Below are 563,095 nucleotides of genomic sequence, written 5' to 3'. Positions count from 1 at the left end.
GTTGCGATGTGATGCCTTCCAATATTGTCAACTCCCTCTTTTCTACGAGCAAATGTCCCCTCGGTGATTAGAGGACGCAACTCTTCTTCAAAGGGAAGCAGCTGTTCGGTTCTGTGACTTTCTCTCAGTCACAGAGTGAGGGTTTATCAAATAGTCACTTCCAGGGGAAAATGGTACCGCCACTGCCTTTTCGGTATCACTAGGGAATTCATAACTTTTTATATATTTTTTGTTTTGTAATCCATGTGGATGTTCAAACTGCCCAGCATTTGAAAAGTGAGAGGCCTTGAAAGCTAGCTCCTGAGTTCTTCATGATCCAGCCCAGTACTAACCCAGCCCTTCTCTGCTGTCTGCCCGGCACTTAGCTCACACGTCCCCTGATGAGTAACGAGCATCGACTGTTTCTCCAAAGGATCTTGGTTCTTTTCAGGTGGGTAGAGGACAAGACCTATGCTCTGGAGTTTGTTCATTGTTAGAAGGATGTCACTACTCACATGTTCTAGAGCAGAGTCCATCTGTCTGTCTATCCCTCCACAGGTACATAAACACAATCTACTCACACATGCCTATATTTTAATTTATTCCATATTGATATTTCCAATTCAAACTTAATGCTATAAGGTTAAAAGTACAAGTATTTTTACATTAGACATTCTAAAGGAAGAGTGAACAGGGTGGGGGCTGGGTTAGATGTAAGAGGCAAGGGACAAGAAAGGACCAGGAGTGGCTTTTGAAACTCCTAGCTTGGGAACCAGAGCCGGATTGGAAGGTATCACTGCTGTTGTCTTACTTGAGGCAGGCATGAGAATTAAGTCCAGAGTAGATACTGGGCCTGAGAAATCAATTGCCTGCCACACGGTGATGTACTGGCAATAAATGTAGCCTACTTGAGAATTTACATATCTCAGTTATCCAAATGAGCAGCACTAAGACAAAGATTGACAAAGGGGAGAAATGCAAGCTAGACCCAAAGTCCCTGGCAAGCCCCGCCTCTGATGGCAAGTGGAGTTCTTCAAAGACCATTAACACCTGTGAACCCAAGTACCTCAGGCCACTGGTGAAGCTACATAGAGCTCATCAGCTTGGAGAAAGCCAGCTCAAGCAAAGGGAATATTTTTGTTGTTGTTGGCTTGGTGGAGATGAAGAACGTGGGGAATATGGGAGAAACTTTCCAGTGAACCCAAGATAAAGCCCTGCATTTGGCCTCCAGTGTCACCGTTGCTGGGCACTACAGGTTGATAAACCAAACAACACAACTTTCTTTTCTTATGGCTCTGGATGCCATAAGTTCAAGACCGCCGTATCAAGAGATCTGTTTCCTCCTTACCTTGTGTCCACTTTGTGTCTCCCTACATGATTGCCCCTCAGTTTATCTGTGGTCTGTATCCTAATCTTATCTTCTTCAAAACGTAAATGTGTGTGTATGGGTGTGTCTGCGCCGAGCCCCTGGAGCTGGAGTTACAGGCCATTATGAGCCACCTAATATGGGTGCTGGGAACAGAACTTGAGTCCTCTACAAGAGCAGCAAGTGCTTTTAATCCCTCCAGCTCCAATCTCTTTTTATAAGGGCACTTGTCTTAATTCATTAGTGGTTATCTATATAACCCCATTTTACCTTAACGACTTTAGAGGTTCCATGTCCAAGTGAGGTCACATTCTTATACACTGTATGTTGGAACTTCAATACGTGACTATCTGAATGGAGTGGAGACAGCTCAGTCTGTATATAACACGTGGGACTGGATAAAGTTACACGCCTGAGAAAGCTAGCAAGCCGCTATGGCTGGGTCTCATTTCTAGAAGGAAGAACTGTGGTAACATTATTACCCCACAATGGCTTGAGCAAGTTTGGTTGATGATTACCCATGAGTCACATGTTCGCCTACATTGCTATGGTCAATGATGAATGCGCACAGAGAAAATTGGAATATACCCACCCTGTTTCTACCAATATTTTTTTCTAGACTTTGCACTTGAGTCACTATGCTTAGCTTGCTTTCTGTGTGTGTGTGGGGGGGGGTGTTTAATCATTGCCTTCTTGTTCTTTTTTCAGGACAATTATCCTAATGCCGACTGACTCATTTGATGCCACCCTTAACTGTCAAAAGTGACATGGGAGTGGTAATGAATCTATCTTCCCGCAGCAATCATTAAAGAGGGGAAAATCAAGTTTTGTTAAGAGACTTAGAAGGCTGGCATCGTCCCTGATGAGGGACACACAGGCTGGGGCGGGTGAATGACTGGCATAGGGGCTGGCATCGTCCCTGATGCGGGACACACAGGCTGGGGCGGGTGAATGACTGGCACAACAACTCATCTATTTAAGCATGGGGCCAGGCTCACTCCTCTTGTTTCCTATCCCAGTGTTCTTTCTATTTCACTACAACTAAGTAGCTCTAGGTTTCATTTTTATTTTAATTAAAAATGTCTCTGGGAATATTGTTTACAAATGACCTGAAATGCTAAGGGACATAGGGTACAGTAGTGAAGAGGACAGATTGATCAAGAAAGACAGCCTGTGTTTGGATCCCAACTGTATCATTTTACTGTTAAGTAGCTTGTTTCCTGTCTCATATTAAAAAAAAAAAAAAAACCTACATTTTCTTCAGTGGTGGAATGTAAGTAGTAACATCGCCCATCTCACAGAAGAAGCCTGAGGATTTTAACTAGGTTAAATACTGTTGTAAAGCGTGGACAGTGTTACACAGAAAGCGCCCCATAGACAAGAAGCAGTACCATTCATTATAATAACCTCAGACTTGGCTGAATTCAAATTTCCATCCTGATACCATAAGTAAATCAGAACAAAATTAGATTGCAAACAACTATATTAATTGGACATCTTTCCACTTCACAGCAAAGAAAACAGTTATTATAAGACCAACCAGTTGTGAACAAGGGCAAAAACAACATAACAATGTAGTCAAAGGGTTTCACAACTTCACTGATTAAAAAATCACAGCCTAAGGCGAAGCCTAAATCCCCACGGCTGTAGATAAGAAGTATGGACTATCTGGGAAAACAACCGAAAAGATGCTATCCAATCTACAAGCTCAACCAAAGCATAGTGCAATACAGGGATTCGCAACCTACCGCTTCTCAGCCTTTTCAGTCAAGGCGGCCTGAACAGCAGGGACAGAACCACTGCCTTTTCCAGAGCTGACCCCATGCAAGGGCTCGGAAGACCAAGAAGACCATGTCCGCAGCCACACAGACAGACATGTTTGTGTGCACATGTGCACATACTCACGGGAAAGATCACATCACACCCACTTCCCATGTCCCAAGAAGCAATAGCTCCTGAGATAGGGCTTACACCCTCTAAAGCTTACCTGTGAGAAACAGTCTTGACCACATGTCCTTTGAAGATCCCTCTGAGCAGTTGTGGCGACTCCAGGAGGGAAGAAGCCCTGTGTGCATTGTGGATGTGGGGGGCGAACAAATCACAGAGCAAACACTCTAAGAAGAAACCCTAAGACAATTACACAGCCAGGGTCAGTATCCTGGTTGGTCCTGATGAAGAGAAGGCATATGCTCTGTATAAAGGATTCCTGGATATCACCAAGTATCATTCAGCTTGTTTAAACTGAAACACCTAGAAAATTGTAATTATAGCTTTTTTTTTTTAACCACTGAGAAAGAAAGGAAAGAGATGGAAAGGATAGAGAGGAGGAGAGGAGAGGAGAGGAGAGGAGAGGAGAGGAGAGGAGAGGAGAGGAGAGGAGGGAGTGGGAGAAGAAGAGGGAGAGAAAGGGAGGGAGGAAGACAGGGATGGAGAGAGAGAGGGAGAGAGAGAGAGGGAGGGAGGGAGGAAGGGAGGGAGGGAGGGAGGGGGAAAGGGGGGGGGAGAGAGCTTTCCAAGTAAAAGAATGAAGATTCTCAAAGAAATCAAGTCATATCCAGAAGAAAGTTCCATCAAATGCCAGCTAGTTGTAGTTGCTGGGTCCTGGCACATGAGCTGGATGCTGTATTAACTGTCTTCACTCAGGAATTTCTCTGGCAGTTGGGCTCCAGGGCCATCCTGGAAATGCTATCACCAGTCAAAACGAATAAAGCAATATTTACAAGAGTGTCAAATGGTACCCGTGGGAAACTCTGGCCTCAGTCAAAATAAACAGTTCTTTGAATGGACATATAACATGAATGATTCTTACTCAAAAGACTACTTTGTTGAGTCTTTAAGAACCAAAGAGCATAAACTAGAGGCCCCCCCAAAAAGCATAAAGAAATGAGTTCACCCCCAATGTACATGGAAAGAACGAGGTGAGGGACTCTTGAGGCGCAACCACCTGCAGACTCTCCAGCTGAGGATGAGAAAAATGCTTTTTGTTTGTGGTCATTTCAGCCCTACACTTTGCCAGTGAACCTCACCCATCCACCCCTTCCAATACCAACTGCAGCTCGCACATAGAGAGAGCTGCGCTGGCAATGCTTTGCCAGGTGATTCGACAGTACTCATTTTAAGAACTGATTAAACATACATAACCTTTGACCCAATATCTTAAAAAGAATTTCCATGGTGAAGTTCTAAGGTGTGTGAAAATATAAATATTGGGAATGTTTTCCTATCATTTCAAATTGTGTAAGTTAAAAGTCACCTAGATGTCCATAACATGAATGTAACTAAATAAATGCTAGACATGTGTGTACCTTGGAATTGGGCTAAATCTCTCTACAACCTGCTAATTATGTCTACTCGTATCCTTTTTCTACTGTTTCCACAACAAATTGCTTCAATTTTATGGGTGTAAAACAGCATACACTAATTATACCAGACATCCACACGAGCCAGAAAGCAATGCACAGAAGAAGTTGCACTCCTTGTATAGTCTAAGAGAAAAGTTCCTTTCTCACTTTCTAGCGTTGGCAGAACTCATCCCGCATGGTTGTGGGCCTGAAGAGACTGTTGCAGGCTGTTGGGGTGAAGACTGCCCTTAGCTCCTAGGGTTTTCTTACTGGCCCTGTGTTGGCATATAAAAGAGTTCCAGAATAGCCTGGAATAGAGTATAATAAAGGTTTATTTGTCTGGGGATAAACTCACAGAAAGAGGAGCTATCCGCAGTCCTCTGTGTGCACTGGGAACTGGAGCCGAATCCAGCAGCCAGGAGGCCCACACCTGCTTTCCATAGAACATGAAACCACACCCAATGAGGCCGGTATCTTAAAGGCTATTGGTTGAAGGAGTTCCCATAGCAGCCCTGCATGGAAACCTCCACATTCCCCAACAGCGACCCCACCCTTTCTACCTTGGTACTTCCACTGAAGTATTGCTCTCTAAACCAATGGGAACAGGTCGCACTTTTAGATACTAAAGTAATTAGATCGTGCATGCCCAGATTTGTAGTCAAGGGTTCTCTCAACCCCACCTGCAGGGTCCCCTTGGTAAACTACCATATATGAAGGATTTGGATGTGACATTGAGAAACCATTTAAATCGTTCATTTACTCATTCATTTACACCGCTCATCTACAGCAGAGTCTCCCTGTGTTTAACAGTCATGATATTTTTCCCATGTTCTCTAAACATGTTATAGAGAAAAATCTTCCTCCTGATGATGATGATGATGATGAAAATTTTGGTTTTTTGAGACAAGGTTTCTCTGTGTAGCTTTGGAGCCTGTTCTGGCACTCACTCTGTAGACCAGGTTGGTCTCAAACCCACAGAGATTCTCCTGCCTCTGCCTCTCCAGTGCTGGGATTAAAGGTGTGTGTCACCATTGCCCCCCCCCCGATTATTTCATAATGTAATCTCTCACAAAGTTTTAATTTTGTGAGTAAGGCCTGGAAGTGGTTATTTTACTCCTTATAAAATTAAATATGTGCTTTAATTTAAGAATTTTAATTATTTTTGAGAATCTCATAAACAAGTTCTATATTTATAATTTCTAAATCCTAACTCCTACTGCATCTCCCTCATTCTTTCTCAGATTCATCACCTTTTCTTCCTAAATTATTATATATAAGATGTGTGTGTGCGTGTGTGTGTGTGTGTGTGTGTGTGTGTGTGTAAATACAATCACAACCAGTTGGGTCCATTTACTGTTGCTCATATGTACATGTGTTTAGGGCTGACCACTTGGGATTAGGTAATCTAGGAGGTACATTTCTGAAGAAGACTGATCGATCCTTCCTTTCTCGGCAGCCATAACTGCCTACTGCTCTTCATCTGCGGACAGGACCTCGGAAGACTTCATACACTTATGCTGGGAAGTCAACCATTGTTGTCCTTGTTCTTGTCTTGTCTAGGTGACCACATTGCCAGGAGTTCATGAGTGGAGCATCTCAACCTCTGGCAAAAGAAGTGTACTTGGTTGGTGAGAGAAGAGGGTGGTCTCTCAATCTCTTCTAAGGTCCTGAAGTAGGTGTGGGTGCATCAATTTTAAAAAACTGGTATCCATGACAACGGACCACAAACTAGTAAGGATGATGAGCTGCATGGTTTAAATGCCACGCTGCTGCCACGCTCTTTGTATTCCCCACCCCCCACACACACACTCTGCTTTTATTCTAAACGGAAAAGTACAAATATTGGAATAGGAACATTTAAATGAGAGAAACAAGAAACTCCAAATGCTAATCCTGCCTAAAGGGCAGAATTTAATTCTGTTCTGAACTACCGTATGTTGGATTAAGAGGCGTGGTTAACCAAACATCTGAGAACAAGTAATTACAGCTACATCTCCCCAGCACATGCTTGCCCTACACATTGTTTGTATGTCAAGCCCGCAGTGGAGGAAAGGAAATGCTGTCTGAAACATTCTATTCAGCCACAAGTTTTTCAGACTTACATTTTTTTTAATATAAAAAAAGACATTCTCATGGTCTTGGTTTGGATACCAGTGAGACACTTTCTCTCTGTTAAAGTACATACAGAGAAATACCATCTCTAACCTGTTTTCTGAGGCTGTGTTTTTCCTATCAAATACTGGTCACCTACATATGGAGGTGCATAGTGCCTGGGTTTGGTTTATGAAGTGTGTTTAAAGTGGGAATGGACAAGGGAAGGATGGATTGTATTTATATAGTCAACAATATTTCTGAGACACTTTCTCTGTGCCCGGAATTCTGCTAGGCTCTCAGAACCCAGGAATTTTGGACGGGTGACTCACACTTGGTGAGCTTGCGGTCCTACTGGCAAGAATAGCTATTATAGTCCTTATGCATAATACAACAAAATCCTATAGGAGTCCAACAGGGAATTCCAGAAACGTGGACACCTGCTCAGCACAGTCAAGGATGATCTCTGAGTGCCGTCTAAGGTATGCCTCAAATAACCCACAATCAAATGAGTTAGAGGGTAGGAAAGCTCACATCAGAGAGAATACCTGGGAGAGACCAGAGCGTGAAAGAGAAAGTGAGAGCCCACAAGGCAGGGTGACAGTTACGGATGAGACAGGTACTTCTCTTGTCTAATGTCCTTGTCACTAGCATGATGTTCAGAAAGTAAGACACGAAAGCTGAACTTTGATGGTCTTTTCAAGCAGTTAATAGTAATTATAATTATAATTAATAGTAATAATAATTTTGTGTATTTGCACTCAACATCTCCACACTTACTGTCTACTGACTGTCAAGAGAGAGACACCCAACGAAGGCCAGCAAACTGTTGCTCATTTAATACATCCAGAAAGCACAAACCACTGTTAAAGATTAAGGGGTGCACTAGACCCACCCTGAGGGAGACATACAGTATGTGCCTGGTGGGGGCACACTGGGCAGAAAGTGAACTAGGTACTTCAAAGAGGCTGAGCTGATAATCACAAGCATTATCTAAATGCTTTCGACACACCCTCTGTGGTCTGTCTCTCCTGTGGGCTCCCAGGATGCCGTGGAGTTGAGAAGACAGAGGCACAACTCCTGAATAGCTGGAAAGGAGAAACTGACTGGAAATGCCCACGTTATTTGCGAGACATTTCACTTCACCCTGGTTACACAGCCCACAGCTCTGTTTCCTTTCCCAAAGGCACAGGGTACGCTAGAAGCTGGGGACAGATACTTGCTTGGCATGTGCGAATTCCTGGGTTCAGTCACTGACTCTGCACATACCAAGGCACAATGGCGTGTGCCTGTCATCTCAGCACTTGGGAGGTCCAAGTAGGAGGGAGTTCAAGACTGGCCTGGGCTACAAAAAGGTCTGGTTTTAGAATACAAAACGAAACCATCCTAAAGGAAGTGATAAAGTGAGACTTTCTAGTGAGCACTCCATCTCACCACAAAGCAGGCGGACCTCCTGTGAGTAAGAGTCCAGCCATTGCTGCTATTGCCTAAAGACTTCCCATCAGGCCTGAGTGTCCTCTGTCCCTCCTCACCATTCCGGTCCTGTGTTTCTCTGAATGCTCCTCTCCCCACACACTTTGCCACACGCAGAGCTCCTGTTCCTAATTATCAGTTGTGTAATTTATCGATCAAGCCAAATATGAGTAAGAAGGAAGGCCTAATTAGACATGGGGTACTCGGTGTCCCAACGAGAAAAATTCCAGAGCTCCAAAAATAGAAAACCAGAGATGTGCTAATTTTCTTTCTGCCATTTCTTCTGTCATTGACAAAATCAGCTTAGCTCCTAATGAGCCAGAAAGTGAATTCCAGAGTCAGGGAACGCCATTGGCTACAGCCCTGACACCATCATTCAGAACCAGGATGCGTCTGACACACAGGAAGGGATGGTGAGGTCCTGTCATGACCGTCACAGAGACATTGTAGTAGAGGTGGGAAGAGCATGAAGCCAGCCACCAAGGGAGGGAAGGTACAGGTGATGGGCCGTTCTGGAAAAGGTGGGGCCATTTTTTATTTAATGGGACTGGTGAGCTAACTTAGTGAAGTAGTTCACTTGTCTGACCCTAAGAACTCAAGTTTGATTAAGTTGAAGAGGCGACTAAAACCACAGCTTTGAGTGGCGTGTGGACACTTTTATTCCTGCGCACTGGCCAGTACTTGTTTGTCTCGTTTTTCTTATGAGCTAGGGTCTCGGTAGCCTTGAACTCCCTGCTGTGACTCAGATAGGCCTCAGCCTGCAGCACCTTCCTGCCTCGGCCTCCCAAATGTGGGATGGATTACAAACATGCCACCAGATCTGGCTTAATCCTGCCCTTAGGTAGAAACGAAACCATTTTTTTTAATAATGGAGAAATCATCCTAACATCACCTAACCCACACCGTATCCTCTGTCTATTTGCCCAAACAGATTTCTAAGCTGACCACCGGCCCGAAGTCAACAGGCAGGATGTGTTCTCCACATGATAGGAAGAACATCCAAGGCTCAGTGGGTTGGTGTCTTTAAGGATGGCGGGACTGAAAACTCAGTGGTGTCGTTGAGTGGTCAGATGTCCTGGCCAGATTGTTTAACCTGCTTTCTAATGTCATCACACAACCAGAAGAATGACATTCAGAGATGTTCGTGCATATGCGTGCCTGCGTGCGTGCGTGCGCGCATGCTCTCTCTCTCTCTCTCTCTCTCTCTTTCTCTCTCTCACACACACACACACACACACACACACACACACACCATGCTCTGCAGTGGAGACAGGCCAGGCACAAGGTCCTTGGATCTGCAGGGAGCAGCACTAAAGACACAGCCTCTGGATGACGGCATAACTGGCTGCTATTTATAACCAACCCCTCATGCATCCATCCGTTGGTGTGCGCAGGGTCGTCGGCTGCCAGAGATTAATTTTAGGGAATGAGCTTCCTGGTGAGCTCACAGCTTAGCCCTGCCTGTGTCACCATCTTGAGTCAGCAGCAGATAGTTCTGTGCAGAATGAGCTAATTTTAGCCATCTGTGGGATCTTTGTAAACACTCCGTAGTGACTCTTTCCAAAGTCAGTGTGAAGCAGCTATCTCTGTCTCATTTTTCATCCCCCAGTCATCTATCAGGGATCTCTTGAGGTGACGTGTTCTTCCCGGAAATGTCTAGGTGAGGGTCTCTTTTCAGACAGAGGATGCTCAACGTTCAGCCATTGATCCCAAGGTCAGAAGGTTGTCTGATATAATGGACCGAGAGAGTGCTGCCTACCTGGTTGCTGTATTTTGTAGCACGTTCAGGGACCCAGCTCATGGAGGGGTGAGGAGGGGTAAATGCTGAGTCCCCGGGCTAGTACTTTCTCCCCTCATCCCCAGCACTCATACTAGCCATTTGGAGGGCGAAATGATGGCTCAGTTCCTGAATTGTACCCCTCTTTCAATGATGCACCCCTGGACTTAGAGTTGCCTTTCCTTCTACAGCCAGTCACATGCTGAGGATACCCCCGGGGTTTCATGAGTCTCTTGGGGAAGCGTGGGGCTGCAAGACACATGACACAGTAGTCGGGGCCCCCAGCTCCTGGTGTGTTCTCACAGCCTGCAACAATTGACAAAGAACCCCTATTTCATGGAACAAGAGCTGTAGGCCTGGCACTCAGGGTCATTACTTGGTTTGGGGACTATTTAGGTTTTGTCCAGCATTCAAGAGAGACAGAAAAGAACAAGGAAAAGCTACATCTTCCTAAGATGGAAATTAGAAAAGTGGCAAGCCAGGTGATTAATCTGCTCAGCTGATTTCTCTAAAGGAGACAGTGGCATAGCTCCACATAGGAGTGCATGTCATCCTTTCCTGTAACACCAAGACAGAAGAATTGCTTTGCATTCAAGAGCAGCCATGTAGCAAAATCTTAACTCAAAACAAACAAACAAAAACAAAATCAGAACAACAACAAACACAAACAAGGGCCGGTGAGATGCTAAAGGACCTGAGAGGTTCAATCCCTGGACGCACATAAAAGTGGAAAGAACTAAACACAAAGTTGTCCTCTGACCCCCGCAATGTGCACAGCGCCACACCTCCACCAGCTCGCTCTCACACACACGTGGTGGATGCCTACACGATAACACACAAAATCAAATAATTGTAGAGACATCTAAATAAAGGGGAAAATGTGGAAACCAGAGGAAGATGCTGAGTTTGGAAGAACAGCTAGGACATGCTCCAGGCCAGTGAGTCTGAGCCTGGCAGAGAATATTGCCAACCAGGAGCAAGAGGAGTCTGACTGCTTGTGGCGGAAGCTCTGTGAGGCTTATCTCTTTTCTGAAAAGCTTCACCCTGGGATGTTTGAGATTCATTCTCCCTGGTCGTAAAAAGAGAATGAGAATGTCTCAAATCAATGTATTCAAAGCCGCGAGGAGGAAGGGAACATAGAAGATGCAGAAGGAGAGAAACTGAAATTGAATGAGAGAGAAATGGTCTGTCCTGTAATTATTTTTATAAGAAAAGCAGCTAATAGAGTTCCAGTGGAGACTTTCTTTTAAAGAATTCTTGAATTCTTTAAAGTGTTTTCGAGACTCTTGTTGGGGGCAAAATTTTGCTAAAGGAAACTTTATTTAAATGCCTCCTTCCAAAGAAAACACATATCATACCAAGACACACACCCTATGTGTAGGTTCACTGTGTTGCTGGGAACTCAGCCTCCCTCGTGGCTTCTTCTTACTGAGGATCCCAGTGTCCTCAGCTCCCCTGTAAAACCGAGTCTCCTGGAGTCTGGATTGAGTACAGCGAGCCTTTCAGAGGGAGGGACAGGAGGCCACCCTTGGCTGTCTGCTGAAGCCAGGCTTGTGTAGCGGTCCCTGGGAACCCATGTGGGCAGTGTTCTCTCTGAGGAGCCTAAGAAACCAACCTTTTGAGGAAGGCAGTGTTAAGGAATGTCTGGAATGTTTTTTAGCCCAGAGAGTTTCCTGGAAACCTGTATGGTCCCAGTGAGGAATGGGTAAAGCAGTATTACAGAGTTAAGCAAGACTGGTTCACAGAGAGAGAGAGAGAGAGAGAGAGAGAGAGAGAGAGAGAGAGAGAGAGAGAGAGAGAGAGAGAGAGAGAGAGAGAGAGAGAAATGGAGGAAGTTATTAAGATGAGGGACGGACGAGACTGTCTTCTCTCAAGCATGAGAGGCAGGTTCAGAGTTCTCTCTAGATTCTAAATGCGTCTCACAGATCAACCCCATCATCCCAGACTGATGACATGTATCAAAAAGCAACAACCAGAGATTACTTCTTTTCCCTTTTATTCACACTGGCCTTTAGAGTATATGAATGGGCGAGCATTTAAAATATCAGCGTATCTTCTGGGCTGTAATTTTGCAGTATTCACGAATGCTATTTGCGGAATCGGGAAGTTCTGTTTCTAATTACCTTGTAGAACTTTTACTGTATTAAACATTTCCAAAAGTCTATTTCCAGCTTGGTACCCATGTGTGTGCAGTTGGGAATATACAAGGGAACACGTGAGATTTGAACGTTTTTTTGCTTATGAGGGCACACAGCCTGTTGCAGCTCGACACACTGCTTTCATAGACACAGGTTCATTTAAAGCCACTGTGGTCAGTGATTTTGAATATTCTCCATTTTGGATTTTTCAGATTCTTTTGTCTGCATTCCGTGGTGAGTCAGAGCAATCTGATGCGTATGTACAAACCAGTTAAATATCTATATGAAGGCGCACTGTGTGACTATGTGGAGCAAGACATTCATGAAATAAAGTTTACCCTTACCTACTGGATGCATTTTGGTATTTCCCGATCTATTTTTTACTTCTTTTATAGAAAATTCAAAAGATTACAGAGAAATAATACCTGCCCATTGATAGGTCATGACTCGGAGTGTGAGCAATTCTCTTCTCCCGGGCCCTCTAAATAGCTTCATAGCTGTGGGAAGGAAAATTCTGTCCCAGTGCATAACCATGGACATGTCTTTGAAATGACTCAGGGAACTGCATGGGTACTGTGAAAGGGCTCTGAGTTTTCTTAGGTTTCTGCCTTTTTTGAATAATATTTTCATTTATTATTTAAAGATTTCATACATGTATACAGTTGATCATATTCACCCCATCTCCCCTCCTCTAATGATTTCCTGGATCTCCTCCTGCGGTGATTTGAATGAGGATGGCTTCCATAGGCTTCTGTATCGTCATGCTTAGTCCCCACTGAGGAACCCTTGGTGGTGTGTATGGGGGGGGCTTAGGGGGTGTGGCCTTGAGATAGGGGGTGTGGCCTTGAGATAGGGGGTGTGGCCTTGAGATAGGAGGTGTAGCCTTGTTGTAGGAATTGTGCTTTTGGGGTAGCTTTGAAGTTTCAAAATTCCATACTAGACTCAGGGTCTCTCTGCCTGTTGCCTGTGGAGCAGGGTACAAAGCTCTCAGCTACTGCTCCAGCCCCATGCCTTTCTGCTTCCCATCATGATGATAATGGACTAATCCTCTGAAACTGTAAGTAAGCTCCCAATTAGATGCTTTCTTTGACGAGAGTGAACTTGCTGCCCACTGCGAAAGAAAGAAAGAAAGAAAGAAAGAAAGAAAGAAAGAAAGAAAGAAAGAAAGCTCTTTTATAAACATATGAGAGCAGCATCGATCTATGGGTAGATAGAAATATCTAGAAGATCATCAACAACCTGACCACTGAGCAAAGTAGCAATAGCAGGTTATATACTATGGACTATAACCTTGCCAGTCCTAGACTTTTAATCAGTATAACAACGCCAGGCATGACATGCTCTCCTGTAGAGCAGGCCTCAAATTCAGTAAGAAAGTGGTTAGTTTCCCCAGCACATTCATGCCACAGGCCTCAAATTCAGTAAGAAAGTGGTTAGTTTCCCCAGCACATTCATTACACAGTGGGAACACCTAGCCTGAGGTGGTACTGTAGCATGCAGAGTCTAGCACTGTGCAAGACTCTTGGCATATTTTCTCCCCCAACAGCCTGTATAGCACCTTCAGGCACTATCAAAGCTAGCCTTCAGGGAGGACTGTTTGAGAGAAAAAAAAACATATTTTAAAATTCCAAAAACAGCCGGGTGGTGGTGGTGCATGCCTTTAATCCCAGCACTCGGGAGGCAGAGGCAGGCAGATCTCTGTGAGTTCAAGACCAGCCTGGTCTACAAGAGCTAGTTCCAGGACAGGCTCCAAAGCTACAGAGAAACCCTGTCTCGAAAAGCCAAAAATAAAATAAAATAAAATAAAATTCCAAAAACAACAGCATGGATTTCCAGGCTGTCTTAGTTAAGGTTTCTATTGCTGTGAAGAGACACCATGACCAGGGCAACTCATTTTCTCTCTTTTTTTCTTTTTCTTCTTGTTTTTTGTTTTTTGTTTTTTCAAAGCAGGGTTTCCCTGTATAGCTTTGGAGCCTGTCCTGGAACTTGCTCTGTAGGCCATGGCAACTCTTATAACAGCAAGGTCAACAAGCATCCCAACCCCACCACACTGTGCCTCATGGCCGCCGAGGTGGGCCTCACGGAGGAGGAGATGCAGACATGGTTTAAGCAGCACCTGGCCCAGTGGCAGCAGTCAGAAGGCTTGCCCTCCAAATGCAGGTCTGTTAGGGAACGAGCGGCACCTGCAGCCTCCCTGGCTCTCCTGACTCCACCTGCGTCTCCTCACCTGGCTTACCCAGGCTCTTTTGATATTTCAGTGCAGTGTTGAATGACCCATCGTTTGCTGGTCTGCTATTTAATACAATGTATTTTTTATGTATATAACTAAAAAAAGAAAATAACAGGAAGCTAAATGCAGTTCTGTGTAAAGCGATGGCTTGACTGGGGAAGGGGCAAGGCTTGTGTTTCCCTTTGGATTTCAATGAAAGACGATGCGGAATGAATTTCTGTCTGCTTCCGTCATCAGCTTCCAGTAACGATTCATGTGTACCCTCCATCTCAGAGCCACCAGGCTTCTACGGAAGCTATCAGAACAGGCAGGGAAGACTTCTCCCCAGTTCACCCCCCTGTGCCTTTTCCCTCTGTGTCATTGAGTTTACTGGTAGTTGAATGAGAACGCGGGTGGATTTGCTCCCACTTTATCGATGGTCTTCAAAATTTTCAATCTTTGGTCCAAAGGCTATAGCTCAAATAAAATAACATCAGTTGTTCAATCCTCTTGATTGAGTGACTTTTTGATTTTTGTTTGTTTGTTTGTTTGTTTTCTTTTGTTTAGTTTTTTGAGACAAGAGTTTCTCTGTGTAGCCCTGGCCATCCCAGAACTCTCACTCTGTAGACCAGGCTGTCCTGGAACTCACAGAGATCCTCCTTACCTCTACCTCCTGAGTGCTGGGATTGAAGGCGTGTGGCACCATGCCTGGCAACTTTTTGTTTTTTGAGACACCATCCTCACATGGTAGATCAGACTGGCCTGTAGCTCACTATGCTGCTCAGGTTGGCCTCAAACTCACAACAGTTCTCTCAGCCATATGCATGCTGGGATTACAGGCATGGCTCCCACACCCAGACAATGTCCGTGATGTATTCCTTCTACCATGCTAATAAGATCTGGCACTTACATACTATTTGTTATAAGCCAGGTGCCGAATTTTAATGGATTTAATTCATAATAGTCAACAGAGGTGTTTGCTGTCTGTGTTTCTGACCTGGGAAAACAAGATGAAGAAATCAAGCAAGCTGTCAGTTTACACAGATGGAGAGAGTGGTAGGGACAGAATTCAGATGAAGCCGTTGTGCCGAGTCAGCTGTGCAGCCAGGGAGGTCATTTCGACACGTTCAGTACAGAGTTTGCAAAACCTCATAGGCAAGGGAAGCACGATTGTAAGGTAATGCCTATGATTTCAGTGATCAGTTTTCAGAAAAGCATGACTTGGAATCACAGGGACTAAGTTCTCCCTGGATCTGTGTTCTCTTACTTGCTCCCCACTCTTAGAGACTCCCACAGTCTCTATTTTTCTTCTAGGCAGTAGGGACTTGGTATCGAAACCTGCAGCTTGCTACTTTTTCTCGTTCAGACCTATCATGAATAAAAACTAATAGAATGTGTTTTGCGAGGATTCATGTAATAGAAATTAGTTTAGACCAGAAAGTTTTTTTTTTTTTACCAACTCTTAATCTAATAGAGAAAGCAATCTTTTGTGCTTGAATATCTACAAATACTAAAACCTCAAGGCTCTAGTAATTTACGGGGCTATAATTTGCAGGTGGATGGTAAACTCTATGAAGGTCTTTTTAAAATAATTGAGTTCATCATAAGTCACCTTTAATACTGCAATGTTGAGGTGGATGAAATTCAGATTTAGCAAGTGTTTCTTACGGGCCAAGCATTCTGCCACGGGATTGCATGGCCTGTCTTATTTCACAATAATGTATGAGATGGAGACAGTTGCTGTTCCCATCCTACACGGGAACAGGACATGGTGCCAACAGCTGGAGTAACTTGCCCCCGGACCTGACTGCTCTGCATCCCATGCTGGGACCAGAGCACAAATGGATGGCCTGGCTTTGTACTGTCCCCAGCTGCTTTAGCGCTAACACTGGACTTGCACAAAGCCAGCAAGAGCCCCAGGTTCTAACAAAACAATCATTTACTTTGAAACCCCTCCATTAGAGGAACATGACATCTACAAATGGTTATCCTTGGGGAACCTTCAAATCTGTAGCTGGAAAAAAGATTCCAGAGGGGGAAACCCGAAAAAACCTTTAATTGCTCCAAGATGCAGACGTTGGTGGCAGCTCCGGCTCATCTTCAAAGGACATTTTTTTTGGAAGGTACAGCTGACATTTAACAGACATGATTTGGGTTCTCATTCTCACAATGCATAGCTGCCCTTTCTAGTCTGCTGCTGACTGGCTTGTGACCCTCTCTCTAGGCCGCAGCAGCAGGCTGCACACCAGTGGAAACATCCTACACTGTCTTCTCCTCACCAAGTGGGCTGTAAGTATCTTTAGTTTCTCACAGAATTAAGGAATAATTTACTATACCTGGACAGTAGCGGATGAGAGGCTGGGAGAATCACTTTATCTCCTGAAATAATTCATTTTATGTGAATTTATAGATGTGAAACATTAATCTTGTTCTGGTACAAACTTGAAGAGAGAATTGTTAGGCACTGAAAGGGGCTTTCACGATTTTAGGGAGGCGCTGGAGAGATGGCTCAGCAGTTAAGAGCTTGTACGGCTCCTGTAAAGGACCCTTGTCGGTTCCCAACAGCGTGTTGTTCCCAACAGCGTGTTGGGCGGCTCCCTAACTGCCTGTAACTCAGCCCCAGGGTCCAATGCCTTCCTCACGCTCCCCAGTCATTTGCTCCCGTGGACACAGCCACACAACGGTACAGGCACACCACACCCCAACAGTAAGATCTAAAGGAGTCTCAAAACCTAAAGGTCACTGGGAGGGGTTCTGATCGTTTATTGCTTTCGTTAACCACAACCTCAAATTGAGTGTGGTAGCACAAGCCTGCCATCCTAGCGCATGCAGGGCTGAGGCAGGAGAACTGAAAGTCAGAGCCAGCCTGGGTGATCTAGTGATGACCCTGTCCAAAACGCAACAAACAACAACAATTAAGCAAAAGGCAACAGTAAAGCACCGATGCACACAGAAAAAAATAACTATAAATGGATGTTGAGGAGGGAAAAAGGTAAGAACACAAACGGTATTAAAAGTGCTTTGGAAGTTTTTTGACCTTTTCAACTTATTGTGTGTGTGGTCCAGTTCTCTCTTTCTGTACTGGAAGCACGGGGGATCAAATTCGGGTCATCAGGTTTGCCAGCGACACCTTTCACCCACTCGGCCATCCCACACATCCATTCATGTATTACTTTATTTTGTGTGACAGAGGGTGCTTAAGCCACCAGGCAGGAGGGAAGGTCAGAGGGCAACTTCTTGGAGTCCTGTTCTCGCCTTCCTCCATGCAGGTCATGAGAAGCTGATCACGCTGTCGGGCTTGCTCTAAGTGTCTTAGCCAACGGAGCCATCCAATACTTAAAAAATCGTTTTCAAATTAAATTAAATTTTAATGAGGAGTAAGGTGACCTTGGGAATTAACACCTAATCTTTAAGAGAAAACCATAGAGATGAAAATGCCCAAACTGTATTAATTATATACATATATTAAATTGTTAAATAATTTTTAAAAAATCTCATGAGTTAATGATTGTAGGTGTGGTAGCCCAAGACCAGGGCAAGACTTAGAGTCAAAGAGCTGGCTTCACTTACTTGGTGTGTGACCTTGAGCAAGCTGGTTCTCCTGCCTGTACACAGTTCTTCCTGTTTCCATTGGATTGCTAACAAATCGTTACTGCAGCGGGTTGCCTGTTGGGAAGATTAGAAATATACCAAAAGCCCTCAGGGCAACATCTGACAAGGCTTGCTATGGTTGGATATTAAATATTCCTTCATAGGCTGTATCTCCAGGCTTTCCCCACCCCGTGGTGCTGTTGGAAGTTGATAGTTTTCTTTAAGAGTTAAGGCCTAATGGGAAAAAGTTAGGACATCGGGCACAGGCCCCTGAGGGGCTATTGAGACCCAAATGCCTCTTTCTCTGTCTCTGGCTCTCTCCTTCTTGACTGCCATGAGGAAAACCACTAACACACTTCATGTTGTCAGGATGGGCTGAAAGCAACTGTGGAGTTAGACCTCTGAAAGTGTGAGCCAAAGCAAACAGTTCTTCCTCACAAGTTGACAGCCCTCAGGCATCTTTGTCAGAGTGACAGAAAGCTAACTAGCACCGGGCTCAGTAACAGTTAGTTATTCAGAGCTAACTAGCACTGGGCTCAGTAACAGTTAGTTATTCAAAGCTAACTAGCACCTGGCTCAGTAACAGTTAGTTATTCAAAGCTAACTAGCACTGGACTCAGCAACAGTTATTCAGAGCAGAAAATGTCATTAAGTAATAATAGAATATACCTGGATGGGTATTGAGAAGGAGAATTAAATAAAGATAAATGCAGAAGATAAATGAGCTGAGGCTATTCATTGGTCTACGCCTAATGCTTAAATCACAGAACTGACACCCTAGGAGCTTCGTAAATCCTGAATGAAGGGTGCTGTCAGTCAGGTAATAAATCAGTGGAATCACTGTTAGGGAAGCTAAATTCTTTGCCTTCCATGGCCTCCTTTAGGCTCCCTAACCCCCTCTAATCTCTCCATTTCTAATCTACCCATAAAATGTGGGATAGCTGCCATAATTCAGAGTAGGCTTGCAGAGTCTCCTGAAGCATCTCACTTCACTGTAGGGGATTTTTAGCTTTTCCCCAAATTATTCTAAACCACACGAGGCCGTCACGAACTTCAACACAGCTCTCCAGATCAGTTCGTCATCATGACAGGAGAACAGGGGCTTAAAATAAAACACTTTCTTTTGGCTTTGTTTGTTTTAATGAGACAAAATCTTGCTCTATACCTCAGACCGGGCTTCACGTGAGATCTCCCTATGCTAGCCTCCAAAGTGATGGTTTTACACGCGTGCCCCGTGCCGCCTGGTTAGACAGAATAAAGCGCTGCAAGGATAGTAATGTCACATATAAGGAACTGTGATGGGCAAGAGGAGGGATGTGGAGGGCCAAAGATATGGATTATTTCCCTCTTGATCCAGATACCTTTACTTCATACCAATCGGAGCAGCCATGTACCTTCAGAAGTTGCTTTAGGCTTCTTTCCAATTCTGAACCATGAGCAAATCACAAACACATTTGACAACAATATGTTCCTCTTGCGTAAATGTCTCTTCTAGGCCACATACATAATTACAGTCCTGTTGACTCAGAAATACTGTCTCAGAACTGAATGTCCAAACTCGGTAACTTCCTTCCTCTCTAACCAGACAGTACAGCTGCCAAGAGCTTCCAGGCCTCCTGCCTCTCCACTCTGTGGATAATGATTATACCTTACAGACGGCTAGCACATCTTGGGGTCGCCCGCGTCTGCCAGCCAAGGTACTTATTTGAACTTTGTTGTAGATACACGTGACCAAAACCACAAAGCAAAAGTGAGAATGGTCATGGGCTGGGAGCAGACGCAGTTGGAGATTCTCTTCTTCCACGAATGCTTGCTATGAGTCTTAAGGCAAAGCAGTGCGCATGTGTCTTTGTGAAGTGGACCTCAAGGGGAAAGAATTCCTTAAAACTAGAGATGCCACTGTTTCCAATATTTGAAACAAAGAAACTGGTGTTTCCTCTGTATGAGGGTGTTGAACCCCGGTCTTAAGCACTAAGCCATCTCTCCAGCCCTGAGGAAACCAATTTTTAAAGATCTCCTGAATACACACAAGGCGCAAAATAAAGCACCCTGGATTTCCCTCACCCTTAGGCAGCACCAGATTTAAGCCAGACATGGAAATCTCTCCTACACTGCCGACCTCCCGAGAATGGGGTTTCACAACGATCTTGAAGTTGCTCCTGTGTTCCCCCAGTCATAAAATGCTTACATTCTCAGCCTGCTTCCCCCTGTGCTGCCTAAATAATACCACCCGAGGGATGAAGAACAGCTGCTTATTTACCAAACCACAGTTGGGAAAGTGTTCGCAATGGAAGCCAAACACACAGCCTGCAGTCGCTCAGGTCTCCTATCCCTGCACAAATGTTTCGGTAGGAAACGGGCCTTTGTTCAACTTTCCAAACCTCTCTGCCCTTCCACATGTTCGCAGAGAGACCCGTCCACCTTTTAGAGCCTTTTCTTAATGGTTTAGTACATATCTCTATGTTACAGCTAATTTCATGGGTTAGTATGTCTGAAAGTAGCCTTGAAGTAGATAATTATTGATTTGTACTTTGCTTTCTAACTTGTTTCAGAAAAGCCTCAAACTTTGGTGGTGCACTAGGAAACAAGAGTGCTTTTGTATGTGTCATATGCTTGTGTGTGCATGCTGTGTGTGTACATGTCTGTGGGTGTGTGCATGTGAGGACACGTGTGCTCTCACATGTGTGGAGGCCAGAAGTGGACGTCATGCCCTTAGTTGCTCTCAACCTTGTTTATTTATATTTTTTAAAAGATTATTTGTTTTAAGTGTGTGTGTGTGTGCCCGCCTGTATTTATATCTGTGTATCATATGAAGACCCGAAGAAGGCGTCTAATCTCCAGGAATTGGAGTTTACAGACAACTGCAAGCTACCAGGCATGGATACTAGGAACCAAACCCAGGTCCTCTGTAAGAACAGTGAGTGCTCTTAACCACTGAGCCATCTCTCCAGCACTCTATTTATTTATTTTTAATCAATTTATTGAGATTTGGCAAGACGACTCCATGGTTAAGAGCTTATATTGCAGAGAACCTAACTGGCCTAGTACCCACCTGATGGTTCATAACTGCCTGTAGCTCAAGCTCCAGGGGCATCTGAGTTTCTGTCTTTGGGGGCACTTACACTCTCTCTCTCTCTCTCTCTCTCTCTCTCTCTCTCTCTCTCACACACACACACACACACACACAGAGAGAGAGAGAGAGAGAGAGAGAGAGAGAATAAATCTGAAATTTTTTATTTATTTGGTATGCGCATATGTGTGTGGTGGGGTGTGGTCTGTGAAGGTTCAGAGGACAGCAGGCATGACCTTCTGCCTTGTTTTGGAGAAAGGTCGCCCATCATTCTGCCCCTTTGCTGTATACACCATGCTATTGGCCCACAGGAGTCTGGGTGAACGCCTATCCCCACCTCTCATCTTGCTGTAAGCACAGCAGGATTACAGAAGACTTCCACCAAATCCATCTTTTTATGTGCATTCCAGGGAGCTTAGGTCACCAGGCTTGCGTGACAAGCACCTTTGCCAACTAATGCATCTCCCTGGCCCCTCCCACGCACTTTCTGAAGCCGGCTCTCACCGACTGTGGAGCCCCATTGTTTCCGCTAGGTTAGTTGACCAGTGAGCTCCAGGGATCAATCTTTCTGCCTCCTCTGCGCTGGGATTACAGAAGTGTGCCACCATGCCCAAGGGTAAGGATGGAACTTCAGATCCCAGCAGGCTTGCTGGTGCATACCTTTAACCCCAGCCCTGGGAACGACAGATTCAGGCAAATTCCTAGAGCTTTCTCACCAGCCAGTGACTAAGTCACTAATCAAACTGTGACTAAGGAAGACTCCTAATACAGACCTCTGGCTTTCAAATGCACACACACACACACACACACACACACACTTGCACATGCACACATATGCACAGATGATGTGAGGAATTTTCTAGACTGGGTTAACTGCTGTGGGAAGATCTGCCCTCAGTGTGGGTGGCATCATTCCATGGGCTGGGAATAGAAAGGACAAAGCTGTCTGAGCACCAGTGGAGAGGTATCTTTCTCTGTAGATACCAGGTGACCAGTTGTCCCAATCCTGCCACTCTGACTGCTCCACCATGGTACTCAAGAGCCAAACTTTAACTTTTCTTTCCTTCACTTGTGTCAAATGTTGATCACAACAAAGAGAAAATTAACCAATGTGAACACTGTGGTTCTCAGGCATCTTCCACCACTCAGGTAAGGACCATGCTGCCAGACTTCAAAAGACGGCCTGCATCCTCCAGCCTTCATTGAACTTCACCCTGTGGAGCGCAGAACAGCGCTGTCTGTGAACTATGACCTTTGTCTCCCCCTCCCAAATCAGCACACTTGAGGAAGGTGATGCAAAGCTCAGACTAAACCTGTCTTTCCTTTAAAATTCAGAAATCCTTCAAACAATGAAGAGAAGAAACGCCCTCTCTTGTCGTTACTGTTGCTACAAGCACCTTAAGTGAATTACTAGCAGTTTAAAATTTTGCATACGCGGCATAGTGGTGGCCCACACCTTTAATCCCGGTGTTCTGGAGGCAGAGGCAGGTAGATCTCTGTGAGTTTGAGGCCAGCTTGGCCTACAGAGTGAATTCCAGGACAGGACCCAAAGCTACAGAGAAACCCTGTCTCAGAAAGCAAAAATGAAAACAATGATAAAAAATTGCATATAAAACAGTGGGTTTCATTATCCTATTTTCGTACAATTTTTACTGCTATAACTCTTCCCCTCCAGTGACGGCCGCTCACACACACCAGCCAGTCGGAGCCCACTTGAACCTATGAGAACCTTAAGTGTAGCCTCTTGCTGGCAACTCACTTTCATGTTGCGTCTAGACGGCCCAGCAGGTAAGGACACTTGCCGCCAGGCCGGAACACGCGTGGTGGAAGGAGAGAACAGGCTCTTCCGGGTTCTCCTCTGACCTCCCAGTGAGTGCACCTGAGCATATGAACGCACACACAGACACAGAGTGAGAAGAATGTGCTTGGTCTCTGCCCCTAGTAGGAAGAGTGCTGCAGTTTAAAAGGAATAAAAAGATGAAACGCCTTCACAGGGCTCTATCATACACTGCAGCCCATGCCTAGGGAGCAACATTCTGTGGGTTTGTGTCTCTTCGCTTCTGGGAGACAGCAGGCTCCTGTGATGGCCAACCACGAGAACTATTCCTTTGTTAAAAAATAAAGAAAAAGTAAGTAAAACTTTACCAGTGTGTGTGCGTGCGCACAGATGCTATGATACACATCTGGAGGGCAGAAGACAACTTTGGGGAGTCGGTTCTCTCCTTTCACCCCTATGTGAGGTCCAGGTATCACACTCAGGGCACCAAGCTTGCTCACTGAAGCATCATTCGGCCCCCTCCACGGTCTGTAAAGTTTTTACACATTGCTATAAATTGAAGTTCCGTGCCTTCTGAGAATTCATTTGTTGATACTTAACTCCCAATATGATGATATTTGCATGAGAAGCCTTTGGAATGTGATTCTGTCAGATGAGCAGAGCCTCATAAATGGGATTAAAGCTCTTATAAAAGAGATCCCAGAGCGCTGTGGCCTCTTTAGTCGTGAGGACACCATGAAAAGATTCTGTTTATAAGCCTGAGGTAGCACTCATCATGGCCCGGTAGTGTCTAGCACAGCAGTTCTCAATCTGTGGGCCACCATCCCATGTCCCTAGTGCTGGGATTAAAGGTGTGCATCACCAACATCTGACTCTGTTTCTCCTTGACTGGATCAATCTCATATCGCCCAGGGTGGCCTTAAACTCACAGAGATCCATCTGCCTCTGCCTCTGCCTCCTGAGTGCTGGGATTAAAGGTGTGTACCACCACTGCCTGGCCTCTATGGCTAACTAGTGTGGCTAGCTCTGCACTCTGATCTTCAAGCGAGCTTTATTTATTAAAGCACAAACAAAATATGACAACAGCTTCCAGAAATCAAGCATGCAGCCTTGATTTCTGCTAACCTGTGATGGCATAGGCAGGCTAAACGAGCACTAAAGAAATGAAAAGCAGACCTCTTTTAGCCAGCAGTAGCAAAACTGGACGTTGGCAGTTTCCGTGCCTCTCTGTGCATCAGGGCACCGACTTCCTGTAGGGCTACTTGCATAAGTAAATATTTTGATCAGGTTTTATTTCTGTAGAAGTAGAGCATGGAGTAGAAAAAATATTGACATTATTGATTTTTTAAAAAAGACTAAATCTTATTAACTCAATGCGATCATATCATCCATGGCAAACGGAGATGGAACTCTAAGCAGAGAAACCGTTCCCCCAGTTGGATGCTGGCAGGGCTTCAGCCAACCTTCCTATGCCCAGTGTGAAAGAAGGGAACTGACTGGCACAGCAAAAACGCTAAAACAAGACACATAATTGAAATCGCGTCTAAACACAAGACACATTGTGAATTTTGTGGCAGTTGCATTGGGGATTTTTTTGTTTTGTTATTTTTGTTTTGTTTTGTTTATAGTCGTTTGGCATTAGAGCTATGTTTACACATAGCTGTTATTTACTTCTTACAAATGTACTCATAGATTCAAGAATGCATTGCACACTGTTCACCTAAATCACTCCCTGACCTAGTTTTTCCTGTCTCCTCCTTATTTATTTAAGCTAAACAAATTGGATATCAGAGGATAAAGTAGTCTCTGAAAAATTGTGGAGCTAGCAACTGGACCTAAAATCCAGATTTCCATCTGTGGAAGAGTTGAAATTAGTGTGGCTGTATACCAACACCCTAGCTGTACAAGCATGGACATGGGGCATTGCTGGACAGACCCACAAACCTTACTCCTGCATTTCCTGCCATCCCTCAGATGTTGTAGGGAATCTTTATTTATCAAGATCTATGAATTGAATTTAACCTCATGTTTAAAAGAAAATAGTTAAATAAACAGTTCTCTGAATACACTGCCCTGCTGGACAGGAATCTCTCGAGCTGCTGGTATGGCTGTCAGTGAGTGACCAGTCCTAGTGCCAGTTTGGAGTTACTGTCCTTTCTTTCACTTGCTACCAGGAGCCATGTTTGGGTTGGGTGTTGGTTCTACCCAGCCAGCTCTACAACTTAGTTAGATTGCCCTCTGTACTGGGTGAAGTGGAGAGGGAATTCCTAGCCACCCACTCGTTGGGAACCACAAAACCCAACTCTCATCCTGCAAGCCCTGGGGTATATGGAACACGGCTCCTTTTACCTACCTGAGCACAGTAGCTGACTATCAGGAAACTGCCTGTGGCCTCCACACAGTGCCACGCTATTTACACAGCTGATGGAAGTTTGCCCTCGTTGAGGAATTTGGCTCTAGAGGATTCCCCTTCAGATTCCCAAAGGGCCTATTCACCCTGTCACACCTACACAGATGCCTGTGGTGAGAGCCACAGTGAACTTCATTTTCTAACTTCCTCTGTACAGAACTGGGACTCTACACGTTTATTTAAAAGGAGGGGGTTGGAGCAGCACTTAGGGGGAGCTAGCTACACAGCCTAGCATTATAGGAGGCATTTTCAAGAAGTATTTTCAGCAAAGTCAACAAGCCCCTGCTTCTGCCACTCAAACATTCCTTGGCTTCATCCAGAGCCTAAACTCTGCCCTCCTTCCTCTCAGGCACCAAGCTGAGCCAGATGAGACTCCCAGAAGCTATGAACCTTTCAAAAGCAGAGAGAGAGAGAGAGAGAGAGAGAGAGAGAGAGAGAGAGAGAGAGAGAGAGAGAGAGAGAGAGAGAGAGACTGACTCAAGGAGAGAAGCAGGGGCCGAAAATTCTTCACCTTTAGTAATGTGGAGGCCAACTCTACACAGAAGAAAATACCTAGCCCGTGATTTTATCATAAGACACAGCACAGGGGATAAGATGAAGGAGAAGTTTCTTAATGCCTTTTATGCTTTTTTTCTCCAGATAAGGATCAATTTTTACTCTTTCGGTTGTTAAGACGTGTTGAAAATGGCGGCTCACTATTAGTTTTCCCGTCTCTTGCTGGTGACTGGCAGTAGGTCTTGGCAGCAGTGGGGCCGACTCTTGCTGGCAGTGAATGCCTCTTTCACTGTGAAAGCTGGTCAGGGAACAAGCCTGCATTTGAGAAAGAGGCACACACAAGATGTAACTCTATCCAGTATGTTCCCCTTCTTAATTTCCTTCCCTTACCAGCTCCCTCCTAGCCTAAATAATTAATGATATTTTGTTGCTCAAATATGTTCCACTAAAACACATTCAATGAAAAGGATATTTTTAAAAAAAAAAAAAAAAAAAAGAGGGGGAGGTGAACAAGAACAGACAAAATAGGTCATTTTGAGTATCTCTGAGTTTCTGTTTCAAAGGAGACAAAAGTCCAGTCTTAAGTTCAAGGCTTAGGGTTTGATGGCAAACTCTGAGTCTACCAACTCTACTCAATGTTCAGTCATGTGACTTTGGGCAAATCTCTTTTATCTCAAAAATCCTTATGTATATAGTTTTCTTACTTGTAAAGCAGGAACAAGGGTCCTTCTAAACTTCTGGTGTGGTTGGGATGATTAATAGTCCATGTCGTAAATCATATCTACACACACTGTAAGTTCACAGTATCTCTTTGCTAGGTCTTGAACGTGTTCCCCCAAAAATGTGTGTTGGAAACATGATTGCTGTGACCACATTAATGGTGTTACCTTTCAGAAGAAATTATCCACGAGAGTTCTGCTTGCAAGAATAAAATGCTAAGCCCGTCTTGGAGGCTATACTCTGAGTCATGGGGGAGCTAGCATGGCTTCCTTATGGAGGGATAGGTTCAGTCTTCTGGTCTGTCTTACCCACTGACTTTCTGCCATAAGATGGCTCAAAAAGATGCCTTTCCCACATACACCAAATTGACATTGAACTTCCCAGTCTCTGGAACTATGAGCCAATATAATTGTGTTCACTGCAAACTGCCCAGGGTGGGATTTTCTGGTACAGTTGAGCATAGCAGACTAAGACATGCTTACTGGCTCTTTCATTTTAACACTGTTAGATCTAAGGCAGAGCATGCAAGATAGAGACTGGAGATAAAAGTCTTGTATAGAATAGTTCTAAACTATCAGTGGACCAGAAACAAATGAAAGTTAACATATTCCTAAAAAAAAAAGTCTAACCATAATATAACACACAATCATTTAGACTTATGTTTTGTAGGAGGTGGGGAAAATGTTCTTTTTCAAACAAATGGGATTTCATTTGAGAAATTAAGACAAATCCAGAAAACAGGAATTAAAGTAGAGGATGTACCTTAGAGGACAGAGAATATCCTCTGTAGAGAATCATAATTAAACATTTATGCATTTAAAGTTCTGAGGAATCCTGCAGGATACTGGATCACACAAAATTAGACAGGTTCTCATCAAGGAAAACCAATTCATTTTGTGTAGCCCAAAGCTCCCTAAGATATTAGGGCATTTAGCCTCATTTGTACATAAACATTTCCTGGAATTTGTCCCATACAACGGCACTTAGGTTATGACTCAGTTTAGCCTGAGAAGCTGTATCTGCATAGTGTGAATGCTATGGAAATTGACCCTCAATTCCTCTGAAACCATCATTCTCTGCTAAGAGTGGCTTTGTAGTTAATGGTCATCAACTTTGGCATCTCCAAAATCTTCTGGAGGACTTGTTCAGTGAAGATTGCTGAACCCCACCCTGAGGTTTCTCATCCAATAAACTAGGAAGGAAGCCTGAGAATTTACCAAGTGGCAACCCTGCTCACGGAGCCCATGGTACTGTTGGGAGCTGTTGTAATGGGCTTAGGTCATGAACATAGAAGAGATCTGCTTAACCTCTGTTTCCACATCTGGATCACGACCTTAGCTCACAACTTTTTGTAACTCCAGTTCCAGTGTTGTACACAGACATAAAATAATAAATCTTTTTCTTAATTATCATTTTTATATATGTGTCACCTTAGAAATGACATAAATTTGGAACTGGAATCTTGGAATGCACAGTGTCTGCTCATGGGTAAAATTAAAACAAGATGTTTTATAGTCAGAAGGATGCAAAGTGTGACATCCTGACAGAACTTTATTTAATAAGCCCAGAGAAGGACCCATGCAAATAACAAAAAGGTAGGAGTGGGGTTCTCCTTGAGCCTGGTTATCCTATCCAGAGGCCTAGGAAGAGCTCACACGTTTGCTCCCAGTTGACCACAGCCAGGGCAGCCCCAGGCAGCATCCCATCTCCCCGAGCTCTGAAACCCTGTGCAAGCCACTGCATTCTTTAGGGTTTACTGGATGTACAAACCAACTTCCCTGTCATTGTCCGTACAGGGGCAGCCAGGATTTTATGAATGTGTGACCTTAGGTTTTAAAAGGAGAACCCAGATGTTCACGATGATCTAAACCACCCATGATTTTCACAGAGGAGAATGTTAGTGAGAAAATGGGGAGATTCGACCCAGAGCGATTGGAATTCTAAAAACAGGCAAGGAATGGCCAGTTTATATAGCTGCAGGGGTGTGAGAGCCTCCTTGATTGGGATGCTTGGAGAAAGAGTTTGTTAGAAATAAACAGTGTTTGCGAATAGACCCCCCACTCTTCTGGGAGATGCTGGTTTTCACTGGCTGTTCTCCCAGGCTTCTTGGGTAGATTTGCCAACAGAACCCCAGCGTCCTCTGATGAGATTTGCACACTACTGTCCTGTGCAGAATGGTACCAGCCTTTGCTAGCTCAAAATGTAGGCTTTTCTCGATCAGACACAAAGACCAGTCCAAGTCAAATGAAGTTCCCAATTTATTTCTTTCATTTAGTGTTACATGACCACCTATTACATTCTGAGTCTCGTGAGAGGTATCAGTGATCCAAACATGGTGAGAAGCATCTATGTCATGTGTGTGTGTGTGTGTGTGTGTGTGTGTGTGTGTATCCTGCCCAGGAAGCTTGGTGGAGTGCACAAAATACACCCGGCTACAATAGGAAATGGGTTAACGAGAGACAGGCATTGTGGGAAATCAGAAGGCGGCAGCCCGCTGTGATGTCCTTGCTGAAGGCAACACTTCAGGTAGGTGTTAGTGAAATACTAAGGGACAAAGGGAAATCCTATGCAGTGTGATGGATCATGCTTCGTTCAGAGAATAGTGGGAAACTGACAGTTTGGGAAAACAGCAGGGGCCAAGATTTGGAGTGAACTTCGAAAATGGAAGGTTCTTGGTGCCTTTGAGACCCACAGTCACCAGGATAGATAGGGTGGGTGGCCTGAATCCCAAGGGATGAGCGGTTTTACCTAGTGTTCAATCTGAACACACCTGCTCAAGTCTTTGCTGAAGGAATGCGTAAGGCAAATGATACAAGTCTGAGCCATGACCTCTGTCCAACCACAGCCAGTTTGTAGCTCAAAAGATAGAAAGCTAACCCTTTTCTGTCCGGCAGGACTAACTGCTCCCCTGCCATCTCCATCTGGTTTTCTGTTACTATGACAAACTGCTTGAGAAAAGGAAGTTGATATAGAACTCTGGTTTGTTCTGCCGCACTAAGGACTAAGAATTTTAAGAGTGCGGAGCCAAAATCTCCCTGGCATCTGCCAAGGGACTCTTGCTGCCAGCCCGAGTGCAGAGGACATCACCTGCGGGGCAGAACAAGTATGCTGGCCTTGTTTTTTCTTCCTCTCCTAGGAAAACCACTAATGAGGGCCCACCCTCATGGCTTTATCTAACCCGATTACCTCCTAGAGGCCCCACCTCCAAATATTGCTCATGTCTCACTTCTGGGAGAAGCTCTAACACAAGAACTCTGAGCGCCTTGCTCAATTCAAAGCCCTTCATCCACTGACTTCCCTTCTGTCCCCACTTTCTCACCTCTCCAGGGCAATCCTGTGTTATCAAAGGCTCCTTCTTCAAAGATGTTTCACAACATGGTCTTAGCAGTCTAGAACGTTCCTCATGTATCTTTGTATGCATATGTGATTTGGTTTAGGGGAGAAGAAAGTTCTCCTTGCCCAGAGTGGTAGAGCCCAAGAGCAGTCTCTTTAGCAAAACCTCCTTAACTCTTCCTGTCATGGTAACTCCCCACCTCTTGGCTCTTGCCACAGTACTGATTCCAATAAACCCTCTCAATTCTGCATTAGTCTGTAGGCCGCCTCTGGGAAGTATTTGGTGTGAATATCTTACCTGTCTGGAAGGGAAATAAGGAAAGAGGTAAATGAGGAAAGTGAGCTTCACTTTTGAGAAGACACAGGAAATGACCTAGATAAGAATTGAGCATTCGGAGACAGGTGAGACCAACGTGGGAGGCTGTATATTCCAAAGACACCTTTTACAATATTTCCCAGGCTCTTCTACAGTGTGGCCTCCCCTCAAGAAAGAAGTCCGATTTCTGTTCCATGGACTTTCTGTTGGTCTTGGCATGTTTTTGTAACCAAGGGAATCCTGTAGAGGGCATGCTACACAGCTGTTGAAACTATATCAAAAGACGCCAAGGAAGTTCTTCCTTGTTCGCTTGGGGCCTTTGCTCTGGAGGTAGTGAGCCATCATGCATGATAAGCGGTCACCCAGGGAAGGGACCTGTGTTGAGACTCTGGAAGACTGAGCTCACACTTTCAGTCGTCTTTGCCATGGTCCCAAACGTATCTTCTCATCCAATGCAGTATCAGGAGCAGGAAAATGACTCAAATGAGTTAAATACCTCACCTCAGGATCTATAATATGTAATAGCTGCTGCTTTAAGTGGCTACATTTGGGGATAATTTTTTTTCTGTAGAAGTTAAGATTGGAAAATCCAGGAAATGGATTCCTGACCCTGCCTCTTGTTTCTAAAGCTCATAGTCTTCTGAAAAAGTCAAAAATTACTCATTAAAACTGAGATATTCCACTCCCCCAAATGCTACTGGGGTCTTGTTATATAGTTCAGTGAGTAGACTACTTGCCTAACATGTTTACAGCCTACGGTTCAAACCCCAACACTACATAAACTGGCACGGTTGTGCATGCCTCCAATCCCAGGGCTTGGAGATTAAGGCAAAAGAATCAGAAATTCAAAGTCACCCTTAGCTACATATGAAAATCTGAGGTCAGCCTGGGCTATAGATTTGTCTCAAAATAAAATAAAATAAAACAAATAAATAATTGGTACTTTCTGAGCACCACCAATTGTCTTGGGTCCTGACTCTAAAGACAAGACCAGAAGAGGTTTTTTTTGGAGGGCTCAGAACATCAAAGGGGTGCATTGCTTATCTGACCAGGAACAGCGACTCATTTGGGGTTGCAGATACTAAAAACACCACAGATTCAACAGGTCAGAGGAATGAGTAGATTTATTATGGTTGGAAAATCATAAAAGGTAGTGATTGGATGAATATTTGTTGGTTGATTGATTGAATCCAGGGACCGACCATCAGAAATATTGATGGCTTTGCTTATACCCAAGGGTCACAGGGGCCATAATCTGGTACAAATTTGAACCTTCCCTCTCTCCTCCCCTCCCTCCCATCCTCTGAGACATTTAGTCAGAGTATTCAGAGAAGCAGGGATGGAGCCAGTCTGCTGGTCTCTGTGGAGGGATTTTCTGAGAATTCTGGTGGGAGTCGTCTGTCTCGTCCTCAGGCCTACTATGGACACACTGACTTGAAGGTTATGCTTGTTGTTCACATAATATTTACATTCCCCTTCTCCCATCCCATGGAACTCATTAGCTAAATGTTAGCCCCCTAACGGTTCTCCAGCCTTTCTCTCAGGACCATATGAAACACGACTTGCCCCTGAGCTCACAATAACTTCTTTTCCCTGGGTTCATATTTAAGATCTCTCATACCGATTGGAATAGACCAATGCCTGAGGGCGCAGCTGACTGAAGACTAACATACGGGCCTCAGAGTAAGCCTGGAGAGGAATTGAGATTTCAGATCACTTGAACCATTCCTTCCTCCTGGGAGAGGAGATGGGTATCATGGCCCGTATTTTCAGAAGACTTTTAGTGTCTGTCTGTGAGATGTTCAGGAAGCCATTCTCCTGTAGAAGAATGTGCTTCCGGTTAGAGCGTTACAGAGGTACGATTTTATGTGGCCTTCAGACAACAGCCAAATATCCTGTTTTTACAGAACCTACAGCAGACTGCCCAGCTCTCAGGACCATAACGTGCATGTTTCCTCAGTGAAACAGAAGGATTCTGCCTTGGGAGAAGCCGCTCCTCCGTATCTGTGCTTCTCAGAGATTTGTAAACTACACTGCAACTGAATGTTAGTTAGACCTAAGAGCCTTTCGCTCAAGGGCTCAGGCCAAGGCAGCCTTGAATGAAAGCAAATGGGAGAATTAGCTTCCGAGGCAGCCAGGATGGATTGCCTTCAGGTGAGTTTTGGCTTGGGGAGCCTAATGAGGACAGGCCGGATGTCTAGCAAAGGGCACTGTCTGCACCCCCCTTAGTCATCAAAAGGTCTCAGAGTGCCCGCCCCAAACATATGTGCTGTCACGGGCATTTCCCGCTATTCTGCACTAGCTATGTAGTAATAGTGTTTATATTAATTACTCTACTAACAGACTAATGTCAGTTAATTAACATGAACATTGATATTTAAGTATTTTAAGAATATCTGCAGATCACTTGTAAATGACCTACTATTCTCAGTTTTGCAGTAAACAGCCACTAAGTCAGAGAAGCCAAGAGGCTCACTTGTGTGTGTGTGTGTGTGTGTGTCTGCGTGTGTGTGTGTGTGTGTGTGTGTTTTATCCCAGGCTTGCCTTCCCAGTTCTCTGAGGGCAGGATCAGGGTATCTAAAGGCTTGCCTTCCCAGTTCCCTGAGGGCATGATGGGGCATGATTCATCTCTGACTGCTTCTCAGTGTCTGGCACAGTGCCGTGCACACAGGAGTGACACTGTAAATAGTTTTGGAATGAATGAAAGGGACTTTCTTTAAAGCCAGGTGTGGTGGTGCACGCCTTTAATCCCAGCACCCTGGAAGCAGAGGCAGGTGGATTTCTGTGATTACAAGGCCAGCCTGGTCCACATTCTGAGGTCCAGGACAGCAGAGTCACCCAGGGAAATCCTATCTCAAGAAACAACCAAGAAGAAAAGGAGGAGAGACCACCTTGAGTAGGAAGGAGTGGGTTCGTCGTGAAGGTCCAAGCAGGGCCTCTGAGAACAGAGTGAGTTGGGAACCGTTTGTACAGCTCTGTGTTCTTGGCACCACTTCAACACATCCTCTGTCTCTTGGCCAAATGTCAGGAAGCTTGTCTTACTACTGAGGAAAGTCACCTTTAGAGAAACCATGGGATCCTTCCCAGATGGTCTGCTCTCCCAGTTTGGGGAATTAGAAAATGAAAACACATATACAAGTACAGATGTCCCAAAATTATTGTAGGTGGCCCAAGTTTTTTTTTTTAACACATCTTCATTTATTCAACTCATTATTCTCAGAGCTGTATTTCCATAGAGAAAGTTAGACAGCATATTTAAACTATCTGTCTCTCTGCCAGACCAAATCTGTACAGAACTCAGAGTAGCTCATGCTGTTGACATGGCCGGACACACTGATTAATTTCTTATGTGTGCACCAAATTCTGTACTTGGCTTTGCAGATATCCTTAACCATAAGGTACAGCTCAGAGAGAAAACAAAACACCAACTTGAACTTGTAGCCCAGAGAACTGTGACTCGTAAAGTTAAAAATCAGAGGTTCTTAGTTTTAATTTATTTATTTATTTTACATCCCAACCAAAGTTCCCCCTCCCTCCTTCCCTCCCATTCCCTTCCTCTACCCTCCCCCGAGTCCATTCCTTCTCTGTTTCTGGTCTGAAAGGGACAGGCCTCCCGTGGGTGTCAACAAAGCACGGCCTATCCAGTTGTGGTAAGACTAAGCACCTCTCCTTGTATTAAGATCAAGCAAGGCAATCCAGTATGAGGAATAGGTTCCCAAGAGCCAGCTGAAGCATTAGGTACAGCCCCTGCTCCCACTGTTAGGAGTTCCACAAGTAGATCAAGCTAGATAACTGTTACATATATAGAGAGGGCTTAGGTTGGTCCCATGCAAGCTCCCTTGTTGTTGGTTCAGACTGTGAGTTCCTATGAGCCCAGGTTAGTTGTTTCTTTGGGTTTTCTTGTGATGTCCTTGACCACTCTGGCTCCTACAATCCTTTCTCACTCTATTCAACAGGATTCCCTGAGCTCAGTCTAATGTTTGGCTATGGGTCTCTGCATCTGTTTCCATCAGTTACTGGATGAGGTCTTACTGGTGACAATTGGGGTAGTCACCAGTCTGGACACAGGAGAAGACTAGTTCAGGCTGCGAATCTGCTATTACTAGGAGTCTTAGCTGGGGTCATCCTTGTAGAGCTGTGGGAGTTTCTCTTGCATCAGGTTTCTACCTGACCTTGAAATGCCAGCCCCCCCCATTTCCATATCTTTTAGTACTCCGCCCATACACTTACCCCCCCCCCTCAACCTTATCCCTCAAGTTCCCATCCCCATCCACCCCAGTTGACTCAGGAGATCTCTGGCTAACTCGTATCTTAAATTAACCCATCTCCATTAATCTGTGTATTGCCATGAGGCTGTGGCTTACCAGGTAAAATTCCAGTGTCTGTCTCCAGTGGGGGTATATGGGCGTCTCTTGACTCTGCCTTCTTTCTCCTAGCATTCAGTTTAGTTTTCCCCCACCTAGCTCTGTTCTACCCTATCACAAGTCCAAAACAGCTTCTTTACTAACCAATGGTATTCACAGCATACAGAGGGGAATCCCACATCACCCTTCAGCCCTCCTTTTTGTCTAGCCTTTCCAGAACTGTGGATTATAGCATGGTTATCTTTTACCTTACAGCTAATACCCACTTGTGAGTGAGTACATACTAAGTTTGTCTTTTTGAAGCTATTTTGAACCTGTGATAGAGTAGTCCCACTGAAAACAGACTATATTTTCTTTATCCATTCTTCAGTTGAGGGGTATCTAGGTTGTTTTCCAGGTTCTGGCTATTACAAATAAAGCTGTTATGAACATAGTTGATCAAATGTCCTTGTGGTATGATGGAGTATCCTTTGGGAATATGCCCATCCAAGAGTGGTATCACTGGATCTTGAGGTAGATCAATTCCCAGTTTTCTGAGAAACCACCATATTAATTTCCAAAGCCACTGTAAGAGTTTGCACTCCCACCAGCAATGGAGGAATGTTTCCCTTGCTCCACATTCTCTCGAACATAAGATGTCATTTGCATTTTTGATCTTAGCCATTCTGACAAGCGTAAGAAATCGCAGTCATTTTGATTTGCATTCCCCTGATGGCTAAGGATGTTGAACATTTCTTTAGGTGTTTCTCTGCCATTTGAGATCCTTCTGTTGAGAATTTTCTGTTTAGGTTTGTGCCTCATTTTTTAATTGGATTATTTGGTTTTTTGATGTCTAATTTCTTGAGTTCTTTATGTATTTTGGAGACCAGCTCTCTGTCGGATGTGGGGTTGGTGACAATCCTTTCCCATTCTGTAGGCTGCCGGTTTGTCCTATTGACAGTGTCCTTTGCCTTACACAAGCTTCTCAGTTTTAGGAGATCCCATTTATAGATTGTTGATCTCCAAATGTTTAGACCTTCCTTGTGATGCTGGAAATATGGCAGGAAGGTAAAGTCTCCATATTATTCCACATCTTGACTGTTTTAAATTATTCTAAAGATCACTTAAAAACAAGAGACACCCAGGACTGAGATATATGCTAACACTTCCCATTTTTTGCAAAAAGACTGTGGGTGTTGGAGGAACAGGCAGCAGAGTGGTCAGCGCTGCTGACTTCACCTGCCCTCCTCCTGGGAACCAAAGCCAGAAAGGTTCCTTCATCACTGCTGCTCTGATTGCTTGCTCTCTATTTTTAGAACTCTTCTGTCCAACTTTCTCTGCCCTGCTGCTGTGACCTTTCATGGCACACTTCTCCCGATGGATATTTTGAGATCATGTTCCTTTCCCAAAGTATTACTGCAGCTAGAACCAATGCATGAGGCAGATCAGCACAAGTTCTTGCTTGACAGAGTACCTGAAGTACATGTTACCGCAGGAGGTGAGCAAGCCCGGTACAAAAGACAGGCTCATCATCTGTATTTTTAGTCATCAAAGCATTCTGGAAGGACTGCCCAATCAATTAGATGCCACAGACAGCTTCATCTAGCTACAGGATCTGGACATATGATATAAGGTAATGTGTCCAGCACAGCCAAAGGGTTACAAGAGAGAGAGAGAGAAGGAAAGAGAAAGAGAGAGGGGGGAGGGGAGTGTGTGATTTAAGAGATACAGAAAGGAACTACCATAAAGAGGATAATAGAATTTACTGGTAGACGAAGCTGGCCTTGAACTCACAGAGATCTACCTGCCTCTGCCTCCCAAGTCCCCGGATTAAAGGCATGTGCCACAACCACCCGACAAAATCTTAACTTCTTAGACTTGTAATTTGTCCTTGTGGTCTCAATGTGAAATGTCTCTTGTCTGCTCATGTATTTGAACAGTTGGTCAAATGGTGGAGCTGTTCTGGAAGGTTGTGGAACGTTTCTGTACAGGGAACCACAGAGGCAAGGGTTATAGGCTAGCCCTGTGTCAGCTGAGTTCTCTGCTTCCTAGCTCTTTCCTCATATCAAGAAGCTGCCACAAGCTCCCTGCACCCTGCAATGCCTTCCCCACCATGACCTTTATGATCTGAACCATGGGCCTAAAGAAACCCTTGCCTTAACTGTCTAGCTTATGGTTGGGTATCTGTTCACAGTAAAAAAGAAGGTCATAAAGTGTTTGCAGATGTTGCTAAATTAAGGTGAGATTACACTGGGTTGGGGTAGATTCTAAGCCAAAGAATGCTCCACTGACGAGAGAGAATTTGGACCCGGGTGCACAGGTTGGAGGCGAGGTGAAAACAGAGGGAGAAAACAGGCTGCCAGTGATCACCGGCAGCCATTGGCAACCGTAGACACTGTAAGAGGTAAAAATGGGTTCTTTTCCAGAATCTTTGGAAGTAACATGGCCCCTCTGATACCCGGATTTCATAACTCTAGCCTGTGGAATTCTGAGCCGTGCAAGACCCTCAGTTTGTTGTCGGGTGCCATAGCAACCCCACAGAACTCCCAGAATCCTCAGCAAAATCCCAGTCAGGAAACCTGCACTGTCTGCAGACCTGCAGAAACAGTGACCTCATCTCAGAAACAAACAAACAATGACGGCAACATAAAAACTGGGCAAAAGATGTAAGAATAAAACCCACCTGAGGACGAGGAAGGCAAGGGGTGGCGCTGTCACGGAGAGTGCTGACAGCGAGGAGCTGTACAGAGACAGGCTCCCCGAGTCTGAAGAAGCCATCCTCCCGTCTTCCGGTGAACACTTATCAGCCAGTCACCCAGGGAAGGAAGCTGCCAGCGGCTGGGAAAGGAACAGAGGGAACAATATTTGGAACCAATGTAGAACAGGGGATAATTTCTGTGCCCAGCAACCAGAGGAGAACTTTGTAAATTCTAGGACACTGTGAGGGATATTCAGAAGGGTTTTGCTTTAACAGTGAGGACACATTAGCTCTGATCTAGCCTGATTTAAACGCTACTCTGATCTTTAACAGGGATTAAAATAAAGACTTAAAAGGGATTAAACAATTTGTAGATAATTGTGTCACATACATCAATCCAGAGATATTTTTAGGAATGCAAACAGATTTAGCATCCAACAAGGTAAAATTCACTCTGTTTGCCATTCACTCAGAAACAATCCGCTGCAGTGTGGAGGGATGGCTGGGGTAACCCTTGCTGCTCTTGTAAGAGGATCTTCCTTTGATTCCCAGCATGTGGTCAGTCTTCCAACCGGTCTGTAACTCCAGTTCCAGTGGGTCTAATGCCCCTCATGGACTCCAAGAGCACCAGGACAGACATGGTACTCATGCATGCATGTAGGCAAACACTCATACATACAAAATAAGAAATAATTTAAGAAAACTGATCAGTAAGGCAGTTTGAAGAGAATGGCCTCATAGGTTCATATATTTGAATGTTTGGTCCACTAGTGGTGGAGCTGTTTGGGAAGGGCTAGGAGGTGTGGCCTTGGCAGAGGAGGTGTGTCACTGGGGGGAGGGTGGGATTTGGGATGTCCAGAGTCCCTGCCATTCCCAATTAGTTCTCTCTCTTTCTGCCTCAAAGTTTTAGATAAGATGTGAACTCTCAGCTACTGCTCCAGGGCTGTGTATGTCTGCTTCCTGCCATACTGGTCATGGATTCTACTACCCTCTGGAACCATAAACCCCAAATTAAAAGAAGTCCTTTATAACTTTCCTTGGTCATGATATCTCTTCACAGCAACAGAACAGCAACGAAGATAATCTGACATACAAATAAGAGAATGAAATCTTAAACAAGCAGAAACATTAATATAAACAGATCCATAAATTAGACATGTGATGGAATTAGGAGCAAGCATAAACAAAGATATTATGCCTATATGTTATATGTGCAGCAGTTATAGAAATAAAGCATATTAAGTAGCAATACAGGAGATGGTTCAAAAAACCTGACTCAAGCTTATAATTGAAGGTGAGAGTAGTGCCTCATGCCCATAATTTTAGCACTTGAGAGGCTGAGTCAGAGAATCCAAAGTTAGAGGCTAGGCAATGCTAAAAAAAAAAAAAAGAAAGAAAGAAAGAAAGAAAGAGAGAGAGAGAGAGAAAGAAAGAAAGAAAGAAAGAAAGAAAGAAGGGAAAATTCTAAACTTGAAGTTACAATGTCTGAGGAGAAAAGGGAAGTAGAAGAGATGAAAGACGGGTAACAAACCCATCATCTAAAAGTATTGATGAGGCACTAGGGGAATGACTTACTGGGTAAACACTGGCAAAAGAATGAGGATCTGAGCTCCAATCGCCAGAACTCAAGCAAAGCCCAACACTGGCAAAAGAATGAGGGTCTGAGCTCCAGTCGCCAGAACTCAAGCAAAGCCCAACAGTAAGTAGCCCACATCTATACCCCAGTGTGCCAGTGGCCCATATCTATACCCCCAGTGTGCCCATGACCCACATCTATAACCCTGCTGTGCCCACAGCCAATGTCTATAACACCCATGTGCCTGTAGTTAGGAAACTAAAAAGTCTTTTGAACAGAATGAAATGAAAGCTCGGTATCTAAGTCAGTGCTCTCGTCTGTGAAGAGACACTATGACCATGGCAACTCTTATAAGGGAAAGCATTTAATTGGGGCTGGCTTACAGTTTCAGAGGTTTAGTCCGCTATCATCATGGTGCGACATGGTGGCCTGCCAGCAGACATGGTGCAGGAGAAGGAGCTGACAGTTCTACATCTTGATCAGCAGGCAGCAGAAGGCATCTGTGTCCATACTGGGGATAGCCTGCGCGTAGGAGACCTCCAAGCCCATCCCCCATAGTGACACTCTTCCTCCAACAAGGCCATACTTACCCCCTACAAAGCCTCACCTCCTAATAGTGCTGCTCTCCCTATAGTCCAAGTATTCAAATGCATGAGTCTGTGGGAGTCATGCCTATCCAAATCATCACACAAAGTATATCAAAAACTGGGGGATATGGCCAAGATGATGGTTCATGACTTTAATCCCAGTTCTGGGAAGACTGAGGCAGATGGATCTCTGTGAGCCAGCCTGGTCTACAGAGCAAACTCCAGGATAGCAGGACTACATAGAGAAACCCTGTCTCAAAACAAAAAGAAACAAAACAAAAGTTGAGGGAGGCCGTTAAAGCGGGTGTAGAGGGATATTTGCCACATTGAATAGCAGAGGCAGAGCTGGGGATAGAGCCAATGGGCAGAGTGTTTACTGCGCATACATAAAGTCCTGGGTTTGACATAACACAACACAAACTGGGATGGATGGTACTGTTCACTTCTAATCCCAGCCCTCTGGATGTGGAGGCAAGAAGAATCAGAAGCTCATCAATGTCCATGTCTACATAGCAAGTTCAAAGCCAGTCTGGGCTACATGAAACCTCATCTCACAAACAGAAAATCCAATAGAAATAAAAGAGACTTATGTCAGTGAGCTCAACTTCCACAGTAGGGTATTTTTTTTAAAAAAAGAAGGAAGTGAGACAAAAAGTAAATGGAAAAAAAAAAGTAAATGGAAGAGAGTAAAGAAAGCAAGCTAGATGTCAGATCAAGAAAAATGACGAAACACCCCTAAATGCCATCAAACCATGTCAGGGACCATTTTCCTAAGGATAGATTTGTCAGGGACCATCGTCCTTACAGGGATAGCAGAGGTCATAGCCCTAAGGATGTTTACGGAGATCCCACCCCTCATCCCAAACTATCTTGAGAGCTATCCGTTAACGGAACCCACCCCTTACTCCAATGCTAATGGATCACATCTGTTAATGGAACCCACCCCTTACTCCAATGTTAATGAATCACATGCTTCGGCTTATACCAGGTGCTGGCTGATGACCTTCAGTTACCCCGGTAGAGTTCCTGCCTACCCCTACCTCCACCCCATTCAAGGGTATATAAGCTGTAACGTTCACCCCAATAAAAGGAGACCTTGACAATAGAATCTTGCTTGGTCTCCATTCCTCTTCTTCAGCCCATGTCTTGCAGGTTAGCGCCCCTTCAGAGGACCCTGAATAGCTGACCCTGCCGGCGGGGTTACAAAACCATGTGGAATTATGGAATAAAACCTTCTTACCCCAAAGACTCCCCCTTGTTGTCCACGTCTATTGAGATAAAGCTCCAAATTGCTGGACACATCTTTCTTTGGCAGAAACGTAGGGTACTATCACATACCGTTTCAGGTGAATCCAAGAATATAACTCATGAAACCACCAGCTACGTGGATACCAGAACACCAGAAGATAGAATTTCCCTCCAACAGCTACAAACATTAAGAAGCTGGGTTATTTACCAAGGAAAGTGGAAGGAACATTGGAAAAAAAAAAAAAAAAAACCACTCCTTGTGAATGGAAGATCCTTAGAAATCCTAGACAGTCAATTATTAAATCTAATCATGGGAACATGACATTTTCCCTGGCAAACTCTGTAAAGCAAGTTCAAGAGCAGCACACCAAGCATGATGGAGAAGCCCCATCCCCAAACCCCATGTCCAACCCCTTGAACGTGTGGTCATGTGCAGGCATAAGCTGCTCACACATTCTGTATGTTTATAAAGTCCTAACTGTGCCTGTAGACACTGGGTCCTTCGACAATCTCCCCCTCCCTACTGCACCTTCGCCAAGGTCTGAGCCTGCATCTTCGTCACTGCCTGCTCAAGTCCCAGCATGGCAGGAACATTTCAGGAAGGTTCTTTAACATGCAAAAGGGGACCCTCTGGGAATCTAAACATTCACAGCTAACACTGTGAATGTTTAGGAGAGTCTGGGGATTTACCTACGAACAAAACAAGTCTTCAGACCCAAACTGAAACCAAGGAACAGAGGCTTACTACCTGTTTCCCGAGATTAGATTTTTAAAGTCTTTATTTTAAACATCTGCTTGCAGCCTTCAGTCAGAGTTTGGGTGGGTCTGGCTTTTATCTGCCTCCATCTGCCCATCCTTTTCCCACAGTGTTCTGGAAGAAAGCTGATGGCGGTGACTCACGGCTGGGCACACTTCTTAGTTCCTGTGAGCAGACACCAAACTGTGTTCCAACAGGGAGGCATTTACTAAGGATCAAGACCTGGACGTCCCTGGCCTGCGGAAGTAGGTCACAGTGTAGGGCTTCCAGCACGGCACTAAATTAACTGCACTCAGTACCAGAGTGTTGATGACTAATAGCTGGAGATAAGACTCTAGGTGGAGGTTGCCTGCCTCAATTCTCCTTCCATGCCCCTTCAGAAATCTTCTCTGGGCCTTTGCCCACCTCCATCTCTCTCTCTCATCTCTCTGGCTGAGTTGATACAATGGGCACACGGTGAGAGTTAGTCCTGTCCGGCTTCCTTTCTTACTCGGGGTTCAAGGACTCCTCCAGTCAGTACAGGAGAGCTAGGACCTAGAAAATATATAAAGCCTGGCGGAAAGAGACACAAGTAGAATTGATAACAAGAAATGACAAGGAGACCCTAGGAGTGTGGCCATTGGTTGCTGCTCTCAGCTTCTCCCCATTAAGACCAGATTTAAGCTGGAAGCAAAGAACAGACTGAGGTTCTGAGAGCTTTGGTGGTTAACCTGAGGGCTTACCACAGCCAGAGGTACCTGCTGGCTTTCTCCCCTCCTCTCTCCCTCCCTCTCTCTCTCTCTCTCTCTCTCTCTCTCTCTCTCTCTCTCTCTCTCTCTCTCTCTCTCTCTCTCTCTGTCTCTCTCTCATATATATATGTATGTATATACCCACATATGTATATGTGTCTCATACTACTATATACATCACACAGACACACACACAGACACACACACACTCCAACACACCCCTCACAGTATCTGTCCAGTACCCTCTTACCATAACCACCTAACTATTTAGATGTGTATTTCCAGTGTACACCATAGTGCTCTACAGTAGCCTTGGGTTGCCATGGCACCTACCATCTATCCCTTATGCACAAAATCCCCAAATCGTGCTTCTTTCATTATTTCTATTAATCACTACATCCTCTGGAGTGTGTCGTTTGTCTCTGGCAAACAGCTTACACATATCTAAATCATCCTCCTGGCAAAGAAATAAGGATACACGCAGGCTTAGCGTCACCCTGCTGCTCTCTGATCCTAATGATGGTGCTGATGGTAACAACTTGATACTAATGATCCCATTCACTTCAATTTGCATCTCTCCTTAGATGCTAAAGAGTCATTTCTCGCTCAGAGACTAGCATTCCTGGATCTGAAGGAGCAAGGAGAGGTTAACAGGTTGGCTCCACTAAGACACAGGGCTGGTAAGGATCTCCAAAATACGAGGGTTTGAGATGTATCTCAGTTGGCAGAGTGCTTGCCTAGCATGCACGAAGCCTGGGTTCCAGACCCCATCACTGTATAAAATCCAGGGGGTAGCACAGGCTTACACTCCCAGAATTTAGGAGATGGGTTGCAGGAGACCAGGTCCAAGGCCAGCCTTGGTTACATAGTGGATGCAAGTCCTGTCTGGGCTACATGAGACCCTGCCTCAAGAAAAAATAAATAAATGCAATTTTAAAAGAAGAAAAAGGGGAAACACTTGCAAAGAAACTCAAAGAATTAGCGTAGTGTCACGGGATTTAGAAAAGACACAGGCATGAATTAGAGTCCCAAGGGCTCAAGATGTTAATCACCTGATTAAAATCTCTGAAACTTTATTTTTCTAAGATTTATTTATTTTTATTTATGTGCATGGTTATTTAGCCAGCATGCATGTCTGTGCACCATGTATATGTATATGCCATCTCTCTAGCCCCCTGTAACTCAATCTCTTAAACTTAGAAAGATGCCAGAAAAGTTCATCCCACAGGATGCTTTGAAATTAAAAAAAATATTATTAGTAATGCATGTTTGTGTATATGTATGTGTGATCTATGTGTGCATATGTATGATATGTGTGTATGTGTGTGATATATGTGTGTAATGTGTGATGTAAATGTGTATGTGTGTGATGTATGTGGGTATGTGTGTATATGATGTATATGTGATATGTGTGTGTGTGTGTGTGTACTAAATACAGATATGTATGTATTGCCACACTCTGTACTGTGTGTAGAAATCTGTGGAAAACTTCATGAGTTGCTGCTCTCCTTTCACTGTGGGTTCCTCCAGGGATCAAACTCGGCTTCTCAGGCCTTGGGGTCATGTGCTTTTACCCACTGAGCTATCTTGCCACCTGAGAGGATTTCTTGAACGTTAATGAGGTGGCCTTGAAGGCATTTGTCCTGTCGTAGATGCCCAATAAATGTCACTTTTCTTCTTTCCTCCTCAGAAAGGGACGTTAGTCATCCAAAGCTCCAGCATCAGATGGCTTAGTCCCTTTGTAATCCACACACCCTGAGCCTGTGCCCTACCCCTTGCTGCTCTGTGAGTATGCACACCCTGCCCCCTCCCTCACTACCCCCTACTGCTGCCAGGATTTTCCCCTCCAGATGCTTGCTAATCTCCCGTGAAATGCACATGTTCTCTGCAGTCATCGGCTTCAAACAGAACATGTGTGGTAGGAAGAACCATGCCAGCCTCTTCTCCTTTGTCAAAATATACACACCATCAAGTACTTTCATTTTAAAAGGTGCATTCAGAGGTAAACCCTGCCTATCTGTGCTCCCACAGCAGCCTGGCCACACTGTTCCTGAAGTGTGAACCCAGGTTCTACTTTCATCTGTCTGTCTGTCTGTCTATCTATCTATCTATCTTTCTATCTCTCTCTCTCTATCATCTATTTATGTATTGTGTATGTGTGTATGTTAGTGTATGTATGAGTTTAAGTGTATGTGAGTGTTTGTATGGTGTATTGAGTGTATTATGTGTGGGTGTATGTGTTTGTGAGTGGGGACAATCATGTCATAACATGTTCCCAGGGGTCAGAGGACAGTTTTCAGGTCTCATCTTCTACCTTGTTAAGATAGAGTCTCAGATCTCTGGCTGTTTCTGCTGTACTTGGGACACCAGGCTAGCTAAGCTTCAAGCCGGAGATCAATTCTCCTTTCTCTGCCTCCCATCTCAAGACGGGAGTACTGTGATTACAGATATGGACCGCCTCATCCGGCTTTCTGTGTGGGCTCCTGGGACTGACCACAGGTTGTCAGCTGGTGAGGCAATTTTGCCTCCCAGCCGTCTCCTCAGCCCCCTGTGTCCCCTTTGGGAATGCACGTATGTCCTGGGCCATTGAGAGGCACAAGGGCAAAAATCAGATATTAGTCTCAGCTTTGTTGCTCAGGATAAGGCCATAATCATGTTTCAAGTTTATTAGATGGAATTGAACTGTCCATCATCCTTGGTCCATAGCACCCTAGTGCTTTGTTATACTTTGTAATTCTTTAGCTCTCTCAGAGTCACAGAAATTTCAAGTGTTGAATACATACATTTTCTTTGTCCCTTAAGAAACGATAGTGTTAAAAACAGTTTTGTTACATTGTTTTGTTTTTCAAGCTGAAACCCAACCAAATAAATAGCTCACACTAGCTTCAAGCTACTTTCAGCTCACCATAACCTAGGGCACCACCACCCACCCGTGGAGGCTCAGGGGCAGCTTGCGAAAGTGAACCCTGGGTGTGCTTGCCTGGTGCCTGGATAGTTCTGTGCCTAGTAACTGTTGTGAAGGTGGCCACAGGTCGTGGGTGGTGGCAGCGTTGACTGCCTCGGGCCACAAACTCAGCGGCGCTGACTAAGTTACAAAAGGAGCAGCTCTCTGTCTCGGAGAGTTTCTTCAGCGCTCACACCTGGCCCCTCCTTTCCTTCCTCCCCTCTCTTTCTTTAGAGGGAATGGGAACAAATTCAAGCAGGGGCACTAAAGAGAGTGATTTTTTTTTTCTTTATTAACAGACTCTCACACCATAGAAACTGGGAGTCCACAGTTACTGAAGACACAAATAAACTGAAGACACATCTAGGAAAAACGATTGAAGGAATGGATTCAGTCAGTTATTAAGGAGACTTCCAGAAACTGCCGGCTAGATTTTTGAATTTTCAGGTGGATTCCACGGGGGCACCCATACCACGCTGTCCTTGAAAGCAGTGACCTGTGGCAGAGACACTGTGCTCTAGTGAGAGCGTTGCCTTGCATGGGCGCACTGGTTACAGAGCTCTAGCGAAGCCTCCTTATCTCATCTCTTAATAAAACACACCACGGGGCTATTTATAAAGTTCAGTTCAACGTATGTATTCTCGGCAAAAGGCGGGCTCCATAGATGGTTCCAAATGGCCCCACTGCTGAGGCCAAGTAGCAGCCAGGTCTCACCCCCAAACACAGCACTTACTTGTTTGTTTGTTTGTTTGTTTTGCTTAACTACTCCTTTGCAGACACACTTCTCTGACTCTCTAGTCCAACCCTTTAATTTCATTGCCGAGGAAACCCAGACAAATCTCACACTGCTCACCACCACAGAGGGCCACCGGCAAAACGGCAATGCTGTGGTAGGCAAGGCCGTTTGAGTGCTGTATTGGCTGGTCTCCGGTACCCAGCGCAGATCAGAATACTAGGCTAAATGAGTCTTTGTGATTGTATTGTCAGAACACCATACACATGTATATATAGCCCGAGTTCATCTAATCTATATACTAGAAAATACCTTCTAGAATAAGGCGAGCTCACTTGATGTTAATTATCAGAAAAGCTAAGATCCTGATAGTGCTTAGCAATTGAGGTAATCACAATTTATTAAGCACTTTTTTGTGTGTGCCAAGCATCAGGCTGAGTATTAACACACATCCTTGTGTCTTTCTTTGCACAATCGGCCCAGTGTCAGAACCCTCCCTAATACTTAATCCCCGTGACCTGTAAAAGCTGGCACAGATAAAAAGCTTCAGTCTGACTGTGGGCTCTATCTGTGTGCTCAGCAACTGTGCCCAAATCAAATCCTTCCTGAGTTCCTAATGTGGTGTGTGTGTGTGCGCGCGCGCACGCGTGCACATGTGTGTGTATTTTAAGTGGGTAATTAAAAGAATGGTATTTCCAGAAATAAAACACAAGAGGTGAAGGCTGAATTCTCGAATCCCTGAATCTGGAGCGAGCCCATTTGATAGTGACTTATAATTACTATATTTCAAATTGCTCAATCATCTCCTGAAGATAGATGGCAGGGCGGGGCGGGAGGTTCTTTTCAGTTCCTTCCAGTGAAATATTTCTGTGTTAGCACAAGACAAGAAGTTCTGTAAGGTACGGGATACAGCTGGAAACGCCAGGCTTCCTGTGGCCCCGCGCCAGCTGGAGGAAATAAACAGATTTTGTTCCCATTGGATACGGGTTGCCCTAAGTGTTTCCTGTCATGTTGCCAAGACAGTGCCAGCTGCTCACAGCACTGAGTCAGGGGAGAGTAGTGAAAAAAAACCTGAGTGGTATTTGGGGAAGAATAAAAAAAAAAATAAGAAAATGACAGTTTTTTCATTTTACTAATAGGTCATAAACTTGTACTAGAACCAAGAGTTGAATGACAGCGCTGTTGTGTGTGTATGCCTGCCTGTGGGAGCCAGAAATCGATAGCATCTTCCCCGTCACTCTCCACAGCATCAGCACCACCACCATTGTTGTTGTGTTATTGACTAAGTCTTATCGTGTAGCCCTGGTTGGTCTGGAACTTGCCCCGCAGACTAGGCTGGCCCTAGACTTGAGTCTTTGAAGAGGTCTGCTTGCCTCTGCATCCCAAGAGCAAGGATCTGAAAAGCTGACTCCAACTTACTTTTTTGAGGCATGGTCTCTTGCTAAATCTGAAGCCCACTGATTTTGCTAGGCTGGTTGACCCATGAGTTCTAGACATTGATCCATCATGCTGAGATTACCATATTCAGCTTATTTTTTTTTAAAGATTGATTTTTGTTTGGATGTTTTGCCTGCATGTCTGTATGCATACCATGTGTGTGCCTGGTGTTAGCAGAGATCAGAAGAGGCTGTCAGGTCTTTTGGAACTGGAATTGTGGATGATTGTGAGCCATCGTGTGGTGCTCAGAGCTGAATTCCTGGCTGCTGCAAGAATAACAAATTCTCTTAGCTGTTGAGGAGCCAGCTTTCCAGTTCCCCCAGACCCAGCTTTTCACATGGGTTCTGGGGATCTGAACTCAGGTCCTCAAGCTTGGTGAGCAAACGCTTCAGATTCTGGGCCATATCACTTCTGATTCTTAAGTAATGCTTATTTGGCAATGGAATGGGCAGCGGGTGCTCTTCTTAGAAGCTTCGTGGGTAGCTGGAGCTACAGGCACAGGAGAGGGCAAGTCGCTTGAGGTCTTCAGCCTGAATGTGGCAACCAGCAACTGTGAGGGATCATCTTCAGGCTTCCTAGAATTGATGTTTTCAAATGTGGAAAACTTCACAAGTACACGTGCCCTCTGGTATAGCTCTTGAGTGAGAACACAGGCCTGTGTTTCCTTTCATCCATTCCCAAGAGCCCCCAACACTAAGGACAACCATCAGCCAGTAGGCATCCTCAGGCATGGCATTCTGTTACCTCGTGGTCTGCAGCAACTTGACTGTGTGTCTCCTGGACTGGGGTCATTCTGTTACCTTATAGAGACAGAAAGCAAGGTGGACCACCACAGTTCTTGGTCAGCATTTAGGCAAAATGTCAATGTTGTGACATGCAAGGCAGGTGCCACCTGATCTCTGAGCAGTATGCTAAGTGACCCTGTGGCTCAACCATTGTCCTTATACTTGGTCAGGGCTCTGCTGCCTCTGTCCCAAGTGTACTTCCCTATTAGCAGACACTCACTCGACCTTTCGGCTCCACATTAGCAAGTTCAGCCCTAACCCCACATGCCTGCTTCTTCACCAGAACTGAGCATCCTCCAGGGGAAGTCCTGGTTTGTATGTCACTGGTGCCTACCACTGTGCCAGGCCATTTCATGAACTAAATAAATCTGGCATTTTGAAAATAACCAGTCCTTTGGTATATAAGTGTGTTTTTACCCACAGTATGGGGCAGGAGGGGAGAGAAAATAATTGTTGAACCAGCAAGTAAATGGTACTGAAATTTTAACTCGGTACTAAACGCGATTCATTCCAACCAGGCCAGGCCTTCCTCTACAGTACGGTTTGCAAGGTGTCTGGCCTTAGATACCTTCCCTACCTGCGTAGCATCGTTCCTAAAAACTCCTGTAACTTGCTTCTATTGACACTTTGTAAAAATAAACACCTTTGCTACCTTGCCATCCCCAAAGTCAGTAGAGATCATAGCTTTGGTTAGCATTACCTATCCTTCTATCTGCTGTATTTTCCTAGACTGCCTGGCTATGCAGTGAAAGAATTACAGGGGGAACATTCCAGGAGAGGGGCGGACCTGAGTGTCTGAGCTAAGGATCCAGGAGCAGGTCCTGGAGGCCAGTGGTTAAGTGGGAGAGCATTTCAACCAAGACACCCTGGTGCCAAGTGCTGAGTGGCCTGTCGCTAGTCACTGGGCTTCTCAAGTTGTCTATTGGTTCATTCATTCAATCAATGTTAGCAATACCACGTGCTTCAGTGGAATGGTAGTTCAAAAACAGACTAAGCTGCAGATCTTGAAAAGGCTTTGTGGTATAGAGTAGGTCTCAGTAACACAGCCATTGCAGGAGGTGGGGGGGTGGAGGGTGGGTGAGGGGCGTGGGGGCGAGGGCTATTATCCGGAACTTTTGGCTCTGAAAGGATGGCTAGGTTTTTACTCTTCAGGCATCCTGTGCTGACACGCAGTTGAATCAAGAAAAAGGGTGGTGGCGCACGCCTTCAATCCCAGCACTCAGGAGGCAGAGGCAGGTGAATCTCTGTGAGTTCAAGGCCTACAGCGTCTAGAACAGCCAGGGCTACACAAAGAAACCCTGGACTGGCAAGGGGAGGGGGAGAGAAAGAAAAGAAGGATGGAAGAAAGAAAGGAAGGAAGGAAGGAAATATGGAAGGAAGGAAGGAAGGAAAGAAGGAAAGAAGGAAGGAAAAAAGAGGGTGGAAACATGGCCTTTTGGAAGAACATAAAAGAACCCGACCACCCCTAGACAACCCCAGATTCCGCACACACCCCGCCTCTATTTCTTCCTTTCTCAGCAAAGGCCACCCTCCTACACAGAGTCCCCAGCCCCCGGTTCCTGGGCGTACCCTCGATTTCTGGCATGGAGCGGCCACTCGCTGCCCCGCCGGGAGAACTAGTCAACAGCGGGGTGGACGGGAAAAGTGACATAATCCCTTGCAGCGCTTTGTGCCACCAGCCTCTCCCACAGCGCAGGCCTGGTTTCTGCTCTCCTCCCGCGCTGCGGCCGGGGATTGAGGTGCTGAGGACTCCGGGCTCCCGCCAGCCTTGGGGTCCCTCTTGGCTGGGGAGGGGGAACCCGGGCGTGGGCGGCCGGGATGCACTTTTCAGGAATGCCGCGGCGGCAGCTCGGTCGCCGGGCACGCTCCCAGGACCGCCGCCCCCTCGGAGCCGGATGACGGAGTCTCGAAAGACTTTCACCAAATATGGGCCGAGGCTGGAAACGTCCTGTTCAGCGCGTCGCCGGAAACCCCGAGTCGGGGCCACCGCGGGAGTGCGGATCGCAGGCCAGCGGCCCGCAGGGGGCGGCGGCGGCAGGGCCCATCCAGTTGGCCAAGGCCCGGTGCCCTCGTGCCCTCACGACCCGCATGTCTGTCACTCAGTTCCCGCCGCCGCCACCACCACCATAATCTCAGCAACCCCTGCCCGACCATGCCAAGTTGTGGGGGTGGGGGTGACAGAAGGTGCCACATTAAAGCGTCTAACAGACACTGTAAATGTGGCTATAAAAAAGTGAACTCGCGAGAAACTACCTGTCTGATTATGGACAAACTCACATGCGTGAGGGTGGGGAAGGGGGGGGTAGGAAAGGGATATTAGGGTGAGGTGAGGAGAGAGACCGAAATATACAGAGAAAAGGAGGGAAGGAGGGAAGAGAGAGGAGGCAGAGGGACGATGAAGTGGGGGTGGGGGAAGCACTCCTGTGGTCCAGTGCAGTGGAACCAGCAGCATCACCTAGAGCCTTGTTAAAATGCAGCCAAGGAGAAACTCTGGAGTGGGGCCTAGCAATCCAACTTAACCAAGCTTCCGCAAGATTCTGGTGTATGCTCGAATTTGAGACCCACTAAACTAGGAAGCTGGAGTGGACACGTTTGGGATTATGATCAGTCTCTGTTGCTGCCAGACAGTGAAACCTTCTTGGGGTAATCTAAACTTCCCTGGCAGCTGCAAGTGAGACTCTCCAGGTCTCAGCCGAAGCCAGGAGCCGCAGAGGACAAGCAGTCCTTTCTCAGTGGCTTGAGGTTCAAAGAAACACGTCTGGCTGGTGGAGGGACAGTGGGGGAAAGAGTCTCGCAAATGAGCACCCGAAGCAACACTTACCCACACCGTTTGCACATTCCCCTCGTCTGTCAACGAAAGATCTGTAGCTCTCAGCAGAGGAGGTGAGAAGGCGACAGACGGTCTGGGGTTTCTGGACCATCCTAGGCAAGGACTTAAGAAGCCGCTGTTCCTCTTGGTTACCAGTAGGCGAAGCAGGGCATGCTGTCTGCCAAGGCTGTGCACACAGGTTACAGCAGCCTCTCCTCCTCCGGCACCTCCTGGCCTTGTGGACTCCAGCTTCCCACCCCTTCCCACCAGACAGCTGCTGCTTTAAATGGGCTGCTGATGGTAATGTTCTCCTGGTTTCTCCTCTGGGGATGAGCCCATTCTTTGAGATTGCCCAGTTGGAGATCAGAAACAAAACCCCACACACATCCTCATAGAAAACCTTAATCTGGTTTTTAAAGGCATCTATGGAATGGCGTGTCTGTTTGAATGCTGTGCAGTATAGTGGACCTCCAGGCTGCTCCTCCCTCCACCAGCGAAGGAACACAGTATATTCAGGCCAGTTGGATCCCCTTCTGCAACTTTATTTTAAATCATGATAGACAGATTGCGTGAAAAACAAGGAATTCCAAAGAATTTCCTGCTCTGGGAACAGAAGTTAAGTCTATATTTAACAACATTTGAAGCTGTCAAGAATGCCTTGTGGTTGGATAACAGAGGCAGAAAAATGTTAAAAACGCAGGCTACTGCTATACCCAAATATGGAAATATTGTTACGTCTGGTGTCTGATTCACCATCTGGAAATACTTACAACCATGAAGTCAAATAGAAAAGACGCCACAACAGAAGCCAGGAACCCTCTCCATTCTCTTTCTCCACCACCTCCTTCTACTCTGTGCGGTGCCTTCCTCCACCCTCAACCCCTCCCCTCCCAGCCACTTCGCTAAGACGGAAACAATGAACCATTAAGGGAGGAGGAATATTCCCTAACAGAGGAGTCGCTGGCCTGGGGGGGGGGGGGAATAGGACCCCAGGTTTGCTTTCTTTATTTGCATAACACCTGACATCCATTGTCTTTGAAAGTCCCCACACCCAGAGGTCCTAAGGCCCCTAGCGAAAACTTCTGAATGAATGAACTTAACTCTTTCCTGTACCAGCCGCCTGCACTGGAGTGTGCAATCATTCAAATAGCTTCTCATTGTGCTCCCTGGAGTCATTCACAGAAAAGTCAGCACTGAGGGCTCTCCTAAGTGATACTGCTGAGCTCTGAAGGCAGACAGGCCTTAAATAGTAAAAAAGAAGAGAAGCTAACCCAGAGTATTAAGGGGAGGGGGGAATCTTATTAAAATTACTTAAGCCAGACTATGACACTTTGGAAGTTTATGAATGGCACTAAAAATCATGGAAGGGGTCATGTGAAGGATCTTATAAGATCTTAAAATCTAACTTCCACTAAGGGATGTTGCCTTCTGAATCCCTTATTTTTCTGGAGAGAGAGAGAGAGAGAGAGAGAGAGAGAGAGAGAGAGAGAGAGAGAGAGAGAGAGAGAGAGAGAGAGAGAGTGTACTTCATTTGAAGTGGAAGGCTTCCAAATGATCCAAAGCAAAGGACACACACACACACACACACACACACACACACACACACACTAAGAAGTTTTTTCCCAGCTTTCCAAAGAACACAGTGGTCCTGTTGGACTCCGTTTTGTCCTGGCAGCTTTTGCACCTGATGGTTTCAGGACAAATCACTCCACAGTCGTCTCCTCCGCCTCTGGTTTGGCTGCTCAGTTTCCACTGCCGCCAGTCCGGGGAGGGAGGCCAGGAGGGCTTACCCGGCCTCCCGCATCCGTGAGGAAGTGCAAGTCAGCTCTGGGAGAACTCCCTGCACTCGTTTCCTCTTGGACTTCCAGCGCAGGCAGTGGGCTGGAACTAAAAATGGGAACCTCCAAAAACAAACAAGTACAACATACCAAAAAAAAGAGGGGGAGGGATGAGGGAAGACCTCTGGCTGGAAATTTGCCAGGCGACGAGGGAAGCTCCCCCCCCAACCCTCTCATTCATAAATGCCACTCTGAGTATTAATTTGCAATACACTTTTCTTGGCTAATAAACATCATGCCACAGCTTTGGGACTTGATCCGAGCACTCCTCTTTGAAGTCCACAAATAGATTCCTGGCTCAGAGACCAGCTCCCCCTCCCCTTTGGACTCTTAGTAGATAACTTTACTCTCACCTTGGTTGTAAACAAGCAAACAGCTCCCTGCGTTCCCCGGGCGAGGGCTTCGGCAGATGCCAGGTCCACTAGGCATCTTCAAACAAAACCACTTTTGTTCTTCCCTCTCAGGTCCTCCCACCCTCCCAAAGATCTGAAGTGCTCCCTCCGACACATAACACCACGCCCCCCATATACTCTTCGTCCACGACCATCACCCTCGCGCCCCAAGCATCCTACCCTCCCCAACTGAAGTACTTATTTAAAGTGGAAAAAACGAACTTTTTTTTTTCTTTGATAAATCTGAGAAGAGGGGGGGCAAAGGTGCAATGGAGCCAGGGGAGGTGCTTGGCAGCAGCCCGCGCCAACCAACATTCCTGAGATGTTTGAGAATTCTGGAACGCGCAGACAGAGCCGACGTCACTGCAACACGCGGCGCCGAGGGCAGGCGGGTATAAAAGGCGGGCTCCCGGCGCCGGGGCAGACCGTGAGTGAGAGCGCCCCAGAGAAGCGCTTGCAACCTCCGCGCCTGCTCCGCCAAAACCTCGAGAGAAGGACGCCCTCAGTTTCGGCCCTAGCCTCATCACACTCCCGGAGCATCCGATACCGCTGCTCACCGGCTTGTTGGATTCCGTGTCGCCGCACTCGCCCCGGCTCTTTCAGCGCGCCACAATGAGCTCCAGCACCGCCAGGGCGCTCGCCGTCGCCGTCACCCTTCTCCACTTGACCAGGCTGGTGAGTTGGACTTGTTTAACCACCGCTTCCCTGTCCACCCTCCCCGATTCCTCTCCCTGGGCCCTGATCGTCCACAGAAGGGAAGTTAGCCTAAAAAGTTCGGAGGTAACTGTTGCTTTAAGCCCGGACGACGTGTCCTGGGGGGCCTCTTCCTGGGGCGCAGCCGCCGGGATGGCCCAGGTGGTTGGAAGCGATCAAGACACTCCAGGTGGATGGAGCCCCAGAGGCAGACCCATGCCCTGGACAGTTTAGGCGCCTCTCCGGAACAAGGCAAAACAGCCTCACGCGTTTCTTCTCCTCTCTCCCCCCCCACCCCCAGGCACTTTCCACCTGCCCCGCTGCCTGCCACTGCCCTCTGGAGGCGCCTAAGTGCGCCCCGGGAGTCGGGTTGGTCCGGGACGACTGCGGCTGCTGTAAGGTTTGCGCCAAGCAACTCAACGAAGACTGCAGCAAAACGCAGCCCTGCGACCACACCAAGGGGCTGGAATGCAATTTTGGCGCCAGCTCCACCGCTCTGAAAGGGATCTGTAGAGGTAAGAGGCTTGTGGTTTGGCCCCTTTAAAAAAAATAATAGTCCCCATAGTCCAGAAGTTTAGTAATTTTGAGACCATGTATGGTGACGCTTTGTTGATGGTAGCTTGGCAGAAAGGCTCATGATTTCAGCAGTCTGGAATGCAATTCAGTGTGTCTGGGCCCAACGAAAAGCGCATACGGAAAAGTGATCCTGACTAACTTATTGTTCAGCGCTGGAGTCTCGGGGGAATTGTAGCGAACTTTACCATACAGTGAATTGAACAGCGGAAAATATGTAAGAGTTGCAGTCTGCGGCGGCGAATCTTAACCTTCTCCTCTCTCTCTTGGTCGCCTCAACAGCTCAGTCAGAGGGCAGACCCTGCGAATATAACTCCAGAATCTACCAGAACGGGGAAAGCTTCCAGCCCAACTGTAAACATCAGTGCACATGTATTGATGGTGCCGTGGGCTGCATTCCTCTGTGTCCCCAAGAACTGTCTCTCCCCAACCTGGGCTGTCCCAACCCCCGGCTGGTGAAAGTCAGTGGGCAGTGCTGCGAGGAGTGGGTTTGTGATGAAGACAGCAGCATCAAGGACCCCTTGGACGACCAGGATGACCTCTTTGGATTTGATGCCTCGGAGGTGGAGTTGACGAGAAAGAATGAGTTAATTGCTGTTGGAAAAGGCAGCTCTTTGAAGAGACTTCCTGGTAAGTGGAAACCGAGCTCTTAAGACATTCTACCGAAATTCATTCTCGGTCTGCAGCTTTGTAGAAACCGGTGTGTGTCAGCATGCCTCTGAAGACCTTCCATTTGGTTTATTTTCTAGTCTTTGGCACCGAACCGCGAGTACTTTACAACCCTCTGCATGGCCAGAAATGCATCGTTCAGACAACGTCATGGTCCCAGTGCTCCAAGAGCTGCGGAACTGGCATCTCCACACGAGTTACTAATGACAACCCAGAGTGCCGCCTCCTGAAAGAGACCCGGATCTGTGAAGTCCGTCCTTGTGGACAACCGGTGTACAGCAGCCTGAAAGTAAGTTCCTTCAGGGACTTGACCATGACCCCAGCACGTGGATGGGATATGAGCCGCTCTAGAAATTGTCTTTATGAAACCTAGCACTATCGGGTTTCACATAGTGGTTAAATGTACCCCTCCCAAAACAACAACAAAATTAAATTACTGACTTTCTTTGTTCTTTCTTCCAGAAGGGCAAGAAATGCAGCAAGACCAAGAAATCCCCAGAACCCGTCAGGTTTAACTATGCAGGATGCTCCAGCGTTAAGAAATATCGGCCCAAATACTGCGGCTCCTGTGTGGACGGTCGGTGCTGCACGCCTCTGCAGACCAGGACCGTGAAGATGCGGTTCCGCTGCGAAGATGGGGAAATGTTTTCCAAGAATGTCATGATGATTCAGTCCTGCAAATGTAACTACAACTGCCCGCACCCCAACGAGGCATCGTTTCGCCTCTACAGCCTGTTCAATGACATCCACAAGTTTAGGGACTAAATGCCTCCTGGGTGCCCAGTGTGGGGTGGATGGAGGAGGGTTGTGAGCATCATGGAGTCATGGGTGGGGTGGTGGGGTGAAGGGGCTCATTGTAGAAGGGATGCCTTGCTCATCATTGAGTAGCATTAAGGTATTTCCAAACTGCCAAGGGGGCTGGTGTGGATGGGCACTAACGCAGCCGCAGTTGGGGAATACTTCGCTTCATAGTACTGGAGCGCGTGTTATGCTTCGTTTTGGAGCGTGTCGTGTGGATGACGTTCTGTTTTCTGTTTGTAAATTATTTGCTAAGTGTATTTTTTGCTCTAGAACTCCCCCCTCTCTTGGTTCTACAATTGTAATAGAGATAATAAGATTAGCTGGGCTGCGTGAAAGCCTTGTTTGTCCTCTGACAGAAGTAAATGAAAGGGCCTCCTGTTCCTTCCTGAGGGAGGGGGACGCTCTATGAGTGTCCAAGAGGCAGCTACCTGCGCTCTAAACTGCAAACAGAAACCAGGTGTTTGAAGACTGAATGTTTTTTATTTATCAAAATGTAGCTTTTGGGGAGGGAGGGGAAATGTAATACTGGAATAATTTGTAAATGATTTTAATTTTATATCAGTGAAGAGAATTTATTTATGAAATTAATCATTTAATAAAGAAATATTTACCTAATATCTGAGTGTTTGCTGTTCAGTATTTTTAGAAATCATCCAAGTTATCAGGAACAATTGCTCCTGTTAATCATTCCAACATGATTTGTTTTGAGGCCCTACTTTGTGTGGAGAACTATCCCAGGTGCTCTACTTGGATAACTGAACTAACTTAACTTGGGTAACCGGTAACTTGTCTCAGGAGAGAAAACAGGACAGTGGCTGTCTTCACACATCTTTAAAGGATGAATGGTGGCATACAGCTGATCAGTTTGGAGGGCAAAATCTTGAACGCGGGCATTGTGTGAAACTTTAAAAAGGAAGCTGAAATTAAATTTGCTAACCTAAAGCAATATGATTTTTTTTTTCATAAGAACTGAAAGGAAAGCTTAGTCCTCAGCTCCAGGGTGGTTCTGGGTGTCACATAAGGGGGAACCTTTTAATAACCTTTGGCCATAACTGCTTGGTTGAACTATATTTGAAAAGGTCACTTAGTTTGTAACTGTGCTTTTTAAATTTTGTATCTAAAAATTAGGAAAGCTGCTTTTACATTTTATCCTTGGCTAATATGGGGGCAGGGGCGGGAATCTTGGGATCTATAGGGTCCCTGGTTTGTTAATAGATGAGTTTGAAGCAAAGACTGTTAATCCTAATAAGCCAGCGATTAGGTAAACACGCTACCAAATGCAAAAGAATGTGAGGAATTCCAGTACTTTCCAATCTCTAAAGGACCAGGGCAATCCACCCCCTTGGTTACATTATATTGGTGGCAGAGGGAGCATTTAGATAGAGTGGACTATCCAGAGGTCAAAGGCTAGACACTGAGCATTCCTGAAAGAAAGGGCCTGACTGGGGCTAGGAGAGGTAGGGACAGCTGCATTAACGTTTGTGAAAAAAAGCCGGTAGCCTGTGTTAGAAAAATCTACATCTTTAGAAAGTGCTGACAATAAACCTTTTATAGAGAGAAATTTTCCTTTCGGTGTTCGTTCTGGCTCCCATTCAAATCCATAGTGAGACATTTCAGGCTGCACTTGAAGAGAGTACTTGAATTTTTAGACATAAGAGAAAGCGCTTTAAGAAGTGGGGGAGGGAGACAGCTCTTGGGATTCTATAAGGGAGTTTTCTAAATAGATGAATTAATATTGATGATTTAATAAGGACCTAAAAGACACTTTCCCCAGCATCTGTTTTAGACCTTAACTAGAGGAGCGCTAGGAAAATCTAGCCACAAGTCTTCCCTCTGATTTGGACAGTATCTTGCCTAACATACTTCAGATTGTACCTTCTGAACTGTCCGTTTTTCCTGCCAGAGGCATTGGCATTTTAAGGTATTTGGGATTTAAACACCACCCGGCCTAGTTGTCTTCAAAGTTAAGCTTGTAGTGCACAATAACTTGTGAAGGACGATAAAGGCATTAGGATTTTGTGGGGCAGTCCCGTTGGACAACATCAGGATCCAAAAGCAAGATTTACTGGTTCCCCAGCATGAATCCTGAGATGCTGTCCTGTATCCAGGGAAGCCACAAACGTCTTTGTTGTGCAGAGACCATAGAGTCCTGTTGTAAGGGTCCTTCAATTGCGCAAGAAGACAACATTTGTACAAAGTATCTCAAGTGAGAAACAATGTAGCTGAGAAAAAGAGCCCTCTTTGAAAAGCCATTCATCTGGTGGTCCAAGAACTTGCAGGGATGATGACAAGATGGGGCAAGGACTGTAAGAATGTTCCATTAGGGCAAGGATAAATAAAAGCAAATTATGCCCATTTATTTGAACAGAAAACTACTACAGAAAAGATTAAGTACAGTAATACAGAAAGTATTGAAGGACCTAAGAATACTTGAGAATCAAATTACAGCATTCAGACCATACCAGATCAACTATGCCTGGAGTGGATCTTGTTCAGTTTAATTACTGTGAAAACAAAAGTCATTGTCTTTACTTACATGGCATGGAAGCTGAATATGTCGGCATGCATTGTATGAACGTAACAACAGTCTACTACCAACCACACGAAAGACCTCTCATGGCTCTCTTCCCACCCCAGCCCAGTGATTCTGGGATGGTTACTGGTAGATTTAAGACCAGAGTGTTATAGAATGACCTCAGAATCTCAGGCATTCTGTGAATTTAAGAAATATTCTATGAGACACGCAGAAACTCAGGCAGTGCTCTTCCTGGGATGCTGTTTCATGTGAATGCTATGTACCGGCCATTCCACAAAGAGATGCAACTGAGTCAAAATTAGAAAAGTGTATTTTAGGGTTATTTTTCCAGTAGTGGGAAAATATTTGCTCTGTTTGCCACGTCTTTTCCGAGGCTTCTGGCGCGATTGATAAATCTGTTGAGTAATAATCAGCATGGGTCCAACACAAGCAGAGGACAGAGCGGAGCTGTGCTCTAAGCAGGATGAGCGGTGACTTAGCAGAAAGAATCCCACACTGGGATCAGAACTCCTGTTTGCATCACAGCAGCGCTGTCAATCACTCGCTAGGCAATGCTGGGAATGGTTCTAGGTCGCTCTCCCACGTGTGAGAATGAGAAAATGGCCTTCAAAATTATTTGAAGATTTATTTGTGTGTGCGTGTTTTGCATCTGTGCATGGATGTGCACCACCCGCATACAGTGCTTGTGGAGGCCAAAGAAGGCGTTGGAACCCCCTGGAACTGGAGTTACAGACAGGTGTGAGCAACCATGTGGGTGTGAAGGACCAAACCTGGTCCTCTGAAAGAGAGGTAAATGCTTTTTAACTCTGAGGCATCTCTCCAGCCATAAACTTTGAGCATTTTTGTTGGAAAAACAAATGCCCTAGACATGTGTCCTATGTTCTCTTTGGTGCATACTTCTTACACTTAGCTGCTGCCAACAACACATGTGAAATCGAACCTGTCCAGATCATTCTATGATTAGATGCACTCACTTCCATAAATCCTTTAAAAATATGTTTCCAGAACCTTCTTTACCACCCCACACCCTTAGTTCATGAGAGCCATGACCACAGTATAGATCCATACTTTCTCCTCAGAGAAAGCCTCCGAAATCTGTACCTCACAAACCGTATTGTCCTAAGAGTGGATGCTTTAAGTCAAAACAGGTTTGAAGCCTGATGAGGTGTGTGCCTGTGACGAAGATCACTGGTGATGATTAGCACTCATCTATGGAACCTTATAAAATACAAGTCCATAGAGTGCTACAGCTCCCACACAGTCTGCTCATCTACTCTTCTAAGCCAACTCCTTTCTCTTCCATGCAAACATACATAGCTAAGCCACCACCATCTCTTATCTGGATTATTGACTGACCTCTTCCCTTGTGACAGTGTGTTTTCCAAAGGTGGCTACAACAGCACCCCCTATTCTACCTGTACTTCTGTCACGCACCCCATTGCTTCCGTATCAGTAAGTGGAGTATATCTCTTCATTCTCACAAATCTGAGATTTTGGTGCCAGCTTAGAGTGGAGGTCTGGAGTGCTCCCCATTTATTTTACAGATGTGCTTTCATGAAAAGGGGTACCTTTCCTCTAAGCTCAGTGGACTATGAGAAGCCCAGTGCCCCCTGAACTGGTCCTAGAGGATAAGTCAGTATGAGGAGGAGCAAGGTCAGGGAGCATGTGGGCATCAAATCTGTGCATGAATAAACTATCTGGAAAGTGAACCCTCCTCCCTCAGCCATGCCACCTGAGAGCCTGTGAATCAGACACAGACTGCTGGAGTCCTTCCCACTATTCCTGACCCACAGGTACTGAGCAAGGTGTGGCAATTTTAAGGTAGGAGTTGTGGGTGTGGTTATGAAACAATGGACAAATAAGACATCCTTTCTTGTCCTCCAATGATCAGTTCTCTGCAGAAGAACCTGAGGGACTCTAAAACATAAGTCAGAGCATGGTGCTGCCCCATTGGTCTTGGAGGAAGGCTCAGCTTCTCATATGCCAACCGGCTTAGAGAATCCAGGGGTGTCCCATTGGTCTTGGGATAAGGCCCAGCTTCTCACTTGGCACATGGGTCCAGATATGCCTACTCGTCACCAGCCATCCTTGTTACTGACCTTTGTATTCTCTGAAGACAGTCACGCCAGTGGCTAGAAAGACAAGTTGGTGGTTGCAAGTGTTCCCTGCTCTCGCTGACTGGAGTCTGGTTCCCAGTACCCATAATGAACAGCTCACAACGGCCTTGTAATTCCAGCACCAGGAGAGTCAAAGGCAGGGCAAGCTAATTAGAAATCCAGGTTCTCAAAACAAACAAACAAAAAAAAAAAAAAAAAAGAAAGAAAAGAAAGAGAAAGAAAGAAAGAAAGAAAGGAAAAGAAATCCAGGTTCATCCTTAGCAAAGCTCAGTTTCGATCACCTCTTTCACAAAGCAAATGCTTAGAAAAATGTTTACCGTGGCAACACTCATAAACCCGAGAAAGAATAGAGATTGTTTCAGATCACTGTACCTCCTCAGGCCCAGCCCCCCCCCCCCCCCCGCTTTCTCCTAGAGCTCTGGTCTGTGTATTTTTGCAGAGAAGTGCACACCAACTCCATTTATAAAACCATGTCACATTTTCCAGCTGACACCGGATAAGTTAATCAAAGATATAAAGCACATCCTGAACACGAGCTGAATTTAACAACCTATTTTTACAGTAACCAAAGGGATTGTTGAGTGTGAAGGAGAGGTGCTCAGATAACCTAGGGGCTGCTTTAGGATGTTAAGGAAACAGCTCCAGTTCCTACCTTCACTTACATACATGTTTTTCGAATGTGTGTAAGACACTCCTGAGCGACAGAGGACTGGCCTGTGCAGTTGCTTTAGTTACTGGCTAGTCAGGCAGCAGCAGAGAAGATGGATCTCAGAGGGTTTGCCATCTGAGCTTGCCCCAGACAGAGGCAACTGGGGCACAGGAAGGCACTTGAGTTACACAGAGGTCTGGCCATGCTACAGGTCCTGGGTATCGATGTGGCTGGCTCCAGGGAAGACTTCCGCCACTTCCTAAAGTTGACTCAGCATCCTGGGGGCTCATTCTAAGCAAGTCACCTTTCTCCAGTAAACAGAGGACTATTGTATATATTCCAGAGATTTGCTAGTTAAAGTAAATGCATTCACTCACAACAGTAATTTAAAATTCAGGCTCCCGGGAAAGACTTTCTGAAAGGTCCCTCCTATATTCCAAATTTAGTTTGTTCTTGGAAAGGAGCCCATGTCTTTAGTTGACCTCTTGCATTTAAGACGATACTTGGCCATTTAAAATGTTTTGCAATGTTTGGGGTTTCTTGTTGCTATTTTGCCTTTATAAAAGGAAGGCGCACGGAGACAAACTCCCTATGATTAGAAAGACAGAATGTCAGAAAATCCTTAGTACACTCTGTCTCTATCTCTCTCTGCTTCTCTTTCTCTCTCACACACACCACCACCACCACCACCACACACACACACACACACACACACACACACAAGCACAGCCAGCCAGTATTACATAGGTAGTGAATATTCTGGAACTTGGCATCTACTGAACAACAGCAAATCAATAATTCAAAGGAACAGGTGATATTTACATTTATTGCATCTCCCAAATAACTTAGTAAATTTCACAGGCACTAATTCTATCAGTGAAGTGACAAAATTATGTTTAAATACTTGGCTGGGTGGGTACTGTTAGATGCCCACCAAAAAGCCATGCCCATGCCTCCGCTTCACATCGAGCAGAGCCTCAATTTGAGTCTTCTGCCTTCCCTGTGTTTGGGGAAGGAAATCCCCTGCCTCCACCCTCACCCTTAAGGATTGCATCAGTACTGCCTTAGATTACCATGACTTAATCTCATCAAGGATACTGAAAGAGAATCTTCGAGGGGAGGGGATGCTCTGGAGGATATCCTTGATAATCAAAGCTGAGGAGAGCCAAGGCCTTTCTTCTGTGCAGGCCACCACCTCTTTGTGAGCCCCAGGAGAATGGTGGGGCAGCAATGAGGACCATGTGTGCACTGAATGGACTTGAGATGCTGAGTCACCCAGTCCTAGCTCCAGTGACCCTGGTGTTGAGTGTGACAATAAAGCACTTACTGTGTATGCTATTTTGGTCAGGCATCTGTTGTTTATAGGTAAAGCTATCCTAACTAATACACTTGACTTTTCCTTCCCCCCTTCCTTTTTTTTTTTTTTTTGAATGCTTATGGAGGGTCATCCTCAAAAAGGAAGAAAGCACTTTTATATATGAATGAATGAATGGACAAACTCCCCCCAACACACACACACACACACACACACACACACACACACACACACACAATCCCAAATACATAGTGGAAACTTGATTCTTTCATTCATATATAAAGTACATGACAAGCTATGGGCCAACTAGACCTGTTTGCCATGTTCTTTATTCATGGTTCTCATGTCATGGTTTTCACTTATATAAAGCATATGTCTATGCACCAACTAGACATGGTTGGCAAGCAAGGAACTATGAAGACATGTTCACTGGTTTGAAGGATGTCACACGTGGCAAAGACTGTCGTATACATAGAGGAGGAAGAGTACAGAGGAAGAGAACCACTATCCCTCCTGATCCCCGTGGATGCTGGAGAGGGCACAGTGATACAGAACTACTTTTATACGGGCAAGCAAGAACTGCAAAGATGCTCATCGCCTTTATGAGTTGCATTGGCACCTGAAGGCTTGGGGCTGGAGAGATGGCTAAGAGGTTAAGAGCAGAGCACTCACTGTTCTTGCAGAGGGTCTGGGTTCAGTTCTCAGTACCTACATGGTGATTCAAAACTATTTAGGATTCCAGCTCTAAAGGATTAGACAACCTCTTCCTCCAATCTCTGCAAGCATCAGACATATATGTGGTGTGTGTGCATGTATGCAGACAAAACATTCATACAAATAAATAAATCTAAAATGTTTTTTTAAGTAAAAAAAAATAACTGAAGTCCAGCCATCATGGCACATGCCTGGATTCCCAGGACTTGGGAGGCTGAGGCAGGAGAATCATCACCAGTTTGAAGGCAGCCTAGTCTACATAATGACTAGCTAGCTAGGGCTACAGGGCAAGACCTTATCTTAAAACACTGTAATAGTAACGACAGAAGTTAAAACCTTGGACCATATTATGATGTCAACACATTTCTTCTAAACCTCCGCAGGTGGCTGGCTATGAACAAGCTCTCCCAGAAACGTTTTTGCCCCTGATAGTCACCCTAGGCTTGGCCCAGAAGCTCCACATTCTCTTCATGCTCCCATAAATCAAAGGCCAGGTCCCCTGGCACGCATTTAAATAAATAGGACATGGCAGTGGTTCAGCACCAGCAACTGGAGCCTCTAATGTTTGGGGCGAGGACTAATTTATCCCAAAAAAGAAAGAGAAGAAATCCCCCGTAACATTAGTAGATTATAAAGCTTTTTTTTTTTCCCTTCCTGAATTTTGGCCAAGAAGCCAAGATTAGCAGTCACATTGTATTCTCTGTGTAATCAACTCCTGGCCGCAATCACAGAATAGCTCTTATTTACATCTATCTATAAACCTGTTTCTCTCTCTCTCTCTCTCTCTCTCTCTCTCTCTCTCTCTCTCTCTCTCTGTGTGTGTGTGTGTGTGTGTGTGAGAGAGAGAGAGAGAGAGAGAGAGTGTACATATATATGGAAAGACATTTGAGAGATGGAGAGCAAGAGAGTGAAGACTCTTCCTTCTAGGAGTCAGAGAATCAACATCAACAGCATCAGGTTCCAACCTTGAAGGACTGCCTCCTAGGCCAGTTCCTGCTTCTGTGGCTCATGTGGAAAGAAATCAGAGCTAGGCTACCCATCGTTTCTCCCTCTCAGGATAGAGGGTGAGGTGAGTCCATCCCAGATCCCTGGATAAAGAGAAGGGACCCTATTTTCAGATTAGGACTTGCATTCTTTGCAAAGCAAACCCCATACAGGCCATATACATGGGATCAATTGCATCTCCCAGCATCCACTCCTCCCTGGATTCCTGTATCATCATTACTGTTTTTCACTTTTGTAAACCCTATTCATCCATGTGAGACCTTGACCACTGCAAGCTATGCCACCAGTTTATGTACCACTAGGGATAACCCAGCCAATTAAACTATGACAGGCTTGGGCTTTGGAGAGAGCCCTGTTGACAGAGTGCTTTTCTATAGTGTGTTTGAAGACCTGGGTTCAAGTCCTGTCACCTCAAGGGGTGTGGTGGTGCATTCCTGCAATCCTAGAACTTTATTTAGTAGAGAGAGGAGAAGGAGTTCGGAGTCATCCTCAGTTATAGGTCAAGGACAAATGGGATACATGAGACTTTGCTTCATCAGCAACAACAGCAAAGAATCGCAAACCATGACAAGTTAGCTGCAATAAGACATGATCTGGTTTTTTTTAGAGCTGGTGGGCATAGAAAAATTCCAGCATCGATGAAGAATGGAGGCTTAAATCTCCTCGGATACGAGTCCCCAGCAGGCACAGAACAGACGTTGCTGTCTTCTGTACTTCAGTGTGCCAAGTACAGCATCATGTGACACCTAGACAGTCCCCAGTGAATGGGTGAGGAGTGGTGAGTCAGTATAATTCCTGTCCTCTCCCCCGTAGACCGTGCACCAAACAGCCAACAAGCTGTTCGTGTTTGAGTGGGCCTTGCTCTTCCTGAGACACCAAGTATAACATCAGAAACCTCCAGGCTTCTGGAGTCTGGATGAGGCAGAAGCACTGGGGCAGGGTGGGGGGGTTGTAACCATGGTTCGACATTCTGTAGAGCTGCCCTAAGCCTACTTACTTTAAGGCCTGAGCCACTGTAGCCAGACCTGCTGCCATACCAGGCTCCCTGGGGTCCTATTCCTGTTTCTCCTGCAAACTGGTGTGCAATATCAAACTCCTGAATATAAAGCCACAGTTTCAGTGGCTTGCAGGAGCTGGCTATTTACAGGACATTGCTGGCCAGTCAATAACCATTACCAGGTCTATCTTGCACATAACTTTGGGCTTGTGTGTATCTTGTTCCCGTAGCACAAGGCACACCCTGATATTGAGTTTCCCCACAGTGGAGCTTTGTGCTGGGTCAGTGGCTTGCGAAGTTTTGGCCACCACCAGCCTACCTCCCTTGAGAGCCCTGGTTTGCTCAGGCCCCAGTTAACCAAACCCCTTGCCCCAGGTGCCCTGGCTTCTCCACCGTGAAAAGGAGCAAATAGAAACCACACTTTGCATTGTTTCAGCTCCTTCAGAACAAAGTCATATCTCTGACATGAGTTTCGCTCCAACTCGCGGTAAATGGGCCACAGTGACAGCGTGGGCACCAACACTGCCCAGTTAGGAGTCTAACTGAACGTGCTACAGTGAGCAGAGAGAGCAGAGGAAGAGGCCTCCGTAGTAGACCATGCGGTCTGAGCACAGAGGCACTTGGGGTTCAGAACCACCTCTTTAAGAAATAAGGAGATGAGCCATGCATGGTGGCACACACCTTTAATCCTGGCACTTAGGAGACAGAGGCAGATAGATCTCTGAGTTTGAGATCAGCCTGGTCTGGAGAGCAAGTTCCAGGGCAGCCAGGGTTACACAGAGAAACCCTGTCTTGAAAAACAAAACACACACAGAGGGGTGGGGGATAAGACTTTGGGGCACTTACCACCAGCTACACACTTCCTGTGCTATAGGTTTTGATGTTGATGTCTCCATGAGACTTTCTGCTTCTGGTCCAGGGTACTGGGGGGGTTTCTATTTGGGGGTAAAGTCTAAAAGCTGAGTCTTGGAAGAAAAATCAAAGGAGGGAAGCTCACTGGATTGTGGGACTGTATGTGAGAAGACATAGATGTGAAAAACAGAGCCCCTAGGGAACAAGGAGATGTCAGTGACCCAGGCCCCTAGTGCCCCTTGACTTACACCCCAAGTCAGTAGTGGAGAGGTAAAATGCTTCTCTCACCTGGGTCATCCTTGCGACGTTTGTCTCCAGAACATCCTCATTTTGACCTCTGAGAATTGCTCCGCGCGAACTTGTGAGCCCGTGCTTTCCTCTCTAGGCCTGGGGCTGTTGGTGAAGCTGTACTAAGGCCCTAGTAGGAAATCGGGCCCAAAGTTCTGGAAAGACCCTCCCCGCCACTTTGTGGGCTGGTGAGAGGCCAAGAAGAATGCCAGTCAGGAGCGCAGGGCTCCAGAGCAGAGCTGCATTGATCAACAGAAATGTCAGGTGACCACCTTGTAGTGAGTCTTCTTTAATTCCTCCCACGTGGTCCTGCTTCTGAGCCCTGCCTGCTCACACTAACTGGGGATGAGCCTCTGTGCTGACCTCAGGAGCATGAGGAAGAGTCCCCAGAAAGCTGAAGCTATCACAGACTCCCACAAACTGGTAAGAGGCACGAAATAGTAGACAGAGGTACGTGTGGTCCTCACCCACTCATCTCCAAGCTCAGGTTCCTGAGTTAAGTTCTGGGGATAGAGCTGAACACTGCCATCAGCCTTGGAGAAGTCTAATCGGTCATACTTCTAAGACTACTTAGTCTTGACAAAGCCCAGGAAATGGGTGCTAGGAAGATGGCGTTTGCAGTACAAGCATGGGGATGAGACTTTGACCTCCTGTGACTCCATACCGAGCTAGGTATGATGGCCCACACTTGGAATCTCAGTGCTGGGGAAAAAGAAGTAGGCATCCTTGGGCCTGGTGTCCAGCCTGGCCTACTTAGTGAATTCCAGGCCCGTTATAGATCCTGTCTCAAAAAGGAAGCGATCAGTGTCTGGTGAAGGACTCCTGAGGTTGTCCTCTGGCACGCACGCGCGCGCGCGCGCACACACACACACACACACACACACACACCACACACACACACACACACACACACACACACTAACTCCAGGAGAACTCTGAATGAATCATGTGACCCTATGCTTGGGAAAGAGAATCCCTTGGCTCCACTGACTGTAGGATCCCTTTTCCACGCAAGAGGATGCCCAGTTCCTTGGCTTTCACAGAGTCAAACGCACTCTTTCTGCTGGGCTGTTCATAAGTGTTCAGAATCCGATTAAGTGGAGAGCTGTCTTCCTTGACTTACAGTGACTGGTCACGGTTCTCCTCCGGGCAGTCCAGGGGATGAACCTAATCTCTGGGCTGTCATATTGACAGCCTGCCCGCCATGTGCTCCATCCCATGTCACTGCTCCCTTCTTCTGTTCTTCCTCCTGGGGTAAACACGATGTCTACAATTATCCTTCCCACCGTCTGCTCTTCGGGTCTGGTTTCTCAGCCTGCTTGCTTTCAGATTCACCTTCCTCTATTTATCAGAGTCACTCTGCAAACTGGAGAGTTAGGTGAAGCCTGCTGACTTTCTCTGCCAGCTGCAGCAAGTCCCTCAGCACCCTCAAGGCTCCCGAAGTATCACTGTGTATACATCTTTCCTCCAAGCTGAACCCCAAGCACTTCCTCTCTTGGTTCCCACATGCCCTAATATAAAAACGCAGGCCACAGTTCCAGAATTCAGATACCCATGCAACAGGAGAACCAGCCTTCACTATCTGAGTATCCACAGCCTCTAGCCCTGAACCTGGTAACCTGCAGATGCTCAGTTACTGCCCTGTCAATCAACAAGTTTATTTGTTAAAAGGAAAGTAGACCAAGTGTGGCTTTAATTTCTTCACAGAGCGCCAGGCTAGCAGCTAACTGCTCCATGGTTTCTACTGTGGTCTTCTATTAGGAGACTATTGCTTTCTAGTAGCAGTGTTGACTTTTTAATGTAAATTTAGGATCTGGCATTTGCTTAGCAGACTCTTCTATAGTAGGACTTGCCTTTGGGCTGCCAGCTCACAAAAACAATATGGAGGTTTATTAGGAAAGCTCAGCCTGTAGCTTAGGCTTGCCCCACTAGCTCTTAGAGCTTAACTTAACCCATCTCTATCATCTACATTTTGCCTTGTGACTTTTTATCTCTCTTCCCCCTTGCACCTCCTGTTTCCTCTCCATGTCCTCTGGTGTCTAGATCCATCACCTTTCTCTCTGCCCACAAGTCCCACCTAACCTCTTCCTGCCTAGCTATTGGCCATTCAGTTCTTTATTAAACCAATCAGATGGCGCCTTGGCAAAGACACATCTTCACAGTGCACAAAAAGATGATTCCACAACACTCTCCCAAAATTCTGTGGTTTCAAATGACTGATTGCCTTTGGTCATAATTGCCTTACTGATGAGGTTCAGCTGTGAGGTAGTTCCTTTTAGCTCCAGGCTGGCTTTGGCTAGAACACCCCGATGTCCTCTGCTTTATCTTCTGTGGGCTTTCTTCTTATAGATTCTCATCATGGCATGCTGTATTTGGCCTAAACTGCTTTCTGTCTGTTTGCTTGCAGACAGGATCTCAACATGCAACCATGGCTGACCTGGAACTTGCTAATATATACCAGGCTGGCCTTGCACTCACAGAGATCTGCTTGTCCCTGCCTCTGACAAAGGGGCTGGGACTAAAGGTGAGCATCACCATGCTTAGCCTAAGCTTCTTTCCAGCAGAGAACTGGTTTCTAAGAGGGAGCACAGGGCTCAGGACAAGAGCCCCACTAGGAGCTGATTGCCTCACACTCATTAGTGCTTCAAGAGGCAAAACAAGTCAAAGGAGGAGGGAGACGTGGGAGGGGACACCCCAAGGTCACCAGGTGAGGTGGTTCATAGGGGCCAAGAAGGTTCTCATCTTTATCTGCTTGTTTATTGATTGATTAATTGATTGGCACTGGGGATAAAACCTAGGGCCTCCCACATGCTGGATAAGAACTCCACCGACCAAGCTGCATACCTAATCTTAAAACTTTTTCTATCTTTTAATTTTAAATATGTATTTATTTTTGTTTTTGAGAGAGAGAGAGAGAGAGAGAGAGAGAGAGAGGTGCATGTGGGTACAGATACCTACAGAGGCCAGAGGAGGCAGATCTTCTGGAGCTGGAGTTACAGTGAGCTGTGCAATCACTAAGCACCAAACTCCAGTCCTCTGGAAGAGCAGGATGGGTCCTAAACCCTGAACAGCCTCTCCAGCTCCTACTTCTCATTTCTAGACTGAGCTTCACTACATTGCCCAGGATGACTTGGGATTCGCTGTAGCCTAAACAAGCCATGAACTGGCAATCTTCCTGCCTTGGCCTCCGCAGTAGCTAGGATAACGGGCTTAGTCTTATTACATTTATACATTTATACTGTTGGCTTAGTCTTATTACATTTCATTGTTATGTTTTTCAGAGAAAAAAATAGGTCTTCATAAAATTCAAAGTTTTCTGGATATGGGCAACCTCAGTGATGACCATGGTGGCCGTGGTGATGGTGGTGGTGATGGTGTCACAACAAAAACATTTACCACCTCCTTGCTTCAGATTGTTGTTTCCATGCCTATGATCCATATAGACCCCATACAGACATATATTTCCAGCTTACACACAGGGAAAGTGAGGTTCTTAGAACCCCAGCTTCTCAAAGCCTCACGGTTAGCTAAAAGCAAACAGTCAACATTCACTTCCACCTCCAAAGCATCCCTGCTGTCTTTCAGCATCTGCACTTTTATTCCAAACACATAATAACTCTCCTTGCAAAAGTATTGGAAGAATTCTAACAGGGACTAGAGGAGCCAGAGATAACTTTTTATTCTCCGGAAATTCTTCAAATGTTTAAATCTCATTTTGTCCTGGGGCATTTTGGGTTCTTCCACTTTATGTAGCTGGCTCCCCTGAATAACGAAGGCACCCTAAGTGTCGATCACACAGTAGGACTGGGATGTTCAGATATCTGAGAGTAGGTCTGGTAAGACTGTATACACACAGCTACAGGGCAGGTTTCCCATTTCAAAAGGGAGTCTGAACTTGAAGCCAGTCTTAACTCCATCTACAGTGTCTGGGACACCAGGGTAATTGGACTCCAAGCCGAGAGCTCTGCCTCTTTCTTTATCTACCCTGGTAAATTATTAAAGGACTCTTCTGCCCAGGGGAGATCATTAGCTTGCGGGAGGCTCAGAAAGCATCTGGCAGATGTGACGCGGGGAACCAGGGCAGCTCTGGTTTACGTAGAAGGACCCAGTTTCTTCTTCGGGCAGAAACAGGGAAAGGTCACCACCAGGTGTGAATAGGGTGGGGATGATGGGCTGTGTGTGTGCAAGAAGAGGTGGGCAAAGAGTGCAAAGAGAGTTCTGATCCAGTAGGGAACGCCAATCCCACGTCCCCAGTGGATCGTAGGGCATGCGCACTTGCACCAACCCACACTCTTTCCTTCCGCTCTGAGTGTGATACGCCTGGTTGGTAGCGGCTACCTGGGGGCAATGGAGACTGGAGCAAGTTTCACTGGTCACTGGGCAATGTGTGTGCTGATGACATCGGGCAGGACCTTAGACATGAGCAGGAATTATAGACCGGGGACTCAGCCTTGTCTCCAGCCCAGCCTCTTCCTGGCCTAGGTAACATGGAAAAGGAAGTGGCTTGACAGGGGAGCACTAGATGAGATATGACTCCACACCCCCTTCCACCTTTCCTTCAGGACAAGTGCTCTGTCGGGCAGACCACTGTGAGCACCCCCAGGAGGAGCCAGGAGACTGAAGGGCCTGGATCTTAGCCACTAGGCCAGTAATCCACAGAGGAGTTAGCTTCACCTCACCCTCCCTTCACGCCGCTCCTAGCCGTGCCGCCGTTGGTGGTCTCTCAGTTTGTTCATCCAGAAGATGGGTCCAAGCACAACCTCTCTCTCTCTGTGTGTCTTCGCTCACAGAGCTTGAAAGAACTTCTGAGGTATTGTGCAGTTGGTCTTTGGAGAGACTTGTTTTCCCATAACTTGTGGGGAAGTCTGCCCTGGGAGCCTCTCAGTTACTCTGTCCCCAGAATACTCTCTCTCTTTTTCCCCCTCCCCCTTCTCGACAGTTGCTGACTAACCCTTTGAGGCTTGTTGTACCTCCCATCAGGGTGAAAGTGGGTGAGGGAAAGAATGAGGCAAGATACAGAGAAAGATTTTTCTGTGGAATTTCAATCCACTAACAGACGTGAACCCACGCCTCCGAGAATAGTGCTAGGGTTGATGGTTCTTGTACTTCGGGAGAGGTGGCAACTAGATTCTAACTCTAGAGCCGGAGGTGTGGGAGGTCTCACAGTCAGAGATGGGTCTGGTATCTTCATCTCTGGCACTAGGCTATTCCTCCATGATGGCGCTGTTGCCAGTCTCAGAGAGTTAGAGTGTGCAAAATGAGGTTCGTTGCAATCAAGGGTTTCCCAGGCCTAGCATTTGGCAATGGGAGGCATGGCCAGAACCCTTTGAAACCTAGAGTTCAGGGACCCTGCTTCCTTCTGGAGAAGCCAGAGGGGGCTATATATCTCCAGAGACTTAAAGGACAAGCTGAGCATGGCTGGCCCAAGGAAAGGCATTTCAGGTGTGTGTGTGTGTGTGTGTGTGTGTGTGTGTGTGTTGGGGGGAGGCAGCTTAACAGAATCGAGGAGGTCCTCTGGGAACCTAGGAGACCTAACCAGGTAGAGTCCCTAGGAGCGCAGAGTTCTGCAATGAAGATCAGGAGGAAGTACCAGCCAGGTAGCTCCTCCGGGTCAGCCTTCCTCGTGGGAGGCCTCTCAAGGACATTCTGCCTCAGGTTCTTATTGTCTGAGGTCATGGAACCTCCTGAAGGTATGTCAGGAATGTGGATGTCTGACTCACTCTTCCTTGAGAGTTCACAGTCTGAAGTTCATAAAACCCTGCTTTCCCCTTTACTCATTCTTCAAACATCGCCCACAAGCTTCACAGCAAAAGTCTGCAGGAAGACTAAGGGGACAGGAAAGCACTGGAGGAAGCAGAGAGATCCTGTCGTCAAGCACCAGCCCCTAGCAGGCAGGCCGTGACAGCAGCAGCTACACTCAGAGCTGTCCTCCCACAGGGAAGCAGGGCTGGAGAAGCCAGGCACCCTCTCCCTCCATGTCCTCATCCACACTCAAGGACAGCAACATCCATCCCAGATGCCTATGCACGGCACTCAATGAGTAAATCTGTAGAAAGGAGTGAGGGTGTCATCTGACTGATGCTCAGAAAATGTTTGAGTATCAATTAACACGCCTCTCACAGCTGACAAATGAGTCTTCTAAACATGAGGTAGGAGAGAGGAAGCCTTCCTGGAAAGGGATTCTGTGGGATGAAGTGGATTAGAAATCATCTCTTGCCTGGTATACAGCTCTGGGCGAGAGGACTCAAGACTCCCCACTCTCGGGAGGGCGGAGCCAAGGCTGGGAAGAGGATGAACGTGAGGGCCACATATGGTCTGAGACCAAAGACGAGGTTCCCAGTGGCAATGGTCATAGTGGCCAGAAATGCATAGAGACACGTCATTCGGGTGGGACACACAAGAAGCTATGAACTGTGTGGGCCCCTCATTTATCTTGCTGATGAGCCGGCTTAGAACAGATGAGATGCTGTTTTCCTCCATTCTGACCCCAATCCCTGGAGGGCTGGTATGGCGATTTCTAGACATGCCCCTACAAGGTGAGCACAAAGCACACATGTGCTATACCTTCCTGGGAGCTAGTGTTGCGATTTGTCCATTGTCAGGGGTTGCAGATATAGCTCAGTCGATAGAGTGCTTGACCAGAATACATGAAACCCTGACTGGTGTAATCCTCAGTGCCAAGCACTGTGGTGGCACAGGCCTATAATCCTAGCTCTCAGGTGGTAGAGACAGATGATCAAAAGTTCAAGGTCATCCTCAGCTGCATAGTGATTCCGAGGCCACCCTGGGCTACATGGAACCTTCTCTAAAAAAGAAAGAAAGAAAGAAAAAGGAAATATCACTTATTGACTCTGCTCTAAAGAAGTCAATGACTGTTGCAATCCACTGAGATACAAGACTAGCTAGCTCTCTGTCTTTCGGAGCATCCTACAAGATATGTTTTACTCCTCCTTGAATGGAAAGCCCAGCAGAGCTACTGCGGTGTAGAGTGCACACGCTCCAAGCCCTGAGGTGTGTTCCGTGAGCACCACACTTGATGTCTTCCTCCGATGTCTGTAGGTCCCTACCACAAGCCATCCTCCTTCACCTGGAGAGGTCGAAGGTCTGACTGTGTTTGTTACATGTGGCCAAACTGTATGAATCTCACTTGAATTTGAAAGATCTCTTCCTTTTTTTTTTTTTTCCTTTTTTGAGACAGGGTTTTTCTGTGTAACCCTGGCTGTCCTGGAACTCGCTCTATAGACCAGGCTGACCTCGAACTCAGAGATTCACCTGCCTCTGCCTCCCAAGTGCTGAGACTAAAGGCTTGTGCCACCACGTCCAAGGGAAGGTCTTTTAAATGGAAAATACTTCCAATAAAAGAGAGTGGTCAGGGCTTCATTGACGAGATGCAGAAGAAACCGGCTTAGAGGAAACAGGGGGCACATAGACAGAAGAAAGAGGCGGCTCTCCCTTCAGACCAATGGGATCGTTTCCTTATTCTCTGATCTTTTCACTTCGTGAAAAGTAGCCAGAGGTGAGGCGTGGTGATACTTGAAATGCAGCATTATTAGATTCCTTACTATTAATCATTAAAATCCCTCTTTTCTATTAACTAGCCTTTCCCCCCTAACAATAAATACAGACTCATGGTAAGTAATTCAAACAGGAGAGAAGGAAACAGGGTGAAAAGTAAAATTCCTGGGCCAGCTAGGTGGATTAGTGAGTTAAGGTGCTTGCCACCAAGACTGGTGACCTGAGTTTGACCCCTGGCATCCACACGATGAAAAGAGAACTGATTTTTGTAAGTTATCTTGTATAGCATGCAAGTGCCTATACACACCACACACACACACACACCACACACACACGCGCACACACACGCAGACACTAAATACATAAACAGATACAATGTAATAAAAGTTAAAAAGAAATTCTCCCCTCCGTGTTCCTAGCTCCTTACCTGGGCACCATCCCTAATAAAACCAAGGCAGTTTCTTGCCTGTTTTTCTAGAATTGTCTGTGTGTGTCTCTCACCCTTCCTTGCTGCTTCCCTGACAGGGAATTCTTGTGTTTTGCATGGCAGACTCTCCCTGTGTTCTGTTACATCTTGCTCAGAATTAGCGCCTCCTCACAGAGTTTCCTCTATTTGAACATCCCATCAAGAGCATGGTCCATCCTTAGCTCCAGACTACTGGCTACCCAGTCCTCAGCACATGGCCTGGAATATAGAAGCCATCTGCTACATACATGATGGATATGTGTGTGAGTCAGAATTCTGAGGGCAAGTACACACTCACAGACAGATTCCACAAAATATAGATGGGAATTTCCGACAATTTGCTTTTCTACTTCATAAAAGATAATGATAGTATTCTTTGAGCACTTTCTGAGCCAAGGGCTATCTAAGCATATCACATTTATACTTTCATTTAGTTTTAAAACAACCCCATAATGCTAGTGTACATCCAAGATGATGAAATCAGAAAATGGAGGTATAAAGATACTAAACCACTTCCTTGGGTCACCCACTTACAAATGGTGGGTTGTACATATATGCATATGTACGGATATATTTGTAAATTTATATCACTTACTGTGGTGGTTTGGACAAGAATGGGCCCCATAGCCTCACATATTAGAATGATCATCAGGGGGTAACAGTACTTAGGAGGGATTGAGAGGCGTGGCCTTGTTAGAGTAGGCGTGGTCCTGTAGAGTATGTATGGCCTTGTTGGAGGAGGTACATCACTGAGGGTGGGCTTTGAGGTTTCAAAAAGCCCATTCTAAACCAGACTCTCTCTTCCTGCTGCCTGCAGATCCATATGTAGAACTCTTAGCTCCTTCTCCAGCACCAGCTGCCTGCATGCTGTCATGTTGATGGTACCACCATGATGACAATAGACTAAACCTCTGAGCTGTAAGCCAGCCCCAATTCAGTGCTTTCCTTTATAAGAGTGGTCGTGGTCACGGCATCTCTTCACAGCAATAGAACACTCACTAAAACAATCTGGCTAGCATCTGCAATTTTAAAAATTGTGTAGAAATACGTGAAACAAAATTGACTCCTCCCGCCACATGTGGTCATACAGTCTGGTGGCATCTCACGCACCTGTGGCATTGTGGAGTGCCACCGCCATCCTCTTCAGAACGTCTTTACCATCTCGAAGTACGTACCATACCCACTAATGAGCACACTCCGGTTCCCGTCACCCAGCAACCACCATGCTCCTCTCCAGTTCTAGAAGTTCCCTCAGTCCAGGTCTCTCAGCATTTATCCTTGGTGAGTGGTTTATTGCACTTAATCCAATCTATCCCTTTAAAAATGATTTATTTTTATTGTATGTGTCTGAGTGTTTTGTGTAGATGTATATATGTGTGTGTGTGTGTGTGTGTGTGTGTGTGTGTGTGTCCCTGATATTTTTAGTGGCCAGAAGAGAGCACTGGACCTTCTGGGGTTACAGGGTTGTTATGAGCATCCTGACATGGGTGCTGAGGACCAAACCCTGGTCGTCTGTGAGAAGAACACATGCTCTTAGCTCTGGCACCATCTCTTCAGGCCTCTCATATATTCTAAGTTCATTAAGACCGAGGAAAGGGCATTAAATAGGGTCTCACCATGTAATCCACTCCAGCCTCAAACTCTTGATTCGTCTGTCTCTGTGTGTGAGAGTATGTGTTCATGTGTGGACATGGATGTGTGTGTGTGTGTGTGTGTGTGTGTGTGTGTTTGCATGGAGATCAGAGGTCTACCTCCATTGTCATTCCTTGGGGGTCATCCACTATTTATTTGCTTGTTTTTTGAGGCAGGGTGTCTCCCTAGCTTGTAACTCACTGATTCAGCTAGTCTGGCTGCCAGTGAGACCCAGATTCTGCCTCTCCAGCCCTTCTTATTAGTACCTTGTTGGGCCAGCAAGGGCCTACTGGGAGTGGCCCCTCCTCGCTGACTTGAGGTCTTAGATGTCCTACCCACAGGCCCTCAGTCTCGCTCTCAACCTTGAGTTTCTTTACACAGATTTCTAAACACCTTAAAGAGTGTACGTGTGGTCAGAGCTCACCTCCAGATGCCTCCAACGATGAAATAAATCCAGGAGTCTCAGGCTGAGATTTGTGTAGGAAGGTATGTCACAGTGAGGAGGGACTGAGTGGCAGCCTTCCTGACCCGCCTCTGTCCACTGACGGATCGTAAGGTAAACTCTGTAATAAGACCTCACCTGATTTGCTTAGAGCTTGAGAGGAAACACGAGGAGGCATTCCCTATCCTTACAAACACTACTGTTCAAATAGAGTCCAGATGACTTCTGAGGGAAACCGCGAAGCAGCATTAAGTAAGCAGTGGCTGCAGAGGGCCTTAGAAGAACCGAGGCCAAGCACTCCATGTGCGGGTTCCATGAGGTCCGGGACACAGTGAGAAGAGCAGTTTGGGAAAGGAGCTGAACGGTACAGGGAGGGAACAGGTACCAGTGGGGCCAAGTCTATGTTATAAATATATAAAACTGTGCATTTAGCATTTGTGTTTACATATTCCCACGGTTCAGATCACACACCTTGACCACTTTGCCAAGAAGAAAACCCTTGTCATAGTCACAGAATGATGACACATTATGTAGCTGGCAGCTCAAAAATAAAATTGCCTAGGTTCCTGCCACTCAGCCTTTTCACTGTTTGTCAATTTTTAAATTGTTTGTATTAGATTTTACTTACTTATTTGCATACACACATACACGTGTGGTGTGTGTGTGTGTGTGTGTGTGTGTGTGTTTATGCCTTGGTGCACTTGTAGCAATCAGAGGACAACTTTCCAGAGTTGGCTCTCCTTCAATCATGTGGACTCTAGGAATGAACTCCGATCATGCTTGGTGGCAGACACCTTTATCTGCTGGGCCATTTCTCAGGCCCTATCAATTTTTATTATTTATTTATTTATTTATTTTGGTTTTTCGAGACAGGGTTTCTCTGTAGCTTTGGAACCTGTCCTGGAACTAGCTCTTGTAGACCAGGCTGGCCTCGAACTCACAGAGATCTACCTGCCTCTGTCTCCCTAGTGCTGGGATTAAAGGCGTGCACTGCCACTGCCCAACAAGCCCTATCAGTGACTCAGATCATATATTAAAGGCAGTGAAAAAAAAAGCAGAGGGCAGTAGCAAAATGCATCAGTCAGTGCATCAGTCAGTGCTATACACAGCTGTGCATGGTGAGGATCAACCTGCCTGACTCTGAAGTCTCGGGGATGGCATAAGGAAGTCAGGCCCACAGGAGAAGCAGGGACTGATGACTTATCAGACACTTCCTCCTGAGGTCCCTTCATGGGACCAAAAGAAACCAGAATACTGGTGCAAGCAAGTATGTACGGTTCCTCATGTTTCATATGTAAGTTAAAACCATCAAGAAAGACTTCTTATCTTTTATTCAAGACTGATTAGTGAATGCCAGACTGTCAATGTCAGGTCTAGAACAACCTCAGAAGACATCTGGTCCAGATCAGAAGAATGCAGTCCTGGATAGAGCCACTCACTCAATCAACACAAACTCCCAGAAGGTTTTGTAACATCTAGTGATGCACTAGATGGGCAGATGGCATCCCAGCAGGTTTGCAAATCCTTTAAACGATGCAAACTATACACAGTACACGCAGAGTACTTCCCTGCCAGATTTTAATCTGGTTAATGAACTAGAAAACGCAGATTTAACTGCGTAGGATGATATACACCCCAGCACTTGGGAGACAGAACTTGAAGAATCAAAGAGTTCAGGCCTATCACATGGGGCTAAACAGTGAGCTTGTGGGCAGCTGGGGTTATGTGAAGCCTTGGGATGAAAGGAAAGAAAGAAAGAAAGAAAGGAAGGAAGGAAGGAAGGGAGAAGGAAAGAAAGAAAGAAAGACAGGAAGGAAGGAAGGAAGGAAGGAAGGAAGGAAGGAAGGAAGGAAGAGAGGGGGGAGGGAAGGGAGGGAAGGCAAGTATAGAGGGAGGGAGATCAAGATTTAACAGTATTATAACTATACTAATTATGTGGTTGCCCAAAAGTGCTCCTTCAGGGTGGGTGACAGACATGAAGACCTTGGGGATGAATCTCTGTCCTCCCCGTGTACTGGGCCCAGGAGGACACTGCTTCTGGCAAAGTGCTAGAGTGAAAAGATTGCAGACCCAGATACAGAAAGCCCACAGTACACCAGTCTGCCATGCACCCTCACCTTGGTATCCACTGTTCCAAGAAGACAGCTCCAGTTCCCTTGGTGGTCAGTCGTCGGGGCTCTTCTGTGGTCATCTGATTCTAGCAGGCCACAGTATGGCCATCCCTAAGTGTTTGACCTCCCCCAGAGTGTCCCGTGCATAGTCTGGAAAGGCTGAACAAAGTCATCCTAATCCTTGCAGCCGAGCTGGAGGTGTTACCCGCCACTCCAGAACAGTGCTGACCACCACCGACTGAGTCCTCCCTGTGTCATTCTGCTTCTCTTCCAACAGTGGGGATGTGCAGAGCGGGTCCTTGATTCCTGTTCCAGATAGGAGGAAAGCAAAGTGTAGCACGAATTCTAGTTGGTCTTGAATAATAAAAACCCGGAGTCAGATATTAGGGGGTAAATGCTGAAAGATCAGAGAAGCAGAGCAGCCAGCCACTAGTTGTTACCTCTACAAAATCCTCAGACTGAGTAGGTATCCTGTCTCTACAAGTCCTCAGACTGAATGCCCTGAGCTCTCTCCTCCTTCCTTATATTCCTCTCTCAGTCCAGCCATATCCCTTCCTATCTCCACCTCCCAGGGCTGGGATTGAAGGCATGTGACTCCCATGTACTGGGATTAAAGGTGTGAGCCACCACGACGTGACTCTGTTTCTCTTCTAGACTGGATCAATCTCATGCAGCCCAGGGTGGGGCCTTGAATGCACAGAGATTTGCCTGCCTCTGCCTCCCAAGTGCTTGGATTAAAGGTGTGAGCTACCACCTTCAAAAACAAAACAAAACAACAGCCAGCCTGGTCTGGTCTACAGAGCGAGTTCCAGGACAGCCAGAGATACACAGAGAAACCCTGTCTCGAAAAACAAAAAACAAACAAACAAAGTGTGTACCTCCACTTCCTGGCCTCTTTGGCTAACTAGTGTGGCTAGCTCTGCATTCTGATCCCAGGCAAGCTTTATTTATTAAAGCACAAACACAGATCACCACAGCAAAGGTCACCCATAGCCCAGCTACTTGCCAGAGGTGACACAGCAAGTAAGGGACAGAATTGAGCTGAAGCCACTTCTAGTCGACTCCTCGGGAGGGCTAGGCTGAGTGGCATCCTTACACCACGTTCTCCAGTTTAAGTCATTATCAGGAAATAGGAATATTCTTTATTCAGAAGCCAGGTTTCTGAAAGGTCGCATTTGCTTTGCCATGCATACATACGACTTCTTGCCCTTTCTATGCATATTTCCTCCAAACAAAACCACATGCATTGCCATGGCAACACTGCAACACACACACACATGTTAGAGAATTGCAAAGACCTGTGGGAATTTTCTTGTTGTTGTTTTAAACAAAAAGACACTCCATCTGTGTGCATCTGAACAGAATCCCATGGCAACGGTGCAGACAGACATATGCTTTGGGTACCCCCTCACACATCCCCAGTTTATTCCTCTTCCCAAATCAATAGTTTTAGATCTTCAGAAACTTGGCTGCAACAAGTCAGCAGGGCCCCCGTTTGGAGCCTGGTGAGCCACCACACTGACCCAGACCCCCAGTGAGATAATGGCCAATGCCCAGAGTGCCAGCCCTGGCTCTGACTACCAGCTGGCATCTGTTGCTGCCTGCAGCAGGCAGAGACTCTGGGACCATGTCTTTGACCTTGTGGAACCCTAGAGAAGGTCAGGTCCCAGGCACTCCTGCCAAATACTACAAGCCCTCTGGGGGTGTGTACGTGTGCATGTGTGTGTGTGTGTGTGTGTGTGCGTGCGTGTGTGCGTGCATGCGTGCCTGCCTGCCTGTCTGTCTGTGCTCTGTTGGAGCCAAGCCACTCAGAGACGTCTCACCTCAGCTATTACTCCAGCATCCTCTACACTATATTTCATCCACATCACCGTATCAAAGTGACATCACTATCAGCCACACTCCGCAAATGATAACCTCCAGCCTCAGAAAGGTTGGCAGCTTGCCCAAACAAATTAGGAGAGGCGAGAGGAGCAATTTGAATCCAGGACCGTTCTTGATTTTGCTTTACTCTGTCCAGCGTGGCTTCTCACTCCCAGGGAGCTCTGGAACTCATCACAGGTTCACTGACTTAAGCCTGTTCCTTCTTGACTTCCTGGGTGCAGCTGCAAGCGATGGGCTGGGATTTGAGGCATCCTCTGTCCCCTGGTTCTCCCTTAGGTAACCCCTGCTCTCCCCCAAGCCTCAAGTTTTATGTTATTGATATTATTGCATCTACTACTATTATTTTAAAGATTTATTTTTTAATTTACATGTATGGGTATATTCCTACATGTGTACCTGATACCCACAGGAGCCAGAAGAGGGGACCAGGCTCCCTGGAATTGGAGTTACCAATAGCCGTGAGCTGCTGCCATGTGGGTGCTGGGAATAGAACCCAGGTCCCCTGGAAGAGCAGTGCTGCCCTTACCTGTGAGCCATCTCCCCAGACCCATTATTAATAATTCCCCTATTACTATTACGACTTTATGGTTTCGCATGTACTAATAAATAAAGACACGCTGAAATGAAGAAATTCTCCAGCCGCTGGAGCTGCGCAACGGGTATCAGAGAGCTGAGCGCGCCCTTGCAAAAGAAAAGGCGTTTCACCAAGTAAATGCCATTCTGCCCATCTCAGTCACAAACCGGTATCTCCTGTTGGTCCCTGGCCACTTACTCACTAAACCTGGGCCGGGGTTGTCCTGTGGCCTTGGAGGTGCAGGGTGGAATGCTGAAGGACATCTGTCCGTTGGTGGCAAGAAGACGGACTCTTTCTGGAGTGCTGGGTGTGGGAGAAGCCCTTTCTAACATGGACTGCTCGCAGCCCAGGAGACAGACAGACAGCATTCATGTTATTACCTAGCATGCCCAGGACCCAACGCCTTAAGCTTTAAATGGGCACCCATCTTGCCCAAGAGTCTGCAGTGGCAGGACTGAGATTCCACTCAGGCCTATGCAGGACTGATTTCTCATAGGTTGGGCTTGGGGTTGTCCAGCCGGGAAACACTGCTAAGGGTGAGCCAGGAGAGATTCTGCAGACTCAGGCAGACTTTAAACAACTGAGGGACACAGAGTGGGAGCAACGGAAAGATCCCCCACTTCCTCGTCCAAACCTAAAGGGGGATCCAAGGTTCAGCCCGGGAAGGCTTTCTGTTCAATTAATTGTTCTTGTGTTCAGAATTAAAGTAGAAATAACCCAGGGAGGGAGGAACATGAGCACCCCTGGTCACATGATTAGGAGATATGCATTGGCCAAAGGGACATCACTCCTCCACCCATCCCTTCAGGGGGAGAAGGCCCCATTTTGACCAGGAAGCCTATTAAAGCAATCGTACAAGGGAAGCCCCTGCTTCTTCCCAAGGGACACTGCAAGAGACCTTTTTCCTCAAAGCGCAGCCACACAAAGGGTTTTTTTGTAGATATGAGCTATTATTCTAGATTCGCAATGAAGCATGAGGGATGGTGTTTGAACAAAGGCTGGACAGAGGATGTGCGCCCAGATCCTGTCTTGGCCAGGTTGCAGTGGCAATGATCTAATGTCTTCTGGCTCCCTCTTTCTTTGCTTTTCCAATTTGGTTTGAATATTTGTATTACTGTATTATTTTCCCTGGACAAGGGCTATTGCTGTACATGATGAGGTCACCTTCATAGCTGGACGAAAAGACACTTCAGAAGCGAGAGGAGCTCCAGCAGCTGCCCCCAATGGGAGGGGCATTCAACACTACTTCCTGTTGGTCTCAGAAATACTACCTGCACCAAAGATCTAAGCTTCTACCTTTGAAATGTATTTTTCAGCACTAGAAAATGAATCCAGTATCTTGTGCCCCCAAGTCAGCGTCCTCTCATTGAGTTACGTTCCCCAGCGGAGGACCCAAGCTTGAATTTAAGAACTACAGTATCTCTTTAGAGGCAGGGTAGGCACAGCTCGTTTTTGTACACTTTGGGTTGCCCATCTGGTTCTTCAGGCCAACTATAATTCCCCTATTGTTAGGCTCCAGGCAAAAGAGAGGACCACTCTGCATTGGCTGGAGGCTTGTGGTACATGGTGGACATGCTGAAGCAGAGCCAGAGCAAAGGGGGGAGAAAAAGAAGTTATGAAGAAAGACAAGCTTGTCCCCGGGGTGAAACAGGCCTGGAAATGTACGTCGTTGCTCAGAGCCACCATCACAGATGGCCTAGCCAATTTCACTGGTGTAAAACCTACCAATAGGATACCTCCACAGAGTAGCTATCTCAGCTTTTAGGGGTTTGTGGACTTTTGGTAAAACCAAGTCTGAAGTTCATTCTGTCTTATCTCTGAAAATAAAATTGGACTAAATAAATGAAAAGTCATAGCAATTAGAGTAACTGGGGAAGTTCTCTGACTCTCTTTAAAATTGTATTACACTCTTATTTATTGATGGGGTGGGAGCACACGCCGAGGTACACATGTGGAGGTCAGAGGTCAACCTGTGGGGGTCAGGGATCAAAGCCAGGTCACCAGGCTTGTTGACAAGCACCTTCACCCACTCAGCCATCTTGCTGGCCCCCTCGTTGGTTCTTAAAATCCTTCATGATCACACCTGACTCACCCTGGTCAATGAATGCCCCTTGGCAGGCAGAATCATCTCTCTGGCTCACGGTTACTTCTGCCTCCTGTTTCTTTTGGGGGCTTTTGCTACAGCTGAATCCCTAGCACCACCCTTGCTACAGCTGAATCCCTAGCACCACCCTTGCTACAGCTGAATCCCTAGCACCACCCTTGCTACAGCTGAATCCCTAGCACTGCCCTTGCTTCTTCTGCTCACTATCTCTTTTTGCCCATTTATCTATCTATCTATCTATCTATCTATCTATCTATCTATCTATCTATCTATCTATTTATGCAACACTAATTCTAATTGGTCTTGATAATAAGAATCCAGAGTCAGGTATCAGGGTAAATGCTGAAAGATCAGAGAGACAAAGGAACAAGCCACAGCCACTTCTTACCTCACCAACTCCTCAGCCTGCAAAGGGGGCCAGCTCCTGTCTCCACCCACCTTCTATTCCTTTCTCCAGTCAGTCATATCACTTCCTGTTTCCTCCTGCCTGGTGCTGGGATTAAAGGTGCCTGACACCACTGCCTGGCCTCTATGGTTAACTAGTGGCTAGCTCTGCCTTCTGATCTTGGGGCAAGCTTTATTTGTTAGAGCACCAAGTATCTCCACACATTCATCATCATCTGTTAGATAAATGTTGGGCACTTTCCACGTGCGCAGAATATGTGAGAAGATAGGTCATTCAGCAAGTGAGAAGGAGAACGGCTCTTGGGGTGGCCACACTCCAATGAGGAAGACGACACAGTATGATGACATCACAGGACATGGACCCCTGGTTTGAGTGCTGATGGTATCATAGGACAGGAACCCCCAACCGATGTGTGATGGCATCACAGGACAGGGATCCTGCCCCTGGTCTGAGTGTTGATAGTCACAGAATAGGGACCCGTGATCTGAGTGGTGATGGCATCACGGGACAGGGACCCCTGATCTCAGTATGATGGCATCACGGGACAGGAAACCCCCAGTCTGAGTAGTGAGTGAGGCTGAATGGGAGACGATGAACGCACAAGAGACATGGATGCCTCGCTTCCACTCTCAGATGCCTGACGACGTGGCTGGAAATGAAGAGATAAGTTAGGAACAAGCACCATGGTGAGGTTTGCATTTATCACGAAGGCCAGACACCTGCCCTATCTCCTTCTGTGCTGGCAAGTTGAATGAATAGCCGTAAAAGTGTTTGAAAGCCACACAGAAATACAAACCCAAGTGCCAAAGCGATGATGTCAATAACATGTTGCTTCAACTGTTGAATCGCTCAAGAGACGGATCACTAATTAATACGAAAATTTAACAATGTATTTTCAAATGCATTTCCAAATTTTCACAGAGAAGTTGTTCACGGACACACACACACACACACACACACACACACACACACACACACACCGGGGTCTGGTAAACTGCCACTGGAGCTCATGTTTAAGAATGTCAGTCTACCATGGTTATACTGAAGTGTGGTTTCGAGGACTGTGTAGAGGACAGGAGACTAGGCATAGAACCTTCAAAGGATGGAGAGTTAGAACTGAGCCTTCTGCAGAAGAGCGAGGCCACAAAGAACAGCACAAACTACAGCAAAAAGAAAATGGACATAAACCAAAACCTGTCCGCCCGTCCTTAAGACAAACAGGCTTGTGTGTCTTGGCCTGGACTCAAGGTGTTAAAATCACAGACTTCACTCTGCAAAGGCTTAAGGTTTGAAATTATATTCCCTATAGGAGCTGGGAAACATTAATTTAAAAAATAACTTATAGTCCCAGGTTGGTAGCATCCCAGGATATGGGCAGAACCAGATCTTTTCTAGAGGGACGGTCAGAAAGGCTCCATATAAATAAATCTAACAAGTAGAGGTGCCCCTGAGCATAGGGATGCGGCTGTAACTACACCAGGAGATGAGACCTCATGTGCCAATGTGGACAGAAACTACAGCAAACGAAACGAGATCATCAATAATAATAACGTGGTGAAAGGCATAGAAAGATTAAAAACCTAAAAATTAATAAAAAGACTAGGAAGAACTGAGAAGAATCAAATAGTAATTACATAAAAATGCTATATCGTATAATAGAGTGCATAAAATAACATAAATATTAAAACTCCAAGCAATGGTTGAGTAAAAGGAGAGTAGATACAGTGGAGGGAAAACCAGGGAATCATAAGATTAATCTGAAGATATTACTCAGGTTATAAACAGAAGTGGGGGAAAGGATCAAAGAAATGAGAAATTTGAGAGTACAAGGGTCAGGAAGAAGAAACAGAACATGAGAGAAAGACATTTATAGAACAACTAAAAGGAGTAAGGGCAGGAAGGAGGGCTTGTTCAACACAGAAGATGGCCGGCCCATGAGTATTGACTGCATTGGGCTGACCCAAGTGTTCCAGACTAGGAGGCCCTTTATTTCATGTGCTTTATAGTTTTTGAAATAGTCATCAGAGATCCAGCAATGAATAACAAGTGTGTTCTGGGTGAAGATGAGAGAGAGAGAGAGAGAGAGAGAGAGAGAGAGAGAGAGAGAGAGGGAGGGAGGGAGGGAGGGAGAGAGAAAGAGAGGAGAGAATGATGATGACTTTACAGTTGAAGATGAGGGGGAGAGAGGGAGAGAGAGAGAGAGAGAGAGAGAGAGAGAGAGAGAGAGAGAGAGAGAGAGAGAGAGAGAGAGAGAGGATGACTTTACAGTTAGGGACACTTGCTCCTCTTGCAGAGAAACCTGGTTCAGTTCCCAGAACCCGTATGGTGAAGCACAGCTGTCTTTAATTCCTGTTTCTGGGGATCTCGCGCTATCTTGTGGCCGCTGCAGGCACTGCACACAGGTGGTGTACATTCATACATACGGACGAACCACTCATACACATTACAGGTGAGCATAGCAATACTGGAGACACTTTCACGTGCTATGAGGTGATGGAAAGAGGGGGCTGCTGAGACAACGGTGATAGGATTTCACTCAGAAGTGGGGCTAAGAATTCAAGGGCAGGCTTCCCAAGGGAAGACAACCACATATACAGACCCGAGTACATCCTCATTTGTGCTTGTAAAGACTAGAAAGGCAGCCAGGGGCTCTGCACTCAGTGACCTCAGAAGGTAAGGAGATGTGGTCTACCAGGGCATGAGAAGCAGCCTTTTGCTCTTTTCTAAGAACAGAAGGAAGTGGCTGTGGGGTTTTAGACTTGGGAGTGGGGTGATTGGTCACCCTGGCTACTTAGTGGTAATGGATTGGAGCAGGGAAAAAGAATGGAAGTAGGGAGGGTGGTGATTTCAGTGGTGAAGGGCTAGCGGGGGCCTGGAGGGCAGGATGAAAACAGGGAAGCAATTGGATGTCTGGGAGAAGGGAACAAATCTGGAGTAGATATGAAAGATGGAAGAAAGGGCAGGAGAGACCAATGGATCACTTTCTCCTTCCTCCTCTCTGATTGAGTGATTGGGTGAAGATCAGCATTTCCAACATGGAACTCCCAGAAGAATTATGTACGCATGGTTGGAAGTGGTGCAGTCACCATGGTTGGAAGTCATGTGTGGTCATGAAGCAAGTGTGTTTCACTAGAGCCTCAGAGGCCTTCTGGTTTTTAAGCAGACACCTACACAGAAGAATGGGTGATCCCAAGCAAAGGATCCTCAAGTCAAAGAAAGATTGCTCACATTTTGAGGCTTATAGTTCCTTTAAATAGATGTGGTCACAGCCAGGGGACTGGCCATCGAGACTCGGAAACTCTGTGAAAAAGGATCAGTTAGTTATGAGTTCAGAAGGCTGCCTGACTCTCTGTCTAGCCCTGGAGTACAGCCTGGGTTCCTTCAGCCTGTTTAATGGATACTTTCGGTTGTCGGTACGCTTATTAGCATTGTGTTTTCTGAGGGATGCCAAGAGATTGCGGTGTGACAAACCCAGGCTCTTGTCTCGGGAAGGGTGGAGAGATGGTCACACAATCTGGCTCCCACCCACTCCCGCCTACTGGCTGAGAACACTGTAGCCAAGAGGTCCAAGGGAGTAGAGGCAAGAACATGACACATCAGGAGAGACAAAGGAAAAGGAGGTCCCAGCATGAGGCAATGGCTGAAAAATGTCATAGCCCATTACATAAGCGAAAGTGAAACCCGAGGAGCAAATAAACCCAGGGATCAGATTGACATGAGGTCACTAGAAGCTTACCGTGTGGTTGCCGACCATCTCTGTGGAAACACAACCGAGTCCAAATGACTACGGTTTGACCTGGAACTCCACGACAGTGGCTGAGGCTCCTCTCGAAAGAATTCGGAACGACTTGATGAGGGCTGGGGCATAGATATACTCTCCACTGTGAAACCGCACCCCTTTCATGGTTAGAAGATAGTCAAGGCTGAGCAAGGTCGGGTGGTAGATGCCTATAATCCCAGGACTTGAGAGGCGAATGCAGGAGGACCAAGAGTTCAAGGTCATCCTTGGCTCTGGAAGAATTTGAAACCAATCTGGACTGATGAGATCCTGTCTCAAAAAACCCAAACGAAAAGAAACAACACTATCCTTCAAGTCTGTCCCTGGTCATGTCTGCTCTGCCCTGGCTTCAAGGAAACTCAGTGTCAAATTTGTGGCCACCCTTAATTTATTAAATATATAAAACCTTAGATACCATGTGGGTATATGGTAGTCTCATTGTAATTTTAATGTTAATTTAAAAAATTTCTGGCATTTTTGAAACAGAGTCACTCTAGCCCAGTCTGCCCTGCAATATGCTATATATGGAGCCCAGGCTGGCCTTGAACTCACAGCAATCCTCCTTCTTTAGCCTTTCAAGTATCAGGATAAAAGTCGCAAAGCCAGCACACCCAGAATTAGTTTTACTTTTTTATTCCTTTATTTTTTCATATCCACTTTCTCATTTTAAAAGAGTATATCTGACACACCATGCTTTGGAATGAAGTAAAACATAGACACGAATTCTGCCCAAACAAGGCACTGTGAAGAGCAGGCACCTGATGGGCGTTGTGACATTTCAGTGAACTGAAGAGGTTCTAATTACTGTCTGTAGACACCCACGTCAGACTCATTACGCTCATCAGACACAGTGGAATCTGGCTGTAGCCTCGACAGGAGAGCAAAAAAATAAATGTTCACAGACTAAAGGAGGCAGAGAGAATGATCAAAAATGTATTTCCCACCGTAATGGGGCTTGAGCCACAGTAGCCAGAGAAGGGTTCAGGCCAGCTCCTTTGGATTGCTTGGTGAGTACGTCCTGGGCATGGCCGGTCTTTTGGGGTGCGTGAACCCACCTCTGCTTTCTGGAAGAGCCAGTAGTTGTGAGCTGGGTGTGGGGCCACAGAGTTGAGATCTTAGTACCAGGTAGGCTAAGGCAGGAGGATCATGTGTTTGAAGCTTTCATCATTTCAAAAAATCTAAAGTAAAGAAAGCAATACAAAGGCAGTCAATGCTTAAAGCACACTGACGGACCCGGGCGACAGACGGAAACACCCCATTCCTTCCTTTCCCCATGTGTCTCTATTCCTCAAAGTGATAACTACACAGCGTGAATCCTTCCAGATCTTCCTATGCATGTGTAGACATATTTACATATACATACATACGTTTGGGAGTACACTTGTTTCATAAAAAAGACCCTTTCCGCTTAACTTGCTTTTTGCAACTGATATAATTAACATGCCATGGATTGGACTCCTGTTCTAGCTACAGCATACGAAGCACACACTGTCGTGACTACAGAGCACGTCATGAAGTTATAGTACAGATACACTAAATCTGCCAAGCCTACCCAGGCTCATTGCTTTACACTGTTTCTAATATTTTGACCACATATATTAAGACGGTTCTGGACATTCTAATACCTGTGTACAGGGCCCCTTTCTTCTCTTATTTACTTCTAGGCCGGGCTGGGGATGGGTGTACTAGCAATGTGGTAGAGATCTTGACTATGACATACAATGCTATGGGTTCAATCTTTAGGACTGCAAAGGACAAACCAAATCGCCCCCCAAACTGCAGGGTCAATGGGTGTACATACGTTGAATTTTGACAAGCCTTTCTAAATGGACATGGTACCTTCTATGAAAGAGGTCATGATGAATACTGGCAATCTTTTAACTTCAGCAGGACTGACTGGCAAGGGTGTGGGCTCAGAGATTTCCGCCATCAGTAGCGATGCTGGTCCTTGTGTCCAGGTTCTTTATGCCGCGGCTACAAGTGAATTCAGTGTCAAAAGCGTAGCCACACAGTGATATTTTGAGTACCAATTCCTAAGATGCTTCATGTTTGAATGTATACATTTCCTTGCCAGACTCCCAGAGCCACATTGTAACTGACCTTTATCTGGGGTTGATATCATAGATTTGGCCCAAAGCTGTGAGATGTATTAGAACGTTAGAAATATGGAATACTCAGATATGTTCCTCTTACCAACTTTATCATGCTAAAAATTATAAGTAATGGGAACAACTTTGACCAAATTATGGAAAGAGGAAGTTAGAAGACTATTAGAAGCCACTCTTGAATTAGTTAGTGGGTGGTGGGGCACCATGAGCCACTCTAGTAGGCACACAGAAGGCGTGGCGTGGCTGACAGGTCACCTCCATACAGCATGTTTTTATGTTTCTTGGTTTTTGTGCTCAAAGATCTAGTTTGGGGAAGAAATCACCTCATTGGTTTAAAATGAGCCTCCAGCTAAGCGAGACTCTTTTGTTTGCTTATTGTTTTTTTTTTTTTTTCTTTTTTTTGTTTTTTCCTTGTTTGTTTTTGAGATAGGGCTTCTCTCGGTAGCTCTGCTTATCCTGGAACTTGCTCTGTAGATCAGGTTGGCCGTGAACTCGCAGAAATCTAGCTGTTTCTGCCTCCTGAGTGCTGGGATTAAAGGTATGCGCCACAATGCCTGGGGGAAGTGAGTTCTCCTTTGCCGGCTCCACAAACCCAATCCAATGGGAAGGAGTATCTCCTTCCAAACAGAAACTGGAGGATTCTTAGGAAGTGGAATGGCTGTTGGTCAGTCAACCATCAGACTAAAGCAAAACAACAACAGAAAGCAAACAAAGTTATCTAGACTGTCTGATCCTGCCAGCTTCCAGTCATGACAGACAGCTGGACAGGCCTGGTGCTCTCACACCCTGTGAAAGCCTGTGAGGCAGGACCAGCAAACCACCTGCTCCATATATTTTGTTTAGTTCTTGAAATTTCCCACCTACTTTATAGCTATCCCAAGATGAATATTTGCCTTAGGATAAGAATAACTACCCTCAGGAGTTGCACCCATTCTCCAATTATCCCAAATTCGTAGAATTCCTATCAACACATTCATTCATCCATCCATGAAACCACTGTAGCGAAACCCTGCACTCGACATTGGTCTATGGGCAGAGTGGGTGGCGGTAAAGGAGGCAGACAGTAACAGATGAGGGTGGAGGAGGGAGCAGTGGAGCAGCAGAGAGTATCCGAAAAGCAGCAGAAAGAAAGTTATTCAAAGGCTTTGGACAGACAAGGAGCATCACCAGATAATATTTTATATTCTTTATGCAAACTGATGTGCAGAAACTGTACTTCAAGGGGGTAAAAGCAGTGCTCAAGAGACCAGTCGGAGGGCCAGCATAGCAGCGCGAGTCAGGATGAAGGAAAGCTCCCTCTGCAGAGAAGACAATAAACAGCAAGGGAACAGGCAGACACACTGTAGGGACCTGACTAACTAGTCAGGGGCAGTTCCAGAAGCTAACGTGACCCTGGAGCCATCAGGAATGTCGCCTCTGTTACAGTTCCTCAGTGGACAGATCAGTGGCCAGGGAAAACGGATCAAAGACTTTTTTAGGGGCTGCTAAATGGCCTTTAGGAGAGCCCGATGAGCTGGGAGAACAGGAAGCCCAGAACAAAGTCCCTTTGGGCGCAGAATGGACAGTGGTCTAGAAATGGCTCCCTTTGGACTATGAAATGAGACCAACACAGACAGGGAGACTAATGTGAGGGAAAAGTCTGGGAAGGGAAAAACTGATCCAAATATGTGAAAAAATTGTAAAAAAGAAAGCGCAGTTAGGGTGGTAAAGAGGAGGCTTGGGAAGGGACTGGGAGGAGAAACTGTGGCTGGAATGTAAATAAATGAATAAACAAACAAACAAATAAATAAGTAAATATAGTGTAGTAAGTAAACTATTCTTTTAAGAAAAAAAATGTCTAAGGAGGCGTTAGCAGGCTTCAGCCTTTCTCTCCATGTATGAGCTCAGCCTTCTTTGGTTCGTGAAACTTCTGAGAAAAGACACAAGGTGATTGTGTTTCTCTCTTGGCAGAGCTGGTGGGTAAAGGAACTTCACAGCTTGCCCTCGTGCTGGGAGGGGACAACAGAGAGGAAGGGCAGAGGCACCTTGGCTCTGAGGTTGATTCCAGGACCCTTGGCTCTGGGGTTATCGCTTTTGAGTCCCCACACTGTGAGGGATGTAGAGAAACACTGTAGACTGAGCAGGATGCGCTGTAGAGGAGACAGGAGCGAGGCTGGTTCGCTAGGCTTGGGGATGGTGCCCTAATGGGCATCCAGGAGGACCTGGCTAGAGGAGTTAAGGATGAGTGGGTGTCACTTCGAGAGGACACAGGCCGAGTGTGTTGCAGAAAGTTGACCGCTGGAGTTGAGGCGAGAGACCGCGACTGTGAAGCCACAGCTGTCACAGGGCCGAGGGTCTGCCGACCCTGCTCAAAGCATGGAAAACGATGCCATTGAGCTCACCGTTTAGATGAAGGATCATGGAATCGTTTTCCCGGAAGCTCTAACTTTTGGGCCGAGCTGTAGCACTCAGTGGTACAGGGCATGTTTAGCAACTACTAAGTTCTAGGTTTGACCACCACCCCCAAACCCCAAATCAAAATCCCTGCAGTGTTGGGCAGCAGTAACACGCAGGTGGAGTCTGAGGCCAGCCTGGTCCACGGAGCGAGTTCTAGGGCAGCCAGGACTACACGGAGAAACCCTGTCTCTAAACAACACAACACACACACACACACACACACACACACACACAAAGCCCTTGTAGCTTCTTCTCTGTGGCCTGGAGTCTTACAGCCCACGCCTCTCCTCTCAGTGTCATTTTCAGCAACAACGAATTCATCATTTCAGGTTGACAACAGAGGCCCCATTCCTGGTAGGTCCATAGCTAGGACAGCTCACGTAGACTCCCAGCTGGTTAGCCCCAGTGATCTCACCTTGTCTGCAGGGGGAATGTCCCCAGGTTGTCCCGGTCAGTTTGCACCATTGGCTGGAAGGTTTCCAGGGCTGTTAGACCCGGGACTCCACAGGATATTGGGTGGGAAGGATGGACAGCACCTGCTCTTAAAAACTGCCAAGCTCAGGGGCCCTTTAGTTTTGTCCTGGACCCCAACGCTTTCATCACACAGTTCTGTCTGGTCCCCTTCACTGTCTACCACCTCCATTTCTTACCTCAGGGTTAGGTTATCCAGTTCCCGGATAGGGGAAACCAAGACTTAATTTTCCCCTGTACTGGGAATTGAACCCAGGGCCTTGCATATGCTAGGCAAGCATTCTGCCGTGAATTCCAGTGCCTTGCCCAAGACTGTGACTTTTGAGTTTTTGTTTCTGCTTTCATTCCTTAGGTACTGGGGAGGGAAAAGACAAGATCATAGGCAGATTGCTGTTACTGACAGACACAGAACTTAAGGATCACCTTGGGAGGGGGGGGAGTTAACACTGCCAGGAGTGCTTTAGAAGGCTGGGGATAGGAGGAAAAGTCCAGACACCAGACCTGCTAAAAATCATAGTTTTGGTAAACATATGCACAATTTAAAAAGCATATTTGCAAAAATTTTGGTGTCTCCGGTCCAGACCTTCCTATTAATCAAAGGAGATGCTCAGTCTGTGAGCCTAGCTCTTCCCAGGGAGCCTCATGAATTCCTCTCAGACTTCCTTGGCTGGCGACTCCTTCCTCCTGGGACAGCTCTTGCCTGTGCGGAGCAGCCTGGCCCCCAGCTGCCTGGCCCCCAGCTGCGCTGGCCTTCTCCGGTAAGAGGAAATGCGTCCAGCATAGTCCATTAACACAAACATTCAAAAGCAAACACTCTAAAGCCACAGGTCGTGCTTGCATAAATAGAAGACAACAGAGAAAAGCTGTGCCCCAAGAAACCAAAGTGGTGTTTTAAAAACTCCCCTTGCTTTTCCAAGGAGGCAGGCAGCAAAGCCGCAGCAATTCCACTGGCTTGTGTGCTCAGTGGAGTTGGGTGGCTGAGGCCACAGGCCTTTGAAGAGGAAATGCCATCCCTGGTACAGGCAGCCAGCCAGTCCCCAGTCCTGAAAGTAACAGGACAGTGGAGGGGGGGGGCATCGTTAGGAAGGGAAATATGCAAGGGACCAGGAGGATAAATGAGAGTCTTCCCATTTAGGGACCCCACCCTACGGCAAAGAACCGCAGGACAGGGCGACCCACTGTGCCCGAGACGGAGCTGGGCCTGGCAAATCCTAGGTGGCGGGCACAGCCCGGTGACTAAGGCTGCGCGGAGGGGTGTGCGACCTCGCCGACGGGTGGAGAGGGGAGGTGGTGTCTGGCCGAGTGATGCCTTTGCTTTGAAAGCTTCGGAGGAAATTAACTTTACAAGGTGCCTCCCTGTCTCCCACAGTTATTAGAAATGGAAAACTGGTAATACTTCGGGGCTCTGTGATCTGACCGAGGAGGTGGGAGGGAGACGGAATGACAAATGGGACAGACAGACATACAGCCCTTTGAATATCTAGCGATGAATGACTAATTAGTCAAAAATCCCCCAAACGAATAAACTGGCAGGACTCCTTCCTCAGGGCGGCTGGACCGAACGCCGAGGAATGGCAGTGAGTAGGAGCGTCGTGCCAACCCTGGGGTCACCAGAAGTATTAATCCGGCCGCTTCGGGTAGTCCTTTTTATGGTTTGGGCCATGGATAAATACCTAGGTGTTGACTGTTCGTCCATTGATGGGGGGAAAGGTGCAATACCTTGAAATTCTTAAGAACAAAGCCAATATGGGGATGTTAGCTGAAGCTATTTCACAGGGTAGGAAGCATAATGTTTTCCTGCCTTTAATTGGATTTAATTTTTAAAGCCCTCTTGCTTAACAATAATCTTCGGACTGGCAAGCCCACTCGGCCTTTGGAGCACAACGCTTGGAGACCTGTGCTTGCCCTGGCGCATGCACCCAGCAGCCTCTTCACGGTAAAAATGCATCCATTGGGATGGCGAGCCAGGGGCTGGGTACGCCGGGGAAAACACAATTCACTTACCACTTCATGTCTGAGTGATTTTTCCCCTCCTGTCCTGCGGTTCCCCAGAACTGCACACGGCAGGCTAGTGACATAGCTCCTACCAGGTGGCACTGAAGAGTAAGGGGCCTTCTGACAGAAGAGGCATCTACGTGCCCTCCCCATCACTCTGCTTAGCTAACAGCGGAGACTTTTCTCGTTGGTTTCTATTCCCTCCTTCATTACTTTAACCTGGGACCCCGAGGATTGTGGAACTTCATTTAGAGCATCCTTACTCAAGGGCTTCAGAATAGAAACTGTCCAACCCCAAATATACAAGGCCATAACGGACAGATCTATCCCATTTGAGCCAATTTCATCTTTCTTCTTCCTCTTCTGAGGCAGGGTTTCTCTGTGTAACAGCCCTGGCTGTCCTGGAACTCACAGAGATCCACCTGCCTCTGCTTCCCAAGTGCTGGGATTAAAGGCGTGCGCCACTACCTCCTGGTTTATCTTCAGTTTCCATAATTACTTTATGTATCAATAGACCAGGAACCACATTATCACTCATGGCATATTAAATGTTAGCATGCCAAGCGCTTTATTATGTGATGAACATGAGATTAGAACTGTACCATTCAATTGGTGGTACCTTGGAGAGACTCTCGATCATCGATTACAATGCTAAGAATCAAACTCATTCCTACCTAACTTCCAGATCAGTTAACTAGTATGGAGCCAAAGATAGCCGACCTTTGTAGCAGTGGAGGGCAGTAAGAATTTCATTCTGAATTAGATTTAACACGCATGCATGCTGTGGACTCACCACCAGGAGGGTTGGCCTGGCAAAGTTAGGACAATGTATTCTGGATTTTTTATTTTACGTCTATGAGTGTTCTATCTGCAGGTGCAACCCTATGCCGGAAGAGGGCATCCAGATCCCACTATAGATTGTTTTGAGCCACCATGTGGTTGCTGGGAATGGAACTCAGGATCCCTGGAAGAGCAGCCAATACTCTTAACTGATGAGTCATCTCTCCAGAACCTTCATGTCCTAACTCTTAATCTCTAACTGACCTGTGTTGGATTCTTTATACTTTCAGTCTGTATCAATCTCTTGGATACAGATTAGGTCCCAGATTTTTAATTTCCTTTGCTTACTACATTTGAATGTACCTTATTTTTGTTAAGTTTTTAGGGACACTCTCAAGCCAATCATTTGGGGCTCAACGAACTGGCTGATCGAATCAAGATGGCTAAATTAGGAATTATAAACTGAAAGAAATTCAATCACCCAGTCACTTGACTATGGCATAAATGGTACAGTGAAAAAAAACAAACCAAACCGGGCAGGCTAAGAGGTGAGACTCAAAGGCGGAGTGCTTGCCTAACACACAAGAGACAGTGTGATCTCTAGCCCAGGCACAGGGAACCTGGTGTGGGGTTCAGTCCGGCCATGTGGTATGTCAGTTCCAGCTGCCTTCACAGAAACAAAGTCCAGGACAAAGGCTCTAATGGCTCTGGTTATTCTGTGCTACAAGTATATCAAGTGTTGTTCTAGACACAAAGCAAATGTATAGACAACTGAGTGTCAAATCAAGGGGAGCAAAAGTCATCAGCTAGGATGAAATTAGGGGTGTACTGGGAGTCGCAGAGTCACTGCCTCAAAGCATGGAAGGTGGTATCAGGGGACAGAAGAACTAAATGGAAAGACATTTCAAGGCAGTGTGCGTGTATGTGTGTATGCGTGCGTGTGTGTATGTGTGTATGTGCGTGCATGTGTGCGTGCATGTGTATGTGTGTGTGCGTGCGTGTATGTGTGTGCGTGCGTGTGCGTGTTCTGGCTCAGCAAGGGAAGCTTTTCTACTAGAATTGCCAAACAGAATGTGTGCTGATCTCTACAACCCTTCCCATCCTAAGATTTGACCATCTGCAGTTTAGATTATGGAACACGGAGGAAACACTTTGGGGAGGATGGAGGATCCCTGTAAGGAGCTGCTTGTTTGAGTCTCCTCACGGCTTCTGTGATGCTCAGGAAACCTCACTGTTGCTGCTGGAAATGAAGGAACACATCTCAGAATGGCAGGACTGAAAACCAAATGGCACCAGGTTAATTGCTCAGTTCTCTCTGCAGTGTCTAAGTGGTGCTAAGGCCTACATCCTCACAGAACAGGTCTAGCAGGGACGAGGTAGCTAAAGCTGTAATAGTCCATCTCACTGTGGTATGGATTATTCCTACCCCAGTTCTTCCCCCCCCCCCCTCTCTGCCACTCAGTGCAGTTAGTGTGTCTGTAAAGAATGATTCTTCCAAGGGTGGTGGTGGCTAATGCCTTTAATCTTAGCATCTGGGAGGCAGAGGCAGGTGAAGATCTGTGAGTTCAAAGCCAGCCTGGTCTACAGAGCATGTTCCAGGACAGCTGGAGGGTTACACAGAGAAATCCTGTCTCGAAACACACACACACACGCACGCACGCACGCACGCACGCACGCACGCACGCACGCGCGCGCGCGCACACACACACACACACACACACGATGACTGTGATGGGATGATCCTTCTGTACACTGTATAAATTACACTGACTGGTTTAATAAAGAAGTTGACTGGCCAAGAACTGGACAGGGTAAGGTTAGGCATGAGAATCAGACTAAGGACACTGGGAAGAAGGACAGAGTCAGAGGAGTCGCCAGCAAGACATGGAGAGGAGACAGAATGTGTAAGATGAGAGGTAACGCCATGTGGCAGAATGTAAATTAATAGAAATGGGTTAAGTTGTAAGGGCTAGTTAGTAATAAGCCTGTGCTATCAGTCAAGCTTTCACAATATTATGCCTCTGTGGTTATTTGGGAGTGGCTGCTGGATCACAGAGAAACTCCTATAAATGATTCTTCCTTCTTCATCAACCATGTACCTCCAGTAGCTCCTCAGTATGGGGTGAGACCTGGAGATTATCTGTACCATTTATGCAGGGGTTTGGCTCACTGAGTCTTTTTGTTCAGGTTTCTGCTGACTCTTTCTTAAAGGTTCATGTATATGAATAAACCTTTTGCATGCATTTATGTATGCACACCACACACGTGCCTGGTGCCCACAGAGCTCAGAAGAGAGCACTGGACATCCTGGAAGTGGAGTTAGAGATGACTGTAAGCCACCATGTGGGTGCTGAGAACAGAACCTGGGATCTCTGCAAGACCAACAAGTACTCTTAAGCAGTGAACCATCTCTCCAGCCTCCTGTTCAAATCTCTAATGCCACAGCCTAGAAGGCATATGGATTGAGGGGCTCAATATACATTAGGCAATAAAATAACCAACGATTCCACTGTATTACAAAGGAAGGTTTGCCAATAGGCAACTGAGAGGGGAACATGCTGACTGGCAAACAGCAGATGTTACAAGCCCTTTCATGTAAGAATTGTTACTTGTGCCTCAATGACTTATCAAACCCTCTGCCTTAATAAGGGTGGTGGTGGTGGTGGTGGTGCACACCTTTAATTAATCCCAGCACTCTGGAGGCAGAGGCAGGCAGATCTTTGAGTTGGAGGTCAGGCTGGTCTACAGAGCAAGTTCCAGGCAGCCAAAGCTACACAGAGATCCTGTCTCAAGCACCCCCCCCCCCAAATAGAAAACCCTAACAAAAACCCCCAACCAGTCTTCCTTTCATTTGTACAAAGACCTGCAGGTGGCACCTAAGCAGAAATGATGTGTACAACATCCAGAAACTGTTCTTGAGGTGATGGTTATGATTATGTTTCTTTTGTAGGCCAACCTAATCCTCATTAATGTTGTAGTCCAGCATATCGAGGTTCTTCTATTTTATTCAGCAATCCCATAATCCAGTGGCTATCATTTGCTACACTCCATTTCCTGGTTATTAAATTCTGACAGAGCTGCTGTCAAACAAAACAAAACAAAACAAAAAACCAAGGAAGTATTTTGGCTAATGCTACTGAACACTTCACAAAGATGGAAGGCATGCCGTATGGGATCCAACTGGCTTCCTCCCAGTCATCAACAAGACTAGCTCTTCTCACATAGCAAAGTAAGTTAATTTCTCTTTAGCCTTCTGGTGGAGTTTGCACCTGGCCATGCTCACCACCTTTTGGCAATTTGCTCAGGTCACTTGCCAGGCTCTGACCCGAACAGAGAAGTGGAGATGGAGCACTTAAGAGTGATGAGTCCCATTAGGAGGAGGGGATGGATGGGTCTAGCCCACTGAAACCTGAGGCTAATAGCAGAGAGGTCAGCCATTCCCAAAGAGTTGTTACCAAGAATGGGGGGGGGGGCATGCTGAGGGCAAACCGCAGATTTTACTATGCCCTTGAATGTATTTTGGAAGTTCAAGCTATGTAGACTCACTACTCTTTGAAGTCAAAAGGCAATGTAGGTTATGGAATAGTAGAAAGTATTTTAGGTCTAACTTAATGAACTTCAACCTTTAGATAGGCTAAAAGACTTGGTAATCAGCTAGCTTCCCCTCTCTTCTAAGGACACGCTGGTCAGGAGAAAGAGCTGCCTTTGAAAGAATCAACTCAAACCTCACAGCTGCCCTTCTTGTCACCTAGGAAAGCAAGAAAGGAACCCCTGGGTTATTCCCCCCGCCCTTTGACTGTCCACACGGGCCAGCCACACAGTAGCTTCCTTAGAGAGCCACCACCTGGAACACTGGACACCCACTCTCCTGGCTTTCTCCTCCAGTTTTCCTTTCCCAGTGCTCAGAAGATTTGTTTGTGAGGGTCCAAATGTGGCAGAAACCATTAGAGGCTTCTAGCAGCCACAGCTGCAGAGGCCAAGGATGTTGGCTGAACAACTGACCAACCTTTCCAGCGAGAGCTCTGAGCAAAGAACTTGAAAAAAAAAAAAAAAAAAACCTTCCAATCTGTCAGGAACATGGAAAAGGCTGCTGTTGTCTCTCTAACACTGGTGAAGGCTTTAAAAGCCCAGAATCCCAGCATCTAGTTAGCCAGTACTCATACTTCAAAACACGGAGACTGGATCCTCCTGTTCTTTAGGAACACAGAGCACCAGTCAACAGGAAGACCACAGGGCTCTAGGAAAACAAGCTACTGGGCTTCAAGGACCATCTTGACACCACAGATTTACACCATATGGACTTGCACCAGAACCAACGCTCAAGGAGCCAAAAGGAATCAAGATACCAAGAGGTACACTGTGACAACTCTTAACGGAAAAAATAAGCTAGAATGTTAAATAGAAACCCAAGAGAAATTTGAGTTTTCTGAAATAAAAATGTGAAACCACGGTGCAATAGTCTCTGAATCCCCACAGGGAGATAGGAAGTTGGCTTTTCAAAATAAACCCATACTGGCTGGCTTTCTTCTTGGGTGTGCCTGTAGAGCAAGAGCATTTGTCTCCAGTCTATGAAATAAACACTCACATATTTTGGGAGATCTTTTTTATTTTTTGTCTGCCCTCATGTCTTCGTAGATTTCCTTCAACCATTCAATTTCTATTTCTGAACCTTCCCCAAGAATTCCAAAAGGTCATGAAATTACACTATCTCCCAGGTAGCTGCAAGAGTCCCCACCAAACTCTACCCCTCAAACCTGTCTACAAGGCAATGGCCCAAAAATTATAGCTGGATTCACCAGCAGGCTGAACACAATTGTTCTGCTGTTCCATATATTAGCACAATAGTCAGCGATAATACTAGTGTACAGAAGCCACTGTACATCTAATGATGGTGCTATCCTCAGTAAAACATCCTGGCAAAGAATGGAAAGGAGAAAGGGGCTCTGGGCCTTGACTTTACTCACCAAGACTATTAAAGGTTAAGTAGGCTCACACTTGCTTATCAAAGGGCTAAAGGATGCACACATGTGTGTACAAGCATGCGCACACAAGCAAGCCGGAGGATAATGTTGGGTGTTGTTCCTTAGGTGCTGTCCACCTTGATTCTGACATAGTGTTTTTCACCGACTTTGAACTCAGAGTAAGCCAGGCCACGTTGGCTGGCTAGGAAGCCCCAGTGGTCCGTCTGTCTGTACCTCTCTAATGCTGGGATTACATCCTGGCAGCTGCTGCTTATCTTAAACCATTGCTTAAAAAAAAAAAGAATAAAAGTTAGGTGGAGTTTCTCCCTTTTTAAAAAGTAATCCATGGTTACTGCAGAAAGATGAATTTGCCATTGGCCTCAGTCTGTTGACTGCAGAATTTGTTACATCACTGAGAAGAGTGGCTTCAGCACCACTGTCTTCTCGGGCTTTTAGCAAACCATTCCAACTTCACAAACACGATTACTCGGTAAGACACATGTTTATTATAAATTGCTTGGGAATATATATGCGTATTAATCAAGTTAGCTGACAGTTATATTTAGGTGAACTCTGCTCCCCTCTTCCCTTGGGAGGCAGAAGAAAGCACAGAGCAAATTCTTTCTTTGTTCTTCAGTTCTATACGGAGCTTAACACTTTCCTTAGAATCGAGACAAGAGTACAAGATTCCTCTCCACCTCACCCCGGACCACATTTCTTCCTGCGCACTCCGATCCCACTTCCCCAACAACGCCAGGACAATTCGATTCAGTTCCTCCATCTCGCCTGCCTGCTTCAGGGACACACATTTCACTTTTGGATCAAATCTGAACCCCGTGAAATTGAGCTCAGCTGTCTTTCCAGGGGTTACTGGCAATGACAGAACTCCATATGAATCCTTTGCTATGTTAGATCCCAAGGGCGCCCTAGGGTGTGAGCACATTTCTCAGTGGCTTCATTAACTACAAATGGTACTTTGATGAGACCAGTGGTCTTTGGGCATTACTGCCTCTTGGCTTTCTACTGTTATTTCTTTCCTGAGTTACACATACATTTGTATTCTCCAAGTCTCTGGTTTCTTTTGACCTGTCTTATTCTACCAAGCTAAATAATCTTCACTATTGTCCAATTTGATCACCTTTCTATTTTTGAGATTATACTATAATTACATCATTTCTCTTCTCCCTCCCTTATGCCCTCCCATATACCTGTTCTTGCTCATTTTCAAATTCATGGCTCCCTTTCCATTAATTTTTTAAAAACCATTTAGTACACAGATGCAATGTAGATGTAATTCTTTACTCTTCTATAGTCAAAGTCTCTGAGATGCATAAATGCACATGAAACCCATCAAGGTTTAATTTCAGCAAGCGAACTGCGTATAGATCAAGCCACATGTACACATAACTACACCTCTGTACACTTCGTCAACACACTCAAGAGTTCCAAGTGGGTGTTTCCAAAATACACCACCAAATGGGTCACCACCATATTGCTGTGCAGCAACCAGCCAACTGGGAGTGGATGAGACACACAACCTGTGTGAAGACGTCACCAATGGTACCCCAATGTGGAGCTGCTGATCTTTCTAACCGAACACAACTCAGAGTGATTCGTGTTTAGAGTGTCTCAAGTACGAGCTGTCTTGAGAGGGTTACATGTAAACCAAACACAAGGATGGCTAGTTCTCGGAGAGTGCTTCTCCTCGGCTAGACACTTGGCTGCCCTGTGTGGCATTCTCTTCAGTGCAGTGCAACCACGGAGAAGGCCTTCTTTATGGCTGACACAGGTGATCCGTGGGTTTGGTCTTGTGTCACCCTAAGAAATAAAAATGGTTCAGCGTACAGAAGTGAGCGTACTAAAGTCTAGTGAGGCCTTCACTAATCGGATGCAGGAAGGGTTCATCTGGGGAAAGGCTTTGTACTTCAGTCAAAAGGCGACAAAATACACTGTTTTCAAAAGAAAGTTATGCTTTTAATTTCCTTTTAGATAACACATTCCAAGCACCCTTCAGCAGTTCCTCAGTCACCCAACTGTCCGTCCACACACAATCTTCTCGACCATCTGGGAACTTTCACCTTCTTCCACAAGTGCTCAATTTCCATGGCCAAGCTTCTGGGTAGATTCACTTTTCACTGGAAAAACCGTGTAAACATACAGTCAGATGTTTATACTGCTCAGCCTGTTTGTTTCTCCTCATCCCTCCCTTCTGATGCATAGCAACAGCACCGCTCACAGGGACAGACAAACCATGTCACGTCCCAGGCAGCCGGGATCCACAATTCTGGACATAATAAATGAAGTGGTGATTCTATTTTGTGAGGGTACACCCTTCTTGACTGTGGAATTGGGAATGGGCCTCACAGTTCAGTTATGATCCATATTCACGACACCATTATCACACAGCTACTCACATGCAGCTGGAATTTTCTTTTAAACATATGTGTTTTTTTTTTAACTTAAAGTTAAGGGTGAGTATGTGTGAATGCATGTGGGCTGACAGAAGACTGAGCAGAATGGAGCCTCTGAAGCTCCTGCCACACTGAGGGTGAGAAATACTGAAGTTCTCCATTACCAAGACCCAACGTCTCCTCCCTGGGTTTGTCCCAGAGTGCAGTACACTGAACCCCTGGTGACTGCATATCACTCTGTCCTTAAACATGAAACTAAAAGTAAGCAACACAATGAAACACTTCAACCTCTGTTAGGGTTCAACTATGATTAGGGTCTGCAGAGATGGCTGGGGTTGAGAGCCCTTGCGGCTCCTCCAGAGCACGAAAGCTTGGTTCTCAACAACCACTGGAGTGGGATGGAGAAGCTCACACTGCTCTGGCTTCAGCCTAGGGGACCTGACACTCTCTTCTGGCCTTTAGAGAACTGTATATGAGGTATGCACAAGCATGCCATGTACATACTTAATAAAACTAAGTCATTAAAAATGATAGATTATCTTGTTTAAGATTTACGCTGTTTGACTCCATGAGGTAGAGAAAGGGTATGTCATGTGGCTGCACCCTGTCCTCACATACACAGCAGAAGGGAAAGAAAACAAAGAAGGCTGAGGAAGAAGGGGGAAGAGGTAAGTGGAAGGAGTTATTTCCCCCCACCCACACAAACTAAAACTCTATTCTCAGGATAAAAATCCAACTCCCCCCCCCCCCCACCTTTGGAGAAAGCAAAAATTTCAAGGTTTTCCAAAGACAATGTTCTGTTTTTATAGAACCCCCCCACCCCGGGCCACCGTGCAGAATATCAATACTACAGGACTGTTCAAAGAGACAGGCACCTTGATGTGCTAAGACAAATCAATGAATGCCTGCAGACCCGCCCTACTAAGTAGTCAAGAGGAGAACACTTAGGATGTGCCGACTCCAGCACGTCCTTGAATTCTGTCAGGTTCTCTTGCGGCAGACCTACAGAACCATTTACAGAGAAGAGTCGACTGTGTGTGCGCCTGTAAATAAGTCCAAAATAAAGCAACACATTCTGCTTGAGGTTCCAGTTCAGGCTGAATTAGCCTTTCTTACTGCTTCATCCCAGGAAGCTTTGCTTGAACGTGTCATTCCTAAACAAGGTGAAAGAGGAGCTGTGTGCTCTGTTTGTTTACACAGTTCATGTTTGCCCTGGCTAGTAACTCACCCAACAGCTCTCTCCCTGAAACCAGCATTTAGAAGTCTTAACACTTTGTTAATCATGTTGAAGAAAAAGTAAGGTTTTGCAACATTTAAAAAAATAAAAGTGGTTCCTTAGAACTAAAATTCCTCATTTGAGAAAATTGGCTATCCTTCAAATTGTGAAAAACAAAGATAAGAATAAATAAAAAGCTTAGAGACTCATAATTTGTTATTAAAAATCTCTACATTTGCTAATTAAAACCTAGTTTTAAGTCATGGCATTGGAAAAAATCTTGGAAATCTTATTAATTTTACTCAAGAAAGAAAAAAATAACACACATACACGTGGGGAAAACATCTCACAAACAGATCTCCACACTCAAAGCACACATGCCAAAGAGAACTACCAAACACAGATCCACACATAACCCACACATGCCGAAGAGAACGATCCAAACACAGACCTGCACGCCATCTTAGGGGTCTGCTGCAGCGCAGCGTGGCCTGGATCCACCAGTTCTCAGCTGAAATACTATCTCTACTATCTCAGGGTTCCGAGTAGTCACCTTCTAGAATCATTACTGAGCTTAGGTTACTTTGATCAACGGCCGGAAAGTCGGTAAGAGATTTTTAAGACACCAAACCTTTACACACACCATTTCCAGTTATACCGCGGTTTTAGTACCTTTTCACATGGCAAAGAGACAGAAGTGGCAGGGAATAAAAATGCGAGTCATAGTACAAGCTCAGCTAAATGCAGCCCAGACTTTAAACACATTCCCTCAGCAGCATTCTTTACTAGAAGGGAGGATACAAAACCAGCAATTTCTCATTTTATGAATCTTTAGAGTTTTCTGTTGTGGAATAATCCTGTTGTTGACTGTATATATGTATTATTCTCATTGGTTAATAAAGAGCTGACTGGCCAATGGCTAGGCAGGATTTTTGGGGCAGAGAACCCTGGGAAGAAGAAGGTAGGAGTCTCAGGAGCTGTGAAGAGAAGCAAGATGAACTTGCCGCTGTTGAAAAAAAGGCACCACCACGTGGCAGAGCGTAGATAAGATACATGGGTTAATTTAAATTGTAAGAGCTAGTTAGTAACAAGCATAAGCTATCAGCTGAGTATTTATAGTTAATATTAAGTCTCTGTGTAGTTTCTTGGGAGCTGGCTGGGAGGACAGAGCTGCCCTGCCATTCCGATGAAAAACTCCACCTAGTTTTCAGTAGAAACAGTAAATTATATTTGAAAATTCTAATAAAACAAAATTTAAGACATTTTGATTCATCTATTACAATCAGGATCATGAGAGTCACACTTTCTAGTGAGAGGACATGGCACCCGCTCGCTTGGTGCTTTACATCACCAGCTGCGGTGCACAGTACACTCTTCCACATCTGTAACACACGTATAAAATGTAGGAGCAGCCATGGAACCGCTTGTCCTCTAAGAGGGAAGGAGACACACATGCTTACCTTGGTGAAGAAGCTGCACGTCATTACTGGAGCCTTTCAATACCACGTGCAAAGTCGGATATTCAATGATCACTTTGTTCCTCAGATTGTCTAAGAGACTTTTGTCAGGATCCAGTTCATAATATCTTAAGGAAAAGAAAACACATTTAACATTTAAATTAATCTTTTATAACATGTATGCAGGCAAAATACTCATTCATATACACAAAATTAAAAATAAATTTAAAAAGCAATAATTAAAAAAATAAACCTTGCCAACTGTGGTGCACGCCTTTAATCCCAGCACCTGGGAGGCAACAGCCGACAGATGTTGGCGAGTTTGAGGCCAATCTGGTCTACAGAGTGAGTTCCAGGACAGTCAGGGCTTCAAACCCTGTCTCAAAAAACAAAAACCAGTAGTACTAAAGAAAAACATGAAATCGCGCGCGCGCGCACACACACACACACACACACACACAAAACAACTGAACATAAAAGTCAGTGTATATGCTGGGCGGTGGTGGCGCACGCCTTTAATCCCAGCACTCGGGAGGCAGAGGCAGGCGGATCTCTGAGTTCGAGGCCAGCCTGGTCTACAAGAGCTAGTTCCAGGACAGGCTCTAGAAACTACAGGGAAACCCTGTCTCGAAAAACCCCCAAAAAACAAACAAACAAAAAAAAAAAGTCAGTGTATAGTACACAGCAACGCAACTTAGCTTTTCTTAGGAGAAACATGATTTTTTCAGGCAGCCTGGGCACACTGCTGAAATAGCTTATCTTCTGTGATTATTCCAAACCACAGAGCTTCCCCTAAGGGGCTTTGCCAATAAAGAGATGTTTCTATTCATTTTAGTTTTTCTGGCAAATAATTTTCCATATATAGCAAATACTTTCAGTATTCTATCTCATTTTATAGCATTTAATCTGCACTTGATTGTTCCAGATTGCCAAAGACACATGGGATTCAAATCCCAATGTTATTGCTGATATAGTATAAAGAAAATAAGCTCTCAGCAAAGGAATGTTCTTTTTTCATGATCTATGATTACTTTTGGTTATCTTCTTACTGTTGAAAACATACAAACTACCTCCTTTATTTTAACCTTTCCAGCGGTTAGAGTGCCACCACCAATCACACAGATATGGATGTTCTGTTTTGTCTGTTTCTGAATGGTGTTTAAGGACAATTCTGAACTAGAACTTAGTCCTAAATAATAAAGAATTGAAAAGGTCTAAGTTGATGGCTTCTAAGAGTATTTCAATCTATAGGTCAACTACAAAGAAGCACTAAACACTCTTTGACATTATACATAAACCATAGCAAGTAGCTTAAATGAGAAAAGGCAGCATCCTTCGACATAGAGAATTCTAATTAAAATGACATCATCAAGAATAGACAATTGCTTTTTGACATTTAACTATTGCCTTTAACAGGTGAGTCTCCTCATTTTGGAGATGGTGACAGAATTCTCCCAGTGTTTAAACATATTCATATGCCCAGCTATATAAATTTAAGTATAAAACCATTCAATAGGTTTGAGGTGACACCACCATCTTTGTGGAAAGTAGAACATTACTAATTAAGTTCTACCTTATCTCAAGAAAGGGAGGGCAGTAATAGTATTTATGCAACTGGAATAGTTATTTTATAAAAGATTATATCCACTTTGCCACAAGTCAGTTTTGTCCCACAAAAACATTGTTAGCCATTCATGATCTAAATTTTGGTGTATGCATTAGAGTACAGTCCACATTAAAAGCCATGAGACATTTGTTTTGTAGTGAATTAGGCAGTGGAACTACTCATTAGTAGCCTTTTAAAAGATAAGCTACTAGGTCTGCCCTTTTTGCCTTCTCAATTCCAGTGAAGATCATTTCTGTTCCAGGGATGTTCTTCCCGGAAGTATCCTCTCCCTGGTGACACCATTGCTCTTGTTGGCGTCTGTGTAAGAGAATCCGGCAGCCTGACTTGTCTTCCACACAGACAGACCTGGAGATTTGGCCCAGTTTTTTGCTTGCTTCTCCTTCCACAGTGTGTCACTGGGGACACTTCTGAACCAAAATCTTGCCTTTCTCAACATCGCCTGGCTGGTCAACACCACAATTGCTACAACCCGAAGACAGACATCTCCCTCTCTAGCAGGAATGTAAAGATACATAAAAACTACATGCATGCAACAAATGACATACCCAAAACTGTTTGGGTTACACTTGCTTACCTCAAGAATCCACTCTTATTTCACAAGCCAAGCAGGCACTATGCAAAGCACTTCAGATACAAAGATTTTAGAGACTTGTCAACTAATAAATTTTTAAGTCTCTTTTTTACGTCCCCCAAACAGCGAAACTCAGGTTTGATGAATGGCTTTTATCTATGTGTCTGTCTGTCTGTCTGAGTGCACATCTCATGGATGTGGATGCCCCTGGAACTGTCAGTCAGCTGCCCATCACAGGTACTGAGGACCAAAGTCTGCTCCTCTGCAGGAGCAGCAAGCGCCCCTAACTCCTTTTTCCAGTTTCAGTCAGTACCTGCTGAATGGTCACTGTCCTCTACACAGGAACACTGCTGTCAAGGGCACTAAGTGTCCAGACTTAGGGTCCCACTTGGTGACTGTATAATTCATAATTCTACTTCAATGTGGACTCTTAACTGAAAGTTTGCATTTCTTAGGGTTTTTTTTTTTTCTAGTGGTTACTCTGAGTAGGACATTAGTGTGTACCAGTGACTAAAAGATGACCATGGACATCGTGCATAAAGAAAGGCTCCCAAGGCAAGTGGATCTCTGTTAGTTAAGAGGCCAATCTGGTCTACAAGTTCCAGAACAGCCAGGACTGTTACACAGAGAAGCCCTGTCTTGAAACACCTCCTCCTCCACTGGCAGAAAGGCTGCCAAATGTAAGTGGAATTACCATTTTATGGACTTGGAATTTAGTTAAATGAAGCAGTAAGTCTAAAAGGGGTTTGCTGTGGAATAATTCCTCTGTACTGTGAATATGTGTTACTCTCACTGGTTAATAAAAAGCTGACAGGCTGGTAACCAACAGAAAGTATGGGCAGGACAGCCAGACAGAAAGGACTCTGGGAGGAGGCGCTAGTCAGCCAGCTACCAAGCAAGCAGAATATATAGAAAATGAGGTTAACCAGCCATGAGCCACGTGATGATGCCTAGGTAAGAAATACGGGTTATTTTAAGTTAGCTAGTAATAAGCCTAAGCTATTGGCCAAGCATTTATAAATAATATTAAGACTCTGTGTGGTAACTGAAGTGGCTCCTGAGACAGGAAAACTTCGTCTACAGATTTTATTAAAGTTTTGCTCTTCCACTCATTGGTCTATGATTTTGGATAAATCACTTTGATTTTTTAATTATTTTATTTATATTTATCTGGCATGTGTGTAGTGCATGTATGTGTGTGCACACAGCCCTGGGAGTCAGTCGTCACCTTCCACCTTGGCTCTCTGCTGTCTGTTGTGGTATATAACATATTGACTGGTTCTAGAGCATCTAGGGACCCTCCCTCTCTGCTGCCATCTCAGGGATGAGAGCACAGGAATCTCAGACATGAGCTACCATGCAGCTTTCCCAGAGTGCCGGGGATTCACACGCACGTTCTCGTGTGTGCAGCAAATCTTCTGTCCACTGAGTATCTCCCCAGCCCACATCCCTTCTTTAACCATTTCTTGAAATTCCCTTGAAATAGGAATGACAGCAAGTTATGAGCGTTTAGTGACAAAAGAGACAACTGGCTCAGACACAAGTAGTGCACATAGCCTCTCGACTGAATATAATACAGGACAAGTCCCTAGAGTGCCTTAGTAAGGAAGGGCGGCGCTCATGTAAGCATCAGGCAATTCTGCCCTGTGTGTGTTTTGTCTAAGGGGCACAACCCCCGAACCACGGTTGCACTGTCATGTTTATTCTCAAGAATCTAAAAGTACTTAAAAAACACTGTTTCCAACATCCCGAGGCAAGTTTTAAAAGTTCAGCTTTGGCTCTCTTAAAACACTCAAGACTCAGCTCCTTTGTAAGTCGTTAGGGTCACCAAAGCCCAAAGGACACCTCTATCTTTCTGAAATTTCTTCAACTCTGTTATTTCCATCAGCAGGCGCTGCTGCCAGAGGATAAACTACTTAGGTTTGGAAGAATCATGATCCCGACATTTGTCTCCCTCTCAGGGACACCGCAGACATTACTTGTTTTACTTGCTCAGCTGCCCCTGAACCAGCTGACCCTGCTCCCAGCAGCTGCACAGGGGCATCAGCAGGGCAGCAAGGCTCACCTAGTAGGTTCAACAGGTGTCACAGGGGCTGTTGTTAAAGGTCGGGATCCTACAGTGTGACCTTGGCTCTGTTCCCATCTTTCAAAGAAAGCGGCCAACTTCTTCACTTTCTCTACCTGTCCCAGCAAATTAGGACAGCAGACATTTGTTCTTCACACTCAGGAGACTTAAAAAGAGGTCACATCAATGCTATTCCCATCTAGGCAGTGACTCTAGATAGCTACCCTTCCATTCCCTAAAATACATTAATGACCAAGCTCAACTTTCCCCAGATGGAACAATTTAATAATTGACTCAAGTCCACAGGATTTTTCCACTACAAAATAAGGTCACTGAATGAGGCGATCACAGCTGTAAAACTCTGGAAGCTTTGATATGTACCTGCCAAAGGTAGGACATAGCCTATGTTCTAGTAGAGCTGTATGTATTTCTTAATCTAGGTTTCTGGGTTAAAAGTACAATCAATTCATTCCAAAAGTACAAAACTGAACCTCTGGCTTTTTGAAAAAACAAAACCAAAACAAACAAATCTAAGGCTTAATACAGCACAAATCTATTCACTGTTATCTGGTGGCTTTTCAAAGTATGGCTCATTCTAGAATAATGAATTCCGGAAGATACTGGAATAGATTATTTAGTTTGTGTATTTTTAAAACTTATTATTTTAAGGTTTACATTTTTTATTAGCTACATAAGAATTTTTATATAATGCATTTGATCATATTCATCCCTCCACACACCTCACCCCAGATCTACCCTCCAACTTTGTTTTCTTTTTTAAAAAACCCATTAAGTCCAGTTTGTGCTGCCCATGAAATATACTCTTGGATGTGTCTGCTAACTGGAGTGTGCTCAACCTACTAGGGGGTCACACCCCACAGACTGGCTCTCTCCAGGAGAGATGGTTTGTCACTGGATCCCCTCCCCCTGCTAGGATTCTGCCTGGCTTGGGTATGCTGTCCCAGCTGCTGTGCGCCACATGGACAACTGAAAGCTCTAACGGAGTCGCCTTCTATCGGGAGTGGCAATGCCTCTAACCCAGGCTAACAGGAAGCCCAGTGAGGGACGGGTTACCCCTCTCGGCAGTGTTGGCCAGTATCATCCTACACATCCCAGACATCACAGGCTATGGCCATCCTCCAGAGAAGAAGGGAACACTGAAGGTTCAGTCCTACACGGGACAGCTGGACCACACTCCCTTCTCTCGCAGCTCAGGGCTCACTGAGGGAGAGGGATGGAAAGATTCTCCAGGCACAACAGGAAGGAATTCTTCGTGAAGTGTTTTAGAGCCACCCTTACATGGAGATGCGGGTTTGTGCTTTGTACTTTGCTCCTGGTATTTCCTCACTACGCTCCCTTCCCTACATTTTGGAATGGTAATTTGTGTACTGTGTGTATATACTGGAAGTATGTGATCTGCTTTTTGATTTTGATGTTATTGGGGCTTACAGTTAAGACATTGCATGGATCTCAGAAGATTAGACTCTGAAATGAGTGTGAGACTTTGATAGACTATGGGAACTTTTAAGTTGGGTTGAATGTATTTTTGCATTATGATATGGCTACAAGCCTTTGGGGGAGCAAGGAGTGCAATGTGGTGGTTTGAAATAAAATGGCCCCCAATGAGAGTGGTACTATCAGGAGGCATGGTCTTGTTCAAGAAAGTGTGTCACTGTAGGGTTCAGCTTTGAGGTCTCATTTGTTCAAGCCACACTCAGTGAGACCAACCACTCTGGCTGTCTGCAAGATGTAGGACTCTCAGCTACGTCCTCTGCACCATGTCTGCCGGCATGTCACCATGATCTACCATGACAGCACACTGAACCTCTGATCTAAAAACCAACCCAAATGAGTGTTTTCCTTTATAAGAGTCGCCATGGTCATGGTGTCTCTTCACAGCAGTGGAAACCCTTAGACAGATGGCTAAGGCAGGAAGAACATAAGTTCAAAGCCAGAGTGAGCTCAAGGCCAGTCTGTATAACTTTATGAGATGACTCACTGGATAAAAACATAAAGACTGGGGTTCAGAACCCTAGAACCCATGTAAACACAGGTAAGTTGGGTGGCATCAGCAATCCCAGCACTTTGGGGCAGGACAACCTGAGTGGCTAAGACTAGCCAGACTGCCTGCTCCGGGCTCAGTGAGAGACCACCCCTTAGTAAAAGTTGGAATGCACTGTGAACAGTGTCAACTACTGTCTTCTGCAGGCAAACGTGTACTCAACACACACACATCCATGGGAAAAAGGGGCCGGGGAAGGAAAGGGAAAGGAGGGCTGGGAATTCAGGCTGCTGACGCAGTGCGTGCCTAACACGCACAAGGCCTAAGTTTCTGAACAGCTGCTCTTAAGCACTGAGTCACCTTTCCAGCCCCTGCTAACTTTCATTTTAAGACTAGAGTAATTTGAATTATTATTATAGTATAAAACTAATAAAATTCACAAATATATTACCAACATTTAATTTTATTGGAAATGAATCTTAATACAATGTGCAAACAGCTTTTTACTAGCACCAAAGTTGTTTATTTTTGTTATTACTGATTCTTAGGCTAAGTGATTCTCCCCAATTATCAACTAATTAGCAGAACCACATAAAACCAAAAACCAAGTGAAAGTTTAATCTATCCAGACAGCAAAGCCATGGTCTTCAACAAACCTCCCTTTACCGGTGAATTCCAAGGATAAGCCTAGTACTACATCTGACCATCTCCAATGTTCTAACAGTCTCTTCCAAACCTGAACTTCAACATATATACATTTCCTTTTCAAATGTCTGCACGGCAGTCTTCAACTTCTCTGTGAGTCTAACTTTCCGTTTCTAGTTCAGTCAAGCAAAGTCTTTTTGTTTGTTTTTCGAGACAGGGCTTCTCTGTGTAACAGTCCTAGCTGTTCTGGAAGTAGCTCTGTAGATGCCTTGAACTCACAGAGATCCACCTGCCTCTGCCTCCTGAGTGCTGGGATTAAAGGTGTGCGCCACCAACACCCGGCTCAGGCTAATATCTTTAAGAATATAGAACTGTGATTGAAAAAAAAATCATGCTAATATCAGCTGATCTATTTTTTTCCACACCTCTAAACCCAACTGAACAAACACCCACAAAATACATAATATTCAGACTGCCGTCAAATCTGACCAGTTGAATGAGCGACTTACCACCTTCCTTCACTCTCCTCAGCCCCATTTACCTTGACTTAAATCCAGGCAGAATAACCCTCACCTCACAGTTAATGAAAGAAGGAAAGGAGAAACAATACACCAACCAACAAACAAACCGGAAGAGAAATCATTTCCTTTTGCTTTATGACTGTATTAAAATGATACAGGCTGCCCTTCTCAGCTCTGGTGTAACTGAATCACCAGGCCAACTGAGCAGGTGAGTAGAGGTGACACAAAACTAACGACAATGAATATCACTTCATTTTGTAAAAGTGATCCAGGTGTCAAACTCATGTACTGATGCACAGCCCCCGAAATGTGATGTGGGAGAGTCTTCTGTTTGTGTTGATTTCATTCGTTAATAAAGAAACTGCCTTGGCTCATTTAATAGGCCAGCCCTTAGGTGGGTGGAGTAGACAGAACAGGAAGAAGGAAGTGAGGTAGATGCCTCAAGCAGTCGCCATGACTCTCCTCTCCGAGATGGATGCAGGCTAGAATCTTCCCGGTAAGCCACCCCTCGTGGTGCTACACAGATTACTAAAAGGGTTAATCAAAATGTGAGAATTAGACAATAAGAGGCTGGAACTAATGGGCCAGGCAGTGTTTAAATGAATACAGTTTGTGTGTTGTTATTTCCGGGGCTAAGCTAACCAGGTGGCCAGGATCCGTGCGACAGGAACGCAGCCTGTTGCCTCATCACTACAGAAATGGTGACTGATGTCTGTTCCTTGCAATTCTCTGAGACCAGATAACATTTTATCCCAAGTTTCTTTTCTCTCTGCACAGATTAAAGCCAGCTAGACACATCAAGCAAGCGCTGCAAAAATGTGCCATGCCCCGGCTTCTCACCACACTTCAGAGGAGGCAGAGATTTCTGCTGGGTATGGTGACACGTCTTTAATCCTAGTTTTCTGGAGGCAAAGACAGGTGGATGATGTGGGAGGTGTTGCTTTTATTGGTCAATGAATAAAGAAATTGCTTTGAGCCTACAGCAGGGTAAAACAGAGCTAGGCGGAGAAAACGAAAATGAATGCTGGGAGAAAGAAGGCAGAGTCAGGGAGATGCCATGTAGCCGCTGCTGGGGACAGACAGGCTGGAACCTTGCTGGTAGGCCAAAGCCATTTGGCAATTCATAGATTAATAGAAATGAGTTAAATTAAGATGTAAGAGCTAGCCAATAAGAAGCCAGAGCTAATTAGCCAAGCAGTTAGTTATTAAATTAATACAGTTTCTGTGTGGTTATTTTGGGGCTGAGCAGCCAGGAAAACAAGCGGCTTCCTACAACAGGTGGATCTTTGTGAGTCTGAGGCCAGCCTAGTCTACATAGAGAGTTCTAGGACAGTCAGGACTATACAGAGAAATTCTGTCTAGAAAAACCAAAAAACAAACGAACAAAAACAAAAACAAAAACACACACAAAAGGAAACCAAAGAGAACGGGGATTTCGAGAACCAGAGTGGACAACACTCCCCCTGTCTCCCCTTCTCCTGGAGCTGGGTGGGTATCACCCAGAGCAGCAGCCTAGGACAAGGAGCTGTCGAATGCTCAGTGGTGCAGACCCCCATCCAGATGTGAGCCCTCTGAGCTCAGGGTCTGTGAGAACACCCTGTGCCTTTCTGTGTGCTGCTCTTTGGGATTTCCAAAGTTACAACTGTAAACACTGGAACTCACTCATATATTCTTGAAATAAGTGGGCTTTAGAAACTTTTTAGTAGCAACTAAGGCTATTTAAAATATCTAACAGGTGACTGCTACCAAATTTTATTGTAAGTGTAGTTATTTTAGTATTTTAACTTGAAAGTAATTTTTATAAGTCTAGGTTTTTGTTGCCAGCCAAACAACTAGTACAGTAGTTAGCTACTTAACCTAATCAAGCTACTTAGTTACAGATAAAGAAACAGAGGAGAGCAATCTTACCTTACGATATTTTGCTGCATATTTTCAACCCTCATTAAAATTTGGACCCCAGTCTGTGAGTGTACATAGGCTTTCAATCTGCATCATAGTGGAAGAAGCAAAATTAAATATATTTCAAGATAGTCTTTATAAGGACTAAACATTTATGAATAGCTAATGTTCTTAATTCATCTTCCCAAGAACAGAGAAAAAAAAAAAAAAAAACAACTAAAGATGTTGTCTAAGCAAGATGTGAAAAAAATTACCTTCTCGCTCTCTGGTTAATTTAGCTATCTTAAATTAAAAGTCTCGTTTTGTCAGTTCATGTGCTAAAAAATATACTTGTGTCAGCAAATAGCTGCTAATTTATTGTCTTCAATTTAGTAATGATGCTTTTTATTAATGCTAAGTACGAGAGCAAATGATAACAGCCAGACTGTCAATCAATCAAGCTTTAACTGTCAGAGCTGTCCCAAAGACAGGCTTGGTTCATGTATAGCTTGCATGAGTCTGGCTGGCACTGCCTTTTTCAACAGCGAGAAATAACTTGAGCAGATCAGACACTTAGGATTAACCAGGTGTGGACTTCAAACACCAGGAACCAAATCAACACGCCCATCCCAGGAACCAAACCAACATGCCCATCCCAGGAACAGACCACCTGCTGAGAACAGAGCTGCCCGTTCCTGCCCAGGGACACTGGAAACTAACTCACCACCAAGCTTCCTGTCTAAGCTCTGCTGTGGAGGCCCCAGCCCCTCTGGACTTCATTCTTCTCTCTTCCTGGCTTCCTGACTTCCTGTCTAGTGCTAGTCTCATTCCACTGATGGAAGAATTGGAGCATGGTAGAGAAGCAGCTTGCTCTCATCTAGTTAATGTTAGACTTCAATACATACACCCAGGGTAGAACTCCGCACTGAGCTATGCTAGCCACTTTGGACCATGCTGTATTTCTGGAGGCAAAGTGTTACCTTATTTAGTTTTGGGAGGACTTGGCTGAAATATAATTTCCTGTCTTTAACAGTTACTAGAAAAGTTTCAAGTTGTAGAATTAATGGTTCAACTTGAAAGGCAGTCTAGTCTAAGGGTAAGACTGCAGACTTCAGTCTGATGGTACTGCGAGGGTTTGAATCTCAGTTTCCTTGTTTATTAGTCATGTTACTTTACTTATTTAAGGCTCAGTTTCTCCACCTGTACAATGGGTATGAACCCCGTGTCTCCTATACAGAGTTGGTGTGAATCAACTAACCTCCATCACTGCCTGCTTGAGGAGCATCTGCAGTAAATGTGGCTAGCCATGACTGCACTTTACAACACATTTAAATAAGTCACAGCTCCCCATAATAAATACACATAAATACTTCTAATGTCTTTACAATACATTTAAATACAGTCACAGCTCCCCATAATAAATACACATAAAAATACTTTTAATGTCTGCTCTAGTGACATGGCCCAGCAGGTAAAGATGTGGTGGTTCACCCCGACAGCCCAAGTTCTATCCTGAGGTCCCCGTGGTGGCAGGAGAGAGCCTAGTCCCCAGAGCTTTCACCCCACATGTGTTTTGCAGCATGTATATGCATACAAGTGCATAAACACACATTTCTTAAGTTAATACTTTAAATCATGCCAGAAAGCTACACGATTTTTGAAACATACCTTTGACGAATCACAGGATCAGATTTTTCAGGATCAATGTAAGGTTTTAGAATTTCATTAATAGTTTTATTATCTGGTACTCTTTCAAACAGAGAAAGAAAACAGCAAAGTTATTATTTATAATTTGCTAAATGTTAACTTAAAACTGTTAAATTTGGTGGAAAACTGAACAAGGGCTCTTTATTTTACTCTTGGCAAAATACAGCATATAACATTCTTTCATGTTAAAATTATGTAGAAGAAAAGCACAGAAAGGCTTTTTAAAAACATTTTATAAAGTAAAAATTTAAAAAAGTTCCTTATCAATCACTCATAAGAATATGAAAGCACTTTCAACATACACCTATGCTCAAATGTTAGGAAGCTAGATTAGAGACGTATAGATGCGTAGAGGAAGACTGTAGCCCAGCCAGTGCTCAGGGCACTCACTCAGTGCCACAAACCAGGCTGAAATGGAGCATCTGAAGTCGGCAGACTTCCCTGTGAGCACTCGGTGATACACCTCTCTAAAAAGCTGGATAACACAATGAAGATCCCTCTGAAACAGTAATGTCCTTAGTGATCCGCTCACACAACGAATGCGCTCACACTCCTGACTACATTGCTAACAAGATTCTTCACCCATAACCCGTGACAATTCCAAAGAATGGCAGTGCCCAATGGGGACAGATGCTGAGGACACCAGCTGACATCAACTTAGACATCTCCCTAACTCAAGAAACCACACAGCATAAAGCCTGTGATACCTAAAAATATACTCAATCAAAGAACCTTAAAAGTATATATATTAAATTAGGACATGCATTTGTATTTAGATGTATTATTAGGTATATACATGTATGTTTCACACATGTACCTACCATATCTTCTGAGGGATCTAACACTAAAAGAGGAACTTTTCAACAGTAGAATTCTGGGTTGTCTTCTGTATCCTATGTAACCGCTCAGTCTTTCAGACTTCCTGATTCAGATCACACTCCTCTGCTTAAAACTGTGCTCTCTGCTCAAATAATTACTGCCACGGTCTGTGTTAACTCGCTCCCGTAGGGTTTTACCCTGTTTGGAGACATTCCTGAAATGGATACTACTTAGATCCCTGGGATTTTTCAGACTCTGACCTGCCTTCTTACTCAGCATCACAGCTGATTTGATCTGGTGCCTCCAGGCTCAGGGCAGGTCACTGCCGATGAGTACTTCACTGTGTGACAAGCACTAAGTACTTACCTGTTTAATCAGTAGAGCACTCAGGATGACATACCTTTTCTCTACATATTCAGCTTGACTCTGCGGAAACTGGAGCTTTACATGCCAACAAAACTGCTGCTTCCTACGAGAGAGCAATCGTGAGCAGATGAAGGCAGAGAACCAGCCAGGCCTGAACTGTCACTAAGATGTTCTCCAGTTGGTCCCAGAATCTCGGGAACTTTCTGGAGTAAAGCACTTGCAAGGGTTGGTCATAGGAAGGTTCTGAATCCCAGAGACATCAGTCTGCCCAAATAAAAGGTGATTTCTCGAAGCTGGGGCTTGAGAATGGTGAGCTGAAACTTGCAGTTTACAAATGCATCTCCTCATGACTAAACAGAGAGGGTGTCCTGGCCTGACAAGTCTAGAGAGCAGGTGGATCAAGTACTGTCCGGCTGAGTCCAGCTGCACACGCACCTGTGAGGCATGACTGCTGCATCCAGTAGCAAACAGAACACAACAAGCTGGTTGCTAAGCAAAACGCACTGAGTGCCTTTGCTTCCCACCTAAACTCTGGTCTGGCACAGGACCTGAATTAGTAACTCACTAAATGCTTGCTTTTAGAAAAAGGACCACACACCCTACTTACCATACTTAAATCAGAAAACAAAATTAAATAAATTAAGACAAAAAGCCAACTACTGTTCAAAGTATCCGGCATGGAAATTTAAACCTTTGCACTGCAGTGATGGCTTTGCATGTGTTTCCTTTTATTTTGGAAACAGGATCTCAGGATCTCACTATGCAGCACTGGCTAGTCTAGTGCACTTACTATGTAGGACAGTTTGTTCTTGAACTCAGAGGTCAGTCTGCCTACTGGGTGACACCTGGCCTACATGTATTTTCTTGTCTTAGAAGAAAACGTTTACCATCCAATTGTTATATTTCTTCTAGGCAATGATCAGCATCTTTTTGAAATTTACGCTGTAGGAGGATCCCAAATTCTTTTGTTTTTTTCCAAACAGGTTTCTCTGTGTAACAGCTCTGGCTGTCCTGAAACTCTCGTTGTAGACCTGCCTGACTCTGCCTTCCTTACTGTTGGGATTAAAGCCATGAGCCACCACCAGCTGGATATATACATTACTAATGCAGGGAAAAACTAGAGGAAAAATGTGCAGATTATGATTGTGTTTACGGTGCCATTACTATACAAGAAAAACCGGGTTAAGCTCAGTTTGGTTTGTTCTTGGCTAGAACATCAAAGAACACAGGTTACTAAAGTTGAAGCCTGCCATCTAGTCTCTGAGAGACAAAGAGCTTTACAGAGACCAGTGCAGATGCGGCAGCCACTGATTTAAGTGATCAGTTACAGGAACAGCACATACCTCTACCTGCAGAGCCATCTTGCTGGCTCCTTCTCTGAAGGCTTTTAGTGGGACTGAAATTCATGTAGGCATAACTGGTAAGTAATAGTGCACATGGGCAAACCCCTCTGGAGACTCCTAATTATACATATGGACACATACTACAACCAGAGCGCTACCTGCCATCTTCTAAAGGCAGACTTTAAGAAGTGTTCATACACTAGGCTAGTTCATGGCTTCTCAACTGTGGCAGTGCCAATATGTTTGACCAGCTACTTCTCTGTCCCATAAACCACTGCAGGATATTAACAAAGTGCCAGCCTGACTGACCCACCAGATGTTACAAGGATAATGGTTTACAGTTCTGGCACCTGGAACTGAAAACACTCTCCAGCAGCCCCAGGGTCTGCAGGAGACAGAGCCACTGTGAGAGAATGTTGGGACAGGGGTTAGCATTTACTATCAGACACTTCTAATTCACTAGGGATACTGTTCCCCAAATATAACCAGACACCTTCAACAACAATAGGAATGCTGCACACCTGGCATATCCACCTAGAACATTCTACAGAACTTAAATAATCCAAGGCACTTGTTTATAGTTGAACGGATTATGAAATGGTGGACATAATTACTAACAGTATTACTTACTCCTTTCTGGACAACTGACAAAGCCTCTGAGTCCCATAAAACCAAATGTATCAAAGGTTTAGCAAGGGTGTGGCTGAGGATTTCTGATCTTATCCTAAATATTTATGTAAGTGCACACACAACCACAAACAGCTACCATGAATTCTCAATTGATGCAGTATTGCCCCAATGTCTTTTAGATGGTTAATAAAATTTTAATGCATGAATTAACAGGCAGTATGTAAACAGATCTACAATGTATCAAGACATCACAGTATGCAGTTAGGAGGAAATGTCTGAAAGGGTGTATGTCGGGGGGGGTTAAGATTGAGAAATAGAAGGCACATGTTATACATGTTTATCAACTTTCGTTTACCTGGAACTCTGAAGAACCATCTTTTCATAGTTTCAATAAAATAATATGTAGACAGAAGACACTGGCAGGGGGTACTACGCTCACGTACTCAGTTATTCTTGACTTTATTAGTAAAACCTGCCCCTTTGATATATGAAGCTCTATTAGAATCCTACAGAATATGCAAATCCCAAGTAATCAGCTCCTGTTAAATGGTACATTACTGTGGTTACAGGGCTTGTTCACACTCAGTAAAGTGCACATAAAAGAAAAGTGCTAGCCGGGCGGTGGTGGCGCACGCCTTTAATCCCAGCACTCGGGAGGCAGAGGCAGGCGGATCTCTGAGTTCGAGGCCAGCCTGGTCTACAAGAGCTAGTTCCAGGACAGGCTCTAGAAACTACAGGGAAAACCTGTCTCGAAAAAAAAAAGTGCTGCCTATCCGACCTTAGACACGCTGAGGATTAGGACACTAGGGGAGGGAGCAATTAGACACTGCCATTACTGACCAGAACATAAAGCCTCTGCAGTGCAAGTTATCACTCAGAACAGAACACACTTCTGCTCGTCATTTCCATTCCTAGAAATTTATACTCAAGAAACAATTGGGCCACTAATAAGATATGCATAACTGTCCACTGTACCTCGTGTTATAGCGGGGGTCGTCAGAAACAACCTCTATCCTAAGAAGCAGATTTACACAATGACTGTTAACCAGCCCTAAGGACAGGCAGCACTATGCCATGAGGAGTCGCATGCTGAATGATGTACTTCCAAGTCTGAGAGTTATGACATAGAATGCTTTAATTCTTATTTAAGAATAGCTTGCATTAAATAAATCTTCCACATGATGTTATTTTCTACTACCATAAAACCAAAGACAATTTTTATGAGAAGTACCAGATAATAGTGGGACAAACATGGGGAGTAACCCTCAATCTTTTTCTAAATTAAAATACTTCCTTATTAGAAAAATATTCACTCCAACATGCAACATGTCGTCTCAAAACTATTACTCTAGGGATGGGGAAGACGGCCCAGTTGGTAAATGGTTTGCAGGCCAAATCCCTGGGCTCACTGGCCAGTCAGTCTCGCTCAGTCAGATACCGAGTGAGAGATCCTGCCTCAAAAAACAAGGTGGAGCGTGAGAACACTGACCTGTGGCCTTTACGCTCATAACACACAGGCCCCCATGAGGACTGGACTATCTATATAATTCCTCTGGTAGCCCCAGAGGAATTCTGCTGAGAAGTATGTCACAAATACCCAGGAATGACGGCACATGCTCATAATCCCGGAATCTGGAGGCAAAAGCAGGATGAGGTCAGCCCCAACTCCCACTAAGTCTGAGGCTAGTCTCGGTTACAAGCTTAAGACCCAGACTCAGACTCCAGGATAACACAATAGAGAGTCAGAGATGGAGGTTTTCCATATGAAACTTAGAGGAGTTTCAGCTGGTTGCAAATGTCTGCCATCCCACCTACTAGGGAGGCTTGGGCAGGAGGATTCAAAGTTCGGTACTGGCAGGGTCTTCATATGCTCAAAGTTCACTTGGTCAACTTACCAAGACCCTGTCTCAAAACCAAACAGAGGGCTGAGTTGCAGCATGGTGAGAGTGCTTGCTAGCACCTGAGAAACCCTGCGTTTAATTCCCAGTACCCATAAGAGAGCAAACAAACAAAACCACTGTCCCTAAGAACACTTCTAAGGGCTTGGAAGGCCTCAAGGTCACTGAGAAGGGGACAAGCCTACGCAGACTTGCTATGTGAGCAGCGAGTGATTAAGCCAGTAGCCGATGGTTCTGCGTCTTTCCTTCCATCCATAATTTTCGTATGGAAACATTCTATTCTTTATTTACATTTTACACAGCAAGAATATGGAATAAACATATGTGCATACACACTCATAATGCTCACTCATAATAAAGGATAGGGGAAAAGTTAAATGGACCTTCTGTCTGAATTCTACTCTTAACATTTTATAGCTGCAGAGAAACCCTGTCTCGAAAAAACAAACAAACAAACAAAATTTTATACCTAGTATATCTTGAGCAGGACACTACATGCTTCTAGTCTCGGATTTCTCACAGTAAACAGGAGATGATAACAATTTTAATACAACATTATTATTAATTTATTATTATTATTTTGGTTTTACGAGACAGGGTTTCTCTGTAGCTTTGGAGCCTGTCCTGGCACTCATTCTGTAGACTAGGGCTGGTCTCGAACTCACAGAGATCTGCCTGCCTCTGCCTCCCGAGTGCTGGGATTAAAGGCGTGCGCCACCACTTTACTACAATGTTATTAAAAGGACAAGCAATATGCTGAGAACTTAAACACACCATAATCTTTATAATTATATATTCAATTCAATGATCTTCACTATGAAGCTTAGCACAGAAATGTTGACAATGTATTTAACTGAAACCATCCCATTATCCCATAAGTGAACACACTCTGGATGCAGAGTACAGTGTGCAGTGATAAGACTGTACATCTCCCGATTGCTCTCTGATGTTCTCTTCACAAGGCTTTTAGAGATAGAGACAGACTGAGAGAAAGCCTCATCAACTGAGACTTAACTATTTCTCCTTTTCTTTGATTAATTTATTCATCTATCTCGTGAGTCTGGCAGTACTGGCATGGTGTGCAAGTGGAGGTCAGAGACAACAGGAGCCGGCGGATCCCCTCCTTCCACCATGGTGGCCCTGGGTACTAAATGTAGGGCTGAAGGCCGGGCAGCAAGCACCTCTCCTCACGGAGCCCTTCTCTGGCCCCTTCTGTATACTTTCTTTTTTTTTTTTTTGACTTTGAAATAGGGTCTCACTGTGTAGCCCTGGATGTCCTGGGACCAGGATGGCCTTGAATTTGCAGACATCTGCCTGCTTCAGCTTCCAGAGTGCTGGGATTAAAGGCTGAACACAATTTAAGGGAGAAGAGCCTGCATCTGTCTTACAGGCCACAGCCTGTCGTGGAGGAAGTCAGCGCAGGAACTCAAGGCCAGAGCCTGGCAGGCGAGCGGGAGCGAGGCACAGACTCTCACTGGCTACCCCTTCTCACATGGCTGATACCAAAATAAGCAGGGATGATACATTCCAAAGTGGGCTGAGCCCTCTTATATCAATTAATAATCAAGGAAATGTCCCAAACATATCTACTAATCTGATGGAGGCAATTCCCTAACTGAGGCTTCTCTTTCCAGGTACACTTAGGTTTGCATCAGATTAAAAACAAACAAACAAAAAAATAAATAAAAAAACCCAAACCGAAGACATTTATAAACAACAGAAAGGAGAGAGCAAAACTGTCAACTATTAGGACATTTAGAGCCATCAAGTAATACCTGATGGAATTTTACGAATAAAAGCATTTTGTTCCACTGTCAGCAATAAACCTTATTTTAATTGAAAACTGAAAGAAAATCTACCAAATTTGGAAGCCCTTGAAGGACTAATGCACGAAATAGCTACACGATCCTTCACTCACAACAGCCTGACCTTTAAAGTATTTTTCATGATGAAAACTCAAAACTCTCTCAAAAATAAATGCAACCCTTCCTCATAAAAATCATTTATTTTATTAGGATTAGTACCATGATTAAGTATTTCTGGAAGCAGAAATACAAAAGGCCTGCTCAGTCACTTAGTCTGGATTAAAATAACTAGAATTTGAGTGAAAACCAGTTTCATGTCTCACATCATTATGAAAACATTTTCAAAGGGGCCAGTTCTATATTTTGCCCAAGAAGTACTCTACTGCATGACAAGAGGAAGCAGGGTAGCTAGGGGCTGTGGGAGCTGGGAGAGGGTATGTTAAGAAAATGCATGTGGCTCGTGAAGGCTGAAAAGAAAAAGACCATTTTTAACCACTTACGGCAGGTCTTAACTGGCTGTGGTAGAAGCAAGAGTGGCATTTGGGAATGGCTGCCCAGCTCAGAGCCACTAAGGTTCAGGAATACAAGTTTTTCTAGAAAGAATCAAAGGGCTCCACACACACAAAATATACCTTTCAAAATAACCAGGGAGCCCCTCATAAAAACACTGTAATGGATGAAGAACAGATACATGCATACCAAAAAAATGAATACCAGTATTAAACGCTGGCATCTGTTTCATATTAACCATGGAGAAACTATGGACTAGGGGAGAGCAGGCAGAAGACACATGCTGGAGAAGATGAGAGTGATGTGCACTCCCACAGATGGAGAACCAGCACAGAAGAGGACACCCTGGGAGCCAGCAGGGTGAGCACCTGGATTACAGAGGTCATATTCTGCTGGTCCATGCTCTGCACGGCAAAGCCTGACACTATGTGAAGGGAGTTTCCTGGCAAATTCCTTCGCTGTACCTGTTGTCTTGGAGCAGAGGATGTGTGTGTGTGTAGTGTTTCTGAGTGGTTCACTTCAGAGTGCCTTTTGGAGGCTCAGACACTTGGGCTTGATGAACAGGACACAAGACAGCTCACATTATCTTGCTTCATGGGAAGTACCTGAAATGATCTTTCTTCTGCTTAAAAGATAGCAATAGCAATTCAGGTTGCAGAATGATCGAGAAGCAGCTGTTAACTCTAGTAATGGAAAGGGCAAAACATTTCAGAGTTTCAGACACAACGCTAGGAGATGAGATGACACATTTAAACTATCTGCAATTCTGCCATTGGAGAGATCTAGCACTGAGACAGAGGGTAAGAAACTTTACTATTCTGAGCAGGTGACCATCATACTAAAAGCAGGCTGTAGAGAGACATATCTGGCATCAGTATAGACGCTGAAGGTAGAAAACAGACGTCTGATTTGGGATTCCCCTCTGTATACTGTGATTACCAATGATTAATAGAGAAACTGCTTTGGGTCTACAGCAGGGCAGAACAGAAGTAGGCGGGGCAAACTAAACTGAATACTGGGAGAAAGAAGGAGGAGTCGGAGAGAAGCCATGTAGCCCTTCTAGAGACAGAGGCTGGATGGAACCTTGCCGATAAGCCACAGCCACGTAGCGATACACAGATTAATGTAGGTGGGTTAGTTCAGGAAATAAGGGCTAGCTAAAAATATGCTTAAGCTATTGGCCAAACAGTATTACAAGTAATATAGTTTCTAGTGATTATTCCGTAGTCTAGGCATCTGGGAAAGAACAAGCAGCCTCCCCCAATAGACTGGTGCTGTGGCCTCCTACTACAGACGTCCCTAAGTAAGACAGGAACACACATGGACATGACTTCTATGCTGTAGTCAAGAAGGCCTAGTGGCTAGAAAGACTTCCCTAACTGGAGAAGCTGGTCAAACTGCTAGGCTCCCCATTTCCAGACAGTGGAAGACACCATAGGAAGGCACACTCAGTAAAGCATGGTCACAGAGCTGTTTGCTGCTGTTGGCATGGCCACGGTCCGGAAGGCAGGAATGGGGAACAATGAGGCTCCTATTTTTTACAGTGCTTATGGAAGACTGCAGTTATTCTGAAACTCCTCCATCAACATCTAAAAGCTACATGGAAAAGAAATGGCAGAGTTCAACATTTTAGCCCAGCTACAAGTTTACACCAAGTACCTATTACATAACTCTCCAAATCTCAAAATCTACTTGTTAGCCATGATAACAGACTCTTCATTTTATTTTTCCTTGGTCCTTTCTAAAGCCCTGCTGTAGAAAAGTAAAAATCTATACCTCTACAAATACCGTCTTTAAAAAAACAAAAAACAACTCCTGTGTTTAAAGAAATACACTGCTAACTGTTTAAAGAAACAAGTGCTATTACATTAACAAACAAGTAGATGAGCATGTTACATGATATAATTAGAAAGCTATAAATGTATCTAAAGAATACTTTTGAATTTATAAAATATTTGTTATGTCTTTACAAGAGGGACACCTAGTGGCTAGCTTCTAAAACAGAACAGGAGCTCTTAAATATCAATTCACATTTTTAACAATGGTCATGTCTCTGTGATCTTAATTCTGTAAAAATGACAGATACTTTTGTAGAAAGCAAACAAAACAAAACTCCCAATCAAACAAAAGACACAAAATCCCCAGTCCTAACTCCAAAGGCTGGCTTGAGAAGTCTAAACCTCAGCTTTAAGCAGGAGGTGGAAGAAAAATAAGCAGGTCTTTGGGTTGCCTAGAACTGGATCAGGGGTAATAAAGCCACAGGAAGATGGACTTTGGGCAGAGGAAGATGAGGTGTGGGCCCTTCTGGAGAACAGGTGGTCAGTCCACACAATACAGGTTGAGAGTAGAGTGAAAGCCACAGGCTGAGTGCTCCAAAGGAATGCTGGTGCCTTGTTCAGACACCATCAGAGAGGCTTCCTCCTGCAGCAGATGGAACAAATAGAGACCCAGAGACTGCATGCATGCCTGGCTCCTGGGGAGGCCAGAAGAGAATGTTGGTTCTCTTAAAGCTGGAGTTACAGATGGTTCTGAGCTGCCATACGGGCGCTGGGAATTAAGCCTGGGTCTTCTCGAAGAGCTGTCAGTGCTCTTAACTGCTGAACCATCTCTCTAGTCCACAAGATTTATTTTTAATTATATGCATGTGTTCATGTCTATGTTCGAGTGTGTGCATGTACATGGAAATGCCCACAGAAGCCAAGAGAGGGAACTAGACCTCCTGCAGTTGGAGGCACAGAAGGCTGTGAGCCACTTTACCTGGACGCTGATCATCAAACTTGAGTCTTCTGCAAGATCAATTAATTTTTAATTGCTGAGTCACCTTTCCAGCACATAGTACAACTTTTTAAGGCAATTTCCTAAGGTGTACATAGTACAGAATGTTTTATTAGCTAGTATTATTCAACACAGAAATTCCCTTGTTGATTAAGTATAACAAAATGAAGACAAATTATTAAACTGCATTAAAATAACCGCCCTTGGCTATTCTGGCCTGTTTGCCTTTACATTAACTGACTCCTAGACCGCTGTAATGTTGGCGTGTATGGTACTTAGGAAATTTTTCATTGCTCTTGACATGCTTGCTTTGAGCAGTATTCTTTGCCCAATTTTCTATTGAAATTTTGCCCACCAAAATTTCAATACTAGAAAGCTTATCTGAACCATCTGATAACCAGGTACTAAATTTATACACAAGTAAATTCTGGGTGGGGTAAACTGTTTCCATGAACCCTTATGGTGACAGTCTTAGCTATTTCTCTCATAGTGGCCACTCTGGCTTGAGGCTGCCCCTAGGTGAACTCATTCAAAGACTTGCTCACAAGTAAAATGATATGATATGCTTAAAAATAAAATTTTCTAAAATCTTCTAAATTCAAAACCTTTTGAGCTCTTTGATGCATTTCAGATTTTGAATTTTCAGATTAGAGGTGCTCTACTGGTAAAGTTTATGCAAATATTATAAGACCTAAACAATCCCCAAATCTGAAACATTTCAGTTTCAAGTTTCAATTGGAGCCACTCAGCCCGTGATGGGGAAAGCACTGCAGTTCCAGGCATCTGTCCAGCGAGAATCTCTCCTGTCAAAGTCGCTCCTCAGTTGACAAGTCCTCCCCCTGCACTTCCACAATTCCCGCTTAACCAAAACAGAGCCGTACCACTCACGTACATTCTTCTTCAAGCAACCAACAAGAAGATACACAGTTTCCACAAGCAAAGTCCAAACGACAACGCAAGGCTGGAGTGTGGATAAAAGCACACATTTTCACATGACGGTGTCAGGATACTTTTCAAATATTAAACTTCCAGCCAAAATCCATAAATAACCTGTACATACCTATCAACATAATCCTTAAAATCACAAACACATATGGCTTAAATTTCAGAAAGGAACAAAATGGTACACACTTCCTACCCACACCTGCGAGAGTCCGCCGGAGTCCTGTGCTGGAAAGCTTTATACCACATGCATACGTACGCTCCTATTTCTGGGCAGAGGTTGAGCCCCACGACAGCAATGCCCTTTCAAAGGAAGGGAAAGAAAGCAAGGCCAGCATGGAACCACTCTTATGTGAGTCTCCTGCCATGCTGTAGAGGCAAGAAGGCCCTTACCAGACACGAAGCACACCCTGGTACCATGATCTTACACTTCTAAGTCCCTAAAAGAACAATCCAAAGCTTCTTTTAAAAATTACCCAGCCAGTGATTATTCTGTTACAGTACAAACAGAGACTAAGACTCCTCCAAAGTCACTGCCCTTGTAAAATACGGTAGTCCCTTCTTACCAGCAGCTTCACTTCTGTGGTCTCATTATCCACAGTTAGCTGTGAGCCGAACAGTCAAGTGGAAAATTCCCCAAATAAACAATTCCTAAGTTTCAAACTGCACAGCTCTGAGTGGTGAGATGAAATCTGCTCTGTCCCATGAAACAAGACTTACACAACCCCTTGTCTGCCACACCTACACTGGGTATGTATGCTACCTGCCTGAGCACCAGGAGCTGCTGTCTTAGTCACTAGACCGTGGCAGTGAGGCTGCTGACTTAACGCTTCTTTTATTTAACAATGTCTCCAAAGTGTTAGAGTGGTGAGGCTAGCAATGGGAATACAACAACAACAACAACAACAACAACAACAACAGGTAAAATGCTGTCTTTAAGTAAAACATTGGAAGCCCTCATTTTAACGGGAGGAGGGGTGCAAAGTAAAAAGTCATATGCTGAGATTCCTGAGGTCCAGGATAAGAGCAAATTGCGCTGACTTTGCTAGTATGCCTCAAACCGCAAGTGGTGACTTCAGTATCCAAGTCTGTAGTTAAGCTGGAAGGGCGTTAGCTTCCGTGAAGAGTGTAATGAGCTCTGACTGATGGTGTAGAACACTAGGAAGCCAGAGTCTCAATGCTGAGCACCACTCCATCATCTCATGCCACCACTACGATGAGAACGGAACAGGAAGATGCTGAGACCACATTCATACAGCTTTCACTAGTGAATACTGCCATACTTGTTCTATTTATTATAACTGTTGTTAATCTTTAATTTATAAACTGAATGACAGCACAAGTATGTATGTATGGAACAAACTATACATACAAGATCTGGGATTACAATGTAAGGAATCTCTGGAAGGCTTGGAATGCAAACCCTATAGATGGAAAAGAGGAGGAGGGAGAGTGGGCAGCCACTGTATGGTATGTATGTATATAACTTTTATATTTTACACTGTAAGTCTGCAATGAGCATTTACATATATCTTTAGTCACTTAATACTTTTGGCAATCATTCTAAATGAGTACATTTCATTTGGAAGGCTGATGACTACTTTCTTTTCCTAGCTATTAAGTCCACTGATAAATTCCTAGAAGAACTGCTTGGTTACTAAGTACTTACATGCCTCCCCATCACCCCTTTCCCACCACTTGACCTTACCTTTCTATTGCTTACATTAAATATTTAGGGCAATAAGGCAGACGAGACGATCTGAAAAGTCTCCCAGGAGGACCTGGTAACAAGTCAGGATAACCAAGAGGCCCTCTGTGACATCAGGCAAAGTTGGCCCAATAAGCTGAACACCTCTAAGTGAGATCACAAGATCAGTGGACAAATAACTAGAAAACTCTACTCTCCAGCAAAAGGGGAGAACGAGGAAAACTTATCCCAGTTTGGGGGATGGGGAGAAGGAGAGAGGCGTGTAGAAAGAAATCTGCTGTGACAACGTTTGATGCAGTCACAGGGATCAGGTTCTGGTGCTGAGAATGCAGCTCAGGGCACAGCACCTGCATGGTATGGGTGAGGCCATGGACTGATCCTCCTGCACCAACTTTACTACACACGTGCATTGCACAGTATGCAAACTACTGCATCAAAGAAAGAATGCAAGCGGCTACTGAGCTCTGGCTAATAGTGCTGAAGCATAGGGGCCAGGACAGTGATGCCTGCAGTAACTTTGAAATGCCCAAAGATGGTGGACTGAAAGATGGGTGGATGTGATTGTGCTGGCTGGTTCTGTCAACCTGACATAAACCTAGTCACATCTGGGAAGATTGGCCCGTAGGCATGTCTCTGCAGTTCTTGGTGAATGACTGATGTGGGTGGTATCACCCTTGGGCGGTCCCAAGGGTCGTAAGGAACAGGCTACACAAGTGCTGGGGAGCACGTCAGAAAGTGGTGCTCCTCCAGGGCCTCTGCTTCAGCTCCAGCCTCCAGTTCTTGCCTCGGCTTCCTTTGACGATGCATTGTCATGTTGAAATGTAAGCAAAACAACCCCTTTTTGCTCCAGGTTGCTTTTGGTCATGGTGTTTAACATAGAAATAGAAACCCAACTAAGGTAATAACTGAACAATTAAATTATACTGGGGAAAATTCAGTGGACAAAACTAATATATAAACGTAATAGTTGAGGTTGTTAACTTGACAGAAGGTAGCAGCTGCGCTCAAGGGAGGTGGTAGAAACTAAACTAGTAACAAACAAACCTGGAAAGTACACATAAAATTTAAAGGTTTCTTTTCTCAGACAGGGTCTCACTACACTCTCTGTGTGGCCTGGGACTTGTGGTCACCATATTTCAGTCTCCTGAGTGCTGGGGTGATGATGTACCATCATGCCTGGCTCACATTCTTTACAGACCCCCACTAATGATATCTAAAAGGGGAAAAAAAGGACCCTAAAAGGACATAAACATTAGTCATGTAGACACATTAAAACTACTCCCTTTGCCGGGCGGTGATAGCACACGCCTTTAATCCCAGCACTTGGGAGGCAGAGGCAAGTGGATCTCTGTGAGTTCGAGGCCAGCCTGGTCTACAAGAGCTAGTTCCAGGACACGCTCCAAAGCTACAAAGAAACCCTATCTCCAAAAACCAAAAACTGAAGGTAAAAATAAATAAATAAATAAACCAAACCAAAACCAAAAACCAAAAACAAAGAAATCTATTCCACTCCTGAGGAAAATGCTGCACAGACAGAAAGACGTGGGTTGCAGAGCTAGTTGTAAATGAGATTTGAAGCCAGAATATTTTGGTTACAGAGAAAAAACAGAAATCAGAAACATATTTCTCCCATGGTTATAGACACAAACTACAAGGTGTAACGTAATACAGAATGTCTGTAATGCAAACAACATATTTAAATGTCCTCAGTACAGGTCAATAGCTTCTACCAAACTGTATTTAACTACTGGAGACAAAACAGTACAAATACAAGACCAGCCTCACATCTCTGTAATTTCACAAGCAAAACATTTGGGCAGAAGTGTTCGGTTTGCTGTCTTGGAATGGCCCATAATTAAAATGAAGCTACTAAACCCAGTGACTGATGGAACAATCTTCCCCACATTCCTTATCCAGAGACACAGCGCTACACTTGGAGCCCCAAGAACTAACCTGGGATGACAGTCGCAAGTGCCCCTTCCCAACACAGCACACATCTATGGACAAGGCACGAACTGGTTACTCTGAAGTTAACCAAAGTATGCCAAATTCTCTGTGTGTTGGTTTCAAAGTACACAATACCACATTCGATAAAAGTACGTAATTACTTTACTTTGGAAACCAACCATGAACAAGGAGAATCAATCTCACTAATATTATGTCTTAAATCACAAATTAAATGAATAATGCCATTTTCTAATTATATAACATTGTTTGGAATGGTAGAAGTTTTATTAAATAAAATTGATGATTCTGATCATAAACAAGAGGCCGAGGTACACATGGTTGCGAGCCTACAGTCCCAACTACTTGGGAGGCTGAGATGGGAAATCACCTTAGGCAATAAGCCCCCACATACTCTCCTGATGCTCTAGGTCTCAGAGAAAACTCCACAACACTACTACTAAGCAGGTTCTTAGCTGGGAGCATTGGTGGTTGCCATTAGAAATGCATGCTTTCAAAATTCCAAACCAGTCACAAGCATTACTGAGGCACTATCAAAAATATGTCACCAAATTCCAACTTACTGAGATTAAACTACAGGTTACTGATCTGTTATGCACACTAACATTCCAGAAGCTTCTCAAAGGACATCAAGATAACAAACACATCCTCAAATCTTGACTAGTCGGAGAACAGCAAATATCACTCTCTCTTGTCATCCAGTAACAATTTACAGATCACATTTTGTTAGCAATGTTCTAAAGCAAACCAAATCCTAGAGGTTGTTCCCCACCAAATCAGAACAGCTATATAGTAAAAGCGAGAGACCTACCTATGGTCAAAAACTGTTGAGTTCTCTTTCCTCTTGCTGAATCCATTGGGTAGAAGCCTCAAGAAAATACCTTGCTTTCGGGCACGATTTTTCATGAAGAATAGCTAGCAACAAAGCCAAACATAAGTTAATTTCAGAATACCTTACAATTTATAATCGAATAAAGCTATACAAGGAGGGGACAAAATAAGATATAAAAACACATGCCTCTAACATATGTTACTCCACCCTGAGTTGATTAGTAAGTTCAAGGAGGTAACTCCATCAGTCTAACGGAAAAATTATCAACTGAGCCGACTATTGAGCTAAGGAAGAAAATAAAAATCACTCAAAGGCAGGGCAGTACTGCAGCTGAGCAGCACTGCAGCTGCGCACGCACAGGACAGCAGGCCACCTGAGCAGCACTGCAGCTGTGTATGCACAGGAAAGGGCTTCCCAACAAACACAGAAAACTACCTGTAAAAGAAATGAGCAAAAGATAACACTTACACTAAAATGAAGGCATTTTCATTAATAGTGAAAGATAAACCATACAAAACAGTTTATAACATTCCATCAAGTATTGACCAGTATCTAAAAACAAAGAATTCTTAGAAACCATCAAGACAAAGACAACTCAGCAGGCTAACGCTGCCTCAGTGGGTGGTTTACTGCACAAGCATGGAGAATTGGGTGTGAAATCACAGGACTGCACAAAGCTTGGTGTGAGAGCCGAGTCTGCTATCCCAGGCTCCTATGGAGAGATGGGAGCCAGGAGAAGAGGTAAGAAAGCCAGCACTAGAGGCTGTCCTCTGACCTCCACACGTGTGCCACAGCAAGTGTCTCTGCCCACAATGACTCTCAGACAAAGGTAACCAGAAGCTGAACAAGAAGATGAACCAAAGGCTTAAGCACACACAAGAGGAAATTCAAATGCTCAATAAAATGCTTTTCTTCTCAAAAGGAAGAAATGAACAGAAAAACTAAAACCCAACACAATTTTATTAAAAGCTGAACCAGATTTAGACATAATTGGCCAGAATGAGAACTGGTAATAATATGCCAGGCGGTGGTGGCGCACGCCTTTAATCCAAGCACTTAGGAGGCAGAGGCAGGCGATCTGAGTTTGAGGCCAGCCTGGTCTACAGAGTGAGTTCCAGGACAAGACTACACATGGGAACCTTGTCTTTAACTCCCCAGCACACCCTTCCACCCAAAAGAAGGAAAAAAAAAAAAAAAAAAAAAGAAAGGAAACCGGTAATAACCACTACAGAGTAAGTTCTACTAACATCCAGTTAAGGACTTGAGCAAAGCTCAACAGAACAACTCCACATTCAAGTATAATCCCTAAAAAAGCACATGCCAGCAGACCATAATTCAAAGCCAAAGATTCCCAACAGCAATGTTTTAAAGCTGGTGTTGTTTTGGTTGTTACTGAAAATTTGTTCTATGAATAACAGAATAAGCAAAGGTTGTGTTTCTAAGACAACCTGGAAAGGCGACTCACACAGTGAGGAACACCAGAGGGTGACAAGGAACTCCAGGAACATCTTGTCCCAGGCTCAGCCGCAGTTACAGATTCTCATTATATCATTAATCGTCACACTGTACTTCCATTTTATGATTTTTTTGCTTGTTTGTTTGTTTTTCGAGGCAGGGTTTCTCTGTAGCTATGAAGCCTGTCCTGGAACTTGCTCTATAGACCAGGCTGGCCTTGAACTTACACAGAGATCCACCTGCCCCTGTCTCCCAAGTGCTACCACCACAACTGGGCCATTTTATGATTTTTTAAATCTATGTTGCATTTTACAATAAAAATAGAACTTAGTGATGCTTAACTTAACCTGAGTAGGTATTACTACATGTGTGTTATCATCTCGGTACCAATAATACAGGTGTGTGAAAAATCCTAACATCAGGCTGGGCGGTGGTGGCGCATGCCTTTAATCCCCACTTGGGAGGCAGAGGCAGGTGGATCTCTGTGAGTTTGAGGCCACCCTGGGCTATAGCTGGAGTTCCAGGACAGCTATAGCTACAGAAAGAAACCCTGTCTCAAAACAAACAAACAAACAAACAAAGGCCTCACGTACGCCTGCGTGGCCTGGAACTCAAGAAACTCGCCTGCCTCTCGGCTTCCCGAGTGCCATATTAAAGGCACCACCATACCCAGCCTCTGCTTGGGAACTCTTCCAGGCACCCTAAGCTCTGCTTAGCACCGTTCCCCACTCACTATGTTTCAGTCACCCTGCCCTTGTAATCCCCCGAACATACACATCAGTTCCCCACCTGCATCTTGTTCAGTCAAAGTCTTGCTATGTCTTCCTCCAAGTGTGGTGTCACAGGCTTGTGCCACTTTTGCCTCTATTTCTACCCAGAAGAGTTTTCTTCCAAATCTCTCTAAGTGTCTCTTTCATACCATTACGGTATGCCTAGCTGTCCCCTCTACCACTGTGCTGACACTCATCCCCTGAATAGCTCATGCCCCTCAGACATCACTCTGTTCTCTTTAGTCTTTTGATACATCCTAATTTTCCACATGCACTTAAGTCTGTAAGATATTTGTTATTCTACATATCTGACTCTCCCACGCTCTAACTCCCCACTACATGACAGACTTCTCAAGGTAAGGATCTGTCTCGACTACCAGGACAGTCCCAGATCACAGTGGCCACGTGATACAGCCAAGAGGCTTACAAATAAACTGACTGCAAGAAATTTGAACTTGAGAAGATCAATGGAAATACTTACAAATTTTTTGCGCTTTGGCCTTTTCAAGAAAGTATCTCTTGAAACCTGGTCTGCTGTTCTTGCCACGTCTTCCAAAAATCGATAGTCTAATTTCAGAATGGAAAAATGAGTAAGTGACATGTGCCGGCAGCCAGGATGCATTTACCTGCTGTGCACAAAAGGACTCACCGCTTAGCAGATTCATCTCAGTAAACTGCTGTAACGAGACATAGGCAGTTCTATCGCGGACGCCGCTACAAGTCAGCTCTGCTTTGTGCTTCTTTACGCAGGGCAAACTACGGGAGTAGACAGGAAGCAGCTCTGTACCCGAAGTTGAGTACAGAGAGGTGGGGATAAGGTTGGAAGTTATGTATCTACCTGCAGGAATAGCGCATGCAGCGTGGACATCGGTATTTCGCTTCTTCCGTCCCACAGGTTCCACACCTGTAAAAGCGCACCTGTGACTTAATACTCAAACACTAACTCTACTTACAATCTCTGAATGCTGACTCATGGGCATTAAGGCAGTCAATGCAAAGAAGCACAGGCCAGCAACTCTGATAAAATATTTGATAGCTGTCATTGAAAATTACGAAAACATCTACAAATGACATTTACGATTAGATGCAATTCGAGAAAACAATATATATAGGGAAAATCTCATTTTGGCTTTTCTGTTCCAATTAGAATAACATGAATGGGTGATATTTTTTTTAAATCTGTAATTCATAGAGATTTTGTGTGCCTAGATGTTACATTTGGATACTGTAAAAGCATATACACCAGCAAAACAAGATAGGGCGAGAAAAGGCTAAATTTAACAGCAACGTATGCCCTTCCCAAAAGTTCACATCTACTGTAGAATGGACACCAGAATAAGCGAGGGATGGTATTGCTCATTTTCTGAACCACACCTCACCCGCAGATTCAGTTCAGTCAGTCCGAGCTGTTTGAGACAGAATCTGATCACAGTTCTGGTTCTCTGTGCCATCGCACGAACACACTAAAGTAACTACAGCCAAGTAATAAGCATTCATAGAAGCCGTGAAGAACTTCAAGAGGAGGCTGTCTGTCTATTAACTCTGCCCACCCCTTTCATTGTTGGCTTTTATTAGATAACCCCAACTCCTATTTTCTCTAGTGGGTGAGGCTCTGCACAAGAGTGTCACAGCTAACAAGACCTGGTTCCACAAAGGTCTCGGACCCCAGAATTTTCTCCCTAACTTGATGGACACTGCCACTTCACACAGTGTCCCAGACTTCAGGGACCCACTTCGCTCCTGGTTTAATTTACTCTGCTGTCTGCTGTTAGAGTAGCTTCGTACACGCAACGTTCTATTTCCCATCTGGGTTTTCTCCCTGCCCTACCTTGACATAGCCAACTTCCTCTTGCAGCCCACTCGGGAGGTCGTCTGGGGCTCTTCCTTCACCTGCGCTCCGTCCATCTCTTCTCTCTTGAGGCAATCCTCTTCTTTGACGCGCACTCCCTCCAACACCTGCTCCTCCTTTACGTTCTGACCAACAAACAACTCCTGTTTTACGTTCAAGTCCTCCGTCACTTCTTCCCAGTCCATTACCTCCTCCTTCACCTTCACTTTCTCTTCCTTTACTTCTGGCGCATCCACCGTCTCCTCCTTCACCACCAGGCTACCATCCGCCTCCAGCTTCACCTCCAGCGCGCCCACCTTCTCATCCTTCACCTCAGGCCCGCCCTCCACCTCCTGCTTCACCCAGCGGCAGTCCGAGATGCCACCGTCTACATCCGACCAGTCCACCACTTCCTGCTTCACCACGGCTAAATCCATCTTTATCTCCTCCGCATCCTCTGTGGTCTCAACACCTGCCAGTCCGATCCTCTCCTCTCCATCGCCAGCCTCGGGGCTCCCACCTAAGTCCCAGGCTCCCTCCCCATCAGCCTCGGGTCTCGGCCGCGCCCCCTTCGCTACCCTCTGGGGACCTCCTCCCGGAGTCCCTTCCTTCTCCGCCGCCAACTCCATCAGCTCCCGAGCCTAGGCCGACGCTGCCACTCCGTTCTTCAGGGTGGCGCTACCACGCCAACAAGCGGGATTACCACACGAATCACCGACAGCGCCACACGTGTGCAACCCAGAAGCCGCCGGTCCTGCACGCCCAGGAGATGCGGGCTTAGCCGTAAAGCAACTCTTCCGCGACACGACTCTTCACGACTTGTGGAGTTCTTTACGACGCTGTCGCTTTGCTCCTAGGCTCCAAAATTGGTGTCCTGGGTACTGAAACGATAGTCTCGAGATAACCCGCTTTAGCCTGTATTAAGGATTAACACTAATAATGGAGGACAGATTCCCATGTTCCTCTAAAGTTTAGAGCAGTGGTTCTCAACCTTGTTAATCCTGCGACCCTTTAATACAGTTCATGTTGCAGTGAGCCCCCACCATAAGATTATTTTCATTGCTACTGCATAACTGTAATTTTGCTATTGTTATTAATTGTAATGTAATCCGGGCGGTGGTGGCGCACGCCTTTAATCCCAGCACTCGGGAGGCAGGGGCAGGCGGATCTCTGAGTTCGAGGCCAGCCTGGTCTAAAAGAGCTAGTTCCGGGACAGGCAACAAAACTACAGAGAAACCTTGTCTTGAAAAAACAAAAACAAAAATACGAAACAAGACAAAAAAATCGTAATGTAAATGTTTTTGAAGATAGAGGCTTGCTATAGGGGTTGCGACTCATAGGTGAGAAACTCTGGTCTAAACTATCGTAATTCACCTTTACCAAGGTATTAGAAACACCTTTATGCCTAGGTGGCAGTGGCACACGCCTTTAGTTTCAGCACATAGGAGGCAGAGGCAGGCGGATCTCTGTGTTTGAGGCCAGCCTGGTCTACAGAGTGAGTTCCTGGACAGCCAGGGCTACACAGAGAAACCCTTTCTCAAAAACCAACCAATCAAATGAACAACAAAAAATTTTAATCCTATTATTTAGGAGCTAGAGGCAGGAGTATCTTTGCAACTTAAAGGCCAGCCCTGTCTACATAGTAAATTCTAGGTCGGCCAGGGCTATATAGCGAGGCCCTGTTTCAAAACCAAAACAAACAGGGAGAAGGAAGACAAGGGAAAGAGGGGGGAGAGAAAGGGGAGAGATGTACGCTTATCTACTCCTGCAAGGATTACATGAAACCATGCCTGGGAATCACCTACTACGCCCAGCAACTGAAACTCTGGTTCTTACATGCTAGCAATAGCCCCTCAAATCCATATGCTGAAGCCCTTAATCCCTAATACCTCTCAATTTTGACTATATTTTGGAGATCAGTCCTTTGAAGGTATACTTGTTAAAATGAGGTTAAAATAAGGGCTTTAATCCAATCTGACTGAAGCATTATTTAATAAGAAATTTGCATACAAGTGAGATGAATGTACTTCTGAACCCTTGGCTTTGGACCTTTATAGCTTCTTGAACTTTGAATAAATAAGAACGGTCTTTGCTTAAATCATACAGTTTGTGCTATCATGTCGCTCCGGTAAACTGAAACACTGGCCAACAACCATAGAGAACTGGGCCCTGCTGCTCTGTGACATTGTTTCTGGGGAAGACGTAAACAAATGTCTATTCATCCCAGGGCAGACCAACAACAGACCAAAGTAAGGATTCTACCAACGTCCAACTCGGTGAGCCTGTGAGTATTTTGGGAATAAACTCTGCTCTAAACTACGCAGAAGCTTCATCCTACAAATAACATAGTTGTGCTCTAATTAATGGCGGAATAATACTGTGTGCATGGACCACGTTTTATTATTTGTCAATCCACTGATGGACACCTAGGCTGATTCCATGTCTTGGCTGTTGTGAATAATGTTTCAATCAACATGAATGGGCAGGTTTGTTTCTGCCTTCCCTTCTTCTTTTTCCTCCAACCTTTCTTTCTTGTTTTTTTTCCATGTTCTCCTGGAACTGGAACTTCCTGGACTGTTGTTGGACTTGAACTTACAGAGATCCGCCTTCCTCTGGAGCACAGGGATTAAAGGCATGGGTCACCAAGATGGACTTTTTACATTTAATTATGTATTTATTTGCTTACTTATTTTGTTATTTCAAGCAGGTTTTCTCTGTGTAGCTCTAGCTGTCCTGTAAATCTCTGTGTACACCAGGCTTATGGTTTGTGAGGTGTTTCTTTCCTTTCTATGTGTAGAATCCATTCTAGTATCTTCTGCAGTGATGGATTAGTAGTCATGATTAAGTACATGAATCATGTATTTAAGATTTTTTTATCATCATTATGCTTAAGTTTGGTTGGCAACTTGATACCATTTCAAATCAACTAAAACCCAGGCTGGGACTGGAAAGATGGTTCAGTGATTAAGAACACTTGCTACTCATCCAGAAGCCCTGAATTCAGTTCCCAGCATCCACATCAGGTAACTTACAATCAATCACCTGTGACTCCAATTTAAGGGGACCCAATGGCCTCTTCTGGATACCAGGCAAGCATGCACACACACACACACACACACACACACACACACACACACGCTTGTGCTTATATGTGTGTGTACATATTACACACATGGAAGCAAACACTCATATACTTAAAATAAAAACAAAGAAGTCCTGTTCCTGAGATATGTTACAACTCTGTTTAGCTCCCCCAAAGCATAACCAGTCTGCTCCAGCAAGGGAGAGTTTCCCCAGCCAAAGTGTTACAGCTAAGCTCTGGATCTGCTCCACTCTGCTCTGATGAAAGCTGTTACAGCTCTGCTCTACTTCACTCCGGTGAAAGAAAGTCGTTACAACAAACCCCACTCAAGAGATTTATTGGGAGGGAGAATCCAGAAGAGTGGCTGCCTCTGCCAGGGTGGGAAAAGAACATCCCCAAAATGAACAGTCACAGGGCTTATATAGGATTTCTTAGGAGTGGAGCTTTCCAAAGTAGAGATTTTCAGGATAGGGATCGGTAGGCTTTCAATTCCTAAATTTTGGACAAGCTCAAAGATTGGTTGGATTTTATGCACAGAGATTTGCTGGATTTCAATTCCTGAGTTGGTTAAGGCGAGGTGCGTTTCCTTGGCTCTGCTCTCAGATCCAGGGTGTTCTTTCACTGGTCTGTTTTACCCTATAGCTTTGTTGATTACTTGTTATAATGATATTATTTGGGGTATAATAAATGATATATGTTGTTGAAATTAATTTTATATCTTTTTTTGCTTATTCAAATGAAGCTATTAGGGAGTTTTAAATTATATATGTATTATATTGCAATTGTAAAGTGCTACCTGGAGATTTATTACTAAAATTCAAATTTTATTACACATAGTTAACATAAAGCGAATATTTAAGAGTTATCTAAGCATATAATTAATGTATTAATTTGTTAACCTAGTAAGTAAATATTTAGCTTTTTTTCTAATCCATTCTCCAAGCAATGGCTTGGTCTTATAGATCAAAGTTTGATAGTTTCAGGGACCTCTTTCAAAACCTTCAGTGTCTAATAGCTGCTCTTCAGATAATGAACTGGGTCCATGTTACAGCTCTGCAAAGGTCATCGTATCATGGCCTCTGTGTTTTTGCTTACTGTACTTACTGAAGTATTGCTTAGTATTGGTCACTTTTCTGTTGCTGTGCTAAAACACCATGACCAAGGCATCTTCTAGGAGAAAGGTTCATTTGGGCTACGGTTTCAGAGGGTAAGAGTCTGTCATGGCAGGGAACATGGCAGCAAGCAGCAGGCATGACAGCAGGAGCAGGAGCAAGAAGCTGAATACTCACCTCATAAGCTACAAGCTTGAAGCAGCACACACACACACACACACACACACACACACACACACACACCTCGCTGCTTGCTGAATCCAGTTAGTTTTGCCCATGTGCACATAGGTGTACAACTGACCACTGGAACATGGCCAACTTACCAGGGGGCTCATCCTTAAAGAAAGCCAAGGGTCCTGTGAGCCCTCACCCTATTTTTGTGGACTGTTGACAGGTCATGACATGACACCAACGAATTTTACTAGTTACAATAACATGTAAGCCTGAGCTATACAGTGAGATCTTGTCTCTAAAGAAAACAAAACAAGAACAACCACCACAGAACCACTCCTTTTGATTATTCACTGCTACTTACATTTTATGTAGCAAACTATAAACACTAAAAGTATTTTAGCTGTGGATTTTATTATAACTGATTATTCTTGTGTATGTGTGTGCGTGAGTGCAAAGGTCAGAGGCCAACACTGTGTGTCTTCCCCCTTCTTGTTTTTGAGACAAGGTCTCTAACTGAATGATCTAGCCTGGCTGGCCAGCAAGCCCCAGGGACACTCCTATCCTACCAGGTGCCGGAGTCACAGGTGCGCGCCACCATGCCTGACTTTTTATTTGTGTGCTGGGGATCCAAACTCAGGTCCTTGCGCCTGCACGGCAAGTATCCAGACTGAGACATCGCCATGGCTCCTGACTGCAAATTTAACAAAGTAATATTTTGACCTCTTATTACTAACTGGCTTAACTTCTATAAATTAAAAATATTCAAGTGAAGAACTTGAATATAACATAGTAAATTTCAAGTAAAGGTTTTCATTTCTTACTTGCCGAGGAAGAACATCATCCCTGTATCAAAGTGTCCACTTTATGAGACCGACTTTCCAGTGTTTGCTTCAGGAAGTGAGACATTTTCTTGCCTTTGAACAGTAACTTTTTCCTGAGCTAGATACTTAATAAAATAAAATTATTTCTTAATGTGTGGTTGCTAACTTTTGTGTGTGTGTGTGGTTATGGGTAGTTCTAAAAATCCCACTGCTTGGTACAGCCAAGATGATCGCTCAGATTCCCCATCTGTCGCTTCTCTATAAAGGGACTGTTTTTCTAACTTGGCTCTGAATTGATCCAGGCTCTGAATCCAAAACACACACATTGCCTAATATGTGCCCAAGCTGAGGTGAAAACAACTTCATCACACCTACCTGTCACAAACGATCATCACCCAAGCCATGAGGAAAAGGGATGCACTTATGGGGTTGAACACTATACATTGAAGGCCTAGTCCACACCTTTGCAATTATAAGCCTTGTCTGACTGCAAGGGATAAATTAACACACAAGGTGAAGATTCACAAAACACCTCCTGCTACTCCATGATCCAACTGCTCAAGTTTTTCCCATGCCACTACCAGCCTTTCCTTTATTATAAGGTTGTCAAGCAAGCAAACAAAACCTATCTGTTTTGTGTAGAAAGAACCACATTTATGTTTCATTTGAGATTAAGCAGGCATTGTGAAGACCACTATGGCTTCATGTAGAATATTCTCCATGGAAAAGAACTTAGTATTGGCTTGGTGACAGTGCAGACCTCATAGAAAGAGTATCTGGGGGCTGGCGACATGGCTCACAGGGCAGTGGGTAGAAGTTCTTACCAAGCAAGCCTAATTGCCTGAATCAATGCCTGACTTCTGACAGTTGTTCTGACTACAGAAGCACCGCAATATGTGTGTGCCTGGTGTGACACACATGTCATACAGATAGAACAACAGTACAAAAACATGAAAAAGGAAAACAAGTTTGAAAAAATACTTTTATTACCTTGCTATACTTTTCAGGCTGGAGTTTAATATGATTAAACTATTTTTCCAGTGGGAAGATATGTTATAGTATATTTGTAAATACACAGATTTTACTTGTGACCGACAGTTATGGGTTTATGTGTGTAAGTATTTTGACTTGGCTATTCATGATGTTTCTATGTAAGTATAAATACTTAAACACAAGGAATTGTAAAAAAAAAAAAGTTATACCGTGATGATGTGTTCAGTCTTTAGATCCAAGCTCACCAAACTCCAGGTGGGAGTACTTCAAAACAGTGCCATGGATTAATTCCCTAAAACCAACTAAAGACAAAAAGAAATACTGAGAGAAAAGTAGTTCATCGCAGCAGAGAGAAGCAGCGTGGAAACGGCTACCTTCTCATTACTGAGTTGGGGACCAAAAACCACCAACAAAGTCTGAAAAAGCAATACCAGCAACCCTTCAAGTGGGACTGGAGACATGGCCCAGCAGTTAAGAGGATCTGATGCTCTTCCACAGGGCCATATTTTTTTCTCAGCATCCACAGCCAACTCACAAATGCCTATAACTCTAGCGTCCGCAAATCTACTACCCTCCTCTGGCCTTCACTGTCACCTGCATAGAGATGGATTATATTCACACGGAGGCAAACACCTACATAAATAAAAGAAAATAAGTATTAAAGAAAAGACTTGCAACCAGTGGCGTGTGGTTTAATCCTAGCATGTAGAAGGCAGAGGCAGGTGGATATCTGTGAATCTGAGGCCAACTTGGTCTACAAAGAGAGTTCAGGACAGGGCTGTAAGACAGAGAACCCCTGCCTTTAAAAAAAAAAAGAAAACAGAAAAAAACCCTGCAATTAAAATTTTAATATCTAGAGAAAATACCTTTTACCAATGAAATTGCAATGAGTAGATATTCTTTCTTATTGGATTTATGAAGTACACATGTAACACACGTATCATATATGACAGCATTGAACAGGAAACCCTATGTGTGTGCTGTTAAAGTATGCAAAGTAGAAGTGTCTGATTGATATACACGAGGTTCAACTTACTATTTTCCTTGGAGATAGTCAATACTCTCCAAAAGTTGACTGTGGCTAATTTAGAGCTTGATTCTGTTATCCCTACTAGAAAATGGAACTAAGGACAGGATTTTTTTTTATTACAGATAAAGAACAGCCTGCTTCTAATTATGATGGAATTGCTTATATGAGACCAAACCCACTGCTAAGAATAACTATAAAATCTGTACAGACATAAAAAAGGAGACATTTGGCAGATTCGATGACCCTCCCGAGTAGCCAGTGTGAAGGGTGAGAGAAGGAAATAGCTGATGTAAGCTGGACTTCCTTCATCACTTTTTCCCCTGAGAAAACCGCTGAACGGAAAGCATCCTGGAGCTGCTGGCAGCCATGTGGAGAGAGGAGCAAGCCAAGAGGATGCAACCTGGAGTTCAAGGCTGATGGAAGGTCACAGAGTCCTGGTCACCACCCTTAAATTTCCATTGAGACATGAAGGGAATTGAAAGCTACAAAGACAGGAAAACTGGAGAAAGAATCCACTCTGACAAGGCCTAACATCTACGTTATCCCTGTCATTGATTATGGCCAGCTGTAAAAGTGACTTGACTTCTTCTATGAAGGAGTAATTGATTATCGATCACAAAGTCTGCCAAGTTTGACATGTCGTGCCTGATATTTATCAAACAAGTGCTAACCCTGCCAGAAGACAAGAGCAAATGACTGACAACCAAAAGAATATGAAACAACACAAATAGATCATAGTCTGGGCTATCCAGATATGGACTTTCAAACAGTGATGAGCAGCCTCAGTGATAAAAATGGACGATTTCCCCTAGGACTTGGAATCTAAAAAAAAAAAAAAAAAAAAAAAAACGATATAATTAGAATTAAAATGTTGAGCTGGAGAATTGGCTCAGCGTTTAAGAGCCAGCGCTCTTAAACACTGATTCAAGAAGAACCAGGTTCAATTCCCATCACCCACATCAGGTGGCTCACAATTATTGGTAAAAGATTAAGGGGAGTGATAAAAATATTTTACCCTTAAAAAGGCAGACAAGAAAGAAAGGAAAGAAAAAGGAAACAAGTTAGAGGTGAGACACAAGTAAAATGATATGAAGATGGCAGGCACACGTGTGGCTATGACGGCGCATCAAATCACCAATTCAGAGCCTAAGATCATCAGATTGTAGGACAAATAAAAACACAACTATTTGCCACCCACAGAAGATCTATCTAAACGAAAGGATGCAGACAACTTAAGATATAAAAGGATAAATATTTTATTCCTGGTAAGGACAGCAGAGATAAAACGGGCACACTCTAGTAATCAGTGTAACAGAATGGCTCAGACAGTGTCGGGACTGGCTTGACATAGCCACATGTGGCCCTCAGTCTTTATGTGCAGTATTATCAATTCGTAGCTTGACATCAACCATGACAGGAATATTTATGCCCTGGGAAGAGCAATTTGGATTTATTTGGATTTGGCCCTTTCTTCCCCTTGCTAAATGTTTAATTTGACTAATTATACATATAATGCAAACATGAAAGCCGTAAAAGGAGGAAAGATAAATGTACAGGCAGAGTCGGACATTTTAGTGCTCCCTCTCCCATAACCAGTAGGACAAGCGGACGGCAGCACTTCAATATGGGGACGAAAACAAAATGACTTTTCCAAATACCCAACACAAGGAGTGTATGTGTTGGTACTGAATGAAGTTTCTCTCTTCCACTACCATTTGTATGGTTTTATAGCACAGTGAAAATCTGTGCTACTTTACAAAGATCAAGGCAATGTAGATGGGCCAGCAGTTAAGTGCCCTTTCTGCCCTTGGAGAGGACCCAGGTTCAGTTCCCAGCACTCAGACACAGGTGGCTCACAACCATTTGTAACTCCAATTCCAGGGAAGCCATGTCTCTTCTGATCTCCCTGGGCTCCTGCACATACATGGTGTCCAGACATACACGCAGGCACACACATATGCTCATAAAACAAATAAATATTAAAAATTAAAAGAATAAAAATGTGGGGCTGGAGAGATGGCTCAGAGGTTAAGAGCACTGCCTGTTCTTCCAGAGGTCCTGAGTTCAATTCCCAGTAGCCACATGGTGGCTCACAACCATCTATAATGAGATCTGATGTCCTCTTCTGGCATGCAGACATGCATGCACACAGAACACTATACACAATAAATAAATCTTAAAAAATGAATAAAAATTTGGAGGCAAGCCAGGAACTTTTCTTAAGTATTAATGGACATAGGCATCTCATTTTAAAAGAATTTAGCATACAAAATATAAAATTTACATTTATAAAGCAAATTTTATGGGTAGTCTGACTTCATGTGCAGTAACATCAGATTCCTACCTGAAATCTGCCAGGATAGAAGTATTTTTACGATGCAAATGAGTAAGTACTGCCAAGTGGGGATGGTTTCTTTCTTCCCCTTGCATAGATTTTTGTAAACGGAATCAATACAACTTTCTTCAGTGATAACCAGAGATTGACTCAGTTTCTAATGATGACAAAGGCACTCACAGCAGGGACATCAAATATTACTTTGTATGAAGCTCTATTCTAAGTTTCCTATGCCAAGTTATTGAATCCATTCAAAAAACTAAATGAAAGAAATAACCTTTATTATCTTCATTTACCAGTGAGGAAAAGGAAACAATGAACACACAGTATGCTAAAACAGCACAGCTGACCTTCACAGGGCCGTTAGCCGCCATTTCACACGTGTTGACGGTACTTAAGGTGATTCAGCAACACACTTAAAACATAATGACACACCTGTATTCTTAGCATTTGGGAAGTAAATGCAGGAGGGTTGGGAGTTCAAGACCAGCCTTGGCTACATAATGAGGTCGAGGACAGCCTGGACTATAATGAGACCCTGCTTGGAAAAAATCAAATAAATAAAAAAAAAACCCACCAAATAAATCAAATGAGCCATATGAACCACAATGTATATTATTTCTGCATGTGCGCCCTTGCACCATTTTCCTTTCCTTCCCTCCCCTCCTTCCTGCCTCCCTCCCTTTCTTCCTCTCTTTCTCCCTTTCTTTCTTGATCATTCTCTGTGTGTCTTTATGTATTTCTTTTTTTTTTTTTTTGTTTTTCGAGACAGGGTTTTTCTGCAGCTTTTTTAGAGCCTGTCCTGGAACTAGCTCTTGTAGACCAGGCTGGCCTCGAACTCACAGAGATCCGCCTGCCTCTGCCTCCCGAGTGCTGGGATTAAAGGCGTGCGCCACCACTGCCCGGCTTTTTTTCTTTCTTTCTTTCCTTTTTTTTTTTTTTTTTGGTTTTCTTTATGTATTTCTTAAATGCTGCCTAGGAGTGTTATTTATCATTTGGGTTTCTGAAAAAAGTAGTGATGTTCACAAAAGTCATAGCCTGCAAACTCAAACTCAGTTACAAGATATGATTCTCAGTAGAATCAACCTCTGAAAGCCTTTTTGTTTTCCTCAGACATCAAGTCAGACATCTTTGCTATGGTCCCTCTTAAAATCACATATAAAATACACATAACAAAATACTATTTAAATCATTTTAAGCACACAATTCAGTGGTATTGGCATGCTTAAATTGCTGTGCAACCAGCCCTAGTCTGTCTCCAGAATTCTGTCATCATCTTAAGGAGAAATTCTTTATGTATTGAAGATATTTTCCACCTGATTCCTGGTCTGCTGATCTGTATTATGATTTCTGTATGCACGATGAGTTGGTCTGCTCTTGATCCCTCATCTAAAGAGAATCCTATCATATTTGTCCTTTTGTATCTGGCTTAATCCATGTTGTATTATATATCAGCATCTCATGTATTTTAAGGCTGCAGAATGTCCTATTACATGAACACATTCTATGGGTTGCTTCTTTGCTCTTTTGATAGTGTCTTTTATATTTAAGTTGTTTCTTCAATGCAGTCCAATTTATCTGGGATTTTGTCTTAGGTGTGATTTTGGTGGTGTTCCCAGAAATCATCAAATCAGATGTTGTGAAGGGTTTCTCCGCTGCCTCTGAGAGCTTAGTTTAGCTCTCATCTCAGGTGGGCTGTTTTGTACTACCGAGGAAGGAAATTGTCTGTCTTCTCTTTTTGGCAGGTGGACACTCAGGTTCCCCAGCCCTCTTTGATGAGAACATTGTCCTTCATCCTGTGGATGGTGCTGTTATTTTTGGTGGAAATCACTCACCATACTTAGGCCATGTTGTTTCTTTACCATGTTCTAATTATGTAAAAATGGGCAAAGGCCCTTATACTCCTTCAGTAATAATATAGCATATTGTCTAATAATATATAAATATAGCATGGGATGGCAGAAGAGTTATTTTTTAATAACTGCTCCCCTGCCTGCCTCTCCCCTCCCCCTTCAATCCTCCCCCAAGGTCTCCATGCTCCCAATTTACTCAGGAGATCTTGTCTTTTTCTACTTCCCATGTAGGTTAGATCTATGTAAGTCTCTTTTAGTGTCTGCATTGTTGTCTAAGTTCTCTGGGATTGTGGTTTGTAGGCTGGCTTTCTTTGCTTTATGTTTAAAAACCACCTATGAGTGAGTATGTGTGATAACTGTCTTTTTGGGCCTGGGTTACCTCACTTAAAATAATGTTTTCTAGCTCCATCCATTTTCCTGCAAAATTAAAGCTGTCGTTATTTTTTTCTGCTGTGTAGTACTTCATTGTGTAGATGTACCACATTTTTCTTATCCATTCTTTCATCGAGGGGCATTTAGGTTGTTTCCAGGTTCTGGCTATGACAAACAAAGCTGCTATGAATATAGTTGAGCACATGTCCTTGTGGCACAATTGAGCATCCTTTGGATGTATACCCAAAAGTGGTATTATTGGGTCTTGAGGAAGGTTGTTTCCTAATTTTCTGAGAAATTGCCACACTGACATCCAAAGGGGTGTACCAGCTTGCATTCCCACCAGCAATGCAGAAGTGTTTCCTTTTCCCCACAACCTCTCCAGCATAAGTTGTCATCAGTGTTTTTTATCTTGGCCATTCTTACAGATGTAAGATGGAATCTCAGAGTTGTTTTGATTTGCATTTAAGGCAGAGGAGTTATTATATGTAATAAATGATTATGATAATAAATGAAGATGACAAAAATCACTCAAAATGATTGAAAGCACCTCTTTATTATAGGTAGGTAAATGTGGTTTGCTGAGGTTAACTGTATGCTTGTGATAGCTGAACAACAGGCTCGTCCATACAGCAAGAGTTATAATCTTTTTCTTTTAATATTGAGCTAGCATTTCTCTGACAAGAAGAAAAGATCAACTGGGCAGAGCTTAGTTTTAGTAGAGAAAGACTCTTCTCAATGCATGATGCTGCATTAAAGACTATAAAATTCCTTTAAGCACTAACATTATGTTTAAGAACAGTGAAAGAAAAATCAGTAAGTACTACAAAGCAAGTATTTTCTATAAAGCATAAATATAGTTTTATAATTTAAAACAGCAGCAATTTTCAAAAGATTGGCTGAACTAAAACTTTACACAATATTTATATATATACAAAGTATCATTCCGGATGATCTTGGAGTTTTAAAACAGTATATTATAAACCCCAGTTTCTAACCCAAACCCACCACTGGATATAGGTGGCATAAGGTACTTTTTACAGCAATTTAAAGAAGAAAACAAAAAACAAAACAAACACCCCAATTCTCTTGTGCGTAGACATGAGTTACAACTTGCTGGCTTTGATTCCGTGTGCATAAAAAGAATTTTAAAATAAAATAAGGACTTTGCATAAATAGCTTTAACTTGTTATTAGGCATGGGACCAAACAAATGGAAATAAGTATTAACAATTGAGACATATTTTGATGTAACCAGTACATACACTCTTAATGACGAAGATGAAGAAAGAAATAAAATAGTCTATGACAGACAGCCACAGCACCCTGTTTTGAGAAACAGCACCAAGCAACACAAAAAAGGCAACATGGAAGAGGTAGTGTACACCCGCTAAGATTTTATGCCCATGGGGACCTGAATACAGCTTAGTGTTTGGGAAGATAGGGAGCCACAGCCAGTGGCTCGCACGTTTTTAGACAGAAACGTTGCACCGCTTGCACTATCCAGTACTGCTCCGCGGTGCCCCGCAGCTCCAGCTGTCTAACGGGGTGAAAGCTTAGGGCACCCTTAAGAGTCCCAAGTTTATACATTTTCAGTTCTAGGGAATTCTTGATGAAAATTCAGATCAATAAAAAAAATTAAGAGAATTAAATACGCTATCAATCATCGTCCTTTAAAAACGCCGTTTCTCCTTGGGAGGAAATCTTTTCTTCCTGAGATTTCTTAAGATTTAGCCACTGTTCCATTCCCCCCCACATTTCATAACCACACACGGTTCTGTTTGCATTTCCCCCTCTGCACCAATCACCTGACCCACAGCGTGGTTTCAGCCCTAAGCCAGAGGCTTTAGAGAAAGCACACAGAGCTGCTTTCAATGTGGAGCTTTCGCTGGGTTCCCAGATGAGGAGGGTTTTGCACTTCAATCACAGGAAGCTGATTAGGATTCTGGGTGTGAAAAAGGAATTGTGCCTTGTGCCAGCTGCCATCCTGAATCTGTAAAAGCAGAGCAGAATGCTTTCATGTGTAACTGCTTCTCCGAGCACTCATCCTCAATAAGCAGTACCTTTCACAGACAAAGTGGACTCTCTTCAAGATTTAGAGAGACAGCCATGTTAGCTCTCCTGGTGCACACTGGAGAATATCAGCAGCCCAGGCCTGGGGAACCACAAGTTTGAGGCCTACTGGACTACATGGTGTGTTTGAGTCCAGGTTGGGCATATAGTGTCCTGTCCCCTCCCCCCTCAAAATAAAAGAGATTTAAAGAGAATAGAAAATATTTAGAACAATACTAAATAGATAATAGTAATTACTATCAATCAAAACTTGGAAGTTTTTTTTTCTTCTTCTCCCTCACCCCATCTTCTTCCTCTCCCTTTCTTCTCTCCCCCTTACCATACTGGGATTAACACTAAACTCTCTCACTTGCTAGGTGAGCATTCTATTACTGGGCTACATTTTGAGATCCTTTATATACTGGTGAGACCCACAAGCTACCTACTTTGCTAACACAGTACCATAATAACACATGACCAAGATAACTCAGCATCTCTCTTTTTTTAATTTTATTGATTTTTATTGAGCTCTACATTTTTCTCTGTTCCCCTCCCTGCCTCTCCTCTCCTTTTCAACCCTCTACCAAGGTCCCCATGCTCCCAATTTACTCAGGAGATCTTGTCTTTTTCTACTTCCCATGTAGATTAGATCCATATATGTCTCTCTTAGGGTCTTCATTGTTGTCTAGGTTCTCTGGGATTGTGATTTGTAGGCTGTTTTTTTTTTTTGCTTTATGTTTAAAAACCACTTATGAGTGAGTACATGTGATAATTGTCTTTCTGAGTCCAGGTTACCTCACTCAAAATAGCATCTCTTTTTTATACTTAAAAATAAGGTCCCACTAAATTGCTCAGGCTGGCTTTGAACTCACTCTATAGACAAGGCAGTGCTTGAACACTGCCTTGCTCTTCTGAATGGCTGAGATTCTGAATGACCCATACTATACCATACCAGTAGGCCCACTGTGGTAGTGTTAATTGTCAACTTTACAGAATCAAGAATCACTGGGGAGACTGGCCTCTGATCATGTGATCATGTGTGAGTTAGTCGGGGGGGTTGTCTTGATTACATTAAGTGAAGTCAGAAGAACTGCCCACAGTGGGTGTCACCATTTCCTAGACAGGGGATCCTGGACTACACATGCATGGAGAAAGTCACCTGGGAAGTAGCATGCGTGCATTCACTGATCCTATGGCTGCTATGTGAGCAGCCGACCCACAATAAGCCTTTCCTCCCGTGCCAGAGTCTTGTATTACAGTGTCAGGGAAAGAAGCTGAGACACCAGGCTTTCTTCCTTTACAATAGCACCGTTTTCTGACCTTTACTGCCAGAGGTTAATGTGGGGATTTCTGCATCTGATATCTATGGATCACAGTAACAGATATGAGCTAAAGGTCTGTAGTATTCCTAATAAGGGTCAGACCCATCGGATCCTTTTTCAAGAATGTATTTGGTGTGTGTGTGTGTTTTAAGTTAGTGGAAAACCAATGAGAGGTCTCTCCTTCTACCACAAGGGTCCCAGTGATTAACCTTGGCATCAGAGCTTTTACCAATGAGGCATCTTGCCAGTTCCCTCCCTTTCTTCAAAGTGTTCAGCTTTCTTGGGTAAAAGAGGATTAATTATCACAATCTTTGTATACTCAGTAGCAAATAACTAGAATTGCCTTCATTAGAAGCAGTTAAATGATAATCATATTGAATCATCTTAGGTTCCCATCCCTCCCCCCTCCTCTGTGGTTTCCATTTGAATGGCGTTCTCCTTTGTTCTTGCTAAGCCTTCTGCTTCTCACATTACTGCTATTTATGATAAATGATCTGGTCAAAACCATTATAAAATGTTCTGCATTAAATATTCTATGAGAAAAAGCAGAGAAACACAGTTGCCTAAATTTGTGGAGCTTTTTATTCAGAAGCCAATCTACTTGCTCATAGTCTTGTCATGGTCTGAATCTTACAATGTGAAGGCTCCTTAGTGACTATTTAAGCTAATATCTTCATGTTAAAGCCAAGGCCATTGACTTTCACCAATAAGTCATTTGTCTCATGTCATAAGGTTGGTCTGGTAGCCAGACCTAAACTGTTGGAAAGACTCTGACCTGCCAAGCAGTCACTGAACATAATGTAACTGTCAGACTCATTCACTAACTCATCAGGCAGATATTAAACACGCTGCTGAACATTAGGCATAATTGAATGAGCTGTCATTTCTAATTTTATTACAGTGCTTGGGAAAGAGAAAGGTGACTAACTTCGTCCTGACATCTGAAGTAAACAGCAATCTGACTGGGGAGAACAGACATAAATAAGCCATGCAAGATCACGGAAGGCAAGGGGAAGAAATAGCATACACAGCCCACGTACAGTAAGGGCAGGATACATGGTGCAGACAGACACACATACTAAATTCTTTATTGCTAGAGAAGTCAGGAAACATTTGATGAGATTCAGAATTTAGCTGGGTCTTAAGGAATGCCAGAAACTCCCAGATGGTGAGAGAACTTGAGAAAGGAATTGCAGGGGAAAGGGTTAATGGGTGATAACAGGGAGAGGTAAGGGCAACAGAACCCCCTGGAACCAGTGTAAAGTATGTGGTTGTGAACTCAGCCTAGCACAACCTGGGAGAATTTCAATGGAAATTCAGGCACCAATACTTCCCTCCCATGCACAATGGGACTTTAACCTGTTTTACAGGGCTGGAGAGCAAATGAGAGTTCAGTTAAACACTGCAAGCCGGTTGTGACGTATGGAATTTGCAGCTGTGGTTGCTTGCTTGTTTCTCCACTAATTAGTTGATGACCTCCAGGAAGTTTCTTAAGCTTTCTGAACCTTTACTTTCTTATATATGAAATGGAACTAATCTTATTTGTCTGGGAGACGATCTCATGTAGCCAAGGCTGGTCTTGTACACTTCATCCTCCCGTCTCCACATCCTAACTGCTAAGTTTATAGTGTGTACTACCAAGGCTGGCTTGGACTAATTTTTTCTTTATAAATATATTATGATTAATAAAATACTATATGTACTCTATGTTCAATTACCATATTAAAAACAACCAATAAATAGTCAAATTGTTGTTGTTATTATTATTATAATAATAAATAGATCAGTTGAGCCATAGAATAGAGTAGTAGCCAGTGAAAACTCAGCCTATAAAGGTAGTTTGGGGCCTGACTGTTGCTGAGCTGTATTCAGCAAACTTATGCTCAAATTGTATCTCAGACACGTTAATGAGTCACTTCCCGGAAAGCTTCTGAGAAGGACTAAAGGTTACATGAACTTGTTGGGAATACTGCTCTCTTAAAAAATAAAAAGAGAAGAAGAGTAATCTACTTTTCACTATTCACCTATGAAGAGAAATGTATGAAAAAAATGGTCTCCAAGAAATGGCAAGAGATGTTAAATCATGGGCTTAATTATGCACCAAGGCAGGAAACCAATGTTACTCTGTAATAATTAATGAAAAAATCATATATATAATTAAGTTTGTCATAGTATCTATTACTTCATTTCAGTAAAATGAACTAAAATTAAATACCAAGAGAGACAGTCAGTCCACAATTGTATTCATATCTAATTGTATAAGAATTAGCAAAAACCAAGCGAAGTAACAATTCTATGACTTCTATTCCATGTAGCAATAATATCTAGAGCACACAACATGAAATAAACATATTTATGTGCATGCTATATCAATCAATTGATTGGCTGAGCTATCAAGCCATTCATTCATGCTTGCAGATATAATTATTTCATCTGAGGACTAACATCTATGCATTAACATTTGGTTTACACATAAAAGTCCATAAATAGGGGTTGGAGAGATGATCCATCAGTTAAACAGCCCATACTGCTCTTATAGGGCTTGGCTCCCAGCACCCACATCAGACAGATCACAACGGTCTATAACTCCAGCTCCAGGAGATCTAACACCCTCTTGTAGCATCCATGGGCATTCACACATACCTGGCTTACACAAACACACAAAGATATATATACATACACATAATTAAAAATGAGGGGCTAGAGAGACTGCTCTGAGGTCAAGAACACTTGCTTCTCTTGCAGAGGATTCAGGTTTGGTTCCCACCTGGTGGCTCACAACCATCTAGAATTCCAGTTCCAGGTGACCCAGTGTCATTGTCTGACCTCAGAAGTCACCAGGCACACATAGGGTACACATACATACATGTAGGGAAACATTCAAACATGTAAAAATATTTTAAAATAAATATTAAATAAGACATTTAAAAACCCACAAATAAGCTGGGCATTAGTGGCACATGGGAGGCAGAGGCAGGTGGATCTCTGAGTTCTAGGCCAACCTGGGCTGCATAGCAAGGTCCAGGACTACACGGAGAAACCCTGTCTCAAAAAACAAAATAAAACCAAAATCTGAGAATAACCTATTAACACAACGAAACTGACAATATATACATATCTAGATAGGTAGATACATATAGAAAATGGTTGTTTATGGAAAGTGTAGGTATGCTGGGGGCTTTAAAACAGCGCCTTTCTGTTGTGTCAGTGTGTAAGGAAAATCCCATTCTCATCACTTTAAGAAAAGTGCCATTCTCTTACCTTGCAGTCATCTGAGAGGACTTTAGGTTCAAGTAGAGTGTTTTCTTCAAAAATCTGACCGTTCCATCCTTTGAAACTAACAGGCAATCCTGGGCCAGCTGCCTGCGTGCTGAGACAGTGGATGGTGATGACGTGGGTGGCTTCTGCGCTCAGTAAATGAAGGAAGTTCATCTGCACTTTGCCTACGCCAAACGCCAGCTGATGTCAGAGAAACGAGAGTCACATCAGAACCCCACGCGGGGATGTAGGGAATGAGAGTCACGTCAGAACACATGGGGAAGTAGGGAACTTGAGGAAGGGCACCCGAGAGATCTGGAGTTTAAAGGCCAACAGGTGGAATGCAGGCAAAGGTTTAATCACCTGCCCCCGTGGGTGGTGGTGGTGGTGTATGGGTGGGTGATCACGTGGTCTCTGATTCTGATTATCACAGTAGAAACTGCTTTCAGACTACCGAGGTGATGCCAGTGGGCATGGACTAGGAAAGGATGTTGATATCAGGTTTCTCTGAGTCTGTGTGAACTGGCTGCAGTATATCATTAGGTCATTACATATAAAAATATAATAAAATAATTTTTATAGTGATACTTGCAATACAGTAATGATTGCTGTTTGCTTGGCATAATGCTATAATCTGTTTTTCATGAGATTACTTCTGTGTGAATTTCATAAGATACAAGTTTGGAAAAATAATTTAGGTGAGTAATTTGAATTTTCTGTCTTATCCTAAAGTAGTTGCAAACGGTGAGTCAGCAAGAAATCTTTACCAAGGGAACAAACACATGAACCAGCTTTAACTAATGGCATGAACAGGACTGGGAAGAGCAGGAATTAGCAAGTCTGATTACACATACCCACATCTAGAAAGGGAAGTAAATGCTTCTATAGCTCCACACACCACCACCACCATTACCATTGTCAGCATAATCATCATCCATTACCACCACTACCGTCATCATTGTTATCATCGCCACCTCTGCCACCACCGCCACCATCACCACCACCACTGCCACCATCACCATCATCACCACCACAACCATTGTCTAAGACTTCTTCAAAGCGGGGTCCAGATACAATGTGAGTATGGAATTGTTACTCAGGATTTATATTAAGTCTCCAAATATAAATGATAAAAAAATGTTGGTTAGGAGGTAATGATGCTGGGAGATGGTAAAGCAACATCAACGAAAAGAAAAACTCTAGGGAGAGAGAGGCACAGCACGGCAGAAGAGTGGCTGCTTAGTTTTATTTTGAACCCTAGTACCTCAAACACCAGGAAAAGAACCAATGTCAAAACAATAAAAGAAGAACGCTAGGAAGGGAGAAAATAAATGCACAATTAGGGTATAGGGATAAAAATGTGGACCATACTCCTTAGGAATGTTAAAGTTTAATTTTCAATTTGCTAGTTTTTGTAATCCAAGTTAGCTATGTATAGACTAGCACTGTTCCCCAGCCTTGGTTACCTTGTTGATAACACCCACCGCATGGGGCTGCTAACTTGGTAGATTATGATAATTTTGTAATTGTTGAAGCCTGATTAGGAAGTAAACAATTATTTTTCAAAATCTTGGCTGTTACTCTCTTGGAATGTGTTAATATATATATATATATATATTTTTTTTGGTTTTTCGAGACAGGGTTTCTCTGTAGCTTTGGAGCCTGTCCTGGAACTAGCTCTTGTAGACCAGGCTGGTCTCGAACTCACAGAGATCCGCCTGCCTCTGCCTCCCGAGTGCTGGGATTAAAGGCGTGTGCCACCACCGCCCGGCGTTAATATTGTTTTGATTATGGTATTCCTAGTTTTACTATTTAATACTGATAAATTTTCACACTGAAAACACAAAAGCAAACAATGAAAACAAAACGACAAAGGCATTTTGTCAATCCAGCCCACAGAGTGGGGCGAGCCCTTTGGTAACCATGGCTTCATTCCCCACGATGCTCTCCACACACAGTCCTGATTTCTGGTCCTGCTACTTCCTACCGATGGCGGAATTAATTCAGTCATGGGAGGAACTAGCACAATTTTCCTTACTGCTCCTAGCTTGTTTGTTCAATAGGTCCCTTCTTTTATCTCCTATCTACAAAAATCTGTATAAAAATGCACAGGCAACACCCAGGGCATGGAGGACGCGGACACGGATGTCCATTTTACACAGAGAAGTACTGTACCACTCTCCGTTCAGAGGAGCATGGAGCAGTCCTGCCCCCGCTGTCGTGGAAAACAGTGGCGAATGTCCATGGAGATCACACAATGAAAATCTCGGCTCAGTGAGGGAGAGCCATTCAATTGAAACCAGCTGCGCACTGTGCCTGTAAGCCTTCTGAAGATGGGCGGAACTCATGATAGGCACGTGCCAGTTCTTTGCCAATGAGAAAACTGGCAAAGCCAGTTTAATCAGGAAAAGAAAGGGCAATTTTGTTTCAAGCAGTTATAAATAGAACTGGGTTTTTAAAACCCATGTAGCTCACTTGTGTATGAAACTAGTCTATTCGTTCTAAGCAGTGCATTTACAGGACTAGTCTTGAAACTTTGAAACAGTAGTCAGTGGATGCTTGCTTTCAGGAGATTGTTTTATGAAAATCACCCAAATGCAGAAGGCGTTTGTAGCAATATTCCTTTAGTGATGATCCAATTTTCAACAAAGCTGTAGGCAATGGATTGTTTTGACCAGAGTAGTGCTGCTGATTGGAGGTTTTCTAAGGTCTGTGCATGTTTAAAACCACAGTGTCATGCTGCACAAACTTTAGGGAATTGAAGAAACAAGATCCATGGGATACACTGAACCAATCAGAAAACAGACAAATTTTCAAGATTTATGGCACTTATTAACTTTTTTTTTTAACAATGAGACCTGGACAGATGGCTCAGTGGTTAAGAGAAATTGATGCTATTGTAGAGGACCTGGGTTCAATTCCCAGTACCCACGTGGCTCACAACTGTTCATAATTCATCAAAACTGTTCATCAGATCCAGTTTTGAGGGATCTGATGCCCTCTTCTGACCTCTCCAGGGACCAGGCATGAACATGTTGCACACACATGCATTCAGGCAAACATTTCTATATATAACAAAAATAAACCTTTAAAAATATTTTAACAATGAAAATATTTATCATATATGATAGAGAATGAAGGGCAAAGGCACATTTTAATTTCATGGTTAAAAATCCACAACTATATGAAGACAAAGAGTGTTTTTAAATCCTTGTTTACATAATACATAAGCACATGTTCTAAAATTCAGTACGCACCTTCGTCACAGAAACAGGAGATAAACATGTTTGGCCACCAGCACTAAAATTGCAGAACACCTCAAAGGCATCTGAAGAGCACCCAAGATTTGGATCAATCCAGTATTTTCCTATTTATAACAAAAACACAAGATTATTTCAACCTCATATTAAACTACACGGACTTATATAGTGTCTCATCTAAGAACGAAAACTCCTGAAAAGAATCTGCATCAGCAGAGACTTACTGGCTAATCGGAACTTCAGCACTGGGGAGAGATTGGAATGGTGCATGTTCAGAGGCTGATTGCCTGTCTTGAGCTAGTTCTAGCGTCCCCTAGAGCAGCCATTGCTTTGCCCACCTCTGTGTCTGGACTAACACCGTATGACTAACAGGCAGAAACCTTTCAGAATCCATGGGTTGAGCAGTCCAATATCTCTCACTATTCTGAAAACTAAGAACGTCACCAGACAGCATCTTGGGCCTAGATGAAGCACCCCTGTCACACTGTAGCCATCTCTTTGATGCATCCACCAGTGTGTTTGAAACTTACCTTGATTTATGACTTTCTTTGTTCTGTATTTCACAAAACCTCTTCCACGATGGAAGGTGAAATTTGGGGTAACCTAAATCCCTGTTCCTGGGCCATGGTTGCTCAAAATTGCCCCTCCTCCCCGTAAACTGCCTCTTATTCCCCTTAAATTGAGAGCTATGGTTTTCATGTTGACACATGTCAACATATCACAGTCTTATCTGTCAAAATACACAACTGATGGGGCTGGAGGGATGGCTCAGCGGTTAAGAGCATTGCCTGCTCTTCCAAAGGTCCTAAGTTCAATTCCCAGCAACCACACCGTGTGGCTCACAACCATCTGTAATGAGGTCTGGTGCCCTCTTCTGGCCTGCAGGCATACACACAGACAGAACATTGTATACATAATAAATAAATAAATATTTTTAAAAAACAACTGATTGTAAACACCTATATTTAGCAAACGGATAAAAGCTACAAGCATGTAAAATTGTTACCCAGAACTGTATCTTCAAGAACCTATCAATTTAAAAAGCATTTCATAACTTTTATCAAAACGATACACAGCCTGAGTTCGGTGCTTTGGACTATGGATAAGTAGGTGTTGGTGAAGGCCTGTCTGTGGGATAGCTCAGTAGACAAAGGCACTAACCACTAAGCTTCATGGCCTGACTTTGACGCCTGGGACATGATGGAAGGAGAGAAGTGACCTCTGACCTCTGCATACTCACTGTGGTGCGTGTGTGTGTGTGTGTGTCCACACAAATTAAATGATTGTAAAAGATTTTTTTAAAAAAGGTAAAAGTCAACTAGAAGAGAATGATCTTAAGTTACACAATTAGTATTAAAGTTGTAGTTAATGTACATTTTTGTTCTAAATTTTTATAGAGTTTAAAATGGAGATTTCATTTAAAATGGAAATGATTTCAACCTAGCTGAAGAAAATAGATCTTTGTGGGTAATACTGATGATTAAAACCAATAAAACTGGGCTGGAGAGATGGATCTAAGGTTAAGAGCACTGGCTACTTCTACAGAGGATCTGGGTTTGATTCCCAACATCTACATGGCAGCTCATCACTGTCTCGTTATGCCAGGTCCAGGAGACTTAAAACTCTCTTATGATACCCACAGACTCTGCCAACAAGTGATGCTCATATACACATGCAGATAAAACTTGTAAAATAAAACCTAAAAAATTACATTTTCTTTTCAGAAAGAAAGAGATGCAATTAAACAGTGGTTTCGTTTGTGTTTGGGCCTTCAGATCTGAAAATGGGCGGGGCTTAAGTCACTACACCTCATTTCCGCTGGCCAATCCATAGCTAAAGCAAGGTCAGAGAATGAAATGGTTGTTTAGGAAACACTCAGCTGAAAGACATGGTGCTACCCTCCTGATTCCTGCGTGACAGAATATTCAAACAGCACTTGATTCCAAATACAGGAACAGGAACTTTTGAATTATGTGCTGTAGTTTTCATGAATTAAGAAGAAAAGACTGTCAAATAATCTTTTTTTTTAAAAATCAAGTGTGTCATTTCCTACCACAGGCTGAGATTATGCTCCATTCTACCTTAGAGATTCCTCTAGCTCCTCCCAAGTTTCCCCTGCCTTCAAACACCCTTGAGTATTGTCGTTCTAACCTTCTAACATGCCTGCACAACACGTATTAGCTGAATCGGTAGTTCACTGGCACGGAATGTACTCAACGACAGTGGCTCTCAAACTACATTGAACGCAATGCATCTGTCCCAACACACTCAGTGGGCTCCACCTCAGAACTGCTGGTTTGCTAGGTCCTGGGTGTGGCTTGGGAGTCTGTGTTTCAAACAAAATCTAACTCTCATCCAGGAAACACATTTGGAGAACTGCTCGTTTCTTGAAAAAGAAGGAAGGGGTGGAGGACATCCACCTTGATCAGATTCCTTTCTTTGGAATCCCCCATATTTTATAAATTTGTAGAAATCACAGCTGATGTCTCACCACAAGCCCATACGGATGTCTGGTCCTTTCCGAGGGAGAGAATGCACGCTCTCACCCATCATCTTTTCTGTTTCAAGAGATTATTTTCCTACTACTGTGTGAGATATTTTTGTGTAAATGAAAGTCATTCCATCAAGCGTTCCTTGTCTGTGTGGTTGCATGCTTTGAATTCAGATGCATGTTGCACAGCGGGGATCTGGCGGGAGTTTCATGGTAATATGACATACAGTTTATCTTAAACCTATTTTATGCGCCTTATAGCTTTTGTGAGCCCAAGGGCTCCAATTCAATATTGGCTCTTCCCTGAGAACATTGCTTCTCTTTCTAGTTCTTTCGTCCATGTTCTGCCCTGGCTTCGTAGCGCTGGACGTGGGAAGGTGTCTTTCCTGCCGCTACATCCAGATCACTTTCTTAAAGATGTTCTCCCTCGAAATAATCTATGTTGCAATGATCATCATCCTGTTATATTACCTGCTGTCCTTTCCCAGGGCAACTACTGAATATATTGCTTTGAATATTTAAATTTCTGTCTTGTTATTACTTTCAGAAAGATCTATGTATAACCTTATTGTTGATATATTTTTTTTTGTTTGTTTGTTTTTCGAGACAGGGTTTCTCTGTAGCTTTGGAGCCTGTCCTGGAACTAGCTCTTGTAGACCAGGCTGGTCTCGAACTCACAGAGATCTGCCTGCCTCTGCCTCCCGAGTGCTGGGATTAAAGGCGTGCGCCACCACCGCCCGGCTTTGATATATTTTTTTTTAAAGCCACATGAACACTACTCCTAACGCCTTGGCCACTCTGTTCCTGGCTCTCCAGTCTCCTTTACTCCAACCATTAACTCCCAAGGCTGTACACGCTAGCCTGCACTACTGGCAACTCTACCTTCTCAACAATGTCACCCCTCCGCTTCTCCCTGCTGACACCTTCTAGTGTTCCCTTTATTCCATCAGGGCCGACTGCCCCCTGATGTCTCCATTCTCCACGTCCTCTTGTCATTTCCTCCAGTTTTAAGCTCTTCACTCCACTGAAGGACATTACTTAGGCAAGCTCTTAACTCTCTTGCCCCCATCACCTCACTGTGTTTGTCTTATAGAATCCAATCCTAAACAAGATTTGTTTTTCCAACTAATCTGTAGAAAGCAAATCCGGGCTCACCGGACTCACCTTAACTCAACATGTTCTGGGAATTAAGTTTTTAGCAAAACAAAAAGATATAGCAGTAACTTTATAGGTGATTATAGACTAGCTAGAAATGAAAACGACACATTTTTTTTTTTTTGGAAGTTAGTGTTTCTCTTTTTTAAGTGGTAATTGAGCCTCTGGGTTTAAACCATTTCTGTAGCATGAGTTCTAATTGGTCTTACTGATAAAAACCTGGAGTCGGATATCAGGGTAAATGCTGAAAGAACAGAGAAGTAAAGGAGCCAGCCACTAGAGAGACTTTTTACTTCTACTGAATCCTCAGATTGAACGGGGGTATCCTGTTTTCATGAATCCTCCAACTGAATCCTCAGACTGAAAGCCCTGAGTTCCTGTCTCCTCCCACCTTATAATCCTCTGGCTGCCCAGCTATATCCCTTCCTATCTCCACTTCCTGTGGAGATAAAAGGCCTGTGACTCCCAAGTACTGGGATTCAAGATGTGAGCAGGCTCTGTTTCTCTTTGAGACTGGTTCAATCTAGTGTAGCCCAGGGTAGCCTTGAACTCACAGAGATTCATCTGCCTTTGCCTCAGAGTGCTGGGATTAAAGGTGTGTGCCTGGCCTCTATGGCTAACTAGTGGCTTAGCTCTGCACTCTGATTCAGGCAAGCTTTATTTGTTATAGCATAAACAAAATATCACCACACATTTCTTTAGTGATTTTTCTCTAAACCTACTTTTATACGCCTGACCAATGCACTTGACTGAACAGGATGAGAAACTCTAAGGATGACAAACCACTTTATTTGATATTTGCTGACTCTAGTTGGGGCATATTTAAATTAAACTACATTGTTAGGGAGTTCTGTGGTAGAGAATTTATGATTTTTTTTGAAAAGTCATCTTTGATGGCTTTGAATTGCTGAAAACAAGGATGTGTTCCTGCCTGTCACCCCTGAAGTCAGCCTTCCCTGTATGATGTGCTACTTAGCAAATACCAAGTGTGAGGGAAAGTCGCTCGAGCGAGGTGATTTCGGCAGTCTATCTCCCTTAAAGACTATTTCGTGATGGCGTCTTGGTGGCTCTTGCTGATGGTTTATCGAAGTGGCTGCAATCTAAGCTGACTGCGTGGCAGATCTCAAATGTTCTAATGACGACTTCAGACAGGAGACTCTGATGAGACGGACTTACCATCTGAAAGCTTGTACTCGCAGCTGAGCAAATCCTTGCAGATCCGTGCTGGGTTATCTCGTGTACCAAGGGGGTTCTTCATGCTGCTCAGTAAACTGCTAAGGTAGGTCAGGGTTTTGAAAATCTCTGTACTGTGGTTGATTAAAGTCACCTCAGTATTCTGGTAACTCTGCCAAGTCATCACAAAAATCATATAAGCAAGAAAACCCTAATAAAACTCTGGACAAGGCAGAATAAGACTGTGATTCTAATTGCTTTTTAGGGAACTGGGAATAGGGTAGAAAGAATATATCCTTATATTTAAGCATGGATATCAGCCTATTAATTCCAGATCCCAACAGAAGGTCAGAGTTCAGTTTGTAAGTTGACAGGAGACTTAAGGGGTTATTATGCCTATGGTACCATGCTTTTAAAACTCCGTATAAAATAGAGTTTAAAATTTTATTTCAAACTTTACTATAAAAATGTTGCAAAACAAATCATACACTGAAATTAATCAGAACCAAAGACTATTTAGCTTAATGATCTTCTGCACAGTTAGAACAGCAATTCTGAAGCTATCAAATACATTTTTATATAATTGTCCACCACCCATGATGAAGAACCCATGACACAGCGAGAACTAGAAAAGCAGCTAGCTTTATATTCTCGTTCCTAACACATGTCCATGACCTGCATGGAGTCTTCTTCACACACTAACATTTATCTTCTTTGAGTTCTCTGTTCTACTGTTAGACTGCACACAACACACAGATGATTGACTAGGTTTAGCAAAGGGGTGAGCATGCTCTTTTTTTCCTTTCTGAGATTAATGAGTGATCAAGACAAATCCGACCATAAGAAACATGGCTCATTTTACCTTCCTACCTCCCCAACCACACCAAAGCCCTTCAAAAATAAGGTCTTTAAAGGTCCTAAGTTTTTTGCTTGAAATAGTTTCCTTATGAGACATCCTGTGCATGTATTTCTGTTTTATTACACTTGAAAACAATTTCAGATTTTCTGTTTTAAATACGACTTTTGAGATAATGCCACATTTCGGCTTTCAAAAAATATCCCCCTGTTTAATTTGAATATTGAAACTGCCAACACAAATAGAGCCAGATGTATTACCTCCATCTGCAGGGCAGAATTTGATGCAACCAGGGCCTGAATAGCAGCATGGATATCCATTTGTCTCTGTGCAAAACAAAACCATTTGAGATTGCAATAAGATCAAAACGGTGTTCTGAAGAACTATGTGTTCAGAATGTTCCGGAAACCTTGCTGGTAAAGGCTTCTAGATTGATCTGAATGGAATCTGCAACTCTTATGGCTACGAATCTTGAAAATAATTCTTAGTTATTTCATATAAAACACAACATATGGCTTTCATCCTGATCCCACAGGTCTCCTTCAAGGAGGACCTGGTCTAACGCTTACCAATAGAAGCTGTTTGTTCCTGCTGCACGAAAGTGTGCAAGGATCACTTCTCAAATGGAAGGAGAATGAAACACAATGCCCCCATGTGATAAACTGCACACTGAAGAATAAATAACTGTAGTCATTTTTAACAGTTCTATTCTTGGAAGGAAAGTGGAATAAAATTCTGCAGTTCTGTGGTAGCCACCGCGAGAGCCCAATCTGATACTTTTGTGGTCTTTCAAACAATTTCTGAAGTTGGAAAATGTACCATTAGTCCCCAAAGAAATAACAGCACAAACTCGATCTGCTCCTGCAGTTAATAAAAAGATATTTTAAGAGAAAAACTCAGTATGACCATTTGTAATAGTCTTTTTATAATTAAAAAAAATGTCTTGGAAGTGAAGAAGCCTGGACTCGGGGAAGGTTCTGAAAATCACATCTGTGTAAGTTAGGCAAGTCATCTGATTCATCTCAGAAAGACCGGGATGCCGGGATGGGATGCCTTATTAGCAGGCCCACAGGATAGAGGCTGCATCTCAACAGCTCATTCTCAAGTCATGCTTGGTAATCGGAAAAGCCATTGGAGACGATGGAACAACCAATAAAAACCACTTTTGCCCCTTGTCTTCACATGTGATTTTCATACTGGGAAAGAACTCACTCATTCTGCATACATGCATTTCCAAACACTATAATAAATATCGACGAGAAAATGGTAAGCAAGAAAGAGCATTGCCCCAGTGGAGCGATGTTAGAGGGGAAACAAGCCCTTATCACACGCTCTACAACCACACAATTATAAACTGTTATACGTGCGATGGAAGAAAAGTGCCTGGGGCCATGAGAGAAATTAGGGAGCAAGACATTGAGAGGCGGGCTGGAGAGATGGCTCAGCAGTTAAGAGCAACGCTTGCTATTCCAAAGGTCCTGAGTTCAATTCCCAGCAACCACATGGTGGCTCATAACCATCTGTAATGAGGTCTGGTGCCCTCTTCTGGCCTGCAGGCATATATTGTATACATAATAAATAAATAATATTTAAAAAAAGACATTGGGAGGCAAACCTTTCCCTGTGGTGGTGACATCGGAGTGGAAATGAGGAGAGAGAATGGCTAAGGAAAGAGAGAGGAGTTCCCAAGAAGAAATAACAGGCCTGGAGAAAGTCCAGGAGGCATGGCCTGTCTGAGGTGCAGAAAAGGTTAGGACGTTTTCTGTAGACCAACCACCTTACGATCTGAGACAAAGTAAGACAGGATGTCTTTGAACTCACTATCCTCCTGCCTCAGCACCCCCGTTACTGGGATTACGGGAGCATGCTGGCTCCTGGTGTGTGATTAAGAGTATTAATTAGAACACCTAGCAGTGGCTCTCAAACTCTTTAGAATTAGAAGACTCTCAGACTTTTAATATGACAGAATGGGACTGGGACTGTAATTCAGAGTAAAGCACTCCCCAAGCATATATTAGGCCATGGGTTCCATCTTCAATAACACAAACCACAGAACCCAAACCAACAAGAATTATAACTGAGTACCTTATAAGACTTTTGCTTATATAAGTTATAACTGTTGGTATTTGCCAAAGTAGAAATATGAACATAAAATTTAAAATGAGTTATTAAATTGCTGAAAATATCAATACATTTATTATATAATAAAATTGTCAAAATATTTCTATGTATTGTTTTTTTAAAGCAAACAGACAACTCATAAGTGTGCTATTGGCTACGCTTTTGCACATCTTTAGTGTTTAGGTAGTGATGAAAGGTAAGAACTCACCTTTCTGAAGTCAATGGGTTTGCTGTTTGCTTTTACTATTTCTATTATTGTATTGACTCGGATCATCTGAACAACCATCTATTTCATATGACGAGGTACTGTCCACTTTTAGAATTACAAATAAGAGCCAAAGGACTTGTAAACAAAATTTATTTCAATTTTGAGTTTGGACTAAAGTCCACAGCCTGCAAAATGTGATCGCCACAGGAGGAACAGAAGAGGACTGAAGTCACTTCGGAGTTTTACTTCCTTCCTGGATATTGGCATTATCTGACCTTTCTGGCAGCTCCCTGGAAGACATCTAAGATCGTCTTTATTTCACCCAATCCAGAGGTCATCTTGTACAACACAAGGTTATCCGTGGGAGCGTTCTCCAAAAGTATGTGCAGTAAATTTTTAAACTTTGTCTAAAACAGTAGAGAATGAAGTAGCCACTGGGATAACCAAACGTTCCCAAGGAAAAGCTAGAGAATGTGATGTCTTAGAGACTTTGAAAAGTTATGACCCTATCCCAGAATCTGAAACCTCCTATGATGTCATATGTGCCAGAGAGACCCCAGAGGTGCCATGCCATCAGCCTTGGCTGATCTTGAGGCTCTGTGACAGCAGGTGAAAGTTAAGGTGGAATTGTCAGCTTCCTGGCTGAGCACTGAAATGGGACCACAATTACACACAGACCCCATTAGCAAATGGCAGCCTTATCGTCCCCAGTGCCTAAGAAAACCTAGTAGAAAATCTAGGACAGAAATTAGCTGAGCACTAAGCTGAGGAGTAACTTCCATGTTCACACATAGCAAAGAAGTAGAGATGACATCATTCAGAAACGTCAACTAACGACAATGAAAAGCAACAAGAATAATTCAGGTTGAGGGCAACAATGTGATTTCTGGGGATGTGGCATTATACTATGTAAAATGTCTTCTTTTTAATAAGAATACAGTTGGTTCTGTATATCTGAGGATTCTGCATCTTCAGGTTCAAACAAACAGGATCAAAAGTATAAAAAGTTTCTTCCTTTTTCTTGTCATTATTCTCTAAGCAATACAGTGTAATAAATGGTTCTATTACACTGTATTTTATATGCAATTTTAACTTAAAGGTTACAGGAGCATTTGCGGATAATTTAAAGGTTGTAAGTTGTAGGCAAATGCTATGCCAATTTATATAAAGAACTCAAGCATTTGTGTGTTTGTGTCTTTGAGTCTTTGAGGCTTGAACCTGAGTTCAGTTCCCACGACCCACAAGTGGAGGGGAGAGCTGCCTTAACAAGCTGTTCTCCGACCTCTGCAAGTGCAGACTGACGTGTGCTCCTCCTAAAACAAACTAAAAAAGGAACTGTCTGTGAGAAATCCCAGATTGAATAAGACAATGACGTTGACTTGGCAATGTTTGGAGAATTAAAAGAAACATTTTATAGGACTAAAGAACGGCAAATACATCTTATTAAAGAAAAGAATTCTGAAGCAGAGACAGTACTGACATTGAAAAGGCCCACCTAGAAACAGCTGTGTTGAAGAGCACAGCTGGACTTCAAAGATAACGAGAATGAAGATGAATAAACAGAAATGTACAGTTCTGATGGACACCGCCAAGCAGACAGACATAGGTATAATGAGAATGGAAAGGGAGGAGAGAAAATATTTGAAGTAATGGCTACACCCCTGCCAAATTTGATGAGAAACATTAATACATTAATATACAATATCTAAGAACTCCATGAACTTCCCTCATGCTTAAGGACTAAGATGTTGGGAAGTTGGGGTGACAGGATCATGAATTTGAGGACAGCCTGGGCTACATAGTGAATGACAGGAAACCCAGGCCATTTAGGAATATGGTATCTCAAGTAAACGAAGACAAAGAAAGCAAACAAAGAGAACGTTCAACACTGTGGAGAAAGACAGAGAGAGGAGAGGGTTATCACAGTCCGGAGACATTCAGGGTGGTAGATGGCTTTGCTCAAAACCCATAGAAGTGAGAAGGCAGAGTGGCAGCGTGCAGTGTGGAAAGACGAGTTCAATGTTCAACCGCGAAGGGAAATTAAGGCATTTTCAGACAGATAAAAACTGACATAATTTAACACCAGTCTGCTTTGCAAAAAGAAAAAGTCTAACGAGGAGCTGGAGAGATGGCCCAGTGGTTAGGTGTGCTTGTTACTCTTGCAGAGGACCAGAGTTCAGTTGCCAGCACCAACAGGGCTTACAACCATCTGCAACACCAACTCCAAGGGATCTGGCGCCCTCTTGTGGCCTCTGCAGGCAGCCTCATATACATGCACGTACGTGAAGGTTGGACACCTTAAGCATATGAGGTCCTCAATTCAATCTGAAATATTGCCCTCCCCCTCCCAAAGTAGAGAAGGGGACACTTAAGTTGGGACTCAACTATTTATATATCTCTTGGACATGGTAATATTATTTAAAATGGCCAAAAGATGCATGCAAAAAAACCATTCATCTGGATAGCCCAAATGTATTATATAAATTTAATGGCATATTACTTAGGACTAAACATAATTAAATTCTAATACATGCTTATGATATGGTGAAAAGTCAAGTTATGGCGCGCACGTGCACGTGTGTGTGTGTGTGTGTGTGTGTGTGTGTGTGTGTGTGTATACGGGGGGTAACTCAGTCACAGGAAGCAGCTACTGCATGATTAACTCGTGTTAATCCATAGACGAGTCAAGTTCATTAAGACCTGGTAACTGCCAGGGGCTTGAAAGAAGGGACTTAATTGTTTAATAGATACAGTCTCAGTCTGGGAAGAAGAGAAAGGTTCTGGAAATGGGTGGTGACATTGGCTTCAAAACTGTAGGTATTGCCGGGCGGTGGTGGCGCACGCCTTTAATCCCAGCACTCGGGAGGCAGAGGCAGGCGGATCTCTGAGTTCAAGGCCAGCCTGGTCTACAAGAGCTAGTTCCAGGACAGGCTCTAGAAACTACAGGGAAACCCTGTCTCGAAAAACCAAAAAAACAAAACAAAACAAAACAAAACAAAAACACTGTAGGTATTTACTAATGCAAGATATGTGGTACCAAAATGAAAAAATACTGTGTAAGTATGCTGATTATCCAGCAGAGCTTGTATCTGGAGCATCTCCCAGAGGACCACACGTGAAAGACCTGGTCACTAGTCTGTGGCACGGAGCGGGTTTAGTAGAACAGTCAGGAGATGGGATCTCCTAGGAAGAAGCTAAGTCATTAGGAGTGTGACTTCAGTTTGGGACATCAGTCTCCTTCTCTCTTGGTTTCCACTCTGACCATCTGTGATGTCATAAGCCCAAAGCAACGTAGCCAAGAGACTACTCACAGAACCTCGGAAACTACGAGTCAAAATAAACCTTTACTCCTTCAATCTGTTTGTCTTAGGTGCTTTGTCACCGTGAGTGACAGGAGGGAAGCTGGTTCCACCTTAGCTTTGGGGATTGGCCTTAAGGTATTCTACACGTGATAAAACAATAGTCATATTGACAGGACATTTGCAGTGATCGTGCTTACAAAAGGTTGCAAACAATTTACATGTTCATCACAGAAGACTGAACGAAAGAACAGCAGGCTATCCTAGATGAAATGACTGCTTATCTTTGTGTCTGCCTGAGCAAAGGATGCAGGGAGGAGCAGTAGAAGCTGGTACTGAGTCAATGCTGAAGCACTCACAGTTTTAACCACGGTTAGCGCAAATGACCACTCCGTGAAAACGGTAATATCTTTGGAAGAGGCATTAGGAAACAAAGACATTTCATAGGACTTAGCTCTCCTGATTTTCTCAGCATTCTTCATATTTCTGTAATCCCTAGACTATTCCCAAAGCCCACTCTACACTTTGGCAAATATTAGGAATTCAGTATGCTGGCTTTGTTATTTTTTTTCTCATTTGTAGACGCAGACAGACTGAATTAAGAGGATTTTGGGGAAGCTATTCAGTAACAACTCAGTGTTCACATGTGAGCAGATGATTTCCACTTGGGGCTGGTGTGGCGGCAGACACTGTGATCCTCCGACTCAAGACTGGGAGCTCGAGGTGAGCCTGGGACGCTGGTCCAAAGCAGTGACAGGCAAAGCTCTAAGTTCAGTGAAGGGAGTTAGAAAAAAAAGAAACCTTTTCAACGTGCTCTAGTTTAAGAGAACATAATATTATAACAAGAAAATTACTTAATGTTTTAAACATAGGCATAAAACTGCCCACACTGGGTATAAAGCTGTCATTAAGTGCAGGAAAGGGGCCCAGAATGAAATAAAACAAAACAGTTTCCTCACGAAGTCTGGATAAAGAGAGAGAAAACACATTATCATGGGAAAAAAAAAATCACTAAACTACTTTTTTTTTTTTTTTTTTTTTGGAAAGCATTTCTTTGTAGCTTTGCAGCCTGTCCTGGAACTAGCTCTTGTAGACCAGGGTAGCCTACCTCTGCCTCCTGAGTACTGGGATTAAAGCCGTGTGCCACCACCGCCTGACCCACTTAAACCGTTTTTTACAGACAAGCGTATGCAATAGGAAACAGAAGAAGAGTGAGCAGACTGGTAACTAGCGAGTCACCTCACAGTCCCAAATGCCAGAAACTAGGTGCATCTCATCAGAGTTTGCCAGAAAATAATCCTCCCAACTCTCTCCCCTGTTAATGTGTCACACGGATTCAGCCTGGGCAATTCAGGGTTTTGGGGATTGTTGCATTTCTGAGTTCACAAGTCTCAAGGTGGGTGACATTGCAGGACTAGGCATCAATTTGAGGCCTTGACCCTCTCTGGTGGAAGAACTTCTGGCCTCTGAAGCCAGGACCTCTCTGCCACCTCACAGTTCACCTCTCTGGTTCTCACAGTTGACCCGCGAACTAGGCGAGATCAGCCGACATTCTTTATCACATTGATTGACTTGTATTGGTTATTGTCTATATACACATCCCCACCACCACCACCACACATACATGCACAGGCACACACACACATGTACACACAAGCACACACATGTACATATATACGCACACATGTGCACTCATACACACATGCATGCCCACACATACACATGCACACCCCCACACATAGACAGGTAGGTGCACATGCACTCTCACACACACGCAAATGCACCCCCACATTCCCGTCCTGCTACTCATTCAGCACACAAAGGACTGTCTCTAGCATCCTGGGGTAGATTTGCTCACGGCTTTCTAAGTGTGTACCCCACAGACCCTTGTCTGGTCATCACCAGAGCCTCACACACACACACACACACACACACACATCACATCAACACGTACTCCTCCCCTGGAATTGTCAGCTTTCCACTGCACCTGGGACTGTGAGTCAACTCCATAGGCTTCGATGGGGCGGGTGCGGGTGGGGAGGCTGGGTTAGATATCTCAGACTTCCTTCATCTTGCCGATGTAAGGAATTTTTACATCGTGACGGTTCACACAGAAATATAGGCGACAAAATGGTTTTGCAGAACCATTTCATGCTCATTAGTAATGATGTACTGAGGTTTTATTAATGGTTGGTTTTTACTGGTATAAGATTCATAGAACATGAAATTTACCAGTTTTATTATTTAAGAACATATGGTATTAAATTTGTAATGTATAGCCATCACTAGTAATTTCAGAAAATTTTATCACCCTGGAAAAAACCCGTGCCTGTTACATTAATCATTTCTGTTTTCAATATATATGTGTGTATATATACACATAAACATATACATACTGCATAACATACAACATATATAATATATGTTAATGTGTGTATATGGGATGTGCACATGTAGTACATGCTTGTGTTCACACAGTCACTTCTCTCCATCTAGATGTGCATGTGTGTGTAGCATCTGTGTGTGTAGTGTATGCACGTACATACATTTGCATGGGCAAGTGAAGATGTTGTAATCTTCCTCTAATTCTCTTACTTTTTGAGGCAGGGTCTCTCACTGAGGCTGCAGCTTGACATTTGTCTAGCGGGCTGGCTGTCCAGAGATCTTCTGCATCTCCGCCCTTTCAAGGCCGGGCTACAGGGGCGGGGGTCCATGTCTGGCTTCTGACATGGGTGCTGGGGATTTGAACTCAGGTCTTTTTCTTTCCCAGTATGTACTGCAGCCCACCGAGCCTTTTCCCCAGATCTACTTTCTCTATACACTCTTACAAAAGAATGCTGGGGAGGTTCACTGAACTTGTCCCATCTTCCACTGAATACTGAACCCAACTTGCACTCTTGAAGAAACTATATACACACATATATACACACATATATGGAGGCTGTGTGAACACATGCATACACGACCTGCACACATCTCATACACTACACACATGCATATATGTAATATGTATAGATATTATATAGAAGCAGCAGTGACTGATTAATGTAATGGGCATGGGGATTTTTCCAGGATGACAAAATTTTCTAAAATTATTAGTGATGGCTGCACATTACAAATCTAATGTCATGTGTTCTTAAATGATAACACTTGTAATTTTCATGTTATATGAATCTTATTTCAATAAAAGCCAATCACTAATAAAACCTCAGTATGCCATTACTGCTGAGCACGAAATGGTTCTGCAAAACCATTTTGTCGGTTATATTTGTGTGAACTTTGTCACGATGTAAAAATTCCTGAATAATTACTGAGAGAACTTCTAATCCTTTGCTTTGTTTCTAAGGCAGAGTCCCACTACGCTGGCCTAGCTGGCCTTGAATTTGTAATTCTCTACTTCCTTAGTGATGTGGCTATAGCATCACTACACGTGCCAATTTCTGTCTTCCACTTCTCTCTAAGTGAAACCAGCCCTTCCCTTAGAGGATTAATACCGAAATGTTCTAGGATGCCTAACATATGATTTTGTGTGTGTGTTAATAATAACAAATGTATACAAGTGATACAAAAATAACAAATAAAAACAAATGTTTATTTAGGACTTGAATATGAAATAAACATAAAAAGTAAGCATGGATGAAAAAGGAGAGCTTCCAATTATATATCAGGACGCAACGAGGAGATGGGATTACAGATTTCAAGGAGGCCATAACCACTGTCATTTAGACTTGTACTGCATAAACCCTAGACTTTCTGACATTCCTGCATTGGTCTGCAAAGAGTGTGAAGAAATGTGGTTTCATATTTGACAAGAGTCAGGAAGACAGAAGAGAGAAAGAACAAAGAAGGAGCCAAACAGGCCAACTTTTTTGGAGCACCGGCTATTTATCAAGCATAGGTACTTCACAGTTTTAAAGTCTCTTAGTTCCTCAAACTATACATATCTGTATTTATTTTCTCAAAGAAAAAAATTTCATATATCTACTTCACTTTAGCTGTGTAGAAACTCATAGAGTTTCAGCCGAGACTAGAGAATATGCCCCCTAATTAGGTACTTAAATACAAAAAAGTTCTTCACGACTTTCTAGCTTGCCATTAATTTTGTGATTCTTCAGAACTTATTTTGTTTTAGGATGACAGCCACAATTTCTCAAAGCTCTCACAAGGTGGGGAGGCAATGAACCAGGGCAGAAGACAACTTGCGGTCCATGCGTTGCACGGATATAGAGAACGAGGAAGAGCACAGAGGCCCAGGGTGAATGAAAGATCTCTGACATTTGCTGGAAAATGATTCCCAGATGCAAAGCAAAACTGAGGGAAATGCAGAGTTCCCACTCTGCGGAGCGGGGAACACCGTGGACAGCCACCCGGAGCTACCGTGATCTAAATGACACAGCAACAGCATGTGGAAATAATTGTGGCTCGGGAAGCATAAGGCTGACCATTGCTCGGAGCAAACAGCAGATGCCATTGGGAAGGAAACATGATCACTTGCCACTGCATGTGGACAGGAGACTGATGGAAAGAGGTACAGCTGAGATTGGGGGTATGGGGAGACCCCAAATCAGAATCATGGGGTCAAAAGTGGGGCCAAAGAGGTTTCAGAAAATGACAGTATATAAGAAAAGAGACTAAACTTAGAATGTTGGAATATCAGAGATAATAGGCAAAGAAATTGAAATGTTATTTTCAAATGAGCTTAGCACGTTTTAGGTTGTGGTAGTTCGAGCAAAAGCAAACACATGAGACGTCTGATGGTTTTTCCAGACACTAACAACTGAAAAGGATTAATGTAAAACCTAAGAAGAGAACTCCGTGTTTTTTTTTTTTTTTTTTTTTTTGTTTTGTTTTTTTTTTTTTTTTTTTTAGATTGAAAAGAAAGAGCCAGGTTCCAGAAACAAGAAGAAATGGGGTACCTATTATGTACTGTTCTGGTGCTCAATGTTCAAAATGAACCAAAAGCAGGAAATATAATCTCTTTTCTAGATAAGAAATAAAAGGCTTGGATTCCAGTTCTCATAGTTGGGCTGGGGCTGGCTAGCAAAAAGAACTAAGGTATACCAGAAGGATGGGATGACCTTCAAAGTTTAAAGTTCACATGATAGGGTGGAGAGATAGCTCAGTGGATAAGAGCACTTGCCACTCAGGCATAAGGACATGAGTCGGCCACAGCATCCATGTTAAAACGCGGGGATGCTTGAGCAAGCTTGCAAACCCCAGCTTTGGGATAAGGCATTTCTGGAACCAAGCTAGTGCCAGGTTCAGTGAGAAAACCCATCTCAAAGGCATAAGATGGGTGAGAGAACACGGAGAGCTGGCATCTTCCTTTGGTTTCCACACACACAATACAACACACACACAAACACATATACACTCCACACACATACACATTAGTGCCTCTCCCAAACACACACACCCATAACCTCCCACCAAAGGTTGATATTCTAAGACAAAACAGAACCAAACGAACCAAGATAACTTACTCTCGGACCAGGTGCTCCTGGAGGACCCTGCAACATAATAATAATAATAAAAATGAAACAAATCCAAACCCAGTTGGTAAATATCTCAAACCAGGCAACTGTATATTAATCAAGGACAAACAGATATAAACATAAATGAACTCACAGGAGGTCCTGGCTGACCTCTTGGTCCTTGGGGGCCCTAAACGAAATGAAGACAAAGCACAATATGTAGATAATTTGCTTTTGATTTGATATTAACCAAGACCCAACCTCTGCAATTGCCAATTGTTGTCGTGCAAATCACATGACTCATAATTGTTTCCATATTTAGAAGCTCTTGTTCTTAACTGTGACCCACAATTCTGAATAACCTAGAAACTTAATTTTTCTTGGGAACTGTTTGCCCATTTTAACAAATTAAATAAACTGAGATGTAAAATGTTAATACAGCATAGGTATTTCTATTAGCACCCTCCTAATCACAAAAGCTAGAAACTTCATTGTTTCTATATTCTTCATGAATCTGTAAACTGTGTCTTTCTAATCATTGTCAAAAACTTCTTTATTTTCAATGTAAATCATATATTATGGCTTAATGCCTGCATCTCCTGACCACTGAATAATGTCCTAATTTTAAACCCTGTGGTCTGCACTGGAGTTTTTGAGACATAATTGGGTCTCGAGGGTGGGCCCTGTAAAGAGATCAACACCATCATGAAAAGAAGCAGAGATATTTTGTTCTTTGTACTGGGCTAAAGGTAGAAGCTGGCCTTCTGCAAGCCAGAAAGATCAGTCTATCCATACTAATGACATTCCTCTTAGAACCTGGAGTTCTGTTAACCATCATTCTGTTAACCATCCAGGGGCTCTCATTCCAAGAAGAAGCATAAATTTCTTAGCAGTGTGGCTCACCATCCACTCTGCGCTCCTTCCGTGTGCTGTGTTTCCAGGTCACACATCAGAAAATGGAACAACTGGGTAACCAGCGAATGAGGATCAGAGGCAGGACAAAAACTCATGTCAGCTAAACACGGAAGAGATGTTCTTAGACACTTCATCCTATTGCCTCCTCTCAAGGTGTGGTCTTTATCAACACAGCCTACAAACTGTCTATAGTCAGCTACTTGCACATCCTAACCCCTCCTTCTCTTCCCCCTACTCCTCTTTCTCTTTCCTGTCTTCCTTCTCTTCCTTCTTTTCTTCCTATAGGTTTTTTCTCTGTAGCTCAACTGGCTTCAAACTCCCACTTCTCCTGTGCCAGCCTCCCGAGTACAGGGATTACAGGCATGCCCATCATGCCTGACATCCCAAGTTCTTTTCTAAATGCGTTCACTTGCACACACTTCTGCCTACTCATTCTATCACAGGAGACTCATTGAGCTCTCATTACTACTTTAGAACGCTGTATCCACTACAACTACCTGTCATTGCCACTTCCTTTCTCCTCAACTAAATATTTCTTTTTTTTTCTCCATGCCATAGAGCACAGCACTGTGGAAAGCACCTAAGGTTTGATAAAAATGTCTGTCGCTTTTCAATATTCTGGGAGAAAAATAGTGCCTAACACACCCTAGAGCCTCGATAGTTCTTACTACACAATTTAACAATGTTAAAAGTTGGTATTAATTTAGAAAGCAAGAAGGCTAAATAGGTACATTAAGATGCCAAGATTGTGCTGACATTTTCCAAAATGAATCAGCAGCCCTCATGGTTCATGTCTTACACATCTGCTCAAAATTAACTTATCTGAGGTGAACCGAATACTAACATCATATTGAGTCAAACTCAGATCATGGTTAATAAGATGGTAAAGAGAAGACTTCATCTCCAGCTGGTTTCAAATATTATTGACGTTGTAACTGGCTTCTTATTCAGCACCCTTTATTAGTAAGGCTGCTAACTCGGGTTCCGTTGTGACAGCTAGAACAAATACCATGTGGTCACTTAAGTAGGCTGGAGAGCGCTCACATGATGCCCGATAGGTGTTTCATAGTTTGCATGATCTGTGCTTAATATTCTAATAAGAGAATGTACAAAAGTGGTTCTCAGAAGCTGCCTGCTTGGTTGCAGGAACACCCTTCTTAGTGATAGTGGATGCAGGGGCTAGAGCAAATTTGATCCATTCTGAATCAACATGGCAAAAATAATAAACAGCTGTGTGACTGAACCATTGGAGCATGTTTCTGACATTTACAAAATCTCTTTGACGGTTCAGTACAAAACATCTATCCTATATTTGACTCCAAAGGAGGAATGTACCATAGAAAAACGAACAGATTCTCCCTCCTGCTGACACTACCAAATTCATTTCAGCTTGTTCCTCAGAGCAAATCAGTTCACCACAAATATGATCCAATGAAATAACATGCAACAAGGCAGGGCGAGGCAACCCCAATGCAACAATGGCATGAAACAGGACAAGTAACCAAATAAAACAAATTAGGATTCTAACCACATTGTCTTATTAGTTCCCTTATTCTCTAGTTAACACGAGGAAGATAGCCATCCACTTTCTATAATAAAGCACTTTGTAGCAAAACTATCATTGTCCTAAGGGGAACCATATTCATGGTGATGACTGCGGTAGTGGGTTGGGTGGTTATAGAGAAAACGTTCTCTTTAAATCACACCAAGTTCTCTGTGTTTCATTCTAGAATTTAAACAAATCCTTAAACAGTAACACAGCTTATCATTTGATTTAAGCAAACTAGTGTGTGACCTTGAATCTGAGTACTGAGTATATTGTTTTCTTCTTTCCTTCCTTCCTTCCTTCCTTCCTTCCTTCCTTCCTTCCTTCCTTCCTTCCTTCCTTCCTTCCTTCTCCTTCCTTCCTTCCTTCCTTCCTTCCTTCCTTCCTTCCTTCCTTCTTTCTTTCCTTCCTCTCTTTCTTCCTTTCTCTCTCCTTTCTTCATTCCTTCCTTCCTTTCTGGCTTTTCGAGACAGGGTTTCTCTGTGTAACAACTCTGGCTATTCTAGAACTTGCTTTGTAGACCAGGGTGCCCTCAAACTCAGAGAAATCCACCAGTCTCTGCATTCTGAGTCCTGGAATTAAAGACATGTGGTGTGTACTGCCACCTGTCTTTTTCTTATGTAAATTTCTTATTTAATTTCTTTTATGTAAACACGATTGTCAATTACCTCGTGAGTTCTCTTAGGCTGGTCCAGTTTTAGAGTGGTCTTTCTATTTAGAAATTGAGGACTTCTATTACAGGAAGCCTGGTCTCTATTTTCTGACTGTCACTAGTATGTCTCCCTGGCCCAGCTGTGACAACTGGAGAATGTATCTAGTCTTTGCCAAACACTTCTTTGGGGACTAAGGGGCAGATGACTTCTCCTGAGAACCACTGGTTTGAAGGGTTTAATTTTGAGTTTACCAATATTAAATAATATTTACTAGACAGCAATGTTAGGATGGGATCAGCAAACTAGAAGGCTTTAGTACGACTGTGAGTCAGGAATCTGATATTCAAGCCGCCTGTGAGGGGCTGGTTACTGTTTCTGTAGCTCTCTTACCCAGCTGGCTCCCAACCTTTAGGTTTCTGAGAGGCTCTGTGATTTATGAAAAAACATTGTTTGAGGATGGGGAGACTTAGGTTCCAATCTTGTCTTCGTAAGTTGTTTTATGTTCTTGGGTGCACCTCTACAAATTCAGGCCACAGAGATCTCATACGAAAATAGGCTCAGCGAGTGTGATGGTTAGAAAGAAAATGGCCTCCAAAGGGAGTGGCACTACTCAGAGGTGTGGCCTTGTTGGAGGAGGTGTGTCACTGCAGGGGTGGGCTCTGACTTAAGTCACACCCAGTGTTATAATTCACTTCCTGGTGCCTGCAGATCAAGATGTAGAACTTTCAGTTCTTTCTCCGGCACCATGTCTGCCTGCATGCTGCCATGTCCCTCCATGAGGACAATGGAGTAATCCTCTGAAGCACTAAGCTACTCTCAATGAAATGTTTTTCCTTTGTAAGAGTTGCCATGGTCACGGTGTCTCTTCACAGCAATAAAAACCCGAATTAAGACGGTGAGGATGGTTTCCGTGGCCCTCTTGAGAATTTAGTTTTCAAGCTGAAGATCTAGCACAGTGCCAGAGGGCTTGTTAAGTAGCTTAGTATTCTAGTTAAGGTTCTTCGTTTGGATGCATGCACACACAACAGAGAGAGAGAGAGAGAGAGAGAGAGAGAGAGAGAGAGAGAGAGAGAGAGAGAGAGAGAGAGAGAGAGAGAGAGAGAGAGAGAGAGAATTGTGATTTTCAAGCTTATATTTGTTTTTAAGAATCTTTCCTCATCTTTCTTAACTGGACAGGGGATTACCCCCATGAGTATAAGGTAAAGGTTTCAGCTTTGCAGTTTGTATGACTGTAAGGCAATTTGTAGTTGAATCAAAGGAGTTGATTTATTTTTCATTTGAGTGAATTATACTACATACAAATGAAATATATACCTATATATTTTAACTTCTTAACTTTAAAATATAGGATATTTTTTCATACTTTATTTTTTCTCATAATGTGTAGGCCAAATTAGAGGCTATAATTCTGATACTCAAAAGCCATAGAGCCATATTAAGTAATTGAGAAAATGTCAGTGGAATTCTTTCACATTATACTGATTTTATCTTATTATAATATTCTATGAAAATGAAGCAGCCTCCCTCAGATTTATGGTGAATTGCTCTCTTTACTTTTTTTTTTTTTTTTTTTTTTTTTTTTTTTTGGTTTTTCGAGACAGGGTTTCTCTGTGGCTTTGGAGCCTGTCCTGGAACTAGCTCTTGTAGACCAGGCTGGCCTCAAACTCACAGAGATCCGTCTGCCTCTGCCTCCCGAGTGCTGGAATTAAAGGCGTGTGCCACCACTGCCCGCTCTCTTTACATTTTCTTCTAGTTCTGCGGCTTTCAAGTTGTTTCAAGTTGTGACATTCTGTCAAAATTGGAGAGACAATAGTATGTTAATTTTGGTATAAGCTAATATTTTACTTTAAAAATAAGTGTATTTTATTACTTCTGACAAATGCTCCTTAAATAACTTAAATTGTGTCTTAAAAGGGTTTTGGAATACCAGGGAAGCCAGGAATTCTTTTATGAATTAATTGACAAGGAACACAAGTGTTTTGACGTTGGGGGTAAAAGGGAGAGGTAAATTCCTACATTATACCTGTGAGCAGGTTTCTTAGGACTCCCTACTCTGGAGTTGTTTAGAGAAAAATCTATATGAGTCCTGGGCTTTACAAATAAAACCCATAGGCAGCCAGACAAGTACCAAGTAGAGAATAGAGAAGAAATCTCTCTTACATGGATGCCCAGAAATGGTGCCCTACCGGTGAAAGGACTCATTTCTAACCAGTTCTGGAATGTAAAGTTATGCTGCAGGAAGTGTGACGCTCCTCCAGTAAGAAATTCAAGCCTATGACAAAGGGAAGCTGTCTCCATGGTGATATCTGAGCAGTGGCGTTGTGATATAGCAGGTGAAAGGGGTCCTGGTGACCGAAAGGTATCTTTTAGGGAAGTGAGAGCCACTAGCGGGGAAAGGCTGCATCTTGAGAATAGAGGGGTGACAGTTGGATCACACAGGGCTTTTCTATCAAGGGGAGGGGTCTAGATTTTCTTCTGAGTGCAAAGGCCAGGGAACGTTTAAAGAAGGACAGGCACACAATCTGTTTTGTACCTTAACACTCCTGCAGCAGATGTGGAGACTGGATTACAGGAGGGGGAAGTGGAATCAGTGGAAAGATGTTCAGAGCTGGGGGTGACGACAGCGTGGGGGTGGAGGTAGACCGATGGATGCTCATAGAATACAGAGAGTTGGGAACCGAGGTCAATTTTGTACTCCGTCCTCTTGGGGAATATTATTTTAAGCTGTGTGACTTTTATTTATGTTGCATTTCTTTAACTCTGTGAAGCTGTGATTCTTTGCCTGTCTAAAACACCTGACAGTCCTAATAAAGGGCTGAATGGGCAGGGCTGGCAGGCAGAGAGTCTAAATAGAGGGAGAAATGAGAGAAAAAAAGGGAGAAACGAGAGAACAAGGGGAGGAGGACGTCAGGGGCCAGCCACCCGGCCACCGAACCAGCCATGGAGTAAGAAGGAAAGTAAGGTACACAGAAGGAAGAAAAGGAAAAAGCCTAGAGGCAAAGAATAATTTCAGTTAAGAAAAGCTAGCAAGAAACAAGCCAAGCTTAGGTCAGGTGATTATAAGAAAAAATAAGCCTCCGTGTGATTTATTTGGGAGCTGGGTGGTGGGGCCCCACAAAGAGCAAAGAGTAAGTCCAAAGACTAAAACACCACACCACATTATGCCTTTTTGTTATTGTTTTCGTAAGGGTAGGGGTGTTACTTATTTTCCAGTTATGAGGTATCACACTCCTAAGATATTTCAGGGACTTAGATGCATCTCCCATAGTTCCAGTCAGAGCACTGTTGGTGCAGGAGCTCCTGGAGCTGGCTGGTAAGCCCGTAGTGACAGGAGGTTGTGAAAGCTCCTTGTTTTGGACTCAGAGCAGAGGCGTTGTTGGATCAAGCTGCAGTCAGTCTGGTAGTCTGAATCCTCTAGTCGATATTTACTGTGTTCTCATTATGGACCAGGGGCTAGCGACTGGGGACTCGATACTATCAAAGGTGGTATGTGGCTGTACTATCAGATAGTGATATCAAAGATGGCATCAAATATGTACGATCCTTTCTGAAGCCCATTCTCAGGAAGCCCATCACAGAAATGGAAATAACACTTAAAAATAAATCGATTAACACTATCCTCCATAGTCACTCGTGTTTACCATTCATTTAAAATTTACCACCTGCTGGGCAGTCGTGAGAAACACCTTTAATCCCAGCACTCAGGAGGCAAGTAGAACTCTGAGTTCGAGGCCAGCCTGGTCTATAGAACGAGTTCCCGGACAGCTAGGGCTACACAAAGAGATCCTGTCTCAACAAACCAAGAAAAAGTCTGTAAAAATCACTACCTGTTGAGTACAAACATCTATAAGACAGATGCTGCCAGAGATTTGGATCCCATCATGAAAAAAACATTGAAAAAACATATTCTCTGTTGCTTATGTTCTAGTGAGTGAGGCTACTGAGCATAAGGCAAATGTCACATAGCAGGCAGCAAGGAGCTCGGATAAACGGAGATAAAGGGTTTCAGGAAGGTGGGAGTATTGCCTCTGCATAGATTGTGATTGTGATTGTTGATCTCTACAGAGGCTGTGATGGTTGATCTGTCTTAGACACAAGTCTGGGTATATCTGTAAGGGTTTTATCAGAGACGATCAACTGATCCTGAAGGGGCTGGGGCCAGTGGGATAAAAAAAAAAAAAATAAAAGGAGCAGACCAGCAAAGTGCTAAGGATTTTTAGCTTTGCTTCTGTCTGCCATGATGTGAACACGGCAGCTGACCTCCACCACGTGTTCCTGTCTGCCAGGACGTGAACATGGCAGCTGACCTCCACCATGTGCTCCTGTCTGCTGAACACGGCAGCTGGCCTCCACCACGTGTTCCTGTCTGCCATGATGTGAACACGGCAGCTGACCTCCACCACGTGTTCCTGTCTGCCAGGACGTGAACATGGCAGCTGACCTCCACCACGTGCTCCTGCAGACCCCATGCTCTGCTCGAGTGTGCGGGGTCCAGAAGTTGTGGACTGAGCGCTCTGAAACCGTGGCTGAGTTAAATCTTTCCTTCCTAAGTCATTTCTGTCACATTTTAGTCACAGAGTGTGGAAGAAACAGGCTACTCAGGAAAAGGCTTCGTGATACGTAGCCTCTGATGAAAAGAACCAAGGCTCAGGCGACAAGTATTGTACTGAGTCCAGGGCATTAAGGGTTGTTTCCAGGGGTGGGGGCAGGGTGTCCAGCCTATACAAACAGCCTTTAAATAGAAACATCAAAATGAATAGGAGCAGAGGGGCTTAAAAGTGTGGTACAGAAGTACCAGGAATAAGAACTGGAAAGGGGAGGCTGCGGAAAGAACAGGAAAGGAAAGCCATCCGCCTATGGGATCCAAGCATCGTAGCTACGTCACCTGGTCTTCAAGGACCTCCCAGGGTCTGACTCTCGGACCCTTCATCAATGTGAGAGAGCCCTTACCTTATTGTGGTTCAACTCCTCTGTGTTTCACTTGCCTGGTCACTAACTTGTTTATTCTGGATGCCTATTTCTACCAGAAATCTCAGACTCCCTACATCTATATGTTCTAGCTTCCGGTTATGTGTTCCCCCTTTCAGCTAATTAATTAGCATAATCATTTCCCTCCATGCCTGCCGCCTTTTCACGGAAGACGCTACCATCTGCTCAGCATGAATGCTCTTGTGGCAAAACCCAACCAGACAACGGTACTTGTGTCAAGAGGCAGATGTAGTCATCTGCTTCATGTTGGTGGCCTTTTACTATCTATACATACAGCTCTCACTACCACTTTGTATACCAAACATTCACACGACAATTGTTTTTCTTTAGAAGAAAATGTATGTCTGCCATCCCTGCCCTCAGTAGGAGGAGACAGGAGGAGTGGAAATTTGAAGCTAGCCTGGGCAACATAGAAAGAGTCTCTCTCAAAATAGCACACAGAAGCTAAAGCTTTGATCCTCCCGTGAAGCATTCCTTGCCAGCTGGTGTAGCATGTATGCCCAATGAGACCCAGCAGGGCTGTTGCTGGGACACTAGAGAACACCCATCCCTTTCATGCCCGGCAAGTCAGACACTCTACACAGTAATCTGGGGAGAATATGATTGGCAGGTCCTTAAACACAGCGCTTATCAGATCCCACTGGAAAGTACCATATAGGTTATTTCTACCTCTCAGCAACTATAATTTGATTTTGAGTCCACAAGCATCAGAGTCTTTGATCCCCTGGAGATTATCACCTAGAGACAGGGCTGCTGTAATCACAGATCTCATTATCCAGTTAAACTTACAGTTTCACCTCTAAAGCCTTTTTCACCTCTGGGTCCCTAAAAGAGAGGGGGGGGGGGAAAGATGGTAGTTAAGCGTCATGGGCCACTGTGCATTTGGTGCAGCAGCAGCTACAATAAGAAGCATGCCATTTAATATTCTTGTCCTCCTATCTAGGAGGATCTGTGCATTCACATACAGTCTAGATTTCCTGAGTAATGAGAGGTTCCCCACAAACAAACCCAAAACAACAACCCACGCTGGTGGATTACGCTCTAGGTTCACCATGTTGAGTTCTGCCTGGTAGTGAGACGGGCCAACAGGACTCTGACTCGGGTAGAGCAGTCACAACAGTTATCCGACAACCGCTCACAAAAGCAGCTGGGAAGGAGAGTCTTTCAGTCTAGGTTCCAACCCTTGCTTCTCTTTGCTTTCAAAATATTTGTTTCTAAAGCAATTTCTTTGTTCTCTTTCATTTTTCACTTTCTGTGCCCCTTTCGATTTTATATATTGCAGTGTATTGTGGGTCGCAGGTGAGGTCAGAGGACTATCCTCAGGGGCGAGTTCTTTTCCTCCATCGTGGAATCTGGGGACTGAACTCAGGCTCACATGACAAGCACTTTTAGCTGCTCCACACTAGATTTAAAATTATTTTGGGGAATAATTTTTTCATATAAAATTTGAGGATCCAATTTTGAAGCACATTTTTATTTTTTTATTTTTTATTTTTTTTCAAGACAGGGTTTCTCTGCAGCTTTTTTAGAGCCTGTCCTGGAACTGAAGCACGTTTTTAAAAAGATGTGAGCCTTCTAGTCTCATTTAGAAGATCTCCCCAAACTGCACATACACCTTGGCTTTCTAGATCCTTTTAAAAATGACTTTTCTGTTTTTCACATTAATTTTATCTGGTGATTTTTTTAATGGTGAAATGGGATGACAATGTCTTTTCAACACTAATGGTATCCCAAATAATTCCATCTTCTTCCCTGCCACCAGTGTAGGAGTAGCCATGTGACCAAACGCTAGTCAGTTCGACATCAGAAATATCTAACACGTGAGGGTGATTCTGAGCAATTGTAGGTAACTAAATGGAAAAACTAACCAAACCTGAAGTCCTTCATCCTTAACTACCATACTTACTGTAAGTCAGTTTGGTTCAGTATCCCCCCGTGCTTGCAGCAACTTTTGTAATAATTAAATTACAATATGCTCACATATCTAATTCTACAGTCTGGTCTGTTAACCTTGATCAGATTCTTTCTTTCTCCTGCCACGCATTCCGTTACAATAACTGCAATCTCATTGTTTCTGATTTGGAAAAGAAATCCGTCACTGCCTCTACCCCCACCTATTTTCCCTCACAATATTTCTGTGTGTGTGAATTTCAGAGGCTCATTTCTTGTAATGGACTTCTTTTCTTAGAACGGAAAACATGGAGTATGGAAAGAATTTGTCAAGACATTTGATGCTCACGGTGACTAGCCTAGTGAGCTTTAACCGAACACAGTCAGATACTTTAATCAAGACATTTCTTTATCACATAACGACCTTTAACAGTGATTGTATAAGCAAAACGCGGTCAGATATTTTAACTGAGACATTTCTTTCTCACATTTTCCTTGACCAATAATAGTTCTCATTTTTGACAGAGGAGAACAATCATCCCTTAATCAGAACAGCATGTCCTGAAGAACCACCCACTGAACTATGAGAGCTCTCCCACCTAAAGTTTTATGTCGCTCTGAGTAGCAAATGTTGGAAGCCAAGAGAATGAGTTACACATTTTTATTTCTTTTGAATAAACTCCAGTAACTTTAGCGGTGATTTCTCTAAATTTATAAAGATAAGAGCTTTCCTTAATGCTTTAAACATTCCATTTTCAGTTTTAAATATGTCTACACATAACACTTTCAAATGCTTCAAAAATATGGCTTCCTTGAAGGGAATGGATCTTGGTTTCCCTCTCTATTTGATCCTATCGTGTCCCTCTGTGCACAAGTTCTCAGTTCTGCAATAGCCCCACCAAACCGTTTCAGTTACTGTCTTATTTCTTGGTTGTTTACAGACAAATTTCTTAGCATACTGGCCATATGCTGACTCTACGCCCACCCCAGACACGGATGGGATGGATGGAGACATCAGCTATGTAGCTCACTGGGTCCTTTACCTTGACTAACTAGATGAACCTCTATAAACTTTATTGAATAGAAATCATGCTCGGTTCAACCATTTGTTGTAACAATTTGAGAACTGTTGTCATGGGAAATGAAGCAGGACAAAGCCATAGAGGTCACAAAAGGATTTATCGAGAAGTTATCATTGCATCTTTCAAGGAAACCTGCACTGGGAGAACATGCTGACCACATAGGCCCTTCTTTAGACCATTCTGTTAGCCTTGCACTATCCTGGTTTTCTTGCTCATTTTGCCAACATCTTTCTCTGTTTACAGCAGATGTGTCTAAAGACTCAAATCTTGGCGATCAGAATTCATTTAGCTTCCCGTGGAACTGGTTCCAGCTTTACTGACTGCTTCTCTGTTTACTGCGCTTCCTGGCTCAGCCCACTTTTCATTTCTCGAGCTTGAAGTGCCTCCACCACTCAAACCTTCCGTTATCCCGGACCCCTAAGGATAGCCTTCCCGAAGAAAACGGATAACTTCTTTTTTTTTAACCTTTGTTTTCTAAATACCCAGGTGGATTCTTGATGGAGTATTCTAGAATTAGGAATTTTAAAACATGACTAACAGCAGCAGCAACAACAAAAGAAAAGAGCAACGTTGTCACAAACTTACAGTTTCACCTGTTGGGCCTATTATACCTTCTCTGCCGAGAGGGCCAGTGTTTCCCTGTGGAGGGAGAGAAAACAGTCTCACTCTGAGAAAAAGTCAGTCCCATTCTCCATATAATTGAAAAGAAAAAACCCTAGCCTTGTGCTATGGAAAAATAGCTATCTTTAAATAGTTTTTGTTGTAATACAACAAAATTTATTATCATAAATTATAGTAATTTTGACAGTATGTGGTGTAATTGCCTATGTCGCTGCAGTTTCCTATCAAGGGTGCTATAAATTGTGATTTCCTAACCAACATAAATCAAAATTAAGTGCTCATGTGTTGAGACGTCTAAGGATGTATCTGTGTGTAGAGTGTTGCTTAACCAATGGAATTGCTTTATGTAGGGCACTAGAATAATGCATACATTTAAACAGGTGTATCCACGGATGATGGAGGGACAGGTGCCTGAGTTCCTGGGATCATGGCAGGAAGAGAGCACAGGGCAGGTCCAGATGGAACCTTATGTGACCAAAAAAGCTGCAGGTCCCTCTGCGAGACATGGCCAATGCAGAATCCAACACAAAAGGTGCTTGAAGACTAACTTTTCAATTATGAAGATATTCCCAGATGAGCAAGGTAGCTAGCTAATCCTTTTTAGTATGTACATATACTGCATTTTTGATGAAAATAAAATACTCATTTTAGTTTTTTTTTCTCCCTATCAAATTCCACTCCCACTTCCACTGACAACAATCTTTTCTTTCTGGTTCAGTTAGTATGGAATATCCAACTATAAGTACCTAATAGTTTTCTCTTTTTTTCAGAAAATGTGGAGGTAAAGAAAATACTGTCAGTTTAAATCTAATGTAAAGTAGTTTGCTGTCTGACAGCTCTACTATTAAGTGGACCTGCCAAAAGAAAAGTTACCTGATAGGCTAAAGGAGTTGGGGTCGCTTTTTAAACATAACAAACTTTAAGAAATAATTTGTAAACATGATACACAAATTTCAAAGATCTCTGATTGAACCAAGAAGCTTGATATTTTAATTAATTCCATGCAGCCTCTATACAGTGGTTCTCACCTTTCTAATGCTGTGACCTTTTAATTCAGTTCCTTATGTTACATTGACCCTCAACCAAAAAAATTATTTTTGTGCTACTTCCTGTAATTTTGCTACTGTTATGAATTGTATTATTATTATTATTTATTGGAGATAGAAGTTGTGTCGAATGGGTCACGACCCACAGGTTGAGAACCACTGCTCTGGACTCAGTGGCCATTGAAGAGACTTTAGTCCAATTAATTATGATGTAACTCTCCCAAATAATTTTTTGTTAAAAGAATAGAAAGATAGTCACTGACACTAGAAGAAAAGAGGCTGGAAGCATTACAACTATCTATATTTATCTAAATGTTCAAAACCATCACACTATGATTTTAATGGTAGGATCAGTTACCTATGTAAGTATGTTTTTTTGGAATGGAGTGCAATAAAATCTTAATTTTTTCTAGTTTAAGTACTCTTACTTAATTACCAAATGTTTCTTGATTTTGGAGGAGAAAGCAGACTTGAGGCCACTTACTGCCCTCAGTGTGGTCTGATTGTACAGGGTTAGTGAATAGCCCTATAGCGCACAGCTTGGCCAATCATAGAGGGAGCCAGTTCTTCCTCTGCTGTCGAACTAACATACCACGGTCTTGTTAATCCTCTCCAGAGACTCAGTTCCCCAGCTGCAAAGCAGGGTGACAGCACTCTCAGTAAAGTTTTAATTGGGTTGAATGACATAAGGGACACAGGCTGAACTCTGGTATACTAACGCACAGGGACTTTTTTTTTTTTACTAATCTCCCGTAAACGGGCGACTCCCAGGCATTCTCAAGGGACACAGACTGAACTCTGGTATACTAACGCATTGGGACTTTTTTTTACTAATCTCCCGTAAACGGGCGACTCCCAGGCATTCTCTTATTACAAGTCTTGCTTGTCAATGACTGGTTGTGAGCTCTTTACATGAACTTGGTCATTAACGAGGTGACAAAATTAATTCACCCACAAAGTGGTGTAGACTCTAGTCCTGGCCTGGTCCAGAGCCTCAGCCCATCATGAGACCCTGCTGAGGGCAGCAGCCATGCTCCGATGAGGCCGCAGAAGCAGCATCTATTTCACAGTCGTCTATTTGTATATACACCCTCGTGGAGAATCAGCAGTTACACACTATAGAACCGCACCCACGTTCCTGGATTTCTTAGAAATGGTGACAGTAATCAACAAGCTTACACCTGGAGACGTGTTAAGGCGGGTCTCCAAGCGAACAGTCCCCGCAACAACGCTGCTCTTTGTTTTATTGAAGATAATTTACTGACAGAGTTAGGGAGGGGTGTGAAAGTTTAAGAATTTGACCTCAATCACTACTTGGAGCAAGACAGCGGCTGGGTCACAAAGGTCTTCAGGAGTCTTTCCTGCTGCCTTTGAACTGCTTCTCGTCTTCCTCTCCCCTGCCCTCCCAGGCCGTAGCAGCTGCTGCGACAGTGGAACTGCTGTGATGACAGCCAAATCGCTGTTTATTGTTTAGAAATGGCTGTTTTGTTTCATTGCTGCTTTATAGACCGTTCCTCATTATGACGGCATGGTTAATATAAACTACAAGGAAGCAGAGCTAGCACTGGCCGGGCTGGAGGCTGGCTCGTTTACATTCTCTGCCTTCTGCAGCTCCAGGCACCCAACTGCCGACAGACATTCGCTAGCCTTTGAATTTTGGAACTCTTTCAGCAATTCTCCCCTTCTCTTGGGATACCTGATTCTGAGCAGGAAATCCTCAGCTTTGGGGAAAGAGCTGTCGAGTGTGGCCCGAAGAGTTCTGGTCAGAGGCGAGCCTCCTCTGGGTGGGTGGCATTTGCCCTCCGGCTGTGTTAATGTGCACGACACAAGACTGCTTTATGTTTCTGATGCTCTGTTAACAGACATGCTGCCATTCTCTACAGCTATTCTGATGACTTTTTTAAGAACAAGAACTGGGAAGTGTGGGTGGTCTGCTATGGTATTTTGCTTAATCTAAATTATGAGCTGTGAAAGGTTGGGGCATTCACGGGCCGTTATGAGTTTCCATCTTGAAAATCACTTTATTAACGTATTAATGTGAAGTGTATTAATTTAAAGTCCTACAATAAGCAAACAAGCATAGGTCTTGGGTGACAGAGTGACTCTGTACTTACTCTCTGCCCAGTGGGACCTTTAGGGCCTGCAATTCCAGCAATACCAGCATCCCCCTCTGGACCCTAGAAATACAATAAAGAACAGAAAGCCTGCTTTAGGCTTCTATAAATAGCTCACAGATGAAGAGTCTCATGCCAATCTAGAAAGCTATCAAAAATATTTCTTAAAATGGGAACAAAAGCCGATCATATAAGAAAATTGATGGGACATACGATTATAGAAATTTGATTTAAGTGTATGTGTATGTGAAAGAAAGAGACAGACAGACAGACAGACAGACAGAGAGCACATATGGGTGGTTAGAGGACAGGCATCATCTTACGATGTTTCTGACATGGTCTTTTGCAGCATTAGCCATGCTAGCTGGCCACCATGGAAGTCCCCATCACTCCCTCCCATCTTCTCACAGTGGCTGCTGGGACTGAAGAAGGCTGAGCTACTGTGACTGGTTTGACATGGATTCTGGGCATCAGACCCTTGTCTTATGTGGCAAGTGCTTTACTCGATGAGCCTTCTCTCCAGCCTTATTTTAAGTTTTTTTTTTCTTTCAGACAAGGTTTCATATATCCCAGGCTTGCCTTGAACTCCAATCTTCCTGCCTCACCAAGTTCAGCAATTACAGGAGTTTTGAATTAATGTTTTTAAAACTCAAATCATATATACATATATATGATTTAAAAAATATATATTTAATTAAAAATATATATGACTTTTAAGATTAAAGAAAAGTTCAGGTCATAGACTAAATATTGATTATCTCAGCACTTCTCTCTTTCTTAGATACATATAAGACCATCAGAACATGTATGCACATACTCTGGGGCCTGGGAATCCTTGGAATCCTGTCAATCCTTGATCACCGTGTTCCCCCTGCAAGGAGAACAGACAGAAGAACCATTACTCTATAAAGGAGGCCAGATCTGCAGAATTAGTGCTTGATGATTTGAGAGTTGACACATACAGGCTGCCCTTTCAGGCCAGGCTCTCCATGTCGTCCTTGGTCACCTTGTGCTCCTCGTTGACCTCTTTGACCTGGAATTCCAGGTTGACCAGGTAGCCCTTGTTCACCCTACAGACCAAACAAAAAAGAGTGATTTTGACCTCAGAACCTATAAATACATTAATGAAATATAAATAGATATCCATTTTCAGCCTACTACAAGGCATTGGGGATGTCAAATATACCATCTTTGTCCTTTCCACCATTTCCCAAGTAAAATTTTATTATTAGAAACAAAAAGTATAGACACAAGAAAGGAAAATTCCAGGGACTGGGGTAGAATGCATGTGGAAAGAAGAGGGAAGGGGTGGCACAGTTGTGTGTAGACAGTGTCACATGAGATAGAACATGTTTTGTGCAGAAGTGATAGTTTTGCGATCTGTTTTCCCTGTCTTCTAGAGATGACCCCAGAAAGAGAGCAGTTTCCTGCGGGATGGACCCTGATTTTGCCATGACTATCATTTGATTTCTACCAATCTGAACAATGGTTGGCTCTATTATCAGGATTATTGAACGCTTGTTGAATGGGCTTTATTATCAGGTTATTGAATGGCTATACAGCTTTGCAGAAATAAGAGTGTATTTGATAAAGCATGCATCTAGAAGCAAATTCCATTTTTCTACTTGTAGAAGGCAGATGACAAAGAAGGAAGGAGAAGTAGAAACAAGTAAAAAGAAAAGAGCATTTTGGAAATGCTTCTTGTTCTCTGTTAATGAGTTATCCCCAACAGCTCCTGTTGGCTACCATGGGAAACAGACACGTGTAGGCATATATTTTTCTTTTTCCTTATGTGGTTTTCCTATCAGCCAGATTTTATTAAAACAGATTCAGCCGTGATCTAGACAGGATACATAGGGTGGGAACAAGTGGCTTGTCCTCCCCGACACATATGATAAGAAAGTACCTTTGTGCCCGGAACACCAGGGCTTCCTGGTGGGCCTGGTAAGCCCTTTCTTCCTTGAGGACCTGGGGATCCAGCCAATCCTGGTCTTCCTGGGATGCCTGTGACACCCTGAATAACACAGACAAGACATGGGAATAAGGGTGTGTTGAGAAAGTCCATATAGAGGCTAGATACACACAGAAGGGCTGCTGGTGGCATGGCGCCCATGTTTGGAAGTATGCTTTCCCACAGGAGTGAAACAACACAGGATAGTTTGCAAGCCCCACCGCTCACATGATATATCTAATTATAGTTAATACGATCTTGGGTTTTGAAGATAGAGACTCCAAGGCAATACCAAGTTGCCACTTGGTTTATACAAGCAGGGGGTAGAGTTGCTTTGCTGCAATTGTAACTTAAGGACGTCTACTCTGCTGGACATGGCAGCTCTAACAGGAGACTGCCTCCCCACAAAGAGTTTTCTATTCCTCAGTTACATGATTCTAGTAAATCCAGTGAATAAAATTTGAAGATGAAGGTTAAGCAAGCAAATATTAAATCCCTAAAACCAAATCCTGGACCAGGATTGGCCATCTATGGCTTGCAAGCATTCACCTAATCTTGTATAGATTGTGGCACAAGCAGTTTTTACATTTTAAATCATAAGACAGTAATAACAATAATAAAAATATAATAATAATATAATAATGATGATGATGATTTAAAATATTAAGAGTATATGAGATTAAAATTTTGGCAAATATGAATAAAGCTTTATTAGGATACCGTCATATCCATTCTTGAATGCATTGACTCTGGCTTCATTTGTGCTGCGGCAGTAGAGCTGAGTTGCCGTGATGGTGGCAGAGATGGCAGCACTCCTATTTGCTGTGCAGCACACTGGAGTGAGGCATGTTTCAAATGGAACATACATGGTCTTCCTGTGACTTTTATTTTATGTCTTTCATTCCTGGAACTTCTCTACCATGTCAGATGTGAAAGGTGAACTTTGAATGTCATGATTTATAGGCAGAGTGGAGTGTGAAGTATTTTGTTCTCAAATTAGATGTCAAACTTTCGTATTTGTTATGTACTGAAGCTACATCTATAACTAAAACACATATGACACAGCCAGCAACATTGGATCAAAGACACATTTCAACTTTACTTAAATGCAAGAGGCCGGAAGTTAGAAAGTTTGAAAAAGAGTGTCTTATCGTAGCAGAATTCACACACACACACACACACACACACACACACACACACACACTTTTTTAAGAAGGCCAGACTAAAATTAAGTTTTCAGTTGTTGACTCAGTAAAGGATTAAACTTGTTTGTGGTGACTGATTACATCACGTATCAGAAAACTCTTTTTCAATATTGTTTAGCCTTTCTGGTGAGAATATTGCTTGAAACGTTGGCATTGTAATAGAATTGACAGTTTGAGACTATAGGAAATGCTTTTAAACTGGGTTTCTTGTTCTTGCTAAGTCAACAGAAGATTGTAATATTGTGCAGTCATTCATTAGAGGAGTCAGCATTGAGCTCAAAATGATGGAAGAATTAACCTGCATGGATAAGTTGTGGGTGACTGCAAGGAAGACTATTGTCATGGAAGTTAAGGAAAAACAATCCATACAGCCTGAAGGAGAATCTTTTAAGAGGCAATAAAACCGCTAGATGTGATCAGGAAAAGACCCACTGGACAAACTTCAAAATCTGGAAAAAGTCTGGTGTTTAAAGCTATTAAATATTCATTGCAGTATTTGCCAACAGAGGATCTGAGAAAAATATTTGGATTTAATATATAGATTATCCAACCTGTGAGGCAACAGCGAATTCCATTAGATTATGTGGGTTTAATCTTCTTTGGTTGTATAAAATTTTTAATTGAAACCAGGAATGGGATACTTTGATATCCAATTACACAATGTTTGATGGCTTGGGATAAGTATAGCTTTGTTAAGGTATGCTGAGACAGAGATGGAAACTTTCCTAAACAAGAGAAACATCCCTCCATATAAGAGGCCAGTAAATATATCTGAAATCTGCCCAAAATAAAGTCATGTGAAGAAAAAAATGACATGGGATATAGCTCATTGGGTAGACGGTTTGCCTGGCATGCAGGGGGCCCTAACCACTGCCCAGCACTGCACAAACAAGGTGTTGTCATCTGCACCTGTGACCCCATCACTCAGGAGGTAGAGAAGGACTGGGAAGTTAAGGTCATCCTTGACAAGGTGAGTTTGAGGATAGACTGGGAATTCTTAAGACCCCATCTAAAAAAACAAAACAAAGACAGAAACAAAAACCACCCACCTAACCAAACAAGCAAAAACAATTATGTTTTGCAGTCAACTTTACAATACTTATTAGTTAATGAAAATTGAAATAACATAGGAAAGCAGTGATTGTACGTGAGAAGCACGAAGTGTTAACTTCAACACCTGATCACAGGCGCACTATACGTTTCCTGCAGTGTCAGAATCCAAACAAGAATTGTGTGGCAACTGCCGGGTTTTCTGAGTCCAGTTTCAGGTGCATACTTTAGAAACAGATGGAAGAAGATTCTGTATTTTCCATTCTATTTGACTGTACAGCTGAGGAGTTTCTACGTAATCGTCAACTGGAAATGATTAAGTTACAATACAATGGTATGTTAAAAGACAGCTATCAAGGGAAAAATCTAATAGAATTCTACAAATTCCTTCCACGCACTGAATATGTTCAATTAAGATCATATGCTCATAAATTGCAGTACTAGGAAGTTCCTAGCTCTGTCAAAAGACGAAGCATGTAAAATGTGCAGAATCCCAACACAGAGCAGTTTAGCAGAGGAGAGAAACTGTTAATCTAACTGCAGTGAGTTAAGTGTTGGCACTCCAAAGAGGGCGACTTTGCCTTCTCCATCTTTCTTACTAGTGGTACTCAATTATTACGTGTTAAAATTATTAATGAATCAAATGTATACACTTTTTTATTTTGTCATACAAATTTGTGTCCAAAGCTCTCAATTTCCCTTCTTTTCAACTCATTGTTATTAAATCTGCTAAGTTTTCTCTATAAGAGGCTTGCTACTGTCTGAGGGTGCTCCTAGGATACTAAATCACATTATTCAATGATTCTTCCATGCACTCAACAAGGATTTTTTTTTAAGTATCAACTATTGTAAGGAAGACACCATAGGAAACCCTCTAGGGAAGATGCATATAATTAAGATATGATTCTTAATTTCAAGAAGATATCTTTCTATCTATCTATCTATCTATCTATCTATCTATCTATCTATCTATCTATCTATCATCTATCTATCTATCTATCTATCTATCTATCTATCATCTATCTACCTATCATCTATCTATCTATCTATCTATCTATCTATCATCTATCTATCTACCTCTCTATCTACTTATCTATCTACTGAGGGGAGAATCTCCACAATGTAGAGTTTGGATGTAGATATTATAGTTTACATATTGCAAAAACACTATCTTAAATGTATTAGTCTGTCCTATTTATTTTCCTTTGCTTCTTTCTATAAGTTTTAGATTGATTTAATATATGTTATGAACTTACATTTCCAGGATGGCTTTCTATATGAATCCTGAGGACTACGAGGAAATGAGATGATTCAATTTAGAATTCCCCCATGCAAATGAAAGAACATCCTGTAAGAGGCACCTGAGACTTCAGGAAAGTTTCATAAATGACTAAACAAGACTTAGGTGTTGTCGATGACCAAATCTCTGCTGGGAATATGACTTAATAGGAAAGGGATTTGTTGTTGTTGTTGTTTTTTCGAGACAGGGTTTCTCTGTAGCTTTGGAGCCTGTCCTGGAACTAGCTCTGTAGACCAGACTGGCCTCAAACTCACAGAGATCTGCCTTCCTCTACCTCCTGAGTACTGGAATTAAAGATGTGCTCCACCACCCCCCGGCTCAAGGAAAGGGATGTTTTAAAAGTAACATTTGAGCTGGACATGGTACCATACACTTGTAATCTTAGAATTTAGGACACTGGGTAGGAGGGTGATGAGTTCAAGGCCATTTTGGGCTACATAGTGACTGTGAGACCAAACATGGGCCACACAGGGAGAATCAGTCTCCAGACAAACAAACAAGCAAATGCCATCAATAAAACAACACCCCATCCACCCAACTATCCAGTCACCCATCCACACAACAGCCAATCCTCTATCCACCCAACAACCAACCAAGAAACATCAAAATTCTAGTGCAAAGTGTCTCCTCCCATTGGGGAAAAAACTCAGCAGCTAGGAGACCCAAAGACTCTATGATGTCTTACAGCCTTCTTCAAAGGTCAGAGCTAAAAGATGGAAGGAAAGGCACGTGAGGAAGGGAAAACAAAACAAAGCAAACGTTCTTAGAGCAGAAAAGTGACTCTATAGTTAAACTGAGTTAAAAGGCTGTGAATACAATTATTGGTGTAATAATTAAAAAATAATGGGTTATCCTACCAGCTTGTGAGCTGCCTTTCCCTAGATGTCACAGGGAGAGGTGCCATAGGGACACAGTGTACTAGGTGTAGACTATCTCAAGGTCCCGCAATTCCAAAACAGTACTGCTTTACTTGCATCATAATTCTAGGTAAAATTTAAGGATCATTACTTTTCTAGTAGAAAAGACATACACTTTTCTGCCCAGACACAGACACCTAGACAGAGCAGCTTTCAGGGCAAGAAATAATTTGTAAAAGATTTGCAAGAAGAGTCGTCATGAGAAACTTCGTTAAGGTTACATGGAAATGCAATTTTACTCGAGCTGTTGGGCAGTCAGCACGGCCTAATGCATACACTGCGGATCACTTACTAGTCAGGCTGGTTTCTTAGAGAGAAATGCGAGGATGGTAGCAGAGTGTTCTGTACAAAGTTCTAAGAGTGTTTCAGACAGGCAAAGAACAAACATTTTTTACTAGGGATACACAGATGGATGATTAATTTTGCTTTCAAAAGAAACAGATGCTAATTCCAGGCATTCCCCCCAGTGGCTTGCAGAGGATGATTTGCTTCAGACTACTGAGAAAAGGGGTAAAGTAGTACAGGGAAGTTTTGTAAACAGAACCATGGTAATTATTCATTTTGGTAAGGGATGCTGAAATCAATGAATAGCTTACCTGAGTCTTACAAGGTTAATACAGCAGACACACAGGGACAAACTGAAAATTTTTCTACATCAATACAAAGTATTCTCTAGTCAATTTGCTATCATTTTTATATAACTAAAAGGTACTATCCAATGACAAAACAGAAGGTTAACATAACAAGAAGAGTATATGATGTCTCGTGGTCAGGGAGCTCCATTGTTCACAGACAAAGGCTGTTTCCCAATAGAAATGAGTTGTGAGCCCTTCAAGAGAGCATTGCCAGTACAAGCAGAGAGGGATGGTCATTAGGCAGAGGCTCTAAGAAGAAAGGTCCTGCGTTTAGTCTCTGCGCACCTCCCATGCTCCAGAGACTGGCATGGCAGTGTTTCTACTGTTCTCCATTTACACCAGGTGAGGAAGAAGAAGGTGCTTTTCACTTTGACCTCTCTCCTCTGAAAGAAAGAAATTCTTGTCTACTTTTCTGAACTGAGTGGAAAGACCCAGGAATAAAAAGGCTGATGTGGGAGAGTCTTCTGTTTGAGTTGATTTCATTGGCTAATAAAGAAACTGCCTGGCCCATTTGATAGACCGCCCCTTAGGTGGGTGGAGTAGACAGAACAGGAAGAGGAAGTGAGGTAGAAGGATCAGTCAGATGCTACGCCTCTCCTAAGTTAGACAGACCGCCGTGCCTCTCCTCAGAGAGAGAAGCCAGACGCGATGAAGCTCCAGCCCAAGATGGACGTACGCTAGAATCTACCTGGTAAGGCACCACTTTGTGGTGCTATACAGATTATTAGATATGGGTTAGTCAAGATGTGAATAAGAGGCTGAAAATAATGGGCCAGGCAGTATTTAAAAGAATACAATTTGTGTGTTGTTATTTCGGGGTATAAGCTAGCCGTGCGGGAGCCGGGCGGCGGGAAGCCAGCCCGCAGCTCCACACTACAGAATGGCGCCCAACGTGGATAACTGAATCTGCAGAAAGCTTGAGAAAGCTTGGGAAAGAATAGAGTAAAGCTCTATTTTTTGGGTCTGGCAAGCAAGCACTCTCATCTAAGAGAGGCTTCCTGACTCAGCTTCAGCTGCAAAAGAGGTTCGGCTATGAAACACTTAAATGGTGTTAATGAAAATTAACTGCATGCTTTTTGGTTTTCAAAGCTGTGTCGTTTTAAAATGCCAGCTTTCTGGGCCGTTCTGCCAGGGCAAACTCTGACTCTTTCAAGCAGGCGGTCCTGACTATGGAGCTTTTGATTGTTGTTTAACACTGTTGCAGCTTGCTTGCTGGCAGGGACCTTGAACCGCCACAGAGTTGTGGTGATAAACAAGGCTATAGCCGGTACCTCTGCCATGAGGCTGGATAGCTAAGGAATGGGCTGGATCTAGCTGTCAAAGTCACGGCTTTAGTCCTACCGATATTGTTTGGTAAATTAAAGACTCATGTGGTCACAAAAAGAGAGATATACAGTAAAAGAAAGAGTCAAAGTCGAAGAAAACATCTAAATGGTTTACAATGTTAAAAATATATGCAGGCTAAAGGTTAAAGTTCTTAAAAGTAAAAAAGAAAAAGAAAAAAAGGAAGTAGTTTGTTGTGGTGGTACACACCTTTAATCCCAACACTTGGGAGGCAGAGGTAGATTGACCTCTGTGACTTCAAGGTGTGGCAGGACACACCTTTAATCCGAATGCCTGGGAGGCAGAGACAGACAGATCTCTGTGAGTTCAAGGTGTGGTAGCATACACCTTTAATCCCAGCACTGGGGAGGCAGAGACAGACGGATTTCTGAGAGTTCAAGGACAGCCTGGTCTACAGAGTTATTCCAGGACAAAGATATACAGAGAACCTGTCTCAAAAAATAAACGTAAAAATAAACGAAATAGAGGTTAAAATAAAGCTGTACAAAGATGGAAAATACACAAAGAATCTTGATGCTGTATACTATTATGCTTTCTTTGAATTGTTTGAATGCTGAGGAAGGAACAAGAGCTGCTAAAAGATATTTATTTACAAATGCTGCTAAACTATTCCAGAAGAGATATTTTGAAAATACCTTGACTTTACAATTTGGATCTAAGGACATGATGCTTTGGAAAGGAGTTTCTTTTATTTTTACAGAAAATGAGACCCGTTGGATTGCTTCTATCCCAATATGGTATGATAGACCACGCCCTCCTGAAAGGTTGCTGTGAACACCTTCAGAAAATTACTTCACCCAACTGATGACTGAGATGAACCTGACACACAGGTTACACCATGAAAGATCTGATTAACAGCGTCCCCATTCAGCAGGAAGCAGTTTGGAGAGAAATAACTACGTCCATATTCCCAAATATTGTTTATAAATGTTCTTTTACATTTAAAGGGGGAGATGATATAGATATGAATAATTTACATTGGTATAAATTTTGCCTTATTGATAGAAATTTAAGGTCTATTTTGTTATATGTATATGTATTTCTAGTAACGATTAAGGTATTGTGATTGTGTAGTTCATTTAAAAATGTAATGTATAATTAGGAAATATAGGTTGCTAATGAATAATCATTGATAATAGTTAAGCTTGTAGTCATGTTAGTTAGATTTTCTAGATATATAGAGATATATTTCAGTTAGATAGGCATACTTCATATCTTCCAAAGACTACAGAATATTGCATTTTAAATGTCTTAATAACTTAGGGTTTTTCATGACAATGAGACATGTCTGCTCCTGGCAGCACCAATCTACTTCAAGAGGAAGATGGGCATCGAAGAGGCTCCTTATTGAGTTTGATAGCCATTTGGGCAAGAAACTGCTCTTGCCTGGACTATTGCATAAACTGGACACAGAGAACCCTCAGAGAGAGGACTGCTGAACTTGCCTAGAGGTGAGATGATCTCTTTGGGTTCCTGATTCATGAAAGAGTCTGCGAGACATTCTGCAGGACACAGCAGATAGTGACTGAACTGTCTTTGAAATTTCCTGCTTCATGGGAAACTCTGCTGGATACTGTGGGCCTATAGGCCGAAGATAGATGCCCCAACAATACAAAAGAACTTTGGGTGACTGTCCAGGCAGCGAGATGTCTCTGTCATTTCTAGAGTTTTGTAAGTTGCTTACTTCTTATTTACTTAGGTAATATTATATCCTTCTGGAGTCTTTGATGGAGCTGAAGAATGGATAGATAGTTAAAGTTTTCCTTTGTAATGATAAAAGATAAAATGGATATAAGTATTGTAACTAATTCTTACTTGATAACTATTTTGTTATATGTAATTTTACTATGTTAAAGTTAAAGCCTTTCTTTTATTGTTTAAACAGAAAAAGGGGAAATGATGTGGGAGAGTCTTCTGTTTGAGTTGATTTCATTGGCTAATAAAGAAACTGCCTGGCCCATTTGATAGACCGCCCCTTAGGTGGGTGGAGTAGACAGAACAGGAAGAGGAAGTGAGGTAGAAGGATCAGTCAGATGCTACGCCTCTCCTAAGTTAGACAGACCGCCGTGCCTCTCCTCAGAGAGAGAAGCCAGACGCGATGAAGCTCCAGCCCAAGATGGACGTACGCTAGAATCTACCTGGTAAGGCACCACTTTGTGGTGCTATACAGATTATTAGATATGGGTTAGTCAAGATGTGAATAAGAGGCTGAAAATAATGGGCCAGGCAGTATTTAAAAGAATACAATTTGTGTGTTGTTATTTCGGGGTATAAGCTAGCCGTGCGGGAGCCGGGCGGCGGGAAGCCAGCCCGCAGCTCCACACTACAAAAGGCAGCTTCCCTGTAGACACTGACAAGGAAAACAGAGATTCTGGAACCCAAGTGTGTATAATAATAAGGGAGAGAAGGAATGATCTCTCTACGGCTCCCTCCGGTCCTTGCTTTCACAGTCTAACTCCCACTAGTATTGAACGAGCTAGCTTGAGAAATCAGTGGTAAATAAATCTGTGAAATCTTGGTAATAATAGAAATACACATTAGAAAGAGGCTCAGCTAAGAGGCTAATGTCTTTAAAATTGCATTGAGAGAATTAGAAACATTCATGATGCTAATTCTATTGATTTTTCAGTCAAATGGAAGAAAAAACAAAATTGAACTTCATATTATGTGATGGTTTTTTTTTTAATTTTTAGGAAAAGTTTTGTTTTTCTTTTTTTGCCCTCTATGTTGCTACACACCTGTTTTATACATAGGGTTATATTCATATAGTTACTATGAAAGAAGAGAGCATAAAAATTAATTTACTTCCTTTAGTACAAAAATTTAGCACAATATCCCAAAGTTTTATTTTAGATAACATAAGTGTGAAGATTTTTGTCTAAAGCAAACCCAAGAGCTATAAACAGAACACTGTACCTCGTCTACTGTAACAGCTAAAACCACTTCTGCTTGAGGAGAAAGTTCTCGTTTTATTTGATTTACCAAATATATTCCTCCTAGGAAAGAAGTGCTGTTTAAACATACCTGGGCTAGTGATTATGGGTAGTTACATGCTACGTTACAGCAGGCATTAATTATGCCACATTTATAACACTGTCCTACAGTTTCATTCAAAACCAACAAGATCAAGGGTTAGAGAAAGATTTATGAATGAGCTGTATGCTAAAGCTGGGAGGTAGTTTTAAACATCTAGACCTATCAAAGCGTAGGGGCCGAGAGGTAGCTTAGGCAGGTCTTAAGCTGGTAAAGATAGTGATGCTTGATTTGTGTCTATTTCCAAGTCCGCGAAACTAACCCTCTCACTCAGATGCAGCACACACCAGCATCGTGTTTTTCTCCCTCACAGGCATTACTTACATACGTGCATTCAAACAGAGGGTCATGCCTTAATCCTGAAAATCCTGAACAGAGAACATGCCACTACAATTCGGGCTGTGAGAAATCGCCTTTGCTGAGGTCTCAACGCACAATCCCAGGGTCACCAGAGGCCGGAAGAGGACTCAGGTACACCTGGCTCTTCCGCACATCTCACGGCTCACTGCCGTGGAGAAATCAGTGTGTCCCTTCCTACATCAAAGGTAACTAAAACCACATCGGTGTATCTCACCCCATCCTCCAGGAACCCTGCGAATGGGCTAAATTCCTCCCTGACTCTGAGCATTTCCATTTTGATTCCTTTTATTCAGCAGGCTCTTTTCACATCTGGATTCATCTCCGCCAGGTTCATTATAACCTTCTCACGGAGGCTTTCCTTCTAAACTTTCCAACCTGCCTCACCCACGATGTTTACCACATAACTTTCTTTCCTCACACTCAACAAGATTTGCCATTATCTGCTGCATCTGCCTGCTTAGTTATAGTCCAGTATCCAACCGTTATATTGATCCATATTATTAATCCATAACTTGTGATTTTTTTTAAATTAAGGGTCAAATCTAACTAACACTTTCTTGATGTTTCATGTACACTTCATGGGTCAGCTTTTGTTCCGTTTACTGTATTCTATAACTCCTTACTCCAATCAGGCACTGAACAAATATTTGTGCTCTAAAGTAATGTTAGAATAAGCATTTGTATTTATCCCTAGAGACAATATTGACTCAATAAATTCAAATAATAATATTTCATTTGATTATAGTAAAAACCATATAAATTAGATATTGATATACTTATTTAATAGACGTTGTTTAGGATGTTAATTAATTAGTTAATAAGTCATAATTACCACATGAAGAACATTTCTCAAAGATTTATAGGGCTTCTCTTATGAGCCTGACAATCCAAAGAATTGACAAGGTGCCAGGCATCCAAAGAAGTGTAAAACACAAGACCTGCTATACAACAGTTTACAGTCTCTTGGGAGAAAACAGCATAAACAATTGACATCTAAATTGACTGAGCTCTGCTGGAGAAAGCCCCCTGAGTCTACTGACGTTCTGAGCAGACAGGGCTCTAATTCAAAGTTAGATTAAATTTGGATTGAGTTCTGAAAGGTTAAGAAAATATTCACCATAAAGTTAAATGAAAAGGTGGAAGAACTCTCTAAGAAGAGCGAATAAATGGCATGTGTAGAGTCAGGAAGGTGAGGAGAGCCATACAGAGAATTTTGGAGGGATAGCTTAGGAGGTAAGTAGACTTAACAGTCGAGCATCATTGTGAAGAACAGGGTGTTGACACTGGACTTCCTGGTCTTGAATTCTGGTCCCCATGCTTATTGACTGTGTGATCTAGGGCAAATTTTTAGTTTTTCTGGGTCTCAGCTTCCTTCTGGTAAACTTGACCTCATAGGGGTTAAATAACTTAATATACGATCAGCACTGGGCTAGTGTCTGGCACACAGTAAACACTGATAACCTAGCTGCTCTTATGTTTGAAATGAGCAGTACCCATGAAGAGCAGATTAGAATGTTGGGCCGGCAAAGTAAACAGAGGCCAGATACCGAAGGAACACCATTCCACAGAATATGAGCTGTATCTGACGGGGTGGGGTTCGGCCAAGATTCAACTAGGAAACTTCTTTCCTTCTGCAAATCTTTCACTCTGTTACTAATAAGCTGCCACCAATCTGAGCTCTGTCCTGGAAGAGATCCTAATGAGCAGGAAATCTGCCCAACGAAAACAGCCATAGCAAAAGAGGGAGAGAGTTACAATGAGGTCAAGCCGGGACTGGATAAGCAGCTCTTCATAACGAAGAGTCGGCAGGATTTGTTCAGCGGAGACTTGTCCTTCACAAGTATGCTTCTCTAAAACACTTAAAGACAGAACCAAAGTTTCTTGGGTGTGACTAGGTCATAGGTTACAGATGAGCAGAGGCGGGTGCTTAGGCTCAGGCTCCCAGGGTGGTCACGGGTGGGCTGCTGCCGTGTGAGTTTCCTCTTTTACAGTACATGGGTACAAGCCATGAGAGAGAAACTCAAGATTCTCAGTGTTCTTTTAAGACAACATTAAACACAGAGTCACCTGTGTTTAGACAAATGGCAAAATCAGGCTAGAAAGGGCCCTGATTTGTCCTAAAGTAAGTTGTTAGTTTCATTTTGGTTCTTCCTTCCCAAAAACCAGTTTTATTAGTGCAGCAAGAAAAGTAATAATAAAAAAAAGGGCTGGTAAGACCTCATTTTGGTGACAAATGGATTTACGATTTTTTCAAGGAAAAGTTTTTTCCCTAAATGATTGAGGTCCTGTGTTTGTACAGAAGCCCAGCTCAATGAAAACAGCATGGTAGACTCATTTGCTGCAGCTGTGCTCAGTGTCTGGCCTCAGAACACTCTGTCTGAGCAAAAGGAAATTCACAAAGGCAACTTGAGCCTCCCCGGTACTATCCCTCAGCTACGGTCACATGACCTTGAAAAACATTGAAACTGCAGAGTGGCTATGCCAGGAATTCTTAAATCTGTGGCCACATCAAAACTAAGAAAGAAAAGAAAAGAAAGAACATTGTTTAGGAAAACCAGGCGGTTGCATAATGCTACAAACCCTAGGATAAATATTTGTCTAAGTGGATAAACCCAGCAGTCTTTAAAGGTGCGCCAGAGAACAGCATGGTGCCATGATTTAAAAAAAAAAAAAAGCCAGTGGGAAGATGTCCTTATCCTTGGTTGAAAATACTTCAGAAATCTTCCTTGTATTTAGCAGTGATATTATTTCCTCCAAAATAGCTCATAAAAACTTAGTAGCTTTACTTCTGCTCTAGATTGTTATTCTCTTGGACATTGCTCACACTAATGACCAGGTAGCCACTGAAGGTTTCAGTTCATTTAGTATAGTCTTTAAAAAGCATTACATTCTCAATTTCATATAAAATATTCTGTGGCAAGCAGAGATATTTACAGAAAACATTTCCATCTTTGTAAATACCCCCAAAGATGTGCCAACATTGGAGTTGCAATGCAGAGTCTGTAAGGGAAAGTTAATTTGTTTTTTATTTTGATAGATATAACATTCCTTAATGCTCAAGGCATCCCAGCATCCTAAGTATACTTATAAAAAATTTCCACCATATCCTGTGAAAATGTTGAAAAGTAGTAGGTGATGGCTATGATCTGATGCCGATTTAGTTGTCTTCTAATGTCAATACCAGATGTCACTCAACTTCATGGCCCTGGGAGGTGAGTTGCAGCAGTATTTAAATTATTATAATTCATATTATTTTTTCCACCACAAACAATAAGCTTTCTGTGCTGAACATATATAAAAGAAAGTATGGCTCAAATCTCTTTTAAAAATTAGTTTCCAGATAGGAGAGTAATTGAAGAAGCAGACACAGATGCTTTGTTGTTCAATTAATTCTCCCCGGACTCTTCTTTCCCTCCATTAGGCCATCAGTTTCATAAGCCTTCCTGATGAGGCTTTAAACATGCCCAGAGCGTCTCACTAGAGGTAAGTTATGACTTTAAGTTAATCTCTAGTTACTGTCCTACTTTCTCATCCAGAGCCCAGCTTCTCCACTGACGGCTCTGATGGTCTGACTGTCTTGACATTTCATTATCCGTCCTCTCCTCAAGTGATCCAATCCAGTAATCAGACCAGTGGATCTTTGCTGGAGTTGCTGACATTCTCCACACACTAAACCACAGTGCCCAGAGTTTCATTCCACTAGATTTCTGTTTTAGGACTTCACCTGTAAATACCAGAAATTGACCCTGGATAATTTAAAGAGGAAAAAGACAATTGTAACTCGTATAATCACAGATAAACAATGAAAAATCAGGTTTAGAAGTCTGATGGCCAAAGGGTAGTCAGAAAGTCAAAGTCGGACTCTGAGACTTATACCACGCTTGCGGCTGAGCACAGGGCACTAATGACACCACTATTGCAGCTGACAACCACTATTGCAGCTGACAACCACTATTGCAGCTGACAACCGTGTGCTGGATTTAGTAGCTCCAGGGTAGAATCCTCCTGTGGTGAGCAGATGAAGTCCTAAGTGAATCTGCCTTGTTGACATGAGCAGGGCCACGCCAAGGACCCGGGTGCCTCAGACCCATGGCAATGGCAAAACCTTCCCCAGGTCAGGTTCAGAGGAATGCTGACCCTGCCCTAGAAACTGTCAGCTGCAGCGTCTGCCTCCCAGATGACTGCAACCTGAGACTTCTTACCTACAGAGTCTTCCTGCCAAGCTAGCTAACCAGCCTCCTCCTCAGTGTGTGCCCTAAGTATTAAATGTGCTGAGTTCCCAGGCTGATGCTCGTTCAACTCCATCAGAGTACATAGCCCACCTGATCTCAGCTTCTCCGTGTGGGTCAATCTTTAAACCCAGCAGGCAGTGGCATCCTGTTTTGTTGCTTCCATGAATCACTACTACCCATTTGGTTAAAATTTTGTTAAACGATAAAAAATATAAAAGTATAAAATAACCATTCCATGAAAATACAAAGGAAGATAATGTTTTTACGCAGCTACTTAATGTGCTTTAAACTGCGTTACAATAGAAGTCCAAAAGTTAAAAAAATATTAAGAAAAATTTATATTAAAATTTATAATAATCTAGGGTTAATTTATTATTGAATACAACTGCTTCATAAAATACGTGTTCTGTAGCCTAATTGCATGGTGCCTGTGAATTCTACAGTAGCAGACTCATGGCTTGGGTCTCCATGCTCACTTGCCATTGTTCACTGAGTCACCAGGACAACCATTCAGCTGCTCAGACTTATTCATGCTAAGGGCCTTAGTGCAATATTCTTTTGCCTGTGTGTGTGTGTATGTTTGTGTGTGTGTAGTGTGTATGTGTGTGTCTGTGTCTGTATGTGTGGTGTACATGTGTGTGTGCACATGTGCCTGTGTCTGTGCACATGTGGTATACGTGTGTGTGTGTGTATATGTGTGTGTGGTGTATGTGGGTGTGTAGGCCTGAGAGCACAAAGTTGACATTGAGTGCCTTTCTAGATTGCCCTCCATTTCATTTATTGAGGCAGGTCTCACAATTCAACCTTGAACTTGTCAACTTGTGATGTGGGATGCCCCTCTATATGCTGTGAATACCACGGGTTAATAAAGAAAGCTGTTTTGGGTCTGTGAAAGGGCAAAGTAGAGCTAGGCAGGAAAAACTAAGCTGAATGCTGGGAGAAAGAAGGCAGAGTTTAGAGAAGTCATGTAGCCCCGCTGGAGACAGATGCCAGAATTTTACCGGGTAAGCCACAGCCTTGTGGTGATACACAGATTAATAAGGATTAATTTAAGACATGAGTTAGCAAGAAATACACTTAAGCTACTGGCCAAACAGTATTGCAAATAATATGGTTTCTGTGTGATTATTTCAGGGCTGAGCAGCCGGGAACAAACAAGTGGCATCCTATAACAAACCTGGCTAGTCTAGCTGGCCATCTTACTCTGGGGAATCCCCCCCTCTGCCTCTGGGATGTCTGGTATCATGATTGCTTAGCACATGGATGGGTAATGAGGATCTCAATTTCGGTCCTCACACTTGAGCAAAACTGTTTTATCTACTGAGCCATCTCCCCAGTCCCCCATGCACCCTTTAAACAAATACTTTACACATGTTTTTAGGGTACTTCTCTATGTTCAGCTACATAAATAACTACTGTAGTGTTAAGATATCAAGCCTACAATAGTTAGTACTGTAACATGGTGTACAAATAGAAGCTAAGGCTACACCACATAGCACAGGCTGTGGTAAGCTGCACAATTACAGTTTGTGTAAATACAGTCTATGGTGTTTCATACTGACGGAATCCCAGGAAGTCCTTTCTCAGAATCCTGTCATTAAACAACACACAAGTGTCTAAGTTCAGTTTTGTGTATGGGTCATCCACCTTGCAACACAGCCAAACTAATTTCTTTAATGGATTCTGGGTTTTTTACTTGGATAATTGTGTTATGTGCAAAGAAAGACAGTTTTTTCTTTTATTATCATCTGAATGGCTTTTGTTTTTTGTTACTGCCTTGGCTGGAACCTTACTGTGTCTGGTAGAATCTCCAGTACCACACTGAATATATCTTATAAAAAGGAGTAAAATGATATCTGCTATCATTTAAGAGCTCAGCAGGCTGCCTTACAAAGCCAGAAGGTTTACTGAAAATACTGGTGATTGGATAGTTGAATTAAAAGTGTGAGAAAGAAAGAGAATGCAAGCAGAAAGTAAGAGCATAACACCTTAAAAAACACATAAAATTTGAGGAACTATGCAGAGGCACTGGAGGGCAGAGTCCTATAGAAACAAACATACTTGCTATACATTCCACCTCTTGTGTTAGAGGGAAGCTACAAACAGCAGTATTCTAGAGCACAGATTATATAATATGTGCTTGATTATTACATTCACTATAACTGCCACATGAACAACAGGCAAAGACAGGTAACGTTTGGATCAGCAGAAGAAGGCTAAGATATCCATGGAATCTAGGAAAGGAGAAGGGAAAGGAAACTGCAAGACAGGGGATGGGCTGAAGATGGATCCATAATCTCCACGAAAGTGACAATTTCCTGCCATTCCTGATGCTTCTAAACATGGCACGAGGGGTACCATAGAGCTTGGAAAAGAAATGAGTATGAGGTAAGTTCGCCATTGTTTGAGGATGTCATCTACCTGAAAATCCAATAGAATCACAACACAAAATTAGCTGAAAAAATTGTTAGCTATATTAGACTACAACTTTCAAGTAGGTTGTTCTCATTTATACAATAAAATTATCTAGTAAGTAGAACACGAATAAGGACATGCAGACACCCAAGAGCAATGCTAGTAGTTGGTGGATTGGCAATTCGAAGCCAAGATTCAATTGTGACCTTACAGTCAATGAGGTTGAATGCTACAGTTTCCCTACTGTATTGAATAGATGGGTTGAGAGGCTTAGGTAGACAGAAGCGTGAAGATGCACTTGTTATATGTAATTGGAATTAGCCACAGTCCCACTGAAAGGGCCCAGAGAATAAAGGCACTGGAATTGTGTCTCTGTTTGAAAAGGGAGTTTTGGAATGCCCTAGAACCCAGGACAGTAGTCTATTATCAGAGGAAAGGTAGACGCAGCTATAGCACGGAGCCCCAGCGTATGAAATCAGAACCGTTTGGTCTGTACAGCTCTGTGGAAATGTTTAACTCAACATAGGAATCCACAGAATCAACCAAATACATCATGGCTTCCTAGAATGTGTTGATGTTAAACTGGAAAACTTATAGGTCTTACATTGGATACATATTGAACTAAGAGTCTCAATCTGTTCTCAGATTCAGAGCCAGTTCCCAGACCAGAATCCCCTGAGGGAAAGCAGATCCTCCTGGAAGAAAGCCCCACAGTATGGTGAAAGGTATATTCTATGACTCATCTCCAAAGCTTGTTCCCAGGGACCTCTGGTCCATTACCATGAGACTGAGTACTGAAGAAAGCAAACCCCAGCCTTCCCAGGGCAAGCTGAAGGCACAGTATGCAAGTTCTCTTTTAGACTGTGCTCTCAGATAAAAGTCCTCTTGTGTGACGGGTGTGGTGTCATACACCCATAATGCCTCATTATATCCCAGCTCCTGGGAGACGGAAGCAAGACACTGGTTGAGTGTGAGGGACATCCAGGCTGCATGGTAAGATCATATTAGAAGAGAGGAAAAATGAAAAGGATGAAGAAGAAGAGGATGAAAAGGAAGATGAAGAATGTCCTCTTTAACTAGATAACTACTGTCAGAAGTTTATAAAATATTTATTTTAATTAAATATTCACCTTGGATGTCATACCTGTCTAGGCCTTAACCTGATGTTCTGACGTGTTTCCTCCAAAATGAATAGAAACGGTGTTTAAAGAACTCCTTAAAAGCATTTATCTTCACATCTAGAACCTGAGTACATATTTATTTCTCAAATACTTAGATTGGATAAATAATAGTTGTACTTTTTTAACTTTTAAATATATGAGGCAACTCACCATAGTGAAAGAAGAATATTAACATGGGCTTGGGTTTATGCACACTGCCTTCCTTGCCAGATTTGAATAAACAACTAGGATTGATTTATTACTTAAGAAATGAGAAACAAATCCATGGATAGTCATATCCAAATAGTGGAAACTTAAAAAGCTCAATTTTACTGGGCTGTTGGAAGAAGACAGTTAATTCTTCTAATGTTTTAAATGAAAATATGACCTGAGATGACAACAGAACTGGATTAGGTGGACACTGATGAAAGAAAAAGAGAAGAAGGCCGAGTAAAGACAAAAATATGGTTCTGGGAGTGGGAGAGATGGCTTAGCAGTTATGAGTGCTTGCTGATCTTCTGGATGACTGGAGTTCAGTTCCCAGCAGCTGCATCAGGCAGCTTACAACCTCCTGTAACTTCAGCTCCAGAAGATCTGATGCCCTCTTCTGGCTTCTTTAGGTACCTGCACCCATGATCATATATACTCACACACAGATACACACGTGCACATTATTAAGAATAAGTCTTTAAAATACATGGTTTTAAATTTTCTGATAAAATAAGATAGAACTTTACATTTAAAATTTGATAAACTTTGTATCATCATGTCACCCTTAAAAGAGCATAGGAAATAGTCATGCAATTCTTGAAAATACTAGGGCTGTAAAAGCAAAGGGAAAATTATTCTGGGCAGAACCTACTTGAGGTACCGCCAAGACCGAAATGTTCCAAAGAAGGCTAGAACATTTGATGAACACAAAACATAGCCTGGTTATGGAGCTACAAAATGGAGCTTCTTTATAGTTTTTTTTTAACTTTTAAACTTTTTACATGTACAAAAATATATAAATTACTACTATGGATTACTAGGTATAAAATATCCAAAAGAATGGACTTACTGGCATATTTGGAAATAATTAGTACAATTCCAAAATAACAAGAGAAATGATTGACTTAACCTGAGCTGATACCCAAACTGAGAAAGATAACCCCACTCCCATGTTCCTTAACCTGAGCTGATACCCAAACTGAGAAAGATAACCCCATCCCCATGTTCCTTAAGAAGACATCAATGCACAAGAAATCAGGAGGATGGGTGCATTCGCACTACTCACAGGAAGTCCTAGTTTTCCAAGGTGCCCAGGCTTCCCAGGGTTTCCTGACATCCCGTCTGCTCCATGGTATCCTTGCAAGCCTTTTGGCCCGGGAAGACCTGGAAGTCCCTTGGTAATTAAAAATTATTGTGATTACAGAGACATATTGGGCAGATGACATTTCCTGGTGCAGAAAAGGTTATATATTTCTGGACCTTGCCCTAAGATAGAATTTCCTCTATTTCTTTTTAATGATTTAGTATTTGTGTCCTTAAGAGAGATGCCTTAAAATGTCCCCTAAACAGATCTAGGTCTATACCTCCACAGTAGACCATTTACTTCACATCTCTCAGACAATGGTTTCAGTCTAAGTACCCTAGAAAACTTTCCCTAAACAAAACTGAAAGCAAATCAGCAACTTATTGTGTAACTTCTTGGGCCTCAGTGAGATTCCCTGATATTTCTCACCGTATCAGTCCATCTTTCTCTAGCTGTGCAGGAAGGATGAGAGATGGACCCTGGAGAGCTCGAGATGCAGGTGTCATTCTCTCCTGACACTCCTTGCCTCCTGGTTTCCCCAAGAATTAATAAAGATTAACATGCTCTTTGTTTCCCTTTAGGTCAGATAATCATATGACTGGCGATAGACCTGAATATCTTGTTCCACTCTTGAACTGAATGAATGACTGATTGGTTTTTCTTTTTCTTTTTTTCTTTTTCCAAGACAGGGTTTCTCTGTGTATCTCTGACTGTCTTGGAACTTGCTCTGTAGACCAGAATGCTTCGAACTCACAGAGATCTGCCTGCCTCTGCCTCTTAAGTGCTGGGATTAAAGGCATTTACTGCTACTGTCCGACCCTAAACAAGAAGGTTTTATTTGTAGGGTATTCAACATGAATGTCCTTACAACTTATCCTTTTTTCTCCCTTTGTCCCAATGCAGGCTGGCAGAAGCAGGTATGTAAGTCTTGGCTGGGCAGCATCAGAAGCCTCTTTGCTAACTCTCCAGTCCATATGTACCAACCCAGCTAGAGGAAGATACTGATGCTCAGGTAAAATTAATTTTTATCCCGAGACAAAGAACTGGTTTTCTCCCCAAGACTTTCTGCTCTAATAAACCAGGAGAATAAGAAGCTGAGCTCTCCAATTAAAACCCAGCTCATGTCTTCTTAACTTTACTTGACTCTGGCCTTTGTTACCACTCACTTGGTCCAGTTTCCAAGTCCCCTGTTTACGGTGGTTCACCAAGAGAGAGAAGAAAGTGTCCACAGGGAGGGCTCCATAACACAGGAAAATAGCATCCTTCGCTTGCAGGGACTCAGATTTAAACAGCAAGTTTGGGTTTGAGTTAGTGGTCATATTTTGTTCCCTCTGTGTTCCAGCATGGGTTTGAACTTTTTTCAAGACAGTCTGATTTATCCAACATGACATAACTGGCCCCGAACTATTCTGCTTGCTAAAGCTGTCAATTCTTTTTAGAAAAACAAGGAAGATTAAAGAGGTCTGTTACTTACAGGGATGCCAGGTTTCCCAGAAGGACCAGGAACTCCTTTTTTCCCCTTAGGACCCTGAAAATGGAAAGTACAGTTGTTAATAGATAGAAATAAACTGACTTAAACGAGCCATGGAAAAGAATGCTGAGGCCGGGATGGCCCAGAAGCACACATAGCTAGCTATCTATCACTGGCCTGGCCGTTTAACTCTCCTGGGAGGTCACTTCCATCACGGAAAGTGGGAGAATTTGAACAGATACCTTATGGATTTCCTTTTTGCTCTGAGTTCAGATTTAAAAATTTAAATCATAGTTCTAAAAAGGCACTGTTTTGTAAATGTCCCTGCTTTTAGGCAGCGTCTATGCCTCCTTTTAAAAGTGGCTAAATTCAGTAGGTATTTATTGAGTATCATGTTTCATGGCATCTGTTACATGCTAGGAATTCAGAGGCAAGGTTCCTGGTCACAAGACACTTACTGTGTGCCGATGGATGTGACCCAATAGCCAAAATGTGCTGCGCTTCCATGGAAGCACAAAGAACACATTCGCAAATAATAATAATAAAAAAACCCAGGTGTTTATTTTTCAAGGACTGTTTGTTTCTCCATGTGTGAGATGTTTTAGGTCCTAATTGATTCAGCAGTCACTGGTCCGCCCGGATAGTTAGCGATACTACTCTTGCAGACCATTCCATTGTTCTGATGATAGCCTCAAATTATTTTCAGATGAAAAGCATGGAAAACACCGATCTGGCATACACATAAGGAAAAGAATCATGTCATTACCAGACAGGCTTCTCAGAGACCATGTGAAGTTCCCCCAGACAGAACTGTTTTAGCCTGGGATGGTAAGTTCTCAAGGCTAACATGCTGAAGGTACAGATTAACCGCGTACACACCAATACCCATTCCAAGTGCTACACCTTTGAAGGTGGCCTTGAATATTTGTTTACCTGGGCTTGGTGTTGTGCACTAAGTAATCCCAAGACTCAGAAAGCTACTTACGTAAGCATGGCTCAGATAACTCCTGCCAGTTATTCTGACCCCAGGTGGGGCCAGCACAGTAGCATTATGGTAGTTGGGGGCCACAAAGGATGGCATGAATTTTGGCGGATGTGTGAAGGATGCTCCGAAGAATCAAGCCACCCTCTCGCTATCTTTCCTGACCATGGCAGCCCAGAATGGTACTGCAGTCTTTGAGAAAAAAGCAAGTGGGAAACACTGTACGTCAAATGCAGCATGTCCGAGTATTTTAGAGGAGTTAGAGGCAGTTAACCACTTAGATTCCCATCACTTGGCTGCCTTGGCATCACTTGGCATCACTTGGCATCCCTACGTGGGATGGACATTGAGGACAGATGGTAAGTTCTTTTTTATAAAGAATTCAAATAAAGCTCTACTTCTAGTATATTTTCATGTATGTGCTTCTCTCCAAACATTCAGATGTCAAAATATAAACAAGAAGATTCAGCATCTACAGGCTTTTCACAACTAGAATTATCTTTAGACTTGGATGGGCGTTGAAAGCAGTTATTAATAGCACGGCAGTCAAGGCACTTTATGACCATGAGAGACATTTTAAAAGGTCATTTTTATTAATGCTAGAAGGGTTGTTGTGGCAATATTCATTCATCGATAAGTAACTATTCAACCAATACCAAGATTCTGGCCTCTGCCTTGGATCATTTAGACTAGGAAGGATTGCTTCTTATAGTTACTGTCATTATAATGGGAAGAAAGTAGGGAAGTTAGAAAGGCAATATGGTCTTGTAGTGGAGGTTTCAATGAATGCAGAACATTGCTCTTGCTATGAACTAAATGTGTGTTCTCCAAATTCACATGTTGACCTTCCAACCTTAATGATGAAGCATAAAGGTTGCTCTTCTGTGGGGGAGGGGTGATGAGGTTTTGAGAGGGAAGTCCTTGAAGGGGGTTAGTGCTCTTTTATAGGAGACCCTAGAGAACTTGCCAGTCCCCTCTCTCTTAGTGAGGATACAGAGAGGAGCTGGCATACTGTAACACAGAGCTGCACCCTCACTAGAACCTGACCGTGCTGCCATCCTGACCTTGGACTCAGCCTCCAGAACAAAACTGGGCTATTTATAAGCTATGTATTCATGGTACTTAGCTATAGAAGCCTGGCCAAAGGGATTCTTGCCCTCGATTTTATTTTTATTTTGAGAATGTGTATATTAAAATGTCTCAAAACTAGCATCACTAGTTCCACAACTTAACTAAGAGTCGAGCACTATTAAATATTCCTCTCTCACAGAGTAGCCTGTCCAGGAGGAACTTATATAGTGTCTAAGGTTAAGGAAGCACACTGCTGTGTAAGCCCTTGCCAGGTGAATAATCAGGTTATTACCATAAGAAGGAAAAGTCGCCCTCCAACCAACCCTCCAAACTCAAATATAGTAAAAGTGATGTATTCTGAGACATCAGGCTTAACTTACTGATTTTATTTTATTTGAATAATAATCCTTCATAAATCCATGGATGGAATGTCCTTAAATAGAAAGTAAATGATTCTGTAGGAGGTCTTTTCAGGGTACAGGTTTCCCCTTTGCTTGGATCGCATTGAAAAATATGGAATATGCAACCACTCTGGAAGCCTTCCATTCATGGGCACTCCACTAGTTCTCAGAGTAGAGAAGGTGATCTAGTTCTTGTGACAAAGGACTTTTTAAGCCTCTCCATTAATTGAAATCTTGTTTTTTTGTTTTTTGACTTTGATGTTTTAAAGATGTTGAAAGGATAGCTATCACAGCACTTGGCCCCTCCTTTGAGCTGTTAACGTTAGGAACAGACACAAATTCAGGGCTTAATGCAACTATTCTCCCTCACTTCTTTTCTAACCAAGGAAACTGCAATTCACTAACATGGACGAGTTTTGTGTGGAGAGGGAAAGAGGGCTTTGGCTTGAGTCCTTGGCTTTGAGGCCCACACGAGCTTTCCTGTGTGTTTGCCTCACAGGAATCTTTGCAGGATGGGAGATCTCTGCTCTCACTTCTTTCTAGGGGAACCCACTCTCGCACGCTCCGTGAATGAATCTGTTAGGAGTAACTGTACATTCATTTATAAAAAATTATAATTAACAAAAGATTCCAAAGCAATAGCTTTTGTATACTATGAGACTCAGGAAATTAAGTCAATTCTGGCTCTGCTGCTAATGAGTTCTATGATCTTAGGCAACGCATAATCTCTCTGGGATTTAAATTTCTTTATTTTGCAAACAAGATCCCTGTCCAGATGATTTTTTAAGGGTCCTTTTCCAAATCTAAAAAAATAAAGCTTTGCAAAAACAAGATGACAGCAATTGGACAGAACTCATCTGGCCACCAGAGGAATCCTTAATAATTAATATACAATCAGTGGCTGTCCTTGTAGCAATTAATGCTCGTATAAACTCCAAGAGGTCCTAAATTGTGCCATTGGGCTGCATCTGCCAGCACACCCCCCCAGAGAGCAACCGGTTTCCTTGGATCATGCAGAAATCAAGGCATGGTCTCAGCTCCTTTTGGCTTCAACACATAAAGACAGTTCACCAGCTCACTGGAAAGAGAGTTGTCCCATAAGAGAATTTGATTTTCATTGCTATAATTTTAACAGTTACCAATAAGAACCAGAAAGTCTCTCTTGCACGAGATATGTCAAAAGAGAAAAAAGGAAACCTGATAAATATGAAAGTTTTAATTAGAAAGCTTTAAGCACTTTAGGATAAAACCTAGACTAGCCTCTGTGTTCTTGGGTAGCATGTAGCACTGTTCTGTGAGCTTAGAGCTTGTTCCACAACTTTTTCCATTGTATACATTAAAAACGCTAAGCGAAAGTGAAGGCTATCATGTTTCTCCTCCTTACTTTTTCCTCATCCAGGCCAGTTTTTTAAAGATGTTTTCACTATTTATTAATCCTTGTTTATTTAATGTGTGCCTGTGTGTCTGTGCATACATGAGTGCATATGTGTGTACAGGTTCATGTTATTTGTATGAGCACATACATGTGGAAGCCAGAGGATGACTTTGGGCATTGTTCCTCAGTCTCTGCTCACTTTTAAAAAACAGATTAATTTCTTTTTAATATTATACATATGTGTATTCTATTTTTAAATTTTCTGGGTGGAGGCATGTGCACATAAGCACTGGTGCCCATGGTGCCAGAAGAGGGCATTTGATCCCATGGAGCTGGTCCTACATGGATGTGAAATGCCCCTTCCCCACTGACCTGCCACTTGCTAAGGGATCCACCTGTCTCTTCTTCTTGGCATATTTTACACACATGCCTGGACTTTTAAAATATGGGTTCTGGGGAATCCAACACAGGTCCCTATGCTTACAAGGTCAGTAATTTAGTAACTGAGCTATATCCCTAGCTCCTAATTCTTTTTTATTAGGGAATCCAATGTGCTGTTACTATATAACCTGAATGTTTTAAAAGGCATCTATGTGACTGAAGAACTACTGAACTTGTATTCACTAGCTCTGACCCAGCATCATCTTACTGCTTGACTCTTCCAGTCAGAAGCACAAATTGGAGGGAAGACACCTTTACAAATGAGAAGAAACATAAACTCGCCATGTGTGTCTACCCATCCCTATGAAATTTAAAGTTAAGCGACAATACATTTTCTTAAACACTGAATTTTAAGGGGCCAGGTGTGTAGCTTAGTGACAGAGCCCTTTCTTAGAATGTCAAAGGCTGAGTTCAATCCCTACCACTAGAAAAAAGGTGCTTTAAGCTTGAGACAGGAGCATGTGAAGTCAGAAAGTCAGAATGCTGTGAGAAGCAGGGCGGTCATGGACTGAGGGTGCAAAGTCTCCTGCTGTGTGTGCTGAGGCCAGGTGTGTCTGGAAGAAGTTTAATTTTAGTGACAGAGTTGTCATTTGATTGATAACAAATAATTGATTTGTTTTATGGAAAACAACCTCCTTTATCAGTAGTTGAGTCTATGCGCCATAACCAAATGGCTCAATCTACCCTTATCATCTCAGATAGATTCTTTGCCTGGATGAACTTCCATCAGGCTCCTCCCCCTGGGCCTGCCCTGCCCAGGGTCTCTGATCCCTCTGGATATGGCTTCCCTTGCTGCCCACTCCTACGTGGTGTCTGATCACCTTTGGCCTGTTCACACCAGGACTGCCGCTAGCCTGCTTATCTGGACTGTCCCTTACTCCTAAGGCTATTCTTGGTAATTTTCCGTCCACTGATCCTCACCCTGCTCCTTGCCCATATATTCAAAATCAAACCCAATTTCTTTCTGACGCTAGACCCTCATTATAGAGATCCCTATACCTATTGTGATTGTTACAAATAGTTTTTATTACCCTTCTTGAACAAGTCTTCAATAGTTTTCTACACCTGGGTCTATTTGATTGATAGTTTTCAGTGTACAGTGCTGGTACCGCCATTGGAAAGCTCCATAACAGACTACCTTAGGGGATATTCTTAAGTGATTTTTTACAAGGCCAGGATAGGTAATGCACAATTTAGATTCTAGTCAAAAGATATGAGCTGCTCAGTTATGGTTTAGCATATTTTTTTGACAGCCCCCACCCCCAGGCTTACAGTGATCTTCATTCAGAAGAGCAAATGAATATTCGAATGATAATAAACAGCATTGTCTGGTGTGCCCACTTTCCAAAGCCAACAAGTCTCACTTACTTCAGATCCTCTCTCTCCCTTTAGTCCTGGTCCACCCTGGTCGCCCGGTTCACCCTTTAATAGGAGCCAAGAGGGAAATAGCATGTAAGGCAAATAAATGAGCTATATGAGTGTGATTTTCTTTGGTTGTTGGAATGATAGAATACTTGCAAAACATACTGGGGGCCCTTGTTGTCCAGTGGCACCTCGGAGTCCTGGCACACCCATATGGCCCTAGGAATAGAAGAGATTCTATTAATTCAAGCAAACTCAGTCATGTGACCTAGACAGTTTTCACTTAAATGGAAGCATAGTATTCTAGAGCCTAATTTAAATAAAAAGTCTTATTTGAAATAGGGTAGTACACATAGTTGAGGGATAGTTTGATGATTCTGGTATAATATGCTAGATAAATATAGTTTTTGGTTTTGTTTTTTAAATGTGAGTTAACACAGAGGACTGGATGGTGGGTTAGGATGGTACCTAATCTTTGAACCCTGTAAATGTGGTATTATTTGGAAAAAGAGTCTTTATAGATGTGACTACATGTGGTGGTGGTTTGAAAGAAAACAGTCCCCAAAGGGAGTGGCACTATTAGGTGTGGCTCTGTTGGAGGAAGTGTGTCACTGTGGGGGTGGGCTCTGAGGTCTCTTTTGTTCAAGCTTCCCTCAGTGTGACTATCAGTCGACTTTCTGCTGCCTTCTAGTCAAGATGTAGCCAGCACCACGTCTACCTGGTTGCCGCCATGTTCCTCATCATGATGAAAATGGACTGAATCTCTAAAACTGTAAACCACTATCTTAATTAAATATTTTATTTGTAAGAGTTGCCGTGATCATAGTGTCTCTTCAGAGCAATAGAAACCCTAACTAAGACACTTTATTAAAAATCCCCTGAGAATCTGAGTCAGCGACAAAGCTCAGGTTGATGACGGTCAGCCACAACCTTGCTGCCTCCCTGACTTGCCATAGAAGGGAGACCTTTCCACAATGGCCACATAACCACCACCTCTTCGGACTCTGTGAAGTCAAGGAACAATTCTCATCAATGACAAACCAGTTCCTGGATGTTCCACTTCATACCCTGGGATATCTTGGTAAACACTGACAATGGCCATTTTTGTGAAGCAGCAAAACTTAAATGTGATACAGAAAAGGGTTTTGTCAAATCTTGGGAAAAAGAGTAAGGAAAGGTGGTGAATTTTGTTTGAAGAGAGTAGTGGAGGGATGAACTGAATCAGATTGTGTGAGCCAAGTGGGGGACAAATGCAACCTCAGAGAATCTACTTTCAGGATGATTCCTGAAGTGAGAACTTCCTGGTCAAGGAAAAAGTGTGGGAAGTAGAGACAGAATTGTGTGGTATAACTGGTAAGTGGATTTGAGAGGGCTATGACTGGGGACAGGGAGTCTAGTCAGACAGCTATTAAGATAAGTCAGACAGAAGACATCTTGAGAAGATGAGTTTAATGATGGCAATTATCTGTCTACCTGCTTGTCCAACCAACTTAGCTAATCTAGGTCTGCCTTACGGTAGTGATCATAGTACATCAACCTTAAGACAGAGAGGTACTGGATCAAGTGACCTACCAGTTCATTATTAAAAGCAAATTGTATGTAGGGCTTCCAACTAAACATTATACAAGATAGAACAAAGTTAGATTCTAATTGGGGAGCTAAGGCGCCATGTACTTAAAAAAACCAACTGGCAAAAAAATACAGATACAAAAGACAGAAGAGTGTGTTGAGTGACCTATAAACAATATTGTAGGGTTGCAAAGGTCAAGGTCGATCTTCGAGTCAGATGAGAGGAAAATTAGAGACACATTATAAACAGCAGAGTCTCTGTAAGCAAGGATTATGTAATGCTGGGAGCAGGAGAGGATCTTGTGAGCCAAATAAAGGAGACTGAAGTGACAGGGAAATCAACAATAAAAACAAGCGACAAGCGATGGCGGCAAGCGCATAAAACATCATCCACAGGAGCACAAGTCAGAAAGGAAGCTTGAGTAAGTTCTGTATACAGGCTAACCATTCCAGGGGATTAAGTGGATCTTAATCAAAGAAACCAAAGAAGAAGCTAAGGACTAATTTAAGTCATGGTGCTATAACATTATCCATCTAGTCATTCAATCAGTCTTTATGGGACTTCTACCAGCTGCCAGGGACTCTGCATCCTAGAAATTGGGATGTTGTAATGAAAAGGACAGACACACTCCTTACCCTATTAGGCCCTGACATTTTGGTGGGTGAAGACTGGCAATAAAGAAAACGAAAACAAATAAAAGGTGATGGGGTAATATAACATTTCAGGGCCATGATATAAACGAGACTGCATGGCAAAGTGATAGCTACAGATCGCCTTTACGGAGGGCAGGCTGAAGAGTTGTCGATCTGTTTAAACAGGGTAGGAAGGGAACGCCTCCCTGGTGATAACTCTCCAGCTGACAGCACTATGGCGAGGAAAAGGCAATCGTGAGAAGAAGTCAACGACAGGAAGCGAAAAGAGCTCGGTGCCCTCTGGATCTAAAACAGAGTGCATGGCTGGTTACTTCATGGTGTTTGCATTTGTTTGGAAACCGAACACAGTTTCAGGGAAATTCTGCTCGAATTTAGAAGCAAAGGTGTTGATGCTTCCAGTGGTTACCTTATAGCCTTCGTCACCATGCTCTCCTCTGTCTCCTTGTTCCCCCATTGGGCCCTACAGAGAGCACACACAAAGACAATCAGTTTCCTGACTGTAATTCCTGAGTGTGGATGCTACAATTAGGGTGGTTTATTCTTTTGTCAAAAATAAAAGGTATAGTAAATTTTTTAAGTCTGCTATGTGAATGAAAATGATTGAATTTCAAGAGATATCAGACGTGCTACAGAATTAAACCTTGATCAATTAACTTAATTTATACACAGTTGCCATATGATTTCAAAACTTTTATATCCAGTTATATCTGTAATTAATTATAACACAGATATAATTGTATGAGGTTCACTGCTAAACAGAAAATTAAATGAATAAAGTCTCATAATATTCTTCTATAAAAATATTGAAGAAATGATGTTTAATAAAACCATGAATTTTTTGAGTATAATATATTTTAAATCTTATATGTTAAATGGATTGAAATTTATGCAAGAAATTATTGAAATTAATTCCATTTACTTTGCAGTCTTCTTCAGCTAACCTAACAAAATAAGACTTGTTCTTTTAAATACTTGTCATATGAATGTTTTGATAAACTGTTCAAACTATAATCTTTAAATTTTACATAGAGCATTATTTATTACATACTAGAACTTCCTGTCAGAACAGAAACTTAAATTGAGGTACTTTGGAAAAGCAGGAAATTTATAGATGGATTATTACAGGCTACTGATAGATAAGAAACCTTACTCCTAGATGAATAGTTGATAGGCACACGGCAAAGAGAAGCTCTGACCCTATCTTATGCTCAGAATCTGGTTTAAGCCCGTTCCTGTCTCATGTCTACTGGGAAATCTTATCACAACTTGTTTTACTTTTAATGCACAGGTATTTATTACATTTTAGAAGACAGTCTTTGATTGACAGTCCCAAACCTGAGAAAATAAATACAACTATTCTCTACTTAGTAATTTTTTTCTGTTTGTTGGACAATTTTTATATTATTTCCAAATATTGCCCACTAAGTCCTTCCTAATGCCATGATCCTTTAGTACAGTTCCTCATGTTGTAGTGACCCCAACCATAAAATCATTTTAGTTATTACTTTATAACTGTAATGTTGCTATTGTTATGAATTGTAATACAAATATCTGATATACAGAGTATCTGATATGTAACCCCCATGAAAGGGTTGGCCCACCTCCCAAAGGGGTCATGACCCGTGGGTTGAGAGCTGCTGCTCTAAGTGGTTTAGACAGATTAAAACCTATTTCATAAAGACACATAAACATTTGCACAGAGAGATTACCTCTATATGAATTGTCCCAACTTGAAACATCTAGATTTTTCTATATTATTTTCTACAGTCAAATATCAATGGAAACTGTAACCATGGAGCCAGATCAAAATATTGGTACTATACATTTTGATCCCATGCTTCCTAGTAGCCTTTATTTTGAGTTACATTATGTGGAAAATGGAAACTATAACTAATATGCTTATTTCCGTGGAGTATTATCCATCCACTTGAGTTTACATATATTCTTCACCTATTATTTTAGCCTCAAAACAACACTAGTAGCTACTTTCCAAAAACAGTGGTTACAGTTGGTCTTTAAAATGCTGGATTTGAAGACTATAGGTCCACAGTCTTGAAAAGCAATTGACTCTGACTGGTTCTAAAAGCTAGCAAATCACTTGGCAACTGTGGGTAAATTATTATAAACATATATAGATCATATTTTATAAAAATACTCCAGAAACAGATCTGATATTGATAATCAAAGAAATATTTGTCCTAAAAAGTCTAAAGTATATTTGTTTTGGACAGTCTCTGTAAAAATTTGTCATGCATTCAATGTTGAAGGATTTCACAACTAATTTTCTTAAACATACACTTTGGCTAAGATTCTTGATTAATGTATTTTTTCATATCTAAGACTGTTACACTATTTAGATGGTATGGAAATAAATATTGCTGTACTATAAAGCCAAGTTATAAAACTGACAAGTTAGAACTCTGAAAAGATATGATTGGCATTGAAAGCTTCTGATTGCATTTTATCCTGAGGTACCAAAATAATTTTAGAAAAGACCTACTGGTTCACCTCGAGGCCCGGGAGGTCCTAGGACTTTGCTGTCTTCTCCTGGGTAGCCCTAAAATGAAAACAATAGTTTACTAAAACAAATCAATTAAGGAAGTCTATTCCAAATACTCTTATTGTCTAATGTAATTTTGACTTTAAGTGGAAACTTTATAGCTAAGAATTTAAGTGTATCATATTTTATATACAGCTCTATATATCATTTTGTTCTACAGTTTGTATATTGTCATGGAATATTTAACGATGTAAAGATGTGTTACATCTGTTTGTGATGTGGAATATTTAACTACATAAAGATGTGTTACATTTGCTTATGCTGTGGAATATCACTTTAACTGTGTAAAGGTGTGTTACATTTGTTTATGCTGTGGAATATCACTTTAACTGTGTAAAGGTGTGTTGCATTTGTTTATGCTTCAATTTTTTAATTATAAAAAAGACGTGTTGCTGTTTCATCTTGCCTGCCTAAGGCACCTGATTGGTCTAATAAAAAGCTGAATGACCAATAGCTGGGTCAGAGAGGGATAGGCAAGGCTAGCAGGCAGAAAGAATGAATAGGAGGAAAAATCTAGGCTCGAGAACGGAAGAAGAGAAGAAAATAAGAGAGAAAGAGAAGGAGACACCCCAGACCAGTGAGACAGCCACTAGCCAGCAGACATAGCACAGATCATACAGAAATAAAAGTAAAAAGCCTCAAGGCAAAAAATAGATAAAGACAAACAGGTTAATTTTAGTTTAAAGAGACAGCTGGAAAGGAGCCTAAGGTAGGCCGAGCATTCAAAACTAAAACGAAACCTCTGCATCATGATTTGGGACCTGGTAGGGTCAAAAAAGAAAGCATCATACAGAATATGGCTCTTGAAAGTATTAATCTGCTTTAATTAAATAGAATGCATCCTAGGAATTCTCAGAACATGCAGACCTTCAGTTAAATCATAAACCGAGTAATGCTCGAGTTATTCCTAACTCAGTAGAAAATTTAAACCTAAGCTAATATTTATGTGCTATGGTCATTTCATCCAGCACATCACATCTTCTTTCAATAAATAATTTTGATTATATGAAACTGTGTATCACCTTCACATATACTCTCTCACCTCAATCTTTAATTAACCCTTGGAAGATATTTTAATAATTTCCTTGAATTTTAGTTCCTTGGTATTTATATCCTTTTAGAATTTGCAAATTTCCCAACTTAAAAAGTGGTTCTTCTATCTCTTGCAATATTGGCATGCATTCATTTAGGAAGAACTCATAGATTTACTACATAACTTTGGAATTAAAAGGACAACACACATGCACACAAACACACATACCTTTTCTCCTTTAGGTCCTGGCAATCCAGAGGGTCCTGGTGGACCTTGATGGCCCTATAAGAAGAGGAACAAATAAAAAGACAGTCCCCAGACCACATGGTCATGTACTATCTAATGCTACCAAGTCCATGCTATCACACATTTCAGTGTTCTGAGAAGAATATAAGACACATTTTATTGGAGCTTGAGCATTAAATACACCACAATGCTTTATCAAGAAAGAAAACCTCCTGTATAAATAACAGGGTTTACTTTATTTTCTTAAACTTATTAGAACTTTTATTTTTTTTTGGTGGTGGATAAGTGCATAGACACATATATATGTAGTGAAGGTGTAAAATCTGGTGTGAATCTCCACAATATCCATTTTAACTGTACAAAAGTTTATTGAGATGTGTAGACCTTGGGTCTAATCCCAGTGAATGATGCTTTTCAGTTGCATGCTTTTTATAATAAAGTTTTGAATAAAGAAAAGTGAATCTTAATTTGCACATCTGGGATATAAACTAAAATGCTTTCTTGTCTTGAACAAATACATATATGCATATATTTAAAATCAGAAATGTTTACTCTGTATCCTGGTATTCCTGGTTCTCCATCAGGTCCCATCAATCCTAATGGACCCTAAAAATCAAAATAAATATGAGAGAGAAAATAAACAAGTGAACTGTTAAGCATCTATGACTATTAGTGAAGCCTTTATCTTTAGATTTTCTACCTAGTCTAATTGGGAAAAAAGAAATATGACACCCCAAATTTTTGTCTGTTTCTTCTGAATTGCAGAAGTCCTACAAGCAATGTCTCTGGTTCATTTCTGGTATGTTCCTATTAAAAACCTTGCTCACTTATTGGAATACTGCTGGCCCCTAGAAGGTTCTTGGAAATGCAGTTCGTGTCTGTCAAAGTTTGTGGTCGCTGGATATCAGAAAGTGGAACCCGATAGTGTTTGATATTGTGACTTTGGGATTCAGAACAGCTCCATCCTCATAGATGATTCCAGATGCTTCCTGGAGCATGGCTTTAACACGGGCCAAAGTTGACAGATTAGAAATACTGGCAACGCGTGTGTCATTACCATAATAAGATTATTGTTATCAGCATTTTACAGATGACCAAGCAATATAAATTAAAGACTGATCAGGAAACGCTCCTAATCTATTCAAAAGATGACTCAGACAGGTGAAAAACAGATAAAGTAGTGATAGTAAAAATGGCCTAATTCTCTCATTATCTAAGAGTTTGCACACAGGATTCTCCTGTTTGGGTCTCAGAACAAAGAGGAGGTGAGGAAATGACGGCACAGAGTAGGTATGTGGTTTGCATGTACTCTGCTAAGGAGCTGTGAGGATCTGTGTGTAGCGTCGCACCTGACCAAGCTGCTCCAACTGTGTCTCACATACAATGCACAGTTTGATATATTTCTAAAAAAGCGAAAAGTTCATGCTACAATTATTAACCATGAATCAGGACGTTTAGGAAGATTTGGATTGGAACACATTTCAGTTTGAGAAAGAACTATGAAAAGTCAATTTAAATAAGCATCCAGCCATGATACGTTATAGAGATTTTTCTACTGGAATGTATTGATTCCGTCACAGTACTAACTAAAAGAAACACAAGAAAAATTGCTAAGGCTTTTTTAAGAAGATGAATGATTGACACGAGAAAGAGAAGGGGAGAGTGGAAAGAAATTTGTTTAATTGAATTAATTCTTGAAGATAAGCATAGTTTCTGAGCCAAAATTTTGTGATTTGAGGCCAAAATTAGGTCTGAATATATGTAAGGCAGAAAAGTCATTTCTGGTGTGCACACGGTTTCAGAGAAGTTTCAAACTCTGAAATAAAGAGATTGAAGGGGCCAGGTGGAGTCAACTTGACTGATTTGGTAAAGGAGTCTGAAGCTTTTCCTGTTTCCTTGCTTGTTCTGGGTACCGGACCGCAGCAGCGTTTCCTTAGAGGTTAAATGAGGCAGCGTGGCAACTGTGTCCAGACAGCGGGCTTGACTGAAAGCAGCTGCTGGCTCTAAGGGTGGATAAATGGTAGCTGCTATTAGAAGAAATAAAACACGTGCAGCGTAATGGAAATCCCATGCTCCTCAATGTACCTAAGAGCGTATCTGTTGATACACAGACGTTATGGTGCAAGGGTTTAGCAACATTTTTAGACATCGCCAGGAGAGAAAGAGAGGGCCAAGGATGTGAGAAGCTCAGTGAATGGGCTTCGTATGATAGAAATAGGTGGGACTTTGTGGTCACACACCCACAGAGAACACACAGCTTTACAAATATCCAGTACCCAATGGCTTCAAACAAAATTTTAACCAAGTTCTTCAAGGCAGGAATCCCAGATTACATTCTCTGAGGAGGCTGAGACACAATTAGGAAGGAGCAAGGGACTTTAAAAAGGAATCTACTTGAATTTAGAATTCTTCAGCACAACTCTTCATGAGAAGAAAAAAAAAAGACCAGACTTACAGGCTGTTTCTAAGTGGATGCTGGGAAAAACAAGAGGAATTTAGCCAGTGCCAGACAAGAAAAGGTAGACTAAAATGTATTCACTAAACGAAGAACAAAGGGGCCTCCCTGTGGCCATTGAACATTTTGGTTCTAAATTTTCTCTGATGTCTCAACTATTTCATTATCTCTGGGTTCAGTGTTTGAGGGGTCCTGAGGTTTTGGAGGTGTTCAAGTGGCTTATTTTCCAATATTCTGTGTGTTTCTTGCTGTGATTTGCACATCTCTTTGGATGGATGTGTCCCTCAGTTATATTTTTTTTTTTTTTAAGCCTGTCTTTTGGGTGTTTCTTTTTCTTTTTCTTTTTTCTTTTTCGTTTTTTTTTTTTTTTTTTTTTTTTTTTTTGGTTTTTCGAGACAGGGTTTCTCTGTGGCTTTGGAGCCTGTCCTGGAACTAGCTCTTGTAGACCAGGCTGGTCCCGAACTCACAGAGATCCGCCTGCCTCTGCCTCCCGAGTGCTGGGATTAAAGGCGTGCGCCACCATCGCCCGGCTTTTGGGTGTTTCTTTAGCCTTCTGTGAGTCTTCTCCTGTGACACTAACGTCTGCTTAGGAGAAGCAGGCGGCACTCACAGATACAATGATCTGACAACCACTGTCATGTGTGAAATCACTTGAGCTTCACCCCAGTAAGGGAAGGGAGGGCACAGAAGAGCCGGGAATTGTTAGTGTAAATGTGGCAAGGGGATTTTCCCAATCCAGTATGTTAATAAGAATCAAGAGGAGGAGAAATGGGCAAGGGGAAAACAGGAAAAGCACGAGACAGCAACAAAAGGGTGGGAGAACTCAGTATCTACTCGTGAAAGAATGAAGGTAAATTCCACACCTGTCTTCCTGCTCACAAACTCAAAATGCAGCAAAGACCAGAATGCAATAACTGAAACTCTGACATAAGCAAATGTTGTAGACTACAGCAAAATTCACTCTCCTAGTTGAAACTGTCATTTAAGAAAGAAAGGATATTTCTCTAAAGGAGGAAAGTCTGTTTTGGAAATGATACTCCACCACGAGACCTCAGGAGTGTTCTCACTAGGGACAGTTTCAGCTCCTCATCCAAGAGCTGCAGTCCTTACTGCTCTCTAAGTTCCAGTCAAAGTAAAAAGTTAGAAGGATAAACAGAAATATGAGAGCAACGAGTAAGTGGGAAGATACCTTCTGCTTCTCGTAGGAAGGCCAGGTAGTGGGAGGGGCTGAGGAGTGGAAGCTAAAGTTCACAACAAGATGGGCATCAGAGCCAGGTTCTCTGAGGGACCTCAGCGGACACAGCAGCATGACAGACAGAACAGGTTGCTATAGACGGACTGACTGTATGAAACCACGGAGTATTTGGGTTTAGTTACAGTAAAAGCAGCCTTACCCTAAAGTGCAAAATACATTGAGTGTTCAATAAGAGAATTAAGAAAAAAATAAGTGGAGGAAGACACACATATATCCCCCATAACTAAGAAAGAAAAACATTTTCCACATGGCTTAAAGAATTAAAAACAATGTTATAAATATTTTAGGATAAGAATATGGATAAATTTTTTTATACTTTTGTTGGAGATAGAATTACTTTCTTTTTTTTTTTTTTTGGTTTTTCGAGACAGGGTTTCTCTGTAGCTTTGGTGCCTGTTCTGGAACTAGCTCTTGTAGACAAGGCTGGCCTCAAACTCACAGAGATCCACCTGCCTCTGCCTCCCGAGTGCTGGGATTAAAGGCATGTGCCACCACTGCCCGCCTGGAGATAGAATTTGTAATGAAGTATAAAATCCAGAAAATATAAATAAAATATTGACAACTTTAGCATTAAAATTAAAATAGTCTATTCATCAAAAGACACAAAATTAATAGGTAATTGACAAAATGGAATCATTTATAATTTATTTTGCAACATGTTTGACAAATTATACCATCACTTCAGATTTATGAGTAATGGTTACAAATTAGCAAATACTCACCGAATAGACATAGGTACTGTGTACATATATGTATGTGTGTGTGTATATATATACATATATATGAATTAACTGGAATTTTTCAGAGCAAAATAAGCATATTACATAGTTATAACAAGGGGATTTAAATATGAAAGTTATATATATATTCATTTATCATATTATCAAACCCTAAATCATTAATATTAAAATATGAACAGTAGGGGCCGAGCTTTGGAAAATCAACTCAGCAGGCTATTTGTGTATGTTTGTGCATATAGAGTTATATGTAACAATAAATATTAAAGAAAAGAAATTCATAAATCTGAGAAGGAGCTGGGGGCATGGGAGAGATGGGAGGGAGGGGATACAGTGAGGGAGAGGAGAGAGGAAATGATGTAATTACATTTTAATTAAAAGTATATTTTAAAAACTTGAAGGTGAATAATCTTACAGGAAAAATTTCAAAGTAGAAGCTTACATTAAGGGCACTATTTGGGGCTGCAATAATTCTTATGTTTATTAAAAATTAATCACATTGTATAATGTTTTTAAAACATAGGCGAAAGGCAGAGAGAAATAGTGACATACCACGGAAGGCCTGGGTGCTAAGGTGTCAGTAAGTCATGGCAAATTTTCTGGAGAAGGCAAACAGATTATGGAATGGACCCTTTGCCTTGGTGACAGGGCTGGCACTGAGCCTTTAAATGGAGATGCAGTCAACGCACCTACATATTACAGATAAGTTTATGGGGTGGAAGACTGTCTTTTGAATATCTTTCTTTCACACTGCCATGTCCTGAGCAGGTCAGGCACACACCAGCAGCCCAGGTTTGCTGTGTCGGGTTCAGAAGCACCAAGCTTCAGCGCCCTGTGTCAGGCAAAGTTCACGCAAAGAAGCGATATAAATAGCTGTGGGGCAGATTGCTTCCAGCTGTTTAGGAAGGTAATCTCAAGTTAAAGCCGGGTGGGTCCTAGCAGTGAATGGAAACACGTTTCAAGTTCACTTGAGTTTTGCAGCCATTTGCCAACATGACAACAGCTTCAGACAGATATTAAATCCTGATTGGAAGGGCTCAGTGCATAAACTTTCCTACTTAACTTTGGAGCTAAAATCAGATTTTTAAAACCTCATTTCATATTTTATTTCCATTTTCAATTTTCCTTTTCCTTTTGCATGTCCAAAACCCACTAAGCTGTTTAATACCGTGGAATGCCCGCGACTCCCGCCATCCCACAGAGGTAGATTATTTTCAATGGAGCCTTTGCATCCTCTGTAAAGTCAATCAAGGATGACGCTTTAAGAGCGTGGATACCGTTCTTTTCCATCCACAGTGACTCGGTGCTGAAAAGAAATCAAATACTGACCACAGCACCTCTTGTTCCTCTGGCGCCCTTAGGACCACTCTCTCCAGCTTTTCCAGGGGCGCCTCGGCTTCCAACTTCTCCCACGGGTCCTGTTTGTCCTTTATCACCCTGTGGATGACATTAGCATAACTGAAAAAAAGTGTATTAATTAATTTAATTATATCATATGCTTGGATGCCTCCAGAGGGTAGGTAGAAAGTGGAATTCTTTTGGTTACTGTTATCGCTATTGTTTGTCTTGATTTGTGAGTCAGGGTCTCACTGTGACCTTGATCTTACTATGCAGAACAGTTTGGTCCTGACCTTGTTGGTGACCTTCCTGTTTCTGCTGCCTGACTGCTGGAATTAATTAGATGTATGCAATCACAGCTGGACTAAAGAAACTACTATCACATGTTATTTGAAAAACAATAACAACTTTGAAACGCGACTAAAACGTCTTTTTTTTTTTTTTTAACCAACCAAGCAGGATGGATCTTCTTTTGTTACATACATCTGTCTCCCTTTTGCAAGTGTGTATTGTAATCTCATCATGAGATGTCCATTTCTATAGAGAGCTTCAGCATCCCAGAGGTCTACTGCAGGCAGGAAAGAAGCAAGCACATGGCTCTGGCCATTCAGGGTCGTCTCTCACCTGCTCACAGTGTGCCTGCAAGAGTCCCTGTCATTTCTTACAGCACTTCATGTCCTTCAGAAACTTGTATGCCCTCTATCTGGTGCCATACCCACAAGCCCTTCACACAACACCCTTCTCTAGGGCCACAGCTTGAGAGGTGCTCACAAGCCGCATGGTTAGTGCTTTCTCTCCTTTTCCCGAAACAAGAACCAGCTTGCTCTATTATGGACACTCAACCTATGATCAGTCAGGATGCTTGGGACATTCGTGACAGCTCACAGAACTCAGTTCATTCTTCTAGGGCAGTGCTGATTGCTGTATGCTTTAATATCACATTTATAAGTCTGCATCACCTTATGTCGAATGCAAATACAACTATTATAGTTCTCTGTAGACCTCCAGACATGAGAAGAGAGAAAGCTCATGCAAAAAGATAATTTTTAAAAATTACCTTTTTCCCTGGCCGACCTCTTTGTCCTGGGGCTCCCACAATTCCATCTGGCCCCTGATCATTTGATATAAAGAAGAAATAAATGTTTAAAGAAAAAAAGTTTAGGGTTTGAATACTTTTTATCAGATAATCATTGAAATAAACACTGAATATAAAGGAGGTTATTTTTCAACACTATTATTTCTATATTTATTTTTTAAAATGTTGCAGCAATTAAAAGGCCAAGTTGTTACCAAGCTATTAACTTTATGCACACACCTGGGTCAACATAAACATTAAACTGTTCTTTAGGAAGGAAGTTTCCTGGAATAGACTCACTTAAGTTAATAAGAGTGTAATGAGAGTCTACCCAAATGCATTCCAATTAACATTTCAGTAAGCTGCATTTAGCTCAGCATTTTGTTGAAAGAAGAAGGTTATAAAATATATCTACTACATGGTCAAAGAAAGTCTCAAAATATCACTGACGTGGAGAATATTCAGGAGATAAAGAAGGAGATGAAAAGAACTAAAGGAAGAAGAAAAGGCAGCAAGAAAAAGAGACGGACACAGTCATCTAAATAACATTTTAATATCATCTGATGCTTGTTTACTTTGTAAAATGGAGTTTTTCAAAGCAAGAGCGGGGCGCTAGATGGAGTTTTGCACCAACAACGAATAAGTGTAATCTATAGTGAGCCAGGCTGCCAGTCCTGAAATGGGTAATAATTACAGCTTCCTTTTCAGTAGCTGGAAATGGAAATGGAAATTTCACATTTGTGTCCCCTAAGCTTGGCAGACTTATGCGGACAAGAAACAAGCGGTGGTTTACCACTGTGCTGTGCAGGCCCTTGATAAATATTTGCTGAATGAACAAACAGATACCCTAGGAAGTGACTCATGCCATACACTTCCCAGCAAACGCTATGCTGGCCTCACTCACTGAGCCACGTTCTACTGTTGTATTACAGCTGCATCCAGAGGTAGGAATGATAGCTGCACCATGTAGAGAACTTTTTATTGCAGATAAATAAATAACTTTTCCAAAAGAACCTGGCTAACCTGCATAGAGTTTTAACTATTGGACTTTTCTGGTTCAGGCTCTTAATTGCCGCATAGCCACTGACGAATTGTTTAACTTGTTAAAGGTGTCTGGGGGTTAGAGATGGCTCAGCCATTAAGAATGATTACTGCTCTTGCAGAGGACCCAAGGTGGCATACACAATTCCCTGACTCCAGTTCCAGGCGATCCTAGTCCTTTGGGTACCCATGTGTATATTCCTACAGAAACACACTTATTTGCAAATAACTTAAATTTTTTTCTTTATTTATTCTTTGTGTCTTTCACACCATGCCTCTTGATCCCACCCATGTCCCTTCTCCACCAAAATAAAATAAAATTTAAGAAGGAAAAAAGAGGAAGGGGAAAAAATAATCTCATCATGGAAGCTGCAGTGTGACACTCCACACATTTTTACGTGCAGACGTGTCATGCAGTCAGTCCTGTGGACCGGGGACTGCGGATCTCCACAACACAGGGCAACAGCAGGATGTCCAGGAAGAGTCTAGGTGAAGGCCCAGTGATGACGGTGCAGCAGAGGCCTTGAACCAGACCAGTGGTTCTTTGAGATAAACGCCGACATGTAAAAAGTTTTTTTTTAAAAGTAGGACTCTGTTTACTCCTTAAATAAAAAGGATAAAAAACAAAACAAACAAAAATAAAAAACAAAAAAAAATCTCTTGAAAGGGTTCCTAAGACTCAGTGAGATTACAGTGCACATAAAGCTTGGAAAATACTGGTTTATAATGAAGGGCTCAATAAAGGTAGTTTTCACAAACTTCTGCCCTTTGAGCATTATGCAGTAATACACGCACAATTGAATATATATTTATATATGTCTTTATATATATAAAGACACACACATATGTCTCTTTCTATCCATATATATATCATATATATATATATATATATATATATATATATATATATATATAATAAGACTACAGTGACGGCTCATGTGCTCACTACCCACTCACACATGGAACTGGAGTGAAAGACAGCAACCACTTTTCACAGTGGGTGGGCGGTACGATCATTGTCTGGGACTCTCTGCTATTTCCAGGCATTTCTTCCCACGTGATGGCATTCCTCCTGATCCTCATATGTCCTTATTCTGCATCTTTAAACTTTGAGAGGTGTTGTCCTTGATGTCTTCTGACTCTTAGGGCATTCTGATTCTTTTTGCTTTTGCCATTATCCATTGTGTCTTTAATCTGTTCACATTTTCTAACCTACAGGATTCCATATTATGGTCAAACCACAGTTTAACCATGTTTCCTATATAAATTTCCTTCTACTTGATAATATTGCAATATGTATATCTGTGTGTGATCTTGCCAAGAGTTTTTTTTTAATTTTTTTCTTCTCAAGTGGAATTGTTCGCTTGTATTTAGCTAGTGTGGGTGTGTGTAAGAGATTTTTCCTACATGAACAAACAGTTAGAATACTATAATTTACTGTGTTTTTCCTTATTAATACATAATATGTAATAAAATGATCAAACATCAAGTTTCAAAGCCGCAAATCCTTTTCTATGATATTTTCTATTGTTACAGTAAACCATATAAAATTAACCATATCATGGTAACCTTAAAAATGCTTTGATGTCATGTAGGTCTACTGTCTCATTCACCCCACTTTCCAATCATCCCCCAGTTGTCTTTCTAAAGCTTTCTTAATATTCACTCTTTAATATTTAGTACAAACTTTGAGTTAGTTTTTAATCAATCAAGTCTCACAAAAAAAATCCCACAGGGATTTTCCACTGAAATTATAATAATGTAAACTGACTTAGAGAAGAAATAATTTCACAGTAGGAGGTCTTCCTGCTCATGAATGTTAAATCTTTGTTCATATATTTAAGTCTTTTAGGCTTTATTTAGGTTGTGTTGTTCTCAGATTGCAAAAATCTACAAAATTTTACCTATATTATGTTGACCTAGTCCAAGGAGTTTGGTCATAACCAAAGTTCTATTTGGAAATAGTTTTGTAAGTAATTGGTGTTGGTAAAGAAACACAAAATCCATTTTTGAATATTAATGTTTCATTTGACATCATGATAAATTCTTACTAATTGTAATTTATAGATTATCTATTTTGTTTTGCTATACAAGTACTTCTATTTATTTTATATAAATATTATTATCAATATTATTATGAGTCATATGGGAAGAAAGAAGGAGAAGTAGCAATCTTAGCTCATTTTTTGATATTTCTCCACTAAGCATTGATAGTGAAAGTGTTAATACTAAGTTTTACTAAATGTTTTTGTTTCATCCATTGGGGTGGCTATTTTCTTGTGCTAAATTTTATAAATATGTGACTCACGTTTACAATGCTTTAGGATGGTAACTTTTACTGGTGTACTGGTGTGAGGGAATTCGTTCACTGTCTAGGTGTATCAGTACTTCTAGATGGAGTAGGTTCACGTGTCAGACCTGCTCACAAGTGGTGATGCCGCCTGCCAACAACATTTCAGTTCAGCCATCACTTGCTTACGGAAACACAATTTGTGGGTCTGCGATGCATGATTAAAACGGAGGTGTTGAAATGGATAGCAAACTCTGTAACTGAGGCTTTTCTTTGGAGATAAATTGCACACTTATATCTATTTTTAAACCTCCAATCTCACCTCATTTTCAAGTTAACAATCTTGTCTCACAGTTCATTAAGATACACTGGCAATCAAATTAGAAGGTGAAGTTATCTTCCCGAACCTCACCTACATCTCCTGTTTATTCACATGCAGCTTCTGCCTTCTTTCTCTGGCAGAGAAAGAAGGGTCCTTCCTTTCCCTGGGTGAGGCCGGTGAGGCCAGCTCCTCCTTCTGCTCTGGATCCCAGGTCTACTTAACTTACCCAACACCCCTTCTTCTGAGAGAGCCCACTCACTGTGCTATCAGGGATTCTCCTGAAAGGGGCATCCCCAACTCCATTCACAGAGCTTTAAAGCTCCTTAAGAGAATCCTCAAGCTTCTATGCCTCCTCATTCATTCATTCATCCATCTATCCATTCATTCATTCATCACACATTCATTTATTTACTTCTGAACCAGAACCATTTTTCCTGTTTCCCTCCTCTTATAGCAAAACTTTTTGAAAGTTGTGCTTATTCTTCTAATCACTGATCCAATCTCTCATCTCTCTCCAGCTGGGTTTTTGTTTCCACCACTGAAATTGACCTCTGGAGGGCCAAAGCCAATGATTATTTTATTTGAAACACTTTTTTTAAAAATGAGAACCTTTTAAAGCCTCTGTTTTCATTGCAACGTGCTCCCCTGATTTTTCACTTACATCTCAGGTAAAGCGGTCCCCTCGTCTGTGTAACTTTTTAATGCTGCAGAGATCTCTTCTCTTTTACCCTCTTAGGTGGTCTCACCAATCCTCATGCTGTTAAATACTGCTAAATGCCACCTGTATTCTCATGATTCCTAAATTAAAGGCTGTCCTGATCAGTCTACCCAATGACATCTCTTTTTGAATTTCTAATAAGCATTTCAAACTATATGGACTCAAACTCAACTCTCAAATCCCCTCCTCCCACCCCTAAGCCTGGTCTACCCTGGTCTTCCCATCTCTACTTTAAAGTATAAGATAGAGACTGGCTTGCCCAGTGATGCAGCTCTTCAGTGGGGGACCAGTGGTTTGAAAACAGTGGGCAGGGTAGGATGCTTAGGATAAAACAATTCAAAACAAAATCTTAACCCCACAGAGAACACTCAGGTGGTAAGAATCAGATATTCTTTATCCCTGAATGTCCCTTAATATCACCAACCGCAAATTCCTAATGAATCAGTTTCCCAGGGCTTCCAAGGAAACACTCATTCTAACTTAAACAGATCAAAAAAGCATATTTAAGTCTAACGGAATTTTGCACTAACGGAATAAAACAACATAACCTCATTTGAATATGCTCCACTTTGGAATTCATAGCTGCACATGTGTTTAGAGCTGAGATACCACTGTGGTAGACTTTTCAGCTGTGGATGACCAAACATAAGTTAGACAGATGTTTCTTTTCTAGCAGAGATATGCATTCAGGCGACCAAGCATTTTAGGATAGAATTCATGCATAAAATATGCATGTTTTGTCTTCTGCCCAGAGAAGCAACAGCTTGGCTTTTGAATTTGTCGATTGATGTTTTCCCCATTTGTTTCCTCAACACAGATCTCATTCTCAGTCTTCCACGATGAAGGGATTCTTTTTGTTAAAAATAAAAAAGTGATTTTCTCTCATTCTTTTCTTTGTTTATTTTGTAGAAATCAAGGTAGCATCTCTGTGACATTGCCTAAGGAACAATTTTAAAAGTGCAAAATAAAACCAACATCAGGCTGCCTGATTAAGCAATAGTTCCTTGGATCATAAAATTCTTTTGAAAAAAAATCTGCCACGGTATTTTTTATTGAGTTTATAATCTGAAAGGCATTTAAAATTCCAAAGAGAACAACAAAAAGAATAAAAAAGAAACACACATGTGTTGTTGCTAAAAGAAAAAAGTAACAAAGATGTGTACTGGGCAGGATGGGTCCTGGGAGACATTAGGGCGCAGATGGGATCTGTGTTTATCATTTTCCATGCTCTGTTTAAAGCCTCTGTTCCATCTCTGCTCTCCCCACCCCCAGCTGTCACATGCCATCAACCTCAGAGTCCTGCGGATGCTGTGCTGTGGGGCACTTAGAGTCTTCTTTCCCCGTTCTGTCTTCAAGCTAGTTGTCTTAGGAATCCATGCTGAAGTGTCAGTTACTGGATATATATATATATATATATATATATATATATATATATATATACACACACACACACACACACACACACACACACTTTATGTATGTGTATATACATATATAAACACACACATATATACATGTATGCATATAGACAAACACACTATATGAGTGTGTATACACATTCTGAAGAGAAAAGCCACCTGTGCATGCTAAACAGATAGATGCCTTCTCTCTATGCCACATGCCCAGCACTGAAGAATGTCCCTTTGTCAAGAATGAGCAGGAATCACAATTTCTTGGCACTGGCTACTTTGCTTCTTTACGGGTCTAGCCCTGATGCTGATGGAAAAAAAAGTTAATTCTCTAAAAATGATGGAAACCAATGAGAACCCTAGGAAGGTAAAACCCAGAACACAAAGTGAGCCTTTCAGGGAGGTCTAGGGGATGCAGAGAGCAGAGAACAAAGGAATTGCTGTCAACTCTGCATCTCTTCCAGTGCTGAAAGACCGGATTTCTGTCCGGTGCAATGAGGACTGATCGCGTATATAGATCGTTAGAAGGATTCTACAAGAGCAGTGCGTGAGTTCACATTGTGTAAACTCAGGGAGGAGCCTTAAGGCATTGTATGTGCTTTGTTTATAAGTCAGGGCAGAGGAGAAATAGGCAATTACCATGATGGTAAAACTGGAGGGCACAATTTCCACATACTGATATTTAAACACAGTGATGTTTCTGCTTTATCCACATTCTTTTTTCTTTAATTAATTAGTTAATCAATTTATGCACACAAGTGTTTTGCCTGCATATATGTATGCACATCATGTGCATGCTTGGGGCCTGCAAAGGTTAGAAGAGAATATCAAATTCCCTGGAACTGGAGTTACAGAGAACAGCTATGAACTTCCATGTGGGCGCTAGAACCAAGCCTGGGTCCTCTTCAGGAGCAGTAAGAGCTATTAACTGCTGAGCCATCTCTCCAGCCTCTTTACCCTTATTCTTTACATTTCAGTTTGAAATATGCTTGGGCTATCACCTATTATTTGGAAAGAATATATATACATACATACATACATACATACATACATACATACATATTCATAGGGATTCTCCTACCAAGGAAAGAAGAGTCTCTAAAGTCAAGAAACCTTAGAGATGTAAATATGGAATACCCTCCCCCGCTTGCTTAAACATGTCAGACAAAAGGCAATCGTAAACCTTTAACTGAACAGCTACCCCAAAGACTGGAACACTCATGTGGAAGAGTGTCACAAGCATCTTTGGAACTGCTCTCATTATTCATATCTGACATTTGTCTCAAGGCGAGAAATTTTTTTAACTATAAAATTTAGAATTTCCCTTAAAGCAATGTAATTTAGGAGATGGTAGTGTATCTTGCTTACAAAGAATCTTAACCTGGGGGCCAAGATGTCATTCTATAACAAGAACATGGGCTCTATGAACAAAGGTGCAGAATATTCACACACACAAAGTTCAAGGCAACAGAAGACTCTCCCCATCAAAAGCTTTATGACAGAAGTTCAGCTGTTTATGAAAAAGTGCCTTTCCCCTTGCTTTGTCATTTATTTAAGACACGGCTTGACATCTCCAGCCACCCTGTAGATATAAAGGTGAAAGTGTGTGTGTGTGTGCGCGCGTGCGCATGCCTGTGCATGTCTTTGTATGTGTGGGTGTGAGGTGTGTTTGACATGCGACCATGTGTTTACCTGTACTTGTGGCACTGAGTTAAGTGAACCCAGCAGTACTTACTGGAAGACCCATTTGACCCGCTCTACCCCAAGGCCCCGTTGTTCCTGGTGAGCCCATCTCTCCTTTGTCTCCATCCTCTCCAGGGAGTCCACTTCCTCCTGGAGCCCCCTGGAATCCAATGAAAAGGGTTTATTTTTAAGAACGTGCTGAAATAATTATGTCATGTAATAAGTATATGTTTATTTGACATGCAGTAGTAATTAAGCCTGATATTTTAAACATTCCATTTAAAGTGATAGCTTAGGTCTGGGGATGTAGCTCAGTTGCTACAGTGTTTGTCTAGCACATACAATGCCTGGTGGAGGGTTGATCTCCAACATCGACTAAAACCTATAATACCAGGACTGGGGAGGTATATATTACCTTCAATCCGTCTTTTCCTTGGAGACCTTCTTCTCCAGGAGCTCCTGGTTCTCCCTGTTTTGTTTTGTAAAAGGAAAAGCAAGATTAATTTTTGGCTATCTCATTGTTCTTATTTTACATTTTGTTCCTAGAAGGTGTAGGAAGTAACTAATTTGTAGTCATTCATTTCTACTTCAATCATTATCTCTAAAGAAGGCCCAACAGTGTAATAAGAGGATTTGATCTGCCTGGAAGAGCTTTGGAGATATCTAAGATAGTCACGGTTGTAAATTCACATACAATGTGTTTCTAGAATACCAATACATTTAATCAGGTGTTTGGAAATTAATATAGCTAGAATGTGCTTCTGACATCAAGAATGCAAACACTGCCATCGCATGAAATGCAATTCCTTGATATAACAAAGTTACATAGCTAATATAACAAAATTCAGTCATGATCATTTTACCAGACTTTTAGTTTCTGAATTTTCTCCCTTCAGAGATGCAAAGATTATGGCCAAGTGACATCAATAAATCACCTTTTAGATATGAAACTTGCAAAAACACAGGCCATACCTTATGAAGTTGTAAAGGCAGAGTTGCTCTCTTTAGAACTAAGTGATTAATTTAGTACTAACTAATAGTACAACATTATTCCTATTAATGACCCCCGAATTAAGCTGATCCATACTGCCCACCCCAAAAGGAAAATCAAAGTCAACAAATCGAATACAAAAATAAATATCTCTACTTTATTTGTTAGTGAACAAAGACTTTAAAAAATTACCTTGAACATTATTATTTGGGAGAAAAACAACTTATTGTGTCTTAATGCCTGTCTATATTATCATAACTTTTCTAAGATATCAAATTACAGCTGCTCCTAAAAATTGCCTTGCATCCCATTAGCTTCATATGGCCCTGGGGTGGCTTTAAAAAACACATCACATTTCAATCTTTCATCTGTCTGTTAGGCTAGAAAATGTCCTGAAGTGTTGATCAAAGATTTGTGAATTTCCTCTTCATGCAGTGGTAAGCAATGACCATGTGACCGCACATTTTTGGCAAGGCTCTTCAGAGCACACCGGCTTTTTAGAAAAGTCACTTAGGATTCTAAATGCCAAACTTAGAATCCAAATAGGTTTTGTGTGTAGTTCTGAAATTCATGAATCATTTTGTAATAATTTGAATAATCAGCTTTTTGATGTATCTAGGGTAGTTAAAACTTGAGTCCCCCCAAACAAGTGGGTCAGTACATTAAATCTGCTTATTGTAGGTACTCACACGGGACCCTGGCTCCCCAGTTGCTCCGGTGCTGCCGGTAGGTCCAGTATCTCCCTGAAGAGACAAAAGGCAGCCTAAGCACCACAGGAATGCATGGTATAAGGGGCATCATCCAAAGTACTTCTGTTGTCACAGCCTTTATCTGCCTTCACCATGGTGTTTGTCACCAGGCAGCACACACCTTTAGTCTCAGCACTTGGGAGGCAGATAGAGGATCTCTGTGAGTTCAAGGCCATCCTACTCTACATAGTGAGTTCCAGGACAGTGAGGACAACCCAGTGAGACCCCCTAAAAGAATGGTGTTCATCAACCAGGGGCAAGTGTGGGTGATAAGTTAGAGATGTCCCTCTCTCGTACACTTTAGGGCGGTTACCTTAGCGCCTGGTTCGCCTTGGAGGCCAGATTCTCCCTCAGTGCCTGGAAGTCCCTAAAAGAGAATGATTTGACATATTACAAAGGCTGGACCAACCCCATAAGAAAGTGGTTTGGGTTTCAGCTCAAAGGTTAGAGTCTGTGTGCAGAAAAGAGCTTTCCCTACCTCCACTTCAATGCTTAAGACAGGTATCTTCTGGGATTCTTTAACAGTTCAAATGTCAAGAAGAGCTTTGCTCGAAACCAGGACAATAAAAAACCTTTCTCCTGACGTTTTCGTCTTTGAGACATCAGAAGATGTGAAATAATCTACTTTCTACAGTTTTGAGTTATCTATCCCCAGATTCAAAGTTGTGCTTTTGATTATCACATCCCTTCCTACTGTGCACACTGAAACCCGCTTTCTTAAGATCAATTAATCTTTTCATTATTAAAAATAAAATCCACTATATGAATTGATGATGAGGTTGTCACACTGAAAAGGAGATACAGATGTACTGAATTATTTTCCAGTCTTTCTTGGTGAGCCTAACTTCGTTGGGTGACCTTTTGATTATTTAGACCTTGAAAACGTATTATTTCTTGCAATCTTTGGCTCTTTCAAAGTCTGAAACTTGAGCAGTGGCTGTTGTGTTGAGTGTGTCTCCCGGCGGTATAAGTGTGTTCTCTGCATCCTCCATGTGCTTCTCAAGCTTCTTACTTGATTCTGCCTGTCCATCCATTTTACTGGTTCACTGAGAGTTTAGTGTACGTGTTGATCATATTCACCCATCTTCCCCAATGTTTTTCCAATTCACCCCCCACACGACCTACACATTTTAAAAGAGAAATCCTTAAAGATAACTAGTTCTGCCAAACATTTTTGGATGTGTGGTCTTCTGCTGGAGAGAGGTCGACTGGCCAAGTGCAAAATTCTTGGAGAAACTGTCTTCCCTTCCCCCTGAAACTAACAAAGGCCAATAATTCTTTAGCTTAGGGCGAAACTGTGGGCCTCCCCCCCTTTTTCTGCTCTTCTCTGTTTCCTTCCAGAAATTCTTCAATATCAGACTTTTTAATGATTATTAGAAATTAAAATATTGTTCACGTTATTTAATAGTATTTTAGATGGGAGAAGGTTCAATTTTTCTTTTTTATAAAACCTCTGCAACCCACATTTACCATTTCTCAAAGTAAAATAAAATAAGAAGTAGGTACACAATAGAAGAGGTGAGCAGATAATGAGCGTCCAGGTCCTGGCTGGGCGGTGGTGGCGCACGGCTTTACTCCCAGCACTCGGGAGGCAGAGGCAGGCGGATCTCTGTGAGTTCGAGACCAGCCTGGTCTACAAAGTGAGTTCCAGGATAGCCAAGGTTACACAGAGAATGCCTGTTTCAAAAAAAGAAAGAAAGAAAGAAAGAAAGAAAGAGGAAAGAAAGAAAGAAAGAGGAAAGAAAAAAAGAAAGAAAGAAGAAAAAGAAAAGAAAAAAGGAAAGTAAAAGAAAAAGTCCAGTTCCACTGCTTAGAAGAAATTAGGCTTTTTGTTTTCTGGTTCCTTGGTATTTACTTCCATGACCCAGAATGTGGAGGCAGAGCGCCCATGTTTTGATCTGAGATTGAGATTACTCCTAGCTAGCGCCTTAGTCTCTTCAATTGTGAATTGTAGAAAATAACTGGACCCGCCTCATGAAACTGTGCAGGTCTGTGGAAGCAGCAGAGTAAGCAAACGCTGCTAGTGGCACAGTGTACTTCAGTGGTCACGCTTCATCAGAGACGGGGTCCTCCTGGGTCCGCCGCAGAGCGCGGTGTATCTCCTTTTTCTCTTGCTAGTAGGCGCTCTTTCCCCCTGCCTCCCACCACTCCTTAAAAGCATCGCTTTTTTTCCCCTCAGATTCTGAGTGCCACTTCACATCCTTATTACAACAGACTCTTATTTTCTTGAAAGCCATGAAGTTCAGTACCCCGTGCTTTCTTCAGGCTGGGGATGAGGCACGGTATGGCCATCAGTGCTATCTTTAGGTTAGATCTAAGCCAGCTCTGCTCTTCAGAAGCTTTAGCTTTGGGTGGACAAGCAGACTGTGGCCTTTGCTCCTCACAGCCTTCTTCCGGACTCAGGAAGAAGTACGGCCACATCTGTCACATAACCTAGAAATGTCAGGATGGTTTGATTCCTCTTTCTGATTGCTTTTCAAATTCCATATATGAAGAAGCTGTGGAATTTCTGTAACAAGTATCTGTATGTGTCTATCTATCACTTCGGTTTGCCAGCCTTTTCCTACCCCTTTCCCCTTCCTCCCCTCCCCTCCCTCCCTACCCTCTCCTTCTGTCCTTCCCTCCCCTCCCTCCTTCCATCCCTCCCCCTCTCTTCTTTCCTTTCTTTCAGACAGGGTCTCACGCCACAGTTCAAGCTGCCCTGGAGCTCACTGTTTCTCAAGCTGTGCCACTGTGACCGCCTTCAACGACCTCTTAATAGGTAGATCTGTCCTTACTTGTATTTGCTGAAAAACATTTCTCATTCCGCTGTTAGGATTATTTTTTTCCAAAATATGGTTCTGATTTCACCACTGTCTTGTTTATATAATCTTATAATAGGCCAAGACAGAAAGTTCAAGGTTTTTAAGAGAGTACACGTGACCTTTCAAGGTTCTCCTCTAATTAGTTACTGTTCTCTTGTGACATGAAACATCAAATATTTCACACAGCTCCATAGTCTTAGGCTCTCCCTAAGACCGTCCTCCATTCTGGGGCTCTTGCATCTGTAGTGCCCTTTCTCCTATCACTAAAGATCCTTTCTTATTATTTCAATTTCTCCTTTTTCTTTCTTTTTTTAAATTGAAATGATTTTTAAAATTATTATTACTTTTTTTTTACATCCCTCCCTATTCTCCTTCCAGTTGTTCCTTCCTGCCTTCCTCTATCCACTCCTGCTCCGTCTCCATTCAGAAGAGGTCAGACCTCTTATAGATATCAACCAAATATGGCATAACAAGTTGTAGTAACACTGGCCTCTCCCCTCATATTAAAGCTGGAGAAGGCAACCCAGTAAGAGGAATAGGGTCCCAAAGGCCAGCAAAAGGGTCAGAGACAGCACCTGCTCCCACTCTTAGGAGTCCCATAAGAGGACCAAGCTACACAACTATAACATATATGCAGAGGGCATAAGTCAGTCTCATGCAGGCTTCCTGGCTGTCAATTGAATCTCTGTGAGCCCCTATGGGCCCTGGTTAGTTGTTTCTGTGGGTTTTCCTGTGGTGTCCTTGACCCCTCTGGTTCCCATAATTCCTCTTCCCCCTCTCCTGCAGGATTCCCCAAGCTCCACCTAATGTTTGACGGTGGTCTCTGCATCTGTTTCCTTCAGTTGCTAGATGAAACTTCTCTGACAACAACTGGGCTAGGCACCAATCTATGAGTATAGCAGAGTATCATTAGGAATCATTGCATTGACTTTATTTTTGCAAGGCATGTTTGGTTCTATCATAGGTCTCTGGGCTATTCAGCCTCTGGATCCTGGTGCTCTAGGCTCTGTCAGGGGTGGGCTCCCTCTTGTGGCATGGGTCTCAGACTGGACCAGTCATTGGTTGGCCACTTTCACAATTCCTGTGCCACCTTTACCCCAGCATGTCTCATAGGCAGGACAAGTTGTAGGTCCAAGGTTATGTGGCTGTGTTGATGTCCCAATCTTCCCCCTGGAAGTCGTGCCTGGTTACAGGAGATGGCCAGTTCAGGCTACATATTCCCTACTGCCAGGAATCTTAACTGGGGTCACCCTTGCAAATTCTTGGGAGTTTCCATTGCACAAGATTTCTACCTTACCCTGTTATCTCTTCTACTACTTTATCCCTCCAATACCCCCCCCCGATCCCTCCTGTTTCCCTCTCCACCCACCCCCAGTCCACCCATAAAACCTATTCTATAACTCCTTTCCAGGGTCCCTTGATTCCTCCTTATTACTCTATGTGTCTGTGGATTGTAGCATGCTTATCCTATACTTTACAGCTAATATCCACTTACAAGTGAATATATACCATGCCTGTATTTCTGAGTCTAGGTTACCTCACTTAGGATAATTTTTTTTCTAGTTCCATTCATTTACCTGAAAATTCCACGATGTCATTGTTTTCTAACATCTGAGTAATACTACCTGGTACACATGCACTGCATTTTCTTTATCACTTCTTAGGTTGAGGAACATTTAGTTTGTTTCCAGGTTCTGTCCAAGAGTGGTATCATTGGGTCTTGAGGTAGATCAGTTCTAAATTTTCTGAGAAACCACCGTATTGATTTCCAAAGTGACTGTACAAGTTTGCACTCCACCAGCAGTGGAGGAGTGTTCTTCTTACTCTACGTTCTCTCGAGCGTACATATCACTTGTCATAGGTGTACGGATTTACATCTGAGTCTTTGTTTTGATCCCATTTATCAATCTGTCTGCTTTATGCTGATACAATGTGGTTTTTATTACTATAACTCTGTAGTACAGCTTTGGATCAGGTGTGGTAGTAGCTCCAGAAGTTCTTTTATTATACAGATTGCTTTAGCTATTCTGTTTTTTTTATTTTTCCATATGAAGTCGAATATTGTTCTTTCTAGGTATGTAAAGAATTGTATTGAGATGTTGATAGGGATTGTGTTGAATCTGTAGATTGCTTTTGGTAAGATGACCATTTTTACTATGTTAAGCCTACTGATCCATGAGAATAGGAGATATTTCCATCTTCTGACTTCCTCTCTAATTTCTCTCGTCAAAGACTTAAAGTTCTTGTCATACAGATCTTTCAATTGCTTGGTTACAGTTATACCAAGATGTTTTATGTTATTTGAGGCCAATGTGAAAGTTGTTTCCCTGATTTCTTTCTCCACCTGTTCATCATTTGTATAGAGAAGGGCTACTGGTGTTTTGAGTTAATCTTTTATTCAGTCACTTCACTGAAGATGTTTATCCACTGTAGGAGTTCGCTGATAGATATTTTTGGAGTCACATATGTATACTATCATATTATCTGAAAATATCAATACTTTGACTTCTTCTTTTCCAATCTGTATTCCTTTATCTCCCTTAGTTGTTTTATTGCTCTAGCTAGAACTTCAAGTACTATATTGAATAGATATTGAATGAGTGGACAGTCTTGTCTTATTCCTGATTTTAGTGGAATCGCTTTGAGTTTTTCCCCATTTAATTTGATGTTGATTATTGGCTTACTGAATATTGCCTTTATTGTGTTTAGGTTATGTCCCTTGTATGTAGCGGCGGTCGGAGGAACTTGGGAATAACCAAAAATAGTCCTTTTAGAATAAATCAGTTTTAATAAAGGGAGAAAATGGAATAAACTTACAGGGCCAAGGTTCCAGGGAAGAGCTGCGAACCAAGAGGAAAAAGAAGGGGCTGGCCTACCCCAAACCCGGTTCTTTTAAAGGTATCCTCTGCCCCTGGGGCAGCCACGCCCCTCATACAAGGGAGTGGTCAGCCGCCCCAACACCTTGTATACTTATCTCTCCAAGTCAGTCTCATTTTTTTGTTTCAACATATATGTCTTATTTTTCTCCTCTCCCAGGTGGGGTAAAGCAGCAATTACTTTCTTCTTTATTTCCCTGTCAATATCTGCATTACTGACCCTAATCCATTGCAGTATAATGATTATTGATGTTAACTATACTCTGAAACAGATTATTATCTTATAAAGGAATCGGTGACCTTAAATGCATTCTTGCATCTCCAGTTAAGTGCACAGTAAGAGGCATGACAAGGAAGGGGAACTAGGTCTCTAAGCCAGGAGCAGAATAAAATTTTATAAACAGTAATTAATAAAGAATAGATCTGCAAGAAGTAGACCATATAGAATATTATTGTGTTAAAATTGGTTAATTTTTATATGTGATTTGTTTTGTTTTGTTTTATTGAGACAGGATTTCTCTGTGCCAGTTCTAGCTATCCTGGAACTAGCTCTGTAGATCAGTATTGCCTTGAACTCATAGAGATCTGCCTGCCTCTGCCTCCCAAGTACTGGGATTAAAGGCGTGCACCACTATCATCTGGTGCTGTGCGATTTTTACAATAAATTTCAAATAAAGACGTGGATGTTTATTGGAAAGGTTATGGAACTCTTAAGGAATCTGAATAATGATAAAATAAAGATAAACTGGCAATGAGCAGCTGAGGGTCTGAGGGGAGCTGCAAGAGGCAAGGCATAAAGGTGGAGGAATCCCCTTTTGCAGAAGACCTAAAGAGGGAAGGATACACATAAGGCAGCACGGGCTGTTCAAAGAGAAAAGATAAGGAGAGGGTGATGTAGGAGTTGCTTAGGGTGACTATGGGATCTTCCAGTGAGATGCTCATGAAAGCAGATTAGAAAAGCAGTGGGTTTCATGTTGAGAAAAAGAAGCATAAGGGCACACCGATTTTTGCCTCTGAGATGTTAGTGGGCTACCGAGGTGGATTCATAAAACATGTCCGGACATCAATAAGTGATGTAAGACGAGAAGCCTGAATTACAGCAAAACCAAGGAAGTTATATGAGTCTGCAAAAGGCTAATGAGAAGATACGTATAGATAGATGATAGCTAGCTAGACAGATAGATAGATGATAGACATAGATAGATAGATAGATAGATAGATAGATAGATAGATAGATAGATGATAGATAGATAGATGATAGCTAGATAGACAGATAGAACTTTCACAGATGCCAGGGAAGTGGGGGTAATATATGCAGTTTGACTAGTAGAGTAAGAAACAGAAATGAAGTGATTGGCTTGCATAATTATAATCAATGTGGATTATTACTCCAAATGCTATCGTACATAGGGTGACTTCAAAACTCCCCATTCTCTAAAGGATGTCACCTCCTAGAATGGAGAGCTATCAAGTCAGTTCTCATCAGTGAAGGGAAATTTTTTTTCACTTTTTGTTCAATCGTTTCAGTGAACTAATTCCTAGAGGAGAGCTTTGTGTGTATGAAATTATCTCTACACATTGTTTCTGCCATTTAAAGTCAGGTTGTGTTTCCTAAATATAAAAGAAAATGCTACAAAATTATTCTTCACTACATATACTTCATATATCTAATTCACTTTGCTTTGTAAAAAATATTAAATCAAAGATTGGCATGAATTACAAAACATTACCTCCACACCCATCTCTCCAGGAAGTCCAGCATTGCCAGGTGGTCCTCGAGGTCCCTGTACACATTGAAGAAATGAGAATCAAAGTTTGCTTTTCCATAAACCATGCATCTCAGTTTCATTATAATAAATAACATTTGACTGGCGTATTACTTTACTCTCTCTATAAATAAAGTCATAATTTTATTTAATTCATCTGTATTGTCTCATGAATGATGTCAAACTATGCCTGTACTCAAAATAAAAATAGAGTAAATGAGATTCCATCTCACACCTGTAAGAATGGCCAAGATCAAAAACACTGATGAAAACTTATGCTGGAGAGGTTGTGGGGTAAAGAGAACACTTCTACATTGCTGGTGGGAATGCAAGCTGGTACAGCCCCTTTGGATGTCAGTGTGGCCATTTCTCAGAAAATTAGGAAACAACCTTCCTCAAGACCTAGCAATACCACTTTTGGGTATATATCCAAAGGATGCTCAGTCATGCCACAAGGACATGTGCTCAACTATGTTCACAGCAGCATTGTTTGTCATAACCAGAACCTGGAAACAACCTAAATGCCCCTTGACCAAAGAATGGATAAGGAAAATGTGGTACATTTACACAATGGAATACTACACAGCAGAAAAAAATAACGACATCTTGAATTTTGCAGGCAAATGGATGGAGCTAGAAAACATCATTTTGAGTGAGGTAATCTAGACACAGAAATACAATCATCACATGTACTTACTCATAAGTGGTTTTTAAACATAAATCAAAGAAAACCAGCCTACAAATCACAATCCCAGAGAACTTAGACAACAATGAGGACCCTAAGAGAGACATACATAGATGTAATCTACATGGGAAGTAGAAAAAGGCAACCTCTCCTGAGTAAATTGGGAGCATGGGGACCTTGGGGGAGGGTTGAAGAAGAGGGGAGAGGCAGGGAGGGGAGCAGAGAAAAATGTTGAGCTCAGTAAAGGTCAATTAAAAAAATAGAGTAAGTGGGGCTATTACATTTTACTCCTTAATTCACTCATTCATTCAATAGATATTTATTAAATACCCAATAATTATCAAATATTGTGCTCCCCTAGCTATCTTTAAATGTGAGCTTGTCTATGGGAGGCTGTCTGGATTATTAGTTGATATGGGAAAGCTCAGTCTATTGTAGGAGGCACCATTCCCTAGGCAGGTGGTCCAAGGCTCTACAGGGATGCGAGCGGAGCATAAATCTGCCATGGAGTCAGCCAAGAGCGTTTCTCCATGGTTTCTGCGTCCAGGTCCTGCCCTGTCTTCCCTCAACATTAGACTGCATCCTGTAAGTAGAAATAAACCCTTTCCTCCTCTAAGGTGCTTCTGAATTTTAGGTTCCCCCCCAATCCATGTTCTTCACTAAGATTAGAGATTTTTCATTCTACTCCAAGTTTTCTAAGAGTTTGTATTTCATTTTCTACCATGAATGGGAATGGGGATTTGTCAAATAATTTTCCTGAATGTATTTATAACACTGTATTTTCTTTTTCAGACTATTTTTAAAAAAGATCTATCTATCTATCTATCTATCTATCTATCTATCTATCTATCTATCTATCTATCTTGTATACAATATACTGCTGGTATGTATGCTTACATGCCAGAAGAGGGCACCAGATCTCATTATAGTTGGTTATGAGTCACTATGTGGTTGCTCAAATTGAACTCAGGACCTCTGGAAGAGCAGGGAGTGCTCTTAACCTCTGAGCCATGTTTCCAGCTCCTTCTTCAGGCTATGAAAGTAATAGATTACATAGGTTTTTGAATGCTAAACTCCCTTTGCACATCTGAAATAAATCCTACTTGGTCATGATATACAATACATGGTGTTAGATGTGATCTAACTTCATGCTGAGGATTCTGTATTTATGTTCCTGAGTGACACCCATCTGTGCTTTTCTTTTCCTGTAATGTGCGTGTCTGTTGGTCCTGGGGTACTTCTGGCCTCTTGGAAGAATCCAGGAAGAAGTCTTCCAGCTTGCATCTCAGGCTATAGAGAATTCCCAACATTTGTTTGCTAAATGTTTATTAGATGTTGCCAAGGAGATCAGTACCCAGGGCTACTGCTTTCTGTTTTGGAAAGTAATTTGTTATTTATTTAAGTGGTTAACCAACACAGGCTTGTTCAAATGATCAGATTTTAAGTGAGTTTTGTTAAAATAGTCTTTTAAGTAGCTGGTTAATTATATCAAAGTTACAGAGTTTGTGGATATATGAGCTGTTCATCCTTTTGATTTGCATGTAATCGGTAGTGAAGGCCTCTCTCTTGTATCTTGTATCTGTGTCTTTTTATTATTCTCTGCCTGTGAATTAAGAAATTTTTCTCCCTTTTTATAGGTTAATTGATTTTTAAAATTAGTTTTGACTTTTGTTTTTTATTATTTACTTTATTATTCTAACTATATTTAATTTTCTTATTTCTAATTTGAAGTTTAGATTATTTGAGACCATTTATCTTTCTAATATTTATTTTGTTCTTTTAAAGAAATGATTCATTTATTTTTTATTTTATGCACATTGGTGCTTTGCCTGCATGTATGCTTGTGTGAGGGTGTCAGGTCCCTGGGGCTGAAGTTACAGACAGTTGTGAACTGTCATGTGGGTGCTGGGAATTGAACTCAAGTCTTCTGGAAGACCAGACAGTGCTCTCAACTGTTGAGCCATTTCTCTAGTCCCTCTAATATATTTTTTTTAAAATTTATCTTACAAATTCCCTTTTAGTCTTGAATTTTTAGGCTGCATTTTCACTTTAAGTTAGTTAAGATATTTGAAAGTTTTCTTCTGAGTTTTATTTTGTCATTATTGCTGTTATTTGTGTGTGTGTGTATGTTTATGTGTGTTTATGGATATGTGTGCACCACAGTGTGCTTGCAGAGGCTAGCAAACAATTAGGAGTTGATTCTCTCTTTGTACTGTGTGTTCAAGGGGCTGAACTAAAGTCATCAGACTTGCCTCCTTGCCCTCTTTTACCTGCTGAGCCATGTTGTTGGAATGAGATTTCCTCTTTTAACACTATATTATTTAGAAGTATGTTTTTAAATATCCCGAAATTGAGATTTTTCAGCATGTCTTTATTTTTAACTTTTAACTTAATTCTGCTGTGATCTGTGAGCAGAATCATAATATGTTTATTCTTTGAAATTCATTAAGATGTATATTTTTTTAAAAAAAAGATGTATATTTTAGCTCACATATGGTCAATATTGGGGAATATTTCATGTGAGATTCAAAAGAATGTGTATTATGTTGTTGAATGAAGGTTTGGTTTTTCTCTTGGTATCTATAAAAATTTAATTTATACAAAATTAATTTCTTAATTAAATAGAAATTTCTGGTCATTTGCATTAAATTTACAATAGACCTTGTCCCTATACTCATTTGACAACACAGAGTTAACCAAAGGCTAAAGAGAACAACAGAGGACCAGAACAGAGAACAAACGGAATCAAAGGAAGATGGGCACTAAACCTTTCTTGAAGGGTTAGCTAGTATTTTGGGTTTGTGGGTCAGGTGGTTTTTGTCTCAACATAGTCAACATTTCTGTCACAGCTTGGAAGCCATCACCCACAGTATGGCCACTGTTTAGAGGCACTTGATTTATAAGCAGTGACTGTTCTGCCAGCTTCATTTCTTTCAGTCTGTGTGTGTGCACTTAGCAATGACTGGGTGTTGCATGTTTCCTGTGACTGTCTGCCTCACCTCATGTTACCATGACAGTGACTTGGAAGCTCTCAGGCCTCATTAGCTCTTTGTTTCTGATTTCTTCAGCCCAACTATAAAGGTGGTCTATAAAACCCATCTTTCATGCTCAGTTACTTGGAACATTTTATATTCTGCAGAATAAAACGTTCCCCTCTGTAGAATAAAAAGAACACCAACTGAGACTAAGCTCAATTCTCTTTCTTTTTACTATTTATTTTCTATTTATTCACTGACTGTGTATGTATGGTGTGGGGGTGCACTAGCCACCAAGCACAGATGGACGTCAGAGGGTAGAATACAGGACTAGTTTCTCTCTCTCTCTCTCTCTCTCCTTCCACCATGTTTCCTGGGGATCAGACTCAGGTGGCCAGTATTAGCTGCCAGCTAACGCTGCTTTATCACCAAGTCATCTCGCTGGTCCAACCATGTCTCTTGAAAGACATTTTCTTTTCTCTCTTTTCTACTATCTTCATGGAATGGTATGTATATCTCTAAACGATAGTGTCTTTGTGTGTGTGAGTATAGGCCTACATGCATGTACATGAACTGCATGCATGTCTGGTACCGTTGGAGGCTGGAAGAGGCATAGGATGCCCTGGAGCTGCAGTTACAGGTGATGGAGGGCCACCACATGATTTCTGGGAAACAGACTTGTGTCCTTTCCGAGAGCAGCAAGTGCGCATGAGCTCTGAGCCATCTCTTCAGCCTCAGCTCTCATATTAATAACTTTAGTAAATTCCTCTGATCTGAATCCCACAGCCAACAAAACATTTCTCAAAGGCATCTCAAACTCATCACTCAATTTGTAATCTTCAGTTCTCCAACCCAAATGGTTCATTGCTTTCTTGCTTCAATAAATGATATTTAACGCAAGAAGCTAGACACTCAGGAATAATACTTCAAAACAGGCTCTGTATCTTCTACTGCTTTAACATCTTTGGAATCTTTCCCTTCTCTTCACTTCTTTCTTGCCTGCTTATCATAGACTTTTGGCTGCATCTCATCTGGATCTTGGCTCTTGACTCCTTCTACTACGTGGTTTGATAAGATTTATAAGACAATAATCTCATCACTGCTCCTTCTCCCTGGTGCCATCCATTTATTCTTAAGATAATTGTACAAATCCCTTGGAATGGGCTCATAGGACTGTGTGTGTGTGGTCAGCATGTCCCTTTCTCTTTTTGTGTTGTAGCTGCTTTCTGTCCAACTGTCTGGAACTGTTTCCTCATTTTGGCTCAAATAACTATTACTCTCCTTTCATATCACATGGTTCTGCTCATGGAAGCTTTCTTGAGCCTCTAGATTATGACAGCTTATTTATCACTGATTCTCTAGATCTGAACTCCTACATAGTTAGTCTTTCTATCTGTTCTGCCCTATAGATTCAATCCAGCACAGATAGAAGACATTCTTTAAAAAATGTCTATAATGAACATGCACAGACTTTTTCTTCACAACATTCCTTAAACAATATACCTTAGCAATTACTTACATGTTTATATTTTATTAGGTGTTATAAATATCCCAGAGATGAACGTACATATGAGGGAATAGGTGACAAGAAGACATGATTCCATTTTCTATGAGGGTTTTGAGAATCTCACAGACTGTCTCTGAGCTGGGCACTGAACTGCTCCCGCAGGGCTATTGAGTTCTGGGTGTGCTTTCTGGTATTTATCTCAATTTGTAATTATCTATTTATATATGCAATTATTTAATGAATACCTTCTTCTATCAGTAGACTGGAAACTTCATGCTTACTGTTAAACACCAAGAGCAGATTCTTTTTATTTTTTTTCTTTTCATGGTTTTCAAGTCAGGGTTTCTCTGTGTATCTCTATCTGTCCTGGAACTCACTCTGTAGACCGGGCTGACCTTGAACTCACAGAGATCTGCCTGCCTCTGTCTCTCTAAGTGCTGGGACTAAAGGTGTGTGCCACCACTTCCTGGCAAGAGTAGATTCTTAATAACTATTTGTTCACTGAATCAAAGAATGGTGACCTATTTAATAGACATGCTTGCCTTACAATGAAGAAAAAGTTTTAAACTTTGGCTATAGAAAGATTATAGATCTTACTATATTATTGTCAAAATATAAAATACATTTATTTTTGTGCCAGTCTCTATTTTGTTCATTTCTATAATGAAATATGTGACACAAAATCTATTACATCCAGCATAAATTGTTTTATATTTTATTTGCCAGTTCCATGACACTGTGACCTTCACATTGACATTTAAAGTGCCAAGAAGTCATTTCGTTAACAAATCTTTACTTGTATAAATTTTAAGTAACAACTCTTTCCTTACTTAAATCATAAGATTTTTGGCTCCACTGTGACCACGGCTCGATTGACACCCTTACCTAATAAAATCCCGTCAGTCTTCATTCCGTTTCCTTAGTGCAATGCTACTTACTGTGTCAATGATACCTGGGCATGGTCTTTGTTTATTAAGATTAACAAACACACATTGGGCAAACGAACTATTTGGGCATCGCATCAGGAAAGGAGATGAAAGGGTAAAAGAAATAGTCCCCAGCTTCAAGGAGTCTATGGAGTATTCAGATAGTTCAGGACGCGGAGTAAAGAAGGGCTGTAGTATTCAGGTCAAATAAACATTAGTGATGGGAGAGCACATAAAACAGAGAGCAAATCAAAGGTTTAGTTATATGAAATCAACGCCACATCTTAGATATTTATCAGGCAAGAATAATGGATATCGTAGACCCTTACTGTTCGGTGAACCGTTTATTCTTGGTTAACTTTTTCCACTTGTTACTATCCAAATTAATTACACAAAGACCACCTGTAGACCTTTGTGTCACCTGGCGATAATATCAGCCTGGTGGTTGAAAAGGCTTCATTGTATTATGGATCTCAGAAACATGTTACAGCATCTTACGTCTACATGACTACTCTGAAGAATGACGTCATTGGTAATATAGACTAAGCTGCGAGAAAGGAGTGGCTCTCAGTCCTTCCTTTGCACAATGCTCTTTCCATGGAAACTCCAGAACTGAAGCATACCTACGGCTTTGTGCATGTGTTTTTCTATTGTTGATGTAGGAGCATTTCTGTCATATTTTCATATTTGGGCCAATCAGATACAGAGACTGGCTTCACTACATGGCCTTCATTATGGAGCCAGTGACTGTGTATGGCAATGCAACAATCGTAAGAACAGCAGGACAGCAGGCCGTCTAGACAAAGCATTCCTGAGATTCACTAAGACAGAGTTTCCTTTTTTCAAAAGCATAAATAAGGCCCTTTTAACAGTCACAGAGAAAAGTACCAAATGTGACTGCATGAAGCCATAAACACAGTGATAACAAAACACACACACACACACACACACACACACACACACACACACACATATATGTGTTTACCTGTATCCTGTAGAGTGGATATAGTAAAACATCCATTCTGTAGAGTCTGTCTTTGCTATCTAGGGTCAACACTGTTTCTACAGCAGGCCACTCATAGCACTGTGGACTAACAGTCATGGAAAGTAAATGTACCTCATAAAAAAGCCACAATTAGAAGAGCAAAAATCAACTTACTGGTTCTCCGCCAGGCCCCCTGTCTCCTGGGCTGCCAGGGAGTCCTTGTAAGCCCTGGACAAATAAAAGGGAAACTTGTAGAAGAAGAGATGGCATCTGAAAACTTTAGCTAGTTTACACACCTTGCCTTTGCTTGTAGGTTCTTTTCTATGTAATCCTTAATTTTCTCTTTTTGTCATAAACAATATATAAGGTTTACCATAACCACAGAATATGATTCTTTTGCATTAAGTAGCTCCACAGTGTTTCTCAACCATTCCTAGCATCCATCTTCAGAACCTTTTCACCCTCCCAGTTAAATCCTGCTAACAATTCATTTATTCCTAGTGCCTCTTTCCCAGGTCCCGGTAACTACTTTTGTCTCTGGATTTGGCTGTCTAGGTAATTTTCGTAAGTGTGACCATATGATAACTGTTCTTCTGTGTCTGGTTTATCTAATGGGTAGAACGGCTTCATGTTCCTCCTTGTAGTATGGGTCAAAACATCCCTTTTAGAGTTGAATGGTATTCCCATGGACGCACAAACCACATTTTGTTTATCCATCTGTCAGGGAACACTAAGGTGGCTCCACGTTTTGACTGCTGTGGACTTGTTACTGTGGACATGGGTGTGCAGTATCTGTGGCCTGGTTTTCCCATCACTTTGGGCACGTGCCACAGTGCAACTGATGGGTTATATTTTAGTTCTGCCCAAGAGGACATAAAACTGTTCTTTTTCATTTTAAATTTTCATTTATTTATTTATTGTGGCTAAAGCTCCATTTCAATTCTAAAAATCATATGTCCTTCTTTCACTTCAGGCTCCTAAATCAATACACAGGATCAATACAAAGACTTTGCTCTGCCCGTTCTGCCAACTGAAGCGTGTGATGGAAATTCGTTTTCCTTTGTCAAGCGTGTTTGGACACAGAACCAATGCAGTGTTTCCATTAATGTGGATTCTGCACCAAGGTGGTTTCACAGAACAAGAATACAATTTCATGTTCTCAATTTTTATTGAGGATTAAGAGGAAACGCATGAATTGGTTTAAGGCTTTTCAGATGTTATTAATGATATATGACTTTGTAGCAGACATTACTACTCCATGACTTCAACTCAGTAATCATGAGAACAAATGACCATGAGAATAATAAAGACTACTGTGGTTATTTATTGAGAGTTTGTACTAAGTATGTAATAATAACCACAGTTCTTATAATCACAAAAGATTCATTTTTCAAAATTTATTATTATTATTATTATTATTATTATTACTACTACTACTAGTAGTGGCAGTAGTGTGTGTCTGTGTGTCTGTGTGCATGTGTGTGTAACATTAATGTGCAGGTGCTGGTGGAGATCAGAGGAGGGCACTGAATCCATGGGAGCTGAAATTACAGGAAGTTGTAAGCTATCCTATGTGGATGCTGGTAATAAAACTCAGATCCTGTGGAAGAGCAGGAATTGCTCACAACCCCTGACTCTTCCCACCCAAATATCTATTTTTAAATGTTGATAAACTAAGGTTCAAAAAGGTTGGATAATTTATAAAAAGTTAAATCAGGCACTAAGTGGCAGAAACAGTATTTGACCAACAACATGTCTGACTCAGTAGCGATAACAACAGGGACACATGAGGATTTTTCCCTGAAGGCCCTCTCTCTCCCAATAATAGCCTCTTTATGGTGAGGGATTAAATCTAGAGTTTTATATCCAATGATAACTACCTTTAAGATTAATAGTGAAATAAAAACATTTCATAAATCAAAATTAGAATAAATCACCATTAGCATGCTTTCCTAAAAGAAACATAAAAGACATTTTATAGGCTCTAGGAAAATGGTAGCATTGAGACATTCAAACCTTCAGGAAGGAAAGAAGATATTAGAAATTGTAAATGAGAAGATGGTCAGAAAGCCTATCTCCTCATACCAACTCTCATGTATATCACCAATTTATATTAAAGCAAATGAAAATTTATTAGTATTCAGACAAAAGCTTTGTTTACAATGAGGAATTCATAATACGCATGGATGTAATACATATAATAGCTATAGTATAAAGACATGTTAATAAATTGTTCTATATTACAATACGTTTTTATGCATATATTGTGTAACATAAAGGTTTTTTCTGGCATTTTATAGGAAAAGTTTGTTAATCATGACCTAGAATATCTACTTAAATTAATAATGAGTACAAATTAAAAGTCAATAGTAAGATATATTTTTAAGACAGAAGACATTGAACAAAACAAAGAAAAACAAAGCACCAAAATAGACCTAAGTCTAGTCATAACAATTAGACTAAAGAGAAGTGGGCCAAATACTGTAATTGAAAAGCAGAGATTATCAGAATAAAATACAAGATTCAACTAGAACATGTCCAAGCTGAATATCAAGATGCATATGGGTTAAAATAAAATTGGTGATAAGAACACATCAGGTAAATGGCAAGCCTATGAAGGGCTCGCAAGAGTGATGCTCATATCAAATTAGGCTATCTCCAAAACAGTATTACCCAGAAAGCAATAATCAAAATTGAACAAAATTATAATAGAATTTCAAACTACATGAAGGAAAATTAGAAAGAACCAAAGGGGAAAATCAGAGACATACAAGACTAGAGATTTTTCCACACCTATTTATGGATTGATAAATGCTTACATTAAAAACTAAGTAATGTATGAAATGTTACAATTTTTATGATTTAGATAATCAAAAATAGCCCCCCAGGCTTCATGATCCCTCAGAACCATCAGCCTTTCTTTCTGATTTTGGCTTTTGGGACAGACATACAGGTGGATGGGAACAGTGATGGTTCATAGACAAATACACCCTTCCCAGTTTTCAGAGTTATTAGGGTACTACACATTGTTGGGGACACTTAGTATTTGTTGGCACCATCTTGACAGTTTGGGTTCTTGCGCGGGGGGGGGGTAGATCAGGGATAGAGCGTGTACTCAGACCCTGGATCAATCTCTACCACAAAGAAAAAAGAAAAAGGAGGAAGACGAAGGCTGGGAGAAGGAAAAAGAGAGGAGGAGGAGGAGTAAGAGCAGGGGAATTTAGAGGAGGATTCTTCTACAGATCTTCTGAGTCTCTTCATCTCACAGGTGAAGAAAATACACGCTAAACAGCCAACCTATTAAGCCAAGGTTGTGTTGTTTTTAGGAGCATGCAAGAAAGGTTGTCTGATCTCTAATGTATCCTTGTGTTACAGAGCATTGCCTACTTTTGACAGTATCTAAAGGACTAGAGACTGAAAGATAATATGCATCTTTGGGGCTTATTTAGCTTTTCTTATGAAATGTTCCCTGCTTTTCTACAATTCCAGTTCAACTCAGTCAGTGGAGGCAAAGATATCATAAACCTCCACAGCTACTATAAGCCCATTGTTTTCTTCTCATAGCTGTGGCGTCTGTTAAGGTAGCTTTACCCTTCCAGGGAGCCTACGGGCCTTGTGTGCTGTAAAACAGTTGTAAATTAATCCTAGTACCATTCACAGGGTTAAGGAAATATACCATTTGTCTAAGCTGGAAATGCATATAAAGTTCTAAGGAAGTTTAACAATATACAGTAATTCTATTTCAGTGTGCCTCATATTTTTAAAGTTAAAGGAATGGACTTGAGCTCAGTCTTGTCTGCAATATAGCAAAGTGGTCAAAATCTACAGATGTGTGTCATTCACACTGAAAGGATCATAAACCCCGACCCGATGAGTACGAAGACACAGGGGTGTTCTTTCGGAATGCCTCCAGTTAATGACACGAGGCCAAACACAGCTCTTTTTCAGTACCTTCATTTATTTTCTTCCTTTTCAGTTTCCAGTATTTAAAAATTGATCATTGTCAAATACACCGTTATTATGGAAAACAACAGGCAGGGGGCAGCAGATTCCAAATAGGAAGAGGCAAAGTTGTCACCTGTGACAGCCACCACTCGCTGAAACCCATACGGCCTGGCCTTTTCTGATTCCTCAGCTATAATCCATTTAAGTTATCAAATTATTTAAATTTAAGCCATAATATACCTTCATATGAAAAATCAAAGAGTCATTAATATTATGATTCAGAATGAAAGCAATTAAAATACTTAACACAGTTGTGTGCTAATTTATGTAATTATCACATGTATATGTTTACATATGCATTTTTTCAATATTTCTCTTCTTTTTCATGATAACAGTTACAGAAATGATTGATTCTCAGGGGAAAAGCTGTGCAAGTCTGGTAAGATGTTAGAAGGCAGGGAAATAAACTAACATATTTATAAAATACCGGAAACTCTTGAAGCAGTATAATAAGAAAGCAAGATGCGTGTGGCTCTACACTCCAAAGGACAAAACAGCACTCAAGATGAGTAAGAACGAAACTAGGTGAGAGGTCATAGAAGCTTCTCGTATTCTCTATTATGCCCTGCTGCAGTTACACGTCTTACCATTTCATTTTCAAAGGAGTTTCAGTCACGATGAAAATGAAGTAAAAGTGACAATTATCACATTGGCTCAAAGATTAATGATAATAACGCATCAAAGACAAAAACTTACTGGGTTTCCTTGATCTCCCTTCTCCCCTGGGCTTCCAGTCTTTCCCTACACACGGAGGAAAAATTCTTAGGTCACATAGCTCTTTTTCAAAGTAGCACAAGAAAGAATGTAAAAGGCAGGGAGATAAAAAACATTCATACTTAAGGAGACATGGTTTATTACTCACGGAAAGACCCGGAGACCCTCTTTTGCCTTGATTTCCTTTTTCACCCTAACAGAATATCAACACCAGATGGACTGGTCAGAATTTGAGTCACGGTCTTACACATAGTACCACACAGAAATAAAAGCATCAAGTATGTAGCTCATTATTAAAAAATATGACTGGTGTGCTGTAAAAATTATGCACACCATTATTTAGATATGCAGGTCATAATGTTTTGCCAAATTTAACCGCACATGAAATGAAGAATCGGCAAGTACCTTGGCACCATGTCCACCTTGATCCCCTGGAAGGCCATCTGGTCCTCTGGGTCCCTACAGGTAGAAGAAAATAACCCATTTTCAGTTTGAAATGTTCCTTTTAAAATAATAATCAAGTTCACTATTTAAAGATTTTATGCCATATAGTAGCTTAGATGAGTACAAAACTATCTACAAGAGTTGCTGGGATTTCTATAACCTAAGGTTTGCTCATTTTGTTTATTTTTTATTTCTCAGTATTCCTCTGGGATTTATTCTTAAAATGATGCTAAAGTTTGCTTATAAGTGGCTGGGTTGTTTGCTTTACCCGTCTCCTTGAGTTCCATTATTGTGGAATTGCAATTCTCTCTTTGCATCTTTAGAAAACAAGCATTCGGGACACTGCACTCGCTACTGCCTACTGAACAGAAGTCACTGGAAGCTGGCAGGGGCACAGGACAGGTAGAGAAAGTCCATTCAAGGGCAAATTTTTCCAATATTTACTCAATAATTAACTGCAGAGAAGACGCAGCTGCTCTCCTGTAGCGATAAGTCATGCTTTCTAAAGCATAACTATCTTGAAGTGCTTTGTAGGGGACTTAATTATCTGCCCTCCACACAAACACCTACTGTAGAAAAGAGATAGCTGTGTGGATACATAACCACAGGCTTCTTCATTATGGAACCTGTGGAATCGCACAAAGAATAAGTAACTGAAGGACCAAGAAGAGGAGTCCACAGGGAGGCAGACCTGATACATTTGTCTCAGCAGTGGAGACACCATCTGAAAGAGCAGCATCAGCCTCGTGGGCTTGTGAGAAGGACAGACAGATGGACAGACTGAGGAAGATACTTTAAGGATGGTGAGTCTTAGCTTTTCCAGGCTGGCTTGGTGGATGCAGAGAAGTGTAGAGAGAGCAAGGCAGTTGGTGACGGGTGATTATATAACCTCCCCTGTCAAGTGCTGATAGGAAGAACCTCGTGTTGGGGACCCCATGTCTTCTCCTATGTCCCAGCAAAGTCCAGAACATTATCATCAAAAGCTGTTTGCTACAGCAGGCCTCTCCAGGCTGTATTCCTGGGCTTCCTGTACCTCCAGGCTACTCAAGGGTTTGGAGGGAGCACTCACACCCACAAGGACCTGTGGCTCCACTCTTCCTGTTAAAGTGAAATCATATGCAACTACTCATTTGTATACTGCTTTACAGTAAGATACTCTTATGCAAAAATGATTTACAAGGATTATCATTGTCATTATTATGATCCTGGTGCTGAACTCAGGGTCTCTAGCATAAACAGGCAGTCACTATTGAACTCAGGGCCTCTGGCGTAAACAGGCAGTTCACTATTGAACTAATGCTGCCCCCTGTTTCACACTTACTGTTTCATTTACCAGGAGATGTGTCTGTGATCACAGTGATAAAGAGAATCATGTATAGTGTAAAAAAAAAGTCTAAGCCAGGAGATCGCATTTATAAGGTCATAAAACCAAAGGTTGCCACGTGAGCTCTTGAAAACACTGTTCTCAAGAAGACTGGGGCTCTCTATGCTTCAGGTAAGAGTGAGCTAATGATCTAAAGGCATAGCCTGACAGCAGAGTCAGTTTCCCGCTGGTGGTAGACACATCCCGCTGGCTAATACACACTCCTGATCGGACTCCTAAGACAAAGTAAACTTTAGGGCAAGGCCCCAAAGAATTAGATACACACTGTTATAACAGGCACACAATCCAGCATGATATTAAAAACCCAACAGCTTGAAGTGTCTCATGGGTCTCTCATGGGTATGTTCTGTGTGAAAGCATGCTACAGAAAGAGAATACCCACACTTTCCCCTATGCCATTAGGAATGTCAAAGCTGTCCACGGAGAGCCGCGAGAGGGTTCGTTAAGGCCAGAGTGAGAGTTGAGTACTTCAACTCCATTAAAGAAAAGCACATTTCATATTTGAAATGTAGGTAAGCATATTAAACAGCCAGGCTCATGAGTGATGCATAGGTGTTGGGCCTGCTATTTCATACCATATTAAAATTAAAAGAAGAAACCACAGTCAACTAAAACGTTACCATATATTAATACTTCATTTACTTAGAAAGACTTTTATGAGAATTCTAAACCCATTTTTACGACCTCTGAGATAAATTTTGATAGGCTGAGTGTCCATGAGTGCAGGAAATACTGCATCCGCAGGACAGATGGACTCAACGGATTTATGTGGTCCTGAAGCAGGATGTGGATCTGGTATGACCCCTATTAAATCTTAACTCACATGCCTAACTAATGATGCTGAGGCTGCGCAGTCTTCTTTCCGGCCCTTGCTCTACACAGCTGGAACCAAATGATCCGCTGAACAAGACTAACATTAGCACGGCTCTTAAGGGAAAGGTTTCTGATATAAACTTGTTTTTAAAGTCTATCACATGAGATGTTTTAGCTGTTGCCTAACACTGAACTTTAAAACAAACTACCGAAGGCCACTTTCCCTGAAGGTGACAGGCAGTTCCTTGAAGGGGCCAATTTGCAGAGTGTTTACGACCATATAGATTTCAATTTTCTTGAGAAAGGTTTAAGCTCGTACATATTTCCTTCATAGTTGTCCCTGCAGTCCATCTGTCTTAAGCAGCACGGTCTCAGCAGCTATTTCTTCAGTGCCTGCCTCTCCATGCCTCTGATCTAGAGAGTGCTGAACTAGGGATCTCGTGACGGAAGACTTAGTTCAAGCCCGGGTGAGTAGGTGAGGTCCGCTTTGTTTCTATCACTTCTCCTGTTGGGTAGCTGGACACAGAAGGCAGTGCTGGGCAGATAGCAGGGGTTCATTTTTTATCACTTATCCTTAGAGGTTAACTGTGTATATGAAAGGCAATGCTTTAGGCTGTGCTGACGCCTAGCTAGCTTCCCGTCAGGCCAAGACACCATCATCTAGGACTAGAATAGTGTATGTGTTCGCTTACATCATCTATACAGAAGAAAATATTTTCTGAATTGCATGAAGTGCTTTAGTGATAAATGACTTCTCTGCACTCCACTGTTTTCTTGCTAAACATACCAGCTAGCAGAAGGTTAATATGAGCATAAAGGGTATTTATGTAATAGTTTAGTATATTTATGACTACCTCTTAATGGTTATCTTATTATCTTTGGCAGCTATGTGATAGGCATGGCTATATAATCATCCTACAGGATGTTACAAAAGTTTTCATGATGCTATTATGTTCAGCTTACTTAGATGTTGGCATTGTGGCCTCCTTGATTTATTTTCCTTCCCCTTGGTGGATTTTAGTACTCCATGGTATTTAACAGTTTCTAGACCATAAGCCACAAATTTGGCAAGTCCACTGTGGTCTGAAACCTGAGGGGTAGTTTACATAGAATCCTCTGGGCTACTAGTTAAGTGTTATATAAACTGTAAGAAATCAGCAAAGCTTGGGTAGATGTATGGTAGGTTATGGTGGGTTGTCAGCAGGCAGACTCTCCTAGGAATGGTCTTACCAATGGTATTTGTATGGCCATTCAGGAACAGTACAAATCTCCGTATAAACAGGATGAGCAAATAAATATTATGATCACTCTGTATGAGCTCAGAATACAGGTATCTAAGAGTGGGGTTTCCCTTCAGGGTCCTGTCACACAAAGTAATGACAGGTGTGCTAGAGGAATTGATTCCTTTAGCTTTTGGGGTGGCATCTGAGGGTGGGCCTGAGATCTTGAGCCAGACACCTTTCCTACTTAGCTCAATAGACTGGATCAATAGTGTGCCTGTGTGTGGGGGAGGTGTGTTAATATATACATTAGTTACTATAGGTAGTCCACCTAATAGCATAAAAACAGCAAAAAACCTAACAAATGTTAGCATGGTTTTAGGAGGTGTAGAGCTGGCTTTGTCAAGCACATCAATATGAGAGGATTCTCTTGAGGTTACCATACTTTTGTGGTACTTACCCTTTGTCCTTTAGGACCCGGGCTCCCAGGTGCTCCTCTTGCCCCAACAAGACCCTACACATTGAAGATGAAAAATCTCAGACAACAAACTCACAGCACCTTCACCAGAGCCGTAGTCATACCTTTCTTATGTGATGCATTTCTAATGATGGATTTTAAAAATGATATTCATTAGGCTCCCTACAAATAAAATTTAAATAATAAATACCATGTGTCCCCCCTAATGTTCTGCTTTTAAATATCTCACTTTTTGGAAAAATGTCAATTCTGTGTGAAATGTATTGGAAGGGTTTAATATTCATTGGACAAATAGTGCCCAGGAGGAATGCACGTGAGCAACAGAGGAAGGAGATGTCCCCTTAGCCAGTCAACCCAGCCTGCTATGTATGGTCCACCAAAGAGACAACGGCTATTATTGTTAAAATTTCTTTGTTGTTATTAAAGATATTGATTAGAACCCATGTGTAAAATTTGCATATTTTCGTAGCCCATGAAAAATGTCATGATTTTAAATTAGTATCTCAAAAGTAGTTTATAATGGATGTTAAGTTGCCATATTAAAGTCAAATTTAATGTTATATTAAGTCTCATATAAAGATTTATTAGAAAATAGCACAAATATAAATATGTAGAAGGCAATTCTTGACAATGCGATCATTTAGCCAAACAAAAATAGTATGTTCCCCATGTGCTCTTCATAGCTGCGGGCTTTTGATCTGGTTTACAATACCAGACATGAAATCCCTCCTGTGCAGCAGGCCTCAGCTGTTCTCGCAAAGCAGTTGGTTCCCCTGTAACCACCATACCACGATTGCACCAGTGGGTACCGTTTGCCTGCTAGCATGCAAAGTTCATAGCTGGTCAAGACTTTCGATTCTTTTCTCCACCAGCAATCCACACAGCACCTTCTAACATAACACTATGAAAGTTAGCCAGCAGGGACTTTTCTGGTCCATTTGAGATTGATTGGTCTATGTCTTATAGCCCGAAGGCATGGTGTCTTCAATTCTCTGGTCTTTCCTTGTTGTCATGGTGAGTAACAAGAGCAATGGCGACACCCTGAATTGTTCTGGGTGTCTTTGGGGCCTCCCTGACCAAACACACATAGAAAGACATCCTGCTCCTGGCACTGAGATTTTCATTTAACAACCCATGTTTTCTGTTTCATTATGAACTTTAGGTAGATAAAAATGGATTAAATTTCAGGATCTGAAGTTTACTCATTCTTTTATATGAATGAAGACATTGACAACCATGTTCTAGCCTTTCTTGTTTTAGAAGTCAATATGTCTATGAACATACAGAAAACCAGATTGCTTTATAGAATGGAAGTATCATGAAATAGTATAAATGATTTTTGTAAAGGAACTTCCATCCTGACACCACTGAGGCTGAACTTCTTCAGACTCATGCTAACACTGTCAAACCGTGACAAGCGAATGTTTTCTCTTTCAGGGCAAGATTTAATTACCTTTTTGAAAACAACAGATGGAATATATTTAAATCCCAAGTTTTACTTACCAAAGGCGCATTTCCTACGAATTTCAACTGTTTGTTTGCGAATATTTGCATTTTTTAAAAAAATGTTAAAAAAACATATGCTTGTGTTTTGTTAATTCCTCAGATCTCAGCTGTATTTTGGTTATTGATTCTATTTTCTTACAAAAGGAAGATTTTATATATATATATATATATATATATATATATATATATATATATGTCTCTCTATATATATGTACATTAGTTTAGGTTAGAGACCGAAATTGGTTACTATACATAGCAGGGGTAAGGAAATTCAAGATACCAAGGAATATTTCAGAATGCTCATATAGTTTGGGTGACAAGCATCTCAATTACCTTATACATGACTGATATTACAAGAGACCCCAAAGAGAGCACAGTAAAAGCAACAGATTTAAATTAAAGTAGACATTCAAGAAAGGATCACAGAGTTTGTTCTATTACTTACAGGTAATCCCAGTGGGCCCATGGGTCCTGGAGCCCCGGGAGGACCTGGGTAGCCCTATGATTTAAATGAAATATAAAAGACATAAAATCAATTATTTTCCTTTAAGAAAAAAATTAGCAAACTAAAAATGGTAAACAATAGCTAAAACAATAGCTTGATAAGATCATTCTTTCCTACCCACAATGAAGCCCAGGAAATAGTCTACAATAGGACCACAAAAATTAATGGTGTTTTTACATGGAATTTGCGCATCCATTGTTAGGTCCTTGCTTGGAAAAGAAGGTCACTAGGTGGCACTGCATGTTGCAACACCAGGAAGACATCTTTACTTCCTCTTTCTGTGGGCGATGGTATCTTAGACGTGGCTATGCTCTGCAATGCATATTACGAATTACAGATTTGTAAGAGCATTCCACAGCCAAGGAAGATGGATGCAATTAGTCCCTTAACTTTTAGAAAGAATGCATGGATTATGGTACTAATGCTAAACTGGAAGGTGGCTTAGGAGGTAAAGATTCTTGAACTTGGTTGACTTAATACAGATGCTAGGTTTACTACCTGTCCCGATTACAAAAAGCTAAAAATAATCTCGTGGTGCTTTTCTGATGGCGCAGAAATTAAAAATAAAGAGCGAGAGGCGGAGTGAATTTGTAGATCATGTTACATGCCACCAGATATATATTTTCTGAAAGGGGAAATCCTAAAATAGATAATAGTCATCCTTTTAACTTCATATAATACTTTAAGGCTATTTAATAAACTACAAATACAACCTAGATATAAAACTTACCGGTTGTCATTATCTTGACATTATATAAGAAAATAAGATTAAATTTTTGGTGCTTAAGCTGTAAAGTACTAAAGAACCCAACCTCATAGCCAAAGGTTGTGGAAGAGAGATTGAGGACATGTGCAAAAGGAACTTTATTTGCACAAGAACATGCAGAAAATTAGTTGAATGTTCTCTTTAATCCAGTATGGCTAATTATAGTCATTTAATTATTCTCCCACAACGATAGAATAAGTTTACTAAATAATTAACTAAATAATTTTATTTTTATGCTTTTTCATAGATTTGATACCATAGAACATCATTCCAGGATACAAAACAGTTGAAAAGAAAAGTTCAATGGAAATTTATTACCAAATAGCATTTTCAGTTGATCTGGTCAAGGTGGGTCCCTAACATAGGTTGTTGGAGACAAAGGTTTTCCATCCTTGAACTCTTACCATGACACCCTTTTCCCCCTGAGGACCAACTGGGCCTGGACTTCCACGTTCTCCCTTTTAAAACAATAAAGAAATAAAAGCAGCATTGAGTTATGTCAATGACTGATCTGAGGTTACAAACAGAAGCCACCAGAGCCATAACTTATATGCATACCTCATCTTCATTATTAATATCTTTGAAACTTACAAAGTGTGCATTTTTAAATTCATAGCTACAAACCTTCTAATACAATAGTTCTCTTGTTTGCAATCTTATTAAAATGAAGATAGAAAATATGGATAAGGAAGCTCTTGTAAGAAGCATGTAGCTTGCTAAAGTTTTACAAATGAGAATTCTTTTGACTCTTATACATTACAAAGCACGAAATTCCTGAAAACATCAGGCATACTGAAAAAATGAGCTTCATCTATAGAACAATTGGTGAAATTATTTCCCTGGTCTGTGGATCTCAGTGCAGAGCTGCAGATCTCATTCTGGAGGATCGTGGGAATCAAGCTTTCACTAGAAAATTAAGACTAAATGTAGTTACATTAAAATTCCTTGCATTCTCAAAATCTTTACTCACTGACTAATAACAATATCAGAATGAAAACAATGACAGTTCAAGTTGAATTATTTTTATATGTTGTTATATCACTAATAAAATCATTAAGCATATGTTAAGAACTTATATTACATGACAGGAGATATATTTATAAAGATAAACTTGTGTTCTCCTCTCAAATAACTACAGATTTATTGTTAGCAGAGATAAAATAGAGGAACACTGAACTGTAAAATGTATATAATTCTCACTCAGAAAGGATTAGAGAGGTGAAGAGGGTTTCCTAAGAGGAGGGGAAATTATTTAACGGAGCCTAGGTGTTTGTCTGTGAACAAAAGCCTGGGATGGGAGAGACTATGTTAGACGAGGTGCATGAGCGTGAGACTGAACACAGGGACAGATGCTTAGTAAATGAGTTTGAGGAAAGAGAACAGTAATTTGGAAGCTTAGTTTTCTGATTCAAAATTGGAAGAATTATGGATTAGTTTTTCTGATCATACTTCTGAACTGCCCACTTTGTGTTTGCTTTTCAGATTACATCTTTACAGCCAGAAGGGTACCCTACCATTTACAAATTAGAAACAAATACATAATTAGTTATATTTAAACATCTTTAGGAGACTCATTAGAGGTAATGTGTTATATTTTTGAATACATTTTCCTTTTACCAGCATATGTTCATTGTACAAAGTAATCATTTTTATTACTACATTTCCAAATGCACGTAGCATACCATGGCCACATGCTCCCACTTTCTTACTGTTTCTTGTGTTTCCTTCCCCTTTTCCTCCTACATCCCTGGTAGTCTCCCTTCTACTCCTACTAAATTCCACACTTGAGAGAAACCATGCTTTGGTTAGCCTTTCAAGCCTGGCTTATTTCTGTTAACACGATGATCTCCATTTCCAGTCACTACTTGCAAATGCTATAATTTCGTATTTGAGATTCTAAATGTCTCTTGGATATACACATCTTTCCCTATATTCGGAATAATTTTTTTTGCACAGTTCGAGCAAGGAGATTTCTTGTGCCCATAGTGCATAGTTCAGCTCTTTATCTACATTGAGAATCTTTGTTTTCACCTCATGACCGTGTCCCAAAGCTCTTGAAAGCCATGGTCATTCACAGTCATGACTGCTTTTCTTTCCTTTGCTGCCTGAATGCAATCATTCCTTATTCATACTTTCAATCTGTGGAACTTTTTCCCCTGCTTACTCTAATTTAATGGTTGTGCTTTCCATAGCTTAAAATTTTGCTTTACGGTACCCTTTATTACCAAAGTTCCTGTATTCCCCCCAAATCAATTTATCTACTACATTTCTCATCCTTACTACTAAATCTCTACTCTAAATCTTGAATTGACTGTCTTCCCCCATTGTCTGTTTGTTTGACTCCACTTTGAGGTCACTGGTCACTCTTGAAAGTAAACAACTTTTGAAAGCTTTGCGCAGCATTTCAACCACTACATTATTTTTGGATTCAGTTATTGAGGAGCTGTTAACGTTTGTGGGAGTCATATTGCCTTGTCTTTCCATCTTTCTTGTGTTTCTATGTAAATATTTTTGCCTTTTTTGGGATATCCCTTCTGGTATTATGTTAAAGTCTTCTTAGTGGGTAACTTTATCTTGAGCCCTCACCCTCCACCACTACTCAGAGGAGAGGAAGTAGATGGCAACAGAACAGTACAAAAACAAACCAGATATTTAAGTGCAGCAGAAAAACTAACTAGAAATGTCGACTATATTTCCTGAAGGAGAGAAGAGAAAGGAGCTAAGATACTCACAGGCTAAGATGAGAATTGAAAAGCTATTCAAGTTAACATTATTAATGATTAAGTAATAAAATGAAGGTGGGCAGTGAGTGAAAAGATTAAGCGACAATGGAAAGAGAGAAAATGTATGTGTTGACCGCAGAAGAAAAGATACTAAGGGTAAGTAAACACAATAAGAGAAGCACAGGGCAAAATCAAATACTCAGAGAGAAAACAAAACCAATCAGTAGTTCCTCCTTGCTGAGGAGCAGGGAATGAAGACGCTCTGCTCTTCTCCTTCTGCAGTTTACTTGGTATTGGGAAGGGGGGTTAGGCCTTTTGAGTAGTGTTCTTTCTGCAGCAGATAAGTTATAGCAGCTCAGACAAGGCTATTTGTCGGCTGACCCCATCGGGCTTTTTACTGGGTTGTGTAGCTGCTGTGACCACTATTAGGCTGAAGTATTGCCAGCGCACAGGACCAGCAATACAGGAAAGCAGGACCCTCCTTCAGCTGCTGCTGCCATTTGAGCCTGTGGGCACCTGGCTGGCTGGTCCCTGGTGCCAGAGGCACTCTATTCGTGCAGTCACAAGTATGGGAAATGTCCAAGCAGCTTCTGTGTGTTCACCAAGGGTCTCTGAGACTCTGATGTTCTGCTGTAGGTGTGTGGACACACAGAAAAGTGCTTAGTGTCTCTAACTCTCCATCCTCTAGTTCCCCTACCAGGACAGTGAGTGCGTTCTAATCAGTTTACATAAAATAAGGTTGAAGTTAGCTGGGAGTTCTTAATACAAAATAAAATAACAAAGGAATTACCTTTTCACCCATGCTTCCAGTTATTCCTACTTCTCCGGGTAAACCAACAGGTCCCTTGTTAAAAAAAAATAACAGAAAGTATGTATACATTACATAACTCTTGTAGCATGCTGGCTTTAAATCCCTTATAATTACTGTTTCTATCTACTTCATCCTAATTTTTCTGGGGGTGGGGAGGGGAATTCTTTGTAGAATTGGTTCATAGCCTAGGATTTCACATTAGAATTAATTGATTCAGTCAGTCAAAAATATCTAAATGAAAACTTAATGCAAAACAGACACCTTGTTGGGAGACAAGGCAGCCTCTGTGCTTATGACCTAATAATAATCAACAGGATGTTATAACTATATTTGAGTTTTCATATCTACTTGTTGTAGATATGTTACCATGAAATCATTTTTGTGATTACCTTCTTTGAAAGGAACTCATGCTCATTTATTTTTTCAGTTATACAAGGATTTGCTGTCTGTTCTGAGTGGCACTGGTTGCTGACGTAAGACAGATCCAGGCCCTGTCTTGCTGTTATAGTTAGCTTCAGCTATCAGTTTGACACAATCCACAGTCACTTGGGCAGAGGGAACTCAGTTGAGGAATTACCTCCATATGCTTGGCCTCCAGGGCATTTTCTTAATTGTTAATTGATGTGGTAGGAGGGGTAGGACTGGGTTGTATAAGAGAGTTAGCTGAGCAAGCCTGAAAAACCAAGCCAGCAAGCGGCGTTCCTCCATGACTACTGCTCCAAGCTCCTGCCCTGGCTTCCTTTGATGATGGGACTAAAAGCTGCATATTAAATAAGCTCTCTCCTTTCAGGTTGCTTTTGGTCATGGTGTTTAATACAGTAACAGAAATTAAACTAGGAACACTTGATAAATCAAGACATCTTGTAACATGGAAGGAAAACCATTAACAGCTATAAGTTATGACATAGCTCATAAAGGAAATAATTACAATGCCACAGAACGAAAGAGAAGGCATTTTAGCAGGGAGAGTCTGGGAAGGGATGAAGCCAGACATTTAATCTGTAGCTTGAGTAGGAAGAGATCAGCCAGCAAAGTGATGAAGGGAGCAGGGATTCCAGGCTGGGTGAGGAGTACAGTCGTAGGGACAAATGACAGAAGGCCATCAGCACGACTTGGGCTCTCTGTGTGCCTGTATTGTGTATACTTATTATTCCTTCTTCAATCGATATAGATATCAAAAGAAAAACACAGAGTAAGCGTTTGAGCAGGAACACATCCCTGTTCTTTCGTCAACTGCAAAGAATTAGCAACTTTCTACCTTTAAGGACACATGAAATTTTTCAATAGCTACCATGTATAGAACCTGCCTAGATAGCATTTTATATAATATATATTTACAAATGCAAAGCAGTGAAGCGTGACCAGTGTGTGACTGGGCTGAAACTAGCTTAGTATGCTTAGTATGATTTTATCCATCCACTCAGCCCATAGTCAGATCTGTTTCATATCTAACGGGTTGGCTGTCACATGATCCTGGATACAGCAACATGTATTAGGCGCATTGTGTGTGAGCGTGACTTCATCATCACAACCACTGACTTTGGTAGTGTTAATTGGAGTCTCCTGTGACAGATGCAGCAGATGAGTTAAGCAGAGGAGAGGAAACTGTATGTGTAAGCTTAGGCTACCATCGAGTGCTTGGAATCTTACTATTCCAGTAGGCTTGGATTGTGTTTTATTTGAAAACTTGATTTTTACATTCTTAACAATGCACTTTTTTTCATATTTTGTATTTGGATCTTTAACATATCTGGAGTCTTATTGTTACAAGACTTAGGATGAGGCAGGGATTGTGCTCTGTCCATGTAGTGACTCAGTCCTCACACAACTTATATATACATGTGTATACATGTATACACATATACATGAATAGTATATACACACATATATACTATATACACACATATACTTATATACACATTATATACACATATATACTTATATATATAATGTATATATGTATGCTACATATATAAATATATATATAATGCTGCTGTCCTCTATTGATTTGTGGTACCATTCTTAGGCATAGCTTATTTCTCATATTTCTATTGTATTCCAGCACTAATTTTTCTGTTTTTCCCTTTACAAATTTCTCTCACTTGTCTTTTTATTTCAAATGCTTCTATATCTGTGTTTAACTGTCCTTATCAAAATAAGTAAGCCAAGAGAGGTTTGAGTTACTCCTAACAGCTGAGACACTCAGGCTTTAAATCCATTTGGTCTTTCAGTCTATATTAACATTTAATATGAAACGACCCACACATTTGGCAATAGTGGATGAATCCATTTTTATTTGAAACCCATCACATTTTCATTAAATTTAACATGCTATCGATGCACCTATATTTTTATATTTCTTTTTTTTTTTTTTTTTTTGGTTTTTCGAGACAGGGTTTCTCTGTAGCTTTGGAGCCTGTCCTGGAACTAGCTCTTGTAGACCAGGCTGGTCTCGAACTCACAGAGATCCGCCTGCCTCTGCCTCCCGAGTGCTGGGATTAAAGGCGTGCGCCACCACCGCCCGGCCTATATTTTTATATTTCTAACAAGAAAAAAATCCAATAAGCAAGTGCAATTCGTCAGTGATTTTAAGAAATATTCCATTTTCAAATGTTATTATGAGAAAAAAGGCATGCTAAGTTATGTTATTCAAAATGTTCACTGATTATTTTTGTAGAGCAATTACACATCCCTGTGCTATTTCTGTTAGTCTTACCACACTTCTCATCATGGGAAGAAAATTACTGTCCATCCCGCTAATATGAGGCTTCTTTATGTAGCTTATTTAGAACAAAGAGAAGAGGTGCGGACATGACATTTGTCAAACTGCTTTTTAGAGGTCACAAACTAGCCATGATCCAAAGAGGCTCTTTGTGAGCCTGAGCCCTAGGATCCAGATGGCTTGGAACAGACACAGGCAGTTCCCAGAGGTTAGGGAGCAAGTGAGAAAGAAATCTTTGCTATTGCTCACCATTGATATTTTGAAGCTGTGTTTCATCGCAGAGTAATTTAGTTACTCTGACTGAGGCAGGGTACAAAGTCAGTAAGATATGGTGCTTGTTTACATGAGAAACCGTTAGATTTCCTCACTCCTTTCTATCCCATGTAACAACAGTCCCAAGGGAGTGGGCAACTACTTCAGTTAAAAAGCTCAACTTTCTTAATCACCTTAGACACATAAGTAACAAAAACTCTTCATCATCTTATAATAGTCAATTTTGTCTTTATTTTGATCCAGTGGCTAATATTTTCCCAAAGATACAATGAATTAAATTATGCATTGACATAAGGTTGGAAAACTTGAATCTAGCTCAGATTGTTTATGCAAAAAAAAAGGTCTTTCAGAAATGGTCGTAATTACCAGAACAATGCAGCATACACACCACTAACAAGGCACCCACTATCCACAGTAATAGTAAAATGAACAAGAAGAGGATCTGAATAAAGAGTATTTGGAGGTGAGAAGAGAAAACAAAATAGTTGTCTTGGAGGAGAGCAGGAATGTACAAAGAAAGCCAAGGAACAAAGGTTCAAGGGAAGAAAAGCATCATTGTTAAGGAAGAACTTTGAGGGAGTGATGGAATTTGACATTGTAGGGTCAATGGTGACGTCTAAGGACATCTTTGGAAGCTTCTGCATGTTTGGATGTGACTGCTGAAGGGTTAACATTGTCCATGTGAAGGAAGCATGGAAAACAGCTTGTGTAGTCAACTCTCTTGAGAAGTTTGGCAGCCGAAAGGAGACAGAATTACTATTGGAGTCCATAGCTTGTAAAATTATTCTATTGAGAACAGGATTTCTGCTCTGCCAGACAGCTAAGAGAAAGTTCATCTACAACAGAGGTACACTGCTGAGAAGAAAACCATTATACTTAAGACATATTTCCCCAAAGCTTCACAGAATGATTTAAAAACAAAAAACCTGATATGGGAGCCTAACCCACCGTAAGTGGGTGGGACCAATACATCTGTAATTGTAAGGCAATGCTGGCGGGCTTAATCTCCCCCTATGGGCTATCTCCTCGCCAGCTCCCCATCTTTAAACAGCCTCCCTGCACTGGAAATTCTTTGCAAGCTATAGAACTTGCACTCACACTGGGAGATGTGTATCAGCCAATGACTCCTATATGGTTCTCTTCATCATCATCATCTTCATTATCACTATTATTATTGCAAACACTTTCCAAAAGCAAAAGTCACAGTGTCTCTGACTTGTTTTATTATTCATCCCAGAAACCGGCATCCCATACAAGTGCGATCTAGGACAAGATACAACTCAGAACCAGGAACAAATGTATTTTCAGTTTTCAAGTGCTCAAAGGCTAACTGGGTATAAATGGGCATAGCTGTAATTCATTGCAATTGATTACCCATGGATTCCAGAATAGAAAATGAAACTATCCTGACTTTGTTTCTTTCTATTTATTCTTTTTCATCAAAAAAAAAAAAAAAAAAAGGTCTGGGAAAAATGTCCACAAGTAGAATGATGAAACTGGATTCCTATCTCACATTCTGTATAAGATTCATCTCCAAATGAATTAAAGGAAGGCCTCCATAAGACCTGAAATTTGGAAACAGTGACAGGAAAAAGTAGGGGAAGTCATTCGGGGAACTGACATGGCCAAAGACCTTCTGAAGAGGATCTTGCTGCTCAGGAGGTAATGTCAGCAGCTGACAGCTAGGGATTCATGGTACTAGAATGTCTCTGCACAGCAAAGAAAATGGCTAAATCAGTGGACAGTTAGCGTACAGAAAGAGAAAACATGTAGGAAGGACGCTCTCCACCTTCACAGCTTTCATATTGTTGGCTTAGCTATCACATCACATAATCTCCTTAAAGTAAATGACTTAAAATAAGAAACCTTTACTTTACCACCCTTTCCTTCCTTCCTTCCTTTCTTCCTTCCTTCCTTCCTTCCTTCCTTCCTTCCTTCCTTCCTTCCTCCCTCCCTCCCTCCACTCTTTCTTTCTTTCTTTCTTTCTTTCTTTCTTTCTTTCTTTCTTTCTTTCTTTCTTCTTGAGAATTCCAATCAAAAGTTTTATTTGAAAGAAAGAAGAAAAGGTGTGTTCTGAATGACAGGAAGCAGAGGTCCCCCTCAGGCTTCCAAAGTCAAATGTACAAACTATTCTTCTCTTTCTCTCTGGACAGTGGCAATTAGGACCTGACCCCAACCTGGGGCCACCACCCCATGCTGACTCTGCATATCCTGAGAACCCTAAATTCCACAAGTCACTATCTCCTTCCCAAATGGCTGTGCCCTTTAAGACAACTCTCTTGAAGGAAAGAGAAAAAAAAGGCAGAATTTTTTGGAAGCATTCTCCCTGGAGGCCTGACTAGGGCTGGCTCCTGGAATTTGTTTAGCTTGGCACTTTGGCTAAGCACGGTTTCTTGTACCCCTGTTTCTGTAGGTCAGAAACTACGGGGTAGCTATGGATTGTATCAACAGATACAGCTCAGAGCGCTGATACAACTGCAGTCATATGAGAGGAATGAATTTATGCCTCTTATAACCTAGTCACACACTGTCATGCCAACACAACCACATCACATGCATTAACAGTGTGTAAGTCCACCTTACAGTCATTCTCTCTCTCTCTCTCTCTCTCTCTCTCTCTCTCTCCCTCCCTCCCTCTCCCTCTCCCTCTCCCTCTCTCTCTCCCTCTCTCCCTCCCTCCCTCCTGCCTCCCCCCTCTCTCCCCTTTTCCCCCTCTCATACATGCCCATGTGCCTACATGCACAGAAGCCAAGGAAATGGTCTGTCTCTATTCATCTCTGCCTCATTCCTTTAAGACAGATTCTCTCTCTAAGGCTAGGCTGGCCGGCCTGTGAGCTCCCAGAATTCCTGTCTCTGCTCTGCAACATTGGGGTCACAGGCATGCACAGCCATGCTCAGATTTTTATTTTCACCTGGGTGAGGGACATTTGAACTCAGGTCCTTCTGCTTTCACAGTAAGTACTCCTCCCCACCGAGCCACCTCCCCTGCCTCAAGGACATTCTCCATTCCCAGAGAAGAAAATTAAAGGCCTCTTCTCTGAGGAAAAAATAGCAAAGGTTCATAATACATTTTTAATCAGTCATAATGACTAAATTCTATTGTTGGTTAGCTTTGATATTATATTAAACTTACTTTAATTCTTACTAATTATTTACTTCCTGTAGTCTTTTTTTTAGTTGAGCACACCTATAGGAACCTCTAAATTATTGCCTAGTGATGCCTACTTTTCTCTAGATAAGATGTGTAAGAGTTCAGTATCGATTATGTTTAGAGTCATATACTAAACAATTTAGAGTTAATGAACACCAGGGTAAAGCAGATAACAAAAACTGGCCAGAGATAAAATGATATGGAATTCCAGCAAAACCGGGAGTCACAATACATAACGTTGGCTTCGCTTTGACGTTTTCCCTGGGACACAGCTGTACCTACTTACTTATCAACCCTCCCTGCGGCTTTTTCACGATGTAAGTAGAATCTAGTGCAAAACAGACCATATGGTTCACATGGCTCAAATCCATTCCGCTGTGTATTTACTGGAATGCAAAACAGTTGTGGAAGCCAGTTTCCTCACGTTTAGGAAATACCAACAACATATGCCTATTGGCAAAGAATGCCCATCAATGATTTGGTAAGCGCTGCTCCTCATCTAACATACAGCAAGGAACAGGGCAGCATCTTCAGCTAGAACAGGCTCTGCTTGGGAGCTAAAAAAGCCATGTAATAATTGAAACCATTCCATTTTTTGCAAAGCAGGGTATGTAATGGTCTATTTAAAGATTTTGTTAACTGAAGCCAAAATGCAAAAGGCCAAAAAGCCTGATGTGGAATAAATCAACTTTTAGAATCAAGAAGAAATATTATTTTTCCTCCTAAAGTCAGTAAAACTTAAAAATGTTCTATTCCTATTTTTCTTTTTAGTAACCACATCCTACTGATTCACTTGAAGCGTAATATAACATTGAAGCGTAATTATAACACCTGGTTGAATGAGGTGCTGTGCAAGTCTCTATACTTAGCAATTATCTTCAAAAAACTACGTTGTCTTAGAGAATGGCTCAGATGCCTCATGGGAGCTCAGATCTTCAACATGTAAAGGACTGTGTAACAGGATGAAGGATCGCAGACCTCAGAGCTTTTAAAATTTATGCCAAAATACATTTTACAGAGCAAATTCCCTAGACTTTTGCTCTGTTACTTCTTAGATACCTATTAGCTATAATATTTGTATCAGTGTTTTAATTTCCCTTTCAAAACCACACCCTGGAACTGAGCGGTGGTGGCGCACGCCTTTAATCCCAGCACTCTGGAGGCAGAGGCAGGCGGATCTCTGTGAGTTCGAGGCCAGCCTGGTCTACAAGAGCTAGTTCCAGGATAGGCTCTAAAAAAGCTGCAGAGAAACCCTGTCTCGAAAAACCAAAAAAAAAAAAAAAAAAAAAAGGAAAAAAACCACACCCTGATAATAGTAAACTATAGAACTTAAGAAAATCACTGAATTTGATTCCTTTTTACCTTGAAAATGGTAACTTTGAATAGCAACCTAGTGTGGACTTTGGGTGACCAGAGAAACAAAAGTTCAGTCACACATGAAAAATAAATCCATTTCCAAGCACTACATGGGGACGCGTGTTCTCACAGAGCTATTTCTCTGCACCTTTCATGCCTTTGTCCTAGGAGGCGGCCATATAATCTGTTGTCAGTTTAGACAGAATGGAAGAGCGTGGATAAGAAAAGAACATGTCATCTAGCTGAGTATCAAAGCAACATTCCTATTTTCCTTTTCTTTTTTTGTGTATGTGTGTATAAGAAGGCTCTTAGGCCCATGCGCATGGAGAGGCCAGAGGTTGAGGTTTGGTGTCTTCCCTTCTCTGTCCCCACCTTTATTTGAAACAGGGTCTCTGAGAGTGGTCATCAATGGGCTAAACTGGCTGGTCAACAAGCTTGGGGGAACTACCTGTTTCCTCCCTAGCCAAGTCAAGGCTAAAGACAGGCATTGCTATAGCTGGTGTTTTTCATACGACTGCTAGAGATTCAAACACATGATAAATCCTTGTAGAGCAAGCACTTTACCAACTATGCCATCTCCGCAGTCTGAGAGTTCCTTATTTATTTATCTACTTTTATGTGTTTTGCCTGAATATATATCTATGCACTGTATACATTCACTGTTCCTGCAGAGGTCAGAAGAGGGTGTCAGACACCCTGGTACTGTGAGTGATAGAGTTGTTTGCCACCATGTCTATATAGGGAATCAATTCTGGTCCTTTGGAAGAACAGCCAGTGCTATTAACTGCTGAGTCATCTCTCCAGCCACAAAATTCCTTTTAAGAATATGATGAGTATGAAACACCACTGAAGGATTCTGGGAAGAATCTTCAGTGTACAGATGAAAATAGGGGCCAGGAAATCCCTGAGCATCAGAAAAAGCGGTAACTAAGACACAGCACGTAGAAGAGTTCCCCTAGAGAGTGCATGTGGATGGAGGAAAAGACAAGGACAACTTGCACTTTTTAATTAGAGAAAGAAGGGAACAGTTCTGCATTGCTGGTGGGAATGCAAGCTGGTACAGCCCCTTTGGATGTCAGTGTGGCTATGTCTCAGAAAATTAGGAAACAACCTTCCTCAAGACCCAGTAACCCACTTTTGGGTATATATCCAAAGGATGCTCAATTGTGCCACAAAGACATGTGCTCAACTATGTTCATAGCAGCATTGTTTGTCATAGCCAGAACCTGAAAACAACCTAAATGCCCCCTAGACAGAAGAATGGATAAGAAAAATGTGGTACATCTACACAATGGAGTACTACACAGCAGAAAAAAAATAATGACAGCTTGAATTTTTGCAGGCAAACGGATGGAGCTAGAAAACATCATTTTGAGTGAAGTAACCCAGACCCAGAAAGACAATTATCACACATACTCACTCATAAGAGGTTTAAAAACATAAATCAAAGAAAACCAGCCTACAAATCACAATCCCAGAGAACCTAGCCAACAATGAGGACCCTAAGAGAGACATACATGGATGTAATCTACATGGGAAGTAGAAAAAGATAAGATCTCCTGAGTAAATTGGGAGCATGGGGGCCTTGGGAGACAATTGAAGGGGAGGAGAGAGGTAGGGAGGGGAGCAAAGAAAAAATGTAGAGCTTAATAAAAATAAAAAAGGAAGAAAGTGACCTGACAAAGGGAGAATATTGTCTATTCTTGTTTTCAACAGTTTTCCCTCAGATCTCTGATTTTAGGGTAATTTTAAGGTGTATACCTGAAATATTTCTGGTTGTTTAATTATCAGTTTCCAAATAGTCAGGCTTTTGAGAAATCATTCATATTTTCAAATGAAATCTCTAAGACATTACAACTTGGAGCAAACAACTTTCTTTTGTTTAACTAGATTCATAACATACTGGTATACTGAGAGGTGGGACATAGGTGGAGGAAGGCCACCGAGGAAGTCTTGGATGTATCTTGTGCTGTCCTCTTCCTAGACCCCTTCTCTGCTTGTTGTCTACCAAGACATCAAGAACATCCCAGAACATGTCGCCATTACCACAGTGCTTGGCACAGATAATGGGTTCAGCCTTCTTAAACTGTGAGCCAAAAAAAAAAAAAAAAAAAAAAAGAATTCTCTCTATTAAATGTTTCTTTTGGTATTTGGCCAAGGTGACACAAGAATCTGGCTAGTATGTTTGCTTAATCCACCACCACTTAAGAAGACATGACTTTAAGTTTATCAGTCCAAATATTCTAGAAAGCAGAAAGAACACTCCGTCTCTTATGTCTACTATACTTCCTAGAGTACAGAGATAAATCTATTTTGACTAAATCAATAATTCCTAGAATACAGAAGATAATCAATGCACTTTGACTAAATCAGTGAGCAAATTAAACAAGCAGAAGTGATGGGCACAGATGCAAACCACCACATCCTTCTATAAGAAATGACGCATTGCTCCTTTAGCCAGCACCTTCCAGGTGAGGCCTCAGCAGACAGACAGACATCCAAGCCTGCTGAAATTATAAGTAGAAAAGTCTGGCCATTTGAGCTCAATGTGTAACCACCTTGATGGGTCATATATTACCCAGAGCTCACCAAAGAGATGGTTGGGCAATTTTCTCTTTTGATGGGAAGGCGGAGAAAACTATGTCAAAGTTCTTGATTTTTCTAAATCGCACTGAACAAACTCAAGAGAAACTTAAACTTCAAACTGAGACAAATTTGATGTGCTGAGGCCAGGAACCTGGTTCAGGGAAAACTAGACTCTGACCTTGAGATGCGGACATCTAGACAGAGGTCCTTGAAGAACTCGAACCATTAGACCCTAACTATTCTAGTTTGTAGAAGTGGCCTGTCCTTTCTCATTGCAAGTTAGCACTGTCCCCCAGCATGCACCCCCTTTAAGAGCACAGTACCCTGATTGAGATTTTAATATCTCTCTCTAATTACTAGATGACAACACTAGGAATTTGGCATTTCTGTCACATGACATGAATAAAATTAATTATGGGGAAAATTAATTTGTTATCTGGGTAAGTTTTTTCTCATTTCTATGACCAAATACATGACAGGAAGCAACAAAAGGGGCAGAGGATTTATCTTTGCCTCATGCTTGAAGATACAGTTCACCTTGGAGGAAAAGGCATGACAGTATCTAGTGGAAATGTATGGCTTGGACTCTTGACATTCTGGTGAACCTATCAGAAGAAGAGGAGGAGGAAGGAAAAGAAGAGGAGGAGGTGGCATTGGCCACTGGCTATAACCCATAAGATTTTCTCCCAGTGAGCCACTCCCTTCAGCTAGAACCTACTACTTTCTAAAGGTTGCACAGCCTTCAAGACAATGTCAAGCAGTTGAGCACAAGTGTTCAAACACATGAACATTTTGATGTTTCTGAACACCAAAGATATACTATCTAAATATTCCTTCACAACCAAGGAAATATAAGTAAAAATATCATAAAAACGATTGTTTTATTGAGTCAACAAATATATTTGAAAGCATAATATTATGTATCACACCAAAGAATACATATTATTTGCATGGTCAGTTCAGTTCAGGCTATAGACAGATATTTCATAATTTTACAGGTTCCTGAGTGATTGGAGGGTTCTATTTGGGGCTGTAGAGCTTCGACCCCAGGCTCTTGCCATATGAATAGATAAAGTTCCCCACAAAGGGTCACTCAATAATCTACCAAGTATCCAAATAGAAATGTCAGACTCTGACATTTCCCCATCAACTCTCTGATTTCTATTCTGTATGATCAAATGTGCAACCAGGAAAAAAAAATCCCAGATTGAAGCTTTACTCCAGGCAGGTCTGGCAATGATCAGGAAGCTATGCCTGGAATGTCCTCTCAGCAGATCCGCCAGTCCCGCTCATGCTATGGGGAACAGGAGACAGGAAAGGTCACTCATGCTGCACTAAACTTGCCTGGCAGTGTGGCTGATGACGGGTCCCTTGGTAGTAAATCAAAGGTGATAATGTGAATATTGACAGAGCGGCCGCCTGTCTTTATTGAACCTAGGCTATTTTTTTTAAAAGTAAGTTGAATGAGAAATGAAAGGAATTCCCCTGCAGTGACAACTGTGTTGCAATAGCATCTATACTGTGTGGTCTCCCTGAGACTAACAGCTAGCGGGCCCATTCACATGGAGGGATGTGTATTTAAAGCACAGAGCATTTTTTTTCATACATGAAGAAGAAAATGAAATCCGGATGTCTTTCCAGGCTATCCCTATAGGAAATGTGACTTTTGTGAGTTCTGTGCAAAGACACAACCAGAGTGAGAAAAATCTGCCAGCTCTTGATTCCTCTCACTCCCACTGACCCCAAATCATTCTAGCTAATAATGGGAGAAATGACAGCACACAATGCCACCTACTGATGCAAAGAATTGAGTTCCAGCTTTACACTTAAATTCTGAAGGAAGTCATCAAACCACTTTTGGTCTCACCTTTCCACTCTGAAAAATCATGTGAGCAAGACCCCTCCCTTTGTAACACCCAACTTTAAAATCCGATTTAACCACAAAGAAGAGCAATACCATGGAGGTACTTAAGAAACATTAAATTCTTTTTTCAACACCCAAGAAAGAGATGTACATTTTAAAAAAGAAATAGAAATTTAAATTTTCCTAGCAAGGAGTTTTATCCAGTGTTCTGAATCCACAGGATCACCCAGAACTGATTTACTGATCAGCTCTACAGCAGGCAGCTGTAGCCTCTGAGAGATCACTTCCCCTTAAATGCCTAAGCTGGCATCCTAATCTTGTATGGGGGCTTTGAAGTGGGCTCAGTGTCCTGTGTAGCCTGAGCTCTTCCTTGCATATGTAAATAGTCATAAATATTTGTAGAGGGAAGGCACCATGTGAACCAAATACTTCTTTCTCAATTAAAATACTGAAGTTATGGAAATCTCCACAGTGTATTTACAAAAACAAACCCATCCCTTGCTTGTTTGCCTTAAGTTTTAGAAAAACAAGAATGGAAAAGCAGAAGATGCGGAGGGATGAAGTTGTCCTCAAAAGATTTTCTTTTTCCAGTCAGCCTTGACAAGTCTTTCTTCAGTTTACTCATACCCCTCCTGTGGACATTTGCAGTCACACTTGATTGGTCCTGTGATACCATCAGACCATGTGACTCAGGATAGTGTGGTGGTTTGAATGTGGTTGGTTCCCCAAAGCTCAGAGAGTGTCACTATCAGGAGGTGTGGCCTTGCTAAGGAAGTGTCACTGTGGAGTTGAGCTTTGTGGTCTCATATATGCTCAAATCACACTCAGTGTCTCAGTACACTTCCTGATGCCTTCTCTAGCACCATGTCTTTTTGGCTCCACCATGTCCCACCAGGATGATAATAGACTAAACCTCTGAACTGTAAGCAAACCACCCCAATTAAATGTTTTTCTTCATAAGAGTTGCTGTGGTCACAGTGTCCCTTCACGGCAATAGAAACTCTAAGATAGGTAGGATAGTGTCTTTAAGACACAATGCAGACATTTTGAGGAAAGGGTTTATTTCCTCTTATACGTTGTAGTCTATCATTTGGAAAATCAGGGCAGGAACTCAAGACTGGATCCTTGACATAAGAACCAAAGCAGAAGCCATGGAGGAGTGCTACTTACTGGCTTTCTCAGCTTTGTGGTGAGAGGACATAATTTTATGCAGTTTTGGAACTGTATACATTTATAAAAACCCATCACTACCAATATACAGCACTACTCCACAATCACAGAGATCCTTCACGCTTCACTCCAGGCCAGCTCAGAGCCTCCACATGTGTGCTTTGATGCAGAATATTATTTTAAGATGTGTTACATTTCTTTATGCTGCGAAACATTTGTTTTAATGATGCAAAGATGTGTTGCATTCTTTTATGTTGCACTTGATTAACTGTGAAACAGTGTTATTTTGCCTTTCTAAAACACCTGATTGGTCTAATAAAGAGCTGAATGGCCAATAGAAAGGCAGGAGCAAGGATAGGTGGGCCTGGCATGCAGAGAATAAATGGGAGGAAAGGCTGATGGGAGGGAAGAATAAGAACAAGTAGAGGAGGATGCTAGGGGCCAGTCACAGAGCCACTCAGCCACCCAGCCACCCAGCCACACAAGTGATGTGGGATTCCCCTCTGCATGCGGTGAATGTGTTTTGTTATCATTGGTTAATAAAGAAGCTTCTTTGGGCCTATGACAGGGCAGAATAGAGCAAGACAGGAATTCCAAGCAGAGATAGAGGAGAAAAGTAGGTGGAGTTGGGGAGCTGCCATGTAGCTGCTGAAGGAGACAGATGCCAACTAACATCCAGTAAACTAGGAGCCTCATGGTGATACATAAAATAATAGAAATGGGTTAATTTAAGATGTAAGAGTTAGTTAAAGAAGGCTGTGGTAATAGACTAAGCAGTGTTTTCATTAAAAAAAAAAAAAAAGACACAGTGCAGAGAAACCGAGAAATGTCCCCTGAAAAGTGAAGACATTATTCAGCATGATGACGTTACCCCCAACCACAGTCCTGATTTCTTTCTTGTGTTATGATCTTCCCTTGTATGGCTTGATCTTATGCTAATGAAGAAAACAGAAGAACCATTTCATAAGTGAACCTGAATCCAAATGCAAAAATATCTCAACTCAATGGGAAATATTACACAGAAGGAAAATATTTCATTGTTCTTAGAAATATCTCCTGGTAATAATATCAAGTGTTTGCTAGATAGAGGGAAAATGATAAATTCTGGTTCCATCATTTGGATTTACATGTGGTCCATAGATAAATGCAAATAAACTCATTATGTTTGCAATTGTTTTAAAAAAAATATCAATGAACAGCAGTTACACCACCTGCTAACTGAATCTATCTTTGGATTTAAAATTAAGATCCAGAGAAATCACATCTGTGTTTATTGCTCTTTGTGTTAATGACAAAAGGACAAATGAAGCAGGGTGCACATAAGGCAGATGCAACAGAAACTGGGGCGTCCTAGATAATGTGTAACATTTTAGAGCAGGAAAAGTCACAACACAGCCTGAGGCCCATTCCTGCCAGCTGTCTGTTTTTATAAATAAAGTCTCACTGGAAACAGAGCCCGGCTCATCCATTCATTGCTGTCTGTGACGAGGTTCACACGACAGCACCATAGCTAAGGGGATATGACAGGACCCGTATGGTTCAGAACGTTAAACGTACAGCACCTGGCCCTCCACAGAAAAGCCTGCTGAGACCTGCCCTATACCATTTATAATCCTCAACAGCTAGGACCTTAGCCCACAAATTACACAGGCCACAGATCATTTTTCAAAAGGAGAAGCGTGGGTATTTTTCAGGACCTATTTCCAGGTTATCACTTGGCCATCATGTCTATGAACAATGTCATTTCAGCAGGAGGCCCCAAACAACCCTCTATCCTGGACACTCCCATTATTTCAATCCATCTGTCCATTTCTTTTAAACCCAAAGAATCAACATATTTTCTATCTTAGTATTTTCAACAAAAAGACATCTTTACCATCATGCTGACATAGAAATATGTATACAAACGAAGATACAATATACCAGTAATAAACAAAAGCCTGTGGCATAGAAACACAGCTTAAAGGGAAGATGTCAGAACATCATCCCAACAAAATGCCAGGATTAGACGCCTGCTAGATAAGAACTTAACGTACTGTTTCCTCAAAAGCTGTGAGTCATCCCGTAATGCCCACACCCAAGAGGATGGAAATGTGTTTGCAACCAAAGACAGAATTTCTCTATCAACACATATGTTCTTACGAGCCATGCCAAAAATAACTTTTACTTCTTGTTCTTAGAGCATCTTATGTAACAAAATAGAATTTTCAATAAAGTCACATGCCTACTTATTTTGTCATTGTCTACACCAGAAACCACCTAGGGACAAAGTCTTATTTAACTGTGTGTCAAGCACTCAGAAAGTGTTCAATAAGTACTTTTTGATGGCAAATAAATGAAGACTGGAGTTCCATGTTTCTTTGGCTATAAAAGTCTTTCTATTTCTGGAGGCTGAAGAGCTGGCTTGGCCAGCAGTTAAGAGTACATACTGTTCTTACAGAGAACCCGAGTTCAGTTCCCAGAACTCATTGTTGGATGCTGGTAACTACAGCCCCAGGGGGATCTGATGCCCTTAGTCTTTGCTGGTGTGTGTACTCACGTGTGCACTCATGCAAACACACACACACACACACACACACACACACACACACACACAAAACCAAACATGAAACTTTAGATCTTTAAAAGATGGACTATTCTTCTAAAACACAGAAAGACAGGTTCACGATGAAGAAAATACTGAGATGCACATCTTTACAATTATAAAATTATTTCAAGTCACTGGAGAAACAATTTTCTTTACTAATAAGAAACTCATAATTTTAAGGTGCCTATTAGTGATAATAAAAATTTAAGTATCTGTAGGTAAAGCTGATATGAAAGATCTCTTCCCCCAAAGCTGTAAACATTAATGAAAGATGGCGAAACTAAATAGATGGCACAAGCTGAAGAACCAGCATTACGGTGCTGTCTAACCAAAGCAGTTTAGGGAGGAGTGTAGTCCCTGCCTAAACCCCAGCGAGGTTCTTCACGTCGGCCTTTTGATGTTTCTTGTTTATTTACTCTTGTAATCTATTTTTGGAGACAGGATATTTGCTAGCCCATTCCAGCTGAGGACAGATTTGAAATCCCTGTCCTCCTGCCACCTCCTGAGTGCTATGTTGACATGTGAGCCCCACCACACAGGCTTCCCTTCTAGTGTTTGATGCCTTCATAGACACAGTGCTAGACTTTGTAATGGCTTTTTAGCAATACTCACAACACGGTTTCTACATTTCAAGGATGGTATGCTGTAAATTTGGAAATCCTGCTTCTCAAAGAAGATGGGCTATCTGTATTCTCAAGTAGTAAAAGCGGGCTTTTACTAGGAACATGGGAAACTGTGACCCTTTGCTAAGTGGTCCAAGAGTAACCTGGAAACATTAGAGATAACACCCTGTGGCCCTAACTTCACTGCTATGTTTCCTGGCTACAGCAAGTTAGTAAAATTGTTAAAAATATCAACTTTTCAAAAGTATAGAATGGGATTTATTACATTTACCAAGATAGTGCCTGGTGTATTGCAGATTTTCTATAATGAGTATCTGTTTGTTTCTTTTTTGATACTCAGTTACTCAGTTAAAGATCCACCTGAGGATAGCGTATATTATGGTATCCACTCTGCACGGTTCCTTATTACTTAGAGACCTGCCATTCCTGCCACCCAGGCTGGCAGATTATTTACAGCTGTCCCTAGGCATTGCGTAGCTTAGAAACAGGAGAGGGTGGCTGGCGTTTTCTAAGACAATGGCAGTAGTATGCAGGAGGTGCTCAGGTCAAGTACAGTGTTCTGGTAAAGTGTAGCATAACCTTTTCCTCTGTGGTTAAACCATGCTCCCAGCTTCTGGCGTTCTACCTTCAAGGAAACAGGACTTATGATTTAGTAAGTCCCTTTAAAGCTGACTATCTTCTCTTTCACGAAAGAAAAAAAAAAAGCCTGGAACATAATGAGATGAATTTGCATGAAAGTAATTCCATGATAATCCGAACCAGGGACAGCCCTAGTCATTCTAACAAGTGAGGGTTTCTGCTCAACACTTCTGAAAACTCTTCTAGTTCCTTCAAAAATCTTTTCCGTTTCCATTATAAATATGTTTCCATATTTCCTGCAAACTAATAATATTTGACAATATTTTAAAAGTGAGTTGCCAGGTTGTCTTAGGATATTACTGGGTAAAACTTTGGTTTGCTCTTCCTTTCAAATTCTGCTAACTATTAGCTCAGATCTTCCTAACTAATGGTCGCCAAGGATGTACACCAAGGACAGGACACATTGGTGGTTACACATGGAAAGAAGAGAGCCTGGAAGCTGTCGGTTGAAATCTCAGATCCTGACCTTCTGAACCACAGCTTACAGCAGAGACAAATTGCACACATTTCATGACAATACAAAAACTTAGGGTAGTAACCTTAAGACTAGAAAATACGTCTTTAATAAAGAGATTTTTTTTTTTTTTTTTTTTTTTTTTTTTTTTTTTTTTTTTGGTTTTGGCTTCTCCCTTGGTTTTTATCCCTTGTTGGCTTTGAATGAGCTGCTTTGAAGCCGTCCGGGGATCACCCATCAAGGCATCTGTGATTCTGAAGATTTTATAATGAAAGGCAGAATACTTGTTTTTTCACTAGGCACTTGGCGTTTAGCCCAGCAGCACAGAAAGCAGGGGGTAGTGAGGCTGCACATGAAATCTCCCTACATTGGTTAAGAAATGTGTGAAGTAAAATTCAGTAGGCTGAGCTACATTATAAGAAATTAATCGGGGTGAGCAGACTATATGATAATCATGAATTTCACCAAGTAGGAAGAAATGTGATAATCGAAAATTAATGCAACCAAGGACACTTTATGGAAAATATTCTAAGGTCTTGTATTTAAGATAAGAGACCACTGAAAGATTGTAGGGGGTCACTGTTGATGTTTTCCCAGAGATATCTGCTCTAAGAACAGGACTGCATGACTTTGGGTATCATCATCAGTAAAAAGAACTCCATAGAACTTATTATTCTACTCACAGCAATGGCCATTGAAGTCATGACCCTTAAACGCTCAGTGGTTAAAAGCACCTGGGTTCCCAACACCATGTTAGGTAGCCCATAACCACTTGTAATTCCAGCTCCAGGGGATCTGACGTGATCTTCTGGCTGCTGAAAACATTTGCAGTCATGGGCAAATGCTCCTCCCACCCAGAAACACACACACACACACACACACAACTCCACTAATCAATAGACCGAGTCTGGTTCTGTTTGCCCAGCTTCAGAAGGACGCACTGTGTCCGGAAGAGAGACATGCTGTCAACTCGGCAGAGGAGAGGAAAGCAGGGTTATTAAACCTCTCAGAAGACAGTCGCGATTCCTAGAACTGGAATTATTCTTTGACAGCGTATGTCCCAGACGGTTCTGACAAATAACAAACAGTTTAGCAATTTCAAACCGGTTGCATGCCGAGGACTGGCCACACTCCTTCCTGGTTTTGTCTGCTCGGATTATCCCTGTAGGACTTAGCTCTGTGTGAGTATTAATAAACTCAGTGCATTTTATTTTTTTAAGCAAGAATTTTAGCTATTTAAGTGGCAAAGTGTGAATAGTGTTAAAGGTATATTTAAAATATCACAATTCTGAAAACTCCAAGAATAGTAGGGAATACTAAATTCTTGCCCTTGAATCTCCAATAGTGACATGCCAGGAATTTGAAAACACTAAGAAACTTTGCTGATGCATAAATTGTATCACTGCTGATGACTACATGTAGATCTTTGAATAAAAATTAAAAAGAGAAATTGGAGACTTACAAGATGCATTTACAGAAACCAAGTTTGTTATTTTTAATGTAATAATAAAGAAAATTGGAGAATTTTGGGACACATTTACAGAGATCAAATTCTTTGAATCCAAGAAATGTCTGGAAGTGAATATGGACATAAAATGTAGATAACACTACTGACCTTGATAGGCTCAGTAAGAAATTTGTTTCTAAATAGTAAATAGAGAATGAAAAAGCCACTCAACTAAAGCAATTAAATGACTATTTTTTTCTAAAGTGAAAATTGAAGCACTACTGTATACTGGGCTATTTAAAATTTTAAGCATTGTTGTCATGAACTGCAGCTATATATTCTGTATCTTTCAAGAGAAGAAGCTCATTTGGCAGCGAAATTCTGGACTAGAAGTGTATTCATAGGACCTGGAACTTAAGATAAAATAAAATCTGGGAATTACAGAAGGCCCCAAATGTTCTTTAGGTAAATTAGATTTGTGACTAGCTCAACAGAGGAAACAATGTCTTATAGAAGAAATTCCTTCATCTTACATCCTCAATGAGGAAAAAAAAAATCAGAATTGGGAAGGCACTTTAGTTAGGCAGCTTATCAGTTACTCAAAGGGTTCTCACAACATCAAGGTCAAATTGTTGTTCAGTTAATAATAAAATACGCTAAAGCTAATATCAAACTTATCTGTTGCTCACAGCACCTTTGCAGGATTCAGGCAAAATAGCTTTTCAGCTAAAATTAGAAATGTGAGTGTGGTGTGAGGTGCGGGTTTGGGTCTCGAGAAATTCTGGGTTTGAGTCAAGGTTTAGTTACATAACGTTAATCGGTCATTTCCTAGTCTCTGGTTCCCTTGCTGTAAAAACTGGGGGTTGAAGAAGCTCTGAGAATTAAATGAATCACAGCATTGGCTAATGCCCAAAACATACCAAATGTCAAGAAATGTGATTTATTTTTTATTACAGTCATAGAAACTTAGCATCCTGGAAGTCCAAGCACACTTGGGGCAGCACTGGAAACTACTGGTTCTTAGACTGTGGAACTAATCCAGAGTGATTAATAACGCTGAGAAATTTAACATGTGAGATATGAAAGACATCATTTATTAATTAGCATTTTAGCTTTGGATCCTGACTGGAATGTTGTTTGTTTGTTTGTTTGTGTATGTGTGTGCACGTGCGTGCGCTCTCTCTGTCTCTTTCTCTCTCTGTCTCTTTTATGCATGTGCACGCGCATACACACACACACACACACACACACACACACACACTTCCTAAGCAAGTGGACACTCAAATACCAGAATTTCATTCTTTGACTAACCATAGAAACGAAAAAGCTTCAGTTATATCAGACATATTGTAAAATCTGATCTAACTACTACACTGGAAGGTCTTTTCTCGGCAACAACAGATAAAAGCTTACCTTTAGGTGACGGAGGATTACCTGGAAGTAGGAATGATTCCTGGCAACTTAACTTCTCCATCTACTTTTACAAATATTAGTGGTAAAACTAAGATTTCCAGAGTATTTTTTCTTATTAGAACACCCGGATTAATAATTGTAAACAAGTTAAACTTACAACATGATTTTGTAGAAAAATCTACTTCACTTTAAATCTTAAGGGAGGCTAAGGGGGAATTTGCTCACTGAGGCAAACAATCTCACTCACTTGCTTTGTGACAATCAACCTTGTCACATCCATGTCCGTCCGTGACTTTATTATCTAGGTTTACTTGTTAAAAAACACTTTCTTCTTGTGTGTTTGTGTGTGTGTACACAGTCATGTGTATATGTGTGCTGTTTGTGGGTGGAGGCCAGAGGCTGATATTAGGTGTCCTCTTCTACTGTTCCTCACTTTCTTTTTTGAGGTGGAGTCTCTCCATGATTGTACACCTCATTGTTCAGCTAGCCTGACTGGCCAGCATGCTCCCAGGGTCTGGTTTTTAACTCGTAACCCCGGAGACTGCAGATGCGTCCTGACAATCCAAACTCAAGTGCCTGTGTTTGCACAGAAAGCACTTACCGACTGACACATCGCCCCAACTCCTTAGAAATTATTTTCAGTGGTTTTCCTCATGTGGAAATAGATCCAAGTTAAAATTATTTCTAATAGACACAATATAAACATTATATGTAAGCCATAAGAGGTGGTTCAGCAATATATAATATTCTTGCAGAGGACCCAACTTCAGCTCCCAGTGCCCTTGCCCATGTCTGGCAGTTCACAACTGCCTGTAAAGCCAGCTCCTCTGGCCCCCTTCTGGCCACTGTTGGCACTTCACTCAAAAGCATACAAAAAAATTTTAAAAAATAGGAATCTTAAAAAATTAGATTGTGCTTTCTGCTACAACAGCAATGAACCTAAACAAGCTGCAATTTGATAAAAATAATTATATACTCTATACATCATGCCTTTGCTTGATTCCTATCATCAAACCTTAAGTCAGATTATGAATCCATACTGTTTTAGCATCTAATCAGCTTTGTGTTGTTTATTCTTTGAGATAGTGTTTGCTATGAAGATCAGGTTGGGCTTGAACTCAGGAACCTCCTGCCTCAACCTCTAATGTACAGTGCTGGCATTACAGGCATTCGTCACCATCCTATTTGTCCTCCTTTTTTTAAAAGGTCAACTTTAGAATGAAATCAATGGAGCTGAAATGGAATGTCAAGTACTAAAAAGAACAATGCCCCGGGGTCATTCGCATAGTTTATATTCACTGAAAATATGCATGCTTTCTTCCTCCTCACAGCTCCTTATACTGCAGTTTTTCTTTAATTTTGTCAATAGAGCCATAACATACGAGTCTAAATCTGTTGTGGATAAGCTTTACTCCAATGCTTGCTAACATGATTATGGTCAATAGATCAGGGTTAACATAATTCCCAAGAAACACAGCTGGTGAAAAGATAAAAAGAATAGCATAAAGCAAGCTTACTGTTTCGCCAGTTTTCCCAATATCTCCTTGGTCTCCTACTTCTCCCTGTTGATCAGGAATATAAAATTGCAAAAATGACAGTTTTTCAATAACAATATCCATGACAGGTCATCTGTTTCCATTTTACATAATTACCTAGTTATAATAACAACAACAAAAACCTGAAGTCGATTTTAGTTATTCAAACGTATTTAGAGTATTTTTGTAAAATGTGGCCTTTTATCCATTTTCATTCCAACAATAATTGTCTGCATATTGAAGTCACATTCCCCTATTCATTACTTCAAGACATTTTAAAGACATATTTAAGGCTGGAGAGATGGTTCAGCAGTCAGGAATACTGGCTGCTCTTGCACAGGACATAGCTCCCTCGTGGTCACTCACAACCGTCTGTAAATCCAGTTCCATGGGCTCCAATGCCCTCTTCTGACCTTCTTGGGCACTGCACATGTGTAGTGCACACAGAGATTCATGTAGGCAAACACCTGTACACATCTTTAAAGGTATCTACTGCCAAGACTAACGTCCTAAAGACCTTACTGCAACCCTCAGGACCCACAGAGTGGAAGGAAAGAACGGAACCCTTAAAGTCCCTTTCACTTGTTCACTGTGGCATGTGCCCACCCCCACACATGAAGAAACAAGAAGTGTGAACGTATTGTCCTCTGCCCTTCACTTGTCCACGGTGGCATGCTTGTACCCACATACATATATAAATAATAAGTGTAAACATAATTTAAAAAAAACAAGGCGCTATGAAGGATGCTAAGAGTATAATCACAGCCCTGCCCCAGAGGATGCTGTGTTTGCAACACAGGCAATCCTAATGGTGTCTTCAGAGTAAGGGTCTGTGAGCTCCAGTCAGCAGAGCTGGCCACCAGAAGGGACATTTGTTCACGACTTCCTAGGCACAAACCCTGGACTCCACAAGCTCTGCAAACCTAAAGGTTTCCTCAGTTCATTCAGCAATAAGTTTGACCTAATTTGAGTTATTTGGCACCCATTTCTAACCTAAGAAAACCCTTTAATGGTTTTTATTTCTCCTAGTTAATTTGAAAATGCCCGCATTTTAGCGCAGGGGTTTAGTGTATCTGCTCCACAGCCAGCAGCAGGTGAGGTGTAAAACATACCATGGGACCCAGATTACTCTTCATACCTCCAAATGATGAATTATGAAACCCTCTGGGGATGTGCCCTGTAAGCAGGGGCTGTTGAGTAGGGATACAGAGGGCTACTTCGGGTGGGGAGAGGCTCACGCAAGAGAAGGTAAGGGCTGGTTATCGGAAAGTAGAAGACTGACTTTGAGATACCACATTCAGTGGGTGTGACAGGGATCTACAGTTCTTTATTAAACATGATAAAATTAATAATTAAATTGAAGTGTGGAGTACCAAGATATTAAGATAGCAAACAAGATGGTGGCCACTGGTGACGTGTGGTGAATTGGTATGAAGTGACCAATGATGTAAGTGTAAAAAACATATCAGATCTCAAAGTCATTGTATACATTATGGACTACAAAATACCTCAATAACATTTTCAATATTGATTACACATGAAAAAAGGATTGGAATGCCCTGCATTATATATTATTAAAATTAAGCTTATTTTTTCTCTGTATTCTGCACTGTGGCTCACTTCTGTGTTTAATGTCACATATCTACAGAGTCTCACTGATTTTTAGCATTGGGTCCTAATAGCCATCATGAGGAATAATCGATACAAGTTTTCTGTTCAATCAGGATACATGTGGAGACAGTGAGACACTGTGGTCCTTAGTTATTGATGAAGCACTCATTTGACAGCTTTGGAGGAAATTGATGGCAGGATAATTTTAAATAATTAATTTTCTAATCTGCCTCTTTCCTCTCCCCAAAACTGTCTTTTCCCTCCAAAGGAGATTTTGTTGCTTACAAAAGGCTTGATTGACAACAAAGAGTGGAATGTGGTCCCTCATGTTTCAACATTCAGAGGGTCAAAAGGTAAGGGGAAAAGAAACATTGTCTTGGAGAGAAGGGGGAGAAAAGGGAGAAACAGATGGAGGGAAGGAAGGAACAGATGGGGGTTAGAGAAGAGAGTAAAGAAGAAATGAGGGAGGGGAGAAGCAAGAGAGAAGGACAGGTGATGAAGGAAAAGTGGATGCAGAAGAGCAAGGGTGGCAGAGAGACAGATAAAGACTAGTGTTGAGTGGAAGGTGGTGACCCTTCACCAACCCCTAACTGTTTCCCTGGGAATAGCTACATGGAACACAGATCGGAGGTCAGAGGCAGTGACAGCTCAGGAGGGATGGTCATTGCAGGATTTCTTCAGGTTCCTGGGTAACAAAGTCTTGACTTGTCTTCTGGTGAGATTCTTAAGAGGGCAGTCTTTTACCAATGACTGAGGGTAAGTTGCTAGCCAGTTTGTCTACATTACGGCTCAACGTTGAGTTTCTTAGTACTATTTGGCAGGACAGAGGAAAAAGAATTGTTTAAGCTTTCTGGCTTTAAATCAGTTTTCTGGAGATTATGTATGTAATTTGAGAAAGCCAAGCACACATCCTCCTAGTATGTTTTAGTTATCTACATGCTGATACATTAAAAGTGATTTAAGGCATCCTCCTTCATTGACTTGATGTCTAGCTTGCTCTTAGGATTTAATATCACAAAAATTACGTGTTTAGTATATATGAAACAAGTCTTAACAAGAGATTGGATAATAATACTCTGTCTCTTTTATGAGTTTTAAAATTTAAATTGAAAGTTTAACAATCCCTATAAGCTGAATCTCTGTGCTGTTTTGTATTTGTGGTTGTAAAGGATTATCTAAAACATGGAAGCAAAGCAAGAAACAATGAATGGCTGGCATAGCCTTTCTAAGTCATACAGTGATGAAGGCTACTCATTGATTGTGTAAGGAACAGATTCAGGTGGACCCATTGTTAGCTGTTAATTAGGAAATCTATGCTTAACAAAGAGATATTAACATATATGTTCATTGCCCCATATCTAATCCACAAATATTACCCTTACATTTTTATTAAGTTGCATGAAGTTTATTAGTTTGTATTACTTTGTATCTCACTTGCAAAAGTTTATAAAATATATCTCAACATTTCTTTATAAAATTGTATGCTTATACAAATACAGATTAGCTAGATGGCTTATAAATTGCTCTCTGAACAGTTTTTCACATCTTACTGGTATCTCATAAGTTGAAATTTGCTCATTTTATTGATAAATGTCATGACTCTATCCTTTAGAAAATTTGTATTTTCAAACTGATAAAAAAAAAAAAACTTCAGGCACTTTACCTTTAAGCCTTCTGGCCCTGGTTCCCCCATATTCCCTTTTTGCCCTGGTTTTCCCTAAAAAAAAAAAAAAGAAAGAAAGGGCAATACTGTAAAAATGTATTTAGTGCTCATCGCTTATAAAGATGTCCCAAGGTTTAAGATAATGCTTCTCAACTCGTGGGTTGTGACCCCTGTGGCATCGCATATCAGACCTTTACATTATGATTCATAACAGTAGCAAAATTACAGTTATGAAGCAGTGATGAAAATAATTTATTGTTGGAGTCACCACAACATGAGGAACCGTCTTAAAGGGTTGCAGCCCTAGGAAGGTTGAGAGCCACTGGTTTAGGAAAAGCAGTCTGTTCTATGAAATGGATAAAATCGAAATGTTCAAAGCCCTCTTATCAAATTTATTAACCATTTAAACTACAAATACTTAAGTGTCTCCAACATGCTATGCACAGTTCTCAACTGTGAGGATGGAGAGAACACTACATACCTGCCCTTACAGAGGCTACACTTCAGCGAGGATGTTAAAAATTTAAATGTATATGCATACATATGCATATGTATATATATGCATACATGTTATGTTAGGTAGTGGTAAATATGAAGGACAATAAATTAAACAGGAAAAGGAGAGATCAACTCATGTGAGAGCTTTAGAAAATTTTCGTGGGGTTTCTATGGAAGAAGATCTCACTGAGAAAGGGGCATTTGAAGATAGGGTTTAAAAAGGAGCAAACGATGTGGACATAACAGGGAACAACATTTTAGGTACAGGCAAAGGTACTTTAGGAAAACTATATGGAATATCGGCACAACCATGAGTGTTGGGACCATTTGGAGTCCTGGCCTCCAGCTGCTCTTCCCTGTTAGTGATCTTTACTTTCCTTCTGATTTGAGTTACTGAAAGCTGTGTCAAAGTTGTTTACCAGCTCTGCTTCATGAGCACGTGTTGTCTTGCCTTGAGGATCAGAGGATAAGGTTTTCACCTGTTGGCCCACCTGACTGTGTTGGGTATATGAGCCTCCGTGGTGCTATTGAATAAAGGGCTTCTTACCAGTGGCTAGAGGTCCGTGTCTCAGTCTCTCTCTCTGTGTGTGTTTTGTTTGTTTCAACCTCCAGCCCCTAGCTCAGAAGCTTGCGAACCTTAGGTAGCACATAGAGCGCAGACAGGCGTTGTGCACTGCACATGAGGAGTCGATATGACTGGAGTGGAGATGCAGGAGCAACTGAGTCAGAAGATGAGTCAAGAAAAGAATGGGGACATGGGAAGCTGGGTCATATAAATTCTACCAGGTTATCTGGCTTTTCTCAAGGCAGGGAGTCTTAAGTGAGCTTTGAGAAGAAATACAGTATAATCCATGTTCGGCAGGATCTCCTTGATGCAAGGACAGAAGAGTAGACTATAAACAGGAGTCTACAGCAACCGTCCTGTGAGTATGGACCGGGGTTGCTGCAGAGACAGCTGGGAGAAACGGTCAGGCTCAGGATACGATGGCAGAGCCTCAGGTGCTGCTTGTGATTCATGTAGGGAATGTGGGAGAAGAGAAGAAGTTTCACCATGAACTTGGTGAAATAAAATCCCTGGGAAAAACCCATTTGCATTTGGACCTTCTGTGGAGATGGTTAACTGATTAGATGGTGTCAGTGATGGTGGAGAGTTTGGAATGCAGCAGGCGCAGAGCCAAAACACCGTGGGCCAGTTTTCAGTCCCTTTCCTTAGCCATGGCTGCCTTCCTCTGACGAGGTAAGGCTTTTGGAATGTACGGAGAGCTAGCTTCCACCAACCAAAGGGCCAAGAATGTGGTCAGATGATACCCGAGACTCATAGCTGCAAGTTCCCTGCTTTTCTGGAAAGTACCTATCTGACCAATGTTTCCACAAGTGTGACTGCCAAGTGTTGTGATTTAAAATTGTCCTTTGTTCTGCTACCATAAAAACTTTATGGAACTATTACTGTATCAGAACACGGAATTTAAGGCATCCTGAGTCTGTGATCCTGGGCGTGGTCACTTACATTAGGCTCCAAAAACAAATGCTTAGTCTTTTGAGATGATGGTTGTGTTCTTGCGTTGACAACTAAATATTTTGTTTGAGTAACTGAATAATTGAAATAGGGGGACCCCCAAGAAGAGGCTGGAAGGCAAATTAGAAGTTGAGTTTTGAACATTTTAGTCAATATGGCCGTTAGACACCTCTGTACAAAGTTCAAGGGTAGAATGTTCTAATCCAAAGATGGTGTTCTAGCAGTCAGAAGTGATGATATTTCAATTGCTCAGACATGTGGACTTGTCTAGGAAGCAGTGAGGACTACTGGGGGAAAAAAATAGTCTATATACCAAGCCTTAGGATTTTCTAAAAACTTGAAATTGAAGAAATTAAGATAATAAGGAAATTTGATGCCAGTGATCCAGGAAGAAAACCATGTAAATAAATAAAATGTTTCCTAGGAGACAGCTGGTTTTAGTAAAGTTTCAGGGATGCGAGTATTGGTGAGGGCTGGGAAATGATTGGTGGATTCGGTAACAGAAGCACTGATCTCTCTGCCATCGGCGTGGCAGTGCTGGGGACGCAAGTGACTGACACAGAAGGGAGTTCTCTGAGATGAGAGGACCAGAAGAGCCCTTGGAAGAGACAGCAGCCCACACACGTTCTACTTTTATTTTTAAGGTGGAAGAAAGGACGGTAGGTCTGTATGCTGGTGAGAACGGTCCCCTCTACGGAAAAGGATGAAGATAGGGTTAGAGGGGAGAATTGCGGGATGAACGTTTGGAATCGCCCAAAGAAGACGCTGGAATGGAAAGTGAAACTGAAAATCCTGATTTTCCTAAGATCAATGGACTGTTTCTTCACCGAACAAGACAAACGGCAGGAGTGAAAATGGATAGATCAGAAACAGAGCGCACGCAACAAATGGCAGACAATGGGGAGACCATTCTATTTTAAGGGAAGGAGAAAGAGAAGGCCAAAAAATGAGGATGACAGGGAAGTAAGCTGCTATAAAGAGCAAGTTATGAAATAGTAATTTAGAAATAAAAGAAGAAGTGGGCAAGCAAATAGAATGTAACCAAAAGGATAAATATGGAAGCCTGGTAGAGAGCATATGGAGTCACGATGAAGATGAGGAAAAATGGCAAAGACTGGAGTAGGTGTGGGTACCCGCTGATTCGGATTATATTTATTAGGAAGAAAGAGCAAAGAGAAAGAGGATGCTGGCTGGGAAATGAGAGCTTGTGATTGGGAATAAGAAAATGCCAGACCAAGCAAAGGGTGTAACTCCGGTACCTGGCTCCATAAAATAATCCGTTCAGCACTGAGATGGGACAGACTCGCCAGCCTATCATCTCTGTGCTGGTGTGTGTGAGGAGTGACAAGCAAGCTGAGGACTTCCAGCTATCCCGGGGCTTCTCTCTGACTCTGTCCCCTCTGAAGCTGACACAGCCAGCTTGAACTTTCCACCCTTTCAGGTCTATCTGGACTTGAACCTGACCCTACTCCCGCCCTAGGACCTGAGTCATCCTTTCACCTGAATATAGAATCACAAATTTAGCTAGGTGAAATCATTTCGTTTTTCTGATATTGACAGTTGTTCAGCAATCCATTTTGACTAAACCTGCTTGGAAAGTGCCATAAAGGAAACACTCCTTCTCGTTCTCAATGTACAGCTCACTTAAGCACCCCAGGACAGCATAGAATGTCAGACTAAATCTGCGCTGTAGACAATCATCACTGCAGCAGGGACATGTAGAGTCTTTGAAACCAAGCCATTCTGGACGTGGCGATGGCATCATGACATATGGCTCCATTTAAGCTCAGCACGCTCTTTTTTTTTTTTTTTTTTTTTTTTTATGGGAGTAGCCCTGAAAATATACTCTTAAAACCTTATTTTCCTTTTTTTTAATGTTTATTGATTTTTATTGAACTCTACATTTTTTTCTCTGCTCCCCTCCCTACCTTTCCCCTCCTCCCCTTCAACCCTCCCCCAAGGTCCCCACGCTCCCAATTTACTCAGGAGAGCTTGTCTTTTTCTACTTCCCATGTAGATTATATGAAAATAAGGTTTTAGACTTACATAGATCTAAAACCTTATTTTCATATAATATCTTACAGAGTTTTCAGCCTTGGGTTGATTGACATGATATGTTGTCAGCCATCCTAGTTCCCAAATTGATGCTTAACCAACAGAAGGGACATAATACAGATTAGTATAGAGTTTGGTTCTCTTGTTTTCTAGGGAAGTAAGAGGAAAAAAAAAAACTTTGGTATTACTGGGAACCCTTCAAATAATTTACCACTGGGGAAAGTGATAAGTCACAATTAACAATATGGTCAATGGGTCGAGGATTTAGATGGGGTAGTAGAATGCTTACTTAGCAAATTCAGGGTTCTGGGGTCAGCCCTCAGCACTGAAAAATATATCTCAGGAAAAACCCAGTTACCAGCTTAATTTAGCTTGGGGGGATTTTAGGATCATAATGGTTCTAACTTTTGCCTTTAGTTAGTAATTAAAATACTATATTCTTAAAAGCGAAAAATTATTTTAATTATTTTTGAGAATATATATATTACAATTTTCTTCAGCAAACATGAGACAAAATGTTTTTCTTTACCAAAATTATATGATTTAACTTTATAATTAAAAATATTAATCTTTGTTAGATTAAATTTTGAGATAATATAATTCCAACACTTCTCCCTTCCTTTTCCTCCTTCCCGACCTCCCATTGAGACAAGGCCTTTACTATATACCCGAGGCTAGCCTGGGACTTGTTATTATGCCCAGGCAGACCTGTGCTCAGGATCCTTCTGGCCTCCTCCCTAAGGACTGAAGTTGCTAGTGTGCCACCTCATAGGGTTGCGCACCATTTTTGGGATACTTGCCCTTGGTCCTAGTTCTCCAAAGGGTCCAACTGGTCCTTCTTCTCCCTTAAAAACAAATCAGAACAATTCATGGCCTAAAAGAGTGTATACAAATAGAAATCTTTATCCTTTGTATTTATTCTGAAATCTGAACCTTGCTAGGGAATGCAACAAAAATCCTGCTACAACTCTGTCATTCTATAATCCGACCCTCCCATGTTTTAATATTGTGGCAATTAGCCCACCTCAAAAGGAACATGTACCCATGGATTGTTTTTCAAGTTGAGGGATGACACATGTTATATACAGGAAATTAGGAATGGAGGGGCTTAAAGGAAAAGAATCACTGAGATCATTAAAGATCATCTCTAATCTGTTGGTTACACTGAAGTGCAACTCTTCTCATCAGAGATAAAACAACACAAATATTTATGGTATTTTTAACAATCACTTATATAGAACATTGTCTAGGCCCATTTGGTACTTAATTCATTCATCCATCCTCCCTCCCCTTCCTCCTCTTCCTGCTTCTTCTTCTAAGACTGAGTCTGTTGACTTTCCATGGGAGCCCTTACCTGTTGGGAGGAGTGAATGGGGGGCAGAGGGGGAGAGTGGGGGGTAGCAAGAGGAGGGGGTGGGGAGGGAAAACTGTGGATAGAATGTAAAATGAAATTTAAAAAATAAATTAAAATTAAAAAAGATTGAGTCTGCTCTATAGCCCAGACTGGCCTCAAACTTGTGATCCTCCTGAACCATCAGCTTCACAAGTGATGGGATCATAGGTGATGCTGCAATGCCTGACTCAAAGCACAAGTTTTTTGTTTGTTTGTTTGTTTTGTTTTGTTTTGTTTTGGCTGGCCTTGCACTCACAGATATCTGCCTGACTCCACCTCCTGATTTCCGGGATTAAAGGCGTGAGCTACTGCCCCCTAGCTAAATGCACAAGTTTTTAAATTTTAGTCTTGTCTGAGACTCTAAACACACAAAACACATCAGATCCTCCCCAAATTGTGCTTGCTGTCAAACACTGTATTTTTTTACCTAGTTTACAACTACATCCTAGAGTCAAATGAGCTATAATGCCACAAAATGTAAACATCTGGTGCTTCTTGTAAGGGTCAAAACTGAGTGGTGGAAAGAGACGGGAGACAAGCATAATCAGAGACAAGCAATTTCTAGGCATTGTTTTCTAACAAGAAATAAAAGGCACGTATGCTCCATTTTCAAGTACACTGAGGAATGCACTGCTTTTTTCCACCTTTAGATGAATAGTTGGTGTTGTCATGTAGGTTACTGCTCTTGACAGCATGTATAGGCCTCCTCAGCATCACGTGCCTTAAATATTTCATAAACAGACATTTTGCCCAATCCGCAAGTCAATTAAATACAATTTATTAAGTCACATATATAAAATAGTCACAAGTACTAAATATGAGTTCTAGCAATATGTGTTTCATTCTGGATTCAGATTCTTCAAAATTCCATTGGAGACCACTGGAAAAAAAATCACCTAATGAGTTCAGAACTCTATAAAATGATTCCAAATTCCATCCTGTAAGTGCCAACACAAATAATGTGAAATCCATTACAGCAAAAATTGTTCACACTAAGCAAATTCTTTTCATTAAGCAAAAACTGAAGTGTCACAAAAATAAAAAAGGGAAATTCTACAGAAAAACTTGCTGACTAGACATTGGTTTCCTCCATACCTGGGTTCCTTTGAGTCCTGGAGGCCCAGGGGGCCCTCTGCTTCCAAGCTCACCCTAGAAGATCATACAGAAGAGGAAAATCATAAAAATGTTAATCCATTAACCTTTTTATCAGCCAGCATCACCACAAAGCTGGGGATACTATTTGGTACCATTCATTTCTCATTAAGAGTTATCAGTCAAAATGAGACGAGAGGGATGCTGAGCAAAAACTACCAAGTCTCTAGACCATGGAGAAATGCAAGGAATTTGCTTTTAAGCAACATGTTAAGGCTCAAATAATTTGTTCAGTTTCTTGTTTTTCAACTTTCAGATACCTTTTCAGAGAAAGTTTTTCGAATTTAAAGCAACCGGCCTGTTAGTCTGACAATATATGTACACATTACAGAAGTATCCCAGCAGTCTGCTGAGATATTAGTAGAATGTGGCATTTGTTATCCCTGTAAAGGGTCCCTCAACTCCTTCCTTCATGCTGTCAAAATGAGAAGGGCAACTTGCAGAAGAAATGAACTTCATCACCAGGACTTTTAAGACTGTTAAATTCTCTTGTTAACAATAAAACACATTAAAACGCAATTGTTCTCTGAATGAAAGCTTGTTCAAAATACCTAAATACATATGATCTTCCTGTCTACCTAACATCATACAACATCAATTCACCATGACATTCTTCTTTAGATATTTTGTTGGAAATATGCGATGTGTCAGAACAGCTTCAGGTAAAGCCTTCCTAAGAATTTTATTTTGCATAATTTCTTATAATGTTTCTATAACAATTCAAAAGGTTTTTTTAAAAATCTAATTTTCATTGTTGTAAATAACTACATGGAGTCGAACAGTAAATGTGCTGTGGATTTTTAGTTTTTAGTTTTGGAATTCATCAATGATGAGATCTTTCTGTAGACCTTGCTCTTTGTTGGCTGTGCTTTCATGTAAATAAGAAATGGGAAATGGCTGGTTACCTCCAATATATGCATTCTTGCAGGTTTGTTGACATGAATGTTACCAGTCAAGAAACTATGACCCTTATGGTAGCTACACAGTTTTATATAGACTCTTCCTGTTTACCAGAGGAAAGGATGGGCTAGGGAGTGGCAATGAGGATATGCTAATTTATGTTGGCCTAAAATAATAATGCATTTATGACAAAATCACTTTAATTTTCCACATTTGTTCCACCCTTGACCTTACAGTTTGGGGTTAGATGTTTCTAGCCCTGAAAATAATGGTTAAGGTGCAACAGCGACTGAACTTAATTGCCTTATTCAACATTCCTACATACAGCAATTAGTTTAGTGGCGAGCAAGGTTGTCTTTTGTAGAAACAGGGGGAAAAACCCTAAAACTCACACAGAACCAGAAAGGACCCCGAATGTACAAAGTCTTGGAAAGAAAAATGAAGCTGCAATTGTCATGCTTCCTAACCTTAAAAAATCACACAACGATGGCAAAAGCACCAAACTGATCTAGCTGCCATAAGAACATGCAAGATTTAGGACGATAGAATAGAAAACCCAGAAAGAACCCTGCCAAGTCTTCTTTCTATAGATTCTATACAACAAAAAAGGGCCCTCCTGGCAAAAGTTGGGAGCATGGGTGTGGGAGTGGGGGTGAGGTTAGGGGAAGGGGAGAGGGGGAGAGAGAAGGGAAAAGGGAAAGACTGGAGAGTGCTTGGGGGAGTGGGAAGGTGGAGATGGAGGAAGGACAGATATACAAGCAGGGAAGAAGATATCTACATTAAGGGAGCCATTTTAGGGTTGGCAAGATACTTGGCTCTAGAGGGGATCCCAGGTGTTCATGGGGATGTCCCCAGCTAGGTACTTGGGCAGCAGAGTAGAGGGTGCCTGGCCTTGCCCCACTATCACACTGATGATTATCTCGAATATCACCATAGAATCTTTATCTGGTGATGGATGGAAATCGAGACAAAGTCCTTCATCAGAGCAACGGACTGAGCCCCCAAGGTCCAGTTGAAGAACAGAAGGAGGGAGAAGATGAGCAAGGAAGTCAGGAACCCGAGGGGTTGGTCCACCCACTGAGACAGTGTGCCTGTTCTAATGGGAGCTCACCAAATCCAGCTGGACAGGGACTGAATGAGCATGTGATCAAACTGGACTCTCTGAACGTGGCTGAAAATGGGGGCTGACTGAGAATCCATTGATAAAGGCGCTGGGACTTGTTTCTACTGCATGCACTGGCTTTTTGGGTCCCTAGTCTATTTGTCTATTTGGATGCAAAGCTTCCTAGGACTGGATGGGGGCGGGGGCTTGGACTTCCCAAAGGGCAGGGTTCCCTGCCCTCTCTTAAGGAAGGAAGGGAAGGGAGGAGGGGGAGTTGGGGAGCGGGAGGGGAATAAGAGGAGGGGAAGAAGTGTAAATTTTTTTAATGGAAAAATAAAAAAAGGGGGGCTGTCTCTTCAACAGTGTTGAGGAAACTGGTTGTCACAGGATGAAACTGAGCCCTCATTTAATTCCTTACTGGTGGCACATGCAGAGCCAGGCGGATCTCTGTGAGTTTGAGGCCAGCCTGGTCTACAAGAGCTAGTTCCAGGACAGGCTCCAAAGCTACAGAGAAACACTGTCTTGGAAAAAAGAAATCAAATGTGTTATATACAAACAATGCAGTTTTTAGCTTTAAAAAGAAGGAACTCTTGTCACATGCTTCAAGATGGTTGAACCTTGAAGACATGGTAATGAAATAAGCCAGTCACACAATGGCAAATACTGCATGATTCAACTTATATGAGGTACATAACCACAGAAGTCTGTCATCTATTGGCTTTGTCTGGAACTGGCGTGAGGAAGAGCTGGTTTTAAAAGGGTACTTTACTCAAGCAAGAAGAGAAAGTTCTGGAGATCCACCTTAGAACAATTTACTACTCACCAATAAAGCCATTACAGAGATAGAGCATACACTGTAGGTGTGTGCAACACCCACATGCTTGCACACACCCACACCCACCCATCCATCCCCCCCAATTTTCTACAGATTTTTGGGGGATTTATATGCCTTAGTTTTATATTTTTTATATTTGGTATCTGTCACAATCCATTTCCTCCCCTTTTTTGGCAGGACATATCTCTTTCTGTTACCCATGCTGTTTTTTACCATAATTATTATATAAAAGCTCTCTGTCTCCACTTGGCTAAATCCAACCTATTCAACATAAATCCCAGTTTATCTGTGAATCTCTAGGAAACCTGACCACACCGACTATTTTCCTGTTCTAAAACTCCTAGCTACTCACTTCTATGCTGCCTAGTAATTGTGCTTTCGAGTTTTCCCATGTGGAAGACATGTTTCTAGAAGATTATAAATTCCTAGTACAGAAAAGACCACGTCTAAATCTTGTTTTCTAGTTACTGCTTAATATATTGCAAACAGTTAACACAGAAAAAAACTGCTCAATATACAAGCTCAATAAATGTTTCTCAGCTGACTAAACACAGCCTAGAGAACAGAATGGTTAATACAAAAATATGTATATAAAATCTTGATTTAGTGGATGGACTGTAGATGCTCAGGGCTGAGTTGAGGTGATCTATGAGAGTAGTCTGGAGTCTTGCATCTTTCCTTACCAATCTGACTTCCCCCAAAAGATAAACATATGGCATACTGGAGTGGGTCAAGGCAAGAGCTATTTCCACATATTACACAACACAATCTCACAAATGGTGGGGCTCCTCTGCAAGCTTATGGAGACTGTAACACAAGACACAGTAACAGCTGGCTTCCACATTCCTAATTCCTTAGCCAAAGTAGCAACACAGCCATTGAAGCAACAGATACAGTATTCCTGTGTTTACTGAAGAGTGGAGGATATTTATCAGATACTCTTACAGCAACACAAGCCCTTGGAGCAACAGACACAGTATCTGTGCTTACTGAAGAGCAGAGGGTATTTATCAGATACTCTTACTTTCTGCAGAGACCAGCAGAAGATGCAAATTAGCTGATGTTATGGTATTCTTAAAAACAGATTGTCAAATTGAGTGTCTCAGGAAGGCTTACTGAGGAATGTTTGTATACACACACATACACACACACACACAGGGGAGGGAAGGGAGAAGGAGGGAGGGAGGAAGAGAGGGAGCGAGAGAGGGAGGAAGGGAACGAAGGAGGGAGGGATGGAGGGAGGGAACAAGGGAGAGAATGCCACGGACAGTAGAGACATAACTGGCACATGTGTGCAATCCCAGTTTGAGGTTTCCAGTCAACTGGCAGAAAATTAAGAGAAAATAAAAGGCTTCTGAAGTGTTCTTTCCCTGGAAAGAATCCTCCTTTTTGCTGAATAGAACAACCATTTCTTTCAAATATAGGGTGTATGGTTTTTTTCTTTATAAAATACTTATTTATTTATTTCATGTTTACAGGCGCTTGCCTGCATTATGTATGCAGATCAAATATGTGCACCTTGTGCCCACCAAGGACACAGAGGGTCTTGAGATGCCCTGAAACTTGACTTACACATGGTTGTTAGCCACAATATGGGTGCTGGGTATAAAACCTGGGTCCTCTGCAAAAGCAGCAAGTGCTTTTAGTCCCCGAGACATCTCTCCAGCACTTACATGATTTTCTTGATGATTATATCAATACAGTTTTAGTAATTTACACTATTGCCTCTTTCTAAACAAGACAAGTAATAAAAATCAAGGAAGTTTAAGGATGCTTCTATGATAGGATATACATTGCTTAAGAGGCACATCATACTTATGGCATAAGTATGTTTGACTTTGTTTTTCCTATTTCTAGAAAAGTTTCAAGACAAAGGAGAAAGACCAAGAATACAGATCTCTAATTCTTAAAACACAAAGTCATATTATTTTTACTATTACATTTTCTAGTTCTTTTGATAAAAATCATGGTGCCTAAAAGTCGTTTTAAATGTCAGTAATGTATATAAAATAGTTGCACATTGTTGGTGTTAATGAATCTATAACTTCATATCTACCAAATAAATACCTTTAGAAAAAATACTCCAAAAAGCAACAATTACTCATTGCCAGTTCAACCACTGGTTTAGCTTTCAGGCCTTTGGTCAACTTTAAAAGGGGTGTGTGTGTGTGTGTGTGTGTGTGTGTGTGTGTGTGTGTGTATGCACATACACACACATGTATGCTAAGACATGCATGTGAAAATCAGAAGAGAGCTCGTGGGAGTTCGCTCTGTCCTTTGTACATCTGGTGTGTGATTGAATCTGGGTTTCCATGTTTGATATCAGGTGCCTTTACCCCCTGAGCCATCTGGAAGAACCATTGACCCATTTTAACATTTTTCTCCATTACTTTATTTTATTTACAAGTGTGTGGGGGCAGTCTGTGTTTCTGTATGTGTACCATGAACACACAGGTACTGAAGGAGGCAGAAGGTGGCATCAAAATTCTCTGAAATTGTTACAAGTGGTTGTAGGTGCTGAGGACCAAACCTGAGTTCTCTGCAAGAGCAGCAAGTGCTCTTACCTGCTGAGCCAGCTCCCCAGTCCCCATTTTTAACACTTCAATTGTAAGCCTAAAAAAACTACCTAGAACAAACTTCTTAAGATGACCATTGCAACCATATTAAAAAGGGTCAACTGACTTTAGTTCTTTTCTCTGCCACCAAACAAGTGAAGCAGGATCCCCAAGCTGGTGCAATATGGCTCTTCACCAAGCATGGCATTCATCCTAACATGTCAAGGTCGCCAATTATCTCCTGATTTCTAAAGGCAGAATCTGTTGCTCGACCTTCGAGTCTCTCACAGCACACCATTATAATAATTTATTTATTTGTTTATGTGTATATATGGTGTGTGTACCTGCATGAGTTTATTTGCACCATATATGCGTGGGAACCCACAGAGACCAGGAGGGGGCATAAGGTCCCCTGGAACTAAAGGAACAGGCCATTGTGGGCTGTCACTTGGGTGCTGGGAACTGAATCTGGGTCCTCGGCAATATCAGCAATCTTTCTTAACCATTCACCTATTTCTCCAGCCCATGCCATCCTTTTATATCATCTTTTCTTTAGTTTATGGTAACTTCTTTTTATCTTCCTGGCTAAATTAGAACTCCGTCCACAAGAGGCATTGTAGTTACACAACGGTTACTATTTCACATTTATTACCTGACATAACACTAAAAAGCAGCTCAATATGAATGGAATGAATGAACTATTGAGTTAATGAACAAACAAATAAAGATGCTCACGTTCAGGTTCCTAAGCAGAGAAAGGCTGGAGTAGACAGGAGACACCTTAACGCAATTCTCTATACTGTCTGTCTCTCTTACCTTCTTAGGTCTCCGTTTTACCCTGGTTTACTGATGGCTATTATTTTATGTGTCAAAGTAAGTACCCTGTCATACTCATCCAGGTCTTCAAATTCTCCCAGGTTCCCTATTTAAATTCCCCTTTAAAGTTCAGCAACAAGAAACCCAAATCTAAGTCTTGGTTTTACCTCCTGTCTCTCTTTCTCTCATCACATTCCTCTAGTTATCAAGTTACTTTTTTTGTCTTTTTTATACCTATCTTTAAAGTGACTTTCACCCGTATCCAGTCAATAAAATCAGATTTAATACATGGTGATAGTTGCTTGATAGAGGTTTTTTAGGAACACAGGGAAAATAGCTAACTTAGATATTGACATTGTTGTATGTGATACGCAGATACTGACTGGATGATGAATGTGAACAAAGGTTGCATCCTGAAGAAAAAAGCTATGAGATTTGAACAAGCACAGCATGGTTTGTTAATCTATAGGGTTTGGCACGGATGATGTTTTTGAAAAGCAATGATCAGTGTGAGGGTATGCTGCCAGTTAGGGTCAGAGTGTAAAGAACCATGTGTTAAAGCAAAGACATGCAAGCCTTCACAGACGTGCATGGCCGATATCGTAAGGATTCGAGCTGTGGCAGGCTGTGATGTATACTTTCCACAGATTTTTTCCTCTGGCGTCGTCACTGTGGGTTTGAAGGGATGCCAGGTTGGAGACAGGGAGGGTAACAGGAGGTCTACCCCACTAATCCTGGATAGAAATGAAGAGGGCCTAGGCTACAACATTGGCAGCGAACACAGTTTCAAAAGTAAAGCGGGGAAATTTTGAGTCAAGGAGAAACGGTAAAAGGTTATAATTGATGGCCCAACGCTGTGCTGCTCGGAACTCCGGAGAGGAGTTGATGCAAAGCATATGTGGGGCGCATACGTGCAGAGGAACACTTCACGGCCGTGGAGGGAAGTGAAAAACGTTGGTGGGTGGCAGGTGAGGCTGCCAGGTAAAACACAGGATGTGCACTCACATTTGAATTTCAGATAAACAGCGAGTGACATTTAGTTTAAATACTTTCCAAACACTGCTGCTCCGTTCCCTCACAAGTTTCCCTTCCCCGAATGCCACACAGACACACTCGTCCGCCTCTCAAACTCCTCGTTCATCACGTTGGTTCAAGTGTCACCTTTCCAGCAACTGTGCATCCCCTTCTCCATGGTTATGACAAGGGTTTCTATGCTTGTATAGACTGTACAGTTCTCTGTGGGGTGTGTGTTTGTGCACGTGTGTGCGCGTGTGCGTGTGCGTGTGGGAGCTAGAGGATGCTGTTGGGTATCTCCCTCAATCATATTTCACCTTATTTTTCTTTGAGATAGGGTCTCCAACTGAACCTGGAGGTTGCCAATTGGCTGGAATGGTTGGAAATGAGTCCCAGGTGTTCCTGCTTCTCTACCCCACCCAAGTTGTTCTATGGGCATTGGGGATCTGAAATTTCCTGCATGTGCATCAGAGACTTTATCCAGAATACCATCTCTCCAATCCCCGGCTCGTAAAGCTCTTGAAAACGTAGACTGGGGCTTTTCAATTTAGAGTCTAGCACAGTGGCTCCCACCTGGGAGTCACCCAATAAATGTTTGTTAAATGGATAAATGTTCTATTTCAGATTCCTATTATTTCCCCAGGCCTATCCCCACTAGTATGTCCTGTGCTCTGGCCCAGTCCGGTGAGTCTGATCTCTTAAATGGGAGCCTCATGCACTCACCCCATCTTCAGATAGAGCATGGGATCCATACTTAGTGCTCAGACAGTCTGAGAACCCCCGGTCCTATGCCTTCGTTACACCTCTAGGCTTGGACAAGGAAGCACATCTTTGCCTGGTTGGTACCTCCCTTATTAATTCTTATAATGAAAAAACCTATTATTATTATTATTATTATTGCTGTTGTGTTCTCTCTTGTTCTCTCTCTCTCTCTCTCTCTCTCTCTCTCTCTCTCTCTCTCTCTCTCTCTCTCTCTCTGTGTGTGTGTGTGTGTGTGCAGGTGCCTAGGAGGCTAGAGGCATTGGATCCCCCTACAGCTAGAGTTACAGGTCACTATAAGTTACCCGATATGGGTTTTTGGGATCAAACTTGGGCTCTCTGTAGGAGCAGTACATGCTCTTAACCAACTGCTGAGCCATCTCTCCAGCCTACTGTCTAGATTTCTGTAGTTCCTCTCTTTCTTTGCCTTCAATTTCTTCCTAGTTTAAACTATTCTTTAAATTGACTTAAGGGCTAGCTTCTAAAGACACAAACCAGATGGTATATTTGTTACTTAAATATCTTTGATCACTCCCTGATGCCTATAAGATAGACACTGTGGTCTGATCATGAGTGTTCCCAACTATGTGATCCCCAAACTAAGTGGTGAAGAACCCAGACTCGGCAGTTACCTCTTTGTTAAAGCCCTAGCCATGCTATTTTATAGTTATGTGTCTGAGTAAATATCTTCTTTTTCCATTTTGAAACGTTTCCATTTCATGGCATTCACATGTGTGTTCCTGTACATGCCATGGTGAACATGTGGATGGAGGAAGAAACCTTTTGTGGATCTGGTCTTTCCTTCCACCATGGAGGTTTGGAGCTTAGGCTCTGGTAGTCAGGCTTTGTGCCGTTCCCATGGAGCCTTCTCTCTGTCCCTTAAGGGACTGTCTTAATATCTGTGGCATTTGTAAATGAGGGTACTGTCCACCTTATGTAAAACTAAAGTAATCCCATTTCAGTAGAACATGGCACGGTATCATCCAACAACACAGCACACAGACAGACACAGCTGTTATCAACATCTGTCCAGCCTTTACTGTCTGCTTCCCTCTCCATCTACACTCACTCTTTCCACTTAAGCTTGATCTCTTTGACTCCTCCACCCTCCAGTTCCAGACTTCGTCACTCCACGGCTCTATTTCTATACTAGTTGATGATGGCCAGCCTGCATGGCACCTGGGGCATGCCTTGATGCTGAAGCTTTCGATGCTGAATTCCTGGCACACACAGAGCAGCATCCTTGTGCACACACAGCAGCAGCAGGAATTGGGGTGAGGATGCTCTTGTGTTAAGTCAAGGCTCTGGGACACTGCAAGCTTTCTTACATGGAAGAACAGGCATTTTATCAGTGCTGAAACCTTCCGGTCCTCAGAAATTCCTCTCCCATTTACTGTCTACTGTGATTTTTAAGAGTTGTTCTCATTACTTTTATCTTCTCTAAAATATTCTTTGGACTAAAATTTATGATTTTCAAATATTATCCTTCTAGTAACTATAATAAACCTAGAAAATCATTTAAAACTGACTGGATTCTGAGCTCAAGGTGCTTAATTACCGACAATTCTGGTATTCTTAAGACTTTTCCCTACACATTCTAAGAATTTATTATTTTTTATAACTTTTAAAATTGATTTTATTGAGATATACATTTTCTCTGCTTCCCTCCCTGCCTCTCTCCTTCCCTTTAACCCTCTCCCATGTACAGTGGTGATCATAGCTGCCTTCCATGCTAGGAATTTAAATGAGAAAATGCTAGGTTTCTACATCCAGTATGATTTTTATTTGCTTTTTACCTTTGGTCCTTCAGGTCCATTTTGTCCAGGAACCCCAATATCTCCTGGAAAACCCTGGTAGATGTAAAAAGGCAGAGAGTTTATTTCACAGTAAATGACCTGAACCCTATTAAACATAAGCCCCTCCTTTGTCTGTATCCCATGCCCAATTAAAGCAATCTATATTCAAAACCCAACATTAATGATTATTACACAACTGTTCCACACTGGGCTAAAAAACTCGGTATCCTAAAAAAAAGAGATGTACTTTATTAATAAGAATGACTTTATTAATAATCTCCAGGCTTAAAGGAATCGCTGGGGTCCTGTTTAGGAGAAAGAGAAAGACACGCCCTCCCAACATTGTGCCAGACACAGCTATCAGGGAGTAAAGGAATGCACGTTGTAAGACTCTCAGTTCAACATGAAGTTTTCTTAAGTGCAGACACAATTCACTTCTATGTAGTTTAAAAAAATCATCCACTTACACACAGGATGTCAATCTGGTTTGCGTCAGATCTACCCGTCTATCAGAGAATACCAGACTTGATGGCCTATATTTAGCCCTCTAAGTATATGTTTATGTTCCCTCATTTCCGTCTTACCGATACTCACTAATAATTAGTTTCACAAAATTTCGTCTGTGCGTGTATGAGCATCAAATCATAATTTCACCCTTGGAAATTATATTAGCCATCTAAAGCACTTGATTTCCAAAATAAAGTGCTTCAGACTGTTAACTGAAGTCCACACTGGGGAAAGGCCTGGGTTGTTGCTCTAAAATTGTGAGGCTGAAATACCTTCTGATATAACAAATCAGAACACAGTACCGAATGCTCAGTTTCAAACAACATCATCATCACTAGGCTGTTCCTTTGTTGGTTAAGTCACCAATGAAGAAAGTCCATTTTCCAATGACACAGACCAGGTGAGAAAGGCTCATGACTCAGTAGTTGTTAAAGGAAAGAAAGCTTCGGGTGGAAGATAATTGTCACCAAGTAAAGATAGCCCTGTGGAGCGATAAATATGCTGGGACTAAAAATCAGAACAAGTGAGAGGAGGAGCAAAACTGACTCCCTGAAGCTCATTCTGCGTAGAAGAACAGAGATGCCAACATGGGTTCTTCTGATCTGGTAAGGACTTACCACAGGTCTGACTTTCAAGGGTCGTGGGATAGCTGACACAGATTTATGGATTTTTTTTAAATGACTAAAGGCACCAGGTGAACCTATGCTATCATTTGTATTCATGCATATGTAAAATTATATTCACCTAATGATTTCAAGTCTTCGTTCTCAAATAAATTATGTTTATTGGGAAGAGTCCCTATGGCCTTGAAGCAATACACCTGTCTTCTAGTTCTTGCTGAGATACTTGCTAGTTGAACTCCATATCTTATCCAGTCCACGCCACCCCTCACCCTACATTCAGTACTTGAATGAATATTACCTGGAGTTCCAAGCCAAAGGGTGGTTTTATGCTCCCCCTTCAAATACTTCTTTCTCTTCTCCTAAAACCCTCACAGCACAAAGGAAGTTAGCAGTGTTTGCCTGCTTTTATTGTTCACATCGGACTGTAAACTCCTGGGGTACTTCATGTGTTTCCCAGTGCCGTACTCCCAGCAAGTACTCTGACATCTGGTGTGCAGTAATGGCTTTTAAAAGGTTTGTTGTTGTTGTTATTGTTGAGACTGACTTCTTTTGAAAAAGAGGACAGCATGTACTGTGGCTACTTGCATTCTGGGTCTCTGTTTACAACCAGCCAGAACACTGGATCAGAGCACCCTCACAGATACATTCATGGCTTGTCCATTTTCCAGGTGCCCCCAGAACAAGTTATCATAGCAGCAATCGAGAAAGCACTGAGGCAAGAGTCATTTTAAAATAACCCTTAAGGTGCTTGGATAGGATTCTACAAGCCAAATATCTAGGGAGGGGATTTTTTTCAATGGGGAGAAAAATTGGGTTAAATTTAACCACAATAAATATATTAAAATTCATAAGTTCAAATACATCAACTTCACAAATTGTCCATGTGTAGAGGGTAAAGAGAAGTTAATCTATCACCTGGAGAAGCGAGCACGAAAATCAACAATCACCATCCATTTGCCTTTGCTCATATTCTCTACCACTTTCATCCAAATAGTAGGGGAGAGGATTCAGTCCTCTCCCAAGGAGATGGGGGCAGCCAGCCCTCCCCACAAAGAAATGGGAACGCAAGAAGATCTGTTTTTCACCCCCTCAGATTATCTCATAGACTTGGAACTGAGCTCAAGCCTACAGTAGCACCTCACATACACATACATACACAAAATGACAAGACGTGTGTTTACTGACGGAAGAACACAGGCTGACCAGCGGACTTGCCAAAACAAGCAAAACAAACCTCCACATGGTCAGAACCCTGTCACATGACTAGCAATTTTTAAGAAAAACAAAAATCAAGGAACATGCAAAACTATACCATGAGACTATAATCAACACAAAGTGTGAAGATGCTGTAAATCAAACGGTGGGGTGAGTCCACATCTAGTTATAAGGGGGGAAAGAACAGAGACTGAACTTAGAGGCTGAAAGACACAGCAAATTTACAAACCAAAGCAAGACACAAGAAGGCTTTGGGAGGCAACAAGTGATTCTGCGTTAGCCTTACAGTACGTACAGGGACGTAGGTCTGAAATTAGTGTGTGATGCACACTCATCTTACAGCCTCTTGTTTGATTTTACAATAAAACTAACAAAATTAGTGAGGTAAATGAACCTCACTAGGTAAACACAGGTAGTTCAACACAAGTTGTCTGCTGTTTGTGATATATGTGAACACCTGCATCCTTCATGAGTCCAAATATCAACAGAATACTTTAAAGAGACAAAGTGTGACAGACAAAGAGAGCGGGACCAGAGATGTCACCAATTCAAACCTCATATTTGAGTTAAGTAAGTTGAATGTTTCAAAATTAAGCATTTACTGAGAATGTTTCAAAGTTAAGAGTTTATTGAAAAATCTCAGAAACATATCACACAATTATTAGAAGGAAAAAAAATCTCTATGTCCTTCCCACATGGGCAAGCTTAGAAACTTGGCCAATGAATGTTTTCATTATTTTAAGTATTCATAGCTGGACTACTCTCAAGTAGAGAGCTTGCCACTTAAATAGTACATTAACCAGTTAAGTGGGTCAGCTGAGTTTTAATGATAACACCCAGAGAGAAACTTTTAATGTTAAAATTAACTGCTCAATCTGTATTGCCACCAATGGACATGGGTATGCAGGCCAAACGGTGAGATGTCAGAGACCTTAGACGCAAAAAACTGAAAGTGTATATGTAGGGCCAAGACTTACTTCTAAAAATCATATTGGCAGACAAATCTACAATAAGAAAAGCAAAGAACAAAAATCTGGTACGGATGCCCCAACTTATTGTTTTGAATTTAAAATAACAGGAAGTCAGAAGAGTTTCCTCGCACAGACAGCGTCCCCGGGTCAGTTATAACATCACACTTGAAAGCAGGGTGGCTTAGTGAGGAGGAGTGGAGGGGGAGGAGGACAGGGAGGGACAGCCTGACTCCTGGTGCTTTCTTAACACAAAGTCTGATCACAGCTTGTTACTGAGAAGCAGAAACATGAAGTAGCTTTAAAAATAATAAGTGCAAATGTGGCTTCTATTTTCGGAGCCTCCGCATCTGTTTGCTGGACAGAGAGTGATTCCGTGTTCTCTCCAGTAAAAACAAAGTTTTATTATTCTCTAATCACTCGAGGCTGGAGACTAATTCACATGCATTTTTATAGCAAAACCTGGGAACCAAGGTGCTAGCAGATTGTATTCGTTTCCTAGGAAATCATAAAAGTGAAATACTGCCTTCTTACTTAGTGGTAGCCAAAAGCTCAACAAACCAGTTTCCTAAGAAGGTAAATATACGGCGTTTTAGGGCACACATTGACATTTTGAATAGCTTTTCAATAGGACTAATATATTCCTGCTTTTTATTAAGATCTATATTTCTTCCAATTATAAAGTACAAGTAGATAAACAACAAACCAAAGTAAATCTAATGGCTGAGTTAATGACAATCAATCACAAGATGGAACAAACTGTTTGAACCCCAAGTGGCTAATGCTAAATGAAAAAAGCCACACAGAAGAGGAGCATAAAATGTGAGTCATTTATAAGAAAACTTTGGAAAATACGGATTAATGTAGAGTGATGAAAAGAATGTATCCTATGGTAGAAAGGAGCAAGAAGAATAGAGGAAAAATAAAACATAAAACATCATAAAGACGCAACTGCTGGTGTTGGTAGATATATGTTGTTTTGACTTACAGTTTTATCATAAATTTTCCATAAACTATTCAGTTGGATAGTTTAATATTTGGAATTTATTCCATATCAGTTATACCTCAATAAGTCTTTGCTGTTGTTTAAGGAATTGGTGTTGGGTACTGTGATGGATAATACTGATCACTAACTTCACAGAATCTGGAATCACCAGGAGACATGACTCTGAGCACACCTTGTGAGAGACATTTCTGTTAGTCTCTGGGCATGCTCGTGAAGGAATGCCCTGATCAGGTAAACTGAGGAGGAGAGAACGGCCTTCACTGCGGCTGACACCATTCCACAGGGTCCTGGATTGCACAGAGAGGAGGGAGCTAGCTGAGCGTGAGCATCATTTTGCCTCTGCAGATGCAATGTGGTCATCCATGGCTTCTCTGCCATGGCTGGCTGTGTCCTTGAGCTGGCGCCCAGATGATCATTTCTCCTGGAAAGTGCTTTTGTTGGAGTTTTTGTTTTGTTTTGTTTTTATGATGGCAACAGGAATGGTAACTAATTCAGGTATTTACATACCTATTTGCCATGGTAGGCAACCATTGTGATCTTTAGAAAAGGCAGAATTCACTCACTAAATTAGTACTTGGGTAAGATCCACAGACTTTAGATTCGGATTATTGTTAAGGTAAGTAGTATTCTTGACTATAATAATATCTTGAAAACAAAGTTTGTATTTTGGATAATTTGGGATTTTTCTGCTATTTTTTCATGATAGTTTTAAAATATTACAAATTGGGAGAGGCAAGGAGGGGAGCAGAGAAAAATGTAGAGCTCAATAAAAATCAATTTAAAAATATTACAAATTGTCCTAGATGATATTTTGACGACTTAACACCATTGAAATTTTAACTCCCATAGATTTTACTTGCTACTCCTTGTTGTGTTTTAATTACACAGAACAGAGTATGATTCGGATTATATTTAATCATCTGAGCAGCTCTGAAATTTAAGCACATAGAGATGAATGGGGTCTTTTATTAAGAAAATAGTCACACAATAAAACAATGATAAAACATGATAAAAAGCAACATGTAGATTATAAATTTATACAAGGAAGTAAGCTAAAGCTTAGTCTGAACTGACTCAGAATTAAAAATGAATCCTTTTGTGTGTCAGTTTGGGCACATGTGTGTGGTCAGCAGACAGCTTTGCATGTTCTTCCTCAAGCGCCATCTGCCTTTGTTCCTTAGAGACAGGCTTCTTGTAAAGTAAGGTAGGCTGGCTGGCCAGGGACCCAAGAAAGTCTTCATCAGTCTCTGGGACCAGATTCAAGCCCTGGGTGCTTTCTGGGCAAGTACTTCATCATTTAGGCCACGGCCCAGCCTCACTAGTTCTAACTTAGATAATTATATTGTTACATAGTTTCAAACGTTATCCTTTGTCCAAAAATAAACAAGAAGACAAAAACATAGCCTAGTTTCTATGGAGAGGATTGCAACTTTACATTTTCAAATGAGAGAGGGAGAGAAAGAGAGAAAGAGAGGGAGAGGGGGAGGGGGAGGGGGGGAGGGAGGGAAAGAGGGGGGGAGGGAGGGAAAGAGGGTGGGAGGGAGGGAGGGAGAGAGAGAGAGAGAGAGAGAGAGAGAGAGAGAGAGAGAGAGAGAGAGAGAGAGAGAGAGAGAGAGAGAGAGAGAGACCCAGGATTCAGAGGATTTTGTTCCTCTGCATTTTAGGAAACACGTGTCATGTCAGCAATATGGTTAGTCCAGCAGGGAAGTAATGATCTTAAAAGGAGGATTAAATGGGCTCTTTCTGAATGAGAATAAGCCATCCAAAAGTTAATGCCAACAAAAATATTTGATAAGGCGAAGGTAACAAAGTTGTTTTCCCAGTGAAGTATAGGAACCAAACTGAAGCTAAGAGAGGGAGCTGCGGCTAACGCAGGAGCTCCTCCCTCCCCAGGGAAAACCACATGCAGAAACTATCAGCTTCTGCCAAGAGAGAGGCAGAGTGAAGACCCCACTGAGATAGCCGCTCCTCTTTCATCCACCCTTTCCTGCTTTAGATCTAGAATTCCTTCAAAACCAGGTTGTTTTCATTACGGTATTTTTGAAAAGTTTTACAATTGATTACCCCTCGCCATGTATTTTCCTCTTTTAGCAATTCCATGGATTTGAGTAGAAAACACACTGCAGCTGACTCCCATATGTTCAGCATCGTGAAAGCCCAGCAGAGAAGGTCCTCAAACAACAGACCGTGTGGTTCCTTATGATGCAACACGTCCGCCCCCAGTTCCACAGAGCATCCATGCATTTTCGACATCGCTCTTAAAGGCACTGGCAAGACCAGACAGGAAGTCCACATGCATTCTTGTAAAGGCCACACAAAGCTATACCAAACTCACAATTTTTTAAAAAAGACCCTGTTATTTGATATTTAGGAATCAATAATCAATAGTGAAAAAAATGATAGACTATAGTAGGGTGGGAGGTAATGGGAGGATAGAAAATTTACCAATCTAAATAAGGAAAGGGAGGGGTTTGGAGATGGATTAGATCTCCACTCACTTGGTTTTGATGATGTTTTCACAATTTATTCATATGTCAAAAATGAAGCTATGTAATGTTTCAGGTGCAACAGTGCATAGCTGTACTCTCAGCACAGGAGGAGGAGGAGGAGGCAGGAGATGTGGAGTTGGAGGTTATCCTTAGCTACCTTGTAAATTCATGACCAGCCAAGGCTATAGGAGACCCTGTACCAAGAAAAAATGGTTGAATTGTATAATTTATATGTATGCAATTGTCATAGAGCAATACTTCAATAAAGCTGACAAGGGGAACAACTAGGGTTGGATGGTTTAGATAATCATGCTGTCCTGGAAATGATTTGTTATTTATTAAAAGATCTTGAGAGGGAAGAAAATTAAGATTTATTTCCTGAACTTCTTCCCAGGTAAAATTCAGTGAAGTTTGGGTTTTGAGTTATTTCACAAGTAACAACAGCACGATCATCATTTCATTCATGTGTTTAGAGAAACATATTTAGAGACACTTAATATCTGCCATCTAGCTGACTCACTAGGAATTCCTCTGGCTGTTTTAATTAATGAACAGCAGTCTGCACACTTTAGCACAACTGAATGTTCCAGGCACTGTTCTTGGCACTGAGTGTACTCTTATGGAGAAGTCCTGGCTTCATGGAAATACATTCTGAAGACTTGATCTCAGAGAAATAATGCATGAATATCTTAGTGTCAGTCAGGGGTGTGTGCAACAAACAGCACATTTATAATGCTGGAATCAACTATGGACCCACAGCTTAGTATTCTCTTTTAATTTCTTTTTCAAATAGACTTACTGCTCTTTTGAACTACATAGGCATGCATTTAGGCCTCATTAAAAAGAACACAACCTGCCCCAGGTTCTGCCATCATGTGATATATTGCCAACTCAATGCCATGTAGTCTATGATGTCCCTTAGGGTTTGCCTCAGCCAGATTCAGTAGTGTGCCTCCTGAAATTTTGCAGAACTTTGTAAATGTGGTGTGTTAGTTAGAGTTCTTTAGAGCAGTGGTTCTCAACCTGTGGGGCGCCACCCCTTTGGGAGTAAAATGGCCCTTTCATGGGGGTTGCATATCAGCTATCCTACATATCAGATATTTACACTATAATTCATAAACAGTAGCAAAATTTTATTTATAAAGTTGCAACATAAATAACTTTATAATTGGGGGGTCACCACAACAGGAGGAACCGTATTAAAGGGTCACAGCTTTAAGAAAGTTGAGAACTATTGCTTTAAAGGAGCACACACACACACACACACACACACACACACACAAATACACACATATATGAGCACACACATATGATTTGTTAGAATGACTTATAGACTGTAATCTAACAATGGATGTTTACCAATGGAAGGTCCAAGAACACAATAGTTGTTCAGTCCATGAGGCTGATTGTCTCATCTGGTCTTCAGCATATGCTGGAATCCTGAAGAGATAGGCTCTAATGCCACGGGAGGAATGGACACACTAGTGAGAGCAGAAGCAAGCAGGCAAAGAGAGAGCAAGCTTCCTTCTTCTATGTCTTTTATTTAGGCTGCCACGGAAGGTGTGGCCCAGATTAAGGGTGGATCTTCCTACCACAAAAGATCTGGCTTAAAAGTGTGTCTTCTCACTTCAAATTATCTAATTAATAAAAATTCCTCACAGGTGTGCCCAGCTGCTTGGGTTTTAGCTAATTCCAGTTATGGAATTAACATTAACAATGACTAGCCATCACCAGCCATGAGTAGCCATCATAATGGCTACTTCATACCAGGCATTTGACATCATGATCAAGAGAATATTTCTCCATTCCAGTGAGATGTGTACTCATGGAGGAAGATAGATGCATCTAGACTAACTTGATTCCTCCAGAGTCACAACCACTCATTCATCTCTCACGTGACTCTTTCACTGTGTAGATCTTAATTTTTCAAACTAGAATATATATATTTTTCAAACTATGGGTGATATGTTAAAATATATTCTGCAATGTTGATTTGGTATAGCTTAGAGCTTAGTAGAAACTCAATAAACAGATTTTATCTGCTGATTTAGCCACATGCATTCTTTAATGTGTGTGTATGTGTGTGTATGCATGTGTGCATGTGTGTGTATGTGTGTATATGTATGTGTATGTACATATATGTGTGTATGTGTATGTGTGTATGCGTGTATGTGTGTATGTGTGTGTATATGTGTGTATGTATGTGTATATGTATGTGTATGTGTTTGTGTGTGTATGTGTGTATATGTGCGTGTATGTGTGTATATGTATGTGTATCTGTGTGTATGTGTGTATGTGTATGTGTGTATATGTATGTGTGTATATGTATGTGTATGTGTGTGTATGTGTGTATATGTATGTGTATGTGTGTGTGTGTGTGTGTGTGTGTGTGTGTGTGGTGGGTATGAGCACATGAGCACAGCGCACACAGAGGACAGAAGAGAGCATCAGATCCTCCGGAACTGGAATGACAGGAAGCTGGTTGGAAGCTGCTGTGTAGGTCCTGGAAATTGAACATAAGTCCTCTACAAGAGCAGCAGACACTCCTCACCACTGAGCTCTCTCTCTAGCTTCTATGAGCACCACTTTTAAAATGGCAACTAAAGAAAAAATTCTTAATGAAATCCAAATCACAAAAGATATCAAGGAAGTAACTGACGTAATTGAACGGAGTTCCTAACATTAACGCAACTGTTAACAGAGTAGCCACAGGCTGGTGCTGGCTTATCCTAGTTGACTGTACTGAAATGTTAAAATGAACATTCAGAAGAATGCCTCTATTTGATATGAACAGACTTGCCAAACTACTCTTTGTTTCAAATGAAGACCACCCTGATGGAAAAAGAGGACCCACTAACTGGCCCCTCCTGGCAATCCCTTGATTAGTGGTCTTGACTCACTTGTGATAAACAGCTGGCCCTGTTTATTAAAATCAGCATCCCAAACTCAAATAGTTGGCATGAGCAACAGCCCAGGGGAGTTCACAGCTGAATCAACAAACACCCTCACTCTCCTGCTACCATGTTAGAAGCCAGTGTGTGATCAGTGCTCAAGACTGATGCTCCTATGCCTAGAGAAATTGCAAAATCTCCTGAATATCACTGATACGTTTCTATTAAAAACAGACTTTCAATACCACTCTATGAGGAACAGAAATGCACAGATCTCCATGTCGTTATTACAGCAAGCTCATAACTTGATGGAAATAATCAAAATTTTAACAACAGCTATGTTTTGAAGTGTTGTAAGGGGATTTTTATCCAGATGACCTCCATCCAGGGGCAGTTCTCATGAATGTGATGGCAAATACCAACACTCAGGACAGCTTCTGAACACTTGGCTTTCACAAACTGAACCTAGGACTCAGAGCTTCCTGTATGAAGGAACTAACAAGAACTATTGGCTAGTCCTTGAGCAGACATCTGATCACATGGTATGATTAACTTCAGGAGTATTGGTTTTTCCATTCATCCAGACTCTCTTGCTCCATGTGTGATACCGGGCATTGGATAATCAGAGACTTTTCCTTACCTTAGTTTCAGGTGCCCATTCTGGGTTGAAATGGAGACATCTTTGGGAGGGAAATACATCGCTTTTAATTATCAATCACTGACTGCTCAGAATGAAACCTATTTATCTGGTCCTTCACTAAAAACATGCTGTAACTAAAGGACAAATTACACAAAGGAAAAGAACCATGTTCTTTGAGATGGTTAAGAATCCATGACCAACCCGGGCCATGGTGGCACACGCCTTTAATCCCAGCACTCGGGAGGCAGAGGCAGGCAGATCTCTGTGAGTTCGAGACCAGCCTGGTCTACAAGAGCTAGCTCCAGGACAGGCTCTAAAGCTGCAGAGAAACCCTGTCTCGAAAAACCAACCAACCAAACAAACAAAAAAAGAATCCATGACCAAGAGCATAGAGGCAAGAGAGCAGGAGGTCCAGAAAAGAAACTTTTTTTTTAACCAAAACTACAATTTTTCTCTAAGGACTAAACTGTTCCTAGTCTTTCAAGAAATGGATTTCTTGAATTTCATTTTCATTTTATAAAATATCAAACACAATGCAAGGGGACTTTTGGCATATTGAATACTAATTTCTAAAATATAAGCCATTTGAAGATAGGACACAATTTAATTAATTTTAATTAATCTTAGCATCTGATTCTTTAGTGATGATTCCTAAAAGATCTGTAGGAAATGAACAACATAACAGATTATCTAAAGAGAAGGTGAAAAGGACAAGTCTGGTGGAAATCTTGAGTTTTGAGAATCAGCCAATCACACACATATTCATACCTTTTAGTCATATATATATATATATATATATATATATATGCATGTGTTGTGCATTTGGTGTGTGTGTGCATGTGCGTGCATGTGTGTGTGTCTACACATGCGCATGTGTTGGGGCGGCTGACCAATCCCTGCTCTGAGGGGCGTGGCCGCTCCAGGGGAGAAAGGTACCTTTAAAAAGAACCAGGTTTGGGATAGGCGCCCTGTTTTCTCCCTCTTGGTTCGCTGCTCTTCGCTGGAACCTTGGCTCTGTAAGTTTACCCCACTTCCTTCCTTTATTAAAGCTGATTATTTCGGACAAGGCTAGTTTTGATTATTTCCCATTGCCGCCCGACCGCCACGCTACACGCATGTCCATGTGTTGGATAAGGATGAAGAGGACATCGGAGATCAACATTGTCATCAGAGGTCTAAGAGATACAGGGATGAAGGCTGCTATTAGAACAGTGTTTAATTCACCGGGGAGTGACAGAGTCTGCCACAGTCTCAGCTATAGCTGCTGGGTCAGATGCAGTGTCACTGAGACAACGGATGACTAAGACTTCCCATCTTTGCTGTGTAGTTACTGATTTAGCAAATGCGTCCTTTTCCTTTATAATTATAAGAAAGGATACAAAGTTTGCATTCGTGTGGGTTAGATTATAGTCACTTATAATTTTCCTACGTTCCTAGACTTCTGTCATAATAATATAGTCTGAAGGGGTTTGAACTATTAGAATATGCTACATAACAATACACCAACCCACTAAACATATAACATTATACTGAATGAATATTCCAGATAGTGAGAATAAACTCCAGTAAGTTTCAAGGGATGGCCAATTCTCTAAGGTTTTCTCAGTCTAGTGACCACAAATGCACTGGACTGTCTCCTATAGGGTAACTTAAGCACAATATTATGCACTGTGTCACCAAAAGAAAGAACAGGCCAGTTTGGATTCTGAGAGCAAAACATTCTATATGTAAGAGTGCCACTCTTTTCTATGTACTGAGTGTAGCACAAGTAATAAAAACCCTGAGACAGAACTGGATTTCAAACAGAAAACCAGAAAAGCAAGGCAGCCAAGCCACTAGAGAAGTCTTACCTCTATCAAGGCTGGGCGACCACAAACTAAACGGTCCAAAGCTTCTCTCTCCTCCCATTTTATATTCCCTCTAGTGCTGGGATTAAAGATGTGACTCCCTAGTACTGGGATTAAAGGTGTGAGGCACCACCACCTGGATTTGTTTCTGCATTGATTTTGTACAGTCCAGAATGGCCTTGAATTTATAGAAATTCATCTGACTCTGTCTCCCAAATCCTGGGATTAAAGGTGTGACACCATTGTCCGACCTCTAGTGGCTTTAGCTTTGCCTCTGGTCTTCAGACAAGATTATTTATTGAAATACAAGGAATACACCCCTACAACTGTGTATTCTGAAGATTGCTAGTGCAAGGGGAGCCCCACACAGTGCTGATGTGAACACCTCACTCTCAAAGTGCCTGCAGCATCAGAGAAGTGGAAGACGCAGACAGATGCTCTATAGCTCACAATGGTCTTCAGCAAGAGAACCATGCTACCTTTAGAAGGCTGGGGTGAAGTCACGTAGTCCACAGCAGAAAAGAATAAGACCTTTGCGAAATAACTCTCGGTGTCAGTGGGTCTTGGTAGGGTAAGAGTGCTTGACCCTCAACTATCAAGAGAGTCCACACCCAAAACTTCCCAATATTTCCTGAATTCTATGGGGACTGCCAAGTCATAAATTGAGATGGAAAATTTTATAACTACAATTGAATACAGGTCTAGTGAGCACAAAATAACCCCCTGAAAGACACGGAGTTTGCATTCTGCCCAGACTTCCAGGTTAGCCCTCGGAGAAGCATCAGATCATCTCTCCTGACTTTTACACAGAACAAGACAGGTTGCCATGGCAAGGCAGGACTCATATACCCAGACAGAGCAGGGAAAAAAAGGCTGGGCATGATCTAGGGTGGGTCAGCTTTGGTGGGTGTTAGCTGGAGTGGACGGCTGGAGATGCATAACACAACTATGGATACTCTGAGTTATGGCAGGGAGGAAAGATTTGCTTAATAGGTAGGTGTAAGAGAAGGCTGGCAGGACATTCTCTTCCTGAAAAGACATGACCTCAAGTGGGATGGTAGAGCCATCTGGGCAAAGATCCAGGTACAAGAGACGTAGAAGTAAGGAAAAGAATGGCTAAAGTCACAGAAAGGATATGTGGGCCAAAGCACAAATGGTAAAGGATCTTGTATCACATATTCAGGCCCACTAGGGAGCACATGTCAAAGATCCACTAACAACCAACTGCACACGTCATGTCTATCTCACATGAACTAGCCTTTCTTCATCGGCAACCTTCAGACTAGATTGGGTAGCATCTGAGAAAAACAGACAAGGTCAGAATGGGCTATGCATTGGTCTAAAAGATGGACTGCCCTTTGCCAAGCAAGATAACAGTTACTGTTGATGCTATTAGTCCAAACTGTCAGCAATAGAGACAAACACATTTGCCAGTATGGCATCTTCCCCCGGCCCCAGGAAGTCAACTAGACACATGGTGACTTGGTATACTACCTACCCTCAGTCCCTCACCATCTAAGTGCTATCAGCATCTTCACAGACAATGAGTACCATCTGCTTCTACTGCATCTGGAGCTTCATCCCCACGGTGCTGAATGTCTGACCCATAGCATCTAATTCCACTGATCATGGTTTCTGAAGCAGAGCCTTCTTCATGTGGTAGGAGATTGGACCCAAGATACAATCTTCTGGCCTTAAGCTAGTGGCAGCCTTCCTCATTGGTCACTGAAGCAGCCTTTAAAGTTTAACAAAACTGACACGTGACATATTCATTAAAAACACTCTACCTGGCGCTTGTCTCAAATAGGGAAGATATAAGGATACCAAGAAGTTGGAGGAGGTGCGGTTCTATTTATGGTAATTCTTAGTGATATTATGTACTTCATGTTTCATGCCATACAATCCTAGACCCTACAGGTCCTGGCATCCAAAAGTGTCTCTCTTGATAAGAAATACCACAGATTCCCGGAAAATTTAAACGTAAGGCTGCCCCTGGGGCTCTTTAAACTTCTTGTGGCCATATATGAGCAAACAGAAAGAAGTCATTCTACAAGCATGCCTAATGGACTGTGAAAAACATAAGCAAGGGGATGATTTTTACCCAATAAAACTGGAAGGAATACACAGGGAATACAGATAGAAAATTGGGGGAAGGGACTCCTGGTATGTGTCCTTTAGTCATGGAAATTTAGCTTAGACTACCAGTAAGATGCCTAGACCAGCTGAGGGTGAGAAAGTATAAAGCAGAGAGCAGAGGATGGAGAGGAGAAGAAAGAGTGGTGGTCTCATGGACAGCTGAACCGTTAAGGGTGTAGACCCTCTTTGAAACTGAGGCACATCAAGTAGATCCATGTAAAGAAAGACACAGCAGATATAAGTAAGTAAGAAGGAATGGCAAACTTTTATAGCCTAGAACTTCCATCTGATAATTTTCTTGTCACATAGACTTCTAATATTTAAAAAAATGAACATTCAGTGGGTCAACAGGAAACAGGATCAGGTTCCGTAAAACAATGACAGCTTTGTCACAATGGCATACAACCTCGAGTGTATATTACAGGGGGAAGAAGCCTATCCAAAAATGCTCTCTACTGTAATTCCAACTCTATGACATGCCACCCAAGCGGTGGAGACATACAGAGATAACCAGCTGTTATGACTTTCAGCACAACTAGGAAGACTACAGATGAGGTTTAGGGCGTTGTCACTATGATGATGGGCATGTGCCATTATGCATTTGTATAAACTCTTAAGATGTACAATACTGAACGATATAATGTGTTCAACAAAACGCTTGTATGTTTCATCAAATGTGACCATCACACCCAATTTTAAAAATTAGGAATTGATATTTTTTTATGCAATCAAATATGTAGGTAATTTAATTCTGATCCCTGAATTTAGATCAGGAGAAATCACTACATTTCCAGGGAGTTTAGGGGCCAGGCAAGGTTGTATGGTATTTCCAACTCTAACACTGTATTAGTGTCCTCATGGTGCGGTTCCTCACGAGAACTGAGTCAGCGCTGCGAGCACGGGGAAAGACGGACTCAGATAACATGGGTTTAGGAATCACACAAAGGCACAGCTGCAAAGCCTGAGAAAAACAGGGCGAACCTAACTCAGAAGAAAGGTTTCAAAATTTAAAATAACACCGGGAAACCAACGATCTTTATATGCATATGCAAAAACCTCCTAAGGAAGATAAAGGTAGGGAAACCACCAAAAATTGCAATGAAAATACAAAACTGGATCCAGGTGGTAGTGGTACACACCTTTAATCCTAGCACTTGGAGGTAGAGGCAGGCAGATCTTTGAGTTTGGGGCCAGCCTGGTCTACAGAGTGAGTACCAGTTCAGCCAGGGCTACACAGAGAAACCCTACTTCAAAGAACAAAAATTAATAATAATAATAACAATAATAAAAATGTTAAAAATTAAAAAAATAAATCTTAAAAACTTATAAAATTGAAACAAATTAAAAAAGAATTGTGCAAAACTAGCATGTGGAAAAAATTGAAAATATTCCTCAAAAAAACAGAAAATGAGATTTAAGCAAATGAAAGACAGGCATTGTTCTTGGAGAGGGTGACTCATTTGGATAATTTTATCAATGTGCACTCTTAATCTATCATTATAAACTGTAGCCAATAAAAACAATGACGATATTTTTAATGAAGCTAGATAAGACTGATGCTAAACTTTACATGGAAAATAATTCAAGTATACACAGGAAACAAGAAGCTAAGGGGATGTGTAACCATGAAAACATGCCACAAAGCTTGTGCCGTTACAAACACGGAGCCTTTATGTGGGTAATGGTGTAGGAGTAGCACAGCTCACTGCTCTAACGCAAATCAACTTTGTTTCTCCAGTTACTGTGTCATAGCTATGTGGGGTAGAGCTATGGAAGGTTGGCCTCTACCATGACACGGCTGTTACACACATGAGCTCACAGCAGCTGGGGTCTGCATACGGTTAAGGAGGTTGAAAGTTCCTCATGGAGGAAGGAAGGGGTCCTTCACCCCCACTCTAGCTGAAAGGCCAATGGCAGATTATGGTTGCTGAAGGGACAGACTCACTCTTCATTGGGGGAAGGTGCCCAGTGATGGGTTTCTCGTGCCCAAGTGAATGACTCTACACCCGTGTGCATAACTGGACTCAGAGCAGAGAGAGAAAGAGAGAGAGAGAGAGAGAGAGAGAGAGAGAGAGAGAGAGAGAGAGAGAGAGAGAGAGAGAGAGAGAGAGAAAGAAATTGGGAGGCAAATGGGAGATGTTGGTGGAGTGTGGGAAGTCTTGGAAGGGAGGAGTATATACAGATATGAAAGTTTCAAAAAAGTTGAAAAGGGAGTTTAAAATAATAAAACCTAGGGACTGAGGAGAAGGCTTAGAGATTAAAGCATTTGCTACTCTTATAGCGGACATGAGTTCGATTCCAGCACCAACCTGGTCAGCTCACAACCACCTGCCACTTCAGCTCCAGGGGAACTGACACTTTCTGTTGGTATCCAAGGGCACTTGCAGTCACATGCATGCACATACATAGCAAATAAACCTAAAATCTTAACAATAAATAAATAAATATGAATGCTTCTCCCAATGTAGAATCAAGTAAGGTGTTTAGTCAAAGGGGTTTGTTTTCTCTCAGTCCTGGCTTAGTCCTTTACAGGTTCCCGCTCCTATAAACTTTCTGCCTTTAGGTCAGATTCACCCTGCCCTGCCAGGGCTGTTTATTCTCCTTGCCTGCCCAGCTGCTCTCAGATGGATAGTAACTGGAGGGCTTCCACAGCAGAGCTCATTAGTGGCTTTCTTTCATTACTTTATATTATAAACACTGTAGAGTGCTGTCCCTGTGCCATGCTCTGCTGCGCTGAGTGGTAGCAATGACTTTACAAGGTTACAGAACCACATGGCGGACAATTTCCAGGCACAGAATGGGAGAATGCTCAGACTCTTCCCAAAGTCTAATGGCTTCCTGGTTTGGCAACACTTTCCTTCCATGGAAACAATGGGACTTCAGTGATAAAGAGCAGAAAGATAAAATGTGTTTATTTCCATTATAGTTTTTACTTTCTAAATTAGCACTCAGAGTCATGAGTTTCATTGTACAATTTCCACCCACACTGGGTTTTAGCAGATCTGTCCACACTCCCCTTAGCCCCTGCCTCCCTCCAGAACCTCCCCACACTCTCATGTTACATATATCCCAGAACTCTCCTTTCATCTCTTCTTTGACTTCACCCTCACTTAAGACGTCTTCCTTCCTATTGTCTAGGCTCTAGTTCTCTGGCCTATCCCCATACACTTACACACATAGAAATAAAGATCTCGGGCTTACAGATGAGAGAAAATGTGCTATTTGTCTCACTGGGTCTGGGATAGTTCACTTAAGCTAATAATTTCCATTGCCATCCATTTTCCTACAAATGTCATGATTTCATTTTATGGCTTAATAAAATTCCATTGTGTATATACACCGTATAAAATGTGGTTATTGTTGCTGTTAATCACCCATTGGATACCCTAGGTGAACCCAACTCAGCACTGTGGGGGCTGGCCCTAAGCATCTCGGTTTCTTTCCAAGTTCTTTATGTGATGGTGATGTCCAGGGTGGTTGAAAGGAAAGTCACAACTCTACAGTTGGCACCAATTTATTGTCAAAACTTAAACTTCCACTGGACTAAATGAGTACTTTGTCTAGACCTTTGATGGTCATAGTACTGAACCATCAAGTTGTGCTAACTGACATTAAATCATCTCTCTGTTCTCGGGGCTCCTTCTCCTCATTCTCAGATGTACACACAGCATCACAAAGTGACCTTCTAAAAGTATAGACCAGGGGCTGAGGAGATGGCTCAGGAATGAAGAACTCTTGATGTCCTTCCAGAGCGCTTGAGTGGGATTCCTTGCATCCATGTTGGGGAGCTCACAACTTTTCTATCCCAACCCCGAGTTCATCTCCCTCTTTTGGCCTCATTAGGCAATTGCACTCATAGGGCCCCCCACCCCGACCCTATCCAGTCCTGTCTCTCAAAATATTAGAAAAATAAATGTTTTCAAAAAGCATGAATCAGCCGGGCGGTGGTGGCGCACGCCTTTAATCCCAGCACTCGGGAAGTAGTGGCAGGCGGATCTCTGAATTCGAGGCCAGCCTGGTCTACAAGAGCTAGTTCCAGGACAGGCTCTAGAAACTACAAGGAAACCCTGTCTTGAAAAACAAAAATAGCATGAATCAGATACACTCTACTATTGCCCCACCTAAACCTTTTATAACTTTTGATCTTAAACAAAACAGGCTCATTCTCTCCTTTACCTTATCTCTCTCTTCCTCTCGACTCCCTCCCTACCCCTCTCTCTAAGACAGTGGCTTCTGCCTATAGTGGTGTCATAGTGGTGGCAGCTACAGCTTATTGTTCACATTAGACATAATAATTAACAATAGTCATTACACAGTCTCTATCTAGATCTACCGTTTTAGTGATATATTAGCATCTCTGCAAGTGAATTCTGCTTTGGTGCCATGATATCAATGCATGCTCAAAATGGAAACAGCATTAATATTATGAGTTGCTATACTTTATTTGAACAATGAGTACGTTTCTGTCTGTGGAAGTGGCACCTCATAAAACTGATCATATTTCATGGCTTTGGTTAGCAGTGTTTAGATTCAAATCTGAAGTCCGTACAATAAAATTGTGGCACTCAGTAGCTGTATTTGGGGGCAGAAAGTCTTTTAAAGTATTTTTATTAATTCTTTGATAATTTCATATAATGTATTTTGAGCATATTCATCTCTCAGCTCCCCCTCTAACCACCTTTTCAATCCCCCCACTCCTCCCACGTGACTTTGAGATGATTTTTCTCTCTTTTTTCTTCTCTTCCCATCAAGCCCAGCTAGTCTTCAGATTGGGACCTGCTGTGGTGTGTGGTCAGCCACCCGGGTCACACACTGATTGTCCCTGGGTCAGCAGCTATCAGGAACTGACAACTATTGGGACCATCTCTACCTTTGCATGTCTATGCTGGGACTCTGGGTGGAGCTTGGACAGGTCTCGTGCATCCTGTCATAACTGCTGTGAGTTCCTGTGTGCATCTTCCCCTGTGATGCTGGGAAACACTGTTTCCTCAAAGTCGCTTGACCATCCTCCTCTGGCTCTTATGATCTTTCTGCCTCCTTTTCTGCAAAGGTCTCCAGGCCTTGCATTGAGGGGGTGTGAGAAGTCCTTTTACATTCTAGTATTAATACAACTCAGACATGTCTTCAAGAGACTCAGTTACCCCCTACGTAGGCTTCCAAGAACTCACATTCATACACAGTCCCCTCGCTCTGATAACTTACTCCAACCCTGCTGATCTCTTTCCAGTCCTTCTCCTTCGGATTCCTATGGATGCTCCCAGAACTCATCAAATCTGCCTCGCTTTGCGGACAGAAGTTTGACTGTGTGCAGTTTGAGCTGTGATACGGGTTCTGTTCTCATCTGATTTTAACCATTTTCTAATTCACATTGTGGGTTTTTTTTTTTTCATTTAAATTGTCAATTACTCAGAAATGTGCATTTTAGTCACCAAAATTTATTTTACTGCCCTTTGATCATTAACTTAAAACTTAATTATAGGGCTGGAGACACAGCCCAGTGGTTGAGATCATTTGCTGCCCATGGGGACCAGAGTTCAGATCCCAGCACCCACATTGAGCAGCTTACAAAATTCCTGTAACTCTAGCTCCCACTGCCCTCTTCTGACCTCCGTGGGCACATGCAAACATATGTACACATACACTCACCCAGACACACACAGACAAGCACAAACATAAATAAAGAAAAACTAAAGCCAAACTCCTTTAATTGTACTATAAACACAGCAGGCCGATTTCTGGGACACAGGCAAACGGGTTTATTATTTTCAAACCCTGAGTCATAAGCTCCCCGTCAATGGCTTCACTTGCTGAGTTTGGTTCATGTAACACCTAGGGGTGCTGACTCTTTTGTTCTATCACCGCCTGCGTCCTCCTCTCCTGACCCCAGGACTGTGGTCTTTATATAAACATGAGATTCGTCTGTATGTACTACAAACATTTCCGTTCCAACAGAGCAAAACCCAAGATCTGATTTCCAACACCTTGACCTTCCTTTTATCCTTCTGCTTTTAGTTTCCATTTTAGAGTCATGATCTACATTTTCCTCAACTGGTTAAGTAGACATATGAAAATTGCATTATAACCCTACACCCTCTCTCACAAGTTGACTGAGCTGAACTGCATGGTTCAAATGTTGAAAATTATATTCCTTGTGTTTCTATCGAAATCATCCTTACCTTTCACAGACGAGGTCATACAACCTCACTGTTAATCCTTGGCTATCTCACATTTATCCTTCCAAGCAACTCGAAGGATTAATTGGTCTCCTTGTAACCCCTCCTTCTTCATAACCAGCTACTCTGTTGTCATGGCACATATTACAGAAAGTACAAGCCCCGGAATTCCATCTCCTTGCTTAGAAATCTTTGTTTAAAGCTTATGGGATAACCATAAACTTGACAGCTAAGAACTTGCAGCTGAGAAAATTCATCTATTATGCAAAGAAAACCATTTTAGCTTTGATTTTCTGTTAAAAATTCTTTAAATTCTTCATCCCCAGCTACATTAAAAGTCTAAAGTTTATGCTGAAACATGAAAGGGCTGGACCTGCAGATTCAAGGCTGCAGGATCTCCAAGACATAAATAAGGTAACAATAGGATATCCAAGAGGAGCCCCAGTGAGGGTCCAGCATCCAAGGTACAGCAGAAGCCAGAGGCCTCAAGCCAGACCAAATACTCACTGCACTGCACACTCACACGTAAAGTTGTATGGACTGAAGGGTCCAACTCACTGTCACACTGAAGCTTCCACATTGAGGCTTTATTTTCTTTTTGTTTCTTTCTTCTTTTTTGTTTTTTGTATGTTAGTTAACTAGTTTTGCTTTGTTTTAAATTTCATTTTCGCAGGGAGGTTGAAAGGGCAGAGGGATAGGGAGATGAAAGGGATCAGGCTGCATGGTGTGAAAAACCACAAAGAATCAACTTTAAAAAAAAGCCTGATTGGGTATAATTACGACCCTCATTCTGAATACCCATTCTTGTGTTCACAGACAGGTGTAGCTCTCACCCCTCATCAACGGAGCTTCTCCAGCAGAGGAAAGTGTCACAGAAATCCATGACTAGTCAAATGCAGAGAGCAACAAACCATCGGGTGCCCATCACTGACGGATACTTCTAAACACAACCCATACACCTAAGGCTCAGGGAGCAAGGCAGAAGAGTGGAAAGAAAAAAACCGTAGGAGCCAAAGACCCAATCATCTGCTGCAAGGCAGTGCCTTGTATCCAGGCACATATGCAACCCATGTTTATGAGCTAGAAGACATTATCATTGCTAAATTGCTGCAAATGACCTTGTCCTAAGCCTTGAGAGACTACGAGTAACACCTCTGGAAAATACAGCAGACCACAAAGAAGCACAGAGCCGTTGGCTGGCAGGATCTTTTTTTTTTTTTTTTTTTTTTTTTTTTTTTTTTTTTTTTTTTTTTGGTTTTTCGAGACAGGGTTTCCCTGTAGTTTCTAGAGCCTGTCCTGGAACTAGCTCTTGTAGACCAGGCTGGCCTCGAACTCAGAGATCCGCCTGCCTCTGTCTCCCGAGTGCTGGGATTAAAGGCGTGCGCCACCACCGCCCGGCTGGCAGGATCTTTTAAAAGCAACATGGAGTTAAATATATGAAGACAATGTTTTTTAACTGTAGATGAAAAAACGATGAAATTTCAAAGAAATGGGGAAAATGAACATCTTTGGATGATTAAGCAGTAGCAAAAGACTTAACTTGTGCACCTAGAGCCACGCTTTATGCAAAACAAGATTATTAAAACAATAGCGAAACATGAGACAGAGCTGCCCTCTGCAAGGCAGATGCTACTCATAATAACTTCAGTTACAACAGTGTGCAGGTGGACTAAGAACAATAGTCATTTAAAGGAATTCCCTTGCAGTTAGAGTCTTCATCTTGGGTAAAAGGAGTCAGGCAAACCCTATTTGTTCCGGAAAAGCTTCCATTAAATTTGATGGAATAAAAGATGCTGGGTTCATTTGAAAAGACAAACTCTTGTCAACCTCCAGTTCTAATTTCTCACTCAAAACAATGTCTCTCTCAGGGCAGCATCAATGCGCTGCGGCATTTCACACCCCACAGCTTCCTCATCAACAAAACCAGGTGTAACGTCAGGTTTGGTATTTGATCTGCCATCGGTGAATGTGTTTTAAATTAGACAGACTGTAGCAGGTATCTAAAGAAGTCACCAACCCATGAGGAGTAGCTGTGGAATAAGACCTGTAGTCTGCACAGAGGGAGAAGCCATTGCACACTCCTGTCCTGGGACCTGCCTAGGGCTCCGCCACTAGGGAGCTGTTAGTTCTCTGATTTACTTATTCAGAAGTCAACTTATATTCTCGGCATTGTTGCTGCATCTGTTACTCTGAGTTAGACTTGGGGTGTACAAATGCAGAAGTTTTATCTCACACAGAACATCTGGAATTTATGAAATGATTCAAGAACGCTTTACTACCACAGTTTCTGCTCTGTGGAGGCTTTCAAGAAAGAGATTCCGTACCAAGCATGAAGCCAAACTCAACATTTTAAGGACTATACAAACAAACTTGATATGTCTGCTATAAGCCTAATTGCACTTATTTTAGATATGAAGTCCAAATTATACATGCATTCAGCAAGAATTGGAAGCATTTCCTACTACTAATTCAGTAGAGTTTATGGCTCTAATTGTTTACAATTCTTAACTATGTATCATCGACCAGCTATGCACAAAAGACTAGGATTTCATCGGAATAAAAATTTGGACAGTCCGGAGTTTGCATCTCTAATAAAAACCCTGGAATACAAAGTGTTCCCAAACCGTGAGGCATGTGATACAGCGTAGATGAGCTACACCTGACCCTCCATGAGGGTCCCAATCACAGCTCAGGGGCCTGGCAAACATCAGACACACGTACCTTCTGGCTAAGCACATATGAAACATAAATTTAGATTAAATCACCATTGTCATTGTGAGAAGGATTCAAAGCTTGAAAGTTTTCCGTGAACTTCAATTCATACTTAATCTTCTGTTTCCTTAGGATCTCTGATGGAGCAAATATGGTCTAAACTGCTTTTCATTGATAAACTTCAGAGAGAATCTTTCTTAGGCTTCCCACAGAAAAGCGTGTTTTGTAAAAGAAATTTAATTTTCATCATTTCTTTTGCTTCAAATTTATTATCTTTTAATCATTGATTTACCTCTGGTCCTGGAGGTCCAGCTGGTCCCTGGGGTCCTGGGTCACCTGGTTGTCCCTAAAAGAGGAGAGTAAAATCAAAATAAGAATATTAACTTAACAAATATAACTAAAAATGGAAACTGGCATTTTGCAATTGAACAGCATGATATATTATGTTGTAATAATGTTCCAGAGATTTAATTCAGAATGGCTTCAGATGCCTCTCCCTGTGTTACTTGCTGTCATCACCTGAGAGCATCAGCTGCCTTCCCTGGCTTCAGGCTTCATGCACAATCACCCCATCACCACGGTGAAACTTATTTATATATATAAGGTCCGTGATGAGATATATACTAGCTTCTGTTAGCTATGCCAACAAATTAACCAGACAAGTACCTCATACAAGTAGCCATGAAAATGTGTATGTGTATGTATATGGATGTATATGTGAATGCATGTTTTTACATGTGTGCATATGAACGTCTGTTTATGTGCATGTATATGTATGTGTATGCATGCATGTATGAGTACGTATGTGTGTATGTGTATGTACATGTCTATATGTGTGCATGTGTATGTGCATATATGTATGTGTATGTTTCTCCGGAGACAGGTTGAGCAGCAGTGCAGAGTTCTAGAAGTGGGTTTGCTTTTTATAATCAGAGTCCTAGGGACACATCTGAAAATTTCTCTCCTCTTTGCTACTGTAAGTGGCTTGATAGAATAATTATGATTCACCTGGGTTGAAATCCTAGCTGCTAGGTGTCTCCAAATCTCCCTCGTCCCATCAAAAAGACAGGGAGGACAATGACAAGGCTAACATTCTCAGAGTCATTGTGAGGTTAAATGAGACAATGTCTGGGCACTGCAGAGCCAGGACACACAGAAGGGATGGACATTAACCAAAGCCATAGTGATGGGCTGTCCACTTCCTGTCTGTGCTCCTTGCCTGGCTTTGCCTGCAATTCCCAGATCACTATGATCCTAGAATTAAAGGTTGTGGGGAGTGGTTTGAACTTGCAGCCAGGGAAGGCATCAAGGGTAACAGCATAGACCAGGGGAGAGGAATATGGGGGCACTCTGGCTTCCATAAGAAAACTGCCGAATTGTCTGCCTTTGCTCTCGGCCGCCATGTGAGCTTTTCATCTGATTAAACTAGGCGTCAGATGACATCGGGCTGCAGGAGACAGCATGCGGGGACCCATTTCCAAACCACTGCCCTTTGCATCTTGACTGGCTCTCTTCGCAGTGCAAACGCATCTGACGTAAGAAGGAGGGGTCAGAACAGCTGCCACACTAGAAACCAGACAGTCTGGGCAAAGGCCCATTTTCAAATGGCAGAAAGAAACTTGTAAAGCATCTGAATCGGTGTAAGAGGGCATCTTAAATCTAAAGGGACGAGCACCTCCCTTAGAGTGATGGGGTGGGTCTCACTGGGGCCCTCTAGTGGCAAAAACCGATTAGGACGCAAACTAGAAGTACCCAAGGAAAAATAGCTTATCCTGAGGCCTTTGATTTGATTGGCAAGTAAATGTTAAGATAAAAATATAAATAAATAAATAAATAAATAAATAAATAAATAAATAGATGAACGGATGAATGAATAAATGAATAAATAAATAGATTGTGGGGAAATTTTATTACTCTTTCATAATAATTATTTGTTTAACAAAACTTGTTATATTATCTTTATGTGGATACCAATTTTCCTTTATGAAACGTTTTATGAAGAATTGTCAAGTAGCTTATAGAATGGAGCAGTGGGAAGTGAATCTCTATAAATAAGGAAACTTCTAGTACAGAAATGGTCAGGGGGCCAGCAAGATAGCCCAGTGGCCAAAGCACTTGCCCTCAAGCCTTGTAGCCTAAGTTCAATGTTAGGGAATCACTTGGCAGACAAAAAGAGCAGACTCTTAGGAGTTATCTCTCTCTCTCTCTCTCTCTCTCTCTCTCTCTCTCTCTCTCTCTCTCACACACACACACACAAAACTGCTAAGAACACAATAGTCTTTGCTTTCTCTCGCTCTGGGGAGGAGAGCTCCTGACCCTTCCAGAGGGGTAGCTTTCCCTGATTTCTGAACTTGCAGAACAAAGCCGTCCCTGTTCCAGAAGGCACACACCTTCCCCATCAGGCCGTGCCTACATCTGGAAAATATTCTTTCATGTTATAACTCAGATCCACTTGGAAGCAACCATAGCAACCAGTAAAATGAAAGATGACAGAAAGCTAAAGCTAGGACAAGGAAGACACCCTCAGCAGTCATCGGCCACAGCAGCAGACGAAGCTGTTAGGTCGGCACGACTTGTATAAGCACGTGTGGCGGTTCTCTTAAGAAGCAGGTTGAGTCTGTGTAAAATTTTTTCATAAAATAGGAGTCTTGTATCTTTACTGGAGAAGTTTTTCATGTCAAATATCTTGGTATTAGTAGGATACAAAGGAGTTTAGGCACCAAAGAAAAAGTTCTTTTACTAATATATCTTATGTGTGTGGTCATATGGGTATGCATGTGTGTGCAAGACTGCATGTGTGTGTGTGCATGTGCGGGCCAGAGATCAATCTTGGGTGTCATTCTGAGGCATCATCTGCCTTATCTTTTGAGACAGGGTCCCTCATTGGGACCTGGGTCTTGCTGAGCAGGCTAGGCTGGTTGGTAAACGAGCCCCAGGACCATCTTTCTGCCCCCGCCCCCACTGGGATCACAGCACATGTGCATCATTGCTGAGTTTGATCTTAGGTCCTCAGGATGCACAGCCAATAGTTTACTTGCTCATTCATATCCCCAGCCCTTGTTAAAATCAACTAAGAGTCTAAACCGTCTTGAGCTCAAAGCATATAGTTTTCAAAGTTTGGTAAAACTACAAAAGATCAACCATCTCTCTGCTAATGGAATTCCCACTGACATTAAATTATTATATTAGAATAGTACAGAAAGGAGGACAATGAGTCAGTAAAACTTATTCAGACAATTTTCATACCTCACCATAAGTAGCTTTCATTAGCATTTGTTGTGACTTCTTTTATGAACAAATAATTAGGTTAGTATGTCAAATATAAAATATTTTTCTCTTTGTTTTGTCCTCAGACATAGTGGCAACACACAGTAAAGTTTCGTTAGAGAAATACAAGCTCTAACATAATCTGACTTTCATCTTAAACACAAGAAATCGGCTATTGTGATTAGTAGCTACCCAAGGTCATAGAAGATCAAACGTCAGAGCGGGGTCTTAAAGCCATGCTGTTATCTCTTAGTCTCTTAGTCTCATTACTCATCTCTGCTGCTATAAGCACACTACGAAATGAATTGGGTCCGAGGTTAAGTGGCTCAACTGTGATTAGGCTAATGTGAGCCTGAATTTGCCCCTAGTGTTTTGACAATATGAACTGTAGGGCATGTGAGAATAGCGCTGGGTTTATTTATTGGTATCTCAGTTAGGTAACTGGCTTCTTTCAAAGGATTTTGAAAACCCTTCAAAATATAAAAAAAAAAAAAAGGAAGAAAAAGAAAAGCTCTAGCCTTCTTTCCCATCACCTCAGACACCAGTTGCTCAGTTTTGGTTCCTTCAATTCATTATCTGTGTTCTTGACTGACTCTCCTGCCCTATTAGGGACTGTAGAGCTTTTGAGATTCAACTTCAGGGCAGGAGACTTGAGCACATGGTTAATTAGATTAATTAAAATGAAAATAGGTCATCCGTTGGCATGTCATTGGATAACCCCTGCAAAATATTCTTTGGATTAAGTAATTCCTGAGAAATATTCACAAAGTGCTGGATGGATTATGTGAGGTTCTGAAGAGTAACCCTGCTTCCTGAGAGAAGGGATGGAATCAGAGGGGGCACAATAAAGTGCTCAAGAAAACATCATTTCAATACATTATTGTGTATTTAATTCTATATCCACTTTTCTATCTATAACCACTTACTTATAGCTATAAACAACACTAATATTTTACTTTTATTTGTTTATTTGAGATAGGGTTTCTCTGTGTAGCTTTGACTGTCCTGGTACTCACGCTGTAGATCAGGCTGGCCTCAAACTCAGAGATCTACCCGCTGAGTGCTGGAATTTAACATTTTAAAATAGCCTTAAAACATTAAGCCCTAAACCAGCATGGTGCCATGACTGGCAGCCTGGGCTGTGGCATGTTTCATTATTTAGGTTTGCTCAGGTGTCCACTGACTGACTGTGGACCTCACACAAGGTAATTAACTCTCTGCCTCAGTATCTTTCATCTTTAAAATAAATAGTGCCAACTTCATAGGATTGTTGTGACTATTGAATCAGGTATAAAGCACTGCCTGGCACTTTGTAAAGAATTAGGCTTACGTAAAAGCATTATTAATTTAAACATTCAGAGGTCTATATTGTCCTAAACTTTCTTTATTGTCTTTATGACTCTGTCGTTGACCTAGGGTAGGAGTCATGCTATGGAAATCGTGCTGAGAACCTGTGGGCCAGCGATCCTCTAAGTCTGAGGAGAGAAAACGTAGTGCTTGTAGGCATCTACCTCACATCCTAGATCCTTCTAACACCGTTAAGGACCAAGACACTGCTTATCACAGGAAACAAAGCGAAGGTTCAAACCTACTGAAGGTCCTGACTTTCCTCTTATCCCTGGAGGTCCTGGTGACCCGATGGTGCCCTAGGAGAAGAAATTAGGGGGAAAATATTATATTAAAGAAAGCTTTCTACTTGTATACTTCTAAACATATTGATGGGTATATATTAGAATTAAAAATCAGATCGATATCAGATCCTTAAAAATGCATGGCTGAAGTAATAAGTACTCCTTTTCTTTGAACCAATGTTTTTAGCTCTTCATTTTTAACAAGTGAGTGGTATGAAAAGTACCTTGTCTCCAGGATACCCAGGTTCTCCTGGCTCTCCCGTCAATCCTTGCTCACCCTAGAAGCACAGTATCACAGAAAGACAATGCATTATACACATGGTAAATACACAGGAAGGCACATATTCATTATAGAAGGTCTATGGGCTTCCCCACTTCTTAGAAAACTTGTAAAATACAAATTAGATGCTCTAAATAAAATCAAAATATTTAATAATATCTGTTGACATGAACAAAGTGACGAAATGGGGTGATGAATTATCTCTGTGATAATGTTAATATTGAAATCACCTTATCACCTTTGATTCCAGGTGGTCCTCTATTTCCTGAGAGGCCCTAAAAATACAAAGGGTGATATTTTGTGACATCATGGATAAATTAAAGAGAAGTATCCATAAGCAAATAGAGCCATACCATTGGGCCAGGAGCTCCCGGGGGTCCAATCGGTCCTGCAGGACCAACACTTCCCTGAGAGAAGGTAAGAAAGGTATCATTAAGCGCTCATTAGGACTGGAAAGAGGGCATGGCACAGCTAAAAAGGTTGATGAAATGAAAGCATTTTGCCCGTTTCAGCAACTTTCCTTCTGTTTTAAAACAATATTCAACTCTTAAAACTCTAAGCAGCTCGTCTTTCTTTTGATGCCTCCTGATTCTACCCGTCTACTCTAATCAGACCCCTCCATACTCTGAGCTCTATATACTTTCTGCCTGCACCATCCACTTGGCAGCATTTTCCAGATGAGTGACAGCTTGCAAAAATACTTCAGTGCCATGTTCCCCTCCAATAGTCAAATATATTAACCAACCATCTTAGCTTTCTATTTTATTCATCACTTTAGCTGCTGGGGGATGATCTTTTTGTACACTGTGAAGATGTGTCTCTTTTACCTCCTCTGCCTAAGGCACCATCTGTTTGGTTTAATAAAGAGCAGAATGGCCAATAGCTGGGCAGGAGAGAATAGGTGTCTGGGGTTGTGACCCAATTTCCTTCTCATCAACTCTCCTGGCTTCCTTGTTACTCCCCATCCCACTAACTACTTTAGTTCAGTCTCTGACAAAGGTTTCCACATGCTAAGACCGTTGTCTATGTAGCCATGGCTATCACATGCCTACACCTCCTGATACTCTGAAGGATGAGGCGAGACAATTGGAGAATTCAAGGTCAGCCTGGGCAGCATAGCAACATAGGGAGAGGACAGCTCTAAAACAACGAAGAACAAAAGTTCAAAGCTAGGTGTAGTGGCTGAGCCAGTAACCCCAGCACTTAGGAGTCTGGGGCCAGCCTTGATCTCACAGGGAGCTTGTTGGCTGGCAGGGCTCTCATCCAGAGAAGCCATGTTTCCAAAAGTAAAACCAACAACCAAATAAAAACTTCTGTTTCTGCGATTCTGAAAATGTCACTCAGTTTAGCTACAATTAAAATTATTGAGCCAGTATTATGGCCTTTTCTTTTAGATATCCACCACACATCCAGATCCCCTTCTGTGTTTACCCACTTCCTCCTTTTCTTCTTCTTTTTCTACATCCCGCACTCAGCCAGGATGTCCACTCCACCTCTCCTGGCCATGCTCTTCCTCATGACAAGTTCCGAGTCTTTGAAAATACAGTGACCAGTACCAAATGCCTTTAGCATAAGTCTCCCCGAGTCTCTTAATCAGTAACTAGCAGAGAGCAGACGTGTGAGCCATTTTCCACCCATCCCAGACTCAACCTAATAAATGTGATGTAATAGTCTCGATATCAAATGTAGAGTGGATACTGAAGCAATTAACTTTAAAATATATTTTTATTTTATACAGCAATTTCTAGAGGTCCAGTTTCCAGCATTTCCTTACTGCATGGACAGTAGTCTACATTTCTATGGTACAGATTTCAGAACGGAAAACATGACACTGGTTCTTTTGGAAGAGCCTGAGGGTTTGTGAAGTACATCGGAGACAAATTATTCCCTGCGTGTTTAATCCTGAAATGCACAGGACTGCAAGTAGCCAAGGTAATGCTTTCCAGCTTCGCAGATATTCAAGGGCAATACATCACTGCTCGCCATTCCAATGTTGCCAATAGGAAACCATCGTTCATGCGACTACAGTGGCTAGTTTATTCAAAGTTCATAGTTTTAAAGCTTATCCTAGCTTTAAAACACAATAAATTTCTGTGTTTGGGAATTGTTCAGAAATTATCTAATGGTGGAGAGACATTCTACAAACGAAAAGACATGCTTTGTGCCATTTTTTTTTACCGCAGACAATATAGCATTCTTAAATTGTCTTAAATTTGTCTCAAGATGCTTAATCTGCCAAAAAAAAAAAAAAAGCCAGGCGGTGGTGGCGCACACCTTTAATCCCAGCACTTGGGAGGCAGAGGCAGGTGAGTTCGAGGCCAGCCTGGTCTACAAGAGCTAGTTCCAGGACAGGCTCCAAAGCCACAGAGAAACCCTGTCTCGAAAATCCAAAAAAAAAAAAAAAAAGATGCTTAATCTGGCATTTTGAGATTTTGAGATGAAGGTGTTTTGAATGCATGATATCTGATTTTACTATTTTTGTGACTCTAGAAGAAATATCACTAGGACCAGGAGATATTGGGGAAAATGCTATGAAGAACTCACTAAAGCAGAAGATTACGTGGTGAAAATGGAGGACCAACTGCAGAATCATGATATTGGCACACCAGAAATCATGTGTCAAATTCTTGTCCCGAAAAATTGCAGCCTTCTAAACAGTAATGCATGATGACTTTTGGAGAGTTTCAGTCATCAGGGGAATCCGAAGGTCCTTTGCTACCCTAGACCCCTCTGGGAGAATGTGGAACAGACAGAAGATGCATGGGAACATAGTTGAGGGTGCCTGGGCTTTAGCGCCAGGGTGAAGAAAAGAGGAGCCCATAAAGCTGTAAACTTCTGATTCAAAGAAAGACACCAAAAGCACATCTTCATTATGTTAGACAAAGGAGCCAGCAGCCAATTCAGAAGAGTTCACATGACTGCATTATGGAAAGGACTGAGTTCTGGGCTTTTCAACCATGCCTGCCGTACTCAGAGGTGAGCATATCACAAGAGTAGTTAAGAAATCAAATTATGGCGGCCAACAGCGTGGAAAACCACAAGTGGTAGAAAAACTAGCATCTGTTGGCCTTCAACTGAGTAGGAAAGATGACTCCCAAAGTAAGTGGCTCTTCAAGATCTTATATTTTGGAAGAAACGGAGTCTCACTAATGTCCTTTAACAAGACAGTTACAAATTTATCCATATATATATAATTTATACATATATATACATACCATTTTAGCTTACCACGAAAGCAACAATCACCTTTTTGATTCATTCTACTAGTCTAATTTTCCTATCTGTTTGAGAAATATGTTTAATAAATGACATGAAAACTCATTTGACCAAGCTTTTAAAGCACATCTAGCAATTAAATTATACAATAAGCCATTTCATAGGAATGACATTTAGTGATACTCACTCTAATACCAGGAAATCCAGGAGGCCCAGTGCCACCTACAAGCCCCTATTATGGAAGAAAAATAAAAAGTGCATCCATTATGATTCCAATCTGCTGAGGGGTTTTCTGAATTGATGCCATATTTCAGGAAGCAATTTCAAAATTAACTTCCATCGAAAAGCATAAATTACTTTATTTTTTACAAACATGCTTTGAGATGTTAGAACTGCCCTCCAGTTTAGGGCATATAATTCTTTATGTCTTCTAAATACTTCATAAAGGAGGAAGATGCAATCAATAATCAACAATACAGAAATACTGGTCTGTATATTGCATGAAAAGACAGGTGGTCAGAATATAGAGTTTAGGAGAATTTCTTCAGATGGCTAAAAAACAATGCTTTAGCTCTCTACCTTTATTGTTATGTTAAAACATAAATAATACCTTATTTCATTATCATAAAAATCATAATATGATGATGTGTTATTATTGAATCATAATGGAATATTTTCCAGTCTGAACAGTGACACACGAATGACCCCAAGTGGAAGACCTCTGTGCATAATTGAGCAGCATGGTTGGAGCCTTCACTTATGAGGGTCAGTGTCCTGGTCATATTTATCCAACTCACCCAAACACGGCTAAAGTGATTCATTTTAATGACTACCTGCCACGATGGAGGTTTTCCCAAACAACTTGGGGTTATTTCTCATATTGAGAACTGGCAGACTGGAGTGTGCACAGAGGCGTGGAAACTGTGCAGCTGTGCTGTTTGCAAACATGCTCACAAGGATGCAATGCCCTTGCTACAGAATGTGAGTGATGCTCGAATGTCAGGCTGGACCCATCACAAGGTACTTACAGGGCTACCATCCAGACCAGCAGGGCCCCTGTCTCCAAAGTCACCCGGAAAGCCCTGCAGAGAAAGGAAGAGTGCCGTCATCAAAGCTGAAGTATACAGCGAGCTTGTTTCACTGGCTTCTTTTCTTTCTTTTCCTTTCTGCATTATAACGTTTTTCTTTTATTTACTGTATATCCCACCAGTTTTCCCTCCCTCCTCTCTTTCTAGTAACTTCACCCACCTTTGTTCCCTTCCCCCAGTGCACTCTGCCTCCATTTCTGTTCAGAAAGGGCGGGTCTCCCATGGGTATCAACAAAACATGACATGTGAAGCTGCAGTTAAGACTAAGCATTTCCCTATGTTAAGGCTGGGCATGGTGACCCAGTATGAGGACTAGGGTTTCAAAAGTCAGTAAAAGAGTCAGAGACAGGCTCTGTTCCCACTGCTGGAGTCTCACAGAAGATCAAGCTACACAATGGTAACGTATGCAGAGTGCTGAGGTCAAGAATTTTGAAACAGAAACTATGTATTCCTTGGGCTGAGGACATAGTACATTGACAGGATGCAGGCTGCTTCAATCCATGTGAAAAAGCCATGGCTCGGTGGTACAGTGGTACACATTTTTAGTGCTGGAAAGGCAGAGATAGGCAGATTCCTGAGGCTCCCTGACCAGCTAGCCTAGCTAAGCTGGTGAGCTCCAGGTCAGTGTGCAGTCCTGTCTCAAACAACAAAATCAAACCAAGGTGGATAGCCACTGAGAATGATACCTCTTGCTTGCTTCCATATATGAGAGTGCATATGTGTGAGCACACACACACATGCACACACAAACACACACATATGCACACACACACACACACAATAAAACAGGAAGAACATCAATTTCTTAAACCCTTATCTGTAATCCAGTCTTTGGATTAAATTTCAATGATTTTTAAAAACAGCACATTTTTATATTATAATAAACATTATTTCATATACCTCATAATATACAAAGAAGAATAAAATAGCAAAGATAGAATTTTTGTCACTACCTAGTCACTGAATGAGAGGTAACATAAGCAAGAGTGCATAATTCATCAGCTACCTTTGCTCTCCCATGTGGTCCCTGGCACTAAACCAGAGATGACAATTAGCAAGCACTTTCCTTATCTTGAGCTTTAGACACAGTGTAATTTATGTACATTTAATCTTCAGAACAGGTTTATTTCATGGATCCTAATGTCTTCGCTTTGTATCTAAAGAAATTAAAGTACAGGCAAGGTAAGTTTTTGGCTCCATGGTTAGGCTGCAAACCAAGGTAGTCTAATTTCAGAATCTTTTCATGGTGCTAAATCTAATAGCTCATTATTTTAGGATAAATATGAAAACTCAGTATTTTAAGTATGATTTTACAAGGGAAGGAGCAACACACCTGAACGGTGCACACGAAAGGTGTTTACAGTGTGAGCTGTCTCCTGAGAATTCCACATGGTAAAGCACGGAGGGGTGGCAGGACAACAAACTCCCCCACCGTGAATTCTATCAGAGAATAACTCAATGCCCAGTTATTTATTTACTTACTGACCACTATATATGAAGGCTTTTCTATAATGATGTACCATTAATTCTTCTGAACTTTAAAATGCACTTTTAGAAAGTTTTCTTCATCATCACTATGATCATCAACATTATTTGGGTCTGAACATGTATTGTGTTTCTATAGTGTGAGTGGGCATACATGTATGGTGGGCAGAAGACCTGTCTGCAGAATTGGTGCTCTCCTTCTCTCTCCACGTGGGTTCCAGGAATCAAACTCACATCACTGGGCTTGCACAAAGCATGCCTCTACGCACTGATTTATATCACCATCCCTAAGGTTCCTATTTTATAAAGACTATTTGGCAAAGACAGGTTATACTGTTTACCATCACAATACTTAGATGTATTCATTTTGAAATTCATGTCAAACAAAATGAAAATACAACTAGACTCATAACTTATTGATTTGTGCAAGTCAGCATTATATATTCTATTTAAAAGAATGCTTCAATTCATTGGCTTCCTCAGTACTTATGTGAAGATGTTTTGAAGACAGTTTAACACAGAAAAAGAACTAGATGATGCTCCTAAAACACAGTTAACTTCTACAAAAAACAGTTGTTGTTATTCTTTAATTAGAGGATAAAATCAACAATTGTGTAGTTGAACATAGTGTAGCCACATTCCTTTAGTATCAGTGGAAGTTCAAGTAATGATCCCATTTTCACTGTCCTGGGAGATCAAACTGATGTCAAAACGTTTATAACTCTGCAATACACCACCAAGTTCAGCATGAGGGTTTTAGTCGGGATCACTACCGTTGTGATGAAACACCGTGACCAAAAGCAACTTAGGTAGGAAAAGGTTTATTTCACTAATAGTTCCATATAACAGTTCATTATCAAAAGCAGTGAGCACAGGAACCTGGGGACAGGAGCTGGTGCCCAAGCCCTGGAGGAGTGTTGCTTATTGGCTTCTGTTAATGGCTTGCTCAGCCTGCCATCTTATAGAACTCAGGACCACCCTTCCAGAGATGATCCCACCCCCAATGATCTGGGGCCTCCTCTTCCCCCACTGATCACTAATTAAGAAAATGCCTTACAGCTGGATCTTATGGAAGCATTTTCTCAACTGAGGATCCTTCCTCTCTGATGATACCAGCTTGTGTCAAACAGATATAAAACTAGCCAGTTCAATGAGCAAATGCATTATATTTGAAAGTAGTTATGACAGTCAGGTAGTGAAAACAAAAGAGGAAAATATTGCCATGAATTGGATAAATTAGAGATGATTGGTGTTTTTCCTCAGTGAGATAATTAGGAAAGTGAGACACAGTAGGTGGTTGTCTTTATGTAAAATGTCCAGAGCGGGCAAACTCAGAGATACAAAGTGGGGATGTGGACGTGACAGGAGGGATGGATGCTTCGGAGCATAGGGTTGCCCTGGGAGGGGCTGCTGAAAATGCCCTAAAGCTAGAAAGCACAATGAACGCCCAACTCTGAGTGCACCAAAACCTATCAAATTATATATCAAATTTAAAGGAGTGAATTTTGTGTTATGTGAATTATATTTCAATAAGCTGTCCTGAAAACAAAGAATTAGGACTCCAGACATGGCTCAGAAGAGCTTGATGCAAAGCAAAAGGATCAGGGTTCAGATTCCCAACACCCATGTGAAAAGTTGAGCTTGGTGTCACATGTCTATGATTCCAGCACTGGGAGATAGAGATGAGCAGATCTCCTCAGCACTCGTTATCCAGACAGCGTTTGTTACAGCACAACTATGTATAACTGCATAACTATACTACACAACCTATGGAAAGCCCTCGATACCATGAAAAGAGCTATAGCCCTGACCAGATTGATGAGTGTAGCTCTGTTGGAGAATCTCACAGTTGTGGCTGACCTGGAGAAGCTGATAGATCATAGAACCTGATGGTGGCCTATACCACAAAGCTAGTAAAAGCCCAGAGGTCTCAATTCTCTAGCTCCACAGAATAACTTCTTCTCAGAACTGGAATGAGCTTGGATACAGACTTTCAGCCAGTCTGGCCTCCAGGTGATAATGGCCCCAATGGCATCTTAAACGCTACCTGATGGTGTGAGCACAGGATTCTGCTAAGCAGAGCCTTGATCCCCACCATGAAATTCAGTCTGCCGTACTTGCAGTACTTGTTATGCAGCAACAGACATAGGAAACTAATAAAACCACCAGTCTAACCTGTAAGTAGAGATGATAAATCCTCACTCATGCACTTTGTTATGGGTCATTAAGTCTGCTCACTATTTCTAGAGTCGTAAGCCTAACACAGGCTTGAAGACTTTCTGCCGCTGTTTTAGTGCATGTTCAAGTCAGTGAACATCAAAGCTAAACAAGTCAAAATTTTGTTTACCTTTAACAGTTTTGCCTTAATCCTATGAAATTTGTATCCTTAAAGTTTTATCATGCTAGCATTTCGTGTTCATCTCTTTTCCAATGAAGAGGGTAAATGATAAAATTTTGAAGACAATTTGCATGTAGTATCCATGTAAATCCAGGTTTAAAATATCAGGTTCTGATAGATTCTAAATTTTCGTGAATTTGTAAGAATATTTATTGCTACTGTCACATTAATTTTATGACTCCTGGAATTAAAAATAAGAGTACAGATGGGAACCAGCCAACATAAGTTTTCAATTATTAATAACCACAGTTTTAATGTGTAAAAGTCTACTGTACTCAATTATACAATTAGTTGGACATTTCTCTTTCCCATTTTTCTTCTGTATGACCAAATCCTCATTATAGTTTTAAGCCACTTATGTCTACAACATTAATGTCACCTTCAGTCCTTCCAGGATTTCACAGAGGACATGCTCAGAATGTCTCTGAGGCCCACGTGATATTAGATGGTGACAGCCAGTCTCAGCGGACTTCAGTGTTCTTTGATACTTGTTATTCCTGCTCTTGTACAGACCCCTTCCATGTCCAATCATAGCTGATGTTGATCACCCACAGAAAACAGAAGTGGTAACACATGATTTATGAAACTGTCCTAATGAAGATGCCGCAGCCTCTACTTTTACTCATTGTCTTTCGTCTTGGGAGAAGAAGAGCTCAACATTAAGACTCCCACAGAGCCTTAGTGAAGTCAGATCTCCCACTACCAACTAGCATCTACCTAGACAGCCTGTAAGAAAACTACCTTAAAGGTGGATCCTGTCATCCCAGTCAAGCCTTAAATGACTATGACACCCCTACCCAACCTTAACTTTAGGCTCATGAATTAGACGACTCAAACAAGCCATTTTGAAGTTCCTGACTAAAGAAACTATACCAACATATATTTATTATCGTTTTAAGAACATCTACTTGGAGTTATTTCTCATATAGCATGGATAACAACTATAACAACAGTGGTGTCTAAAATTATAGGGCATGCCATGGTAGCACTAGGCACTGAATCCTGGATGGCATGCCAGCCAGTGCCTTTCCTACACATTCGTTGTGTTTGCTTATGATCTGCAGAGCCTCCTAAAGCTCAAAGAATAAGTTTCTCTTTTGCCCAAGTCTAACACTGATATTGCTATCAAACATGGACATTTTCAAACACGAAAGGTCACTTCTGCTTGAATATACAGGTGGCATTCATAGTTTGGGTCACTCACAGATACCTGTAGTGCGTTTAGATATATGTAAACAAGGAAAAACTTCTCGCTGAGAGTGTTCAATAAGAGGATTATTTTCCCAGTTCTATGAAGAAATCATAAAAGTAATATGTATAGAATAAGAAAAATAATCATCAAATGGTTATGATGACTACTCATTACAGAATTAAAAGTAAAACAATATAAATACTTCTACATAATACATTTTTATAGCTAGCATAAAGTTTAAATATATATCCAATTTAAAGTAGAAATAAATAAAAATTATTACTAGTGATAATAAAATATGGTAATAATAAATTTTTTTTTTTTGGTTTTTCAAGACAGGGTTTCTCTGCAGCTTTTTTAGAGCCTGTCCTGGACCTAGCTCTTGTAGACCAGGCTGGCCTCGAACTCACAGAGATCCGCCTGCCTCTGCCTCCCGAGTGCTGGGATTAAAGGCGTGCGCCACCACCGCCCGGCTGGTAATAATAAATTGTATAGATAAAAACACACTAAGCTGGCATACCAGTGTATAGAGTTGTATATCTTTCTAAGATGAAACAGGAAGAGACCAGAATAATTTCCCTAGAATCGGAAAGAGGAAGCATACTGCAGAGTTTACTTCTGTGCACACTACACACACACACATCCACTTCCAGCATTTAAAAGTCCTTGATGGAGGGGAAAATCACGACAGATCAAGGCTGCAGTGTGGCCAGCTTTGTGATACCCATGTTCCACAGCCTCCTTGTCTACACAGCTAGGACAATCGGATCCACAGGTCAAAGGTGAAGCCTGGCACCTCAGGTGGACTGACAATAGTCTTCAATGGGACTTCGCATCATTCCAGGCAGGCTCCGATAGCCCATGCCTCCATTTTCGGAGTTATTTCTGTCTTGTTCTCAAAGAATGGTCATCACTTCACACTCCTATTCTGAGAACTGCCAGCGTCCTTCCCTTCATCGCAAAAAATACTTGGAACACAACATCTGCCACTCTTGCTGTTTTCCCTCAAAGAAAATGTAGCCCCAAACATTGCCCGGCCTGCCATATGCCACGATGCCACATGTCCTTCTTACTTTGTGACCTACTGTCCTCTGCATTTTCCATCTGTTATCAGCCCTGGACATAATCACCCCGCTGACTCGCCACCTGCTGGTGTCACGTCCTGTAAAGTCATGCCCTGTCTGGATTTTCTCCAAAGGAGCGGTGGGTGCCCCTTTCCCAACCCTGTGGGTGAAGCAAACTCAAAGCCCTGGAGTCTGAATTATTCTACATACTCATCATACAGGAGTTAACCAAATATGGCTGCAATAGATGGCTCCATAAAGTAGAAACCAGAAAATAGATAACCTTTTCCTTAATGAGGAAGTAATCGGTGGAAAATTAATGGTAATCTATCAAAGCACCTCAGCGTTTCCTTAATGGCCCAATGAACTACGATTTTTCCCGAAGCAGAATAAACAGTCTTCTCCAGAGAGCATGCACAGCTGAGACGATAGTGTGCACCAACGTGTTTAAGATTGCCGTGGGCTAAACATAGACACTAATAACAGATGCTCGGCAGAGCGCTTCTACTCTGAAACTCTTAACCCTGGGGTTAGAAGTCAAAACATAGCTTACTTTAAATAGACTCCTCCAACAGAATGCTATATGAGACGCGGTCTGGGGGTGGGGAATCCTTTTCTATAGTTAGAAAAGTAAACATCCCTTAAAGGTATCAATTTTCTTTTTCCAGGAGTAAAGCCCAGTGTGGCCATACTCTCAACCTTTAAATGTAATATGATCTGATTGCTTGCAATCTAGTTCCTTCAAGTCCGAGAAATCTCAAATAATTTTAACGTCTGTGTCTGAGTATGTGCACATGCACGTGTGCATGTGTGCACACAAATGCAGGTGTGTGCCTCCACAGCACATGTGTGAGGTTAGAGGACCACCTTGGCACTCAGGTGCCCTCACTGGGTTTCTCTTTGGCTTGGAGCTGCACCACAGAGGCCAAGCTAGTGGGCTCCCACACCTCCTGCAGCCTGTGTGTCTCTATCTCCCACCTCACCATCTCTGAAACTGCAGATCGCATGGACTGTGAGATCAAACTCAGATCCTCAGGCTTGCAAGAAAAGCCATTAATGAATGAGCCAACTCCCCAGCCTAAAACTCTGTGTGTTTTTTTTAAAATTTGTTTTCTTTTTGCTGGTTATTGTCTGGGTGTTATGGAGAGTGAATGCTATCTCCTATTTCATACTTGTCTTTAGTCACGGAAAGTCAGCTGTGGATTACATTGCTGAAACCACACAGCTTAGTAAATAAACATTTCTGTTGGTAAATCGAGCCAGTGGCCCCACAAATTCTTCTAAAAGCAGCATTAGAATTAGCACCCAACTGCTGCCCTACAAAATGAACTTTGGGAACTACACTGAAAAAATATGTGGAATTAAGTATAATACATGAAATCTGCAGTTCTCAAACATGCAAATCCTCCCTGCCTTCTTCACTATTTTTTCACTATTTTCCTTAAGTATTGTTACTTTTCAACAATGGCTACTTTGAGCCTTTAAAGAATATGATTCATCGCAGGACTGTCCCAAACTGTGTCTCACATATATACAATGAACTGTGTGTCACAGAACAGCACTGTGGGGGGTTTTGAAAAGTCTGACCCAGAAATATTTCCTGCTACCTTGTTTGATGTTTCCCCCTTCTGAGATCTCTGGAGAACGAACATTCCTTGGATTCAGACCCCAGAGTGCAAATGCATGCACAGGGCTCATCTCCTGGCTTGTCAGCCTTCAGGTAGCGGTTTTATTAATAGAACTCTGAGTTCCAGAGGCTAGCCTCTAGTCTTCAAGTTTTGATCTAATTATGACATGTGAACACGAGAGGAAAAGATAAAGGCTATGATAGCTGAATTCTGAGAACCTGAGTTAGCACAAGGGAGGCTAAATGCGGCTGGCAATAAACAAGGTCTTTAACTAAATGCACTGTTTAGCATGAGCCTCACCCCCCATCCCGAAATCAGGAACAGCTCATGAAAGCAAGGAGAGGAACTGGAAGCACCAACAGCTCAAGGCCTTGTTACATTTACTAAAATAACTATTTTAATACCATTTGACCTCGAAGTACAGCAAATTCCTAACAAAAACAATGATCTTATTTCAAAGTCATAAACTTGGTTTTAAAAAATGCTGAAGAAATACTGTGTTGCAAATATCAACTAAATATGTAAATACTGCATACAGACATTATTTCCCTGGCAGAAGGTGGTGTCTAGGAAGTAAGACTTGAGCAAAAGTAACATTTAACAGAAATGTTAAATTAAAAATAAACAATATGAAGCTAAATGACAGTTATCTCTGTTGTAAAGTCATTATTTCTTGAATAACCAAAACAATATGTCCTTCCTAAAATGTGCTCATTTCAGTAGCACTTGTATATTTAGAATGTCTAGAGGAGATTCATCTCCCTGTTAACCTATGATTTCATCGAACAACAACAACAAAGAGCCAGACATCACTAAGTTGGCTCCCTGCAGCTAATTTCATGGTTTGGGTTTACTCAGGGAAGTAAGTGATCATTTGCCAGCCGCGTAAACATGTGATTTGTAACAACATCCTCCTAAATGTAAGCTCAGAAATAATGATACATACGTTGCTCATGGGGTGGGGTATTTGAACCCTGCCTGATGTTTGCTGTACCTTAAACTGTCTCTCATTCTGACTGCTCATATTGCCAGGCCACTCTGTGGTCAAAATAAGAAAGAATATATATAACAAATATGACAAGTTACAGTATCAAACAATTTCCTACTAAAAAAAAATAGTTAAGAAAAATTGACTTCTGTGTTTTTCAAATATAATTCTCAGGAGCTAAATCTTGTACAAATGCTTACATTTTGAAGCAATAACCCTTCGTCGGTTTTATGAAGTGAGGAATAGTGAAATAAATGCTCTCTGAAGGCACTGCATTTAATATTTCCCTACACTTTCTTGAACTCTGTTAAGACTATTTATTTATTCGAGATAACATCAGCATGATAGAGGGGCAAGGACAGTTCAGGCACCCTCTCCTCTGCTGTCCAAGGACCTAGCTGGGGACATCCCTGTGGACACCTGGGATCCCCTCTAGAGCCAAGTCTCTTGTCAACCCTAAAATGGATCCCTTAATATCACCATAGAATCTTTATCCAGCGACGGATGGAGATAGAGACAGACCCTCATCAGAGCAACAGACTGAGCTTCCAAAGTCCAGTTGAAAGGCAGAAGGAGGGAGAAGAGCAAGGAAGTCAGGACCGCAAGGGGTTGGTCCACCAACTGAGGCAGTGTGCCTGTTCTAATGGGAGCTCACCAAATCCAGCTGGACCGGGTCTGAAAGAGCATGTGATCAAACCGGACTCTGATTGTGGCTGACACTAGGGGCTGACTGAGAAGCCATTGATAAAGGCACTAGGACTTGTTTTTACGGCATGTTCTGGCTTTTTGGGAACCTAGTCTATATGGATGCACAGCTCCCTAGGCCTGGATGTAGGGGGCCGGGCCTTGGACCTCCCACAGGGCAGGGTTCCCTGCCCTCTCGCAAGGAGGGTGGGAGAGGGAGCTGGAGGGGATTGGGAGGAGGGAAGAAAGTGTAAATAATTGAATGGAAAAATAAAATTAATTAAAAAACAAAAACAAAAAGCAAAAAAAAAAAACAAAAAAGCTATTTACTTCGATTAAATGAGTATGGGACTGAGTATGGGACTTTTTTTTTTTTTGGGGGGGGTTTTTTTCGAGACAGGGTTTCCCTGTAGTTTCTAGAGCCTGTCCTGGAACTAGCTCTTGTAGACCAGGTTGGCCTCGAAGTATGGGACTTTTGTATGCATGCATGTCTGTGTATCACATCCATTCTGTGCCCTCAAAGGCCGGAAGAGGGTGTTGAATTCCTTGGGACGGGAATTATAGATAGTTGTGAACTGTTATGTGGGTACAGGGAATCAAAAACAGGACCTCTGGAAGGAGCAGTCAGTGTCTCTAACTGCTGGGCCATCTCTCCAGCCCCCTTTATCTATCATTTTGAATTAAACAGAACCCATCATCTAATTTTATAATTCTCTAAGGAGTAAGCAACCAAAAGCTGCCTATAAATCTCTCTGGGTAATTTTTATCATTATGGAGTAGGAAATTAGAACCTTCCTGTATGTGGCTGATGCCAAGGCTGAGTCAATATTCATACAAAATCAAATATAATAATCACTCAAACTAGTCATTTTCCAAGTCATATATGATAGGACTTAGAAAATATTTGATTTGTTCAATTTCAACCATTGTCTGCTGGTTTATCTCAAGGTTCTGAATGCTTAAAGTAGTCATTAAAGAGTAATGTACCATTTTAAGCATGGGAAATTCTATATTACGATAAATGATTTTGCTTGGTTATTCCATTAGCAACAAGCTGACAGGAACAAGACAGAACAAAGAAGAGCCCAGGACTAAGTGATGAGATCAGATCACTGTCCGTCTGAACAGCACCAGAGCTTCACATTTTGGTTAGAAATTTGAAATATGATAGAGAATGCTTCTGTTGGGATGTGTGGATGGGGATTAAAATGCAAAGAACATAATATCATATTCACGTAAATGGAGTGTAATTAAATAATACAGTACATGAAGCACTTAAAATGCTGCTTACATCCCTTTAATGACATGGGAGTGATGGTTTGCTCCTGCTGGAGATGAGATCAGTTCTGCAGCTCATTATAGATGCAGGGAAACAAAATTTGAGTTTCTTTTACATTCTTGAGTTTGATAGATTTTTTTTTCAATAAACTGAAGTCTTCAAAGTGAAAAGTTCAAACAACTTTAACACATTTTGGCTACAAAGCATGAAAAAAAACATACCTCTTTTAAGTAGCCCGAGTAGAGGACAGAGAGCAGGAATTGCTAGAACCATAGCATAGCGCAGCTGCACTCGGTCTTAACGCTACTGCCCTTTTTCTTTTCTTTCTTTCTTTAACGTTCTGGCTCCAGTTACTTTCCCTCTCATCCTTCATCCATTTTAGGTGTGATTTGACATCTCAGACCTCCTGTTTCCCAGCCTTATGGACTCTAGCATCTATCCTGAATTATTTTCAAATGATATTACAAAGCTCAGAATGCTGAGTGTTTTAAATAATTTAAATATTCCAAATAGGTGATATCATAGATAACTTTGGCTTTTTATTGATAGGTGATTTAAAAAAAATGTCCAAAGCAATAATATTGCATCTAAAATTTGAGAAGGCCAAGAGAAAATGGCAAATGAAGTAACTATAGGTATTTTTGACTCTTCTTTATATTGCCAAAATCACAGAGTCCAGTTGCTTTAAAATATATGTACTTGCAACAGATTTAGATCCTTAGAAAAAAATACAACCGCAAGACACATGGGTCCATTTTTGCTGGCATTAAGATAGTATTTGTAAATAACAAAATTTTGAGTCAAACTATTATAAAAGATCTTTTTTCCCCTTCACAGCCACAGTCCAGCACAGACTGCCACCCTAAAAGCCAGTGTAGAGTGGTGAGGAAAACACCATAAATGGAGGAACAGTAGCTAAGTAGCTCTGTTAGCTCAGCCAGGGTAATTCTCTGGACTAATTTCCTCATTTATTAAGAATTGAATCTCAGACAATAGCAAAATATTTTCCTAAGAAATTTTTGTATTATCTAGTAAAATTCACATTCCTTGCTTTCTAAAAAAAAATCTGAAAACATAAGAAATGCAAGAAGAAAGTCACTCAGGAGTAATCAATCCACGGTTTGGGGGCTACCTCTCACCCATACAGCTCATTACAAAATTGCAAGCTTCTTTAAAACATTAAGACGTTTTTTTTTTTTTTTTCCCCAGTGTGTTTGTTACTTCTGTCGTTCTCCAGTGAGAATTTGATAGACGGCAACACAATGTCATGATGTCAAATGGTTGGATGCCTCTGTGTGGAACTTAAGGTGTCTACTCATCAAAGGCAGGCTGAAGCTGGGTTTCTGTCATGGTTTAAGTTGTTCCTGTATGTTCTGGCATTGTATCTTCCCTCCACGGAGACAGCAATTTATTCTGCTGCTGTACCCAAAGGCTTAGAAGCATTACATTTAGAGCTATCTTTATACCTACATTTCCTTTACCATCTCAAGTATTATCTGGTATACCTTTAAAGTGGCACAAATCAGTGGACGACAACAAACACAGAGGCACGAACATTCTAAGAAGGGAGAAATGAACGAGCTCACATCCCACTAGTCTACTGAACCACAAGGAGGGTGGACCAGGTTACCTGTCTTCCCTTTGGACCCTTCTTCCCACGCATCCCCGGAATGCCCTACAATACAGAAAAGTCAAAAGTAAGTACTAGCTGAATGAATGCATTAAATAACATAACTCTTTTAATTGAATATCAATTGGTGAAATATAAATGAGCGCAACATTCAGAAAAGCATCAATATATTCATTTAACTTAAACATATTCATTTAGCAATACATTCCATTATTTCCCCCCAAAAGATTCCTGATGTCATCCAAGCTTTCAAATGGGGCCCTTCCCTTCCTTGGCAATAATAGTTATTTGTGAGGAGTAGACATGCCACCAATAATGGCAAGCCAGGAGAACAGGAACGTCTTATTTTCTACAGCTAAAACAGGATGTGCGTCCTCCTCTGTCTTCTCCTCTTTCTCTGTTTGGAGATAAACAAAGTTAATCAAATCCTTGCACTGCCAGCTTCCAATTGTATGTGAAACCAATTTCAGTGAAGCAAGACAGAGGATTCTTCCATTGTACCAGATCATCTTTCGTGAAGATGCCACCAGCCTCACTTCAGGTTTCTCGTCATGAGCCCCAGTGGCCACATTCTAAGCATTCTTACTTCCTGCATGTGGTCAGGGATGAGTCACTTGCTCTGTATATGTCTTACTCTCTCTCAATCAGTAATGAGGATGCTCTGTGGGCATTACAGGAGTTAATTTATATGAAGTGTCTGCACAAAAGTGTGTGTGTGTGTGTGTGTGTGTGTGTAGTGGTATTTCATTTGTATTTTATTAAATAAAGCTTGCCTGAAGATCAGAGAGTAAAACAGCTGCACCGATCAGCTTTACAGACCAGGCAGTGGTGGCACACACCTTTAAGCCTGGTGGTCACACTAGTTAGCCATAGAAACAGGCGGTACTGGTGCATGCCTTTAATCCCAGAACTAGAGAGGAATATAAAACAGGAGACAGGTTTCCGCTCAGTCTTATTCTGAGAATTCCTGGAGGCAGGGTCGCCATTTCAGACTGAGGTAGAGGTAAGATCCAGTAACTTTTTTGCTTTTCAGGTCTTCAGGTTGAACCCCAATATCTGTCTCTGGGTTTTTATTAATAGTGGTGTGTGTGTGTGTGTGTGTGTGTGTGTGTGTGTGTGTGTGTGTGTGTGTGTGTAGCTATTTGGTAAATCGTGTACTATTCCAATGCTTATTATTAACATTTTTCCATTTCAATCTACTCTGAGTCCGACTGTCTGTTAACTGATATGGAAAGCACCCTACTTGACAATGTCACCTTGACTTACAGTCCTTTATAATCCCCAGAGAGGATGATATTCATCAGGACTGTGTGTGGTTACACAGAGCCCTATTTTCATGTTTTAACATATATTTTAAAACTTGAACTTAAAAATCTCCAACCATATATGTTCATATCATGTTTCTTACAAAAAATGCAGTAGAATTTATAAAAGTCCAATATTTTTGGCAGGTGATTTCTCTTAGACTGAGCTCACTCACTCATTCAGTAGACTCCCCACCCCACATGTGAGTTTGTGATTCCCCACCAGATCACAAGGAGAATGTGTTAGAGGCAATATTTGAAGGAAATGACGTCACCCTTTCTCCTTCAGGTCCCATCTGTCCTGCTTCTCCAGGAGAGCCAATGAAACCCTTGAAGAAAGAAAATAATCTTTACATTGTTTTGTTTCACTGTTTGAGCCATAAAATTCTAAGCAGAAGTGCTTCAAATGTTATGTATCTTAATATTAAATTTAAAGATGTAAAAATCTGAACAACTTCTTCTGTTGCTGCTTTTTGTCAAGATATTACACATGAATCTTTTTACTGATATAAAATATTAGAGAGAGTAACTCAAGGCATGGTAGCAGCTGAAAATCAAGACAGTCAAAGCCTTTCCTTCACTGAAGTTCCAAGCCGGAAGATACAGAGACTGTGTACATCAGTCACGAGAATGCAAGGCAGACTGCAAGTAGTACAGGGATGCATGCATTTAAGTGAGGGGAGCACAGAGACCTACAGCACACAAATCTTGGTAGGCAGAAGCTGGAGAATGTGCAAGCCAAAAACAGCAACCGCAGCAACGGGGTTGAATCTGTAGCATGCTCCATCATGGTGCTATGTTTTCTTTTTTCCTCACTGATGAAGAACGGCTCACATTTTCCTTGAATGATTTAGGGGTGTAAAGGGATGCCCAGATGGGAAGCTGACTCCCTTCTTACAGGGGTTTCCTTATGCACGACAGCAATGATGACTCCTGCACCACCAAATTATCTCTACTTTAAATTATCATACATCTCTTCACTTCTTCACTCTGACATGTCTTCTGAGGCTTAGATTTGTGCATATGTAAATGATGCCACACAGTAGGCTCATTGCATCCTAATGTAGACAAAAGCAAGTTAAGAAGTGGTGCAAGCACTGCCTTGAGACGGGCTTTTCTGTGCGTCAAAGGGAAAACGGCAAATGCACTCCTTTTAAAAATATCTGCAAAGCCCATAAAAAGTGTGGAAAGGGTAAGTACTTTGTATATTTCCATTCTACCTTCTTGGAGGTATACTTAGCAAACTGATATCTAACAAACAAAACCAGAAAACAAATAAAATGCTTACTTACTCGGACACCTTTAGGGCCTGGGTTCCCTTCCGGTCCAGCTAAACCCTGTGTGAACAGAGGGTGATGTTAGGATAGTACAGAATGTTTGAGGAGTTAACAAATAGACTGATAAAACTACAAAAGTACTATAAAATTCAGAATGCAGTTTACCCAAAGAAGATTGCAAACGTTCAAAGGATTTTATAATTTCAGAACCCCAAAGGCATTACATGAAGTTAATATATAACTATATTTTACTCACATAAATAAAATACATCAGCAGGTGTTTTCAGGGACAACAAACCACCTGTCTTCTATAAATTATTTTTTAGATGTATTCTTTGAAGACACCTCTAACTTACTCTGAAATCTATCTGGTTTACATTTAAACTTCAAATCACTGTCCATGTATGTATTCATGTTTTGTCTTTTTCTGATAGCACACACCCTCACTAGATGGTTCCAGCACAATATAAATAGCTTTGGATAGTTTTAAGTGCCTACAATGCAATTCTGTTAACAATAGATGAATTCTTATATTGTTATTTGCCCTTTTCTTGAGAATAAGGCTATAAATCTAGACTTCAAAATGTAATTAATTATTTTTTAGAAAACAATCATGTCATGAAAAGTCTAAGAAGGGAAACTTATTCTATTATTAGTTTATGTTAAGTTGGGAAAAATTAGAGGAAAATACCTACAAAATGATAGGATCAGCTTTTTTTTTTTTTTCAAAATTCTACAGTGAACGGAGTTCAGGGTAGATGAAAGTATTTTGCAGAGGCATGTGAAGACCGCCAACTGTCTCCCAGTTTTTACAAGTGTGTTATTAAAAATAACACTCGTTGTGGAGATGCTCTCACACTTATTTCATTTCAGTCAAGGTAGCGTGGGACTCATTTCAGATTTTGTTTGTCTCTTAGGCATCGTAACTTTAAAAGCTCCAATGTAAAATGTACCAGATGTATTTACAAGCCAGGCTTCCACATGCAACAAGTCCGTCTACAGTGCAATGGTTGAAGAATTTTTACAACTTTGATTTTGATCATTTATCTAAGGAATTCACCATGAAGGAGAACTAATGTAACTGCCATTTGAACAACGACTCTCAAAATCAGAATCTGCAATGCGTATGGGATACGAAAGGAGAAGGGTAAACATAGTCACTGCACCTGCCTGCCAGGGTAGCCAGGTGAGCCAAGATTACCAGCGAGTCCTGGAACTCCCTGAAATGAAAAGTAAATAAGACAGATGAAATCCACAGGAGACCTAAAGAAACACATTTGGTATTTTAGAATACCCAAGTTTATATATATAAAAAAAACAATCCTATGAAATTACTGAGTATAGCGGTGTGGATCATACTGAAGTCATTATCTGGAGGAAATTAAGCCAAAAGCTTTCTAATAAAAATGAGTAAAGCTGTTAAATGAAGGCCATAAGTGAGATACTGATTACTGATCACACATGTGGGAGGACAAAGCCCAGTGCTGCCTATCGAGAGGAAAATTATTTCTGATGAAAAGCAAGTACATGTCTTAATAGTCTTTGTATCTTCATCACTCTACACTCTTCCTTAATGTTGGAGCACCAACCTCAGGAGCCCAAGGAGATCGGTAAACTTCAAAGCCAACCTCTAACTTTATAGAGAGTTTGACCGGGTAACTAGATCCTGATTGACAAACCTTTATAATGCCATGGTTGGCCTCAAATTCAGAGTAAATGTGAAAGCTACTTGGGCTGACTACTTTCTGCTTCAGGTTCACGTGTTCAAATCCTAAGCTCAACACTGAGACCTAGTGACTTAATGGGGAGGGCTTACGGTGGGCAGCTATGTCAAAAGGGTGGGGTTTTATGAATGGGATGGAAGTTCTTGTACAAAGCTATCAAGAGCTTGGAGCCCTATCTGCACCATTCCAGGACACAAGGCAGCTGCTTGTTGCCAGGCATGCAGCCCTCTGTAGAGTCCATCAGACTGGCCTTCTGCTCTGAGGTCTCAGCCTGTAGGACTGGGAAAAACACAGATTTGCTGTTTATGAACCAGCGGTCTGTAGCGTTTTGCCATAGCAGCCCACACTGCTATGACACAGAGTGAGTTCACTTGGAATTGACACGCTCTGTATTCTTGGCACAAGACAAATTTTGCTCAAAGAAAACAGAGAGAGATTCAAAAGACATCAGAAAGGACATCTGTTGCAGACGGGCTGAAAAAATAGTAAAAGCTTATATTTTTGCATTATCTTTCATTGATGTTTTGAAGATTTTATTTATCTAGTTGTTTATGAGTGCTTTGCCTGCACGTATGTCTAATGCCACATGCATGCAATGCCCATGGAGGCGGGAAGGGTGCAGCTGATACCCTGGAACTCGAGTTCCAGATGGTTGTGAGCCACCAGGAGAGGGCAAGAACTGAGCCCTGGTCCTCTGGAAAGGCATCCAATGTTCTTCATTGCTGAGCCGCCTCTCCAGACACCCATCGGTATTTTATTCATTTGTTTAGTCAGAGTTTATGTGTCTTAAACAATTCTTGAATGAAGGAAATGTCAAAAGAATGTGTGACATGCTGTTTTATTTAACATCAAAGGATAACAACAGAACAGTGGTAGGCTCTCTAGACTCCCTGTGACACAGAATTCAGTTTCATCTTATTGACCATAAAGAGATAATGGGCTCCATTCTTGTCCCCCACCCTCCGTGGCACACAGAGCACCAAATCCAATCTAAATACTAGAACTCCTCCAATTTTTGAAATCAAGAGAAAGATCAGACCCAGGGAAAAACGAACTAAGGATACAATTTAAAGGTTTTTTTTTTTTCTCGTTTTTCAGAATGCTTCTTTCAGTTTTGTTCTCTTGTTTCTCTTCATGTCCCCTTTGACCAATAATTGTTCCTTGCTAGTACTGTTCTCTGTAGCAGTATTTTATACATATTTTACATCTCTTACGTTGATATTATTTTTTCCATTTTACATCTGAAGAAATGAAGATATGTAGAAGTAATGACAGTAGACAGTTTAATGAACTATGAATAAACACTGGCCTTCTGGGGCTTACACAAAAATCCTTATCTACATGAGAAGACTATCTAAAACTGTATATATAGAATATTACCCTATTAATATGTGCTACATAAGATATTTTATTCCTGTCATGCTTACTGAGCATGCTCCAGGCACTAAGTGCTGATATATAACATCTTATTCAATTTGTTCAAAATTCCTATAAAATAGATATTATTGTTCATGTCCTATAGATTTGAGAAAAGGAGATGAAATCAAGCCTCCAGTGGCATGTCACATGGCTAGTACATGAGACAGCAGGATTTAAATCAATGAGTTTTATTCCAGAAGCTGTCATTCAAGGTGGTTCTCCAGTGTTAGTCTGGTGTGCAGGTCACACCCTAGGAAAAGCTGCCTAGTTATTGAGCTTTACTTCAGTGTATTAACAACTGTCTCTCTTAATGTCTCATCCGATTCCAAAATATACAGAACCAAGTCGAGAGAGTCACAAGGTTTTGTACTTGGCTATGAGGATGGGAACAAGTGAGACACATTCAAAAGTTGGTTTTTATTTATAGGTCATTGTCTCTCTAACTAATGCTAACCGCCATCCCTGTCTCATTCCATCCCCAGCTAGATTAGGTTAACTGAAGTCAATTGTTCTTAAAGCAAATCTGTAATGGGACATGAGGGCAATCTGCTTCTGTGAAAGGATTTCTAACACATCCCAGCTGCGCAGAGGAAACAGGAGAATTCCATTCATGTTTCAGTCCTGCTATGGCGGATGAGCACCAACAAAGCCAGCAAGTGAGTGTCCCTCATGGTCTCTGTAGGGCTCTAGCACACTGTGGGCTGGGCATACTCTAAAAGTCACATGATAAGCACAGAAACACAAGATATGATGGCTGAGTTCACTCTGTACTTAAAAGTGGGTTTTTAAAAGAGTGCTCTTATCGAGCAATGAGCATCAGGGAAGAAAGGCGCCCGCTATAATCTCACGTCTTATGCAGAGAGCATCAAAATGCCTGCACCTGTTGGGTGGCTCTGCTCACACCTGCAGCAATGCCCCTACAGGGCTTTTCGACACACTCTCGGTTTCCTCATTAACAAAACAGAACAATAACCTGGGCTGTCAATATTATGTGGAGAAAATAAACAGAAGACAGGAGCATCTTTGAAAGTGGTGGCAATGGCAACAAAATGCTACTGAGCACTTGATTAATTAGCACGTGTAAAATATTAAGTCGTTCTACAGTAGGTCGCAGTCTGTCATAGTACAATTTGGCAAAAAAAAAAAAAAGAATACAGGCTTGGCCAGCCCTTAAGACTAGAATGCATGCAAATGAGATAATTGTGTTTTCAAATGTTTGCTGGCCAATTTGTTGACAAATTTCCCAGAAATGAATCTCAGAATCAAAGCCACATTCTAAATGAAATGAATCAATGTTTGTCCTGTGCACATCCAGAGTTTACACAGTTGAAATGCAAGAGTATTTTCAGTTGTTCCTCAGGTCACTACCAACTGTGACTCTTGTTTTTCTGGTCTTTATGAAGGGTATGTGTAGGTACATGTGGATGTCTGTGTGTGTGTACACACTGTGGCCGAAGGTCAGCCTTGGGTACCATTCCTCAGGAATCCTCTACCTTATTTTATGTTTCAGGTTCTTTTCTTCAGAGCTGAGGTTTGCCAAGAGGGATATTCTCCCTAGGCGGTGAGACCCAGGAGCTTCTATCCCTTTAGCGTGCGTGCTGGGAATCTAACTCATGTCTTCATGCTTGCATGGTGAGTGTTTTACAATGTGCTCTCACTGGTACCTGTATTTCCAGTCTTTAAACCCGAATTCAGACTTCCCAATTAGTAATACTATTACCCCTCAGAGCAGTAACATCTAAATGAATAGAATTAGACTGCTGAGCAGCTGAGAGGACTAGTCAGGACTGCCAGGGCCAAGCTGTCATTGACTTCTGATATATTGGGTTGCTTCATTGGAATCTACATATTTCTGCCAAAGCAGTATTCTAGGGATTCTTTTCTCCCAAGGGCTAATTCCCACCACCCTTCTCATTCTCTCCCCCTGTAGATGCTCACAGGCCTCTCAGCACTTGTCTGAGCTTCTGGAAGCCAAGCTTGCACCTGCCACTGATACACACGCCACTCTCCTGGCCATGGGTGGTAATTAGTAATCTTGAAAAACTGTGCCTCGGGGACTGGATATGGCACGCTATCCTGCTTAACATGAATCCAAGAGGAATCTGGCTTTGGCTCTTCATTTGTGTATTTCCCTTGGAGACTAATCATCACTTTTTGTTCTGGAGTTTTTCTCAGGCTTCCTGAGGCTGTGCTGAGACATTGATAACAGCATCCATTACCTTAGTCAGGTTCTTATCCCTGCACCCTCACCCTCTGTGATCATATTTTCTCTATGATGCAATATCAGTATTTTCTTGGGGGAGAGAAGACTAATAATGTGATCAAAAGCCAAACAGGTACAAAAGTATTTTGACTTTTAAGCAGTACATGTGTACATACCCATACATATGGATAACAATGTATGGTCCATTCTAGTTTTAATTGCCGATTGGGATCTCATGAACCAATTAGACCTAAAATTGAATGAAAGGCCAGGTGCTTATGGGTATATATATATATATATATATATATGTATATATATATATATATATTCATTCTTGGAAAGGGTCTGAAGCAGTTACAAAATTCTCAAAGGGACTCGTGAATCAGAGGTTTGAGAATCACTGTTCTGAACACAACAGGAAAAGAGAAAGTGAGCAAGGGTAAAGCATCGCTAGTTCATAATCTTGCTAGTAATCTCTAGATAACTAAAAAGGTTTTAGCTTTGCTCTAAATAAGATGAAAGTAGCTATGAAGAAAAATTGAAGAGGTAAAAGAGAAATGATCCTCCCAGGGTGTCCCTTTATGTCTGCCTTTGATGCCCAAGAAAGCAAGAAAGGACTTACTTGTTCCCCACGGAGGCCAGGGAGCCCTGGATGTCCTTTGGGACCCTGTAGAAATAAGTGAAGATAAGACATGGAAAGTCAACTTACACAAGGCGGTCAACTATCTAAATACAGGCTCTAAAACACAGGGAATTTTGTTTGTTTACTTGCTCTGTTTTCAACACTGGACATTGAACCCAGCGCCTCATCCACGGCAGGGGAACAAGCAAGCATTCTCCCACTGAACCATGTGCCTAGCCCCTAGTTAGCTCGTTACCAGTACTTTTAGTTCCCCAGTCAATAAAATAGCTGTTCAATTTCTTTCAAATTTGAATAAGAGTTTAATTTCAATCAAAAAACCTAATTCTTAAAATAACTGTTATAAAAGGCTCCCATCTCTCAAAGAATCTGTGAAATTTACTGCGGCATTTATAAAGTTGTGTTTAACTTAGTAACATTGAGACAACATGCCTTTTGACATAATTCTGTTTATAATTACTGAAAAGTTGGACCACATCCAGCCCTGTCTCTAATCCAGTCACCATTGCAACTCATGAATGACTAAGGAAAGAGGCTGTCATCTATGGAGTCTTTCAAACGGCCCTGTAAAGTCTTCTGGGAAATCAGCCATAGAAGTCTTTTCCAGGTAAGAGAACCAATGAACAAATATTAACCTCTCTCATTGGCAACTTATGTTATAAAATAGATAGTGTAATTTTTCCACTAGAAAAATCTGCAACAGAATTAAAGAAGTTCAAAGACAGAACAGGGAGAAGGAGACTCTGGGGCTTATTGATCCAGATAGAATCAAATATCCTGGAATCAATATCTCATTTCCAGAAAGTTGGTTCACATAAAAGAAAGGAAGTTTGCTTTTTTTCTTTTTTTGGTGTGTGCATGTTCATGCATGTGAGGTTTGCTTGTATATAAGCATGCATGTGTGTGGGGAGACCACAGGTTGATGCCTGGTTCTTTCTCCAGCTCTCTCCCCCTTGTTTTTGGAGACAGGGTCTCTCACTGACCAGGAGCTTACTACCCTGCCTCACTGGTGCTGGAGTGCAGAAGTGCAGCCTCACAGCCGGCTTTCCTACACAGTGCAAGAGTTCTAAACTCAGGTCCTCATGCTTGGGCAGCAAGAACGTTACTGACCCGGTCATATTCCCCCGCTCACATTTCCTTTTCTTAAGTATTTATAGAATTAGGCTGAAAAGACAGGCCCGGGAGTTCAAGACCAGGTTCACACCAAAGGAAGCTCATAGAAAGTTAAGCAAAAAATAACTCCAGTGTGGAACAAATAGCTAAACAACAACAATATGTGCCATCTATATACTGCAAGCAAGACAGTCTTTAGTGGCTCACAGTAACCTAATGAAATGAATCAGGATCAATCACTGTAGGTTAATAAGAGAAGGCAAGTTTAGAATAGTGTATTAGAGACTGGAATATGGGTTTGGTTCCAAAATGACCCTACTTGAAAAGGAAATTATTTAGGAAGCTCTGTGGATGTTAAACCTAAAAGCATAACAGAAGCACTAAAGTACAAAGGTGTCTTGGAAACTGATTTCTAAGTTTGGATACAGGATGACCCTGCCGTAGATGGTGTGAAATTGGGATCCCAGTGTTACCATGTTGATGGCAGTGCCTTTACAAAGTGCCTATATCCATAAGAAGATTGAAGCCTTTCATCTGGGAGGGAATCGTCTCTCCCATGAGATTCCATCAGTTCCTCCAGCAGAGGTCTTTTTCAGTGCTGTTTCTGCTTCTGTTTCACCTTTCCATAAGTGTTTCTTTGTCCTAGTGTTCCCATCATGAGTAGCAGCAACGTGGCCATCACCAGAAGCCAAGTCCAGCACCATGCTCTCGGACTCTCCAGTCTCCAGAAACATGAGAGCCAAGAGGAAGCTCTTTTCTCTGTAAGTTTTCCAGGATCACATATTGTTACAGCAACATAAGCACAGACTAAGGCAGGGAGCCAAGAGCAGACAGAGAAACAAGAGTATAGAGATTCTTGTTTATGGTATCTGTATAGAAAGGTAGAGGGAAGAGGCCAAAATCTGCCCTCTGAGAGCCCTTTGAGCAAGAAGTCAGGGAAGAAACCACGAGACAAAGGAAGAGCAGTAAGGAGATGAATGAACTTCCTTGAGCCATTATACACTAAAGTCACCGCTTCCCAAAATCTCAGTCAGCTGTTAGTCAATCTTAGAATTTAGCTCACCCGTTACAGACAGGGGAATGAACTGAGTTAAACAACATAACCAACATCATGGCGAATCGCATGGGCTGTATAGACAGATCAAGAACTGAGCAATCGTCCTTCTAGTTCTTTATCTCTGTCTCACCCTCAGACGCCACCTCACTTCACTGCCATCACTGTCCAAACTGAAGAACAAGAACAACACCTCCCAAGTCCTGATGTTACCAGCAACATGCTTATTATGCCTGACACCTAACACGTGCTGTGCTTTCACTTGGGTTTATTTTAAGCTTTTACATTTTAGCTGAAGACCACTATAATTACAAAATATGAGGTGCTGTGTTCAGTTGTTCCGTTTATGCAGGATTCTACAAGCTCAAGTTGATCCCTCCTATAGAGTAGAGATAAGAACTCAGACATGGTGGTTGTTGTTCTCTGAGGTGAGGCAGGGAGAGTCTGAGAGACAGGAATTGAAAACTCAGGAGCCAGGACAGGAGGCACAGAAGTCGGAGTGGCTCTCCCAGAACCATCTTTCTCGGTAAGTAGGCACTCATTCATTTACGTTCACTCTTGTGAGCTTGAGTCTATAGCACCACGCTTCGTGCTCCCCCCCCCCCCAGCATTTCCTTTCTTCCTCACCCACAGTTCTAACTTCTCCAGACTTCTTTCCCTGAAGCCTTTTTTAACAGTGAAAGGTACGCTAATGACGGTATCTACATGTACAGCTCCCCAACCCCTTTCAGGGATTCTTCAGTCAGAAAGCCAGAGAAAACAGCAGTGCTACCCAGCATGGCTTGTTCTTCATGAATTCATTGTAATCCAGCCTGAGCTATCGGAGTTGACATTTGACCCCAGTGAGGACAATACCAAGCCTGGCCATCAGCCCATGAGATCACTTAGAATGAGGAACGCTGTCTAAATAAAGGTTAGCTGCTTCAACTACACTCTCTTTTCCATTAATATAGCACAAGGATGCTGAAGTGCTCAGGTACTCCCTAGTGGGAACTGTGAGATGCCACAAGAACAAGAAAGCATAGGAAAAATTAAGAGGAGATGGGTATGATTTTGAGAAAGAAAGTTGTCAGAGGGGAAGAAAGGCAACGTTAAAAAGGTAGATTGAAGGGAAAAAAAGGAGAGGGGGGAAGGGGAGGGACAGGGACAGGGAGAGGGAAAAGGAAAGGGACAAGTACAGAGAGAGAGAGGGAGAGAGAGAGGGAGAGGGAGAGGGAGAGAGAGAGAGAGAACGAAGGAATGTACATTAAATGTCCACAAGCATGACCAAAAGATTTGCTTGGCATCCAACCATCTATTTTAGATTCTGTGTGATCCCTATTTCCCCTAATGCTGCAAAGGGGGCTGAAGCTCTGACCTCCTTGTAATGGCCTATGACATCATCCTTTGCAGTCAAAAGCATACAAGTGAAACAAGGTGTTTTCTGCGTCTGTTTTCGGTGTTGCTGGCGTGAACAGAGCGAGCACAGTGGGTTCTGGCTCTAATCTTTTCAGTGACTCGTCCTATCCTGAGCTCCAGCGTCATCCTATGTAAAATGATAGCATTGAATTGGGTAATTGCTAAATTGCAGTTGCTAGAATTCGGTGAGCACAAGAATTCGTCAGAGAGGACTTTGTTACTTTTGTAGAAATTTCGCTGATACACGGATGAAACGCAGATCTGAGACTCACTGTAGGCTTGAAGACACAGATCAAACTGGAGACGGATGTACCCCAAAGCAAGCCTATCCTCAGGCTCCCAAGGTTGGTTCCTAACTCCATCCAAAGCAAAGACGGTTTGGAGATGAAAGGTCCCCACAGCTCTCAGGTGGACACAATCCTCAGCTGGTGGCACTATTTTGGGGCAGTCCGGAGTAGGACATGGGGCCTAGCGGATGAAGCAGGTGTGACTTTAAGATTCTGTCCGGCCCCCAGTCTCTTCCAGTCTCTGCTTCCTGACCACGTGACAGGAGGAACTTCCCTTCCACGTGCTCCCCACCACAGTGTCTGCTCACGGTGGGCTCACAGAATGACTCTGGGGTAAGCGGAATGGGAGGGAATAGGCTGGATACAAGCTGCTATAATCTAGATAAAAGGTGTTTGTAATTAGAGGCCCGAGTGGACTTAGAGCTGTCAGAGATGATAGGCCTCCTAGGAGCTGGAACTTAATTTAGACTCCGTTTCCATGCATTCGGTGTGGTAGCTCAGTGCCTCGGCGGGTGTTCATTACATGATGTTTTGAATGAAGTGAGGGAAAGATGGATGGAAAATTACTTGGGTGAAAGGGAGATTCTGATTTTTGAGTATTTCAAAACCAGCAGCATGTGAATTTTTAAATGAGTATACTGATAAGAATAGAGCAAAAACATTCCTTAAGAAACTTGGTCAACAAGCAAATTTGACATCTCTATTTCAAAACTGATTAGAACATATTATAATAAATTAAAGAATCATCTTAAATTTGTTATGATATAACATTTTCATAGCAGAAATCCCAGTCACAAATAGGGCTTAGAATCTTTGTTGTACATATAGAATTTTAGATTTATTTATTTATTTTTATTAAATTTATCTGCGCGTGTGTGTGTGCACGCATGTGCCATGGCATGTTATGGAGATTGGAGGACATGTCGCAGGAGCCACTTTTCTCCTTCTATCACGGAAGTCCCAGGGATAGAACTTAGGTTGTCATGCTTGGTGGGTAGTGCCTCTAAGCACTGAGCTACCTGGCCAGCCCAAGACTTCAATTTTCAATGCTTCCTTGAAGAATAACACCAGGCTTTTGAATGGAAAAACTGTACTGAAGTAACCACAGCAATGTCCAGTGAGAGAAGGCAACTAATTCTGAGGATATAGATAGGTATAATTGTGGAAGCCGAAATACCTTAAAGTCGAATAAATTTAATGCCAGTGTTGAAATGTCAACAACCTAAGTCAGACTGAAGGAAACACAGTTTTCAAAGCCTCCCTGCTGACAAGGTTTTGGTCACCCCTAGCTGCCACTGCAGTGAGTTCAGAGCCCAGTGGCCTTGCTCTTCAGTTCCCTGTGTGCAGCAAGGACACAGCGCAGACACAGAGACAGGGATGGCGACACAGCTCGTAAGCAGCAGCTTTGGATTTAGAGGTTAGCGCCACAGTGGGCTGGGAACCAAGCCAGGGCGAAACAGCTCTGCAGACTTTTATAGGGAGGATGGGCCCCCGAGAAATGATGACAGAGTTGGCCATGGAGGGGCGGAAACCTTCACATTGTCTTCTTGGGCCTTGACACTTTGCCAGGCTAGATTCTTATTAGCGTTCCCACTGAAATCCAGCATGGCCAGAGCTCCTCAGTGCTCCCTTGCTCCACACAGCTTTAGAGGGACTGGAAAGTCACAGCAGACCCCATGGAAGCAATCTCTTCCTTGCCTCCTTCACACAGGTGTTTACTGTGTGCTTTGCTGTGGACTTTTTTTTTTTTTCAAATAACTGAGGCAATTCTAGTCTAATGGAACAGGCGTTCATGTTGGCTTCTGTCATCTAAAACCCAGGAACGCCTTTTGATAGTCAGAAAAGGGTGTTTTAAATGCTTGCCAGTTTTACAATTAACTGCTTGCATCCCTCATCCTTGTGACCCGAGGGAAGCTTTTCACTTGCTCACAGGGCTGACGTTCTTACAAGGAAAAACAGGCGGCTTCCAATTTTAATATGGCAGCTGATGGGCTATTTATAAAACAATTTAAAAAGCTCTCTTGAATCCAAGCTTGGACTCACAGCCCCTGTCTTCTGTCCAGCTCAGCATGCATTCTGGCTTCAGTTGATCTGCTGTTTTGGCAAAAAAATGAGTGAGTGGGAGTTGAAAATATACTTTAACTCATAGGAGAGTAAGAATTACAAGGAAGGGCTAAGCAGAAATCATGTAGAAGAGGGGTCAACAGAGGGGACAAACACTGGGTAGAGAGGTTGGTGCTATCTTAAAAAGAGAGGTAAGCGCAGCTGAAGGGAGAAAGGAAATTAGCATAGTCCTGTTGGAGAGTAGAAAAAGTACTTCAGCTGCCTCACGCTGCTATTTCTATCTCAATAGTCCTCAGACTTGTCAAAACTTTCCACATTAATCTTTATGCATCTCAACAGTTTTTGTGAGTTTCCTTCCAGTCATTATAGTTTTTAATATCACTTGAGTTTGGTTTATATTAGGAGAATTTTTAATATTTTCATATCCTTTCCAGAGAGAGAGGATAGTGAAGTCATGTCATCTGCTGTCCAAAACTCTCGTGAAAATCAGCATCACGCATCCTTCCCATTCAGGCTGGAGGCAGCTAGAAATATGACAAATTGAATGCTTGCCTTGTTGACTCCTGTGGGAAGCCTCACCCCTTCTGAATGGAGATGGAGGAGGAGAGGATGGGGGAGGGGGAGGGAACAAGAGGAGAGGAGGGAGGGGGAACTGCAGTGGGTATGTAAAATAAATAAAAGAAATACGGCAAACTGAAACTCAAATATTGACTTAAATTATGAATTTGCTCACAGGAAATACCGTGAAAAATGATCAAGAACATAGTAATTTGTGTCAAACAGTCCAGGACTGAGTTTGAGATCACCAGTGTGTGCCTTTGAGTGAATTATTTACCCATGAATACGTCAGTTAATTTATGTATGATCTATTTGGGATTACATACACTCCAGGGTTGTTTTAAAAAGTACCCAGCAAACTAGAACATTGAACATAATAAAATAGTTACTGTTGATATTAGAATGTTACCCAAGTAATCCATAAGCTGGTTCAACTGATAGAAAGATGTAATTAGTTCATAGCAATTGAAACCTAAGCACATCTCGGTGTGAACATGTATATAGTTAAAAGCCCACAGGTCCTTTCCCCATAGGTTTTCTATCTTGATCCTGCTATAGCTCTTTGTGATGCTGAGCAAGTTTCTTAACCTCTCTGGGCCAATCTTAGCTTCCTCACTTAGAGAAACTTAAGTACTGACTTGATCTTGGGAATTCATCTACCACGCTAGGGGTAAGAATGAAGGAACAAGGGTGTGTAAGACACTGCTAGTACAAGACTCCATTCTAGATTCTTCTAGTACAGGCTCTATTTGTAGGAACCAACTCTTTTAACTAGTACCAAAAAAAAAAAAAAAAAAAAAAAAAACCTTAAATTGAATTAAGGAGCTCAACTTTAAAAAAGGTCATTATTATCTGAACGTTCTACCAAATAGCGTCTGCCTTTTATCCTTCCATACAGGAGAGGCAGTAAAGTATACCAAACTCATTTTGAATGTAGATTACACCCTCGTATAAAATGCATACAGATAGACAATCGGATAGAAACTTGTCTCAGTCCAGCCTTGCCCCTCCCACCTGATGCTCTGTCTCACTACGAAGGAGGAAGAGCAGAGCCAGCTGCCCAAGGACTGAAATCTGTGCTGTGAGCCACATTAAATCTTCCTCCTTTGAAACTGCTTCTCAGGTATGTGTCACAGCAACAGGAGGTCTGACCAGCAAACTGCTCCTCGGCTCGTGTTTACAGACACATCGTGGCAGTCACCGCGTCCTCCTAAGTGGGAATCCTTAAGAGAAACCCTAGTGTATGACTGATAGGCATCTCATTTGGGCATAAATGCTATAAGCAGACAGCGAGCCTCAGAATGAAGATGCTGGGTTAATATATCTTAAAAGACGGAGCGTGTCGATACCCTGTCTGTGACGCTGCCTTTGTCCTACATGGGAATTTGCTCTCTATCCCTAAACTCAAGGGTCTTTTATTTTTCCTAAGATCTCGTCTTTAGTGGATATTAAGTTTCTGGATTATCATGGCTAAACTCTCTGATTAGTTTTCTTTTGCTGAGCAAAGAGATCTGAGGCTTTGGTGTGAGGCTCCACTCCGGAGTGGGATTGCAGTCACAGAAGCTCTCGGAGATCCTTCTGGCATTCAATTACATCAGAGAAAAACAGCTAAACTCCTCTTACCTTTTCACCTTGTAAACCAGGGGGGCCCACTAATCCAAAAATACCATGGTCACCCTGTAAACAGAACACAGAGGTTTAATACCACGAAAGAAAATAGAAAATCAAAGCTTCAATGTGAGAGAACAAGCCTTCGTGCCTACATCACTGATTTTGACAATCTGCCCTAAGTTCCATCTCTTTCTCTCTCAAACCTTCCCAGCACTCTTTCCAACTGTCTTCAGCATCTTTCCTCCAAACCCTGGGCTTCCTAACCTCTTCCAGCACCAACTACCTTATACTTTTCCACTTACCTGCTTGTATTCCCTTTTCTATGTTGTTCTATTCTCGAGGGATGCCCTTGCCAATCTTACCAACAGTTTACAGTGTCTAAAGGAATTTCCTTAGACATCCCACAGAACTGCACTAGGTAGTCCCCCTCTTGGTGAAGCTCTGAGGTGTGTGAGACTCTCAGAGAGACTTTAAGGACACAGTGGAAGGACTATTTCTGCAGCTTCACTGACATCTTTTCCTGTGCGGCAACCACACCTCAGAGGTAAACTACTAAACTTCCTGAATTAGGACTGACTCCTCCCCGCTACGATGACCTATCTTGAGGAATAAAGCAGCAAGGATTTGTTGTTGGGGGTAGCTTTTCATTTGATCACCCCCAACAAATCTGTTGCAGTGTCAAGAGGGAGGCTCACATTGAATACAAATAAAATTTCTAAGAGACTCGATGTAAATTTTTAAAATTTTATCATTTTAGAAGCACCCCCCCCCATCTCCTCCACTTATGTCCAGCAGGGCTGGAGATGCAGTCCTGTAATCTTACTTGCTCTGGAAACTTAGGCAGAGGGATTATAAGTTTATGATGAACCTGGGCTACAGAGGGAGTTAAAGGCTGTCTGGGCAACTTAATGAAATACGACACTTGAAAGTAAAATTGGGGATGGAGAGGCCTGGGTTGATGCTCAGTGGATGAACTGTTTGCTACACATGCGTGAGGATCCAATTTAGAAGCTCCAAAGCCAAAGTGAAGCCCAAACTGACTGCAGTAGGTCACCGGCTGTCACCCCAGTGCTCCTCTGGCAGGATGGGAGGCAGACGGAGGAGAGTCCCTGAAAGCTTGTGGCTCAGCCAGCCTGGGTTATCCAGTGGTGAACAACAGAGAGACCCTGTCTCCAACACAATGGAAGATAGTACTCAACAGTATCAGTCAAGGTTGTTGTCTGAACTTTACACATATGTTATGGCATGTGAATGCTTATACACATACACACATACCATAACATACCCATACATGGTACGCACATGCACACACACCATACACCATACAATATCCACACGTGGTGCACACATGCACACACACACACCATACAATACCCACACATGGTACACACATGCACACACCAAACACCATATAATATACACACATGGTATGAACACACACATACACTCACACACCATACACACACACCATACACATACCTACATATATTAAAGACACACCCACTGAAAGGAGAGTTATGGAGTCATAGTTTAGTGTACAGTACTTTCCCTGGTCAGTGTTTGCACTGAGAAGGACAAGAAGTAGGGAAATGCGTCTGTCGTTTTAAAACCATAGGTTTCACTTAATGCTCAATGGCAGAATGATATTAAATTTTGTATCTAACTGCATTTCTTATATACAATATTATCCACGGTTAGTACATAAATAAGTCAAAAGAGAAAATTCTTCAACTAGAAACATCATTTAAGTTTCCACTCCCATACTGAGCCACCCTATATTTTGTACAAAAAAATCATAGAGAAAGATAAAACCAAGCATTTGATATGGATGCTTATGTTTAATCTGAAGTCTCTATTTTGAAGTCACCAAACAGAGTTGACCTCTAATTCCAACATTTAATAAGAGAGCAAACATGCTATATTTAGGCATTTTAAAAGATGGCATTTGTATTTCTCAGATTTCCTGGTATTTTTCCTCATAATTATGACCACATCAATGAAGATATTGTCTTTCTAGAAATAGACTTTGATTCCCTTATTGTGTTTTGCAGCATCTCTAAACTTAGTTCCATAATAGAAAAAAATACTGAAAGTTTAGATATTTTTGAGGATTCCTGGTGAGGCTTTAAGTTTATAAAAGTTTCTTTAAGTCAATTACGAGGTCAGATTTCAACCCAGAAATCACTGGAATTGTTTGGAGATTTTTGACTTGTGATTCTATATCAATATAAACAAAACCATCTTATACTATACTTGTATCGCATTTATCAAGAGCTTTCCAAATGTCTTCCGATGGACTGCACTAGCCTTTTAGACGATAGCCTTTATACCAGATAAAGCAGTGGTTCTCAATCTGTGGATCACAACCCCTTTGGGGTTGAATGACTTTCACAGGGGTCATCTAAGACCATCAGAAAATGCATGCTTGCGTTACAATTCACAACAATAACAAAAGTAGTTATTGCAGTAGCAAGGAAAATAATTTTATGGAGGGGAACATGAGGAACTGTGTTAAAGGGTTGCAGCATTAGGAAGGCTGAGAACCACTTGATGTACAGGATTTATAACATTCCTAAAATATACGACTTTGTATTTAGGCATTACATGGCCACATATACTAACAGAAAAACCTTTGAGGTTAATAACAAGTCCTGGGCCAGATATGGAGGGGCAACTGCCTGTGAACTCAGCACTTGGGGAGCAGAGATAGGAGTCAGTGTTATTTTTAGATACGCAAAGATTTCAAGGCCAGCCTGACTTACATGAGACATCGTCTCAAGGGAACAAACACAAACAAAAAACCACATTCTGTTCCAAATTTAGCACATTCACCCCGTCTGATGCAACGTTAGTCCACAGCAGAAACTCGGTAACATTACTGGGAAGACAGATCATCCAGTGAAGATGAACATAATATACTTAATTCTTCAAATAGTTCTTTGTTTGTTAAACTTCAGCAGTTTTCTGCTATCTTCCCTGGCCGTATAATTTAAAAAGAGAAAAATAATATATTTATTTGTGTGTATATGTATGGTGTGTGTTTGTATATGCATGCATGTGCATACCCACATGTGCATGTGAACATGTACACATGTGTGCACCTGCTTGAGTGACCTCATTCACATATGCACATATGGAGGCCAGAGATAATGTTGGGTTTCCCTCCCGTTTGCCTTTCATTTGGATGCGGAGTCCCTAAGGAAACCTAGAATTTGGGGCAAGCCCCTAAGATTTGCCTTTCTTGCCTCACAGCGCTTAAGTTATAGACCCCAGCACTGTCCACCATGTTAGTTTATAAAAAATAGTTGCTAGGAAGACGAACCCAGGTCCTCGGGAAGGTGCAGCAAACATTTTACCCACCATGCCATCTTCCCGGACCCTAGAAACTTTTGTTTGTCAACGTTATAAATAAATAAAACTATTTTTATTTCATTGAAAAATAATTACCTTTTCTCCAGAAGCAGCTTGGCCCGGCGAGAACCCGGGATCTCCTTTGGGGCCCTGGATATGATAGTTAAGAGAGACTTCGTGAAGTTACGTGGTGTGTGCTACCAGGTTCAGTCACGTGTCCACAGATGCTATACACAGTGGAGGGTATTAAATAACGTTATTACGTGTTCGTGAATTCACAACAGCTGTGGTTTTCACCACAAGGCCAAGATTGCGCCCGTCAGTGTTCCATCATGAACGGAGCAGGGACCTGCTGGGGGCGCTAGCGGCCGCTAATGGCTTTCCTCATTTCTTCAATGATGCAGCCGTGGATAAGTTCCTCAGGCACCAGTAAGCAGCGTCCAGCTCAGGCATGCAAGGAACTCTAATTAGCATCAGTGGGTCACAAACAAAGAGAAGACCTGAAGTCGGAGGGTGACTGCCACCAGGGAAGGGAAGAGGATGGCAGAGGGCACTTGGGCACAGAAATGACTAAAACCTGTTAAATTCCTGTGAAAAACTGTTAATAAAAAATAGAGAAGAACAACTTGAGCTAGACATAAGTTGTTTCCCTTTTAGTGTGTTTTTCAGTCTTGTTTGTAAAAGCTGCAATCTCTAATAACATCCCAAGTACAACTGAAGTTTAAAACAATAAACATTAAGCAATATTATTATTAAAACTATTTTCTTTGCAGAATAGTGAAGTTTACACTACCTTTGCTACTTTTGAGACACAATGAACTTTTGTTATTATTAGCTAAATATATTATTCCACTACTAACAATTATTTCACATGAATAATAATGCTATTATTCTAGTATTGGAGTGTTGATAGTTTAATAAGAGAAAATTGCTCATCACAAACCTTAACATTTCATTACCGTTCTCAGCTAAAACAAATAAGTCTCCATTCTTAGAGAATGGTAAATACTATTTTCACTGTGTGAAAGAGAGAAGTAACTGCATCTTCTCTCATGAATGCTTCTAAATGGCTCACAAGCTGACCAACTGGGGAGAGATGATCCGAGGAGAAGCCCCACCTGATGCTCAGTATTTTCTTTTGATCAATTACAAGTTTAGAAGAGAATTAGCAATACAACTAAGAATGCTATGTCCTTCAGTCAAAGACACTTTTTGAGAGACAAGCTTGTTTTCTAGTTGCCTGTTCAGAGCTACCACCATTTCTAGTAGCGATGCTACAGTGGTTACAAGACTATTGGCCTAAGAAATTGGTTTATGGTATTTTAATAGTTAAGAACTCAACTCATTACATAACAGTAATAATGATAAAAATTATATTTGGGGCATAGAGGAAAGTACAGGTACCCCCAGTACTCAGGAGGCTGAGGTAAGAAAAATTTTGAGTTCAGGAGTTCAAAACTAGCCACGTTGACACAGAAGGACCCTTATCTCAACAAAATAAATCCTAAAATACCTTTAGACTAGGTGACATTTTCTGTTGTTAGAACCTGGTTACTCTACTACGTGCTATATGGTATTACGCCTGTAGCTCCCGTGCCACTACAGGTCCATATGCATGCCAGGAGCTGGGCTGAGAGACCCCAAAACACAGAGAGACATGGGTCACTCTTGATACAAGAGTGCTAAGCTTATTGTGCTCAGGGGCAGCTTATATAGGGCTCTGGCCACGCCCCAGCTCCCGGGATCTTTCAGCTGCAGACCCAACAGCCCGCCATCAGGGTCTCGTGCTCAGAGCAGCTGCAGGCTGCTCAGAGCAGAGGAAAACAAGTTGTTTTGCTCAGAGCAGCTGAAACATAGGAAAAACAAGCCACTCACAGGGAATTCAGGGTCCGGGAGTCCACAGCCCCCAATAGCTCCCAACAGTCTATGTAAAGGGAGCAATAAAATTTACATAGAATGTTATTTGCTTTCTATTGCTGCAATTAAAAAATATTGACCAAAAACAGCTAAGGGAGGGAAGGGTTTATTTGGCTTACATTTTCCAATCCCAAGGCAGGAATTCAAGCAGGGCAGGTGCTTGGAGGCAAGAACTGAAGCAGAAGCTATAGAAGGATGCTGCTTACTGGATTGTTCCACATGGCTCACCTGGCTTGCTTTTTTATGATGCTCAGGACCACCTGCCCAGACAATCTTGTTAAAGAGCCATGACCTAGGATTGTCAGAGACTTTCTCTGCCTCAAGTCTAGCTTGAAAAGCAGGAAAGTTTTCTTTTCTTTCCTTTTCTTTCTTTCTCTCTCTCTCTCTCTCTCTCCCTCCCCCCCCCCCTCCCTCCCTCCCCCCCCCCCCCTCTCTCTCTCTCTCTCTCTCCCTCTCTCTCCCTCTCTCTCTCTCTCTCTCTCTCTCTCTCTCTTTCTTTTGGCTTTTTGAGACAGGGTTTCTATGTGTAGCTTTGCAGTCTGTCATGGAACTTGCTCTGTAGACCAGGCTGGCCTTGCACTCACAGAGATCCACCTGCCTCTCTGCCTCTGCCTCCTGAGAGCTGGGATAATAGGACATGAGTCACCACCGCCCGACCAGAGAATATTCTTTTAAGATGTCAAGAAAATGATGTGCTGCTCATTAGGAATTTCTCACCTTTGGACCTGGGAATCCAGGTAACCCAGGATTTCCATGTGGTCCCGGAATGCCCTGTAAATAACAAAAATGTTTCATTATTTTAAGAACAAATAAATTACAGGGCTTCTGTTGATAGTCATATAACCATTACATAATATAGTCTCATTAAAATAAATGCTAAACGTAAAATGAAAACAATATCTTCAAAGCTATGCCTTCTGCCACCTTTGATATTCCGGTCCTACTCAGACAGTAGGACAATGGAGTTCATCTTTCACATCAAATGCAGCCTCGAGGTGGCATTATCCACCACCTTGGTCCAGAGCACAGAGCTTACTGCTCCTACTAAGCTGTGAAGAGTCAGAACCCAACAATGTGTGATCCTTTGGCATCTGTACTCTTCAACCTGTGCATCTGTTTATACAGCCAAGATTTGCATGTGGGATAATGACTTCCTTCACTTCTCATTTCACTGACGCTGCCACGTCTATCCAGGCGCTTTCTCAAATCTCAGTTTTCTTCTACCTTCCTTTTAAAAGCTTGGCCTCATCGTCATGAGGTAACCCCTCTCTCCTGACAGCTGCTGTGGAAACTCTTGGATGTGAGATTCATAGTATGTTTGCCTCCAGGTACTGTATGCTGCTTTAATCTATTATGTAAATATTGTGTTATTGTTTCAACTACATCATGACTTGCTCTATTTAGTTCCAGGATTAAAATATCTTTAAAAAGAGACTCTGTATCTTACTAGTCCAGTATTCCATCAGTCACTTGAATATTTGTCTATTTGATTGTACGTTGCTGATAAATTATTATCATCTGGATTTAAAAATTGATTCTCTTCCCTGAGAACCTAGTTTGTACCTTGAACTATGATCATACTTGACAATTTTCATTACTAACTCATACAACAACCCTGCAAGAAAGCTACTTTATTCTGACTCAAAAAAATGAGAAAAAAATAAGCTCATACACCAATGAGCACAGAAACCGAGACAGTCTCCTGAAACCTTTCAGGTCTGCAGGTGCCTGATGGGTTTTGTACTCCTGCCTCTGTGTTCTCTAAGCTCACATCTTAACATAGAACATGCATCCTGCAATTACTTGTCTCTTCAGGAAAAATTGATTTGAGGAACTCAGCTATGTTGACACTGAAACTACATCTAGCAAGAATAAAACTAAGGAGAAACTTCTACAGTCCATGACATTGGTAACTTTAAGAAAAAGAAGGGAGGTGGGAAGATATAGGAAATTAATGAATGAGTTGTTGCTGTAGACTTCAGGGTAATGGGTTTAACCCTATTTCACAAAGCTCAGCAGTGCAACCATGAGCCAACACGATAGCTTTAGGATAAAGGTGTATCTATTAAAGTTTGGGATTTTTCAAAGAGGGTTGACTTGTTGACTGTGACCACATAGGACCAAATTTAGGGAGGGAGAATTTGCAAAGCTTAAACTTTCAAGTAAGAGAATCGATTATAGGGAATGAAATTATGAATGCACCCAAAATAACTGGTCCCAAGAAGCAGACTGTTCTTGCTTTAGGAGCTAGCAGGTTGGGCAAATAGAGGGGTGGACATTAGTGACAGGACCCCACGCATCTTTGAGATTCAGAGTCTGAAGGTCATCCTGTCAGAAAATAACAGCTTTGGGGGAACGAAGGAATAAAATCAGTGCAAAGAAGGTGAGAGAAGAAAGGCAGGTTCCCAAAGTCTCCGCACAGAAGGTGGAAGGAGGAGCATGACGGACTGACATGCTGGAGAACCGAGAATAGACGATGACATAAGAGATGCTGATAGACGATCAACCCCAGAGCTTCAGAAAATGCTAAGCAGAGCTAAAGCACACTGGGAATTTATCTTCGCCTTCAAATGCACAATCGTTTGATGGGAATATAGAGAGCGCAAGGCAATATTTTACAGCGACTTGGCTTTATATTCTTAGTATGATTTAATTAAGGGTGCAAAGAAAGTCATTTACATTAGAGCCGTTTGCATATGTCTTTGTAGCACACAATTCTTTTTCAGTTTATACAAGAAAAACTTTCTCCAGAAAAAAATCTACATTTATTTCTCTAGGTTGAGAGAAACTAACTAACAGAGCAATAAATCTTTCGCGGGATCCATTCATGTGAGAAAATACTGCTGATCCATAGGCAGCTTTTTTCCTTCATAATTTTTTTTCTAGTTGATGACTCTGGTATTTCCTACTATACAGTCTAGGAATGCACTATTTTAAGGCAGTGAGACCCAAAAAAACCTGACCTTAGAACATTGGTATCACTTTATAACTAAGACTAATGTGAGGGGCTAACCAAGCAGCCACTGTTCTCCAAAATTAACCCTAGTCCCTGGATATTTTCACAGGGCGTTCTTTGGCTGCCTACACCCACACAAACCAGGCTGCACTGCAGGATCTGAGTGCAAAGACACATTTCCAGAGCATGCCCATACTGTCCAGCATTAGGAAAAAACAAAGACCCTAAAATATTACACTTCTATCTGACAACATGACTCCAAGTCTGTCTACTCACCCGTGGGCCTCTTTTGCCTGATGGACCCGGGATACCCATGGGACCAGGGGGACCCTTAGGAAGAAAACATCAAGGTATTAGGCAGGATAAATAGTAATCATATCTCTCTCACAAATATTTGTCCTATGTCTATTCCACAATCACTCCCTTCCCCCCCATTCTCTGTTCCCGGCTGACAGTGGTTTTAAAGTGACATTAACTTCTAGCCCACATCAGCATGGATAAGGTGAAACTCTACCATTTCTCCTCTTTAATCTGGCCAGAAATGGCAGCAGGAAGTCCTTGGCTTGCAACTATAGCCACGCTATCTGGTTTCTACAGAGAGCATAACTAGCAGTTTTGTGACTGATTTTTACTCACAAATTTTTTACTAAATTTGTTCTTATTATGGTAGGAGAAATTCAACTTAGAGCTGGCACTCAAGTGCAGGTTTTTCTGTTTAATGCACTTCAAAAGAGCATTTTAACCTCAAGAAATGGAAGCACTAAGCATTTCGTGTTTCTGTAAAAGAATTATACCAAGGATCTTCATGAGGTGCTAACCAGTAATGCTGAGGTATTTCTTATAAAGACATAATAAACCTGTCTCATAGCAAATGTGACATACCAGGAGCTCACTAATAAAGCTAAATGACTTATAAAGGAAAAATGAAGGGACTAGAAAGCTAACTCAGGGATTAAGAGCACTGACTGCTCTTGCAGAGGACCTGGGTCAAGTATCTAGTATCCTTATGGTAGCTCACAGCCGTCTAGAACCTCAGTTCCAGGGGATCCAATGCTCTCTTCTGTTTCTGCAAGCACAGAGTGTTCATGCAGTGTAGTTATGTAAATAAAGGCAAAACATTTAGACACAGAAAATGAAAATCAATATTAAATTAAAAGGATGAAAAGATAACCCTCAGTATGGGAAAATATTTACAAACCATTCCTCAGACAAATTAGTAATATAATATATCAAAGCTTTGAAAACCTCATAGCAAAATAATCTCTGCACATGGACAAATCATCAACATGATTGTTGATTAAGATATACAAGTATCTAATAAGCATGTAAAAAAACTGTTCAGTTTACCTAGTTAAACGCAATTAAAACTGTAATGAGATACCGTCTCACCTCAGTTATCTTTCCAAAGAGCAAAATAAATAAATAAATAATAACAAAGACAGCAAGGATGAAGAAAATCTCATAAACTCTTGTTAGTGGGAATGTAAATTAGTTTGTCAATTACAGAAAGCAGTATGGACATACCACAAAACCTAAAAATAGATCGACCTCACCATCCACTATCATACACACATACATACAGTTATATATGACTCACGTCAGCACGGGAGACAGAAACCTGCTCCTCTATGTTTATCGGGGCTCTACCAGCAGCCGCGAAGTGAGGGCATCAACCAGAAGATGATTAGGTAACAAAATATGCTATGTATCACAGGCAAGGATAGCATACCAAGGATGGAAATGAAAGATGCAGAAACATAACATATAGTATCATGCAAGCATAGAAGATAATATTATAAGTATAGCAGACTCAAAGAAGAAAGTAGAGTGATTCCTGGGGTTTTGGAGGAGGTATGTGGGGGGAGGCTGTATACAAAGATGCTGTTACACAGGAACAGTGCTTGGGTCTTCCAGCACACTGGGTCACTAGTTTACAGTAACCTGTAACAGACAGAATTTGAAGATTCCACACAAAAATGACATGGAGATAAAAGTACTCAATATCTTGATTTTATGTGCATTGGGTAATCACATGGTACATAAACATGTACATTTATTATGTGTCTAAAAACTGCAAATTAAAAAGTACACTATAAAAGAACTGTATAGGGATAAAGTCAGAAAAAAAATGCTATCACTCAAAACTGGGAAACTGGCCAGTCCACCAGTTTACATAGAAAGATCAGGGAGTAAAACAGCGTCTTCAGGTTCATGGAAATCTGCACCAGTCATTCTCCCGCTAGCACTCTGTAATCTTCCGTCCCCCACCCTGCTGCCCTGTTTTGGACTCTCCAAGCTCTGCTGTAGTCTTCTCATCGGAAGAACCTCCACTCTGTTCTCAACTTCTCTGTAACTCTTAGCAATGCCAATCAACTTCTTTCCCCCAAATAATCGTTTTTGTTCTTGGCTTTTGTAAAAAGCACGATATTTTTCTTTGCCATCATTTCAGCTATTCTGATTTCTTCTTCTAAAACCAGCAAGCGGAGTTTCCCCCTGCATTGTACATCTCTTTCTTTGTAAATATCACACAACCTTCTCATTTCAACTATAGTATCGACAAGGAAGACTCTCAGATTTGTACCCCAGCCTTGACTTTGATTCTCCAACTCTTTCAACTGAATGGCATTGCCTTTCTTCTTATTAACCATCTGCTGCTGATAATAAATGGATGGATTCACATCATTATTTTCAGTATTGTTATTGCTACTCTCTGACTATCTGACAGCAATCTCTGATTTATTTTTTTAACTTGTACTCCATATCCACTTAACCTGCAAGCTCTATTATATATCTTCCTTCAAAACATCTCTAGAATCTACCTTCCCTTTTTCTCTCCTGCCAACCTGAATCATGTACAAATCATATAACACCAAGATGGAACCAGGAACTTCACACCTATTTTGGGGACTATGGCCAGACTGACTTTTGTAAGTTAGTCTTCTTAATTAGAATCTACAAAATTCCAGAGAAAAATATAAAGTTCTAACTTATCAGCTTGACAGCTAAGATTCTCCGTGACGTGAAACCACCTCGCTTAGGTTTTTGTCAGACATTATCCAGCCTAACATAAAAGAGTTTAGCCTTAGAGACAAAAAAATCTGTATTTAAATCCTGACTGTATCGTTTACAAGCCATATTATTATTGTCAAGACAATAAACTCCTTCAGTCTTCAGTTTCTTTCAGTGAAACATGAGAACAACTGTACTTTTCCAAAAGAAGGCATATGAAGGGTGGGTTAGAGCATCATCCACATCAATGAGTGATGGTAGCTACTCCTATCTTCCCCCATGTTAGGAAGGGAAATCTGCCTTTCTCCTCCATCAAAATATGTACTCCTTAAAGTTCAGCCCTACATAATTCTGTCATAAGAACCTAGTGCAGTGATCTATCTGGGTTCTTTCATGGAGGTCGGCTCCAAAATAATATTTTTCACCTCACACATTTAGTTTATGAGATTATGTCTTTCAGTCACATATGATTTATTTTATTGTTTTTAATTGTGTGTGTATGTGTACATAAGTGTGTGTGTGTATGTGTATACTCACACTTATAAGAGCAGTGCCTTCAGGGGCTAAAGGTTTCAGATTCCCTTAGACCTGGAATTATAGGTGGTTGTGAACTGCCCAAGGTGGATGTTAGTAACTGAACTAAGGATAGAAGCATTGCTATCTCTTAACACCAAGCCGTCTCTCCAGCACCCAATAGTGTGTATCTTGCTTCACCACAAGATACAGTTACACAGTACTTAATTTTTCTTATTGAAATGTATGCTCCTTCAGAACAAAGGGGCTGTGCTTATGCCTCAAGTTCTGCATCGACTTAGGAAATGCCTGTTGAGCATGTTAGCATGTTATTACTTTACAAATCCAGATGGAATAACAATTTGAGGCTTTATAGAACAGATTAGGAGATTAATACTCACCCCACTACACTGACTTTTGGAGGAAAGTAGGTGGCAAACTATAATTCTTTACAAGCACTGCAAAGGGGTTAATTCTATACAGCAGGGCATCCATTGGATTTATTGTAATCCTCAACAGTTGGCTTTAAGAAGACAACTTCCTCAAGTAATAGCCACAAGGACACACCAGCCAAGAATAGAGCATCATCTTATCTCAGTCTATGGCTTCTAGAACTCAGCTGATGATTCAAGTTGTATTTTCATCAAATGAAGACGTGTCTTCATGGTGTTAGAAAGATAGATCAGCAGTTAAGAGCACTTGATAGGCCTAGGTCTGATTCTCAGCACCTACGTGGTGTTTTACAACAGTCTGTGACTCCAGGGGACTGAACGCCCTCTTCTGGCCTCCATGGCCACCAGACATCCATGTGTTACAGAGAGACATGCCACAAAAACATCCACAAACATAAGACAAGAAAATACTAATAAAAAGCCGTCCTCTTGCCGGGCGGTGGTGGCGCACGCCTTTAATCCCAGCACTCGGGAGGCAGAGGCAGGTGGATCTCTGAGTTCGAGGCCAGCCTGGTCTACAAGAGCTAGTTCCAGGACAGGCTCTAGAAACTACAGGGAAACCCTGTCTCAAAAAAAAAAAAAAAAAAAAAAAAAAAAAAAGCCGTCCTCTTAGAACATATGTAGTATAATTAAATTTTTGAAATAAAATTTTTGAGACATGCAGGCAAATTACTTAAGATTTACAAATATCAAAGGCAAAAACAAGCCCTGCTCTCCTGGTCTATCCTATGGTGTTTGGTCCAGACACCTCTCTGAAATACATGGTAAATTAGTGCATTAACACATAGTTTAAAAAGAAAAATCCAACTTACGGGAGGTCCAGTGTCCCCTTTTGGCCCTCTCAGATACTCCACACCAAGCATTTCACTATAATCCTCATAATAATAATAATCATAAGGCTGGGCTTCATAGCTATGGTCGATGGTATAAGTAGCATCAGGGTGAAATTCCCCTTCCTTCCTTAGTTCAAGGTGGTTATCCATAGAGGGCCCAAGCTTCACTCTATACAGGGAGGTGTTTAAAATCTGTTCCCTTTCCATGAGGTCATTGGTGTGTAGATTTGCTGTGATATTTTTGTTGAGATTAGTCATGGCCTCTTGATTTGTGTGTGCCATGCTAGGTGATGCTTGCTTAGGCAGGGGCCGGTCAGCTGCTTCCTCATCGTGTTGGGTGATGTTGTCTGCTCCATCTAAAGGGGGACTAAATTTCTTCTCTGTATTTATTCTTGCCTCACTGTGGTGATGATGAGACACCGGCGGGTTTAAATTGACCTCTTCCTTGTTGATGATTTCTTGAGCTTGAAGTCTGTAGTTTGGGAGAGTCACAGCTGAGGCGTTTTCTGAACGGAAAGAAGTTAGGTGGGACCATGATGTCTGGTACTCTTGGCTTCCCTGTACTGTGGAAGAATTGTTATTTCTGATATTTGGAATATCTTTGCCATCAGAGAATGTCTTCTGTGGCAATTCTGTTTTACCAAATCCTTTGGGCAAAGGAGTGTGATCCGTGAATGCCTCTTTTGGTAATTCTGTTTCACCAAATCTTTTGGGCAAGGGTGTGTGTTCTATGAGTGTCTTCTCTTTCAATTCTGCTTCACCAAATCCTTTGGGTAAGGGTGTGTGCTCAGGGTGTCTGGTTGGCATTATTGCCACATGAGGAAGGCTTGTTTCAGCTTGGGACATGTCTGCTCGGGGGCACTGCTGTTTCATGTATCTGCAATAGTCTGCAGACACTGCTGTGGAAGGAATGATATCCAGCTGACACACTGTCCCTTCAAAGTGGACAGAATTATTATACATACTTCCCAAGGTGAACACACTGTGAGAGTCAAAGGTCTGAACCTCTGAAGCAGTCTCTCCGCTAAAATATCTCTTTCCACATTCGAAGAACATGGAGACAACTCGGTCTCTAACAGTGATGGCAAGCGAGTGCCATCGCTCATCATGGACGCTGTAGTTGAAAACCACCGATTGCTTTCCTCCAACATGCACTATCAGTTTCTTAGGCAGCAACTGCACTCCTAATTGCAGCCTGTTGTTATTTCGAATGCTGAAGAGAAATGCATTGTTCATTTTATGTGACTGCAACCCAATCAATATGGTCAGTGGCGGTCTTAAGCTAACTGGTAAAATGTTCATGAGAGGTGACTCGATGTAGGCATTATTTTTTAAAGTGACACCAAATTCTGTTAACTGGACCCTCTGAGGTAATGGTGTGGGTGACAGCAGCACAGCAGTAACTGGGGATGTGTATCTTACATCTTTGCCTCCAAGGCCTAGTCGATGAAGAATATCTATGCCTGGAAATGGAAGGAGGAAGAGAGAAAGGATCTTACTGGTACATTCATGCAAATGTTTGAGTATACAAACAAAACGTTTCCCCAATCAACATAAGCATGCTTTATCAACAAGTAATTTCTAGGTAGCCAGCGCTAGAGAGAGGCGCCACCTTCAGTCATTTGGATGAAGCAAGTGTGCACCCCCCCCCCCGCGACACACACATACACATCACTATATTTTAGTCCCCCAAATATTTTAAAAACAAGTTTGGTGGCTTTGCTCTTTTTCATTTTATTGAAACTCCTGCCCCTTCACCCTAAGTGCACACACACAGCTTCTGAAACATCACTATGTCCTGAACTAATAACTAACATTTAATGACATGTATGTTTGAACAAAAGAGAGACCCTCTGGATGAGAGTAGCTTGTAACTCCCAATTTCTTTTTTAATAAATTAAGTTCACACCATTGCTTAGGTTCTAATTTTCCAAACTTCTGGGAATTTAACTGAAGCTTTCTTTGACTAATACTTTAATCGTATATTACACGTAAGGCACCTTGGGAGCCCAGATCCTTGAGAGAGGCATGAAGAGGATGTTGAAATTCGTTTTGCTGTAAGCCTTGTTCTTTCCCTGTCCCTTTCACATTTCTCTGTCTTTCATAGTTCCAGTTCTCTTCAGTCATTTGTACCCAGTTCACAGACTCCTTTCAATATCTATTATGTAATGTGTAGTTTCTACACTATGGCTTTAATATAATTGTGGATTTAACAAATCCATTATTCATTATATTATTGCCAGTAGTGATCTGCTCGTCTCTCTCACTCAACTTTAAAGTCCTGAAAGACAGGTTCTGTCTGATTCATTACTACACTTCTACTGTTTCCTTGCAAAGAGTTCTAGAATTTCTGAATGAGTGAGCTTGTCCCACTAGAATCCAATCTGATTTCATATTCACCTTTAGAGTCATATAGCTTTTAATGCCATTAATTAAATAATGAATGAATCTTTCTTAAAAACACAGTCAGCTTAGTCAAAGGTGTGATCCATCTGCATCTATGCCTGTAATAATCTCTGGATAAAAATAACAAAGAATTTACAGTATGTACAGGAAAATGAAAAAAGGTGAAATTAGCTAGGAATACTTGGCTCTATTAATTTTCATTTTGTGGCAAAGCTGTAGATATTTGACATTTTCTGCTCATTGCAAAGAATAAAACATGAAGAAAGACTCTGAGGCCCAAGTCTGCAACTATGAATAACAATAAAATACTTATGGAATATTATTCATGTGTAATCCAGTACCATATTTAAAGTGTTTTCTCAGAGATATGTACAAACACACCAGTGAGTTAGAGTACAGTCATCAGCTGTGAATGAACTAGTGATAGCAATAATAAAGGGAATAACTGTGTAGTCTAAGGTATTATGTGATAGTGAGTTCTAAACTTTTCTATAAAAATATTTCCAATAACAATGCAGAAATTTAAGTTCCCCCAAAGATTCAGTGGCCAATTTTAAAGCAATAGCAAATAATTTACAAAAAATACCTTTGCTCTCTCACGTTATTTCATGTAAAAACTAATGTACAATTTTTATGATAATCTACAACATGGTTGTTTATTTTCACATGCAAAATAAATTACTTACCAGATAAATTTGTTAACTATGCTTATCACCAATCTTTAACAAAACTCACACCATTGAAGTATGTCCATGGCAAACTGACTTGAGGGATTCCTGCCTAGAGATGTGGGATGTCCTTCTGTATATGTGTTCCTTTTATTGGTTGATAAATAAAGCTGTTTTGGCTGATGGCTTAACGAGTACAGTCAAGCAGGAAATCCAAACAGAGATAGAGAGAGAGTAGACGGAGTCAAGGAGATGCCATGTAGCTGCCAAAGGAGATCGATGGCATGTAACTGCCCAAGAAGCAACAGATAACAAACCATGAGCCTTGTGGTAAAATATAAAATAATAAAAATGTGCTAATTTAAGATATAAGAACTAGCTAGAAATATGCCTGAGACATTGGCCAAACAGTGTTGGAATTAATAATGTTTCTGTGTGATTATTTGGGTCTGGGTGGTTGGGAAATGAATGTGCACTCTCTGTTTGCATGGCTAGTGTTCTCTGACTCCAAGTATATTCATATCTCAGTTCCAGGATGAAGCCATGGAGAAGTGCTATTTCTTTGAAAATTATAATGTTTAAATTTAATGTATATATTACCATAGAGTCTGTGAAAATCATTATTCATTATTCAAAATCATTATTAACACCTTATGTGTCAAGTAAGTCAGTCATTCTGACACAAGTTTCTGATGTGACATCAAGGGTTTCATCTTTGTCTCGGGAATACCTGCTTTGCAAGAGAGTCTCTGTTTCAAGTAGTAATTCGATCCTATTAAAATGAGATATTATTAGGAAGAGTATTAATCTGAAAACTTAAGAATGGCTAGGTGTTCTTGGTATCTTATCAGTACTTCAGTTCTGTCGTATTGTAGAATTTAGAGTGAATTACTTGTAAAAGAGTCACGTGGCTTAGAACAGTCATCCCTCAATAAGTTTTTTTTGTGTGTGTGTGAATGAACTGAGAATACATTCCTAAGACAGTCTGCTTGCTGCTGTGTGTCATTCTTCCATCCTTGGTTACTTTCTCGACTAATAATTCAGGCAGCATTCAAGCATCGATACCCATTCAGCATAATCTCACCTTTTTGCCTTACTGTCCTATCCTTACAAGACTGCAATTTCATTATGCTGTGGAGCATTAAATAAACTTGATCATTAAGCTAATTTAGATGATTCTGGAATCATCTTTTCATTTCTCATGACTTCATAGAACTCTTCAGCCAACCAGACTCACCACACGGGCGTTTCCATTGACTCCCCAGTATCCACCGTCTCCTCTCTGCTATGTTGAGTCCTAACTTATGACTGTGCCTGCAGTCAATTATTTGTAAAAATACAAACAACCTGAAGCTTGTATTTTTATAAGAAACAATAAATTTCATGAAGGATATTAAATGTACTACTCATTTAATTTATTTAAATTATTTATTTAAAAAATTTATTTAATTAATTTAATTTAATTAAATTCATGCAATTTTCTGCACAATCATTTTCTGGTGGTGTAATTTTTGCAATTTTTTTGCTTCCATTTCTGATTTGAATATTTTGCTCCATTCTCAAGATAATGTCACATTAACTTAAGTTCAGCCTTTTGATTTACTTTTCTACTTTTGTCTATTTTCTGTATTATGAGCTTATGTTGGATTCTAACCTAAACTTTTTCTATTTTATTTTTTTTTCTAATTTGGGAAGTTGAATCGCTTGGCTACAAAGGTATTTCAGCTAAGCATCTGCCTGAGCAATACTTCAGCCACATCTTCTAGATTTTATGGGGGCTTTTCTCATTGCTGGTTTTCCAGAAACTATTTTTATGCATTTCCTATGTCTTTTTAGAGTTCGTATTTTATGTTGCTGCCTGGTATTGATACTAAAATTTGACCTAACAGCAATGTATCCAGAGAGTGGTGGAAACTGATTCTAGCTTTAATATTTTTCCAATCCCAATAAAGATTCATAAGCACCTGCAGAGGTATTTGTGAAGACTGTAATAGCCTCCATGAAGTTAGACTTCAGTGTTCACTTCCTGTATTCTCTAATTCGTTACTTTTATACAAGGATTCCATTAGAAATGTATTAATTTGTTAATTAGATCCATTTCAGTTTTTCTGTGTCTCCTACACTGTATAATTTCCCTCTATGCTCTCTCCAATATTATCTCAGTCTGTAAGGTCTGGTTTATATGACTTTTGAGTCCATAAACCCACGAGTCAAATCTAGCTTAACTTTTTGCCAGCTCTTTATTTTCCCAACCTCTTATGTTCATGTTGCATCGTCTTTCTTCACAGAGGTGATCTGACTTGAGTGTTTGAGTTTTTCATTTTTTGTTTTTTTTTCAATAAGTAGCTAGAATATCTTCCTCAAAGCAATTTTTGTATGCATCATATTTTTGGTACATTTGTGTGCATTTCTCTTAATATCTTTCTACTTACGTTGCATCAAATCCTTTGACTGGCACATTATTTCCCGGCCAAGCATATCCAGCATGGGGGTGCCGTGAGAAGAACACCAGCCTCCCAGCTCTCCAAACCCTTCAGTGTCACCAGCATTTTCTTTTGATAATTAGTCCCTTTATGTACCCACCTGTCTGTGAACCATGCCAGTCCAGGAGGATGGGCACTGCCAGCTTTGCCTCCCTCGCTCCCCTTCCTCTAGGCTCATTCCTGTTTCTTCATGCTTCGGAATGAATCCATTGCCTCAGAAAACGGTTTTTACATTTTCTGAGCCCTCTCCCCTGCTGCCAATTATAGGATCCATGCTTCTGTCTAGTACTTGCCCCTGAGAAGCATCTGCCCTCCTCAGACCCCCTAGCACTTACGTGCCAGAGTTAGATATTCAGAAGAAAGGAAGTACTGGATATTTAGGAAGTGTTTCTGTTCCTGCTTTCTTAGATGCTACTGTTGAATTGTGTCACTTCTATGTGCCATCTCATTTTTTCTCCATATTTAACCCCTATAGATTTTATCTCCTCATTTTCCCCCCAAAATTGACAAGCTTGGGATTTACTTCTTTTAGCTTGTTTCTGTTGTACATACATACAGAACATACATAGACATACAGAGCATACAAAGACAGAAGTAGGAAGATAATATCTTAAAGGTTCATGGTTACTTAGTCTATGCCCAGGGATTAGAGAGATGGTTCAGCAGTAAAGAACACTTGTTATTCTTGCAGAGGACCTTGGTTTGGTTCCCAGCACAACATGGTGGCTTCCAACTATCAGTATCTCCAGTTTCCTGGAGCCAGTGCTCCCTTCTGATCTCAGCCGGTGTCAGGTCCCTGGTGCATAGACATACACACAGGCAAAACACTTATATATGTAAATTAAAATAAATCTAAAAGAAAATTAAAGTCTATGCTTCCTTCATAAATGATGAAACCAGGAAACAGAAATGGTGCAATGGGATCAAGGTCACACAACTAGGAAACAGTTGAGCTGAATTTGAATCATCAGCCTCACCTCAAGATCAACACAATGGCTGTCTTCTTCCACAGTCTGATGGCTGCCATGTTCTGCAAATATCACTTTATCACTTATGGATATAACTAACTAAGATGGAAGAGACTCTGCAGTGGGAGAACTGTTTCAATGCTACACAAGATCCTCCAGGGATATTGCTGCTCTGAGTCATCGCCCATGCTGGGGAGGGCTCTTTGGTGATGCACCTCCTTAGTCCTCTATGCTCCTGTAAATTACTGTAGAAACTCTACTGTTTACTAAGCTGGAGCTGAGTGGGATTTTCATTGTTTGTTTTTCTGTTGTTGTCCCCGAATCTGAGGTGACTAGACATAAACTTCCCAGGGAGCATGACACAAGAGCATCCTAGTTTTAATCTGTCACAGACTGAGCTCATTTGGGGGCAGAAGTTGATGGAAAGGAGACTAGGGAGCTGAAAGACAGAGGCACATACAAGAGAGACAGAAAATAGAGTAAAGGAAAGAAGACAGGGAAGCAAAGAAGTACAGAAAGAGAGGGAGAGGGGGAGGGAGAGAGAGAATCCCATCTAGAACACAAGCTCTTTAATCTTTACTTTAAGCCTGGCTTAGACATCACTAAATTATAATTTGGAGTTACATTTATATATTTAGTACTAATACATACACAACCATAAGTAAGTTATCTGTAATGAGTTAGTTTCATTAGCAGTCCTAAGCACAAAATCAACCCTGACTATTAGTCCATGTCACTGACGAAATCAGTTGTCATTTGAAAAAAAAAAATAGATGATTAACCACAAGGCACTAGTGTTGCTTTATTTCTTTAAGAATAGTGATAACATGAACTAAATTCTGCCTCTGTACTTCATCCTTCTCTAAGAGCTTTACTGTATGGTCATAATTCTCACAACCCTTTAGTAGATCCTACTGTCTTTCCTATCTTACACTTAGCAAAAGTTGTAGCTAAATTCTTTTTCCAAGGCCACACAATGAAGGCGTGCAGAAGAGTCCATTGGATACTGTCTCAAAGAGTCAATCCCTTACCTCAGCGACTTTTCGTAACACATCTCACTTTACCTAAAAGCAGAATGGACTGTACCCCCTCCTCTATCTGCTTCTTAAATGTAGAATAAATGGTGGTGTCACCATGGCAACAGCCATGCCCTCTTTACTGTAAACAGCAGGCCCAATGACGTCATTCAAACCATAGCTGCGACGACCACATCTTCTGACTCACAGACCTCATTTCTGGCTTTGCATATCCAACTCTCTGCTGGCTTTATCCAGGAGAAAAATTCCAGGTCCCCAAAGCAGTTCTAACTCAACATATTTTCCCCACACTTCATTTTTTGTACTTCAGTGTTTCTGTCAGGAAAGAGTCCCACAGCCACACGGGCAGCCAACATGATCTTTCTATGGAATACATGAGATTATGGCACGCCTCTGGTTCAAACCCTACCACCGCTTTGTGTGGCACAGGGAATTCGTGTCATCGGTTTTTGTCTTAGAGCTCTCACCTCACTTTCTGTTGTTTATCTCATCTTGCTATACCCCAGACAAATCATTTTCTCTTCGTGATTAAGATAACTGAGCTCATTTTGAACTCTTGGCACTTGCACTTAGAAATCTCTCAGCTTTTAGACCGTTCATCCTTGAGCTAATTTCATCAGCTGCTTTTGCAATGACCAAAAATTCATGGTGAAGTTTTGTGAGTTTTTCTACTGCTTTGAAGCTGGGTGTGGTCTTGGAGAATCTTTGAACTTGAGCTTGGTGTCAGAACTAAGGGTGGTTCTGGAAGCAACGCTCTCACATTTTCACCTTTTGTCCATGGTACAACTGCTTGCTTATGCTACAGCATCCTCCACTCTGGATATCTTTATTCCTTCTAAACTTTTTCATTACCAAAGCTTATCAGTTTTGAAAATCCCATTCAAAGTCCCACTGAGAGTATCTACCTGCACAGGGGTTTACTCCCCAATAGGATCTAGCTGAAGTGTTACATAATTTTTTTAAACTTTGTTTTTATTTTAGAGGCAGAATTTCTAGCCTGGCCCCAAATCCCTGGGCTTGTGAGATTCTCCTGACTCAGGCACCCAAGCATCATATGCCATCCTGCTGGACTGTCCCTTCTCCCAAAGGAGATAAAATGAGAGGAAATGGAATACAGTAGAGGGATGGCTGGAGGAGAGCTGAGGGACGGAGAGGTCCAGACTCAGATAACAACACTATGGCGTACACCCCATCTCTGCAAATACAGATACTGTAATTGACTCCGTGGGGCATACACGCCATGCCTACAAAAGCCAGATGTCGTAGCACAAGAACCTACATTTGTGTTTCAGAATTAGAAAACAAAGACCTGTCAATATCTCATCCCAAGTTAGAGGAACAAGGGTCATATGTGATTATCCCTGAAAGCTTAGAGATGTGTTAAATTGCTTAGTAGTTTTAATTTAAGTGATTTTTTACAAAAAAAAAGTTATCAAGTTTTAGAGTCTGAAAAGTTGTCGAGCTAACTCTTACTAATAAAAAACTAAATGGGTATGTATTAATCCCAACAGCATCTCAGTATTTTAAATTTACATCATGGCTAGCCATATCCTGCCGCTATGTGCTTCTGATGCTGCACTTATGCCAATTTTTTTAAAAAAAATTAAAGTGATGGTCCCATATCCATCCCCACACTGCCAACACTAATTGGACTCAGGTGCTATTAATAATAATAAAACTTTAAAAGAATACTTCAAGTTGAGAAAAATATGAGTTGATGGGTACTAGGAAGAGTGTGGAGAGGGGTACTGGATGGGTGGATAAGATAACAATACATCAATGCATATATGACATTTAAAAATAAATAAATGAAAATAATCTTTTAAAAATGAATCATTTAAAATAAAACCACCAGGGTCATAAGAAAGATTACACAGTACTCAGCACACTCTTCTTTTCCTTGCCAATTTGTGTAAAACTGTCAAATTAACTAGACGATCTCCCTGCATTCATTTTGCAAGGGTTGTCTAAGTCACTTCCACCCGGTGCCAAAATCGTGACTCAAGCATAAGCTTCCTGGCTCCAGGTCACGGAGTTAAGGAGCTAAAGGAAATGATTTACGATCAGTTGCTTTTACGTTTTCAAATCCCCGAGGATATGGAAGAGAAGTGGGTCTAGACTGTGGTCTTCCGTTCTAGGAAGATTGATTGCACTGCATCATCTAAATGCCCTGCGTGTGTTATCTTATCCCATGCACCCTAAGCCACGGATAATGTGATTCTTATCTTCGTTTTTATCTGTTGGAAACAAGGTCCACAGTATTTCCGAAATTTATTCAAGGTCACATAACTACTTAGCAGTGTAATCCAGATGTAGACCTGAGCTGTGGCTCCATGACACTGTGTCCTTACACACCTCTGGCACAGTGGGTATGTTAAGAGCAGCAATCGTTTCCTTAAAGTTTTCTTAATATAAGTAACACATTTATCCCGTATAAGCTGATCAGTGCAAATGTATTCATAGAGTGAGAAGTGACACTTTAAGTTACATATGAAAACCGTTGAGGAAGTGCCCGTTTACCGCTGTCGCTGGAAGGAACAGCCTCTATGGGACAATGGATTAAGGTACGCAGGAGACGCTCTTCTTGAGAAGGGTGTGTCTACATGCGTCTTCACACTCAGGGAGTCCAGTGTGAGCCATTGCGGAGTGACACCGCATCTCTCGGCCACATCTCACTGGCAGTCTGTGACAGCCAGAGAAAAAGGGGTGCTTCAGCCTTCAGAAAGCTGCCCAGACCCACAGTCCTCAGGAACATCATCTTCTATAAGTCACTTTAGCTTGAAATCAACCCACTGATTCACTAGGCTACCTCCAACAATAAGCTAAAAGGCAAATATAGAATATATATATGTGTGTGTGTGTGTATATATATATATAATTTATATTAAGATAATAGCTAAAATGGCTTTACTTAGCTGTGTTAAAATTTAAGAAGTAACCGAATTTTTAGAAAATTAATGTGTTTTTTTTATTTTTCTTCAAGATCTTTCAGAGGAAAAGAAGAAAATGTAGTTCAAGACTACAGCAAGTAGGTGGTTAGAAGAGACAGCACAGCCAAAAGACATTCAGAGATTTTTAAAAATGTATCAAGGGGCTGAAAAAGTGAACTCTAGGGCATGCAGAGGCAGACAGTCCCAGACAATGGGTCAACTCAGAGGAAGTCCTGAAGGGTTCAGGAACGAGAGTTTCTAGCTCACTGAATGCTTGGGGTCTCAAGTTGGGGTGTTGGGATGGGGGGAAGTAGCTAAGCATGTGCAAGAGAAACTCAAACCATAATTAGAAAGCAGAGGCTGAAGACGTTGAAATATGATCCATTCAGGGCAGAGGTGTAGAAGGGGTATTCTATTCAGAATGAGGGAATCAGGAAAGATCTATCTAACACATTAGAGACAATCCCTTCATCCCAGACAAAAATCACTGAACTCAAATAGAGGTAACCACTACGATTTTATTCCACATGAAAAATTAGGAAGGGGGTTCTCTCTAAAGACATTCCATGATCTAGACATTTGGGTTGCAACAAGGCAGTCAGACAGGCTTGTCCTTCAACACCCTCGAATGAAGCATCTCATTCTTCAGGCCTATGTGAAAATAATTTCCAAATGTATTTTCCTGTCTTATTTTTAAATGATAAAAAAAACAACTGCAGAGTCTCAAAGAATATCTACAATATAAAAATTAGATCAAAACAAAGAAAACTTGGAAGGAAAAAAGACAGCACAAGAAGAAAAATTCTAAATATCATCCTCATCCTTAGCAAGGTTAGAGTAGGAGGAGCACCCAGGAAGCATGAGCAAGATGCTGTTTTTTATAAGAACGAAGGGAAATCGGAGTGGGTAGGTGCAGCATTTGGATCAACAGAAACAGAAATGTTCAGAAAGATGGCAAGTAAGATCTTAAGGTAAGGAAATAAATAATTTGATTGTGGAGATTCAAATATGCAAAAATTGCAGAATAAAAGAAATTCATTAGAAACACAGACATAACAAAGAGAAATTTCCAGAAAGTTAATGGTGCTTCCATGTTGAAAAAACCCACTCTACCCAACAGGAGGAAGAGACTCATATCATGACATATTACTATAAACTTCAAAACATCAACAACCAGTGATTATAAAAAACTCAGCAAGCTAAAGACAAAAACCATAAAAGTCTTTTAATTTCAGAGAAATTAAAAAGCTTACAGAAGAAAACTCTCTCCTCACCAACACTAACTACCCTTCCATGTGGGGGTTAGACAGACCACTTCTTAGTAAGGCAATGCTTCAGAAGCTGCCCCTGCTCAGCTAATATGCTGAGGATGCACAACACACACACACACACACACACACACACACACACACACACACACACACGGGGTGTAGTAGGAGGCCCCTTGTTTGTACAGGCCACCCAGAACTGAAATAATCACATAGAAACCATATTAATTAAATCACTGCTTGGCCCATTAGCTCTAGCTTCTTACTGGCTAACTCTTACATATTAACTTAACCCATTTCTATTAATCTGTGTCTTGCCACCTGATGTGGCTTACCCGCTAAAGTTCCCAGCATCTGTCTCTGGCAGCTCCATTGATTCTCTCTGACTCCCACTTCTTTCTCCCAGCATTCAGTTTAGTTTTCTCCACCAAGCTAAGTTGTGCCCTGCTATAGGTCCAAAGCAGTTCCTTTATTAACAAATGATATTCACAGCATATAGAGGGGAATCCCACATCAACAGGCAAATCGACCAAAAGAAGGGAGATCCAAGACAATGGATCTAATGTGGATGAAAGATGCATAGGTAGTGTAGAGAACTAAGCAGTCTAAAGTTGAACAAAACTGTCACTTCTGGAAGGTATACCTCCAGGAAAATAAGGTAAAACTAAGTTTCAAAAATGCTCAAGAACTATGGTGTGTTTGGTGAGAAAAAATTTTCAAAGAGGTTTTAAAATTTGTTTCAGCATACGAAGAAATGAGTAATAATGTTATAGAATGCACATAAAAGCAGTGGGAATATACAGAGAATAATCTTGATGTGTTGTTAATAAAAATACAAATACACACAGGCCAATGGCAAAAATACTCACATGGACATATTAAGCAAATTATGATAGCCAAGGAGTTATGGATTTATACTGAGGTGATAGAATGGAAAAATGAGTATGATATAAAACATTAAATCTTCATCATCAATAATAGGAAGTCAATAAAATATTTAAGCATATTATTAAGAAAACAAATATTAAATCAAAAAGGTGTCAGAGAATCTCAGAGTAGATAAAGGCAAAAGATTTGGTTTCCCAGTGCAACTTCCCTTTAAGCCATGTGCTTGAATTACTCTGATAGTTGTTTTTAAGTTTTAAAATGGCTCACAAATACAGAGATATGCCTGAGATTCTCACTGTGTCTCCAGGTCGAATTGATCTGACCACATTAAGGTTGCAAGTCATAACTGTGCTCACTATAAAACATCATTTTTGATCTCTCCCCCTTTTTAAGGATTTATTTGTTCCTGTGTGTGTACGCCACAGGCAAGTGGGTGGCCTTTGGAGGCCAGAAAAGGGTCCAGTCCCCTGAACTAGAGTTCCAGGCAGCTGTGGGGGGCCAAAATGAGTGCTGGGAACAGAACTCAGATCCCGCAAGCCCAGCAAGCACCCTTAACGGAGCCATCACTGCAGCTTCTGCTGACTTTACCACTTTGATCTGTTAAGTAGAAGACCAATCATTCCTTTGCTTGCCTTCCTTTTGCAAACAAGCATCTCATCTGCAATTTCTTTACTTGTCATTCTTTCATATTGTTGATGGACTCAGGTCACAAGTGGCTCCTTGAATTTATTACAATTTAGTAATAAACTCAATAAAAAGCTGATTGTATCAGAACATGGGCAGTTTCATAGAGCGATACAAAAGCGAGAGAGGCAAACAACCTAGGGACCACCCTGCTAATGTCTTTAATCCAGCACACTTCCTGGGTTTTTCTCTTTGAAAAAATTTTTGAACCTTTGACAAAGCCACTTTTATTTTCACTTGGAAGCCAGAGATATTTTTGTATTTATACTTTGGTCATTGGATAGTAGGATATTTATTGGGAAATAGACACTTTAAAATGTTGTTTAATAAATGAATCAAGTAGGATATACAAAGTTTTCTGAGTGCAGCAAGCTAGCAGACAAAACCAAAACACTATACTCTAGACCACCCCACGGAAATTAAATAACGTTGGGAGCTCACTAATATGCAAATTTTGCTTCTGAATGATGCAAATCCAAATGGAACATTTATTACATGCATGTGTTGTTGCAAGAAGGGCAAAGGTTATTCAGTTACAGTCTGCCACCCCCAGGAGCTCCCACTTGAAATGAGGTCACAAGCAAAGCCTTTCCACTGTACAAAACTTCCCTTTTATAGAGGCTTTTCTTAAAAATGTAAGCAATTTCACAGACGGAAGAGCTGAGTAATTTCTTAAAGGTCATATTTACCCCCCTCCCAAACTGATATTTTTTGGTACCCTTGCGTCCTCCTGACAGGCTGTCGTCTTCTATTCCTGTCTAATGCTAAATCTCAGGTTATAAAGACTTAGAAGGAATGTGCCATGGTTGCTACAAACAAGTAGAAATTGTTGGTTGGTTTGTTTGTTTTGAGACAGGATAACATGTAGCCCAGGCTGGTCACTGACTTGCTAAGTAGCCAAGGCTAACTGTCCCTGATAGTAAATCCTGACTATCATCTAGATGGGATTTAGAATCTCCATGGAAATAAATATCTGACTGTAACTATCAGCAAGTTTCTAGACTGAGTTGACTGAGGTAGGAAAATCCACCCTAAATTATGTGGGCATCGCCACTCCACAGGCTGGAGTTCTGGACTGAATAAAAAGGCAAAAGAGAACTGAGCATGCGCACGCGGATGGAGCCAGCCCCCTCAAGCTCCTGCCACCAAGCTTCTTCTGACTTGATGGACGGCATCCTCAGACTGTGAGCCCAAATAAACAACTCCTTCTACAAACTGTAGCTTGTGTTACAGTGCCACAGTGTTAGAAAACAAACCACCATGCTTGTCTGGAGCGCCAATCTCTTCCTGCCTCCTTTCCCCACAAAACCGACTTAAGAAGTAACAAGATGATCCTCCTTACCTTGTCCCTGTGCATGAACAGTAACGCACGCCGCACATAGTACAATAAAACGAAGAAGCAGTTTCCTAAAGGGAAACCAACAAAAACAAAAAAAACCTGTTAGACATTTATAACTGGTAAGTCACACAGCTTAGTCTAGCTCAGGAGTCTGTAGTGTGGCCTGAGAATCGTCCTCTCCAAAGACTTTCCTGATAAAGCTGATGCTGCAGAGGGGAGGACATGTGAGGTCCTCCGCTTTGGGACAAGTGATGGTCAAAAGCTGGTTCACATGGTGTAGATGTTTTTTTCTGAGTTCATGCTAGAATCGCCTGAGAGTTTACTAGATTGCTAGTACTTGGTTAGTTCTCACCCCTCTCACAAAGGTTCTGGGTTTAGTATGTTCATGGTATAGACAGTAGGCATGCATGTGTGTGTTGTGGAATAATCCTTCTGACACGGTGTGAACATATGTCACTTGCATGATTGGCTTAATAAAGAACAGCTTCTTTATTAATTTATCAATTAATTTATTAATTGGCTGATTGGCCAATAGCTGAACAGGATAAAGTTAGGCAGGAAAGCCAAACTAAGGATGCTGGGATGAAGAAGGGCAGAGTCAGGAGCGTCTCAAGGAGATGCAGATAAATAAGATGGGCATGCCATACTGAGAAAAGGTCCTAAGCCATGTGGCAAAGCACAGATTAAAGGAAAAAAATGAGTTAATTTAAGTGTAAGAGTTAATTAGTAACAAGCCTGAACTATCGGTTGAGCATTTATAATTTGTATTAAGTCTCCAAGTCAGTTCTTTGAGAAGTGGCTGCCAGTTATTTGGGAACAGGTGCTTGGAACAGGAAAATTCCACCTGCGCGCGCGCGTGTGTGTGTGTGTGTGTGTGTGTGTGTGTGTGTGTGTGTGTGTAGAAGGCAGAGATGGAAACGCAGTGTTTTGGTCTTAGTCAGTTATTCTGCACCTTACTTTTTGAGACTGGGTCTCTCACTGCCGTTGAGTTACCCATTTGGCTAAAGTGACAGACCAGTAAGCCCAGGGACCCTCCTGTCTCTGCCTCCCCAGCACTAAGATGACAGTCATACACTATTGTACCCTGCTCTTCCTTAAGTGGATGTTAGAGCCAGACGCTTCACAGACTATGTTACTTCCCCAGCCCTGTATGTTCAAATATTAACCAGGTTGGACCTAATGGGCAAAACAGGTTTGAGGACTATTGTGTAAGATTAATTTCTGCACATTACAGAAGTCAGCATGCTCAGACATTCAGTACTGCTGAGCAAGTCTAGAAGAACTCAAGATTATAGTCACTAAATTTTAACAAAGTTTTATAGATGACAGCCCGCAGTATCTGAGGATGTCTGATAAAGGATCAAAGGGTCTGGGTTTTGCCTGCTAGCCTCGCCTTTAGTTATTTGGTTTGATACCAGCCACATTCAAAACACAACCAAACAGACTAGCCAGGTGAAGGCCAACATGTAGTCGGAAAACAGACATCCAAAGGTCGTCGTTAGGACATCTGAGGAGCTAATTCCTTTCTGAGAGTCTTCCCTAGATGCATCTTACGGAGCTATTCAACTTTCTCTTTGTCATAAAAGCCCAGGTTCTTTTGGGAGAATGCCAGCAATCTCTCTTTAGGGTACTCATGAGATCCTTCGGATTTATGATCCATGTCTTCGGGCTACCGCCATTCGTTCCTACAAAGATGAAGTTTACAACAGCAAGAAAGACTCGTGAAGTTTTGTGAAGAGCAAACGTTTTGGTGAGTTGGTGGCCTCTTACGCCAGCAGAGGACTGTGGAGCAACGTGAGAAAGACACCTGAGCCACAGAGCTGGCACTTCAGCACTTCCACCCCTGGTTTTTATGGCAAAAACGTCTTCGTCCTGACAGCTTTATAGATTCTGTGTTTTATGAACAGCTAAGATCCAGAAATAACCAAAAAAAAATCTATTTTTCTCAAAATAACTGAGGGAAATTTTTATCCCAGCAATGGGACCAAAATTGGATGATTCCAGGGGAAAGGCACTGTCAGTGATTTACCAGCACCGAAATTTCCAGACTGTCCGCTAAGCTCAGTGCAAAGGACGCACACAAGCACAACTAACTCCAGGCACTTGAGCAGTTCCTGAATGCAGGGGGAGCAATGCTTCAAGATGTCAGGCAGCCAAAGAGCCTGTGGTTCAAAGGGAAGAAAAATATACCCAGCCAGTAGCACTAAGGTAGTTGTTAAACTGGCCCATGCTAGTGTTGAAGGTTTTTGAATGAATGAATCTACCTTCAGCCAATAAGACCAACAGATGGCCCTTCATTCCTGCTAAACTTGTGCCCGACTTGTATCTGCACCCTGATTCCAAGATCAAGGAAGTCGGTGCTCCCACCCTCCATCTGTCCAGAAGTCAGAGCTCCCACTCTCCATCTGTCCAACTAGGAAAGTGACATGACCCGAAGGCCTCTCATCCTCCTGTTTCTCTCTGTAGCTCCTGTTCAGCTACTTCTTCCCAGAAATGGTGCTCAGACTATTTCCCTCAAGCCTTTTAGGTGCATTGATTGCCCCATGAATTGATTGCACCTGAACGTTTTGATGGACTGTGTATGGGAGATCCCATCTTCGTTCTGCTCTGTTCTCTGCCTAGGTTTCCTTTAGTTGAACCTTCCTCCTGCTTAGACTCATTCATCCTCTCCCTCCACCTAACACTCCCTCTGGATGTCCCTCCCACCTCTTGTCCCCCTTTCCGCCTTAACCCCCACCTCTTCAGGACTTTCAGATACCCTTCCTGAACACACTCCTTTTTCATTCCTGTTTCCTTTGCTTCTCTACTGAACCCTGCACATTGTTAGGGGAGCAACTTGTCTCTTTCTCAAGCATTCTTTTCCTACCACCTGGGACCAGGGTGGACGCTCAGTACATAGTTGTAGAAGAAATGAATAAATCATAAGTAAACAAATGGCAGATTAAACTAAGCTTTTGTAGAATAAAAAGGAAATGGTCCCTATTTCATCTCTCGCCCAGAATTATAAAGTCTAATATCAGATTTAGATGCAAGACTCAGCTCACAAAGAATCTAGAACTGCTTGTCTATGTGTTTTAATAAAACTGTTCAGTGACTTCACGGAGGACTGCACAGAGTACCAAACAGAATGTCTAAACAACCCCTAAGTTACTTTCCACACACCATACTTCCTCTCCCTAAGATAGCCATTTATTTTAAACATTTATTTGAACACTCAAATACCTAAGCAACTTAGAAAACAGTGTTTCATATCAATAACAAGGAACATTATAAGCCTTTGAATGACCATAACAAGTTTTGTTTATTGGTATGTCTGTTGTTTTTGAGAGAGGCTCTCTCTTATACCAGCTGGGCTGGATACTGTGTAGCAAGAGTGACCTGGAACCTTGATTCTGCTGCCTCTACCACCTGACTACTAGGAAGTACAGACTTGTGCCACAACATCCACAGTAGTAGGCAGGGGGAATATGAAGGCCTGGTTCCAGGCATGCTAGATACTCTGTGCATGCTAGACACTCCAATGCATGCTAGACACTCCATGCATGCTAGACACTCTGATGCATCCTAGGCACTCCATGCATGCTAGGCACTCCATGCATGCTAGATACTCCATGCATGCTAGATACTCCATGCATGCTAGACACTCCATGCTTGCTAGAGAAGCTGTTCAACAACTGAGCTACATTCCTAGCCCCAACATATAAAGTGGATACATCTAAAACCTCTCAAATTTTAGGTTTATTTTATTAATTCCACAAAGTCATACAATGTGATCTATTTTAAGAGCAACCTTGGGAAAGAAAATGTCTGTGTGGATCCAATTTTAAAACCATAAATATTTTTGGGTGACTAACTGGAACTTCCCGGACATCACCACGAGAAGATGGCAGAAAGTGGAAACCTCAGGCATCTCACTGGATGTCTCTAAAGTTTAATCCAGGGGCCTGACATAATGATCATCAGCTAATCAAAGTTGTTTTTTTCTAAAGCCCCTTTCCCTTTACCAACATGCTGGTGACATGTTTTCAAATTAAAGAACTCTAAATTTTTTGACTTTTTTAAAGAAACAAGTTCTCTATGCAGTCCTAACTACTTTGCTCCATCACTTTGCCTGTGTGCAGTTGGAGCCGTGAGGGCCTCCAACCTGGTTAGTGATGAGTCACCCTTCACTGTGCACAGCCCATCCCCACTGACTCCTGTAAGGGAACAAGTCTGGCATCATGAGATCAGGGGTAGGCTAGGCTCCTGGTCTGTGACCTGGAGAGCACCTCAGAGATCAAGGAAGACCAGCAACTTCATCCAGGATTGACTGCTACGCATGCCAGCACCCCTCCATAAGTGTTACTGCCCCTGCCTACCCAACCTACCAGGTGTCATTTTCTTCAGAAGCTTCACCAATGCGTGTGTAATCTTATTTAGTTTCTCTTCCCACCCCCATCATCTGGACCCAATACAAACTCCAGACTCCCCAAGAATGTATGCAGGGTCAGTCCTGGAACCCTCTAGAAGGATTTTGTAAAGCATGCAAGACAGGGGCCAGGGGGAGATAGATCCCTGTTGTCCCTGACCCCATGAAGTATTAGTTACTTGGGCTGGGTGCAGTGACTCAGGTGAAGCCTTGCAGGTGGGAGATGGTAAGAGAGGACCCTGAAGTCTGAGCATTTCAAAAAGCTGGAGCTGCAAGAGATCATGCCCCACAACACAATCCAAAAGATGCATTCAATTGTGTAAGTCTGATACATCCAAGCCCCACTCTGCCTGGCTCTCTTGGAAGAGCTATCATTGAGTGGGATGCTTATCAAGAAAAGCCAGATCAAAGGTCTGGATCTGAGCAAGCAGCTCTGGGACGGCCACAGGAAGAGCTTCTAGCATCTGGGGACTACTGGGCTCCCAGCACTGGGAGGCACACAGTCACGATTGTGTCCTCTTCTCTCTCTCTCTCTCTCTCTCTCTCTCTCTCTCTCTCTCTCTCTCTCTCTCTCTCTCTCTCTCTCTCTCTGTGTGTGTGTGTGTGTGTGTGTGTGTGTAGGCTTTATTGTGTCTCCCAGAAAAGGGGGTGTGGCTAGAAGTGCACATTGCTCTGCAGCACGGAAGCTTGCAGAAGTCAGAGCAGAGAGCACACTGGAGATGCTCCAGGGGACTAGGCAGTATGTGTGCACGCACACTACCACAAGGCAGGCTTTCTCCACTCCGCCTCCACCAGCGCTCAGCTGACTAGGCAGCTTGAGCTCTGCCCTCCCCACCACCTACAACTGGGCAGCCTTCCTTGCTGTATCTCAGGGCGCCAGATGCAAACTTGTGAAACAGGGGCATCCAGACGGGCAGCCAAGACCAAGAGTCATCATCCTCAAGCTTTTCCCCAGTGGAGGGATAGATGCAGAGATGAGAAGGTGGCTCAGCCCAAGTTCTATGAGGAAAGGTAGACCCTCTCTCCTCTCCCCAATCCTATCCTGGCTGCAAGCACCACTTTCCCACGGACAGACCACATGTCAGGGCTCAGTCCCAACTCCAGATGCGAGAGTTATGTTTGTTTGCCTTCTGGAAAAAAAGAAAAGAAAAAAAAGAAAGAAGAAGAAAAACAAGAGGTGACAGTCGCTGACCCTGAGCGGAGCTGCTTTCTAGGCTCCGTAGTCATCCTTTCTCACACCTGGCAGCCTAGTCCCAATCCTGTGCTCACAGAATCCAGAGGATTGCTAGAGTCCTAGAAGTCGCCCAGGCTGGGCTCCCCGAGACAGCTGGAAGTAGGACTTCAGCCAGGGCTGAAACAGGAGAAGGGGAGGAGGGTGCAAGAGTAGTTGGAGTTGGAGCCCAGGCGGGTGTCAGAGCAGCTCTGGAACTGCCTGGGGCAGTGGCCGAGGGGATGTTGGGATATAGGCCAGCAAGCTTTTCCTCCCTGGCCACAGGATCGCTTTAGCATAAACTGAGACTCCCTGGCAGAAGCTTGCTTCCTTTCAAACACGGTATTTTACAAGTTGAGAAGTCAAGAGGAGAATGCCACGCTGCTCCCAACGCCAAAAAGTACCAAGGAGCAGGACCAGAGATTTCCAACTCCGTGGAGGATATAGGGGGTGGAGAGAGGGGGTTGTTCCAAAGCCCCATCCTTCCCCCCCCCTCCGGCGGCGGGTGGGCTACTTACGTTTTTGTGGCGGGGGAGACCTTTCCATGCCTTGTCCTGTAGGCTCCTAAATGCATTTGTATGCATTTGTCCCTGCAGCAAAGCACTAACGGAAAACAGAAGCCAGCTCCGAACTGCTAAAGATGCAGGTACTGTCCATGAAAAGGGGGGGAAAGTCACATGAGAACCGTGTTCCAACCCGCAAAATAGGGGGTGGGGTGGGGTAGGAGGGTGAAGCGGTGTAGGGGTAGGAAGCAGCACCGGGCAGGAAAGAGGGCTAGGATGCTCCGTGCCTAGCTGTAGCCAGGGTCGTGCTCCCCTGGGAGGGACAGAGGTGAGCAAGACTTCACCCTGCAGCAGCGGGGGGCAGCAGCAACAGCGAAGCTGGGTTGGGAGCGCAGCCCTGGAGTTCACTTGCGGTTCAAAGGAGACTCAGTGACTCCAGTGGAGAGCTCTGCTTTGGGCCTGGGAGGAGAAAGGCGGGGTAGAGGGTGGGGGTGGGAAGAAGTAGATGAAGGAGTAGGGGAGGAAGTCCCCGGGAGCAGCCTGCGCCCAAACATTTGTCAAACAAGCACACACACCCACTTGGGAAATCAAGTTGGTGCGAGGGGGCTGGTGGCCACTGCCGGCGCGCTCGGAGTTGACTGCCGGCTGCTTTGCCTGGAAGAAGAGGAGCCTAGTAAATCCGGCTGGTGTTAAATTTCACCGCGCACTGACTTGCAATGACATCACTAAACACGGAGCACACCTCCCCCTCTGCCCCGCAACCTTCCCCCACCCCAGCGCAGCCCGGCTTTCCTGGTCGCCAACCTAACAGGGTCAGCTGGGCCAGCTGCACCCTGGGCACTCAAGTCACCTCCTGGCCACCTCCAAGACGCACGCACTTCCTAATTGTAGGTGACTTAGGGTCATTCCTTCCTCTCTGTTCCTGTATGAGTCTGGTTAGCATTTTATGTCAGTTTCTTGCATGACTCTATCCCCAGATGTTTTCTTTATTCTCTTCCCCCACACCTGGGATCCTCCTGAACTCCGCTAGTCTTTCATTCCTCTCTCGTGTCCGCTTGCTTTCTTTCTAACTAGCTTGTGGTCTCAGTAGCCTACTTAAATGGACCGACTTCTGTCTCTTTACTCCGTTTCCTGTCCAACCCCCTTACTATTTCTATTGACTTTCTCTCCTGTAATTCACCTTTCCACCTAGGCCCTGACCTTGACGCAGTTACAAGTCTCGATCCGCACCGTGCAGTCATGCAAGGGCATGCTGTCCCTCACTGTACACCTCCAACGTCTGTGACAATTTCAAACGCAAGCTCCTCTCTTTCTAGAATCCTTTCGTGCTGAAAAGTCCACCTTATGAATCTGCCAGCAATTAAAGCACTAAATATTCTCATATTGTTTTTCTAATTGCTGTCTGCAAATTTGGCGGGCACTGGTATCCTGTCCTTTGGCTGGCTGCCACGCTTTCAACACCTACACGCATGTGGCATGCCTGTTGGGTGAAGGACTGCCGTGTGGGACAACAGCATTTCTCAACCGTTTTCTATTCTAGTCTTTGCGACCTCAGCTGAGGGTCTTTCCACTTGCTGAACAGGAGTCCACCTCGAAGGAGGTGTGAAGGTTAAAACTGATCAATTGAAATCATTGACACTTTTTTCAAACTATATAATTTTCTCCAGGACTGGACTTTGTTCCATCTTCGTCTCCTTCAATCTCTAACTTTCCATGTGGAAATGATGTCACAGTGACAGAAAAGCAGAAAAATACTTGTACTCTTGTAGACTCTTTCTCTGCCTTCCCCTCACATCCCCGGGGGAGCTTCCCTTTCGACGAAGTGCATGCTCACGTCAGTACATTAATAGTAGACTTTATTTCCACAGAATAGACTATGAAAATGCAGATCACAGTGGAGTATATAAAGTTAGATGCCAAATCCAGGAGACATAGCCCAAAGCACAGAGTGGAAGAGCATCAGCACTGTCCTAGGTGGATGTGCATTCCACTTGTCCTCTTAGTAAATCCTATCAAATAGGCATTGTCTTTTATCTCCATAATATAAAGAAGGAAATTAAGTCAGGAAGAAGTTAAGTCATCTAAGATTGTAATACTACTAGTATTCCAATCAGTTCAGACTGGCTTTGGGTGCCGTGCAGGTTTCAATATTTCCCCCTTTCCTTTCTTTCCCATTCCTCCCCCACTTACTCTTTCACAAAAGTTTTTTTTATAATAAAAGAGCATTTTTATCTCTTTAACAAAATAAATAACATCACAAGTTAGCAGAAATATGCAAGCATTTCGCCAATAAAAATGTACAAGTTACTAAAAGTGACAGAGACATTTACTCAATAATTTTTTTTCAAAAGAAAAATACTAATGTTAAAGAAAAAACTACATCATATGCACTAGAATGTGTATAATAAAAATAAAGAGAAAATAAGTTCTGATGCAGACTAAAGGGAACACTCAGTCACTGGTGTAATAGCAAATGACGATCACTTTAAAAGTTTTAGGACAAAAGGTGGTAAAATTCACACACAGTATTCTGCCTCGATCACTATGAAGATGCAGATTCAGTGAATGATGGAGGTGATATTTTCACCCACTGTAGGAAAAAGACTGGACTTGTAAACAGAGCTGAAACTATCTGTCTGAAAGTACAAGCAGTGTATTTCCTTTAGAGGTGAGGTCCTTTAAAGAAGACCCCACCCCTCAAAATAATTTACATTCATGTATCTCCGTATCAAGCAGGTGTTCATGGGACAGCGATAGGCTGTCAGCAATGCTATCAGTGAGGGTGGGGTAGAGGCAGAGGATCAGAGTTCACTGGCCACTCAGGCTCACTAGCAGGTGAACAGCAAGCTCAGTGAGAAACCATCTCACACGGCAAGGTGGGGACTGAGAGTGGGAGACACAGATGTTCACCTCAGACTTCCGTACACATATGACACATATGCACCTGCATGTTCACGGGCACACAAGGCACATGCACATATGATACACACAAGCAAATGCATGCCAAAAGATAACATTTTTAATAGGTTTATGTTGCTAAGGAAAAGTAGCTCCATAAAATAGCTAGGCTTCAGGACAGACAGACAGAAGAATTGTTAGCCATATCCAAGCTTAAATAAGTACACTGGGAATAGGGGGACTGTATTTGAAATGTCACGTTGAAAATTTATCTCAAACAAAAACAAAAACCTCCCAGTGGTTTCTACTCCATAATATGTGAAAGCCAACTAGAGCCCTCTACTGGAACAGCATTCTTGAGGGCAGAATTTATGTCTGGAACTAAGAAATGACAGGAGTCCATGTGTGCATCCAGAGGTAGGGGTGCTCACATTCGGCATCCCACAGAGTCTCTTACTAGCTGAACACTAACTTTTACAGTGCTGTACAGTCAAAACACAGCCAAAACAGAAACATTATTCCTCATCCAAAAAAAAAAGAGAGAGAGAGAGAGTTGGAATGGCTGGAAGGACCTATAGCAGACTCCCAATCCCAAGGAATAGTTACATAACAACTGGCAGGTGTCTACTTATCCAGAATCTTCAGGAGGTAACAGAATTGAGTGGACCAAGGTTGTATGGAAACGGATTTTTAATTCAAATGTATGAGAGTATAAAATAAATATTTGAACTCTGAAGGGGTTTTAAAATCCCTCCCCCCGTGTGTACACAGGCGCCTTGTGTCTGAGTGCAGGCATTCAAGGAGAGCAGAGAGGGCGTTTAGTTCCCTGGAGCTGAGGTGCAGGTGGTTGTGAGTCACTGGACAGGGGTACTGGGAACCGAATTTCAGTCCTCTGGAAGGGCAGGAAGTGCTCTTAACCAGTGAGTCATATCTCTAGTCCTATAATCTTTCATTAAAAAATAATTTAATAATCGTTGCCCTTTGAAACTATGGGGTCAAACAAAATGTATTGATTCTCCCCAGTTTCGTTATATTTTTAGTTCTTTCATCATAAGCTTGATTTTTTTTCCTATGCTACCAGCTTTAATAGAGAAACTGACTTACAGAAGCCAGTGGTATCACAGCACCATCCACATCCCATAAAAATGGGCTGTGGAGAGAGAAATACCTGCCTGGGACCGGCTCAAACCCATGACAGCTTTCTTCGTATCATCAGCTAAAGTCCTCTCACCTTACCATGCACAATTAGAAAATTGTCCCCAAATATCTCTATTTTGCCTTTTCTTACAAATTCAGAAGAAATAAAAACACGTTTTGTCTAAACTGGAAGTCAGATTCAGGGTAAGATATTTGAGGTATAAGAATGGAAGAAGCTTCCAAAATTTTAGAGTACGAGTCTTGCAACCACAGTGGCAGTGTTATGAGAATAATGGATTTTTCCATGGAAGAAGAGCAAATGAATGTATAGCAGGCCAGCCTCTGAAGCTAACAGGATAGCAGCAAGACCCTGAATACCACCAGGAAACTACATGGCTCCAGAATAAATAAAATAAGGGATAGCCTATTTTGATAAAGTAAAATTCCAGCATAAACTACATCAAAATGTGACAAGATCCTACAAGAGGCTTTGCTTTCAAACAATATGACTATTTTAGCATAGGCATATTTCATCCAATAGTATTCAAAATTATTATGATGGTGGGATAATCACGAATTCAGGAAATCACAGGGGAAATCAAAAGGGCAAATGAAGTGCTTGGTTTTAAGCGATGAGCCTGCTAATGGTAATTTGAGTTTAACAGAATGAAAGGAGCACTTGTGAGGTCCTGTCATTTGTAATCTGTTGAATATAAACAGGTTTTATGTGACAAGTTATACATCGTTTTCTTCCCAGAAAGAAGACTAAGTTGTGCGTTTCGATTCCTCTAGTCACTTCCTCAAAGTCCCCGGCTGAAGCAGCCACACAGAAATGTAGAAAGCAGATAGGAAATCAAGAGAGAGTTAGTATTACCAAGCACTTCTGTGTGATGGGCACAGTTCTATACCCCATGTCTAGTTTGTGCAAGTCTCTCAATCACCAAATGAAGAGATCCTATACTCATACAATATTATGGGGCTCCTTAGAGCCTCTTAAGGTTAATTTACTTTTCAAGTCACATAGCATTTACTATTACAACAAACAAATGGTATAAAGGGAACCTTAGCCCAGATCCATGAAGTTCTGGCGTCCATATACGTCATGCAGTGGTCCTCAAACTTTTGTGTTTAAGTCAGCACTTACTGATTCTTACATCTAGCTGTTCTTATTACATTCGAGGTAAGACCCAAGAACAATTTCCTCTTCTTCTTCCTCCAGTTCCTCCTCCTCTTTTTTGTTTTTATTGAGACAATACTTCACTTTGTAGTCTCCTGCATCAGTGTCCTATACTAGGGTGATAGGCCTGAATCACCACTCTTGCAGTAATGTTCACTTTTTAAACCAACGCTATATAAATAAATGTCATATATCAATGTGTTAAGTACCTCCTGGTTTGGTTGTCATCGTAATAGTTAACTGCTTGCCTCTCAAACCTCTTTAGGAGTAAGGACCCTTGTCCATGTAGACCTAGGACGAATAGCTAAGGCTTAATTGAAATCTTATGTTTTAAATGTGTAATAAATAAGAGAAGGGATGGTGATCTGCCCACAATGTACCGGGACAGCATTGTAAGATTCGGACTTATGAATATATGACATTCTTCGTGCTGTTGTGAAAGTTATAATATAATAGGGATGGAATGTAGCAAGAAAGCCTAATGCATAGATGATAGAAAAAAAGATTGAATCTCAGTGACATGGATCCATTAAGAGCCAACGGAACAAGACATTACTGAAAAATCCATAGCTCCAAGGATGGAAGTACCCCTGGCAGACAGACAGAAGCCATCAGGGTGATCTGGGCAGAGGTGGCAGTGTAGGCCAGAGGTGAAGGGATGATAGGACGGCAGTGGAAACAATGCAGAAAGATCACTGAGCATCTCTCAGTCATTGGCATTTAGCTTGATTTTCTTTCCTAACTATTAGAACAGAGCAGCTTGAAGGGTTAGGTGTGGTGGCACATGGAAAATGGAGACAGGTGGATCTCTGTGAATTTGAGGTGGCCCTAGTCTATATAGTGAGTTCTTGACCATCCAGGGCTACATAGTGAGAGTCTGTCTCAAAAAAAAAAAAAAAGAGGAAAAAATAAAAATGCTTGAAGGACTATTTTCTACCACTACAAATAACCTTGTTGTCCAAAGAGTGATTAAACATATGTGAAAGCACACACACACACACACACACACACACACACACACACACACACACTTATCCTCATTCAGTTTAAAGGGTGAGTCCTAGAGTTAAAATTTCTTATTAGGTTTAGGACATGACATACCTTGGCTCTAAGAGCAGACTTCACAAGGGATTCTGGCTGTCGGAGTCAGGTGGAGGCCTGGGCCAAGAGCAGACAGCATTTTTAGCTGGAGCCTTTGAGGAGGTGACCAGAGGGTTCATGAGAATAGCTTGATGTTCTCTTTGGAAAGAAAGTTACATGCCTTTGTCATATAAAACCTATTTATCTGTGACAGATTACAAACAATAGGACCTCACAAGCCTTTTTCATGAAGGAAACAGATGAAATTCTTAGCTCTAACAGTAAAGAAGATTTTTAAATTTTAATCCAATCTGGATTGCCAATCTTTTATTACTCAAAATTTATAGATCACTTCTTCCATGCTTTTCATCCCAAGTGTTTTAGGCTGGGATTTTTCCCTTTGTTAGAACCTTTATTCTCAAAGGTGTTGAGTCTAAACAGCATTTAAATAGTTGGCAGACTAATTTCATTTTGTGGATTCTCCTGGTTAGGGACCTAGCAAGAGAGAGATTAAAGGACAAAGCATCTTTATACACTTAGACATCTCACTGGCCCCTTAATCAGTTTCAAGGTCAGATTTGAGACAATTAAACAATTTAAATGCTGACATCAAACACAATGTGAGAAAGACAGATATGTAAAACAGATCGTCCCATTAGCTACGCAGACATTTTATGTTAATTTCTCCTTCAGATTCACTTGTGTGTGCGATTTTGCATGTGTGAGTACATGTGGATGTTTGAGTATGTACGTGTGTGTGTGTATGCATGTCTCTGTGTGTGCACACACTTGTGTGTGCAGAGAGACAGAAAGCATTGAGCAGCATCACCACTTGTTCCTCTGAAGCTCATGGTGTGCCAACATTTCCATTTTAAGCCCCTTCCGAATAAATTTCAAAAGCTGCAGCATTACCAATGAGTTCATCAATCTCAAAGATATATTTCAAGTTAAATTAAAACTAGTTCTTGGGAGTTTCCCTTTGAAACTTTCAGGATTTCCCCCTTGATTCTCTCTTCTATCAAAAATTAATTGCTACAAGCAACATACTTCTGATAGCAGATGCTGCAGCCCTGGGGCAAACTTTCTAAAACCATGTTTTTCATAAACCTCTCAGTGAGTTTCCACCTCAATCCTTTATGGAAGCATTATTATAGTTAGTCTAGGTATTTCAGGAGTTAAAGGAGAGGTTCCACCCAGATTTACTTTTTCCAAATCTCCTCTAGCAATTCTTTCATATTTGCAGGACAAAATTCTATTCCAAAAGGTTGTGGGATAAAAGTTTAAGGTTGCATTTTCTGGTTAGAACGCAATACTGTTGCAGATGTGTATAAATTAAAAAAAAAACTTCAAACAGTAGTAAATATGCACTAGCAGACAGCTGGGGCTCTCAGGTCACAGGAATACATTAGATGTTCATTTAATGCTAAAATATCTACAAATGACAGCTGAAAGGTTATATTGTGCACATATATAAAAGTATAAGGGCTGGAGGGCTTGTCTGAGCAAAACTAAAGCTATACTAACAACCAAAACTACTTACTTAGAGGTGTGCTGTGGGACAATGGTCTTGTACTCTGTAAATATTTGTCAATTTTACTGGTTTAATAAAATGCTGATTGGCTAGTGGCCAGGCAGGAATATAGGCAGGGTGACCAGAACAGGAGAATTTTGAGAAAAGGAAAGGCTCAGTCTGCAGTCGTCACCCAGCTGCAGCAGAAGCAAGATGAGAAAGCCTCACTGATAAAAGGTACCAAGTCACGTCGCTAACACAGACAAGAATTACAGGTTAATATAAGATGTAAGAATTATTTAATAAGAAAGCCTGAGCTAATCAGTCAACCAGTTTATAATTAATGTAAGCCTTTGTGTATTTCTTTAGGACTGAATGACTGCGAGACCATGTAGGACAGAAATCTCTGTCAACAGAGGTGTTTCCATTCCTTTTGCTTTTCGTTTGTTTGAAAACAGATTATTAAATCAAGAGTATTTTTCTGTGTATTGGGTCTGGTGCCTCATGCCTGTAATTTCAACACTCAAGAGGATGAGGCAGGAGGACTACTTTGAGTTTGAGGTCAGTCTAGGATATATAGCAAAAGCACAAGTCAGGAAAGGAGGGGTTACTTATGTGTCTCCTGTGGACCTGTCTTAGTCACTGCTCTGTTGCCGAGAGGAGACACCATCACCAAGGCAACTTACAAAAGAGTATTTGATTTTGGACTTGCTTGCAGTGAGAGGATTAGCCATTGTGAAGAACATGGCTGCAGAGGACACACATGACGCTAGAGAATTAGGTGAGGGCTTCCATCTGATCTGCAAGTTGCATGCAGGGGAAGACACTCTGCCTGGCATGGGCTTTTGAAACTTCTAAGTCCACCCCGTGTGACATTCCTCTTCCAACAAAGCTATATCTCCTAATCCTGCTCAAACAGTTCTACTAACTAGAAATGTAACATTCAAATATATGAGTCATGGGGGCCATTTACTTTCAAACCACCACAGGACCATTTATAAGTAATTGTGTGTGTGTGTGTGTGTGTGTGTGTGTGTGTGTATGTGTGTGTGTTCAGCTCTTCACACAAAACTGAAGAGCCAATTTCTTCCACTGTTGTGGCTGCTTTTCATTTCAAATCTATTTCCACATTTAAAATTTTATTTATTTATTTATTTATTTATTTATTTATTTATTTATTTTTGTGTGTCCATATACATACATGTTTGGCACAAGGAGTGGGCAGAGGTCAGGGGAACACTCGTGGGTATCAGTTCTCTCCTACTATCATGTGGGATTTGAGGCTCGAACTCAGATAATCAGATTTGGCAGCAGGCACCTTTCCCTACTGGGACATCTCAATGGCCCCTCCGTCCTGTAATTTAGGAAGTAAATGGCCTGAAAGTCATGAGTTGGATCATGTACAGACGACTTCTTTCAGAAATTTTAGTTATGTCTCAAGTCTCTCTAACACTTTCTCCATTTAAAGTGTGGAGTTAAGTATTAATGGAATAATGTGTGCCAAGATTGACTAAATTGGAAAGAAATGCAAGAATACCTTGCTATTTAAATTGTCTCAAACTCTGGAACTTTGGGGCAGCTAGCTGCTCACTGCAATTGCTGGTCACTTTTCTGAGTGTACTTTGATATTTTACTTTTTCCCCACCCTCATAGCTACTCTACATTGGTCATGCTTTCATCTCCTAGTCTACGACTATTATGACAATACATTATGGACCACATTTCATGTGAAAGTATTTAGAAATTCATCAGTTCCAGCCCTAAAGTGTGGGACATCGCTTTGCTTAAGGAAATACTGAATGTGGACAGAAAATATTTAGGAAATACAAGAAGTGGAAAAAATTAGAGCATGGTTCAAAAGTAACCAGAATAATTCTAGAACAGATGGATGTTCCTCCTAAAAATCTTTGGTTTAGACTTTGGTTTGAATAAAATACAAGAGAAACATCACTGGACAACAGTAGTTAAGATGAAAATTCCCCCCAATCAGCATTTATAAAGAAGAAATGTGGAAGGGAAGATTTTAAGCTTATGTATCAGATTACGCAAAGAATTGTTTCCATTCTATAAAATTAGACAGCACTTGAATATCATGAATGAGTATCCACAGCATGGGAATGCTTCTTCCAAAAGCATATGACATCAAGTTATGCAAATAGTGAGCGATGATTTTAATATTATGTACATATCATCTTTGCTATCCCATGCTTTTAAAAGCTTCTATTACTACCTTCCCTTACTTTTGTTTTAGGAAAACATGAAGAATTCCATAGACATGTAAAATTCTCCCACCATGGATGGCAGAATCATTGGTTTCATATATGCCTATATTTTTGTAGGCAATATAGTTTACAGTGGAAAACACCTTGTACATTTATGTGTGAGGTAGTAGATATCCCACTGTGTAATCGAATCCCAGCTTTGGCCACGCAACCTCAGGGGCCTTCCTTATTATCTTTCATCTTCATGTTCAGTTTCCATGTTTGTGAGGTAAATGCAATACTATCATATGTAGAGGGACACCATGAAGATTAAAAGAAAATGCTCCATACTCCAAGATGCTGCATGCATAATAAATGTTACCATTCCCCAACCATGCTTGGTTCTTTTCACTCTAAGTACTGATCATTTTACAGATGGTGACACAAATCTAAAACTACTGTTCTAACCTCAAAGCTAATGCATGGCACACTAGTATTGGTACTATATCTCTTTCTGGTAATGAAAACAACAGTAGCAACATTATGATTATTCTAACTATTATTAAGTAATGAGCTGCATGTTTGCTGGCCGATGACATTTTTCTTTATAGTTTAGCATTCTTCAGCAATATTATGATTAGGATGCTGAGTCCATTTATCATCAAATACACAAATACTTTCCCTCCCATCATCACGTAGTAACTATAAAACTTATACATTAGTTACCACCGTTTCTTCCTTCTCTTGTACGTTTTCTTCTTATTTACAACTCTTGTCAAGTTTACATTTAAGGTAGGGAGTAAGGGATGATCCTATAGGAAAAAGTCTCTTCTCTAACTGTACCATCCCAACCCTGGATGACCAGAAACAGCCTTGTTTTCATTTGGAACCCAAACAAAACAACTCTGCAACTGCTTAACCTATCAGCTGAAAACCAGATGCATCTGCCTCCAAACCTCCGCAAATGGTAATGATTACTGGTTTTAATGTTGCTGACTTGCTGCTAATCAAGACCTGTATTTATATGCTCATAAACGAGTGTGTGCTCACACAGCTAGTAGACATGAGAAGCAAGCATTTCTGTGAATCCTGGAGTGTGTGGCTGTCTCAACCACTTCACCAGGTACCAGCCAAACTCACAGGGCTCTGCCTGGGCTGAGAAAGGCTGTTTTAGTAGCATGGGTTATACTGGCAACTGAAAATGATATGGTCGATAAAAGGAAATATTTCATTCTCCTTATTGACATCAATAGTTTGGATAATGTAGGAAGTCTGTGAAGATGGGTTTATGGGTTTAGATAATAAGGGTTCTTTATAGATATTGCTACCTGAAGGAATATGTGAACACGGTCTTGAGTACCATCAAACATGCTAAGACAATCCTCTCACAAGATTAAAGAGTGTGTGATGATGCTTAGAATAGAGTCAAGGAGGTTTAAATGGTGAGTATTTATGGTAGAAAGATTAAGAATAAGAATTAGAGGTAGCCTGAACAGAAACGTTCATCTCCACGTCCTTTGATCTTTTATAATTGTCAGTCAAGAAACAATGAAAGCCCCTGACAGTGAAGATAAGGAGGATGAGCTTGCATGAGACTTTTGAAAAGGAAAGTATATAAAAGTACTAGACAATTAGTGGAAGAGGTCTAGGAATCCTAGTTTTCAATTTCAGAAATTGGGTAGGTAGTTGAATCATTTTCTGGATTTATGGTGCTAAGGAAAAGTAAAACAGGTTCCTGATGATTTGGATTTGAGGAGTCTAGGAGGCAGCCAGACACAGGTGACTAGCTGTTGCTTGATTATGATGACCTGACCCGGAGCTCAGCACTCAAGGTCAGGTAAGGTTAACTCTTTATTGGGAAAAGTTACCTTGAAACTGTAGTTGTTCCAACAGGGTTTATGAAATTAGCAAAGTATATTGACTTTGGAAAAATAGTGATGCTTTTGTGTCTGGAAAAGGAAGACAAAATTCTCTCTCTCTCTCTCTCTCTCTCTCTCTCTCTCTCTCTCTCTGTCTCTCTCTCTCTCTCTCTCTCTCTCTCTCTCTCTCACACACACACACACACACACAAGCAAGCAAGACTATTAATGCAGTGACATCTGAAGTACTGTAATTCAAACTCAATACAATAAAAATCTATCAAAAGTTAGAGTACTCAAAAATAGGGGCAGGGCTCTCATTGATCATTCCCAGGTCCTGGAGATGATGTTAGATGTGGAACAACCACATCTGGTCCCAGTAGGGATTCACTCACTAGATGGATTTGTTCCCTAGCTAACTGCATATTTTGTTTGTTTATTTTTGTTTTTTGAGACAGAGTTTCTCTGTAGCTTTGATACCTGTCCTGGAACTTACTCTGTAGATGAGACTGGATTCGAACTCACAGAGATCTGCCTGCCTCTGCCTCCCTGAGTGCTTGGATTAAAGGCATGTGCCGCCACCGCCTGGCTTATATTTTTTTAATGACTAGGGAAAGAAAAGTAGTGTCTCATCTGAAAACAAGGTGAATATCCAAACCCTAAGAGTTCTAAATAACTTGCTTGATAATTGATGTTTCTGAAACTAAATAAATTCATTAAAAAAGAAATTCACAACTTTCCCAAGTCAAGAGATAGGCATAGTCCACTCAGAATTTGTTGTAAATATTTTGGGAATAAAATCTAGAATAATATCTTTTTTAAAATAAATAATACTAGTTGAAAGACTCGGACTTAATGATCAAAACCTTTTGGTCCTGGTAGAACAAGGAAGAGAATTTACCAGCACTTTGGAAGACAATTCCCCCATGTGCAAGGCAGCGCCGATGTGCTGCAGTTTTATTTTGAATCATTTATTTTAATGTGAATATGGGAATAACAAATAAAGAAGAGTGAATGGAAACAGAAACCAGATTATTCCTGTCTTCTGTACACAAGGTTTACACAATTCTAGGGAAATGGAAAGGATCCGAGATAAAAGCTTTCTGAAGAATTATCTGACCAACATTTCGTCTTCTGGCCAGAGGAAGAGAGCAACCTTTGCCTCTGAGCCCGTTTTCTTCCTGTAACTCATCATGAATCCCACCTGCCTCTTGTTGACAGTGCAGCTGCATCCCCTCAGACAGGGCCAGCTCCCAAGACCCACCAGACCTGGATGAAGTTCAGATCAACAGCTAACGTAACACCATTGCTGGTCTCCACGGACTGGTAACTGGCTTTCTCAACAAATAAAAATAGTCTGGGAATTATTCTACACATAGGCAAGACTATTTGGAAATTAAAGCATTAAGTCTTTATTATCTTAACAGCTGAATTATTCATTTCTCACACAATTATGTGACTCATGCTGGGGCTAAGAAAATAAATGTGTATAAAAACTATTATCTATCTTTCTGGGTCAAACGATGAAGATGGAATCCTGCCTCACTTTTTGTGGGTGTGTTAGTGTGTATATCTTAGCTTTGGTTTCCTTTGCCGTGAGGACTAAATAGGTTTACATTCATAAATAGAATGGTAAGGACACAGTGCAAATATGTACAGGAAATGCAGGGATTCTGACCACATACGTTTACAGAAATTCTTCAGCAAGCACTGTCATTCTTGAGCAGACAATAGAGCAAGATCAAGGGTGCTTCGCAAACAAAGAAACAAACATGAAACCAAACATGGACAGGTTACCCAACTCATCAAACCATTGGCGTGATCACCTTTGTACTCCATCCTGTAGGGTCAAGGGTCTCCAGTGTTTTTCTGATAGGAATCAATTTATAAAATAAAGCTATCTCTAAAATATTTTGACCTGTGAGGTCCTTAAGTTCCAAGTAATGAGGAATTTAGAAGAGAAAATCAACTGATGAGAGCTGATACCAAATAACTCATTAACTAATGTGGTTTAGGGGTCAAATGATGAAGATTGGATCCCACCTCATTGGATTGGTGCATGAGCTTAGATATCGTAGCTTTACGATTAGCAAATCAGAGAGTTTTAGGCTAGAGAGCATCTTTTATTATTACCAAACTACTGCTCTGTCTACGTATTTCATGAAGGCATAAATGGGATTCTTCATACCTCTTCCAAATCTGATTGTTTCCTCCAATTTTAGGTCTGTTTTTGTGAACTTTTTAAGGATTCTGAGGAAAAGTTAAATATGAGTTTCAAACATGTTTTCTGCAAAATGCCTTCTTTTCCCTGAACTCCCTGGCTCATGAGTTGTTGGGGAATTCCATTTATTCTTAAATTGATTTCAGGGATGACTCACCTGTTCTCTTTTAAGCATACTATTCTTGCTGTCCCCCAACAGGCACTGACCTGAATCTAGTCTCTTATGAATATTTAAAAGTGGATTTTATTTTTCAAAAATATAATTCAGTATGTAAGTTTAAAATTAAAACAAGTTTTCAAGTACTAAAATTGTTGTAATAGGTAATCACATACATATTTTTCAACTATGTTCATATATGTGTATGTGTGCATAAATATGTTCATGTCAATTTTAAAAATAAGCAGCAAAATCTACTAAGTAAATGAATTATGGGAAAATACATTTATACTTGATTCCCAGACAGTATTATCTATATTTGGGTGAACTGTGTTTTTTTGTCCAAATCAAACATGAAATATTTCTCTCAAAATGATTAGGAGAAAATGATGTAATACAGACAATGTTTATGAATTTCCTAGGAATTGTCAATGCTTGCTAAAAAAAATTGCCAAATAATTGAAATAAGTGATAACAAAATACTAAAACCAATTCTTTAAAATAACAGTATCATATTTTAAATACTCATAAATTTCTTTATTCTCCACATTATTTTGATAAAAATTGTGGTGTTGGGGGCAGGGACCTTGATGCTCATAACCTCTCCAAGTATTTCCCTTGTGAGGAAGTACACCAGATGGTCCCAACACATGAAATTTTACTTGGGAAAAATAAAAAGTACAGGATAGCTTTATTGATATTTGTTCCCAGAAGTTTACCTCTTGATGAAAGAGGATAATGAATAACTGTTAAAATATAAAAATAAAAGCAAAAAATTGAAAGCAGTGTCAAGTGTCTGTGTGGCATCAGAATGGCATTCTAAAGGGTGGACAGGATTAGTATCCTGGCAAGAAGAGGAAGGATTCCGCAGACATGTCTGTAAAATGTTCCACCTTATGGTTATATGTGATTATTCTGATAAATGTCTATGCCTACGGAAATTATCATCCCTAACAAAACATGGAACGCTTCTATCCTCTTGGAAGCTCATGCCTACATGCAGTCATCCCCAGAACCCTCATACACACATTGCATCACCACCCAGGAGGTTGCTGCTTTGATCTCTTACTCTATAGTCTAAGTTCTGTTCTGGAATTTCCTGCCAGTGGAACTTCCTTCTGGGTTCTTTTCACTCAGATGGTTTGGAGACTCCCCTGTGTTGTTAGAATATGTGGAGAATTTTCCTTTGTATAAACATACCATGGTTCATTTATTCATTCACCTCAGGATGAATGGAAGCTGTTCCTAATTTGAAACCATTGTACATGAAGCTACTATTGTGGTTGATCAATCATTTTGCTTTTTGTCCTTCAAAGCTTTTCAGACCTCTTTTTCCTTTCCTGTCCTTATTTGCATTGATACAATATGTTTGTTTTAACAATGTTTTATATCCTTTATTGAGTGTTTTATTATTATTATTATTATTATTATTATTATTATTATTATTACATTTGCAGTACTGGAAATGAAAGTAAGGGCAGGCAGTCTACTTCTAAGCTAGATAAGGTATTCGTATGTTGACTACACTTCCACTCATGACCTTACTGCCTCTGCAACCCAAACAATTGGGATTATAGAAATGAGTATGTACCCCCACATTGAGCTGGCTCCACATTCTGTTATTCAATTCGTGTTTAGTTTGCTGAGCCCCTAAACTGACCTCAGACTCACAGCAATTCTCACACGTTAGCATTCCATATACTGGGGATACACAGAGGAACCCCTGATTTCCGAATTCTTACTTATAGGCTTTATTTACATTTTACGGTGGGGACTGCAGCATCAACCATATGCACATTTCTGAAACATCAGACTCCAGCACCAGGGCTTCCCTCCTCATCCCTGCCCAGTGCAGCCTCTCACGTCATACACACAAAAATGACAAGAGCATCACCCCACTGTGCATCTTTTCCTTTGATGGAGCTGTTCTGCTCAATGGATGGCACTGTCTCTTTTCTTTCTAAGATTTTAAAATATTTATGTGTAAGAGTCTTTTGTCCGAATGGATGTATACTTACTACCTGTGTTCCTGGTACCTGTGGTCAGAAGAAGGCACAGGAACAGGAGTTAGGATGGTTGTGAACCGCCATGTGGATGCCAAGAACCTGGGTTCTCTGAAAGAAAGAACAAGTGAGTGCTCTTAACCTCTCCAATGCTCTTACTTATATTTTAGATGGAGAGTTTTATATTTATCCATTCTTGACTATGGATTTAAGTTCCATATACAATTTCCCATTAGCCGGAAGAATATCCTTAAATATTTCTTATCATACAGAATAGTTTTTTTTATTGCTCTCTGCCTTATTCATTGAGATGGGGTCTCTCAGTCATACTCTGAGGTCCCAAATATTGTTAGTTTTGTTTGTCAGCTTGCTCAGGGGCTCTTCCCACCTCCCCTGGCTGGAATTATAGGAATGACACTATCCCGACAGTACATTTATGCTGGAGTTATAGACAGTACACTATCCTGACAGTACATTTGTGCTGGAGTTATAGGCAGGACCTTATCCCGACAGCACATTTATGCTGGAGTTATAGACAGGACACTATCCAGACAGTACATTTATGCTGGAGTTGTAGGCAGGACACTATCCCGATAGTACATTTATGCTGGAGTTATAGGCAGGACACTATCCCAATAGTACATTTTTGCAGGTTCTGGGAATCTAAACTCCTACCATCACATTTGGGTGGCAAATAATGAAGCAACTGAGTCACCTCTGCAGTCCCTCTCTTTACTTCTAAAAGCTATTACTTGTTAATTAGACCATTAGATATTGTCCCACAGGACCTGATGCTCTGTTCAAGTTTCCATTATTTGTATTTTTCAGACTGGAACCTTTCTGTTTCTCTGCTCTTCAGATTAGAAATCCCCGCTTTGATTATTTTTTCTGTCCACTCTTCAGACTAGATGGTGCTGGACCTTTCTTCAAGAACAACCACTCTCCCTCATGATTGACAATTCCATGTTAAGCCCAAATTCAATTTGAAATTTTATAATTTTTTCATTCTAGAATTTCTGGTTGTCTTCTTGTTTAACTAATTTTGTACTCACTCTGATATCATATCTCTTTGTCCGGTAAGATTTTATTTTTCTTTAATTATTCGAATGCATTTCCTCAATTTATTTAACATATTGTAGTTGCTATTCTCATACAGCATAGAGTTTTTGTTAAAACTACCTTAAGCATTCAGAGTTGGTTCACAGTAACTGTTTTTATCAACTATTGAGTTTCTTTGCAGGCCCATTATTTTCATTTCTATGCAAAGCCCTGTGAGGAATTCATTGTAGAGACACAAGGTTCTGGTATCTTTCTTTGAAAAGCATAGATTTTTGTCCAGATTAGCCCAACAACCCTTTACTCAATTTGATTTAAGGTAGGCTTGATTCTACACAGCATGGATCTGTGAATAGACTAGAATGTTTTCCAAATGTGTTACCTGGCTAGATTTATCTCATGAGTAGAAAGATCCTCTTGCCTTGGACTTCTGAGTGGTGGGATAGCAGGTGTATACCAACACACCAGACCCCCTTTAAATCAGGAGCTAAAGAATAGATTCCCAACCAGACTGTGAAACTATTTCTCTCCGTCTAGTCCCTTCCATGATTTTTTTTATATCTTAGCTACAGTAGTTCAGATCCAATTCTGCACCCCACACAGTGTTCTGGGTGAAATACAACTCCTTCACATACCAACCACAAATAGGACAGACCGGGAAGAACATGAACAATCATGACAAATAGATTTGGGTGTTCTTGAGGGTTAAGGAACTACAACAAAAGTCTACTGTTGAACAAATCTGACATACTGTGATTCCACTATAATTTTTAGCTTTACCAGTCATGGACTAAAAGACAATCGATGAGGAGATTTTTTTTAAACTCGTTGGGCAGTTGTTCAGGAATAACCACTGGCAAATAGAAATTATATCATGTGAATCTCTGTGTAATTGCAGGGCAGCTTCTTTCTTGTATCCAGCTTACAACATTCCTCCTGGGCAGCTGGCAGCTAAGTGTACTGAAAACTTGAGCCCACAGTCCACAATGATTCACACTGTCTATTATTGTCTATGCCTAGTAACGTCTATTAATTTGAACTGATCAAGAGTACGTGAGGACAAACAGAGAAGTACCAGGTCTTGGCTTCAGGATTAAACTAAAGGGAAATAATCAGCGATGTCGTTACCTGTGTTTGTGACCTTTCTTGGGAAGAACACCTCTGCAGGTGTAATCAGGTCTGGGTGAAATTATACGGGAGGGAATGCAGCAGAGGAGGGAGTCCCGGATGCAGAGATACAGGCAAAGACGACCATGAGGATGGAGCAGAGAGCTTAGGAAGAGGCAGCTATAAGCCAAGGAAGGCAAAGGAACCCTGACAGCCAGCAGAGGCAAGGACGAGACGAAGACAGGTTTTCCCTTTGCTGGCACAGAGACCATGGCTCTGCCAGCAGCTTGATTTCAAATTTTACTGGGTAGAGTTGAGCGGGAAGAAGTTAAGGGCTCTTCTTCCCTCCATTGTGGAAGAAGCCTTTAAAAACGCCTCAGTTGGATTTGTTTAACGTCTTTGGTTTGCAGGCAGGAACTTGACTCTTCACTTTCCATTGAAACATGGGTTGGGGGGGATGGTATTTATAAAGTATGGGGAACGACTCCGGGAGGAGGTGTTTTGTAAGTGGGACCACGTCTCGGCGATGTGATGATGGAGAAGGTGTGAGTTACGGTCAAGCACAGTGGAACTTGCGCACGATTGCTGCCAGGAGACTACATTTTTGAGCTCACTGTGCAGGAAACCAGTACATGGGAGAGAGAGTAATGCTTTATGGGTCTCTGGCTGGGACTCAGGCGTGCTGAGGATGAGAAGACACTGAAGTTAGGCAAATGAAGAGGCATCCTGACAGAATGACCTTGTATCATGCTCCCAGATGTCAAATCACAAAGTGCTAACTCAAATCCACTCTTACTCCATCGTCTTTGTTCACATTTCTGGAGTTAATTTCACTTGCATTTTAAACAGGCACATCTCATTTGGAAGTCAAATCAAAATATAAACATAAGCCCTCATGGCTGAAAGCACACAGTGTTCTTGAGGGATTCCAGTTCTGCTAAGGAGGGAAGGTACAGGACGTGTGCCTCAAAACCATGAGCACACATTAAGCCTATCAGGTGGCAGGGCATCTGGGATTGGGGTGGCTAGCAGAACAGGGGCGAAGAGAGAGCTTGTAAGTGACCGAGCTCAGATCATTATATACCACTTCTCTAAATTCAGTCACATTCATTTTACCTTGTGCTTTTCCCCCCGTATAACTGGCTAGGTCTAATCTGGCTTTCTTTTGAAAGGTTTGTTTGAAGCAAATATATACAAAGTAGACAGTAATTGCATTAATAGATGTTTAGTAAATGTCTTTTGGCTTTCCCTGTTGAACTGTTAGCACACCCTTGAGCTCACCTCTCTGCCTTTCGTATCCTGGAACTGGGGAAGGCTGAGGGAAGTGACGGTGATGTGTTCAGATTCGAGCTCTGACTGAACCATGACTCTCCGCCTTAACATTTGCAGAACTGTTAGGTGGAGGGGGATTCCTGTCATGCCAGGCAGCGCTGTGAAGGCAGAGCTGCTACAACCACCTTCTGCCCCAGCTCTGGAGGGTTTCTGTTGACCTTGCGGGTCTGCCATGGTCCATAGGGAAGATCACTGGACTGAGAAATAGTTAACAGTCTGAAGCAAATTTATCTAATCTACCTGGCAAGCTATCTGATCTTTAACTCTTCCCACTGAAAAACCAGCAGCCAGGGAGGGTGCTAGATGAATATCCAAGACTCTTTGACATCCATTACCAGAGGTCTATTCTAGAACCAGGCAGCCACAGTTTACATCACAGCTCCACGACTTGCAGGTGTTTGCTCCGTGACAGGTCATTTAACTTCTCTGGGTTAAAGGCTTTTGTCTTACTGCATCTGTGCGTGGGGGTGGATCTTAGTTTGCTCCTCTAAACAGGTAACATATGGGGTAATATAATAATGTAGATACTGTGAACATCAAGCATGACTACATATGGAAACATCTTAGGGATTTCTGAGGCCACGGAATCTCCACAACCGTTAGAACTGTGTTCTACCCTCACCATACAGCATTCATTGCCCTGTGAGGCTCGGTGCTGGTGCCAAAATGCAGCTCTCACCTCAAAGGAGATAAGATACGGTTTATTCTGCAGCCAAATATAAGTGACCGTAACTGGGAACACAGAAGCAGGTCACCCCAAATTTCATCTTCTAACAGTGGTAACCATTTCATGAGGTTTTCATATAACACAATGAAGAAAGTCATAAATCAAGGCACTTTTCAAATGTATTGGTGGAAATATTAGATAGTTGGATTATAGCAGTGGGGCAATCTCTGCTATAGGCCTCATTCCATTAAATCAATACATTCCCAAAGGTCTCACCTGTTAATCACCAGGAGGTTAGGTCAGACGCAGGGGTGGGCAAGCGATGCCTATGAAAGAGGTTAAAGACAGCCCAAGAAGTGGTGGAATCAGGCTCTGAAACTTTCTGACCTCTCCAGAATCATTATGTTCTAACCAATTCATCAGCCCGTGGAAGGGTCAATGCAAGCTGTGGTTCTGACCAGGATTTCAGCCACAGATCTCATAAGGGACTCACAGCCCTTTCAAAGTGATTTTCTAAATGATAGGACTCTGGGTCCTTGAAGGCAAATAGTAGCACCCACTTAATGGGAAAACCACCCCTGTAAGAATTAAAAGCAGCATGGGCAGGGTTCAAGGAGAGCTGGAGAAGCCAGGCTGTCAGAGGCGTCACTTAGGTGGGAATAATTAATTGTTGCTTGGGAAAAGCCTGTAGTATTAAGGAGCAATTAACACCGGGCAAAATAGTAACTGAATGTCAGTTACTTCTCCCTCCTTCCTTCCTTCTCCCTCCCTCCCTCCCACCCTCCCTTCCTGCCTATCTCTGTCTGTCGGTCTCTCCTGATTAGAAAATGATTTCCTTTTTCCAGCTCAAATACTACAATCTACACTCCAAACACAGAGTGGCAGGAGGAAAATTTTGACTTTCAACGTAACTCCTCCATGATGTGGTTGATGCTGAAGTAGCCTGCAGAGGTCTGAACCAACTGCAAAGACACAAGCCATATTTTACTAAATAATTTGGTCCCAATAACACCCCAATAATGTCTGCAAGAAGCTCTGCAATACTTATTGATAAATTTAAAGTATGGTTAAAACATGAAATAATTTATTTTCTTTTAAATGGATAGGTTTTTTTAAGTCTTAAAGTTGAAATACTTTGAATTCAATACTAATTTTATAGAGGAATATTTTATGTGGATTTTATAGATAATGTCTTTAAAGTTTTCTGTAGCTTTTGAGTATCTATCAGACCGTCTTAAAGGCACTAGAATGCTAAATTAAGTACAAGATTTTCAACTCTGCTTTGTTTGCTACCCAGTTCATCTGGTTTTGAGTTTAAATTTCCATCTAAGCCCTAATTAATCAAGAATTTAAACTTTAGACAGCAAGGAAAATTTGACTAGGTTGGTTTGACCAAGGTTGGTCTGACCAAGATTGTTTTACACGCAGTTATTTCTAATTTATTCCAGAATCTTTGTTCCCCATAAGGATTTATAGTCAACAATAACAATTATCAATGAAGCCAACTACAAGTACATTAGTTGCTTAGATGTTGCAGAAACATCTAGAAATGTTTAGAAAACACGAACAGTGTCAGCAACAAATTGTTTAAAATTCGGCGAATGTTCTTAGGAATCAAACTATGTCAGAGGGCAGCTGGTGTGGGCAGCTGGCGTAACAGAATTGGTGAAGGAAGAAAGAGCGAGGGGGGGATGAAAGAAGTCACCATCAAGAAGGACAAATACACAACTCCAAAGAGAATTGCTGGAGATGTTTGTACGGGAGGAGATTTAAGCTTTATAAAAAGCAGGGAAGCGCTGATAAATCAATAGACGCGACTGATGGATAGGTAGTGCTTCTAGGACCAACGCTGTGCCTGGATGTTGACTTGTAACTGTCACCTTTTGGTATGGTTAATTTCTCAAAACAACGGGCCAGGTGGCAGAGAAGAACTTGTCAGAAGGGTCAGACAATTACACTATGATTATAGGACAATATGTAAATAGCGTCTTGATGATTGTAGTGATGTCTTTTATGCCAGAACATCTTAATTTTCTTTGGTCTCCTTGATGCGGGCATTGGAAATCCCAAACAGCTGTTTAGCATCGGTGCTTTTTTGGAACATTCCACACAGTCCATCAGTTTTGAAGTGTAACCAGTCAAGTCTTCAGTTCTGTGACAAGCAAAGCAATCCCAACCCCGTGCCCAGCACTGTGCCTTCCTCCACCCACCTCCTGTTTTCCCCACTGTTCTTAGCATCCGTGACTAATAGTGCCATGTGCCTAGCTTCAAGCTGTGCCCCTGTCCTCATCTCAACTTTATGAGTTCACCCAAATTCCATTTCCTTGAGTGAACCCACAGATGGCACTATTATAATTAGTCCATTGGTCATACAAAATTAGTATTGTTAGTGGATAGGGCATAAATCATCTTTAGGGGTACAAACTCCCCACCTTTCATCCAGTTATCAATATTATGGGTAATTATTATTGAAGAAGTTGAAAAGTATGTTACTTTATGGATTTATGGGAGTAGACATCCTCAGGAGAAGCCAAATCCATGTCAATATTTTATAAAACATTATAGGAAAACCATCAGGAAGAACTATTCCTGTCTTTCTAAAATATATAATAATATAAGAAAATCATTCCAATAACAGGGAGATAAGCAGATGATGATGCATCCAGTAAGTAAGCTATTACACAATGAAGATGGCATAATCAGGACCGATCAAACCTTTTCCTGAATGGGAGCCTTGTTTTCTTGTAAATCTTTGGCAACACTTGTGGCATCTTTGAGGCCAGAAACAACAAAGACCCTAAAGGTTTGTGACAAAATTGGCACTAAGTGGGTAGCAAGGGACCTGGCTTAGTTATGCAAAAGCAAACAGGTCTGCTAAGTGAAGTTCTTACAAACTTAATTGCTTCCTCTACCTTATGTCCTGCATCCTTCCTGGAGATGGAAGAAAGGTTTCTAGGAAACACAGCAACAGTTTGGATGGAGTCAGTGCAGACATCTAGTGATTGTTCCTAAGCTCCCAGTTCACTCTCTAACACATGTTCTGGGCTATCGATTGAGCTTAGCATGCCCTTGCTAAGATGAATACAATGATACCCTTTCTCAGTAGAGAGAGCATGAATGTTTTCCTGAGGTTTCTAGCTGTAGCAGAGTGGGTCAACAGTGTTGGTGTGAAAACATGTGCTGGCGATTGGGCTACCCTTTCCCAGAAGGCACTTTCTCCCATGGAGTCTTGCAGCCCCAGTGTGACCTCTGGTAGTATTCATGCAGGTGCAATGTGCTCCAGGCTTCTTGGTGGCCTCAGGCCCCTGTTGGCTTGCATTCACTCTCCTCCTCAGGAGTATCTCTCACGGTCTCCTTGACAATACACCCTTCCTCACCTCATCTCACTTCTCAGCCTCCTTGCGGCCCTGGAATCCAACTCCTCCTGCGTTCTCATGCGCTAACCCTAACTGTGACTCACCATCCTTGCCTGTCACTGCAACTTTGCCTGTCACCAACTTTGGAGCAAACCAGCAAAGGTCTTTACCATCTACTGGGTCCAACTCCATGATGCCCAGCAGATTTGAATTGTAACTTTGAGAACAGGTCTCTAGTTCAAGACTGTCAGTCTTCTGCTTCGGAGTACCAAAGGGACTATTCTTATATCCTCTTCCACAACAGTTTAACAATGCTAACTCTATACGTTATACACTGCATTAAGTCATTCTGCAGTTTCAGTCTCTTGATTAGACCCAACTGACAAAGTCAAAGAACTGATCTATTTATGCAAAGTGACACTGTGCCAGGATTTGCTACGTCTACCTTATTTCTTGTCATTCCTCATCCCACTCTACTCCAGCTCCCACATCTGTCATTTCAATCAACTATTCTACCCAAGGTCACCAACGCCCTTGGTGCCAGCTCCAGTGGAGAACACCTTGAGCTCGTTTCGTTTGATAGAGCTGCTCCAAGTTCTGCCTTGTTTTCTAACATTGTATTTCCCTTCCCCTCCTTTGACAAGTCTTTCCCATTCTCCTCAAAACACCTTCCCTCTGTCTACTAGTCCGTGTTGGTATTTTTCCAGGATTCTAACAGTGCTCTTCTTATTCCACACAATTTCTTGAATACAATGTTCAATTTCCATGGTTTTAACCACCAGTTACACAGAAGCACATCCTAGACTTATGTGCACAAGGGTCTAGACAGCTCATTCCAATGTGTCTGAACAGTGATCTCTGAAAAATCTGTTTCTTCTTCTGTTTTTGCATCAGTGAATAACAATACCATCGCCTCATACAAGGCCAAGTCTTGGGATCCAGCCAGTGTTTTCTTTCCTTCTCTCTCCTTCCAAATGCATCAGCCATGAAGCCTGTTGCTTTCCTCCTGACTAGTTGTTGAAAGCTCTAATGTATCTCCATATTCACATTTTATGCTTTAATAAGGGGGAGAAAGCTAAAATAGAAAGTAAGAAGCTTAATCCAGAACTAAGGTATAATACAAGAGAGGGCATTTCATGTGGTTTCAGCTTGGGAAAAGGCCCAGAAGCAGAAAACAGTATCAACTGAATCCACATTCTGCTTTGATTATAGCATAAAATGGTGAATTTTATCAGTCAGCTTGTTTAGACTATAGCACCCAGCTTTTAATCAAATGTTCATTTTGGTGTTGCAAGTAAGGTACTTAGTAGGCATGGCTAACATTACTTGACTTTATATACAAGAATTTATCCTCGATTGGTGAAAGACTTGACTTAGAAATTGAAAACCTTGAGAAAAAATGAGATTGTCAGAGAAAAACAAACTCTGCTTCAAGAATACAATATTTATTTATGCCTGAATTACTAGTAAAAATTCTAATGTTCCAGTCATTGTATCTGTGTCTGTGTCTTCCTCCCTTTCTCTCTCATCTGTCTTTCTGTCTGACGGCATCATCTACCATCTAGCTATGCATCTTCTGTCATCTATTACCTGTCTGTTTACCTATCCACTTGTCTGTCTGTCTGTCCAGTCATCCCTCTGCACCAATCAGCTCCACATTCGTGTATTCAACCAGTAAAGGGTTTTAATCACATTTGTCCTCAACATATATATATAGCTTGTAATAATTCTCGCAACAATAGAATATTACAACTATTTTCATAGAACTTAAATTGTATTGGGTATAGTAAGTGAACTTGCTATGACTTTTAAGTTTAGGCAAGGACACGTTTACATAACATACAAATACTTTGCCATCTCATATGAGACTTGTGCATTGTGGAATTTAGCAGGTATGTTAGAACCAACTTTTCATGGATACCAAGAGATGACCACAGGGATGTCTGTGTACACACACACACACACACACACACACACACACACACACACACACACACTTCTATGATTGCCTACAAAATGTCAGATGACTACTTGACTGGTAGCCAGCCCCATAGAGGCTTTTACTCTGCAATGAAATCCTTCAGCATTCAATATAACACATGATAGAGGAAAATCATGATTTTTAAAATACCCCTTGTGTATTAAAATACCCACTGTGATAACACTGTGTTGCCTGTGGTAATAACTTACATTTTATTATAGTATCTGAAAATAGAATTTCTTGAGATGCTCGTGAGAGAAGAGAAAGCAAACTATGTTAGGAGAAAACCAGTTTGGTTATCAGACAACAAGTAGGCCTAGCAACTATAGCAAACATTAGTAAATAAATTCCCCTTTGAGTAGAAAAAGAAATAGTTAAATTAGTTTATCAAATTGATAGGACAAAATCAGACACTAAATTATTTCTCCTGCCCACTCTCAATACTCTTTTCTGAAAGGAGAGAAGCTGTAAAGAGCAAGGGCAGGTGAGAAGCGCCACCTTGCTGGTCTCATTCCCTGAAACTCTAGTGTTGGGGGCTGCAAGAAAGAAAAGGTGTTGTGGAATAAAAAGCAGTGATCTGAAAAAGTATAAACACCCTTGGATCAAGTGCCCCTTGAGAAATGGTCATGATGAGCTCAGGAACATTTCTGCAAGCCCCAGTCCAGAGATGTTGCGTCAGACCTGTCCTGAGGGAGCACCCCCAAACATGTGCTCTTTACTCAAGAAAACTCCAACAGGATCAGTGACCCCAGATACGGTGCTGTGATTCATGCTAATATCGGAATTCCTGCGCAGAGACACGGGAGGCATTCCTATCTCTCTTATTCAGACAAATAGTTCAGGGAAGAACAGAATGGGAAGCCCAGGAACTGTCTTGTAAAAGATCTTTATGAGAGCTAGCTTTGAATTAAACAGGATGACTAAATGTCTCAAGCTGTAAGTCTTTTATATTGCAGATTTCTTTGGCCTTTCAATAGTCCCTTGCACTTCAATCAGGCGTCAAAATAATCACAGGAGGAATCACCTAAAGTGCATCAACTGACCCGGCAAGTCACAGAGTACAGTCAGAGAAACCTTGATCAGAAACGTGCTGACAGTAAAGAGTCAAAAATTTGGAATATGGCTTAACGACACTAATAGACTCTCAAAAAGACTCTTCCAAATTCAATATTGTTGTCTAAAAATTTCAACTAAAATCCAGTCTTACCTTAAAAATCAAAATCTGCCAAGAGACCAAGTTTGTAGGTTCCCTGTGGGTCTTCATGACAGATTCTAACAGTATATGATTATAAGACTCAGAGGCTAAACAAAAATCAGGAATTTTCCTGCTTTCTACTGTGTAAAGTTCCATTTTTGAGCCTTATTTTAACAGTACCAGCATCACACAATCATTTCAGCACTATAAACATTCTAGACGGACCTGGAGAGTTGGCAAAACAAGACGTCAAGGGCTTCCCTGGCACTCGGACGTTTTATTAAGAGTAAGAATGAAAACGGAATGCCAAGGGGAATTTAAGAACGATTTTTGACAAAAGCGGTAACTCCTTGGCCCAGCCCGACCTGCACTTGATGTGAAGGCTGGGATGCTCCGTATGAACGAACCACAAGGCTGATCCCTAGACACTGCTCTCAGGATCTTGGGCTCTACCAGACAAATGCTTTTTGCCTGTTTTGACAGTGTGGGAATCAAGTAACCACATGAGAAACAACAAACACTGATGGAGACTTACATGGACTCTAAGTATCACAGATGGTCTCAATGGGGATACACATAATTAAGTTCCTATAAATACAATGTGATCCCTGACATACATTTGGATGCTTGCTGAGAAGATTACACGAGTAGGAGACTATTTAGTGTAGTAGAGGGACTTCCTGGGATTCTTTTATTGTTCAGCAGCTGTGGGTCATATTAGGCTAAACAATAGAATATAACAATTGGTGTTTGGGGTCTCTTCCAGCTGAAGTGTCTGCCCTGTATGGGAAGTCCAGCCTTGCATTGGTTTTGCATTAGTTACACATTTACAGGGAATGTTTGGCAGTGGGTGTCGATTCTGGACCCTCGAGGAATTTATATAATCACTTTCTCCATTGCTAAGTCTAAAATTGCTACAGATGGGTTTGCAACCAAGAGACATTCATAACCCATTCTGCTCTTTGGAGACCCTCATCCCAGACACGGGAACAACAGGGGCCAGAGTTGCTTCCTGGCAACACTTTGCCAGGAGCTGCTCTCCAGGGTGACTGCTCACAAGACTAGTCACCACTACCATTTGGGAAAGGTCTGGGTGATGGCTGAGCTTCGCCCAGCTTGGCCTCTTTCCCAGGAGGATACTGGAAGTGGACAGAGTGTGATGGCTGAGAACAAGGCAGACTGGATGGAATCTAACTGCCTGTCGGTTCTCAAAAGGTTGGGCTTTGCTCAAATGTTACCAAAGTGGGAACCAAACGCGGGTCTGCCAACTACCACAGAGATAATGAGAGACTGGGAAACAAGGCTCCATCTAAAGACTCAAGGAACTGGAGTGATTTATCCTAAGGAAGGGAAGGTTAAACAACACACATTGGGGCAGTTATGACTCAGTGGGAAGATGTAATCCTACTGTTTGCTAAGCATTTACACATGAGCCCAGCCCTTCACACACTCAATGGTCTTCTTATCTTAACAGTAACCATATGAGGAAACCGAGCTTCTCAAAATCCAGCCATTTCTCCAAATTAAATGGTCACTGTAGATGGAAGTGAAAGCCACTTGTATGTCAGTCTGACTTCCTTGGACCCTCCTCAGCAGTGGCTGCTCTGGAAGGAGCCATGCTTATGAATCTGGTCAGAACTGAAGGTTTAAGTAGTTGGGAAGATGTGCATGCAATACACACACCATGGGGCCCTTGTTACATTGTGTCTGGTGGTGGCTAGACACTTTTCAGGTTTTCTCAGCCCTTTCTCCCTATAGCAAGCCAAAGTGTTGACAGCCCACAGAAGAACTCTCAACTCAAACCTTTGAGTGATTTCAAGGAAAACTGTGAGTTCATACACACACAACACACACACTTGCTTGCTCAGAACTTTTGGGTTGAGTCATATATTTCAACAAAACAACCAATGTTTTCCAGTAAAACTGTGTAGGAATCTGACTTGTCCAATGTTTATTGGAGAGTTAGACAATAAAAGAAAACAGAGATGAAAAGGGAAGGGAAGGGAAGAGAAGGGAAGGGAAGAGAAGGGAAGGGAAGAGAAGGGAAGAAAAAAGAAGGAAAGGAAAGGGAAAAGAAGGGGAGGGAAGGAGATTAAAGAGTCATGACTGTAAAGATGATCCAGGCGTGGAGCATTACCTATAACTCAGTGCACTGATCTTGGGCTGCAGGTGGCAGCATTACAGGATGGTGTTTGTTCATGTCTGACAATCTTTAAAAATATTTTCTTTTTTTTTTAAAATTATTTTTATATTATGTGTATGGGTGTTTTGCCTATATGTATGTAAGTCTACTCTGTGTGCAACTGTGGAGGCCAAAAGATGTCGTTATTCCCTGAAACTGGGTGTTTGTGGGTCACCATGTAGGTGCTGATATCTGACCTGGGTCTTCCACAAAGAGCAGTGAGCATTCTCAACTCTGGAGCCATCGCTCTAGCTCCAGGTCTGACATTCATAAAAGCAGAGAAGAAAAAGGATCTGGGATCACATGGCCTGGCTCCTACCTTACTTTGGAAGAATTTGCTATCAGGTAATCTTAGTTCAGATAATACCCAAATTAAGTTCCATATCGTCTGACTATCACGAGACTGTCCCACCTGACGCCGATAGCGTGGAAAACGGTGAGGATCACTCCCGCTTTCTCCAGGCTAAGTGCAGAAGCTCTGCTCTCAACGCCCAGTGCCGCTTTCCCACCCCCAAGCTTTACTCTTTCCTTTAAAAGAACGTTTTCCTTGGATGTATCTGTGATTCCAGAGACGTGGGGAATCAGGAAGAGTCTAGAAGCACAGAACTGGATCTCAGGATTTGTTCTGGGCTCAAGACTTTGAATTTCTGTCTAGGCTATTCCCTCTGTCCTCGGGCTTAGAAAAGTGGCAGCAACCGAATACAGAAACCCTTTCCAGAACCGACCTCTCTGCATTTGTTCGCACAGAGCTTGCATGAGGGGAACACTTAAATCCCTTGCCACATAGCCACATTGCACTTCGGAAATATTTACTCCATTGGCTTGGGCTGAAGAAATGTCTCTGGCAGCAAAGCACGCTTAAGTGCTTCCTACAGCTCTTGTATGCATATTCGGAAAGTGCCTCCCTGCTTGTCCGTTCCAGTTCTTGGTGGGCAGCTATTTCATCCATCAGTATGAAAAGGGATTGAACTATCAGCAGCCATGGCCTTAGGGACTCTGGTCAATTCGTCCAATCATCTAGGTGGGCAGCCAGCAGCTGGGGGGTGATGGAAGTGAAAGGCAGAAGATCAGGACAGATGCGTGAAGATGCTTGAGCTCTGAGGCACTGCCTGGGGAAGGCAGACTGGCAAACACTGCTCAGGAACTCTAGTTAGAAAGTCCTGCAGGGTCCACAAGTGTGAGGAGAGGGTCAGGAGTCTGGAGAACAGGAAGGCAGTGAGACAAGAAAAGGTAACCAAAAGCTGAGCCAACATCTGGACTGACTTTCCCTGTATTTTCTCAGGTTCCATCCTGCTCACTAGTCTCTGTCCCTCTATTGTTGGACACAGTAGAAAAATGGGACATGCCATTTAAGAAAACCTGAATGAGCCACAGACAAACAAGAGGCCATCGTGTTCTTCCCAAAACAGCCCCACTGATGGAGCTGCTGGGACCCTAGCTAGTGGCTGGACTGCAAGTCCCAAAGATCAGAAACAGTTTGCTCCAGCTCACACTGAAACCCTACTACTCTAAGAGGTTTGTCTAAGAAGATTTTCTTTCTATAAATCACATTTTCAGGGTAATATTGGTTCTCTCAACTCATAAACATCTTTCAATAGATCACAGTCACCACTTCCCCTCAGCAAACCACTTTACCTGAGGATGCATTAATGAACATGTTTAGTTGCATCTGTGGGTTTTACAATGGACTTGGGAATGTATGTTAATATATTCACATGTGTCTAATTTGGGGACTGGGTTCAAATCCTGGTCAGGCTCAGTCTCATCCATGACTTCTGTGTCTCACGGTATATGAAAATCTTTGTGGTTTTTTGTTGTTGCTTGTGAGGTTTTGTGGGGGGTAAAGATTAAGTGTGTAATACATAAAAAATGGCAGAGTCTGGTTTTAATTTCTATAAATGGAGATTTTAATATGGATGTGCCCTTTTGTTTACTTTGCTTAAAATCTTCACATTTTATTTCTTTTGCATTAAGAACTACATTCCTGCTCACTTGACTAAGTATTAGCCTGGTTTGCTTTACGCATGTCATTCCTTTGGTGGACGATAAGCCATGAGAGCCTGTGCTATGCCTAGAGTTGTTCTAGGTGAAAATATGGTGCCATAAAAGCTCTGTGATCTAGAATATTCCTCCAGACAACTGTGCCTTCTTGGGTGACTCTCTGACTGCCCTACCCCAACAGCATCTTCTTCTAATGAGAAGACACCTTGCATGCTCCTTACTTATGTCACACTACACAAAAGCTTTCAGGCACTGCACTAAACAAGATATTGAAGAGAGCAGCTTTAAGAAAACTAAGCTGGAAAGCAGTTTAAACAGAGCAGAAGTCCATCCCTCTTTCCTATGGAAGTCTATGGGCTTACATTCTACAAGATGCCAGAACTACTAGTCATAGGGGTCGCTTTTCAAGCTATTCTCTAGATTTTTCTGATCAATGTAATAATGTAAGAAATATTACTGGACATAGTCTGGGTCTTGTTCTTGATGGCAGAGTATTGCACACCAAGCTTTCACTGTTCTTTTTTCTTTTTTTTTTTCTTCTTCTTCTTTTTTTTTTTTTTTTTTTTTTTTTTTTTTTTTTGGTTTTTCGAGACAGGGTTTCTCTGCAGCTTTTTTAGAGCCTGTCCTGGAACTAGCTCTTGTAGACCAGGCTGACCTCGAACTCACAGAGATCTGCCTGCCTCTGCCTCCTGAGTGCTGGGATTAAAGGCGTGCGCCACCACCGCCCAGCAGCTTTCACTGTTCTAACAGTGCTCATTAAAAGCAGCCTGCACGTAAGCTATCCATGAACCAAATGACAATGAGATTTATCTACAATGCCTCAACTCAAAATCACTCTGACACCCTGTTAAAACTTTGTTAAAAAATAAAAAAGGGGGAAGTTGTCAGAACAGGGTCTAAGACTGGAAATGTGTGAGGAGAATTCTGAGTCTTGTGAAGAAACTCCAAAAAACAAGATGAGAATCTCGTGACCTCAGTTTCTTCAAAACATGAAATTGCTCTTGGATTGTGTTTTACAGGTGTAGTGGATAGAAGTGATTTACTTCAGACTATTTATTACAACCAGCTATTGTTATTTCTTTATATGCCTCTATGGAAAAACATGTTTCTGCCATGTGAGGCTTGTCTGCCACATGCAGCTTGTCCTTGTGACTGTACACATTACTCATGTGCCCTCAGAGTATGAACTTCCTAATGCTCTGAGTGAAGTGGACGATTGCATGAGACTTTAGTCCACCTCACTGATCAGTTCCATTCTCCAAGGTCCCACCACCTCCAAAGCAATGACATAAGTCATTGGTAGTTTGGAGGTGAGGTGAGACCATGACATCTAGTTACATGGACTGGAGACCCATGATCTTTGATGTGGGGTGTCCTTCTGTAAATGTGTTATTTTTATTGGTTGATGAATAAAGCTGTTTTGGCCAAAAGCTTACCAGAGTACAGCCAGGCAGGAAATCTGAACAGAGATATATTGAGAGTAGACAAAGTCAAGGAGATGCCATATAACTGCCAAAGGAGAAAGACACTGCCGGAACATTACTGGTAGGCCACAGCCTTGTGGCAATACACAGATTAATAGAAATGGGTTAATTTAAGATATGAGTTATCTAGAAATATCCCTGAGTCATCAGCCAAACAGTGTTCTAATTAATATAGTTTCTGTGTGATTATTCGGGTCTGGGTGGCGAGGAAATGAAGGAGCAGTCTGTCTACATCTAAATCCCAAAAGAGTATCACCAGCATTTAAGTCTTGAGCTCATGGAGGGCATTTCATACTCAAACAGCAACAGCTGTAAGGTACCATTGATCTCCATGTGGCAGACAGCACATGGGCTACCTGACCACAGGAAGCTCCTCACAAGGAGATGGAAGCCAAGGAACTGGCCTTCATGCACCACTGGGGTCGGGATGCCTCATCTCTGGAATTTCACTTGTATCTTTCACTTACCATGCTTCCCGCCCTCGTTCTGACTCCCTCCTGCAGGACAGCCTATAGCAGAGCACACATTTCATATGTTTTGACATGAAAACCATGCAGAGCATGACCAGCCCTTCTGGGCTCCATTTCTGCCCTCACAGGACAAAGATGCTGCACTGCTCACATTGGCTTAGAGATTCAGCCTGTTCACAGAATGGAAAAACAGCAAGCAGTTAGGACACTACCAGTTGGCCAGGACTGACAGAGCTGATAAAGACTCATAGAGAAGAGGGGGGTCATAAGCCAATCCTGTTAGAGATAATTCAACATGATTAACCCCAGATGTATGTCTTGGAGAGAACTAGACATAAATAAGCGTGTAGAGGCTACCAGAATTGAGGCATACACCAATTTTCCACAAGGTTTTCCAGAAATAATTTATCTGATGGTTTTTGTGTCTCTAAGAGTTCATTCTCTGCAGAGCCATGAAGTAAGTCAAGTATGCCAGCTACAGTTTCAGAGCCCTCTTTCTGGCTGCAGTATGGAAGGTCAGGCTGGTGTTCCCTTCGCAGGTGGGAAACCAGCTAACTCTCATGGAACAGTATTCTATTCCCTGAGCGTACTTTGGTCTCCTGCAAGCCTGACAAATAAGTCAGAAATGTGATGACTGTCTATGCCTTTCTTGTTCCATACAGATCAGTGGCAGCTCATGAGGAAAGACAGCTTACGAGGCAAAGAAAAGCAATGGTAGGGACGGAAAATGAAGCCAGGATTCAGGCTAGCTTTAAAAGGTTTCTGTCTACCTAGGAAGGCCCATGGACCTTTCTGAAAGTCATGTACTAATCTGACTCAATGCTTCAGTGATGAGCAATTAAAATGGAAATTTACTCCTTTATCTACTTCATAGCTTTTGAAACATCATCATAACAAATCATTTGCTTAGAAGTCATTCTTAGAACTGAGACTAAATAGAATTTCTCAGTTGTCCTTATAAATATAGCTTAGCATCTTAGGAAAAACTCCTCCTAAGGTTAAACTCACTGAGCAGTCATGACAGTTGATCACATCACACCGAGAGGTGAAGTGAGCAGCCACTCCGAGGCATTTTCCAAAGACACTAGTCTATGTGTCAAAGAGAGATATCAAAAGAAGCCTGGGTTCAGTGAATTTAGCAGTCAGGCATGTACATCTGAAATGTGTTAAAGCTGCCCTCAGACACATCAGTAACTGAAACTTTTATCTGACCACAGACATGCCATCCTCAGCCTTCACACTGACCCTCAGAACCGAGTTACAGTCTCCTGATCATTAAGAATACCTTCTGACCTTTTACACAGTAGATCCCTCCCCGAAAGCTCCTCAGAGAGGGAGACCATATCCAATGCCTCTCTTACAATCTCATTCTGATGAAGCCAGTGCCCATCATCACTCCATTCTAAAAGTGCTATAGTTTCCACTCTCCTGCCACTTTATGGTTCAAAGCCATAAATGTTGCCTCATTTTGTAAAACCTTGAGGCATAGTTTCAAGATGGAATCTGTCTTTTCATAAAGTGATAGACTGAGCTCTCTAGAGGGTCATAACATATGTATATGATTTATAGGATTGGTTTCCACGACAGAGGCCAATGACTACAGACATTTACATGGTAGGAGGCAGAGAATTGTGTTTCCTGGTCTAGAAGCATGGTGGCTCAGCAGTGGACAGCCAGTGCTGAACCCTGAAGTTCCCTGAAGAGTTACACTGATAGGGGAAGTGGCAGGAGTGACAGATGTAGTTTCTCAGAAAAGGAAGGGGCTTTGAGGCACAAAGACTGAATTCCCTGTTCATCTGGTACGTCAGCCCACCAGAAGAGGCCACCCATACTTGGTGTGGGCCCTAGTATCATTGTCCTATGTATCTCTTGTCACTTATAATAACCCCACAGACCCATGGATGAGTTTCACCAGTCCTAGGCATCACTTGATCTGGTCAAATTGACAACCGAGAGCAAATGTCAACAAATGCATTGAATTGCAATTCAAATTGGCCACAAACAGATTAATTTCATTTGCTCTTTATTGGGTTAATTTTATTCACAAAGGACATATGAAGCACTGAAATGCTATTCTTAACAAATCAGAAAGCCTGTATGAACTGGCTCAGATTTCTCTGACTTTCAAACACAACTGGTAAAACTAATTTCACCAACTGGGAATTATAAAAGAAAATAGCTGCTTCAATCAAACTGGGGGTGAGCAGGAGCTACACCTGATTTCTGCGTCAATTTGCTCTGCTGTACACATAAGTTCAGTGTGGCAAGAGAGCTTTGAGACCAATCATCTTGCTGATATTCTGAATCTGAATAATCCAGTAAAGTGGAATATTTATTTCCATTTAAAAATTTACATAATTCAACATTCTACCCAAGAAGCTATCTTATTTCAATAATAGCATATTATAAATATATATGCATATACAGTTTATATGTTTAGTATATATGAGTCTGGTATATATTTGTGTGTTCATATGTTTGGGGGCTGTACAGAGGTCAGAGGAGGATATTGGGTATCTTGTTCTATTACTTTCTCCATTGTTCCCTTGAGACAGGTTCTCTTAGAGAACTTGGAGCCACAGTAGCAGCCAGCAAGTCTTAGCAATCCCCCTGTTTCTGCTCCACCAATATTTTAGTTACAGTCATGTGTGGTCATGCCTAGCTTTTACATGGATACAAACACATGTCTCATGCTTGCATGGCAAAGGCTTTTACCCACTGAGGCATCTCCCCAACCTCTATACATACACCTTTCAAATTCTTTAATTTTCCTATTTTATTTCCATTACTAGAAACCCTATTTCTACTACCCTCATTAGTGAATTATTTATTTATATTTTTTGAAAATGCTACTGTAATGGGGTTCTCCTACTAGCAGTGGAGTGATCCTAGGTAAATTTTGATTGTCAACTTGATTAGATTGAGAAGTAACGGGGATATAAATAAAGCAAATCCCTATTGAAGGCATTTCCACAAAGGATTAGATAAAATGGAAAAATCTTCCCCAGGTGGGCTGGAGACGCTGATGGCGGGGGGGGGGGGGGGGGGAGGAGCTGAAAACAGGTGTATTCTCTCCCTGTTTCCGGATTATTATGTCATGATCTGTTTTGTTTCAGCAAACCTTCCCTGCCATATGGATTCAGAAATCATAAGTAAAATACATCTTTACTCTCTTAAGTTGATTCCTCAAGTATTTTTGCCTCCGTGACCAAAAGACTGACCAATGGAGTCCTAACCTGTCTCAGCCTAGACCCAATTATTCCAATTATTCCAACACTCAATTCCTCAGAAGCAGGTGTAGAGGAGGACTGAAGTTTAATGTGCTACTTTCCCCAGAAAATTCTAGCAGAAAATTCTAGGCTGAATGAAAAAGAGAGGACAGAATAGATTCTTTTAAAATTCTTAAATGTCCCTATAACTATTTTTTAATTAGTGTTGATACCAGGAAAAACATATCTTGGCCATGATCATGTATTAACAATTGGATAATTGCAGGCTGCTGGCACAGTGGGAGGTACCAGTGGTCCTACCCAGTTGTAAACCCTTTGAATGACAAAATCAACCCTCTAGGCAAATGTTCTCACATGTGTAATAGTGACACAAATATTGGAGGGGTAACCAAAGGCCCTCTGGTTGGTATCGAGACCTTCCAAGAGATGGAACCCACATTCAGTACTGTAAATCTGGTTTCCAACCCATGCCTGGGGAAGAAATAGCCCCTTGTGTGGAGTTTACTACTGTTGTTTAGCTAAATTGGCAAACCATCAAACTCAATTCTAAAAATCCCTGTTTATACCCATCTATAAACTATTCTACCCTCAGTCTTAATCAAAGAGGCCTGTGTGTGTAGTAAGTAAAGATGAAGGCATATTTGTGGCCCCTCAAGGTTATGAGAATAAGGTTTAAATGGGTTTCTGAACCCATAGTCATAGGGTTGAACTCAGTGGGTCACAAAACAAAATAAAAAGAAGTAAATGAGACAAAGATTGTCTAGGAACAACTGAGGAGCAGGTGGAACCAGACTGTGCTTTTGTTCCCGGCTGCCCAGACCCAAATAATCACACAGAAACTATATTAATTACAACAGTGTTCGGCCTATTAGCTCTCATTTTTATTAATCTGTGGATTGCCATGAGGTTTAGCAGAAAGGTTCCATCAGTATCTTTCTCCTTTGTCAGCTACATGGCATCTCCCTGATTCTGCCTCCTCTCAATATATATCTTTTCCAGTCTGGCTATATTCTGCACTGACATAGGCAAAAGAAGCCTTATTAAATAACAAATAAAAGCAACACATATACTGAAGGACAGCCCACATAATCTCCCCTTTTCTGTCTAAATAAAAAGGAAGGTCTTAACTTTAACATAGTAAAATTACATATACAAAACAGCTATCAAGCAAGAATTATAGTTACAATATTTATATCTAATTTATCTTGTATCATAACTAAGAAAAACTATAACTGTATTCTTCAGCTCCACCTAAGACCCCAGAAGGATATAATATTACCTAAGTAAACAGGAAGTGCCTTGTCTAGAAATGACAGAGACATCTCACTGCCCAGACAGTCTCCCAGAGTTCTTCTGTAATGTTGGGGTACCCATCTTCAGCTGACAGGCCCATAGTATCTCACAGACTTTTTCATGAGGATATTTGAAAGCCTGCTTTGCCTATATATGGAGTTTGTCAGTCACTTTCTTCTGTGTCCTACAGAATGTCTAGCAGTTTCCTCTATGAAGCAGGAACCCTGGAGGACCATCCTTCTTTTGGAAAGTTTAGCAGTTACTTTTCTGTGGGTCCTGCATGTCCAGTTCACATACCATAAAGCAGTTTAGGAAAGAGCAGAACACATTTAATTAAGTTCAAAACTCAAGAGAGAGAGATTTAGATTAACAGCCAAAAATGAAATACCAAGCATACATAAGAGCAAGACAAAGACCTTAGGCCACCAAGAGATTGTTCTAGCAACACTATTAGGCCATGTAATCAGGGCCACCCTATAATGCCACAGAGGATCCTAAGGAATCAATACATGTGCATCAGTCCTATTCTTCACAACCCTCAAGAGCACCTCAGAAGGAAGGATTCTCATCCTCCTAGAAAAAGAGTTGACATCTCTGAAGACAGCCCAGATATTATATTTAAAACTTCAAAGAAATACAACAAAAGTTATGGTCCACAGAAGAGTCAAAAGTTCAGGAAGGAACTCAGCTTCACAGCCTCCGTACAAAAGGGATGCTCACTGAAAGGAAGAACTATGTCTAGATTAGGACTAACATCTCCAGACATTTGAGAAAAATGTAGCTCACCTGTTCTAGAGTCTACATAAAGACACAAATAAATATATTTTTAAAAAGTACTGGGACTCAGAAAAAAACCCTTTGCTCTTCAACTCTGAAGGAATTTAAGACCCTGGAAGAATTGTCAGAACTGCTCCCACTCTCCTGGGAACCGCTACCTGCTGTAATATGCCCATGTTTTCATACACCAAATGCCGAGGAGGAAAACAAAAACATATGTGACTGGGATTTTCTTTTTCTAAGAAAAGCAAACCATATTTAGGGTTTCCTGTCCAGATGTATCTGTGAGATGTGCTGTGTTTGTCTGCCTGTATCACATCCGCTCCTGGTGCACAATTTTATGTCAACTGACAGATTCCTTCTACAAAGCAGGGCCAGAAAGTTCCTGGGCTGTGAGTTAGTTTGCACCACAAACTGACAGAGATGGTTTTAAGTGGTGTTTTGTTTTCCCACCTAAGTAGTTTAATTTCATTTAAAACTGTCACCGTCCTTATTTAGATGAAAGGAGGAAATAATGGGACTTTTGGATCCCAAACCTAAATGCTATTTTGATCCTCTTCTAAGTGTGTTCGGGTAAATTTAGAAAAAGGGTTTCTGTTTTCCTACAGAACTTTCTGCAAATTGTCCATATAGAGTGTATGGTTTCTAAGATAGAAAAGTTAATGGCAAGAGAGAGCATAGTACAGTGTTTTACTAGTTAGTTTTAGAGTTTGGTTGGCCTCTGCTTAATAATATGTTACCTTGGACAAACTAGCATCTCTTTATACTATGGGTTCCCAACTATAAAGTAGATTAGTAATAGTACATGTCTCCTAAGGTGGCTGCCAAAAATCGAATGTGATAAAGCATACAAAGAGTGTCAATCATACTGAGAACATGTAAGTATCCAGATAATCTGTCGGGAAACTAGATGGTACTTGTAGGACAGTATTTCTTTCCTAGTGGGATGGGACCAGATAACTTGGACAAACTCCCCTAGTGAAAATAATTAGATGAGTTGGACAGGATATACTTTTAAAATTTCACTGTGAAGTAATAAAGTAGTGGGGAGATTTGGGGCCAAATTCTCAGAAGCAGCGGCAAGCCTGAGAGTTGCGCCTAGTTTGGGATCTTTTTATTTCTCAGCAGATTCTTACAATTCTGGAAGTAGTTAAGAAACTGAGCAGAGCTCTTGCCAACTCATGAGTTAGGGAAAAGCAACAATCATAGTCCAAGGGACTATCAAATATGGAGGTTTTAGGTGACAATGGAGGAGGTAAGAATCAGCTTGAAACGTAATATACATTAGTGACAGATGGGGACATAACGAGGGTACATCAGTAGGTAATTTTTGTCATCATTCAAACACCATAGAGCATGCTTACAAACCCCTGAGACAGCAGGTATGAGGAAACAGGGCAGATGCAGTTATAGAGCAATAATCATTGCTAATGTTCTATCTCATTGGTGCTTAGTCACTTCCATGATTGGCTCAACATGGCTTCTTCTTACATTAGCTGACCTGAGAGGCATAAGGAACAAAACGATATCAGATTAAATCAAAAATAAAAGAAAATATTAGGATCAAGAGAGGTAGTAAACATGAGAAGTTGCTGCTTAAGTAACATCCATAGCACCTAGGGGATGGACGGGGGGTGTTCTTACTTACCTCCTGCAGCTATTGGAGGATGGATTTCTTCACAGGTTCTGGAGTGAGGCTGAGCTGCCTACTAATGGCCACCCTCAACTCTTAGGTCATCATAGTCCTTACGTACATAGACCACCTACAACTTGGTAGCCTGGTTTTTCTAAGTCCAGCAAGGAAGGGAGAGTTTACATGGAGGCTACGTGAATTTGCTATCAGAACTTGACCGTGATAGTTCAAGAAAGAAAGAACAGTACCATTTGATTCTTTTTTTTTTTTAATTTTATTTTAAAAGATGAGAATTTATTAGCTAGGGTTTTCTAAAGAAACGGCTGATAGCATGTGTGGGGGGAGCGTGTGTGTGCAAGCACACACACACACACACACACACACACACACAGATAGTCCAACAATGGCTGCCTCCCCATGGAAAGACCAAGAATCTGATACTTGTTCAGACCATGCCCCTGGATGTCTCCGGAATCCCAAACAGGTGCAAGAGTTCCAGAGGATTCCAGAGTTACTGGTCTTCAGTCTACATTAGAATCTGGAAGAAGTGATTAAAAGCAGTGAAAGAACATCTCAGCAACAGGAGAGATGAACTTGCCAACGCGAATGAAGGCAAGCAGGAAAAAGGCAAAAACTTCCTTCTTTCATGTTCTTTTAGGTGTGCTGCCAACAGAGGGTGTGTCCTAGATTGAGGTCGGTCTTCCCACTTCAGACAATTCAGCCAAGAGTACCTGGCTGCTTGGCTTTTAGTTGACTGTAGGTGGAGTAGGTTGACAACCACAACTAGCTACCACGGGCTGTACGTGTAGCAGGAATGCAGGTGCCCACGGGGGTTCTGTGATAGCAGATCCACTGCAGCTGGAGATCCAGGCAGCTGTCAGCCACAAACCATGAGTGCTAGGAGCGAGGCTTGACTCCTCTGGAAGAGCACTATATGTGCTTAACTGCTGAGCAGTCTCCAACTTTACTCTTGACCCAGACACCAAAACATTAGCAAAGAAAATCCATGAAACAGAATTAGCAAACAGTTCGTGAAACGGATAATAAGCTGTAATCAACAAGCTCACAGACTTGCAAGAATGATTTAACATTCAAAAACACATGCAACAGCACAAGACTCGAGAAGCCTCCTTTCAAGTGGTTGGGCAGGGTAGATCGGGTAACTCCCAAAACAAGATAGGTGATTGCTGCTCCCCTTGGTGGCTTCTCTGATACTTTTTAAGTCCCTATAGCTGAAGATACCATATGCTTTGGACACAGGACTTAGATGACTTGAGTTGGGACTGACCTGAAAACCTCCTTCCTGTGGTCTAGCTTCTGTAGCACCAGAAAGTACAATGCAAGCTTCTGGGGAGGAGGGCAACTCTACCCAGCAGTGACACCTATGGAGCACAAGGACTGTCATGACAAGACAGCCATCAGGTACAATAAGGGGAGCTCATAAGCCGGTGGTAGAAGAGGATGCTACTGTCACTTTCCTAGGCCAGTGTAAGTCCTACATTCTTGTTCTTGTCCTTCTATACAAGTGTGACTACCCCTGTCATCAAAGAGGCGTCCCTTTAAAGCAAAACGAGACAGCAACAACAACAACAATGACAACACACACACAGGTGAACACAATGCAGAGATCAATGGATTGTGGGACTGTGGGACCCTACCTCCAATGGATACAGCTGAAGCACAACGCTTGCATTTGTGTCTCAGGGAATAGGGGGCAAAATATTGTTGGATCCAAAATACCAGACTTTCCTGGAAACAACTACACAAACAAGACCTGAACAATGGCAATATTATAATACACATGCTAACTAGGAAGGCAGCAAATCTCTTAGGCTTTCACTGTTAGATGAAGAACTAAGGGCAACTAATAAATGGTGAGAGAAAATTAACCTCTTCTAGGGATGAGCCGTCTAACTTGTTACCCAATACAAAATAGTCAGCCCCGAACCATATACATACAAACAACAAAAAGGACTCAGCATATACACATAATATACATATACATCATATACACACACTGTATACATATATATATCATATATGTGTATATTCATATAAATATATATTTGTGATTTATTTATATATGACTATGCATATAAAACAAAAACAGTCAATGAAAAAGAAACTATCAATTTGAGAGAGAGGAGGTCCTGGGAGGAGTTGGTGGGAGAGGATATGGAAGGGGCTGGGGGAGCAAAAAGAAAGGAGGAAGTGATGTAATTCTATTTTATTTAAAAATATATGTATGCAGGGGGCTGGAGAGATGGCTCAGTGGTTAAGAGCATTGCCTGCCTTTCCAAAGGTCCTGAGTTCAATTCCCAGCAACCACATGGTGGCTCACAACCATCTGTAATGGGGTCTGGTGCCCTCTCTGGCCTGCAGGCATACACACGGACAGAATATTGTATACAAAATAAATAAATAAATATTTAAATATTTAAAATATATATGTATGCAATTCATCACATCAATTGAAAAAAGTTAAAAAGTGATTATCATCTCTACAACATGTATAAGAACTTTTGAGATAATATACCATTCATTCATTATACATACTTACAGACAGTAGAAGGGACCTTTCTTAATGTGTAAAAAGATATTTATAAGAAAACCCACTGTGAACTTACAAATGAAAAGCTGAACGTGTGTCTGCTAGGACTGACACGTGTGTGCACAGCCACTGCTACCACTACTAAACAGAGATAGAAAATAGCAGGTAATTGTTGAATCGGCAGATGGAAACAGTCATCTCCCTCCCTCTGCAGAGCGGACCCATGAGATGGTACCAATGCCCTCACACCAAGATGCCCTTGCTTTTCTTCTAAGGAATGTTATCCCCAAACCTGCTGTCTCTGACCTCCAAGATACCAGTTCTCCGAGATGACACCCAAAGTTTAGCTCCTCATACTATTGCCCATCTCCTAGGGTATAGCTTCAGCCATTCTGCGAAGGGCCGAGTCTCATTCATAGGCACAGACATAAAGTTTTCTTCCATAGGAATTTCCGGGTGGCTCCATTGCCAAAGACTGCTTTGGGATTTTGCCTCGCTTTAAGGGACTGGTTTTACTTAAGAATTCAGGAAATTGGAACAGTGTCAATTTCTACATGTATACATTTTGGCTTCCAGCTCTCTCAGGAGGCTGGAAAAGGAGGGTCAGCTGGAAACATCAGAAGCAGGAGGCATGACTTTCGAACAGTTCAGTCAGGCGAGTCTAACGGAAACCAGAATAATGCACATACCAGGTTACAAGAGATGCGCATGTCCTCACACAAGAGCGGATACATGAGAAGGCGTAAGCAAAGTGACTCCGTAACGTAATGAGATTAGAGGTCACTGTTGAGGGTGTTGCTTCCCACACTTAACTTCTGGGTATGGAAATACCTTGGGGGGATTTCTTCAGATAACGGATGTGAAAAGGAAATGGCCAAATATAGATGTTTGATTTCCTGTAGGCAAATATTTCAGCTTAATTAAAATCGTGTGACCTCAAGCATGATTAATTCACGCCAGTGACCTGACCAGTTTCACTTGATGTAAGTTGTGCATTTCTACAAGTAATCATGACCTAAATTTGCAAATGCAAATGGTAAGACTGGCAGATTTTAACATAAAGCCATGGGACACCGAGAACCCCGACGATGCACACTGGCTGGTGACACGCCACCACAGGTCGCTGCAGAAATGCTTTTTCTGCTTCATTTCCAGAGCTCACGATTTTAAGTTATATAACATGTTTAAAATGAATGAATTTGTCTCCATAATGAGTTTCCCAGCCTTCAGTTTTAAAGAGGAAATGGAAAAGACTTGCGGCTCCTGCCTAGAGAAAGGCTGTGTAAGTAAGTCTCTCACACGCCTCATTTTAATTCAATCCAAAGTCAACTTTGACCCACTGGTACTGTAGGTGGCTGGGGCGGGGAGGGGGGGGGTTGCTGGATCCAACCGGATCGTAATTGTGGCATATAAATAAATGCTTTTGGTCAAGTCTTTTCAAAACCATGGCAACCCCAACCCACTCTGCCCTGTGCAGGTCAAAAAAAAAAAAAAAAAAAAAATCCCCATGTGACCATTCAAATTCCTTCCAAATTCTTTGGATTTCTTAATAAGGAATATCAACACAAAATACCTTATCCAGACACTGTTTGTAAATAATTACTTTTCAAAGGTTTGTGGCATTTTGACATTTGAGTTATGCAGCTGAAAAATAATTTCAGAGAAAAAGCAGTTTGGGTCTTTCCCCATCAAACATTGTCTCACTTTTTCTTCCGTTGGGATACAGGAACGGACGGGGCTTATCAAGCTACCTTTTTCATGGATACCTGCTATAAGATGTGTGTGGTGACCATCCCTGGAACTATGACTTTGGCTCAGTGAGATCCTTCCACGTCCTGGGAGCTGCTGAATTAAGCTCTTGTCCTGGATTCCATGCCTCCCTTGCTGGCTCGCTTCTGCTGACTGCACTGTGTAATCTACCTGGGCCTCAAGCCTGTGCTCAGCTGCACTCACCTGGCCTGGCCATGTTACAGGGATTGTAATTGTAAGCGGTTTATAAATTCTAAAGTGTAAAATAAGGGGTAGATGGACTAGTCACTACCTGGAGGGTCCTAGATACTGGGAAATTGCAGGAGGTCTTCAGAGAACCAGGGGCTGGTTGTGGAAAACTGAGCTTGAAGAGTCTGCTGATTTGCACAGGCTCAGGTCGGTCTATCAAATAGCGTGATCACAGAGCATAAACAGGGACTTTCCTGGTTAGACTGGCACATTCTCAACTCCACATCTCTGATGGCTCCTGGGAGTGAGAGGTGCCTTGCTCGTCTACTGCACACACACCTGGCCTGATACTGGCCACATAGTAGACACTAGGTAAGTAGTGGTTGTGTTAATCAAATCACTGGAAGGCTGGATCCAGAAGAAGAAATTAGCTTTCTCCCTAGACTCACATGAGGGGAGCCTGTTCATTCTCTTCCAGGGAAATGTTAGGCTTGGAAGAATCGCAGGGATTTGAAGACTGGAGCTTTTATGCCTGACCACTCTATTGCCCTTCTCTCTAATTTGGGTCAGTCCCATGTGGAGTCTGATATTTTAGCCCAAGCAAATATCAAAAATAGAAAAAAACCACCATGGCAACAGTTCCTGATGAATGTGACAGGGAGGCCAAAGAGAAAGAGTAGCACCATTAGCCATGGGCGCAAAGTGAAAACGGGATGGAAAAAAAATCCTGGGAAACCGTCAAACCCACAGTCTCCGCGAGAGCCGGAATATTCCTCGGGAAAATAATGACAAGCGACACCCGAGATGCCTTTTTAAGGCTTTCTACACAAAAGGCACTTGTGCTCCTGTTCTAAGCACAAGGGCAAAATTTACAGGCCAGCCAACTCGGGAGAAGGCAGGCTCGGGAATCACGGGAGGCTCCAGCAGAGGCAGAACCACTGAGGGCTCTATCTTATGGTATGACATGGGTCTGGTGGCACGGGGCTCCTTCCAGTTTCCTAAGGCAGAGTTCATCTCCACCCCTCAAAGCCTTAATCAGCTCCCCAAGACCTCTCTACATGGACTGGGAAATGTTACAGACAAGATGATACTGCAGCAATTCCCTGGATCTCCAGGACCTGATACATAGATCAGTGTCTGCTCAGTGTGTGCTTCCCTTCCAAGCCAGGGCCAGTCAGTGAGAAGGGAAGAAGTGGGAGTGGGGGAAGGGGACCCAAAGAAGGACTGTCAGTGTCTGATAAAGTATTTATCTCATGCTTGACTCAGAAAATCCTACCCAGGATAAAGAATTTAATAGATTCCAAATGTTATTATGAACCTTGGCCAAGCACATGCCCCGTGCTCACTACCATCTCTAGGGAAAGGGGAAATTGAAGCAGGAAGTCAAAAGGCAGAATTTCCTCAAACAACTCTCTCCCTGGTACACAACGACTATTCTGGTTTTTTAACCTGTCTGTATGGCATCCACTCCTGCTTCCTGAATAAGTGAGTCTATATTTGTGTTTACAACCACAGCTATGTACGATGCTCAGTGTCAATTGTGAACCTCACAGAATCTAGCATCACCCGGGAGCCAGGCCTGGGAGTGGGTATCTGAATTGAGGTGGTTAGACATGCTCATTGTGGGTGGCTCTGACTGGGATCCTGGACTGTGTAAATTAGGAAGCAATGGGAGGCTTAGTGTCAGCATGGCATCCTGCCTTCTGTTTCCTCTTTAGGACTATGATGCGACCAGCTGTGTCATGCTCCTGCTGCCCTGACTCTGCCCCTCCTCCCGTGGATTGTGAGTTAAAAGAAACCCTTTCTCCCTTAAGTTACCTCTGTCACAGTATTTTGTCTAAAACAGCATCCTCAAGCATATTCACTCAATAAATTTATTTAGTCAGTTCACAGACATCACCCAGCTGGTGCAATGCTCTCTTTGCTCATCAAGGGCCTATATTCTTTAGGTTTCCATCATCCTATGAGGTAGACACTGCTATCGCTGGTAAGATGGGGAGATGGACTTAGTTCAAGGGTTCAACGAAGATATTTGAATGCAGAATTATAAGCTTCAAGGGCACCATCTTCCAGTGACAGCCTATAGCACAACCATTGATGCCTGAGGAAGCTCGACTTACAGGTTTTACAGCTATGGAAAAAGATTCAAGGCCATACCCACTCCAGCAAAGCCACACCTTGTTGTAGAGAGGGGCTGACTGTTCGTCCTGGATGCTGGGCTAGCTTAGCCCTGAAATAACCACACAGAAATTGTATTAATTAAAACACTGCTTGGCCCATTTGCTCTAGCCTCTTATTGGTTAACCCTCACATCTTCATTTCTATTAATTGTATATTGTCACGTGACAGTGGCTTACCAGGAAAGATTTGGCATGTCTGACTCTGGCGGCTCCATGGTGGCGCTCTCTCTCTCTCTCTCTCTCTCTCTCTCTCTCTCTCTCTCTCTCTCTCTCTCTCTCTCCCCTTTCTTCTTCCCAGCATTCAGTTCTGTTTTCCTTGCCTACCTAAGTTCTGCCCTATCAAAGGCCAAGGCAGTTTCTTTATTCATTAACCAATGAAAGCAACACATAAAGAGAAGGACCTCATACACCAACACCTCCTAATAGTTCCACTTCCTGTGAGGTTATCGGGGCCAATTACATTCAAACTACCACAAACAAGGACTCAAGAAAGTATATAAAATACATGACCCCAGTTCAACATTCATATATCTAAAGAATATGTGGCCCTTGTGTTTCTTAGGTCATTGTCAAACCAAGTTGCAGACCTATATTGGGAAAGCAGAAAGTTCAAAATGTTGTACTGGTTTCCTTGATCTTTCTAAGCTCTGGGATTCTGAAATCGTTTTCCTTGTCATTGTGTTCATCATTTCATCCGGATCACACTTTAGCTAAGCCAGCTGCTTCCTTGAATCTGTCAATCATGTTCACTGCAATTTTCTGACTCTTCTTTTTCTTTTCTTTTTTTTTTTATTTTGGTTTTTCGAGACAGGGTTTCTCTGCAGCTTTTTTAGAGCCTGTCCTGGAACTAGCTCTTGTAGACCAGGCTGGCCTCGAACTCACAGAGATCCGCCTGCCTCTGCCTCCCGAGTGCTGGGATTAAAGGCGTGTGCCACCACCGCCCAGCTTTCCGACTCTTCTTAACTAGTCATTTACGTGTAATCTCTCTCCAGTCATTCATGTGTTTAACAGGGTCATGTCACACCTGGCACCATCAAACTCCATGCTCCATGTACCACGCACTCCACTGTTCCATGCAAAGCCAGCTCAGTGAGATAGCGCCTCCAAGCTTCCATGCAATATCAGAAGATTTAATGTGGAATTAAAATTTTCTTTAGAAACGGTTTGATTAACAAGTCACAGTCATCATTTAATTTCTCTAGTCTGTTACTATTTGCAATCTGTACATCTCTCATTTGTTCTTTAAGTGGGATATTTCCTTGCAACCCTCCTCGCAAAACCTTTGCCCATGTGTTTCCCCACACAAGTAGAGGCTGAAAGACAAACTAGGTGTCATTCCTCAAGTACCATGCACATTTTTTAGATCTACTTCTCACTGGCTCAGAGTTCATCAAGAAGGCTGACTGGCTTGTCAGTGAGCCCCATGGATAAGCCTGTCTCCGCTCCCAGAACTGGGATTCCAAAAAGTATGCCACCAAACCTGGATATTTTTTAACCTGAGTTCTAGTGGTCTAGCTGAGGTCTTTGTACATGTAAAACAAACACAATTGAGTCTTCTCTTAGCCCCTCTTTTCAATATTTTTAATATTAATATCTACACTATAGATTATCAAATTCACCTACGTTCCAAATACTGTTCCAGATCACACGAATAAGGCATGAACAAAGCAGAGAAGCCCTGGAGTTTGCTAGGTCATAGTTCAAGGCAAACTCTCCTGAGTCGTTAGAACTGAGAGCAATGGTAACATCAGGCCATGGTTCTCGGTCTTGGCTATACTCTAGAATCAAATGACCTGGGAGCTTTAAAATGTCCCTGTGCCAGGGCGTCTTCCACTAGACTAGTCTGACTTTGACTAAACTTTCCACTGGAAATAACTTTAATAGTTCAGTGAAGCACACACAACAGTTTTAAAGTACTGGAACGCAGGCAGTTCTGGGGAATTGCAGGAGCTAAGATCCCCGAGAGAGGTGAAGCATGGCTTTATAGTCACCCTGGCTTTTATTCTGGAGTAAAATCCCAGAGGTGATAATTGCAGGAAAGGAACCTTGTTAATTCACCCTTAAATTATTGGATGTCTGCTAAATTGTGCGTGTAGTGGTCCAGGCTTCCAGAGACTCAAATGAAAATCTCAGGTGCAGCTTAAACTTCATGAGAGAGACTCCAGCAATCATGCTGTCCCAGGGAGACATGGAATGGAGTTCAAGCCCCACAGAGTCTACCTGAGTGGAGAACTACACAAGAGTTTTAAAGGCAGAGCTATGTGTCTTATATTTATGTGGGATTTTTTTTAAAAGATTGCTGGCCCTGCAAGATGAATGAAGAATACAGTAGCATGAATTGCCAGTCTGTTGATGTGACCCAGACAAGAGATGCTGGTGTACAGTACATGCTCATATCTCATGGCACAAGATAAGATCTAAAGTTTACCAAAGGCCAGGAAGTAGAGAGCATGCTCCGAAAGATCACTGGGTAATAAGTCTGGAAGAAGGTTTTCTCTGTTTAACCAAGGTATTCTCCTGGAATTTTGCCTCCTAGGAGATATGTAACAAATTCTGGAGACAAATTGCTAACCAACCTACAATCAATTATCAATACTATTTATCTTTACCACAATGTAGCTTTTGTTGCCATTGAGGACTCTGCTTTATCTAGAGGGGGTGAGAAGTGGGAAGGAACTAAGAGAAGTAAAGGAGAAAAAATTATAATCAGAAAATATTATATGAGAAAAGAATCTATTTTCAATAAAAGGAAAGAAAGAGGACAACAAGGTTTACATGTCACATTAATAATCTTTGGTCCAAGAAATGCCATAAAGACTTGAGATTTTTTAAATATTAAATATAATTTCAAGAATTGAGCTATTTTTATAATAAAAAGTTACTGATAAACTTATAATTAACCATAAAATATGATCCATTAAAAGTGACCTAGAAATTTAAACTGAGTATCACAAAGGCTAAAACTGTCAGTATTTTAATTTTACTAGGGAAGCAATACATACAGTGACATTTCAAAAGGTAACAGAGAGAGGCTCGGCTTTCACTTCCGCAAACTTGCTCTTCTATGTGTATTTGTTTTTAACGAAAATAATATTCAAGCAAGCAAACCCCACAGCTTCATTCATCCTGACTTTGTCTGTCTATCTTTATAAACTATGAATGAAGAATGGATGTGGTGTATAAGTCTGTGAGCCCAGCAGTGTAGAAGCGGAGACAGGAGCATAATGACTTCAGGGCCAATCTGGACGAGATAATAAGACTCAGTTTCTTATTAATGACCTTTATTTTTAAGACTTGTTTAAAAATTGCGAAAAATTTTGGTGGAAAATAGAGAATTCCCAGTTAGCCTCTTATCTCCCATTGCAATCTCTCCACTCACTAGAGTCCTATACGAGTTGCACATTAATTATAATTGAAATATCCTTATCAACTTATCATTATTTAACATCCTCTTGTTTTCTTACATCATTGTAAGATGATATTTTTTAATAAATAATGAATTGTTTACTAATTTAATCATTCGTCTAAAATCATGTCAATAAAAGAGGAAAGTAAGTGAAATAAGTTTAACATCTATTATGTTTTCGGTGCTTTTTTGGTTAATTCATTATAAGTAATTTATACATGTGCATATTATTTCTGTTGTTGTTGCTATAATTTTTTCATTAACAGAATAAAATGCCCAACAGAAACAGCTTAGAGAAAAGAAAGATGCATTTTAGTTCACAGTTTCATGGTAGATGACACATGGCTGCAAGCATTCTCTTCCTGGCAGTAGGACTTTGCTGCATGACTTATATCACTTCCTACTGATTAGGAAAACAGAGAGGTCCAGCCAGAATCAGAATTGTAACCCTCTAACCCCATCACTACATCTCCTATCTAAGGTTTTCATCCAAAAGGTCTATGATTTCCCAAAAGAGTGCTACCAGTTGGAGACTGTGTTCAAACATGTGTGTCTGTAAGGAATATTTTATCACCGAACCATAACATTTGTCCTAGACTACCATAGGCTCGTGGCCATGCAAAATGTATTCAGCCCAACTTCAAAGTCCCCAGGCTTATAGTTCCAACACAATTCAAAACTCTAAAGTCTCCTCCAAGATTCAAAACAATTCCATCAGTGCGATTCTCCTGCAAAGTCAAATCAAGCTCCCTATGAGGCTACAGAGTACACAGTCCCATTCTAAAAGGGAGGGCTGGGATGATAACAAGAAAATATTGGATCAAAGTAAGACCCAAAGACATTAGGGTAAACACCAAGCCCTACAGAGCAATATTGGGCATTGGTAGCTCATGAAGATATTACCTGGGCTCTAACGATCTTGGGTATGCCTACCCTGCTATTTCTGTTGTCTGTGACAATTATAGTATCTCCCAGGGTGGTTCCATGTGGTGCCTGCACCTTTCCACCATGATTATCCTTCACTTCCGGCATCTTTAGTTTATTGGGGTCTCTACCACAATTTGAATTTCTCCTGGTTATCACACTTCAAACTATGTGTGGGGGTAAAAAGAGTAATAGAAAAAGACATAGACAATAACACAGACGATTGGATATTTAGATGAAAGAACCCAGGATAATAATAAGTCAGGCACTTAGTAGGTTCCAAAGATATTTAAAGATTTTCGTGGGTTTGTTTTGGTGTGGGTATCACGGAGTTAATTTACATGAGATGAAATGTAAGTAGTATTTGAAAAAAAAATCCTTTAGCTTATGATATTTATGTTCTATAATAAAATAAGATCTTTTAGCAAAGGTTGAACTTTGTTTTTTTTTGTAAAATGAAATATGCAAGTCTTTTCAAAATCTGAACTGTCTTGGCCAATGTGTTATATCACCTGCAACACGTACACAGTATTTTGCAGAACAAAACTTTCTCACACATCGTAGTCATAAATCACAGAGCAAAGATGCATTACAAAAGCATAGTGACAGCCTATAAAAACAAGGAAGTGCCATTCATTTTAAGGGCTCCAGTGGAGAAAAGAGTTGGAGGAATGTTTCCTTACGGGAAGTAGTCTTTGGCCACACTTGCCTCCCGTTGACCATTGATTCTTCATTCAGACATTCATCTGCCCTTCCTGAACACAAATGTTCAGCCTGTCCTCTGTACAGACTCCATGGTGCCAGAGTAACCCAGGAGCTAGAGATGGACATTGAAAAAGCAACACTTCTTACCGATTATCACAAAGGAACTGAAAATGAATGCTTCCCCTCGCCTCTCGATGGTCTCCCCCACCCCAACACACACACACACACACACACAAACCACACACACACACACACACACAAACCACACACACACAAACCACACACACACAAACCACACACACACACACACAAACCACACACACACAAACCACACACACACAAACCACACACACACAAACCACACACACACAAACCACACACACACACACACACACACAAACCACACACACACAAACCACACACACACACACACACACACACACATACACACAAACCACACACACACACACACACACAAAGGGTTCTGCACAAAAACAAACATTTTGGGTTCTATATTGTTTTGTTCCATAAAAGAGGCTGGGAATTGTTGGCAAGTAGAAATTGAGGTCCGAGGGAGCTCTGAGGCCAGAAAAGAAGGTTGTGAGGGGCTGGAAATTAAAGAAGCTATACAGGGTCCCAAGCAGATGCGACATCATTCACTCCCTACACTAGTAGGCATCCTGGCACATTCCACCCCCACAGGCCATCTCATGATGACCAGTGTCTTCATATGACACATTTACGCCATCTTTCACGTAACATATGGCTATTTTAGCAGGAGTCCCTTCCTATTCGGTGCTTCCTGTCTGCTTTTTTGACAACTGAGTTCTGCTAATAAACTGGTGAAAATCTTCTTGGGAGAAGATTTCTCTGGGTTTTGATCATAGAAAGTTCAAGATCAAGTTCAAGAAGGTTTCTGCAACGAAAGGCTTAGCTATTCCATGCCCTACACAGAATTCCATTGACAAGCACAGTATCAAAACTCAATGTTGAGTAGAAGTTATACGATGATGAAGTAAAGAGAGACAGTGAAATCCAACCTGAATTTTCGCCGAATCTCAATAAAGTCTCTTTCTCTCAAGGAGCATACAAATCATTTCCCGACTCTTTCATCTCCTTCCATTGGAACCCAGACAGCAAAGCCTTCATCATAAACAAAACAGCCATTGAGAGCGTTATTTATGCCAAACACTGAACTGGGTACCTGGGAATCAAAGATGAATGAGATCTTTCTCATTTTTATGAATTCACGGGTGAGCCAAAGTTCATATTGTCACAGCCGTCTCCTTCTAAGGTATCTTAATATGCTCATGGGAACTTTCAAAACAAAAATCATGAACCTGAAACTCTCACTGGGAAAAGAATGCACTACTAGAGAAGAGCATCTAGTGGCTACTTAGTTAAGAATTATCTATTTATCGGAACATAAATAACATTTATCTTCAAAACAGTGGGGTTCATGAATAAAGTAGGAATTTTTCTGTGTTATTCAATAGAAGTATTCTAGCTGACTTTCCAAATGTGGCAGTACTGACTCGTTAGTCTGCACACTGGTACTTTCTGACTGCCTGTTATTTGTCTAGAGACAACAGCTACTTAATATGACAGAATTTGGAGGGCAGGGTTTCAAGGACACACAGAAATCCATTCCTGAGAGGGCTCCTATGACAGACAGTGTTAAAAGATACAAAAAAATGGTCAAGAGGTTTTGGTTTCTAAAGTGGAAAAATAAATAGCATTCTAGTTTGTTCTTCCAAGTCATTCAGAGGACTGGACTTCATACCTTTCGCTATCTCAGCATGGATATGTTGTGAAGACTACAGGGATTCGGGCCATCAGCTGAGCTGAGCTGAGCTGAGGATGTGCCTTTTCTTAACTAGGATTAGTCTTCTAATGCTGTTGTATTTATTCTTTATAAATCCGTTAATACTTTCCCCTCTACTGAACTCCCAATCTTGTCCTGTCCCATTTAACAAAGATAACCCTGAGTTTGCTTTGTTGAATACTGGGAAGTACATTCCTGCCCCGCCCCGCCTTCCCTTTCCTTCTGTTTGGGCCTTTAACTGACTGAATTGTGCTTAACCTGAATTGGAGAACTGCGATTCTTTTGTTTTATGATTCAAAAGAGTAATGACAAATTTTGAAGTGTTTTAAATTAGTGATATTGGAATCTCCAAATATAAAAGTTTGTGTGTAACTGTAAAGCACTACTAAAACAGAAGAGATTATAGTATTAGATACTTATCCCTTAAAAGTAGAAAAGCCCACCCCAAATTCTACTCACATAAGAAAAGTAAAGGGCAAATTAAAGATAAATAGAAGAAAAACAATAAAAATAATTGAAAAAGTAGGTACTAAATACCAACACCTTCTAGCTCAGCTCTACTCTGATGCAAGACAAGACAAAGACAAGACAAAGTATTACGAGAAAACTACAGACCAGCAAATCTCATGAACACTAAAATATTAGCAAGTTGAAGCATCAAATATATAAACAGGATTACACAAATATCCTGGGAATGCAAGGTTAATTCAACATTTAAAAGCCAGTCACTACAATTCACTATATTAATAAATTATCAACAATAATGAAAACCTATGTGATAATCTTAATGATTAGGAGAAAAGCATTCCTGAGAACCCAACATCAATTATTTATTAAAACCAAATCAAAGAACAGAGAGAATGTCTTGACTGGATAAAGGATATATACAAAAGCTAAAGCTTTATGTAAGTGTCTCCACACTACACAGAAAGACAAAGGCAAGGGTTCTACAGCTTGCGGATGCTCAGTCTACCCTCTGAGTTCTTCCTCCAGCTGGAGACTACTGATGGCCGCTAAAGCTCCAGGGATCATGAAACCTGAAAATCAGTCTCTAGGGACCATGAAACCAAACATCCTCTTCCATGAAGAGGAACTGAGCCCTCAGGAATGGTGCCCCTATGTCATGAACATGACCAAAGATCAGCCTCAGGATGTTAAAAGCAACAACACCCCATCCAAGACAAGAGTCTGGCTCCACCATCACACAGACAATGGATGCTACCCGTGTTTTCTGCCAAACAATGACTAACAGGAAATAGAAGACCACAGACTCTAGAACATGCAATTCAAACTGAAGATTGTCATGCAATTCAAACTGAAGATTGTCATTCTGTTCCAGGATGCATAAAGACAGGATAAAATGGCCTCTCTTGGCTTGAATTGTAGCTTTATTTGAAGATTAGAGCAAAAGCTCATTGGCTATATAGCTTATAATTATATAGAACAGAATACAAATTTACCTGCATTTTTAAACAGAAATTTGAAACTTAAATTTTAAGCTGGCATCAACAGAGTTTTAATCTTACATACTGAGTTCTCAATTCTCTCTTTCATCAAGGATTTTTGGATGGTTTTGAGAAAAAGTTATTCCTGTACCATTGCTTTTCAGACAAGGGAACTCAGGCTGAGATAACTGATCAAGTTTATCGTCAGGGCCAGCTAGGGACTAGCTCTGCATGAAGCATACCATTGTCTCCGCTTTCAGGAGTGTCCCCAGCTCTTCAGTGATCAAAGAGTTAAATCTGAACCCTCCCATATACCGATTGACTAAACTGAGTGTAGAAGGGATCCCAGGCAGTCACAGTTAATATGCTTACATTTCTAAATTAATTAGCAGGATCATGAATCATCACTTAAAATAGGTTCAGAGTAAAGTCAAACACACTGAGTATAGGATACACATAGTACAGGGCCAGAACAAGAAACTTTTAGTTTGGTAGACTCCCGGCAAAAAGAAAATGAGAGATTTACATTTTTCATAAAACATGATTTGAAATGACCAAAGGCCTCTAAGCACACTTCTGGTGCTTACTTAAGCTAGAGGGAGTCTACCTAGATAGAACGGGTGGTCATGGTGAGCACTGGATCACACAATCTGCCAGACCCCATTCGATCCCTGCTGGTGTAAGACTCTACAGCAACAAGGAACTTTCCATCTCTTCTGCGTGGCAAATATTGTTTGGTGTTTGCCTGGTGAGTGCTTGCTGTTTGCTTAGCTTCTAATGAGACCATCCATGAGTATCTAAAGAGATCAGCTCGGATAGTGAATCTGCCCATCTCACACACCTGTGTGTCAATGTGAACAGTGACAAAATGCTGAGTAGCTCCTGAAGTAGTACAGGGACAGCCTCTGTAAGAGGAATGACAGGCACCACTGGGGACACCAGCACGGGACTAGAAAGAAAAGACCCCTCACAAACTCCCACACCAACCAAGCTCCTAGGTCACCTCTAAGGGGCCATGCCTGTGGGTATATAGCTGAATCCTCTGCAGGATGAACTACCAACAGGAACCTTTGGTTAATCAAGAATTTTTTTTTCTTTAAGGGATAAAAATCCTTTCTATTAAGAGCATCCCCTGAGGGCTTCCACTGGGCATCTTGTTCCACTTTCTGTCATACAGATGTTCACTTGGTTAGCGCTCAAGAAAGAAGCAGACAGATTCATTAAGAGACACGCAGACATACAAATTCCTCCTTGGAAACTTCACCACCAAATTTGCTTGAGGGCTTGCCTTTTATGATTAGTTGCCACGGACATTGCACGTCGGATTGCAGCCATTCCTCTTTCATTTCGAAAGCTACTGAAGGGTTCCATCCCTTGCCAGCCTTCTGCAAAGTAGGGGAGGGCTGAAGAGCGGCAGGGAGGGCAGGCAAGCTGGCGCCTATGCCCTGCCCCTCCGCAGTGTTCCATTCTCCCTGGCATCCTCATTATTTGTGACTTGTCATTAATTCCTGCCATCTTGTACTCCAAGCAAATCTACCTCCTGATTACATTCGGGGATTAGGTTTCTGGGCCAAAGCCTAGCTTCGTTACACATGTGTGGCTACTATTGAAACTTAACACCGCACAGTAGAATCCTGGACTCTAAATTGGCTTTCTGTTCCGCGGGCTGATTAGGTGGAGGAGAAGACAGCTACCCCTCACCAAAGCTTGTGCTTTCTATTACTGCCTGAAGAGCTTCTCCGGCTGCTTTAAACGCTGAAGATGAAAAGCATGGACTTTTGGGAGAGCCCGTTGACTTTCCCAAACATCAGCACATTCTCGTCATAGACTTAGCAGTTCTGGGTGTAGTCGCAGTCTGTGTGGTCCTAGTAAGGAACCACACGCTAGATTCTGGACTTCTAGAGATGGGAGTAACTACTCATGGTTAGAGGTCTGTGTGTGTGTGTGTGTGTGTGTGTGTGTGTGTGTGTGTAGTAACTACTGATGGTTAGAGGTGTGTGTGTGTGTGTGTGTGTGTGTGTGTGTGTGTGTGTGTGTGTGTGTGTGTAAAAATCTACATCACAGGGAGGTCCATTGCTCTGATTCAAACTGGTTGTGAAATTCGAGGACCATCTGGGCAGAGGTGGAGTTAATCTTCCAAATGGTGCAAGCAGTGTCCATGTTGAAGCAGGAGTTAAGAGCCACCCCCGGAGCTCAGAACCCCGAAGGAGTGAGGAAGAGGCTGAGTAGGAACCTGGAACCACTGTATATAGAGGGTGACTCATCCGTACTTTGGAGTCTACACAGTGATAGTGTCACAGTGCTTCTAGAACCATCTTTTTTAGGTCCAGAAGTTGCTCTTTTGGAGCCTTTGGGTTGGGGCATGCAGATGTTTTATCACTGTGGGGAAATGGGATTGGGGTGGGAAGGTTATAAAAGGTATTTTTGCCTTTTGTTGTGCAAACTGAACTGTATCAAGGCCAATAAAAATAAATCTCCTCGAGGCCAACAAACCAGGAGAGTCTAGGCAAAGTGATCAGAAAGAATTTAGCTGACTTTTCAGATTTACCAGGAGCCATTTCCTCCACGAGTGGGCAGTTTAAATCTGTGGATTCAAAACTTTCCTTGGTTGTCTCATTGAGATTCTTGCTTTCCTTGGGGAACTCTTGGCTGTTTGAAGGGTGTTCTGAAGAAAAATTAAAAACCTCTGCTCACAATTTGTAGCCCAGACACATTACCATGCTCACTGTCACTTCTCTGGTGCTGGCAGCCATGTAATTATACTTTTAGAAGCAACAGTTGTCCCCTGCCCTCGTCAGCCGCAAAGAGAAGCCCAGTTTAGAAGCTGAGTCCAGCAGTATCTTTTAGCAGGCCCAGAGCACTGGACAGGGACATAAGAAAACATGAGAAATTTTCCTTAGATTTATTTCTTCTGTCTAGTTATGTGCATGTGTGGCATTGTATGTGCAGGTATCTGTAGAGGCCAGGAAAGTCCATCAGACCTGGAACTTGAGTGGCAGGCATTTATGAGCCACCAATGAAGGTGCTGGGGAGTGAACTTGGGTCTTCTGGGAGAGAAGGACACGCCGCTCTCAACAGCATCTCTCTAGCCCAACAGTCTTCTTTAGATGCTTGGATCCGAAAAGACGTGGTTTCCCTTGCTTATTAGTACTATGGCTTTGAGTTTTTGTGGATTTATGATTAGACAACGTATCTAAAAAGTAAGTGTTTTATTTTATGGATTATATATCATTATTACTTTCCCTTTGCTGGCCCTTGCACACACGTGCGCGCACGTGCGCGCGCGCACACACACACACACACTAAATGCACAAAAAAGAAAGAAAAATAGAACATCCCCAGTGAGAAAGGAATGAATGAAGGAGAAAGACAGTCCAACGAAGGGCATCAAGGCAAAAAACAGGATGCAAGCTGGGAAAGACTGTGATCTGAAAAAGCACAATACGCAAAATCATGCTTTTAAATTCAATGCCTTTGAGTGTTGTGTCAGTATTTGTTATAAATAAAAAATAGAGGAACTAAAAAAGATATCTGTCTTCTTAATACTTTTTTAAAGTTATAACTCAAATTCTCTGGTAAAAGCTAAAATCAGTCTATTTCCCCAGAGGACAGCCAGGTAAACTGAACAGACTGGAAAACCTACCAAAAGTTGCAGAGTAGAGCAGCTAACTTTAAATTAAACTGATGGATGGCAACACTGATGTACAAGTATGGTGCTGTTGGACATTTTCACTCTAGGTCTTGATGATGAATGTCACATCACTGGAAAACGAAACTAGTTTCTTTAGGGCCATTAAAGCACACAACTAAATCAAGAGGTTTACACGAAGCAGTAAAAAGTTATGTTGCAGTAATTGTGGTGGTTTGAAAGAAAATGGCCCACAAAGGTAGTGTCATGATTAGGAGGTGTGGCTTTGTTGAAGTGGGTGTGGTCTTGTTGGAGGAAGCGTGTCACTGTGGGCTTTGAGGACACATATATGCTCAAGCCACACCCAGTGTATCAGACCATTTCCTGTTGTCTGCAAGTTGCCTGTAAGATGTAGGATGCCTAGCTACTTGTCCAGCACCATGTCTGCCTGCACACCATGATGTTCAACCATGATGATAATGGACTGAACCTCTGAAACTGTAAGCCACCCCAATTAAAGGTTTTCCTTCATAAAAGTTGCCATGGGCATGGTGTCTCTTCACAGCAATAGAAACCCTAACTCAGGCAGCAGTTTTCTTGGTCTATTGTCAACATACCTGGTGTAGTTACTTATGGTGTTCAAGCAATGGCAGGCAAAAGAGAGGGACTTACAAGTGATAACACTTTTCTAATTGTGATCAAGACTGAAATTCAAAAGGACCAGAGATTAAATCATTGCTGGAACTCCTGGAATTCCTTAAAAGTTGGGCAGCATTGTTTAATTTTCAGAAGTGAGAAGGCTAATTTGAGGTCAGAGGTTGGACAATTTCTGACTTAGCACATACAAGTGTTTTATAGCATCAAAATAAACTGCCGTGGAACTCAACAGCAGAAACTTGCATCTTAAAGATTTAGCATGTTAGTGGATTTGATTGTTTATTTAAATGAGCTAAGTAAGTGTTTTCCAGATGAAAACCAAGTTACCAATATAAAGTTTCAAATCCTAACGGTATTCCCAAATGAAACTGAAATGAATTAGGCAAACTTAAATAAAGGCAATTTTATATGTTTTGACACATCAGCTAAGTACGTTTTTGACATATCAGCTTCACACAGTCCTGTGATCAGAGAAAATCACGCAGTTTCATTTTTTTTATTTTGTACAAGAATTTTCAAATAAATCTCATGAGTTTGGGGGAAATAATACTTAGGAATACTTGTGATTCCTCATCTTCAGTCAGCAAAAACAAGTTACCTGTCAATCTTCAAGGGAAATACTTAGAGCTGAGATAGGACATCCAATTTAAAGGAAAAGATGAAGCACATCTCTTTCTTGGAATTTTGGAGGTCCTGTCTTCCTAGAGACAAATATCTCTGGTGGTACAACCAGCTAATTCATGCCATTGCTTTTTTTGCAGCACTGACATTTGTGAGTAACTGTCTTAAAAATGAAGCATACCAAGAGTAAAACAAGAACCCAAACTCCTGAGGAATCTTAGGAACTCACTGAGAATTGCAATCGGTCTTATCAAGGCAGATACTGACAACCTAGCTCTTCAAATACTGTTTCCCTTTTTTGATTTTATGATTAACAAGAAAGCTTTCTTCATTCATGAAAATACACAATTTCATGATGCTCACGCATCATGTGCTGATGCTGTTGAAAATAGATGACATGAACAAAGACTGGTTGTTTTAGTAAAAAGAGGTTCTTTCCTTTCTACATAAATTTTAAGAATAACTAGCTCATATGTCTTAAAACTCAAAGGAGATGTTGACAGGGATTATTTTGAATCTATATATCAGTTTTGAGAAAACTGTTCTTAGCTCAATATGGATTCTTACATTGTTGACTGGGCGATCACCATTTATTTAGATGTTTAATTTCCCTCAGTGGCGTTTTCAGTCTGCAACTGTTATACTATTTTCTTAAAATTGTTCCGACTCTGGTTATCGCTTCACATCTATGGTTTCTGCATCCTTAGCTTTATCGAAATGCAGACCGTTATTCTCTAAACAATGTAGCATAACATGTTTATACCACTTATATTGTATTAGGTATTATAATTGATCTATCATTTAGTTAGAGTATGTGAGGGATGTATGCGGGTTATATGGAAACACCAGGCTGTTTTGTAGAAGTGGCTTTAGTATCCACAGATTTTGGAATCCACAGAAGTTCTGAGAACACTCTCTGTGGCCACAAAAACACAACAGCATTTTGTTACTCTTGGCACCACTGTAAACAGAGTTTTTTTTTTCAACTTTATTGCCATACTTTCAGCATATAAATAGAACTTATTGTTGTATATTGGTATCACATTCTATGAAACCCCTTATCAAAAGTTCTTAATTCCAATTAATTAAACTTCTTCTTGGTGTTTTCTACACATAAGATCGCATGTGCGGCAAATAGGGCAGTTCTTTCCAATATGAGTGCTTGATTTTCCTATTTTCTTCACTTACTGCTGTCTCTAGTAGGATGCTGAGTGCTCTTGATGACAGCAGATGCCTTTGCCTTCTTTCCATTCCCACCACAAAGCTCTGTGCTTTCAGCATCAGCATCACGGGGCCACAGCAGCTTGGCAGATGTTCTTGACTGGGACATCTTAGTCTTAATTTGTAGAGAAGCTGGGTTTGTAACCATCAGATTTCTTCACATTGTTCTTCTTCATCTTCTAAATTACCATACTTTTGCCTTTAATTCCATCAGTGTGGCACAAATCGTTGATTGTTTTGCAAATGCTAAACCACCCTTGCATTTCTGGGATGAATCAAATGCAGTTGAAGTGCATTGGTGTAGGGTTTATAAATGTTCTTTTACATTTAAAGAGGGATATGATATAGATATGAATAATTTACATTGGTACAAATTTCGCTTTGTTGATATAAATTTAAGGTCAATCTTGTTATATGCATATTTCTGATCTTGATTAAGGTATTGTGATTGTGTAGTTCATTTTAAAAAGGTAATGTATCATTAAGAAATGTAGGTTGTTAATGGATAATCATCTATAATAGTCAAGTTTTTAGTCACATTGGTTAGATTTTCTAGATGTGCATAGATATATTTCAGATAGGCATTCTTCATATCTTTCAAAGACTACAGAATATGGCATTTAAAATGTTTTAATAACTTAGGGTTTTTTCATGACGTCTGCTCCTGGCAGCACCAGCTACTTCAAGAGGAAAATGGGCATCAAAGAGGCTCCTTATGGAGTTGGTTAGCCATCTGGGCAAGAAACTGCTCTTGCCTGGACTGTTGCATAAACTGGACACAAAGAACCCACAGAGAGAGGACTGCTGAACTTGCCTAAAGGTGAGATGATCCTTCCCTGGGTTCCATAGTTACAGTGGGTGGGTTTTATGATATGCAAATTGTATCTTACTAACATGGCCTCTGAAAAGATTACAGGATAAGCCATTCAGTAGTTCTTATTACAATAAAGCTAAAAATTTCTGGCCCAATCCTATTTAGTGAGCACTCACTAAGTATCTATTAAAGTTTTATGAAAAAAAGGTTGTATTTAATTACCACAATAACCCTCAGAGGTAGGAATTATTTTCCACTTTAAATATGTAGAAACAGTCACAGGCAAAAATAAGCGGAGATTCAGTCTCTCAAGGAATAACACAGAGGGTAGGAATGTGAGCCCTGTGTCTGGTAGCAAGGCTTGCATTCTTAATGCAGCTGAGGGCCTCTTTGCCAACTTCCAAGCATATTAATTCTGACTTTGCTTTACATGTGAAATAGACTACCTAACTCCCCACAATTATTTCCTTTAAGGTTTTGCAGACATGCTGAGTTTATTTCCCCTTCCTTCCTCTGCCTTCCATTCCCCCATCGATTTCTGTGCCTCGTCTGTGCTTCAGCTGTGATTTAATACCCACAAGCTTCAGGTAACCACAGCAGGTGCTTGACATCTTGGATCAACAAGGCAGAGGACTCCAGGCTCAGAGAGATTTCCTCCTTGGAATTTGGAAAAGCAAATTTTCCATATATTAAATTTTGCATTAACTGTGGGTCTACTGTTAATTATATATACTATTGAATGTGGCAGTTGTTATGTAAGCTATAAATAGATCCTAGAGTGACTGCTTTAGAACTTCATTTGTCTCCACTTGGTTTCATGTGAGGCATAGTTTATACTACAGGCTAACTTTCAAAAGCACACCCTCCTCTAAAGTCAAAACACTAAGAAGAACCAGGATTCATGAATGAATAATGAAGCTGAAAGGTTTACTGGTCAAATCTGAAATGTGAGGACAATTTATAATTGAGGGTCTTGTGTTCATTAAATAAAATCTCTTTGAGGCATCTTCAGACAAATGTGATAACTCTCCACTGCTGGCCCTCTCTAAGGAAGGATGTCAGTTTGACCACACAATTTAAACATGTGCCTGGGAGTTTTGTGTAGCTCCTTTCACAAGGGTCAGCCACCCTGCAGACCTGAGGCCAAGCTTCTCACAACATTGTTTCTCAGGTAGAATGGTTCAAAATGAGGCAGTGACAGATTTGCCTTCTAGCACTGTCTGAGGTATAAAGAAAGGGGAAGTAAAGTCAGGCCACCAGAGAAGAATTATCTTAATATCCACACTGGTGGTTGGTTTTTCTGTATCGCAGACAGGAGAAAGCAATTAGTCATGTCCCAGGGAATAAGTCTTATTGAGGACTTTGGGACAGCACACCAGGCTGGGCACTTAGAGCAGTGGTTCTCAGTTTGTGGGTTTTGACCCCTTTGGGGTTGAATGGTCACAAGGGTTACATATCAGATATTTACATTTCAATTCATAACAATAATAAAGTTATAGTCACGAAGCAGCAACAAAATAAATTTTTGGTTGGAGGTCAGCACGGTATGAGGAACTGTATTAAAGTGTCACATGTTAGGAAGGTTGAGAACCGCTGCCGTAGAGGTACTGGGCTCCGGGTGTGTGAGATCCTGAAGGAATGCTGTATCCATTACTGCATAGCCTGTGAGCTCCAGCATGACCTGCGACAGTGTAACTGTTAATATCTGCACATATTGATGCTCCTGAGTTTTGGGGGCAGGCAAGAGAGTTTCTGCAAAATATTAGGGCATCCATGCTAGAGTTGGGGTAGAACCCTGGCTCTCCTTTGAATCACTGAAGCCCTCTGCAGCTACACTTTTAGTGGGGTTCACTGTTCTTTTCTATGAAATTACAGGCACGAGCTTGGGCTGTGGTGATAATAACAAGAAGGACTCCATTGTACCAGCAGCAGAGAAACCCAACTCTCTGCAGATGTTTTCAGCATTTTCCCTCCTATTCCTTCCTAGTTCTTTTTCTTGGTTGGTATCCCACTGTGTGTGTCCTTGGAGACCAAGCTAGAACTGCCAATTGCCACAGGCTGAGGGGCTCCATGGTTTCCATTCAGAGGGGTTTCAATTCCACATTTCAAATTTGGTTTGGATTGAATTTTGGGCCACAGTTCTCATAGATCCAAAAGAAAAAAGTGTTCCTCTTCAAAAAGGTTCTTTGTTTTAAAGCTGCACATAGAAAGGGGGGGAATATAAGCCAAATCTAAATTACTGTTATTATTGATGATTATTTATAAGCATAATTTTTCTAAGACCACTGTTCCAACGCACAAGTCATGACTACGAAATAAACAGAAACCACTGCTCTGGAACAGGCTGCAGACAGGAGCTCATTCACATCCTAGAGCATCCAGTCATAAAAGTTTTCCACAGCATCCAAAAGTGAGTCTGTCTCCCATCTATCTCCATGGTGCTAGTCTGTGTTTAAGAAGGAAAAAAAGATAACCAGCTAAGAAGGACTGTAAATATCACTGTTTATATACCTCTGGAAAATTCAAAAACCTGTTGCACATACACTCAACTTTCATCTTTTTATCCTTGTTATACGTGACTGGGGGAACCTGAGGCTCAGCAGAGCGAGGCTGATAGATGCCATGAATGGAATGGACTCACGAGCCTAAGTTGTATCCCTGCTCTCACAAGGATCTCATTAGAAGATTAAAGAGAAAACCTTATTGGTTAGGAGCCTCTGCAGTGATAACTGCGCTGTGCAGAATGAAAGTTTTGAAGTTGCGGAGTCCCGTGTTTATGCAGATTCTCCTAGCTCTTTCACAGTACCCGGGCTGAATGCTTGCTTCTCGGTGTGTCACCCCGCAACACTCAAGTGAGTAGAAATGCTTATGTGGCTTTTCACACGCTGTAGTCCCTGTAGCTGAGAATGAGGAGTTAGCAACTCAAAGCGTCCCTGTCTATTGCTTCTCTGGAGGCCACTGTTGAGACTAAGAGCATGAACTACTGGCACCAGTCTCTGTTCTGGAGGTCAAGCCAAATGCAGCTCATACACAGCTTTCCTGAGGAACATTAGAACTTTCATTTGTTACCACATGGTCCACATTCTATCATGATTTTTCTCTCTCCTCACATTGCCTTTAATTAAACAACTCCTCATGACACGCTATGCTTCCTTCTAGAATGGGGCTATTTAGCATCTAAATTGCATAGCACCTGGCACAGAGAACAGGCTTCACGGACATTCATAACACCATCAATAAGTGTGATGTCAGAAGACACGCTGTGGAAATGAACTAGGAGCCTGGGAGAATTGGGGCACCATGGAGTCCCCGTGTGTCAGGGAAGCATTACCCTGGAGAGATACACTGTTTTGGTCAACTGTGTAATCCATTTCTGACCAGGAGGAAATCCTATCATGGTGTTAAAAAGCTAAACACTCCTCTTTATTTACATCACAGTCTTAGTCCATAGAGACACTGATACTTTACATCACCGGAGAACCGTCTTAATCCCTTTTCTTCAGTAGTAGGAAAGTGCTGGATCAAATCACACGTGTTTTCTTAACCCTCCCCTTCCCAAACAAAAGCAGAATATACAGGCCAAGAAACCTGGAGGGTCAAGTGTAATCTGGGGTCAGCTCACCAAAGCTGCCTGACATGAAGATGCAAGTGTCGGGGGAAGGAGACACTTCTGATGGACAGCTATTAAGCAGAGACTCTCCCCACGAGGACCAGAAATGGACTACTGTTCTGGCTCTGATCTCCAGTAAAGATGCACAGACCTGCAAGAGACAGGAGCAAAAGGATCTGCACAGATTTACTATCTGGTTACTGAGTGATAGAAAGACTCTATTCTCCCTGGCTCAAGAGCCCATCCCTAGCACGTCTATAGGATGTGCTATTTCCAAACGCTTTGACACACAAGTCTTAATTCATCCTCTTGGAAGAATCAGGGCAGAGCTATTAATAGCTCATTATCCAGGCACCGAGTCAAACTGGGCTAGATCCTGGCTCCCGTGCCCTTGCTATGTGACTTTGGACAGACTTTAACTTCTTGGAGCCCGGTTTCCATGCTGGCTGAAGAGATCCTAACATACATATCTTGAGTTTCTAAGATTAGATAAGATAGCATACACAAAATATTTGACTCATTGCCTCATACAGAATAACTTCTTAATAAAAGGCAGCTGTAAAGTGGTATAAATATCATCATTTAAGAAGACATCTCTCTGCCCTTCCAGAACTATGCTCATGGACAAGTGAAGGAAGACCTGGATTAAATGCTGGCTCTGAGCCTGATCACAAGCTGCTGCCTGGGAGCCCTGACCATCTCGTGTAGTCACGGCTCCCACCGACTTGAGTCAGCCTCCTGCCCACGTCTGGATAGAGCCCTCGGTTTCCCTTCATCACATGAGTCTTCTAACCTTCTCACTGACTGCACGCTGCCTGATGCCAGCCGGTGTCAGTGGTAGGCAGTATGTGACGTGGCCATCAGACCAAGATGCTTCATGATTCCTGAAGTCAGCCAGGGAGACACAGCTTTTCTTAGACTTTTTTTTTTTTTTGGTGGGGGGGATAAATTCCTCCTTTCAAGTAAAATAACCCTGACTGGAATTGCTGGGCTCTGGCAGCCACATCAGGGCGTCATTAAAGGAAAGCTCTGACTAAGCACTGTTTAGAATCTCGGAGCTGTGTAGAGTCTACGGTCTAATTTCTGTCGTGTGTTCTATCATTAACAGTTTGAGAGCCACCCTACATTTTTTAATCAACTGAGCCACACAACCCCCACTTTGACACAGCATCTCCCAAAGGAGAGAAACAGTCTTTCATTGAACTGGGAGGTGTTCTTCGGAGACCATTATTTTTGCTGGCTAGCATCTCCTTTCAACTGACTGGGTGGAGACAAAAGAATAAGTTACAGAGAGGAGAGTTCAATGTCAGCCTCTTCTGGTTCAGAACATGAAAGGGGTGCTGTCTATCATGAAGCAGCAGTCTGGCTTACTGGTAGGAACCTGCTTTTATTCCTGTTTAAAACCTCAGAATAGTATCTCAATGGACAGTTTGCAAAACAAGACCTCCATATGGCCAGTGAGTATACCAAATACTTTGGACCACTAACCACCAAGGGACTTCAAAACAAACTGCAATGAGAGGTCATTGTAACTCCAGATGGAATATCTATTTTCAGAAAGACAAAAATCCGTATTTGGAGCAGATTAGGAGAAAGGGGAACCTGTACACACTCATTGTAGGAATGCAAGTTAATGTAGACTTTATGAAAAACACATAGAGGAAATTACTTAATGAGAATGAGACACCTGCATTATTCATAGCAGTCAAGAAATGGAATCGATGAAACTGTCCACCAATGGGAGATAGATACAGAGAGTGTATCTTCTGGAATATTATTCAGTCATAAAAATGAACCCCTCTAATTTGTGTCAATGCTGATAAAATTTTAACTATATTAAGTGCCATAAAAGGCAAGCGCATGTCCCTCTGCATTTGTAGAAACTTTAATATCAGCTTCTTAAATGGAGTCCATTGTGATCTCTAGAGTCTGAGAAAAGCAGTAAGGGGAGAATCAAATATTCCCCAAAGGGCACTGAAACAGAGGAGGGGGGCTTATTCAGGTGCTCCATCACGCAGGATGGTAATCAGTTTCCAACAACCTGTGCCTCAACCCATCCAGAATTATCCAGTTTCCTAACACATACGTTGCTAGTGTTTGAGGACATAAAAATGTGAATTCCTCTGATGTGATCCTCATTAAAATACTGTGCTGACCCTTCATAAACATGCACAAACTAGCTGTGTCAATAAAGAAGGCAATACAAACAGAATTGAACCAGGAACATCTCTGCAGCTGAGCCAAGCCTCAAACACTTGAAGAACACCTCAGGAGCAGCAGGGCAGTGTTCTCCATGGGGAGTGGCCGGGAGGTCATGGGTGGAAGAGCTAAGCTCTGGTCCTATCCACAGAGTTTCCAGAACACATTCTATCACTTAAAGTTGCACTAAAGCATTCTCAGAGGTCTGGCTTTATGAATGATGGGCTAAAGAGGGCAAGTACCTAAGGAAAATAAAATGCATAGTGTCCCCAACCCCTGTCTTGATTTCCCTGAGCAAGACTTGAAATGGCCCTTCTGTGCTGATAGCTTGGGAATAGGATTAGGTGACATGAACTGGTCGAGAAGATGGAATCTTGATGCAAGGCAGCTATAGTTCCCTGGCTGATTTCCATGTTCATGTGCATCCTGAAGCACAACGTCAGGCATAGCCTTGGCCACAATGCTAGAGCACAGAGTCAGGCATAGCCTTAGCCATGATGCTGGAGCACAGAGTCAGGCATAGCCTCAGCCATGATGCTGGAGCACAGAGTTAGGCATAGCCTCAGCCATGATGCTGGAGCACAGAGTCAGGCATAGCCTCAGCCATGATGCCGGAGCACAGAGTCAGGCATAGGCTCAGCCACGATGCTGGAGCACAGAGTCAGGCAACAAGCCTCAGTGCTGCCTGTCAGTCTTTCCCAGGTCATAGAGAAAACCCAGGAGTGAGGAACTTGGCTTTGGGGATCCCGTGGCAAACGCTGGGGTTGAGAGTATGAAGCAAAGGAGGCTGCAGACATCTAACCTTCACATCTACCCATCCTCTGAGTCACCCGTGCCTCCCTTCCTTTACTCCCACAACCATCCTTTCCCTAGGTTCTCCCAGCCTCCCTGCCACATAGGAAACCCCGCAGGCGTCTCTCATGTCTTCTTTTGGTGCCACTGCCATTACGTATTGTTGGGAGGGCACTAAAAGCTGCCTCTGCCCTGACTTTTCTTTGGTCCTTTTCAAAATTATTTGCTCTACCTCCCCCACCTTGATCTCTTGAAAATGCAAATCAGAAAAACCCTGCTCTTTTCACTCCCTTGTCTGACAGTTTCCAAGATCCTGACACTCCCCACAGCTGGCTCTCAGTGCCAATCAGTGGCCTAGAGATGTCTCCCAGGGTTCTTCCTTGGATGGATGCTTACCCTTAATCTTTTTGAGTTTCTACCTCCCCATCCATAAAGAGGGGATGGCAGTAACACTGGTCTCTAAAGGTTCTTGTGGGGGCAGTGGGAGAGGGTTTCTGTGAGACACAGTGAGTAAAATCCTTAGCAGAATTGTCGACTACGCGCTAAATGAATGCTGCTGTTACAGTCTTTAGCACCCAGACACCCAGACCCTACGTCATAGACCCTTCTATCCCAGGAACAGACCATGGTATGTCTCTCTTAGAATCTTTGTGCCTGCTGTTTTGATTAGTTGGTTTCACTGAATATTCATTCAACAGATATTGACTGAACATCTGCAATGTTCACCCACTGACATGCACCCATGACCTCAGCACCTGCTGTTCACAGTATGTGCCCAAGTGATAGCCAACAGCAAGACACAATATATACGAATGCATGTCAATTTTATATTCTGGAAATGATGATTTGAGGGTCTCAAAATAAGGCAAATGGCTGAGTATGTAGCCAGTGGTATATACTCAGTGGTGGAATGCTTGCCCATTATGTGGGAGGCCATAGGTTCAATCCTAGTGCCCAAAAGGAGAGTCAATGCGGACAATGAATCTAATTATTTTTACTAAAAACTCAATATTACATTCCACTCAATATTTAATATCAACTGAATGAATATAGAAAGTCAAGTATAATTTTGCATTTGAAGACACTGCTTCAGAATGGTAAAGCCTGAAAGCTAGCTGGGGTGTTTACAGACACCCCGTGGATGCATCCGAAAGGGACAGGCAGAAGCCACTGAGAGATGCCTGGAGGCACAGAAATCACTGAGACCCAGCAGATGAGGCTTAGTCAAAGTAAAAGCCAGCTGGACATGCAAGTTCTGGGGTTGTTTCTTTCTTTCCCAGATAAATTGTGAAGACTACTTCTAGTATCTTGCCTTCAGCAATTGGATGCTTTTCCTGTTTCTATGGGGGTTAACACAGCTTTCATACCCAGATGGAACAATCTGCCAAATCACATATTGAACTATAGGACAGAGTAAGGAAAAATGCTTCTATTTCCAAGAGCTGGGGTCACTTCTCACTTCTTCTTTCAGACACAGTGACAAGAGCTTCTTGGTTATTATTTTTAAATTACAAGTCAACCCTGGACCTGGCTATTTCTGGTCCCTTTTAATAAGGTTAAGAATAAGTTGCACAGTTATAGTGAATAAGTGGCTGCAAATAGCCAAAGTCAACTCCCACTCCAAGGACACGGTCCTTGTCACTGTGTTACGAAGCAGTATGTTAGAATTAGTGCTTATCTTGTCAAAATAATGTCCAGGCTAACAGTGATGTCATAATCATCTGTCATATAATGTTGCTATAGCTATGTAAAGATTGCGTTTGTTTGTGTTGTAGACTATTACTTTAACTATGTAAAACTGTGTTGCTTTTGTTTGTGTTGTAGACTATTACTTTAACTATGTAAAAGTGTGTTGCTTTTGTTTGTGTTGTAGACTATTTCTTTAACTATGTAAAGGTGTGTTGCTTTTGTTTGTGTTGTAGACTATTTAACTATGTAAAGGTGGGTTGATTTTGTTTGTGTTATAAACTATTACATTAACTATGTAAAGGTGTGTTGCTTTTGTTTGTGTTGTAGACTATTACTTTAACTATTTAAAAGAGTGTTGCTTTTGTTTGTGTTGTAGACTATTTAACTATGTAAAAGTGTGTTGCTTTCTTTTGTGTTGAGGACTATTTAACTATGTAAAGGTAGGTTGATTTTGTGTTATAGACTATTACTTTAACTATGTAAAGGTGTGTTGCTTTTGTTTGTGTTGTAGACTATTTCTTTAACTATGTAACGGTGTGTTGCTTTTGTTTGTGTTGTAGACTATAACTTTAACTATGTAAAAGTGTTGCTTTCGTTTGTGTTGAGGACTATTTAACTATGTAAAGGTGGGTTGATTTTGTTTGTGTTATAGACTATTACTTTAACTATGTAAAAGAGTGTTGCTTTTGTTTGTGTTGTAGACTATTACTTTAACTATGTAATGGTGTGTTGCTTTTGTTTGTGTTGTAGACTATTTAACTATGTAAAAGTGTCTTGCTTTCGTTTGTGTTGATGACTATTTAACTATGTAAAGGTGGGTTGCTTTTGTTTGTGTTATAGACTATTTAACTATGTAAAGGTGTGTTGCTTTTGTTTGTGTTATAGACTATTACTTTAACTATGTAAAGCTGTGTTGCTTTTGTTTGTGTTGTAGACTATCACTTTAACTATGTAAAGGTGTGTTGCTTTTGTTTGTGTTGAGGACTATTTAATTATGTAAAGGTGGGTTGATTTTGTTTGTGTTATAGATTATTTAACTATGTAAAAGTGTGTTGCTTTCGTTTGTGTTGTAGACTATAACTTTAACTATGTAAAAGTGTTGCTTTCGTTTGTGTTGAGGACTATTTAACTATGTAAAGGTGTGTTGATTTTGTTTGTGTTATAGACTATTACTTTAACTATGTAAAGGTGTGTTGCTTTTGTTTGTGCTGTAGACTATTACTTTAACTATGTAAAAGAGTGTTGCTTTTGTTTGTGTTGAGGACTATTTAACTATGTAAAGGTGGGTTGATTTTGTTTGTGTTATAAACTATTACTTTAACTATGTAAAGCTGTGTTGCTTTTGTTTGTGCTGTAGACTATTACTTTAACTATGTAAAGCTGTGTTGCTTTTGTTTGTGTTGTAGACTATTACTTTGACTATGTAAAAGTACGTTGCTTTCGTTTGTGTTGAGGACTATTTAACTATGTAAAGGTGTGTTGCTTTTGTTTGTGTTGTAGACTATTACTTTAACTATGTAAAGCTGTGTTGCTTTTGTTTGTGTTGTAGACTTTTTAACTATGTAAAGGTGTGTTGCTTTTGTTTGTGTTGTAGACTATAACTTTATATAAAAGTGTGTTGCTTTTGTTTGTGTTGTAGACTATTTCTTTAACTATGTAAAGGTGTGTTGCTTTTGTTTGTGTTGTAGACTATTTAACTATGTAAAAGTGTGTTGCTTTTGTTTGTGTTGTAGACTATAACTTTAACTATGTAAAGGTGTGTTGCTTTTGTTTGTGTTGAGGACTATTTAATTATGTAAAGGTGGGTTGATTTTGTTTGTGTTATAGACTATTACTTTAACTATGTAAAGGTGTGTTGCTTTTGTTTGTGCTGTAGACTATTTAACTATGTAAAAGAGTGTTGCTTTTGTTTGTGTTGAGGACTATTTAACTATGTAAAGGTGGGTTGATTTTGTTTGTGTTATAAACTATTACTTTAACTATGTAAAGCTGTGTTGCTTTTGTTTGTGTTGTAGACTATTACTTTAACTATGTAAAGGTGTGTTGCTTTTGTTTGTGTTGTAGACTATTACTTTGACTATGTAAAAGTACGTTGCTTTCGTTTGTGTTGAGGACTATTTAACTATGTAAAGGTGTGTTGCTTTTGTTTGTGTTATAGACTATTACTTTAACTGTGTAAAGGTGTGTTGCTTTTGTTTGTGTTGTAGACTATTACTTTAACTATGTAAAGGTGTGTTGCTTTTGTTTGTGCTGTAGACTATTACTTTAACTATGTAAAAGAGTGTTGCTTTTGTTTGTGTTGAGGACTATTTAACTATGTAAAGGTGTGTTGCTTTTGTTTGTGTTATAGACTATTACTTTAACTGTGTAAAGGTGTGTTGCTTTTGTTTGTGTTGTAGACTATTACTTTAACTATGTAAAGCTGTGTTGCTTTTGTTTGTGTTGTAGACTTTTTAACTATGTAAAGGTGTGTTGCTTTTGTTTGTGTTGTAGACTATAACTTTATATAAAAGTGTGTTGCTTTTGTTTGTGTTGTAGACTATTTAACTATGTAAAAGTGTGTTGCTTTTGTTTGTGTTGTAGACTATAACTTTAACTATGTAAAAGTGTGTTGCTTTTGTTTGTGTTGTAGACTATTTAACTATGTAAAAGTGTGTTGCTTTCTTTTGTGTTGAGGACTATTTAACTATGTAAAGGTAGGTTGATTTTGTGTTATAGACTATTACTTTAACTATGTAAAGGTGTGTTGCTTTTGTTTGTGTTGTAGACTATTTCTTTAACTATGTAACGGTGTGTTGCTTTTGTTTGTGTTGTAGACTATTTAACTATGTAAAAGTGTGTTGCTTTCTTTTGTGTTGAGGACTATTTAACTATGTAAAGGTAGGTTGATTTTGTGTTATAGACTATTACTTTAACTATGTAAAAGAGTGTTGCTTTTGTTTGTGTTGTAGACTATTACTTTAACTATGTAATGGTGTGTTGCTTTTGTTTGTGTTGTAGACTATTTAACTATGTAAAAGTGTCTTGCTTTCGTTTGTGTTGATGACTATTTAACTATGTAAAGGTGGGTTGCTTTTGTTTGTGTTATAGACTATTTAACTATGTAAAGGTGTGTTGCTTTTGTTTGTGTTATAGACTATTACTTTAACTGTGTAAAGGTGTGTTGCTTTTGTTTGTGTTGTAGACTATTACTTTAACTATGTAAAGCTGTGTTGCTTTTGTTTGTGTTGTAGACTATTACTTTAACTATGTAAAGCTGTGTTGCTTTTGTTTGTGTTGTAGACTTTTTAACTATGTAAAGGTGTGTTGCTTTTGTTTGTGTTGTAGACTATAACTTTATATAAAAGTGTGTTGCTTTTGTTTGTGTTGTAGACTATTTCTTTAACTATGTAAAGGTGTGTTGCTTTTGTTTGTGTTGTAGACTATTTAACTATGTAAAAGTGTGTTGCTTTTGTTTGTGTTGTAGACTATAACTTTAACTATGTAAAAGTGTGTTGCTTTTGTTTGTGTTGTAGACTATTTAACTATGTAAAAGTGTGTTGCTTTCTTTTGTGTTGAGGACTATTTAACTATGTAAAGGTAGGTTGATTTTGTGTTATAGACTATTACTTTAACTATGTAAAGGTGTGTTGCTTTTGTTTGTGTTGAGGACTATTTAATTATGTAAAGGTGGGTTGATTTTGTTTGTGTTATAGATTATTTAACTATGTAAAAGTGTGTTGCTTTCGTTTGTCTTGTAGACTAACTATGTAAAGTTGGGTTGATTTTGTTTGTGGTGTAGACTATTTCTTTAACTATGTAAGGTGTGTTGCTTTTGTTGGTGTTGTAGACTATTACTTTAACTATGTAAAAGTGTGTTGCTTTCTTTTGTGTTGAGGACTATTTAACTATGTAAAGGTGTGTTGCTTTTGTTTGTGTTGTAGACTATTACTTTAACTATGTAAAGGTGTGTTGCTTTTGTTTGTGTTGTAGACTATTTAACTATGTAAAAGTGTGTTGCATTTTTTATGTTCTAGACTATTACTTTAACTATGTAAAGGTGTGTTGCTTTTGTTTGTGTTGTAGACTATTACTTTAACTATGTAAAGCTGTGTTGCTTTTGTTTGTGTTGTAGACTATTACTTTAACTATGTAAAGCTGTGTTGCTTTTGTTTGTGTTGTAGACTATTACTTTAACTATGTAAAGCTGTGTTGCTTTTGTTTGTGTTGTAGACTATTTAACAATGTAAAGATTGCATTTGTTTATGTTGTAGACTATTCAACTATGTAAAGATTGTGTTTGTTTAGGTTGTAGACTATTACTTTATGTAAAGGTGTGTTGCCTTTGTTTGTGTTGTAGACTAACTGTAAATGTGTGTTGCGTTAGTTATTTTGTTGACTATTACTTCAACTATGTAAGATTGTGTTTGTGTTGTAGACTATTACTTTAACTCTGTAAAAATGTGTTGCTGTTGTTTGTGTTGTAGACTATTATTTTACCTCTGTAATGGTGTGTTGCTTTTGTTTATGTTGTAGAATATTTTTAACTAAACTATGTAAAGTGTGCTGCTTTTTTATGTTGTAGAATATTTCTTTAGCTATGTAAAGGTGTGTTGATTTTGTTTATGCTACATTTCTTTAATTATGTAAAGATGTGTTACTGTTTCTCCTTGCTTTCCTATGGCTCCTGATTGAGCTAATAAAATGTTGAATGGCCAATAGCTACTAGGAGTAGACGAATAGGCCAGGCTGGTGGGAAGATCGAATAATTAGGAAGAAGAATCTCAGCTTGAGAGGTAGAGAGAAGGAGAGGAGAGAACGAATGCTAAAGAGAGGGAGATGCCAGCCAGCTACTTGCGAAGTAGGACATACAGAATGGAAGAAAGGAAAAAAAACCCAAGGCAAAACAAAGATGAGGGGGCTGGAGAGATGGCTCAGCGGTTAAGAGCATTGCCTGCTCTTCCAAAGGTCCTGAGTTCAATTCCCAGCAACCACATGGTGGCTCACAACCATCTGTAATGAAATCTGATGCTCTCTCTGGCCTGTAGACATACACACAGACAGAATATTGTATACATAATAAATAAATAAATTTAAAAAAGCAAAGATGAAAAGAAACCTGTTAAGTTATAAGAGCTAGCAAGAAACGAGCATAAGATAAAACCAAGCATTCATAACTAAGGATAAGTCTCTGTGTTATGATTTGGAAATTGGTTGGTGACCCAAAACAAAGCCTGCTATTATGGTAAACAGTTGGCATATGCATCCTAATAAAAGGCCCTTTTCAACACAATTAGCCATAGTGAAAATTCAAATTAAATCACTATAGAGAAGTACTGAAATCAAATAGAATGCCTAAAACTTTAAAAAAAATTTAGTGTCGTAAGTGTGGGAGTGGATGCAGGACTTCTAGAATTCTCACACACTGCCAAAAAATGTTTAAAGTGCTAAAAACACTGAATGCTTCCAAGTCGTACAGTCAGCAGTAAGTACCACATGGCCTAGCAACTTCATTATCACTGTATTATCCAGAGAAAGAAGTCTAGGCTTGCAAAGGCTCACATACTAATACTTATTACAGCTAGATTTATAACACATCAAAAGTGGGAACATCTTATATGTTTAACAGGTTAATTGAATAATCATGGTGTGTCTCTAAAATGGAAAACTACTTAGTAATACAGTAGAATGAATCAGCTAGGTTACAAAATGGATAAGCTCTTAAAAACACTGTTGTGTCTAAGAAGCCTGGCCTGACTATGTGCTGTTGATTTCATGCATGTGAAATTCTAGAATAGACTTTATGATGTCAGGGAGCAGACCACTAGCTCCCTAATGCCACGTTCTAAGGGACCAGGAGAGAACTGTTAGGAATGGTGGGCGAGTATCTGACTGAGGAGAAAAGCATGGCTATTCAGACACGTATAACTAGTGCATGGTACCGGTAGCATATGTGCTGGATGTAGCAGCATACTGTGTACTAAAAGTTGATTTGTTTTTCTAACAAGATTTTCAAGTGTTGGCTCCATAACAAACCGTAAACCCAAGGGGATCCATCCTCTGTGATGAACAGTGACGGCATCGGTCACTAGAGATGAAAGGGACTTTGATTGAAATGAGTGTTTTAGTGTTTGAATTCAGACAATATGAGGGCTGAGACATTATGTAGTACACCTACAACACTCTGAATTCCTGTGACATCCATGTGCCCGGCCTTTGTCATGAGGAAACCAGAAAGGCAAAAGAAGAAAAAAAGTGATTGTAATACAGAGTAATTGCTTTCACAGTTATTTGTAAAGTGTTACGGGGCACTCTGGAAAAGTTACAAGACTCTGGATTGAGCAACCACTGGCAAAGGAGCAGGTCTGGGGCGGGTGACCAACTTTCATTGTGTATGTGAGAGCCTGAGATGCCACTAATGTCAAGAGAAGGTACCTATAGAAAGCTTGGGTCTAAAGTTTGAATCCTCTTTTGGGGGAAAATAGATTTCTATGTGAAAGTTGAGGCTTTGGAGATGGGTGAGGTGTCTAAGATGAAGGGTAGAAAGTGAGAGACCTGACCACAGAGTTCTGCAGGATCAGGATGTGGTAGAGATGGGAGATTCAGAAGTGTGGAAAGGGAGTGTCTGGCACAGTCATGGGAAAGAAACAGAGTCTGGAGTTTAAGGGAGTATCCCTGTGTACGCTGCAAGGGAATCAAGGAAGATAAGGATTTGACAGCTGCTAGACTCAGACAAGGGCAGTGTACGGGGAGCAAAGGCTGGACGGAGTGATGGTGAGGGGTTGGTGGAGCAGAGGTCAGGGAGGGGTGTGCTGAAGACTCTGAAGTGAGGAGAGGTGAATGGCCGGCTTTTCCTGTAAGCTTAGTTCTAAAACCCAGACAAACAGGCAGATTGCATCTCTACCATTGAGCGTTCAGTTACCAAAACCATTTCTAGCATCAAACAGAAAGTCACCCTCTGGCCTGGATCTAGAGACCCACCCATTTCTACAGCTACCATTCTCCCATGCCATTTCACAGTGCCTCTCTGTGCCCCGCACTGGGTTCCTATCATCTATAGAAAGGACTTTGCAGCATGCTGACCTCTGGGTACTCTAACAATCTCCAGGCATACTTTACAAAAAAAAAAAAAAATTCTTGAACTAAAATCAAAGTCACACACTCATCAGAATAACACTATTCTTGGAAGGTACGTGGATATATGTTATAATCTTGTAGAAACTCAGCTCCTTTTTGGCACTGCCTATGCATTTGAGGTAACGCCCCCCAGGCCTGCAGTTTCCCACGTCAGGTCAATAGTCACCCTACCTTGTGCCTTGCTGGCAATAAATTGCCACCCTGTGTTGGTTTCCTGTTGAAGGTGGCCATGCAGCCGCTGCCGTTTCCCTTTAGGGGCACAGCAGGCAACAAGGATGACCTTGAACTTAGATAGTAACACAAGCATTTTCGCATTTCAAAGTCTCAGTGGAAAATTAGGCATGACTTACTGTTAAGACCCTAGTCCCCAGCATGTATTACTTCGACTGGGTCTCAGTTTCCAACTACCAAATGAAAGCGCATTGTGTACCACATTATGTGTGTGGGGTTTTATGAGTACATGCCAATCAAAGTTCTATTTATACATCATAAAATGTAATTTATGTGCAGAAGTTGTTTACTTTGGAAAAATAGAAGCTAACGGTTTTTGTTTAAATCATGTGGAAAAGGAAAACTGCAAATAACTCAATAATCCTGTATGCTCTTAATTTAGCCTAATGCCATCTGCCTTAATTTGTATTTGCTCTTTCAGAGTAAGTCCTTAAAAATAGATGTTTTATTTAAGATGATAACTTGGATTTAAAAAATTCTAATGATTCCCTTAAAACAAAGCAAAACAAAAACAAATATCGGTTTAACTTAAAAACACTGGATTTAATATTTAAAACTTAACGTGTACACAAAAGTCTCATTTTACTAAAGAGCTTACACTATTTTATTTAGACTGTACAGGATCAGAGTCCTACCCAAACATTAATTTGTTGTTTCAAGGTTAGATATACACCATTAAGTAATGCTGCATAGCAGAGTAACTCCTGAAAAACAGCTTTTATGAATTGGACTCAGAGAAAACTGGTGAGTTTTATTTTATATTAGAACATGAATAATTAGATAGGAAAGAGCAGCGAATAAACTACAAACCAGTTTGCAAGAAGAGCCAAGAAAGAGCAGATGGCATTCTGCCTCTTTGATGTGTGACGGAATTATGGGATATTCTCGACTCAGGAACCAGTGAAAGTGAACCCAGCTCAAAGGAGAAAGGAAGACTACATGGGTAGCCATTTTATGAAACACAGTGTTTGCAATATTGCCCCTATTAAAACCATCAGACACCTTATGCAGTCACTAGGATGATGTCATCATAACAAACCTACATCACAATTCTTCGATAAGCTTGCTGGCCACCAAGCCATCTAAAGATCCTCTTTGTCTGGAAACAGACTTTCTGCTACTAATCAATCAAATTTTTCTTAGAATTAAAGAGAAGAAGTGAAGAGAAAATAGTGAATTCATACTACTTTCTGGGTACTATTAGATGTTCAATCTAATGTAGTTCCCATACAGAAAAATATCTCCATTTTCCAGGAGATCAAAGTTTCAGAGAAATTAGCTTGGCTGAGGGACACAACTAGTTGAGTTAATAAAGGGATCAAACAGGAATAGTTTGGCTCCTTACAAAGCACCATAGGAACTCCCATGATGACTTTAATTTGATAAGTATTGAACTACATAAATAAGCTACCCCACAAAAGAAAACAGATGAAATGTGAACTCTTTTTAACACAGGAGAAGATATTGACCTTGTTATTAGTCCCCAGGCCCTGACTTGTTCCATAAGGCGGTGAATCTAGAGGGTCCAAAGAGCACACAGCTAATTCCCGAGAATGTCTCTAAGGTTTTGCATTCTCCAGGCATCCCTAGGGAACGAGTTAGTCATTCTGTGTGGCTGAGGCAAGCGCAAAAGGACCAACTTCTGGGAACCCTGCCCTTGCTGGAAGTCTGAGAGAGACCACAGCTGACATGGCTCATGGCAAACATCAGGCAGTGAATACCAGTGGGTTCTCCAAAGAGGCACAGCTCTTTCCTAATGTTCGATGTCTTCAGTAAAATACATGTGAGAGGAACAAAGAGAAGGCAAAATAATGTTTCATTTAGCATAAATCAAATATATATGCAAAGTAATCAATAATATTAATATCAATAATATTAATGTTAGACTACATAAGAACTTAAGGAAAATGAGATTATGGAATGACAGTACATAATGCACACAGAAGATAGAACAATACTTGTTACACCATGTAACACTAATACCAAATAAGCTCAGAAAATGAGGACAATATTAGAATCATAATTATATTTATTACAGATAAAGATTATAAATCTGTTTATCCAGAAATATGCATCTTACATAAACAGAACACAGTATTTCTTTGAATGTGTTTGTTTATACAGTCAACTACAAAATAGAGCCCCAAACAAAAAATACTGTATCAGAAAGCAGAAATTTTCCAGTCATTACTTTCTTATTGTAAAGCTAACAAATTAAGAGTTTAAACTCAGCTACTGAAAATTAAGTTATATTCAAATTTGCCTGAGATCAAAATAAAAACATGAACTATTTATAAAATTATTTTAAAATTTGCTTTAGCTTAAAATTAATGTGTTATAATGGGACAAATTCAGAAAAAGTTGCATTTATATTAGAAATAAAGAGAGAGTTGATCTAACTTTAAATGTTTTAAAAATAATACTCAAATTTGAAGAAAGTGGAAACCACGAATGAATAAAGACATTACAAATAATTAATACTCATTACAGCCATATTGATAACACATCAAAAGTGGGAATATCCCAAATGTTTGTTAGCATAAATAGAATAATTATGCTATGTCCCTACAATAGAAAACTACTTAGCAATACAGTGGAATAAATCACTGGCTTTGTCATAATATGAATAATCTCAAAAGAGCATATTGTCTCTGAGAAGCTTGACATAATAAACACTATTAATTCCATGCATGTGAAATTCAAGAATATTGTTGTAAAAAAGGCCATTTGTTTCATTCCCGGCTGCTTGGCCCTGAAATAATCACATAGAAACTATATTATTTAAAACATTGCTTGGTCTATTAGCTCTAGCTTTTTGTTGGCTAACAAATTATATCTTAATTTAACCCATTTCTAGTAATCTGTGTATCACCACGTGGCTGTGGCTTACCGGCTAAAGTTCTGGCGATTGCTCTGGCAGGGCTACATGCTTCTCCCTGACTCTGCCTTCTCTCTCCCAGCATTCAGTTTAGTTTTCCCCACCTAGCTAAGTTCTGCCCTGCTATAGGTTCAAAGCAGTTTTTTATTCACCAATGGTATTCACAACATACAGAGGGGAATCCCACATCAATATATAATCAGTGCATTTTACTGGTGGCAAAAATACTGAATGCATTAGCATACTCTATACTGAATGTGGTGGTTTAAATAGGAATGACCCTCTATGAGGCTCATATATTTGAATGATTGGTCACTGGGAGTGGTACTACTTGACAGAGATTAAGAGGTGTGTTGTTGGAATAGGTATGGCTTTGTTGGAGGACATATATCACTTGGGGTGGGCTTTGGGGTTTCAAATGCTCAAGCCAGGCTGTGTCTCACTCTCTCTCTCTCTCTTCCTGCTGCCTGGAACTCTCAGCTGCCTCTCTAGCACCATGTCTGCCCACATGCCACCATGCCATGATGACAATGGATTAAACCTCTGAGCCTTTAAGCATTTCCCACTAAGAAAATGAACAATACTGATTTTTTTTTCCAAACTGATTTTTTTTTTTTTTTGGTTTTTCGAGACAGGGTTTCTCTGCAGCTTTAGAGCCTGTCCTGGAGCTAGCTCTTGTAGACCAGGCTGGTCTCGAATTCACAGAGATCCGCCTGCCTCTGCCTCTCAAGGGCTGGGATCAAAGGTGTGCGCCACCACCGCCCGGCTCAAACTGATTTTCAAGTGTTTACTACTTAACACACTTTATAGGGTGGCAGAACCCTGTGTGTTTTTAGCATCTTGCCCAGAAGGAACCCAACATGTAATTATACCACAACCTTAAGACTGTACAATTTTAGGTATTCCTTTCTATGCTACATATTTAGATATTATTTTTAAGATGTATTCATTTTTATTTTTTAATGTATACGAGTGTTTGTCTGCCATAAGTATGTGTACCATGTACATACCTGCTGGAGGTCGGAAGAAGGTCTTGGGTCCCTGGAATGGGAATCACAAACTGCTATGCACCCCCTCGTGGGTTCTGGGAACTGAAGCCAGGTCCTCTGCGAGAAGTGTTCTTGACCAGTGAGTCACCTGTCCAGCCCCTCTGCACTATTTTACATGTTTGAACTCCTTGTATCGCCAGGGTTGGTTATATTAGAATACCGGCTACAGCAGGAGAATTATTCAAGTAAAATACCAACCAAAGTCTAGAAGTCAACATTTGTTCTCGTCAAAACTCTACATATGTGTTTACTTAAATATTTATTGTGCTTAAATTTTTGAAAGAAAAATGATGAACTTCTGCCATACAGCAATATTACAAAGCCAAAATTAATAAAACAGATATCATACTTAGCTGAAAGAATTTCAGGGATCTGTGGTTAAGAACATATAAGCTTTGAGGATAGACTTTAGCAAGCTCTGCGAACTCTCTGTGCATCAATTACCTGCTCAGTGAGAGAAACCACACTTAGATCATAGAATTGCTAAAAGATCGCATCATGGGATGCATGCCCAATGCTTGGTACACACTGACTCATCACAGTAAATGCAATGTTATCAAAACGCTCTTATCCAGAATCTTCATTCTAGGAAACAAATGACTGGTTACTCTGTCTAAGTTGTCTTCGTCAGAGCCCTGTGTGCCTGGAGGGAATTTCCAGAGACTAAGCAAAGCCTCAGGAGCCGTAAGAACCAGAAGACTTATTGTTTTATGTGTGTCTCACCTCATACACAGTCTAAATTGAAAGGCAAAAGGCAAGATGTCTGAAGTTTCTATTTGCAATCTCCAGCTGAAAATGCTCGTGACCAAGTATGTTAATGTTTGAAACCTCTTTCTAAGACATGAGTTCAAACCTTTAACAGAGAACAGACGGCTGGCTACTAGAGGACATTTTCTCTGACCCTCAAACCCCAGTCTCGGTAGAGCTGGGCAAGAAGGCATCATCCTGTAATCCCATCACTTGGGAGGCTGAGGCAGGAGGATCACAGATCAGAGGCCAACCTGGGCTACATTTTAAGTTTGAAGATAACTTGAGGTACACAGCAAGACCCTCTCTCCAAAGAAAAAACATCAAATTATTAGGTTCATCTGAATAATACCTCTCGTTAGTCTTGAAAATCAGAGCAAAAGTTTCAAAGATACACTGATTAGAACCAACCATAGCAAGCCACAAGATCCAAACTGTTTATGTAAGTTTTTCAACAATGTTGCATTTTAAAAAGGCGTTCAAAAGTTTGCCTTGCTCTCAAATACCCATTTGGTAATAATTTTATTAGACTCAATAAAATCCCTATTCCCCATGTCTTAAACATGTGGCTTTGAATGTTTTCTGCAGCCACAGCTGGTGTCGGTGTGTTGATAAAATGTCATTCAAGAAAGCAGGTCCAAGAACACTGCTGGCGTTGACAGTCTTTCCAGGCCAGGTGTAAAGGTCAAATGTCAAACCATGATTGCCAGCAATGCATAAGTGATGGAGACGTAGACAGCTGCATCTCACAGGATGGAGCTGAATAACCACTGAGCACAATTTTAGAATCTATCCATGTGCTCTCTTCCAGTGCTTCTCTCGCTAACAAAATGACAATAAGTTGGTCTCCTTCTACCTGCCACCAAAGAACTTGAAACAATGCCACTTTCCTTAATTACCCCCTACAAACTACTTTTTCTTGAATTACTCTTTAACCCTCATGTCCAAAGAAATAGAATCCGTGAAACTGGCAAAGAAAATATTCATGTTTGGAGAGCAAAGGTAGTTGAAGGGATCTACGGGGCAAGAGGAACAGGTAAACTCAGGACTTCCTTTTCAAGTGTCCCAATCACCTGGACATCAACACTAATAAAACCCGTGTCCTGGGCTCCTTCAGTGTTTAGTTCACATACCTGGAAGCAAGACTTAGGTTCAGATGGCAGGGAGCAGTGGCGTCCTCCCGATGCCTACTGGGGACCAGTGGGTCATGGGCTGCCTCTGGAGCCTTGAGTTCTGAAAAAGGAGAGGTTATCAATTGCAGAGTAAATTGCGTTAAGTCTTATCATCAAACAGAGTTAATAATGTGGATACTGTCAACGAGAAAGAGTTGAGCATCTGTATTTTCTTACACATGGCTAGCTTTCAAATTTTTTTCAGACCATATGTGGATTCAACGTGGATTTGATGATAGCTGTTTTTTTTTTTTTTTTGATTTCTTGCTTTATTTTTTCTTTTAAGTTGGAAAGAGAAGAGGAAAGGCCAAATGAAAAGGATTACTTCCAGAAAAAAAATGCTTTAGTGTGTCTTTCTTTTCAAATAATTCCTGGGATTTTTTGAGTGCATAATTTCCTGATGTTTTTATTTACTTTTTTTTAAAGCAGGTATGTAACTGAATTGCTACAAAAGGATCTCATATGTTTATCAATAAGAGACTTAGGACATGATGCAAGTGCAGTTTATATGAAAACTAAAAGAATTTGAATATTAGAGTGACATAAGAGTATATATGTTATACATATATTTATTGCCCTGAGAAAGGAGAGGCTCTACCATATTAAAAATTAGGAGAGTGAGAAAAACAACTGGAAGAAAAATGTATTAATTGCCACGTATCTGTAAAAAATGATGGCATTTAAAATGAAACCTTAATTATCTCATACTAATGTGTCAAAAAAACCCCAAAGTAAATCCTAAAGCTGCATGACAAAGATGAAGCAGAAAAATAAAAAAAATCCTAATTTTATCTTTTTTTCTGTTTAGACACATAGGATCCAGTGTGTCTAAATATATAAGCAACCAAGAATAAGCAAGGCTATATATAACTATAAAAGCAACAATGAGAGCAAAATGGAAGCCTCTCACTAAGAGAAGAATCACACGGAATAAGCCAAATGAAGAAGACAGAGCTGCCCCCCACCACGCTACACCGGTTCACCTCACCTCTACCCGTCATGAGACGTTCCCTGCTATTAACTGACAGGAGTCTGTCGTCCCTCACAGACGCTCTGTGTGATATCCCAGAGGGGGCAGCTGCAGCACTGCTGTCCCCTCAGGGACACTACACAAAAACCATCCTGAAGAGATTCTTGCAGGAAGCTAAGTCTGAGGAACACATCCACTTGTGGTCTTTGCTGAAGAAGAAAAGGGCCAGATGTCTGATTGTATTCCACTATATGGGCTGTGGCCATAGCTTAATCAGAAGGCCAGGGTCTGACAGGATCGCATGGAAGGAGTATGACAGGAATTCCGTGATGAGGAAATCTGAGGAAGACTTATATAGACGGATTGATCTCTGATTGAACCAAAAATCACCCCAAAGCATGTTTTAAAATGAAAATACTTGTTTTCTATATGAACACTCTCTGAAAGATGACATCATCAGAGAGGGATATAACAGTGTCCCAATATGTGGGCACCTGTTGCTTGCCTTCCATACCCACCCCTGTCTGACAAATGAAATCAGGAACATTGGTGGGATGATGGTTATACATTAGGCTTAGCAACTGACCTACAGTCACAAAGGCTGCATTGAGGGTGACTGCAGCTGAGTACCCTTTCTGCTGGCAGCACAGACAGACCCATGCTGCGTCCCCGGTGGTATCACTGACTGGGGCAGTCAGCCAGCTCTTTGGTGGCAGGTTGTTTATGTCAAATTTCTTCCTTCTTCAATGTGAATTTTTTTTTCTACATGCAGTGTTTTTGCCAAAGCTACCATCATGGCTCCAAGCATTCCTTATGAGATTTCACAGGGCACTACTTCTAACCAAAGAGCTTATCCATAACCGAAAGACTGCAGCCATGGTCCCTGACTGGTGGAATTCACTGATCTTCCCATGCACTCTCCCATCTTAAAGAACTGGCTTTGTAGAATGGCTTAGTGGCACAGCCGTTTGAAAATGCAAACATAGCACCAGCTGCTTGACAAAAGCTTACAGTACGTGGTGGTGTTTCTCCTATAGCCATGATTAATGACCTAGACGCCGAGAGGAAATGAAAGAGAGGTATCCCAGTTTCTTGACTCTAGGGATCCATGAGCAAAACTTTTAGTTCCTGTTTTTACAACTTTATGCTCTAGCAGACTTACAGTGATGGTTTGGGGGTGAAGAAAACTTCTGCCTGAGAAAGATCAATGACGAAAACGAGCAGAAAGTGGTCTACTACCTAGCAACCTGAGGTTCCCCATGTCTCTGAATCAACAGGAGAAGAAGTGAGATATCTTTGTTCACAGGGTTTGTTGACCTTGACCACAAAGGGCAGTCTTAACTGCTGCTACAGAGTGAAGATGAAGAAGAGTGGTAGATACAGGGAGCTTTTGGAACATCCTTCAGCGTTAGTATGATTAAAATAAGACCAGTCCAATCCAATCCAGGATTAGTCATATGCCATAGTCTTCGGAAGATTTGATTCAATTCTGGTAAAGAACTGTAACCAGCAGAGGAACTTGCCAAAGACAAAGCAAATACAGAATTGGAAATAAGAACAAAAGCAAAAATACCTGCTGCAATCACAGCCACACGACACACGATAGAAGCAAGCCCTGTCCTTGTCCTGATTTTGCTGTGGATGGGAAGCAAACCATTCCCACATGGATTTTATGCCAAAGATAAGCATATTTATAACAAGTAAAGAGACACAAACATCAAGTAGTTTTGTTGTCTTATTCTCTTAACCAAAAATGTTTGTTTTATGTCATAGTATTTAGATATTAATTTCATTGCACATTATTTCAGTTAGGAGCTATCAGGGAGAAATGTAAGCATCATGGAAGGACTTAACTTCTGAAGTTTGAGTCGAACAAATAAACAAGAATAAAGAATCTCTCTTCCCCCCCAATTTTTATTAATTCTCCCCATTAGCCCTCTCCTTCCCCTTCCTTGCCTCTCCTTCTGCTTTCTCTCTCCTCTCTCTTCTGTCTCCCTGAATAAATTGGAGCTAGGGCACTGGTTTTCAACCTTTAGACTGGATTCAGTCTGGATGTGACTGTATACCATCATCTCTCCTGCTTATGAGCCTTTATTCTCAAGATGGAATGCACACCAATAAGTCTCCTGGACCTGGGGATTCAGACTTAGACTAGAACTGTGTGATCAAATCTCTTTTGAGTCTGAGTATCCAATTTTCCCACCAAAGTCCTTGGCACTTTGTAAAATCCATGTTATTGTGAACCAGTCCTTTATGATCTACCATTCTGTCTGCCTCTGTGAATCTTCTACCTACCATATTAATTTTATTCATCTAGAGAATGTTTACTAATATAGGTTTATGAGGAACTGAAAATGTTAAAACTGTAATTTTAAAGTGAAAATAAATCCAGTGATCTTTCTTACTTTCTGCAGAATCATACACTAAAAGGAAGAGGAAAAATAGTTAACAGTGTCTGTGTGTAAGGCAGCTTAAAACCAATCCACAAATTCAGAAAACATAGTATTGGATAATGGAATAAAAATCAAACACAATCATTAGTCAACATAATATGTGTATGCAAATTTAAGTGAAATACAAAAGGATTTCACCTCCTATTATTAAATCTACTGTATGCTGTCTTCAAGACATGTATCCTAAAATAAGGATTTATTTCTTATTTTTCATTTCTGAGTAGCCAAATGAATATGGCATATTCTGAAGATAGGAAACAGATGACAAGCAGGCAGACAGGCAGGCAGGCAGACAGACAGGTAGATGATAGATTCATAGATAGATAGATAGATAGACAGACAGACAGACAGACAGACAGACAGACAGACAGATAGATAGATAGATAGATAGATAGATAGATGATAGATCAATAGACAGGAAAAGAAAGGAAGGATGGAGGAGAAAGGAAGGGAGTGAGAGAAAAGAGAAGGGAGATATAGGGCAAATATTAAAATCTAATAGAAGAGAAGGTAGGTCTGAAATTAAGCAAAGGAAAGAACTTGACAACACCAAGGATAGTCTACAATAAATATACAACAACTAGAATAATTTAAGGCCCAATTAGTAAAAGGGACACAAAGAGGAACTGATATCTACTAATAGACGAAAATGTAATTCGCCTTTCCTAGGGCACAGCCTCAAGAGGAAAACAGCATTCTATTTAAATGTTTATGAAATATTCACGGAAATATTTGATCCTTCTTTAATACATTGCCAAAGCAGAAGTTATTTGGATAACGTTCTCTGCTAATTAAGAAACACAGGAAACCAGAATAAAAACAGGAAATGAAAGTCAATGTCTCTTGATGACATCTCCCTTAAATGCTTTTTTACAAAACTAAAATCACTGTACGCCTAAAAACCAATACTTGTAAAACTAATGATGACTATGGAAATACCAAGTGCAAACCATAGCCTTTTAATATTTGATTGTAAACATCAAATGACAAGAATAAATGAATTCACGTTCTACTTAAGAAGTCAGGAAATAAACAAAACAAAAGTAAACAATCACTGAAATAGGAAACAGTAGAGATAAAATAACTAAGCGAAAGTATACACTAAAAGCCGATACTGTGAAAAGTGTCAGCGAGGTAGATAAATGCCATTCAGAAAGAAAGGAAGAGTGTGCTAATAAGACTGAATGATAAAGCAATAACTGAAGCTATGGGAAAGATACAGGCCAAGCTTTCATAATTAATAAGTCTCCATGGCATTATTTGGGAGCTGGCTGGTGGGACAGAAAAAGACTCATTACACATGGTATCCAATGAGGAGGCTCAAATATCCACATAGGGCCTGAAAAAGAGGTCTGTCTGGCAGGCTCAGCATACAGAGATGCGGCTCTTTTAAGAGGCTCTGATGTACAACTGAGCACTTGAGCAGCCAGCACTAGGTACAAACTCCTGCTTTAGTCAGACATAACAAATTCCCAGAGCTGGGGTGGGTAAATGCAGCTCCAGGGCCATAGCTGATGTGAGACTAGGCTCTCACGGAATGGGGAGGGGGGAGGAGCCAGCTACCAGTGAGCCATATGCTAAGCAGAGCCATGTGGTGGCAGTCTAGCAGTTTAAGATAATTCTGCAGTTCAAGACAGTGTGCGTAGAAAAGCCAGGTACAGACACACACAAAATCTTTTAGAAAGGTACAGTATACTTAAAATGTTGCTTAGGTGCTTAAGAAAGAAAAGAAAATGGTATAGACAGTCATAGAAAAAATAAAATAATAATAATAAAGTCTTTACAGAGAGGAAAACAATATTATAAAATAAGCCATATAAGGATGGAAAATATCATAACAGGGAGTTTGGACCTTATATGGTGTTTTGTTAATTTTTTGAATGCTAATAAACAATAGCTTCTGGGAAACACTGGATTATGGAAACTGCTAAGTTAAACCACCTTATATATTTTAAGAATTTCTTTACTTCAAAATGGAAGTCAGAAAATATGTTGCATTAGTGGAGAGGTTATATCTTTGTTTCAACAGGAAACAAAATGTTATGGTTATCTTTAAAACTAATAAATTAATTCAAAACTAGTAAATCAGATTTGATTGGGGGAGGTCTCCTGAGAATTTTGGCTACAGACATGAAGAAAGAAAGAAACCAGGAAAGACTACAGAACAGATAATGTTTATGCTTATCCCTTAACGTGGGAACAGCTCTGAGACTGGATGAGACATGATAATCTTTTGGCTATAGAGTCCTCATGACTTATGATTATGTGCCATCCTTTTATGGATAGAGGTTTGGTTATACAGTACAAACAAACTTATAAAACTAACAGGTGCCTTTTACCTGCTCAAAAATAAAGCAAAAAAAAATCATCTTTAGCTGGCTTGTGCACACAGCACATTCCCTACTTGTGTTAATGCAGATATATATGTTACCTTTAAAAGTTTATGTGCTTTCAGAAAAAAGAACCAGACACCAATGAAAACAAGTAGCCCGCATGGTCTAGCCTCAAAATGTCCCTGTTACAGTTTCTTCAAAATTCTGCATCCAGAATAACCTCAAAATTTCTAGATGAGATGGTCCACTTCACAGACTACTCCAACCAAGACTTCAGATAAGCTTTACACTTTCCTGTCTCACAGAGACTAAAGAAAAAAAATAATAGCAGCTAGTTTTTCCAGGACTTGACTATTATCTCAACTTTCTCAAGGTCCCCTAAAGATGCTGTCACCTCCAAACAACAGGAAGAAGTCTAGAGAACATGACACCCACATTCTAAGAGGTGAGGTGGGTGGGTTTTGGTTGTTCAATGGATAATGAATGTTTGTCATTATTGGGGGGGGTTGCAAGTTGTTACTGTTCATGGTAAGGGAGGAAATTAAGCAAGCAAAGTTAAAGCTAAGAATCTCTTTCTGGAGAGGAAAAAAAGGGGATATATGAATTATAGGATAAAAAATTAGATTGCTGAATCTACTTTTAAAATTAAAAAGCAACACTAATCTTAAATATTTTACATGGGTATGAATGTTTATATATGAATACAAATTTAAGTTTATTTTGTTATACTATGCATGTGTTTCTACTCTTATTTAAGGTATTGTACATATGCAGCTCATTTAAAACTGAAATGTAAAGTTTTAGTCCTTGAAAGCCCTTTAGGATAAAAAAGAAAGACAGATTAGTAGTTAGTCATCTCTAACAATCAAACTTAGAGTCATGTTAGGTATAATTTCAAGGTCAGAAATATATTTTAAGTAGATAGATGGTCTTCAAATGCTTCAAAGACCTACAGAAAATAGCATTTAAAATGTTTTTTTCAGGGATGGGGGTTGAGACAGAGTTTCTCTGTAGCTTTGGAGCCTGTCCTGGAACTAGCTCTTATAGACCAGGCTGGCCTTGAATCACAGAGATCCGCCACCACCGCCTGGTTGGTTGATTGCCTTTTATTAATGGATTTTCTTCTGTCACAGACAGAAAAGTTCATGAAATCACTGCTTAAATAATATTCTGTTATTTTGTTTCAGTTTTATAGTTTTTTTATGATGCTGAGCATCAAATCTGCATCTCTAAACTACTAGTCAATGGTTTTATAGTTGTTTTTTATGATGCTGGGCTTCAAGTCTGCAACTTGCGTGTGTTAGGGACTTTCCACCCAACTGTACCTCAGTCTGTTTTACACCCTCTCCATTGTTATAACTGAGTTTATATATGACTGACTCTACAGTTTGATACTTATGTTGATGATACAGGGAATTTCACAGAGAAAACTGCTCAATTTCTCCTAAGACAGTTTCCTATGGATGCTGTTTTATTTAGGCTTCTTTCTTTTTTATTAAGTTGGTTCACTTAAGCCGGTGATTCTCAATCTGTGGGTCATGACCCCTTTGGGGTAGCACATCAGATGTTTACATTATGATTTATAACACTAACAAAATTACAATTGTAAAGTAACAAGAAAATAATTTTACGATTGGGGGTCACCACAACATGAGGAAATGTATTAAATTGCTGCAGTATTTGCAAGGCTAAGGATCACTAGCTTAAACCATTTAACCTAGATATGATTTCCTGACAGTTACATATTATCATTGTGCTTTCATTTTTAACTTCTATGAAAATATATCTTTATCATTTATAATATTTAAAATTCTATTCTTTATTTGTCATATTATCTGATTTGGTAAAGATTTAACTCTTTAATTGCAGTATTAAATGAACCAGCTCTTGATATCATTTACTATTTTTTATTTATTGCATTTTTGTTCTTTTATTTCTGCTTTCTATGCCTGTATTAAAATTTTCAAATTAATGAATTTTTTCTTAGCTTCTTGAGACAGATATTTAGTTTCTTTATATTCCATTATTTTATTAACTATCTGTAGGGTATCCTTAATCATAACTTATATTTAATACCTAAAATGTTTCTCTCTCTCCATTTGTGTCTTAAAACCCAAATTTTAGAAGATATTTATACAAAAGGGATCAGCATAAGCTTCATGTGGCCCAAATTAGTCAGTTTATAATGGTGGGTTTTGTGCTCTGATACTTTTGATGAAGAAATAAAAATGTTTATTTCTTGTTTACATCTCCAATCTGAGTCTCAAATGCCCAGCATTCACCCTCCCTATCTCTGCAAAGCAAGTGTGTATTAATCCTTCAAAGTCCAGTTCAAAGTCAATATGCCAAAAATCAACTACAGAAAGCCAATTTTCCACAAGACCAAATTGCCAATTTTTCTTGTTCCTTTGAACTATTTATAATGTTTATAACAATTCACATTGGATAGGATAGCTTAATAGCTTTTAGAAGTTTATATAAATGTTTAGCTGACCAGCTTCATAACTGCATTTTAAGCGATGTTTATCTTGCACTGCCACCTTGGTGCTGCTGTAGCAGAAAGGGCAGAGAGGATGGAGCCCTCCTAGGGACAAGATGGAGGAAACAGTTGCTGTTTCCAGAGAGAGAAAAGCTATGGCTGGTGGAAAGGGATACGTTTATGTAATAGATTCCCAGAAAGAACATACCCTCAAATCTAGATTCTTCTTCAAAGCCAAAGGCCTCCCCCAGTTCCTTCCTCCCTGTTCTCCAGACCTTCCACTCCATGTCTTCCCCTCTCCCTAGTCTCTCTGCCTACTGCAAGGGCCACACTAGGTGCTGACTGCCCCCTCCTCTGATGACTGCATCTCTGCTCCATCCAGATCAAGCAGCAAGGGACTGGAGCAGAGACAAACCCGCTGCTCTTTAAAGCGCCGTTATGATAGAGTCCAAAAGAAAACCAGTGCACAGAAGCTAAGCAGTGCCGTGGTCTCCGATGCAGTGGACTCTTGCTCCCCAGGACTTCACACACGTGATTGCTTCTTTGCAAAACCTTTTCCAAGTCTCGACTGAGGTTCTAGCTGTTTCCTCTGGAAGCCTAGAAGAGACTTTTCACACCACCTCCGCATGGCTGAGAAGGGACTGGATGGTAGCACTCCGTATTTCAAAAGAACCTCCATTTCCACACATCTCATTCAACAGCTGCTTAAATGAAAGTTTCTTCACTATATAAACATACATTTAACGAAGAAATATGATCTCATTCCGAGTTGGCACTGGACGCTGACCAGGCGGCGTGTAATGAAACCCAGCCCTTCCTCGGAATACCAGAACCGCTGAGGCCCAGGTCTTAGATATCTTTAGATGTCACAGACATCCACCCTGCCCCCTCACTTCGCACTTGTCATAGGATCAGAAGTGTTAGTTGCTCTATAGTCACGGCATCACTTACAGAACTAAGATGAGAAGTCCTAAGTGCAGCCTACAGTTCATGTTAAAAACGCATCAATAAGTGCGAGAGACCAAAATCGGCAACATGTGCTGCTCCCTCATCCTGTGCTGCTCTCTCATCCTATGCTGCTCCCTCATCCTGTGCTGCTCCCTCATCCTGTCTCTGTGTCTGTGGCACTTCATGCTGCTCTACCAACCAATGGATCCTCCCAGATCAACCTCTTTTTATTTCTTTAGATCAAACTTGTGCTATGTATCATTGTGTTATTTTTGAGCAAAGTGTGTTTGGGGGTTCTTGCTCCTCCCTACCTCCACTACTTCTCCTCTTCTTCCCTCGTATGGCCCCATTATTTTCCTCTGTAAAGTACCATGTGTCCTGTTGTCCGACCCCATCCTTCCTCATTACCTATTATTATCCTCTATTGGTCTCCTTGCTAGGATTTTTAGATTTTATCCAAACTCCTTTATCCTATTCAATTTAGAGAAGTTTCAGAGTGAGCTTCATAATACATTTTGCATAGCCAGGGAAGACCTCACTTTAGATCAGACTGCCCCTCTCCCAGCAAATTTCTAACCATGTTCTCCACCCTTCAAACCATAGCTACACAATTCCAAATACTAATGAAATCTCAGGTCAAAGCTTTAACCTTCTCTCTCTACAGTTAAGGGGAGATGTTTTAAATACACACATATTCCAAGACCTTTTTAAATTAATACATTTGAGAAGAAATATTTTCCAGTTGAGAGATGGTGAAAAGTCCTACTTGATTCTGCTTGGGGCATTGGTTTGATATAAAACTGATCCTTCCATATAACATTCTGTCATTCCCCCACTGTTCAGATACCTCAGCCAGACATGTGCCCTTTGAAATTAATTCCAATTTCTTAAAATTAAAAGGTGATGACTAGACAGAACTTAATTTCAGGCTGGTGTTTCTGTGGCTTGGAATGGCTTTTTAATGTTTTTCTACTGGCTAAATATGTGAGTTAAGTCACTAAGCATGGTAGACATATGGTACCATGTTTATCCTAGCTATGACCAGTACCAGAAAAAAAAAAAAACCTCAAGTAGATTTCACATATTTTTGCTCCTCCATCCACTATATTTTTACAAGTGAATTTTCTGCTAGTAATGATCACCAGCTAGTGTGAACTGTGGAAATACATCACATGCTATTAAATATATGTTAGGAGCCAGACTATGTTGTGATTGCGATTATACTCAGTGGCAGGCCTTGTGTCTTGAGCTTGGGGACAGAGGAGTGAATGAGCCCAGTCCATTCTTGGTGGTCAGTTTAGGATACCAATCTTCTATCAGAGCCATGATGGGAGTTATTATGGACACCAAGTTGGTTGTCTTCTTTGGTGCTGTACCATGAATGTTTACTATGCCCATAGACTCCTGTATTTGTTTCCAGTGGCGGTGCTGTTTGGGAAGAGTATGGAACCTCTACGAGCAGGTGTGCCTTGAAACTTTACAGCAAGGCCCCTCTTCCTGCTTGGTCCCTCTACTTCTTCAATGTGGATGTGATGTGATCAGCCAGCCACCCTCCCTCCTTGCCTCAGCCACTGGGGCTTCCCTGCCTGCTGCCATGTCTGCCTCAGTGTGGAGTCCTCTGGAACCGTAAGCTAAAAAAATCAATGCTTCTCCCCTTAAGTTGCTTTGGTTGGGTTACTTTATCCCAACTACAAGAAGAGAAACCTCGTGTCCACCCAGCTCCCTTCCTGTACTGCTGAGCTGGGAAGCTAGCTGATTGCAAGGAACCAAGGCTTGGAGCAGCCTAAGGCAAGGGGTGGGTTTCACTGGAAGTGTTTGGAAACCTAGAATTTCATTGGCCACTGACTCTTAGATCCACTCCCACCTTCCTGGACTTCCCCCACCATTGCAGAGAAGAGAGAAACTGTCTTATGCCTGTCTTCACACATGTTTTTCAGCTGTTTCCTGGAGACAACGCGCTGGTAGGAAGCTGTCAGAGATGAGACTGAAGGAGACTTCCCCTTCTGGAAGTAGCTTGACATAGACAGCAGCAGCGAGTGTGAGCGTTCTTTGCAATAGACAACATGGGGACCCTGGAGTGCCTGTTAGAGCTTTTATTCCCCACTTCCTGTTGGAGTCACAGTGAGTTCCAGCCGCCTTAAGGACACAAGGATGGACTCTGGGTAGCAAGCCTCTTGCTTTCTGAATCTCCAGTGATCACATAACCTTGACTTCTGGATATTACTGTTACAGATGAGCACACCCAACCTTTTTATGCTCCCCCATCCCTCCCAACAATTGGAGCCAGTTTTCAGCACAACACTGCCTCTATTGGTTCTGATTGGCTGGGTGGACAGATGGACAGTTGTTCTGGATGATGTCCAGCACTGTTGTAGGTATTGTAAAGTCACAAGAGCATTGCTATCTAAGGAACTATGGTACCAACAGAAACTAACCTGCTGTGCTAAAATTAAATAAAACCATGCATTACAGATACGTTGTGTCTGTAGAGAGGAGGCTAAGAGTCCATATGCTGGGGAAATATTATTAGTGCTTCTTTCTGGTCAAGACTGCAGGCTAAGGTTAAGTGCTGATGCTTCACACATGTCAGAATCTGGCTCAGTTAAGGGGTCTGTGAGTAAAATTGTTCAAATAGCCCCATCTGCAGTAAAATCCTTCAGATTGATTCATTGTTTATTTCAGGGCCTGTTATTTTCAGTTTGCTCTAAATTGGGGTAGGGAGATAAAAGTACACTGCCCCTTAAAGGGCCACATCTTAAATGTTAAAATGTTCAAGAATAATATTTTAATTTAGACCTAAGCCAAGGGGCTCTGACAAGGGCCCATGAGTGCCCACGTAAATAAATGTAAATGGACTATGAGGGGAATGAGATATTTATTTTCACTAAGGTTTTGTTAAGACGGGTTCTCATGTGTATCCCAGGTTGGTCTTGAATGCTCTATGCAGCTAAGGATATCCCTAAACCTTTGGTCCTCCTGCGTCCACAGTCCTTGGATTGCAGCTGTGCACTGCCAGTCCTGACGTTTGCAGGGCCTGGTGCATACTAGCTCAGCCTTCTACCAGCTGAGCTGCCTTCCCGGTTCTGCTCTCATTAACTTCTAACTAACATCCAGCTTGTCCTGCAATCTTGGATGTCAGCTGAAGATCGCATTGCAGTGGACAGAGTGATTCTGCCACCAATAATAGAGACCTTCTCATGCTTTCAGTTGCTGCTGCAAGTGTCTCTGATGTCATGTGCGCTCGTCACTGCTTTGAAACCATCTTGTCATGCAGCTGCACACAGTGGCAGCTTTTCTTGCCTGTGCACATGGACAAGGTAGCTGGCTGCTGTCCTCTAACTGTATCCCAGGAGGGCTTCCCCTCCAGTCAGTGAAGTCCTCTCTTCTCAGCAGGCGGCCCAGACACTGACAACATCTTCCATAAACAGCCTATTTTCATTGCTACCATTGTGCAAAAGTAAATATCTTAAATAAGGATTCCTAATTCCGCGAAGAGCATCAAAGTTGGACAAGCAGAAGAACCGTGTGCAGACAGGCCAAGTACACATACACTTGAGGGTTCAAATCACACCTGCAGTGAGCAGCAGCTCCCTGTTGCCAACAGATCCCGACCAGGCAGGGTTGGAAGGCTTAGAGCTGCAGAATACTTTCATCTGCTTCTCTCCCTTGTGCTTTGACTAGACCAAGAAGTAAAGGTGTGCAAGCGCGGGGTGTTGTTGCAAAAACAGTGAGTTTGCACAAGCCTTCCACGAACACACCAACAGTCTAAGACCAGGGCTACTGGGAGAGCTCAGCTGAAAATGCACTCCCTCGTGCAAGCCTGGGAACCTGGGTTTGGTTCCTAGAACCCACTATGGAAAGCGGGACATGCTCCCTAATGTTGTCCTCTGATCTACACACACACACACACACACACACACACACACACACACACATCCATACTCACATATACTCATATTCACGGTAAAAATTTTAATTTAAAATAATAAAGCCATGTGCAAACTTGGAGATGAGAAGTGGCAATTCTCAGAGGCATGGAAAGCCATGTGGTTCTGATGCTGGCCAGAGTGCTGAGCCAAAATGAATCTGAGGCCCAGAGCTGTATCAACTTTCTTGAAAAAGTTTTTTAAAGAGAGAAAGTTCTGTAACACATGCAAGCTATTCAGAGCTGTTCCCAGGGCAACTCGTACGTATTTGACAAGTTAGAGCATCATCCTTAAGGTGCTTTGCAGCACGGCAGAGCTAGACATTGCTAGTCCTGGGAGCTACTCTGAATCTGTGTAATTCATATCGGTTATGGTGGTTTTCCTCAGCTTGACATAACAGAACATTAATTTGATTTTGAGAGTCTGTGGTAAACTAGTCAACACTATGAATCTCAGAAATCTGTAACGGCTCCTGAATTACTTCTTCTGCCCCGAATTCTCTTACAAGCAAGGCAGACAAATCCCAGCTCCGTTTTTACTGAAAACATCACAGGTCTTTCTTTCTAGACTAGCAGGGGCTCTTCTCTCCCAAATACATTCTCTTTAGCTGATTCTAGCCCAGCTTAAGAATACAAACTCCAGCCGGGCGGTGGTGGCGCACTCCTTTAATCCCAGCACCCGGGAGGCAGAGGCAGGCGGATCTCTGTGAGTTCGAGGCCAGCCTGGTCTACAAGAGCTAGTTCCAGGACAGGCTCTAAAAAAGCTGCAGAGAAACCCTGTCTCGAAAAACAAAAACAAAAACAAAAACAAAAAAAAAAAAAAAAAAAAAAAGAATGCAAACTCCTCATCTACTCCTTTTCTCAGACAGGGATGGTGGGAGTTCTTCCTTGAGGACTGTGTGTCATTGAAGTTTCAGGTGCTCAGGCCTAATCCACCAGCGATTGTTTCTACTTATGTTCAAGTTGCTTTACTCTTTGCTGGGACCAAACACCCGACAAGAGTCAACTTAATAGAGGAGAATTTTACTTGACTCAGGGTTTGAGAGAATACAAACTCTCCTGGTGGGGAAGGCATGCTGTGGAGAGCTGCCTGGCAGGAGCGTGTGGTGACTGCCTGTTTACATCTCTGCAGACCGAAAGCAGAGCTAGAATGGAACAGGAAGCTGCCAGTGACCTACTTCCTGAAGATAAACCCATTCCTAAAGGCTCTACATCCTCCCAAACACCAGCAGCAGCTGGAGACTAAGTGTTCAAATGCACGAAGCTGAAGGGGCATTTCACATCCAAATCCTAACAACTTGTAGAAAAAAGGGAACATCTACCCCTATGATTTTATCTCCAAAGCCATCACACTGGCCCGAGCATGTCAGTCAGTCTTTGTCTGATTCTGACAATTTTATCTATCCGCTCATCAGCTCTCTCCAACCGCGTACTCAGCACAGCTACCGCCCAAGCGTTCTGCACATCTGCGCTGTTTCCTCTGAATTATGATCGGCATGTGGTTAGGGAGTTGAGAAAGGAGGCAGATTCTCAATGAGGTGGCTTAAAGCTTCTAAATACTACTCTTTTCACAAGCTATACGCAACACTGCTCAGTTAAAAAGGAACCAAAGGGCTTGCACTGGCTGCAAAGATAAAAGAGAAGTTTCCTTTCCCTCCTGAACCCTAACGAGCACATGAATTTAAAAGGTAACCCTCATGAATAAATAGTTAACTACCCTTTCCTGGCCCAAAGCTACCAGGCTAATGCTAAGCTTGGCAGGCAGCATGAAGGAGGATCTGTGTCTGTGGGGCAGCTGGGGAAGCCACTCTCTGGGAGCTTCCCATCCAGCCTACCACACCTCCTTTAATTCTTGCAGCAACCACCACCAGATGCTCTTCCCATTCTTTCTTCTTTACTGTGTCTCACCCACAATTCCCTGCCTCCCCTCCCATTGCCTGAACAAGCTAGCACCCACCTGTGGCCCTCGTACTCCCGCCTCCCGCTGATTGGAATAACGGTCACCTGTCTGTCTTCTGCCCAATCAGGCTGAAATAAAATTGTTCCCTCTTTAAATAAGTCATCTGGTTTATTAGTTTGTCAGTTCTCTGTTTTATTTTGCCATAGTGATCAGCCCCGGGAGAAGCTGCCTTGCTTGTTAATGTGCTCGGTGATTTGCCTCCTAAATTAGAGCTGCAGTCTGGGGAAGGGTAGAACTTTTTCTCACCTGAACCATGAGCACTGAGCGCCTTCAGCACTGAGCAGAGGGTAGCAGCGTGTCAAGTCATGCATCGCAATATGAACAAGAGCACCTGCAGCCTGCACAGGACACAACCATTTCCTGAACCCTACCCATGACGTCCTTTGGGAGAGCTCTCACCCAATATTTATCAATTGAGTGCCTCGAAAGCATGCTCTGTAAAGTGCAGTAATGAAGCCATCTGTTTGGTCGTTCCCTAGTGGTAGTAATAAAATCGCCCTTATGCCTGGCAGCTCATGACACAAACTTATTTACCATGTCTCAGGGAAGGAGCGTCAAGAACCTGAGCGAGGTCAGCTGAGTGGTCCTGCTTCATGGTCTCTAGGTCTCTCCGAAGGCCCTGGCATTGGAAAGGACTACAGAGCCAGTTCTCCCAGTCAGCTTTGGCAGGAGGCTCCAGCTTCTCATTAGGGGATCCCTCCATGGTGGCAGGCATTAGGGGGTGCTCGCAAAACATGGGCGGCTGGTTTCCCCTGAGTGAAGGGTGAAGAGGGAGAGAGGGGAGGGAGTCCAGGAGAGAGTGAACTGTAGAGTTTCGGAACCAGATCAATCAGAAGTCACACACCCTCATCGCTGTTGTGAGAGGAACCACACTGGTATAAAGGAGACAGAGGTCCTTGTGCACCGTCTTGGAGATGTCACCACGAACAGAAGTAAGATCTGGAATTATACCTACGACCATTTAATTATATTTCCTCACTGACACGTGCAGCTACCAGTGGTCTGCTTATTCTATGCTTTGAGAAATCCCGAAGTGAGCAATACACAGGTGCTGTGGTGGGGTCATGGGCACCTCTGAGGTCCCAGGTCTCTCTCTCTCCTTGCTCTAGACAGCCTCAGCACTTCCAGACACACTGGAAAGAGATGGTGTGACATCAATGTCTTATCGCTTCCTATTCATAAAGTATTGATTTGCAAGGAACTATGGGGAAGTTGAATATTTAGCTACTACAACACCTGAAATAGATGAAGACAAGGAGAAACAATCCAGCCTGCGTATTAGACAAAATTAGAAAAAACAGGTATTGACAGTGATAACAGTGTCTACTCCTGTTCCAAATTAAGGAGAGAGCCTTAAACATCATAGGTGCTAATTAACTATTTCTCAAATGAACACATTTGTTGTGGAATATTATTTTAAGATGTGTTACATTTATTTATGCTGTGGAACATTTGTTTAATGATGCAAAGACGTGTTGCATTCTTTTACGTTATATTTATTTAACTCTGTGAAGCTGTGTTATTGTGCCTGCCTAAAACACCTGATTGGTCTAATAAAGAGCTGAACGGTCAGTAGCGAGGCAGGAGAAAGAATAGGCAAGGCTGGCAGCAGAGAGAATAAACAGGAGGAGAAATCTGGGAAAGATTGAGAACTAAGAGAAAGAGGCAAACTCCAGGGCGAGGCAACCAGTTACACAACAAGCCACGGAGTAAGAAGTAAAGAAAGGTATACAGAAACAGAAAAAGATAAAAGTCCAGAGGCAAAAGATAAACAGGATAATTTAAGAAAAACTGGTTAGAAACAAGCCAGGCTAAGAGCAGGCACTCATAAGAAAGGAAAAGGCTCTATGTGGTTTATTTGGGAGCTGGTGGCAGGTCCCCCCAAAGAGTAAAGAGCAAAGAGGCTAAGAGTTAAAAACAACAACAACTACACATAGTACTCAACATCACATGCCTTGTGCATCTGTAATTAGCATTTCACTGGTGCAAATATTCCCCCAAGCTTGCATGCTACACATTTGTATTAAAGAGGAAAACAGAAAGTTGTCCCATTACTGAGAGTTAGATATAGTGAACAGAAACAGTAATTCTGTGTGATATATTTTCCTCTTATCTTTTCATTATGTACTTATGTTTTCGTCAGGATGTGAAATGCTGGGCCTATTTCCTTTCCAGAAAGATGCTTCTCCAACCATAGCTGAATCTCCTAACTTCCTCCCTCTCCCCTACAGTCCTGTCTTATGAATATATTTTTTTAAAAAAATATGTTTTTTTTTGATAGACGCAAGGCTGGGCTGTTGTTTTATCTTTAAAAGACAGGGTCTCATGAAACCCAGGATGGCTTCAGATGTACTATGTAGCTGAAGATGGCTTTGAACTTCCCAATCCCCCTGCCTCTGCCTCCCAGGGGCTAGTATTTCAGGTCTCCCAGTTTCTTAAACATACATTCTTTTCCTATTATTTTATTTGCTTAGAATTTGCTTTGCAAAAAATAATTCAAAAATAAAAACGGATCAGGCAAATCGATTAAATATATTCACTTTAGGACAAAGAAAAGCACACTCTAAGAAACTACCTAAGTTCTGTGAAAGGGACCCAAACAACTCAATGCATCCCCCAAACACCCTGAAAAGCTAGCATAGCATTTCTGTACAAAAAAACAAAGCAAAACAAAAAAACTTTAATTTTTATACCAAAATTGACTTTAAAATTGAAGCTGTTAAAAATACACGCTTAATTTAGTAGCTTTTAATTAACTGAGCTTTTTTCATGGGTGGGGTGGCTAAGTGGTGAGTTGATTCCTGCCACAGAGGAGTATCCTGCTCTGTGAAAGGCGTGCTGTTTACTAAGAATAGATGTGTGGGATACAGGATAATTAAAAAGCACTTGGCATAATTGAGGCTCTGGTGAGGAAATAATTAAAGTTGTGGCCTTGCATGCTGGGTGTACACAAACTACTTTAAGACTTCAGTACTGGAATGTATGGCCTTAGAAGGATTTTATTAAGATGAAAACGCCTTACAACACCACTGATAGACCATACTTTCTGTCTTTAAATAGACTGGGATCACTAAAATTACACATTCTATGCATAGAAAGCCCTTTCGTGCCTACTGGAGATATAGAAAATCACCCTTTAAAGTCCGGGTTTCTGCTCTTATTTAAAAGAATCAATGGACTGGGTTTTGTTGTTGTTGTTGTTGTTGTTGTTTTGTTTGTTTGGTTGGTTTGTTTTGTTTTAAGTGATTGCTTTCCACATCATCTCCCGTCAATCTCTCTGCTGCAGGAGTTCATTTCAAATGTAAGTGACTGAAGTTTCTCCTCACTTGCAAGAGTCTAAATAGCTCCCCCTTAGCGGATTATCCAGAGAAATGGACTTTCTTTCAAGATTAGGGAAACACAAATGGCAGCTAATTAGGGACTGGAATCCAGATGAGAAGCAGCTGAGTCTACTTTCCAACTCAGCATTGTTTCCATTTATTTTCAAGCAAAAAAAAAAAAAAAAAAAAAAAAAAAGTAACTTTCATAACGGTTAACAGCAAATGGAGCTGGAAGCTTGGTAAGAGCTGAAAGAGCTGAAGAAATGAAATGAGTGAAGGAAGTGGGAGCTGCCTGTCCCAAAACTTGGAAAATCGCTACTCACGGAGCACAAATAAACACGTTTCAGAACAAATCCAACCCCAAGATGTGATCAGATTCAGACGAGAAAACGTTGGACTATTATTGCTGTTTGGAATATCTGCTGGTCGTAATGTAAATACACCAAAGTGGAGCTGTATCTGCTCCTTGTCCTGTGGAAATTCACCAGAGTAAAACAAAGGGAAAACAAAGACTGCCTCCGTGGGGGACGCTCATTCCTCGGCTGCTGACTCAAGCGGCCTTCTTACTTTCTTCCTGGTCCTTAGGTCAGGGTAAATAGCCAGTCGACGAAGGAACTTTCCACATTGACCAAGCACAATAAATAAATGTAGACAAATAAAAGGAAGAAACAATCACCATTTTACTACTCCTTAATGGAATAATGGATTTGGGTGAGAATCAACAGCTGCTTAAAGGCGTTAGGTAAAAAGGCTGACCTAATTCTTTTAATGGACCAGTCAGTCTGATGTCACCTGAAACATAACCATTTAACATTAATGGATGTGACAACCAAACATCACAGTGCCCTAAGTGATGCTCCAGGGACTGAAGGCACAGCTCCACTCAGAAAGTATTTATGCCAAAAATAAAAAAGTAAAACCTGAATTCAATCAAGGTTTTGGCCCTTACTGCTAGTTTACAGGAAATAGAGATGAGGAAACATATTAACTAATGTCAGGAGAGTAAAATAACCAAATTCAGACTGTGGGAATTATATATGGTGAATGATCCAGTAAGTGTCATGAAAATAAAGGCAAGGATGATTACAGATGACAAGGACTCGTCTACCAAGACAGCTGTTAGGTCCTGATCTGAACAAACCCATTTATAAGGACATTCGGAGCTGATGTTGAATAATGGTGCAACATTAATGACAATCCGGACAGCCTATTTATTTATTTGTTTGTTTGTAGAGACAGTGTTTCTCTGCGTAGTCTCGGCTGTCCTGTAACTTACTCTGTAGTCCAGGCTGGCCTCGAACTCACAGAGCTCTGTCTGTCTCTGCCTCCCGACTGCTGGGATTAAAGGTGTGTGTTACCACCACCCGGCTGGACAGCCAGTTTATAAAAGTCACAAAAAATGTGCCAGAAGACTGACAAAATGAATCAGCACTATGCCTATGACCAAGGTAAGAATTGCATCTTCCATAAATTCTATGATTTATGAGGAACTGTGAGTGAGAAATGAGCACCACCTCCACGAAAGCAGGAAATGCTGATGACAACTCTACCAATAAATAGCTATGAGGAGCTGGAATGAATGACACTAAGAAATTATAATTATCCATAAATATAACAGAGTATCATTAGGAATCATTACATTGACTCTTTTTTTTTTTTTTTTTTGACAAGCTGTGTTTGGTTTTACCCTAAGTCTCTGAGCCTTTCAGCCTCTAGTTTCTGGCCATCCAAGCAGTGCTGGGACTGAGCTCCCACTTGCAGCCTGGACCTTAAGATAGACCAATCATTGGTTGGCCTTTCTCACAAGCTCTGAGCCACCTCTTCCCCTTGCCTCCTGCTGGGTTGCTTCCTTCAGCGATGACATGAGAGTTTGGGTCCAGTCTTAGTGCATCTTGTTATGCCATGGACAGCTGCTGTCACTGGGAAGCCTGCCCTTTTATCAAGGGCAAAGGAGAGCAGTGGATCTGGGGGAGAGGGGAGGCAGAGGGGACTGGGAGGGATGGCGGGAGGAAAGGCCGCAGTCGTGATGTAAATAAAAAGACAAAAGAATGGCCAAGCAATGACTGGTCACACCTCAGACCCATGCCAAGAGAGTGAGCCGGCACCTGCCACTGCCTGGCCTGGAGTGCCAGCACGCAGAGGCTGATGGCACAAAACCAAACACGACTAGAGGAGAAAAGTCAATGGAACAATGCCTAGAGATGTTCTGCTCTACTCATAGACTGGTGACCACCCCAATTACCATCAGAGCCTATGTCCAATAACTGATGGAAACAGATGCAGAGACCACAGCAAAGCATTGGGCCGAGCTCAGGGGATACCACTGAAGAGAGGGAAAAGGGCTGTGTGAACCAGGGGAGCCAAGGACATCACAGGGGAACCCACAGAAATAGCTAACTTCGGCTTGCTTACAGAAGCTCACAGAGTCTGAACCAACAGCCAGGAAGCTTGCATGGGACCACCTAGGTCCTCTATATGTGTGTAACACTTGTAAAGCTGGATCTACTGGTGGGGCTTCTAACAGTGGACGCAGGGCCTGTCCCCAATGCTTTGACTGGCTTTTGGGAACCTATCCCTCATAATGGGTTATCTTGCCCAGCAGTAATACAAGGGAGGAGCCTAGTCTTGTGGCAACTTGATAGGCCATGCTTTGCTGATATCCACGGGAGGCCTGTCCTTTCTGCACAGAAACAGGGGAAGTGGACTGTGGGGGATGGGGAGTAGAGGGGAGGGGAGGGGAGGGAATGGGAGAAGAGGAGGGAAACTGTGGTTGGGATGTAAAATAAATGAATAAATTTAATTTTTAAAAAAGAAAGTATGCTAATAAGCATTTATTTTTTTTTTCATTTTTATTTTTTTATTTTTTTTCTCATGGTTTATTTTTTTTATATTTAAAAATTTCCATCTCCTTCCCGCTAATAAGCATTTAATAAACCTGATTTTACACTTTTTCCTCCAATTGCCTTAAAAATCATTAGACATGAGGCTGGAGAGTTGGCACAGTGGTTAAGACACTTGCTACTCTTGCAGAAAAGTCAAATTCACTTCTGTGCATCCACAATTGTCTGTAATTCCAGCTCCAGGGGATCCATGGGCCTCGGCAGTCACCCACACTCATGTGCACAGACCCTACATATATGTATATATGCACACATATGTCTGATTAAAAATAATAAAAATGAATCTTAAAAAATATCATGTAACATTAAATTTTGCTCATCTTATACTTAAATTGGTGCCAATTTATGAATGTGCTTATTCTCTGCAACCTAATTGTTTTGGTAAATATAACTCTCCCTATGAACCCCAAAGCCATATACTGAAGTGTGTGGTTATACAATCACCTAATAACAGGAGGCTGGAGAGTCGCAACCAGATCCTTTCACCTTTGATGGGTTTAGGGTTGCCAATTCATTTGTGGTATTGGACTTACAGTCATAGCAGCCTTGTAAAGTTTTATATGGGAACCAGCCTTTACCATGACCTGTGGCCTTGCCTTCAAACAGTGTTTGCTTGGCTCAGGCTTGCTCCTAGCATACCCATGTAGTCCATCACTGGTGAGGCTTCCTTCAGCACCAGCCCTGAAGACTTGCTATGAGGCCTTCCTACCTCAACCATCCCAGTTTGTATGATTGTGCTGTCAGCTATAATCTAATCCCACCAAGAATCAATTTCATAAAAGGAAATTACTTTCCCTAGCTGTTTATCTTACAAGAGATATTACATCCAACCAAACAGACTTCTCATATATGAATATATGCTATCAGTCTTGCATATCATCCCTCAGTGAAGTATCACAGTAATATTCACAGTTTATTACTGGTTCAGAGGAGTCAGAAAGTTGTGGATATGTGTGTGTGTGTGTGTGTGTGTGTGTGTGTCTACAGGTGTGTATATGGGTGCACTCACTTATGCACGCACCTGTGGAGGTCAGAGGTCTATATTGTGTGTCATCCTCTACCACTGTCTACTAGACCAGTGGCCAGCAAGGACCAGTGATCTGCCTGGTTTTGGCCTCTAGACTGGGGTTATAGTGCTGCTGCATTTTCTGTGAGTGCTGGTGATCCGAGCTCAGGTCTCCAAAACTGCACAGTAAGCAATTTACCCAATGCATGAGCTCTTCAGTCCAGCTTTAACATCTCTTTTCAATATGGATTCTGTGGAGAGGGAAAAGACAGGGCTAAGGCAAAAACAACCTGCTAAGAACCTGTTTTCTGCTTCTGTGCAACTAAGTGTGAGTGTTCAAGAAGTGCTATAGAACAGGAGTCCAGATTGACAAGGGATATGAAGGGATCAGGCTTATTGTGGGGGGGAGGTGAGTGGTTAGATGGGTGGGTGAGAGAGAAAGGAGGGGAGAGGGAGATAAAGAGAAGAGAGAGACAGAGAGATGGGAGAGAGGATGGGTAGAGGGAGATAAAGAAAAGGGGGAGACATAGACATACACACACACAGAGAGAGAGAGGGGGGGAGGGAGGGAGGGAGGGAGGGAGAGAGAGAGGGGGAGGGAGGGAGGGAGGAAGAGAGAGAGAGAGAGAGAGAGAGAGAGAGAGAGAGAGAGAGAGAGAGAGAGAACACATATGCATGTGTTGATCTCAGGCCCAAAGCCCTCTATGAACCAAAGGTAGGGATTGGTACTATGCTTCCCCTAGGGACATGAGACTATGCTCACAGGGTCCTTGTGAAGGAAATCCTAGAACATAAGAGGCAAGGCCAGTGTTGGAATCGGACACAAACGGGTTATAAATGTGGAAGGCACTACTCTCAGGAGGAATACAGAATGGCCTGGATCAGGTCAACCTATACTCACCAGATAGAGAACTGGGCCAGAATGCCTAATTATAAACAACCATCTGGACTTTTTAAAGCAAGTTTTTCCACATATATAAATATATAAATATTTAGAACTCTGCCTAATGTTTGCTGTGAGGCTGCATCTGTGTCCATCAGTTGCTGGATGAAGCCTCTCTGATGACAGTTCTGAGTAGGAACAAAGACCTTTGCAACCACCCAGACTTCTTGCAGATCTTTAGCTTCTCCAATGGTCCTGGATCCCCCAAAGCCCTCCCAGTTTTGACACTGAAAGTCCTCTATCCCAACATATATCTCGCTCACAAGCAGTCTTGGATAGGTTGCCACTCCATGATAGCAAGAAAGCCCAAATAAAGTATACAGATCTTTTAAAAAGGCAATGGAGAGCCATGGAAGCAAGGATGACTGAAGGAACTCATTTTCAGAGGTAAGCTAAGGATTCTCAGCCGTGTTTTCCCAGAAGGGTCACAGGCTAAGAATTTCGGCTTGGCCAGGCACAGAGCCGCAGCTGGTGTTCAGCACACTGGCAAAGGTGTTGGGGATCTCATATGGCTGAGAGTGACAAAGTTGGAGGCAGAGGAATCAAATGCATGGCTGGTTTATACTTCAAAATATTTGTCAGGCTCTGAAGCTACACAGGGTTGGAGACTAAAGAGCCAAGCAGAAAACCACAAAAGAGAGAAGCATAATTTCATGCAGACTCACACAGTGATGAAAGACAAAGACCTACTGAGGGTAGAAGCCCTCCAGCAAGTGGGAGGCAAGGGCTGGAAGCTTTGGAGGGAGTTGCTTTTTGAGGGTACAACTGCCAATTCTGGACATGACTACAAGCTGGGAATTCAGGCATGGTCCTTAGCATGAGGCTACGTTTGGAGGGTAAGGGATATCAGAGAAACTGGCAGAGGCTTTGGTGGATGGAGTGGAATACAGGAAAACTGAAGATAAACACAGTTCATTGTTTCGAAACGTTGGTCTTGAACATATACGGTGTGCGCCAATATCAAGACTGGGGAAACTGGCTAAAGTCTTAGGCTGAAAAGTAGTAAAGAGCAGGGCAGAATTACATGTGTTCTGTCAAAGCTAAAGAGAAGACAACTCATTAGACATTCAGACCAAATCCCAAAGAACACATGGCTTCTCTGAACTGTAAATATGCTTGGTTCTCCCTTAACTGCTCTTCCTTTGTCCCCTGGTATCTCTTTCTTCTACAGACAGATTGAATTAGGTTGTACTCCAATGTTCCTAACAGCTTCATTTTAACTTGATTACCTTTCAGATGATCTATCTCAATAACGTTACATCCTAAGATGTTGGGGCTAGGCCTTCAACATATAAAATGTAATGCACAATTCAATCTAATCATTGGGTTAGGATTATCGTGCCTCTTTACACAATCTGTTTAACACTCCCTCTCCCCACAAAAAGGAACTCTGTCCTGCTGAAAGTATGACCTGTTTTAAAAATGCAAGATAATATCTGGAGCTCTTATGGCCTTTTAAAAACAAAAGCGAAAGTGAAATGTAAAACATTTGACAATTTACAAGTGGAATCCAATAGGAGGAAAGGGAACACAAATGGATGGATCGAACAGAAGAATACAAATAACTAGTAAGATGGTAAATACAAGCTGTACTATATTTAAACTATATTAAACATAAATAGGCTAATTAATTAATTAAAAATAATAATTGTCAAACTGAAAAAGCAGGCAAAGAAATAAAAAACAAACCAGCTAACAAAAATAGCAAGTTTGAGGCTAGCCTGTGTTGCGTGGGATCCTGCCTCAGAAACACAGATGGATCCAAGTTTACAGTCTCCTCTGATACTCAAGGCACCTTACAGCTGTAAGCCTTTATAAAGGAAAAATTAAAGTGCATTACTTGCAGCATGCAATAACACAAAATAGCTGTTCTCATCTGCAAGGAAAAAAATGGGGAAATAGCAAGGAAGATTAGACAGAAGACCAAAATGGAGTAGGGCACATATTAATTCCTGTAGTTTCATGATTCCCACAAGTTGCTCTCTGATATCCACACATAAAATAAAACAATATTTAAAATTATTATAAGTGTGCACATAAAAACAAAGAGAAAAATACAACCACAGAGCCAAGCCCAGATATTACTCAGACACTAAATTATCAAAAATGAACTTAAAAATTAATTATGATTAATGTTAAAGGAACTAGTGAAAATGTATATAGAATGCTCGTTTGTTGGGCCAAGAAAGAAAGGACGTGTCTTTAAGTATCTTCTATACTACCCAGTATTAACTTTGGTGTTTTAATATGGGTTAGCTCATCAGAGATTAAAATTATTTCTTGGGGTGCTTTACTTGTCACATGAATGACTTCAGAAAGGCTGAATTAAATCCTGCAAATAAGACAAATACAAAATAATAAAGCTGCTATACTGTTAGCCTAGAAACACAAATTTATGAGCCTATATGTTAATTAACTATACTTACCCATAGAAACAGAAAAAAATTAAAATAGATAAATAGGAAGTGTTAGAAGGCTTTACACTAAGTCACTATCTAAGAAGTTTTGTTGAAGTGGGGCTACAGCTCAGCTTCGAGTGCTTCACATACAAGAGGTGCTGGGTTTCTTAGCACCAAAAAAGAATGCCATTATCTTGTCACTATTATAATAAAAACTTTCAGTAGCTCTGGTAGACCAGGCTGATCTCGAACTCACAAAATATCACACATTTTTTTGAGAGCCAAGCACCTTCTCCAATTCAGTAATCTTCAAAGGTATCATGAAACACACAGGATTTTTATTTTATTACTTTTTTATGTATATGAATATTTTGTTTGATGTGTGTATGCAAAAACCATGTGGGTGCTTGGGGCCCCAGAGGCCAGAAGAGGTCATCAGATTGGGTGGATCTCTAGTTAACAGGTGGTTGTGAGCCACCTATGGGTGCTGGGAATAGAAACCCAGCCCTCTACAAGAGCATCCAGTGCTCTTAACCACTGGGTCATCTCTCCAGCCCCTCAGGATTTTCATTCATCAAAAAGAAAAAGAAAGTGGAAGGGAATGAAAGGAAGGAAGGAGGGAAGAAGGAGAGCAGGGAGTTATATAGCAACATCTTCTGAACAGTTCTGTCCTGGAGGGTGCAACCTTAAGACTTTAATTCCAAGCTGAAACATTCCACAATAGAGGAAAACTATTAAGCTTCAGGAAGAAACAACTCACAAGTCTCAGGAAGTCCCTCAAACTTGCAAGAATCGCAAGGCCCCTCCCTCCTTGAGGTTGTATAATCAGTATAGAGAGCTGGGGAGAAAAAACTTACCTGTCCCACTGAAACACATTGTGTGGAGAGTTGGGGACCCTGTTTCTGAGACCTCACTCACTGGAGGAGGCTTTTCATTAACGCAGTTGCCTTTTAGCCGCCCATATTCCTGAAAGGAAATTCCAAGAAAACATTAGTTGGTCGAGTTCAACTTTAGTAGAATTATTTCAAATTTAGTAGAATTATTGGTGCCCTATCGGGCCCAGGGAGGAGGAGAAAGGAAGGGGGAGGAGCAGGAAGTAGCATGTCTGAAGCTACAAATTCAAATTGCCTTCAGGACTCTCTCCCACAGCTGTTTCCGATGTTTCCCTTGTGGCCTGTGGAATGCGCAACTGATTATATACAAGCTCTCGTGCACCCTGGATCTCTTACCTCTTTCTGAGGTGATGCAGCCGTGATAGCTGCAGTCAGGGCTGGTAACCAGCCCTGAGTGGAAGTTGTGGGACCTTCACAGCAGTCCTGCGACCAGCAGGCTACCACTTAACAGTCACGGCAGCTCAAACATCACAGCCGCAGTCAGAGATCAGAGCTTCCCTTGTGGCAGCCAGGAACCAAAGATCTGGCAGCTGAAAACAAATTCAAATCTCTGGCAAAGCAGGTGACCATTGGAGCCCTGCCAGGAACCCAGGGAAACCAAGTGTTTTGCCTGCCCCTTTACCCACTCATGTTATGACGTCATGGGTGTGGGTTGGCCCTAAGTGAGAACACTTTCGGGTTTGGTGGGCTTTTTCTTTTTCCTCTCAGGTTAGATAGCTCTTTCCTGATTGCTTCCACTTACACTTTAAATGTCTATCAATTGGAACCCTGCTGCCACTGGGGGTCTATTGCTACTTTCCCATTCAAATTTCTACTTCTTAGTTTGATTTTGTCCTATGTCCGCTGGTGATTCTGCCCACTCCATTCTTGGAGGGAGGTCAGAGGAGAAGCCTCTGAAGGTCTAGGGGGTCAGTGTTGGTCATTCTTTCACATTGCAGTATCCCCAGTTTCTTAGGCAAACCCTTCCTACTTTGAAGCTCAGAATGGTGGTATCCTCATCCATTTGCCTATTTATCCATTAGATCTGCGATTGCTTCGTGCTGTCTGCCAGGCTCTGTTAGATACTGCCAGAACAGTGAAGAGTACCAGCAGCTAAGAGGGGTGGGAACAAATGACCACGAAAGTCACCAACTGTCAATCATGAAAGAAAAGAATAGAAAAATATCTGAGAGGAGCAGGACTTCAGCAAGACAAGAGTCAGGGATGAAGAGCTTGGCTCTTAAGGAAAACAAGCTGTTTCTACTGTGTGAGGGTGCTGGGCGGCACGGGACCATGCTGAAGAAAGAAACGCCATTCCTTATAGCCACCTGCTTCTGCTCAACTGTCAGCATGGGCACCTGTTCTCCACTCCAACTCCTGGCAAACCAAGCCAGCTTCACCACCATTTTTCTCTCCTTTTTTTCTTTTTTTTTTTTTTGTCTTTTTATTTTTTCATTGATTTTTATTGAGCTCGACATTTTTTTCTCTGCTCCCCTGCCCTTCTACTCTCTCCCAAGGTCCCAATGCTGCCAGTTTACTCAGGAGGTCTTGTCTTTTTCTACTTCCCATGTAGATAGGTCCATGTATGACTCTCTTAGGGTTCTCTTTGTTGTCTAGGTTCTCTGGGATTGTGATTTGTGGGGTGGTTTCCTTCGCTTTATGTTTAAAAACCACTTATGAGTAAGTACATGTGATAATTGTCTTTCTGAGTCTGTGTTACCTCACTCAAAATGATGTTTTCTAGCTACATCCATTTGCTTGTAAATTTCAAGGTGTTATTTTTTTCTGCTGTGTAGTACTCCATTGTGTAAATTTACCACATTTTCCTTATCCATTCTTCGGTCGAGGGGCATTTAGGTTGTTTCCAGGTTCTGGCTATGACAAACGATGCTATGAACATAGTTGAGCACATGTCCTTGTGGCACGGTTGAGCATCCTTTGGATATATATTGAAAAGTGGTACTGCTGGGTCTTGAGGAAGGTTGTTTCCTAATTTTCTGAGAAATGGCCATACTGACATCCAAGGGGCTGTATCAGCTTGCACTCCCACCAGCAATGCAGGAGTGTTCCCTTTGCTCCAAGTCCTCTCCAGCATAAGTTGTCATCAGTGCTTTTGATCTGGGTCATTCTTACAGGTGTAAGATGGAATCTCAGAGTTGTTTTGATTTGCATTTCTCTGATGACTACGGATGTTGAGCATTTCCTTAAAGTGTCTTTCAGCCATTTTACATTCATCTGTTGAGGGTTCTCTGTTTAGGTCTGTTACCCCCCCCTTTTTTTGTCTGACTCTAGTGGCTGCCTTCCTGACCTCAGGGAGTCCTCACATCACTGTCCCTCTTGTCTAAAATTACTACAGCTCCAAAAATCATACGGCGGCACTTCTTCATTCTTGAACCACGACTCTTCACCAGCCCCGCGCGCCCACTCTCTTCTTCCACCGGACAAGTCTTCAAGACTCATTTATCTTAGTAAAAAAATAACATAAAAGTAGTAAAATGGTGTTAGGAAAAGCAAAACAAAGAGGAAGCTGAGTGGTTTCATCAGCCTACCAAAGCATGTAGGCATGTCCACATCCCTGCAGCTCCAAACATCTGTCAACTTACATGCAAGCAAAAAATTTATGTTTACCATGAACACAAAATCTTGGGTTTTTTTTTTTAATTAAAAAAAAAATGAAGACACCACAGGTCAGCAGGTAAGATCCGAGTCTTTGAGGTGGTGCATTCCTTCCACGATGGATCGTACTTTCAGCTTGCCCCCACAGAAGAACAAAGACTCCATTGGTTGTGTGCCTGCCTTCCCAGACCTGTTGGTCCCAGAAGGACTTGAAGGGGCACCAATCTTTGTAGTTGAGAAAGAATGGCTGCTTATAACCAAAAGAGTCTGCGGGCAGAAGAGCTCCTCACCGAGCTTCGGCAGATGGCAGCGTGGCTCAGAGTTCCCTGAGAACCGAGGTCTCCACACCTCTCACCACTTGGTCTGCCACTGCTCAGCAGATGTGCGCAACAGGCTTTTGGCAGGTGCTGAGGAAACCGCAGCCTTAAGCAAGCAAGGAAACTTGAAACTCACTTGTGAGGCTTGGACAGCAGGAAGGCCAGAAGACCAAAATAAGAGAAGCCTACTTAAGTAGAACCAATGGTAGAGACAGAAAAGGACCCTGACGAAAATGAAAATATAATGGAATTACATAACTCAAGAGTACTTTTAGGAATTAAGAAACACATAAGTTTTAGATTAAAAAATCCAACGTTCCAACCAAAAAGGGGAATTACACTCTTCCAAAACTTTATTAGTGGTCAAAAAATCAGGTGGACCCTTCCGAGAAGCCTAGTGACAGATCCTGATCCAGAGAACCAAAAGAAAGGGAAGAACGCAGGACAAAGTGATAATAAACTGAGCAGAAGAATAAAACTTGTATAAGTTAATAAAATCGCAAGGCCTGGATATCGACAACAAATAAAATCCCCAAATCTGCTAAAACAATGGGGAGACAGTTTGCTGGGGTGGTGGGAAGCTGGAATACAAAAATCGCTCAGGGATGCTGGGCACTGTTGTGGTCTCGGGGGTGCTGGGACTCAGTGCTTCACAGGGAAGCACAAAGCACGCAGACTGTGGAATTCTCATTGTTAGAGTCTATCTAGATACTCGTTGCAAAGTACCAACTATAAAGATGCTATGAGACAACATCCTTCCTTTCACACCCCCGCTAAAACACTGAAGGTACAAACACTTAAAGGCTACAGGCGAAAGTTATTCTGATGCAGATGCGTAGGTAAGGACACAAACCATCCACGCATACGTAAGTGTATCCTTGTTAGAAGTCACATGAAGACGGGACAGCCAGAGTGGAGGCTGCATGTGGAGTGGCAGGCCTCCCAAGTGCCAGCCATGTGAAGACGGTGAGTTCCTTGACTTCTAAGTTCTGTTTCCTGAAAAGTGAGAGCCGCTCACAGATCACATTTAGAACGGGACTGCATCAAGTGCTTCCTAGCTAAGAGCCACTCCCTGCTCTGCTGTGGCTACAACAGGAAGGTGTTTCTGCAGGCAGAACTTGAATTTGTAGTCACAGACTTGAGCTCCAATGCCAGCTTTGGAACTTGGGTTTCACACTGCAGCCATAGCAGTTAAATTCTTTATGCTTCTGTTTTGTTCTTATCCAAAACGCTAACGCAAGCAGCCATCGCTTTCCACATCCATCACCCGAGTACCTGGTGTACAGCAAAGCGTTATGTAGGGCCCGAGACACCAACGAGAAAGCATGCATGTCTGCTGGTAGGGAGTGCTCAGGAGCCTTAGGAATGCTTCCTTGGCCCTAGGAGAACCAGCAAAGAACTCAGATGGACCAAGTCAAAGTGAAAGGACAGCACTCGTGAGAGAAAACCAGTTTCTGACATTCTGTATTGTGTTACTTTAGCAAACTAGACGCTGGATGAAGTGGAAAATGCCTGACTTCGGGAACTGGGAGGCTAAGGCAGGAGAGCCACAAGCTCAAGACTAGCCTTGGCTACAGAGAGAGACCTTGTTCGTCTCTATGAATGACTCTACTACTAACATTTATTTTTTTATTTTGTGTTATTATTTGTGGTACTGAGGCCTGAACCCAGAATTTACATGTTAGGCAAGGGATCTACTGCTGAGTGCTATGTCTACTCTTTCCTGATTTTTCATTCTTGAAGACAGGGTCTTACTAAGTTGACCTTCAACCCATTCTGTAGTCTATACAGGTCTTGAACTTTCAGTCCACCTGGTACTGCCTCCAAAGTAGTTAGGATATTAATAAAGCCCGAGCCACTATGCCAGGTCAGGTGATCTTGATGAGTAAGTGCTCTGTGAACAATACTCAGCCACTCTCCAAGAGGGGTTATAATCATTGATCCCTGTGCATCAATGTGGCACACTGTGGGTGAGATAACAGCAAACAGATTCTTGAGCTCCCTTTTACTTCTTGATAATAGTAATAAAGACCTTATCCCAGAGCCGAGGACTGGGCTCCTCAACTCTGCATTCTGACTGGATGTAGTTTTCTGTTACAAAAAGGAGGTTCCTCGATGAGGGGTGAATACTTACTACACTTATTTGTGGGTTGAAGAGCAAATGTCTATAGATGGCTGTTAGGAATTATACTGGCTTAGTAAGTCAGTAGTTGAAGATTCTCTATGATTTTACTAGCACTGCATAGTCAGGTAAGTTTCTGAATACACCTACCAAACACACAGGCTTCTCAGGCTCAGGAAACATTTTGGAAGAGGGGGCAGAAAGCCTCTCACAGCAGGGGAATCAAGGAATTTGCTGTGAGACTGTGTCTCCTAGTAACATCAGAAGCTGCACCCATAAAGTCTCACCAACATGGCTGCCCAATCATGAGCTGAACAAAGGTGACACCAATAGTCATGCCAAAGTGGACAGGAAAAGCTCATGAGGCCTCAACCCTACAAAGAACTACAGGCAGCTGAGGAGAGCTGGGAGAGGAAAGGCAGTCCTCCCCAGGGAACAGCATGCCAACTGGTAGTCCAGTGCCAAATGTCAGCCCTGGAGATGTACATATAAGTAACATTATACACACTGAACTGCTGTGGGACAATCGTTTGTACCCTGCCAATCGTATTTTAATAAAACGCTGATTGGCCAATAGCCAGGCAGGAAGTAGAGGTGGGGCAACTCAGTCTGCAGTCGTGACCCAGTCACAGAGGAAGCAAAAAGGTACCTCACCGAGAAAGGTACCAATCATGTGGCTAACATACACAAGAATTATGGGCTAATGTAAGTTATAAGAGTTAATAGAGCCTGAGCTACTAGGCCAATCAGTTTATAATTAATGTAGAAGCCTGTGTGTTTCATTAGGACTGAATGACCATGGGAAGTGGGCAGGACAAAAACCTCTTTCAACACTGAACAGCTTATATTTAGAAACACACACACATATGCAATAGCAATTTGTGGGGAAAAAAAAGGTCACAAATTTGAAGGTGAACAGGGAGGTTTTGGGGGGAAAGAAAGAAGAGGAAGGGAGAAGTGTAATTATATTATAATCTCAAAAAAGAAAATAAAAGGCCTTATCCCAAAGCCTCTTAGTGTTAGGAATGAGTAGTTTCAATCATCCCCTGTGATTTGGCCATGGGAAGGGCTGAGTAAGCTGTTCTCCTCTTGATCCTCTCATTAGCACCAAGGCTCTAGGTATCTGTAGTAGCAACATCACAGTCCCAACCAAGATGAAAAGAGCTCTGGCTTCGCGGGATGGCCTGAATGCCTATAAAAAGAAACAGGCTAACAACATGTTTTGTTCTGCTACCATCAACTGGCACTGAATAGTTATGATTTAATAGTTTATGTATAAAGTCTCATAGAAACGATGATGGGAACTCAACATATACTTGGAGCAATATTAAGTACAGTAAGACATTTTCTATCTTTAGAACATGTTATATCATTATTAAAATTAAATTTCTGAATATTTATATAGCATTACAATATAAAACAAGCAAACACATTATTTAAAACCATGTATTTGGCTCATAATTGGCCTAGATTATTACAAATTTATTTCAATGGTTCATAAGAATAATTCTGATTCTTGCATATAGAGATAAAAATACTTTAAAAATTAATTTCTTTAAAAAAGAATTAAACCAGAGTTAATGCAAATTATCTACCACAAAGGAATACTAAGAGTTATCATTTCTTAAAGTTTCAATCAGATAATAAATTATGTCTCAAATATCTTCACATACAAACCCTAACACTGGTAACCTATAAACCATAAAGTATGACAATCAGCAGTCATGAATTCAACAACTTATCTAAACATCGTTACATAGGAAATCTGAAGAAACTGCAGGTAATTCTTAATGCTCTCATTTTGATTTTCCGACTTCTCAAGACTGTGCTGTATTTCTTTCAAACAAATATCTTGGTGCTGGGCTTTCTAGATGAAGAGAGAACAGATTCTCAATATGGCATTATTTACAAGATGAAGTTATAAATATATACAAAATAATCAAATATGTCAATTTTACCAAAGAATTTTTAAATATCATCTTCCTTAAAACAATATCCTTAGCAATTAAAACATCTATGGTTGATCATTCTACTTTGATCATTTACTGTAACACATTTACTTAGCCCTATATTATTACAGATTTAATAAGATTAAGATAACTTTATTTAGGGCAGTCATTCCTAGTTCCTATTATGTTTCACATGACATCTTTTCATATTCTTTTTTGCCATTTTTTGCCAAAAATCATATTTTATACCATAAGACCTTCAAAGTTTTAAATTTTATTTTATAAATTGTAGTATAAAATTTTTTGCAAATAATTAAAAATAGCAAGCATCAATATTAACCAGACCCAAAGTCTACACAGTTCAAATATCTGCTGTACCATTAGAATATGCATTCAGAAAGGAAGCTATTTTAAAAACTGGCAAAACTCTAGTTTTGGTAAGGTGAACCTTTTCTCCTAAACTCTTTAAAAACTTAATTCATGTCCTTTGAGGAAGAAGTTCTAAACGCATACAGGTTTTTGACTTTGGCTATGACAGGTTTCTAGGTGAGCAAATGCAGCAAACATTTAGAAGATGGGTTTCAGCTAAAATCGAAACACCCCAAGAACAAAGACAGACCCTGCGGGTTTCTCATAGCAGGACTTCTACACAGCAGCTGAAATTGAGCAGTGCCCAGCAGAAGCAGGTACTGTGTGATAAAGCAGTAGACCAGACCACACAAGTCACAGAGTGAACATGGCTGCACTAGACTGGACCGTACAAGTTACAGTGAATACAGCTGCATTAGAGCAGACTGCACATCACAGAGGGAACACGGATGCACTAGAGCAGACTGCACAAGTCACAGAGTGAATGGGGATGCACTAGAGCAGACTGCACATCACAGAGTGAACACGGATGTACTAGAGCAGACTGCACAGTCACAGAGTGAATGGGGATGGTCTTTATGGAGCATCAGTTTGGAGGAAATAGTAGCCACACAATCACACACTGCACAGCAGAATGCAAATGCAAACGAACTCTGAAAGATCCCGTGGCTTCAGTAGGGTTGTCATGGTTGTGAAGCTCTGAGGTCACGCTTTCAAGCTGTGCATCTACCCCACCTCCCAACCAAAGTATTGAACCAAAACCATGAGAAGGCTTGTCGGGGAGGCAGTGTACTGCGGAAGACACTGGAGACGGTCAACTATGGCCAGGCTCTGAGCACTTACGACTTGGTCTGGCCAATGTATGTGCATGTGAATTCTAATTACCAACTGAACTGTCTGCGCCCTGGAAGGCACAGGACACATGAACTCATCTCCAGCTCTTTCTAAACTTAGGCTCAGAATTCCAGATCGTGTACTAGCGGAACAATTATGAGGTCTGACATCAGATCTTAACCCATTTATTTTAGTATATTTAGCAAAGTCCTAAATACAGCACAGAGAAACCCATCTCATCTCAGTCTATTTTGTTCAGGAGCTTCAATTGCACAAAGGACATCACACATATTTTACAATATTGGGAATCCTGAAGAGCTGTTTGTTTGTTTGTTTGTTTTTAAGTTTAGAAACCAAGAAAACAGCTGTGTTAAATTAAAAATGATGAATATTTTGCTGATTAAGTTTTAATTAAACATCTGAAGGCAATAAACAATGTATGTCAAAATAATTTAATTTTTTGAACCTTTTAGGTTTACATCTTTTTAAAGGAAATTGAAAAAGAGTTTTCAGAGCCTCCAACTCCTGGAAAAATAAAGCACCAACATTTCCTATGTGATTATCAAGTAGACAGTTATTAAGTAATTTAAGCACGACCAATGCCAGCTTGAAGATTATCCTATGCCAATAGACTATTTCATGAATATTCAAGAAAAATATGAGAGTAGTTAAACACAGCCAATTTGGTATTCTCATTTCACGGTTGAGTGGACCGAAGCATGCAGCACTTATGCAGATTGAACAGTGGTAAATATTAAAATCATATCTTTCTAAGATATACTCATTAATCAAGACAGATATAAAATCCGGTTCATAACTTTAGATTGCATGTATCATTAAAAGATGAAAAGTTAAATAAAAATTTAAATTTTCTCATCAGGAGCCTTCCCTGATGAGATTCGGCAGCAGTGTGACTGAAGCTGCCACCCAGCAGGGCAGTGAATCTTCCTTCTGGCACGATGGCGACAGCACATTCATGCATTTTTATTTTTTTTTTCCTTTCTTTTTTTTTTTTTGGTTTTTCAAGACAGGGTTTCTCTGCAGCTTTTTAAGAGCCTGTCCTGGAACTAGCTCTTGTAGACCAGGCTGGTCATGCATTTTTATTATTTGTCATTTCTAATATTTGCAGCAAAACAAGTCTTGACTCACCTCCATCTGCACTTTAAGATCTAACAAAGTTACAGGGAATGCACGTTAGATGCTCACCCTTATGAAACAAGCCATGCTATTACTTAAACTTTTATAATATAAGTCGTGCTAATACACTATTCACTTTTCAAGAAATGCACGTTAGACACTCACTCTTATGATAAAAGCCATGTTAATACTTACACTGTTCATTTTGCCAACAAGTTGACTTTGTTCTTCGTTTTTCTTTCTAAGCTCCGTTTCCAGATCTAATATTTTAATTTGTAAAGCCCTCTCTCTAGATGACATTTTCTCTACTTCTTCAGAAACCTGTAATTTTCATTAAAAGAATAAAGTAAATAAATGTGCTTTCCTTAAGTATATTTTGAAGCCCTGATATACCATAGTACACTACTTCTTTTCCAAGTAGATTTAATTGGGCATTAAACAATTCCATTGGAAAGTATTGGATGTATTTCATCTTGAGTTGGGATACAGCTCAGTGGTAGCTGCTTTCCTAGCTCGTGCAAGGCCCTAGGTTCAGCCCCAGCACTGCAAAGGGAAAAAGGAAGAGTTTAATCTGAAGAAGCACAACAATATATGAGTATATATGCATCATAATTATCTGGAAAATTAACTTGAGATAGAGAGGTGTGCGGGCCTGCACTGCTTGTGACCTGGGTAGGGATCTCCTGACAGTTTTCAGACATACTAAGCCTAATTGCCCTTGTTAAGAGTCAGAAATAAGAGACATTCCACCAGTGCAGGAGAGGGAAGGGCAGGCAACTTCTGACCACTTTGGGAAAAAGCTGGAGAGCATCTGGTATTGACACGGTCTCATTTCTTCCCAGAGGCTGGTGCAGCCGAGAAACCTGCAGAGCATGTGGACAATCGGCACCGCTCTTTGTCATTTGTCAATGATGTGTCCTTTAGAACCAATTTGGTTCCTGGGGCTTAGGAAAATTCAAAACTGCAGAAGATATCAGAGTTTAGCCTTGACAGAAGTGACACGAAGGACTTAGAGAAAGAGAGTAAATAAAAGACAGGAGGGAGGATTCAAAGTTTAGTTTTAGACATGTCAGGTTTGGCAAGTCTGTGTTAAATAGAGATGCCAAGCAAAGTAGACTTCAGTGGGATCAGGCATGAGTCCCCAGGGTAGAGATGGTCACTTTTTAGGCTCACATACCCTACAAGTGAAACCCACAAGACCTATTTGCCAATTAGAGAGGCAGCCTGCCCTAGGTGAGGGTCAGGATCCAAACCCAGGTACTGGGACTTCAAACCTCACCGTGTTATTGTCTTTCAATGCGAGATTTCAAGCTATTGGTTTTGTTTTATTTTGTTTTAATAAATTTATTCATTTATTTATTTTACATCCTGGTTGCAGTTTCCCCTCCCTCCTCTCCTCCCAGCCCCTCCCTGATCCCTCTCTGTTTCTACTCCCCCACCCCATCGGTATCAGCAAAGCATGGCACATCGAGTGGCGGTAGGACCAAGCACCTTCCCATGTACTAAGGCTGCTCACGGTGACTCAGTATGAGGAGCAGGGTCTCAAAAGTCAATAAAGAGTCAGAGACAGCCCGTTACCACTGTTAGGAGTTCAACAAGAGGACCAAGCTACACAACTGTAACAAATATGCAGAGTGCCTAGGTCAGTCCTACGGAGGCTCCCTGGTTGTCAGTTTAGTCTCTGTGAGCCCCCATGAGCCTCGGTTAGTTGAATCTGTGAGTTTTCTTGTGGTGTCCTTGACACTGCTGGTTCCTACAATCCTTTTTCCCCATCTTGTATAGGATTCCCCAAACTCCACCTAATGTTTGGCTGTGGTCTCTGCATCTGTTTCCATCAGTTGCTGGATGAAGCCTCTCTGACGACAATTGGGCTAAGCACCAATCTGGTCACAGGCGATGGCCAGTTCAGGCTACATATCTCAATGCTAGGAGTCTTCGCTGAGGTCATCCTTGTAGACTCCTGGGGATCCCCTTGCGTCCGGTTTTTACCTGACCCTTTCCATCAGTCTCTTTCAGTCAAGTTGTTTGATGAATTCATCTCTTCTTTGAGGTCTTCTGGCCACTGCCTTCCACTCTAATCGGAACACCCTCTTTTTCTGGTGCCACCTGAGCCCTCCTCTACTGTAGAACCTGCAGACAGGATGGCACCCCTGCTATACCAAGTGCCCCAGGAGCTGGGTGTGGCCTGTTAATCCTTGCCTGTGAAGCTCTATCAGAGTGCCCACACTCCAAGAGGCTGGGTAGGCTGAATGCTGGCTTCATGGATTTGACTGCACACACATGGGTACATGCACGCACACGCGGGGCAGGTGTGGGGAAGGAGCGTGCTCTCCAGATCATTCCCATCTCTGCCCACTCTCTCGCCACATGGCCACTCATCTGGAAAGGCAGGCCTGGCCCAGGGATATCTGGGCTTTTCTCTGAGGGAAAATTAAGTAAAGAACAAAAACAGAGCTGCTCCCTCCACCCTGCCATCAGCATCCAAACAATAGCTGAGGGTTGGGCAGTGGGAGTCAACTCTGGCAAACTAATTAGAAAGCTTCTAAATAAGGGCCATGTGTACCTTTTGTCTCCCCTCTTCCAAAGCGGCTTCCAGCTGCCTGGACAGCACTGCATACTCTGCGGCCTTCTCTCTCAGCTCCAGGTCGCTGCGCTTCAGATACTCCTCCTGGTCGGCCAGCTTCTTCTCCAGCTCTTTATTCTCTGCATCCATTTGCTCTAACTTTCTTTTCACAGAAATATGTTTATATGATACACACACACACACACACACACACACATATACACACACACACAAACTCTAGTGAATGGGAAAATTTTATATCACCATCAATTTTATATCAACTTGACACTTACTCTTTCAGGTTCTCACACTTTAACTGAATGAGATAATTCTCCTCCTCAAGAGAAAGCTTGGTTAGAAGGCTATGGTTCCCATCAACCTAAGTGGGGGAAAAACAACAACACTTTTTCAGTTATTTTTTTCATTGACTTCCAAGGATATAACACTCTATTTAGAAGCACAAGAAACAAGAAGATATAAATACATAGAAAGACACCAAGCCATATCTACAATGCTAACTCACAAGTTCTCCAACTCCTCATTGGGTTATAAAACTGATGCCGTCTATGTTAGACAATTAACTACAATTTCCCCTATGTGATGGTAACTGAAAATATCCTGGCCAGTGTTTTACTGAAGAGAGACATTTAGTTATGCAGGGCCTAGGGATGTGGCTCAGCTGCCAGCAGCTTTCCCAGCACATAGAAGCCAGCACTATACAAAGCCAGGTGTGGCGGCTCCTGCTTGCAATCCTGGCTCAGGAAGTAGAGGAAAGGGAATTAGAAATTCAAGTTCATCCTCAGGCTACAGCCAGCCAGAGCTACAAGAAACCCTGCCTCAAAAGCCAAACAAAACCAAAAACCAAAAAGAAAAAACACCTGTGTGAAAATCTTTAACTTTTTTTTTTTTTTTTTTTTTTTTTTTTTTTTTTTTTTTTGAGACAGGGTTTCTCTGCAGCTTTTTTTTTTTTAGAGCCTGGCCTGGAACTATCTCTTGTAGACCAGGCTGGCCTCGAATTTAATTAGGTATTTAAGGTTTCTCATATCTATCAGCAATGCTCCACTGAACTCACTGATAATTATCTGTGAAGATACACCTGAAAGTCAAACCCAAATAAATCAAACACACAGCTGCTCAAGTCAGGACCACTCTTCCCACTGCCTCAAAGTCTGACTTAAATAGTTTAAGTAATAAAAATATTTTCTCATCAGGGCTGGAGAGATGGCTCAGTAGTTAAGAGCACTGGCTGCTCTTCCAGAGGATCCAGGTTAAATTCCCAGTACACACGTGATGGCTCACAATCATCCCCTAGTGCCAGTCCTAGGAAATATAGTGCTCTCTACTGGCCACTTTGGGCACTGCATGCATGTGATACACAGACATGCAGAAAAAACACCCATACACATAAAATAAAATAAAAAAAACATTTCCCACACACACGTTAAAGTAGCAACTTAAGTAAAATATAATGATTATTTTTCTAGAAAAAAATTCTTCATGGAAATTGGCTTGGTATTTTTAAGAGGTGAACACATTCATTTGGAAGACACAGAGTGAAGTCTTCCTGAAAGTGTAGCAAGTGCAGAAACAGACTGGCAGCCAGACTCAAAGATGCAGTAACCCTAAAACACGTATGAGTGCTTACTGGGTGATAAGCACTGAGGGAGGAGCTATATGCATGGTGATTAAAAGGATACACATGGTCCCGGTTCTGATGGGTTGACAGGTACTAAGTGAAAGAATGGAGTCAATCCCAATAAGCTTGACGCACAATTCTACCTAAAACACATTCTAATTTTTGCAAGGTAAACTATTACTTCTCTTATGCTGATGTCAAGAAGCAGACATGCAGGTCCCCCTTTGCCCTCCTCTCATTCATCACTGCACTATGTCCTCCACGTCCAATCGCAGTCATAAAAACCTGGATCAGCTACTCCAACCCCCAGTGTCACCAGGAAATTCTAAAGGTAACAGGAGAGTATCTGCACGAAAATATTTCCATCCCCTGATATAGACAGGAATAAAAAGTTCAACCCGAACCGAGTGCCCTCAACGGGCGAAATGACGTCAAATATCCCTTTAACGCATCTTCCAAGACTAAGAACGATGGGACACCTGGCCCTGGAGCTCCCTAACGGTGTGCGCCTGCTCTGCACACTTCTCCTTGCAGCGCTGCAGCTTCTCCTGACACTCCTGAAGTCTCTGCTCGGCTGACGTGAAGGAGTGGCGGGCTCGCTCTACCTGCTTCAGGTGAGACTCCACCTGGCCTCTCATCTGAGTTGTGGCATCAGGGGAAATAAACGCAAGGTCACAATTTGGCAGGAACAGTCTTTCTACCTTAAAGACTAGACAGGCTTATTATCAATAAGCACTTTACAAATGTTAATTAACATGAGACATAGAACCAGAATTAATTCATTTTCACAATGGTTGTCAGGCGAGGGAGTGTGGTGACATCAGCCAACTTCGTCACATGCAGTGGGTGTGACTGAGGAGCCGGTGTGCTTCAGCTCTCAGGTGACCATCCCTCCATAACTCACACAGGTCCTTCAGCCCTCGGGTGACCATCTCTCCATAACTCACACAGGTCCTTCAGCCCTCGGGTGACCATCCCTCCATAATTCACACAAGTCCTTCAGCCCTCGGGTGACCATCCCTTCATAACTCCTAAGTCTCTGACTCACACAGGCCCTTCGGTCTTGCTGGTCCAAGCAGTGTTCACTGAGCACTGCTGTAGACAGCTAACCCATCGGTTCTCACTCAGCTGAATACGGTTACTGCCCTGCCCTGTGAGCAGATTGACTCTTACCCACGGCACTCCCCTCACCTCCCACCCTGTGTCACTGCAGTGCTTTCGTAAACTATGAGGAAGAGAGCCGTGATACAGCCTCAAAAAGGCCACACCGCTAGCCGGGCGGTGGTGGCGCACGCTTTTAATCCCAGCACTCGGGAGGCAGAGGCAGGCAGATCTCTGTGAGTTCGAGGCCAGCCTGGTCTACAAGTGCTAGGTCCAGGACAGGCTCTAAAAAAGCTGCAGAGAAACCCTGTCTTGAAAAACCAAAAAAAAAAAAAAAAAAGGCCACACCGCTCTGTGTAACTATAAACAGCTAAAATGTGGAAATGCAAGAGGAATAACTTGCCTGAGTTGGCGACACCCACAGGTTCGGTGCAACATCTGGCCATCTTCAGAACAAGAGATAAAACCAGAATAAAGCACACCTCTGAATCCTTGAACCAGCTAAGAAGCCATGAGAAAATCAGGAAATTCAAGCAATTCAAAAAACACTCTTTCCTAGTTCTATAACCAGAAAACACTGTCAGGACAACAGCTGGAAACCAGGTTCCTCCCCTTGTGCCTCTGAAGAGGTTTTTGACAGGTTTTACTGTCCTCCCTGGCAGGGAGGGGACCTTCCACAACTGTGTCCTGTGAGAGACAGACAACGTGAAATGGCATCTTCTTCGTCTGCTAAAATGGCTGAGAAACAGTCCTCATGTGGTGGCCTGGTGGCCATCCCTGGCCAACCTTGTCTAAGCAGTGATATCTCCCTCTTACTTCCCAGCCTTCAAATGTGCCAGCCGCATAGCGACAGCAGAAGGACTCCGGGCGGACCGCTAACACCCTGACCTCTTAGCCAGAAACCGGTGTCCTGTGACTCTCTCACTGTTTCCTTACCAAAACAATGTGAAATCCAAAAGGGAATGTGGTTCCATCTAAAAACTAAAAATATTCACAAAAACACCATCACCTGCCAATACTGGCTTCTCCTGCTCCTGTCGCAACTGGGTGAATAAAAGGAGAGGATTTTCAAGATATCATTTTTCTTCCCAAAATGCATTTACCAGAGAAATTTTACTTTGCAATTTTTTAGACACAAAAAAAAGTAAAAATGGAAAAAAAAGAGACTAGTTTGCATTTTACTGCTGATAGATCTCAGTAATAAATAATTGGGCCTTTACTATTGTGTCAAAAAAGTAAAGCATTTATTCTATTTCTCAAACATGAATAACAAAATAGACATTCTCACAAATAAACAACATTTCAAGAGGAAATACTGAAGTCCCACAGAGACTCTGCAAAGGCCACTCCAGGCACGCACTTGGGAAATGGCAGAGAGACAGCACGACAGTCGGGGTCAGATGGATGCACACATGTGAAACACTGTAGTCTTCCACTTCACACTTACCTTCTCTAACTTCTTGTTCTTGTTTTTTATTATTAGGTTATTCTCATGTAGCAAATTTTTACATCTGCTTTTTACCATTTTAGCCGCTTCTTGCAACTTTTGTACCTTAAAAAAAAAAAAAAACCCACAGACTGTAAAGTACCATGTATTATTTTAGGTATAGCATGAGGAGAAAGTTAATCATGTGTTTCCATTTATTTCACTTTGAATTTGTATTCTAAAGAACTCACCTTTTCTCTCTCAGCACGTGATGAGCATTACTTCTGGCAGGACCTCTTGGTGTCCAGTCCTAACACCCTTCCTCCTCGGTCTTCTCTGGCCTATGCTCTTGTTCTCTCGAGCTCTAACTATATCAGTCTTTGCTTTCAGGTCCTTGCTACTTTAAGAAACTGGTCTCTCATTTCCTCTTACACCTGTCAGAGTGGCTAAGATCAATAAAACAAGCGGCAGCTCATGCTAGTGAGGATGTGGAGCAAGGGAAACACTCCTCCATTGCTGGTGGGAGTGTAAACTTATACAGCCACTGTGGAAATCAGTGTGGCAGTTCCTCAGGAAGATGGGAATGAATCTATCTCAAGATCCAGCTATACTCTTGGGCATGTACCCAAAGGATGCTCCATCCTACCACAGAAATAGTTGCTCAGTCATGTTCACTGCTGATCTATGCATAATAGTCAGAAATTAGAAACAAGCTAGATGTCCCTCACAGAAAGGGAGCAGATCTGGAAGAGAGGGAAGGCAGGGAGGAACTAGGAAAAGTAGAGGGAGAAAAGAAAACATAACCAGGATATATTATGTAAAAAAAAAAACCATTTTCAATGTAAGAAAAGGAAACTAGCTTTCATTGCAATAATTTTCCATTTCCATCAAAATCCACCCAAGAACATGGGTGCGCTGTGCACACTGGCCAGCAGCCACAGCAGGGACACTCAGATGAGGCATTCTTGCTGAGTCTTAAGCCCAGTCAAGCAGGTGGGTCACTGACAATGTGCTTGGCACCACAGACCTCCAGACTCCATGTGTACCCCTACCTGCAGTACTTCAGCTGGGGATCTCAACTGGATTTTGCCACCCTACCCATCTACATACACCCCCTCTTGCTTGCTAGACTTTACTCCACCTTAGGCTTTTACCTGTAATACATTTTCCTTCCTTCCTCCTTGCTTAGTCCCTCTCTTTCCCACAATGCTGGGGACTGAACCCAAGGCCTCACATTTGCCAAGCAAGCAGTCTCTGCCTGTACCCCACCCCAGTCCACCACTATTCTTTAACGCACACCCTTCCAATAATAGAACATTCCTTAGTGACCAATTTGTGTCCCATCACACAAGTGTCTGGGCACATCCAGTCTTTCCCACAAAGTTTTCCCTCAATACTGCATTTCCAAAACTGAAAGTTTAACTAAAACTTATCATTGGATATACACTCTATTTTAGATAAACCACTGTGTGTTCTTTTGTGTATCTGTGGTGCATATGTGTGTGTACATATTTGCATGTGTGCACTTTTGTGGGGATGTCAGAGGTCACTACTAGTGTCTTCTCTATCATTTTCTACCTTATTTTATGAGACAGGGTTTCTCAATGAAATGAGTTACTAATTTGGCTGAGCTGCCTGGAGAGTGTTATAGGAGAAGCAGGCTGCTTGTCATCCCTGCTAGCTTACACCTGAAATAATCACACAGAAATTGTATTAATTAAATCACAGCCTGGCCCATTAGCTCTAGCCTCTTATTGGCTAACTCCCACATCTTGATTAACCCATTTCTATTAAATCTGTGTATCACCACGTGACTATGGCTTACCAACAAGATTCTAACCTACGTCCATCTCAGGCAGGGGATTCATAGCGTCTGCTACTCTGCCCTTCTTCCCAGCATTCAGTTCTGTCTACTCCACCTACCTAAGTTCTGCCCTATCAAAAGGCCAAGGCAGTTTCTTTATTCAACCAATGAAAGCAACATAAAGACAGAAGGACCTCCTACACCAGAGAGGAGCTCCAAGGACCCATAAGTCTCTACAAACCCTCCCCCTCCCCGTGCCAGTACAAATACACACTCCTGCACTCGGCTTTGTAGTTGGGTTCTGGAGGGTCTAAACTCAGGTCCTCATGCTTGCATGGCAAGGACACTGCCAACTGAGTCATCTCACCAAACCTCATAGGTTTCTTTCCTCATAGGTTTCCTATGAATTTCACGTGGATAAATTTTAATTATACATCACTTATTAGGAAGAGTAAGTACTTGGTGACAGTTATTGTTTTAAATCAATGTCATTAAATATACTAACATGATTCCACATTAATATTCTCATCACACCTTTGCAATCAATTTTAAATTTCCTCTTAGGAATATCTAAAGTTTCCGTAAGTAGTGCTAGCACTAGGAATTGGCAGGACTACCTTTATGAAGGCATGTGGGGTCTTCAGAAATGTTTGAGATGTGCTGTACTATGTTACAGATATTCATTCCATCTCTTCAATTCTTTCAGCTTGAAATACAGTGTTTTAAGTCATCTACGGATTTTAGTAAACATTAAAACAGATGCAAGTCACCTGAGTTTTATAGACGTCAATAAGAGTTTTCTGTTGTTTTTCTACTTCCTGCAATTCCACAAGTTCATTTTCAACAGAAACAACTTCATCCTTCAAAGCATCAAGTGTACTCTAGAAAGAAATTCATGATTGATGGGAGTTTTTCAGTTAACAGAACATTATAATCCATGTTGAAGAATTATTAGAGCATAGCTCATTCATCAACATCAATGAAATAATCATTTTGATGGCATATAATTGCCACTTAAATTAATGACTAATACTCATGAATAATTTCATCAGTACACAGGACAGATTTTTTTTAAATTACTGACTAAAGAAAGCTTAAAGTAAGTTGTGTTCTAAATAAAAAGAATCAATAATGTTGACATGTCAAGTTTTCCATATTCATTTAACACTTTTTAATCTCAACTAAAAGTATGACAGCTGGAGGGGGAATGGCAGCGTTAATTCAAGACTCACATGGCAGCTGGACACGGTGGCCCTGACTATAAACCCAACACTTACAAGGCACAGTCAGGGGAACTGCTGCAAGGTGCAGGCCAGCAGAGGCTGCTTAATAAAACCCAGTCTCAAAGTTAAAAACAGGAATAAAAAACCTTATATGAGAGAGTAAACAGAAAAGACCAAATAATTTATAAACGATACTAAGTGAACAACATCTGTGCTTACTACATATTGAAATATATAAAGAATCACATTGTCAAGGCACTAAGAACAAAGAAGACAGCAGAAAAGGAAAAGAAAAACACACACAACACAGTATATGATCAAGGCTGGGTTTTACAACACTAGGGGAAAACGTGTGCTGTAAACAAATCTTGGATAACCTGCAACTGCTAGAGAAACTGGCTAACCACCCGCCTTGGTCCCCTGCCACAGAAGCATCAAATGAATTAAATGCTTGCGATTATAAATATAGGAAAGAAGATCTCGACAAACTGGGTGTGACTTTAGAACAGCAGACTCTTATGAGATGTGAAGGCTGGCAAGGATACGCTCCTCAGGTGCATGCCAGTCAGCCTTCCACAGCTTCACAGACACTAGTGTAAGGTGGACCAGGCAAGAGGCCGGGAGCCCTATTACTCATAGTAGAAGCAGCAAAACCATAGGGATTGCCTTAATCTCCTAAGGCACACCTCCAATGGGTAAGACAAAGGAGCTGATGACAACTACATATGGATCGGGACATATTAGAAGAAAGCAAAGTTCAAAAACTCAAAATCTCATAATAGGCAGAGAGCATGTCTGTTCCTTGCATGAAAGAAAGCTACTGATATCTCCTGAGGATGTCGTTCTCATTAGCCTTGACTGCTAACACAGCCTACAGTCAACTGAGGGACCGCCCATTCAGGCTGGTCTGCAGGGATAACTGTAAGGGTTGTCTTGATTATTAACTGATGAAGGACGGCCCAGCCCACTGTAGTCAGCACCACTCCCCAGGCAGGTGGTTCTGAGCTTTATAAAAAATTATCTTCCACCCATGCCCCAAAAGCTGAATAAAAACAGAGACTGCAAACAAAGTATCAGTCCAGGCCAGTAACTCATTAGTCCAATCAGCAGTGTACCCTGAACTCAATTAAATGGAAAGGGAGGAGAAAGGGAACATTCCAAAGAACCAAGACATGAAGAAAACATACCTATACAAGTGTGTATAAAATCTTTTTTTCTTTTTCTTTCTGTGTGTGTGTGTGTGTGTGTGTGTGTGTGTTTCAATACACTAGCTGTCCTAGAACTAGCTCTGTAGACCAGGCTGCCTCAAACACACAGAGATCTGCCTGCCTCTGCCTCCCGAGTGCTTAGATTAAAGGTGTGCACCACCTCTCTCCAGAGTATATGAAACCTTAAGATAGCAAAGACAAAGGAATTATTCTGAAAATCCCACGTAAATTTGAAGTAGCATTTCCACAGAATAATAAGCAGCCTAGTAAAAGATTCTTTCCTATTAACAACTGTAACTACAAAGACCCTCTCCCTGGGATGTTGTATATACTTGAAGGCAGGCAAATGAAGGCAGAATAAAGATATTTTCAGACATAAAAAGGTATATTCCAAACCTTTTCACATGCACTTCTACCAAATTTCTCTATTCTAAGGTTAAAAAACTTGGAACAATATATCCTAACAAAATGAGAGATACTAACTAAGCTAGGTGGTGCAGGCTCAAGGAGGAGAGGGGAGAGGCAGCCATGACACTCCAGGACACCTGGAGACCAGCCCACTGAGGAGCTCCTGCACACGGCATGAGTGGAGATGGGTTTCCAGGAACACAAATATGAAACAGAACTTCTGGAATTTTCATCTTTGCATTAGAAACACACTTGTTTCCTTTTCTTGAAACGATTATGATCGCGGGATGTTTAAAATTATGTTCACATTAGGAAAATTTTGGTGGACTTTTTAGGCATTTATTGATGGATTTAAAAAAAAATGACAGGATTCCAGACTTTGAATTTCGTAAGTGTTGAAATGGGGTGTGGGGTTGACATCCAAATCTTTCCTGCTCTTTCTAAACTTCTATTTCTGTTTCTAGAACATGGATCTTGTAGAATTTTGTGATAATTGCATGGCTCAAATGCTTCTTTTCTGAGTTCTGTTTTGTGGAGCTGAGAATGGTGCCCTCATGTTTAGTTGAGTCCCGTCCAGCCACAGGCGGGTCTGTGTCTAAGAACTCAGGTTCCTTTTTTCTAAGAAAGTCCAAAATCTTCCTGGCCCATCCCTTTCCTGGGACACATATAAACCAGTCACTCCTGGGACTTGGCTCAGCTGGAAATTCTTTCTGGTTATAAAGCAGCCAAGGACATACTTTTGGGTTCCAAACAGACCTGGACTGATGGTGTGTCCTATGGGGACCACGACACCTACAGATAGCTCTGTGCAGTAGAACTAATGCAACTCTGATGTCCCACAGCTAAAACCAGAGAGTCAGCACACTGTTTTAGAGTGGAGACAAAGAGAGAGTTGTTCAGCCTCTTAAGCCTTGCTTTGCCCTACTAGATGCAATTGAAACTTATTTTTGCATTCTCACTAAAAACCTTAAAACTTATATACACGAACACAGACATTATCTATGTATCTAGAAATTATTTATCTTAATAATACAAAATCATGAGAAACATGAAACACAATACAATACATGAGCATTATCCAATAATTTTTTTACTCCAAGCTACTGCTACTAAGTGTGCACACATACATGTACATACACACTACCTTTAATTTCACATTCTCAATATTTAGGGCTTCATTTTCATCTTCAAGTGAGTGAAGTTTTCTAAGAATTTCTTCACATGATTTCTTTCCATGAGTTTCCATTTTCTTTAGATCTTCCAGAAGATTAATGATTTGCCTTTATAAAAGAAGCAAAAGCATGAAAAATTTCACTCAGAGAACAGACGATGAGTGGTTTGGAAGTCATTCTCGTAGGGTGCACTGGTTGAAATAAAGAAGGTACGGGAAGGCCGCAGGGTGGACGGAGCAAGGGAGCAGAAACAGAAGTGACCCAGGGCTGTGCTCGAAGCAGCCAGGATTAGAAAGACTCACCTACTGATGACACCATCTACTATCGCCCACAGGATGCATGTCTGCCTGTCCTTCTCACACACACATGCAACACACACACACACACACACACACAGAGAGAGAGAGAGAGAGAGAGAGAGAGAGAGAGACAAGTTTAAAGGAAGGATCAGGTGAGGTAGTGACACCTCATCTTTAGAAGCAAATTACCTGTTAGTTTCCATGATAAAGCACAAGAGCACAGAAACAAAACTTAGAGCAAACCTTAGGGTCTGTTACTATCCCTTAGCAGCAATGCCAAAAAACAAAATGCACACACTTTACTCGTTAACTTTCTCTATTACACAATTTAGTCCCTTGGATTAAGGGATAATAATTTTTAGGATTGTGAAACACTTATGTTTTAAACTTTGTTTTGTTCATATCCTTGTTTAATTGACAAACGTCACTTCTACTTGGAACGAAGTATCTACTTATAAGAAATAACAGATACACATTCAAGCACAAAGTGAAAATCTGCCAGTTTCACCTTTGAAATGGGAATAGCGATGTGTGTTAAGGAGTAAGCTCTGGTTTCTATTGGAGGAAGAACAGCTTCGGTACTACCAACAACCTCTTTACCACAGACAGAAGAACCGAAACATGCAGTGTTAGGGAAAATCAAGTCGCTTCTCGTTAGACAGTGACAACCTAAATTCTTGCTTACTTTTTCATTGTTTCGATCTGAACTTCCAGCTCAGTTTTTTCTATTACAATTTTCTCATAATGACTCTTCCAGGCATTGGAAGCTGAAACCGTTTCAGACAACTTGGCTTCCTAAAAATACATAAAGCATTCATCTTGTAACTTAAAAGTGCTTTTTCACAGGTTTTAGACACAAACATACAGTAAATAGGAAAACACTCTTCCAGCAAAGCATGCAACTTTTCTTGTAGAGAAACTAGGTGTGCAGCTTTAAATATAGGAAAACTTTAAATAAAGCGTTAATAAAAATTACTTTATGTACACACAGTAAAGTTCCAAGTTACTATTTTATGATGTTGATGTGACTAGTTTTAAGTAATATTTCACAATTAACAAAATAATTTCTATTTTACTTATGAATGCATCTTCATTTTCCATTCTTGACACAGAAGAACTAACAACCACCTACATGCGAGAAGAGGGTTTCCCACAACACACAGAAACTCCTGCAACTCCACAGCATCTCCGAACGGGCCTTATTTGTCTGTCTAGAGGTCACCCATCCGCTTGCCAACACTGCTACTGTGCAGAGTGGAGCAGCAGTGGCTCAGCCAGCTTGAATGTGAGATCCACAAAGGAGGATTTTTGTCTGTTTTCTCCATCACTGCTTGCAGGGTTTTGAATGGTGCCAGGAACACACAGTAAATGCCAATGGCTCTTTGCACCACTCTGTGGCTTTGTCCGCATTCTACAGAGAAGCAGACTCACTAGTTATAAGAATGCCAGTTACCCATGAATCAGAGGACCCACAAATAGTTTGAACAGCAGTTAACATACTATTTTCCTCTGTCCTTCTATCATTCATTCATAGAAAAGAGTTTATTGGTCATCTACTATGTACAAGACATTGTCTATGTTTTTACAGAAATATTTGTTACACTAGAGACTAGTATCTTATTTCATATATTGAACAAAATAAATTTTAATATAAATTATGAAGTAAGAGATGGCTATAACATACATTATAAAGTCAGTTCCTATTATAATATATATATAATACAAGATACTGAGGAATTAAATCCATGGAAGGAATGTATATATTAGGTATATAAATCTCTCACTTCTTCTTTCACCTGTCCTTATGGAAAGACACAGAGTAAGAGCCCCTCGCCTCCCACCCCACTGGAACTGCTGCTCAACTAGCACTACAGCAGCCTCCTGATGACCTCAGACCTCACAGACCCTTCCTAACCCCCCTCCTTGATTTCCCTGTGCTGTATTATTGCATGCACATGCATGGCAAACCAAATAAGAATTCAATAAAATGTCTCACTGAGGAACTCATTTGTGTTTCAGGCTTAAGACATCCTTGAGGAGGGAGAATAGTAAAACATGAGATAGCGTCAGCATGAAATAAATACCACAGAATTCAGACATCACTATGATTAACTGTTAAAGGTCTGCTACTCAGTGGGTAGTAAGGGAAGGCCATCTCTGGAGAGAAGGCAGTTGAAAAGGTAACTGACTAGAGGGGGAAAAGGGCCAGGGACAATGAGCAAGGAAGAACTTAAAGCCAGAGGCAGCAGCTCCACCCACGGAGAGGCGCAGAAGACACAGACAGCACAGAGTAACCCCATCTGTTTTCTCATGCATGCTCCTACAATCACAAGGTAAACAGCACTCTTACGTCCTAGTTTACAGAAGTGAAGGGCAGAGAGGCTGAACGCCTCTGTAAAGCGCCCAGGGCTAACCAGTGCAGGAGTCTTTCCAAACTGGCATGGCGCTCTGGCAGTGCTAACTCAGCAGGAAAGCCTCAAGAGCGTCATGCCAGGATTAGTGTCCACCACTCCAAGCATCTGTAGGTATTCAGCCCAGTTACAAGCTTGCAGGCGCTGAGCCTAGTCTTCAATTCAATATCCAGTTATAATCAAGTGTGTATAAATTAAATATTAGAACCTTAAAATGGTGACATTTGAGCTGATAAAATATTAACTTGTTTTGTTTGTACAAGCTTTTATACAAGTCTGTTTTCATTTCCCAAGGCCACTAATAAATCTATAAGCCTTAGCATACGTTCTTAAGAGGTGGGATACTGGTGAGCCACAGAAACAATGAATATTTTAATGGTTGGCAACTGAATAAGAATAATGATTTGTCAAGAAGAACAAAGTCCTAAGTCCATTTTTCAGCTCTGTGTTATACTCAAAGATATCTTTCACATGTTTTGTTTACGTCAGCATATGGCTTCAAATGCATTACAGAGGTTAAATGAAGTGAATTACTGAATAAAGTCATATGGTCTAATAACATAAATCAGCATTTTCCAAACTGATATTTCTCAGAACCACTTCCAAGAGCTGCTTTGTGGGTACAGGAAGAGTTCTGTGGTTAAGTGTGGGAAATTCCTACTTCCATGCTCTCATTACTGCCTTCTGAGAGCCTTTTCAGGGCTTTAATATGTTAATATGCACTGTGACTTTCCAGTGGGCAGGATGGAGGAAGCCCTACTCTTAGCTAGCCATAAAAAAAAGCTTTTGGTGTGTGTGTGTGTGTGTGTGTGTGTGTGTGTGTGTGTGTGTTGGGAGGGGAGATGGTATTCATTTACATTTTCTTACAGTAAGCCTCAAAAGTGCTATATAATTCAAATGTTGTATTTTATGATACATCATCTTTCAAAATAAAAGTCTAAAGCAAAAAATTGAGCAAATTTCTATAGCATTTATAGTAAGATGTGTAAGAATGATACCATTATCTAAAGCTTCACAACATTAACTATGCTATCTACCTATACTGTCTAACCATGCTATGTAACTAACTATGCTATGTACCTATTCTGTCTAACTATGCTATCTAACTATGCTATGTACCTATTCTGTCTAACTATGCTATCTAACTAACTATGTTACATACCTATACTGTCTAACTAACTATGCTATCTAACTCTGCTATGTACCTATTCTGCCTAAGTAACTCTGGTATTTAAATGCCTGCAGCATCTTACACAAGAATGGGCACACTCACCTGATCTCTGATCTGGGAAGTGAGGAATTCAATGTCCCCTGTAAAGTGCTTTAGCCGTTGTCTGTAAATTTTCGAAGCTTTTTGCAGAGCCGCAGCTTTCTGCCGACTTGCTTCTTTGATGGCTACAGCCTCCTGCTTATTCATTTTCACCTGCAAGTTCCACTTAGCTATTTGGGCTTCCAAGCTCTAAAAAACAATAAAAGCAATTAAATTATATGAAAGCTTCAATGTATAATGCTGTAAAAACACATGCCACCTTCCACACAGATTTTATCTAAACAACTAATCATGAATAGTTAAAAAGTTAAACAGTGATGAGAGGTGACATAGCCAAAACTTCCTGTAGCAAGTTAAAAAATGAAAACTCAAAATATCGCAGTATACATAAAACTAATGTGCTATGACTAGAGAGTCTAATATTTGTGATTGTGGCTAAAAAAAACATCAGCTTCCTTAAAGCCCCCATGATAAGACATCATTTAGTCCATGTATGAAATATAACATTGAACAGCTGAATATATGATCTTAACCCTAGATATGTAAAGCTCAAAAAGAACTGATAGCTTGACAAACACATAGGAGTGCCTCAGGGGACAAGATGCACAGGGCTTGGAGGACGAAGACAGGGTAAGCAGAGACCTGGTGGCCAATCTTAACTCTAGGATCAAAAGGCATCCGCTGATACTAGGAAGGCATGACCAGGAGAGTAAAAGTCCTGCTTCATCCAGCAATGACAAATCATGAAACAATCGACTCCACAGCCAAGCAGTGTAGACAAATCACTGGCTACCAGGTCCACACAATCTGACGAAGCAGGTCAAACGATGTCTACCGGCAGGCTTGCAGCCATTGAGTGCGACAGTGCCAACTGGCAGGACCGGTTCCTGACACACGCTTCATGAAACATGAGAGAGCTGCTCTGGGGTGACAACTGCTATGCTTTCCTTTCAAATTATTCCAAGTATGTGAGCATCAAGTGCTCTGTGTAAATATTAATGAATATTAGCTATGTAAGAACTAATAACTAGAGAGTGTTATGCTTTTGTATGTTTAAATTTACATACATGTTAAATCTGACATTACAGAATCCATGCTTGACGCTTCATTCCCTGGGGCAGTCATTTCAACTAAAAATAAATTTAAGATACACAGTAGTAGACAGGATTTTCTACTTAATCCTGTGACCAATAAAAGCTATGGTTCCCTTCACTTTCTCCAACATAATTAAGAAGCACGTCTTTGGATTTCATCTCTGCAGACTGGCTAGGTAAACTTTGAAGCAGCAAAAACTTCAGCTGCCTCTACAAATCTATCTTAAACAGACCAAAAAAAAAAAAAAAGTCGCATGGAGCACTAGCGTAAATGGGAAAAAACAAACTAGAAGGTCAAAACCATGTGTGAGCAAGGACGGGGCCACAAGAAACGCACTAGTCATTCCCCCATATGGCCACACGGTGTCACCACCACACCACTCTGTTTTTGCATTTACTTAAAGATTTCTTAGAAAATTTTAAGAGACCATAAAAAGTTAGGAGAAGTATGTGTTAGAGGATGGTGGTGGCTGGGGGTGGAAATAATCAAAACACATTGTATACATATATGAAATTCCCAAAGCCTACCCTTCAGTATTCCAGGCATAAACGGAAACTGAAAAACTTTAGTTTCAAAATAAAAACCCTCGGTCATTTGCCAGGAGGATGGACACAGATGAGATGGCACGAGATGCTTGCATATCATGTACATCTGCATAAAAGGTTATACAGTGGGCTACACATGAGTTCTGCTGTGCATATAAGTGTGTGTAGACACAGCAGGACATATATCCTGCCATAAAGATTCCTTATCTCCTCTAAAAATATTCTAAGTCCAATCGACATACTATAAAAAATTAGGAAGAAAAACTGGACCAAAGCATCTTTGGAATATTTTGAAAGATTCAAAATGTAAATTTTTAAGAGGCGCAATGAAAGACAACAAATAAAAACATGAGATTTATGTTCCCAGACTGAGTTTTTATATACTTGAAAAATAAACTTGTTAAATCCAAATTCAAGTAACTGAATTCCCACATCATTCACTACTTTAAGTTCTAAATCTTATGTATTTATTTCACATAATATAATTAATGTGTAAGAATTAATTTAAAATGTAATTAAGGTGTGTGAGAGAGAGAAAATCAGGACAGCGAGGCCCTAAAGCCACCTCTGTCCCTTAGCAACGGCTCAAATGGGGATGCCACAGCAGAGCTCTGGATTTTAGCCTCATGTTCTGCCTCCAGATTGATCAAGTATATTTTAAAAGCAAAAATATTGCTAAAACTTCTATTAGAAAATAACTCATTATTTCATTTAGAACTAAGAAAACATCCTCAGCTGCTAGAGGGCACCAGACCGCAAAAGACAATCTGAAGGAGACTGGCAGGTAGGTCACACTGTTGCCTGCGGTGCCTACACAGCTCTGGGATGCACACCGGCCTGTGTCCTTCTCACCCATGCAGAGCCAAGAGGACCCAGCACGGCTACGGCGGGATGTTCTGGGAGGAGGAACGGGTGCTGAGAAGGAATGACTACTTTCTACTAACAGAGTCCGGGGGGGAAGCCAATGCCTTCAGTAGGCTCCCACCACTGACTCCGCCAGACTCTGATGGCTACAAGGATGGCCAGGGTTAAACTGAAAGCAAAACTGAAAGTCATGCCTCTAGGGAAGAGGGTGGTAGGGACAGAAAAGAGATAGCAGAAGCCAGAGGGAACGTAATCAGAATACACCAGACACATGTATGAAATTGCCAAAGAACAAAATTTTAAAAATTACATCCTCCATAAACCTGCTTAATGTCCTTAGAAAGACCAAAGCTCTTTGCCACTGAAGGACAAGCAGGTGCTACAGGTTGCAGACGTCTGCTAGATTCGGGACAAGAAGAACTAGCTGAGGTCTACCTAGACATCCTCACCCTTGGTCTGCAGAAGTCTCTGGAGGTAGGAACACTGTTTCTTTTCCTTTGGCAAAAAGTAAGATAGTGGGTCCAATTAGGTTGTGACACATAGCAGCACCATCAGGCTCTGACCTCAAAACGGCTGTGGCTTGGACACCTTTCTAAACCAGGCATTATCCTTCTCACTGCCCAAATACAAAGGGAGCTGCTCAGCCGGGCGGTGGTGGCGCATGCCTTTAATCCCAGCACTTGGAAGGCAGAGGCAGACGGATCTCTGTGAGTTCGAGGCCAGCCTGGTCTACAAGAACTAGTTCCAGGACAGGCTCCAAAGCCACAGAGAAACCCTGTCTCGAAAAACCAAAAAAAAAAAAAAAAAAAAAAAAAAAAAAAAAGGGAGCTGCTCAGTGCTCTAAACACAAAACTAAGCTCTTTCCCAATTCTATAACTGGCAGCAAAAGAAACAACTTACTGATGCCTATTAGATACATGTGAGAACCCTAACAGGCTACGTGGACATGGAAAGAGACCAGAATGCTCGGCAGCCAAATGGTGACAATCGTTTCGGTGTCCTTAAGCTATTTTAACTTATGTTTTCATAATTTACAAAAGTGTCCTCTGTAAACATAAATTAACTGTACAATGAGAAAGAGTTAAAGTTTCTGCTGGGATAATCTTTCTGTATACTATGTGACGATGTGTCTCTGTTCAACCTCACCCCATAAGGCACCTTCTGATTGATTTAATAAAGAGTTCAATGGCCATCAGATAGGCAGGAGAGGACGGGAAGGACTTCCAGGCAGAGACAGGAACTCTGGGAAAGAATCTGAGGTGGAAGATTCACCAGTCAGATGCAGAGGACGTTGGACAGATGATACTAAGGAGAGGTAATGGGCCACATGGCAGACTGTAGATTAATATAAATTAATTATATTAATGACAACTTAAAAGCATGTTGGGTTAATTTAAGTTTTAAGAGCTAGTTGGGAATAAGCCTAAGGTAAGGGCAAGCTTTCACAACTAATAACAAGTTTCCAAATCATTATTAGAGAACTAGTAATATAAAGAAAGGCATTCTTCCTAGATTGAAATATAAAAAGAAACACTTTCATACAGTGATCTGGACCTACATATTCAGAAGGTTAGATTTACATTCAGTGTTTTCCACAGAAACACCAAAATTACGTGCTTTAATTATCACTGAATTCCACAATTAAACAAGGCTGTTAAAGTTAGATTTTTCATTCATTTTATTCCTGAGACTATAAAAAGGGTATTCATAACCTTTACGTGCTCTTTTAACTTCTCGTTCTCAGCCTCCCTTTTCTGAATTTGGAGGTGTAGACGATCATGCACCACTTTGACTGACTGAGAAAACCGGTTTGCTTTCAAAGCGCTTTCCTGTAACAGAAAAGAAAAATGACAATAATAATTCAGTGTCCCTTTGTCTTTGTTAGAGCCCAGAGTCTGACTGCAGCTGAGCAGACACTACAGCAGGGTACTCCTCTCCATACACTGTGGCCCCACGATGCACCTCATATAAAACTGCAGGTAAAGCTCCCATGTGTATTCAGAGCCTTCTCATTTTCTCTTACAAACCTTCCCATCTCTCCTCCCAAGTAAAACTTAAAGTATGTGCAATATGTTCCTTCATATAACAAAACTATTTAATTTTTCCAAAGAAACAAAAATATCAATGTATAGTTCTAAGATGTGCGTGTGTATATGGCAGGTGTTTTCAGCTGTGTACAGGTGTAGAGACACAAACATACACACGCACAAATATGATGTGTGTGGGATCTTCAGGACTGTCACCCAGCCCCTGCGACTGGCCCCTCACTGCCCTGGAGCTCACCAGCTAGTCTGACTGGCCAGCCAGCCCCAGGGATCCCCCGCCTCTGCCTTTCCAGGACCAGAATTACAAGGGTTCTGGGGACTAAGCTCAGGCTGTGCTCTTCCGACTGGTCCATCGCCCAACCCAGGAGTACAGAATTTGTGGTGGCTTACGCCAAGCAGCCTAAGCATCACAAAACTAAACTAAACAAACAGAAAACTTAAAAAGTTAAGGTACTCTATTTGATTCATAAAAATCAACACTGATCTAAACTGCCAAAACATCTTCAATCGTGCTCATAACTGAGGATTCAAGAGCAGGGTGGGAGGAAGAGAAAGGGGTCAATACTAACAAAATGCATTTACCTTTTCATTCTGAAACAGACATGAAAGCTCTTGGATATAGGTGTCTTTTTCAAGCACCTTCTTCTTAAGACTCTTCAGGAAATACAAAGGAAGAATGAGAAATTCAGAACGTGAATAATGCCAGCTAAAACCACACAGTATACAAAGATGCCAAAGGCGTCACAGAGAACGGCTGTCACGTGGAAAACACTCACGGTGCTGTCACTCTCCTTGTCACTGAGGTCCTTCAACAAGCTGGGCGGGCTCTCTTCTGTCTGTGAGGGAGGGATGCGGAACATCGGCGTTTAAAACCACACGTCTCTGTTTTAAGCATGATTACTCTCAAGTTTGGGAGCTCATTTTCTACTGATATTATTTCGGGAATCTGGGTAGCCAGGAAATGAGTAAGTGGCCTCTAACACTAGGTATGAAAAGGTTATGAAAAAGATGAGAAATAAAGCACTGGCAGGGATATGGAGACTTGGAAACTTATCCGTGCTATTTGGGAAGAATACGAATTGGCCCAGACAACTTAGGTGTCATGAACACATATAGGTGTAAATACACAATGGGATACTGTCCAGCCACTTGGAAAATAATCTTGCCATTGCTTTACTATGGATATAAGTGAAAATAATGTTAAGTGAAATAAAACAAACACAAAAGGACAAGATCATGTCACTCATATGTGGAATATAAAAGATGATTTTATAGAAATTGAGAGTTAAAAGGTAGTTACCATATGTCAGAGAGTGTAGCCAGGGGAGGGGGGAATGGGAATGGTTAATCAATAAGAACTACGTCATAGAAAGGAGCCAGAAGTGCTGTGTGCTCTTCACAGTGGGGTGAAACAAAAAAGACCATGCATAGGACCTCTGATGGTGGAGAGGGTATATAATGATCCACAGGAGAGCTTAAACTACAAGAATTTTAAACTTTACAAGTAGTAGTTCAGTAATTACATATCAGAGAAAAACTCAAATAATTACTTCAATTTCAATATACCAATATTTTAAGATTCACAGTTAGAGAAATACCCTCCAAGTGGGAGGAACACTACCATAGGAGCACATGACACATGACATGGAAGAACATGGCATGGGAACACACGGCACGGAGCACACGACATGGGAGCACACAGAACGGGAACAAACAGCATGGGGGCACAAGGCATGGGAGCACACGCCACGGGGGCACACGGCACGGGGGCACACAATGGGGGCACACGGCACAGAGCACACGCCACAGGGGCACACAGCACAGAGCACACAACATGGGAGCACATGGCATGGGAACACACAGCACAGGGGCACATGGCACGGGGGCACATGGCACACAACATGGGAGCACACGGCACGGGGGCACACGGCACGGGGGCACACGACATGGGAGCACATGGCATAGGAGCACACGGCATGGGGGCACACGGCATAGGGGCACACGGCATGGGGGCACAAGGCACGGGAGCACACGGCATGGGAGCACACGACACGGGAGTACACTACATGGGAGCACACAACACGGGAGCACAAGACATGGGAGCACACGACACGGAAGCCTTACTTGTTCGTAGTGCGTCTGTTTGAGAAGTTGTTCTAAGGCTAATTTCACACGGTTAAAAGTGTCTAGTTCTTTTGCTAATATTTCCTGCTGTTCCAAAATCTTCTTCAAACTGGATGCAGAAAGATTAACCTGACAAAATAAAAGACGCACATATACACATGTTAAGACAACACTAAGTAAAATATGCTAGAATAGTATCATCAATAAAGAACTGTTTCCCAGTGTCAGTTGTAATCATTATTTTGTGTGTAGTACTGGTGAGCCCTGGCAAGTTTACCCACAGTAGACAGGATGCACTATGAGGTATGTTAACATAGAATAATCTGGATAACTCCACAGCTTTGCGGTATTTGTTCTACTAAACTACAGAGTACTATCTATTCATGTCCCAAATAGAGTTTGGCAATCTTCTGCTCCAAATGATACCACAGAAAATAGATAAAGGCATCTCAGAGTTTTATTTTTTAAAGATCTATTTATTTTTATTTGATATAAATGAGTATTTCGCTTGCATGTTTGTATGTGCACCATGTATGCCTGGTGCCCATGGGACCCAGAAGAGGGCATCAGAGCTTCTGAAACTGGAGGTGATGGTCTTCCAGAAGTCAGCCAGTGCTGTCTCTCCAGCCCGCAGCTGTAGCTTTAAATGAACTCTTCAGAAAATCTCCTTCTCCCTTTCGAGGTCAGGTAAGCCACACATCAATCTGCAGTTTCCAGCTCACTCTCTTACTAGGTGCATATCTGAGAAACTTCTGCCTTTTAATGGCAGGATAAAGAACACTGCTCCCAGCCCGATTTTTGGTATCTGCACCCCTACGTGCGCATTCCCGTTAAGATCTGAGTCCCCAGTCAGGTCATTCTGAATCTTCTGCTCACTTTCCATCTCGTTAGCCATTCAAGTCCAGCACTCACATTTTCCAAACGAATTCCTTCCACAGTGTTCTTGAATAACGGCAAAAGTAATTCGACTGAACAGGATGCCGACTCGGCTTCCTTAAGCGTTGCCTCCAGCTCCGACTTTTCATTTACAATGTCTTGCTTGAGGCTAACAACAGACAAATGAACTTTCAGCTACACGTAACACACAAACTGGAGAGTTTTTAATGTACAATAAGAACAGACAGCCATTAATTTGATTTACAGATGCCCCTAGGGGAAGCCTTATTACCAGGACTATAGGTGTCCAGGCCAAATGTGGGCTGAGAAGAAGCGAAAAAGAGGTGGGCCTGGGATACAGAAGATAATAATTCATTTTACTTACATTCTGCTTTTACGGAATCATTATCTATAGGGCTGAAGAGACAGCTCAGCAGTTAAGAGCATTGGGGCTCTTCCAGAGGAGCCAGGTTCTAGACTCAGCACCCACATGGTGGCTCACAACTGTCTTAAACTCCCTCATTGGCCTCCATTGGCACCAAGTATGAATGCAGAGCACACACATACATGGAGGCAAAATTTTCATATATATAAATCGAATACATCTTTAAATTTTTAATAAATAAAGCCGGGCGGTGGTGGCGCACGCCTTTAATCCCAGCACTCGGGAGGCAGAGGCAGGCGGATCTCTGTGAGTTCGAGACCAGCCTGGTCTACAAGAGCTAGTTCCAGGACAGGCTCCAAAAGCCACAGAGAAACCCTGTCTCGAAAAAACAAAAACAAAAACAAAAAAAATTTAATAAATAAAAAGCTATGATAACTAAACTTCAAAGATGCTTTTTCAGTATTTATGAACAAAACAGCAAGTTCTGTGAGAGCACCATGCCCTTCCTTACTTAGCACTGTTTCTTTCTTTACAGAATGTCTTATAAAACTCATTTAGAATTGATGGGGCAGGAAGATGGCTCAGCAGGGGAAGGCTCAAGTCATGCAGCCTGGAGATCTGCTAAGACCCCAGACCGCATGGTGGGAGGGCAGAACAGACTCCGAGCATTGTCCTCTGACCTACACAGCACAAACCACACACACACACATACACACACACATACACACACACACACATACACACACACACATGAAAATAGAATTATTGGCATCTTATATATATGTCAAGGAGAAAATTTTGCTCTTAAATACCACTGGCTTAAAGTAAAAAACTTATGATAAAAAACTGTCCTTTATTCAAAACCACTGTCTGAAAATCAACAATTATATTTGATGAAACACCATCGTCTACTTTCCGCCAGCTAACCGAGACACTAGGCTATATTACCTATAATGACAATAATGACATTTTAAGATTACTGTTCCTATATTAATAACTCACACAAATAACAAGTAATTTCCAATTCAAACAAAGCAAAACAAAATAATCATTTGTTACACAATAATATACCACGCAATAATATTTGTTTTACAAAGTTTTAATAGATTTGGTTGGCTTTCCTATTGCTTTCATTAAGAATAAAAACTTGAACCATTCACCTGTAATCCCAGGGTAAGAAAGGCCTGAGAGTTCAGCATCAGCCTAGGATGCACAGCGAGGTCTTGTCTCAAAAAGTAAAGCAAACAAACAAATAATAAAAAATATAATAAAAAGACTGGCAACTGCTCTAAACTGCTAAATAAGTACTTTTATAATTAGGTTATATAGGTATATTTTAATGACTGAAGACTAAGTGTGAGAAGGATATTCCTGTCTGATTATTGCACTTGATCTGGAAGTTAGGAAATGAGGTTTGGATACCTGCTGAGGTGGCTCCCACTAGCACACTGTAGGACGCGTCCTCTCTCTGGTGTGAGATACGAAAAGGTTCCCTCTGAGCGACTTCCATCACTAGTGGGCATCTCCATCAACTCAGTAGCTCTCTTCTAGGTGCTTCAGCAACTTTTCCACGGATGCTGAAAGCTAGGGACCGTATATTATCACACATCATTTCTTCCTGCTGTTACCCTCTGAGATAAAGACCCAATCATGTATAAAATGTCTCAAAGACAATATCAAAATCACAATTGCTGTCTGGGCATGGTTTCACCTACAAAAATTGCATTAAATTGTCTGATGTTTCTATATACAATGCAGAGACAAATATTTAGTAGCTAAAATTCAGAAGGAATAGTAGCCCAGAGATCCTGTGTCACTCTCCCTGAATCTCTGGCTTCTGAATTGTGCAACATCTGTTACTACAACATCACACTGCAGAGAATACACAAGGGTATTTACAGCCCAGAAGAAGTGCAAACATACAGATCACACGAAAAGCCAAAATAGGCTAAGGAAGAACACGCTCTGCCAAGCCACCGCAAATGCCTCTGTGCGTCTGTTTGGTTTGTAACCACCTCAGCCCTTCAAGGAGGAATTCGCATTTATCTTTTACTCGTTCACGTGTTTAAATATTTATCTCTCCACAGGCTAGAATCTAGAGAAAGAATGTCTTATTTATAGTTGAATCCTAAATGCCTACAAGCCATGGAGAAGTAAGCAGTGCCTGGAAAGGCGTAGTACTCTCAATGAATATGATAGATTACTGTTTTCATGTCTCCATCCCTTGACCGACCTTCCTGGGGGATTAAAACCAAACAAACAAAAAAAAAGTGGTTTCTATATTTAGAAGCAAAACTTAAAACCAGCATGAAATGATAGGGACCTTCTGTTCTTAGGAAATACTTTCTAAAACGAGAATCACGTGGAAATCAGTATGTTAAGTGAGTTCTCAGGTAGTTTTCTGGGCTATTAGTGAGTGTGCATAAGACAAATTATAAAGCAAAAATGTGCTTCATCAACTACAATTATTAACTACATCTTTAATGGTAAATAAAGTCAATGTGTGGTTAAAAAAAATGGGAATCTGTGGTGGTTAATTTTAATTATCATCCAGACACAATCTAGAATGACTAGGAAGGCAGTCTCCATGAGAAACGGTCTTGATTAGGCTGGTTAGTGGGCATGCCTGTCTGGGATTGTCTCAATTGGACTGAGGTGGGAAGAACCATCCAGACTGTAGGTGGCACTATACTATGGGCTGGTCCCGGACTAAATAAAAGTCAGCATGCATTCAGTTTTCCCCTGTTCCTGGTTGTGGATGTTTCTAGCTGCTTTAAGTTCCTGCTGTCTTGACTGCAGTGATGTAATCTGCAAGTGTGATGTTTTCTCTCTCAAAACTGCTTTCAAAGTATCTTATCACAAGAGGAAATGGAAGTAGGATGGGCTCTAAGAATGACTTCGGCAATATTATCATTACAGAATCCTAAAAACACAAGACTGGGAACTGGGTGAGTGTCAGAAACGCCCACAGAAGTTACAAGAAGTCATCTTCACCAACACGAAGATTATCCGCATGTTCAAAGCCACTTCACTGTTTTTGTGTTGTGACAATTCTATAACCAAAATTAGATGAGCAAAATGTAACTTTAAATGTTGTATTTAAATTACAAAAATATTTGTCCGCTACACAAAATGTAACACTTTCCTTTAATATAAAATATATTCTATCTTTATAAACTAAACTCTCATTTCAGTTGAGCAAAGGGTTTTTTGCAGAAACCAGGTGCTGTCCAAGCGTTTTCAGTTAAGCGCAAGGCATTAGCAACGACAAACACTGCACTTTGTACAACTTGTTAGTGGTGAGACAAGGGCCCGTCCTGTCAAGTTTAAGCAAATACTTAAAGTTCAATAATTATTAATATTTTTTTAACTTGTCAAGGGTATGGATGAAGCCCACATCCGGATACCCCCGCTCCCCCGCGCCCCCAGCTTCCTAGGATCACCCACAGCCCGCGCTCAGAGCCCGCCCCCGAACGCGTCCAACGTCGCCCTGACGTCATCCGCCGCCGCCGCTACCTGCAGTGACCGGAGCGTCCTCCGAGATCCTGTCCGGCCCTGGGTCGCCTCGGCAGGCAGGGAGTGCAGACGGACGAGCAGAAGGCCAGGAGAGAGGACAGGGCGCGCGAGGCAAGAAGCCGAGGAGTCACCAGAACGGGCGGCGGTGGCCACAGCCGCGCGGCGGATGAACCAAGCGTTGCTAGTAACCGGCCCGCGGCTTCTCTGGAAACGGACGCCCGCCCCCCCGTCGGGCGGCTCCCACGTAACTGATTGGCCAGGGCTCTAGAGCGCGGCGCCATTCTTGCTGTGATTGGCGGAAGCGAGAGGGCGTGGCCGGCGGGGCGCTTTGTTTCTGCGCTGGTTTCTCTGGTGAGGCTTTTTAAAGCTTTTGCTTTGAGAAAAAGCCTAGCTTTGTGTGTAGTTCCCGAAAGTCTCAACCGCTGTCATCCTGGTGGGGAAAAAAGGTCCGTTCCGAATCTCCTGACACTGGATCGAAAATGCCCTCTCTGCTTTTGCTTTTCTGCAGGAGAAATTTGAAAAAGGCCAAGATAAGGTGACTAAAAACATAATTTTCGGTGTATGGCATTGTCTCTGGGCGTCAGGGGTTTTCCTCTTCATTCTCCAAAGTGCCTTCCAGGTCCCAAATGACTTATATAAAGCTGCTAGACTTCCTAAACTGCGGAGCCAGCAAAAGAAGATTTTAGTGAAGAAAGAGGAGGATCTGGTAGTGCATTAAAAAAAATGAGATTTCATTTTCTTATGATTGTATTGGTGGTTTCGGACAAGATCTCGTGTAGTCCAGGCTAGCTTCATGCTGTTTATGCAGCCTAGGGTGACTTTGAAACCATGGTCCTTATGCCTCCAATCCAGGACTGAGATTGTAAGCATGTGCCATCATGCCAAACAAATAGAAAGTTGTGTACTCTATTATTAGGTAACTGAAACAAAAAACAATAAACAGAAACTAACTCTTTTAGCTCTCAGAAGACCTCAGTTTCCCCAAACAGTATTCCACACACTATATTAACTATATAAGATTATAAGCCAAGGTTTTGCACACAATGAAGCTGTGAGGCTAGCATAGTCCTTCTTTCAAAAGCCAGTAGGGATAGTTTAGGTTTTCCAGATCATATTTTCCCTGTTAAAGTACTTAATTCCACATTGTTGCACAAAAGAAGCCATAGAGAATCCATAAACATATGAATGCAGGTGTGCTTCCATCAAATTGTTAATAACGGTAAGTAGTGGGCTGGATTTGGCCAGCAGGTTATGGTGTGTAGATTGCTGATCTAAAACATAAGCTACACCAGTGTCCAGTAAGTGCTGAACTCATTGGCCGTGCATTGAGATAGGCAGCAGAAGTACATCCCATTGGTTGTTCCCTCATCGATAGATCTAAGAGCAACAAATAGGATAGAGATGCTTGATGACTGCACGTCATATTTTGGCAAAATAGAAAAGACAATTTAAACAACCGTTTGGCGGTGACATAGATTGTCTCCAAAAGTTGTTTTTAAGTAATTCCCGTAACCCCTAAACACACAAAAATGGAGTCTGTTTACCTTATTTGGAAATTGACCAGGAGTAATGGTTTTCCTAAATTGTAAAACCCTTATTTTGGTCATGTTCAGTGTTGGTCTCTTGAACCCTGCTTTTATGGAGAGAGACAGCCCATGTACATGAATTTAAAAAGCTTGCTTTAATCAATTTGGCCATGATGATTTGGGATTAACAGTTTTATGAGCTATATTGTTTAGAATGTGGCATTAAGAGGTCTTGCAAGTTATTTTTTTCTCTTAGAAATTAGTTAGCAACTACAAAAAATCTAAATACCCTATAGAAAAGCAAAAGCTAACCAAATTTTGATTGTCTTAGTCACACCGATAAGGTTCCAGACATGTAAATCCCAGAGTTTCAAGGCCCTGTGTTGGGTCCAGACACGTGCACAATATGAAGGACCCTGGCCAGCAATAAAACTTAAAGAAAAGCCAGGTGAATTGATTGTGGTTTAGAGGTGAGATAACACAGTATGTCTCAGGCCTCTTAGCCCCGGAAAACTCACCAAGGTAAAGGGCTCTGGGTTTTCCTAGGGCTCTCACAGAACAGAAATACATCACGGTTACTGGATAGAGTGGACTGTTAGTAGGTATTGAGCCAAGTATAACAAATAGCATAGGCTGTTTAAACAACAGGAACTTGTTTATCACATTTCTGGAATCTCAGAAGTCCAAAACCAAGAATTTACCAATTTGGCTGCTGATGAGGTGTCTTTTCCTTGTGCTTGTAGATGGATGGGTGCTTCTTGCTTTATTCTCATTTGTATCGAGAGAAGTAGCAAAAGCACACCAGTCTTCTATAAGGGCACTGATTCATCATGATGACTTTTCTCCTCTAATCTATTCAAAGGCCCCACCTCAAAGTGCCAGCACACTGAGGGTTAGTGCAGAAGAAGGGACAAAACACTTTTCACAGTGCTCAGGACTACTTGTTGAAGAGTTGGCCTTCACTGAAGGCAGCTCTACCAGGGCTTATCTAAGTGTGGGGAAAAATGATTTTATTATTTTCCCACCAACATTTCTCATCAGCATGCAGGTGTCAAATGAGTGTATCTTTGGATTGCATGGTTAGACAAGTCCACGCATCTATCTCCTTCATAAGCAAATTTGGTTTCATCTTTAATAAGCAGCAAAATTAAAAAGAGTTGTTTTAAAATAAATTTATAATTTCATGAGTAATGTTGATTTGTATACCTGTGTTCAGGATCTAAGTTCCCCGCACCTTATAGGACTTTCTAAGTTTGCCTGAGGCTATAGATTCGAGAGTTAAGAAGCTATCCTAGTTCTTTCTGTGGTTGGGATAAAATACCCTGACCAAAGAGCAACATAGGAGAGACAGGAGATTCTTAGCACACAGCTCCGGGTAACAGCCCTTCACTGGCAACAGTAGCAGGAACATGAGACAGCCTGTCATATCACGTCCACAGTCAAGCCAGAGATTGAATGGGTGCATGTACTCAGCTAGCTTTCTCTACTTATACAGTCCAGGGCCCCAGATCAGCAACTGGCGCTGCCTACTCTCATGCTGGGACTTCCTGCAACACTTTATACAGTCAAGACAGTTCCCTACAAACATGCCCATGGGCCAACCTGATCTAGGCAGTCCCTCACTGAGACTTCCCAGGTTATTCATGTTGACAATTAAAACTAGCTATCTTTCTGCTCCTCATCAGGACCTTGGGAGCTCAGTCCGGTGCTCCAATGTGGGGCTCAGTCATTTTCTTCATCTCTCGCCAGGTGGAGGTTCTTGGCCGCGTCTCACCCCACCCTCAAGTTCCCAATCTTTGCCTGGCGATCGTGTCTACTTCCAGTATCCAGGAGGATTACTATATCTTTTTGGGGGGGGGGTTCACCTTCTTATTATCTTCTCAAGGATCCCAAATTATAGGCTCGATGTCCTTTAATTATGGCTAGAAACCGATTATGAGTGAGTACATCCCATGTTCATCTTTTTGGGTCTGGGTTACCTCATGCAGAATAGTGTTTTCTATTTCCATCCATTTGCATGCAAAATTCAAGATGTCATTGTTTTTTACCGCTGAGTAGTATTCTAGCATGTATATATTCCACAGTTTCTTCATCCATTCTTCCACTGAAGGGCATCTAGGTTGTTTCCAGGATCTGGCTATTACAAATAATGCTGCTATGAACATAGTTGAGCAAATGCTTTTGTAGTATGATTGGGCATCTCTTGGGTAGATTCCCAATAGTGGAATTGCTGGGTCCTGGGGTAGGTTGATCCCGAATTTCCTGATGAGGAGCAGAAAGAGAGAGAACATGAGAAAGAAAGTCAGCACCATGAGGGAACCTCCACCTGGTGATAGATGAAGAAAATGACTGAGCCCCACATTGGAGCACTGGACTGAGCTCCCAAGGTTCTGATGAGGAGCAGAAGGAGAGAGAACATGAGAAAGAAAGTCAGGACCGTGAGGGGTGCGTTCACCCATGGAGATGGTGGGACAGAACTAATGGGAGATCACCAACTCCAGTTGGAATGGGACTGATGGATCATGCGACCAAACTGGACTCTCTGAATGTGGCCGACAGTGGGGGCTGACTGAGAAGCAAAGGACAATGGCGCTGGGCTCTGATTCTTCTGCATGGATGGGCTCTGTGGGAGCCTTCTCAGCTTGGTCGATCACCTTCCTGGACCTGGGGGGATTTGGGAGGACCTTGGTCTTAACATAGAGTAGGGAACCCTGATGGCTCCTTGGCCTGGAGAGGGAGGGGGGGTATGGGTGGAGGGAAGGGGAGGGAAGGGGGAGGAGGAGGGGAGGAGATTGAAATTTTAAATATAAAAAAAATAAACCATGAAAAAAAAACTAGCTATCACAGGATCACCGTACTGCTTAGTTGTTACACCTTTTCCACAGGAGGCATTGAGGTATTTAGTTACTTAACAAGTTCCACAGCTGCTAACAGGCACAGATGTGATTTCCATCTGGGTAGGTGAACTTCACAGCCCAATCCCTTATTTGTTTAACCACTGCGTTTACATGAGTATGACTGTACAAGAATGGTAGGTAAATGCCAAAAGATTTTGTAACTGAATGCAGAAAAGGTGGAAGCTTTTAACATATTTAAGATTCTGTAATTTCAGTATTTGACTTTATCCCCTGCCTAGTAACATTTAATCTACAATGCACATTTCATTGCTATAGACTATGTTACAACAATCCAAGAATAGGTAAGACATGAATGTCATATAGTGACCTTTAGGATGCAAAAAACTCATTCTTTTATCCTTGACTGATAAAAGACAAAATGGTCCTTGAAAAAAAAAAAACCCTCCCTGACTACTCAGTTGTCCAAAAATAATACTTACAATGAAACTAATATTTAATAGTATGTTTTAAATATTTGTACTTGACCAAAATATATTTGCCACTGTCCTTTTTTAGCTGTAGTGTTTAATAACCAACTATAGCAGTATATTAAAGAATTAATTGATCTGTTTCCTATTTTTATAATTATTAGAATTCCTATTCAAATATTGCTTTATTTTAATAACCTTACTTTTTGCGTGCATGTCAGTGTGTGTGTGTCTGTGTATGTGTATGCGTTCAGACAGAACAAGGTCATGATGCACTGGTGGAGGCAGAGGACAGACTCCAGGAAAGGGCTCTCATCTTGCACTTGGCCAAGGCAGGGCCTCTCCTGATGTTTCCATTGGCCAGCATGCTCCACTTGTCACCTCTCCGGCCCAATCCTGTTATAGTATAGTGAAGAGACAATTAAAACCATGTGTAATAAATGATATGTGCTAAGAAGTTACCTTTAAAGTTGTTCTCTCTTAGGAAACAGAAAAAGACAGAAGATACTTTAAGAAGATGCAGAAAGGATTGCTGCATCACTAGGAATAAAGAAAAATGATCAATGTCACAGCTCAAACTGCTACAATAATCAGAGTAGTAGGTTATCCATGAAAACTGAGAAAGGAAGGGAAGAGAAGGAAAGAAGATCATGTGGAGTGCCTGTCTGTGGGGTGAGGAAGAATGCTGGGACCTTGGCTGTAACCAGTTAGAAGAAAAAGAGGTTTGCACTCACCAGCCACAGTAGAAAGAACGGTGGAGGAGTTATTGTTCAGTTACTTCTCATCAGTTACTTCTCATCAGGTTCAGAAAGGGAGAAATAGAAATGAGCTGGCCTGAGCTTCGAAGTGCCGCCACGGGAAGACGGAGACAGGGCCACAATGGGAGACAGGAAGGGAAGAAGCCACCCACCATAGGATCCCATTTGCCTTTCCTGCCAATCCAGAGTAAAAACACAATAAAACCGAAGGTGCATACAGAGATGGTGTGTGCTTATATAAGACACCTTAAACATGGAGGTTAGAAGCAATAAATGAACTGTCCTTACTTTGGGCCAGAATGTTTGCAACCTTTAGTTTTAACATAGCAATCACTAAAATCACTCATCACTAAATCTAAATAATGTGTCATTTAATTAAAACAGTTAATCCCAGATGTGAGAAGAAAAACCACTGACCCAAATCATCATGGCCAGGTTGTAAAATGACCTCATTCCTAGCATTGCAGGAAGAGCAGCTTCACACCTCATTCCGTTGAAGAGGTAACACATGTTCTGTGTGTTAAACTTTCCTAGCTTTTCCAGTGCTTATCTGTTTGCATGACACTTTGTTCTCTACAGGTATGCAAGCTAAAGATCCAAAGTTCAGCTGACGGACTGTTTTTCATGCATACAAGTTTTAAGTTTGTGACTCCTTTAAAATTCCTTATAAGATTACCTCTCAAGATAGTAATATTGATTCTTCCTTTACAACTGCAATTCCCAGCCTGTCAACCAAAGAGTTGTCTGAGAAAAAAAACACTCCTTGTTCGCTCATGATCTGTTATTCCGTGACAAGTTCCATAGGCATATTGCATGTGAGTTGATGGAACGACTCTGTTTCTGATCTTTTACCTATAATCATTCACTTGAAAGACAGAATATTACCTCTGTGTGACTCCTGTATTGCCTGAAATAGTTTGCTGGGGTACATAAGCTACGAGGGAAATGAGAGAGGAGAAGAAGTTAAAATGGATTAGAAGAAAAACATCAAGAATGAGAAAAGGAACAGAGAATACAAAAGAAGCACAGAGAAGAAAGAAGGAAAGCATCAAGAGAGTGTGTGAGTGTCTTCTTCCCTAACTCCCTCAAGAAAAAAATGTCTTAGTTTATGTTGACACTTGAATTCTTTTCAAGCAGTGCTGTCTGGAGGCTGCCCCACTAGGCAGCAATAGCTAAAGGTATCACAGTATCTGATTTCAAGGTATACTACAGGGCTATAACAATAATCGTTTAGTACTGGCACAAAAAACAAGCATGTAGACTAATTGGAATGGAAAAGAATAGAGGACCCAGAAATAAAACCACGCATCTACAGCCTACTGATTCTCAACAAAGCACCGAAAACATTAGGACATGATGCTGGAAAAACTGCATATCTGCAAGTAGAAAACCCAGATTTTTCATAGCACCATTCCAGGTATGGACTAGATGTCCATAGATGGATGAGTGGATAAAGAAAATGTTGTGTGGCTACACAATGAAGTTTCTCCAGCCATAAGGGAGAATGAAATTATGTAACTTTTAGGAAACATGAAGGGAACCAGACATTGTCATGTTAAGTAAAATAGGCTGGACTCACAAAAAAATGAGATGTTCTCTGATATGTAGAATCCAGAAAACACAAAGGACAAGAATAGAAAGAGGACTGTTACAGAGGCAGAAGGCGACCGGGGTAAGCAGAGGGGAGAGGGGACAAGAGAAAATGGGAGGGATGTGATCAAATACAGTATACCTCATCATGTTTAATCAATAGAAGCTGTTAAGAATGCTGAAGAAGATCACAGACTGTTTCTTGTGCCAGGGCTACAAAGGGGAGGCTTTTGTGCCCCTCCCCTGCAACTCCTCTCACACTCAGACGACTCCCAGTGTGACCCATGGACCCCAGGCATATTACAAATGCATAGACACACATTGCCAAGGTATATTTTACGTATTGATCACACTACTCGTGCTCAACATAATTCACTGGTCGTCATTGGTAGAATTCACTAAAGATGATATTGGTTGAACTAAGACACAAACCTCCTTTTCACTTATGCTTCCTCTTTAGGTGGTAACCATATAGTAAGCTATATTGGAAATCTGCTGAAGTTGAGTAAATATGCAGAATAATGGTTGCACCTTGACTTGCAGAGTCAGAACTTGCCTTTGAAAAGGTGATAATTTTAAATATAATAGAATTTGGAAAGTTCTCAATGAATTTTGTTGCATCATAGAAACGAGGTCTGTGTGTGCCAGTTCCCTTGGCTGAGAATTTGCTCTAAAAACTCAGAGGCCCAGAGGCCTGCACCACTTTAGCAGTGGGCTGAGCCCTAATCCAGGCCTTTCAACTGGAACCCTAATCCAGAGTCTGGGTCTTTCACCTGCTTGGCTGACTGTTCACAGGGGTGGCTGGGTGAAATGAAATGCTAAGGACAAAATAGAGGAAAGAAAACAAACACGACCTGCCATTGTTTCTCCGTGTGACTAGCGGCAGCAGGGGAGCCTGGCGAAGCCCTGGGATGTCAGGGACACATTGATGGCAGGGTCAGAGCGGAAAGCAAACTGAAGTAGAGAGTTGAGAGAAATTTACACTGCCTTTCGAGTCCTGGTTATTCTTCGTCTCTTCTAAAAGTCCCCTTTGGTTTCTGCTAATTTTCATCTCTGAAACATATCTATAGTAATAATAACAACATCTGATATCCAATATATGATGTTGTATTCTACCAGGTTCAGATAAAGCTGTATTTAATAGAAAGTAATTTTATGCCTGCTTTTCAAATGGGTACTATTTAATACCATTTCTCCAATTCTCTGTATTAAATTGTTAATAGTAATTCTTATTAGCCACTTATTTGACAAAAATACCCTCTCTCTCTCTCTCTCTCTCTCTCTCTCTCTCTCTCTCTCTCTCTCTCGTGTGTGTGTGTGTGTGTGTGTGTGTGTGTGTGTGTTGTTAATAAGCTATTTCCACAGTGAAGTTAGCAAGAAATGTGGGGGAATAATTCTCAACAAGTGAATCTCTACATTTTGATCCAAGTCTCAAGAGTTTAACTGTTGTGATCAGACTTCTATATAAAATGAATGCAACCAACACTTCCTGCTTTTCCATCACATGGAACATTCTACTGGTCTTCACAGAATTATTTAAGCCCCCATGACCTCAGTCCTATCCTTGAACTCAAGACAAGTCTCATTAAAATGATCCTTAGAAAAGATAACTACCTATATTTGATTTTTAATTTAGCAAAAATGAGGCATCATAACTCCTTGAGCCTTGTGGAGTAAAGTATGTGGACGTGCTTTGAAAACTCCCAAGTTTTCTTTGTTGGTCCAAGCCTAAGGATCTGAGTCCAATCCCTGGGACCAACATAGTGGAATGAAAGGAGTGGTCCCCACAGGGTGTCCTCTGACCACCACATGAGCACCCCATCACACGCGCAACCACTCACCCCCCAACACACACACAACCTCACACACTAAGTAAATAAATTTAAGAAATTATTTTTAAACCTGCAAAACGCCATACCACCAACAAGCATATTAGTTCTAATTATTTCCGAAGCTTTCAGGTCTTCACTGTGGGAAGCATCACAGGATCCCAACTCAGTGCCTCCTTCTGCCCTGAAACATGTACCTGTCTTATTTAGTTCTGGAATCAGTTTCTCACCAGCCCCTCCATAAGTAGCTCGCGGGAGACACGTGCTGAAATACTCCTTTCTGCCCTTGCTTCATCTCACCCCACCTCCTGTTTTCCATTGCCATGGTTTGACAAGGTGAAGATGCAAGAGCATATGGCTTTCCAGGAGTTATGTGGACCATCCAACTTGTCCCTCGTCTTTGAAGATGAATATAAATTTAAATAAAATTTGATCAAGAAGGCATGGAATTTATCTGATCCCTGGGCAAAGCTTTACATTCTTATGGCAGTCATTTTTTCCCACTTTTAACTTGATAAATTTCATAAACACTGCATGAACTTCGCATTTCTGCCACAGAGACATGCATTTTCTCCTTTTAAATGGGACAGTCAGAACCAAAGTGCAAAGAAAGAGTCCAAGACTTCTGACTAAAGATTTCAGATCTGCCCTCTTCCCTGACATCTATCAATTGCTTCAGTGGTTTGTCCCTTGCTGTGTGCCAAGTCTTCATGAGAAGAAACACACAGGTCCTCCAAGGGTCAAGCTGACCAGCAGACCAGACAGTGAACAAAGATGGGTTTGATCCTTGAGTCGGTGAAATAGGATAAACTTATTTTCTTGCAAGCAGATAAAAGCAGGGCAGAGTAGTCAAGGTCACGGAATGTTGAAATGTTGAAATGAGCCCTTGGAAATCACAGGTCCAGTTTTTTTCCACTTCATCAGGCATCGTCGACTCTGTGGACACAAAA

At 41.7% G+C, this 563,095-nt stretch overlaps 4 protein-coding genes across 7 annotated transcripts; 1 reads left to right on the top strand and 3 right to left on the bottom strand.

Moving 5' to 3' along the window:
* Nucleotides 1–53,398: 53,398 nt before the first annotated feature.
* Nucleotides 53,399–56,258, top strand: Ccn1 (cellular communication network factor 1). The gene is made up of 5 exons (XM_038311443.1): nucleotides 53,399–53,636; nucleotides 53,956–54,169; nucleotides 54,510–54,857; nucleotides 54,977–55,185; nucleotides 55,359–56,258. Exons 1-5 carry the CDS (start codon nucleotides 53,574–53,576, stop codon nucleotides 55,659–55,661), a joined length of 1,137 nt encoding a protein of 378 aa, XP_038167371.1. The 5' UTR covers nucleotides 53,399–53,573; the 3' UTR covers nucleotides 55,662–56,258.
* A 45,527-nt stretch (nucleotides 56,259–101,785) lies between these two features.
* Znhit6 (zinc finger HIT-type containing 6) lies at nucleotides 101,786–136,348 on the bottom strand. 2 transcript variants are annotated; one of them, XM_038311958.1, is made up of 11 exons: nucleotides 136,158–136,348; nucleotides 135,580–135,725; nucleotides 134,590–134,655; nucleotides 134,401–134,507; nucleotides 134,233–134,318; nucleotides 131,506–131,609; nucleotides 117,153–117,221; nucleotides 115,895–115,975; nucleotides 114,257–114,334; nucleotides 104,921–105,045; nucleotides 101,786–101,968 (listed from the first exon to the last, which is right to left on the bottom strand). In XM_038311958.1, the coding sequence occupies exons 1-11, from the start codon at nucleotides 136,206–136,208 to the stop codon at nucleotides 101,928–101,930; spliced, it is 954 nt and encodes a 317-aa protein (XP_038167886.1). In that variant the 5' UTR covers nucleotides 136,209–136,348; the 3' UTR covers nucleotides 101,786–101,927. The 2 variants fall into 2 exon arrangements, with proteins under 2 accessions (XP_038167886.1, XP_038167885.1); XM_038311957.1 differs by having other exon boundaries at nucleotides 135,580–136,348.
* An 11,621-nt stretch (nucleotides 136,349–147,969) lies between these two features.
* On the bottom strand, nucleotides 147,970–406,351 carry Col24a1 (collagen type XXIV alpha 1 chain). Its single transcript, XM_038311332.1, has 62 exons — nucleotides 406,234–406,351; nucleotides 405,905–406,035; nucleotides 399,772–399,836; nucleotides 385,859–386,560; nucleotides 385,077–385,789; nucleotides 380,567–380,620; nucleotides 378,052–378,105; nucleotides 375,514–375,567; nucleotides 372,079–372,132; nucleotides 363,964–364,008; nucleotides 359,162–359,215; nucleotides 358,011–358,055; nucleotides 356,994–357,047; nucleotides 355,415–355,459; nucleotides 343,007–343,060; nucleotides 342,166–342,210; nucleotides 339,116–339,169; nucleotides 338,993–339,037; nucleotides 338,707–338,760; nucleotides 338,444–338,497; nucleotides 333,877–333,930; nucleotides 310,378–310,431; nucleotides 300,544–300,597; nucleotides 298,856–298,900; nucleotides 293,987–294,040; nucleotides 290,695–290,739; nucleotides 268,872–268,925; nucleotides 265,763–265,816; nucleotides 264,533–264,586; nucleotides 262,564–262,617; nucleotides 258,648–258,701; nucleotides 258,391–258,435; nucleotides 258,225–258,269; nucleotides 253,698–253,751; nucleotides 246,410–246,463; nucleotides 239,313–239,366; nucleotides 238,940–238,993; nucleotides 237,675–237,728; nucleotides 237,312–237,419; nucleotides 229,779–229,832; nucleotides 228,713–228,820; nucleotides 223,489–223,542; nucleotides 222,919–222,972; nucleotides 221,598–221,654; nucleotides 219,504–219,557; nucleotides 217,040–217,093; nucleotides 216,881–216,934; nucleotides 211,246–211,299; nucleotides 209,754–209,861; nucleotides 190,782–190,889; nucleotides 189,838–189,945; nucleotides 189,693–189,746; nucleotides 188,876–188,938; nucleotides 185,680–185,733; nucleotides 182,912–182,947; nucleotides 174,174–174,209; nucleotides 174,029–174,055; nucleotides 163,178–163,243; nucleotides 162,065–162,233; nucleotides 157,240–157,349; nucleotides 153,986–154,183; nucleotides 147,970–149,343 (listed from the first exon to the last, which is right to left on the bottom strand). The coding sequence occupies exons 2-62, from the start codon at nucleotides 405,958–405,960 to the stop codon at nucleotides 149,197–149,199; spliced, it is 5,172 nt and encodes a 1,723-aa protein (XP_038167260.1). The 5' UTR covers nucleotides 405,961–406,035; nucleotides 406,234–406,351; the 3' UTR covers nucleotides 147,970–149,196.
* Nucleotides 406,352–522,077: 115,726 nt separating this feature from the next.
* On the bottom strand, nucleotides 522,078–553,334 carry Odf2l (outer dense fiber of sperm tails 2 like). Of its 3 annotated transcripts, XM_038311895.1 has the most exons (17): nucleotides 553,118–553,334; nucleotides 551,024–551,185; nucleotides 549,253–549,385; nucleotides 548,341–548,469; nucleotides 546,993–547,052; nucleotides 546,799–546,870; nucleotides 545,884–546,000; nucleotides 541,671–541,856; nucleotides 538,672–538,781; nucleotides 537,660–537,795; nucleotides 534,447–534,557; nucleotides 531,894–531,998; nucleotides 529,825–529,983; nucleotides 528,003–528,088; nucleotides 527,710–527,872; nucleotides 525,342–525,467; nucleotides 522,078–522,724 (listed from the first exon to the last, which is right to left on the bottom strand). In XM_038311895.1, the coding sequence occupies exons 2-17, from the start codon at nucleotides 551,128–551,130 to the stop codon at nucleotides 522,596–522,598; spliced, it is 1,929 nt and encodes a 642-aa protein (XP_038167823.1). In that variant the 5' UTR covers nucleotides 551,131–551,185; nucleotides 553,118–553,334; the 3' UTR covers nucleotides 522,078–522,595. The 3 variants fall into 3 exon arrangements, with proteins under 3 accessions (XP_038167823.1, XP_038167821.1, XP_038167822.1); XM_038311893.1 differs by lacking the exon at nucleotides 529,825–529,983; XM_038311894.1 differs by lacking the exons at nucleotides 522,078–522,724; nucleotides 525,342–525,467; nucleotides 529,825–529,983 and adding an exon at nucleotides 526,532–527,276.
* Nucleotides 553,335–563,095: the final 9,761 nt, after the last annotated feature.

This window comes from Arvicola amphibius, chromosome 14 (genome assembly GCF_903992535.2).
Source record: "Arvicola amphibius chromosome 14, mArvAmp1.2, whole genome shotgun sequence".
NCBI lineage: Eukaryota > Metazoa > Chordata > Mammalia > Rodentia > Cricetidae > Arvicola > Arvicola amphibius.
Note: the sequence above shows the minus strand (reverse complement) of the source record. Positions and strands in the feature narration are given on the sequence as shown.

Excerpts from the sequence above, each read along its gene's own strand:
- Znhit6 (XM_038311957.1), bottom strand. The coding sequence starts at position 136,208 with ATGGAGTTGGCGGCGGAGAAGGAAGGGACTCCGGGAGGAGGTCCCCAG. Across the intron at positions 114,335-115,894 it reads GATCCTGTGATTCGTCAAAG|ATTGAAAGCCTATGTACACT; the intron begins GTATGTTTCAAA and ends ACTATGATGCAG. Across the intron at positions 105,046-114,256 it reads ATGCAGCAAAATATCGTAAG|ATATTATGAACTGGATCCTG; the intron begins GTAAGATTGCTC and ends CTTTTCCTTAAG.
- Col24a1 (XM_038311332.1), bottom strand. The coding sequence starts at position 405,960 with ATGCATTTAGGAGCCTACAGGACAAGGCATGGAAAGGTCTCCCCCGCC. Across the intron at positions 262,618-264,532 it reads TGGGCCCACTGGGATTACCT|GGTCTTGTTGGGGCAAGAGG; the intron begins GTAAGTAATAGA and ends TTCAATGTGTAG. Across the intron at positions 237,420-237,674 it reads AAGGAAAAGACGGATTGAAG|GGGGCTCCAGGAGGAAGTGG; the intron begins GTAATATATACC and ends ATTGGATTCCAG.
- Odf2l (XM_038311895.1), bottom strand. The coding sequence starts at position 551,130 with ATGGAGATGCCCACTAGTGATGGAAGTCGCTCAGAGGGAACCTTTTCG. Across the intron at positions 534,558-537,659 it reads TTGAGAATGTGAAATTAAAG|AGTACACTTGATGCTTTGAA; the intron begins GTAGTGTGTATG and ends ATTTCTTTCTAG. Across the intron at positions 528,089-529,824 it reads TTAGGGAGCTCCAGGGCCAG|GTTGATGGGAACCATAGCCT; the intron begins GTGTCCCATCGT and ends TCCCCCACTTAG.
- Ccn1 (XM_038311443.1), top strand. The coding sequence starts at position 53,574 with ATGAGCTCCAGCACCGCCAGGGCGCTCGCCGTCGCCGTCACCCTTCTC. Across the intron at positions 53,637-53,955 it reads TTCTCCACTTGACCAGGCTG|GCACTTTCCACCTGCCCCGC; the intron begins GTGAGTTGGACT and ends CCCCACCCCCAG. Across the intron at positions 55,186-55,358 it reads CGGTGTACAGCAGCCTGAAA|AAGGGCAAGAAATGCAGCAA; the intron begins GTAAGTTCCTTC and ends TCTTTCTTCCAG.